The sequence below is a fragment of the Lynx canadensis genome, chromosome B1, assembly GCF_007474595.2.
Source record: "Lynx canadensis isolate LIC74 chromosome B1, mLynCan4.pri.v2, whole genome shotgun sequence".
Taxonomy (NCBI): domain Eukaryota; kingdom Metazoa; phylum Chordata; class Mammalia; order Carnivora; family Felidae; genus Lynx; species Lynx canadensis.
In genome coordinates this window covers 180,576,874-181,153,589 of record NC_044306.2, presented here as the reverse complement: position 1 = coordinate 181,153,589, position 576,716 = coordinate 180,576,874, and the positions used below count along the sequence as shown (strand labels likewise).

Sequence of the window (576,716 nt, the reverse complement as noted above, 5' to 3'; positions counted from 1 at the left end):
GCCAAGAAAATCAGATGGGTTCTTTTCATTCAAGTATTTTTGTGTTTATTTCTACATTGATGGGTTAACTTTCAAAGAAAACAAATTCTGTTCATATCATCCAAATAAATTTTTAACCACTAGACTAGTTGTCTCATCAAGGTTATATACTAATTCAAGCATCAATCTGTTGGGCATATTTTGTGGGACTGACACTATACTTAACAGAAATTTTGTATACTTTATTTAAATAACAGATTTATATAAAAACAGAGAAGTTACACGACTTTGGAAAAAAATGAACTTGCTTATAGAGCAATTCAAGAAAAAATATAGTGAGTGCAAGGAACCTCTCCCATTTAGTAGCAATATGAATAAGGATCTGCCTTGTAATGAAAAAAAAAAATGCTACAGGCTGGCAGTTCCAGAAAAAAAATGACAGATTTCTAGTTGTTTTAAAATGGAACTACTGAAGGGCGCCTGGGCGGCTCAGTCGGTTAAGCGTCCGACTTCAGCTCAGGTCATGATCCCCCAGTCCATGGGTTCGAGCCCCATGTTGGGCTCTGTGCTGACAGCTCAGAGCCTGGAGCCTGTTTCATATTCTGTGTCTCACTCTTTCTCTGACCCTCCCCTGTTCGTGCTCTCTCTCTGTCTCAAAAATAAATAAATGTTAAATTTTTTTTTTAAATGGAACTACTGAAACTTAAATACAGAAATATTTTAACTACCTTAATATATTATTCCTCATGCTTCCATGAAAAATTTAATGTAAATGATATTGAAAAGAAAAAAGAGAACTATCAAAACTACCTGAATCTGACCTTTGGATACCATGTGCCATAGCATCCATAGATTTTATCTTATTCCATGAAGGAAAATAATATTCAGCAACAGGATTAAGAAATCTCTGTGTTTAACAATACAATGTTGGCTCCATATGGGTTGGCTCTGTTGGTTAATCATCAGACTCTTTGGCTCAGGTCACCATCCTGGGGTTATGAGATCCAGTGCCACGTCAGGCTCCAGATTGAGCATGGAGCCTTCTTGGGATTCTCCCTCTCCCTCTCTCTCTCTCAGCCCACCCCTCTCTTGCACACATGTACTCTCTTTCTCAAAATAAACATTAAAAACAAATACATGTTTCTCATCATTGCACAGGTTAAGCAACACATTTTGGCATGGCAGTTGGATATCTTTTGACGTGACTGTAATCTTTTTGGCACAATTTTAAATAATTTTTTTCTGTTCAAATATACCAACTAGCTAGGCTCTCCATGCCATCCACAGAGCTCCCGTGGAGGCTCAGTTCTCTGGATACCTTGAGCGGCTTTCTCACAGTAAGCTTTGGAGAGGAAGTTTGCAATCAGAAAATGCTTGATTCTATGAAGTGTCAAGAGTGCTTTGCCCTTCAAAGAGAGGCACATTTATGTAAGAATGGTTTATAGCCAGTTGTTTCTAGGATGCTTTCCCACATGCAAACTGTGCCATGATACAGAGTTTCTTCTCCATTAGGAAACTCCCTGCTTTCAGGGTGCATTTAAGACAAGGGCCTGGTACCACAGGGAAGTGATAACAAGAAAAAAATTTTTTAAATGTAAGCGCTTTCCAAATATAATAGATCGTTAAACATCACAACCATTATCCTCATTTTCCAGAGGAAACTGGTATTTGCCCAGCTTTACAAAGATAAGTGGGAGGAAGATATTTGAATATCCACCTATTCAACCAATACTTCTTGAGCACATACAATATGTTGGACATCGTTAACAAAGCCCATGTGTTTAACCCCCATAATAATGACCCCCTAACACCAATCACAGGAACACAAAGGAGGAAAAATGACAAAAACCTTACATTTCAATGCTAATTTTTAAAAAGACAATCACTTTATAATTTAAAGGTAAACAGAAGCACCAATTTCAAATTTAAATGTGTCTTTTTTTTTCCTGATACTTAGGAAAAAACAAATTTTACTTTGCTTTAATCATTATTTATCGTAGTCCCAGTATCAGTCATTAAATATGAACACAACAAAAGCTGCTAAGACGTTCAAAGCATTAGTATTTCAGCAGAACCAGAGGCTCAAAGTCTCAGTCATCTTGAAGAAATTCCTTTATACAATTCTATACTTGAGTCATCCTAGGTATAATTTAGTGCCAAAGTGAATGCAAATCTATTTGATTAATAAATTTAATTTGCTGTCAAATGTATAAAACTAATATATACCATCTTGCTCAAAACAATGCTAAATATTCAAAGATATTTCAGAAACATCTAGAAAGATGTATAATGACTTGTTCATTTTATAATTAGTTCTGAGGCTGCTATGAAAGTCTTTAGTCATTAAATATCTGAAATCTATTTAACATAATTGATATACGTGCATATGTAATACTTCTGATTGTAATCGATTCTATAAATAATGCATGCCATTTACAGCACACATCATTTTGATTTGTATTCAATATTTATTTAAAAAATATATATGGTTATTTCTATATTTGATTTCTGAAAGCTGTAGATTAAATATTCACAGAATTTGTTTGCTATTTAAACACCACTTGATTCCAATTTAAATATCAGTCCTCAAAGCATTCAAACAAGGGATATTAGTAATCATCAAAAACCCATTAAAAACAAAGAAGTTTATAGTTAGTTTTAACATTAAAACTTCACTCTTACAAAACAGATAAATATATCTTGCAGAAATGTAAGCAGTTTGACTGCTCATTCAACAGGCCCATGCAACTCAGATTATCATTTTGCATTTTTATTTTATTTTGAATTTGTTCTTTGTTTCTGGCTTTTGTTCATCCGATTTCCTTACCATCAGCTTTAAACCACTCATACTAATATATTTTTGGCAATTCTTTTTAAATGGACTTAAAAATCCCTCAATAACTAAAGGGCAAAATAAAACCCTGACTAAGGACATTTTAAAGTCAATACCCTTAGAATTTAACTGTCTGATGCTCTGGGATCTATTTCCTTATTCTTTCTTCAACTTATCTATGATTTTCACAAGAAGCAAATTGTTCATTAGTAACTGTCTGAATATCCCTGTCCCACTAATTCATAGCCCAGGAATTATTTGGAAAATACCCCAAATGAGATTACAATAGTCATAAATCAAAAATTCATTGTGTAAGCAAATATGTATTGGCTATCCACTGTGCCCTGGCACTTTGCTACAAATGATAAAATAGATATAGTCACTATTATCAAAGATCATAACTTACGCCAGAGTGTTTCCATCCTGGTAAGTGCTGTGATGGGGTGAATTAACCACTACGTGGGTCCAAAGGAAAAGCTCGCATTACAGTTTTAGAGGATTAAAGAAGTCTCCCTGAAGAGAGTGATATCTAAAACCAGTTCTAAGAAATGATTGAAATTGAAGTGAGAGAATAAAGAGAGTTCTCCTCAAAGGCCAAAGCTCAGAGACAGAAAAGAGCATAGTCATCTCAGGGAATGCTGTTACTCGTGGCAGCTAGATGACTTTAGATTATGTTGAGGGGTTGAGGGTAGGTTTATGGAGCGGGAATTTTTATTAACTTTGAAGAGGTAAGCAACATATAGGGTCTTCCTTATGAAATTTAATTCATGTATATTAAGATCTAGGATGATACCTTCTATAAGGAAAGTATTCAATAGATGTTTGCTATAATTATTCATAATAGTATTGCTTGTTATGATTATTATAATCTTGATCATCTACTATTATGAACTGAATGTTATGCCACATCCTCTAAATTCATACGTTGATATCTTAACACCCCAATACGATGGTATAAGGAGACAGCAGAGGTGATTAGGTCATGAGAGTGAAACCCTCATGAATGGGGTTAAGTGTCTTATAAAAGTGACCCCAGATAGCTCCCTTGCCCCTTCTGCCATGTGCAGACACAGAGTGAACACGGCCATCTATGAACCAGGAAGCAGGCTCTCACCCACCGGACACTAAATCTGCTAGTGCTCTGATCTTGGACCTCCCAGCCTCTAGATCTATAAGAAATAAATTTCTGTTGTGTATAAACCACCCAGTCTTTGGCGTTCTGTTATAGCAGCTCAAATGGACTAAGCCACCTATCCATTAAAAGAGACTGAATAGAAGAAGGAATCAAATATCATACGAACTGGTAATTCACTCTTGAAAATATGTGAGTAAGGACAGATATTATGAAGCAGTTTACCAAAATTAATTTGTGGAGATTAATAAGCATGAAGATGAAATGTGGCCTTATTAATTAGGAAGAAATGATTATTATCATGTGGCCTTTTGTACTTTTTTTTTATTATTATTTTTTTTTAATTTTTTTTTCAACGTTTATTTATTTTTGGGACAGAGAGAGACAGAGCATGAACGGGGGAGGGGCAGAGAGAGAGGGAGACACAGAATCGGAAACAGGCTCCAGGCTCCGAGCCATCAGCCCAGAGCCTGACGCGGGGCTCGAACTCACGGACCGCGAGATCGTGACCTGGCTGAAGTCGGACGCTTAACCGACTGCGCCACCCAGGCGCCCCACATGTGGCCTTTTGAAAAGGCCTTTTTGAAACCAACTTCCCCTTACCTTAGGACGGCTTTAACACCATTATGGTGATGAGTTTATTTTCACTGTGTGTTTAAAAAAAAAAACTACAGTTACTTCATAAGTGAAATTGAGTTCAAAAGGGGTGATTTAATTTGATATTGCAACCACCAGGTGTTTAATTCAGTCACACCTCATTATAAAACATTTCCCATCACAGGAATCCAACTTTACTGCAGGTTCAATCATATTTCCCGATAGGTATTTTTGTTCAGTGCCTCTTTCTCACTGTTCTTATATCAGAAGTAGGTAATGTGATGAGGCAAAACTCATTTTTGTTTAAATGTTAATGTGTTTTGTTTATCTGCTAAGTATCACTCATGTGATGGATGGTTTTAGCCCAGTATTATGCACATGTGCACTGTTCGAAACTAGATCTTGTAGATGTATAAAAAAGACAAGAAGATATGTACGTGAACCTTTAAAAAATAAATGGAAGCTTGAAATCTGCGTCATTTTGATGGGAAACCAACAAAGCAGTCAGATTCTACTAACAAAATCAGAAATAGAATGTCTCTAGACAGGTTAAAATAAATGTAAACACCCCGTCATCTTCCAAAGCACATGCCTCATGTTGAAATAAAGTATAACTTTATGTGCCAGCTACTAGCAATTATTTCTCATACATAACTGGGCATACAAGACCACTTTTATCCATAAGAAAATATAAAACTCTTCAGAACGAAACAATGATAAGTTCCCAAGTATTATGTTCAGTTCTGTGCACATGTGGTGGTGGCTTATTTGGTAAATTACCACTTTTTGGATTCTTGATCAATAACATATTTTGAAAACACAATTTATGGATCAATTACTATATACCATGTATCATGCTAAGCACCTAATGTACATTGCTTTAATTTACAACAATCCTATAAGCTATATACTATTATTAGCCTCATTTTACAAATGAGAGAGTTTAGATTTGCTAAAGGTTACACAGCCTATAAAAGATGCTAACAAGAAAAGGATTTTGTAGACATTGCGTCTTCATTTCCTACCAACAACCATTCTTTAGTGTAGACAAGTGATTCTTTTCATTCTCATAAATCACTATGCCAACGCAGCTTTAAAACAAGTCTCCTGCCTATTACCCCCCCCCACACACACACACACCAGAATCCTAACTCCTTCCTATAAAGAAATGCTGGCAGTGAGTAATCTTCTTCACTGAGGCTGGGTGCTCTTTCCAGGTGGTCTCTTTTACTCACTTCCTAGTTCAGGTCTTCTAAGGACCTCCTTATAGTTTCAGCCTTCTGGGGAATTAACTCCCTAAGTTTTCAGGATCGGGCACAAGGATTTCTCTACTGTCTACCAACCCTGAGTCTAAAATTATCAGTTTCATTTCACGATTGCTATGTAGTTAAAATGACACCAAGCTCATCATAGAATGTATAGCCCTGAGGTAGTCAGGCCAGTAAATTGAAAGTATTACTTTTGAAAAAATATATATATAGATAAGATACACACACACACACACACACACACACAAACTTATATACTTTGTTATATATATGGTGGTAGCTGAGACTGAACTGTAAACAGGTATCATACAGACCAGATTTAGAGAAGCACAAAATAATGCCATGGAGCTGTACAGGATATGTGATAATGTGCTGCAATTTGTAACGTCACTAAAACAAGGCTCAATACCTGTGTCACTTGTTAATTCATTTAACTCAGTTATTGTCCAGCGTATTCAAGGTCTGAGTTTATGAGCTCCCTGCTCCCAGGCCACGTTTGTGAGGAGACTAAGGGGGGAAAGAGATAGAAACAGAATAGTCCAATCCTCGTGACTGCTTGAGTGATTGCACTTTCTTGCAAATTAACAATAAGTTCTTGTATAGTTCTTCTGAAAATCCACTGCAATAAATATTTCTTGAACTACAAAGAAAATCAGCGTGCTCATCTGTATATAACTTCACAGGGATCTGCATGACCCATCTTCTGGTTTGATTCCCCAAATATCTTTCGCCTTAAAGCTTATGTAAATGTTGGGAGTTTAACCACCACCTCAAGTCACCCAAAGACCATTGACCCATTTCCCCTTAAGTTATATGGAATTTCTGCTAGCACTCAGAGCCTATATAGCTTGGTAACAGAGTGAAAGGAAGTAGAGAAGTAGAAAGAAAAATCCTTTAACATAATTATATATATATATATATATATATATATATTTTATATATATACATAATATATATTGCCTTGTTTCAGTGACAATAATATTATTTTATTATAATATTTCTATTATATACCATGCCTCGTACTAAGTTCTTTCACATATGATATTAATCCTGTTTTATAGTAAAGGAGACAAAATGATAAGAAATTTGCCCAAAGTCCCACTGTCAACACAAGCAGCAATGATGGTGCTTAAAATCAAGTTTTATAACTATAAATTCAGAATCCTTATTTTACCATGGTCCTTAAGTCTGGTACCTTCTTTCTCTACACTAAAATGATGATTTCAAAAAAAAAATACCTCTATAATTTCCCTTCCATACCTTATACAAAAAAAACTTGGATGGGAATTTTCTTTGTCAACAGTAGAGTTTTAAGGAGGCAACACTGCCTGTATTAGGTAACTAGTGCTGCAAAATTATCACAAACTCAAAAGTGATAAAAAGTAGCTTGAAAAAACATACATTTATTATCTCACAGTTTCTGTATTCAATGGTCTAGGCATGGCCTATTTGGGTCTTCCTCTTGTTTTTTCAAAGCTAGCAAAAGACAGAGGGTCCTTCAGTAAGACAGATGTTTCAATCTCATGTAATATATATAATCCAGTACAGATAATCAATCATGGAAATGCCATCATCCTTGTTCTGGTTAGAAGTAAACTATAGTTGTCACCCACATTCAAGGAGTAGGGATCATAAGAGCATTCTCTTGTGTTCGCTAACATGAAGAGGTAGGGATCGTGGGGACCATTTTGGAGTAAGCCTGCCACACCATCTGTTAATGAGTTTTAGACCCAGTTTCATCATTTACAAAATAGGGATATTCATTATATGAGTTCTCTGGGCTTTATTAACAAAGCTTCATAAACTGTGTGGCTTAGATAACAAAAATGGATTGTCTTAACAGTTCTGGATACTGGGGGTCCAAGATCAAGGCTCTGGCAGGGTCGTCTCCTTTTGAGAGCTGTGAGTATCTGTTCCATGCATGACCCGTAGCTTCTGGTGGGTTGCTGGCAATCTTTGGCATTCCTTAGCTTCTGGGAATCACTGCCTTCATCTTCGCATGGTGTCTTCTCTGTGGTCCTGCCTGTCCAAATCTAACTTGTTTATCATGACCCAGATTATATTGGATTAGGGTCCACCCTAATGACTTCCTTTTAACTCGATTTTCTCTGCAAGATGCTATCTCCAAATAAGTCACATTCTGACATATTTGCCAATAGGACTTGCATCAGTGAATTTTTCAGAGATGCAATTCAGCTCTTCACACTAATGGTACCTATCATCAGGGTGGTTGGCAGGATTACAGGTCTATTTTAGAGATTAGTGCCTGGCCTCTCACATGGTGCCCTCTCAGTAAATGTGGGGTTATAATTTGACTAGGACTAATTTTGGCTCTCCCATTTTGAGACCATACTCCTTATTTTCCAAAGATTAGAAAGGTAATAAAAGCATGTTTATTTGTTTTTACTGCCTTCCAAAATTTAGTTCGTATCCATTAATTTAAAGGCAACTTCCCTGAGAATTAGAGCCTTATTTGACCGCATTGTTTTTTTTTCCTTAATGACTAAGTATATCTTTTAACAAATTCTGTCTATTCATTTATTTCAGGCTCATTAAAGGGGATTCACTGAGTGTCTACTACAGGCTATCATTCACTTACTAAAACAACTTATATTTAAAAGTGAAGAAACAGAACAGTTGTTTGACTGACCCAAATTCACAAACTAACATCAGATCATGAATATAATGGGATGTCCTTTAGTATCAAGGACTGAACTAGGGGACAAAGCTGCCCATCTGGGAATAAGTTGAAAGAACCACCAAGCAGCCACCTCTCCATAAGTCTGACTGAGATGTACTCTTCCCACAACCACATCCTCACCCCCTGAGATAGAACATGAGGATCCAAAGGGGAAAAGAGTTTGCCTTTTGAAAGAATGCAATGTTCCTGGAGACGGGAGGAAAATAGGAGTACCTTCTGTCCCCAAAGCCAAGAGGATCCTTATAAATGCAGAACAAAGATGAGTTAATGTGTTAATCTCCTCAAGCCCCAAAAATAAAATACCATAGATTGGGTGGCTTAAACAGCAGAAATCTATTTTCTCACATTTCTGAAGACTAGAAATTCAAGATCAGAGTGGGAGCACAGTTGGGTTCAGATGAGGGCTCTCTTGCAGATGGCTGCCTTCTCCCTGTGTGCTCACAGGGCTCTTCATCGTAGCATGCACATGGAAAAAAAAACAGATGTCTGGCATCCGTTCTTATGAGGACACTAATCTTATGAGGCCACTCTCTCATGACCTCACCTAACACTAATTCCTTCCCAGAGGCCCCATTTCCAAATATCACACTGGGGGTTAGAACTTCAACGTATTAATTTGTAGAGAACCCATTCAGTACAGACAAGTTAGTGTGGAGCGAGTGGGAGCCTTTATTGGGCAGGCATTGAACCTCCCTTGATGGTTTTGTTTGCCTCTTTCCTCTCTTCTTCATTTTCCACTGCCAATTTTTCACTCCTTTCATTAATGAATGGGGTGAACAACTCCTGTGAAATTCTAGAAAAATGCCACTGGGGGGTGAGAGAAAGGCGAAGATGGCTCAAACTTGAGCGTTATGTGATGTATTCATTTCATCTGGCTTCAAGTCTTGGTAAACCAGCAAGGCATTCTGTTGATTGCAAATCAGTCGATAGGTCAACATCAGTCCCTCTATTGGTAGAGAAGTGAGGGTTTGGAAATGGTAACTTGACTCATGAATTGAGGCTCCTACCTTTAACTTTAGACAGCAAAATACCTCTAACCTCCTCAACACCCATGAGTTAGGAAAGGAGGAAACAATCTTCCCTTGGGAACACTGCATAGGTGACCTTTCTTCCATACAGTCCTGTTCTTATATCAACAGAAAGTAATTAAGCGGCAAGTGACTTCTTTCTTGCTTTCTCGGAAAGCCTAACAGTGACATGACACCAGTAGCTGGTGGTTTGGCTGACAGAGTTCATAGGACACTAAACAGTTTTTGTCCCCAGATATGGGCCTTAAACCATGCACTTGGCAAGTAACGCTACTTTGTAGTATGAGTCAGTGACAAGAACAGACACATGACCTTACATTTCAGCAAGCATCAAAATCACCTGGATGGGCTTCTTAATCCACAGATCCCTGGTCCCCGCTCCCCACATTTCTGATTTAGTAGGTTCGAGGTAAAGCCTGAGAATTTGCCTTTTTAACAGGTTGCTAGGCAATGCTGCTGTTACTGGACCTGGGACCACTCTTTGAACACCACCGGCGTATTCTAACCCAGTGCACAGTCCATTCTTCTATGAAATGATGAGTCTTTTGTCACGTTGGTTTATTAATATCCAAAAAAGTTAAGACTTTGTCAATTAATGTGGTTCATATACACAATGGCCTACTACTTGGCAATGAAAAAGAATGAAATATGGCTTTCTTAGTAACGTGGATGGAACTGGAGAGTGTTCTGATAAGTGAAATAAGTCGTACAGAGAAAGATACCATATGTTTTCACTCTTATGTGGATCCTGAGAAACTTAACAGAAACCCATGGGGGAGGTGAAAGAAAAAAAAAGTTAGGGAGGGAGACAAAGCATAAGAGACTCTTAACAACTAAGAATAAACTGAGGGTGGCTGGGGGTGGGAGGGAGGGGAAAGTGGGTGATGGGCATTGAGGAGGGCACCTGTTGGGATGAGCACTGGGTGTTGTATGGAAACCAATTTGACAATAAATGTCATATAAAAAGAGAAAGATTTTGTCAATTATATTTTATACTCCATAAGATCAGTTAATGTGTCTTATGCTTTTTCTCTATACCCCTACATAGTAGGTGTTTAAAATACATGTGGGTTTATTGACACAGCACAGGATTTAAGGGTAATATCCACCAAGGTCTGGTAGGCATTTCATGACACTTGCTGTTAAGACTGTGTATCTTTTATATTATAGCATGCCCCTATTCACAGAGGAAATGTAACAATCAGACTCTTAGTAAATATCTTGACATGTTCTATATGAGGTTAATTTTGATTAATTATTTCTAGACTAACAGGCAATAGCTTTTTGTTTTAAAAAAAATGATATGCCAATGAAATGGATTATGACACATCTACTTTTATTTACAGGATTAAAATGCATTCAAAATTATGTGAAGTTTTCTTTTTTCTTGGGATCTATATTCAATTTTTTCTCTCTTTTTTTTAAGAGGAAATCTTACTTTAGCTTTACTGACTTGGTTACCGTTAAGTATTTTTCTCTTTAAATATGCTGGTAAATGCTGAACTTCAAGGAAAGGCTATCGGAACTTTAGGTACAGCACTGGTGGCACCAGGGCTCTGTTATCAAGCCTGTTAATTATTTATTCACACCTGGTTCACCACTGATTAACAAAACCTATTAAGGCCTTCCCTTGAAGACCTCGCTGTTGACATGCATTTGCAGCTGTTGTTGATTTTTTTCCAAATTAGCACATTATGTGTTTGGAAAACAGACAAAAAACAGCTGCAGTGTCTGAATGCATTTATTATGTACTCTTCTGAAAATGCTATTTAGGTTTACTAGTAAATGATGAAGTCAGAGTGAAATGCACTGTTAACTCTGCACTTCTGGTACGTATGGGTCTAGCGGAAACAGAAGGCTCAGAGAGTCACGTTAAAACTTCAGCCTTCACTCTGGAAATGAATTTGACAAATTGCAGAAGCCAACTGGTCAGTAATAGCAGAAAAATGAACGTCCCTCCGGCAATTTCCCTTTTGGGTCAGCAAAGTCTGAAAAAGTAAAATTAATTAAACATGCACATGGGTTTAGATAGACTGAAATGTTTATTAAAATAGTATTACCTCGACTTTCATATTCTACTATACTGAATGCTTTATTGGTTTTATAGTCCATCATGAAGCCATCTAGCTCCAGGTTGTAGTAATAAAATGTTATTTGTAAAGACTGGATTAATGACTAAAAAGTATATTTTTTTAAATATTTAAGATCTTAGTTGTTAATGCCATCAGGCAGTAGCAAGTAACATGTCTTTCTAGAGTAAACTACCTAGCATTCAGCAAGGTCTAGAAATCAAATAATTACATCTCCAAAGTGCTAGTAGCTACCTAGACATAGGACATCTTTTGGAAAGTCAACGCCTTCTCTACCTTCAAATATTGTGCAGATTCATTCCTCTTGTGCAGAAGGTAAAAGAACAATGAGAAAATTGGTCTGTGTCTTAAATTTAATTTCCAGTTGTATTTGCTCTCTTTTACCCTTTACTCCAAAATCATGGTGAAATCATTCCTCTTGCTTATATTTTCTGTATCATAACTCCCATTTTCCAGTAGAGAAGCTACTGCCCAGAAGGCTGCCCGTGTAATAGGTGGAAATTCTTCTGTTATCATTGGACGCTTTGACAATACAACTTTCTTCCAGTCCTTAATTCCATGAAGTTGTACAAAGCTTTTTTCAAATTTTAAGACTAAAATATACACATGCATCTCTATTAGAGACAGGTGTTGTCTAATTAGCATTTTGTTTCATTGTTCTTGTCGCAGATATGCTTACCAGTTCAGACATACACATCTAGGTTATTAATTATACTGAAAAGTACTGAAGTGTTTTAAAATACCAGTAATATCTTATAAGGTCACAGCCCTTTATTCACATTACCTCCCTAACCTGAAATAAACTTTGCAGGTTTTGAACTTCTATGACATTTGGCTGTGTCAACCAAGTCCTTGAATGCAAGCAATATAAACCTGCTGACTATCTTAAGCAAAAGAGGAAGTGGTGAGTAGTTCAGAGTCACCAGGAGACTGGAAAACTAGACTTAGACAACACCACCACCACCACTAAGGAATTTACTCCATCTTTGTCTAATTTGAGCATATGAAAAATTCTAGGTAAGAGCATTTGATAGACGCAGTCATTTGCCAGTGAACTTCATGCCAGTTGGCATGGAGATAATCTATGCTTTGGGAATTAGGATGTTTCTTCTTGCCGGAAAACATACAATTAAAAATTCCCCAAACATTAAGAAGAAAGGTGGTGTATTTGTACGCAAATGAATGACAAATGCACTCACCATTTTTCAAGACCCAGCTTAAGCTTCAACACCTAAATAAAATCTTCCCTAAGTGCTTCAACTTTATGATATTTTTCCTCTTACAACTAACCTCAGGTTCTTTGAGCCAGTATCATTCAGTTTATCATTTATATGTATTAAGTTTATTTTATAATTTTCTTTTACGTTTTGTAGGTTTGCTTTTCAACATCATTAGTTCCTTGAGGATAGAGCACATGTATTATTTTTTTTTATATTCAATTACAACATACATCACTTCCCAAACACAGATGGTAAGCTGATTGACACTGATCAAAACTGGCCCCAAATGAATATTATCAACCATGACATCAATGGTATAATATGCAAATAAAATTGTTTTATAATGATACTGTTGAAGCAAAATACTTATTTAAGGACAATTTCTCAAGATAGTTCTTTACAATGAGTACTGTGTATATAAATGACTTGTGAGGCACTAAGTATATAATGAATTAATATATATTTTATTCCCATATTCTTTAATAAATTCTGTGTGTGTGTGTTTGTGTGTTACTCTCTCATTCTTCTCACTTGCATGCTTCCATGAAACAAGCTGCCATATTCTGAGATACCCTATGGAGAAACCCAAGTACAAGGAATGTAGGGCAGCCTATCACCAACAGACAGCAAAGAATTGAAGCCATCATCCAACAGTTCACAATGCACTGAATCCTAGCATCTACCATCTGAGATGTAGAGGGTGGGATTGTATATTTTCTTTTTTTTAATTTTATTTTTTTAATTTACATCCAAATTGGTTAGCATATAGTGCAACAATGATTTCAGGAATAGATCCCTAATGCCTCTTACCCCTTTAGCCCATTCCCCTTCCCACAATCCTTCCCCTAACCCTCAGTTGGTTCTCCATATTTATGAATCTCTTCTGTTTTGTCCCCCTCCCTGTTTCTATATTATTTTTGCTTCCCTTCCCTTATGTTCATCTGTTCTGTGTCTTAAAGCCCTCTTATGAGTGAAGTCATATGATATTTGTCTTTCTCTAATTTCGCTCAGCATGATACCCTCTAGTTCCATCCATGTAGTTGCAAGTGACAAGATTTCATTCTTTTTGATTGCTGAGTGATACTCCATTGTATATATACACCACATCTTCTTTATCCATTCATCCATCGATGGACATTTGGGCTCTTTCCATACTTTGGTTATTGTTGATAGTGCTGCTATAAACAGTGGGGTGCATGGGACCTCATCAAAATAAAAAGCTTCTGCACAGTGAAGGAAACAATCAGCAAAACTAAAAGGCAACCGACAGAATGGGGGAAGTGTATATTTTTTTAGCCAAGCTTTGAGATGACTACTGCTCAGCCAAGTCTTTGATTAAAGTCTGTGAGTTACTTTAAAGCAGTGAACCCAGGTTCTCCTGACCAAAGGAGCCAAAGAAACTGTGATATATTCAATATCATTTTAAAAAATCAATGTATAGAAATCCATTGCATTCCTATCCACTAATAATGAAGCAGCAAAAAGTGGAATTAAAAAAAAATCCCATTTACAATGGCACCAAAAACAGTAAAATATCTAGCAATAAACTTAACCAAAGAAGTGAAAGTTTCTGGTAATTTGTTGCATAGCAATAGATAATTAGTGGATACAAGTAACAGACTTTGATCTATTTCCAATATTTTATAGCTTTATTGAGGTATAATTGGATATAGTAAACTGAATACAAAAAGTATTCAATTTGACAAATTTTGTATTTTTATATTCCTGTAAAGTCCTCACTATTATAAAAGTAACTGAACATAATAATCACCTTCAAAAGTTTCCTGTGTCCTTTTGTGATCCTTACATCCTATCCTACCATTCCTCTGACTGTTGACAAGCAACCACTTGTTGATTTTTTTCACTACAGATTGGTTTTCATTTTTTAGAATTTTATATAAATGGAATCACACAGTATGTACTCTTTTTTGATCTTGCTTCTTCACTTGGTATAATTATTCAGAATTTTGAATTATTGCCTGCATTAAGATATCATTACTTTTTATTTTATTGAGAAGTAGTATGACATTGCATAGATATAGCATAATTTATTTCTCTATTCAGTTGATGAGTTGTTGCCAATGTCCAGAGACCACAAATAAATATGCTAGAACACATTTACACAATTGCTTGTATTGATGTACATTGTCATTTTCCTTGTTTAAAAACTAGGAGTGTTCTTACAAACATATAACCTACCAAAACAAAAGCAGGAGGAAATAGAAAATTTGAACATACCAATTGTCAGCCACAAAATTGAATCAGCAATCAAAAAAACTACCCGCCCAAAAAGGAAAAAATAAACCAGATTTCACAGGTGAATTCTACCAAGGATTTAAAGAAGAGTTTATATCTATTATTCTTAAACTATTCAGAAAAGTGCAAGAGTAAGGGAAACTTCTAAATTCATTCTATAAGGCCAGTATCACCATGATACCAAAACCAAATAAGGACACCATAGAAAAAGAGAACTGCAGGCCAATATCTCTGATGAACATAGATGCAAAAATACTCAACAAAATATTAACAAATTGAATCCATTCACATACAATCAAGTGGGGTTTATTTCCACTAGGCTAGGCTGGTTCAATATAGGCAAACCAATCAACATGATATGTCACATCTATAAGAGAAAGGGTAAATGCTCTATGATCATTTCAGTAGGTGCAGAAAAAGCATTTGACAAAGTCCAACATCCTTTTATGATAAAAATCCTCAGCTAAGTAAGCCAACATAATAAAGGACACATATGAAAAAACCATAGCTAACATCATCATCAATGGGGAAAAAAATGAGAGCTTTTCTGTGAGGTCAGGAAAAAAACAAAACAAAAAAAAAAACCAACCAAACAAACAAACAAAAAACAAGGATGTCCACTCTCACTACTCTTCTTATTCAACATAGTGCTGGAAATCCTAACCACAGCAATTACACAACAAAAAATATATAAAAGCCATCAAAATTGGTAAGGAAGAAGTAAAATTCACCACTTGCAAATAATATGATACCATATATAGAAAATCCCATAAAGACTCCACCAAAAAATTACTAGAACTGATAAATGAATGCAGTAAAGTCACAGATACAAAAACAATGCACAGAAATTCATTGCATTCCTTTACACTAATAATGAAGCACCAGGACGTGAAATTAAGAAAACAATATCATTTACAATTGCACTAAAAATGGTAAAATATATAGCAATAAACTTAACCAAAGAGATGAAAGACCTGTACTCTGAAAACTATAAAACACTGATGCAATAAATTGAAAGTGATGCAAAGAAATAGAAAGATATTCCATTTTCATGGGTTGAAAAAACAAATATTGTTAACATTTCTATGCTACTCAAAGCAATCTATAGATTTAATGCAATCTCTATCAAAATACCAACAGTATTTTTCACAAACAATCCTAAAATTTTTATGGAACCACAAAAACGAGATGAACAAACAAAGGAAAAAAAAAAGCCTTTGAAAAAGAGATAAAACTGGAGGTATCACCATTCATCTTCATTATTTATTTCTGTGATTTTAATATAGTACTGGCATCAAACAGACACCTAGATCCATGGAAAGAACAGAAAACCCAGAAATAAACCCACAATTATATGGTGAGTTAATATTCTACAAAAGACAGTCTCTTCAACAAATGGTGTGGGAAAAACTGGATAGCTACGTGCAAAGAAGTGAAACTTGAGCACTTCAATTCACCATACACAAAAATAAAACCCAAAATAGACTAAAGATCTAAGTATGAAATATGAAAATCCTATAAGAATAATCCATAAAAATCCTAGAAGATAGCACAGGCAGTAATGTCTCTGACATTGGTTGTAGCAACATTTTTTTCTAGAGAGGTCTCTGGAAGCCAGGAAAATAAAAGCAAAACTAAATTATTAGGACTACATCAAAATAAAACGTTCTGCACAGCAAAGGAAACAACCAACAAAACTAAAAGGCAACCTACAGAATGGGAGAAGATATTTGCAAATGACTTACCTAATAAAGGGTTAGTATTCAAAATATATAAAGAACTGATACAACTCAATACCCAAAAAGCAATAACCCAATTTAAAAAATAATCATGGGTAGAAGACATAAACAAACATTTTCCACAGAAGACATTCAAATGGCTAACAGACACATTAAAATGTGCTCAACATCACTCATCATCAGAGAAGTACAAATCAAAACTTCACTGAGATATCACCTCACATATGTCAGAATGACTAAAATGAAAACATAAGACACATGTTGGTAAGAATGTGGAGAAAATGGAACCCTCTTTCACTATTGGTAATGCAAACTCTTGCAGCTACTGTGGAAAGCGGTGTGGAGACTCCTCAAAAATTAAAACTAGTACTAACCTACAACCCAATAATTACACTGCTGGGAATTTATCCAAAGAACACAAAAACATTAATTCAAAGGATACATGCATTCCTATGTTTAGTGCAGCATTATTTACAATAGCCAAACTATGGAAGTAGCCCTACTGTCCATTGGCAGATGAATGCATAAACAAGTGGTTTATATACAATGAATATTACTCAGTTGTAAAAAAGACTGAAATCTTGCCGTTTGCAAAAACATGGTTAGAGCTAGAGAGTATAATGCTATGCAAAATTAGTCAGAGACTGACAAATAAATACCATATAGTCTCACTGATGTGTGGAATTTAAGAAACAAAACAAATGAACAAAGAAAACCAAAGAGGAGAAACCAAGAAAGAGATTCTTAACTATGGAGAATAAACTGATGGTTACCAAAGGGGAAGTGAGTGGCAGGATGGTGAATTAGGGGATGGGGAGTAAAGAGTACTTCTCATGATGAAAAATAAATAAATGATAAAAAAAAGGAAATGCTTAATAAAAGAAATACCTCGTTAAGAAAAACAAACAAACAAACAACAACAACACCTTAGGCGTGCAATGGCTGATTTATGGTAGGTTTATGTTTAAGTTTTTAAAGAAACTGACACATTCATTTCCATATTAGTTTTATGATTTTATATTACAAACACCAGTGCATGAGAGTTTCTGTTTTTCCGTATTTCAATCAACACTTGATATAGTCAGTGTAGTATTTTTAAGAATGTAAATTCTGATGTAAATATTTACCTATGCTTAATCCAGAGAATTATTCTAGATATAACGCATGACAAAATAGCTGTGATTCTGATTTCCAAGATAAATTTTCCTTGAGTAAAGACTCATGCTAGAAACATACTAATCAAACTTTAACAAACATGTCCATTGTTGCCCTCCATCACCCCTACTGGGGGTGGATTTGGTAAGACACTATTACTCACTTCTGCCTGGTTTCTTGAAGTTCACATTGGCAGCTAAAGAAATTTGATAGCTGAGTGATGGTTTTTTCGGATGATTGGTAGGGACTTATTGGCACATGAGATGAGAGAAGAAGCTTAAGAATTTGTGTTTTTGTGGGGCGCCTGGGTGGCGCAGTCGGTTAAGCGTCCGACTTCAGCCAGGTCACGATCTCGCGGTCCGTGAGTTCGAGCCCCGCGTCAGGCTCTGGGCTGATGGCTCGGAGCCTGGAGCCTGTTTCCCATTCTGTGTCTCCCTCTCTCTCTGCCCCTCCCCCGTTCATGTTCTGTCTCTCTCTGTCCAAAAATAAATAAACGTTGAAAAAAAAAATTTAAAAAAAAAAAAAAAAGAATTTGTGTTTTTGTTTTTGTTTACTTCCATAGAGTTCACTGTGAACTGAACAATTTAGGAAGTGCTACTCAAAAATAAAAAGAAAATATCAGCTAAATTTTCCAGTTTTATTGAGATAGAATTGGCATATCACATCGTCTTAGTTTATTTTTTTTTTTGAAGAAAGAGAGAGCGAGTGCAAGTGGGAGAGGGACAGAAGGAGAGAGAATCTTAAGCAGATACATAATAGATAAATAGATAAAATTCTATTAACATACAATCTAACAGAACTTAATCAAGAAGAAATGGAAAACCTGAATAGACCAATAAGAAGTAAGGAGATTGAATCAATAATCAAAAAAAAGGGTTAGGACCAGATAGTTTCACTGGTGAATTTTACAAAATATTTAAAGAATTAATATCAATCCTTCTTAGAACACTCCGCAACTCATTTTATGAGGCCAGAACTACCCTGACACCAAAGCCAGGTAATGACACTACAAGAAAAGAGAACCACAGGCTCATATTTTCTGATGAACGTAGACGCAAAAATTCTCAACAAAATACTAGCAAATCAAATTCAACACCACATGAAAAGGATCATACGCCATGATTAGCTAATTTCGGTTCTGTATGCAACTCTTGGTTTCTGCATTATTAGTTCTTATAATAAAGACTAGATTTCTTTTTTTCTGTGACTCATTTCATTGTAGTAGACTTGAACTAGAGATATCTTCTAAATAAACGTGTATTTGACTTAATATAATAGTGTTCTTCTAAATTCTATACACATAGAATACTCCATCCTGAGTTCCTAAAATATACAAGATAAAATAAATGAATATAAAAATTAGTGCAACAGGGAAGGATAAGAAGGATTGTACTGTCTTCAGTACATTATTAAAGTACTGCTGTATCAGTACAGCATTAAAGCAACACAGAAAATCAACGGCAGATGTATCTATTTAGCTAAGTGATACACATTCAGATATGCTAAATGGAGAGACCATGTCTCAAAGTAGCCTTTGATAAAGGAGAAGATACCTAGCACCTTCCTGCTGCCTATTTCTATTGGTCAAATTTTTCCTGACAGTAGGCTAACCCTATATATGTTCTAGAGGCAATGCCAGGGAAAATCAAAAAGTCCATACAATATATTATAATTTTTTCGGTAAATCAGTGTTATTTGAAATGGAATAATAAATTTTTGGTGACGATATGCAAAAGCGTCCCCTGTGGATCTTGGTTACGTCCCACATAACTGAAGTAGGTGATGCTGGCACTCATCAGGGGAAATCCCAACTTGAAATACACTCAAAATGGTTTTCACATGTAAATCCTTACCCCTTAAATGTTTGAAGAGAACAGATTTTTATCTCTATTTTTTAAAGAAAGGGGCACCTTCCCAAAAGATGCCAATTTGTTTCAAATGTTAAATGATATTTTTATTTCTTTAAAGAAGATAATTCAAAACCATACTAAAATTAAATGAGCAGTATATGTTCAAGTCTAATTTTACCCAATATACTCACACACACACACACACACACACACACACACAGAGACATAAAGCTACACTATGTTAAACAGATATATGAAGTTATTATTCTCAGTACTCAACAAACATTTGTTTATAACAGAGCCACTTAATTTATTGTTTTTTTAATGTTTATTTATTTTTGAGAGCAATTAAGAGAGAGAGAGAGAGACAGAGACAGAGAAAAGAGACAGAGTATGAGCTGGGGAGGGGGAGAGAGAGGGAGACACAGAATCCGAAGCAGGCTCCAGGCTCCGAGCTGTCAGCACAGAGCCTGACATGGGGCTCGAACTCACAGACTGTGAGATCATGACCTGAGCCGAAGTCAGATGCTCAACTGACTGAGCCACCTAGGTGCCTCTATATCCGGGCCATTTTAATTGTAACCTCATCTAGCCAATTCAAATGTAATTCAATTTCAAAAATTTTAATAAGTCTGCCAACTTTTCAAGCATACCCTTTGTATATATAAGAACAAGAATACTTGTGCATTGTATTTTTCTGATGTATATTGAGGACCGACCCATTATCTTCTGTTGATTCGTAAGGAAACAATCAGAATGATTATTTTAATTCCAACTTATTGCCCTACATACCACCTAAGGTTAGAACAACTGTGTTTTGATTTCCTTTGTTAGTTTTAATTTTAATTTGTAAAATGTGAACTGAATACTTTTAACTTTAAAAAAGCACATTTTCAGAGCACCTGGGTGGCTCAGTCAGTTAAGCATCCAACTTTGGCTCGGGTCATGACCTCGCAGTTCATGGGTTTGAACTCTGCATCAGGGTCTGTGCTGACGGCTCAGAGCCTGGAGCCTGTTTCAGATTCTGTGTCTCCCTCTCTCTCTGCCCCTCCCCTGCTCATGCTCTGTCTCTCTGTCTCTGTCTCTGTCTCTCTCTCTCTCTCAAAAAGTAAATTTAAAAAAAAATTTAAGCACATTTTCATTCTATTTTCAAATAAACAAATATGTCACTGAATTTGATTATATACTTATGTATGTTAAGGCTGTCATTTTTACTTCAAGTCTTCGTCTTAAATCTGAACTCTTTTGTGGAAAAAAAGAAGTTTCCATCTAAAAATCCTAAATCTACCCACAGCTAAACAATAAAGAGAAAAGGCACTTTGATTTTTTTAGCAAAAAATGTCAGCTCTATATATATAGGAAAACTTAATTGGTTGCAAATATTGAGTCAGATTCTCCAACATTCAGTAGAGTCTGATTGCAGATAATTTTAAGTCTATGTTAAATCTGTCATGTAGGATTTCCTTCTTACATAAATTATTTGAAAAATAAGAAACGTTAACATTTTTGGTTGTTACAAAGTGTTAACCTTTGATCAACAAATGAGCCACTGTTTTAATGTTTTTAGTAACACCACAGTGGTTTTATTATTTGAGCTCTTTTGCAATTAAAAAAATAATTTTATGGATTTGCAGCATTTAATTCAGTATCGTGAACCCTGTATATTTAAAAAAAATTGCAACTGATGAAAATGATGATGATAATGATAATAATTATGATGTGTTCATGGCTTTGGTAGCTCCTGCATGCACATTTTTGAGAAATTTTTAGCATATAATGTGTTGCTTTTTCTTTTTAGTAAAAGTCTTTTGCTATTTGCAAGATTCGCATAGGCTTTGAATCATCTACATATCCAATTTTGCATTTGTATTCCAAACTCCAGTTTCTAAATCTATATAGTAGAGTTTCTCATTATTATTCCTCTATTTTAAATTCTTATCTTTAAGATTTTTTTTGTAAAGAAGCATTGACTATTTTTGTATCACAAATACATCAGGTTTCTAAGCAATTGTGATTATTCAGGTAAACTCCATTTGGCAAAAGCCAATCTCCTCATTGTTGAAAGAGGAAAAAAAAACACCCTTTACAACTGCAAAACACTATCCCATAGATTTTAATGACATTTTTATGAGATTTCTATAACTATATAATGTCCTACTGGGAAAAATCTCAGTTCCAAAGACAGAAGTTAGGAGCACAGACTGCCTCAAATACTGCCTCTGTCACATCTGTATGTGTCACATATATGTGACATTGAGTGAGTTACTTAGCTACCCTCTGTTTCAGTTTCTTTGTGTAGAAAGCAGAGATAATAGGGTTATTTTGAGGATTAAATTGATGAATATGTAGAAAGCAGTTAGTAAAGTATCTAGCAAATGTCTGGTGCTAAGTGTAGGCTTATATCTTGCTTTAATTTTTGTCATCATCATTTTGTCTGATAGAGTTTCTCGCATTGACTTATATAATGATATTTGCTAGGAACATATGCCATGCTATTAAATAATATAGAAAGGGAAGAAGAATGTTTTACTATGCATCGCATGCTATCGTACTCCAGCTCTGCCTTTAAAATTTAGTAGGTCCAAGTTGAAAGTAAAAAATTTGACCAACATACTTTTCCATTCTCATGTGATATCACTCACCTACATATTTCTGAACATTTGATAAATGAATAAATCATTTATCTTGAGTTGAAATGTTAATTACACAATACTGCCATGGACTCAACAAATAATTATTGAACACTAGTTATGTGCCAACCATTGTGTTAAGCTACAGTGGTACATGAAAATCATCTTAATGACTTTTGAAATTCACCCATCAGAATATGCACATGAGGAAAAAATTATGATACAAATTAGAAGTGATACTTCCTATGGGCACATAGTGCTTAGAGGAATGCTTTCTCAGTAGAGGAATGGCTTAAGAGTCAAGGAAAGCCCTACAGAAGAATATATATTAAATGATATCTAGTAACAGGCAGATATCTCATTCCCAATATTCAGTCAGTCAATAAAAGTGATTTATTTTTCCTTCCAATTGTATCTTATATGTGTCCTCTCCTGACCTTTTCTATCCTCCCTCCCTTGTCCCTCCATTACAAATCCACAGTGCTAATGCTTAAAATCAGTTCAAAAATCCTTAGCTGGCTTTTCTGATTTTAGTCTCAGCTACATCCAATTAACCATCCTATGAACTATTTAACACCAAGCTATATTTCTTCAAAGGCTACAATCACCATACCTCTCCGTCAAACCAAGCCTCTTGCATTTAGTAAATCAAATCTAAACTGTTTGGCTTCATTTTTAAAAGCCACTACAATCAAATCTTATGTTGATTTCCAAATACAGTTCTCCTTCTATAAGCCAGTGTAGACTCTCCTTTAAAGTTGGGATCAATTCCTCCTGATCATAAGGGCAACTTGTGACAAATCTAGCAGAACCTATTTAATGTTATTTATCTCACTGTGAATGCTCCTCGTGTACCATCCACCTGTTCATATGCAGCCACTCACTGGGTATCCAATTCAAGTGCCACTTCTTGCTTAAAACTCCTTAATGGCATCCTCCCTCACTAGTTTCCCCTATCTCTGGGTATTTTTAAACCACTGCACAGAATTTAACATGTTTCTATGTGTGTCATATGTCTGCTTTCTTGCTATTGTTAATAGGATTCATAAGTAACAGATGTACAAATATAAGACAGTAGAGTCTCTGTCATCCTGGGTCACTGAACATCAATTTGGAATACAGTCTTTTATCTTCTTGCATCAGATATGTAATATGAATGAGAAAGAAGCATCTATGGTAGCAGTTCTCAAGCACGTTGCTGTCAGAACTCATTTACTCTCTTAAAAAACTATGGAGAGGAGGGGCACCTGGGTGGCTCAGTCAGTTAAGCGGCCAACTCTTGATTTCAGGTCCTGATCCCACGGTTCATGGGATTGAGTCCCACATCAGACTCTGCCTTGAGAGCACAGAGCCTTCTTGGGATTCTCTCTCTCTCTCTCTCTCTCTCTCTCTCCCCTCATCTGCCTCTACTCTCTCTCTCAAATAAACAACTTTAAAAAATAAATTAAAAAAAAATAAAACTATGGAGAACTTCAGGGAGCTTTTATGTGTGTTTTACCTTTCAATAATTCTTGTATGTCAAGTTAAAACAGAAATGTATTAAATTTTTCAATGTTTAATTTGCAATACACGTAAAATAACATATTTTATGTAAAATAAATGTATATGCAGAGAAAACAAAATTAGTGAGAAGTGTTGCATCTGTTTACATTTTTACGACTTCTTTATAGCTGCCTCAGTAGAACAAAACTGAATTTTCTTATCTATTTCTGGATTCAGGCTGCTCAGATATATATTTTTTAAGTTTATTTATTTTGAGAGAGAGCAAGAGAGAAGAGGTGCATGCAAGCAGGGGAGGGGCAGAGAAAGGTAGAGGAGGAGAGAATCCCAAGCAGGCTCTATGCTGCCAGTACAGAGCCTGACATGGGGCTCGATCTCACAAACCACAAGATCATGACCTGAAACAAAGTCAAGAGTCAGATTATTGACTGAGGCACCCAGGCACACCAGATATGTTATTTTCATGGAGGTATATAAAGGATATCTGGTCTTGAACATGTAGTTGGAAAAGAGGAGTGTTCTAAGGTTCTTCGGGTAATTACGAATCCTAGTTGATATTAGACCAAAATACCCAACAAGTCATAGCTTCTCAAAGGTTAGTTGCAGTAAGGAATCTAAAATTTTTGTAACTAACTTTTTTATACTGTTATGTTAAAATCTTTTATTTGTCTTGCATTTTGAATGGATCATTTATTGAGGCATAATTTTGTAATATTATGCAATGGTCATCTGAAAAAAAAATGGGTTTACTGAGTTATGTAGATCTTTCAGCTTTTGACATTTTTTTACACAATATATTAAAATAATTCTTGGGGAGCCTGGGTGGCTCAGACAGTTGAGTGACTCTTGATTTTAGCTCAGGTCATGATCTCATGGTTTGTGGGTTCCAGCCCTGCATCGGGCTCCGTGCTGACAGTGTGAGGACTGCTTGGGATTCTCTCTCTCCTTATTTCTCTATGCCTTTCCCACTTGTGCTCAAGCTCTCTCTCAAAATAAATAAAGAAACTTAAAATGACAATTGTTAATAACACCACTAATCTCAGCTGCAAAATCTTTCGGTATTGGAGGCTTTCATGCTCACTATTGAAGAGATGATTTCCAAAATTCTTTTATTGAAGCCTTGAATTATATCACTGGTCACAATGCTGTCAGGTTTTTTCCCATGAAATAACAGTCTCACTTCATTAATTATTTTAGAAAATGTCTGACTAATACCCAATTTTAAACAAGAATAATTTTTTTCTGTCAGTAATTCACTCGAGTAAAAAAATGGTGCTCCATAAAAGTCCTAATTCAGCTCACAACTCAAGTTCTTCATGCATATTTCCACTCAAAACAGATATAAACAATATATCTGAACAAGAATTTAGAGCAATAGTCATACCACTACTAGCTGGGCTTGAAAAAGCCTGGAAGACATGAGAGAAACTGTTGCTGCTGAGATCAAAGACCTAAAAACTAGTCAGGCTGAAATAAAAAATGCTATAATTGCGATGCAAAGCCAACTGGAGATAGTCACAATGAGGACTGAAGAAACAGAGGAGAGAATAGGTGATATAGAAAGTAAAATTATGGAAAATAATAAAGCAGAAAAGAAGTGGGAAAGACAACTATTAGATCATGAGGAGATACTTAGAGAACTTAATTATTCCATACAATGAAACAATATCCTTTAATAGGATTCCCAGAAGAAGAGCAGGAAAAAGCACAAGGTTTATTTGAACAAATTATAGCTGAGAATTTCCCTAATCTGTGGAAGGAAACAGACATTCAAGTCTAAGAGGCACAGTGAACTCCCCTCAAAATCAACAAAAACAGGTGAACCCCACCATATATCATAGTGAAACTTGCAAAATACAAAGATAAAGAGAGAATTCTGAATGCAACTAGGGACAAAAGTTCCTTAACCTACAAGGGTAGACAAAAAGGTTAACAGCAGACCTGTCCCCTGAAACTTGGCAGGCCAGAAGGGAGTGGCAAGAAATATTCAGTGTGGTGAATGAGAAAAATAAGCAGCCAAGAATCCTTTATACAGCAAGACAGTCATCAAAATAGAAGGAGAGATAAGAGTTTCCCAGACACAAAAAATTAAAGGAGTGTGTGACCACTAAACAGCCCTGGGAGACATTTTAAGGAGAACTCTTTGAGTGGAGAAGAAAAAAACAAAAACAAAACCAAAAAGACCAAAACAGCAAAGACTAGGAGAAAAAAAAAAAAAAACAAAAAAAAAACAAAAACAAAAACAAGCAAACAAACAAAATGGAGGAATATCATCAGAAACACTGATTCTAGAGGTAATACAAGGGATATCTTTCAATAATCACTTTGAATGTAAATGCACTAAATGCTCCAATCAAAAGACATAGGGTAACTGAATAGATAAAAAACAAGATCTATATGCTGCCTACAAGAGACTCATTGTAGATCTAAAGACACCTGCAGATTGAAAGTGAGGGTATGGAGATCTATCATGGTAATGAATGTCAAAAGAAATCTGGAGAGTAGCCATACTTATATTAAACAAACTAAGTTTTAAACCAAAGACTATAACAAGAGATGAAGAAGGGCATTATATCATAATTAATTATCCATCTAACAATTGTAAATATTTATGTCCCCAACTTAAAACACCCAAATATATAAACCTATTAATAACAAATATAAAGAAACTCATTGATAATAATACAATAATAGTAGGGGACTTTAACACCACACTTACAGATCATCTAAGCAGAAAATCAACAAGGAAACAATGACTTTGAATGGCACACTGGATCAGATGGACTTAACAGGTATGTGCAGACATTTCATCGTAAGGTAGAAGAATATGCATTCTTCTCAAGTGCACATGGAACATTCTCCAGAATAGATCACATACTAGGTCACAAAGCAGCCTTCAACAGGTACAAAAAGATCAAGATCATACCATGCATATTTTTAGATCATAACACTATGAAACTTGAAGTCAACCACAAGAAAAATTTGAAAAGCCCTCACATGCATGGAAGTTAAAAAATATCCTCCTAAGGAATGAATGGATTATCTAGGAAATTAAATAAGAAATTTAAATATATATATATATATATATATGCAAATAAAAAATGAAAACATGACAGTCGAAACCCTTTGGGATGCAGCATAGGCAATCTTAAGAGGGAAGTATATTGCAATTTAGTCCTATCTCAAGAAGCAAGATAGTTCTCAAATATATAATCTAGCCTTCCACCTAAAGGGAAATAGAAAAGGAACAGCAAATAAACCTACAGCCAGCAGAAGAAGCAAAATAATAAAGATTAGAGCAGAAATAAATGATATGGAAACAAATAAACAAACAAAAAATAGCAGAACAGATGAGTGAATCTAAGAACTGGTTCTTTGAAAGAATGAACAAAATTGATAACGCCCTAGCCAGACTTATGAAAAAGAAAAAAGAAAGGACCCAAATAGATAAAATCACAAATGAAAGAGGAGCTATCACAACCAATACCACAGAAATACAAACAATTATAGGAGAATACTATGAAAAATTATATGCCAAATAACTGGGCAATCTGGAAGAAATGGACAAATTCCTAGAAACTCACAAACTACCAAACTGAAACAGAAAGAATAGAAAATTTGAACATATTCATAACCAGCAAAGAAATTTAATCAATTATCAAAAATGTACCAAAAAAAAGAGTCCTGGGCCAGATGACTTCCCAGAGGAATTCTATCAGACATTTAAAAGAGAATTTGTACCTATACTTTCCAAAATGTTCCAAAAAATATAAATGGAAGGAAAGTTTCCAAATTCATTCTGTGAGGCCAGCATTACCTTGGCTCCAAAACCAGACAAATACCCCAGGAAAAAGAATTAAACTTTGGTTAAGTGTCTGACTTCGGCTCAGTTCAGGATGAATCTGGGTGCAAACATTCTCAACAAGATACTAGCAGATAGAATTGAACAGTACATTAAAAGAATTATTCACCATAATCAAGTGGGATTCATTCCTGGGCTGCAGGGCTGGTTCAATATTCACAAATCAATCAATGTGATACATCACATTAATAAAAGAAAGGGTAAGTACCATATGATTCTCTCAATAGATACAGAAAAAGCATTTAACAAAATACAGCACCCTTTCTTGACAAAAACCTTCAAGAAAGTAGGGATGGAAGGAACATACTTCAACATCATAAAGTCATCTATGGAAGACCCGCAGCTAATTTCATCCTCAATGGGGAAGAATTGAGAGCTTCCCCCCTGAGGTCAGGAACACGACAGAGATGTCAACTCTTACCACTATTGTTCAACATGGTACTGGAAGTCCTACCCTCACAATCAGGTGGCAAAAAAGAAATAAATGCATCCAGATGGGAAAGGAAGAAGTCAGACTTTCACTCCTCACAGATGACATGATACTCTATATGGAAAACCCAAAGGACTCCACCCAAAAACTGCTAGAGCTGATACATGAATTCAGCAAAGCTGCAGGATATAAAATCAATGGACAGAAATAGGTTGCATTTCTATACACCAATAATGAAGCAGCAGAAAGAGAAAACAAGGAATTGATCCCATTTATAATTGCACCAAAAATCATAAGATGTCTAAGAATAGACTCAGGAAACAACAGATGTTGCTGAGGATGCAGAGAAAGAGGAACCCTCTTACACTCTTGGTGGGAATGCAAACTGGTGCAGCCACTCTAGAAAACAGTATGGGGGCTCCTCAAAAAATTAAAAATAGAACTACCCTATAACTCAGCAGTTGCACTGCTAGGTAATTATATAAAGAACACAAAAGTGCTGATGTGAATAGGCACATACATCCTAATGTTTATAGCAGCACTATCAACAATAGCTAAAATACGGAAAGAGCCCAAATGTCCAACAACTGATAAATGGATAAAGAAGATGTGGTATATAGATGCCTGGGTGGCTCAGTCGGTTAAGCGTCCAAATTCAGCTCAGGCCATGATCTCACAGTTTGTGAGTTCGAACCCTGCATCAGGCTTTGTGCTGACAGCTTAGAACCTGGAACCTGTTTCAGATTTCATGTTTCCCTCTCTCTATGCTCCTCCCCGCTTGTGCTTTGTCTCTCTCTCAAAAATAAATAAATTTTAAAAATGTAAAAAAAAGAAGATGTGGAATATTTATACAATGTAATATTACTTGACAATCAAAAAGAATGAAAACTTGCTATTTGCAACAACATGGATGGAACTAGAGTGTATTATGCTAAGCAAAATAAGTCAGTCAGAGAAAGACAAGTATTATGTGATTTCACTCATATATGAATTTAAGAAAAAAACAGATGGACATAAGGGAAGAGAAGGAAAAATAAAATAAATACAGAGAAGGAGGTAATCCATAAGAAACTCTTAAATACAGAGAACAAACTGATTAGTGCTGGAGGGGAGGTGGGAGGGGTATGGGCCAAATGGTTGATGGGCATCAAGGAGAGCACTTTTTGGTATGAGCACTGCATGTTATATGCAATAGATGAATCACGAGTTTCTACTCCTGAAACCAATACTACATGGTATGTTAACTAACTTGAATTTAAAATAAATAATTTAAAATTAATAAACAAATGAACAAACAAATAAATAAATAGAAAATGGCATGATTGAATGGGTTAAAAAAAACAAACAATATCCAACTATGTGTTGTCTCTAAGAAAGTCACTTTAGATTTAAGAACACACATAAGCCGGGGTAGCTGGTGGCTCAGTGGCTTAAGCATCCATCTCTTGATTTTGGCTCTGGTCATGACTTCAGAGTTGTGAGATCAAGCTCCACATCAGGCTCCATGATAAGCATGGAACCTGCTTGGGATTCTCTCGCCCTCTTCTCTGCCCCTCCCCCACTCAGACTCTCTCTCTTCTCAAACTAAATAAAGAAAACATTTTGAAAACACACACTCATAGGCTGCAAGGGAAGGGTTGGGGAAAAGTTCATCCTTGGAAATAGTAATAAAAAAAGAACAAGGATTCCTATATTTATATGAAACAAAATAAGCCATAAGTCAACATCTTTTTTACCCAGACGTATTAAAAATAAAAAGCAATGACAAAACTATGAACAACTTCAAAAATACATGGAAATTAAACAACACAATATTGGACAACAAGTGGTTCAAAAAGGAAATCAAAAGGAAAATTAGAATACTTATGGCAAATGAAAACACGACATGCCAAAACTTACAGAATATAGCAAAATCAGTATTAAAGGGAAAGTTTATAGTAACAAGAACTTACATTAAAAGTAAAACTCTCAAATATACAACCTAACTTTATAATTCAAAGAATGATTAAAAAGGACTAAACCCAAAGTAAACAGAAAAAAATAGATTAGAGCAGAAATACACAAATTTGAATATATAAAAATGTTAGAAAAATTTGAAAAAAACTAACACATGTTTTTTTTCAATAAACAAAATCAACACTCCTTTTTAATTTTTTAATGTTTTATTTATTTTTGCGAGAGAGAGAGAGAGAGCAGGGTAGGGGCAGAGAGAGAGGGAGACACAGAATCTGAAGCAGGCTCCAGGCTCTGAGCTGTCAGCACAGATCCCAGGGGCTCAAACTCATGAACCGTGAGATCATGACTTGAGCCTAAGTCAGTTGCTTACTGACTTGAGCCACCCAGGCTCCCCCAAATCAACAAACTCTTAACCGGAATAACCAAGAAAATAGAAAGAGAGTGAGAGAGCAGACTTAAATAAATAAAATTAAAACTAAAAGAATTCATATTACAATAGATGCTACAGATATAAAAAAAGATAAGAAATTTTATTAACAATTAAATACCAAAATATTGAAAAACCTATGAAATTTATAAAGTCCTAGAAATATGCAACATACCAAGACTGAATCAAGAAGAAATAGAAAGTCTGGATAGAGCAATAATAAATAAGGAAATTAAATCAGCAACCAAAAATCTCCTAACAAAGCAAAAGTGCAGGATCATACAACTTCATAGGTAAATTATACCAAACACTTTTTTAAAAGATTTAATACCAATCTTTCTTATACTCTTGAAAAAAATAGAAGAGGAAACACTCCCAAACTCATTTCTTAAGACCAACATTATCCTTATACCAAAGCCAAAGACAACGCAAGAAAACTACAGGCGCATATCCCTGATGAACACCGATACAAAAATTCTGAACAACATATTAGCAAACTGAAGTCAACATCAGTTTGCGGGAGGGCTGGTTCTCATCATCCCTAAAGTTTTGTTTTAGATAACTAGCAAAGATAACACACTTTCTTCCCCTCCTTCCTGTCTGGTGAACAGATGGACCCATGATGTCTGTTAAATGTTAAACCCCTTGACCTCATCACAATGACCTCTGCACTTCCCCTCCTTCCAAAATCTGTGGATTAAGGTCCAGACTTGGCAGAGAATAGGTGACCAGTGGCTGGATCACCATCCACCCAAACCAGTGGGTGGCACCAGTAAGTTACCCTGAATAAAACTCTGTGTAAACAGTATGGAGTGGCTTGCTTTACTTTTTGGTCTCAAAATGCCCTATCTGTTAGGATACATTACCGCCCCTCCTCCACCTTCTAATAGGAAACCATCAAGAAAGCAGTAATAATGAATTTAATGAGGCTGCAGGCTACGAAAATTAACGTACAAAAAAAGTTTGTTTTTATATGTCAACAACAAACTGATATCTAAAAAAGAAATTAAGAAAACGATTCCGTCTACAGTATCATCAAAAAGAACAAAATACTTTGGAATAAACTTAACAAAGGAGGTAAATGACTTGTACACTGAGAATTATAAAGCACCAAAGAAATAACTAAAGGAGACACAATAAATGAAAATACAGTCCACGCTCATAGTTTGAAAAAGTTGTATTGTTAAAATGGCCCCACTACTCAAAGCCATCTCTAGATGTAATGCAATCCCTATCAAAATTCACAATGGCGGGGCGCCTGGGTGGCTCAGTCACTTGAGCGTCCCACTTCGGCTGGGGTCATGATCTCACGGTCTGCCGGTTCGAGCCCCACATCGGGCTCTGTGCTGACAGCTCAGATCCTGGAGCCTGTTTCGGATTCTGTGTCTCCCTCTCTCTCTGCCCCTCCCCCGCTCTCACTTCGTCTCACTCTGTTTCTCAAAAATAAATAAATGTAAAATAAAATAAAATAAAATAAAATAAAAATTCACAATGGCATTTTTCACACAAGTAGGACCAAAAAAGTTCTCAAATTTATATAGAACCACAAAAGATCCTGAATAGCCAAAGCTATTTGGGGCAAGAAGAACAAAGCTGGAGATATCACACTTCTTGATTTCAAGCTGTATTACAAAGTGATGGTAATCAAAATAGTGTGGTGCTGGCATAAAAGCAGATACATAGATGATGGAACAGAATAGAGAGCCCAGAAATAAGCTGACTCATATATAGTCAACTAATCTTTGACAAGGATGCCAGTAATACACAATGAGGAAAGGATAGTCTCTTCAAGATAAAGTGTTGTGAAAACTATTTTTTCATACGCAAAAGAATGATACTGGACCCTTATCTTACAGAATACACACACACACACACAAACCCAAAAATAGATTAAATACTTAAACATAAGAGTTGAAACCATAGAACTACTAGAAGAAATCACAGGGAGATGGTTTCTTGGTATTAGCCTTGGCAATGATTTCTTGAATATAATATCAAAAGTAAAAATGAAACAACTAAAGCAAAAATACACAAATGGAACTACATCGGAAAAAAAAAAGGAAAGAAACAAACAAAAAACATGTTTGCTTAGCAAAGGAAGCAACTGATGAAATGAAAAGCCAATCTATGGAACAGGAGAAAACATGTGCAAACCCTATGTCAGAGAAAGGGTTAATATTCAAATTATATAAGGAACTCAAAATTCAAAAAATAAATAACCTGCCTAAAAAAAATGGTAAAAGGACCCAAGTAAAGATTTCTCCAAAAAGATACGCAGATGTATAAACAGACACTCAACATCACTAGTCATGAGGAAAATTCAAATCAAAACCGCACTGGGATATCACCTCACACCTGTTAGAATAGCTATTATGAAGAAAACAAAAGATAAAGAAGTGTTGGAAAGGGAACATTTGGGCACTGTTTGTGGGAATGTAAACTGGCACGATTACGATGAAAAACCTCATGGCAGTCCTGAAAATATGAAAAATAGAAATACCGTAAGATCTAGCAATTCTACTTCGGGGTATACCTCCAAAGGAAATAAAAAAAAAATGTTTATTGCAGTATTTTTGACAGTAGCCAATAGATGGAAACAACCTAAGTTTCCATCACCAGAAAAATGAATATAGAAAATGTGGTGTAACATGTGATGGAATACCACTCAGCCTTAAAAAAGAAGGGAATTCTCCATTTGCAACGAAATAGATGAAAGTGGAGGACATTATGCAAGTAAAGTGAGCCAGTCACAGGACAGATACATAATACCGTTTAAATAAAGATTCTAAAATAGTCAAACTCATAGAAGCACAGAATAGAATTATGGTTGGAAGGGGGCTGTTGAGAGAAATGGTACAAAATCTTAGTTGCACAAATTGAGTAAGTCCTAGAGATTTACTACAGAGCATGTATCATCCATAGTTAACAACACGGTGTCATATACTTAAAAATTTGCCAAGAAGGTAGATCTTAAGTATTTTTAATAATACTAATGATAATAATAATAAATAAAAAGAGTAAGAATGATAAAGAGGATAGGGAGAAAGTTTTGTAAGTGATGGATATGTTAATGTCATAGTTTTTGCTCATGGTTTCATGGATATATACTTGTCTCCAATCTCATCAAATTGTATACATTAAATATGTACACCTTTTTGTATGATAATCATACATCAATATAGTTGTTTAAGAAAAGAGACAGAGAGAAAGAGAGAAAGAGAACTAGGGTGGTCAGGGTGGCTCTCATTGAAAAGATGACATTTAAGCAAAGACTTATCAAAGGGGAAGAAATTAACCTTATCAATATCTGTGTAAAGTGCATTTCAGATATGTTCAGAGAGAGGGAACAGCCAGTACAAAAGCTCTTGATTTGAATAATGAGAGGCATATTAGAAAAACAAGGAGGCCAACGGAGGTATCAGAGCATATTGAGGTGGAAGAAGGGTAGGAGACAAACCCAGAGACGTAAAAAGGGCTGAGACCATGTAGGGCTATTTAGAGGCGTGTGTAAGAACTTTGCCTTTTCCTCTGAATTAAAGTGGGAGGCATTGCCTATTTTTGACAAATGAATTATAGATGTCTTAAAAGGGTCAGTCTGGTTCATACCAGGCCTCTGTTTAGAAAAAAAAATAATAAATTAAAACAAGGAAAAGGAAATATAGGGCAAGCAACAATCTTTGCCACATCTAGTGGTGAGCATATTACGGACACTCAATAAATTCTTCTTGATTGATTATACAAGGATTCCACTTACCATACAAAGATTTTAATACTTATTTTGAAATTATAAAATAAGCCCTAACAAAATATTAACCTGAATAAATGGGAAGTATTATTTTATGGTTTCTTATTGTATGGCAAATACAGGTAATGTTCTTGTTCCATCATTCTAGTTACTTTAAACAGGCTTCCAATATAACTCACTCACTTGCTGAATCCTCCCAAAGTTGTTATTCACCACACATGCATGTATGCTTCCTGAAATTTGATAACAATTTGCTTATAATAGAAGATGTGATGGGAGAAGACATGTATTTTAAAGACTTCTGTCCAAAGATCCATATTTGCTTATATATGCTGTGAACTAAATACAGAAAAATGAGTTCATTGCCATGAAAAAAAAAATTCGTCAATGAAATGCACTTGAAGGAGAACTTTCCATTAGATGTTATCTCCCCTGTACAAACATGATGCTTTATAAATTTTGCATGGCCTTGGCTTATTCTCCTCTGTGGGGCTGCTCGTGGTCAAAAAAAGTTGCAGCTATCTTGAAGGAGGAATCTTTGTGAGTCAGGTTGCATTTCTCCACACTTTGAATCCATCCAATCCTTTCACATCACTCATCATTTGCGTTAGCACCACTTTTCATGTAATAACTAATATTTTCCTTTCCTTCATTCACAAACATCGTCAATCTCCAAATCTATTTGATTCTTCTTCCAAAAATTTAAGCACTGCCTTTCTTCTCTCTATTCTTGCTATGGTGACCATTGGACAACTGTAAAAGCTGTTTGGAATATCTTTCCAGTTGCAATCCATCTCACACATAACTGTGAGATGCCATGGCCTTGACCAGGGCGCTCCAGAGAAAACAGAACCAAGAGGATATATACAGATATGAGAGGAGATTTATTAAAGGAATTGTCTCACACAGCTCTGGAGGCCAAGAAGTCCCACGATCTGCCATCTAAAAGATGGAGAACCAGGAAAGCTGGTGGTGTAATTCAGCCTGAGTCCAAAGGACTAAAAATCTTGGGGCCATTGGTATGCATCCCAGTTTGAAACTGAAAGCCTGATATCCAAAGGCAGAAAAATATGGATGTCTCAGCACAAGCAGAGAGACTTAATTGGCCCTTTCTTTGCCTTCATTTTTTTTTTTTTTTAACATATATAGGCCCTCAAGAGATTGGACAATGCCTACTTGCTTTGGTGAGGTTGATCTTTACTCTACTGAATCAATTGCTAATTAATCTCTTCCAGAGACACCCTCACAGACACACCCAGAAATAATATTTCACCAGCTCTCTGAGCATCCCTTAGTCCAGCCAAGTTAACACATAAAAGTAACCATCATGGCCTTAAAGGAAAATCTTTCAGGCCAGAAGGATATAAGGAGAAAGATCCATTGCTGGCTGATGCTACCTTGACTACTTTCCAAAAGGGCAGAATCCATGAGTGCAATAATAACTTACCTTTTCTACAGACATCTAAGAGATTTTACTGGTTTGAGAACTAATAATTTTTCCTTTGAATTCTCCAATTGTTAAGACTTCTTCATTATAGACTGGATAGGAACGATTCACCTCAGCACCAGTGACTTCTGCCAACATTACTACTTGAATCGGAAACATCTAAAGTCATAGTACCCTGGGCCCTGTCTCCCCACACACTCCGAGGCACATGATTACTTTATTCTGTTTATGAAATGGGAGCAGCAAATACTTGGGTGTAGGGAGAAAAAAAAAACTGTAGTGTATACACGTTCTCTATTGACTGTTAAAGTTGATTCAGTGGGAAAAAAAATTGCTTCTTAAACCAGTAAGTATTTAAAAAATTAATTTCCAGTAGGCATTTTTGTCCCACAAATTAATATTTATTGTAATGAATATTTTTGAGGACTTATCATGTGCCAGGCCTCGATCTAAAAGGCTTTACATGTATTAATTCAATGAATCATCACAATAACCTTACAAACTGGACAGTGCATCAGCCTCAGATTCTAGAACAGGCACTAAGTCACAGAGGGTTCCCAGTCAATGCTGTGATTTGCAGCCGACTCTCTGAATCAAGTGGGATGTGAATATGTCTCAGCCACAGTAACGCTTAGAGGTGAACTCGTTGACCAGTGTAGTCGGCCCAAGTCGAGGCTCCTGTTTTTCAGAGCTGGAGAGATAGCGGACACAGTATAGATAATACCAGCTATAGCAACCAGGATGAGAAGGGTAACTACCACCTCGCAGCGCCTTACCCACATGCAGTTAGTGTTCCTCGACTCTAGAAAGGGTGAAATTTTCCCCTTACAGTGTAAACTGTACTTTCCACAGATTTACTCAAACACAATCTCCGTTTCTTTGGATGATTCTTTAGCCTCATTTTTCTTTTTTTTGCTTCAGTTCATAGGTAATTATTTTAAAATTATTCCTGCAAGGGGCGCCTGGGTGGCTCAGTCGGTTAAGCGTCCAACTTCAGCTCAGGTCATAGTCTCACAGTTCGTGGGTTCGAGCCCCGCGTCAAGCTCTGTCCTGGTGGTGTGGACCCTGTTTGGGATTCTCTGTCTCTCTGCTCTCTCTGCCCCTTCCCAGCTTGTGCTTTCTGTTTCAAAATAAATAAATAAACTTTAAAAAAAAATAAAATTAAATTAAAAATAAATAAATAAATAAATGGAATTATTTCTGTGAAAACAGGTTTTGAGATTGCGGTGTTCTAAACTAGTGAGGACTTACAGGACAACTAAAGAATCTCATGAATGGGGCACCTGGGTGGCTCAGTCAGTTGAGCGTCCGACTTCAGCTCAGGTCATGATCTCACCGTCCGTGAGTTGGAGCCCCGCGTTGGGCTCTGTGCTGACAGTTCAGAGTCTGGAGCCTGCTTCGGATTCTGTGTCTCCCTCTCTCTCTGACCTTCCCCTGTTCATGCTCTGTCTCTCTCTGTCTCAAAAATAAATAAAACATTTAAAAAAATTAAAAAAAAAAAGAATCTCGTGAAGGTATAGGCAGAGGACAGTCAGCAAATGTTCCCAACTGAGTAAAAAATGCAGATTATCTTTCATTGCAAAAGGGGAGGCAGGTGATCAGAGGAGAGCCAAGAAATAGGAGAGTGGAAAAGGACCAAAATAAAGGTGCACCCAACAAAACTATCCATAGTGAATCCAGTCACTGGAAAAGAAAGTGCCCAGAAAAATTGCCTTACTAAAGAGATTTGGCAGCTGTCAGGTCACAGGAAGGGAGAAAGGAACAAGACGGATTTTCAGCTACTGGGAAAGACGGGCACAGGGTAGTTACCCAGTGGCTACTGATCTGAGTTACCCCACAGATGAACATATCACATGGAAACAGGACCCAAGTGATTGGGACAAAGGACCTCAGAATCCAAGCCAGGATACAATAATATTTGTTTAATTTTCCTCTGGGGATCACTAACCAAAGATAATCTATATTTTTTAGGCCTGGATATTAACGTATTGATATCAGAGCCTGGATTACTATTACAGTTATAGACATCAAGAAATAATGAAGAGTCATGAATTTAAGTCCAAAAATTCTTATTAAACCTCTCTGTGTCTTGCTTGAAAAACACATGAGACTCAGGGCAATATATCCTTTTGTCCAGACGATCAAGAGAACTTCTTTCTGGTTTCACTTCCATTACCAACTGTGTGATCTTAGAAAACCCAGAAACTTCTAAGTGTGGGCAGCTGCATTAGCCACTGCATAAAGCCCCTCTCAATACTAACTTTCTGCAGTTCTGAAATTCAGTAGAGATCCATGTACTCTAAGAATGGTTTTTAGAATGTTTGGATCAATGTAGGTGCTGGAAGATTCTATGTCAACAGGTAACTTTACTTATTCCTCAGCTAAAAACAAGCTATCTGTCAGTCCCTCCTTCTTTGATGGAGGATTCATGTTGTTTTTCCTTCAAATCATTGTTAGTATATTTCAAAATAGGTGGATTTAAACTACAGCTAATCAGAATTGCAGAAAGGAATAATTGTCTTGGCACTAAATCTTAAGATTAAATTAGCCAACCCAACGACTGAACACCCTGAACTTTAGATTTATTTGAATGAGGACAACGTGTAATTGCTAGAAGACAAAGCAACAATTATGTGCTTTAAACAATGGCTGAATTGTAATATCCAGGTATTAAATAGAAATCCTTAATTAAAAGATTCCTATGATCTTGCTACAGGTTCTTAAACTTACAAAGTAGCCAATAAATACAGTTTGAGTTTAAAAATGCTTAATAGTGAGACATTAGCTAACCGTCAATGAGCTCTTACTACGTTCCAGGCAGTGGACTAAGGGCTTTAAAGAAAGGAATTATTTTAATCCTCATACAACCCTATGAAGTAGGTAACTTTTACAAATGAAGAACAAAACAAAACAAATAAGCAAATAAACTATGACATGGAGAAGCCAAGCAACTTGCTTAAGTCCACACAGTTAATATTTTTAGGTCGTACCAGAATCACCTTTGCACACCCTTGTCTCACCTACATCCTCTGAGCTGGCTACATATCCCAGAGAAGATTCCCAAAGTAGATGGTCATATTTTAGAAATAACTATAGGAGCCTTTACAAGTCTGAACCCAAACATAATTTTGTTCTGCCATATGGCTGGTATTAACATTAATTAACATTTGTAAAGCATCTTATATATGTAAAGCTTTATACCTCAGGGTAATTTTGAAGAATGGGTTATTAGTTCACCTGTTTCAAGAAACCAAACAAACAAAAAGTTCCCAGGCCATTTACCCATTCTGATATTGGAGTTGATCTTCTCTCAGTGTTTAATGCTCTTAACACCTCGGGGTCACAAGTTCTAAACTCACCAGAGTCCTTTTTGACATTTGTAATAGGAAATCTGCTAATAAATTTGCATGAGAAACAAATGGTGAAAAGGAGAACATTTTGGTGAATATGAAATAACCAAAAGGATTGGAAAAGGGAAAAAAATAAATGCAAGTAAAATAACGCTAAAAATTGTTAACAAACTTTTTTGTCTGGCCAACACATCATGAAAACTACTTTTAATTAATATATTCTAATTTCCAAGTCACTCATGTATGTCTCTTATACACAGTTACACAATACAAAACTTCAATAATTTTAAGGGATAAGTAACATTTCCCTTAAATGTTCCCTTAACAAATCCCTTGGATGAAGAATATTTTTAATAATATTCTCCCTACCCTTCACCAGTTTTCTTTCTAGACCACACTTCTTTCTTGTTATATCCAATTACAGATCCAAAGACATTAAGGTAACTTGAATTTTGAGCAGATTCCAAAAGATTTTGGCAGATGCTCTGGTTGTAAGAATGGTGGCAGAAGAGACTGACATTTTTTCAACTGGATTAAAGTCCTTGGAAGCCCCAATAAACAATAATGTCTTGGTAAAAGAGATCAGGAAAACATATAGGGCATATGTCATTCACACCAGCGGTATTTTTTTTGTACTATGAAGAACTGGTGAAATATAAGAAAATTTGGTTAAATATGATCATTAAGCTTATTCTTGAAGAGGAAATTGATTGATTATTCCAGATTTATGTTATTGGTAGCTAAAGAACTTCTCTTCTTGGAAAATCCCCTCAAAACTTCATGCCTTTCAAAGCCATCATCCAGTGGACAAGAGTACGGGATAGTCCCAAAGTGAAAGTACCAAGATAATCAACCACATTCATTGATTCCTTAGGGATGTATTTGTCTACGGTACGTAATGATTATATGGTAATAAGCATAGGACTGGACAATTTTTTTTCAGTCCTTTTTGATCTTAGAGCATACACATAATTTTTCTCACAATTGTGATCCAACGGTAATCTGAAAATTGGGATCATGTAGAAATGAAAGCCTATTTCATTTATCTTCTGCATGGCCTTAAACTACCTCATTCCTTTTTGCAGATGCATACGTATATTTGTAAAACATTTCAGTTCTTAAGTTCCCAAGTAAAATAAGAAATAATTCTTACTTAAAACGTGTTTTTTTCCTTGTAAATCATTCTCTTTTCTTAGTCTATATAAGGCACGCCTCACCTTTTCCAATGGTAAAACAATATAATTTTCATTTTAAGAAGTCAGAAGTGTGTGTTCAAAAACAAACATAATCTTAAAAAATTGCAACAAACGTAACATTCTTGATCATCTCTTTTTCCAGCTGCTGACTAAATGATTGTCAACCCAAATAAATGTCTGAAACATCCGGAGTATGGAGCCACCTGCTTAAGTATATTTTATACTGAATATTTAATAACTTTTGTATTTTTAAAAGGATTATAATGCAGAAAAATTCTCACTTAATGCTTTTGAAAAGTAGACAGTGTAAGTGTAATAAAAAGCCACACAGTGCATTAATCTGTAACATTTGCACAAACAAGGTCAAGTCTATTAGTTTACCAAAAAAAAAAAAAAAAAAAAAAACAAGAAGAAGAAGAAGCAAATCTATGCACGATTCATTGTACTAGACTTTCTAATGCCCAATTCTGATCCCTGCCAAGATCTGATTGATTGTTCTATTAATACATCCGAGGCAAAATGAAGAATAAATCAAGCAATCCAGAACCAACTTAGTCATGCTATAGAGACATGGCCTAAAAGCTGAGAAGCAAAATCCCTTGCTAAGCTTGGCTGAGTACCTATTGACTACTTGCTAAATCACTGCTGTCTTTGTGAATTAGGCTGCTTTGAGGAAAGTGGTGAGGAGGATCTCAAGGAGGAGGTAGGGTGTTGCTGGAGAAGGGGCCAGAAAGGTCAGGGAGCCATGGTTGATATGTAGTAGTGATATTAGAGCTTACATTCACAGGTATTATACTATATATGAGCTGCATTTCCTATTATGAGATGCTTTGCCTTTCAAGTTATTGACCCTTTGGAAACTTTCTTTTTAAAATCAGAGCACAAAGGAGTAAAATGAGAGATGACCAGATTTATCAACGGACAGCAAACCAGGACACAGAAAAGATCTTAGGTACAGAATGTGTTGCCAAATTAAAAGAGTACATTTCATTGCTTAGCGTACCGAAAATTTCTCCTGCTTTTAAGTTTGGTAATCATTTCATTATTGTTGACATTTTCTTTCTTCTTAACTTATCCACATAATCCCTTCATGGATATCATACCTTACCTTTTCCCATTCCTATATAGCCTCCTCACCCTCGATCCATTTCAGGATTTTGTTCTTAGAACCATTTTGTTCTTACTCTACAAGCCCTTCCTAGAAGACCTTATCCATCTTAAGGTCTCCAGTACAAAACATGGTAACCAGTCCTAGATCTACACTTCTGCCACAAAACTTGTTATGGGTCAAAAATCACATATCCAACTGCCTACTAAACGAACTAATTCAAGATGTCAACTCTCCATTGTCCTTATCGCTCACCCTCGAATCACACCAATCACCAAGTCCTCTTGCTTTTAATATCTTAAAGAATGGCCTGCCCTTGTTCCCCCTACCCACCTGTCCCTCACCCTTCTTTTCTCCAATCCAATCACAGCATTCTTGATCTGGATTCTTGCTTCTCTCTCAGAAGGCCACTAGAGTCTTCATTTGTTTCTGGGCTTGAGCTCCTCAAATCTGCCCTCTTGAAACTAATAGAAGAGACCAACAATAAACAAAATAACTAAGTATATTAGAAGATGGTAAGTGCTATAGAACAAAAGAGAATCAGGGAGAGGGGGATAGGAAACACATGGTAGGGTAAAGCAGCACTCACAAAACACCAAATAGGCTGTTTCCTAATTCCTACCTGCCTTTTAACTTCACCCCTACCTTTTAACATTTCACACCAAATGACTTCTTTTTTCTAGAATATACTGTGCTGTTTGTCACTCCTATATCGTTGTTCATGATTTCTTTTTGGCCACAAATATCCTTTCCCACGTCACTAAAGAACTCATTCTCATTTAAACATTATTGGGCCTACCCTATGCTGGTACAATGTTACAACCTTCATGTTTCTTTTGTACTTTGGGCACTTCTCTACCGCATATAGTTAATGCTTTAAATTATTATTTTCAGCTGATTTTTCTTTCTCTCTCGCTATGAAACAGACAATAGAACAGGAATCAGATCTCGCTCATACTTGTCTCCCCAACATCTCAAATGGGCATTGAATTATTCGCCCTGAGACTCTATTTCTATAATTCCATGATTGTTCATCTTCCACTTATTATCGCATTCACACATTCTCTGTTTATAGCCCAGAATAGTTTATTTGAGAGAACTTATATTTCTTTCTGTGTGTTGTGATTAAATTTTCAGAGTAATGCTATGAAAGTAGTCATACCTATTTCCAAATTCCTCTAGTAGGATAAGGTAGGGAAGGGGTCACACTACTATAGTCCCTAAGTCCAAATAATGCAAACAATATGAGCAAACTTTTTAATTTTAGATAGAGAGAAATGACCTGTTTGGAAAATGGGGAAACAAAAGTATGGAGAAAATACATCATATCTATTCTACTCAAACGCTATACTCACTATATCACAAAAGAGGCAGCTGAAGAAAATCAATAAACTAATAATTAAGTCACTGAGGGAAATAAGAAACAAAATCAGGCTTTGGACTATAAAAATGGGTGGTCAAGGAGAGTACAATTTTAATTTTTTTCTCCAGATTATTTGAAGTGTCTCCTCACCACAATTTTAAAACAGTGTTTTATTGACATTATTTTAATTTAGGTTGTCTGATTTATGGCATCTTTTCTACATTTTATGTCTACACATATATAGCCTGCTTTAAAAGTATAAATATATATATTTGTATACATACATATGTATTGTTATTTTTACAAGTGCTAAACATATTTTTATGTTAATAAATAATATGACTTTGGCTTTAACAATAATTTTGATAAAGATGAATTTTTATTTTTAAAATCATTATAAGATGGATATACTGATAGTTTAACAAACATAGGGCAAATATTGCCAATAAGTTAATTATGTAAATTAATAGACACCTCAGTTTGTTGCTGGTCATTATAATTAGTAATAGAAAATAGCCAAAAGGTAAATGTGAACTAATGTATAGTACCTCATTAAAAACACTGTGTCAAAGAAAAATAGTATCTTCCAAAGGAAAAGTAATTGGAGCAATGATTTGGGCTCAATTTTAATGAAAAATTTAAAACCTAGTATAACCGTTACCTAATTTCACTAGCTAGAAAAACAGAACACAATAAAATATAGTTAAGCTGATGTAATATTTATATTTATTAATGAAGAGCTATCTGGAGCATTATGTTTGATGTACACTCTGTAAATTAATTAAAAATTAAGTGGCTAAAAAGGTAGATATTTAAGAAGATATATATGCATCATATATCATGTAATTTTGTTCACATGAATATGTTCTTAAATATCTGACAAAGCAAACTAAAATGGGTTTAAAAAAACTTAAAGATTAATAATTTGCATTACTCTGATGTAGAAGACACAATTAGCACAGGTTCTAAATATGAGCATTAATGTATAGCCATAGACTAGTTCTATTACGTAAGCGAGTAGATATATTCAAATAACTGAAATACCTTTTACTTTCTAGTATTTATGGCATGCTGGAAAGCAAGAATTGTTTCTGTAAATGTTATTTTCACACTGGCCTCTGGACATTTTCACTTGATATCTTTCCTTATTTTCAAATTCATCATCCTCTCGCACTCTCAAATCTTCTTTCATTTTTCATTTTACCTTTATTATGAAAATTTGATACTTCTAGAGCTTACATTTTTTTCCTTAACCAATGCTTTGGTAAATGTGATTCCCATCAGTGACATCCTTCAGTGACTCACCATCGCTTATCAAAGAAATTCCAACTAGTTTTAAAAATGCCATTTGCATCATTTATAACTTTGTCTCAAACTGTCTTTCTGGATTTAGCTCTTACAACTAAATAACAAAACTCTGTGGCGTAATCAAACTGACTACATGCTATTGCATAGAAATACACTTTTTAGAGTCTGAGTTCAGCTTGTGCTGTTCCTTTACCTCTGGTTTGAAAGGAGGTTTCACCTTATGTCTAATTTCCTTTTTGTCATATCTCCATCTATCAAAATCCTACTCATACTTCAGGCCCTGTTTCAAATTTCAAATCATTGACCAATCTTCTCTCTGTCCCTTAAGAAATCATAGTTTCTTCTGCCGCTCAATTCCTATTATGAGGCTATAAATGAATTATATTTCTGTAGACATTTTCTTAACACATTTATACTGCATGCCAACTATGGCCGAGATACTGTTAGACAATACAAGGAATACTATGGTTAAAAAAGAAAAAAAAACGATATAGTCCCTGCTCTCAAGAATATTACAATCTAATGAGGATAGATGGTAATTGTACAAATGACTGTAATTTTAAAGAAAGTCAAGAAGTTTCCCTAAGAAAAGTACATGAAAAAATCTGGGAGGATATTAAAAGCTACTGCTGAAAAAAGGTTTAGTTGTGATGACAACAGAGGTAGATTCTGAACAAAATGAAATAATGTTGGCAGTCAGCGATAAGGTAGAGAATATTCCCAGCTAAATAACTATGAACTAAGGTATGGAGATGAAAATGCTCAGAGTATATTCATCGTTTATTGTTACAGGCTAAACCCTTTCCCCTCCAAATTTATATGCTGCGGGCCTAACTTCCAGCACTTAAAATGTGACTGCGTTTGGAGATGGCACCTTTAAAGATCAAGTGATTAAGTTAAAGTGAGGCTGGTGAAATGGTCCTAATCCAATCTGCCTGGTGTATAACAAGAGGAAATTTGGACACACAGAGAGACACTGAGGGTGCATACCCACAGAGAAAAAGCTGCATGAGGACACAGATTGGGACCATTTACAAACCAATAAGAAAGGGTTCTAAAGAAATCAAGTCTGCCAACTTCTTGATCTTGGACTTCCAGGTTCCAGAACTGTGAGAAAACAAATTCCTATTGTTTAAACCACCCAGTATCTGCTTATGGCGGCCCTAAAATCTAATACAGATACCTTATTCAATGATGCATCACATATACTAAGTAGTGAAAGACCGAGCTGGACATATATGTCGGAGATAATAATATAAATGGGTTAACTGAAATAATGCATATAAAACACAGGACGGTGTCCTGACCACTCAACCTACATTCTACTTGGTATGATTATTTTTTTTTTAATTTTTTTCATATGATTAATCTTAATCAATCATAGCAATTAGATGTCTCTTGCTTGCCAGTGTTGAATTCCTAGATGGGTAATCCTAAGTCATTTTTGGCTACCGAGACATGATGTAGTAGGAATGCTTCTGGGTAAAGTTTCCCTACAGATAAGATAGAAAAGAGGCAGAGATAGTTACTTCTTTCTTCCCTTGTTGTCTTGTCTGATTACCACAAGAGACATTTTATTACCAGCCTGAGGATGAAAGAATTACTGGCATAGAAGAGCAAGATGATGATGATGTAACTGACCCACTGAATCAACCACCCCTGGTGTCTGTTCTATCTCTGACTTTCTATTAGCATAGTAAATTTTCTCATTGCTTGGGACAAATTGTAGCCAAAAGCAACTGAAACAGATACTAGGCTGAGTTGAGTAAGATGTTCTATAGTCAAAGGTTAGTCATTAAAGAATTATATTCAACTGTTTTGGAAATAATGTAGGTAGGACCAGAGTGGAAAATGTCATGAAATTGGAAAACACTTTAAGAGGCTATTATCCTAATGAGATGTAAAGATGTTTGAGCCTAAGAAGATGACAAGGTTCTCAAGAAAGTGACAGTGGTAGTGGAGAAAATGTTTTGTTTGTTTTGTTTTGTTTTGTTTTGTTTTGTTTGCTAACTCCTTTGTTAATACTCAAATTAAGTTGCTCCTCATTTCTTTCTTTCCTAAATTACTGTAACTAACTTATGTCCTGTCTTCAAGTTTATTCTCTAATACTCACCCTATTTTTTCTTCTCTCTTAAAATCTATTTACCATGGAGCTACTAAAATTAAATTAATTATGTTTATAAAAAATATTAATTGCACTCATGTTATTTAAAATCTTTCCATTCCCTTTCCATAGTGTTTAGAATAAAACCCAAATTACTTAGCATTCTATATAAGACTTTTCAGGATCTGTCTCTCTATGCCTTATCCTAACTCATTGTTACAGGTTTAATATTGTGCCAAGAAAGATATATTGAAGTCTTACCCCCTGATACCACATTGTGACCATTTTGGAAACAGGTTTGTTGTGGATATAATGAGTTAAAATGAGGTCACATTACAGTAGCATGAGCCCTTAATCCAGTATGACTGATGTTATAAGAAGACACCCATGTGTAGACAGAGATTTCACAGGGAGAACCATGTAAAGATGGAATATTGGGAGAGAGACAGGAAGATGGCGGCGTAGGAGGACGCTGGGCTCACCGCGCGTCCTGCTGATCACTTAGATTCCACCTACACCTGCCTAAATAACCCAGAAAACTGCCAGAGGATTAGCAGAACGGAGTCACCGGACCCAAGTGCAGACGAGAGGCCCACGGAAGAGGGTAGGAAGGGCGGCGAGGCGGTGCGCGCTCCACGGACTGGCGGGAGGGAGCCGAGGCGGAGGGGCGGCTCACCGTCCAAGCAGAGCCCCCGAGTCTGGCTTGCAAAAGCGGAGGGGCCTGACGGACTGTGTTCCAACAGCAAGCGCGACTTAGCGTCTGGGAGGTCATAAGTTAACAGCTCTGCTCGGAAAGCGGGAAGGCTGGAGGACAAAGGGAGGGTGAGCTGCGGAGCCCCCCGACGACAGAGCTCAGTTTGGCGGGGAACAAAGGCGCTCGCCAGCGCCATCTCCCCCGCCCATCCCCCAGCCAAAATCCCAAAGGGAACCGGTTCCGGCCAGGGAAATTGCTCGCTCCGCGCAAACACCCAACTCTGTGCTTCTGCGGAGCCAAACCTCCTGCAGCGGATCTGACTCCCTCCGGCTGCCACAGGGCCCCTCCTGAAGTGGATCACCTAAGGAGAAGCGAGCTAAGCCTGCCCCCCCTCCCGCCGTGCACCTTGCCTTCCCACCCCAGCTAATACGCCAGATCCCCAGCATCACAAGCCTGGCAGTGTGCAAGTAGCCCAGACGGGCCACGCCACCCCACAGTGAATCCCGCCCCTAGGAGAGGGGAAGAGAAGGCACACACCAGTCTGACTGTGGCCCCAGCGGTGGGCTGGGGGCAGACATCAGGACTGACTGCGGCCCCGCCCACCAACTCCAGTTATACACCACAGCACAGGGGAAGTGCCCTGCAGGTCCTCACCACACCAGGGACTATCCAAAATGACCAAGCGGAAGAATTCCCCTCAGAAGAATCTCCAGGAAATAACAACAGCTAATGAGCTGATCAAAAAGGATTTAAATAATATAACAGAAAGTGAATTTAGAATAATAGTCATAAAATTAATCGCTGGGCTGGAAAACAGTATACAGGACAGCAGAGAATCTCTTGCTACAGAGATCAAGGGACTAAGGAACAGTCACGAGGAGCTGAAAAACGCTTTAAAGGAAATGCAAAACAAAATGCAAACCACCACGGCTCGGATGGAAGAGGCAGAGGAGAGAATAGGTGAAGTAGAAGATAAAGTTATGGAAAAAGAGGAAGCTGAGAAAAAAAGAGATAAAAAAATCCAGGAGTATGAGGGGAAAATTAGAGAACTAAGTGATACACTAAAAAGAAATAATATACACATAATTGGTATCCCAGAGGAGGAAGAGAGAGGGAAAGGTGCTGAAGGGGTACTTGAAGAAATTATAGCTGAGAACTTCCCTGAACTGGGGAAGGAAAAAGGCATTGAAATCCAAGAGGCACAGAGAACTCCCTTCAGACGTAACTTGAATCGATCTTCTGCACGACATATCATAGTGCAACTGGCAAAATACAAGGATAAAGAGAAAATTCTGAAAGCAGCAAGGGGTAAACGTGCCCTCACATATAAAGGGAGACCTATAAGACTCGTGACTGATCTCTCTTTTGAAACTTGGCAGGCCAGAAAGAATTGGCACGAGATTTTCAGTGTGCCAGACAGCAAAAATATGCAGCCGAGAATCCTTTATCCAGCAAGTCTGTCATTTAGAATAGAAGGAGAGATAAAGGTCTTCCCAAACAAACAAAAACTGAAGGAATTTGTCACCACTAAACCAGCCCTACAAGAGATCCTAAGGGGGACCCTGTGAGACAAAGTACCAGAGACATCACTACAAGCATAAAACATACAGACATCACAATGACTCTAAACCCGTATCTTTCTATAATAACACTGAATGTAAATGGATTAAATGCGCCAACCAAAAGACACAGGGTATCAGAATGGATAAAAAAACAAGACCCATCTATTTGCTGTCTACAAGAGACTCATTTTAGACCTGAGGACACCTTTAGATTCAGAGTGAGGGGATGGAGAACTATTTATCATGCTACTGGAAGCCAAAAGAAAGCTGGAGTAGCCATACTTATATCAGACAAACTAGACTTTCAATTAAAGGCTGTAACAAGAGATGAAGAAGGACATTATATAATAGTTACAGGGTCTATCCATCAGGAAGAGCTAACAATTATAAATGTCTATGCGCCGAATACCGGAGCCCCCAAATATATAAAACAATTACTCATAAACATAAGCAACCTTATTGATAAGAATGTGGTAATTGCTGGGGACTTTAACACCCCACTTACAGAAATGGATAGATCATCTAGACACACGGTCAATAAAGAAACAAGGGCCCTGAATGAGACATTGGATCAGATGGACTTGACAGATATATTTAGAACTCTGCATCCCAAAGCAACAGAATATACTTTCTTCTCGAGTGCACATGGAACATTCTCCAAGATAGATCATATACTGGGTCACAAAACAGCCCTTCATAAGTTTACAAGAATTGAAATCATACCATGCATACTTTCAGACCACAATGCTATGAAGCTTGAAATCAACCACAGGAAAAAGTCTGGAAAACCTCCAAAAGCATGGAGGTTAAAGAACACCCTACTAACGAATGAGTGGGTCAACCAGGCAATTAGAGAAGAAATCAAAAAATATATGGAAACAAACGAAAATGAAAATACAACAATCCAAACGCTTTGGGACGCAGCGAAGGCAGTCCTGAGAAGAAAATACATTGCAATCCAGGCCTATCTCAAGAAACAAGAAAAATCTCAAATACAAAATCTAACAGCACACCTAAAGGAAATAGAAGCAGAACAGCAAAGGCAGCCTAAACCCAGCAGAAGAAGAGAAATAATAAAGATCAGAGCAGAAATAAACAATATAGAGTCTAAAAAAACTGTAGAGCAGATCAACGAAACCAAGAGTTGGTTTTTTGAAAAAATAAACAAAATTGACAAACCTCTAGCCAGGCTTCTCAAAAAGAAAAGGGAGATGACCCAAATAGATAAAATCATGAATGAAAATGGAATTATTACAACCAATCCCTTAGAGATACAAACAATTATCAGGGAATACTATGAAAAATTATATGCCAACAAATTGGACAACCTGGAAGAAATGGACAAATTCCTGAACACCCACACTCTTCCAAAACTCAATCAGGAGGAAATAGAAAGCTTGAACAGACCCATAACCAGCGAAGAAATTGAATCGGTTATCAAAAATCTCCCAACAAATAAGAGTCCAGGACCAGATGGCTTCCCAGGGGAGTTCTACCAGACATTTAAAGCAGAGATAATACCTATCCTTCTCAAGCTATTCCAAGAAATAGAAAGGGAAGGAAAACTTCCAGACTCATTCTATGAAGCCAGTATTACTTTGATTCCTAAACCAGACAGAGACCCAGTAAAAAAAGAGAACTACAGGCCAATATCCCTGATGAATATGGATGCCAAAATTCTCAATAAGATACTAGCAAATCGAATTCAACAGCATATAAAAAGAATTATTCACCATGATCAAGTGGGATTCATTCCTGGGATGCAGGGCTGGTTCAACATTCGCAAATCAATCAACGTGATACATCACATTAACAAAAAAAAAGAGAAGAACCATATGATCCTGTCAATCGATGCAGATAAGGCCTTTGACAAAATCCAGCACCCTTTCTTAATAAAAACCCTTGAGAAAGTCGGGATAGAAGGAACATACTTAAAGATCATAAAAGCCATTTATGAAAAGCCCACAGCTAACATCATCCTCAACGGGGAAAAACTGAGAGCTTTTTCCCTGAGATCAGGAACACGACAGGGATGCTCACTCTCACCGCTGTTGTTTAACATAGTGCTGGAAGTTCTAGCATCAGCAATCAGACAACAAAAGGAAATCAAAGGCATCAAAATTGGCAAAGATGAAGTCAAGCTTTCGCTTTTTGCAGATGACATGATATTATACATGGAAAATCCGATAGACTCCACCAAAAGTCTGCTAGAACTGATACATGAATTCAGCAAAGTTGCAGGATACAAAATCAATGTACAGAAATCAGTTGCATTCTTATACACTAACAATGAAGCAACAGAAAGACAAATAAAGAAAATGATCCCATTCACAATTGCACCAAGAAGCATAAAATACCTAGGAATAAATCTAACCAAAGATGTAAAGGATCTGTATGCTGAAAACTATAGAAAGCTTATGAAGGTAATTGAAGAAGATTTAAAGAAATGGAAAGACATTCCCTGCTCATGGATTGGAAAAATAAATATTGTCAAAATGTCAATACTACCCAAAGCTATCTACACATTCAATGCAATCCCCAATCAAAATTGCACCAGCATTCTTCTCGAAATTAGAACAAGCAATCCTAAAATTCATATGGAACCACAAAAGGCCCCGAATAGCCAAAGGAATTTTGAAGAAGAAGACCAAAGCAGGAGGCATCACAATCCCAGACTTTAGCCTCTACTACAAAGCTGTCATCATCAAGACAGCATGGTATTGGCACAAAAACAGACACACAGACCAATGGAATAGAATAGAAACCCCAGAACTAGACCCACAAATGTATGGCCAACTCATCTTTGACAAAGCAGGAAAGAACATCCAATGGAAAAAAGACAGCCTCTTTAACAAATGGTGCTGGGAGAACTGGACAGCAACATGCAGAAGGTTGAAACTAGACCACTTTCTCACACCATTTACAAAAATAAACTCAAAATGGATAAAGGACCTAAATGTGAGACAGGAAACCATCAGAACCTTAGAGGAGAAAGCAGGAAAAGACCTCTCTGACCTCAGCCGTAGCAATCTCTTACTCGACACATCCCCAAAGGCAAGGGAATTAAAAGCAAAAGTGAATTACTGGGACCTTATGAAGATAAAAAGCTTCTGCACAGCAAAGGAAACAACCAACAAAACTAAAAGGCAACCAACGGAATGGGAAAAGATATTTGCAAATGACATATCAGACAAAGGGCTAGTATCTAAAATCTATAAAGAGCTCACCAAACTCCACACCCGAAAAACAAATAACCCAGTGAAGAACTGGGCAGAAAACATGAATAGACACTTCTCTAAAGAAGACATCCAGATGGCCAACAGGCACATGAAAAGATGTTCAGCGTCGCTCCTTATCAGGGAAATACAAATCAAAACCACACTCAGGTATCACCTCACGCCAGTCAGAGTGGCCAAAATGAACAAATCAGGAGACTATAGATGCTGGAGAGGATGTGGAGAAACGGGAACCCTCTTGCACTATTGGTGGGAATGCAAATTGGTGCAGCCGCTCTGGAAAGCAGTGTGGAGGTTCCTCAGAAAATTAAAAATAGACCTACCCTATGACCCAGCAATAGCACTGCTAGGAATTTACCCAAGGGATACAGGAGTACTGATGCATAGGGGCACTTGTACCCCAATGTTCATAGCAGCACTCTCAACAATAGCCAAATTATGGAAAGAGCCTAAATGTCCATCAACTGATGAATGGATAAAGAAATTGTGGTATATATACACAATGGAATACTATGTGGCAATGAGAAAAAATGAAATATGGCCTTTTGTAGCAACGTGGATGGAACTGGAGAGTGTGATGCTAAGTGAAATAAGCCATACAGAGAAAGACAGATACCATATGGTTTCACTCTTATGTGGATCCTGAGAAACTTAACAGAAACCCATGGGGGAGGGGAAGGGAAAAAAAAAAAAAAGAGGTTAGAGTGGGAGAGAGCCAAAGCATAAGAGACTGTTAAAACCTGAGAACAAACTGAGGGTTGATGGGGGGTGGGAGGGAGGGGAGTGTGGATGATGGGTATTGAGGAGGGCACCTTTTGGGATGAGCACTGGGTGTTGTATGGAAACCAATTTGTCAATAAATTTCATATATATAAAAAAAGAAAAAGAAAAAGAAAAAGAAAAAAAAAAAAGATGGAATATTGGAATGATGTACCTACAAACGAAGGAATGCCTGGGCATCCAGAAACTAGGAAAGAGTCATAGAACAGATTCTCACTCAGAAGGACCAATGCTGCTGATACCTTGATTCTGGACTTCTAGCCTCCAGAACTGAGAAACAATGCCATTCTGTTGTTTTAAGCCACCCAATTAATGGCACTTTGTTACGACAGCCCTACGAGACTAATAGACAGATACCCTAAGTCTAGTTATACCAAATTACTAAAAGTTACCAAGCATATTTGCTGCCAAGGACTTGTGCCTTTGCACCGGAATTAACTGTTCTTAATTGCCTATATAAACTTCTTATTCCTATTAGACCCAAAGCAGCTATCTCCTCTGGAAACGTGTCCTGATCTGAACGTCCATGAATTACCTCTTATGTTTCAAAAGTATACATAACTCAATCTGAGCATTTAATCACTCTTTATATTTTCTATATATTTATGTCTCCCTCACTAGATCATGATCTCCCCAACAGTAGACGCTGGATTCACTCTACCGCCAGTGACTCACAATGGTACTCATTAAATGTGTGAACAAATGAATGAATCCATGGGGAGTCTCTAGGGTTTAAAGTCTTATTGTATATAGAGTTTGAAGAATAAATCAAGGTGACCACAATGGCTCAAAACTTATTAGCTAGAAAGCTGGTGAAGCGATCATTAGATTTTTAGATAACCAGAGAGAGGTATTTTTTTTTTAAGGAAAACATGATTTAAATTGATTTGAGGTGAAGAGAGGTATTGGTGAGAATGTGGAAGTAAAACAGGAAAAAATGGAGTCATTGATTCCTTTTTTTCCTTCCTTTCTCTTTTCCCCCTCCTTCCCTTCCTATTTATTCAACAACATTTAATTAAACATTTTAGGCTTGACACTGAACATACAATGATGAGAAAGCAAAGGCAACTGTATTCATGGAGTTTAGAGTCTGGTCGGGTAAAATTTTGTTTACATTAAAATGTAGACCTCTGAATTAGAGATTCATCTCTAATTGGGATACACATAGACAGGCACACACGTGATTTACACACACAGCAATATTAAAGAAAATGTAATATAACAAGTACAGTCATCCATTTTGACAGCTTCCTTTCCATTCTTTGTCCATATTTATAACTATTGTTATGGGCAAGATAATGTTTGAAGTACTTTTATGAAGTAAGTTTCAAATATTTATAGATTGTTAATCATAGACCACATTGAGTGTTTATCAATGGCAGTTGTTCCTATTATTATAGGTTTTTTTTAATCTATTAAATTAGTTCTTAGAAATATATTTCTTTGAGTAGAATAGGTAAAATTAATGGAACACTTGTATGGTTTTAAATACACATTTTAAAACATATTCACAATACAATGATTTAACTAATGCATAATGTACCGGTATTAAATGTATTACTTATCACTTGGCATTATCTTTAAAAACGGCCAATAATATTTTTAACTTAAAATTTATTTGTCAAGCTCAATTGTACTTTGTCTGATATGAGGATCTCTTCCCGTACATTAGTTATTTATGCACTGTTAGCTTATGTTTTTACTTGTAAATAATTGTCTTTATTATAGATGTTTGGTTTGTCATGTTTCAATGTTTTCATTTGTTATTTTTGTAATTTCCTTAATTTTTACAGAGCTTTTATTATGTATATACTCAAATATTTAAATGTTTTCATTGTGTTTCCTATTAACATTTCAAAGTCTTAGAAGTCACCACCGATTTAAATATTGAGTTTTATTTTCTTCTAGCTCCTCTGATATTTTTTTTTAATTCATTAAGGCATTTCCACATCTTGACCTCCCAGCTCTTCTTGACCCATTCTGGGACTTACACCTTAACTCTTCTCTAACTGCTTCGGTCATGGTTACTGTTGTTGTTGAGTGGCCGTTGATTTTCATCATGCCAAACTGAGCATTTATGTGCCATTTCTTATCCCACACCTTCAAGTATTTTCTTCACTGGTTTTCCATAATACTGGAGTCTCCTTGGTTCTCTTAAATTCTCCGGCAACTCTTTTTTTTTTTTTCTCCTCCTGAGTGTTACGGCATCAGTCTTCATCCTTGCCAGTTCTCTTCTCTGCCTGTACACACTTGTTCATTCCCAAGCTTTTAAATGCTACCTGTAACCTGTGACTGAAATTTACACCTCCAGTCATCAACAGTTCTGCTAGATTTGGATAGCTTTCTGCCCAAAATATCCATATAAATGTCTTATAGATATCAGGACCCTAACAGTCCCAAACCAGGCTACTGATTCTTCCCCATCCCACCCAACTCACCTCCTCCAATAATCTTCCCTATCTCAGCAGTTGTTACAACTATTGAGACACTTATCCCGTTGTGATTTCTGCTTCCTCTCTCTCTTAGAATTCACATCTAATCTATTGGCCGTCCTCTGTCTGGAGGTGCAGAGGCAGGTTCTCTGTCATAATATATGTTAAATCTGATCATGTCCCGGGACACCTGGGTGGTACAGCCAGTTAAGCAACTGACTCTTGGTTTTGGCTCAGGTCGTGAACTCACAGTTTGTGGGTCTGAGCCCCCACATCAGGCTCTGCAGCTGGTAGCATGGAGCCTGCTTGGGATTTTCTCTCTTCCTCTCCCTGCCCTTCCTCTGCTCACACTGTCTCTGTCTCTCTCAAAATAAATAAATAAACTTGAAAAAAAAAAAAGTCTAATCACATCTCACTACTTGAAACAGTAATCACTGACCAGGAGCTTCTGTATCTCTGGCATGGACTTCCAGACGCTGTAGCCTCCTAAATGCCTTGTTTCCTGTCTGGCTTCCAATGGTCTATTTGCAACAAGCAACAAGAGGGATCACTGTTAAATATGAACAATTAGTCCTTTACATATATTAGGTCCTTTATTTCCCACAACACCCCAATCAGAGAGTTACATTTACTTTCTCATTTCACAGATGAAGAAAATGAGTAACCTGTCCCAGATCATGGCTCATTATTGAGAGACTGAGATTGAAAATAGGGCACCTTGCTATTTTTTTAAGTGTACTTATCTATTTTGAGAGAGGAAGTGAGAGAGAGAGAGAGAGAGACAGAGTACAGATGGGGCAGAGAGAGAGGGAGAGAGAAAGAATCTCAAGCAGGCTCCATGCTGCCAGCTGCAGAGCCCGATGTGGGACTTGAACCCACAAACTGTGAGATCATGACCTGAGCTGAAGTCAGATGCTTAACCAATGAACCACCCAGGTACCCTGACGCAACTTACTTTCTTAACTCACAGTGTTACACACTCACAACTATGTGGCTTTTCACGACTCATAGTAGTAAAGTAAAATGCAAAATGGAGACTAGACTTGAAAATTCCCTGAACAGGCAAAACAACTTAAGCCATGCAGGGAAAGCTAACTCTAGTTTATTTCATAAACACAAGCAAAACTTCGGTTCTTTCTTATAAATGCACCTGATAATCAAAAGAAACTTAAGACTTCCTCTTAAAAATGGTGGAAGCTAATTACTTTTATGCCATCCTGCTGTCTAGAAACCCCGTTGTAATTACCAATCACTATAAAGGTTAAACAACTTTATTTTCACTTCGTAAGCCATCTTATAACACCATGCCTCTCAGCTTCATATCAGTTTTGTATTTAAAGCTCTCAGTTCATGAACAGTTCTTATGCGCAATATACTCTTACTAACTACAATTTGATCTGGTTGTTTTAATTTTCCTTTTTTTTTTCTTTTTTGTTTTGATTTTTGACAGTAGATTAAAATCTACACTCCTGGGGCTCCTGAGTGGTGCAGTCGGTTAAGCGTCCGACTTCAGCTCAGGTCACGATCTTGCGGTCCGTGAGTTCGAGCCCCGCGTCGGGCTCTGGGCTGATGGCTCAGAGCCTGGAGCCTGTTTCCGATTCTGTGTCTCCCTCTCTCTCTGCCCCTCCCCCGTCATGCTCTGTCTCTCTATGTCCCAAAAATAAATAAACGTTAAAAAAAATTAATAAAATCTACACTCCTTATGATGACTTTTGTGCCCACCATTTTACATAATTGCCTCTGTCTCCAGCTCATTGCTACCACTCTCCCCTCAAACTTTATGGTTGTTCAAACACCACCAAGCTGATCTCCATCTTTAGGCTTTTTGCTCTGTGACACTGTGGTTTCCTCCTAGTCTTCCAGGTATTTCTATGGCTCATTCCCTCAATTTTTTAGGTCTCTGCTCAACTGACCCTAGTAAACCTGTCTAAAACAACCTTCCCTCCCAGGTTTTTCCTCTCTCCACTCATTCACTCTCTATGCCTAAATATGTGTAAAGTTATTTCAAAATATAGACATCAAGATCATACTGACATGTTGATTTTACGTGGTAAAACACTAAACAAATATATGTTAATAATTCCAGACAGGGATGAGGGTTATGCCACAGTATGAAGGCATAGAGAGTGAAGGAGTGGAGAGAGCTGGAGACAATTATGTAAAATGGTGGAGGTCAAAGTCATGACAAGGCTTGTAGATTTAATTGACTATCAAACATCCAAAAAAAAAAAAAAAAGCAAAATTAAAACAACCAGATCAGTCAAATAGTAGTTAGTAAGAGTATATTGTGCATATCAGAACTGCTGATTAATACAATCTTGGAAGAGGCCAACCTACAAGAAAAATTATATCCAGCTATCCTTATATCTATGCAAAATGTCCACATAGTACAATTGTTATCATAGATATTTGAAAAAAAAAGATATACTTAATAAATGAAAACACAAAAGAATGTTTTTAAATGCACTTTTTAAATATCAAATGAATGATTTTAATTTGGCATCAACTTTCTCTCTCTGGTCTGACAAATTCAAATTACCCACCTATCCTTGATAATAATAAGTTATTTCAGGAAAAGCAAGAGTTAATATAAATTAGAAGTAATTGTCATCTCTATTTTTTTTAAGCTTATTTATTTATTTTGAGAGACAGAGACAGAGAGAGAGAGAGAGAGAGAGAGAGACAACCAGCAAAGAAGGAGCACAGAGAGAGAGAGGAACATAGGATCTACTGTGGGCTCCATGCTGACAGCAGTGAGCCAGGTGGGGAAAACAGCTCAGAGCCTGGGGGGTGCAGGGATTGAACTCATGACTCAGGACCTGTGAGATCATGACCAAGCCCAAAGTCGAAAGCTTAACCAACTAAGCCAACCAGGTGCCCCACCTTCTCTAATTCTTAGTGTCCTTAATTACTTTTCTCCAGTTCAAGCTCAATCAAGTGACTATTAAGCAAAATGCTGCTCTACGACGACATCCATTCTTGTTAGTTGATACCACTGTTTTAAAAAGAAGGTGAATATTTCACTTGAATATGAATGGGGCCAATCTTTGCAAGTGTTTATAATGTGGTTCAATATTTAGCCCAGTAATACATTTTAAAATATTCCATCTCTTCAAGGATTTGTGGTCTCTTTCATTTCTTAAAATGCTAGATGAGAGCACAGCACTTGTGAAGAGAGAAAGTAACATGTGGAAGTTTGGAAAAGCAGCAGGTATGTAAGGCATGCAAGAATAATGAGGCAAGTATATTTGCTGATCTGAACTTCAGTAGCAGGCTGTTCTCCTGGGAAGGTGTTTTTAAAGACACTTCAATCATTTATGCTACTAGCCTTTGCTTTACTAGTGAGTGTTGAGTCTTTTTTTTTTTTTCTTTTCCATTTTTTCCTAAGTGGGTCACGAGCACATATGTTTTAAACACAGGAAAAAAAAATATGTGGGGTCCTAAGTAATAAGGCCTTGATTTAAATGTATATAAATCAATAAGGCCTTGATTTAAATATATATATATATAAATATATATATACACACACATATATATATTTATATATATAAATATATATATATGGCATTCACGAAGGTGTGGTTTAAGACTTTAGTTATTCCCAGTGTGACCTCTGCGTTTACTGCACTCTCAGCAGAAAAACCATCTGTATTCTCTTCAATGTATGCAAATGATACCAACTGTTATTGGAGAAACACAACATGTTAAACACATGATGTATCAGGTAAGGGGAAAAGAAGTGTTTTTCCTCTTGAATGTTAATCTCCATTCCTCCCTCCTCTCCCCTGTAGTAAATCTGCCGTGTGTGTGGCTGAAAGCATTAACTCTTTCAGCCACTGGAGTCCCATTTATGTCTTTGTGCTTTCACTGGTTTTCTCAAGGTCCCTTCCCATTCCAGATTCCTGAACAAGCTTATTACCTTTTTCTTTGTGTGCTCACAAAATGTCCATTTCTTAGCATTCCAGCGAGATTCAAAATAAAAGCTAAACATCTTCATTCAAACCCAAGATTCTAGGAGTTTATAGATTTGAAGAAATGACAAAAGCAAATATTTATTACAAGTATTGACCAATGAAAAGAGGAGACATGGCAGAATAGAAGAGAAGGCGAAGCCTGGTCATGGATTTGTTGACAAACCAATCTTTTTGTCAAGCCCTATGGGCCTCGAACCTTCCAAATATTTGGTCTATAGAATTTCCCTTTTGGTTTAAGTTGGTGTTTTCTTCATAGAACCCAGAGGCAAAGGAGTTGTCTGCCTAGATATTCAGCATCCGAATGATTGTGCAGCAAGTTATCAAATTCAGAAAAAATATATATTTTTTTTATGGTATGGCCTTAGCCCTACTTACATATTTGAGCACTTCTTTAAAAAATGTTTAATGTTTATTTATTTTGAGAGAGAGAGAGAGAGAGAAAGAACTCGAGCAGAGAAGAGGCAGAGAGAGAGAGAGAGAGAGAGAGAAAGAACTCGAGCAGAGAAGAGGCAGAGACAGAGAGAGAGAGAGAGAGAGAGAGAGAGAGAGAGAATCCCAAGCAGGCTCCACGCTGTCCGTGCAGAGCCCGACACAGGGCTGGAACTCACAAACCGTGAGATAACGACCAGAGCCGAAATCAAGAGTCGGACGCTTAACCAACTGAGCCACCCAGGTGCCCCTTGAGCACTTCTTGAATTGTAGAAAGCTACAATATGCTCCTATTCTTTCATTGAGTACCTAAGCTAAAGCCGCACATATTGATGAAATAAATGTAAACCTTTAAGTGGTCCTCACATTCCAGTTTGTCCACCTTTTTTTTTAGTATACTAAACTATGTATTTTCTTTAAAACTAAAAATGTTCTTGTCATTCATGCTTGGCAGATGTTGTGAGGTTGGAGAATACCCTTAAGTGTTTAAAAAATATATTTGCTGTATAATAAATGTATTTGTTCATAAATGTCAGCTGGGCTTTTAAGCCCGTAGGAAGCAATGCCTGTAAAACTTTAAATTTTCATAAACTTTTAACTTTAAATGTAGTCTGGAGGAATACAAAGTAAGGCTGCACCATGTAAAAATGTACATTTTTTTCCCTTCCTCAGAGGTACTTCACTGCAAACATGCTATGCAGTAATGCAAGTCATACGACCAGGCTACGTTTTACTACTTAGTTGTGTGACAAGGAGTTTAATCAGCCTGAAAAATGTTGACACCTCAAGATTTGTGTTAGAAAAGAACATAATGCCTGATCTTTGGAACTTGCGACTAAAAGCTCACACTTTTCATTTAATAGAAAATCGGGTAACTATACACCAGTAGGAATAGTTGGTGCAGAAAAATTCAAATTAAATATGAAAGATGCAAATTGTCAAGCATTAGACTCTGCTATTACCCTTGATTTAATGAAGCCCAGTGTCTAGAGAAAGAGACCTCTAACTTGTCAGGTTGTTCTCCATAAAATGAACATTTTTCCTGCACCCTGTTGCACTTTCCAAAGGGTTATTTTTAATGTAATCTCTACTTCCTTAAGGAAGCTACTGGAAGCCAAACTCACAGACTGCTAAAATACTTAGTAGTTGGAACATTTGAACTGACAACAGTAAGTTGAAGGGCGTGAATAGTAAACATTTTGAATTAAATTATTTCTTAAGACATTAAGATCCACTTTTCTAATCAAGTTTGACTTTCAAAATTATTAAATTCTGCCTTTCTCAAACTAATACAGTGGTTCATAACCCTATTTGTTCATTTACTAAACAAAAATCGAAAGACTACCATATGCCAGGCTGTCTTTGGATTTTCAAGAGCTTTTGATTCACTCTTTCAAGGAAGGCATGATATATGCTAATTACCCTGGAGATCAAGTGGACTTCTAGGACATTTGGACATCCTATGTCTCCAAGAAGGAAAGACATGGAACAGTGACACTGATAGAATGAATCCAAATCTAAACATAGCTACTAAGAAGTTGCATCAGGGGCGCCTGGGTGGCTCAGTCGGTTAAGCGTCCGACTTCAACTCAGGTCACCATCTCGAGGTCTGTGAGTTCGAGCCCCGCGTCGGGCTCTGGGCTGACGGCTCAGAGCCTGGAGCCTGCTTCCGATTCTGTGTCTCCCTCTCTCTATGCCCCTCCCCCGTTCATGCTCTGTCTCTCTCTGTCCCAAAAATAAATAAACATTGAAAAAAAAAATAAAAAAAAAGAAGTTGCATCAACTGGTCAATGGAATACTCAGTGTCTCAGTTTTTTCATCTGTATACTGGGGAATATAACGAGAGCTACCTCACGATGTTGTAAGGATTAAATGTGATGATATATGTGATACACTTAGCACAGTGCCAGATACATAGAAAAATGCCCACTAACTATTAGCTAGTACTTGCAGTAGTCTTTGATACAGCTGTAGTGGATATTGCCTTTAGGCTAACACATTTCGATATATTTTGTATACATTTTGCAGATATATACTTATTAGACACACACAGCTTATATAAAAACCCTACGTGACTTACTCATGTTTTGTTAGATTTTCACTTTCCAAGGAAATGCATACATATCCATGCACATCGCTATATGCACACATATGTGCATGTTTTGTGTAACAAGCATATGTGTACTCAGAGACAGAGACAGAAATTCATTATTCCTAATTCCAGATTCTAAGAAACCCCATTAGAGCTATATTATCTCACTCACGTCAATTGGCACAGATTAACCTAAATTTACAAAATCTGAATTATAACCTTGTTTTTAAAAATGTAACAGTTATCCCCATTTAAAATGAGAAGCAATGCCACCTATGTATTATTCAGTAACAATTATTAAGTACTTTAATGTTTACAAATACTAAAACTTTGGCATAGATAAAATTATTAGGAATCAACAATTAGTTGTTCATCTTATGGATGGATGAATTATTTCTGTCATCATGAAGGGGGATATTCAACAACTTCTTGTTTTAGAGATTATAAAATAGAGATTCTCTGGGAACCTGGGGGGCTCAGTCAGCTAAGCATCTGACTTCAGCTCTAGTTATGATCTTGCAGTTGTAAGTTCTAGCCACGTATCGTGCTCTGTGCTGACAGCTCAGAGACTGGAGCCTGCTTCAGATTCTGTGTCTCTCTCTCTGCCCCTCCCCGACTCACTCTGTCTCTCTGTCTCTGTCTCTCTCTCTTAAAAATAAATAAACATTATATATATATATATATTAAAATAGAGATTCTCTACAAAACTGTGGAGTATTGGCGCACCTGGGTGGCTTAGTCGGTTAAGCATCTAACTCTAACTCTTGATTTTAGCTCAGGTCATGACTTGCGGGTTTTGTAAGTTCCACCCGTGTGGGGTTCTGTGCTGGTAGCACGGAGTCTGCTTAGGATTCTGTGTCTCCCTCTGTCTCTCTGCCCCTTCCCCACTCCTGCTGTCTCTCTCTTTAAAAATACGTAAAACTTTATTATTTTTTTAAATGGTAGAGTCTTATTACACAAATACATAGGAAAGGGAAAAAGAGTTACATAAACAATAGCAAACTAACTTATGAAATTTATTGCAGACTCCATGGTGATGGAAACTGTATTAACGAGGGTTAATTATGACAAGGATAATGTGATATGTTCTCCTTCCCAAAATAAAGGTAATGCATTTTTTTGTTTGTTCTGAGTCAGTTTTTTTTTTTTTACTTAAATAGGCAAATTTAGTTAAGCGACTTCCTGTAAAGTATGGAAATAAAGTATATAAGTGAGCTGTGAAAAAACATAACATGGTTTATGAGAATGCTTTACTCTTACTTTGATACTTCTTCTTTTATTCAACCTATATTCTCGGGGTACCAACTAAGCCGCAGCCACTACGACGGGTATTGAGAGTATAGCAGAGAATCTGACAGAGCCCTGCTATTACTTGACTACAGGGTCCATATAAGACCCACACAAGGATGTCAGATCATTTCACTATTACAGCAAATACTAGCTGACATTAATACCGCTTCTACTCCTTTGAAAGTATTTGACCTACGTAATGCAACAAATGTAATAAGCTATTCCCATGCACATTACACTTTGTTACGCCATTTAAGAATACAAAGCAAAATGGTCTCTGCCTTCCCAAGGTCTGCAAAGTAGCAAAAACAATGGCACTGTGACTAAATAAATGAATAAATAAATTAATTAAGAAATAAATAAAACCCTCGTGATATCAGGAGATGATATGGTAAAGGAAGGGGAATGACTGATATAATTGTGAACCAGTAGGGGCGAGAAGGATACTTGATCATATCTATGTGGAGAATCAAAACAGTTTCATTCAGACGAGTAGAAAGAGAAAGGGGAGGAAATTCAGGTAAAGGTAGAGCCTGAGCTACTTTCCCCCAGGTCCTCTGAAGCTCACGGAGAATCCTACCTTCCTCTTCTTACCTTCTGCTTGTCTGCCAGCAACTCTTGGCATTTCTTGGTTTGCTCTTCTCACCTAACTGATCTCTGTCGTTGTCACCATGTGGCATTCTCCATGTTTCTGTCTTCATAAGGCCATCTTATAAGAGCAATCATGTTGCTTTATGGTCCACTCTACCCCAGTATACTTCATCCTAACTCGTTATTTCTACAAAGACCCTATTTACCAATAAGTTCCTTTTCTAAGGTCCAGAGGATAAGAACTTAAATATATCATTTTTTAGGAGAGACAAAATTCAACTCATAGCAAGACCTAATATATATAATATAGCAAGACCTAATATAAAAAGCACCTACTCGGACCAAACTATATCTAAAGAGACATAGCAATTCCAATTGTATAAAGTATATTGTTGGTTGGAAGGTGAATTTGTAGAATACCTTTGGAAAGCAACCAGACTGACTATATTGAAGAACATTAAAACATTCATACATTTTAGCCCAAAAAAATAATTCTAAATACAGAAAAAGTATTCTAAGCAGGTGCTTTTAGAGCATTCTTACTGAAATTGAAAAAAGGAGATAAAAAGCATGTAAAAATATGGAAATCAGTGGGTGAATTTTAGTTCATCTAATTCATCAAAAACCAGGCTACAAAAAATTAAGTTTAGAAAAAGTTCATTACATGGGAAATATTTCTATCAATTGAAAATTGGCTGAAAAATTACCCATAGTAGATAATATGTTATCATCTATGTAACCAAAAATAAATTTTTAAAACTCCATTAAAATTTCATGGAGGGGCGCCTGGGTGGCGCAGTCGGTTAAGCGTCCGACTTCAGCCAGGTCACGATCTCGCGGTCCGTGAGTTCGAGCCCCACGTCGGGCTCTGGGCTGATGGCTCAGAGCCTGGAGCCTGTTTCCGATTCTGTGTCTCCCTCTCTCTCTGCCCCTCCCCCGTTCATGCTCTGTCTCTCTCTGTCCCAAAAATAAATAAACGTTGACAAAAAAAAAATTTTTAATTTAATGGAAAAAAATGCACCAAGATGCTTGTTATGGTTCAATTAGGTAATGAGGAATTAGGAATTCTTTTTATTTTCCTAAATTTTTTATATTTTAATATTTTAATAACATGTATTAGGTTTATTATATATAAGAATGTCTATTGATAAAACATTTTTCAAAAATAGGTTTTTGAAATTATAAACAGTAAAATGTTATAGCTCTCATTTGTGTTAACATAGACACTATATGAGCAATTCAGTTTTTTTTTTTTTTTTTAATTTTTTTTCAACGTTTATTTATTTATTTTGGGACAGAGAGAGACAGAGCATGAACGGGGGAGGGGCAGAGAGAGAGGGAGACACAGAATCGGAAACAGGCTCCAGGCTCTGAGCCATCAGCCCAGAGCCTGACGCGGGGCTCGAACTCACGCACCGCGAGATCGTGACCTGGCAGAAGTCGGACGCCTAACCGACTGCGCCACCCAGGCGCCCCAGCAATTCAGTTTCGAGAGAAATACGCTAAAGCATTTATTCTACTTGTATAAAAGGAAACATGTAAAAGTGATCATTACATCATCATCCCAGTAAAACTGGAAACAACACAAATGTCTGTCAAGAGGAGAATGAATATAAATTATAATATATTCCTATATGAATATAAATTATGATATATTCCTATATTCTGGAGCAAACAGGAAATACAGTGAATGTATACAGATCTATACTTTGAATAAATGCTGAAAATAATAAACATAATTTATAGTTATATATAGAAATTACACACAGTTATGTAAAGTTATATACAGAGTTCTTCAAGAAACAGAACCAATAGGAGTTATAGAGATAGGTATAGCTATAACTATAGATATAGATAGATATAGATAGATTTATTTTAATGAATTAGTCCATGTGATCATGGGAGCTGGCAAATCCAAAATCTGCAGGGAAAGGTTGACAGGTTAGAAACTCAGGCAAGTTGACGTTATAGTCCCGAGGCTAGAATTTGTAGACCTGGCTGGCAGGCTGTAGTTTTATTTTATAGTCTTGAGGAAGAATTTCTTCATCACTAGGAAACTTGTTTTTGCACTTAAGGCCTACAACTGATTGGAGACCTACCCACATCATTGAGGGTACTTTTCGTTTAAAGCCAACTGATTGTAAGTGTTAATTATATCTACAAAATACCTTCACAGAAACACCTAGACCGGTGTTCAACCGACAACTGAACACCATAGCCTAGCCAAGTCAACATATAAAATTCACCATCACTTAGAATAATACCATAACATCTACATACATAATATTGGATACAAAACAACTCATCATTCATTTATCCAAAAAACATATTTTGAGGGGCTGCTATGGGCCAGGAACATCACTGATCAAACAGACAAAAATCCCTGGCCCTAAGGGAGTCTATGGTTGGAGGCAGACCATAAAAAAATAATTTGTTAGTGTTGTAGAGGATAGGTAACACGGAAAAAAAATAGAGCAAGATAAGGGAGACTGAAAGTGGTGGAATTGTGCTTAAAATGGTCTTACATAGACACAATAGACATCCCTGAGGTGACATTTGAGCAAAGGCTTCAAGGAATATTGTGGTTCATTATTCAGCTTTCACTGAGTGATGTTGTGTTAACCCCCAAGTCACCATTTAGAAAAACGACTGTGTGTTCCTCAAGACCTTTGGGGATCAGCTGTGGCACTGCTTTAAGTCGTTCTAAATCCAGGAAACAGATTGAAGCAGCCACCTCTATCTGGAGCATGTCATTCCCATGTCCCAGAGGGGGGAAAGTGGAATCACAAAATGCCCTCATATATCCTCCTTCTTGGACTGACATGTGTCATTTCCATTCACTTGTCATTGTCCAAAGCATATGATCTGATCAAACCCAAAAGCAGTGGGCTAAGAGTATCTATATCAAGAGGAATATCAGAGTGTGTTTGAGAACAATAATACCATCTTGTTTCCTTCCCTTCCTCACATAAAATATACTTCCCTCACCCACACAAAGGAAAACAACCTAATGATGAATAGTCTTCAGATCGGGGTCATACATGGCTCTCTTGATGCAGAGATCTAAGAACCGAAAAGTCAAGTTTGCTGTCCATGACACTATATTGCAATGGTTCAATGTAGACAGGCTAACCACAGTAAATATTCCCACTGGAACAGGGTGAGGAGGAGAAACACACAGTCCTCACTGACCTGTAGTAACATAGAAATCTCCCCAGGGAGAAACGGCAAATGACCTTCACCCTGAAGAAAGAGAATGTTCATCAATTAGACCCTGTTTCTGTTGCCTTGAAGTAGATCCTCAGTCCATTGTTCTATTGAAAGTCTGTCTCCCTCTGGGAGATTTTTTTTCCTTTTCTATTTTCCTCCTCAGGCTTATCTGGGGAGGATATTGGAGAGGATGTTCTCCCTAAGGACCACACAGCTTTCTCTTTCTGTCTGTGAAGATTAGAAGCCCAAAGTTTATTTTAAGTCTCAAGGAGTCACAACGTGTGTTAAAACTTTTTTTTTAATGTTTATTTATTTTTGAGAGAGAGAGAGAGAGAGAGAGAGAGAGCGCGAGCAAGGGGAGGGGCAGAGAGAAGGAGACACGGAATCCGAAGCAGGTTCCAGGCTCCAAGGTGTCAGCACAGAGCATAAACGCGGGGCTCGAACTCACAGACGGCGAAATCATGACCTGAGCTGAAGTCAGATGCTTAACTGACGGAGCCACCCAGGTACCCCATAATGTATTTTAAATCCAAACTAATGACTTCTTTGGCAGCACAGCTCTTCCAAAAGCTTAGTTAGCTTTTCTATTACTCAGCTTTATATGTTAGTAGCTTAGCAGCAATTATTTTTTTCCAGACTTAACTGTAGGTTACTTGAACTTACCAAGATTTGTTGGGAAAGCCATGCCTTAATCTTTTTTTTTTTTTCCCTTGAGCCATTTTGTCTAACTTAAAATTTTTATTAGGCACTACCTTAATCATTTTGGAGATTTTAACAAAGTGTTTGAGGGCTAGGATTCTAATTTAGTTCTTGCAGAAGGGATGGAGTTTACATTAACCTTTGTTTTCAAAGGCTATCTCAGTTTTATTTTTTATCTGATGGAAATGAGAAACAGCGCAAGCTTCTATACCTAGAAGCTTTTGGAATTTCTGAGTTTCCTATATTCCCTTTCAGTTGTACTTGCAAGGTAGCCAATTATTTTCTGATTTCATCTTTTTTTCTTATAGTGCCAGATAAAAGCATCCAGTATCAACCAAGGCAACGCCCTGTTTCTTACCAAATGCTTTACCACTACATAACACCGTAATTACTTGTTGAGACTCCAATAATAGTCTCCTGGGTGCCCACTAGCAACAGGAAAAGTCAATCTGAAGGGTTACTGTGTTTGTTTAATCAGTGCCCCAATTCTTGGTAACACTTTCTATCCTAACTTTCATTAAGTGTAATACAGTAACAAAAGTCCCAATTTCAAGGGCTTCCAACAACAAACAACAAATTCTTCTCTCTTGTGTTACAAGTGCCTCATGGGTCAACTGTTTTTCTGCTCTCTGTTGTTTAATACCGGGCCTCAGGCTGAAGGAGCAGCCCCTGTCTGGATCATGCAGATCTCAGAGCAGAGGGAAAAGATCCAAGATAAATTATATAACAGCTCTTCAAGCTTGTGTTTGGGAGAGGCATATAGCGCTCTGTTCATTTCATTAACCAAAGCAAGTCATGTATCCAAGTGCAGTAGCAAAATACCTTCTTATTAAAGCAGGAGATGCTTGGCAACTATAACAGTCTGCCACAGGGAGAGAGAGCAATCCAGACATCTGGGTCAAGAGAATTTCAGGCAAAATGAGCAGCCGGTACAAAACGTGTGACTGTGCCTGCCATGTCCAAGGAAGAGCAAAGGAGGACAGCATGAATGGCAAAGAGTGGGCCAGCTCAAAAGGGGAAAGAAGGAGTAAAATTTTGTAGGGTTTTGTAGGCTCTGTAATGATTTTGGCTTTTAGAGTGAAGGGATAGTTTTGAGCAAAGAAGTTACATCACCTTTCCTTTTGAAAGAATCAGTATGGTTGTTATGACTAGATGGAAATGGACAAAGGGAGTAGGAGGAGACAAAGTACAAGGATATTCTATCAGAGTGATAAAGTGATGCCTCGGACCATAGTAATAGATAGGCAGGTACTGAGATATGGTCAGATGTTTGGAAGATGCGTCACAAGGTCTCCAAGTGAGCTTGATATGGGATGTGAGAGAAAGGAAAGTCAAAGTTAGATTCAAGATCTGGCTTCTAACTTGCAAATGGAAAGAAGCTGTCATTAACTGAGATGGGGAGATGGTGGGCACAAGAGGTTTAGGGAGAAGATTAGGAGTTCCACTCACATACAAGTTTGTGATGACAATTAGATACCCACATGTAGAAGTTTGGGGGAAAGAAGGAAAATGTTCCAACGTAGGAGTTTAATAGCCTGTAATTTTATTTAAAACATAGGACTGAATGAAATCACTAACTTGGTGAGATTAATTAGAAAAGATGATAAAGTCATGCCAATTTTTAGAGATTCGGGAGAAGAAAATGAATAAGGAAGCAAGATTTAGTTTACAGGAGGAAAGCAAATAATGTGTGATGTGCTGAAAGCCAAGTAATTAATGTGTTCAAGGTGGCAGGTGTGATCAAATGTATCAAATGATGCTACTGGATTCCTTTAGGAAAAAAATAAGATTTGTTCACTGGTCTTAGTGATTTAGAAGTTAGGGTGACCTTGAAAAGGAGCTGTGTGTATGATCTGGGACTGAAACCTAACAGGAGCAGTTTAAGGAAGAACAAAAGAATGGAAACATCAAATATAGATAATATGTCTGGGAGAGAATGGAATGGGCCTGAGAAAAGTTTCATAGCAGATTTCAACTTCATACAAAATGCTTTACTCTTTCATAAACATTGAGAACAATATTCTAACATTTGTTAGTTTCAGCAAAATGACACCTAGGTGGTTTGTAGTAAGCTTGATACTTTTTATTTGAAAGAAAAAAAAGGTAAAACAATGACAATGAGTCCTTCATAAAAGACTTAAATTCAAACTTTAGGAATCTAATGACTGCTTAGAAAACCATATAAAGAGAGGAAAACTTAATTTGGCAAAGACTGACTTATGATGATGATCTCTTACTTTGTCAAAAATCTGTACAAACTAAGTATAGCTATGGGGGGAACCCAAGTCCTGGGACAAAGTTGAAGGATGAATTGAGATTTTTAAAGATGAGAGGTAGAAAGAAACCAAGCAAGATAGATGATATGCATATCCTTTATGAAGTCTGGGGTTGAAGACCTGTGATGAAATAAATTATCTGGGAGTGTCAGGGAGATATAACGTTAGAAATCAAAAGGAGAGTCAAATAGATTAACAGTCAAAAGTTGGAGGTAATTCCAGACTGTATGGAAGAAGGAGGGGGGCGTAGCAGGTAGAGAAGATGTAGGAGATGTTAATATTGGACAGATAAACTCTCCTCGACAACTGACATGACCCTGAACGAGTAAACCCTCCATCCACACTTCCAACACAAAGCCAATTGCATCTGGAAAACTCTATGACCCTAAGTATTTCTCTGAATTTAGTCAGACTGCTTCTGGTAATTTTTAAGTAAGTTTCTTTATCTGTAAAGAACAAGTTACAAATATGGATTTTCAATAAGCTCCTTTGAAGTCATTACTCAGATTAAGTAATTGCTTAAATTGCCCCTCTTAATCTAAGTTCAAAAAGTAGAAAGTGTTCAGTATGCACTATTCAGTATATGATGTTTGTGTAGCTTGTATAGTTAATGGATGAACTTTGTAAACAAATGACTTTAGGCATGTACATAACATCTTGGTGAATTATATTATATTTATATACAAAAGGAGAAGTTGCTTTTCTGAGAACTCTGTTGAATCCCTTCTTAGGAGAGTATATATCTATGACATAAAATTTTACCCATTAAGTTAGAGTGTGCATGTGGGTATTATTTAATTTGCAGATTTAATGTAGCTCAAAATTTCAAGTATTAAATATGTATCTAGAAAAAAATATATATATATATAATAAAAGTGCCTTTGGTTTTCTTTAGAAAGTTAAATGCGATCAGTGAGAAACAATGCAATAAAACTACCCACTATATTGGTACTTACTTTCATAACACAATAAAATCGCTTAATGTAATTGATGTTTCATTCCAATGTATCAGTTTACAGGTAAGACCGCTGCATTAAATCAAGAGTTAAGTGGAAAGCATTGAAGTTAAATATAATAAGTTTTGCTGAGATCCAAGAAGCTTTTTAAAAAATCTAAAGGTTATATTATATTTGGGTATTTTCCTTCTGAACATTTGGGAGTATTACTCTGCAAAGATCAGCCTTTTAAAAGTTTTAAATTGTTACCAACTATGATCTCATTTTACCTGATATTTCTGAAGAACTCTTAAAAGTAAATAAGATGAGCAAACCTTTAATTTGACATTTCTTGAATTTAAATATTCATAAGGTGATTGATATTTAAACATCATCTCCTGAAGAGCTCAATTTCAATGAACCAATCAATGTATCAAATTCAGATGTATGTATTTGGGATGAAAAGGGTACCAGTAGAAGAGGAAACCTGATTTGTTTTTATTAGAAAATGGATTTTAAGTATATATCTATCTTAATCTATAACACTTGATATTAATAGAAGAATCATTTTTTATATAACAAAAAATTCAATTTTTCTCTATACTGCAATATTTGCTACATATCTCATTGTATTTTAATTGAAATATCTTTTCCTGTACAAATTAAGTAGACATTTTGGCCTTGGGAGAAAACTTTGCTATATTATTTATTTATTTATTTATTTATTTATTTATTTATTTATTTATCTATCTATCTATCTATCTGTTTATTTATTTATTTATTTAATTTTTTTTTTCAACGTTTATTTATTTTTGGGACAGAGAGAGACAGAGCATGAACGGGCGAGGGGCAGAGAGAGGGAGACACAGAATCGGAAACAGGCTCCAGGCTCCGAGCCATCAGCCCAGAGCCCGACGCGGGGCTCGAACTCACGGACCGCGAGATCGTGACCTGGCTGAAGTCGGACGCTTAACCGACTGCGCCACCCAGGTGCCCCTATTTATTTAATTTTTTTAATGTTTCTTTATTTATTTTAGAGAGCGAGAGAGCACAAGCAGGGAAGGGGAAGAGAGAAAGAGACACAGAATCTGAAGCAGGCTTCAGGCTCCAAGCTGTCAGCACAGAGCCCAACCCATGGCTCGAGCCCACAAACTGTGAGATCATGACTTGACCTGACATCAACACTCAACCAATTGATCCACCCATGTGCTCCAAAACTTTGCTATATTTAAATCCTTTGTTTTGGGAAGAAAAATAGTGAATTTTATTATAGGAAACAAAACAAAAAAATTTCTCTTGACCTTGCATGTGAACTTCATATAATTTGTCCTTAATAAAAATAGTATGTCTGGAAACTAAGACTGTACATTTGTCTCAAGACCACAGAAATTCATGTAAGGACAGGAGCTAGGATGTGAAATATAACTCAAATAGTGAGATTATTTTTATAACCAGTTGCAAAATGATTCAGTATTCAAGATCCTATTCAATTTCTTAAGCTGATGGAGAAGCTATTTTTAACTAAAAAGTCCTATTTTGGAGAGATTAAGAAACCTCAGTTTCTACCCTTTAACTAAAAATTAAATACTATACATATATTTTGTTGAATTAGAGAAAATATTTCAAAGTTCAGTGTTTTATCTGAAGAGAATACAAAATTTTGAAATCAATAGGAATTGGACGAATTTTCAAATACAAAAGGTGCTTAGAAAACTGGTTAACTTCTGAAAGGTAAAAACATTACCTTTTTAAAAAAAAATTTAAATGTTTTATTTATTTTTGACAGAGAGAGAGAGAGAGAGAGAGACCGAGCATGAGTGGGGGAGGGGCAGAGAGAGAGGGAGACACAGAATCCGAAGCAGGCTCCAGGCTCCGAGCTGTCAGCACAGAGCCCGATGTGGGGCTCGAACTCACAGACCGCGAGATCATGACCTGAGCCGAAGTCAGACGCTCAACCAACAGAGCCACCCAGGTGCCCCAAAACATCACCTTCTTTATAGAAAATGTGAAATGCTAAGAAGTAAAGTCATCACCTCCCTGAAAGAATAGATACTATACTTGTTTGCTTGGATGAAAAGGAAGGTGTGTCTACACATAAAGGCAAAGGGAGAAGCTATAGTATAAAAGATGAATAGATTTTTAATCTCTAGGAAATGTGAAACATTCTAGGTCAAATACTACCAGAAACAAAGTAAGAAAAGACAATCCTAATCCATGAAAAGATACTTGCAACATTCTAGACAGAGACCTAATGTTATTACTATGAAGTAAATTCTCATTAATCAATAAGAAAAAGCACATAGCTTGAGAGGAAAATATTCCAAAGCAAGATAGATGACTGATTAATTAATTAGTGTTATAAATGACTCATCAGTACTGATAATATACAAACTTACCAAAAGTAAATGAAGGACAAAATAAAGTCACAACTGGGAGCACTCCTAACCACTTCTACTTCGGCATTGCCTGAGGAGAGGCAATTTTTGCACAAATAAACTTTCAGAAATTTTAATGTGCCTCAGTTTATTTCACCAGTTCTGGTATCAGAAGTAACATAAGAGATCCTGGTGACCCCCAGGAGACATGAGTGACCAGGTATAGGTGTCTGATCACCCCTGGAGTTCTCTGCTTTCTCACTGCCTCTGGAAGTGGTGGGTGAGTCCCTCTCAGATCCTAGTTCCATGGTGCTTTCATGATGACTTTCAGACTTTGAGCATTTCTTTATCCAGAATGGATCTAGAAACTGGCCAGAGTTGGACTGGGTCCATGGTAGGACTGGAGCCAGTGTCAGACCTCAGGCGAATACAACTTTGTTGTAAGGCTAAACAAGCCTTTGTTTTCCTGATTGCTCGACCCTTTTAATGATTAGACAATATTAAGAGATTACTTGGTTTGAAACATCTGTTTAAAGTGAGATTTTTTGGGGGGCACCTGGATGGCTCAGTTGGTTGGGCGTCCAACTTCGGCTCAGGTCATGATCTCACCATCTGTGAGTTCCAGCCCTGAGTCGGGCTCTGTGCTGACAGCTCAGAGCATGGAGCCTGTTTCCGATTCTGTGTCTCCCTCTCTCTCTGCCCATCCCCTGCTCAAGCTCTGTCTCTATCACAAAAATAAATAAACATTAAAAAAATATTTTTTAATAAAACAAGTGAGATTTTTTTTTTTCCAAACGCTTCATTTTTTTCAGCAAAGGCTTTCCTACATCCTACTCAAGGCTTCTTAAACCTCAAGCCTCAGTATTCACAATGGGAGCAGCTAAGCAGCAGGAGAAGGACTTGGGAGCTTGTTAGAACACAGGCTTTTAGGCTCCACCCCAAAATAGTGCCATCAGGCTCTACATTTTAACAAGGTCCAGGGTAGTGTTTACACATACTTAGCAGCACTTTTATAAAACGTTAAGAGGAAGTTAAAATATATTCCACTTCTCATAAAGAATCTTCCAGTAACAATCATTTCAGAAAAAAAAAAAAAGTTAACGTTTAATTTATGAGGTTGGACTGCTAATTGGTCCAATCCCTTTGACTTGGTAATAGTATTAGGAATCTTAAAACAGTTGCTCTCATACCAAATAACTATACTTCTGGAAATGTTTCCTGATGAAAGAATCCAATGAAATGGAAAAAGCTTTATGTACAAAGATGTTCGAAAATAACTGAATCTAAAATAGCAAAAAAACAAAACGAAACCAAAAAAAAAAAAACCCAAAAAAACAAAAAACAAAACAGAAACAAAAACAACCAAAAAACCCTAAAAACATGAAAAAGACACTACATGTTCAACAATAGAAACATAAGTAAATTATAGCAATGTCGCCGATGAAATTGTGTTCAATAAACAAAATCATATTTAAAACAAGTTGTATTTTAAGTCATTCTTTACCCATTTCAATACCGTTAACATTATCTTCTATTTCTAATATTATTGCTTCATGTGCTTTCTTGTTTCACTTGTCTCTTTTTTTTAAGCTATTTATTTATTTATTTACTTATTTATTTATTATTATTATTATTTTTTTTAGTAATCGCTATACTCAACGTGGGCCTGGATCACGCAACAAGACCAAGTTCTTCTGATGGAACCAGTCAGGCACCTCTGTTAATTCTTTCATCCTTTGACAACAATCCTGTCATTTTGTTTTAGGTGTTTTTGAAAGTTAAAGTTTTGTTTTTGTGTACACACTCTGAAAGTCTTTCTATTAATAGGTGAACTTAATCCATGAGTCTGAAACCATTTCTTTTTTAAAACCATTCCTAGGGGCGCCTGGATGGCGCAGTCGGTTAAGCGTCCGACTTCAGCCAGGTCACGATCTCGCGGTCCGTGAGTTCGAGCCCCGCGTCGGGCTCTGGGCTGATGGCTCAGAGCCTGGAGCCTGCTTCCGATTCTGTGTCTCCCTCTCTCTCTGCCCCTCCCCCGTTCATGCTCTGTCTCTCTCTGTCCCAAAAATAAATAAACGTTGAAAAAAAAAAATTTAAAAAAATAAAACCATTCCTAGGTCTTAACCCATAAAAAACAGGCTATGGACTTGCCCACACATGGGTTACAGTGTAACCCACTCAAATGAAACAATTGTAGCCAACACTTTACAGAACTTTCCATACCCTAAACACCGTTCTAAGTGACTTGCGTACAATTCATTAGTAATTAATGGTTAAGAACTATCATGATTCCCCTTATACAGTTGAGGAAACTGAAGGACAGAGGCTTGCTCAAGGTCTCACACAACCAGCGATGAAGCTGTGACTTGATCCCAAGCCCTCCGGTTCCAGAATCTTCAGCTTTGATCACTACAGTCTATTACTACTAATTGATTAAGTATATGACTGCTAATTGATTAACAACTAAAGCATGTGTTTCACCATCACCCTAGCATCTTATTTCACATTTTGTTAAATAAGTGATTAGTTTTACATTGCTAATGTAGTGGAGTGCCACAATCTTAGTGGCTTTAAACAACACAAATTTACGACCTCGCATTTCTTTTGTTGAGAAATCTGGTGAGTTCAATGGGGCTATTTTCTTCGGGTCTTGCAAAGCTGATATCAAAATATGACAACACTGTATAGCTTCCTGGAGGCTCTAGGATAAATCTTCTTCTAAATTCATTCAGGTGGTTGGCAGAATTCCGTGTAGATGTGGGACCAACGTGCCCTTTTCCTAGTGAGCTGTTGGCCGGTCATTATGCTCAACGTCTAGCGACTGCCCACAATTTTTGATCTCCCCCATGCATCTTCAAGGGCTAGGAGTAAAGAGTTGAATCTTCGTCATGCTTCAGATCTGATCCCCACATCCCTTTCACTCCATCTCTCTCTTTTCTGGTCCCTCTTCTACTTTTAAGAGCTTGAGTGACTACATTGGATCCACCTGGGCAATCTCCATATTTTAATCAGTTGATTAGGGACCTTAATTCTATTGGCAAACTCCTTTCCAATAGAAGAATCTGAATTAATGTTGGATCAAATAACTAGAAAACAGGAAACTTGAAGATACCTCTTAGAATTCTGCTTACTGGTCTTTCTTTTTCATTTCTCTTTACTTTCCCTCTCTAGGTTTCCAATCTGGAAATACAGCCTTTTAAAATATTAATTCTGCCTTTGGTATAAGTTAATTTTCCTAGCAAGAGAGCTACAGAAAACTCATTTCATCTCCATTTGTGCTGCTTATCTTAATAAGTCCTTTCCCACCTGATTTTAACTGTATTTTGTAAACATATATTTTCATTTCCCATAGGTTTTAAAGATTTAGAGAAAAATATTTTTAGCTTATTTTGCTTACCTAGTCAGACCCTCACATTAAATTTCCTTTTAATTGAACAAACTGTATAGTAACATCTTTTTTTTAAATTTTTTAAACATTTATTTATTATTGAGCGACAGAGAGACACTGAGCATGAGCAGGGAAGGGGCAGAGAGAGGGGAGACACAGAATGTGAAGCAGGCTCCAGGCTCTGAGCTCTCAGCACAGAGCCTGATGCTGGGCGCTCAACCAACCTAGCCACCCAGGTGCCCTGTATATGGTAACATTTTAAACTGGCAACATTCTTTACCTATGTTCACGCCTTTCTCACATAACGACTTTTGCATATTACTTGCCATTCTCCATGTTTATATTTTACATACCTGCAATCAAATGTATACAATACCTTCTTTTTTTTTCAACTTCAAACTGTAATTTGAAACTGATTATTTCACTCCTTTGGGAACTTGCTATTGACAGGGAAAGTACCTGAGAAAGGAATTTACAACCTTCAGAGCATGGGTAAAGACAGCCCCTGGACCTGGGTCCTGTCAACTTATCCTCCCCAAACATCACATCTACTCATTTGACCCTCACATATTACATTCCAGCATAATGAGAAATTTGCAATTCTCACCTTTGTACACACGTCATCTCTCTGGCTTCATTTTCTTCTGCTGACTAGCTCCTATTTGCCTTTCAAGACCAAGCTAACGTGTCACTTCCCTTCAGGAAATATTCCTAGTCCAGGTTAAGTGCCTCTCTTCTGTGCATCCTTAAAATTCGTTGCATACTTTCATCAGGGCATTTTTAAATATCCAATTTTATTTATTTTTTATTTTTTTAATGTTTTTATTTATTTTTGAGACAGAGAGAGACAGAGCATGAGCAGGGGAGGGGCAGAGAGAGAGGGAGACACAGAATCCAAAGTGGCCTCCAGGCTCCGAGATGTCAGCACAGAGCCCGGTGCAGGGCTCGAACTCACGAACCGTGAGATCATGACCTGAGCCGGAGTCAGACACTCAACCGACGGAGCCACCCAGACGCCCCAAAACATTCAATTTTAAACATCTGATTATTTCTACAACTCTCACCCAGACTAAAATTCTTGTGAATAAAGCCTGTGCCTTGCTAGTTGTTTTACTTGGGATGAGTTAGGCTTGGCTGCAATTAACAAATAATTTCCAAATATCAGTGAGTTAGGACAACATCGGTTTATCTCATCTTCACACTACATGTGCATTGTAGGACAGCTAGAGGCTCTGTTTCCTGCACTTTTTACTGACAAAGTCACCATCGTCTTTAAGGTTACCAGTTGTCATGGTGGAGGAAAAGAAAGACCATTGCAAAGTATGGGACTCATAAAATATCTCCCTGAAGTGACACACATGTTACGTCTTTTCACCTTTCGTTGCCACAGAAAGTCATGGTCAACCCCAGTCTCAGAAGGAAAGGAAGTCAAATCCTACCTGTGCCAGAAGGAGAGGGCTATGCATATTGGGTGAATAGCACTAATGACGATCAGTCTCTAACCATAACCAAGCATGTGTATTAATTTGCTAAGACAGCCATAACAGAGTACCACAAACTAGTGGTTTAAACTGAACTTTATTGTCCTTTTTAGAAGTACACCAGTCCTATTGGATTAGAGCCTATATTAATCCATTTTAATCTCATTTTACCTCGATTACCTCTGTAAAGATCCTATCTCCAAGTAAAGGCACATTCTGAGTCCTTGGGGGTTAGGGCTTCACCATATAAATTTGGAGGTGGGCACAATTCAATCCATCACAGTATGTAAAATAATGTCTCTGGCACATGTAATATCTTTCTTGGATTGGTGACTAAATCATGTCTGTTCTCATTTCTCGATGTAATCTTTATAACTATGATTCTAATGGATTTGCAATGTATTCTACTTCTGGGCAGAGTAAAACAATATGTATTGTTCACTGTCATAGGAAAACCACAATTAGCACTTTCTCCTAGGAGTCTTTCCCCCCCACCCCAGTTGGTATTTTCTTAGACTGAGTTCCCTACAATGGAATAACTGGGTATAAATTGATTTAAAAATTAAGATTTTAATACGCATTGCCAAAAATGTTTTCTGAGAAACAGGTCTGCTAATTAGTAGTGTCACTGGCCGTGATTAACACAGTTATTTTGGCCCAAATTGCATTGCTATCATTAATTATGTTTCCGTATTTACAAAATTGTATCTTAAATTTGCTTTAAAGTGAATTTTTCACCACCTAGATGACATTTCCCTGTATATTTTTTCACTCTTCAGTTAATCTCTGACTTCTTCGCCATATTACATCTGTGTCTGCCCAGTATTGTCTTCTCAGCACCTAATAAGGCAGCACATTTTATGTGCTCATACAGTGGTTAGAACAGTCAAAACACGTAGGAATGACTGCTGATTCCATCATTTAATGTCAGTGAAATCTTGAGTTATTTCCTAGGCTTACTTCCTATGCTTTGTTTCCTCACTTATAGAATGGGGATCATACTAGTCCTTGCCTCATAGGTTTCTTCTGAAGATTAAATGAGTTCATGCATACCAAATATTTAAATCAAAGCGTCTAAAATGGTAGGAAGTCAGTAAATGTAGATTTTTTTTAATTAAAATTATTATCCTATACAATTTGGATATTAATTATTTTTTAAAAATTGAATGACATCTTTCTAGAGTCTAATATGGCATGTTTTTCCTCCTCCAATTGTTTCTTGTCAATTTTATGAGTGTTTTTTAAGAATCAAATTTATCAAGGTATAATGTATATACAGTGAACTGTATCATCTTTAATTGTGTATTTTGATGGGTTTTGAAAATGTGTACACCCATGTAATCACTATCAAGATTAGAAAAATATCATCACTCCTACAATATTCCCTTGTGCTCCTTCCCAAGCAAGTGATCAATACCGACATGCCTTGCCCTAAGTGCCCACCAATGTGCCGTGCAGCCCCCTCCCTTCCAGAACTCTGGCTTACAGCTTGCAGAGTGATCTCAGCCTCCCTGTGCTCTGATCCTCGTCTCCTCAATTCCATAAATCCACTGGCCTTTCAGATTCCTCCCCCTCATCCTACATTTCAAAAAGCTATTAAGTAGAAAGCCAACGTATAATAGGACACACCTTATTTGTTCCCTTCATTCAAGGACAGCCCTGAAAATAGCAGTTACATGTATTTTGTCCTAACTTCTAGTTTATTTAATATGAAGTTAAGTCCAGTCCTTGTTAAAACATCATCATGACTATTAATGGAAGTGTACGATACTGTTTAAAGAGTTTATGTTGTAGAAGATGATAGGTTTATAACGACGAAAAATCAAGATACCTTCACATGTATAAAAGAGTTCAAAGGCACACATCTTAACAACCAAACCATGCAACATCCTTGGTCTAGACAGTTTCCTTACATAAATGTGAAAATACTTATTTCCCATGAAAATTTAACGAAATAAGATACTTTACATTTTTCACCAGTCATGTCATTTAAAGAGCCATCGATAGAAATTCTACTAAATTCATCAATAGAAATTCTACTAAAAATATTTGATGTCACAGTAAAGATTTGTTAAGTATTAATAAAAAAATTTTAAATAAATACTACTTTAATTTATATTTAAAATTCCAATGTCTCTGTTCCTAGTCATTATACCAAACGAAAGTTTATCTGCAATCACATTTTGATTTATATTTCTGAAATTATATATAGTATTATGTTATTTATTTATTTTATTTATTTATTCACTTATGCTTGCACTCTAATTCAGGAACTTTTTATAGTAGTGAAATTTCATTGCAATCAAAATATGGTTGGTCATGCAACAGATAAGGAAAAGTAAATAGAAATCTATAAAACATGAGCAATCGTCTCCAAAGAAACCATATCCCATGTGACCACTTGAGATGTTTGCATAAAAACTTACTCAATTCAATGTCCTCAAAATCTACTCAACACACACACGCACACATATGTTTAGCACATATATTTTTGTTTTTCTTTCAGATCAACACTTCCTAGTGCCTCGGAGAGTACTGGTAGACCATAAGTACCCAATAAATATTTCTTATTAAATTATTACTATAGGAAAGGGAAGCTAGAAAGTAAAAACAGGAACATCCAAACTTAAAGCATATATATTCAGTAGTATGCCCACATTGTTACATAAATAATAAAAATGTTTTGTTTTTTATCACAATTTGGGTGATTGGTTAACAATGGCAATGATTCAAAAGTAAAAAATTGGCTAAAGGGCCATCTTTCTAAATTGCCGTATTCATTATGAAATGGTATTTACAAATGCAGTTAATTCCATACTTGTTCTTTTGGTTCTTGAATAAACTTAATGGAACCAATAACCTACTTCCTTGGTTTTAATTATGCACAGTATGTACTTTTGATGTTGCCAATTTTCCTAAAGAATAGCAAATGTTGCCTTTTACTCAATAGCTTTGATTTTGTGCATTACACGCTAAACATTTTCCTTTTCTTGCAGCAACTATCGAGCATACTGATACCCACAATGTCCCAGCATGACCAGGAGGCCCCTGGCATGTCTTCAGTGACAAGAACATAATTTTTAAGTGTTCACTTTTTAAAAGACAATATCTAACTTATCACAAATATTAAAACTAAGACAAACCTTATGGAAATTTGTGAGAAAAGGTGGTGGAAACCTATCTAGAGCTGACTTTTAAAAACGTCTATGCTTCTTTCAATCCTATATTCTTTCTTCTCTTTTATTGTTTATTCAAATATACAAGTATGTGTCTGTATGTGTGTCAGTGTATGTGTATGTGTGTGTGTGCACCATGGAGGCATCCTCTTTTATTATGACTCCAGTGTTCAAGGCATCATTCTTACAAGATGCCTTATTCTGGGGAAGTCATGGTGTTATTGATGATTGTTGAATTAAATGAACTGATGTACTGTTACTCCATTGGTTTATACTCTCCCCCAACCCCCCAAAGGCAAAAAACATTCTCTTCATCTTGATTTCTTTCTCTCTCGCATACTCATTCACAGACAAGCTAACAAATGTGCACATAAAGCTAAACTATTACATACGTTTAAATACTTTTTTATGGTGTCTTCTGAATGATCATTTGTTCCCTTTGCTTTCTGAATAATGGGAACACTATATGAGCTACATAAAATCCACACAAAGTAGGTATATTTCAAATTAACTAGGGTGACCTTTTTCTTCTCAAGTAGCAAGCATCAGGCATTGTTGAGAAACTCTGGACAAAGTTTTATTTGAATTCTTCTTTATAAATGCAACTCTCCAACAGCCTTTCTAAAGCCCTATCTATAAATGCCATGGTCAGTTGTGTGAAAACATTTACAAATGGCTTTGTTCCATGGGAGGCAGGCGTCAGGAGGAGGGAAAGGGAAGAGCTTTACCCAAGGTCTCAAAATGCATGCCAGGTTCACAGTGTTGGAGGAGGCAGAATCCTAATTAAAGTGGAGTGCAGATTGGCAATGTGGTTCAAACATGAAGTCAAAATAAAATAGAAGGGAGGTTTGTGTGTGGATGGGTTAGGGATAGACAATTTATAATTTAAATATGAAAGATTAGGTAGGTGAATAGGTAAATAGATATATTCATATAAACATGGAGAAATGGACCCAATTAAATCCAATGACAGACATAAATAGGATTGAGACTTCAGGCCTCTGGGAAGGGAGTGTGCTCTTGCAAACCGGTTTCCAATTCCTGTTGCTAAGGCAGGCTGAGTTGTGGAAAGAAGCTTCACTAGGTGAATATTTACAGTTCACATAAAATTAATAATAGTTCACCGAACGTGGATCAATGCAAATACTATGCTATGTTTTCCTTAATCCTTAACAATAGTATTGTGAGGGATGCACTGAGTTTATCCCCATTGTACGGATGATGAAACTGACCTTGCTCAGGGTCATAGAGCTACCAAATAAATGACAGAGTCGCAATCTGCATTTAGGTCTCTCTGACTCCTGCACTGTCAAACGTGGTACTCACTAGCCGTGTGTGACTCTTTACATTTAAACTAACGAGGGGCGCCTGGGTGGCGCAGTCGGTTAAGCTTCCGACTTCAGCCAGGTCACGATCTCGCGGTCCGTGAGTTCGAGCCCCGCATCAGGCTCTGGGCTGATGGCTCGGAGCCTGTAGCCTGTTTCCGATTCTGTGTCTCCCTCTCTCTCTGCCCCTCCCCCGTTCATGCTCTGTCTCTCTCTGTCCAAAAAAAAAAAAAAAAAAAAAAAAAAAAAACTAACGAAAGCTTCATAAAACAAAAACTTCAGTTCTTCGGTTTGAAATGCTCAAGAGCCACGTGGGTTTAGCGGCTGCCATATTGGAAGACGCAGATATAGATTTCTCTCTTTGCGTCAAGTCCCCCGGATCGGTGCTGCAAATCAACTGAATTCCCCCAGAAATTGCCAAATATCCTCTGGGGACCAAAGTCATTCCTACTTGAGATCCACGTCATGATGCCACTCATACAAAGGTATGTATGAAGGAGAAAGCAAGTTCAGCAAACTATGAAAAGATAGGCCATTATTAGAATAAAAAAAAAAAATCGTAAAAAAAAAAAAACAAAAAAAACCCTTGTATTTCCTATTCTCTGGCAGTGGATAGCCAGAGCGTGTAAGGCCGCCAGAAAGCTTCCTTTCCCATCAAATGTTGCGGCTTTTGGGGCTCTGCTTCTCTCTCAGCCAGCCTGCTTGGCTGCTGTTTGCAACCCTGTGGATCTCTGAAGTAATACACTGACTAACTTCAAAAAAACGACTCCGTGAGGAGTACCTGGGTGGCTCAGCCGGTTAAGGCTGCGACTCTTAATTTCAGCTCAGGTCTTGATCTCAGGGTCATGAGTTCAAGCCCCGCATTAGATTCCACCCTGGGCATAGAGCCTCCTCAAAAATGACGGGTGCCTGGGTGGCGCAGTCGGGTAAGCCTTCGACTCTTGATTTTGGCTCGGGTCATGATCTCACAGCTTGTGAGTTCGAGCCTCAAGTTGGACTCTGCACTGAGTGCAGAGCCTGCTTGGGATTCTCTCTGTCTCAAAATAAATACACATTAATTTTTTAATAAAATAAGAAATTAAAAAAACGAATCGGTGAATGAGAAAAACCAAGAAATGCACAAATGTATACCATGTGCCAGGATCGGACACTCTACGACCTTTTCACAATGAGTCGTGGTCTCATGGGATCGTTGTTAGTTCAGCTTTCCCCAGAGGCAGACCCTGAAACAAGGATTTGAGGGCAAGTAGTTCATTCGGAAAGTGGCCTCGGGAAAAACCCACCGTGGAGTGGGTTGGTGAGACAGGCAAGGGAATACAAGAAACGAAGCGTGTGTTACCAGTTCGGTTACCACGATGGGTGACTGGAGTATGATCCCACTGAGGAACTCTGGGTTAGCGAGGATCCTGCTTCAGGGCTATCCCACCTAACTCCGACAAGTGGAAGAGAACGAGGGAATGTGTACACCAACTCTTGTCAGCCTCGAATCGAAGGCTCCAGGGAAGTGGCAGGTCATTTATCAACTCTGCAGCAATTCGAGCTTGCCCTGGACAAGCAGAACGATCTCAAGTCAATGAAAGCTCTCTGGTGGTTGGCAGTCCCTGTGTAATTAAAGAGCTCTAGGCGATGGGGCAGGGCACAGACAGCCTGTCAGAACACCCAACAGGAAGTAGAGTAAATAGACATCGGTAAACGTACCTCTAAATTTCCACCTATATATCTACCCCGGACACAGGTGATTAACATAGAAGTTAAGAATGTGTGAAGTCAGGCGGACCTTTAAAGAAAGTCATGCAAGTCTCTAAAGAAAGTACTTTTCCTGGTGGGCAGCACACGTTGAACCCTAAGTAGTCATGTTAAAGGGGGAAACTCCTCACATACGGAAGAATCAGTGTAGAGCTTTATCTACTGACGCTTCCACCCTGTTCTCCATATACTCAGGCCAGATTAGGTTCTCTCTTGGCTGCATCTGCTTCTTATGGATTATGGCCATTTAATCACCACGATCTGTAGGGCGGGTGCTATTGAGATACTAATTTTTATAGATGACAATATTAAGGCTCAGTCAGAGTGGCTTGTCAAAGACCACACCACTAATAAAAAGTGAACAAACCTAGGGTATCTTCCCTAAGGAGCCATGTTCTTAAAGATTATGCTATTTTGTCTTCTAGTAGAAGGAATAGACGTGGGTGGTGAATTCTACTGTTTCTAAAGAGGAAGCGACATCTGGAAAACTGGTAACACAAAATGTCATGGACAAGAGAGGCAAGATCCACAAAGAATTTTTAGGGTCAGTACAGAAAAGAATAACCTAACTCATTTTGGGGAAGAACTCTCTTCCTCTCTCTCTCTCTCTCTCCATGTGTGTGTGTATATATATACATATATACATATATATACATATACATACATATATACATATATACATATATATGTATATATATATAGTGTCAAGATGTTATAATGGCTCTCAAAATCAAAAAACTGAAAATGACAAAACTTAAAAGCTTAAGTTTAGAGCAAGAGTTACAGATATTTTTAAGCAAAATCGCTTCATAAATATTTTAAAGTAGGTGATAAGTGTCATTCTTAAAGGCTTTCTCTCCAGGATGCTCTGGAACCCTCGAGATACGAGGAAGATAGTGTCTTGTATTCACAGACTTAAGGTACAGAGATTCAGGATATCAGAGCTGACAGCAGACCATCAACTGAAAATCAAAAAGCCAGGAAACCCAGGGGAAGATAGAGGGCCTTACCTGCTGGAAGACCTTCCAGCAGCAACTTGAAGACCTCATCAGAAAAAATAGATTCCAGGATTCATCATGACAGGGGGCTAGACCTCAACTCCTGCTCCTATGGAAAATATAGACTTTTTTATCTGGAGAACACAGCAAACCCAGGTTATACTTTAGGCATATCTCCTCCTCTTTAAAGCTGTTCTCGTACACATCAAGCTCCACGAACAGCTCTAGAATCCATGGTTGCCCAAAAGTATGTGTGCAAATCAATGCTTAATAATGTCCCTCTACTGAATATTCAAATACAATTTAAACAATATTCAAATGGCTCTCAAAAATATAAGCTGTCCACTAAGACACAGCAAGGAAGGTCTTTAAGGATTTCTCAAAGATATTCAGGCTTGAAGTGTCTGTTTGAGCCACACTATTTTGACAAAGTGTCAAAGGAGTCAAATTATACATAAGCATCCCCTGCCCCCTCACCCCCAGCCCCACGGGCTTCCGTCCACTTAGCCGCCTTTGCTTTTTCCGCTGGCAGTTTACCAGCGTTTTTGATCCTAGTTTTGTGACACTCAGGAGTCTCCAAGTACCTTGAGGACTATCAGATTCCCATAATGAGATTAATTTTAGTTCACTTCAATTTAAAAAGCAAATATATGTCAGACTGTACTTTTAGGAAGAGAAAATGACACCATGAAATTAAAGGTCTTCGCCTCTTGGCAGCCTGACAGGGCTGACCTTGAGCAGAAGCAGACAGTATTTTCTCTGGGGTGTCTTCCTCCCCCCCTCCTTCATTCTAATCAGTACCCACTTCTCAGGAGGCCACTGCAATCTGCTGGTTTGCTCCTAGCTGCAATGACCGGGACAGCCAGCATTCATGGGACATCAACTATATGCGAGGCATCGCCCTAGGAAAGCGGTGCATTTCTAACTCTCACAGCAACCCGGCAAGTCAACAACTGAACTCCCGTTTTACAGATCAGGAAAGTCTCTCAAAGAAGTTAACTGTCTTGTGCAAGGAACTTGAATAATAAGTGGATTGGCTAGGAATCAAATATTTCTCTGGCTCCAAACCCCTCCTTACATGCTAATGAGGAGAGAAGATTATTTGCTGTTGTCGCTCTCTTCACTTTAACCTTTGCCTAGTAAGATGTTTACTTATATATTGGAATCTACCTCCGATGCATTAAAAGACAGGCTAGCTTTTCCCAAAACCCCAAACAGAAGTGATGAGCAACTAAGGTTTGAAATCAAGAAGTCAAACACAATGAGCGCTGATTGGTAGGGTGTGAGGCTCCTTCACGGCATAAAGACATACAGGACTGATGCAGAGCTTGCAACTGAGTAAACAATCAACTAAAGAGCTATTAACCTAATGTTCTTAAAAAAGAAATCTCATAATAGGAGGAAGCAGCAAAGAGGAAGAGTTTGAACCAACAGAGTAAGAGGCAGGCATGATCAAAAATGGTAACAAAGGGAAAAGTCAGGGAAAATAAAGCAGGTGTAACACCACCGGCTTTCATTCAACGAGTACTTACAATTCATTAGGCTCCGTGAACCATACTTACCTTTCATCATCTCCTATAACCATCAGAAATGTTATGAGAATGTCCAAGATTCCTCTGCTAGGATCTGAACTTAGATATATCTGATTCCAGGATATTTCATAACCCCCACGATAATTAGAAATGGAAGAAGGTCCACTAAATGAAATCAGATTTAGAAATGATAAGTTCTTTTATGACTGGTACCTTTAAGGATACAGATAATGAGGAATCAGTTTCCTCATACTACGTAATCATGTTCATAATATTTGAATTTATATTAAAAATCTTGTGTCACCAAGAAAAGCTTGCACTTTGTTTAGCCATCTTCTCTTTCAAAAGGCAGAGGTTCATCTAATGTATCTAAGAAAGTTTTATGTGTTTATTTATATTTACTTAATACTGATACTTTTACTTGTTTATTTTTTAATGTTTATTTATTTATTTATTGAGAGAGAGACAGAAAGAGAGAGAGCACGAGCAGGGAGGTGCAGAGAGAGAGACACACACACATACAGAATCCGAAACAGGCTCCAGGCTCTGAGCCATCCGCACAGAGCCCGATGTGGGGCTGGAACCCATGAACTGTGAGATCATGACCTGACCCGAAGTCGGATGCTTAACTGACTGAGCCACCCAGGCACCCCGATATTGACCCTTTTCAAAGCAAGCTTCAGTCTGGAGAAGGAAATCAAGGGCAATACATTTTTTTTTTTCACAGTCCTTAACTGTGGCTGTTACCTTATACCTCCTTACTTTTGGTCCATTTGCTCACATTACAGTTCCTTGCCTTTCCAAGGCACAAGTCAGAACACTCACATTTTCAGTCTCCTCTGCAGCTGGGTGCAGGCAAATGACCAAGCCACTAACAATTAGAAGGACCCATGGAGACATGGATTTGGAGGAGAGCAACACAAGAAAAGCGCCACACATTCCATGCAGACTCCATGTTCCACAACGGCAGGGGCAGGCATGGAGCTCTCAGGGCCCCGGGGACCAGTGTCCATATCCTAGGTTTCTAGAAGCCGTGGCAGCAGATCCCTGACTAAGGATGTCTCCACCTCCACTTGCCTTGCTTCGACCCATTGTCAGCAATGCCCTCTCCTTTCGTAGTTTATCAACAGTCATGGAGGAATAACTTCCTAGTCTGGCTGTAGCCCTCCAGGAAATTCTAACCTGATACACTTGTCTGCTTAAACCTAATACACTCATCTGCCTGATCTAGCCAGCATGCAGTCTGTTGTTTACAGCAAAGAACCCTGACATGCATTCAAACACAGCCTCATAAAAGAGGTGCTGTTGAACTAGCTTTCGAAGCGCTGGTATCTTGAAGAAGGACACTGGTTTAGTGAAAATACGACTTCTGGACATATATTGAGAAAACGTTTTATCTTAAGATTTTGAACTCATAGGAAGTTGGGGTTTTAAAAGATTTAAGTGGTTGTCTTAGTTTTTATACCCTTGTTTTATGGACTAAAAGGACTGCAAGTCAAAGAGATTAAATGACTTGGCCAGAGGCACCTCTACTGATTAAACACTGAGCAGGAACGAAAAGCAGTTCTGTGACTTGTGTTCAGTGTGTTCGTTTGGCTCCCCACAGGTTCTCTTGGACACAGGTTCGCTCCGGCCTTGTTCAGGTCCAAGGCTGGGTAAGAAGCATGTCTCCAAGTTCCTTCATTGAGGTAAACTCAATCTGGAGCAAACTGGGCGCCAGGGGAAACTGTCTGATATATCCTATTGATCCCAAATTACCTGATGGCTTTGTGTGATTGAAAAAAAAAAAATGGGTTAAAAAGAATGGGAAGACAAAAAAATGTGGGCAATGAGGAAACTAGGGATTTTTTTTTTCTTATAGTAAAAGGTAAATTTCTGCGTTCTAGTTTATTTAGATTCAATTCTACACACATTCAAGATGTTTGGATGTGTCATCTTGTTGATCCTTGTTGATCGTCCTTTGTACGAATGTGTGTAGTTGTATCTAAAGGTCCATGACAGCTCCTACCGGGTGGGACATTGGAGAGGAGATATTCCCTAGATGCTGGGATCCAGGTGTTGGGTGCCACAAACCATCCTATGTAACAGGGAAAAGGAAAGAAACATGTCTCTGCTAGCCCAACTGTGGAATGTCCCAGTCCTGAGGTCCACTCGCCTAGTGGTACAGAAGTCAGAGTATATGATTAATGCTCATGGATGTTGTTTCCTGCTCCCTTGATCAGGGTCCAATAAGGACCTCACGAAATTGCAACATTAGCAACTTCATCCCTTCTCCTTCAGTTGCCTTTATATTCATTATAATAAAAAGAGGAGATGAGAAGAGCATTCAGGTTAGATATAAGCTATATTTATAGAGAGCAGCACACTGTTTTCATATATCAGTAGGTCACTACAACCCCAGGGACATGATGGCACCACCTTTCACCTTGATTGATAGGGAGAATTCTATTCTATATCTGAGAGAACACATTGCATCGTGCGTAACAAATGGTTCAGGACCTCTATCAATAATTAATTATGTCCCCTTGAGTATGTTATTACCTAGTCTTCTGCAAGCCTTGGTTTCTTTCCTTGTAAATTGGGGCTAAAATATCACTTATCTCATAAAGATATTTATAAGAAGCACTTCATATACAGTGCCACATAGAGAGTAAGCACTTGACCAATGCTAGATGTGCTGCACAAATATATATTTATAACAGCCATTTACCTTCTTAAGCAGTTCTAATCTCCTGATGTTTTTAGAAGGCTCCTGATTCTATGATCTGCTGCCACAGCATCTGGTCAAGTTCAGGCTACATATAGTCGGTGGTCTCTAGCTTAGGATATATCCAGGATCGTATAAATCCTCTACTGCCGTCCTGTTCCCAAGCAGAGGTCACATTGCCAGCTCTGTACGGAGAAACAGCGGGTACACAGTGGGTGCAGGGGGGCGGGAGGGGGAGCGGGGAGGGCAACAGCAATTTCAAACATTACTCACAAAAAATAAGTTTAAGTTCTTAGATCCATTACACCGAGGATGCCACCGTCGGGCATAAATCTTTAATGTGACAGCAGCAGTAAACACCCCTGCACGCAGCTGCTTGGCTCTATATTGAGTTAGAATAAGGCCGTAATTGCCGAATTTAGGTAAGACTTCCCTCCACATCTGACGTGGCTTGAGTATAATGTTTAATGTGCTCTAGTCTTTTCTTCCAGTCTGCAGACTTCAATGTGGAGCCCTGCTGACTCTGCCTTCTTACTCCAGAGCTTTTTACTTTCCTTTCCAAAGTGAACTTTCCTCTTGGCTTTAGAAAAGAGTAGGTTAGAGTAGGTCAGGAAGGTTACTAAAGGGAAGGAAATGTCCTTCCCTTCACCAGGCTGTAACCTCCTCTAACCGTACAGAGGAACATCACTGAACCTTTCTTTCAGAGGTCTGTGCTGGCACGTTCTGGTCAGATGGACACACATCTTATTCATAAAGAATAAGATGGGGGGGGGGGCGCCTGGGTGGCTCAGTCGGTTAAGTGTCCAACTTCAGCTCAGGTCATGATCTCATGGTTCGTGGGTTCCAGCCCCGCATCGGGCTCTGTGCTGACAGCTCAGAGCCTGCAGCCTGTTTCAGAGTTTGTCGCTGGCTCTCTCTGCCCCTCCCCCGCTTGTCTCTCTGTCTCTTAAATAAATAAACATTAAAAAATTTACAAAAAAACAAAGAATAAGATGGTAGGGCTTCTCTTAGTAAGATGCTTTATTTAATGATTTGCATCATTAGAAAATAGCTAGTTCAAATTCCACCTGCAATTTGTTATCAATACTAATGTACCAGACTAGATGTCAGAAGTTAGTCTGAATATATTTTAGCACTGGCAAATTTCAGTGTATATATATTTGCTATTCTTGTTGCCCACCCCCGTAATCTGTGTATAAATTACAGCTCTACTTGTATCTGATTCATTCTGAGGTTTTTCTGGCAACGCCACTTACACTAATGAAACAATAATTTGGTTTGGAACAATCTCCCTCGTTGGCTGGACTTAGGCTTGAATTTACAATCAACTTTTCTGACCCATATCTTTTTTCTTTGTTACACGTCGAGATCTGAGCTGTCCAATACAGTAGCCACAGCCACATGTAGCTATTTATGTTTTGATTTAAATTAATTAAAATGAAATTAAAAGTAAGTGCCTCAGTTGCACTAACCACATTTCACGTGCTCAACAGCTGAATGAGGCTAGTGGCTAACTTAATTGGACAATACAGAGAACATTCCTATCTACAGGAGAAAATATGTTCAACAACATTGTTCTAGAAGACATGTGAACAATTGTAAAAGCAAAGTGATAGTAATAGCATTAATTAAAAGTACTCATTTGTTAGGCAGTTGAGAAATTTATCAAGCAATTCTGTGGATTGGATACTATTATTATCCTTATTTTAGAATTTGAGCAAGCATGACTAGTGGGATATAATTATAAACAATTTAAATTGTGTCTCCCACTATCTTGTAGATACACTCAATGGGATGGGGCTGTTTTTATTCTTCCCTACTCCTATGTGAAAACTTAGACTCATGTTTTCTGGTCACTTTAAGGAAATTCTACAATGACTTTAAGTCAGAAAACACAGTATCATTTCAATAATTAGAATTTCTGGTCCCAAGTAATTATCAAAGGTCTGAAGCTGACTTAAAACTGAGGCTTCTCCCCTTTTGCAGTCTGAGCCCATAGTTGGCAGAAAGACGTCATGTGATAAGGGAAGTTCGCCTGGTTTCTTTCATTTCTCCGCTTAGCACAACTTTTCCTCCTCTTTCAGGTTGAAAAGCACAGCTGGTTTTAAGATAACACGTTTATTATGGTCTGAATGTTTGTGTCCCCTGAAATTCATACACTGCAAGCTAATACTCAGTGTTATTGCATTAGAAGGAGGAAACTTTGGGAAGTGATTAGGCAGGTTGTGAGGGTGGAGCCCTCATGAGTGGGATTAGTGCCCTTATAAAAGAAGCCCAGGAAATCTCCCTCATCCCTGACACCCATCCACTGTGTGAGGTTACAGCTAGAAGCACTGGTGATGAACCAAGAAGAGGCCTCTCATTGGATGCTGCCATGGTCTTAGGCTTCCCAGCCTCCAAAACTGAGAAATAAATGTTTGTTGTTTATAAGCCACCCAGTTTATGATATTTTTGTTATTACAGACTGAACTAAGAGTACTTTCATTGGCATTTCTATAGGTGTTCCAGTGGTTTCGCCATTGCTCAGGACATTTCTACACTTCCTTTGTCAAGCAAGGTCCAAAACATATCTATGCTGTGGGTTGAGGGGATGGGATATAACTTCCTTCATTTTTAGTCCCAGGAACCTGACTAGGCTTCCATTTCTTCCGTGGAGGTCTGTTTGCCTTTCCAGATCACTGGGAAAAGGCCAGTGAGTATTCTATATCACATCTTCTCCATGCTTGTGAAATAACCTCTGATCCATGGGAAACATTCACACATCCTCTTTCCTGAATAAACTCTGGAGATTTCAATTAATAGATAGAGCAGCAAACTCTCCTATTTCCACCATCAGAGTGTTTAGCCAGCCAGTTTTTCATCCTTTAGACTAAACAAATGTTGCAGCTACCAAGCCCACTGTGTCCTCCAAAGTCCTGGAGATAGTTGTTAATAAGCCTTCAGGATAGTCACCTTCAAGCTACTACTTTGTAATTGAGAGGGCTGGGACTCACGGTGTAATTCTCACAAAAGATATTTCCCCAATCTCTAGCTCTAGAATTTTTTTTTTCATACTCCCAATGTGGCTGAATAGTTTATAAGCCACTTAACAGAATTTTTTAGTATTTCCTCCATTTTTCGAAGAATACATGTCAATAATTTTTAGTATAGTCAGAATTGTGCAGCCATCACCGTATTAAATTCTAAGACATTTCATCCCCCCCCAACCACACACACACACACACACACACACACACAAAGAAATACTGTATACATTGGCAGTCATTCCCCATTACTCCTAATCGCTTCAGCCCCAGGCAACAACTAATCTACTTTTTGTCTCTATAGATACGCTTATTCTGGATATTTCATTTAAATAAAATTATACAATATGTTGTCATTGGTAACTGGCTTCTTTCTTTTAATCTGTTTTCCAGATTTATCCATGTGTTAAGGTGTTTAAATAGTCTATTCTTTTTCATCGTCAAATAATACTGCATTGTATGGACATATCACATTTTGTTTACCCCTTCATCAGTTAATGGACATTTAGGTTGTTTCCACATTTTGCCTATAATGAATAATGCTGCTATGAACATTGGTATAAAGATTTTTGTGTGGACATAGGTTTTCACTTCTCCGGTGAATATAGAGAGACGTTGAGTTGCTGGGTCACATAGTAATTCTATGCTTAATATTTTGAGGAATTGCCAAAGTGTTTTCTAAAGGATCTATATCATTTCACATTCTGATCAGCCATGTATGAAAATTTTTATTTCTCTATATTCTTGTCAGCACTTATTATCTGTCTTTATTATAGTCACCCTAGTGAATGTGAAGTAGTACCCCATGTGGTTTTGATTTGCATTTCCCTGTTAGCTAGTGATGTTGAGTGTCTTTTCATTTGCTTATTGTACATTTGCATATCTTCTTTGAAGCAATGTCTATTCAGATCCCTTAGCCATTTTTTTTAATTCCGTTATCTATCTTCTTAAAATGAATTATAGTTTTACTTATACATTCTGGATATCAACCCTTTATCAGATATATGATTCGCCAATATTTTATTCCATGATGTGTGTTGTCATTTTACTTTGTTGATGATATTGTTTGTAGCACAAGGCTTTGGATTTTGACAAAGTCCGATTTATCTTTTTTTTTTTCTTCTGTTGCATATGCTTTTGGTGTCATACCCAAGGTTTGCTTAACCCCGGGCCACAAGGGGAAACTCATAATTTTTGTAAGAATTTGGTATTTCCAGCCCTTATATTTAGGTCTTTGATCCATCTTGAGGTATTTTTGTATATGATTTAGAGAAGGGGTCCAACTTCATTCTCCTGCATATGGATATCCAGTTGTCCCACTACCATGTGTCAAAAGACTATTTTTTTTTACCATATTGAATTGTCATAGCACCCTTGTTGAAAATCATTTGACCATAAATATAAAAGTTTATTTCTGGACCCTCAATCCTGTTTCATTGATCTATATGTCTGTACTTATGCCAGTACCATACTGTCTTAATTGCTGTAACTCTGTAAGAAGGTTTGAAATCAGGAAGTGTGAGTCCTCCTACTTTGTTCTTCTTTTTAAAGATGACATTGACTATTCATTTCCATGTGAATTTTAGGAAGGGCTTGTCAATTTCTACAGAAAAGGAAACTGGAATTTTGATAGGGATGCATTGGTTCTGTAGATCATTTGGAAGAATATTGCCATCTTAATAATATTAATTCTTCTGCTCCAGGAATATGCGAAGTCTTTCCATTTATTCAGGTCTTCTTTATCTTAACAATGTTTTACAGTTTTCAGAGTACATATGTTTATTTTTTGCTAATTTTTTTCCTAAGCATTTTATTTTTTATGTTATTTTATAATATAAGAAATTATTTTTTAACTTCATATTCTGGTTGTTTTTTTCTAGTGTACCAAAAAAAAACAAACAAAAAAAAAAAACAAATAGTTTTGTATACTGCTCTTGCATTCTTCAACTTTTCGGAACTCCTTGATTATTTAAATGTTTTTTTGTACATTCTTAAGGATTTTCTTTTTCTTTCTTTTAGAGAGAGAGAGAGTGCAAGGAGGGAAGGGGCAGAGGTAGGAGGTAGAGAATCTCAAGCAGGCTCCATGGACAGCGCAGAGCCCTATGGCAGGCTTGATCTCACAACCATGAGATGATGTCCTGAGCCGAAGTTCAGAGTCGGATGCTTAACTGACTAAGCCACCCAGGTGCTCCCACTTAAAAATTTTCTATACCCAAGATCATGTCATTTACAAATAGAATAGTTTTCCTTCCTCCTTTCATACCTGGATGGATGAATGGATGGATAGATGGATGGATGGATGGATAGATTCATTCATTCATTCATTCATTCATTCATTCATTCAGCTGAATTGCACTTGCTGGAACCTTAGCATAATGTTAAATAGAAGTTGCAAGAGCAGACTACTTTGCCTTGTTACTGATCTTGGGGGAAAGCATACAGACTTTCCTCAGTATGTATTAATGCTCACTATATTCTTTGTTCTTTTTTTTAAATATATGACTTTTATCTAGTTGAGAATGCTTCCTTTTATTCATAAACAGTGTCAGATTTTGCCAAGCATTTTTTTGTTTCTATGGAAATAATCATGTGTTCTTTTTCCTTTATTCTGTTAATATATTACATTAATTGATTTTCAGAAGATAAATAACCTTATATTCTTGGGATAAATCCCACTTTCTTACAGAGTGTAATTTTTTTATATTTTGCTGAATTTGATTTGCTAGTGTTTTGCTCAGGATTTCTGCATATATGTTAATAAGGATATTAGTAAGTTTTTTTGTGGAGTTTTTTTTTTTTTTTTTTTTGGTCTGGTTTTGGGAGCAGAATAATACTGATCTTGCAAAATGATTTTAGCAGTGTTTCCTCCTCTTCTATATTTTTTGAAAGTTTGTTGAGATCATATCAATTGCTCTTTAAACTTTTTCTTTAAAAACTCACCAATGAAACCATCTGAACCTAGAATATTTTATGAAAAGTTTAAAAATTTTCAATTTCCTTACTTGTTACAAGTCTATTCATATTTTCTCCTTCTTCATACATTGATTTTGGTAGTTTATGCCCCTCTAAGAATTTCTCCATTACATCTAGGTTATCTCATTTTTTGGCATACAATTCCTTATAATATTCCCTAATACTGATTTTTATTCCTGTAAGGTGGGTAGTGATGTCGCTCTTTAACTTATGATTTTAGTAATTTGAAGTGTTCTCTTCTTTCTTAGTGTACCTAGAGTTTTGTCAGTTTTTTTGATCTTTCCAAAGAAACAAGTTTTATTTTGATTGATTTTTTCTGTTACTTTTCTGTACTCTGTTCTCTTCATTTTCACTCAAAGCTATATTATTTTCTTTCTTCCATTTGCTTTGGATTTTATTTTTCTTCTTTTTTTCCAGTGTCTTATGGTAGAATTATTATTTGAGATACTTTTTTTTTAACACAGATATTTGTAGATACAAATTTCTCTCGAAGAATTCCTTTCACTGAATTTCCTAAGTTCTATTAGGTTGTGTTTTCATTTTCACTTGTCTCAAAGTATTTTCTTATTTCTTTGTTGATTCATTTAAAGTTGTGTTATATAAGTTTCGTAGATTTGTGATTTTCTCAATTTTTCTAACATATTTTATATGATTCTATTCCTTTTAAATTTATTAAGGCTTTTTTCTGGGCGCCTGGGTGGCTCAGTCGGTTAAGCGTCCGACTTTGGATCAGGTCATGATCTCGCAGCCTGTGAGTTGGAGCCCCACATCAGGCTCTGTGCTGACAGCTCAGAGCCTGGAGCCTGTTTCAGATTCTGTGTCTCCCTCTCTCTCTGCCCCTCCCCCATTCATGCTCTGTCTCTCTCTGTCTCAAAAATAAATAAATGTTAAAAAAATTTAAATTTATTAAGGCTCTTTTCTATGGCCTAGCCATAAAAATATTCTCCAGGGTCTATCCTGGAGAATGTTCCATGTGTACTTAGAAGGAAAAGTGTTTTGCTGTTTTGAGATATAGTATTCTATAGACATTCTACATATATCTGTTAGGTGTAGTTGGTTTCTAGTCTTGTTGGAGTCTTCTGTTGGTTTATTCTATTGGTTTGTTTATACTATCTCCATAGTAGTTACATTCCTTATTGAAAATGAGGTATTGACATCTCCAACAATTATTGTTGACTTGTCTCTCTCTCTTTTTTAATTCTGTCATTTCACACTGTGTGTTTGGGAACTTTGCTATGTTCCTGTGCGTTTTTAAGTATTAATCTTCTGGATGGATTGACCCATCTATAAATTCTGCAATGTTCATCTTTGAATATCTCCTTCGAAAATGTACTCCTGGCCTAAAGCTACATTTTGACATATGGTGCATTGGTAAGTTTCATTTTAACACTCCAATTTAATATTTTTCATAGAAGCTAAGTTGCTTGCCTAGTGTTTAGCACTTAGAAAAGAAAATCAGTACTTACGATTGGGCTAATTATTTATATTGCTCCCACTTTGTTTCTGACCCCAAGTCATTTGGTGAGAGCCTAAATATCTGACATCAATGTAAGGCTCTTGGGAAGAAATTGGTTACAGTTGAAATGTAGGTGCTTTAGAATCATACAGGCTTGGATGCCCATTCCATTTCTCTATTTAGTGATCTCTTCATTCCCTCATGTATAACACAGAAGAAAAAATTTTCCTTCTTAAAGTCCTTATGAAAGCTCTATGAAATAATGTATGTAAGATACATAATTTATCAAAGTAATCTGAATGTCATAATTTATAAACTATTAGTGTCCTTGACATGTTTTTCTTATCTGGGTTAAGTATAAGCAGGGGTTTCACAGAAGGAAACATTCAACAATGTCATGAAGAAAATATTCTAGTTTTTAAAATGAAATATCATATTCATATAATAGACTAGCAAACAATTAAAGATATGTAGACTATACAATACAGAATGTAGAGAAATGGGAATTCTTAGACTTTTATGGAGGAAACATGTATTGTTTAAAGCTTTTTGAAAAGTAATCTGGCATAGCTATTAAAATTTAAATTGTTAATATATTTTAGCCACTCTCACTTTTGAAACCGTTTCTATACAAATAAAAGCACCAGCTATAAGTTGGTATGGCAGTAAACATTTTTCTGGTGTTGAAATCTTACCAATGTATTGAATTATTTTTGTATGGAGAATGACTGAATAAAATGTCATACATTCAGACTATAGAATATTATAGAGCTATAAAAAAAAAACAAAAACCTAAGTTACACCTGCTCATATTGACTAGGAGGGAGTTTCATTTGTAAGTGAAAGGGGGATTTATAGAGCACTGTGTTTGGTATAATGTAATTTTTAAAGAACAAAAATTTAATACATTATATATATATACATATACACAATATATACACATGTCTATATGCATATAAGTTGTATATTTGTATGAAATTAGAATAAAATGAGGAAAGCTACACCTTCAATGTGTTAGCATTTGCTACCTCAAGGAATGACACTAGAAAAAGAAGACAACATTCTTTATTTTTTTATATTATACTTTTGTATTCTTTGACTTTGACAAGAAACAGGTATTATAATAAAAAAATCCAATATATTGTTAAAGAAACAAGAGAAGAGGAGAAAAAAAGATGAAGGCAAAGGAATAAAGAACAGCAAGAGAAGATGATAGGAGAAATATCACAGGATAGGTCTGAAACAGAATAGGTGTGAAATCCAAAAAAAACTCAGCACTGGATCACATACTTTGAGTCACTTAAGACTGTCGAATGAGAAGAGAGGAGCAACCGACCAGTCTCATTTCTTCACTTTGGAAAGAATTGCTTCAGCAACTGTGGATACCTTTCCATACCTGTGATATTGCATTTTTACTCTGCTCTTACCTATCAAAAGATACTTCCGTTTTCTGTGGCAAGCGCCATTCTGAATTTACACTGCCCTTGGAGAAAGACACTCATGGCATCAGAGACATCGAATTCCAATCAAGCTTTCTCCTGGAAATTAAGCACATGAGCATTTGGTTTTAAAATCAATCAATAGGTTTCCATAAGAGGGGACCATCATGGAAGTTAATTTGGTAGCTGGTCATAAATCTCAATCCCATTAGATATGTTCATCCCTAGATGATATTTAAAAATCATGAAATATTATTCTGTCTCTTGCACTTAAAAATGGCAAAGGCAGTAAAGGAAAGTAACAATGGATAGGTTTAATATGCTTTCATTTTCTATGAAGCACCCCTACACTAACAATTGACTTATTATTTATCAAATCAACACACACACACACACATGCACGCAAATAATATTTACAAAAAAAACAAGCTAGGGAATATGCCTTTGTAGATTTGGAGGATTAACCATAGTGTGTCATTTTAGTGTTAATGTTTAAAAGAGTCTATATCTGGAAAGTGATTTTATTTTATTTTTTTTTTTTCAACGTTTATTTATTTTTGGGACAGAGAGAGACAGAGCATGAACAGGGGAGGGGCAGAGAGAGAGGGAGACACAGAATTGGAAACAGGCTCCAGGCTCCGAGCCATCAGCCCAGAGCCCGACGCGGGGCTCGAACTCACGGACCGCGAGATCGTGACCTGGCTGAAGTCGGACGCTTAACCGACTGCGCCACCCAGGCGCCCCTGGAAAGTATAAATACCATATTTTACAGATATTAACATACAGTGTTCTTTCATAAGTTTATAATCGTGATTTTTATTTTCATCCTTTCCATAAAAAGTCCTTAGGAGCTTTCCCCTTAATGAAAAAGAAATATTGTTCTTATAAATCTTATAGATTGTTTTGGAATCGAGAGGTCTGATGCAGGCTAGAAAACATTGAAAAACAATTCTAGTAAATGCCATTTGTTCACTGTATTATAATTCTTCAGATTTTCACATCGTATATTTGCATAAAAATGCTTGTGACTCATATTCACTTTTAAAAATGCTCTAAGAAACGAAAATGGCAGTAGTAGTATTTAGTGTTGTACTATTTTGTGTGTGTGATTTAGTTTCTAAATCAAATCATCCTTCTAATATATTTTAAGTCTTATCTTGTATCTCAATATTTTACTCCCAATACTCCCTGTCTGTCCTTCTCAAAGCGTTGCTATTATGACTAAGGGCTCTTTCTGTTTTGGGTAATATCTCTTAAATAATGTTATGGAGCCTCATCAACTGTTTTTACTCTGTTCCTTGTTTGGGATAGCATACAGCACAGCTGCTTCTAGACATAATTTCCTCCAAATATATGTATTTAATACTTTTAACATGTTTTCACTTATACTGAAATATATTCATGAGTAAATATGTGTATATATATTCAGGTATATCTAAAGACAACAAATTTAACAAACGCCTTTATAAAAATATTAACTTTTACATAATCAGAAGACATATTGCCTATAATCTGGCACAAAAAGAGATTTCTAATTTAAGATACCTGGCAAATAATACAAGTCAACAGAATAATACTGTCTTCTAAAAGAGAAATTAAAACACACTAAAATATGCCAGAACCTCAGTGGTTTACAACTTCTAGTTCACAGTCTTTTTACTTGCCACATTATCCTGTGTATTTATTCTTCTGTTGGTGTATGTTGTTAATATCGCTGATTCATATTTACAACTGCAGTTTTGAATACTTGATTAGTTTTCTATCTTCCTTTATTTCTGATACCAGATATGCTTCCTACATTAATGATGGAATGATAATACTAAAAGGTATGGGCACTGTCTATGGACCAGCACAATTCTATGCACTTCATAGAAATATTATTTTCTGTTCTTCCCGTAGGCAGTTTCTGTTTTTATTATTTCCATTTCGTTGACAAGAAATCTGAGGCATAGAGAGGTTGAGCAAATTGGCCAAAGTCAGAGTTAAGTGTCAAAAGACTCTAACACCAACGTTTCAACAATTGGATAATAATTAAGATCTACATATAGACTAGACATTTGAAATGTCAAGAGTTTGGAATTTATGTGTATCAAATATATCATTCTGTATCACATGATACCTGAAAACTTAATGGCTAAGATCAACCTTTTTTTTTTTTTTTTTTTTTTTTTTTTTTTTTTTTTTTTTTTTTTTTTTTTAATCTCACAGTTTCTCTGAGTCAGGAATGTTGGAGTGGCTTGGCTGATGCCTCTGGCTGTAGATCTACCATAACAATGTAATCAAGGTTTCTACTTAGTCTTGTGGTCTCAGGTTGGAGGTGTGGCTGGGAGAGAATCTTCTTTTTTTTTTTTTTTTTTTTTTTAATCTTCTTCTAAGCTCACTCACATGGCAACTGCTGGGCTCAGGAGATCCAAGCTCACCCATGTGACTGTTGGCAGACTGAAGGCTCTTGCTGGATATTGGCCAGACATAATAGTTCCTGTTCATTTGGGCCTCTCCAGAGCTTTACTCACAATGCAGCAGGTTTCCTCAGAGAAAGCAAGGGAGAGACCAAGGGAGGGTCCACGATGGAAGCCACAGTCTCGTTTTAACCAATTTTTGCAAGGGACACCAACTACTTTCACCATAATCTGATTATTAAACATGAGTCAGTAGGTTCAGCTCACACAAGAAGACACTGCAGAAGGGCGTAAATACCAAGAGGCAAGGATAATTGGGTATTATCTTAGAGGCAGTCCACCAATGGTGGGATCTCTATTTTGATTCAGACTCTGGTACCTAATAGTTTTATGACTTCAGCAAGTCACAGCCGCTAATTTTCTCATCAAGTACATGATGATAATAACCTGCCTGACCAAAGTCTTGGGGCTATTCAAGGGATAAAAGGAAAATCACAGATATGAAAAGTTAAGAGCTTGATATAAATATGACTTTACTATATTATTATTTTTCAAAGACAAAGGATTATGACTAACTCATTTTGATTAGATCATATCTCTTCTCTATTTCTTTCCTCATTATACTGCACATCAATGCTAAATTATTCATTTTCATCTTATATCCATAGCTATGCAAATAATCAGCAAACATGTGAAATGGCCAGTGGAAATAAAACTAATATTTATGGAGCATAAGTCATACGTTGATTTCTGCGCTGGACATTTTCTACACATGATCTCATTAAATCCTTGTAATTACACTCTTAGGGGGCAGCCCCTCTATTCCTTCTCCAGCACGCTGGTTCTTAAGGAAGGAGTACAATTACTGATCACACAGAGTCCTTCTATTTTTCTCCTTCACTAGTCCTCCAAAGCAAGTCCATAATACTGTCTTTCATTTTGCCCCATTCAGAACGTTTTAGAGATTGTAGAAATGACCTCGTATTAATCTTGTTCATTTTTTTTTTACCTTCAGGCCATTCTATAGCCCAAAAAAATCCCACAAATATCCATCTATTGTTCTCTTTAAAATCTCTAGAGAAAGAAACCTGCTTGTTTGACATGTCATACCACATTGGTTCAGTGCCTGCAGTATCTTCCTTATATTTTGCTTTGTATATATTTATGTCTTGGCTCTTCAAGTTAAATCAAAATGCTTCAAAAATAGATATAACACCTTTCATAAAATATGAAATAATGAATCTGTTGCTTTTTCTCATATGCACACATACTTGCACACAACATACATGCCATATACACTCAGACGCATAGAGTTAAATCAATCTTTAGATGATTAACCTTAATTTGGTCTGTTTGGATACTATGGCTAATTCCAATGATTCTGATATAAACTGACATTCTTAAGGGATACCATTTTTTTTTTTTTTAAGTTGGCTTCCCATCCAGCATGGAGTCCAATGCAGGGTCTGAACTCATGTCCCTGCGATCAAGACCTGAGCTGAGATCAAGAGTCAGATGCTCGACTGACTGAGCCACCCAGGCATACCTCTAAGGGATACGGTTTCAATAATTAACTTCAAAGTCACTTTTACAAAACGCAAAAGACTCAAAACAAGATATTTCAACTTATTACTTGAATAAATGCAATATTGTCTAGTTCTATCACAGTTTTAATTCACATCAAAAGACTCTGAATGACAATTTCTAGTAATCAATAGCACCTTCAAAGATAAAAGGAATAGTTACCAAAAAGCTTTACGTACTCTGAAGAAGAAATCCAAGAATGCTCAGAGCACTCGCAGCATCATAGGAGTAACTGGACAGCTTCTCAAATGACAAATTTGAATGGTTGACTTAATAGATAATGGACTCTGATTTGCTAGTTTTTAGGAATCAGTCTTTAATAATTTACATCGTGGTTAATCCTACCCTAGAGGAGCGCTGTTCTCCATTGAGAAAACCAAATAAAATGTGCAATTTCTGTGCGATTATATCTCATGCTAGTTAAGTTAAAATTCATAAAAATACCTAAATCACATCATATGCTTCCATATTCCCCATAGTTTATTGCTAATTTCTAAGTGCAAAGCAGGCAAATAACATGAATTAGACAGAATTTTATGTGTGAAACTTGAGTATTGATAAGCTACTCTGGCATTTTCAAATGACACATCCTAAACAATGCCATAACACTTTCAAAATTCAAAATCACTCCCAAATAGGCTTTATATGTTAATGTGTATTTTGAAGAATGACTGAATTTAGAAGAGCATGAGTCAGTCTAATGGAAAAAGTAGTGGGTAGATAATTAGAAAACCACAATTCTAGCCCCAGAATTTCATCTACTGAACTGAGTGGCCTTGGATATAGTTGATTTATTTTCACATGGTTGAGTTTCTGTATTTGAAATTGGGAAACTGAAAATCATAGAATGTGAATTCTGTAAGTGATCTTAGAAACATGTAGTTAAAATCCCACATCTGACAGATCAAGAGACTGTAGCCTTAAGAACAGGTTAAATCATGCCATGAAACAAATACTTCCTAAATCTCAGGAACATAAAACAGCAAGGGTTTATTTTTCATTTCCACAAAGAGTATTCAAGGTTTGGGTGACTATCCAAGGACTATATTAAATAACTTAAGGTCCTAATTAACTAGGTACTACTAAAACCCCATTCATGTAGGGTTTTTTGTTTGTTTGTTTGTTTTTTTGTTTTTGTTTTTGTTTTTGTTTTTTTTTTTGTCTTTCATCTCTAACTCCCATGATCAGTTGATGTAAAGGAAAAAAAAAAGAAACTGAAAGGTTTAGGGAAATTAGAATATTAGAGTGGATTTGTCATTTAAGACCTATTCAACCACCCTGGAAAGACCCGAAGAACATATTTTTCATTAATGTTGTGAGTAAGGGAAAATACATTTTGAGTTAGGGGAGGGGAGTACCATTGTGGGGCTCTGGGATCACTCTTTTCTGTAGACCAGACCTTACAATTGGGCCTGTGGTCACTGGATTGGGAATCCTAAATTCAAATAGAAGAACTGGATCTTCCAGTGACAGGGGCTTAGTGGTGACACTCAACTGTCAAAAGCAAGGTGGGAATATTGATGGTAATGGACAGCAGAATCAAAATAGCAATGGGGGGCACCTGGGTGGCTCAGTCAGTTGAAAATTCAACTTTTGATTTTGGCTCAGGTCATGATCCCAGGGTTATGGGATGGAGCCCAGTGTCTGGCTCCGTGCTGAGCATGGAACCTACTTGAGATTCCCCCCCCCACCACCACTGTCTCTCTCTCTGTCTCCCTGCCCCTCTGCCCCTCCCCCATCACACTCTCTCAGGTGCTAATTCTCTCTCAATAACAAACAAGCTAACAAACAAACAGCAATCAGAATAGTTTGACTCACCTGGACCTAGGATACTGACTAATTGATTTTGACATTCCTAGAAATGAAATAGGAAACCTACTAAAGTCTTACTTGTTTTGTATAAACAGAAAAGTTCTAAGTCAAGTGAGCAAAAAAAAAAAGCCTAACCTGAATCATAAAAACAGAGAGTAGCAGCCCCTCAATCACTTCCCAGACATCAACTAGTTTATAAATCCAGAAGCCTTTGAATTATAGGGCAGGCAGCCTGGTCCCTTTGAGGAAGGACCCAGTACATCACCAACAATGTATAACTGTTAATTTTTCCTCCAGCCTTTCCCAAAGGGATCTATGGCCTTTACCAGGGCATCTCTGTATTGGGAAAAAGGAAATAATTGGAACTTTGGGGGATTACTGGGCACTGGCTCTGAAATGACACTATTTCCAAGAAACCCAAAACATCCTTGCAGTTCACAGTCAGAACTGGGGATTTTAGAGGTCAGGTGATCCACGGAGTTTTAGCTCAGTTTTCTCTTACAGTGAGCCCAGTGTGTCTGCCAACCCATCCTGTGGTTATTTCTACAGTTCCAGAATGCACCATTGGAACAGATAAAGTACTCAACAATTGGCAGAATCCCCACATTGGTTCCCTGACCCGTGCAGTGGGGGCTCTTATGCTGGCAAAGGCCAAGTGAAAGCCACTAGAAGTTCCTCTGCTTAGGAAAATAGTAAACAAAAAGCCATGTCTCATTCCTGGAAAGATTGCAAAGATTAGCACCATTATCAATGACTTCAAAGATACACATGCAATGATTTCCATCATGTCTCCCTTCAACTTACCTGTTTGGGTGGTGCAGAAGACAGATGGATCTTGGAGACTGACAGCGGATTATTGTTAGCTTAACCAGGCGGTGAATCCAATTGCAAATGATGTTCAGATGTTCCTTCACTGTTTGAGCGAATTCACACATCCCCTGGTACTTACGATCGGCCACCGGTTTAGTAAATACCTTTTGCTCCATCTCTGTCAATAAGGAGGACCCTAAGCGGGTTGCTTTCAGCTGGCGAGGCTGACATTACACCTTTACTCTCCTACCTCAGAGCTATAACCACTCTCCAGGCCTATGCTGTAAGTTAGTTCACAGAGACCACTGATCTCTCGATCAGTGATGTTACACTGGTACATTACATGGATACTGTTATGCTGATTGGACCTAGTGACTAAGAGGTAGCGAGTCCTCTGGACTTATTAAGACATTTGTGCATCAGAGAGTGGGAAAGAAGTCCGACAAAGATCATGTCTTCTACCTCAGTGAGATTTCTAGGCATCTAGCGGTTTGGAGCATGTTACAACATCCCTCTTGAGGTGAAGGATAAGGATGAGATAAAGTACTCAACAATTGGCAGAATCCCCACATGGCTTCCCTGACCTTTCCACCTGCTCCTACTGCAACCAAGAAAGGCCTCGTGGGCCTCTTAGGACTTCTGAGGCAATGTATTCCTAATTTCAGTGCGTTACTCCCGCTCGCTTACTGCCTGACCCAATATGCTGCTAGTTCTAAGTGGAGCCCAGAGTAAAAGAAGGCTGTGCAACAGAGCCAGACTGCTGTGCAAGCTGCTTTGTCACTTAGGCCACGTGATCTAGCAGCTCCAGTGGTAATTAAAGTGGCAGGGGCAGATAAGGATGCTGTTTGGAGTCCGTAGCTGAGCCCTATAGAGGAACAACAGCACAGACCCTCAGGCTGTTGGAGCAAAGCCCTGCCATTCTTTGAAGATAGCTGCAGTCCTTTTATTGGGCCTGATATTGGGCTTTAGTAGAGACCGAAGAATCGACCTGGGGCCACCATGTTACCCTGTAACCTGCCCAGAATGAACCAGGTGTTATCTGACCTGCTAAGCCATAAAGCTGGGTGTGTACATGAACACTCCATCATCACAGGAAGTGGTATATACGTAATCAAGCCCAAGCAGCCCTGATGGCATAGATAAGGTACAGAAGGCAGTAGCCCAAATGCCCATGGTCCGCACTCCCGCCTGCTACACACTTGCCTTCTCTCTTCCAGTCTACATCTCTAGCCTCATAAGGGACTCCCTACAGTCAGATGATGGAGGAAGAGAACACTTGGACTTTTATAGATTGTTCTGCACAATATGCAGGCACCACCTGAGAGTGGGTGGTTACAGCACTATGTACAGCCCCTTATGGGACATTCCTGAAGGCCAGTGGTGGAAAGAAATCTTACCAGTGGTCAGAATGTCAAAAAATGCACCTGTTGTTCTTTTGGCATAGAAGAAGAAGTGGCCAGGTGTATGATTATAATGATTCATGAGCTATGGCCAAAGGTTTGGCTGGATCGTCAAAGACTTAGATGAAATTTGACTGTAAACTGACTGAAATATGACTGAAAACCATAATAAGAAAATCTGGGGAAGACACATGTTGATAGATAGCCTGAATAAGAAAAGACAGAGAAGAAGAAAAAGAAGAAGGAGGAGGAGAAGGAGGAGGAGGAGGAAGGAGAAGGAGAAGGAGAAGGAGAAGAAGAAGAAGAAGAAGAAGAAGAAGAAGAAAGAGGAGGAGGAGGGAGAAGGGAAGAAGGAAGAGTGAGGTGGGAGGATGGGGATGGGGAAGAAGAACAAGGGGAATAAGAAGAGGAAAAAGAAGAGGTAGAGGAGGACGACGACGACGAGGGGGAAGTGGAAGAAGATATTTGTGTCCCATATGAATCCTTGCCGAAGAGTGATCTCAGCAGAGGATGATTTTGATAGTCAAGTAGGTAAGAAGACCTGTTCTGTGGATACCAGTCGGCCTCTTTTGCCAATCACCACTGTTACTGCCCAATGGATTTGTAACCAAAGCGGCCCTGGTGGCAGGGATTATGCGTGGGTTTAGCAACATGGACTTCAACTCACTAAGGTTAATACGGTCACAGTCACTGCTGAGTGCCCAAAGTGACAGCAGCAAAGAACAACACTGAGTACCCAATATAACAATATTCCCCACGGTGATCAGCCAACTACCTTGTGGCAGGTGGATTACCTCGGACTGCTTCCATCACGGAAAGGGCAATGTTTTGTTCTTACCTGAATAAACAATTACTCTGGATACATATTTGCTTTTCCTGCATACAGTGCTTCTGCCAAAACTATGGCCCATCAACTTAAAGGTGTTTATCCATCATCATAGGATTCCACTCAGCAATGTTTTTTATCCAGGAACTCACTTCACAGCAAATGAAGTACAGTAACTAGTATATGCTCAAGCAATTCACTGGTCTTCTCATGGTACCTATTTGGAAAGGCAATTTCATGCGTGCAGAGTACCTATATCTGCTCTGCAACATAATAACGGGCCTTGGGCCTGGAACACTTCTTACAAAGAGAGATAAAGAGCCCACACAGCCCTGCCAGACTTATCACCTTGTGTGAGAATATCCTTCTCTGTTTCTGCCTCCCTAAGAGTTCCTTTGTTCTGCTTCAACATGTACATCAATGGCCCTGGGGCAGGCCCCACATTAAAAATATATATATATATATATATATATATATATATATATATATATATTAACGTTTATTTATTTTTGAGACAGAGAGAGACAGAGCATGAATGCGGGAGGGTCAGAGAGAGAAGGAGACACAGAATCTGAAACAGGCTCCAGGCTCTGAGCTGTCAGCCCAGAGCTCACCGTGGGGCTCGAACTCACGGGCCGCTAGATCATGACCTGAGCCGAAGTCTGACGCTCAACCGACTGAGCCACCCAGGTGCCCCAGGCCCCACATTTTAGTAATTCAGATTCCACAGAGGAGGGGTCAGGGTGTGCATGTAGGTAAATTGCCCTGCTTCAGCTGCTGGGGTGGTAAGGAAAGGGGGACTGCATGCTGGCTCTTAAGTACCTCCACAAGGAAGAGACCCACAACTTTTCTGCTCAGATTAGCTTTGACTAGAGCAATTCACATGGTCACTGACTTGTAGGTATCATGCAACTATATTTCTTCTTACGCTTGAATATAGTCAGGAATGCACTTTGTTGAATAATGAATAATGACTAGCACAGTAATTTAGGCCACTTATGAATAAGATACTCCGAGTTTGCAGTAGACAACTGTTCCTGTCACATTACTTGTCTATCAGGCATATAATGAAGGTCAAAGCCGTAACAGAGGATATGGAATCACGAGGAGGCCAAAAAGTAGAAAGGTGCATACAAATTTGAGGTCTTATGAATATTAATTTCCTGGGCTCTTTATTAAATATTTTAATATATGTAAAGAACTTAGAATCTTCCCTGGTATATCATACGTGTCCCATCAATATTATCAGTTGCTCTTATCCTTGTCACAAAATGGTGCTCTAGAGACAAAAATTAGGTTATCAATAACCTTCTTAAAGAGAGGCTCTTTTCTGAAAATACCAAGAGAAGTCACTATAACACCATTTATGTAGCATGGATCACAAAGATAAAGAAAACATTGTAGTAAAGCAGAAATGAAATATACCAATGAATGGGATTTTTCCCTAAAAATTGATTGTGTGTCTCCTTTGGAAATGAAACTCCTTGGATTAAATATTTCCTCTAAAACATTTTGAATTAAATATAGTGCCCTTAAAAGTTAGGGACAAATGGCACGTTTTCTTTGATCTGACATAAAGGAGATAGGTACATTTAAATACAGCCCTACTCTGTGTTTCTTTCCAGAGAACTCTGAGCATATTGTCAGTTAAAGTCAGCTACACTAAAGACAGAAGATTATAAGGGAGAAACACATAAGATTAATTAAATAAAGTAATATAAACGAGAAAGATGTTGGGTGTGTCTGCTTATGGGTAAAACTGCATAAACTAATTAGATAAGTTCCCCATTATAATGTCAGGTTTTATTTATAATAAATCAGACCCAAGGCTTTCATTACAAATGAATTAAACTGGATCCTCCAGCCTCAGATACGTGGTAGCTGCGATATCTCTTTATTACTTGACCTTTTCAACCTCCTTACATCTCACTGTCCTCATCGGACTACAGATAAAAATAAGCTTCATAATCTAATAACCTCATAGGGCTATTAGGAAACTTAACCTCCTTAAGCCTCCGTCTCCTCCTCTGTAATCTCTGTAATACAAAATAATCTCCATAATGAAATAACTTCATGGGTTATTAAATGATCATCTTCAAAGATTAAATGATAACCTTATGGAATGCATTGAGAATGGTTATCTGGCACATAGATGAGCCACAATAAATAACAATTATTACTATTAAATCTAGAACTGACGTTCAGCATCCATTAAATTTGCAAACGGAAGCTCATGCTCCAGCTACTCCAGCTACTGCTGTGTAACAAACCACCCAGAAATATAGTGGCTTAAAATAACATATTATTATGTCTAACCTATATTTAGTGGGTCAGGAATTTGGGCAGGGCTTAGGTGAGTGAGTCATTGGCTCCATATGATGTCAACTGTGATGTTCAGCAGTATTTGTTTATAAAGTCTGTCACATAAAGTCTTAATATTTATTATATTCTGCAGAATTTAGTTTGTGATTTTGGGGTATCTTTGATGTCCATGTTTTGCTCATTATAACTACTTTCTCTCTATGTTCTTCATTATTACACACAAGGACAGAATCAGGTTTTATATGGCCTAAAGTTTATATAATTTTGGCAGCCTTTTATCAGAAAAAATATAAAATATGATAGAAAAACAGCTACAAAATATTTAATCATAAAATAAATTATAAGCAACTTCACATTTTAAAAATCTGATTAAAAAAATACCCAAGTATCACAATGTGTCTCCCAATTCCCAATTAACTAATTAATATACTGACACATCTCTATAACTCTTGTTTTTTGAACTTTAGCATGAATAATATGTCTGAAAATAAAGATATATAGAATCAATCTGAAATTAAGACAGAAAAGCAATTAGATTAATTTTTTAAAGCATTGCACCATATCAAGCTCCATCATTGAGTAAATGCAACATACTTCGATTTATTAACAGATAGTAAGTCTGTCACTGAAACACTAGGTTTTCTTTTCTTCTCTTTTTTTTTTTTTTTTTTTTGATATCTTTACTGTATTGGTGGATACAGGGTGTCACTTTATGTCGAAGTGCCAGACTGTCAGAAAAAAGATGTGTTAAATGTGCTAACACCAATACACAGGGTTACAAAAGTCACCCAACTACACACACAGACACACACACACACACACACACACACACACACAGGGGCTCTGCGATACTATGTATGTGTCCCCTCAAACACAGGTATGCTGATAAATTCTGTATTTACACAATCTGTTCAGAAATTGTACACACACAACTCCGAAGAATACTGTGTTTTCACGTGTGGCCCCTGGTTTATCGACTAATTCCTGATAGAGAGTATTTTTGTTCTGATGAGACGGGAGTGAGAAGCATATTCTGCACGCAGAAGTTTACATGACTAACACAAGCTACCCCTGCTGTCTGGGAGCAGCGTGATCCTATGAAATTTTTCCCAAGCTGGAATGGCAGAAAGCAAAGAAAGAATTACCATTAATTTATATGGAAATGTTTTTGAGCGGTCCTAGCCTCAAAAAATAAACTCTCTTGGGTTTTTCTGATACTTTAGGACCTATCCTGCTAATGGGTGCACAAAATAAATTGAGATAAAGCGCAGATGCTCACCGACACCGTTCAAAGCTGTGGCAGCCTCATGCTGAGGCGCTGAGTGTAGTTCCCGGGGAAGGAGTATGGCAGGGCCACTCTCACACGCTGCCTCTACAACAGCTTGCTGCAAAACAAACACCGAACTCTATTTTCTCTTTTCGCCTTCTTTTGTCAAGGCAAAGATCCTCTTCGGATTTCTTTCGGTTATCGAAAACGAGTGCTAAGGTAGGTTTTTCATAAAAGCCTAGTGGTGCGACTGGCTGGAACTTTCGAAAAGCAGGGATAACTGCAATTGGCAGAACTTTCTACAGACTTGCTTCCGGTTCTACACACTGGAGGCTGGATTCCGGTCCACCACGCGGAGGCTTCCTGCATCCCGCGCTGTGGGATAGTCCATCACCCGAGAGCCTCGGGCACTACACCTTTGTGCCAATACAGTGGATGCTGAGCAAATTTCTGGAAGCCTTGGTTGTCAGCGATAACTTCACTACGAATGAGAGAGACTGAATCCACAAAAGTACATCTGAACACACCCAAATTAAACGTATCCCCAACTTAACTTTCCCTCAACTAGTATGTATCCCCACCTGAATCTTCCCTTAACTAGATCCCCAACATGCCCTGGACTCTGTAACACTATTGAAACAAAACGTGTGATGGAGGAAATTGGAGTGGAGGGGAGCAGTGCTCTTAACCTTTTGCCCTTAAAATTCTTACTGTTGCAAATTTCAAAGCCATGTGATTATGCAAACACATTGCTGCTTTCCCCTCACCCCCCCAAGGTCAAGCGAGAGACCCTGAAAGCTTAAGCTTCATTAGCATCACATTAAATCTGCCCATGAAAGTAATTCAGAAACTGAAGATCACTGACCAGGACACCTAGAGAGAGTAACTTTTGGTAGTTGAAGGTGATACTGGCTTACAGACCTTTGGAAAGTCCTACTTTATAGGACAACATAAAACAAACTGGGGCACTGCCTTAGTTTCAGTCATACCTTTTCAAGTTTACCATGTTTTTCCCTCACCCTCTCTCCTATGTTTTAAGCAAATCTGTTTGACGAGGAAGCTAGAAGCAAAGATTCCCCTTTGTTGGTCGCAAAAGCAAGTTTCATATCAGATGTCACCAAAAAGGCAGGGGTAGGTACTATCTCTTCTCTCCAAATAGGCAGACATATTCAGGCTGCAGCTAACACCTGGAGAGAGAAACAAGAAAAACACTCAGAAACAGAATGATCTAGTAAACCTTTCAGTGACCACTTCAGATATATACTATTGATGACATATACTGTTGGTTACTAATCATGGCTGTTAGCTTAATAATGCATCAAAACATTTAATATTTTATACATACGTTAACTGAATTTAAAGCTTCTATTCACATCCTTATGGTGGGTTTTTATCCAGTCATTTTGGAGACAGTAATGATAATCAGTTATGCAGCGAAACAGGATATAATTAACCATAAATACATGATAGTTATTATCTTTCCATCTCACTGTAAATCAACAGTACTGTGTCAAAAGTCCCGTTCAAGGTGTTAAACTCTACACCAGTTACTACAAAGAAAATAAACTATAAAAATATGTTTGCTAATGTTAAAAATCACCAGATACAAATTTATACAGCTTTATGAAGAACTTGCCATGCTGATGAAATGACATTTCCACTTGTGGCTAAATAGCACAACTGCTGATTTATAGGGTTTACAGTTGAAAAACATAGTGTCTACTTTGTAAGACTTTTTAAATCAGATTTACTTAAATAATTCATCAAATAAGTACTCAAACGGCATTGAAAACACCACTACTACCTAAAGGCAATGTTAGTCTGAAGTTTATTGACAGTTTCTAGGTATTGGTCCTAGCTCATGTTAATAATCAGTTTGATAAAGCTGAACAATAATTTCATCTCAGGCATCCATTTTCCCTTTGGAAGTGAACTTAACTTCTATTCACCATTGCCCAGATTTAGTCAGTGGCCTCATCTAGCCACAAGGGGGCCAAGAGCGTAATTCTACTCTAGGTCCAGAAGTCAGAAATATTGGGGAAAGGTCCAGTGATTACCATGTAAGGATCAGCATCTATCATTGGAAAATTCATTGCTGTTAAAGTAGTCAAATTTACTAAATTACCTACTCTAGATACATTCCATATTTTGAATTTTAAATGCAACGGGTTAAATTTGATCAAACAACATTTTGTACCACCCGCTATTGGTAATTAACATGAGAAGTGATTTAGTTAGCCTGGGTGAATATAGTCGGGGGCTAAAACTTATAAAGATAATTCATAATTTTCAATCGTTCTTAGTACAACCAAGGTCAATTATTTGAGTATGATATTCATACAAGCCATTATAATGAGATCCCCCCCACCCCCCCAAAATCCTCAATATACTATCCAGCTAAGAGGTCATTATTCACAGCAGCATTTGACACACCCTGCCACGGCAGTAAAGAAATGCCAAATGTCTCAAGTTTATGCTGTAAAGGGCATTGACATGTTCAATTTTACCTTTGATAGTGACAGAGAACAGCTTCAGATGACCACAAATAAGAGGGTGTACTGTTCTGACCTACCAACGTTTCTTTTTTCCCCAAAAACTCACCCAGAGTTTGCAATATACTGTATTTTCTTCCCAAGCTTAGATTTTTGTGAATGTATAAAAATTAATGTAAATTTTGAAAAAGTCATAAATTGTCTTGTAAAAGACAATGTGTTTGTCAGTTATAGTAATTGACTAGATCTTTATTTATATATAACCAACTATACATCTGTGCTATCTTGCATACGTTTTGGCATGTAAAACTTAAGAAATTGAAAAAAATCAACCATTAATCTGTGCTTGAAAAGTGAAAATCATTTCTGTTAAATGGCATTTTAAAAATTAAAACATTCTAGGGGCGCCCGGGTGGTTCAGTTGGTTAAGCCATGGACTCTTGATTTTGGCTTAGATAATCATCTCCAGGTTGGTGGGATCGAGCCCCACGTGGGGCTCTGTGCTGACAGCCTGCTTGGGATTCTCTTTCCCTCTCTCTCTGACCCTCCCTTGCTTGCGCTTTCTCTAAATAAATAAATAAATAAATAAATAAATAAATAAACAAACTAAAACATTCTATTTAATAGGCAAATCATATAGCTTATGAATTAATACTTGGACAAACACTTAAAATTACTTTTTTCAGTTTCTTTTTCTCAGTGAACTGAATTTTTATACTGGCCTTGTAGAAATGTGTTATAGTTATCCAATAGAGAAGTATAAATCAAGTAAGTTTACTTCTTATCTTGTGTTGTTTTCTTATCAATACATTGTACATAGCTTTTCATAACATGACTTCATGATTTAAACAGCAAAACTGACTCTATTTCTTGGCCTGAGACCAGTTAAATAACCACTGAGGCAAGCAGTTATTACCTGCTTAAAAGGAAATCTGTGGTTTCCTTATTTAAACTGCTGAGTTTTAATGTCCATCAAAAAGTCTGTTATTGCAATGAATAATTTAGCTTTTTCAGTCTGCTACTCATTTTCATACTACAAGCACGGGTTTAAGGATACACAATCTGCCCAAAGTTTCTCCCAGTCCCAAGAATCAGAATCATACTTGCTATAAGACAATAGTTACGTAGTTATATTCACCGTTCGAAATGATATCAAAATGATATATGTTTAAAGAACAATAATTCATAATAATTACTTGGAAAAGGAAAGCTGCAGTTTCAGATTTATCAAAAGTAGTTGGAGAAAGGATTGATCATAAAGTTCTCAAAAACCTGTATATGCACAAGTAAGTGGATATAGAGGACCCTTTGTAAAAAGACTAAAAGGTCAATGGATTTGGAGATGTAGGAGTGTCATTTCCTCTGTTTGTCCCTTGGTGGAGTTCTTGAGTCACTTTCTCCCTTCCCATCAAACTGCTTTATATTTCTTTCCAGAACTGGCTATCATGTTTACTGTATTTAACCTTTTTCTTGTACTATTGTGAATACAGCGTCTATAATAAATGAAAGCCCCCCCCTGAGATCATATCTTCGGCACCTACTTCTTTGTATTCTTACCCATAAACTTTTGTTGTCACTGTGACTTCCCTTCCTGTCTTTTTGAGGCTGAAACTACATCACGGACCCTGAATGCTATTTTTCAGCTCAGTCACTGAAATTTCTTAACGGCAACGCAGCTTTAAGATGGCAGGGTTAGCAGGTAAATTTAAAACAACAATAACAACAAAACTACCGAATATGATAAGCATAGGGTAGGATATTTGGCATAGAAAAAAAAGCAATCGTTGGCCAAGCTTTGATTAAATGTCTATGAAAACGGGACAACATTTCTATTTTAGTGACTTTCATTTTTTTTTCATATCTTGGTTTCAAGTGGTCATTTAAAAAAAATATGCCTTTAAAAATAAAACGAGACGAACCACAACTCCCCAACATTTCAACATGCTCTCAAATATTTTGCCTCCTGCAAGTGATGACGTCCTCGCCCTCTGAGCAACTCAGGCTTTGGGAAACTGATCTCGTTTTCTCTCTTCAGTTCTGGCCGCCAAAGCAGCAGCAACAGCAGCACGGCAGCAACGGGCTCTTTAATTTATTGCAGCCGGTTACACTTTCGATCCCATTTCCTTCTGAACCCTTTCCTCTCAGGTTGAGAAGATAAATGCAGCCTCGAGTCTGAAAAGCCGGGCGGGGTTTGTGGGTGGGAGCGAATCCGGATATCATATTCCCGTGGTGAGGTCTGGTACCGGGGGGGATTAAGTCCCCCAGTTCCATTTAATGAAACTGCTGAGCACTTGTGACACTGGCTCTAAGACTGCGGAAATGGGGCGGGGGTGGGGGAAACGGCTTCTCGCCTCCATTCATCCTCCGCGCCGGCGGGAGGCTGGAGTTGGAGTGTCAGTCCCCAGACAGGGGGCGGAAGAGGATTGGGAGCTCCGACCGCGGCAAGGGCGCCCCGAGGGCTCCTCTCACCTCGCCCACAACCGCGCCCCGCCCATTCGGTTCCCTTTCCCCAGAACCGCGCCGCGGGGCAAAGCAGCCGCTCCTCGGCCGCTCTGGCTGGAAGGTCGGAGGCGGGGAACGATGGGGGAGGGAGGAAAGCCGGGAGGCTTCGTGGCCAGGGCAGTCTGGCGCGCTGTTCTCCATGCCGCACACGTCGGACCCATTTCCCACGCTGGCTTGGCTCGGCGGTGGAGTTGGTAGGGATGCGTAGGGAGGGCGGACTGGAGGCTACCTCCAGCTCGCAATGAGAAAACCACTCCACTGTGAAGGACGCGCTGCACCCCCCCCCTCCCCACCATCATTGGGGAAAAAAAAATGCAGCGCTCTGGGGAAAAGCCTCCCACTCCTTCGCCCCTCACTAGTGTGCGCCTGGAGATTGCGCGCCGGAGCGGTGGGCGAATGTTTCAAGATGCTCACGGGCTTGTTCAAGTTTATGGTCTGGCGAGGGAAGCGGGAGTGTACAACGTCTCTGCCCACGCGGCTGCCTGAAGTTTGCAAAATCTTAGTAAGGCGGTTAGGGGAGTGCGTGCACTGCACCATATTGCCGCGCATCGGAATGCACCGGTGCAAGGCCGCGGAAGAGAACAAGCTTCCCTGTTTCGCCTAGGACCCTAGGAAAAAAGCGACCGGGAGTCGTGGGAGACAAGAATTCTGATAAACCAGAGTTTTCCACATATGAGGGGATTTAGCATTACAGCCACTTAGCGGGCCTCGGAAACGTTGCGACGCCCGCCCCCGCCCCCCCGGCTCCAGACTGCGGCGGTGCACACTGAGTCTGCGCGCGGGGTTTTTCTCGCTGATGCTGCAGATATAGAGCGGAGTGGCTCCGGAGGCGGCGGGCTTGGGGAATGTGGGGGTGGCCGGGTTCCCGGCCTGGCCCCGGAGGAGAAGCCACTACACCCTGAGTGCTAATGCTTTAGCAGACTGGAAAATACTCGCCAGCTCCCTGGCACTTTCATCCTCCGCGCCTCCACGGTCTCGCATAGGGAGACCTTGGAGATCTCTGCCGCCTCTCCCCCCATTCCTGCTGTCTGCGCCCGCCCAAACAACGGCGCGCTACATCTGCTCGTAGACTTTATTGGTGTTTGTCTTGTTTAAATCATCTTGCCTCCTCACACGGGTCTCGTAAAGGCTGAGTACCCACTCTGGACGGATTTCTTTCTGTTTTCTTCTTTTCGTCTTAAATTTTCCTGTAAGGGGAGGCCCTTCGATGCCTATAGATTGGGCAGACTAGCTGAGGACCAACCAAATCCCACCAGGAGCTTCTTTTCCCTTTTGAGATGATAAGATTCTCTCCAAACATCTCCTGCCAGCCTGAACCCCCTTAATCCCGGCGCCCCCTCCCCTTAGCCCCTGAAATAAATGAAGAGCGAATGGCTACAGTTTTTAAAACACAACCGGAGCTGAGGATCTGATGAGGCAGGCTGCGGTGGCTGTGATTGAAAACTGGGGAAGCCTCGCGTGGGGGAATACCATGTACGATCAAGTGGCACAAAGTCAAAAGAAGGAGAGAAACGGAACTAGGGACACTTCGGTACACAAAGTTGCCATTAAAGTTTATTTCCCTTTTATCCAGATAGGTGACGCTACACTTTACCAGTTACTAAAGGCTGCAGGTTTCAGCTCAGAAAATAACATCGAGGCTTCCAACATGTGTTTATTCCCCAGGCGCGCGCACACACACGGTCTACCCCCGTAAGCAAGCACGACGACAGGAATGCCAAGCATTTAAACAAAGACAGGCACCACCCCACCCCCCCAACGCCAGCCCTCCGAAGTCTGCACTCCCAAAAAAGGATCCCTCTCTAGCTCTCTCTGGAGTTTGATGTTCTCGCTTAACCACTGCAGCCCATCATGGTTTCTCAGAACACCAACGTGGCTCCCTGGGCGCGCACGCGGGATCCCCCAAGCCACTGTTCAGCCAATGCCCAAACCAAGATGCGAAATCGCGAAACGGAGACACTTGAGGGGGTGGGGAACAACGTCTGAGAAGGGGGAGAAGAAGAAACCTTTCCTGACACCCGCTCCAGCGCTCTCACACTCGCACACGGCATTAGTCAGAGAGAGGAGGAAATTTACCAGCCCCGGGGAGGGAAAGCGAGTCCCCCGAGAAGACAGTGGCTGCGCTCGTTGGAAAGAGGGGGAGAGGCTTTGGCTTAAAGGGGACGGGACTGACTGGGATTGTGCACGTAAGGAGTGGCCCCCGGCGCTGAAGCTGGGCTTTCCGGAGCCGGGTGGCTGGTTAGTACTCCCTCCTGCCTTCCTCCCTTCAGCTCTTCACCCTCCCTCTCTGCGAATGTGTAGTTTCGGCGGCTCGGCTGCCACCTCCGCCACCGCCGCCGCTGCCGCCGCCGCCGCCGCCGCAGCGGCAGTCGCGTCAGGGACAAGCTTGAGCCGCAAGCGAGCAAGCGAGCTCCCAGCAGCAACCACCACTTTGGGCAAACTTGCGGGTTTCCGGCTCTCGGCTAGCGAGCGGGAGCTTCCTACTTGCCATTCAGTGTCTTTGAGCCTTGGCAGCCCTAGGGGCAGCGAGCGCGCCCGCACCAGACTCTCCCAGACGCGAAAGGGTACGAGACAACTGCGGAATTCACCCGCCGTGCCAGGGCACTTCCGAGGAAACAACCGACTGGCACTTTTTCTCCCCTTGGCAAACTGGATATTTTTTTTTTTTTTAAGCTACTTGGCAGCTGTCTCTGACTCCACCTCCCCCCCCCAACCCCCTCCCCAGTGCCTTTGGCTTTTCTTCGGAAATCCGGACAGAATTGGGCATCTTTGTTAATTGCCACTGGGGGAGCCCGGCCGGGGGCTCTCGCCAGGCCAACGTCGCCTGAGCACCGAGCTTGGTTTGCTCACCTTTGAACTGCAAAGGGATCAAGTTCAGCTCGAGTTGCCAGCATTGGGACTGGGAGGAAGGCGAGGGAGCGTGCAGTAGAGAGAGTGGGAGAAGGGGAAAGGGGAAAGGAGAGGAGGGAGGAGAGAGGAGGAGGAGGGAGGAGAGAGAGGGAGGGAGGGGAGGGATCGAGAGAGAGCGGGGAGAGAGAGAGGCTGCAATCTCCTCCCTGAATCGCGCACAGCGCTGCAGATCCCAGTGCTCCGACATGCGGGCCGAATGCAGGTGAGGGAAGGCACGGACTCTGCGGCTGCGAACCCAAACTTGGGCACCGCGCGGTGCGCACGGTTCAGCCTTCGCCCCCGCGGGCGAACGGCTGCTGCGGTTTCAGGCGGCGGCTTCGTGACTAATGACCTTGCGCAGAGTTGTTAAGAAAAAAAGAGAAACCCGAGCTCTTGGGGGTGAAAAGGGACTGACTCTCTGGGTGTCTCTGAAGATGGCTCGGGCTGCTCTTCGGCGCGCGGGGGGGACCCGGACGCGGACCGCCGTGTGACGCGAGTGGTCTCCACTGCACGGTGCCCGAAGCGACCTGCCAGGGCTTTTTCATTCTCGATCTGTTGACTGGCTCCCCCGCTGCCAGAGCAGAGTCAGAGTTCAGACTGGCTTGTTGCTGGCCCCAGCGCCTCGTGCAGGAAGCAACTCACGTTTGCCTGGGCAGCCGGAGCAGAAGCTGGGTCTGGAGTGTGTGGCTGGAACGTGAATTGGACTCAACTCGAGTAGCAGCAAAGACCAACGGGGTTGGCAGGCGGGGGAAGCTGCAGGCGTGTTCCCCGCCGCTTCCCGGCTCCACCGCCCGCCCGCCGGAGCGGTTCCGGCCCCATCCGACAGAGCGGGGACGGGAGCCCGGGATTCTCCGCCCGCTGCGGGGATGACTCTGGGGGGGCGCCGAGCCCGCGGCGCGCAGTGTCCCGTGAACTGTGAGTACTGCGACTGAACGGCGGCCGGCGAGCGGGCGATTAGCACCCATTGCATGAATTATGAAACAATAACTTTCGGAAGAAGCAGAAGGAAAAGAAAAAAGAAAAAGAAGGACACCTCGCTGGTCCCCCTGGCCGACTCCGCACGCTGCTCTTCTCGCCCCCTCCCTCCTCTCCCTTCCTCCTTTCCCGGAGAGAGAAGAGGACTGGGAGGAGGGCCGGCGGCCGGCCCCGGAGGAGGGGGGCGCCGAGGGGGCTGTGACTAGAACGAGCAGTAGCAGCAGCAGCAGGAGAAGATGCTGAGGATGCGGACCGCGGGATGGGCGCGCGGCTGGTGCCTGGGCTGCTGCCTCCTCTTGCCGCTCTCGCTCAGCCTGGCGGCCGCCAAGCAACTCCTCCGGTATCGACTGGCCGAGGAGGGCCCGGCGGACGTCCGCATCGGCAACGTCGCCTCGGACCTGGGCATCGTGACCGGCTCGGGTGAGGTGACTTTCAGCCTCGAGTCGGGCTCGGAGTACCTGAAGATCGACAACCTCACCGGCGAGCTGAGCACCAGCGAGCGGCGCATCGACCGCGAGAAGCTGCCCCAGTGTCAGATGATCTTCGACGAGAACGAGTGCTTTCTGGACTTCGAGGTGTCGGTGATCGGGCCCTCGCAGAGCTGGGTGGACCTGTTCGAGGGCCGGGTCATCGTGCTCGACATCAACGACAACACGCCCACCTTCCCGTCACCCGTGCTCACGCTCACGGTGGAGGAGAACCGGCCGGTGGGCACTCTCTACCTGCTGCCCACCGCCACGGACCGTGACTTCGGCCGCAACGGCATCGAGCGCTACGAGCTGCTCCAGGAGCCCGGGGGCGGCGGCGGCGGCGGCGGCGGCGGCGGCGGCGAGGGCCGGCGCGCCGGGCCTGCCGACAGCGCCCCCTACCCCGGGGGCGGCGGGAACGGCGCGAGCGGCGGCGGCCCAGGCGGCTCCAAGAGGCGGCCGGACGCGCCGGAGGGCGGCGGCGGGACCAACCCCGGCGGCCGCAGCAGCGTGTTCGAACTGCAGGTGGCCGACACCCCGGATGGCGAGAAGCAGCCACAGCTGATCGTGAAGGGGGCGCTGGACCGGGAACAACGCGACTCCTACGAGCTGACCCTGCGGGTGCGCGACGGTGGAGACCCGCCGCGCTCCTCTCAGGCCATCTTGCGGGTGCTCATCACCGACGTGAACGACAACAGCCCCCGCTTCGAGAAGAGCGTGTACGAGGCGGACCTCGCCGAGAACAGCGCCCCGGGGACTCCCATCCTGCAGTTGCGCGCCGCCGACCTGGACGTGGGGGTCAACGGGCAGATCGAGTACGTGTTCGGAGCCGCTACCGAGTCCGTGCGGCGGCTGCTGCGCCTCGACGAGACGTCCGGCTGGCTCAGTGTCCTGCACCGTATCGACCGGGAGGAGGTGAACCAGCTGCGCTTCACGGTCATGGCCCGGGACCGCGGGCAGCCCCCCAAGACCGACAAGGCCACGGTGGTCCTCAACATCAAGGACGAGAACGACAATGTGCCGTCCATTGAAATCCGCAAGATCGGGCGTATCCCTCTCAAGGACGGGGTGGCCAACGTGGCGGAGGATGTTCTTGTCGACACCCCCATTGCTCTGGTGCAGGTGTCCGACCGAGACCAAGGCGAGAACGGCGTGGTCACCTGCACCGTGGTGGGCGACGTGCCCTTCCAGCTCAAGCCGGCCAGCGACACAGAGGGCGACCAGAACAAGAAAAAGTACTTTCTGCACACCTCGGCCCCTTTGGACTATGAGACCACCCGGGAGTTCAACGTGGTCATCGTGGCGGTGGACTCGGGCAGCCCCAGCCTCTCCAGCAACAACTCCCTGGTTGTCAAGGTAGGAGACACTAATGACAACCCGCCTGTCTTCGGCCAGTCAGTAGTGGAGGTTTACTTTCCCGAGAACAACATCCCTGGAGAGAGGGTGGCCACGGTGCTGGCGACGGACGCCGACAGCGGGAAAAATGCAGAGATCGCCTACTCGCTGGATTCCTCTGTGATGGGGATCTTTGCCATCGATCCCGATTCCGGGGACATCCTCGTCAATACGGTACTGGACCGCGAGCAGACTGACAGGTATGAGTTCAAAGTTAACGCCAAAGACAAAGGCATCCCAGTGTTACAGGGCAGCACCACGGTGATTGTGCAGGTGGCTGACAAGAATGACAATGACCCTAAGTTTATGCAGGACGTCTTTACGTTTTATGTGAAAGAAAACTTGCAGCCCAACAGCCCTGTGGGGATGGTCACGGTGATGGATGCTGACAAGGGACGCAATGCAGAGATGAGCCTCTACATAGAGGAAAACAGTAACATTTTCTCCATTGAAAACGACACGGGGACCATTTATTCCACAATGTCTTTTGACCGGGAACATCAGACCACATACACGTTCAGAGTCAAGGCTGTGGATGGGGGAGATCCTCCCAGATCAGCCACAGCCACGGTCTCTCTCTTTGTCATGGATGAGAACGACAACGCTCCCACCGTTACCCTTCCCAGAAACATTTCCTACACTTTACTGCCACCTTCAAGTAATGTCAGGACAGTAGTAGCTACAGTGTTGGCAACAGACAGTGACGATGGCATCAATGCAGACCTTAACTACAGCATTGTGGGAGGGAATCCCTTCAAGCTGTTTGAAATTGATTCCACCAGCGGTGTGGTTTCCTTAGTGGGGAAACTCACCCAAAAGCATTATGGCTTGCACAGGTTGGTGGTGCAAGTGAATGACAGTGGACAGCCTTCCCAGTCCACCACGACCCTGGTGCATGTGTTTGTCAATGAAAGTGTTTCTAATGCAACTGTGATTGACTCACAGATAGCCAGAAGTTTGCACACCCCACTCACGCAGGATATAGCTGGTGACCCAAGTTACGAAATTAGCAAGCAGAGACTCAGTATTGTCATTGGGGTGGTGGCCGGGATTATGACCGTGATTCTAATCATCTTAATTGTAGTGATGGCAAGGTACTGCCGGTCCAAAAGCAAAAATGGCTATGAAGCTGGCAAAAAAGATCACGAAGACTTTTTTACACCCCAGCAGCATGACAAATCTAAAAAGCCTAAAAAAGACAAGAAAAACAAAAAATCTAAGCAGCCTCTCTACAGCAGCATTGTCACTGTAGAAGCTTCTAAACCAAATGGACAGAGGTATGATAGTGTCAATGAGAAGCTGTCAGACAGCCCAAACATGGGGCGATACCGATCCGTTAACGGTGGGCCTGGCAGTCCTGACCTGGCCAGGCATTACAAATCTAGTTCTCCATTGCCTACTGTCCAGCTTCATCCCCAGTCACCAACTGCAGGAAAAAAACACCAGGCCGTACAAGATCTACCACCAGCCAACACATTTGTGGGAGCAGGAGACAACATTTCAATTGGATCAGATCACTGCTCTGAATACAGCTGTCAAACCAATAACAAGTACAGCAAACAGGTAAGATGTATTCCAAGTATATTTAAATATCCCAGAAGAGGTGAAATAACTCTGAGGCAGAGAGCACCTCCTGTGAAGTTTTGCTTTCTCCCTTTTAAAGCTATGATTTGAAAATTTAACAGCAGTAATTTAATGTTAATTCCTATGTCATCGGTTGAGTGAGCATGGGCCATCTACACGAGGTGGACCACTGTATTTTGCAAGTTACCCACCCAGTGTTTACAAAGTTACTAACAGCCATGGAAGTAGACAGCGTTTTGCCCATCTCTTTGAACTTGAGGGCACTAATTCATCCTACATTTTCTGTTTTCAGGATAAATAGGTAAATATTGGTTGGCTGGTTAGCTTAGACCTGAAATTGTTTTGTTTTGTGGCTATGAAGTGGATAATTACATCCAGAGAGAAAATTTCTGAAGTTACTACTGGTGCCTATGCAAATTGCACAGTATAAAAGTTTTAGCCAAGCTTTTACAGGTAACGGAGGCCGATTCGTGCCAATGTGGTACCAAGTCTGAGATACTTAAAAACTGGCTACTTTGACAAAAATGTTGGTTTAAAGATATCTAAGGATACACAAATGTCATGCGAAACTGCCTTTTTAATACCTCGATATCTGTAACAGTTAAACTTCCGTGAGGATATGCAGGGAGCATTTGTATTCCTCATGTTTGGTGTAAGGGTTTACAAGCAAAAGTAAAATTGCATGACCCACTTTTTATTTAAGCCAAGCAACAGAAATGTTCATGTCGGATGCACTGTGTGCAAGAAAATTTTGGTATGCATGATGATATCTGAGACTATTAAGGTGGTATAGAATACGGTTGTTTCCCAGTGAAATGTGGAAACAGATCTTAAAAACATATTTTGAGATGGACTTCAGAAAATAGAAAATCTGTTTTTGAAAGTTTTGCTTGTGTGATATATGTAACACTCACAAAGTTTACTTTTCACACCTGCCAAGGTCTGACACTCAGCAAGGTAAACCTTTTGGAAACTGCTGTGTCTAGGGCTATAGCAACCCCATTAATAAAATATCCTATATTTCTCATCATCAGAACTCATTTCAGAAAACACATTTATGACTGTCAAATAATATAGAATAATAGCTTCTCTATTAAATATGCTTTGCATGTGCAATGTACAGTCGGAGAAGAATGAAGGCACAAGAACTTGTTTTATGGCCTCATTAAAGATGTTATTGATGGGCTCATCAAAGATACTATAGAAAAGAGATATTAATTCCTTATTGCTTTCACAATCTTAAAAATTAGTTTCCTAAAGAAATATCTTCTACTCATAGTACTCTACTGTAGCTATTTGGATAAGGAGAACATAGCTTTTATATCCAATAATCAAAGCAATCCACGAAAATACAGGTCCGAACTACATTACGTTAAATTGCTTTCGAAAATACGTGATGCATGTGAAAGCCTTTCTTTCTTTTAACCTGAAATTTGATAACTGGAGAGTTTATATCTGTTGTGTTATTGCTTCACCTGGAGTTAGAAGGAGATTTTTGTTTTGTTTGGGGTACTTTTATCGGACAATTCTAGTTAAAATAATAGTACAAAGATGACTTATAAAACGCCCACAAATAAACTTAGATCTATAGAAATTCCCTTGGAAAATGATAACTTGTAGTGCAGAAGTGTGTGAAGAGGTCTTTCTGCAGAATGTTTACTGCTTTGCTGTCATCCTAATAGGACTTTTTATCTTGTGGCTGAATGGCATTTGCATTCTAAATTGTGTAATCTGAAACTTTGGAGGGCACATATCAAGTGGCAGATTTATAGATATTTTATACAACCGCCTCATATGTTCTGTGCTGTCACTTAAGCTTTATTTGGCTCATCAAATGAGGTTGGCTCTGGATTCTTGAATATTTAAGACAGCCAATATCAAGACTGTTGTGGCATCCTGTTTAAAAGGCAAAGTGATATGCTTATAAATAAACTAATGTACGGTGCTAGGCTCTTAACAGAGCAAAGAAGTCCATATACCGAAATAGAAAGCCTACAAAACCATTGGTCTCAATCCTGCAGTTTGCCAGAAGTGACTGGAAAACTTATATGTTGTTAGGTGTTCAAAAGATGTGTGAAGTTTTGACCACAATAAATAGCTGAACTAAAATGAAGTAAGGGAGAATGAAACACATTCCTCTTAATGTAATTAGTAATAGTAATTGATACTCTTCATCTCTTCAATATTGCTGTCAGGGGACAAGGGATCCATTTACAAAGTTACATTCTGTTAAGACATCTGACATAATAAACAAGATCTTTTTTGTTCTGATTTTTGTACCACAGTAGATGATTTTCTATTTTTTTCCCAAAAAGATATTACCTTTAATTTTTATACAACTGCCAAAATGTATTTTCTGTAATTAAATGTGATGTAAGATAAAATAAAGAGCACGAGGTTTTGTTATAATTTTCTCCGTTGATACTGAATCTATCTAAGGAAAACCCTGAGGGATGCCGTCTTTTAATTCCTTATGGTAGGGATTAATTAAAAATCTGAGATTTCATCTGACATAAAGGCTTCACTTTATTTATAAATTTCCCGAATTGCTTTATCATAGTTCTTAACTTGTGGTATAATGGAAGTGAGATCTGTTTACAGTGTTCTTATCCTCATGAGAATTAGACGTTTCCAAGTGCTGCTCCTAAATCCTGTTAATGGTTATATTGCAATAAATTAAGCAGCTTTGTGGAAATCAAAGTTTGAAAATAATGCCCCTCCCCCCTTTTTGGTGTGTTTTCACAGGGTCTGGAAACTTTCAAATCAATCTTCTATAGTTACTCTCTGGCAGCATCTATGAGATGTGTGTTGCAGAGTTGCTATCTATCTATCTATCTATCTATCTATTCCTGAAACTCATACCTTAGCAAAACTGATGACGTAGCCCAGGTATTCATAGTTCAGACCTTTGCAGTTAAAACAAAAGCCTTTGCTCTCAACTAAATAATGTGTCTAGCTGAGCAGAACGTGGATCATTGACAGCATTATTGAGCTTAAGCCTCTACCTCTCCATTTCATTATTCCTTTACTTGGTAAACCTGGTTTTAGGGCTTGTTCAAATTTTGTGACCTGGAAGGACAATTGTGCTTTTTTTGCTTTGTGAAATAAAGGCAGAGACATTCTATGTTTTCTATTAATTTTTAAATCTTCAGAGTTTTACTATGTGTTAAATATTTTTCAATTCTCTTAAAGAATAATATGATTCCAAAAGAGATTAATACACAATATAAAAGCATACTGACTACTTTTTAAGTTATTTTTAAGTCCGGTTGTGTTTATACATGTCATGCCATTAATTACCTAATGCACTGGCAAGGAAAAATTTTATCGTATCTAGTAAATGAAAAATAAAGTATTTTTGGCAAGAGTAGAGTAGATACAGCTTGAATAAACATTAATTTAAAAATCCATTTACAGCTGCTTCAGAAATACTCAAGAAAAATTCTTAATAAGTCCAATGATGGTTTCCCTTGCCTAAGGAACTGCTGAATGTTGTCTAAATAATGTTCTCTTTAATTACCGAGTTGTGTTCAATATATTCGTTGTATGCTTAGTAAAAAAATGTGGCAGAAATATTTTTTTTAATTACTTCCGGTCTGGAAGCGAATGGATAACTTGCCATGGCCTATTAGGGTTTTCAGCCCTGAGAAAACTAAATATTAATTTGTTTGTGTATGGATATGACACCATACTTACTATAGCAGCATCTGTAGAGTGATGCCAACCATGGCTTCTGGTTTCAATTTGATAAGCATGTTTCTACAATATGATGTGTCTGTCTATAGCCAAAAACACTTTCAAGAAGTACCATGAATTGTGCATATGGTAGAGTTTCTGTTACATTTGGCCTGACAGAGCAGACAGCAGGCTAATAACTGATCAAAGTTAGGTGATGTTTTTAGTCAGGAGATATCTACTAAAGCAACATTACCTTAGACCTCTGGAGGTCTCTGAATAAGGAAAAGGTCATCCACTGATCTGATCTGCATCGAATATGTACGTTTTTATGGAAGTCCAAGTATGGCAATTTGAAACTTCTCTCAAACTTACCCCAAGTCAATTAGTAACTTAGACGCAATACCACAGAGTCCGTTTATAGGTTGTAAGTAAATCATGCAGCTGGATAAATACAGCAAAATCCTTCTTTCTTGTTATTTTTTTTCTATCTTTGAGTAATTACGTATCTTATATGTGGAAAAGCGTACACATGGTATCTCTCTTTCTTTCTAACACACAAACTCGTGCGGATATATTCACATAAACCAACGATGGTGCCATTACACTTTTATTTCATTGTGATATTCATACATTAACATGTGGAGCATATTTGAACTTTAAACACATACAACATTGAAATAAAATATATCATAGTCAATCATTTAGTGCCTATATCTAAAATGACTAGAGTCATCACAGTTTAGAATTAACAAATATCAACCAAACCAGTTCCTTCATTTTCTATGAAGAGACTAAGGTCTTTATCTATACCATTGGGGTGCGAATTCTGTTTCCTGTTGGTACCTTGAACGGGGCGATGCAACTTAAGTTGAGGCCTTTAGAAGAAAGTAATTTGATTGAGATCACAAGATTATCAAGGATACAGTGTGGATACAAGTCATGGAATGCAGAGACCAGTGTTTTTGTTTTTTATCGTACTCCCCCGAGGAATAAAATTGAATTTACATCCCTTCTTCTGTATACATTTCAATAGCAACAGAAATCTGTTGAGGTTCACCTGTCTATGTATAACTACATATTGAGCTATGAAAACTGACTTTTTTACAATAGAATACAATGCTGCTTTAGGCTCCAGTTTTTATCTGTAAATTATCGGGGGAGTTACAATTCACATTTTCTAGACTTTCAAAAGAAATCAATGTCTCTTTCCCTGTCTGTAAAATAGCGATTGATGACATACACTGAAGTAACATTGTTTACAGCATATATTCAGCAGGTTAATTGACAGAATTTTTAATTTCAGCAGAAGCCTGACAACAGGTGGGATTAATATATTCTCAATGAGAACATAACTTTTGTGGAAATTAATACAAGCTTTCTATACATTGTGTATAAAAGTTTATATGCACCCTAATTGGAATAATCTTTTGCCTGTTTTCATTTATATCGATGATCCTTTTTTGGCTTCTATGCTCCTTTGCATTTTGCCAGCTTTGTGGGGAACACAACCTTCATATTGACCTTAACACACAATTGCAAATGAATTTTTCATCTAAATTGGTTTTGTAGCAAATTTTTAAAGCAAGGTGACATTTTAAAAATGTTCAGTTAGATTTTCTCCTTTGTTAGGCAATTAACCAATCTAGTGCATCATATTTTAAATTTACCTAGTGATAAAATGCTAATGATTGAGTTTGTCAATTTCAAAAATGAAATTTGAACTGTTTTTCAAACTAAATGTAGTGTGACAAAATCCTTGCTTCGCCAGAGCTGCCAGTGCTATTAGAAATTTTACTGTCTTTTCTACTCCTGGGAGACAATGGTGGTGAAGGTTATAATGGAAACTTAGTACAATACTTGTTTAGAGCTTTATGTTTAAGTTGTATATAACCAATTTCTAGGCTAGAGCAAGGTTCCTCATCCATTTATTTACCATGACTCTATAGAAATAGTAGGAGCTGTTCACATAGATCTTGAGTCAGCTTTAGTTTTCTCTCTTATTTATTTTAAAAACCCGTAGAATCTTTTCTAAAGCAGGGACTCTGTTTCGGAACATTACACAGTGCTTTATTTAGCATTAGTGTTGTGGGAGAAATCACATTCCAAGAAGAATGGAGCTGAAACCACTAAAACTAATCTTAATTATCACGTCTGGTGAATTAATGTTTTAAAGGCGGAATAAAGGTTTATGTTCAGGAATGTGATGATGTTTGTATTGAACTCTAATGCTGTGTACAAACAAACAAACAAACAAACCAAAAAACTATTAAACCTTCTGAGTAGGATTCATCTGACAAGTTAACTGTTTTTCCCCCGAGCATATTTATTATTTACAGACACATAATTTGTACATAAAAATTCTCTGTGACCAAAACCTCTGCCACAGCATTCTGATTGGGTATAAGGTATTGGGGAAAAATCCTTCATCGCACTTTTTTTTTTTTTTTACCTGCATAAATCTTTGTTTTCCTTCTTTCAGATGCGTCTACATCCATACATTACTGTGTTTGGCTGAATTCCACTCTAATATGATGCTCCATTATGCTCCATACTCTGATGTCCTTGCTACTCCGAAACCTGCTGGAGCCTGCCCTTGGCCGTGGGGTGTCAGCCAATCACTGCTTGTTTTGCTTGTTGTGCATTTGATTTTCAAGATTTTCCCCCCGTTTAAGGAAAAAGAGTGTTGAAATAAATAAACTTAGAAAAGAAACAGTATTAATAAAGAAATGTGCTACAAATGGACATCTGAGTCACTGAGAATTCCATTCTCAAAGAGGTGGTTAGCAGAAGAAATGAATAGCGAAGGCTGTAAAAAAAAAAAAAAAATCCCAAGGCACATTTCAACAATAATTTTAAGATTCTAGCTTTGTGTGAACCAAGGAAAATTAAGTCTACTTAGTCTTTGTCTATAATACATTAAACACTGACTTTTGGTAAAATCCTAAGTCGATCAACATTTTTAAAGGGTTATGGAATTACAGCCTTTTCCAGGCCAGTGAGATAGTTGTGTTAGAATAAAATATAATGTCTACACATCTATCTCAAGGACTTTGAACAATACTTATAAAAATATTGGTATATAAAATAAATTTGAGAGGCAAATTTTGCATTGAGCAGTTACTGCCAATAGATTGTTTCTTCCTTAATCTTGAAATATTGACCAAGGAATCTGAATTATCTATGGAATTTTTAAGTATGTTTGTTGTTGTTAAATTCCTTAAGAAAATTTGGAATCTTTCCGTTAGATTTACTGAAGTCACTGTAGTCACATTCAGAAGGAATTTGTGGCTTCCTATTTTCGTGGTACATTTATCTGAAGGCTATTCTATTTGATGTCTGATAACATAAATCCAAGCTGCTTCTGAGAATGCAACATTTAGATATAGTTGAGAGAGTGGCTGAATTTTAGTTGCATAAGTAATATTCTAGGCAAGTCAGGGAATCCTCTGGATAGTCTCTCCAATTCTTTATGGTTATATGTTTATGTATCTGTTGTTGTATGTGTTTATGTGCCTAAAAATAAGTGTTCAAGTGTGAAGTTTCATAATTTTATAATATATTTACCACATTATTTGCCCCCCTAATTTTGGTCCAAGTTTTGGAAGACTAAGAATCCCAGATTCTTGGGATATTTTTGGTGAGTTATTTTCAATATTAAGGCCTTTTAATAAAAATAAATGAATATTGGAAGAAGACTAAAATGTAGAGTGGTAGCAAATGTACCCTGACCTATGAAAATCTCTAGTGTATATATCTCAGGCTTTTTATTCTATTAGCTGTTTATTTAATTTTGCAAAAATGACATTTTCAGAAGTATTAATGAAACTGTAGTGAAATTCCTGAATAAAACCTAATTATCCTCAACTTCTCAATTTGTTTTGAGCACAAAGACCGGCGTAAGAGGCTGGTGAAAGACCCTTGCCACTTTCTGCTTCTTGAAAATGTCATGTTCCCTCATCAAACTTAACTTCCTTAGATGTGTAATGTGTGAGTCCTGTAATAAATCATATCAATTCAAAAACAAATTATAGACCAAAAAAGGTCCAGAATTTTGGGATAATCTAATTACAGCCACACAGAGGGGAAATACATACATACTTTCACAAAGAAGAACATTCGAAGGCAGCATTTTGAAAACTTGGGTTGGAATACCTTATCGAGGCAAGAATCAATTTAGTGCATCTCTACCACAGTTGGAAAGACCTGAAGTGAAACAGAACCATTCCAAGTGTGCTGCGTGCGAGCCTTGTTTCAGCCCTGGTGTGTGTGTTTCTGTTCTTGGTCGCCGTGGGAAAAAAAGTGTTTTATTGTGTAAGCAGTTGAAAAGGGTTCAGGACCATGACTGTAGTTTGTTTCAGGTGGGAAACTATGGCTATTAGTGGAAAAACATAATAAATGGAAGCAAAAAAAAAAATAACACTTCCAAAGATTTTAACGTACTATTCCGCTGAATCAGAATGATCAACAGCATACTATTACAATAGCAATCATCAACAGCAAAAAGCTTGGAGAAGTCTATTATCATTCCTGTGTGTGTGTGTGTGTGTGTGTGTGTGTGTGTGTGTGTGTGTGTTTTAATCTTCGAACATGTCACCAGTTGGTTCCTATTTGCACAGACTCCCCCTCTTTCTCTACCGCCCTTCCTGCCGATTGCCATCCACCTCAGGACTCTTGGCCAGTCTCCTATGTGATTACTGGAATTTACCATTTAGGGAGATGCCTGTGGACAGATGGGAGAGAGACTCAGGACAAACTACCCATTACCCTATAAATTTTAGCACTGGGACATTTTGTTTTAAATGACAAGATAATAATTTATTCCCCATTACAACATCTAAAGAGGCATATGGAAATGTTGGAGTCCGGTTTAATACCTTCTAATACATCCAGTATCAGCAATGGCACTGGATATGCCAAAAAATAGTAAGATAGAGTCTTTGTCCTCATGGAACTAATATATTATAAAAAAAAATATTATGGAGCAGAAAAGGATAGATTATATTTGCATCATGTCCCTTAAGTTTCAATGCGTCGAATGCATGTTTGCTTATTTACTCCTCAGAGCAATCTGTGAGGACAAGCACCATTATTATATCTGAGGTGAGGAAGCTGAAATAATGAACAACCTATTCATGACTCTGATGGAACTAGCTTAAAAACTTTATGAAGTCTTTGAAGAAATACCAGGTCAGAATTCATGTGTACTGAAAGCATTTGGGGAAATTTGTGAAATTTGTGCTTTTGAATATAATCTATTTTCTGACTGATCTGGGTGAAATCGTTTCAAAGGAACCCCTTAGAACATGACCCAGGTTTTCAAACTTTTTGTAGTCACAAACTACAGTTGATACTACTAACAACAAAACAAAAACAAACAAACAAAAAGGTTGTGGCTAGAAAGCAGAGATCTAATTAATTAACTGGATTTGTAAACAACCCCGTGTGTGCTTTTAAGCAAAGAAACAATCACCTTAAGAACTGAGTAAGTCACTTTAACCCTATATTTTTTGAGGCTATCTCTAGAAAAACTCAAGGACCTTACGAAGTAATTCCACAGTTTGAAATATGTCTCTGGGAATAATTTTCAGTCTACAAGTTTGCAAAACAGTTTTCTTGAATGTGTGTGATTTTTTTTCCCCATTCATTTTATAGAGATTGTATTGATTTGCTATATCTTTAATACACAGTGCGAGGCTTTGGGGTGTAATTGAAACGATGGCTAGACCAAGTCTATTCAGAGATAGGACACAAAAATAGCACAAAAATAATATCCATAGGCCAGGCATATATGGGAAACTCAGAGGAACCTCCTCCAAGTCTATCTCATCCATCATTGATTCCCGGTGCCTAGTCGAGTGCTGAGCCCATAGAAGACACTCATTATATTTGTTGAACAACAAACAAAGGGCCTGGGCTTTGGTGCTAGGTATCCTGAAGATCCCTTCATATGGAATAGCTGGGCTATGGTAGGTCCACTTTTATATCAGACTGTAAGTGTCCTAATTGCTATTTTCTTTCCCTGCTGGGAGGATGTCTCCATGATAAAAGGCTACCTGTCATGTTGGCTAGAGTCCCTGCCCTCTCTGTGTGGGTGTGGCTCTCATTTCAGTAGCAAATGAGCAAATGTCCTCTCCTTCCTTCTCCTTGGCGGTGGTGTCAACACCAAACCCTTAAAAACAGATAAAAATTAAACTAGAGATATGCGAGGCAAGTAAGGGAGGCACTGGCCACCCAGTAGAGTTCCCATGTATTTTGAAGAAGTATGAAGAAGCATGCAAGCATGCTGGTTTTCAGTACTTTTCTTAAGATCCTTATTCTTACCCAATACGGATTCTCATCTTTATCCTTATCCCTTTCTTTGTGGAAAAAAAAAAATAGGTACCTTTATGCCCAAACATAGGCATGAGTGTCTGTATTCCTCAGTTTGCATGTTCTAGCAGATATTATCCATTCACGGTACCAGCCCATGCTCACTGATAAAGAATAAGTTTCCATTTTTATTTTGAAAGCCTATAGTGAACAGTTATTTTTAAAGGTGAGAGCCTGGAATTCTGTAAAGAGAAACATGCACTTAGTTCAGTAAGGAGAGAGGTCCGGAAGAGAGAAGAATATGGTCTTGGGAGTGACGGCCAGTGAGGCGGTTGCTTAGAAATGCCTTGCAACTCGAAAGCACTTCTTAGCGTGGAATCACTATGTTGGACACAGGAAACTAATATAACATTGTGTGTCAGCTCTACTCAAAAAAATAAAAATACTCCTTACTAGCTCACATATGAAAGAGCACTCTTAAATTGCAAATGACCGCTGAAGGAGTTGAGTTTCGTCTTTGGCATGCTCTGGTGTAACTTGCTTCATGCAGACAACTTTAAGCAGCTCAGCACCTCACCAAGATCTACAGTCCTGGGGAAGTGAGGCTTCTGCTTAGGGCCTTGAGGAAGGAGGATGAGCAAGCTTCAGCAGCTTCAAAGACCAGGACTGTGTTAAGGCACCAAGCGTCTCCAACACCTGCTAGACACCTGGGAAGTAAGAAGTCTATGTCAGAAAGGGAATTCCAGGCCTGACGAGGGCAAATATTTGTGGTCATGAATTTTGGCCCAGGACACTGGTAATTGTAAGAGTGGTGTTAAACATCAGGGCTTGATTGGGTTGAGAGATTAGCGTCAAGAAGTAGTAAACCTTCACTTGCTCCCATTTAGACCCGATGTTTTGGTGTGGTTTCGTTTTCCTTTTCGGTCTAAAATATTATGTCCCGCTGCTCTGTTTCCATTCGTTTTCTGCTCCCATATTGTTGAGAGAAAGATAGAACCAAGAAGTAAAAAGGGGGGGTGGGGGGGACACAACCAATGCATAGCAACATACTCACCTTCTCCTTAATATTATTACCAGACTATTGTCATAAACATAGTGGCCATATTATGATTGTGGATTCTTGTCCCAGTTTCATTCAATTCTCAGAAACTGAATTCTAGCAAGCCTGTACTATAGCCCAGAAACCTGCATTTTTAGCCCTTCCCCCTTCTGAATTCTGACTGCAGATGGTAGGTCAGGCTACAAGCACTCTGGGTTAGAGTCCCTGAAATTTCTAACTTCCATTTGGTAGCTCACTTCTCGAAGGTCTCTGGCAAAATGGAAAATGAGTTCCTATCTGGGTAAGGCAATCTGAACATCTGCCTCCTTGTCCTGGTTCTGTCACCGGCTGGCCAGTGTGACCTTGTGTAAGTCCTTTCAAGTCCGGAAGCCTATTGAAACTGTCCTCTGTCATTTTACATAACAACCCCTGCTCTGATTACACGATAGGGTTTATGGGGGGGGGGGTCACATAAAACATTTGGGGCTTTGAAAAGAATTACCACAACTCAAGATAATGTTTCTAATGATCCGTGAATCTCTCTAAGCCTTCGTGGGATGCATGTACACTATTGGAATATTTTTACCGTCCATTATGTTAAAAGGTTGTTTGGTTTTGATTTTGGTTTTCTTTGTTTGGTCGGTGGGTTGGTTGCTTTAATTTGTCCTGCTGCTTGTCGGAAGCATCTGATATTCTCTTAACCCTGATGAATTTCATCAAATCTCCACTGATCCCTGATCAAAGTGCAAGAAGTGTGTGTGCCTTTGCATAGTTGAATAGGTCCTGGTTATCAGACTTTCAGTACCTGTTGACGTCTCGATGGTGAAGGAGGAGAAGAAATAGCTTTATTGCTGTAAAGCAAATAGTTTAGCAAAGGCTTGTAACACTTTGATATTATCCATTTTGACACTTAAAAAAACATTCCATCACTTTTTAACAGTTATTTCTTCTTCTATGCAAGCTTTCCTGGGAATTTTTGTTTCATACATCATGGCCAATCTCTAACATGAAGAGCAGTCAGTTATTGAGCTTTTATTCTTTTTTTTTTTAATTGTTTAATGTTTACTTTGAGAAAGAGAGACAGAGCGTGAGCCAGGGAGGGCAGAGAGAGTGGGAAACACAGAATCTGAAGCAGGCTCCAGGCTCTGAGCTGTCAGCACAGAACCAGACGTGGGGCTCGAACCCACGAACCACGAGATCATAACCTGAGTAGAAGTCGGAGGCTTAACCTACTGGGCCGCTCAGGTGCCCTGAGCTTTTATTCTTTGGTAATCACTCTGCCAAAGGGTATACTATGTACCATTTACTCATTTCTAATAATTTCAAGAGGCAGGTCCTATTAGTATCTCCATGTGACATATCTAACTGGGGAAAAACAAAACAGAATCTCTCCTAGATCCCATCCCTTTCTATATACAACAGGGTCCAGTAGCTGCCTATGGCCAACTCACCTCCAACATACTTCTCTCTCCAAACTTGAGAATTTTCATTAGCATAGTATCTATGGTAGATTTTAATTTACATATTTACATATTTAGACTGTGGTATGCATTTTATTCTAGTCCACAATACCTGCTATGTATGCTTAGCAGATTCAAAAGAGAGATTCAGGATCAGTTTGCTAGGGCCACCATAGCAAACTACCATAGATGGGTGGCTTAAATAACAGAAATGTATTTTCTCACAAGTCTGAACACGAGGATTACCAGGTCAAGGTGATGGTAAATTCAGTTTCTGATGAAGATTCTCTTCCTGGCTGTGGGCAGCTACTTGCTCACTGTGTCCTCAGATGGCCTTCTTTCTGTCCCTTCCTCTTTTTCCAAGGACATCAGTTCTATGAGATTAGACTCACCTTCTGACTTCATTCAACCATAATTACCTCCATAAAGGCCATAACTAAGTCAGTCACATTGGGGTGTGGGGCTTCTGCATATGAATTTTGAGGGGACACAATTAAAGTTCATTTTTTTAGCTTATTACCTCCAGCTTTTTTGTGCACATCACTGAGTGCTTTCTGCAACTTTCAGCTTCACAGGGATTTGTGATAGAAAATAGCATCTTAGTTATTTTAACTTTGCCGACCGATCAGTGCGTCTAGGTGTATTAATTAATGTAAAATCAATATTTATATAAAATAGTCAAGAACTGTTCCACAAATGTAGGAGGTCTTTTTAAGCGATGATAGTAATATTTAGCCTTAAATTTCCAGTATATTTTCAGTATTAAGATCCAAATGAAAAGCAGTAGGAGTTAAGTGGCGAGGGAGTCAGTTGAAACTATAATAACGCAGGTTTAGTAATCCCTCTTTTCTAAGGACAGTCTCAGTGGATTTTCATGCACAGTGGCATAATTGGTCTGACAAAGTTCCAGTGAGTCTGATTTCTGTTGGCATATGGAGACTGCCAAGCATGTACTGAGGCTGCTACCACTCTCTGACTCTTGACCACCTATTGATAAGTATAGTATATCTGCGATACACTGTGCTTCATAACATTAATCCATGGACGCATTGAGGATATTTTTTATGGTGCTTTTTATTTTCCTATTCAAGTTAAAAATTCACGTGATAGAATCTATAATGAGCTGCCTGGGAACTATACATGTGTCCAACGGGATGTAGGAAGTGGCGATTTTGTTAGGATAATACGGGGTAAACTCATCAAAGTCAGGAAGAGGAACTCCTTCTTTCCTCCCCTTTGGTCAGAATTTCTAGGCAGTGGACCATAACAGCTGAAGAGACTTTTTCAAAGAATTACCTTTCTAAGCTTCTAGAGCTAATTTTACATTTGACCTCCTGAATTAAAAATGGCAGATTAATCAGTTCTTTTTTTTTCAAGGAAATGGCAATAATTACGGCATGAACTGAAAGGGTTTATTTTTTAATTTTTTTAATTTTTTTATTGCATCTAAATCTGCTTCTGATTGTATTTAACTGTTGAACGCAAGGGTCAATTTTAGATAGAGATGGCATTTCTATAGGGCATTAGGAATAGAAGACAGTAATACCTATTTTTTTTTTTTCCAAACCAGTGCACATAATGTTAGGTCAGGGACATTGAATTTACTTTATTACTAAAACTTCTTGCCTTTTTCTCTAATGTTTTACCTTTAACAAGAAACTACTTTATGTGTACATGTACATGTACGTATCATATGTTTATGCATTTATACATGTGCATACACAGAGGTAATGCAGTTAACGGTTCAGAGCAAATGCTTAGTGAGTGATTATTGTACGCCAATGATGTGATTATTTGCAAAGCATTGTTTTAGACCCTGGAGAAGCAACAGTAACGAAAAGGAACAAAGTCTTTCCCCATTCAGATTCAGTTTCAGTGGGATAATACATAAATGCTAATACTCAACTTACATTGCGTGCCATATCCTATGCACGGGGCAACGTGTGTCATGTATTTTGACTCATTAAATAAGTGCAACTACCCTGTGAAATAGAGTGAATTATCTTTATTCTGTAGGTGTGGAAAGTGATGCCCAGCAGGGTTGAGTAATTGCTCAGGAACAACAGTTTGTCAGGTGACTGAGCTGAGGGTCAAATATAGGCAGTCTGGCTACGAAGGCCACACCCTCAACCACTGTGTATGTGTGAAGTAGAGAGAACACGTCTAGTTTCTAGTCAACAAATTCTAGGAGAGTGAAATTGGATTCACATGCTACTCCTCAAGGCCTCAGTGATATTTCAGTCTTCCTATTTTAATGCTTTTCATACTATGTTCTTGAAATTAGGTCACTCAGACCAATTTTTTTTAATAGTACCATCTGAGATCTTAATCAAAGGTAAAATCGAAAGATGAGAAGGTAGATTTTAGACCAGTAGGCACTTCTTCCTTCTCTCCACTTTCTGTTTTGGCCAACACTTCATAAATACATGTTTTCCTTTTTTGTTATTTACTTTAGTATTCTTTATTTTGTTCATTATTCACGTAGTCTGTTACGTATATTATTAATAGAACCAGGAAACATAAATTCATTATTTTTATAAGTTGCCATTTTATTTAGGATTGGAAATGCCTTTTTATAGGTAATAAAATTTTACCTAGAAAAAATTTTAAATATACATTTTATTTACCTTATACCAGAAATAAAATATTTTTTTTTCAAGGGGGGTTGTTTTTTTGTCTTCTGAACATTCACAATATTTTAAAGAAAGCAGAGTAGAGGGGAATTCCTTATAAAATACGTTTTGCAATTTATTCTGGTTTTCCTAAGAGCTGTTCATTATTAAAAGTTCAATTACAATGTGACTTATATCATGTCATAGTTTTCCTCTTAAAACATACTATTATTCCATTTCTTTATGAGACATGTTTTCATTCCTGTAAAATGCAAATGAGCCCAACCAAAGCCTATTTGATACATTCTTTAGGAAAATAATGATTTACTCATGTTTGCTATGACAGTGTTTTCTTAATGTGTTGATGACACTTTTTATTATAGGTCATTTATTCAACTGAACAGATGTCTCTGAATATGTATCTTTATAATGTAACTCTGGGTTCAGGTATATAGTAACTCTGTATCTTATGATCTGAATTGATCTTTGTATACTATTAGAATGATTTAAACTTTATTTTCAAATGTTTTATTTATTTTTAAGAGAGAGAGCGTGAGTGGGGAAGGGACCAGGAGGGTCAGAGGGAGAGAGGGAGGGAGACAGAGGAACCGAATCGGGCTCTGCACTGACAGCGGTGAGCCCCATGCAGATCTGGAACTCAAGAACCGAAATGTGAGATCATGACCTGAGCCAAAATTGGACGCTCAACCGACTGAGCCACCCAGGTGCCCCACAATGATTTAAACTTTTTAAGCTTCAAAACTACTGAATCAAATCGTTTGAGGTGTTTCCACAGTCCATTAAAAAATTTGTAGAATTTTGTTTCGTTCACAATAGGTATTAAAAATATTGCCAGCATCATTGTTCTCTCTGAATAATGGAAAGAAAGTAGGATAAAATGGTAAGGAATCCACCTCATCTCCCCTAGACTTACTTGAATTCTTATGGAACCCAAGAGACCGCCTCTTCAACCTTCTCTTAGAAGTTCTACTCCCATTTAGAAACAACCGACTTAAAGACAAACTACCCTGGAAATTAGTCACCATTTATTATTGAGTTACTAAATGCGGGCATCATTAATACATTCTAAAATGGCTACATCAGTAGTGTAAGTAAAGTAGGTACAGTTTAGTTTGAGTTGGAAAGCTGTTTCGAATTTGGTTTCTGGAATTGAACAATCAGTTATGCATCTAGAAACATCAGTGTAGATCTGGGTACACTTTCAGAGAGGGAATGATAGAAGAAAACACAACTCTGTGTTTTGCGTAACCACGTTATGAGAACTGGGTGAAATACTGTATATATTATTATCATTCTAAAAAAAATGCTTCCTGGATACATCTTGTGAGTTTCGTTTTGTTTTGTTTTCTATTCACGTAGACAAGTGGGGTTTGTTTTGAGTCTCCAGTAATTAAATAGTGTGAATACCTACTTTAAATAGTAAGCAAGTAATAATAATGCATGCGTATGTGTCTGAGAATTCACCGCTATTAATTTTGAACTTTTGATTATTTTTTGTAATACAAGAACAGTTGCTATAGCACAAGGCAGGGACTCCTAATGGCAAATAAGCATTTATAATCATGTAACTGCTGTGTTTAAGCCCAAGGAATGGTTTAATGCAGAACTTTGTTTTCCTGTATGTTTTTGCTTTCAAGTATTATGTGCAATATTGTTTGCTAATCATTAGATGATGTTGTAAAGCATTTTATGTCCCCACTGTGTCACGTCACAGTCTATAGTGGATGCACAATGTGAAGGAAGAACACATATGGCTTATAAAATAAATTAACTCATAGATAGTACTTTTATCATCTACATAAATATGCCTGTATACCTTTTTCTTCTCTACACCAGAGATGCTCAGCTCTGCATTTCGGGCCACAGAGATGCCATGCAAAGAAAATGAGAATGATTTGTGTGAAGCCTAAACAAAGGAAGGCCAGCAACCTTTCTAATCCTCAATTGTTGTGTCTTGCATGCTTGTACAACTCACCTTGTGTTCAGAGTTGACCTGTGTGGTACTTTTTGGGTTTGCAGCATTAGTAAGAGTACTGCCATTTGAGCTGTGAATTTAGTCTTGCTTTTGTCAAGGGTCGGAAAGAAAGAAAGCATTCATCACATTCTGCTTCCTATAAAAAGGCATTGAAATGCAGAAAGATCCTCACATCTAAAAGCATGACTTACCATATAATATGCCTCTGCGTTAGTGGATACAATCCGGCTGAGAGGCAGATGCAGATTTTATAAGATTTATTTTGGTCTCGATCTCTGATGTTGAGCAGATCACTCAACTTTTATCTTGTGTTTCCAACTTATTTATCACTCCATGGAAAATTAAAAAACTGTAAAAATCAAACAGTGAATCATTGGATATTGGATGAATGTAATTTTTATTCCATACGACAGGAAACAAAGATCGTTGTCTTTGGGAAGGATGGAGGGAGATTTAGCAAAAAGAAAGTAATGATAATACTAAAAGCTGAAACCAAGCTGTCTTTTTAGCTGAATTCGATTTTTAAGAAAAGAATATCTTGCTATCAAAAGTAAGTGTTATGTTGTCATTTTATTCCTAGCCCTCATCTGTGTAGGAGACTTGAAGACGTAGTATTTTATCACTTTTAGTAAAAGCAGAAATTTCATATTAATGGCAGGAAAAAAAATATACTTCAGAACTGGAGAGGAAAATCTCAAGTTACAAAAGGAAAAATAGAAGGAGGGTTTTGTTCACGGGTCCAAAAACATATTTGGCTTTTTTTCTTCTTTCTCATTTAGGCCGGTTTCTTCCTGGGCCTTTTTATTGAATAATTGAAAAAAAAAATGGGTGGGGAGGAAGTTTTTCATCAAAGGCCAAAGAGAGTAAAAAATAAAAGTACTAAGGGACTATAAATAGGAAGTTGTATCTTTCTGTACTTTCATGATTGCCTACATTGCCCTCCTAAGCTTATACTTGAAAAGCTCTGAAAAAAATATCAAGCTTTGAGAAAAGTGCTAGAGACTAAAAGATAGCATTCTGTGCTTCTTCAGTCCCCTACTGTCTCTATCTCTCTTTCAATCCCCCTCCCTCCTTCTCCCTCTCTCTCTCTCTCTCTCTCTCTCTCTCTCTCTCTCTCACACACACAGACGCACACACACACACACACACACACACACACGTACACACACACACACACACAGAGGAGTGCAAACGTTCATACCCTCAGTAAGTTTTCAAACTAGTTTGTTTTAAATTAGTCACATGTGTATCTTTGCAAACTAAAAAAAAAAAGAATGAGCTCAGTGAACATTGAAATTTTGGGGGCGTAGTGGCATTTTCGAAAGCTACCTTTAGAAAAATTATTAACCATCTCACTAGGTTTCAAGTTGTGGAGGGAGATTGCTAGACTAATAACTAACAGAGTGGGTATTGTGCACTTGGCCGTCTTCCTGAAAGACACTGGACTGTACGAAATCCGTGCCCCCCCCCCGCCCCGATCCTTCAACACCCGCTGCAGTGGAGTCAGTTTATGATATGCGAGGTGTTGCTGTTTCCTTTCCCTAGGGGCATGCTGTAAGCTTTTACACTTGCTCTATCTTCATTTTTCCCGCCAAGCAGGCTGAGTTTTCTCACGGTCTCAGAGGAAGTCAGATGTCAGTAAGTACCAAGGAGTGATAAGAATATTTTAAACACTGAATATTTTTTTTAAGTTTTTAAGTTTTTGTATCTGCGTTGTGAAAGGTATAAAGGACTAACAAGTTCGTGATTCCCAATAGTTTTTGATGGCGTAACTAAAATTATGAAAAGCAAAGTTTGAACTTGAAGTCTGCCTAAGATGTGTTCCCACCTGTATGTCCTAAATAAGGAGGAGCCTTAAGTAAGACAACTGAAGTTACATGTCCAGATGAGTCCTATTCATTCATTTATTTAATGCCCGATTATGGACGTCCCATGGTATGGGGGCTATAGGCAGGGGCTCAGAGTCTTGTGGAGGAGACAGAGTTGCAAAGGAATAATAATACTGTAGTATAGCTACGGGTCTTAAGAGGAGCTATATGGACACAGGAAAGGACTGACTGATTCCCAGGGGGCTGGCAATTGACAATTACCTCACAAGGAACTTAAAATATGGCTTGAATTTATTTCTCCTGCATTAGTCTTGCAACCTTGGTCATAGGGCATTAACTATTCTCATTGAAGCTAAATTGGAATGTATTTTCTCCACACCCCATCCTCCTTTACATTTCAACAAGTTTTTGCTTTTTATGCATTTCTAATGGATTTTTTCTTTGATTGTTAAAATTAGAACCACTTAATGAGCAATTCAGTTAGCCTCACTGCTTTTTAGTCATTCTGTGATTTGGACCAACAACTGAATTTATTCACTGTAACTGTTCACTCTGAATTCTTCACACTTGGCTCTGAATGACTTTTAGTAATTTGCTCATGTCAAATCACCTTCAAATGGGAACTATTACTATCATTGAGGAGATCGAAAGGAAAGAGACGCATGCCGCTAAGTGATTTCCAAAATAGGAGTTATATAGATGCTTTTAATCATGGCCACATTGCTGGAATATTTACACCCTCTCCAGGCAACTTTGAAAAATACAGCAATGCATCTGAGTCATAAGTTATATTTTGCTAAAAATAGTCATGTAAGCTTAGATTTTTATACCTTGTATTTATCTTATGTATTGATATTGAAGATGTTATAGCCTTGAGGTTTCCCAAGAAAAATCATAAGGATTTTTTTTTCAGTTTTTAATTATCATTAGGTGCTTTTTGTTTCTTCTAGTGTTCTCCTTTTCATCCAAACACCTATCATGTCTTCTGTTAACACTGGTACTTGTTACCAACTGGCTTTCAGATAGTCCTGTTTAAGTGACTGGTTGATGACAGCTTTTGAGATATTTCCTCTCCAAGTTATATTTCTATTCATGGTGAGCTCTGGATGAACAAAAAGCCTGATGGGAGGCTTTCAGTGAAAAAAATTATGAGACACTATCCCGACTACAGAAGAAGGCATTTGGAGACAAAATGACCCTGGTTGAATTTTCTCCTATCATTCTTGGTCCCTTGATCTCTGAAAGATGTCACTTCACGACAGACTTTTGCATCTGTTTTTGTGTCCATGTGGCAGTAAGGTATCTCCTGTTTAGTTTTGTTGCCACTCAGCTACTCAGGGCCAGTTACTGTATATACATACACACACACATACATATATATGGTACACAATACACACATATGTACATATTTACTTAGGTCATATACATATAAACACACATGTATACATACATAAAATTTCTTCCTCTAAAAAGATATTAGTCTTCTCTAAAATCCTAGGGTAGACTTTGGTCTGGAAGCACTTCACCCCCAGGAGATAACAGGGGCTGATAACCCTAACCTCGATGATAATGAAGAAATTCCCAATTATATTTCTATCATTTCTAAAAAGTCTTAGAAAGAAGCAGCAGAAGGGCCACATTTGTAAAATGTCCTTGTCCAACCTCATGGTAAAAGACCCTAAGAGGAGGCTACTTATTGGAAGGACAACACGATTGATTTGAGGGAATAGCTCCAGTTGTAAGGCCTGCAGCATGAAGGGAGAACAGAGGAGTAGATGTTCTGGAAAGGGCGACACAGTACAGCTGGCCTTGGCTGTAATCCTTCCATTAACATTTTGGCATCTCGGTTCCCTTGTGTTTTATAATTTTATACCATTCACTCTTCCAGTCTCCTGAGGCCTTATTTTCAGTAACTGTTACTAAAATCTACCTCATTTACTTTCTATAAAACCTTGCTGCATCTCTGTAATTCTCTCAAGGTAATGGTTGAAATATTCTATTAAGAGTACATTTACACTGGTGGATATTTGTGGTTTAAGATGTTAATATCACTAGCAAGTCTTTGTAGGAATTGGAAATGGACTTGTAAAAACATTCCAGCTACTGATGGCCATTTTAACTAAGTCTGGCTGATGGAAGAGAAGCTTTTTTTTTTCTTTCCTTTATTTTTTCCCCTTCATTTTCTTTTTTCCCCTCCTCTCCTTTCTTTTTCCAGTTTTTAATTGAGTAGAGTCTAGTAAACCGTACGTAGATGTTAGTTACAGTTGGCTTTTGAGTATTTAATAATCCAGGTTATTTTTATCACTGGATCATTTATACCACTGGTATCATGGTGGATTCTTTCATGAATCATAATAGAGCAGTATAATTAATCATTGGAATAAGATATATGATGTGTCTTAATACTTTAAGTATTTCAATGCATTTTTGAGTGTTTCTCCATTACGGCAATCGATATTATGGTTTTTCAAAAGGTATTGGCTAAAACCATCCAAGTAAAGATAAAATGTTTTAATATACTTTATATAGTTAATGTTGAACTATGTGTAAGAAAACAGAGACGCCCCGGTACCGTTAACCAAGAAACTTTATGTCCTACGGAATGTTGGCTGATGCATCTGCCCATAACTTTCCAGGTGTCTTCTAGGCCTTACTTTAGTGTTATATTAGTTTCCTACTGCCCTTGTAACAAATTATGGTGAACATAGTGGCTTAAACAACAAACATTTATTTCTTGCAGCTCTGAAGGTCAGAAGTCTGAAATGGGTCTCACTAGGTTATAATCAATGTGTTGGCAGGGCTCTGTTTCTTTTCTGGAGGTTGGAGGGGAGAATCTGTTTTCTTGATTTCTTTCCAGCTTTCAGAGGCTGCCTGCACTCTTTGGCTCTTGACCACCTTCTATCTTCACAGCCAACAACAGCTAGTAGTCCCTTTCATGTCCATACCATTCTGCCTCTCTGCTGCCTCTCTTACATATTTAAGGACACTGTGATTACATTGGGCCACTTGGATAATCCAGGAAAATCTCCTTATTTTAAGGTCAGTTGATTAAAACATTAATGCCATTTACAATTTTAATTCCCCTTTGCCACATAAGGTAACATATTCATACATTCACAAGATTAAGATGTGGACATCTTGGCAGGAGGAGGGGGAGGCCTTATTTTGCTCACTGAAGGTCTGCTAGGCAAGCATTCCAAAAACTTGATGACCACATTTTATAAACCACAAAATATTCTTTGGTCAGTCTCTAGTTTGACTTTTTTTTTCTTGTGTAACCTCCACATTTTAATTTTTTACCAGAGATATATTTTATTATTTCCCCTACTCTATCTTAAATTTCCCTCTAACTTATTTGGATTTGAAAAAAAAAATAACAACAGCAAAAGCTGAAGTGACCAGTTTTCTTTTTTGTCTGTAAGATTAAAAGTTTACTTTCATGAGTAAAGCCATCAAATATTTGAGACGTGGCCAGAAATATAATTGCCAGTTTATGGTTTTCATTCTTCATTTTAAAAGGATCACAAGACTGGAGCCACTTTGCAAACTATTTATTTAACATACGAAGTGTCTGTTATGGACAAATGTTATGATTGTTGACGGATAGGGTCTGACTTGCTCAGCCAGAGGCAGTGAAGAGGTGAGACTAGCCTTGAGGGAGAGTAGATCTGATGCCTCTTTGGACTTCAATATCTTAACCTGAGATTGGAGGGTCCCAATGTCTGCCTCGTAAAGGTGTTGTGAGGGTTGAATGAGACGATGGGCATGCAGATCCCAGAATGTATAGGAACTCAACAAAGGATAGCGAATTCACTCCCTAGGATTTGGCCTGACAGTGAGGCTGCTAGAGGGACAACATGACACATGACGACAGGGCTATCTTGAGGGCAGGAGGATGTAATTATATCTGGCATTCGTCACAATTCCTTTCTCTCTCTGGCTTATGACCTTTTTGATTGCAGAACTCATACCAACTATGATTGGACGAGTAGTTGTCAACAGAGGAAATTATATGTTTCGATTGAGAAAAGACCACTCAGTCATAGCTTACTGAAATGCATTCAGTTTACTCTGTATGTATTTTCTTTGGAGACAGTGAATCCAAGATAGTGTCCCCTCCAAAGGAAAAAAAGAAAGAAAGAAAAAGAGAAGAAAAGAAACATTGACTCTGGAGAAAAGATTTGGTATCACCAACTCTCATCAATCGGTGCTCCTCGAGATCCTAATGGAGATACTACCTGTTGCTTCATTGACATCTGAACCTCTCACAGCACAAATATGCTAAAATCACTTAAGTTTCTTAAAGTCCAATAGTAGTTTTTGTGTCTTTGTCCAAATGAGCAAATTTCAATGGGCCCAAGTTTTCTACAATAACTGTGGTAGCAGGCAGAGGAGAGGAAAGATAGAAGCAGTCTCTGAAACTCTGAAATGCATTAAGCATCTTTGTTGATTTAACACAAAATGATCAAATACGTGAGCATGCCTGGAGTTATTCTATTTTTCTATTACAATCCTGGTGGGCATATTTGTAGAAGAGTTTCAGAATACATTATCTTTGAAGAAGATTCCAATTGTCAATACAACGTGACTGCAACATTATTCTTCTGGGGGAAGAAAAAGAGATAATAGATGACTAACTATATCGCTCATATTTAATATAATGCCCAGAGAACTCCATTATGACTTTTGCATTTCATAAGAAACTCAGTGGCCTTGGTATGCCTGGAATTTAGGTGAATAGTAATATAAGGAAGTTTAGCTCAAAGCCAGATGAAATGAGATTATGACTTGGATATAAGAAATTCTGTATATATTATTATTATTGCTCTATAGGGTTTTTAGGTGCAGGTTTAGAAGTTACTGTATCAATGGGTTTCATTCTCTCATTCATAAAAATAAATATTCTGATAATATTTTATTTATTGAATACAGAGCTCAAGTGGCATTAATTAGGTGAAAGTAATTTATAAATTGTAAATTGCTATATGAAATTTCTTTATATCTATTGAGTTGATACCATGGATGCTGCTAGACATCCTACAGGGCACAGGCTTGCTTCACACAACATTGAAATATGGTGCCCGAAATGTCGATAATGCCACCCTGCCCTATGGTGGGTAATAGGTGCAACAGAGTTCCTGAAAGGGACAGGAGAAAGTGAAATGAGTAGAATAAGGAAGGGGAAGGATTTGGAGAGTGCTGCCTAAAGTGGCTCTGTAGGCTGGGAGAATAAATACTCTGACCTCTTTCTCCTCTTCTTTAGTCTGGGCCAGGGATACCCATTGGCCAAACCTGCTATAAGCCAAAGCAAAAGGTATCCTGTGAATGTATTGTGTATCGCTCAACCTCCTGGGTATAGACCATGATCATAGTGAATAAAGACAAGAGTGGACAGAACAGGTGTTGGGGGGAGGGGCAAAACATAGAAAATGTCTAACCCCAACCATAAATTGCTGTCTCAAATTAGTATACACATCTGTGAGTCCGTGAGAAAATGATGTCTGTGAATAAGTTCATCTGTATGCAGAGGGGCATAGCAACCCTGGGTACAAATTTGGAGAGAAGGAGAACTCAAAAATATATCTGCAATCAAGTTCTCCCCCAGAGATAGTTCGTGTTTGTTCACCATACTAAAAACATAGTGAGCATCTCCTTTTGTCTTTTTCTACTATGTGCCTCTCTCTATTTATGTCCATTCATTAACTGACCAGGTTACTGAGAGTGTGCTGCAGGCCAAGTACTGGTTCAAGTACAAAAGATACAAAAAGTAGGTATGAAATGGTGCCCACTCTGGAAGCAACTTTGGATGCAGCGGAAGAGACAGCCATATAAACAAACTGCTGCAGCACTTGGGACATTTATGTATAAATGAGCATGGGAGAGAAGGGAGGTACTATTTTTTCCCCCCCTGGGATGTGGAAAGGTCTCGCAGAATGAGTGACCTTGACAGAGTCTTCAAGGGTAAGAAGGTGCTTTCTGGACAGGGAAGCAAGAAGAGTCAGTACAAGACCTAGAGCTGTTCTTTGTGATAGAGTAGAAACCGCCAGTGATTAAATAAGGTGGAGTTTCTGTTTCTAAGGACTTCATGTGTCGTGCTAAGATATTGGAGCCGTAGCTTCAAAGGAGTCAAGAGTCACTGGGTATATGGGTAATGCTAGTGCAAACTGGCTTAATTAAAAAAAAAAAATCCAACTTCTATACCCTTGTGTGATATAAGCCATTCAGAATTTTGTCCTTAAATTAAAATCTTTTTAAAATAATATCCGAAAATTGATGCTGTACAGATTCAATTACTTTTGAGGAAGCTTAATTTAGTGGAGATTTTACTGAGGCATTTTGATGTTCAAAAGTGATAGCACTTAACAAATGTCCTTTGCTGGACGATTCTGATTAGAGTGTTAGAGGATCAAAGATCTCAGAAATATGTTGAGAATGAGAGTCCCTCTCCTGTTTTTCAACTATTAACATCCCTTCAGTCCTCACACACACACTGGGAAATATTTCTTTTATCATTGTCTTTTAGGAAGTTGTGAAATAATCACAGTGGGGGGGGGGATAGATTTAAAGAAAGTTTGCAAACTATAGAATTGGAACCCTAGTTTTATATTATGTGGATGTTTCTAAATTTGATGGTGTTTACATGTGAGTATTTTGTTTGGTCCGTATTAAATTCATTAATCATTGTGTCCCCTGACAGAACTAAGCGCCATGCTATGTTGGTGCTAAATAATATTTTTGAGTTGGCATTATAGACTTCACTTTCAACTAGACAATCAGATTTTGAAGAATCTTCCGTTTAGAAACTCTCTTTAGGTAGCACTACACATTCTCTCCCCCCACCCCCGCCACCCCCCAGGACATTTACTTATGTATGTCCCATTTGCCCTGGCAAACATCTGGGGAGTCAAATTGAGGAATTTTTTAAAAAACTTTTTAATGTTTATTTACTTTTGAAAAATGGAATGCGAGCGCGAGAGGGGCAGAGAGGGAGAGGGAGACACAGAATCCAAAGCAGGCTCCAGGCTCTGAGCCATCAACACAGAGCCCAATGCAGGGCTCAAACCCATGAACAGTGAGATCATGACCGAGCCGAAGTTGGTCACCCAACCGACTCAGCCGCCCAGGCACCCCGAGGAAAATATTTTGGTCACGTGGTTTTCTTCCTACCCACTACTGTTTTTAAAAAGCAATTTTTCGCTGTTTTATAATCATAAACCTGTGGCTCTCAGGGTTTTAGAGGGTAGAATACGGTTTGTTCTGTAGTTCATGTTAGAGAGGAAACTGAAGTAACATGATTGTCTTTGAAGACAAAGAGTATGTTTAGATAGTTCCTACCCTTCCACTCTTCTCCAGCTGCCATCTTGTGTGTGGCATTGGTTGGCTTCCTTGGCCTGATAGAGCAGAGCCATCAAGTTTTTCAACACATCTCCAAACCAAGGGTTGATGCCACAAGTGAGGGGGTAGCAGCAGCTATCTGCTTTCTCCTCTTTAGTTTTAAAAAGAGGAGATTTTAAAAAACAAAAATCATTTTAATTGAGTAATTAGCTTCAAATATGTCCACTTTTCAGAATAATACATGTTCAAAACGACCTTGTGATCTGAAAGCGAGGAATGTTTAACATACAAATAAATATTAGATGTGGACTCGTCCTTCGCGGTTAACACTTTTTGCAAACCTTCCTTGGTTGCTGACGGTCAGGATCTTTGGATTCTTGGTGACTGCAGAACTTCAACCCAGATGCTCCTAAAACCGGAGTCTTTAGCTTTCTTGTTTAGGGGTGAAAATACCTAGAAATAAATGGGACACATCTTGTGAAAAAGATGTTTGGCCCCACATAGATGGTTGATATTTAAGTAAACGTGATTAATTCTTCAAGGGGTAAACAAGTGATGTTATTATTACTGTAAGTCAGTTAAAAATATCAGGGCTTCAGGATGGGAGCGTTTGAACTTGGTGTCATGGATTTTGGGAAGTTCTGAAAGGAATGAGAAGCGTTTAGATTCCAGGAATCTTTGATTAAAATATATTAATGAAAGTGGGAGAGTTCTCAGCTGGCTGGTATGGAAGATAAAATACCATAAATGTCAGCATCATGCCTGGGCAACTCTGTAAGTCATTATAAACAATAATGGGCGCTACAAAAGACAAGGTCAGAACATTTCTCTTAACTCTTCCATACACATTCGTTTTATTTCTGGTACATATCTCATTTCCTTTCAAGTATCTTTAACTGTAAGGAGGGAGATAACCTTTATAACTCTCTCTTATTGGTAAGGACACAGAATGAAAGTCCCTCAGTTTATACATAGTTGAGGTAATCTATGAACAGCATATTTTTCTGAGCGGTCATATGGTTAAGTGATGGAGAGTCCCGGAAGAGGTATGTTTGCACATAAATTACAAATTTTGCTACGTTAATGGGTGAAAGTGCACTGGAGGCAAACAGAAATTTCTTATGTGACCTGTGGATTTTTGACACAGGGCTCAGGCCAAGTTTGAGCTGGGCTTCCATAGCAATGACCTTTTCGTCCCTGTTAGAGGACAAATGGATTCTTCTATCATTCAGCAAATATTTATTAAACACCTACACACTTTGGGGCTCGTTCCTTATATTCTAATTTAGAATGAAGACATAAAAAAATTACATATGGGATAAATTAAAAAAAAATTGTGAGGTAGCCTCTTTCAAATACCCTTCACAAAGGAGTAATTACCGGTTCTGACTTGATTGAACATGTAAATAAGTAATTTTTTTTTTTTTTGGAAAAGCTAAATCACTGTATCTATAATTTATAATAAAGTATGAATTAAATTTGACGACTATGAAATTTACTGATTAAAACGTTGATTTTACCTAAAAATGTTTCTGACCAGAGACCCAGAAACATAACAGCCCTCTGTGTTTCTGATATACATTCCCATACACATTCTATACACAGGCTTGTTAAATCAGACTCAGGTTGGGCAGTCAGTGGTAACTTAAACTTAAATCTCTTCAAGCTGTCAGCCCTTCGAAATTCCTTAAAACCATCAAGATTTGCTGTAAAGGCTGGGAAGAGAGAGCAGGTAGTAGCAGAAGGGGTTACTCTTAGCCTTTACCTTGACTCATTAGGACACGTCCTGAAATAAGTTTAACTCCATATCAGACAAGGACTAAGCATTCCTTAGTGGTTTATCAGGTGAAAAGGAAGGAGGTTGTCATATTCAAGCAGCCCCAGCAATGTGAGCAGAAATATATTGCATTATTATTTTCCCTTTCTTTTGCAGAAAATAGGATATATTGATTTATTTTAGATTGTTTAGGGTCTAAGGTGTTTTATGCTTGCAAAAGTTATGAATTAAAAGGTCCTAAATGGTAAGGTGTTAATGGGAATGAAATTCACACGCAATGCAGGAGATATTAGTTGGAAACAATAAATCTTGTCAGGATCAAGGTACTTTTATTACTGTAAAAAAAAATGAAGGTCACAAGATAATACTATTCAGGGAAGTATGTAAGACATTTAAGGAGATTCATCATTTTTCATATGACATAGAGATACCCTTTTAAAGGATTTCAGTATTTTATCTCTGATTTGATTTGGTATTTAAATATTTTAAGTCAACCCTTTAGAAACCCATATGTATTATTATTATTATTATTTTTTTACATGATCTAATTGCCTGGTTTAACAAGTAGATGGGTGGTCAGGATTTCTGATGAGTGTCCATAATTGTCTGGCAGTGTTCAGATGGCTTCAATAATTTTATTGACAATGAAGGCTTAAGGAAATCCACACTGAGGGAGCATCTATTATATACCAGACATTACACCAAGTATATTTAGGCTGAGTGGGTCATCTCATTTTTTTGGTGCTGATGAATATTATTTGTGTGCCATTTTCTTGGGTGAAAAACTGAGACTCAATGCTTAATAACTAGCTTACCATCTAAGGAATAGAACTCAGTGGGATCCTAGGGCTCTGACTTCACAGCTTCTCTCTGTTTAAAATCAGTGACTGGCCTCACATAGCATTTCGCGGTATTTGTATTCTTCTATCATATCAGTGGGGCAGTGAAACTCAAATGTATGTGGTCTCAGAAGTTTAAATGACCCAAGTGTTTGAAATTGCAGATGTATCTCTTATTTTTAAGATGGTAAAATTCTGAAAGCCCTGTGTGTGTGTGTGTAAAGTAAAATTTATTTTTATTAATTTTATAACTAGCTACTATTCTCCCTATCTGTTGCTGGGGGCTGGAGGTGATGGTACCGTTTTTTGCTTCTCTCTATAATTGTTTATATCTAGAGGAATTTACACATGAAAGCGTGTTATAAATAAGCTTCTTGTTAGACCCTGAATGGTGCTTTCACCTCCCCACACTCCTGCCTCACTGCTCCTTTACAGACAAAAAAAAAAAAAAAAGAAAGAAAGAAAGAAAGAAAGAAAGAAAGAAAGAAAGAAACCTCTGGATCTGAACCCTTGAAACACCTTTGCCCTCCTAAGTTATATTCTCAAGAAGGGCTTATATAGTGACCAAGCAGTGCCAGACGCTATCTTAAGACCTTGACAAGGAGAGATTGATTTGTAGATTCTCTATAACAGCCCAGTCAGTCAGGAATCATTAGCATCCCCACTGAGCAAAGGAGGAGACTCAGGCACATGGAGGTCGGTCACTTGCCAATGTCATAGCCAGCAAGTGGTAAAAATGGAACTCGAACCTAGAGCATCTGAGGCTAGAGACCTTGATCTTAACCATTCCGTTGTGCAGAAATCCCAAATGATATTACAGCCATTTCCTACCTATGGATATAAAGTCCGTATATCAAGTCACACATTTATTTATTTATTTATTTATTTATTTATTTATTTATTTATTTTTGCTGAGGCTAAAGTCTTTATCCATATGTCATTCCATCCCCTATATTTTCCCTCCAATAATGCTTCATAAATCATTCCCTACCTGAGTTATATTCACTTTCTCTCCCCATTAGGTCGTTTTCTTCTACTTATAAATTTGATCAGATGTCTAACATCTTAAAAAGTATCAACTTCTTCATATCCTTCTAATCATAAGATAGAATCTTTAACACACTATATTCTTTTCATCTTTTTCCTTTTAGCTGTCAACTCCCTACTCTCTGGCTTGTGCCCCAAGCCCTTCCTACAACTGTTCTTGCTAAGCCACCTCTGCCTGAGAAGTTTGTACCTTTCGGCTTTGCTGGACCACAATTTTTATGAAGTTCTACCCCTAGGGCTTACAAAAACAGCTGTCACTACATACGAGGTGTACCCCTATATCTCTGAACGTTTCCCCAAATTTCTCACTCCTGTCTTGTGTTATCCCCAAAACTTCTATCAAGGGTTATATTCTTCATTTTAAGAGTCACTTCCTACCAGAAGAGCTGTTTTCAAATGACAGTTGGTTTCTGTGTTTCTGTGTCTCGGGTCGCGATGTAAAATGGGCAAAATTGAACTCACTATCTCCCTTTGCCAGGACATCACGTCTGTTCCTCCTTCTGGCTTCCAATGAGCTGAGCAAGAAAAAGATTTTTAGCAAATGAATTAATCCATCTTATTCCCCAAGCACTCTCTGCTTATTAAGAACAGTGCTTATTTCCCAAGCACTCTCTGCTCTAGCCACAGCAAACTATTTGCTCTTTGCCACTTGTCCCTATTTTCCGTTTATCAGCTCTGTGCCTTGATACATTCCTTTTTCTGCATCCACAATGTCCTTTGATCCTTCTCCACTCCTCAGAAACACTTGTATTTCATGACTCAATGACTCAGCTCAAATGTCACTTCCTATGCAATGCTTTCCCTACCTCCCACACTTCATGAGTTGTTCTTCTTTGGTCTGTGTTCAACATACACTAATCACTTTGCCTTGCAAATTATTTTTAATACCTTTTCCCACACTAATGTGAGCTTTGTGGGAAAAAGGATTATATCCAATTTATTATTGACTATACAATGTCCAATACATAGTAGGCTCTGAATGAAAGCTTGTAGAATAGTTTGGCTGATCAAAAAAATTAATGCAAACGACACATTTTTATTTAATGCATATTTAACGTGCTCTGTGCCGGGCAGTACTCAAGGCACTGAGCTATGGCAAACAACATCGCTGATACAAAACATTCACGTGGAACTTACAGCCTACTGGAGGGATGTAGACAATTAATAAGATGCAAATAAACAAAGTATAAGACTAGATGGTGGCAAGTACTATGAAAAAAATGCAGAGGCCAGAGATAAGAAATGCCAGGGGACAGTGAAGAAGGGCTGCCATTTTAAATATGACTGTCAATGAAAGCCTTAAAGAAGGCTCTGTTTGAGAAAGGCATAACGCAGAAAAGAAAGGAAACCATTTGGGAACTGAAGATCTCTCCAGGCGGAGGGAACATCGAGGGTAGTTTAGAAACATGCATTGGATACTTGAGGCATAGTACTAGAGACCAGAAGAGTAGGAGAAGGGGGGTGGCGGGGTGAGGTGGGGAACAGTATTAGAGATACGTGGAGAGAGAACCAGAGGTTAGATGGTTTTACTCTGAATGCATAGGAAGCCACTGGAAGACCGGCAAACAAGTGGGATACCTTATAAGAATTTAAAACATTTATCTTACAGTGCCATTGTGAGCTGTTACTGCTGGTAAATTTGTGACGTTGGTTGTGAAAATTGCCTGGAAGGCTCTTGATATTGCGGTTATTATCCCACACGTACATATTTGAAGAAAGCGAATATTCACAAAGATAAAAAGCACATCTCCATCTACAATAGCATGACAGTTGTGTGAGCAGTAAAGGGCAGATAGGATAAACGCACCTGTCTGCTTCTATGGACAGGAAGGGAGAAAAACATGGCTGGGAATGTGTGACATTGCACTGGGGTAACTTAGCAACTGTGGATTGGTTATTGCTCTTTCATATGCTGTTTAACTTGCAGAGAAGAGAGTATGTTATCTGAGAAGTTACTGATGCAGTTATTCTAATTACTTTAGTAGATGTCGATCTTAGAAACTTTAGTCTAGCACATTCAGATAAAGTTTTTGTATCTGTGTCGCTTTCCTTTTGTTTTATTTCTTTGGCGGAAGATTTTGAGGTGATCAGATCAAGGATGTCAGCATTCTTCTTTATGGATAGAAATCATTCCATTTATTCTCTATCCTGATTCCTTGTTGCAAGTTTATAGTTACTTTGAGGTCATACATTTTTATGATAAAGCAGACGGTATTGAGTTTCCTAGAATTGGATGGATCAGCTTTTAGGAAATTCTGAAAGTAAAGGTTCTTTGAAAGACAAAAGATACCCAATCAAACAGGCAACTTATGCTAATCTGTGTTCTATAGAGAAAGATAAAGCTTCTGTTTCCTGGGAAGAGTCAAAAGATGGAACTTGAATGGGAAATTATTGAGTACCAGAGGTTTATCTTTATGTGAAGAGAAAAAAAAAATATAAACTAAAAATTTTTGTTATCTTAAGTATAACTTTATGGAAATATAAATAAATGTGTTGAAATATATAAAATATAGTCGTAGGTACATATATATACATACATATATATAGAAAGAACACATTTCAAACAATTTTCTAAAATGGTATGATCTAACTTAAATGATATGTTTTTACATGAGTTAATAAGTAAATGCTAGATTATTTAGGAAAGTACCATCATTGGGGTGTCTGGGTGGCTCAGTCGGTTAAGCTTCCAACTTCGGCTCAGGTCATGATCTTGCGGTTCATGCGTTCAAGCCCCGCATCGGGCTCTGTGTTTACAGCTCGGAGCCTGGAGCTGCTTCGGATTCTGCGTTTCCCTCTCTCTGTCTCTCTCTCTCTCTCTCTGCCTCTCCCCTGCTCACACTCTGTATCTCTCTCACTAAAATAAATAATAAACATTTAAAAATTTAAAAAAAGAAAGTACCATCAATGTGTATGTTATACATAACTGCATTTTGTTCAAGATTTTATTTTTAGGTCATCTCTACAGCTAATGTGGGACTTGAACCTACAAACCCATGATCAAGAGTCACACACTCTACTGACTGAGCCAGGCAGGCACTCCTGAATCTGCATTCTAAGAACAGAATTCTAAGAATTCTATCTTACATATTACTTTTTGGTCATAGACTATAAATAATCATTTATGTTTATTTATTTTTGAGGCAGGGGGAGAGGCAGAGAGAGAGAGAATATGAGCGGAGGAGGGACAGAGAGAGAGAAGGAGGGAGTCCAAGGATCTGAAGCCGGCTCTGCACTGACAACCAGAGCCCGATGCCGGGCTTGACCTCACAAACCATGAGATCATGACCTAAGCTTAAGTTGGACGCTTAACTGACTGAGCCACTCAGTCGCCCCGGTCATAGACTAATGTGGCCAGAAAGGCTAACGTTATATTTCTCTTGGTTTGATCCCACTCTCTAAATCCTACATAATGAAACCTAGTTCATTAAACTCTTCCTTCAAAACGTTGACATCACATCTCTACAGGAGAAATAGATGGTCAGAGTATATGCATTTTAATGTCTGAAAAAAAAAAACAACCCTCAAGAAGTATGGTAGTTAGGCTTCAGGATCCATTGTTCCCTTCTCAGGGTCAGTATTCCCCAGGATTTATACATATGTGTGGCTCTTCCTTTGCCAAAATTCCTCTCACAAAGTCTGTCTTACCACTCTTACTGAAAGGGTGTGACGTTAAAGAGGACGGAGAGACAGATGGACGAAGGGGATCTTCTACTGATCAAGACACATGTCAATGTTAACATCCCCCTGTCTATCCTCCTTCCCTTGGCTAGATCTTTCCTTCTCCCAGAATTCTTATCTCCTTGGCCCCAGTCTTCTTTCCACTTTCCAGGGATGTAAGAAGTTGTTGGCTACCGTTAGACTATATCAGAGCGAATGTCCTGGTTTCTCTCTTGATCAGTGATTGTGTCTCTTTTTGCTGATGGCTCGTGGTTCTGAAAGTAGGTGGAACTAGACTGAGCTGTTGTGTATCTAAAATAAAATATTAATAGTATTTTCTTCCCATTTCCAGGAAAAATAATTAATGCGTGTATTTTTTTCTAAAACTTTTATTTTTCTTCTCTACATTTTGCTTATGCTTATGCGGCCTGTTATCACTTCTTTGCTGTTTCTGACACGAGAGACTAGAGCACACAAACTGAATAAACAACCAGTGAACTTTTATTATAATATTAATGGAATAATTGAAGCCTTTTTTTCTTGGTAGTCACATATGCTTGTCATATGATTTTATACTGCACAAGTTTAATATGTTAATTTTTTACACGTAAAACTGTGTTTTATTCTTAATCAGATTAACTTTTAAAATACTTCACTATAGCAGGATATTCCTCAAGGGGCAACGACAGCAATGAGCCCTCCCAACCCAGCACATGTAAGAACCACAACTCATTAAAGCATCTTTTTGTTTTGACACTTCTTACCTATCCTTTTATAGCTCAACTGTGCGTCTTATTCGGAAACATATCGGATCACACAGAGTGCTTTCTTCCCTGTCATGCTCTTCGTAGTTCTCTTTGTGCCCTAAATTAAGAACGACCCACATACTTCAACTCCACTTGTGAAAGGAGATGTCTCCAAGTTCTCTTCACCCTGAGGCTGGCCATTTGATTGGGTGCTTGCCTAAAAGAACCGCTATTTATTTAATGGACACCTCTTATTCACATCTCACTGTAAACTCATTAGACAGTAAGTAGGGATGGTCAAATCTTTCAGGACTTTTAGATAGAAGGCTTTAGATGAGGCTGGATTCTTGGTAACATCTCATGTGCGAAAACCTAGGGAAATGGTTTTCAAATTTTTGACTGCCAAAGATTCCCTGGGGAGCTTTTTGGAAGTGCAATTCCATTTTTGTTCACCTCAGGAATAGGCCATGTGCCTACAATAAAAACCAAACCAAACCAAACCAAAGAAAACAAACCCTGCATCATTTTTATGGAAAATACTTTACAGCGGCATCGTCCAATATAAATAGAATGCAAACCAAACACACGATGTTATGTTTTCTACTAGTCAGGTTAATACAGTAAAAAGGAAGCAGATGAAGTTAACTTTAATTACATATTTAACTGAACCCCCTACGTCAAATATTAGCATTCAATATTTAATAAATACAAATTTATTAATTCTTTTTGTAAAAATGAAGTCTTTGAAATCTGGTGTGTATTTTGCAGTGACAATGCATCATCGCTTTTCAGACCAGCCTCACAGCAAATGCTCAGTAAGCACGTGGAGCTAATGACTGCCACATCGGACAACACAGCTTTAGAGAATTGCTTTCAAATCAGTAAATAAGCTTGTGATGCTAAATAAGCATATGCTTTTATTTTGTGCTTATCAGATAGTTGGCACTAAGCTAAGTTCTTAAAATGCATCACATTATAAACTCCATGCATCAGGAATGTGAGCTAGGTATGCTGTTTTACCTATTGGCTAGAACGCACTCGGGCTTCAGAGGCTGGTGCGTCCAAAATTGTGAATCTAGTGGGAAACAGAACCAGTCTGACGTGTTCTCAGCACACCTGCCAATCGCCTTTGAGCATGTGCTGATTTCTTACACAATTAAATGAAATGCAGGCTTTTTTTCCTAACATTAAAGTCTTAGATAGACATGTTCAAGATGTTGTGTGGTATACATACATCAGAAAATTGATTTCAGAGGTAACTAGATTATATTTATATGTTAATCTTTTATGTCACTTAACTTCCCAGAATTGGAATAAACATTCTTGGCGTGGGATGGTAAGGAGAACTGGACACAAAAACCAAGCGTTATGAAAATGCCAAAACTTTACGTGAGTGGCTTTTTCTTAAGAATTTCACATTTTTGGGGGGCCTGGGTGGCTCAGTCCGTTAAGCGGCTGACTTCGGCTCAGGTCACGATCTCACCGTCCGTGAGTTAGAGCCCCACGTCGGGCTCTGTGCTGACAGCTCAGAGCCTGGAGCCTGTTTCGGATTCTGTGTCTCCCTCTCTCTGACCCTCCCCTGTTCATTCCTTGTCTCTCTCTGTCTCAAAAATAAATAAACGTTAAAAAAAATAAAAAAAAAAAGAATTTCACATTTTTTAAGATTAGTGTGTTTTTCTTCCGGGGCAATAAGAGACATCATAGTCAAGAAATGTTATAGTCAAAGGCCATTTGCCGACAATTATTCATTATCTTAAATATATGAATGAACAAATAAATAGCTAGACTGGGCCAATGTGTAATAAAACTGTAAGAGCTGCAGCTTTTAAAGGGCAACATCCTATCATCATTTGTTCAAAGAAGTTTATTTGTCAAAAGTTATTTACTCTTCTTTTCCCTTGCTTCTTGAACTCATGTTATGAACATCTTCATTTATTTTAGTTCTAACTTGGTTGATTAAAAAAAAAAAAAGGCTCTCTTTGCTTTTAATACTGTTGAATATTTGAAGATCAGTTGAAGCTATTAAATTAAAATAGTTTACCCCTCGAGGAGTTTCAAAGACCAAAGAAAATATTATCTTAAATGGAAAACATTAGTCTTCTATTATTACTGCCTTGGACTGGATTGCATTAGATCTTCAGATTAAGGCAGCAAGTACTTTGAAAATTTAAAACCACTTACAAAATGTGAAATGAAAGCAAATACAAAATCAAACAAATATATTATTTTTCGTAGTCATTTCAATACGAATCAACTTACCAGCTCCATTTATTTTTTTTTATCATTAATGAATTTACATACATACAAACTGCAATTTAAATATATTTGGCCTAAAATGGGTGTATTATTTTAAAATTTTTCTTTTCTTTTTTGTTAGTTTTTTTTTTCTTTTTACATTTATTCATTTTTGAGAGGCAGAGAGCAAGTGGGGTGGGGCAGAGAGAGAGGAAGACACAGAATCCGAAGCAGACTCCAGGCCCTGAGCTGTCAGCACAGAGCCCAACACGGGGCTCGAACCCACGAACTGTGAGATCATGACCCGAGCCTAAGTCAGACGCTTAACCAATCAACTGAGCCATCCAGGTGCCAAATTAAAACTTCAACTTTTTTAATTCTGACGGTATAATCATTGGTCAAATGAGTAAGATTTCTTGGGAACATACTAATATAAAGAAAGTCAAACTCGAGTTAAACATTTTTTCAGATGATTCACCATGGAGATCTCTCACATGTAGACAATTCAGTGAATACCAATGGCTTGCTTAAATTGTTCATATAAAACAATCTACCCGTATCTGATATGGATGTGGAGTTCTAGAAACTTCTTACTGTTGAGGCTATGTTCATTACCAAGTCAGTAAACCACAGTGTTACATCAAGTGCAGCTGTTACCTCCTGGGTATAGCTGTCTAGTCAGTAGGAAATCTAATCCCAGAGTGCTCTGTTAGCCTGGGATTGCAGGATCAGTTGTGGTTTTGATCCCAGTATTTCTCAAATCCCTTCTCATTAATGATGAAATAGAGTCTCAATATCCTAGGCTGCCATTTGGAAAGAGAAAAAGGAAGATTATGCTGCTTACATCCCAGTTGTTTGGTATCTAAGTTTCTTCTTACTTTACTATAAACACACACTTGCCTTTTGGTAAATTTACACATTTTAAACATTAATTCCCTGTATAACCTTTCTATTCGGAATAAAAATAAAAGTTAGGAAAAAAAGCAAGAAGGAGCACGGAGTAACTAGAAATAGGTACTACCAAGTGTATTTGGGAAACCTCACATAATTCACTGCCAAGTCCTCACTCAGAAACTACGTATTTAATCCATACTTATACCTCACATGCTTATTTATCTTCCTACTCCTAACTTGGTTAAAGCAGCCAGTTTGAACCCAAATGAAGAGGCGTTAGTAAGAAGTACATGTACTGTGATATCAGTAGTAAATGATACTCAAATGTAAAGAAAATATATGGTGGGGCGCCTGGGTGGCTCAGTCGGTTGAGCGTCCGACTTCGGCTCAGGTCAGGATCTCGCGGTCCGTGAGTTCGAGCCCCGCGTCAGGCTTTGTGCTGATCGCTCAGAGCCTGGAGCCTGTTTCAGATTCTGTGTCTCCCTCTCTCTCTGACCCTCCCCCATTCATGCTCTGTCTCTCTGTGTCTCAAAAATAAATAAACGTTAAAAAAATTAAAAAAAAAAAAAAGAAAATATATGGTATTTAAGAGGGAATCTTTACCTGGGTCCAGAAAGGAAAGTTACACATATGTCATTGACACCCAGTGACACTAACTCAGGTAGTTTAGTTAGGATTTATGATGATCATGGAGTCTTCAGGTATCCTTTAAGAATTCAGGTCAGTAGGGAACACGTTTTAGAAAATTTTCACCCAAAATAATTAGATATGTGTTCAATGGCTATGTTACTATATAGATTTAATTTTCGTGAGGCTCAATGAGCCGTCCTGGTATCTAATTTTAAGTAATGACTCAAGAATTTAGTATCACAAAGTGTTTGTATTTTATAATTTACCCTAACATGTTTATCTGTGCAACAGTGCCCAATCAATTGGGGACTGAAGATTTTTCAAAGATGTAAAAGTAAATGTTGCCATTAAATCTGTACATGGCACTGAAAGAAATGAAGCGTGTAGATCAAATGTGTTAACCTTGAGCTACTGGCCTTAGGTGAGGTATCGCCACATGTTTATTGTTATGTGAGGTGAAGGCTATAATCCTAATTGTACTTAAATGCATACAGTTGACCTGTTGAATGTTTGGTCTTGTAGCTCATCTATACACTTTCATAGATGATCAGCTCGGGGGATTTCTTTTGTATTCAAGAAGAGGTCACTTAAGGGAAAGAAGGGTGGTCTGCAGGCGCTTTCACTAGACTCAGGTACCAAAGTCCAGTGAGAAACATAGGAAAGTAGTATTGACATATTAAGGTTTCTCCTTTCTTGCCCATTGTTCCTGCAGACTGTCTGGAATGACAACTTGAGAAACCCTCCTACCTTGATATCCAAATCCCATTTTGCCACCTTAAATTAAAGAGCAAATGGCCTATTACCAATGGCAGCCGATGGCTTGATATATAACCATCACAGCCTTCCGGTCTGGAATAGAGACTAGCAGTTGTCTGACAGATTTTTCTCTATCATTATTAATATTCTGCAATATGTATGCATGTGTGTATGCATTTGTTCATATTCTGAAAGTTATCTTTACGTCTTGGTAACCTCTGGTAACTTTAGGGACCCTAAAGAACTTCCCATACCTGGTTCTGTTTTTTTGTTTTTGTTTTTGTTTTTGTTTTTTCTGATTTTGACTTTGGGAGTGAACAGATACTCTATGGACCAAGGGAATACACTCTTCTTCAGTTTGTGTTCACCGTTGTATTTTCTAGACTTTACAGTTGTTTAAAATTGAGGACCCAATTGTAAAATCTAGGATGCCAAGGAGAAGAAAAAAAAAAGTAGGTTATATATGCATGTGTGCCCATGTGTTTTATTTGAAAATTCTATGCAATTTTTAAACCTTTCACTGAGTTCTCTGATGAGAGTGTGAGGTGTGCGCGTGGGTAAGAAGGTGAGGGTGTTTTATAGATGAGAGAGTTGAAGAAGGTATCATCAGAGGATTTGAGTCAATAATGACTTCAGATATTAAGGTTGATTAATTAGCACTTCCTTTCTCACCTGTTGTTAGTGGTTTACTGGAAGATAGCCTGTTCCATTTAGTCCCTGTGTCAGTCAATGCGGTGGGTCAATTATCTAACCTGCATATTTATAATTGGGAGGGAGTGGGGAGGAGCCAAACTCCTTTGAGACAGAGAAGAGAACCGAATGACGCCTGTTAAAAGACACTAGTGGGCTTGGAAAAGACGTCACCAGAAAGAGTAGCTGGGGACTCCATACCAGTGGGATCTTTTCCTTTACATGTAGAAAAAACAAAAAGAAAGAAAGGAGTTTTCATGAACCTCAGCTTAACTGTAAAATGTGACTATAAGTTTGCCCTAATGTTACAACTGTCAGAAATTTGGGAGAGTATACATACAATTTTAAAATAGGCAACTAAAATTCAAACTTTGGTTGCTATTTTGTTTTCCTTTGTAAGAATTCACTTGCAAAACGATTTGATCTAACAAGAGCTGTGATGTGCTAAATGACAACAATACATGATTTGGAATTTTAATTATATAACTGCATGAGTGTGTGGAGGGCAAACACGTTTTTTAAATCCACTCAACCCAGATACGTCTGTATTGATAAATATAATAATGTGAAATTTGTAGAAGTACTATATAAGATCTCAGGGGACAAATTTTATATATACAGATGAAAATTATATATATATGTATATATATATACATATATATATGTATATATATATATGCATCTATATGTAAACTAGTAAAACAAGGACACATTTATATAAGAAAAATCAGGCAGACAATATCTTCCATATTTTAGTAATATTTTCTATACAAAAATACCCAAAAAAGGCATTTTCTAGAGCGTTATGTCTGATTTCGTTTGTATTATAGTTTTTGCCATATTTGTCACATTCTCTTCCAGCTGCAATAGTTTGGAATTAAGCAATACAATTCTATTTCAGTTCACAAAGATGCGTAAAAATGTACTGTCGACCAAAAAGATTTTAAAGGATGGGTTTACAAGTAGGAAAGAAACGCCTGTGACAATGTTTAGTAATCTCAAATATTCAATAAATTGTTTTTAAATGTTTGTTGGGTGTGTTTGACCTATAATACATTGTTATTGACATAACCTGCTTCTGATGCATTTTTATACTGTCACATCAAGTTTTAAAATTAGTAATGGGCCGCCAATAACTTAGCCAGTATGAATTCCCATAGTGATAGTATATGGCCACTGAAATCTTTTTAGTATCTTTCCCCTGAACAGCTAAACTCAGCATGGTTTCACATTTAATGATACCAATAGCAAGGTATAGATTTGTTAAAAAGGAAGATAAAACATATTTCCTGAGTAGGTAGTCTTTGTTCACTAGGTTGGCAGGTAAGAATTAGCCAACTGCAGTTATCCACTTTAAACTATGATCTAATCGGAACTCAAGAGCTAAATAAAAACACGGGTGATTAGCCTTTAGTTAGTCGGAGCCCCTAGGGGAAAACTTCAGTGCTACAGGAAGTGATGCTAATGATTTATCAAGTGTCAGACTTGCCTCTGAGAAAATACTGAGCCGGGAACTTCACAGCACAGGGTAGTGTCTGTTGGATATTCCAGCCAATCTGAAACCTTTTGCTACAGAAGTCCAAGGTACATGTTTAAAAAGGAAAGAGCTGGTAACAAGAACTGTGAAGGTTTGCTCTTAAAAAGTCAGCCCCCGATGAAAATCTTCCTTTCATTGAAACCACAGATCTTTAGTCGCTCTGCCAACAGTCAAGAGACCCTTAGTCTCCCAGAGGTACTGAGAGAAAAAAGGGTTTGTGAATTTAAGTAAAACAGCAAAATCAGATCTTACTAGTAAGACAGAATTCATTATTTGTTGTGCAACTTAGAACATTGAACTGGAAACTTGAGAAAATTAAACTTCTCAGAAATATCGTCTTATTGACAATTTACTGAAAGAGACATCAACAGAAAGGAAAATTCAAGCCATAATACACTAAAACCATTAGAAGAGCTGGCAAAATTCCAATGTAGGGTAACTCCCCTCTCATCCTTTATTCTTACTAGTTTCATCAATTGAAACCGATATTTATTTCCGCTTTGTTGGAGATGGCTGTTTAATAATAGTACGGTGGCAATAGGATACTCAGAATCAGAAAGACTAGACAGAACAATTTTAAAAAACAGCAAGTTTTTATCTTATTTTTGGATAGATTATTCTTAGTAGCTATGGATATGTGACTGCCAGCACCATAAGTCTACCGCTATGCATCCATTGATGAGGTTTAAAGACCTGGCAATTCTGTTTTGTTTGATTTCCGAATGTGTTGTTTAATTCCATGAATGAATATACATTTACTAAATTCACCGGCTGTTACAAGTTGTAGGCTTTACATCTTAATCTCTTATTTGCTTAATACTGGAAAGGCCAGACCTTTAAAAAAGTGAGTAAAATTTTGTCACCAAAAGAAGGTCAGGTGCACAGCCTCAGCTGTGAAACATTTGGTTCTTTTTCAGCTTCCCCAGGAAGCTCCGTTTGCAAAGGAGATAGGAAAAGACCTCAGTCAGTCTGAATCTGAGATTAACTCCCTGCAATTCAGTCACACTAAAGCAGGAAATTGGGCTCAATAAATATTGCAACTAAGTGAAAGATTCCGAGTGGGAAGTTTTCAAGTAAGAGAAACGTGTTTTACAGACACTCTTTTGCTTTTTACGATGTCAATGAATTTATTTAACCAGATGCTGGTGGGCTATATATACCATCCTATCCATGACTTGATTTTCAATTTCTCTTATTCTGCTCTTTCTCATGTGTCTTCAAAAGCACCTAGAAACCTCTCTTAGAGGGACTTGTGTTTAGCAACTCGACAAGTTTTGGACCAATAGGTGATGATATTTGCTGTGACCACAAATTGATATAAAGCATCACTTTAAACCAAATTTCTTCAATCAAATATTGGGGAGCAAATTTAGGAGGTGACGATAGTTTCAGGTAGCTTTAAAAAGGCAGATTTTTTTTTTTTATGACCGAATGGATCTAATATGGGCAATGATTTTATTTCCACGCTCATATATTATTTAAAGTAATTGAATCTCGTGAGCGACATGGAATGGGGGGCAAGTAAATGTTTTCACGGCGATTATTGGCAGACATTTCCTTCCTGATAAATTTCCTCCGACATTGAAGTAGAATTTGCATCCAGTTAAGTAACTGTGAGTCCAGTAGCGAGTTTTAATTTTTATGTAGTTTTGAGACCCCACGTGCTCCTGGGCACCGGGCCCCCCCCCCCCCCCCCCCCCCCCCCCACCCCCGCCCAGGCCCGGCCCGACAGCCTCCAGTGCGGAGCCACATCTGCCCGGGGACCCCCACTGACTTGGCTGCAGCATTGCCCCTTAGGCCCCCGCTGCCAGATCAGGTGTGGAGACACTGCGGAGCTGTCACTCCGCATGGCTTCCTGCAAGTCAGCTAGCTCGTTCCCATCTGTGTTGATCTTCTTTCAAGGTTTTTTTTTTTTTTTTTTCCACTGCCTGCCTGGCATGCGTGTATTTGCCTCATAAGCCTCCATTTGGCTTTAAGACTTGCCTTCCCAGGTCTCGACTCACAATGAAATTTCTCCCTGGGTGTGTTTTCCCATTAGCTGTGCTTGCTGTTATTTCTTAATTCTGAATTTTGAGACGTTTCTGTTTTGAGACATACTCCATCATGCTCATTAGGGCCCTTTTATCTGCTGTCTGTCCCGTTTTGAGGATCTTAACGCATTGCAATCTACCATGTTGCAGGCTTTGTGTGCTTTAAAGTTTAATAACTATAAAATGAGATTACTTAAATATCTAATGACTTTTTTTTTCCTTTGCTTTCTTCTTCCCTACTCCTCTTTAGCCAAGAGGTCACTTTTCACGCAGCATTTACTTTTCGGCAAGAATTTATTTGGATGGCTTTGATGGTGAATATTCTGGTGAGCTATCCTGCAAAGTCAGGAATAGATTACCTAGGGGATATTTTTAGTCCATAAAGGGCATTTCTATAGCTGATGTTTTATCATTTGTGCTTTGTACCATTAATGGGCATTTCCAGCTATACTCTTGATTATGCAGGTAAAATTTAGTCCGAAAGGCCCAATCCTGCAGGCTTTGTTTCTGCAAAACACCCATTGAATTTATGAAGAGTGCTGCACAGATAGTGGTCGGTCACTGGAGTAGGCTTGGGAGATATTCTGAGTTGAAAGATGAAAGGGCAGATGATATAAGGGCACGATGTTCTGATTAGAGGACCATGAAGGGCTTCCTCCTCTTGCGGATGAGTGTCTTTTCACGCTGTTTTCAAACGAGGAGTCTCTGTTCTAAAAGTAGATCCCACAGATACTGCTAATGCACGAAATTCCACCTGTCCTTGCTTGAAATAGCCCATTGGGTTTTCTTTTCTTTCAAGAAATAAATCATTCTTGTTTTCATGTATTTTGGCAGATTTCTTTCGTTATGGGATTATGATTTGAGACTGGTTTATGACTTCTGCTTCTTAACGGTTAGAAATAGCACTGACCGTCTTAGCCTTGTTACCCATGTTTTGTTAGGGAAACTGGGGTAAAGTAAATCGGAGGGAAAATATGAAACTCAGGTGGGAATATAGGGCTAAGTGATCACATATACCACTTTTCTTTCTTTATAGATGCATCCTCCCCATGAATACTAATTGCATCATGTTAACTACCTTTCTAGCATAGAAGTTATAATTACAGTTATAATCTGTGCTTCAGATCATTGGAAATTAGAAGCCTGTCAAAATTAAATGCCTAAGAATGAAATTGGAAAATTGAAGACAATTTATTTAATAATTATGACAAGATTCCATCAGTTATTGCTGAAATGATACAATGAAGCAAATTTTGAGGGAAAATAAACAATTTATCATTCGTCTTTAAAAAACAATCCGTGTACACTTCAAGACTGATTGTTAAAGAAGCTATGCAAGATATAAGCTTATAAACTTACTTTATATCACCACTTTTAAATTTTTTTAATGTTTATTTATTTTTGAGACAGAGACATAGAGCACAAGCAAGGGAGGGGCAAAGAGACAGGGAGACACAGAATTCAAAGCGGGCTCCAGGCTCTGAGCTGTCAGCACAGAGGCTGACACCGGGCTTGAACCCACAGACTGTGAGATCATGACCTGAGTTGAAGTCAGACACCTAACCAACTGAGCCACCCAGGCACCCCTATATCACTATTTTTTTTCCCCACTGAATTCCAAAAATGATCAGGTGGCTTAGATCTAAGCTGTGACAATTTAAACTGGGTGTAAACACTCTAAATATGGGTCTTCTCTGTTCTGGAAGGTCATGTCATAAATCTTCTTTCCACTGAAAGCTTATGTTTCATTGGCAAAATAAGTTACCCAAACGTCTTAAACAGCACACATGCGTTATTTGATCTGTTTATTCTCACCAGATAGAAATATTCCCCTACATTTCTTATATTAATCTGTACTTCTCATTTTGAACCAATTTATGATTTTGTCCTACATAAAACCGACCATATTGGAACAGTCTTACGTCTGAAAAAGGGTGATTGCGAAACCAGGATTAGAGTGAAACTCAAGAGTTTCTCTTCATTGTCAACGAAACAAAACAAGACCGTACACGTAAACCCTCGCATTCTGGGACTCCATCCAAAAGCTTTTGGCAATTTGGCTGTACCCACCTTCAGAAAACCCATACTTCGATTCTAGAGCTTGGGTACCATGATGTACTCGGAGGATCTTAGCATTCACTAAATAATCAGGGAGGTTTAGAAATGGGTCAGTTCCATTTCCTGGTGCCTAAAATCTGTATTTTCTTCCTCAGGCTCTTTGCTATTCACAGGAGAGAAAAGTGGAAAGTTGTATATATAACTATGATTTTCATTTGATTTACCTTGCAAGAAGACACACGGCTTAAAAATATTTTGTAGCTTCGGGACTTTAACTAATCTCATATTTTCTTTAATGGTTGCAGCCATTAGGAATCATAAATAAATCGGGAATACTCTTTGTTTTGGATTCTCTATGTCTTGTTAAGTGAAAATCATAGAGGTAACGTAAAACAGAAAGGAATTATCTATGGCCTGATAAAACTTTCACAGGTTCAGATTTTTTATAACTAAGTAACACAGTTCAATGCTAAAACCAAAACAAATATATTTATTTAGTTAGCAACTCTTTGCCTGCAAAAGAAATTAGCTCAAGATATATTATGTTAGCATGGAACTCAGTCTTCAGAGCTGGATTGGACATTAAACTTCACCAGCACCTGCTTTCTCTCACCGACCCTGCCTCTCTTATATCTGTGCGTCCGCTTTTTCTTCCTGCTTTGGAGATGATCTTTTTACTTTTTCTGCTCTCCAAGGTCAATTATGGCTGATAACTCCATACTTCTTGAGTATACCTAACTACATTTCCATCTGCCTACAAGACTGGTACTTTTTCTGGGTACCAGTTTCAAATGCCAGAGAGAGAAAATCTAACTCCATCAGGGTTAAGATTTGAATCTTATTTCAATCAGCCATGATCCCGAGACATGGGTCATGAGGCAAAAGGAGTATGCTTAGGGTCGACCCCTGTCGCATGATATTCTAGAAAAGAAGATAATATGGGCAGACGCTGTCAAATAATAACAACAGTGATCATAATAAATAAGCATTCACTGTGTTCCAGAACCTAAACCTAAGTGTTTTAGCAACGTTATTTCATATAAATAGCTACTGGTAAAGCACTGGACACTTGAGACTGTTTCTGTACACATTATATTGTTAATCCTAACAACCTCCCTATCAGCTACATGTTATGATTTTGATTTCATATTGAAGAAACTCTTGTTGAAAGTTAAGTGCGTTATTAAGTGACGGAGCCAGAATTAACATTCATGTCTTCTGATTCTTGATTTAGAGCTTCTTACACTGAAAAACTGCCTCCCTTCTGCATGGTGTCAGTGATATAAAATTTTGTGAACCATGGTGGGTGATCAGACCAAGGATACCCACAGTCCTGTATTAGATACCTAATAGTATCAAGGAACTTACAAGTACAAGGGACCTTGCAATCATACTTTTTTTCTTATTTTTATTCTGGTTTTTTTTTTCAGTTCTTTCATGTTTACTTTTTATTAGTTTTGAGAGACAGAGAGAGACAGAGCGTGAGCAGGGAAGGGGCAGAGAGAGAGGGAGACACAGAATCGGAAGCAGGCTCCGGGCTCCGAGTTGTCAGCACAGAGCCCGATGTGGGGCTCGAGCTCACAAACCCTGAGATCATGACCTGAGTTGAAGTCAGACACTTATCCAACTGAGCCACCCAGGCACCCCTTTATTCGTTTTTTCTAATCCTTCTCTCCGTTTTCTCCCTTAGCAGATATGTCACTTATTAATGCATTTAGCTGCAAGTAATTGGTAAAACATTAACCATAGTTAAACGAGGGGGTTACTTTTTCCTTATAATAAGATTCAGGAAGTCATTAGGCAGCAAGTTTTAGTGAGCTTCCCTCCTGCTCCACTGTCCTCAGGTTTGGGTATTCCTTCTCCTATTCCCAAATTGGATGCTGCCCCTCTAAGCCCCTCTGTCCCCGTTTCAGGCAGGGAGAAGGAAGAGGAACAAAAAGAAAAAGGAGAAACTTTCCGTGACCACCTTTCCTTTTTATCCTGAGAGGTTGCCTCCACAAAGACTTTTCGCTATATCTTATTGGCCAGAATTTTGTCACATCCCTTCCCCTAGGAGAAAGCCAGATGGGGGCGTGTTTTTCTTTTTACTTTTGGTAGCAATAGCCTAGGAAGACAAGGGAGTGAGCTAACCTCTGCTGTCTGCCTTAGCGGGACTGGAAGGAGTAACTCAGGGACTTGGGACCTGGACTAACTTGGGACCACGCACCTGTAAGACCTCCGACAAAGGTTTACTTCACTTAGGCATTTCAGCATTTTCTTTGCTCAATTGAATAACTCCAGTTTCTTTTAACTCTCTTAATAAGATTGCTTTCCAGCTTTTCTCTGACCTGTAGAGCCTCTTTCATTGATTTCTTTTGAACTCGTATCTCTGCACATACCCAAGAGGGTAGATACCTACATATTCCCAAGAGGACACCTGAGGACCACCGTGTTCTCTCCAAATCCCTCCTTTACATTTTATAGATGTGACTAGAGAGGTCTGGAGAGGCAAAGTTCCATAGGAACTTAGCGAACCTGAACTGCACTCCATGTCTCCTGACTCTCAGGCCTGGCTTTCCTAAGCATGACTAAATAATAAGTGTTTGTATTTAAATCAAAATTTGGGAGCAAAGTAAAACCACATATATTTTTTTAATTAAATATTTATTTAATAAATTATTTAAATATATATTTAAATTACAATTATTTATTTATTTACTCATTCATTCATTATAGGAAAAAAACTTTTGAAGTCCACACTCTATACTTTCAATTCCACAGAGTACTAGAAAGTGACTAAGAAAAGAGGAGGCTTTCTTTATTCATTCAAATCAGCAGATGTTTACTGAGTCCCTGCTATGTGCTGGGCAATATAGAAGCCATGGCTTCAGCTGTTAACAAGAAAGAAGAACGTTTTGCCCTCAGTAGAGTTTAGGTACCAGATTATATTTAATGCATGCATTGATTTCCATACACTAATTCAATATATGTTAAGGGCATACTCTTTGTAAACCCTAAATGGTCTGTTCTAGGGACATGATACATAGCTTATGGTAAGAAAGACAAGATTCCTGCTCTTCCTGAACAGTGAAGCCAAAAATTATCCTCTTTTGTAGGGAAACACAATAAAGAACTCAGATACCATCCTCTCGCTACTGCTTATTAATGCAATGAAGCAAAGGCACACACATACGCACAGATAGTTAATTGGCAGTATTTCTTAATCCGGGGATTGGAGCAGGTTCTAGGCTTGTTCGAATTTTTGATACATACCTTTTGGCTGAATGTGAAATTTAGTTAGATTTAAAACTGGATCTAGATTTCAGTTTAAATGCATTGGACTGAATTCTAACAACTTTGACTCTCTCTACCTTTAGTCCTTTGTTTTATTGAATTTAACTTGAATGAAATCTTTTTTTTTATTTGTCTAAGTCTATTTCTGTCCAGTAAGGAAGTTGAAATTGATTATGCCTTGACTTTGTGGGCCATCAGAGAACCATGACATTCCAGGGTATTGATTTTGTGGTGTTAAAGGGTGTCAGATATAGTGTTAAGGTGACAAGAGAGAACTGGGTTTCAGATTGTAGCCCATAAGCGGTCTTGGCTTTTGCTGAGACACGACTAGCTTCTTAAAGTAATGGAAGGAATTGTAACTCTTAGGTAATTTTTATTGCAGAAACTTGGGGAGATTTAAGCCAGAATTGTGTAATCATGCACACATGGGAAAAAAAAAGTTTCACGTGTGATACATATATACGCTGCATATCTACATATACACAATTAGGAGGATGTGTATATGTGTGTATCCAGAAAGTCTGCTCTCTGTTGAGAATATTGAGGAATATTTCAAGTCAGTATGACTGAATCTTTTAAAAACATATTTCTTCTCACATTTTGGAAGCTGCTTAATCATTATTTGGCATTTTGTTTCCGCTATGCTTTTATTTAGTCAGGTACTGTGGGATATGATGCTCATAATTCAGAAAAGCTAGAGGTCTATAAGTGTAACACTTGGTGATTTTTTGTTACCCTCCGGGACGGAGAATGTTGACAAGTACATTATAATAGGTGCTACAGACATGGACTGAGGAAGAGTAACCATGGTCATCTTTCAATGTCTCATTTTCCTCTGGATTTTTTTTTCTTTTTCAATTTAATGACCTTTAGTGAGTGCATTGAAAATAACATTTTGATTATAAGATTATTGTGTGGAAAACTCTACTGAGTTAAGTCCAAGTGTATCTGTGGAAACTAATCAGAAGTGCACCAGATTCATTGACTTAAGCCAATCCATCACAGTCATTTTTTAATTTATTTCCACATGTTCTTCCAAGTTCCCATTCTTGAGGAAGATTTTGACCTGCAAAAAAAGAATGAAGTGTATTTTATAATGCATGTTTGTTCTGTTTTCTAACAACATAAGTATTTTGCTTAAGCAGATTTGCTAGGAAGTGACAGCTTTGAAAAATTGGACATAGGAGCGGCTGGAAACATTTCAGTTCCAGGCAATCTAAATAGTGCAGAGGGGAAAATGAAATATCACCGTGGTTTAAAGATGACAGTTTTGTCAAAGATTCCCTTTCACTCTTTGGCTTAAAACAAATGGAGTAAATCAAGTGTATCTGTTCGAAACATACATGTGCACTCAAGGAGGAAGCCCTTCCTAGGAGTTATTTCTTTAGAGAGAACCAATGAGAGAAGTATCTTCAAAAAATGTATCATGAGTTGGGAAGACTATCATTTTCTTGGCCTAATGATGAGTTTGGCATGTTTTGCAATCAATGAGATTTCACAAGGACTGCCTTTAAGAAGAGAGGAAAATTTACAGGCTTAACACCATCTGAGTATAGCGTTACTTACACTATTGGAGGTTCTTCAGAAATGTAATGATATAATTATTATTTTGGTGTGTGTGTGTGTGTGTGTGTGCATGTGTGTGTGTGTAATAGAGAGCAAGCAAGTAAAACAGAGGAAGGGTTTCAATAAACCTAAGATTAGATGCTTAACTTTTTATGGATATATAAAAAATGTGATAATATTCTCTACCTGAAAAATGGTGGGCATATTTGAAAAGGTATAGCAAGTTTGACAAGGCCTATTTTTGAGAACAGTGTTATCACTGGGGCGCCTGGGTGGCTCAGTCGCTTTAAGTGTCCGGCTCTTGGTTTTGGGTCAGGTCATGATCTCACAGTTCGTGAGTTCAAGCCCTGCATCAGGCTCTGAGCTGACAATTCAGAGTATGCTCAGGATTCTCTCTCTCTCTCTCTCTCTCTCTCTCTCTCTACCCCTCCTCTCCCCTTCCAAGATAAATAAACTTAAAAAAAAAGTGATTCAGGGGCGCCTGGGTGGCGCAGTCGGTTAAGCGTCCGACTTCAGCCAGGTCACGATCTCGCGGTCCGTGAGTTCGAGCCCCGCGTCAGGCTCTGGGCTGATGGCTCAGAGCCTGGAGCCTGTTTCCAATTCTGTGTCTCCCTCTCTCTCTGCCCCTCCCCCGTTCATGCTCTGTCTCTCTCTGTCCCAAAAATAAATAAACGTTTAAAAAAAATTTAAAAAAAATAAATAAAAAAAAAAAGTGATTCAGATAGTTAAGCTCAAATTTTCCAGAAGTCTACACTATATAGATTATGTTTCTTTTAGAACCATCTTAAATGAATAGCGATCACATTTTAAATTATTATTTAACCAAAGAAGCACTGTTCCTTTTCTCATATGTCCTATGCACAGTCTGTAATATGCTTTGGGGATTATATAATAAGAAAATCGCTGGTAATTTCTGTCTTTCACATTCCACAATTACTCAGTGAACTGACTGAATGTTCACAGGTTGTTCTGTTTTTGTTCTGCTATGTAAATGAATGTATATTTCAGTTATAATTCGTTTCAACTCACTTTTGGCAAAAGGGGTTATGTTAGGACTGTTATGTCCTGAAACCACTTTCACTTAATATGACATATTCATTAATTCCTGTTCACTGTGTGCTTAATTTGTCTCTTATCAAGGAGATAACTGGTAGTGTACTTTGTCTGGATTATTTCACCTAAATCTGTCCCATAAAAAAGATTGATTCATTATGCTTTACACTAAAAAAAGAAAAAAAAAATCTTACAACATGATCTATTTATACATTTTACTTCATTTTAGGGCCTATCAGTTTTTCATGTTAATGGGATTGTCATTTTTATATATGGTAGGATTCTTGGTAAGGTTTGGCTCTGAGCCAGAATATTACCTATCCTCTTAACTCTTTGGAAACGTTGACTTATTTTCATTGCATTAGTGCAGGCTTCATTTTATTTCATGTCCAAGATGACAAAGGTCACTTCATTAGGCACTTCGTTTGCCTTTCTTCCCTGTAGTTTTCTGGTATCTTACACTAAGTATCATAAAAAAAATGTTCTGCTTCCATTAACAAAAAGTGAGCAGAGAACAAAAAGCCAATTATTTGCAGCACATAAAATCCTTATGATAATTTGGTAGACTTTAATTAAACTAATACATCACACTGCACTTATAAGACAAAGGAGCAAAAGAGAAGCAAATAATCTTTTTTTTTTTTATTCTGTTAAGAAACACCATATTGGTTTTTGATTAAGTGCTTTAAGACTTGTGACCTATTTTAAAGAGTAAGATTTACTGTCCTTTTCATACAAGGCATATTACAAAAGTTCTATATGATATGAATTGGGACCCCCCTCCCCCCCAAAATTCTGAAAGTTAGCTATAAAACCAGCTTGGCTCGATTTTTATTAATTTCTTAGGATTTTCCAAATTCTTCAAAATAAAAAGAGATTCTGCAAATTTAGCACTCGGAGACATGTTTATATTACAAAGAATTTTGTTTTGGTATTGAAAGTATTTTGTTGTATGTTTTGCATTGCTGTCCATTCTTTCTTTGATGAACCCACTGTCATTACGAATGTGAAGTGTACCGTAAATTAAAAGGTTGTCTTTTGTAGTTGATGGATCTTCTCTGCATTTCACAACTGGCGTGTGTAGTGGAATCAGAGCTACTGTGTCTTCGTTAAATAATCTCATCCCAAAATCTTTGACCTTTTCTTGAGTTGTAATTTCCATAATTTAAATAGAAATAAACCACTGAATTGGGAGTTGGGGCATTTAGTTTAATCCTAGGCCTGCAGCGTGATACTGAATATGTGTTGTCACCCCTCAGGGCATCCGTATGATCACTGGCAAAATGCAGTTTGGTAGGAGGTGATTCTAGGTGACTTCCTTATCTCTGCAATTACATTTCGTCAATAATTATTAATGCAATGTCTTTCTGTGTACTCAAAGTCAGTGTTTGAGCATGATCATGGCAATCCTTACATTGGTGCCACAGTAGTTACAAAAGTATTTATGAAAACATTTCTAGAAATTCCTCACTATCGGTAAAGCATACATTTTTGAAGCTGGTCAACCAGAAGTAACATTGAAAGATAATTATATGCAACTTAGAAATTCATCTGTTATTAACGAAAGGACCACACGATCACTGTACCAATTCTTAACACTTCCAACATCGCTTTCATAAGCAGGAAACTGGATGGCTGGATTTTGTAAGTTTGTCCTATCTCACATTTATTGTTTCAAGACTCAGTTAACTCCCTGGACATTTTGCTTCATTCCCTTGTTAGTGGATCAAACTCTTAGTTTATACATCACCTGGAAACATTTTGACTCTCTTCTACCCCCTTTCTATGGGTGTTTAAAGATCTCCCAAGTAGCTCTCAATTTTTCGGGCACACGATTGCAATTTCAGTGGCATTAAACAACAGCCAAGCTTGCTATGATTCACTTCATTTTCTCTTTAACATCTAGTCCCTGTCGGAGCAGCTTCGCGCTTTGGCACATGAATAGTAGCCACTCCCGCTTTTGTTTCCCAAGGTGGCCAATATTGCCTTCTGAAGACAATAATGAGGATGGTTAAGTTTGCATCAGTTTATATTTTTATTGGGCTTTAAGAATGGAAATGCATTAGTGCTCAGCTTTGGCCAGGTGTAGTTGGAACTGTAGAGCTGGGATCCGCGTTAGTGCTTTTGCCTGTATATTGAGTTCTGTCACTCCCTGATTTAGAAAAAAAAAAATGTTTCTTTAAAATATTTACCTGGGGGGCGCCTGGGTGGCGCAGTCGGTTAAGCGTCCGACTTCAGCCAGGTCACGATCTCGCGGTCCGTGAGTTCGAGCCCCGCGTCAGGCTCTGGGCTGATGGCTCGGAGCCTGGAGCCTGTTTCCGATTCTGTGTCTCCCTCTCTCTCTGCCCCTCCCCCGTTCATGCTCTGTCTCTCTCTGTCCCAAAATAAATAAAAAACGTTGAAAAAAATTAAAAAAAATATTTATCTGGAAGAAAAACGAGAAAAAATAAAATTATGAATTAAGGCACGTGTGATTTAACATTTAAGAATACGCTGTTCTAGAACAAGAATCCCCAAACACTTAATGAGTTTTAACAAACAGTTGTTTTAACGTTTATTTATTTTTGAGACAGAGAGAGACAGAGCATGAACGGGGGGAGGGGCAGAGAGAGAGGGAGACACAGAATCGGAAACAGGCTCCAGGCTCTGAGCCATCAGCCCAGAGCCTGACTCGGGGCTCGAACTCACGGACCGCGAGATCGTGACCTGGCTGAAGTCGGACGCTTAACCAACTGCGCCACCCAGGCGCCCCAACAAACAGTTGTTTTAATTTCATACTCTGGCTTTTGACAGGTAACTTAATTTGTGTATTTCTTTTTTTTTCTTTTCAATGAACTAAGGGATTTTATTTCCTTTTTTTACATTTGATCCTATGAATGAACCTTTCATCTAAAGTTTGGAATACATAAATTATATTTATTTTAATGCAGTTAATTTGCATTTACAGTCAGAGGTTTAGTTATTGAGTTAAAAATTACCTCAATTGTCATTTTCTTTAGTGGGTAAAGTCAAGCATAGTCTTCATTCTTTTATCAGATGGTATAACTATTTCTAGCATGAGGCTTTTATGAACAAGACATCTTTGCAGGCAATATACATTGGCTTTTCCTCCCTGAGACCTTTTGCCACTCACAATTCACCCTAATTTCTATGTATTTATTTATTCATTTAAAATTTATTTTATTTTGAGAGAGTGAGAGCAAGTGCAAGTGGGGGAGGGGCAGAGAGAGAGAATTCCAAGCAGGCTCAGCACTGCCAGCACGGAGCCCAGTTTGGGGCTCAAACCCACAAACTGTGAGATTACGATCTGAGCTGAAATCAAGAGTCGGACGTTTAATTGACTGAATCACCCAGGCACCCCTGTTTATATATTTTTTAATTACGTTTTTTCTTTTTTGATTGCTGAAGTAGTACACCATTGTTATAACAATTTAAGTATAGAAATGGGTGTCTTAGAATGTAGAAGTCTGCTATAAACTCCACCCCCAAAAGACAATCAGTGTTTTAAAAAATAAGTATATTTCTATATTGGTTTTAGAAAATGTTAATACAATCGACCCGGGAACAACATGGGTTTAAACCGTGTGGATTCACTTACAGGCGAGTTTTGCAGGACAGCAGGATAAATGTATTTTCTCTTCCTTACAATTTTCTTTTGTCTGTGTATTTCTAATTTAGGATGGGCCAGAGGGTTTTGTTATTGTTTTTGTAATTATTCCATTGGTTCTTTCTACATGAAGACTTGCTCTAAGGAGAGAAAGTAGAGAAAGTATGTCATGATTGAGTTGAGTGGAATTATAGAAATGTCTGGTTTAGGTAGGGGTATCAGCTCACCGTCTCCCGACCTCACCTTGCATCTGCCTCATGGTTTTGCCTCTTCTTGTGCAGTTTCCCCTCATTTCCATAGATCTTAAGCTTACCCTTCCTCTAAGACTCAACTTAGATCCCATTAGTCAGCAAGCACACAGCCTAAGACCCTCACCATGGTCTCTTCTCACTCTTTGGAGCTCTCCTAGTTTAGCCTACTTGGTTCTTCTCCTTTCCTCCCCACTGTTAGTAGTCTTTTATATGTGTGTGTTTGTATATCTCTTCAAAAGATAAATAAAAACTTCCCCAGAACCAAGACTGGTTGATGTTGCTTTGTATTTCTCTCCATGTCTTCTGCAATGCTTCTTACATGATCGGGCTCTATCACCTTTGTCATTCTTCCTAACTCTGAGATTCCATGATTGTAACAGTCAGTCTGTCAATAAATATTGATTGCTTGGCTGTCCAACCTAAGGCATTCTTTTGTTAGGGCCTAAATCATTCTTTTTTTTTTTTTTTTTTTTGAAGTCAGGGCACAGTACTTATGATGAGGAATTGGTATGATATTATCTATTTCCTTTCCTTCCATGGCCAGTTCAGTGGTTGACTTACAATCTAAAAGGCTTCTTTTCTTAAGCACCTAGTTCAAACAGTGCTAGCAAATGGTCTCTGTGTGTGTGTGTGTGTGTGTGTGTGTGTGCACTTTCACATGTAAATGAGGCCTCCCTGTCTTTGATTGGATAGAATTTGCCTTATTTGTCTTTTCCTGTTGTTGGCAACGTAGACAACTTTTGTGTATGTTGAACTTTGTTATGTGTTCATGAATTTAAACAGTTATGATAGAATCCTGAGTATGATAAATACATACTTTAGGAAACTTGCCTAAGTTTGTTTATTATGCCTTAAAACATGGCAAAAATGGAGACATTTGCAGTTATAACTTCTCTGTTTATTTTTAAAAGATTCAAAGTCAGATAAAAAATAATCATGAAGAAAGATAATGCAGGGAAAAAATTTGACTAGAAGCCAAAAGTCTTGTTTTGGGACCCTGATTCTTTTTTGTGCGATGTTCTGTAAGAAGATTAAGCTCTCTGAGCTTCAATTCTTTCATATGTAAAATGAACAAAATGTAGTTTCCACTTCACAAGGGATTTGCGAGGTAAAATTATTAAAGTGTTATTTTGTAATAAACATCTATACAGGTGTGGCAGTAACTAATAATTATTCTAATTTATGGTTTGGGATGCATCACTTAAAAAAAGGAAGTAGGGTGGCTCAGTTCGTGGAGCGTCTGACTCTTGATTTTGGCTCAGGGCGTGATCTCACAGTTTGTGAGTTCGAGCCCCATGACGGGCTCTGTGCTGACAGTGCAGAATCTGCTTGGGATTCTCTCTCTCCTCTCTCTCTCTCTCTCTCTCTCTCTCTCTCTCTCTGTCCCTCTCCTGCTTGCAGGCTCTTTCTGTCTCTTTCTCTTAAAAATAAATAAGCATTTTTAAAAAGTAAATAAAAAAATAAAAATAAAAAGGAAGTAAAAGATGAAAATACCACCCAGAATTGTCCTCCTTATAGTCTTTCATTCACCAAACCCCATGTTTGCCTGATGTCTCATTTTACACTTCAGATGATTTTCCAATATTTTTTAAAAAGTAACAGATAAACTTTCAGTATTGATAGGTGACTCTGCCCTGGTTTAGCTTCTGTATTATACGTTTATGCTCTAAAATATGAACATCAATTTCCTGTTCCTGGATTGTAGAAATTACCATCAATTTAATTTTCTATGCTATGGAAAAATATCTGCTTTTCATATGACACCTTTTCCTTTTCTCTAGATTTGAGTGTCAGTGAAGGACAAAATAATGAATATTCATAGATCTTTTACATATTGCCAATTATATGAAAACACATTCAACAGATACTTGTACCTAATCTACACCAATTACATAGGTGCATGATTTAGGTTTGAAGCATACCTAATAAAAATAAGTAGAAAAATAGACACATATTCCTTTCAAAATAAATATTTCTTTTTAAAAAAATTAATTTTATTTATTTCGAGAGAGAGAGAGAGAGAGTGGGGGTGGAGGGCAGAGAGAGGGAGAGAGAGAATCTCAAGCAGACTCCACGCTGTCAGCACAGAGCCTGATGTGGGACTCGATCTCAGGAACCGTGAGATCATGACCTGAGCTGAAACCAAGAGTGGGACGCTTAACTGACTGAGCCACCCAGGTGCCCCCCAGATATATATTTCTTAATTTATGGTTTTAAAGTGTTTGTTGTTGTTTTTAGACCTAATAAGGACATTTCTTTAAAAAAAATTCTTTAACATTTATTTTTGAGAAAGAAAGACAGAGTATGAGCGGGGCAAGGGCACAAAGAGGGAGACACAGAATCCAAAGCAGGCTCCAGGCTCCGAGCTGTCAGCACAGAGCCTGGCACAGGGCTCAAACTCGAGGACCAGGAGATCATGACCTGAGCTGAAGTTGGATGCTTAACTGACTGAGTCACCCAGGTTCCCCAACCAATATAAGGACATTTCTGTTCCTATGTGTGAATGTTCAGTATATTCTTGTACCTGAATCTGAATCCTATTCTTACTGTCTCCATCATTCACTTTCCTTCTCTTAGCACTACTCACCAGCTATTGGGAAGTCTGGAAAAGAAGAACTTTGGTTTTATAAGTTAACTTTTTATGGATAAATTTCATTAATTAAATTCCCAGCCTATTTCAGTCTCTTTGGTCAGGAAATGGAAACTGAGTGAGATATAGAAATGGTCTTGTAGAAAGTGTTCCAGAATGACTTGGTTTCATCTCGTTCTGTGTGTGTGTGTGTGTGTGTGTGTGTATGTGTGTGTGTGTGTGTGTGTGTGAGAGAGAGAGAAAGAGAGAGAGAAAGAGAGAGAGAGACAGACAGAGAGACAGAGAAGCAGAGAGAGAGACAGAGAGAAAGATACAGAGAGACAAAGAGAGACATATTGACTGAGATTTAGAACAAATTGAGGAGCAAGGCTGAGAGGCAGAGACAAAGGCTTGTCTATACAACTTCAACTGAATTGGACCTGACTGAAAGATTGGTTTGGTTGGATTTACCAGAGCCTATCTCCTCAGTGGCAGTGATCTGAAAATTGCTTCCAGGGCCATTTTAATTAGCTGATTCAAATCAAAACAAACACATCCTGGTGACCTCCATTTTTACCCTGGCCCTCGCCAATGACAGTTTTCAAAGTGGTGATTCCTAAGTAGTTCTCCATGAACTCAATAAGCTATCTGAGGTATGCACTTTTGCTTTTAAACATTAATCTTTAATGCTAAGGGAAGAATCCATTTTTCTTGGCTTCAGTGACAGGTGAATGTTAGTGCACAGATGCATTTGTGCAGGGGCTCAAAACTTAAAACCACAAAAACACGAAACCTGCTCATTCATAGTTAATTTATGAAATGAAATTTAGGAATGACTTTATGAAATGGAGTGTCATTCTTCAATATCATTTTAATATGGAGATTTCATTGGGCTCCATGGCAGTATGGTGAATTTATTACTTCGATGCATTTTATTTTTTGGGTGTGCTTTTAAGTTAAAAGTACGTCAGGTCTTGTAAATAGAAAATGAAACATTTGACACCTCTGATTTCCTATGTTTGTTGTGATTATTTTAATTGTTTACTCATTTATTAAAAACCTTGTGGGCAATTTTGCATAGTGTATTTCCTTAGAGAAAAGAGTGACTATTATATGGGATAGATTAAAAAGATGGGGCGCCTGGGTGGCGCAGTCGGTTAAGCGTCCGACTTCAGCCAGGTCACGATCTCACGGTCCGTGAGTTCGAGCCCCGCGTCGGGCTCTGGGCTGATGGCTCAGAGCCTGGAGCCTGTTTCCGATTCTGTGTCTCCCTCTCTCTCTGCCCCTCCCCCGTTCATGCTCTGTCTCTCTCTGTCCCAAAAATAAATAAACATTGAAAAAAAAAATTAAAAAAAAAAAAAAAGAGATGGTAGTGAAATTTTAGAAATTTTAGACACATAATTTAAGACAGTATTACAGAGGGGAGAAAAGGGGGAGAAATAATATGCTATTAAAATAAAAAAAGCATTTACTGCAATTCAAGAAAGATCTGTGCCATAATCTATCATACGACAAATAATCGAAAGTCAAAGATAGCCATATGACTTCAAAATATCTGGATTAGGCAATAGTAATACTGTGCTATGACAAATAATATGATTTCCTTCATTGGTTATTCTCAAACATGCGTTCATTCATTAAATCGATTTTCACTGAAGGCCGACCAGGTGCCAACACGGAGACTGTAGTAATAAACAGAATGGACATGGCATTTGCCTTCAGGGAGCTCATTGTAGCCTCGTTCGGGATATAAGGCTTAAATGAGTAACTTCACAAGAGTAGTTAAATATTTGATAAAGTCTATGGCAACGTATCACATACAGTAAGAGCCCATAACAGGAAGGTCTAATGTCTTGGCATGCATTACAGCTATATTGTTGCTTTGGGAATAGGAAATAGTTGATTTGGAAATAGTTGATTTGGGAATAGGAAAACAATATCTGAAACTTGCAAATGTTGAGCTTTCACTTGTGTCCAGGCAGTTTTGAAATGAAATGTGCAGTCATATAGTTTGTGTAAAATAAGACAAACTATGTTCATCTTAAACGTACAATTTAAATTAGGAAGATGCACTTATCAGTGATGCCTTCATAGATGCAAGCTGCTTGTGTAATTGAACAGAATTTCCCAAGTTATGGTAATGGTTAGAGCTGCTTCAGAAAGAAAAAAAAATATTCTTTTTATTTCTAGGAAAAGATAACAACTAATTCAAAAATTAAGACATTTTAAAGCTGCTTAAATTTATACAGCTAATATTGATAATCTGTGATTAGAGCAATGCTTAAACATTTTCTGTCCTTGAATATGAATAATTAATTTCAACATTAGACATTACTTGTTTTTTTTTTTTTACACCAATTACTTTCAAAAATGAATTGGTCAATTATTCAGTGGTATAAATCATTTACTTCTTTTCTAACTTCGATTCTCGTGTGCTGATGCATCGTTACTTTGGAAATTGAGTGGAATATTTATTTCTCTTTTCTGATTCTAAGTCTTAAAGATAAATACTTCTGGTAGTGAACTGTAGCATTCTATTCTATGGAGGTGATTTATTATTTTTTTGGCGATGTTCAAACTTACTAAATGTTTTACTAACATCAACTGTGCTATCAAACTAGAAGACGATACTCTGTGTACCTTCTGGCACTGAGAGCAGAAATCAGCCACTTGGTCAGTAGCAAGTTCAGAGAAAAAATTAACACTATTTAAAACTGACATTAGCAAAATATTTTGAAGGGATATTACCATCACTTTATTTGTGCAAAGTAGATACAAAGTTGGAAAACATTGCCCTTTTAGGGTCATGACTTTGAAGGGAGAGTTATCCATCCCTGACCTGAGATCAGCAGGCCATTTGTTGATAGCATGTAAATTGCTCAGATTTCTGTAAAGAGACAGCTATCTAAGGATTGTTTTTAAAGACAAGAGAGCTACTTTGAATGGTGTGAACACTCAGATCAAGAGCACATCTCTGAGATCTTAGGGACTTGTAAATTGTAAAAACTGTGACAACAAAATTACCATTTCATTCTTTGTATTTGTAGTATAAACAAAGCCAGCATCCCCCCCCCCCTCCACCCCTCTTCTGGTGATATTTCATAGCCTTGAAAAGCTTGAAGCCTGAAACACAATTAATTCAATGTTTCTTTTACCATGCAAATATCTCTTGTCAGAGATAGCATCCTTGAGATTAACCAGCAGTATTGATTTAGATGCCCCAGGGTTGTTAATTGTAAGGAACTGTTATATCTCTCTGACTTCTGAAAGAGGTTCTGGCCACTGCAAATACATCTTAAGGAAGAAAAGAATACTATCAGCCAAGATGTGCACCCAAGCTTTGGAACTAGGCTGGCAAAACCCTACTCACATTGCTGTAAAGCAGACATATATTTTTGTATTTTTTGTAGGTGGATACAGTGCAGACCACGAACCCCCCTGGCCACATTGAGGAATCGTGTAAAATGAATGTATGTGCTCGTAAGTGAAATACATGTAATGTTCCAACTCAGTGTGTTGGATCTTAATAGACCTGAATTGTCTTGTGCAAAAAGAAATCGATTCCCAAGGGGCAGGACCACTATCTGATTAAAATGAAGCTCTGATTGTGAAGAAAACGCAAAATGGACTTAAAATAAAATCTCTGCAAAAAAGAATCAAACTATACTTAGCAAACAAACTGAAAAAAAATCAAGCTCTCAATATGGAATAAAGGAGGGATGTGAGAGAGGTTTTACACTCTTATCAATTACTGTGGAGAAACAGAATCAAATATCGTCATACTCAGGAGTGTGAAAAGAAGAACAGGAAATCCTTTTTCTTTTGGTTTGCACTTGAATGGACTGAAGCAAAGAGTGGAGACACATCCTGTTCCTGTTTATAGTTAATAATGTGGAGATTAGTATAGATGTGATTTCATTTGCCTTGCTTGAACTAATTGGATGCATTATGTAGAAATCACCTGAGCCTGTGCTAGATCAACAAAGAAAATGGAAATGTATACCTCAGGACTGAATTCTGGGAAAATTAGACTGTTCAATGCTATTTAATAAGGTGTTAAGAAGAAATACTACTGCCAGTCAGGTAAAGTGAGAAAGGAGTGGACAGGAAAGAAAATAAAATCTAGGTCATTCTGATACTTGATGAAATATAATTCATTATGGCGTAAAAGCAGAAGATAGTTTGCAATGTATCTCACAGACATTTCACACAATTTCTGATTGAATTTAGGGTAAACCACGTAAATGTTCAAGGAATGTATGGCCATTATATCAATAGCAAACTGGCCTTTAAAATTTGTGGTCTTATGCATTCGTGTATGCAGAGGAGGGCTTTTTTATTTTGTTAAGAATGAATTGCATGCAGGAAGAACCTCTGTGCATTATAGTTATTTGCTCAGTTGAAGATACTGTATAAAGTCTCGTTTTTGTATGAGTATGGGTGTATTTGGATGCATTTGTGTGTATGCGTATATAAATGGAGGCAGGTAAAATTCAATGGTTAACCTTTGCACTTTAGTTTGTTACCTAGAATGTAAAGAGGTAGCGGAAACTGTCTTAAGCCATTTCATACGTGTTGTCATTACTAAAGATAATTATTCACAAATGAAGCAATTTGAATATAGACTGACTGCAAAGGCTCTCCAATTAAGTATAATATTTATTGCCATTGAGCCATTTAAATTAAGATAGTACCAATGTCTCAAAATAATGAGAGTAGGCTCCTGTGAAATCAGTTTGAGGACAGTTGGAAAGTCCTATTATATTCCTTCAGGTTACTTTTACTCAGTGACAGAGGATGTGAATCATGGCTGTTTTTATAGAAGAGACTCGGGAAATATTTGTGTTTTAACTATAACTTTTTAATATGCCTAAAGTTATAGTTTTTTTTCCATTTTCTTCGGTCTAAATTAATTACAAATAATCATATATTAACATAGATAAGATAGTAAATATTTAAAACAGATAGACATATTTTTTGTAGTCACCGTGTGCCATAATAATTTTGAAACTATTGTTCTCTGGTATTTGTATTCATGTCTCTTTATCTTGCTGATTAACTTTATAGTAGAAATTTTTACCTCTTCTTTCTATGTGACAATCAACTGAAGTTGGTATCCTATCTATACTATTACAGGGATTTTTGTCTTTATTTATGCTATTATAATAAATTATAAGTCTACAAACTCTATAATTCTATTGTATCCTATATTTTTCTGTGACCAAAATAATAAAATGTAACTGCTTTATAAAATGACAATATTTCCTATTTTAGTAATCTCTTAAAACATAAAGGGACCTAAAATAGGTTCATGTTGCTGGCTTTGGAATACATTCTCCACAATTTGAGAGTGAAGAGCTTAGCAACTTTAGATAAAGAGAAAAAGTTTGACAGAGATAATTTCGAGGGTGTAAGGAGAAAAATACCCTGAACAGATTCAGGAGTTTTGACGTCAAATTTTGCTTTGCCACTAAACAGCTATATATATATATATATATATATATATATATATACATATATATCTGAGTACCTAAAAGCTAATATATATACATATATGTATATATATTAGCTTTTAGGTACTCAGATTTCTTAACTATAAAGGATGGGTTCAGATTGCACAATTTTAAGATCATTTTAATTCTTAACTTCTAAGGTTTTGATAACTTGGAAACAGTACAGCACGACACTTAATACTGATTATATTAATACTCAGTAGTGATCATTGGTATTAAGAGAATCACATGCTGTTTTCCACTTAAATTGACCCAAAGCCGACCGCATGCCTTAAGAGTAAGGATAAATGCGAACTCACTCTTGTTTCTGTTCCATCCTTAGTCTGACTTTAATGGAAATATGTACCGAAGTATAAATAATCATGTTCTGGGATCAATAGGTCTCCCTAAGTTAATTGATCCAAGCGGCACCCAAGTACAAAATCACTCAATTTGTAACAGAGGAAACCTTTTTGTTCTGCACTGAGTTGAATGCCTTCCCTGGCCGAATATTAAAGTGCCAGAACCAGTTTTTCTTGCTCTTTACCCCCCAAGGATTGATCAGCACATGAAGGTCTCTGTGACTTCAAAGGCATTTCTGGACTCAGATCAGCCTGGTTGGGTTCAGAGGAGAAGGAAACACTAGCCCCTGATGTTTACGGCGGTAGGCTGTTTCATCTCATAGTCATTCTCTGCTTAGGAGAAGCAAGGAGCAGAGGAGTCTTGCAACTGTTATAATTTCAGGATTAACGTTTAGTCACAAACTGCCTCACACAGAAAAGCAGTGCTTTTATTTTAGTTTCCTGCTACTACTCCAACTGGGAAAGGTCAGAGAAGCAGTATGAGGCAAAATGAAAGCATATACATGTCAATTTTTGGGCAGAGGGCTCATACTAACTTGCAAAGTGGTGTCACTTTCAAAATCACAAAGGTGGTATGGATAATCTTCAGGGATCCTTAGAGAATTTATAACACTGAACATTTTTTTTTGTTTGTTTCAGTGAACTTCTGGTCATTTATGGGACTGATTTAGGTAATAAAATTTAATTCTGTCAGTTTATTCTTTATTCTACAAGATGAGAATAAAGATGGGAGACCACCTACCAAACCTATCCCATGACCCATTATCTCTAAGTAAAATGTTTACCATTAGCTTTTGATTCTTTCCGTCTGAAAAAAAAAAGGGGGGGGGGAGGGGCAGTGGAGGGTGGAGGTGGTTCAAAGAAAGAAAATGATTATAAAGAGCAGCAGTGGGGCAACTGTTAATGAAATTACCAACTGAAAAGTTATGTTCAGAATGCATCAGCCAATTGGATGCACAGAAGTAAAAATTTCACTAAAATACAAAAAAAAAAAAGGCTTTAAAATATTATTGAGGATTGAAGTAGTTGCTTTTGGTGTTAATTCTGCTTATTTATTTATTTGGATGCTATTATTCCATTTCCTGGTTTTGATAAATATAAATTAGTTGAGTTACCAACAGTCAACTCTATAAAGATGATATGTTAATTGCTCAATTTAATATTTATGCCAGCCTCATGAAGCAGATGCCATTATTGTCATATCACCCATTTCACAGATAAGGAAGATTAGGCACAGAGAATTTGGGCAAATTTGCAAAAGTACAGACCACCAGGAGATAGAGCGGGGCTCTGAGTCTTGCCAGCCTGGTTTCAGAGGCTACATACACTCAGCAGGTCACAGATCCTTCGTGCCAAAACTTGAGGGTCCAAGTTAGGCTCTGGAACTGCTCAGGGGGACAGGGGTGGAGTTTTTGGTTCTTCGGATCACACATCTGTTAACATGAGTGAAGCAGATTCAGCATGCATGACTTCAATGTGAAAGGCATCCAGACGTTCTCGCAGACAGTGTTGGACAACGGTAGAATCTGTGATAGGATGTCTGCTTTACATATTGGAGACAGGGAAGAAGAAATTCTTTTCTAACTTACTTTGCTTTGCAGGCTTAAAATATGTTACTAGGTAATATTTGCATCAAACATCATTTGAAAATGGAGACTTCGCTGTGGACGGAGGCAAAAGACAACTGCATTCTTTGAACAAGGAGAGCTAGCGCGCAGGCTAATGGGAATTCCAGACACACAGGCTAATTATTACAATGTCATGTACTAAGTGAAGGGCGCTCAGAGTGCCTTAAGAGTGCAGCATCTGGAATCCAGGTTGCCTGGGTTCGAAACGTGGATCGCACACTTTACAAATTGAATGGCCTTTGAACAAGCATCTCTCTGCCTCCATTTCTTCAGATGTGACTGAAAGTTAGTAACAGCATCTACGTTGTAAATTAGTTGTGATTATTAAGTGAGATTTAGCCAGGTGATGGGAGTATGACGTGACAAGACCTCAGTAAATGCCAGCAACTCTTGATTTCCTTATTGTTGTTTTATAATCAACATATGAATAGAGTGTAGTTGTTGCTGATTGAGATGTTCACGGGCTAAAATAAACTCAATGTCACTGTCAGAAGTGACACAAAATGCACCTCACAGAACAGATAACTCCAAGCCTCGATATACTTCATATACTATGGCATGAAACTGAGCAAAAGAGTGCGGGTACAGGTTCTCCGGGGGAATTCATGAGTTTCTGGTCTGCTACAATTCAAATCTTAGAGCTCTGTGAGCCATCATTTCTTCAAGCATCGACAAGTGAACGGAAACTGTGAAAGCTGAAATCAGACCTGTCACCATCCAATGATGAAAGTTTTAAAAAGGTCAAAGAATAATTTTTGAAAGATCACTTTATCTGTAACTATAAGGGAGTATAATTTTCCCCAATTAGTAGTGACTTAAGCATTGTGAAATGTAAGAATGATAAATTATTTGTCAGATTATCATAAAAACTAAGGATAATGTTGATTATGATAACCCATCCATGAATAAGTAGCTACTATTCTTTGCAGATATTTAGTAATTTTCTATGATACATGATAGGGCTTCATTTTCAAAGTCCTTTATTAAGCAGAAAATGTGCTTTGTAATCTATGATAACTATGAGATTTGAATGTGTGAAATACAAACAAAATAAATACTGGCTGGATTGAAGTGTGTAATATTTAATGTCTGGAAAGTCAGTGGCTTTCATTTTAAACATTGCAATTGGCTAATTATATTGGAGAGGATAAAACAAATAAACTATCATTGAAAATGTTGTCTTTCCTATTTGAAACCATGTTTTGGATAATATATAGTGAATATTAATTGTGGCTAGAAAATCTAGACTTCAGAAATGTCCCTGTGTTCTTGGGAACCCATAGTATTGCTTGTGAAAACATGAAGAAGTTATAATATTCTAACTTCATTTCACAGTTTAGCAACTAAGCATCTGAAAAGAAACAGGGCCAATTACAGATTTTTATTAGGCTATCCATTTCAATAATTTTTACTTTGTTTTCATGAAAGAGCTGGCTACGCTATATTTTTATGGATGTTAATACCACCATAATAACCATCTTATGCTTCTTTTTGTGAATTTCTAAGGAGGAGTTAAGATTGATGTAATTAAAAATGAGTATCTTCCTAGATTGTATCCTTGATGTTAGGGGGGAAATGAACATGTCCTGTTTTAAGAGATTGGAATTTTGAGACCAGGTACAGCTCAGCCTGTTTTGTAACTGCCCAATTGCTTCCGTGGAAATTCTGTCTCAGTAGCAGGTGAGGGGGACCTAGGTCTCTCATTTTTTTTTTCTATTCTCTGTGTTTAGCTGTTAAAAGGCAGGTCAGGATGATTTTTTTTTTCTCCCCTATATGTCAGGCTCATGAAAGAAGCAGACATTTGGTAGATGCATTCTAGAAAGATCAGAAACGGCTACCTCCTGATAATACATTTCAAGTGGATATAGTGCCTTCTAACTTTCTGCTGGTTGACTTTTTAAGACCCTTGCATATTTATTACATAAAAATCTGCCCTTTTCTGAACCCCAAATTGACACTTGATTGTTAAAAGTCATGTAATTGAAAAAAAAATCTGTGTTCAGAAAGACCCTGATAATGTTAAGGAAACAATTAAGTTATCCCATGGGCCTTTTTAATAAAAATTCTATGATGGCTAGTCACATAAATGACTCAATACTCACATGGAGAAGTTTGTGAAAATGTTTATGAGGAAAGGTTACATTCAAATGAATATTAAGAATCTGTAAACACAGGATCTTTTTATCTTTCAACAAACCATTTTCAATATTAGGAAGAAATGAAACACATAGTTTGTACCAAGCTTCTCTAGTAATTCATGTGCTCTTGTCATGTGAGATTAACATTTGGATTAAAGAATATGATTAAAGGGTTCTAAATTAGTGGTTACCAAGTTGAAATAGTGCAAACATTGAGACAGTACAATACAGCAATCTATTTCATGCAATATATTTCTTATACCAATTAATTAGCAGTTTAATTAGCGTGATGTTTCATGTTGTGACCTAAGCCATTGGACTCCCAAGGGGTCTAATGGAGACAATGAAAAAAAGGAAAAGAAAGCTTCAGAACTGTTGATGGTTGTGTCACACGACACCAGAATTAAAAATAATATTTCATTTAGGGTTGCCTGGTTGGCTCAGTCAGTAGAGCATGCAACCCTTGATCTTGGTGTCATGAGTTCAAGCCCCACCATGGGGGTAGAGTTTACTCAATAAATTTTTTTTTAAGTTTATTTATTTATTTTGAGAGAGAGAAAGTGTGCATGGGAAGGGCAGAGAGAGAAGGATGGAGAGAGAATCCCAGGCCGACTTTACACTGCCAGTGCAAGGAGCCTGAACTCACCAACCCATGAGATCATGGCCTGAGCAGAAATCAAGAGTCTGATGCTTAACTGGCTGGGCCACCTCCAAAACATTTTTTAATGCTTTAAAAAATAATTCTTCATTTAAAAATAAAAGAACTTGCGTATGCTTTTTTTCCCTGAACTCAGAACAGATTTTTTTTTAAAGGCAGTTTTATGATATGAAATACTCCCATGAATTAAAAGCATATTAAATATCTAAATGTGCGATCGTATTAAATGAAGTACATTTTAAGCAGCAAGTGACCACAAATAAATGCTTCAAGGCTTCCCTCAGATAAAACAGAAGTACTTCTCATGATTTTGAGAGCAAACATAAAAGATATGTATTAGGGTGATCATATTTTTGAATATATAATGTGATTCATAGGATTCTATTAAGAGCCATTGAAATGACTTACAAAGGGTTGCATTTTGGAAAGCCACAATGGAACTCTGCCTTTGGACAGGCCCTAGGAAAAAAACTATGCATCTTAGAAATAATTTATCAAGTGTGTGACATGAAAGGGGTCTCTCGTCCTTTTCTTCCCTCCCCAGTGAGAACATATTGAGATTGTATGTGTTAGTCTTTATTGAATAAAATGGAAGCTTCTGCTGAGCCAAAGACAGTCATCTGCCAAAAGGTTGGTTCTGCCTTTTCACAACAGCATGAAGAATGGGCACAGTTGTTACGAATATTGAGCTATAAAATACAACAAACCGTCTGGAAGTGCTTTTCTCTTCATTTTACACCGCGGACAATTCGGAACATGCGAAGAAATATAATAATGATTTGAGGATCTGACAAATATCCCCAGATTTTGTCAAGCCTTCATTCCCAATCACTGATATCCGCTGGACTTATTTCATGGCCACATAATTAGGCTGTTCATTTCCTGTGAGTTTGCGTACTACAGTAGGTCCCGAGGGCTCCTTTTTTCTTTTCAGAAACTGTTCCATAACCTCTTTCGGCAGTTAATGTATGGATGCCATTTGGAACATTGCTGGTTATTATGTTACTCACAGATATTTTATTGTACACAGAAATGAGTATTTATGGAAGTCTAAAGTCTCTGTTATGCAAAATCTTATAAAGAGAAAGCTGTTAAACTTTCACTTTTTTTCCTCCCTCTCTTTCCCTCGTCTAACACGTCAACTTGAATTGCTTCTTTTTCATTTAGTAGAAATTTTTAGCATATGGAAGAGAAAGCATATACACATTATGAAGTTGTAATTGGTAATCTGTAATTAATTGTAACTTCTATTTTCTAAAATAAGGACAAATTTGAAATTGTGGTACAAAATAATTCAGTAAACATTTGTGCCAAAATGTTCCTAAGATGTTCCTAAGCTTCTTTTCTTTTTAGTTGCATAGTATTCTGTCTTCAGACCATCAGAAAATTGCAATTTAGTTTTGCTCTGATAGTTAACTGATAATGATCTGATTTAAGTGATCTTTCAGTTTAAATGTGTTTAGTAGGAATTTGAATTAGTATATTTGTCCTAGTATAATTTGTCTTGGATTTCCTATAAAAATATATAGTTTAACTGTATATAATTCATAAATTAAATGTTTATTTATTTATTTTTGAGAGAGAGAGAGAGAGGGAGGGAAGGAGAACATAAGCAGGGAAGAGACACACACACACACACACACACAGAGAGAGAGAGAGAGAGAGAGAGAGAGAGAGAATCTGAAGCAGGCTCTAGGCTTTGAGCTGTCCGTGCAGAGCCCGACGTGGGGCTTGAACCCACGAACCGTGAGATCATGACCTGAATCAAAGTCAGATGCCCAACCAATTGAGCCACCCAGGTGCCCCTATAATCATGAATTAAATGAACACCAATTATGGACTAGTGTTGGAGGCTTTGGACAACCTACTTAACCTTCCGTGCTGTATTTAAATGGGGGTAATAGTCTCATAGCATTGTTAGGCAATGAGGATGAATTACTAAGCTATATAAGTAAGGTCAGAAATAAATTAATATATACATTGATTGCAACTGTCTAGCATAAAGTGAGCAAGTATAAATAACAGTATTACTGAAGAAAGGCTCAAAAATGTGACTGACACAGGCAGGTCACATAGCTATTCACCAGTTGAGCTAAGATTCCAGAAGCAGTCTTAATGCAGTGCAGCATGGTGGGTGTGTCTAAGTGTAATCCGCTCCCCAAAACAGACAAATAGGTTTTCCAAAAGTCTTATACTAGTCACAAGTAGGCTAGGATCCAAACTGCAGGTGTATCTGAATTTAAACCCTGATTTCCTCACACCTTGACAGGAATCTAAACTTGATGGTAGGAATCTAAACTTGTTTATTGGTAGATACTTCACCACCTTTATGAATAAGCTTTCTGTTTTCGGAATTATTTAGAAATGAAAGATGTTTTTGGAATAATTTAGAAAATGCAAACATGAGAATCAAATAAAAAATGGTCAACTTTCAATGCACACTTTGAGCTGTTTCTAGGAGTCTCTCTCGGGATTTAGACATTATTTCTTCAAACAAACACTGAGAAATATGTAACAGGTGTATTTTTTTTTTTTAGTGGACTTCAGCTGGCTGTTTAGGTAAGCTCATAAGCCCACCTCCCCTTCCCCTTTCTTTGAATATTTGGAATTCTATTAATTGGAAATTTCTGGCTGTTTTAGGGAGCACCTTCTGTGCAGTGCACTTTTCAGTCATTGCCATATCCTTTGTGCTGCCATTCAGTTTGTTTAACTCTGAGATTTGGGAATGTTTTTATTTCCGTTTTCCTCGAATATTTTGCTGTAATTGTTTCCTATTAGCTTGTTTTAAAAGATAGGTTACCGTTGGATCTTTAAATTGACTTCTTTTCATGGAGCTGGTTGTATGGTCCACCCCTGTCCTGCAGAAGTTGCCATTACCTATTGTTTAGTCGAATTTGAAACTGATAGGCCTAAATGGCTGTTATTACAAGTGTTCCACTCACTGTGCCATCTAGTAATATTGGATCGTAACAATATGTGCTTTAAAAAAAAAAAAAAGCTTTCTCTCTCTCTTTCTCTTTGTGCTGCTGGTGACTGTTCAAGACTTATAACATAGAACATGATCAGGCATGGAAAGTATAGTCGAGCTGCTATTAATATTTGTGTACAAATTACATGTAGTGGATTGAGATATTACACTGAAGGCTGCAGGATTGCGTACCTTGCTGCCCAGAGTGTTGCGAGGACAGAACGACGTACTGCTTCTTAGTGTTGTCAACGTACTACTGTGTTCAGGAACACATAGTGCTAGTCATTTCTCATAAGTAGACTTCAGATTCCTTACTTTAGAATTCTATTCCTCTACCTCTAATGCTCCTCTCATATTTGTCCTTTCCATTCTTCCTTTTTGTGAGCTCAGTGTTCCAGCTCAGCCTGGTGACTTTCAGGTGACTTTACCTGCTTTACACTTTGCTACTAGTTTATCGTAAGCTATAGTGCTACATCCTCCAACAATCCTTTGTCTTCCTAACTTTACATGAGGGAATCCTACCTTCCCTCTTTTTCTGGTTACCAAGTCATTCATGCTAATTTTAAGGCATTTTATCCGTGTGGTTTTATGCTACCTGAATCTTCCAGTCTTTAATGATGGAATATTTTGATGGAATAGTTTGAAAGTGTATATGCGTATTATTTCTACCCTAGAATCTCTTCACTGGGAACATCCAAGCCTGACTCATATTTACCATCTCCTTCTTGTTTTTAGCAAAGTACTTTGCTTACAGTAGCTTAGCAATTGCTTGACTGAATTCATTTGATGCTATAAATGGAAGTCTTGGGTGATTCGAAGACGTGCAATAAAGTGTATAGATATTAGTCATTCGATAAGTATTTGTTGAGTTTCTCCCCTAGATTAGGTAATGGAGATTTTGCATTCTTGTAAAATATGAAATGCTGGGTGACACAGGTGAGGGGATTTACACATATTTATGTACACATACGTCACAAATCATATGAGCCCTGTTAGAGCTCTCTTAGGGCTCTCATTCCCCTGTGTCACTCAGGATCTACTCTACTCCAGGCACTCTGTTGTTAGCAAGACAAATATGTGTTTCCCAGATGTGAGAGCTACATGTTGCCACGAGGGAGGGCTCTGGTGGACAACAAGTGGGTGCCAAGGCAGGAAGGTGTGAACAAAGTCTGAAAAGTAGCTCAAAATGTAGAAGGCATTAGATTCATGTTATGGAGATACAACTTGACGCTGGGAGAGATGGGAGTGACACAGCAGAGGTCTTCAAAGACAGAGGAGTGGTGACCCTGATTTGTGAGGGGAATAACTTTCAAAGCAGGGTGGAGGAAGCACCAGAGAGGAAGAAGCAACCCTCACAGGATAGCAGTTACGCTTTAACTGAAAATATATCTTTCTTGGACTTGGAATTCGGTGCTATCAGCTGCCATACTTTATGTAGAATACAAAGTCGTAGAGACAACTGGTCTCTTTGGTCATTTCTTGGCACCGAAAGAGTGTTTTGCCCCAGAGCCCTAATTCTTTAGTAGAGGAATTAGTATAATTAATACCAAAAGGAATACAATTTAATGCATGGTTTCTAAAATCAATAGACACAAAACCATTCTTTGAAGATGGAGTTCAGGTCAACTGGAACTGCATCTGTGTGATAATATTGCAACTCTGTATGCTGTTTGGGGAGAAATACAAACATGATTTTAACATAAACTTCCTTTGCTCTAATGCTGTCAAAAGAGGCTTTCCTTGATGTTAAGCTCTGATCTCAAATGAAGTCATGCCTTGGAGGCTATCTTGAGGCTGAACGCTTAAAGCATCTTCACTCATCAAATCTATGGAATCCCATTTTTACCTCTATCATTGCCTGAACTCATGTTCCAGCTATAAGCTGATTTGTATCTCAGACCTTATCCAGAAGTATTTTTATTTATTTATTTTTTTATTTTGCCACATATTATTAAAGTGCTTTCAATGATTTCTGTTTCCTCTTTGTGTTTTATGGTTAAAAAAAAAAGAATTAATACCACAAATACAGATATGATTTTCACTGCCCTGTAGTTTCTAGGATTTGCTGTTTCCTTTGGAAAAAAAATAAAGTAAAATAACTCATAAGATTTCATTTGTAGTAAGACAGTTCTGACAGTTCTGTGGCAGTGAAATTTTAAGGATCATCAATATTGAAGGGCACAGGCGGTGGAGTTGCTCCTTTTTTTTTTTTTTCTCTCTCTTTCTTTTTTCACCTTTAATTCCAATTAAACAATATTCTATTAGACTAGATGCTTTCTGCCTGGGTGTTTTCTGTCTGATCTTTGGCTGGCAATCAAGGAAATTCAGCTTCTGTCTGTTAGAGCTGAAAGGGCTTATAGCATGCCAGGGGCTGTCTAGTGTTTCAAGCATTTAGAACCCCTGGTCTATGAATAATGATCAATGTGTGGTGCTTATATTGTTAAATCTTTCAAGAAAAATGTCTTGCAAAGTTATTCTCTGGTGCTGAAGCCACTCATACTCTCCACATAATGCGGAGGTTGCATATCCCGTATCTATGCAAAGCGTTTAACCCACGATTCTATATATAAATATCCACACTCATAATGCACAATTTTCAAAATACCTGCTTTATGCTTCACCATGAAATGTCTGTAAAATCCTGTATAAATCATATTCAGTATGTGTTATCGTCTAATTTTTATAAGAGATTGTATTTTTGTTTGAAATTTTTATTGTTTTTGATAGGTTTCAGAAGGAATGCCATCATGCCTTTAATGCTGCTGTTACCTATGGTGTGACAATTTAAAATTTTCCAGCTAATATTATTATGAAAGGGTACAGCCTCGGATATAACATATTGCCAGAATATCACATCATTGGATATAATTTAGGATTTTCTCAATGTTTGGCTTGCAAATTCAGAATATAACTTTTATTGATACCGATAAGTAACATATATCAAGAATACTGATGTCTGCGTTGAGTCATGTACTGACATGCTGACGCATTAACCAAAGGAGTATAAAGGTATAAAAGTGCTAGATTATTTTGGATGTGCACTCTATCTATCATCTATCTATCTATCCATATAAAGTATTTTGAAATATATATTTTCATATACCTTCCATATATTCAATATATATACATATACATATAATTATATAAAATATATAATTCAGAATATATTTTTGTATTCTGAAGATCATCAGAGGGAACCAATTACTTGGTAATGACTATGGAATACATGCTTTAGCCCAGACACTGTGCTTGAGGCGAGGGATGTAAATATGGGAAAGAAACCAATTTTGCTCTCAACAAACCAAGACAGCCAGATGTGTTATAAAGGCTATAGGAAGACAGAGATAAAGAAAGAAAGTGAAGACATTTGGGAAATGCTTAATGAAACAAGAAACTTTTTAGTTGGCCCTTGTAACAAATTAAGTCCACTTACACTTAGGAAGGAAGAAAGACATTTCAGCTGGAGAAGAAATTATGAGCAAAGTAACGAAAGTCTCAAATTTCGTTGCATACTTGGTAAAAGTTGCGTAATCCAGCGTGGTTAGAGTGTAGGAAATATGGGATGAGCGACTCAATATGAACTGGAAAGAGCAAGTAAATTCAGCTCCAGAAGAGCCTTGAATTTTATGTCTAGCAACTTGGGTTTATTCTGTAAGTATTTGAAAGTCACTGAAAGCTTTGAAGCAAGGGTATAACTCAGTAAGTGTTTAAAATGATGGCTCCATTGGTGAAATGGAGGGCAGTTGACAGTAAAAGTGCTGGAGAAAAAGAGACTTGTCAGGGGACAAGTACAGTCTGATAAAGCCTTATCGTGTGATTCTGACGCATGATGTGGAGACAGATAACGATGTGTATGGCGAAAACGATGTAAAATATACATGATTGGAGGCTGGAGGAGAAAGGAGAAGACCAATAGACTCGGAAAAGAAGCTAATTTCAGAATTTAATTTTGAACATTTTAATTAAAATATTACACAGATTAGCTCATTTAATACTAATAACACAATTTGTTTTCAAGCTATATAAACCAAATTTATAACTTAATATTTTAAACCAAAGATAGCTTTGGGAGCCTTGAGGTAGGGCTTGAGAGAGGCTAGTGGTGAAAGAAGGAACATGGTCAGGAAAAAGAAAAGTCTATTCCAGCTCCAGACGGTAGGGGTAAATTCAGGGATTAGTAGGAATTGGTCAACTCTCCTTCAGATACAACTCCTGAAATGTCTTAAATCCACTTATGTTAAAATGTATTTCATCACTGTGCTCACTGGTCAAACTCCATTGGGATGCCAAAATGTCCTTTGGGGGCGGCTTGTCAACCTTTTGGTTAAGGAAAGGCAACACACTTTGAATAACAGACTTACCAGACTGAATTCAGTGGATGAAAAGTAATTTGCTCAAAGGAAACTTGGCTGTCCTTAAAAGTGACCCAGGCCATAAATAAATAAATAAGACCCATGCACCCCCAATTTAAATGTAAGAGAGCTAAGTCTTAGAGAAGTTAAATAGCTGCCCCAGTTTAAGCAATTCGTAGGTGCACGAGTGGATATTAAAGCCCAATTCCCAGAATTCAGATCAACAAAATTAAAGAGTGACGAAAGACTGCTTTACGTCACGTTTCTAATAGATTCATCAGCATGGTGGCCAGGTAAGAGTACATCAGGTTTCATGGAGAGAGTTTTAAGTAAGCGGAACCATTGAATGCCATGCACTCTGCCATGAATTTTGCAGGAGAGGAAAGGAAACAGCAATTTGGTGATGGAAGAAATGAGGAAAGATCTTTTTTTACAATATAAGGAAATTCAGGTAGGTTCATAGGGTGAAAGAAAGAGGTTGAACAGAAACGGGAAAGGACATTGATGAAATAAAATCTTGTCAGAGGCAGGAAGGAGTGGAATCAAAAGGTCAAATGGATAAAATAATGAGGATTCTTCCAAGTTGCAAAATGAAGTTCCAGTGAGCTTCTGTGCCTCTGGGAGCTCAACACTTCCGTTCTCAGCTTTATTCACTAAACCAAAACCACTAGGACACCCCCCCCCTTTTTTTTTTGTCACTCAAATACCCCTTTCAAGGATTCCCCTTTTCAAAGCCTGTGAATGCGAAGTTAGCCTTTTGAAATGTAATCTGAAACCACACATGCTATATATCTGGATTCCAGTTGCTTATTTAAAAATTTGATGAAGCGAAGTGTTCTGACTAAATATGTACTATGTTCCTAGACCTAACCCAGCGCATATCGTCACAGTCTTTATCTATTTGTAAAAAAGGCAACTTGGTGATTCTTGGAACACTTTCAAAATCCCAATCTGCGAGAGGCTTTCTGATCTTAAATATTTTGTAAATTCCAAAGCGAGACCCTTAATTCGAGCCCAAATTTTTGGAGACTTTCAAGCAAGAGAGGTCTCAACCCTGGTTCTTTTTTTTTTTTTTTCTTTTTTTTTTCTTTTTTTCCTGAAGGGACAAAAACAGGTGCAGTGACAGTAGACTCTCTGGGGAGCATACAATGACATGGGCGGTTGCTTTTCTCAGCTGGTGTAGGAGGGAGAGGTGGGCAGGCATGTAGGCACGTCTCTGTGTTGGGATCTGCAGACGATGAGTGAGTTCCAAACATGTACAAAGGCTGTGGGATGGATAGAAGAGATGCCAATACCGACTACATAAACAAATACATTGGGAAGGAGTTAAATGCAATCATCAAGCATTGATTATATAGAGAGAGTATAATTGATCGATTCCAAATGTCACAAAAAGTCACTATAAATTGTTATTTCCTGGTCTAAAATATTCAGTAGGTTTTTTGTTTTGTTTTGTTTTGTTTTTACAGATTTGTTATGATGTTTGGATAATGACTGTGCTCCTTTCATGACAAGTAAAGCAGGCAACTTTTTCAGGGCATCCTGTTGGAATCTCCCTCTCATTCTTCTTCTTTTTTTTCCGCCTTCAGGATAACTTAGGTGCAATTCCTAAAACAACACCATTTGGCTGATTTCCATCTGGCATCCTTCCCCTCTTATTTTCACTGAAAAGTGTGGAGACTGGTTTTTAATGCTATTTCTGAATAAATTCAGGCTTTCAGTTCAACACCCACCCCCCCCACCCTGTTTCTCATAAAAGCAATTAGTTACCTCTTTTTGTGGGAAAAATAAACATAACTCTGGACTTGGGGTAGAATCAGATACAAACAAATTGTAGAAATATGGGCTCACTAATTTCTAGTCCTCTTTGGTAGGCTGTGGAGTCCAAATGTGTCATGTGAAAAGTTCCGTCTGTGCAGAAGAATTGACTGTTTTACACACAGATAATTAGAAAATTGTCAAGACATATGTTGTTTTTTACAAACGTTTTTGTATTTATTGTTTTGCAGATGATACCAAAAAATTATCATGGTGCTGAATTCTGCAAAACCTCTTGACTTAGAGGTTTCATCAATGACTAATTGCTACTATTTGTAACCACTTTAAAAGCAAATAAAGCGCCCATCTGGTAATTCTATTAATGGTTTCTATATTAAAATGGCTATTGGTCCCCAAAAAGAAAATATGCAATTATGAAATATTCATAGTTGACTCACTATTGAAAAGCTTACAAATGGATCTGCAAAAACAGAGTTTATCATTTCTTTTCTCTTTCTCTGTTAAGCCTCTAATCTTTTAAGAAATTAGGTCGCATTAATGATATGACTACATAGACTCAACAAAACGGAAAATTAAAGGAATTATCTAAATAAATTAAGATAAAAAAAGTTCAGAATTAATGATTTGGGTAGCAGTATCAGCTACTCTCCAGCCCCTAATTCTCTGTGTTTTCCACTGTAGAACTCATAGGCCTTGAAAACTCCACTGAAAAGAGGGGGACAGAAATGCTAGTTCTGATCCTGTTAATTTGTAACTCTGACCTGGAGGGAAACTCTGCACTTCTCTGAGACTTTGTTTTTGTGGTGGTCAAGTGGGAGCCATTTCTCTGCTCATCTTCATTTATTTTTATTTTTTAACTAAAACAATTGACAATTTTATTTTCACATTTCACAATAAAAATGAGAATTGCTTTTGTGTGTGTGCTTGTGTGTGTGTGTATGTGTGTGCTTGTGTGTCCTACTAACTCCTCTGCAGAAATGATTCCCTATTTGATAGGAAGGGGCAGCCAGTCTTCCTTGTCATGCTGTTACAAAACAACCGAAGTCACAGCACCATGATCTCCTGTTGAAGTAGACCAAGTAAGATAAAATGGGTATAAAGAGATTCTTGTGTCTCTTATCTATTGGTTGAGTCATTCCTGGCCAAGTGGGAACCATAATGGGAACAAGCAGGAAGTCTCATCAGCGGGGGCCCAGGCCTCATTGGCATGCGGCCTCCCATAGGCAGCCTCATCCCAACAGCAGGTCTCACTGGCATCATCCCAGGAAGAAGAGGGCCCATCATTGGCATCATGGCACCCTTATGGGGTGCTCGCATCATACCAGGGTGAGGAGGACCTGGAGACTGGGGGGAGGCAGGATCGTTGCCCCTGCAGGAGGAGGCGCAGAATGGAGTAGGAGGTATCCTTCCTCGTTGAAATGCAGCGGTGGTTGTTACTTCTACCCGTTTCTTTTGTGTTTCCTACCACCGCGATGTGTCTTTTTCACGGAGGGAGAGTCACGGGTGAGGTATGTGTCGCAGGAGTCGCCATGACGCTCAGGCAGTCTGCTCTGAAGGCTGTGGGCCACTTGGTTCCAGGCGCCGCCCGGAAATGACCTCCCTGCTGGTCTTTAGTGCTGGTAGGAGGAACTGAAGGAATGAAAACTGTGAACATGTTTGGTCAAAGTTGGTCCCTTGCAGGAGGCAGAGATAGTACCCGCAGGCTTCTGAAATAGGACAATCGTCATCGTCCACTTAGACTGAAACATCTTATCACTGAGGAGGGAGACTAGTAGAATTTCTTCAGCTCTGCTTCATTCTGGCCTTTGGCCCCTTGGAGGTGTGTGAGTATTCGCTAACTTCACCCCTCCTGTTGTATGGGGTGTTCTCCTGCTTTTGCGTCTGCCTTTGATCCCCCCTCCACCCCTGCCCCCTCCATAGAGGCAAAGAGGAGGGCTGGACTCACATCATATATGACACATCCCTTTCCCCTGGCCCCAGCGTTCTAGCACCTTTTCTGATTTTGTGATGCTATCTCACCCCTGTTTGCCTTTTGCCTGCCTCAAATGCAAATTCTCTTTTTCTTCCAGCTACATTGTCACTGTTCTTCAACATGTAGCTCAAGCGTGTATGGTAGGATTATAGGTGACTTAATTTTTTTTTTTTTTCTATTTTATACGTGGCTTTTTTAGTTCTCTTTTCATGATTTTATTAACAGAAATCTCAAGTTCCTCACTTGCAACCTGAATCAGAGTTAGGAACCCTCATGTGTTTTTCTGGCACAAATGTTTACTTCTCTTAATACTTATCTAAATGTAATATAATGGACTGTTTGTCTCACTAGACTGAGATCTTTGGTAACATATAGTTCTTCGTATCTGGTACAATATCTGTAAGAAACATTTCTTACATGTCAGTTGAATGGATGAGTATACAAATAGTTTATGTAGGTAGTTTATTTTAATGTAGTAAGTAGAGATAGGACAATATTAAATAGCTAATAATTAACTGGATCTGTTTTTACTATAATATCTTACATACAAGTTCTTAGTTTATTTTTGTACTTTTATACTCATTAAAAATAAAATATAACAAGGAATTGTATTGGTATAATGAATAAATAAATGTGTAATGAATAATTGGTGCAAGCCTTTGTAAATTATAATTTTTAAGACAACTGCTCATTTTCTCATTTATTTTTTGATTTTCATTCTGAGACTTGTGGCCAACCCTTAGCAGTCAAGGTAAAGGCACTGTGATAATATAAGGATGCGACTCATAAAATCCAATGGTGATTCTTGGTAATGGATTACAACTAGGGTTAATTTCCAGTGATTTGGCCATTCCGAGCATCAAACCTGAGGATGGGACAGCTGAATATATTTGAATGACAAATATTTGAATGAAGCTTCACGCATTTCTCTCCTTGGGCAGGATGCTGTCCCCTCTCCTTGAAAAAATGTTTCACACTGGCCGTCAGTAGCATCTGGTACGCATTGGCAAAGATAAGCACCAATTTCATTCAGTTTGAATCAAAAGATATTTACTATATACCAAGGAATGTATGAGTCCGTGGATATACAAAAGTGCATAAGACCTTGCCTTATTCTTTGAAAGAAATCACAAGTTTTAGAGAGGTAAAACATAATCAATTACCTACTAAGGAAAGGCGAAATCTTGATCAGTGACATTCAACAAACATTTCTTCGGGGCTGCTTTTGCACTGAGCTGAGTATTAATAAAGTGCTTTGGGGAATAACTAGGTATAAAATCTTTAACTCTGGCATTGGAGCGCTATGGGGGGCACTAAGGTAGATTTGTCTTTCCTTGGGCATGGTAGGTACAATACTTTGGCCCCAAAATACTCTTAGGAACCAATGACAAAGTCTTAACTTCTTTTAAAATCAGATGCAACAAGGACCTTTTAGGTCAAATAAAATGTTTTAGTGTGTAATATTAATGTCTTCATCTTTTTCCAGGGGTCATAACATATAATTTGTAAGATTTTCTAATAATGAAAGTGCTACACAAAGGCAAAAGAACGTAGGGTCCATGAAAGTCACACTGTGGCTCTCTGTGGAAGCAAGTGGAAGTCAGAAGGGCGTCAGGAGATGATCCAGAGCACCTGAAATGGGCCTTGAAATAACAGCATCATTTCACTAGGTAGAGGGCAGGAGAAATATTAGACAAAGCCAAGGCCCAGACTAGTGCACGTGGAGTGAGAGAATTCAGAGGTGCATAAATCATGGTCCCCAAATTTAAAGTTTTCAGTTCAGGGGACAGAAGTAAGTATATGCAAAGGACAAGTGACATACGAGGACATATATGCTTATTTCAAGAATGGAGAATGAGACACCTGCTCTTGAATCTAAGATTCCTAAGCATTAAAGCTTTACAACTAGACGGTTTAACAAATACAACTGTTTTAAGCATCTAGCATTGTAAAATTCTCCATTTTCTGGTATGTGACATCTCTTTGGGAGTAGGGTGGGTGACAGTATGGTTTGGAGACTGTCTTCAAGCCCTTTTGTTTTATTATTCTTTCTATACATTTTGGAAATATTGCCAACAATATAGCATCTCAAAATTACATTTAAAATAATGGAATCATTTTTCCCTCAGAAATTCACTTAGGATTACTTGAATACTCTAGTCAAAATATGAATTCTTCTGTACATTGTACAAAAATGTTTGCTAATAAGTCAATAAAATTTCTTTTTAGGACAAATTCAAAATCCAAACTGGATAAGTGAGTCGTATTATAGTTCATACTGGTGAATTCTGTTAAACTATTTTCAAAATTTTAGAGCATAAAGTAAAATTTCAGTCTAGCATATACTATCATTTTTATTCTGTTCTAGCTTTAATCACTTCCTTGAAGGGTATACCCCCCCCCGCCTTTTTTAAGTTTTATTTATTTATTTTGAGAAGGCAAGGAGGGGCAGAGAGAGAATCTCAGCCCAGAGCCTGACACGGGGCTTGAACTCATGAGTCGGTTAGATTATTGCCGAGCCGAAAGCAAGAATTGGCCGCTTAACTGACTTAACACCCAGGCACCCCTCCCTTTATTTTCTAAAACTGTTTCTCAGTACTCTCTTTTCTTTCCCCTCTCATATAATGAAGGGAAAACATTATTCATCTAATTTATTTTGAGACAATAACATTAAGGCTACTTACATTTTTCTTCTTATTATAAAAGCGGTAGTGAATAGTAGGTGAGCTGCTGAATTTAATTTTTCAACTAAGTAAACATGCACATATTAAATTCTCTAACTGTCATAAATATAATCAGGCCTTTAATTAGAAAATGAAGGAAATATAATTCTAAGCATTATGAAGATATATTGGGTTTCTGGTGGTTAACATATCTAAGATGAGGTAACTCAATCAGAATACCATAGTCTAGCTCTATCCTGAATAACACTTTTACTGATCTGTCATCCTGAACATGTAGGAGAGGCAAAAAAAGGCTGTGCCATCTTTCTGGTAGGTGATGGCATCATCTTCAAACATAAGGGATACTAACCTCTCCTGTGAAAAATTAGTTGGACTGTCAGCTATTGAAATGATGTTTTTAAATATGGAGAAAAATCCAGTTCTTAAAACAATTTTTTTCAGTTGTTGCATATTTATTTGCAACTCTGAAATTTTTAAAAGGGAGGCAGACCGAGGCATGAGTAAAAAGTGAACTATTCGTTTTGGAATGTTACTTACCGAGTAAGTTTGCAAGAATTCCATCAGTCTTTGGATCTCTCCAAATAAACGTCACTTGGTCACTCAAGAAAATATGCTAGGGGCGCTGGGTGGCTCAGTCGGTTAAGCAGCAGACTTCGCCTCAGGTCATGATCTCACAGTTCCTGGGTTCAAGCCCTGCATCGGGCTCTGTGCTGACAGCTCAGAGCCTGGAACCTACTTCGGATTCTGTGTCTCCCTCTCTTCCCCTCCCCCTCTCACCCTGTGTCTCTCTCTCAAAAATAATAAACGTTAAAAAATCTTTAAAAGAAAGTATGCTAAGGACAGCGAGTGGAGGGCTGTATGAGGTGCCGTCCCTGTCTTCAGGGAGTTTATAGAGGAACTAGGAACACAGTGGAAAAGTACGATATGACTAGTATCCATCCTAGAGTGTAGAGAAGAGACACTGAACTCACGTGTACCGTCATGAAGTCAATTTCACCTTGCTTACATTTCGTTTTAATGAATCGGGTAAATTTTTCAAACTCATATACCTATATTTACATATATATCTATAATATATTTATTATTTATTACTACACATATTACACATATAACATATTTATATTATATTTACTTATATTAAATATGTAACACATACACATTTATATATAAAAGAGGACAGCAGATGCCATTTGAAATATACTTTGAAAAGTTTTTTCACTAGGCTTTTCCAAATTTTTCTGTAAGATTTAATTTCATACAAAATTCACAGTAAAAATTTCATTCATCATATCAATTGTTGACTCACTTAGTTATGATTTCCTTTAGTTTATTGGACTCTTCGGTGAATTGCTTTGAAACTGTATGAAATACAGTATTCACTCTGTTTTATTTATCCTTTCTTCTCTGAACATCATTATTAGTTGTACTTTTACCTTGTTCTGGCCTACAAATATTATTTCCTTTACCTACTTGATTTTCTTTTTATATGAGGAAGCCTCTTTGTATTAAAGATCTCCTTTGACTCTTGTTCAGGATTCATTGCACTGTAATTAATAGCTGGTACAAAGACATATGGAAACAAATCACGTGGGCCCTATCTCCTTGTGAGAGATGTGTAAGGCTTGAAAAATGACATAAACTTTATGTAAATTTATTAACTAAATATATTCTTTAGCTTTTGGAATAATTCACTAGCTCCTCACATTTAACTCCCAATGTAAGGGTAAAAGAGTAGATTGGCGTCTATTTTTTCCATAGTTTTCATTAAAACAAATGTGTTAATTAAGACTCATGAATTTAGCATCTGTTTTCCTGTATTGTGTTTGGCGTGATGGGAATGTAAAAGATATGATAAGACTCTATCCCTGTACTAGGTGGGCTTAGAGGATTCAAGCATGAAATAAATAGCACAAGTGTAATAAAGAGAATAAATCTAACTTGTAACTTATATGAGAACTATAAATATATGTGTGCATTTTTATTTGTTAGTACAGATTATGTGTGTGTGTATATATATATGTATGTACATATATGTATATATACATATACATGTATATTTATATACATATATACACACACACTCTCTATATTCCTATATATTTCCTATATACATAATATATATATATACATATACATGTATATGTATATATTCATACACATATATAGGAAACACATAGGAATAGAGTGTGTGTGTGTATATATATGTGCCTGTGCATGTGTATATAAAATATAATGAAAACATCAAGGAAATGTATGCAGGATCTCACTACAGGTAGAATTTTAAGCAAAACTATTAAAACAATGTAAATGAATTCATTTAATATATTACCAAACAATCTCTCAATTACATAGGGACACTCATCCAATGAGTGTCCTGATTAATTATTACTTATTCATTTGCAATGTTCTGTAGACAATCAGTTGTTTTGTTTATCCTCTTAATTATTGTCTTTCTTTAGAGTAAACTCAAAAAATACTTCCAGTTAAATTTTGCCAAATAGGCTTAAAATGTATTTTAAGATATATTGTACACATTTAAAGAAATTCAGATGATGTCAGGATCTCTCTTGGGTTTTTGTATAATGTTGCTAGTGGCATATTTTGCTTTAAATTTCTAAAATTCCCTGAAGTACTCCTCTCCTGCAGTGACTGACTTTGTAGAGAATAGTTAAAGAGGAATTTAAATTTAAAAGGTGCAATTTGAAACACATTTTCTTGTGTCAAGTTTTGACACTGACCTTTTAAAATGTGTAAGCAGGGACTTTCCACTTTAATTACGTTGCTTATTTTAAATTAAATCTATGCTGCAATTCTTTACAAAATGAAGTAAAATTTTAGAATGAGATTTATTTTACCTCTCTTAGATTTTGGGAGTGGGAAGTGCATATTTTTTACCATGGAATTCAGCTTTGTTTGTGAAACAGTTTTTCATCTCTTCATTTAGGTAGTGGAAAACAAAACATTCTCCAAACTGTGAAAATTTACAAAAATGTGTACCTGCCTTTCAAGATAAGATTTATTAAGTGCATTTAAATCAGGATTTTACTGTAAAGAGAGGAGAAAAAAGATACTAATGGATGGGCATTCATCCATCCCCCACCCCCCCACCAAAATGGGGAAGCGGACATTTTTGGAGTTTCTCTTCAGTGTTTTCATTAAAGGCTTTTTACTTGCATCCAAACACAGAAGAACCTCATGAGTCCTCTTCATCCTGAGTTACCAGAGCTCTAGATTCCTGCATCCCTTTGCCAGAAATGCGATGTACAGACCAACAGAGTACAGACTGGCCAAATCAAGGCAAGTTATTGACAGTACAGACCATTTTTAGATATTAGGTTATTTGGCTGTGCAATCTCTATTTTGAGAAACTTTGTAGAAAAAAAATTCTTCAAGTAAGACCATGGCAGCTGTGGTATAAGAGAAGAAAACAAGATCTAGAATTAGACACCTGGATCTGAACTGACGCCTGATATTTACTTGCTCTGGGACCTTGGATAGGTTGTCTAACATCTCAAATCTTTGGATTTTTCATTTCCATTTGTTTTATGGGATTTTGTGAGGGCTCAAAGCAAAATAGTGTCTGAGACTTTTATCACAGTGCTCATAATTTGACATCCTTTCTTTATGTTTCAGCATACTGAGTTGTCATATTATTTTCATATTTAAAATTTAGTTTTTAGGCTTTAATTATTAGTGTGTTCTAACATAAAGGAGACTGCAATATACATAAAAAATATTTGGATTTCAATTTTTCCTTTTGTCTGCATATATCTGTTTTATAAATTTCACTAAGTAGGTATAGAAAAATACATAAAAGAATAATATAAGACAAATAAAGGATTAGGGACTTATATAATTTGTTAAAGAACTTGCATTAAAAAAAAATTAATGTCTTATTTAGTTTTGAGAGACAGAAAGGGGGGAATGAATCAGGGAGGGGCAGAGAGAGAGGGAGATACAGAATCCAAAGCAGGCTCTAGGCTCAGAGCTTTCAGCACAGAGCCCAATGCGGGGCTCGAACCCACGAACCATGAGATCATGACCTGAGCCCAAATCGGACACTTAACCAACTGAACCACCCAGCGCCCCAAAGAACTTGCATTTTTAAAATCCCGTTGGCTTTTCCTTTCAATTAACTCTTTGGTGATTACATTTTTTTCAAGATGCTGTGGATTTTTGTTAAAAAGCTTTTGTTTTGTTTTGTTTTCATACAGGGGCACGCATGCTATTGCATTGTTTTGTTTAATTTTCTGCTATCTCTTCTGCATGGCAAAGAGTGTCTAAAGACTCTTAATTAGTCTCTCTGCTTCTAACCCTGACCCCTACTGAAATCTATTTTTAAAACTGTAGTCAGAGTAATTCTTGCAAAATATGATTCAAATTCCTCCTGTTTAAAGCCCTCCAGTGGTTACACATCCCACTTCAAGTTAAAACCAAAAGCTACAAGACCACGTAAGACATCTCTGTCCACATTCTTCTCACTCAGCTTCAGTCACACTCACATCTTCCCTGTTCTGGCGACAAGGCCAGCTTCACTCCCCGCTCCAAATCCTTAAATTTGCTCTGCTTTTGGGCTGTTTCTTCCAAATTCCCACTTAGCTCAGCATTTTTCCTCCTTCTGGTCAGGTGAGCAGTGAGAACCTCCTAACCACCCTATTCCAAGTAGCACTTTCCTACTTGGATCCCACACACCCCGCTTTTCTCCTCTTCTTTTTAACTTTGTTAAAAACATATTTATGCATGTGTGCAATGTATGTATGCATGTACACAAATATGTATATTAGTGTGTGTGTGTGTGTGTGTGTGTATGTGTGTGTAGGGTACTTACAAAATATATTTGACTTATTTCTCTCTCGCTCATTAGAATGTAAGTTCAAGGAGTTTAAGAATTTTTGTGTGTTTTTTTTTTTCAGTGTGGTAGCCTTCATATACCTCGCAGTGCCTAGGCAAGAATAGGTACTCATTAATATGTGTCATGCTGAAAATGAAAATTAGTTAATGTTTTGAAGTCTCCATATCACCACTTTTCAGATTAACTCGAAGGAAGGCTCTAGGACTCACAACGTGAGCTTCTTTTTTTTTTTTTCTCCATAGTATGAGATTGGCTGTTGTTAATTCTCCAACACCAGATGATTTCTTTCTGCAGTGAGAGAGCAGTTCTTTCCCTTTGAGAAGAAACCAACAATTCCAGTTGTCATAATTAATTTCATATATATGTATATATCAGCAGATAACCATAGTAAGCTTCAGTTTGCTCCACAGAACTGGCTAGTCAGGACTTCTTTACTGATAAATATTTAAGGGGGCATGTATCTAAAGCCTCTGTCTCAGATATGCCCACTCATCCTGGGAGAGTTGAAATTAGAATCTAGAACACCAGGTTCCCGGGTAATGTTCTTTTCAGTATTCGTGGCTTAGTGATCCCAGGGAACCAACCAACCCTGAAGGAATAGCATGACTAACAAATAAACATGACAACACCTGGAAACCAAAGAATTACTGGCAGGAAAGATTGCAAAATAGAGTGCAACAGCGAGATTTATAGCCTCTCCTTTTTCCCCTACACCTATAGTTGTAAAACTTAATCTTATTGATTTTTACTGTAATTATTTCTATTCCTAACCATGTTGGGTTTTTATCTGCTGACTGGAAAAGGAAGGGCACTTTTCAGAGTACATCATTCCTGTTGTCACAGGATGGGACAGAGCTGGATGAACTATGGCCCACAGAACACAGAACACTAATGAGTGGCTTTTTTCTGAAGGTGATGCATTTCTTGATCTTTAGGAAGATAGAGAAGGCATGCCTCCTAATGCATGAGCTCTTTTAGAAATTTCCCGTCATACATACCAAGACCTTAAATATAATGTTTTCTAGGGAGCAGAATCAGTATCAGGAAGGTAAAAGGTAGTGATGGGGACCCTATAGCTGGCTGGCTGTTTCTAAAATTAGAGATTTAAGTGATTGGCAAGGCCATGCTTCTTTTTCTAGATCATTTAGATATGCCCAGATTTAAATGTATTACATAAAGATTCTATTTAACTACACACACACACACACACACACACACACACATACTTTTTCATTCTCTTGGGATCTGATGATGTTTGGGTGGATTGTGTGATTAATTAAGTGCAGATGGCTTTGTGCTTGTACAGGAATTTCACATTGTTAGGGGGAAATTGAATAGATAAAGTAAAAATAGACTCCATTGCTGTTTTGCGAAGGACATGTTAAATGATTCATCTTCAGATTGTCTATCCCTGCCATTAATTTGATAGGGGTGTTATGTTGTGATAGTTGCTTGAATAATGAAGTTAAAGTTGCTTATGAAATCATTTATTTGGTGAATTTGCTCAAATTAATTTGCTCAAATAAAACTTTTCTCTACTAAGATATAATGAATAAATTCCTATAACCGGGGTTGACCAAAGAGCTCATCTCTTTTTGGAAAGTAAATCCTCCAGAAAATTATTTTAAAGATTTTTGAAGGGGTTGGGGTTGAATATGGAAAATGGGGCCTTTTCTGTCTTGAAGATGACTTACCATAGATAGTTTATTGTAAACAAGTTCTGAATAAAGCCTGGATGGAGGCACAGAATAGATACGAAGCATGCCCCATGTTTTAAAGGTGCTCCAAATATGTTAACTGCATCTTGACTTCTCCTAAAAGCATTCACCAGAACAATTAAGATGGTAAGAGTTCTAACAGGTGAAAAGTTAACATTTAAAATATGAATTTTTTTCAACTAACAATTTTGGCTCGCTTGATAATGGGAACATCTGCTATTAAAACAGCAATGGCATACCAGCAAATAAAATCACACAGAATGGAGAACAAGAGAAAAAAATGATATGAACACTTTCAAAACAGGCCCAAGGTGGCAAAAGAAATAATAAAATAGAGTACGTTTTTTGTTGAAAGAAATGTCTTCATCCATAAAAAGCCCCAGAAGGACCATGAGTCCCTAGTTTATCTTTGTTTTCATACTTCTGACTCGGGCATTTTTTTTTTTTGGATCCTTGAGGAATATCTAAAAAGTGACATATTAATCTGAATGATTCCTCGTATTGTTTACGTTTGACCCTTGAGAAAAGAGTCTGTTGGGGCACCTGGGTGGCTCAGTCGGTTAAGCGTCCGACTTCAGCTCAGGTCATGATCTCGCGGTTTGTGGGTTCGAGCCCCGCATCAGGCTCTGTGCTGACAGCTCAGAGCCTGGAGCCTGTTTCAGATTCTGTGTCTCCCTCTCTCTCTCTCTGGCCCTCCCCTGTTCATGCTCTGTCTCTGTCTCAAAAATCAATAAACGTTAAAAAAAATAGTCTGTTCTACAAGAAGTAGTATATTTGACCAGCACTTGCCTATGAAGAACCATATGTACAGCAACACGGGAAATATGGTAAATCATATTCAAATTGATTTAAAAATAGTAATATATTATTCTAATGAGGAACTGAGCACATTACTGTGGGAAAATAAAGCTTATGCTCAGTAAACAACACTAGCTTTTTTTTTTTAAGGAATGAAGAAGTTTTGAGGTTATGTTAGTTATAGCCAACACACCAACACATCTTATGTAAAATGACTGCCAAAATACCAAATATACAGTTCATTTAGGGGCAAATGAGGTTGGGGGAGTGACACATTTTAATACAAATGTGAACATTTTGTTTTAAATGTGATCTGCTGATTATCTGGCACATTGGCAAAAACACAGCAGACTACAGGGTTTCACAGGGGATGACACATGAAGAAAATACAGTATTTATAAAAAGGAACAACCGTGGAGAAAACTTGGGAGGTCGTTACAAACTTGTGCAGGGTATTTTTAGCACATGGTCCCACCTCTACTCTCATTAATATTTTTCTGTGCCTCATTTAAAAAAAAACACGGACCAATGCTTAAGTTTTGATATTATAACATCCTCATGACCATCCACATTTCTCGAGCAGGCATTTGAGCTGAGGCTCCATGAATTGTCACAACGGAAGACAGGCACTGTTTGACCCATTTCACAGATGCGGTTAAATAACTTGCCCTGCAGCCTTGGAACTGGTAAATGACTGCCCTGGGTTCAAACTCAGGTCTGTCTGATTCCAAAGACCAGGTTTTTATCATTCCATCTGCAGATACTGGGGAATCACCAAAAGTGAGTTCTCTGATTCTCAGCCAAGCAGCGGTACAAAATGACTGTCATCCCTTTCCTTGCAGTTCTGGGCTTCCGGAAGGACAGATGTCATGCAGAGGAAAGAGATCAGCCTAATTTAGGTATCAGAGGAAAAGGCGATGTTCAGTTCCACATGCACATTTGTGTCATAGTGTTTAGTGAGTCTCCGGCTTGACCCAAAATCCCGAACATACAAATGTGGCTAAACTGGTTTTGAGATAAAGCAAAGGACTGTGGCCTTCTCAAGGTCTAAGTCAGATGCTGGACATAGATAGCCCTGTCTATGCAAGGTTTCTCACCACTTGGGTTAGCCTGAAATAGATTCGAGGGAACAGTCCTCTGCTTGCCGATCCACTTGTCTTCACAGACTTCAAGGAAGAGACACCTGCGCTTCTTCCAGGATTTCCTTCATAATCTCCAGTGACAAATGGCCTATATTCCCGAATGCCCAGGATTTCCCCTGTGCTGGTGCTAGCCGCATGTATGAATTGCCAGAATTTAAACCCAAACCTATCCTTCTATGTACAGTTTTATTGTGTCTAGGAATATTCAGTTGAAATGGCTTCTGCATACTGATGTCACCAGAATAGAAACAGTGGGAAGGATAAAATGTGTATCCCAGAGGCACTATTCAGAACCTTGTGAGCTATGTTCCTTGATGCTCAGTTTTTATTAACGGTGAAATTAAGAGTTAGATAAATCGAGTTAAGCCCCATCACAGAACAGCATAGAAACTGATGATAGCAAAGGATCAGTATCTCAGATACTGGGTGATAACGTAGAGTAAGTTCTTAAGGGGCAAGCCAGTAACCCGAGAGTATCCTCTCTCTTCCATGCATGATTAATTAAACTCCTTGGTAGTGAGGTCATGGGAGTGCACCCCACTCACCCTCACTCCCGACCTAAGCAAATCCGTTTTCAAAGAGCACCTGCTTTTACATTTATTTGCAGGAATCTTCTACTATTTAATTTCATTTTTACTCAAAATAATCAGTAAATTTGAAGCCATGCCTAACGGAGGGCTGGATGCTATAAATGTTTTACGGCACAGGCCAGTGAATGCTAAGTTTGGAATGTCACCTGCCACATCCAGAAACATTTTCTCATTGTTGCATTGAACAGCCACAGCCTGGCCCAGACTAACAGCGAGCTGTGTAAAAGGTCAGGTGTTGTGTTTTCATCTTTTGTTTGTGTTATTATTTTCCTGGCTGATAAATGGTACTGTAAGCCTTAAATAGCTATTTTGCATTCCTATGGGGATACTGTGTGCATTTTTATGAATCCATCTTGGTTTACTTATGTTGTGCCTCCACCTCTTTATATTAAAAATTTATATTTTCAGTGAGACATTTCAAGTACGTGGCTTTTAAGCATCGGTGCTTCTTGTGGTCATTGCACAGGGACGGTGCTTTATTCCTGAGCGCAGCCCTGGGGCACGCTGGTAAGCACCTGCTCGGAGGTAACTTACCAGAGGCTTCCGGGCCCTGGCATTACTCCTGGTCTAGCTCACAGTTTTCTAGAGAAACCATGACCCTCAGTCTTCCGCTGGTAGCAGAAGGCTTTAGAAAGAACGTGGAGAATTAATTCCCTTTAAAAGCAATAGAATATTTTCACGCATTATCATTCTCTTCATTTGCCTGGTTTTACATTTTCTAAGTAAGAAGAGAAAAGACGCATAAGCGTTAAATAACAAAGATCCAAGCCCTAGAGGCTGAATGTGGTAGCAGATGACAGTGATAACAATACAGGCATGACTAGAAATGAGCTTTGGACTGATAGTAACAGAGTGAAGCATTTGGTGATAGAGTGTGATATCTGTAGCAAATTAAAATGCAGCGATTGTCCTGGACAAGCTTTTTGGCACACTTTTCTGTGTGATAGATTTGATAGACGGTTCACCTAGTTCTCCATGTTAGATTTGATGACACGGTTACCTTAACTTTCAGCCAATAAAAATATGGAGGCATGATTCAGGTATTCCAATGTATCTCTTTTTTTAACGGTAGTCGCCATCTTCTTATCCTTTTCACTGTGATGCTCCTGTCCTTTCGTATTTTTCATAGCTTGACATGCGGCAGTAATGGGTCTATTAGCTGCAGTGAATCTGCTGAGCTTGCTTTTTCCAACCAGTATGTCGTCACTGGTACTTTTTTGCAGTTCCTTATTAGTACGTGCCCTTTACCGACTCTGCAGGAGCCATCACCTAGAATTAGACATTTTCTGCTAGACCTGTCTTTACTCTGTGCAAAATGATTATAGTCCCTTATACCACCTTCTTGCTGACAGCCAGATACTGCTGAGATTACAATGAAGTCCCTGAAAAATTTAAATATGATGCCACGTAGGTGTACGGGGGTCTTTGATAACGAGAACCATTTGAAGAAATGACTTCCAGAGAATAGAATGTGATACACTCCATGAAATCATACTGTGGAAACTCCTGGTTCCTATGAGATTGAGAATATCAGGAGCTAGAATCTTGGAGTTTAGAGTAGTTGAAAACCTAACATACTCAAATGATCCTAGAACGGGATAGGCGAACTCAGAACAGGTCTGAGAGTGCTGCCTCTGCAGAATGAAAAGCACCCAACTAAAAATGAGAATTTCCAATTTCTCTAATTTTAGGGTTATCATTTACATCTCACTCCAAAAGTGCTTCTTTCTTGTTTTGCTCAGCAAAAGCAGTTTCCTTTTATTCTTCGGCAAATTTGGAGTAAAGAACCCAGAATCTGGAGAGGCCCATAAGTGAGGAGAATTTTTGAGAAATATCAATCATAGCAAAGGCAGAACTCCTCTTGATGGCTGTCTGTCTGGTAGTGTGTGATTAAAATGAGGTTTCTTTTTTCTTCCCTCATATACATGTTTCCTCCTTCACCATCTGCGAAATCTTTCTCATTTAGCTCTTCTTGGTGATAGCATTAGAAGCCCTCGTTATCTTTTCTCTGGGTCATTGCCCACCAAGTGTTCTCCGGGCAACAGAATCTTTTCCCACTAAGCCTGTGTGTGCACTCTGTCCACTCCAAAGCGGGGACAAAATGACACCACATGCTTTGAAATATGACTTAACGATCTCCCGGGAAACTTCAGCTTTGTGGTTCTGGTATTTTGCAGAGATACAATGAAGGCAATTCAAAGACTTTTTTTTCCCTAGAAAAAAATGAATAAACAAAATTGTTGCATTTTGTTCTGTGTAAGTATGGTGTACCTTGACTTGGCAATTCAGAGATGAAGCTCCCCAAATCTAGCACAGCCTGTTGATAGAGATATGCACCAAGTTACTCAAGGACAAAGTGTGAGATATTGCCTCGCTTTGGGGGAGGGATCTGCTTCAGAGGGGAGATATTTGACCATGACCATGAGAAAAATTTTATCAGCCAGAGGAAGAAGAAGAAATAGAAACAGTTTAGGAGCATGGAAATGGCTTCAAACTCTGTTCACTTGTGGTTAAGGAAGCTGAAACATAAGGAAGAATATTGAGGGCTGATGTTGGCATGACAGGTAGGTTGGGGCCATCTGAATACCATGAAAAGTTGTTTTGACTTTATCCTGTAGGAAACAAGAAGCCATCAGAGCTGAGAAAGAGTAATTATTTGAAATGTGTATTATAGGAAGATAATTCTGGCAGCAGATGAATTAGGAGGACCGAAATTAGTGGCAAAGAGATTGGAGTAAGACAGGAGACAGATGACGAGTAACCTAACAAGCCAAGTAGCAGTAATTTAAGGAGGGACAAGTGAAGGGAGACGCAATAAGGCCTAAGTACAGATGAATTGATAGAGTCTGGTGAACAGATGGGGATATGTTGTTCACGAAGGTGAAAGCCTAAAGATTATTGTGTTGTTCCTATCGTGAACAATGAAGTGGACAGTGATGCCAATAACCAAGATGAAGAGTACCGCATTAGATAGTAGGCAATATTACCAATGTACTGCTTTCTCCCTCTACAGATTCGACATTGTTGAGTCATGTCTTGGTTTATGGACAAGGCATATTATTTATGTGATTCATGTTCAATGAATCTGGCAATTGATTGGTGCATCTTGGGGAATCTGTGATATGAGCCCAAAGACTACCAAGGGTATTATATCTCCGTGTACTGTGGTACCATTTCTAATTTGCACTTACTGTTTGTATATAACTAAACTTTCAATCTGTTTCTCCTTTTCAGCTATCAGTTTCTTTTTAGTGTGTTGCCCATGAATATTGAGGAACTCTAAGACAGACCAATGTCACGCTAAGATTTAAGGGACTACTTCCTCAGAACCACATATTTCATTTCCTGAGGATTGTCAGGAAGCCAGGGAAAAGATAACATGTCAGATCTGTATTGCTGTTATTGGTGCTTCTTTCTTTTTTTAAAAATTTTTTTAAATGTTTATTTATTTTTGAGAGATAGAGAGAGAGAGACACAGAGCACGAGCAGGGGAGGGGCAGAGAGAGAGAGGGAGACCCAGAATTAGAAGCTGGCTCCAGGTTCCGAACTGTCAGCACAGAGCCCAACGCGGGACTCGAACCCATGAACCGTGAGATCATGACCTGAGCCAAAGTCGGACGCCTAACCGACTGAGCCATCCAGGCACCCCAATTGGTGCTTCTTCCTGAACTGCTGTTTTGCCATTATGATGGTTCTGAGTAGCTGCTCTTGTGTAGATGCCCAAAGAACACGTGTGGCAACAGGGAAAATATTAAAACTTCTTTGGGAGTTTTGAGAATGAACTACAGTGGTTTAAGTACTTAAGCCCTTGGATCATTTCAAACATATCAAACAATATTAATGTGCTTTTGTGTGGCTCTTTTTTTTTTCGTTTTTTAAAAATTCTAAAATGTCAGGTCAGACTAAGCCAAGCATTGATGGGCTTTTTGAGTTAATGTTTAATAAGATGAAGGGACTGCCAGTACCTTAAAATAATAGGGAACATGACTTGGGCAAATGTAGACTTTTCCTCAAATTTGACTTCTGGTGTGTATCTGGCTAAAAAAGCTATTATTTTCTTCTGTCTTCCATCATTCTCTTTCTCTGTGTGTGTCTCTCTCTCCCTTCTTTCTTCCTTCTTTCCCTTCGAGCATTATTGCTATATCCTTCTCATTGTTCATGTCCCGCAGAAGGCTTCACTCTGACCTGGCCATTCTTTAAAACCTAATGGCGGGGCGCCTGGGTGGCGCAGTCGGTTAAGCGTCCGACTTCAGCCAGGTCACGATCTCGCGGTCCGTGAGTTCGAGCCCCGCGTCGGGCTCTGGGCTGATGGCTCAGAGCCTGGAGCCTGCTTCCGATTCTGTGTCTCCCTCTCTCTCTGCCCCTCCCCTGTTCATGCTCTGTCTCTCTCTGTCCCGAAAATAAATAAACGTTGAAAAAAAAAATTAAAAAAACAAAAAACAAAAAAAAAAAAACCTAATGGCAAATCTTAAGTTCTACTCCATTTGATAACCTCATTAAAGCCATGGGGGCACTATTAGGTATTTGTTTATTTATTTCGAGGACCTCTATTGAGATGAGAACCATAAATATCGATTGTGGATTTTTTGGAAGGAAAGCAGGACTCCTAGGAAGTCAGCATATCGTGTCATAGTGGGGTTAGGATTCTCCGGGAGGAGGATAATAGACGCACATAAAACAAATGCACTGACTATCAAGACAAACTGGAACAGCACCTTATAGGAACAAACATACGCTTTTAAAAAATGCATCACAGTAATACAGTTTGTCAATAATCCATCATTAGTGCAATTGAGCCTCCAGCATCTCTAGTATATTAAAAGCCTCTCCGGAGCTTATTCCCGGCATGCTCCACTTTAGACAATATTGACCTGTAGCATCACTCTTGGAAATAAGAACCGGAAAGTTTCTTTTTTTGGACCCGTACCCAGAAGTGGATACATCCCATCCAAGAACATCTAGAGATTTCCAAATCACCAAACACTGCAGACCATGCCACTTAGAAGAGGCAGTCGTTAGTGAAAACTTAGAAGCACTGTTATCTGACTATGGATTATTCTCCAGAAATGTTCATTTTCAACGTGACTGCCTTGTGCTACTCAAGACTTTTCTCTTATATGTCCCACCTCTAACTGTCAACGTACATATAAGCAATGCAAATACATTTCCACCTTAGTATGAGGAAGATAAAACTACAAAGAAAATTCACATATGCAGCCCAAATACCATTAGAGCTAAACTTCGTTTTTTTTGTGTTTATCGGTTTCAAATTTATATCTCACTTCTTTGTAAAAGCCGGTAAAGGAATTTACATGCTTAGTATACAGTGTTTACCTTGTGCCCATGATTATCTTGCTTTATTTACTCCTCCCCACTACTTAATAAGCAGGTACTGGAATTCACATCTGAAAGCTCAGGTTATTGAAGCTCGTGGAGGTGAAATCACTTTTCCAGGACCCTCAGCTAGGACCACTGACGTGGATAGAACTGGAGCACAAACCCGAGTCCATAAAGATGGCAGTATTTATTTTTCAAAAAGTACAAAAAAAATATGAATGTAGGGCTGTCAGTGCATGTTTTTAAAGAATAGTTTTGGGAATAATCCGTGCGGAAAGAGGGGTCATTGGTATGTAGGTGTTATCTGCTCCGAAATAAAAATAAGGAGATAAAAGGATCATGAAACTGAGTGGATATTTCTATCTTTACATTGTACCCCCAAGAACATCAATCTGTGTGGGCCTTGTTGCGTCTCCTGTACCTCTGTTGTGTGCAGTTCAATGCCGGTCAGTACCCTGGAGGAGAAGACTATGTGACAGATTAAGGTTTATATGCTCAAGAGGACTACAGTCCGGTGTGTGTATAGGTATAAATTCTGGAAAGGTCTTTGGAGGAGGTGTTTAGGATCAAGTTGTTGAAGGAGTAAAGCCTATACACCTTTGTGATGTGGCAGAGCCTAGTTGTTAAGCATGGTCAAGAATGAAGGTTTTGGGGGCTCCTGGGTGGCTCAGTTGGTTGAGCTTTTCACTTTGCCTCAGGTCATGATCTCACGGTGCGTGGGTTCGAGTCCCACGTTGAACATTGTACTGGCAGCATGGAGCCTGCTTCATATTCTCTGTCTCCCTCTCTCTCTCTCTCCCCTTCCCTGCTCTCTCTCTCTCTCTCTCTCTGTCTAAAAAATAAACATTAAATGAATATAGGTTTTGGAGTTACACTGCTGGTGTTTAAGGTCTAGTCCTATCACGTATTAGCTAACAATCCCTGGGAGTTCCTTAATCAAATTTTGCTTTCATTGCTTTATCTGTAAAATGAGAATCACAAATACAACCTATTTCATACGATTGCTTGATAAACACTTACATAGCAATTTCTATGTGCCGTGCAGTGTCCTAAGCACTCTCCAAATATTAAGTTAATGAGTTCTCAAAAGAACCGGGTAGATATTATTATTGTTAGTATCAAGGCAATAAAAGGAGTTGATCTGTATAAAGTATTTAGAGCAATGGCTGGCCCATAGTAAGTACTCAGTAAACAGCAGCTCAGTAAATATTATCTGAAGCAAAGAAGCAGGAAAAGGTTTTGGAAGCAGAGGAAATGCCATGTGCCTAAGTGACAGAGACAAGAGTAAATACATAATCTGTCCTTGCTGAAGCCACAATCGTGGGTATGGTCCTGGTGACCAATCAAGAGAAACTTTCAAGTGGAATGTGGCTCAACAACGTCCTTAATTTCCATTGTCGATATTTGAGACAGGCCTAGTTATTTACATTTTAGTGGCTTGTAAGCAGTACCAATGATCTCATGTACATTTTTCTTTTCAGTTTAGTAGCTAATCTACGTTTTGAAAATATGTGTATTCATCATGGAGTTTTATAGTTATGTGCAGAAAATAACTTAATAAAAAAAGATATGGCTCATAAATGTGTGTATTTTTCTGAATTGACTAGTGGAAAAAAAAAAAAGCCAGTAACCAAAGTTCCAAGAACAAGGTTCTCTGGTTTAGAGTGATTCTTTTCAAGCGGCTTTTCATTCTTCTCTACCCACAATATCACGCATGTGTCAAACTAGGGGTACCCAAGATATTTTCTGGTTTGCCTAGGATTTGCAAGGTTCTGTATACAGTGTACCTTTACCTTAACCTTGAGGTAATTGCTTTAAATATCACAGATATTAATAGCAACATTTAATCAATACGTTTCTTATTCATTTGTAATAGTCATTTGACTATATTTTATGTAAGTTACTAATGGTCTCTAAGCCTTATGAGAGCTTTGTGAATGTTGCTGCTATGGTTTGTGGGGTTTTTGTTTGTTTGTTTGTTTGAGTTTACTAACTTGGACACAAAGGTTGATGCTTGAGTTTCATTCAGACCTTCCTCACATATGCTCAGGTGTGCATGTATCTTCTCTTTCTTTGTTACTTCATCTTTCAAACCGGAGTGATCTCTCCAGCTGCCATTTTGTTTTGTTTAGTTCTGGAGGGAAAGGGGGTTTTGAGGTAGTGATATTGGGGTTTGTATGTGATGAAACACAGAGGACTCTACCCAGGGAACCAAATTATAGGCAGGAAGAATGGATGTTTAATTCAACACTTCATCCCACAAGCATTAATTAAATGTGTGATGTAAATTAAATACATATAAATATATATGGCTATGGAAAATTGTCCCTTTGTTCTCCTAACTCCCAAACAAGTAAAATCCAGATGTATACAATAGGTTGAGAAAGCAAATGGGATGGAATGGCAGAAAGGAAGTTCAGGGGTGGTTTTAAAATTTTCCAAATTGTAAGCAAATCTGGAGGGTAAAATTTCTATTATTAAATCAGATTTTGCTCTTTAAAAGTAAAGCGGTTGGTGGATCGAGTATCAGTGTATCTGTATTTAGAAGGAACAACCTGAACCCACAGATCCAGCTTTATTTCATGAAGCAATTGTCAGCAGTAACTAATTGATATCCGCAAAGTACTTCTACAAATGCCACCTGTTCCGAAATATGCTCAGAACTCTCTTAACAGCAATAAATGGTAATTCTTCTCACAATCAGGTGTCTAGATTGAAACCTTACCACGTGTCATACTTTTAAATAAGAATATTACAATATCACCGATCTTAGCTTTTAATAAACTGGGAGAAAAAAAGGAACCAAAAAATTTGCATGATCCACAGTTTTTAGAAATATGGCTACTAAAATGTAGGAAACTTTATCATCTTATTGCACACAGTTTGCTCTAAAATAGAAGGGGGATGGAAACACCTTGATGATATATTGTCACATGGGCCACTTTATGGCCTGCATTCTTTATGATATGACACTTGCTCTATTGACACATGTTATTTATTGGATAGCAGAGCAAATAGGCTAGTAAATCATGGTTGCATGTCTAGCCAATCGGAATCTGCCCTGGTTTTGTAGCGTGCTAAATTTTTTTTTTTTTTTTACTTATTTATTCTGCTTCCTTTTGTTCTTTATCAGTCTATTTTGTAGCAATCTTTTCTTTAATAGACTCTCATCTTGAGATATTTTAAAATGCACCACATGTCAAATCCAATTCAAGTAAGATACCTAAATGCATGTTATTTAAATTAAACATGAATGCTTTGAAAAGTGTATACTTATACCATAATTGCTTAAAACTACATTTCCACATTATGTATGTTGTAGACTTGAATCTCGTCAATGTATTCAAGACCCAAAGTTAGGTTTAAAAAAACCCAGGAAATAAATTATTCATATCACATACGTCTATACATCTGATAGTGTAATTAGCAATCAAAAGTACTACATATGGTGATGTAATAGAGACATAATTTTGCACATCCTGCTGTTGATGGATTTAGGTACCACATTTTGCACATTTTCTATTTCATTATTTTGGGCTAAAAAAAGATAAAAATAAAATAACATGTTTTCTTTATTTTAGTTCCTTTTTTTAATCATCCTTCATGCTTTTTTTGCTTTCCTTCCATGTCTGGCCCTCATGTCCCCAGTTTGAGTAGGATTTGTTTTTCTTCATTTCTCTTTGCTATTTCCTAGGCTGCAGCCCTGATACTAAATAATAACAACAGAAATCTTGGGCCTGAATCTGGGGAGATTTCACAGGTCATTGAGGTTATTTCTCTGCTTTTCATTAGCTTGCTAGACATCCCAGAATGAGAATTATTTATGCTGTTCTCAACATCCCTATGAATTTCTTGTAGGTCTCAAATCTTGTTTGTCCTTATTTTTCTAAATGTTGTATGTATTCTGGCATAAATTTCTCCAGCTAAAACATTCCTTTCCCATTCTTATTTCCTCATAATGCCTCTAAATTTTCACTCCTTGCTTCTGCTTCAACTCGTTTCACTCTGTCTCTCTTTACTAGATTGTTGGATTTTGTTGGATGTAGGAAAAGTCTAATCACTTCTAGTAAAATGAGAGCATTTCATCAAAATCTCCTTTCTGAAATTATACTTGTTCAGGCATCCCACTCTAGCATTTTCCTACAAGTGGCCTTATGTTAAACTATACTTTTTTTTTTTTTTCTCTCATTTGCATGGCTAGATAGCCTGCATCCTGTTACCTGCGATGTTTCAACTTCCTGTCTGGCTGACCAGATTTTATCCCTCATAAGCTTCCTCCATTCATGCCTGGACAGCTAAAAAGACAAAGAGAATCATCATCAGAATTTATTCACGGGAGATATGTTTCTGCTCTACGCTGCCATCTTAAAACTAATCCAGAAAGGAAAAGCTGCATGGACTTGATTAATATAAAGAACGGAGTTTGAGGGCGCCTGGGTGGCTCAGTCGGTTGAGCGCCCAACTTCGGCTTGAGTTATGATCTCGCGGTTTGCCAGTTCGAGCCCCGCATCGGGCTCTGTGCTGACAGCTCAGAGCCTGGAGCCTGCTTCACATTCTGCGTCTCCCTCTCTCTCTGACCCTCCCCCGTTCATGCTCTGGCTCTCTCTCTCAAAAATGAGTAACATTAAAAGAAATTACAAAAAAAAAAAAAAAAAAAGAACTCAGTTCAAATTTTGATCGTGGCGTTTAGCAACTACGGGATAAACATCTCCTCTGTAAAATGGGCATAAAAGTTTTGCGAAGAGTAATGTCAGTTTTAGACTGAGGAAGCTAAATAACTTTTGTAAAATTCTGGGCACAAGTTCCTGGCATACAATAAGGTCATGGATATGAGTATGCCAAAAGATTTTTTTTTTAAAGTTTCACCCATTATTTCAACGTTTGATAAGATTATTCTTGATTGATTGATTAAAATTGAAACAAAAGAAAAACAAACACAAAAGACAGAAGGGCCCCTGCTCATTGTGAATACCTTCCCCCCTCCAGCTGACTCTGAACCAAAAAGAGATGAATTAGAGTTAAGCTCACCTGCAGTTTATCCAGTAAATAGTAGGCTGATGGAAGGCCTATTTTTCCTTTCTACCTATGGGGACAAGTGTCATCTGTGTAAAATAGATGTGAAACCCCTATCCATAGGGTTATTACTGATGTGTATACAGCCATCAACAAAACATGTTTGTCCTACTTTACTAGGCAGTGTTCTTTCCTATAATGAATTCTGTCCCTAAAATTAAAGTTGTACAGATGGTTCATATTTCAGATGCCTTATAATTGTCATACTTCAAAAAAAAATTAATGGGGCACCTGGGTGGCTCAGTCGGTTGAGCATCTGACTTTGGCTCAGGTCATGATCTCAGAGTTTGTGAGTTCGAGCCCCACCTGGGACTTGCTGCTATCAGCGCGGCGATGGCTTCAGATCCCCTATCCCCTCCTCTCTCTTCTTCCCCGCTCATGCTCTCTCGCAAAAATAAACATTAAGAAAATTAAAAACAAATTTAATGTATGCTGCTTCATTGAGATCTGGCCGCATATGAATCCGTACCTAAGTGATTTATCATTTTAGTAAACACGCAAAAGTGGCACTTCAAAAAAGCACAGTAACTCACACATGAGATTTGTTAAATGTCTTTTGACAAATGGGATTTGTTAAATGTCTTTTGAAAAAAAAATTGTTCACACCTAGAGGGGAGCTCTGCATCCCCTCTTGCCCCCCTCTCGCCTCACAAGTTGTGGCAGAATTGTGAGCTTTTGTTTTTGCTGTGGCTGGATGAAACTGGGTTTTGGCTAAAAATGATACAACATATAATAACATAAAAATAGATTCTGCAACTCCACTATTGAAGAATTTTATCTCCCTTGTCCATCCACATGCAGCAGGATCAAGTGTCTAACTTTTAGGCCCCTGAAAGTTTCTTTCTGTCTTTCTTTCTTTCTTTCTTTCTTTCACACTACTGGATATGTCTGCGTATCCTGCCATCAGATATCTTGCGAGTATCGGCTGATTCTTGGTTAATGTGAAGTCATATTAACCGATAGTAATGAAGCCTGTTTCTCTTTTATTGATCGGTGTTCAAACCATGATTAGAAGGCTTTGATGAATTCTGGTCCCAAGCCTATATTCTTGAATCTGACCTTACTACCCATCCCTCCCATCATTAACTAATGTAGTGCTTATCTCGTAATGCTGTTGTTAGCAGTAAATAAAATCAAAATATAAATTTACCCCATGTGCACATGTGCACACGTGTGCAGGCTTAAAGAAATTTCTAGCCATCCATTCGTTAATGCGAATCAAGAAATATCGATGAGTCTGCCATGCGCCAGGCACTGTCATGCTGTGGCTATGAAGATATGAATAAGGGTGCAGCCCCTGCCCTGGAGGCTGTCCCTGTCTAATGAGTAAGACAGATAAGAATATTAACCATCAGCTAATGTGATCAGCACAGTAATGGCGGAGTTGTTTCAGTGCAGTAGGACCGGGGTAGAGGGTCAACATTCTCAGTCTCGGTCAAGAAAAGCAGACTCTGCGTTTTCTATGACAATGTATCTGCAGCAAAAAGGTAGAAGTTTGTTTGGCATCCAGAATGGAAGGCGATCTCTCGCTGTTTCAACCAGGAGCAGCCCAGTTATGTGAGGGTATTTACTGGACCTTAAGGACAGCAATGCCCAATGCTCAAAAGTGTATCTGGAGTACGTGTGCGCGTGTGTGTGTATGTGTGTGTGCACGCGTGTACAGAGATCGATGTTATATTGCTCTCCTGTTGCTGCTGTAACAATTACCACAAATTGAGTGTCTTAAAACATCCTAGCAGCAACGTAGATGGAACTGGAAGGTATTATGCTGAGTAAAATAAGTCCGTCAGAGAAGGACAGATATCATATGGTTTCACTCATATGTGGATCTTGAGAAACTTCACAGAAGACCATGGGGGAAAGGAAGGGGAAAAAAAATAGATGCAAACAGAGAGGGAGGGAGACAAACCACAAGAGATTCTTAAATACAGAGAACAAACTGAGGGTGGATGGGCGGCTGGTGGGGGAGAGGGGAAAATGGGTGATAGGCATTGAGGAGGGCACTTGTTGGGGTGAGCACTGCGTCTTGTATGTAAATCAATTTGACAATAACTTACATTAAAAAAATCCTAAATTTATTATTTTACAATTCTGGAAGTCCGAAGTCTGAAATGGGTCTCAGGGGCTAAAATCAAGGCACCAGAAGCACTGCATTCCTTGCTGAAGGCTCTAGGGGAGGATCTGTTCTTGCTTTTCTAGCTTCTAGCACCTTCTGGCACCTGGCCACATTTCTTGGCTCGGAGCCTCTTCCTCCATTTTCAAAATCAGCAATGGACAATGCACAACAGCGGCACTGAAGTATTCTGCCTCCCTTTTCCATGCTGAGGAGACTGTGGTTACATTAGTCCAACTGAGTAATCCAGGATAATTTCCTATCTTATAGTCAGCTGCGTGGCATCCATATTTCTGCCTGCATTCTAAATGTTAACTCACCCCCAACCGCCAGATAATATGACATATTTGTGGATTCCAGGGAGGAGGATGTGGACATCCTAAAACCATGTGGTATTTTGATACCACAGAAGTGTAAATTTTTTTACAGTTAAGGATTGGATATTAGGGAGGGAATGGAAAACATAAGCAATAAGCTGAAAATACTTACCATCGACACAAGAGAGGCCAGGACTTGAATCTCTTGTTAAGAAACTTCCCTGTTACATATGCTGTGTTATATTTGGACAAAATTTATACAGGTGAACAAATGGAAAGTGTCGTGTAAATGTCATATAAAAGGGTGGAACTCACATCGTGCACATGTTATGTGAAAGACAGGCACACGAATGGTCTCTGTGAAATAAATAAGAGGTGGTCGTGCATTTTGGTGACGGGACCCCAAATCCAGGGCGAATGAAAACATTGTTACAGACTTTAGAGTTCATTTAAAACTGACATCTATCCAGGGGTGGCTCAGTCAGTTGAGCACGATTCTTTTTTTTTTTTTTTAATTTTTTTAATGTTTATTTATTTTTGAGAGAGAGAGAGAGAGAGAGAGAGAGAGAGAGAGAGAATGAGCGGGGGAGGGGCAGAGAGAAAGGGAGACACAGAATCCGAAGCAGGCTCCAGTTGTCAGCACAGAGCCCGATGCTGGGCTAGAACTCACGGACCGTGAGATCATGACCTGAACCAAAGTCAGACGCTTAACCGACTGAGCCACCCAGGCGCCCCTGAGCATGATTCTTGATTTCAGGTCGGATCATGATCTGGGGCTCCTGGGATAGATCCCTGCATTGGGTTCCGCACTGAGCGTGGAGCCTGCTTAAGACTCACTCCCTCTTTCTCTCTCTCTCCCTCTGCATCTCTCCCCCACTTGCACTCTCTCTCTCTCTCTCTAAAATAAAAAAAATAAAATTAAAATATTAAAAAACTGAGATCTATACAGAATCTTAAAAATTACCACTTTTCTTTATATGTTTTACATGTTCAGTGGAGTTATAAGCTCTTCAATATTAATAAACTGACACTACGTTACATTTACCATGTGCCACTCTTCTAACTGTTTTATGTGTATTAATCATTTATCACAAGGATTGGCTTCTTAGGCATTGATCTATGTAGTGACACAGGGCCCCACACTGAAAAGGTTTCCCGCTTGGTTTAATTCTCTCTTGTCACCATCTTGAAATTCTTTTTTTAAAAAATATTTATTTATTTACGTATTTTGAGAGAGAAAGAGAGCGGGGGAAGGGCAGAAAGTAAGAGAGAGAGGATCCCAAGCAGGCACCAGGCTGTTAATTCACAGCCCAACTTGGTCTCGATCTCAAGAAACATAAGATCCTGACCTAAGCCAAAATCAAGAGTCTGACCCTTGGGGCGCCTGGGTGGCGCAGTCGGTTAAGCATCTGACTTCAGTCAGGTCACGATCTTGCGGTCCGTGAGTTCGAGCCCCGCGTCAGGCTCTGGGCTGATGGTTCAGAGCCTGGAGCCTGTTTCCGATTCTGTGTCTCCCTCTCTCTCTGCCCCTCTCCCGTTCATGCTCTGTCTCTCTCTGTCCCAAAAATAAATAAACGTTAATAAAAAAAAAAAAAAAAGGAGTCTGACCCTTGACCCCCTGAGCCACCCAGGTGTCCACCATCCTAAAATTCTTAATCAGTTTTGAACAAGGCGTCCTTCATTTGCATTTGGTACTAGGTCCCATAAATTATGTAACTGGTCCTGCTCATTTGCACCAAAGCAGTGTGCTAGATGAAATTATTACCAACATTTTGTAGAAGAGACATTGAGGCACAGGTTTACCTTGCCAAGGTTTGACTGCTGGTCTGTAGGAGAGCCAGGATTGGAACCCAAGGGAAATGAGTTCTCAACCACTCCAGTCTCCTGCTCTTTTGAAAGCGGAGATAACATCTTTTTCCATGTGTCTTCTTCTCAACCGTGACCCATTGTCTGCTACGTGGTTCCCTTTCACCAAGTGCCTGTTGAATTGAATTATATTTGATGGGCTTTGGTAAAAATATTCATTTAGATGTTAGAAACAGTGGTTTTATATAAATCCACCAATAAAATTACTTTAAGAAGTGTAATTACATGTACATTCAATAGAGTGAAACAAAGGAAAGACGTATATAATAATAAACCAGTAGGTGGGAGGTGCAGCTGAGAGAGTTGGTTGCTTGTTAGGCTTCCAGTGTATTTAATATTCATCTTCTGGGGTCTGTTATGTGCCACGCGCTAGGCTGCATGAGGGAAATTTAGTAATGATTTTATTAGTAATAACAATAAAAATTCATCCTCAGGGAACATGGACTCCCATGGGCTGAGAAATTCCATTCTAGAGAGGTCTCATTGCAGAGTCTACACTAGGGCTGGAAGAAAGGATGTAGTAAGACTCATAGACCACGGCTTGGACATTTTAGGGTTTATTCTACCAACTGAGAACACATGTAAACTTGGGCAGTGCACAGCTATTCTGTATCTCTGTTTCACCCCCTGTAAAGTGGGGCTCATGATATCTGTTCTACCTACTGCACAAGGTAATGTCAGGATATCACCTTCAGAATATGAAGCATATGAAGGCATCTTGAATTTTTTTTTTTAAAGGGAGGAGGAGGTAGGTATTAAACTAAAGTGTTTTTCTTTTTTTTTTTTAATTTTTTTTTTCAACGTTTATTTATTTTTGGGACAGAGAGAGACAGAGCATGAACGGGGGAGGGGCAGAGAGAGAGGGAGACACAGAATCGGAAACAGGCTCCAGGCTCCGAGCCATCAGCCCAGAGCCTGACGCGGGGCTCGAACTCACGGACCGCGAGATCGTGACCTGGCTGAAGTCGGACGCTTAACCGACTGCGCCACCCAGGCGCCCCTAAAGTGTTTTTCTTGTACTAGGTATAGTTCCAAACAAGACACGGGCAATAAAATCACAAAATATGAAAAAAAAAGCACCTTATTTCACATTACACATAGCCACATTATTTTACTGCATACTTTGCTGCTTTATATACTCTATATTTAGTTGACTCAGATAGCTATTGGACCAAAACAGAAAGATTGAAGATGTTAGCAGTGCAATTTATTTTAATCCTTCATTTACTATTTTATGTAACCCATATTTGGTTGACTCATATAGTTAATAGAGAAGCCAGAACATGAAGCCAACTTATTTGATTCATTTTATCACTTTATTGGGTATCTTTTTTTTTTTTATAAGGTAATGCAGGTAAAGCAGAGATGAATAAGATGTGGTCTATGCTTTGACAGAGAGCACAGTTTACTAGTGATAACAGAGACAAAATGCATGCACACAAGAGCAGAAGTATTAAGTGGTAAAAAGATTCACAGGAGGAAGTGAACATCTGAAAAAAGGAAAGTATATATCTGGAATATGGAATATGTATATATATATATACATATATATCTGGGATATCTGAAATATGTATATATATATACACATTTATATGTGTGTGTATGTGTGTGTATACACACACACACACATATATATTTGTATATTACATATATGTGTGTGTATGTGTGTGTGTATATATATATATATACACACACGTATGTATTTATGGCAAGAAAAAGCACAGTTTAAAATCAAGCAGTATGGAAGAAGTAGAAAGTGTAGGTGACTGTATTATCACTGGATTGAAAACTCCTGTTATTTTATATGGAAGAACCAATGCTGCCCAGGAGATTGCATGTATGGGTGAAGTTTCTCATAGCAACCTTTACAGGGATTTATAAAAAGTTGAATTTCTCTCCTGAAAGTTTTATTGTGAAGAGTAATAGTTTTGAAAATGTGATCAGTAGATCCAGGAATAAAATAATATTATGATAAAAATGTGTGGACTGAAGGTTATGATAATGGGGGGGGGGAGTGAGGAATGTCTGTCTCTAGCTGATTCAGATCATTTCAAGATGGTTATTACAATACCTGCAGATTTCAAACACCAGCAATAAAATCCCATAAAGAATACACCCATTTACATTATTGTGGCCTTGAATGCCTGTCAAAATTACTCACGGTTTAACTGCGTTAGCTGAGTTGAGTGCCTTAGGGTTCATAGAGCTGACTCACTTTAAACCACACTGACTACCACAGTAGGGCATTCTAGGCTCCTCTTTGAGACACAAAACATTTAACAAGGAGAAGCTAGCTTTTGGTTGTCAGTATTTTCAAAAAGAAAGTACCCAGTGACAGACACATCAAGTGTAGAATCGTCTAGAATATAAGAACTGCACCTTTTTTTTTTAATGTTGAATCAGCAATTGTATGGCAAGTAGTGGAACAAAGATTTCAGGAACAAATAGTCCCCAAAGCAGTGGATTAGACCTGTGCAGAAATTATTGAAATTACTCAGGGCCAAGGGCTTTGTTCTTACTGGCTACCTGCAGTGTGTGGTAATGCCCTTTTAACGTTCTATCAAGGGCCCTGCATGGACTGTCTGACTTGACATTGGACACTACTACGAGGAGACAAGCATGCAGAGAGAGTGATTAATGTAAGCCCTTCTGCAACTAGCCAGAGGCTTAAGGAATTCTTTTCTACAGCATTCCAGAGATAATTGCCCACCATTTTATCTAGGAAAGTGTTAAGACATTAAAAAAAAAAAAAAAAAGAAAGAAAGAAATATGGCAAACTGTGACACAAAAGAGCTTGATCTTACACAAGAAAGGAAATCAGAAACAAGATGGAAAATAGAGGGTATAAAAGAATGTATGTGATTCTGTAGAGTCTTTGAGGGTGGGTGGAGTTCACTTTACCAATGTATGTCAGTTTTTCAGATTGATAAACTCAAAAGTTTTATGCAGTTTCTCCTTTACATTCTGGCAAACTTGCATGAGTTCTCTAAAAAAGTACTGTTTTATAAGTTGAATCTAATATACTTGCCAGCAGACAACTTATTTTCTCTAATTTCTACAAGTGAAGTCTCACTCTATTGTCAATGTCTCTGTAAATGGAACTGTAATGTAAGGCACTAAACAAAGCGCATACTTTAATACAAATAATTGATTAGAAATATGTAAAGCATTGTAGTGTTTAAATCTATTACTGTCTTATATGAGACCAATTCTGTTCCAATTTGGCATCCACAATCCACAAGAGCATCATAGGTTCCAAAATATTGTAGCCAAGTATCCTCTTTGTCATGCTGGGGCTGGGGGCTAGGGGAGATCATCAGCTTCACTTGTGTTCTGAATGCCTGGGCGCTCCATATGGCCCATTTTCCATTGGCAAGTTAGTCCTTAAAATCTTAGGGGATCCCACTACATAAGCATAACTATTATAAATTAATGTTCTAATGTGCTTTGAAGCTCTTGGTAGGTGAATGGAAGGCAAAAGGAAAAAGAAAAACAAAAACGTTTTTCTTTCTTTTTTTTTTCTTTTTTTTTTTTTTGAAGAAACCATAGGCATGTGAATTAGGAGTTTGAAGAGATTCAAGAACTAGATCCTTCCTTTTCTGGAATTAATTCTTGGGAGATGTACAGAAAGGAGACAGGTTCTTGCGACTTTCACTTTCATTCTAGTCAAACTCTTTGCCTTGTCCTTATCACTGTTTTTCAAACACATTTGAACGGTATTTTTTCTTTGTAGTTTTAAATAAAAAAAATGCATTTAGCTACATGGAAATGATCCATTAGAAGACTCGTTTGGAAAAAGAAGCATTTATTTAACAAATCAGTTCCTGGCTTTTGTAGGGCAACCCAAGAAGTGCCACCCTCTCCCCCTTCCTTCATTCTTTTTTATCTTTAGTGAAGACTCAGATTCCTTCACTTTATATGCTCCCTGAAACTGAAGCATGGTGGATCTTATCTTCTGTTGCAGAACAGTGAGTTACAGGGAAAATAATTCAACGAAGGACCACCAACTAAAGCTCTGGCATCCAGAAGTTCACTCTCAAATCAGGGGCCAACTCTTCTTGCAAATCAGTTACCATATCATACCTTTAGAAATCTAATAGTAATTTATTTACAGACTGTAGGAGCAAAGCATCCTTCTTCTTGGTATTTGTTTTCAAGTAAAACAGTAAGAGACATAGATTGAAAAAAGGGAAAAAATGATGGAATGCTAGTGCACATATATATATATATATTACAATAAGATGATATCATCACTTTACATGCAGTACTTGCTGTATGTTATGTGGTATATATAGTTACTATATATAATATAACAAATGAATTAATAAGCATCTTGATCTTAATTATTACTATTCATTAGCAGAGATCAGGTCGCCTAGAGGAAAAAGAGGGAGACTTGTGGTCAGGCCAACTCAAGTTCAAGTCCTCAAACTTCCTGAGCCTCATTTCTTCATCCGTAAAATGAAGTTAGCTGTTCATCGTTTGTATGGCTATTGTGAGGAATAAAAGCCACAAAAAAAGTCCCTGGGTGGCTCAGCTGGTTAAGCATCTGACCTCAGCTCACGTCATGGTCACATGGATTGTGGGTTTGAGCCCCGCATGGGGCTCTGTGCTGACAGTTCAGAGCCTGGAGCCTGCTTCCGATTCTGTCTCCCTCTCTCTCTGCCCTTTCCCCCACTCATGCTCCCTCTCTCCCTCTCAAAAATAAGTATACATTAAAAAATAAATAAATGAAAATAATTTTTACAGAGCCACAAAATAGGCTAAGTACCTGACATAGTGTCTGACTCATGGGAATACCTGATAAATGGCAGATAATATTATTATTTAATATTATGCAAATTGAGTGATAATTACTAGTCTCCTCAGACCATCTTTAGGGGTACGGGTCAGGGTAACTTTTATTTTTTGCCATAGAAATGGCGATAAGAGAAAGGTAACACTTCCTCAAGGTCGCCCAATAAGTCACTCTCTGTCATTAGGACTTAAGGGTTTTCAGCTTTGCTGTCTAATTTCAGTCCATTAGGCCACAAAGTCATCAAAACAAACCAGAAAAGAGCACCATCACAAAGGAAAAGTAATAAAATGAAAGGACCTTTGAGCAGTAGTGTACTAAAAGCCATCTGCTATCCTGGTCCACATTCTCAACCCTCTTGAAATGTTATTTGTAAAATCTTAAAAGGCTTGACTGGAAACCTTCATGCCTTTTTAAAGATACAGTATATCTTTGCTGACTCATGCATGAGGAATAACGAATTGTAATATGGATTTTTGAATATACATCAGAGAAACATCAATACTTTTTACATTGCCAAATCCCTTAGGCTTTTGCTGTAGAGAAAGATGCTTTATGATTAGCTAAGCAAATGATTGTTGATATAGTGGTAAATGGTCACGAGAGGGTGTGTGTGTGTATTTGTGTGTGTGTGTGTGTGTGTGTGTGTGTGTGTGTGAGTGTGTCTGGTCTTGCCTGTGTATGTGGAGTAGCAGAGGTAGTTGAATAAAGGATTTGCAACATTGAAATGATTATAAATACTGGTATGCATATTATTTCAGTTCTTTTTTTATATCCAATGTTCTTACCAGTGTGCTAAAATTTCTGTGCCATAATCAGGTGAAAAAAAACACACACACACAAAAACTGCTGTCTTAGCATTTCCACTTGACTTTGGTGTCTTGTCTCCCTGCCTTGCTCTGTCAGATGCCCTTATTCCTCCCACTCCTTTCCTCATTTGGGCTTGGCAGGAACACTTTTGCTCGGTGCCAGTGTGGTAACCTTAAACTCGCTTGCTTAAGTGGCTGATCTCATCTCTTCCTTTATGTGGTTTGTGGGATTTTTTCCCCGCGTAGGCTTATGACTTCTTTCTACCACCTTGCAGATTCACCTCTCTCCTTGTATTTCCATTATTGTGTTTTCTTTTAAAAATAAAACACTAAATATTTAAAACATAAAGCCTTTTTTTAGCTTCAGTTGTGGGGGCAGATATTTTTATGTGAACAGAAAATGAGGAGAAAAAAACCCGAATTTCTCCAAGGTTGATAAAGCCCCAAGGAGGCAGAGGACACATTCTCAAGTTACAGGATTCTGCTTGTCCTATTTCGGGGGGAGCAAAGCAAAAAACAAAAAAAAAATTTTTTTTGCAGATATTTTAAGAGATGGCAAAACAGGGAAGCAAACCAAAGTCATCACAAAAGGCTCCCAGTGTAGACCCAGCCATCTGCATATAGTTCACAGAACTCTTCTGTTTATTTATGAGTCGTGGAATGTGTAAAGCCAACTTCTAGCTGTAAAAGGACATACAGTTGCTCTCATATAATTTCTTTGGCCCCCCTTTTTTTTCTGCAAAATCAAGAGTTTGCTTTCTCATATGCAGGAAAGCACTGCTATGCATAAGGACCCGTTTGGGGGAATTCGAATTTCTTTGCTAAAACATTTTAAAAAGACAAATAAAAAATACTGAAAACATGAGGATAGAATTTAAATTAATGCAACTGATCTGGAAATGTACACATTGAAATACTGCACCTGCCAAGAATACTTCAGAATAGCTCTAATGTACTCCTGAAAAGAAACAGAATTAAATTGAAGATAGAAACATTAATTTTCTGCTATAATTTGGTTCTTTTCAAGATAACAATCTTCGATTAAGACAGGCACAAAGAAGACAGTGAAAGAAGCTATATATTTTACCTTAAGACTTCACAATTTGCTTCCCAGTAAGATATTTCCAGACGTTTTTATAGGGAAAAATGGTTTCTCAAATTTCATCATGATATAATGAGTTCAAGGACCTAAATTGTTTATACCTTAAAAAATTAAATGCATCTGCCATTCTTGTTCTTGCAGTTCTGTGCTCTATCTTTCCAGTTAAAAAGAACATTATGTTTTGCAGGCCAGCAACTTCCCCGATATGATGTTTTAGTTTAATCTATCCAAAACATTACCCTCCAGATATCCTAAGAAAGTTTTCGGACATGATGTGATTTTATGATCTCTTTGAAACATTCTCAGCCGTAAGCATTAAACACAAATAGATGGAAATAGGGGATAGCTTGATCATTTGACCTCTAAATGTGGGTTTGGCATTACCCCTCTGAATATGCAAAAATGTAAAATGATACATATACCCAGGAATATAAGAATATAAACAAATGTCATACTAAGCCAGGTCAGGATTATCTAATAACTCCTAATCTGAAACCGAATTCTCCTTGTCTCCTTATAATTTCCAGTGGATGTTAGTTAATATCTAGGGATGAATAAGATGCATACAAAGATGTTACTGCCCACAGAAAAAAGGGTGAAGTGAGTTTAATATTCTCCAGAGTTTTCTTTTGCCAGACAGAAAATTTTCCTAACCTTAGAAGAGGGGTCAGCAGGTAGATATATATCCTTTAGGAACGCAGAGACTGAGAAAGAATTTCACAGAGTATTGGAAGGAGAACATAAAGGCCACTGGGCACATGAGTTGCTGTGAGAATCAAGGGAGAGCTTCGTGTGGAAAACAAACATGGCAATAGTTAAAAACAAAACAAAACAAAAAAAACAAAAAAACCTCTCAAAAACAAAGAAAACAAAACACAACACTGGTTTTCGCTTTTTTTTTTCTTTTCTTTTTTGCCTCTGCTTTTAGCAGTAATCTCAGGTATCCATAATATGTTAGGGATAATAGAAATCTATTGGAAATGATTTCTTTATCACTTGTAATATTTTATATACAGCTGTATATACTAGCGAGGGAAACCAGAAATTAATCTGCCCTTGGGTGCCAAAATTTATTGAACGTTGAACACATAGAAACACATAATTAAAACATATAAGGGCGCCTGGGTGGCTCAATTGGTTAAGTGTCCGACTCTTGATCTCAGCTCAGGTCATGATGTCACGCATCATGGGTTCAAGCCCCACATCGGGCTCTTTGCAATGGCAGCGTGGAGTTGGCTTGGAATTCTCCCTCTCCTCTCTCGCTGTCCCTCCCCCACTCGCATGCGCTCTCTCTTTCTTTCAGAATAGGTAAATAAACTTAAAAAGCAACATTAAAACATATTTTAAAATACTGTACATGCAAACAGGGGCCCAATTGTCATTTCTTCCAGGGTCATATCCCTTTTTCTTCCTTCTGGTGATATCGTTTTTCACTTTTTTTTTTAATTTTTTTTTAATGTTTATTTATTTTTGAGACAGAGAGAGACAGAGCATGAATAGGGAGGAGCAGAGAGAGGGGGAGACACAGAATCGGAAGCAGGCTCCAGGCTCTGAGCCATCAGCCAGAGCCTGACGCGGGGCTCGAACTCACGAACTGTGAGATCGTGACCTGAGCTGAAGTCGGACGCTCAACCGACTGAGCCACCCAGGCGCCCCTCGTTTTTCACTTTTGAAGCACTTTTCACATTTGCAATTGGTCGTTTCTTTCTGGGGTTTGATTAAGGTGAGTTTTCTGTAACAGATTGTACATTTTTGTAATGGAAGGGACCGTGAATATTTATATTCAACATTGTGTCTGCAGCACAGGTAGGCATCCCCATCAATACCTTTTCGAAGAGGTGAATGAGTGAGTGAGTGAATGAACGCATGATGGGACATGGTACACTTTGTATGGAAGATATGGTTGGAAGACATGGTTGGAGGGAAAGCAGTTTATGGAGGTTCCGGAATACCCCAGGTATTAGTTTATGGTCCGTAGGAGACAACGCAGGAATGGGACACAATGAGATCGATGATATAGCGGGCCGCCCCGAAGGTTACATGGAGGAAGACTTGAGAGAACCCTAGCAGCATGAAACACTCTGAATAGTGTACCTGCAGTAATTACCGTAATTACCGGTTTATTTTTTTCCCTAGTACTTACTGCTTCCCGATACTTGCTTACTTACACATCTGTGAAACCACCCACCCCTATTTATCCATCCAAGAGGGAAGAGATAGTGTCTGTCTCATTCAAGGCTGTAGCCTCAACAGTGGCAGCTACTGGCATTACATAGTGCCAATTGATGTTTCTTGATAAGTGAATACATTTTTGAGAACTTGAGCATAGCTAGGGAGCAGTTCGTAAATGCCAGTGAAGCTGTATATCCTATCTTATTTCTACCTATCCTTTTCCTGGACATTGACCTTTTTAATCTACCTCCCAATTTTTTTTTTTTTTTTTTGAGGGGAGGGTCTGGCACTTTACATAAAATAGACATTTTTTTTTTCAGTTGAGTATATAGCCATTATTTTCAAAGACTGTCACATTTTTTTTTTTTTATTTCTGTCTTCACCTTTCTTCGCCTGTGTTCTGTTAAACACGAGGCAAACAAACCAATTAGCTCCCTGAGCTAATTTTAACATGTAACGTAAAGAACAAACTTGTCCCTGTAGCCTCCTGGAGTTTGTTCTTTCGAGATTTGTGGTACATTTGGGCTGAGATTGCAATTTACCTGTTCATCAAGATTAGAATAGCTTCTTCTTGCCAGTACAAAAATCTCTTTAAACAAGTTTACATGAACCGTATACTCTTCTAGTGGAAAACAAAAATACTTCTCTGTGCTTAGGCATTTAAACTGCTTTTAAGGGGCGCCTGGGTGGCTCAGTCGGTTGGGTGTCCGACTTCCCTCAAGTCATGAGCTCCTGATTCTGGCTTCAAGCCCCTCGTGGGGCTCTGTGCTGACAGCTCAGAGCCTCCAGCCTGTTTCAGATTCTGTGTGTGCGCAGATTCTCTGCGCCTTCCCCGCTCACATTCTGCCTTTCTCTCGAAAATAATAAATAAGCATTTAAAAAAATTAAATGTTTTTAAACCTCACGCAGAAATTCAGTAATGATTTTCTGGCAGCTCTCTGTGGTGAAAGGAGTCATGGTGTCCAGAAGGAAATAAAGGATCTTGACGACCAAATTCTATTTCCTATTAAAAATTAATGCACTGTATGGTTCTCTTGTGTTCAATGTCTAGGCATCTCCTTAGCTGGAAAGTTGGGAAAATCAGTTTATTTTCTTTATTTTTTCAAATGATTTAATGTTCATTTAAAGAAAGAGAGCACAAACAGGGGAGGGGCAGAGAGAGGGGGAGACACAGAATCCTAAGCGGGCTTCAGTCTCTGAGTTGTCAGCACAGAGCCCCACACGGGGCACCCAAACCCCAAGCTCAAGACCCAAGCTGAAGTCATATGCTTAACCAACTGAGCCCCCAGGCACCTCCAGTTTATTTTCACTTGTAGCGCATTTTGAGTCCACATTGTGGGTGGTTCCCAAGCACTAGATTCTTCTGTGTAGTGCATAATCATGTTTATTAGCTCTTTCCAAAGAAATATATCTGCATTAAGCATGGACAATATGATCTGAAATACTAATGTATTTTTCTAAGTAGGCTCCATGCCCAACGTGGGGCTTGAACTCACGACTCTGGGATCAAGAGTTACCACCCACTAAACCAGCAAAGCACCCCCAAAAACTAATAATTTGTGTAGAGTTTTCCTGAGTCTTGAGGTGTTACCAAAAAAATGAAGGAAAAAAAAAAAAAACCTTCAACTTATCATTGCAAAATTGCCACTGTAGGAGTAATTGAAAAGTATAAGCAAATTAATTTTTTCTTATATACTTATATACTTACTTATATAGTTAGCCCACTACATAAGAAAAATAAGCTTTAAAATAGTTGCATTTTAATCTATCATCTATGAACTCTGTGAACTTTGCAGATACATAAACATATATATTTTTATTTCATACTCAACCTTTCCTAAAAATTTTTAAGCCTAACTGGAAAGAAATTCTGGAAAAATTATAAATTTCTTTTCCCAAATCAAGTATTGATATAATTCACATTACTTACATATGTGCATCTCTCTCTCTCCACAAATGTCCTCAAGAAAAAAATATCTGTGTACTTTTGGCCACTAAAAGTGCATCTTAGAGTGTTAAGTGCCCCCCTCTCCTTCTTTTCACCTACCATGGACACCAATACTACTAATCTTCAGGAGAGTTTTGTAGATAGTCATTACTTTATCAGAGAAGTCCTTCTAAAGAGCTTAAATACTTAAGTGATTTCCCTTGGAGCAGTAATGGTGAATTATGTGGTGCTCTAATTGTGCTATTAGTTTATCTAAGCTAAAATGCAATCTACTTAATTTGAGGGTTTTATTACACATTGGTCTCAAAAGGTGAAACGCATTAAAAGCATATTGGTTCTTTTAATAGGAGGTTAAGCCTTTTCAGATGCTGTATTTGATGGAAATACCGTCTCTCACATTTACTGTGAATGTTAGTGTAAGATGTTTATTTTGACACAGAAATGTAACTTGGAAAATTTGTAGGATCCATGTTTAATATTTATTAATTTGTTTATCATTTGTGGAGTCGAAATTATAGTTGTTTCGGCAAAACTATTCCAACTTCCAGATTTCTCTGATTAATATATTAATTCATTGTGGAATTATACTGCTTAGGTTGTGGTGTGTTTAAAACTTGAAAACACAGGTCTGCGGACTCAAAAGGAAATGATTCTGTGTCAACAGAGCAGAGGGGATTTTTAGGGCTGGTTAACTAATATGTGTGATACTTTAATGGTGGATACATGGCATTACACATTTGCCAGAATCCATAGAATGAATGCACAGCCTCAAGGGGAACTCTAAGGTAAACCATGGACTTTAGGTGATAACGACGTGTGGGTGTAGGCTCATTGATTATAACAAATATAGTACTCTGGTGGAGGATGTCGATAATGGGGGAAGTTGTGTGGTGGGGGTCAGGGGGTACATGGACATCTCGTACTTTCTGCTCAGTTTTTCAGTGAAACTGATACTCCTCTAAAAAAAATCTATTTTTTAAAAAGAAAACAGGTCTATGTAAAGTTAAGATGGAGTGATTTATCATCTCTTCTTATTTGAATACTATAAAACTAGAAACTGACTCAACATGGAAATTGATTGACTCAACGCTGCTTTAAAAATGCTGTGTTTTTAAATTTTTACTTTCATCTTGAAGTTATCTCTTAAGTGATAGTTAACATTTATCAAGACAAAAATGTGCGTAGTGACACTTACACATCTGAATATATTTACTGCAGTTTCTCAACCTGGGCACTGTTGACATTTTGGGTTGGATGATTCTTTTCTTTGTAAGTGGCTGACCTGCGTGTTGTAGGATGTTTAGCAGCATCCTTGGTATCTATTTATGAGATGCGAATAGCGCCACCCAAGTTGTGAAAATCAAAAATGCCTCCAGACATTACCCCATGTCACCTGAGGGCAAAGTGCCTTCTGTTAAGAACCCTTGTTCATGAGGTAAATGTGCACAACTGTATTTATTACTGTGCCAAATATGTGGTATGTAGGTATGTATGTGTGTGCGTGTATTTGGCCTCCCAGTCTGAGTGTAGAAATCAGGTTTTGAAAAACCAAGAGTGTAGAGATGCAAAGAAAATTCTTCAACTTTGTTCATGGTTCATAATGCTACAGTTCAATGGCACCTGACAGGCTAAGGGGTAGAACATACGACTTTTTGATCACGAAGTCATGAGTTCAAGTCCCACATTGGGCATAGAGCTTACTTTTTTTTTAAACAGTTATTTCTTTTGGAGAGACAGAGAGAGAGAGAGAGAGAGAGAGTGCAAGCGGGGGGAGGGCAGAGAGAGAGGGACACACAGAATCCAGAGTAGGCTCCAGGCTCTGAGCTGTCAGCACAGAGCCCGATGTGGGGCTCGAACTCATGAACCTTGAGATCGTGACCCGAGCTGAAGTCTGAGGCTCAACCGGCTGAGCCACCCAGGTGCCCTGAACTTACTTAAAACAAAACAAAACAAACTAAAACCAAAACAAAACGAAGCAAAGCAAAGCAAACCACAAAACAAAACAAAATAAAACAAAACAAAGCAACTGCTTATAATGCTACTGTTCAGATGTTATGCTTTTTACCTCTCTTTTCCATGTGGTAAATTCACAAAGTATGGGTGTACCGCTGAGAACTCCTTGTTGGTAGTTTTCGCTTCCTGTATCAGGGGCTGCTTCAAGCTGGTTGTGCTGCAGCCCTCTCCGTGTGCTTCACACCAGAAGGCTTTAGAATCAACATTTGGCTGAAAAGTCTTTATAGGACTCATCCAGCTGTCCTGTGAAAGAATTGTTGCCCACACTCACACGCATTAATGTCTGAATTGCCAAAATGCTTGTTTGCCTTCACGTAGACAAAGGCAGCAGGCAAATGTGAAGAATACACTATGAAATGATCACTTCTTTAGCCAACCAAGTGAACCTGGAATTTTTCCATATATATGATAGATGGCCGGCTACCCCCCCCCTTTTTTTTTAAAGAGAATGATGGAAATTATTAGCTAACATTTGCTACAAATCATAATTCTAAGTTAATCTTAGAGTGAATTTTAATAATGGGAAGGAGTTTTATAAATAAACTACAGTATGATTTTTATTTTCTGTTGGAGAATTACATTACGTGTTTTACAGAGTTCTTGAATTTTTATCCCGCCTTCTTATTCTTTCCTGTCTTCCACCTTTTCTGTATTACTTTACTCATATTTCTACTATTACACTTAAATCTAGTAATATATCAATATAAAGTCGAAATTCAGCGCTGGCATCAATAAAGGTAGTGTATTATTTAAAGTAATTTTCAAGAGAAAAATGCAGACCTGTTTCCATTTTGCTCCTATTAATATATATTTAATGAATTACCTTGCTCTGTCTTTAATGAGCAATACTAATTTCAGTCCCATAAAATATACATCTGATCGATTGTATATAAGTGGATTCTTTACCTACACTACACATACAAACTTGTGTATTCATATTACCTTCTTCACATCAGTTACCTTCTAAAATAGTTTCAGTGGGTGTAACAGTGGCGATCCGAAATCTTTCGTAGAACATAAAACTTTGGAGGGAACTAACCTTTGGATAGCAACTTTAAAGGCATTTAAAAATTTTAAGTGTTCTGTATAAACAAGCATATGACCCAACTGCAAAATATAAATGGTAAAAGTAATATATCATCAGGTAATTCTCTGCATAATTATGTTTCTAATGTGAATTTATCACAGTGCTAGCATACTAACTGGTGATTTTTGAGCATTTTGAACATTTCTATAACAAAGAGCATTCCTTCCTTTTTTACATAGTTTTTCTTCTTTTCAGATGAGGACAGATGCAGTGAGGGCTGTGTGTCTAAATGAATACTTATACTCTTGACTAAATTAGTCTGGCATAAACACAACACTGATAGCTTTCAGTACAATGGAAAGTAAGCGTGGGGGGCTCAGAGGTCTTTCTTTTCATAGTTCTGTTAAATCATGCTCAAAGTTCAGTTTATATTTCAACAGTAGCATTTAAGACAGCATAGTTAAGAATCTCTTAACATTTCCATTTACAACTTCCCTCTCCTTCTAACATTTTCTTTAATGATTGTAGGATGTTTCATGGTAACAGCTCATCGGCCGTTCCAGCCAATGACCTAAATATGCAATTAAAATTGCAGGAGACTAGCTAGGTGATAAACTGGCCCTCACTCTTGGGCTTCGGAAATACTATCTTTTTTCCAAGCCCTCTTCTTATTACTCATTATCAAATGGAAAAGCACACCACAGAGGTTGAATCCTCTTGAGAAATCACATTAGGTTCTTTACCGATTCAAAAATGAAGCTGTTTTAACATTCTTTCGCGTTGTTAATGGCACTTAGTGGCCTTTAACATTCCTTTTAAACTAAAACCGTTCGTTTCTTTGTAGTTTGTGGGTGGAGAAAAATGGCATGGGGATGTCTATGTTTTTATAACTCAAGTGGACACATGAAAAACTGCCATCCAGGAGAGTTTTCCACTAGACGGGACTTGGCCTTTTGGCCGTCATTTGCTCGTGTACCAGAGAGGACTGACCCTCTGAAGACCCTGCTTGGGGAAATCATAGGTGCTTATATGAAAAAATCACATTAGTTCAAGTTTCTTATTTTAAAGTTGAGGCAATTTCCTACATGTCACACAGATAATGGTGTCTGTCAGATCACAACGTGGGTTTCCTGACCCTCAATACAAGTAGAGTCCGATGCTACAGGGCTTTTTTCCCTTTCATGTTACTTTCAGCCTTCTTCCCTCTGACTGCTGAAGGTATCATAGGACAGATTTTCAGCATCTAAAGGACTCTGTTTTATTAATGGTAGGGATAGACTTAGACTAATTAATATGTGCTCGTGTGGGTGCATGAATGCGAATTAGATTAGTTCCAGATGCATAACTTCTGCTTACTCAAAATTAACTGGTGACATACTTTTGTTACCTTATTTTACCTTTTTGGTTACATTTCCTTTGTGTGCAAAATGTAACCCTGCTGCTTGTTCTGAGAGATAGAATTTACTAAATTCAAAGCGTTGATCATTTTCTTCCGCTAACCATAACCCGCCCCCCAACATTGGCCTCCTCCTCCTCAAGCCCCAAACCACTTGAGGTCACTGTTCTTTCCGGCTATTTCTCCTTTAACTTCTACTTCCTGAATCCAAGGCAGAGTAGGTTCTCCATTCTCTGTGGGCACAGATGTGTCTGTGTTAGTCTGGGACCTAGTCTGTACCCTGTAGCTCCAGTCAAAATTGTCTTGAAAGCTAAAATTTTGTGAGGTTCCTAGTCTTGTCTACAATATTACTCTACCCGTAGCATAATCTGTTTTTGTGCGAAAGGACCAGTCTCTTCTGCTTTCTTTCTTCCTCTTCCTCCTCGGCTTCCTTTCTGTGCCTTCATACAGTTTCAAACAGTCTGTCTTTATAGACACCAGCTATCATTTCCTCTTACATAATCCCATATCATTATGAGTACAATTGAGTTAAACTTTTTTGGGGGGAGACTTCAACAGAGAGGATATTCGCAATGTATTATTTGTGGTTGGGAGCACAGCTTTACCGTGTGCTCAGTCTTCATGGAAGAAATAGGATTGGCCTTTTAAACTTCAACTTGATGGCTAAGCACTGAGTCTACTTTGATATTGATTTTTCCTTCACTCTACCTTCAATTTTAATAACTGTTCTTCTCCTCATTTCCCTGACCAAGCCATTGACTATTTGTGCTAGAAATAGCTTTTGGGATAATTTACCTTCATCTCATAATATATATGAGAAAACAGAGACTTCAGCGAGCCTAAGTGATCTGTCCTGAATCCATTCAGAGTCAGGTCAAGAAATCAGGGTGTTTTGTTTTGTTTTTTTTTTTTTTTTGGTTTTGTTTTCAATTGCTAGCATTTCTAATACTTGATCCTTTCTCACTGTGCATTCTCTGTATCCAGTTATTTAACTAGGTTGCTATATTTGGTATATATGTTTACTGAATGGCTTTTCTCTTTCTAAACTTCAAAGGGACTGAGAGTCTATGGCAGGGCTCTACCCGGTGGTTGAATACTCACTACCAGACATCACACTAGCCTCATGCCTACTGCCTCCTTACCTCTAGTATATAGACTTTGCCTTCCTGATTGACTGGCCACCTGGTAATTCTATGTGGGCTCCTGAAACCCTCTTGGTTTTCTCCAAGTATCACCAGCCAATGGACTTCAGATACCATGCTTCTTTTCCTTGACATTCTGCTACCCAAGAGAAATATTGTGTATGTTTGGCCTCCACTTTTGACTTATTTCTTACTCTAACTGATGGAAGAACTGAAGGAAACCAAAAGAATTCTCTGGAAATTTGTTTTATAAAGTGACTCCAAATTGTTTTTGGAATGTGTAGTTTCATTTAGGGTGAAAAACATATTTTTCAAAACCTTGCAAGGTTCCTTCAGTTCTTATGAGACTGAGAAAGTAACTGTGTGTGTGTGTGTGTGTGTGTGTGTGTGTTTATGTCGAAGTACGGCACATCTGATTTAAACAAGAAATTATTCCATTGGCGAGATTCTTCTAAAGGCTGAATTATGGTATAATGGAATACATCTGGCCCTAGGTATCAGATTCACCTCATTTGGAAATCAGTTCCTATAATTACTAGATATATCTGACCTTGGGAAAAATTATAGGTTAAATCCCAGAATTAAAACACAAATTTACCCAGCTCTAAACATGTGTGTGTTTTACACACCATGCATAAGATGCTTCTGCTTGAGAATGCTCATTTAACATTATTGACTAGAAGAATGTTCACAGTTTTCTGCCTGTAGCAGGAAGGGCAAATGGAATTCATCTTACCTGAAGGTAAATGATTGAAGACGAAATGATTGGTCAAATTATTCAACATCTCTAAGCTCCAGTTGCCTCACTGTAACATTGAGATAAAGATAGTTGTGTGGCTATCTGTAAGATCATGTATGTGAAAGCTTTGATTTCGAAATAGCACTAGAACTATCATTCTGCCTTTTCTCCACCTTTGCAAACTGAGTAGGGTATGGTTTCTGTTAAGTAATGATGATGTCTTAGTCTATGCAGGCTGCTATATAACAAAATGCCACAGAATGGGCAGCTTACAAACAGTGGAGATTTATTTCTCCCAGTTCTAGAAGGCTGGAAGTCTGAGTTCATGGTTTGACGGGGATCTTCTCCTGGTTGTATACAACAGATTTCTCATTGTATCCTCCAATGGTAGAAGAGGTGAGGAAGCTCCATGGGGTCTCTTTTATAAGGCCACTAATTCCATTCATGAAGGTGCCACCCATATGACCCATTCACTTCTCAGAGGCCCCACTTCCTAACACCATCACTGTGGGCGTTAGGATTCCAACGTGTGAATTTCGAGGGAGACACAAACATTCAGATCATAGCTGGCTACCATTCATTTGTCTTCGGAGTGTATTGTTGAGGTGATAAATTTGATAGCCACTGACATCAAATACATCACTCCTGAGATATATTTAGAGAGGGATAGTAAATTACAATACTTTACTCCTGAAAACTAACACCCATATATACGTAAAAATCAGCTTGCATTCTATGGCTACATAGAAGTAATGAAACTTGGTGTTTTTCCCTCAGGAAAAAAAACAAAACAAAACAAAAAAAACTAAGTTATAACCTAGGAAAAGAAATTTGTTGATGGAAAGTAAATGAAATAAGGAAAGTAGAGAAAATAGGTGGAAACTGCCACTTATGCTCTGCTATTTTAATTTGTTTACTTCAACAGAACACCTAAGAATAGTGTTTGCCTATTGAAAAAGGATCGTGATGTAAGCATCTCTATTTCTGGCGAGAGATGAGTGACTTTGTGCCACTTTCATGTTTTATATTTAAGAGGCTATGACAAAATGCATGAGAAGGCACAACTTACCAAGTTGTAGAGTCATATCAGATTCGATTAAGGCTATTCGCTTATATGTAGATACCTGCAGTTCCATGTACTATGCAGTTTAACAATTGTGTCAAAGTCAGGGGAGTGAAAGGCATGGGGGTGTGTTGGGGGGGTGGGTGCTGGATAGGAGATGGGGAAAATAATTATTTGAGACCCCAGGCTGTAGCTCAGGCTACTAAGAGCTTCAAATATGTCAGGGGAGAATCTGTGCTTCAGTAATAATGCTTTCTCTAATCAGCCAGAATCCTAATCTCGTGAGACTCCTTAGAGGAGTCTCAAGTTATTAATATGTTAACCCAAAGAGTGGTAGAGTAGAAAACCTCTTGGTGATCAAATCGAACAGCACTACTTGATGATCTTTACTGAATCATAATAATTCTTCTGAAAAATCCCCAAAGGAAGAAGGACTTTGAAGCTTTGCGCATGAAACACTTATTTAATACTACACGCTCCAAATTCCAAAACCTTCCTCACAAGCTTCCAGTCGTTCTGCCTGGGGTGGGAGGCTAAGGTGGAGTAATTCATAGAAATTAACATGGAAACAACAGAACCAGAGTTTAAAATCAGGTCTACCAGTCTCAGGAAAAAAAAAAAAAATCTGTTTAAAAATGTCGATTCAGCCTCCCTTAACAGCAAAGTGTTTCTTACTTATGCTCTTAGTGTTTATCAGGGATGGCAAATGGGATCCATTCGAACTCTTCCTTCGTAAGGATTGATTCATCATGGCTTCTTGGAGTACTAAATTGGGAAAAACTTTATGATGGATCCATATTATTGGGAAATTGACATTATTGATTAGAGAGACCTGGGAGGGGAAAGGTGCTTCTGGTACTTGCCATTTCTGGGTTAGGAATACAACGTCTCAGAGAATACTTTGTATGTATTAGATATTTAAAACATGTTTTTTCTCTTCCATTTATCATTGACCACCTCTTGTGGGTGTAGCCATGAGAACCTTCTTACGGCAGGCAGCTGACCCATGTTCAGCAGTGTCCAAGCTGTGAGTCTCAGAAGGCATAGTTGAAAATTGAGCCAGAGGCTAGACATAGGAACCGGTGCTATGTAAGCCACCATATTGGCTCCTAAGAGGACTAGTTCAAGTTTCATATATTTACATTTGTTTTTTAATCAAACATGGATACTCATAAGAGGTGGCACATTTTCTGAAATATGGAAAGTAAGTTGAAGCTATTATTTTCTCTGATATTTACTACTGTGTCAAGGCATGCCTAAGATATTCAGGACAGATGTCCAGTATAAATGATGATACATTTTATTCTGTTAGCAAGAAACCCTTATTTTTTTTTTCTACTTAAAGTCACTTTAGATGTGAAATGTAACCACGAAATCAGCCAGGATTTTTTTTTTTTTTTTTTTTTTGTACATTGTTGTGTGCTCAAAAGCCTATTTTCCCTCTGAGTAGCTATGGAAGAATGGACTCCTAAGAGACTAGATTAATCAAATTTAAAAGCAAATGTAAATTTAAATCAACCATGGAGCCCTGCTGTACCGCAATTAACATTTCAAGGTAAATGAAATGTGATGATAGTAAATACCAGTTCTATGCAGAATTGGAAACATATTCTGTTTCATGGTGTATTTGGGCAGAGAATGGAAATTTGAAAGGAAAACCATTATTAACACACCAGCTTTGACATTTCAAGATATAATTTAAACTTGATTACAATTTCTATTTAAAAAAATCTCAATTTCCCCACCTCATGCTCTAGATAAGAGTTTCTCAATCTTGACATTTTTTTTTAAATTTTTTTTTTCAATGTTTATTTATTTTTGGGACAGAGAGAAACAGAGCAAGAACGGGGGAGGGGCAGAGAGACAGGGAGACACAGAATCAGAAACAGGCTCCAGGCTCTGAGCCATCAGCCCAGAGCCTGACGCGGGGCTCGAACTCATGACCGCGAGATCGTGACCTGGCTGAAGTCGGACGCTCAACCGACTGCGCCACCCAGGCGCCCCTCAATCTTGACATTTTTGACTGTGTATTTCTCTCTTGTGGGGCATATAGGATGTTTAACAGCATCCCTGGACTCTGTGCACTAGATGCCGGGGAGAACTTGCTCTCTCTTCCCAAAAATGTCTCCGGATACTGAGCACTGATTTAGAAATTAAGAGAACTTTGTTACCACTCAGTAGCTTTAACACCTACTAACTGTATAATTTTTTTTGTGGTTACCTATTCTCTCTGGGCCAGATTTCAACCGAAATAAGTGAGGGTTTTGAATTTCTTATCCGGTTCTAAAATTCACTAGTTTGAACCTCCTGTCACTTTCTTACGTGGAAAGGACAATGTTCCAGAGACAGAAAGTCCTTGGGGGTTACGCAGAAAAGATTATGAAGAAACTTTGGTAAGGAACAGCAAAACGACTGGAGCCATGCAGGGTTTTTATGGTGTCACCCGGGAGTCTGAATTGTGTTCTAAATCTGTATTTATTTTTTAGAGAGAGGGCAAACCGGGGAGGGGCAGAGAGAGAGAGAGAGGCACAGAATCTGAAGCAGGCTTCAGGTTCTGATCTGCCAGCACAGAGCCGGACACGAGATTCAAACCCACGAACTGCAATATCATGACCCGAGCCAAAGTTGGACGCTTAACGGACTGAGCCACCCAGGCACCCCAGAAGTCTGAATTTTTATAGTTCTTATTTACCATGAAACTCTGTTTGAAGGCCTCTGAAAAAGTACAAGGGGAGGGTGGGAGGTTTCGGAGGGGGAGGGCAATAATAAACTTCTAGGAGCATTCAAGGAAAACAAGAATTACCTTTTATGTAGTGTTTATAATTTTTATACCTATTTTCAGGCAAAGCAAGCGCTATTATCTATGCCTTTCTGATTAGGAGCTTTGTGGTTCTGAGGTAAGTGACTCACCTACCATTACGATCTAGCCATTACCGTGTTTCCAGTTTCTTTTCTTCTCTTCAAGCAGCCAGAAGGCTCATTGCCAATTTTCAGTGTCCACCAGATCTGCTGCTGGGTGACTTGTGGGTCTGCCCACACAGACCGGAAGCTGCGCGTTGGTCAGGTGCCTATGTGTAGGCAGCACTGTGGTTGGAGTGAGTTAGGGAAAGCACAACATACCTTAAATCTTTCTAAAGACACTTAGCTTGTCATACTCGGAACACAACATCAAGGTGGCTACACCTGCTGCTTTTTCTTTTACGGTTGTGCTTTGTGTATGTGTTTCTCGGCTTTTGTCTTTTTCCCAAGACATCACTTGTCTATTGTCTGTTTAGCCAGACTCTCCAGTGTGGCCATGACCCGCACATTTGGTGTGGCTGTGACTAACGGTCTGGCTGGCCGGTGGGCACTTTTGCTCTTTGCAGCAAACACATCCTGCCTCCCTGATGAGAAATCACTTTCGCTGGAAGTTATCCTTAATCACCAGTCAAATGAGCCTCTATTGAAATCTGGCTTCTCTGTAACCTGCTGCTACCACCTTACTGGATTGGCATCAGATAGGGTCATATATCAGTGCAAGTTAATTTCTTGAAATCTGTTAAGTAGGATGATCTTTTGCTCGGTGGCATGCAGATTATGTTGGTAAACTTAGTAATACATGAGAGTTAGCACAGGGCTGGCCTAATCCCGCTCTTTGTCTTGTTACAGAGCTAGGGACAGGTAATTTATTATTCACTTATTCACCCTGAATAGGTCAGAACCATGAAATTTGAGAATCCTTCATTTGAGGCTATCAAGTCATTGGGGAGATTAAATCTACATTGTGCTTTAATCTGCCGGATGGCCATTGCCATCAGTAAAATGTCGGATCTGTCGGCATTGTTAATGCAAGGGGCACTCTCTGGGTAATCATCAGCTGAATGTGGTGACAGTAATTTTATGGAAGGACCAGGTACGACCTTAACCCTCTTGATTTTTTTTTTTTTTTTTGCTTGAACCCATTTTCTTACTTTTGATGGAATGAGGACATTTTTAGGAAATACAGTGACTTCTTTGTTAGTTCTGAACAAAGTGTTCCTCACTCTTAACACCTAAATTTAGTTCATCTAAGAAGTTATGCCAAGAAAAATTAATAGATTGCAAAAAGAAAAAAAGAAGAAAGTAGTTTTACGAGATTTAAAGCACTCTATTTTTCTGTTTTTGGTAAGTCACTATTTTGGAGTAATCCTTTGGAGTCTTTACATTTTATTTTTGAACAGAGCAGAGATCTTCCCCTTCCATGGATGGAGAGCATTTGTATTAATCCTGGGTATTGCTTGGAGCAACTCTTCATAATAGAATATGTTCTCTTTTCTTTTTAGGCTGAGAATTTAGGCAGGTAAAAGAAGAGATATAGATTAAACTTTGAGCTTCGTAAATAATTCAAGATTACAAGATGTTACTAAAGCTTGGAAGTCAGATATTAAAAACAGAAACCATATTCTGCAGTTGCCATAGACCAGTAGAAAGTAGATAACACATTTTTATATTTATAAAATATAAAATCACAATTTGACATATATGTATATGAATTCTGTTAATGCTTAAGAAAGTAACTGAAATGGATTTTAGGTCATTTTACGACTCCTTACAATATTCTGACTTGTATGTTTTAAATCAGTGTAAACCAGGACTACGATTTGTTCACATAATAAGAATAAACAGAGGTTGATATATATGTGAATTACTGAAAATACGAGCTTAATGACCCTCAAAACCCATATTTTTGCCGCTAAGAAGAAAGGTAATTCGCACAAAATCCTGCAAGATTTGACAGTGGAATTGTATATCTAACTCTTAGAATAATTTTGGAAGCTTCTTTTTTTTTTTAAATTTTCAAATGCCTCCCTGATGTCAGATATTCCAAATACCAAAGAAGAGCGGTGGTGGAGGTGAGTCAATGTGAAGGTTGAAATGGAGAGGTAATGAAATACTTTCTGAAATTAGAAAACAAGTTTAATGGTGATGTTTGAATGAAACCTTTTCAAACCCACTGTCAAAACACAACTTCTTTTCCCCTTTTGTTTGAATCTCCTGGCAACCTTGCTACCTTTCACAGTGACTTCCCTTCTGGGGTGTGTTTTCTGAATGCCTTTCATTTAATAGGCATATTTTAGAAATCTAATTTCGCTGTCTGCTGCAGTTCAGCGATGCTGTGGCAACCTAACCATTTTAGACCGTCTGGATGCTGTTTTCATCAAGTCATTAACGTTATTATTGAGGGTGACACAGGGAAGTTATCTCCCCTCACTCAGAACGTCTTATTTGTTAAAGACCACAACCTCTTAACCTTTATGAAGGATGTGGTTTCACCAAGTTAACTTTTTATGCGGAGCTAAATGTTTTCCACTATAATTTCAGTTTATTTCTGTCTGCAGTGCTTCCTGCAAAACTTACAAGGCTTTTTTCGCATCAGTAAAGCATGGCTGGGGTATGAATAGGTGTTCTTGGGAACTTAGCTCCTTAGCACATCAGAACTGGAGCCCAGACTCCTCGTTTTAGAGATGCAGGAACTGAAATTCACATGGGTCCTGCTGAGGACCATCAACATAACAAGGTCTGTTATGAATATCCTGACACTTCATGTGGTGTTTCGCCTCTCCCACAACCTGCCCCTTTGCACCAGCCTTAGCTTTGTTAGAACTATATTTTGAGACCCCGGAAAACCAGGTCACAAGTTAGCCCCTTTGTCCTCGGACCATTGTTCCTTTGTTTATGTTGAATCACAGCAGAGATCTCCGCCTTCTGCTTTGTGCCCTGATTCCTTTGGGCCGAACTCTTAACAAGAGCAATTGCATTTCACCACAAAGTAGCATTATTGCTTTTGTGAAAATGATGCATACTTGGGGATAGGTTTTAAATGTTACACAATTAAATGAAGAAAATTCTAAAAAAGAAGTAGAAATTTACACCAGCCACCCCAACCCACGGTTAGTATTTTGGCAAACATACTGTCAGTCACATCTCTGAGCAGAGGTTTATTTATTCCTGTACATATGAAATTTTCCCTGCATTGGTTCATACCATAATATAGTGCCAATAATGCCTGAGGTAGCCTTTTCCCTTTAACGTGGCTAATATAGATTTTTGTCAATATTTAAAAATTTAACCATTCTGATCCACATAATACATATTATATATATATAATATATATATAACATACATATGAATGTATTTTTAAATTCTACCTCAGCAGAAGCCTTTAAATCCCCTCTTCATGTCGTTTGTTCTTATTTTTATTGGCACAAACCTGTCCTGATTTTAGTCATTATTGATTTGCCAGATCTCTCATTTGTTAGGCTATTTACTTTCCATATGTGATATTTTGCAGATATTTTTCTTATTTTTTTTTTATAAAACACTCCAACCAGTTACATCTTTTTCTTTTTTTTTTTTTTTGATCTTCTATTTTTGTCGTTTTGTTGCTGTCATAAGTTTTCCTTTCCAGTGAGAACATACTTAGTGTTCTAAACCATGCAGGTAACTAATTCCTGGAATTATATTCAAAGGTAGGCCTATGGATAAATGGGTTAATAGTAAATAATACCATAAATTATTTTTAAAGTATCTGCATAAGTAAGTAATATTGCTAATATCTGTGTAAGAAGGACAGGGTCTTTTATTAGGCAAGAGTGGCAAATGCCCTAGTATCTGTAACCACGCTAATTAGCTGTTTACTGATTTCTTACCACTGGGTTTGGATCCCTTGGGTATTTAGTTCTTTATCTTGTTATTGTGCTGCTACACCACATAAAGCTTTTGTTTTGTTTTGTTTTTTACTGTAAGCTGTCCTATGTGAGAGTAATTTCTGAGCTGAATATATTAAATTCCTCTCTTGAATTCTTTCAACTTACTATGTGCAATTTTATCATTGAAGACTGGAAGAAACATCATTCGCCCAGAGGAATTTTGCCTGGTCTGAAGGATGGTTACGCAGATGTGTTTGATCAACAGTGTTAGCGCTCTGTACCTTTCACACTAAACCCTACATCTTACAGCCATGTTGCTTCCTACAAATCGTTTTTCTCCTTTTCTCTTTTATTCTTTTAAAAAAAATTTTTTTTAACATTAATTCATTTCTGAGAGTGAGAGAGACAGAGCATGAGCGGGGGAGGGGCAGAGAGAGAGGGAGACACAGAATCCGAAGCAGCCTCCGGGCTCAACCGACTGAGCCACCCAGGCGCCCCTCTTTTGTTCTTTATTATTGCTACTCTTGTTGTAGTGAAGCCGTTCATTTTGTTTTTACTACAGTGAATTCTTTTTTTTTTTTTTAAGAACGTTCTATTTGCCTATCCAAAACATTGTTGTTTTCATCCTGGGCTCCTTCCAATACCAGTGATATAAAGTTGAATGCTAGGTAACAAAGACATGAAGGGTCAATGTGTAATAACGATTCAGCATTTAAAGACTTCATCAACCTTTTGGTTACAATGAGTAGATCGCAGTGACATCAGACGAAGCCAGTAAATATGTTTTAGTACTTGTCAACTGCCCTTTCAGTGCGCCATATTTCAAAAACAATAACTGTTAATTTTGTTCCCTTGTATATGCAGGGGAGAGGGTTTGTTAGAGGGCAAAATCATTTCTGGTGAGGGAAGCAAAGAGTGTAGTTGATGGAAAGGAAAGTAAAAGCCAGCCAGATTTTGTTTCTACCTGATACAGAAAAGTGTAAAGATTGCGTAAAGCTCATGGAGAAGAGAAAGAAGTCTTCTCCATGCGTTGGTACTTTGGACGCTAGTTCAGAAGAAAGACTAAAAGTGACCTTTTTATGAAGACATGCTTGAAGCTGGGAATCTTTGATGTTTTCTGGGATGGTAAACACGAAAATTAGTAAACAACATGAGAAGTAGCATTGGTTGTAGCATCTAACATGTATTAGGTTCTTTTCAAGCACAAACATAAATCAGGGATTAGATTCTCAGAGTTCTAAAAGGTGGCTTTCACTAATTCCATTTTGCAGATGGGGAAATCTGAGGTCAAATCTGAGGTCAAGGAGGTCAAATACTTTGCAATGTGTTTAGTTAATAGTGGAACACCAGGCTTCTCCGGTTTCAAAAGCATGACCTTTCTGTCTCCAGTGAGGGTCTTGGAAAGAACAAAATTTCCCAGGGGAAAAATGGTTGGTGAATTCTCTGATTGTTAAAGCACATACTATTGAACAGGAAAAAAATCTCTTCAGGATACTCCCAGGAAATAGAGCAGAGGGGACACTGATAGGTATAAACAAATGATTACCTAGCATTTACTTGTAAAGTATCACCTGCACTTCAAATTGGAAGGTGTCAGGCTAAATTCCCCAAATACGGCTTGTCTATTCATTGTAATTTTCAGATCATGCCTCATCCTTTACATATTTTGGGCGTCTCTGTGAACAAACACCAACTGCTAGGATGTTCTGCTTATCTGCTCAGAAACTTCTCTTCCCAAGTACATGCCCTCTTGCTCAATCTACCCCAGGCCCTAGACCAGCATTATCTGCTCCTTTATAATGTTCAAATTTTGAGGTGCTAAAACTGTATTAAAATTTGCATGTAAAAATAAATACGGCTGTATTAGCTTTTCTTTTCATCTTTCAAAGTTTAACATGTGACTCACAGTAGAGTATGCAGGCTAATTGCACTTTTGATTAGTAGGTATTAGGCTCATGGAAGAAAGCAAACATTTTATACTTGTTTGATTCTCTAGCACCCAGTCTGTGGCCCTCCGCTTTTGAATTGAATTGTTTTGATGCTGTTTAAATCGAACACTTTTCTGTATCAAAATCATTACAATCAAATCCCTTGTGACCTACATATTTTACAGTATATTACATACACTGGGTTTGGATAGACCATTGGGGTTTGTGGCCAAAAGATCTGACTTCCTGATGATCAAGAAAAGGTGATTGCAGAGCAGCAAAAGAGAGAGACATAGAGATTCATGGGCTGTCTACTGAATCAGTTGTGTTACACTGCAGCCTCACCTTATACACTTAAAGTGCTGTTCTTTGAATGTGAGGATGATGCTTCTAATGATTCAACATCAGCATTACACGATCTTGAGTTGTTTTTCCGGTAGAGGTAATTACTGTTCTCTGATTCATCACCATTCTCTTGGTTCTGATTCCCTAGTGATACACTGCAAGCTGTATAACATCACTGGCCAGGTGATTGTTAGATTCTCCTAACAGCGCATCTGTGCAATTAATGTGTGTATGTTATTATGTTATAATAACCACTGAGGGAAGTAGCTGTATATACATGTGATGTTGAAAGAGCAGTAACATGTCAAAGACCCCCAAATCCTTATTTTCTGCTGGGTAGCTCTTATATAATTACCTATCAGTTGAGGGATTTAAGTAAGATGATTTTCAGCTATACTAAAGGTCTAAAAAATTATGATTCATAAATCCAGTGGAGTTAAATTAATGGATTAATTTCCACTCATCAATTTCTCGTATCATACTATATTATTTGATATTTTTAGAAACTTTTCATTTTTGTTCTTGCTTAGAAAATGATGCTATAAATACCTGTGGATGTACTTGTCAAAATAATATTTCCTCAATTATTGGCAGTTGGTACATTTTAAGTGGTAGAACATAACCATATTTTGCTTAGCCAGAGGTTATGTGTAAGTAACATGAAAATACAGTGTGTTTTTTTTTTCATTTCTATTTGAATCTTTCTTTTTTTTTTCAAAGTTAAACTTTAGATTCACTTTTGCTCTTGTTAGTTTGAATGATAAACTATGTATAAATGCTAAGCATGGAAATATATAATTGTATTAAGCGCACATGAAAAAGTAGAGTCTTCTCTCTTGTATCTGCTAGTAGGACGGAAAAGTTTCATGGGATTGACAGATAGCCTTTAACCCTTCACTTTATGATCAGAGAAACTGAGGTTTCAGCATTAATATTGTACTGCTAGTTAGCTTCCTGGGTCCTCTGAATTCTAATCTTTAGTTTCATGATACATTTCTTTAAATCGGAAAATAATTCATAATTAGGTGTTCCTTATGATTAGTGTACAAACCCTGTGGAAATGCCTAGCAGTGATGCAAGCCAGAAGCTGTTCTGTGCTCTCCAAGAATTTCAGAGAGAAATGCCAACAGTGTGAAATTCTCTGTAGCTTAACATATTTCCCTCAGAATCATGTTGGTCCCCCCACCGAAAACTTCCTTGCCATTAGCAACCTATCCATCACAATGTATAAAATCATGCCGAGGGCCTCCTTTTTATATAGGCAGAGATTTACATCCCGATGGCTTGGCCATTGTGAATTGTGAACATTTGTCTCTGAAATAGGCCTGTTCTCAAGTGTGTGTGTATTGAGATATCACAGAATTATAGTTCCGAATTGAGAGTGTATTTTGTCTCGTGTTTTTACCAAGATAACAACTTATGCCAATTGCAAATACCCTTTTAGGGTGTGCTGCCTGTGCTGAATCTTTAGTTGCTGCAGGTTTTAAATAAAATCACTGAGAAAAATCTTGCCTTTCGCTGTCTTTCCTCAGTAGTTTGTTTTTCTCAGCTAAACAACAAAAGGGTCATAAGTGACATCAAGTGGAGCATCGCATGATTTAGTCTTTCCTATTTGAAATGAAAATACTTGTTTTCCCGGACATCCTGGTGTCTGCAACACTACATTTTTAAAGGTTTAATATAGTACCATGCAGCTGATTTAGTATAGCTCTGAACCACATGATTGTGGAAACATAATTCTCATCATAAGAATTTACTGTCCAAAGTGAGTTAAGGGAATGAAGGAAAATAAAAAAAAAAATGGTTTTCTGGCCTTATGCAAAAGACAAATACTAAAGTAAAATAAATTCTTCCATATTTATTAAAACCAATTAAGGGAGGTTTTTTTGTTTCTGTTTTTGTTTTTTTTTTGGCTTGAAAGCTGTAGCATTATCAATACAAATCTCCCTTTTGCAGTTTCAAAGCTTTTTTTTTTTTTCTAGTTTCTCTGTTTTCTGGGATCACAGTGCCACTAAGAGAAATTGGACTTTTGCCTGGTGGTTATGGAATAACTTCCTTTTGCTCCAAAATATTATGGAATGAAGAAGATATTGTATTGGTCTTCTGCCCAGAAAATGATGCCTCATTCTCCGATTATGCAGTTCGCTATTCCCTATTTGGTAACCCCAGATTGTCATATGTGGCTTTAATTCAATGATTCTCAACTGCTGGTTATTGTACCCATACGGGAACATGGGGCAATCTCTGGAGACATTTTTAGCTGGCACCACCAGGGGCGGTGCTATTTGCATTGAGCGAGCGGAATGCTGTTCAGCATCCTACGATGCACAAGCCAAACTCCCACAATAAAGAATTATCCAGGCCAACATGTCAGCAGTGTGGAGGTTGAGAACCTCCATCTAACGTTTACTGCACTGCATTGTAACCATTTGTTTATATGGTGTCTCACTTCTATTGGCTTGTAAGAGTTTTAGTGCGTGAGGGGTAGTTGGCTGCCTCTGGAGACATCCTCAGCGTGATAGATGTTCCATGAATATTGAACACTGAATGACTCTCAAAGGTGAGTCTGACTCATTGTTATGTATTAATACTTTTTCTCCATATACTTATTGGAGATGTTTGCGATACTTTTATATTGACATTTGCACGCAAAAAAATTGCACAAGCCTTAAGTGTACAGGTCAATAAGTCATTAGAAAAGGAGCCCATCGATCTAACTACTTCACAGACCAACATATAAATGAGGCCATCCTCCCATAAATAACATTTCCCAAATACCACTTCTTACCTCCTCTCCACTGGTAATTGCCATCTTGATTTCCAATGCCAGTGTTCCTGTTTTAAAATTGTTTCCAGGGTGCCTGGGTGGCTCAGTCGGTTGAGTGTCCAACTTTGCCTCAGGCCATGATCGCACAATTCGTGGGTTCGAGCTGTGCTGACAGCTCAGAGCCTGCAGCCTGCTTTGGATTCTATGTCTCCCTCTCTCTCTGCCCCCCCCCCCCCGCTTACCCTCTGTCTCTCAAAAATGAATAAATGTTAAAAAAATGAAAAAAATAAAATTGTTTTCTGGTTCAAAATCACAGCGTGTCTATGAGACTCGTCCAACTTGTATGTAGCTTAGCTGTGAGTTGTCCATCCATTGCCTTAAACTTGAACTATAGGAGACGTGATCATAGTCAAAGATGTGCAAAATAGTCCTTTTTCCTACTCCAGCATAGATATAGTTTACAAGAAATCTGTTGCTATTTGTGATTTAAAAAAAAAATCCGAAAAACACTAATGTCAGTGACAGGTAAAATTTTAATGGCAAAAGGGACTTGTGTTTTATTTTATTATCTTCATAGGCTCCCATTGTTTTAAACCTTTCTGATTCTGCTCTGATAACGTTAGTTAGTCACTGTGACTTAATTTCACAACAGCTAATGTTAAATAGGGGCATTTATTACTTGATTTACATCAACTACTTCTCCCCACCCCCAGCACACATAGCACCTCTATGCTCAGTTTACCTACTGACCTTTTATTTTGAGCCTGTCAACCGTATGTGTAGACTATTGCTTTTTTCTTTATTTTCCTTATTCAGATCATCTTTATTTCACCTCAGATGGTAGTTCATTTTTTTTTCCAGTTGAACACTGTGCTTCTACAGTCATATAGTAATAACACGTGATAGCCATGTGTGCATGGGGAGGGGAGTCTTGTTTACTCTGTAGTGTGTAATTTCATAATGACTACCTAAAACATTATAATCTTATAATAACATTATAGAATTTTAAGGCTTCATAAAAATTTACAAATAAATTAGTACAATACTCTAATTTTATTGGGGAAATCCATGGGACAATTAAAAGTGGTTTGCCACAAAGGAAATGGCTACTTACTTAGTACTGAGGCTGAGACCAGAGCTCTGGGATCTGGGCTTACCATCACAGGCTCTTCCAATAGCGAATCACATGATGAATAAATAAAGATGGACATGACATTAAAGGGATTGAATTGTGAAATTTTTTAGCGTATGTACGGGACCATAATCTCCAGTAGCCAGAAAAAACCCACATAGGAGATATGCTTTTCTTCCACATAGAAGCATATAAGCAGACATTCTTAACTGCCTTGCACAACTGTAGGTATGAAACATCTTCAGGTTTAAAACACACACACACCATGGGGCGCCTGGGTGGCGCAGTCGGTTAAGCGTCCGACTTCAGCCAGGTCACGATCTCGCGGTCCGTGAGTTCGAGCCCCGCGTCGGGCTCTGGGCTGATGGCTCGGAGCCTGGAGCCTGTTTCTGATTCTGTGTCTCCCTCTCTCTCTGCCCCTCCCCCGTTCATGCTCTGTCTCTCTCTGTCCCAAAAATAAATAAACGTTGAAAAAAAAAAAAAACTAAAAAAATAAATAAATAAAACACACACACCCACACACACACACCCACACACACACAATTAATTTATTGTTACCAGAAGAATAAATTCTAAAAGAGAAACAGAACTGGTTTTTTCTGTTTTAGCGTGTGTGTATGTGTGTGTGTGTGTGTGTGTGTACCTGTATGTAGGGGGTTGGTAGTGGTGATGGTAAAATAACCCAGAATTACATACTGAGAGGTTGTTTTGTTTTGTTTTGTTTTTTAAATGAGTGATGTTGGCACATGTCTATTTAAACAAATCGGTTCCCCATTGTGAGGGAGTCTTTGATGAGAACCAGAAAATCAAATTCAAGTGAAAAAGTGGGAAGCAGCACAAAAAGCCCTTTAAAATTTCCCATAATGTGAGTACTGCTCGCATGTTTCCTTTGACTAGCAGTTCCGCTAACAGCTTAATATTTGCCACTGCTCATAGTCTAGAACATAGAAAGTAGGTTTCTTTTCCATTGCCAACTTCCCTCACTTTGTGATTGTTATGGGGAACACTACGTTGAAAAGATTTCTGAGGCCAGCTGCAGATTTGTTAGGGAGTGGAGGCAAACATGTTACGTAGGTGCCTTCTCGCTGGAGACTAAAAGCCCAGTGTTTCTGTTTCGTTCTGACCACGTCTGTATGAATTTCTCATAGACATCTCAATCTGAGCAGATCCAAAAAGGAACCTTTGGTCTTTTTCCCTAGGCTGCTTCACCAACACACACACACACACACACACACACACACGCACACGTGTGCGCGTGTGTGTACATATACATGTAAACATAATGTAAACATAAATATATATGTTTATATATATTTTTCTCTCAGTATGTATGTGAGACAACTGTCCCTGTCGTTGTCCACACCAGTAACTAGGAGTCACGGCTGTCGGCTCTTGTCATCCTACCTTTAAATAATCACCAACTCCTATACAGTCCGTCTCTCCAAAGATCCTGAATGCATCCCTTTCTCTACATTGTTCTATGTCCACCCCAGTACCAGCCTCCGGTACGTCTTACCTGTATTGCTCTGAGAGTGTCCATCGTGATCTTCCTATATTCATCTGCTGTTTCCCAATTCGATTCATACACCAAAAATGAACCTAGATGATCTTAAAATACAAATCTAGCTCCATCTCTGTCCTATATAAAGCCCTCACAAGCCACTTGCCAGAGGATAAAGGTGAAAATGTGTGAAATGGTCTATAATGCCATATTTAGTCTGATCTCCAGCTACTTCCCTAGAATTGCCTTAGGCCTCCTCACTGGGCATCATCACTTGGCATCATCCCCACTGGCTTGTTCAGCTTTTGAGATATACCAGCTTTCTTTTCTCCTCAGATCATTCATACATGCCTCTCTCCCTCCCTCTCTGCAAACCTCTTCCACGTTTATGTCATTTAGTTCGAAATCTCTTCCTTCTCTTTGAACTCGCAGCTTCAACGTCAGGGAAACTTTTCCTGACACCCCAACTTAGGTGAGTTTTCTCCAGTACATACACATATCATTTTCTTGCAGTCTTTATTTTACACAATTTCGATTGAAGTCTAATCTGATTGATTATTTATTGAAGATTTGTGTTAGTCTCCTATAGCTGCCGTATCAAATCACTGCAAATGTAGTGGCTTAAAACAACACAGACTTACTGGTTTGTAGCTCTGCAGGTCAGAAATCCTAAGTATGCCTTACAGGGCTGCAATCAAGATGTGGGCAGCACCGTGTTTCTTTCTGGAGGCTGTAGTTTTGACCTTTGCACGTTGCCCAGTACGGTGTAACACTTCAAAAATATTTGTTGGATGAAAGAAAGAATTACTATAGTCCAATTATTATCGGTTATCAATGATTCCAGAGGTAGGTCACAAGTCTTAGGGTGGGAATAGACTGGATACTTATTAGGCTCCCTCAGGCTATTATGGAGAGATCTAGTTGAAATGTTTGAAACTTTCTATCCAAGTCATCCCATATTCTTTTGGAATTAAAAAAACAAACAAACTCTGCAGTTTATTTTGGAATGCTTGTTGGTTCTCTTCAACCCCCACCAGAATGAATTTCATAATTATATATTCTGCACAGAAATATCAACATAAAATGTGCTTTCCTGAAGCGTGCAGCTGCTATCACTGAGGCTGAGTGTAACTCAGACATATGCTGGGTGGCAGCAGATAAGTTTGGAATTAGTTGTGATAGGTAATCCACAAAATAGCTAGACCGCATGCCAGTAATCAAGAATTCACTGTAATTACTTTAATCTGTAATCGGCTCAACGCAGTGCACAAAAGACTGGCAGAGGAATTCTGCAACCAGAGAGGAAGTTGGTTAATTATTCCAAGACCATTTCTTTGTTCTCACATTGATTTTGAATTATATGACCTTTCCATTCATTTGTTTATATACTTATTCATTCAGTGGAATGTGTTAATTACATTAGGAGCATATTAATTACACTAGACACAAAAACCAATATAACATGTCCCCTCACTTCACAGTATTTTCAGGCTCGTAATGAGAGACAGACGTGTAAGCAAACCCATACGTGCAATATTACTTCCCTTTCTTCCTTCCTTGAGAAAAAGAAGCGGTAGGCTCAAAATTAATAAACAGTTATGCTGAGGCAGTCCTTTAATTCTGTATTAGAAAAACAAATTATTGGAAAACACACACACACAAACACACACACACACACACACACACACACACTCACCACATCACATAGTTGTCAAGGATACCAGCTTAGTGTACTAGAGAAAATAGTGAGATTTATTTATTTGTTTTATTCCTGAATCTGTGACTACATATACGAAACTTAAAACAGATGACAGGCTATCTATTGTACAAGACAATCAGTCCACAAAAATTAGATGCCTTTGTGTTATTCTCTTTAAACAAGTTGTCTTACACTGTTAATGAAAAAGTTTGCATTTTCAAAGTTCAGCTGAGGGAACTCCTGATGCTCTTCCATATTCCATATTGCCTGAATCCTGTGACCTGGTCCAGAACATCCCAAAGCGAATACGTGCAAAAGTCCTTGCAGGCCGGATCAGGGATGGAGTCTGACAAGATGCTACTTGATAGAGATAAGAGGAAATGTTTAAGAAGGCCATGTTCAAATGCAGATTAAGGGAGATAAACTTTGAAAGCAACATGGATAAAAAAAAAATCTTCAGAACTTTGTGTGATTATAAGTTTAACATAAGTTAGCACTGAGTGTAGCTTTCACAACAAAATGAGTTCATGTGATTTTTGTCTGCCTGATTAAGATTATAGCGTATGAGAAAAAGGAGCTGATAGATGGTCTCACACTGGTCACACCCCACTAGTTGTATTGTTATTAGAGGAGGTCATCGCTAAGGCATGACCACTGGTTGACCCGCAAGCCGGACCCTGGAAATGAGGCTTATAACCCCCTCTCCTGTCCTTGGAATGCAAGTTCTGCCCACTGTGCCCATAGTAAAAGCCATCTTCAAGGACGTAGCCTTGAAAGAGCCATGTGTGTTTGAGACCATCTGGGTGATACATGGGACTGAACCCAAGTAGGGCCTCTGTATACACCGGTAAGATTGTGATGTCCCGGGCAGAAGTCTACTTGTCTTGCATCTGCCCAAGACAAGACTCATATGTAAGTCCCCCTGCTTATTAAACCCACCACTTACCATTTTGGGGTGGGGGAGGGGTCTGCCTCTTTCTTCCATTTCTTCCATCTCTTCCTGCCCTTATGTATGGGGGCCAGTTGCAAATTTCAGCTGGAAAGTTCTCAAGGTTTCAGACTAACAACTGTGCTTAATTTTATCCATCTCATGTCACAAATCACATAATACACTCAAAAATTGGAATTATTTTTAAGAGGTAGGAAATCAGGGTGGTAAAGGGCCATGCAAAGAAAGGTTGAAGATATTAATAATGTTGGACTTGGAGAATATAAGACTTGGGATATTTATAAGGTGTCATTTATTCAATTTCAAATATTTGAAGATCTGTCATATTCAGGAGTCATTAGCTTGTAGTACCTAGGATAGTACCAGAAGTTAGTAGAAAACTGCCTTCTGATCAGTATTAGGACCTTTAAATGGGACATATCCAAAATAAAATAGGAATACTGGCAAATACTGAGTGCCCATCTCTTAGGGATTTTAATCAGAGACTGGACTATCATTTGGTAGATGGCTCAATGAATTTCAGAAAGAGGACTTGAGCGTCTAAGCAACGATTCCTTTAATGATATTAAACATCAACTAGTAATCTTATAGAGTTCTAAGAGCTCATGAAATTAGGCCATGAGACAGCAATTGAAGACAAGTCATCATTTATAAATATTCTTAATGATTTATAAGGCATTATATTTTGAGGAAAATTACTTTAGAAAAGAACTGATAGAAATGCATATGCCTTCTATCTTTCCAATATAGTCAGTATTTTCTGTGGTGATGAGTAATTGACTCTTGGTTTAGGTACCAGCCGAAGTAATTGTCATACATGTAGAATACATTGCATGAAAACTATGTGTTATTTGACCCTTGCATTACAGTTGTCATGGAAAGAGTCTCATGTGCTGGGAGAAGGTTGGCACCAAGATGACCAAGGGAAAAGCAGATTCATTCCTATCATCTCAGTCACGTGTTGGGTTATATAGTGTCACGTATATAGTCACATAGTGAAAAATTGGACAAAATCTTTGACACAGTCTTTTCTCTCTCTCTTCTTTTTTCTGATCTCATATAGCTAAATTCCCATTTGTTAAGTGAACATGATATGCCTCCATTTTTGTCTTTAAAGAGTTCTCTTATTAGCTCTTATTCTTGAGCTATTTCTGCTTGGTACCACATGTCTCCTTCCAGTTTGCCTCACCATTTGCCTACCATTTGCCTCATTGCTTCACTGGGCAAAATGAATGATGCTGCTATTTCCAACCTAAAGGGCTATATTAGCAAGCTTAACTCTATTTATATGTTGGTAATGAGGGGTGGTTTGAGAAATTTAATTTCACTTATTACATAACAGGTTTACTTACTACCTAACAAACCTAAATAATTTCATTAAATTCTTTGAACTTCCCCAAGAAAGAAGTACAATTATTATTAACATTGTAAATTTAAAGTACTGGATGCTTATCTAGTTTGTGTATCTAAGATTGAAACAGAAAAACTGAGATTTGTTTGATCCCAAAGTCCATGTGTTTTCCATTACAAACTCCTGCCTTCCTTATTTGACTTAGGGCTTTTTAATAGAGGCATTTTTAGGCTGATTGCTATAACTTTAGAGCAAATTTACTGCAGTTTCTACCATTTCTGCTCAATTTTTCAGGTTGCATTTTTGTGAAATGAAGCGAATGAATATTTTGCTTACACAGCTTTGCTAAGCAATAATTTGCTTTCTAGCCATGACCATAAAAGGAAAACACTTTCCACAAATAGTATCTTGAGCAAAAAAGTATTGTTCCTTTTGATGTGTTTTAACTCCTTTCTCTGAAATCCTTACATGGTAAACTGGAATAAGACAATAATTTCCAGAAAAATAGGGCTTGAAAAAAGACAGATAAAGCCCTCCCGTGGCCAGTGAAGAGGTTTCTGCATGCGACCTTCATTTGATAGGGCAGCAAACTTGCTGTTGTTCCCTGCCTGCCCCCACCGCACCCCACCCCACCATCGAATATAGAGCTAGACAAAAAAGAGGAACAAGAAAGAAATGAAATACAGCTTTGCCCTTAAGTATGAGTTAACACTAAAATCCATGGGGTAGAAACAGGAAATTTCTTTTCAACACCTACCCTTGCTACTATTCAGATGGAGTTGAAGCTTCTGTTTGCCTAGGGTGATGAGATCAAATTGATATGTCAGCCCAGGCTATCTATGCAGGTCCTAGATCAAAGCTCTGCGGCTTTCCAGAAACACGGCCATAGAGTGAGAATTATTGCTGGTTTGAACTTTCAGTTCTGATTTGATTCATTTATCCCATGTATTATTAGCCTCTTTGTGTTAAGGTACAAAAGGGTGGGGCTGGAGGTGAGGGGCCAATTTAATTTTTCCCTAAACCCCCCCCCCCAGTAAATCATTTCAATTTTTAAGAATACAGTCCAAGCAGGGAGAAAATATATAAGGTTTGTGGTATGCTTTGTGATTATCTGGAACATTTGTCATACAATCTAGGGCATCTAACAATAAAATAGTTGTTTATCAAGAGCAATGGAATGGTCTCTGTTGAAATGGTACAATAACTTTTGCATTCATACTTTTCATGTTTTTCTCTGGGTCTCATCACCTAAGCTCCGTGGGGGAAGGAAGGCATGTTTTATACATCCCTGTATCCATCTGAGAGACTGGCACAGTGCCTTTCACTTGGGAGCACACAGAAGGGTTGGTGATTCATTGGTATTGCCACTTTCCTTGTGGGAAAGGAGAAGACAGAATGCACGAGTGATGTCGAATATGCCTATTTTTCCCTGTCACCCATATGGATCACCTGAGGGGAAAATAACATTCATTTTTCAGTCTGATTGTAGGGCTACTGAAAAAAGCTGTTTGAATTTTATCGGGGATGGAGTTCTCATTTTGAGGAAGTAATGTATAGTCCCAGATTAGGACACAGTTTAAAAATTGCATGGTATTTTTAATATATGTTAAAATTTAGGGCTGTCAGTCAGGCTGGTGTTTCTATAAGAGGATGTCACAAAATCTTTCCCTAAAAGAGGCTCAAATTTGAAGCCACATTAGTTATTATTAATAGTTACTATCCATCATTACGTGTCTTGTAAAATCCATCATTTTCACTACTTTTCAGTAGTGCTGTCAGAAATGTATTCTGACAGAAATAAAAATTCATGCACTACTAACTAAGACATCAGTTAATGATACCAACTGTTATGAATATTCACTTTTTAAAACTATCATTTCTGGGGAAATTCTATATGCCAGGCGTGGTGCTAAGTGTTTTACATACATCACCTCACTTAATATCTATTATAATGCTATTTTAAGATGAAGAAATGGTGATTTAGGTTCATTTGCATGTTAGGATCATACAGAATGTTACAGTTTGCAAAACCCCAATTTTAACCATTGCACTGTTGACTTACATTTCTTGCTGAATTGTCCACCTTTTCCCAAGCACTTAGGAACAGGCACTGTAGATTTTCTGATTTAGCCACTTCGGCGAGTTACCGTCAGTGCCTTCCATTTTATGGTGCTTATTCAAATATTTCTGTTTGTGTAATGAGAATTCCTTGTGGTTAATTTTTCCCCTATTCTTTTATGCCCTATGTGCATTTAAACCATAAAACTGAATGATAAACCCTCTGACGGAAAAAAAAAAAAAAAAAAGAAAAATCTATGCTTATGTAAGCGAGACTGATGAAAGCCAGGATCTCATATTGAAAATTCTTGATCCCTAGCATAAGCCTGTTGTCTTAGAATCAGGAAAACAAAAGCAATTTGTTCTTTTACTTATGAGCACATCCAATGTAAAGCTGTCAAACCCCAAAGTGTTGCAATGCATCTGCATAGCCATATGTGGACAGATGTTTTTGTCCGTAACTCTAGCTTCTCTCACGTATAGTGTGACTTCCGCTCTAAGATGTTTTTCTTTACTTTTTTCGGTTTTATCTGCAGAAATAGTTCACCCATATGAAAAAGAATTAGTAAAATGAAAAAGAGTGGATTAAAAATATACCAAATCAAACGAAAGCCGAAGATGTTACCAACTTTTTTTTTTTTCTCCAGCTAGTCATGGAGAACATTATCATCTCGGATTCCTTCTGTCAGATAGCACAGAAATATTATAAGATATATTGCCAGTTCCAGGGTGATAGCAGAACCACTGATTCTGTAGCAGCAACCTCCCCAGGAACAGATCTGCCATCTCATTAGGACTTCTTATAAAAAATGAAATTTGTCATCAAGGGCAAGGGAAATATTATCAAAAATCAGTAGGTAAAGTGTAATTTAGCCTATGCAAATTCAGGAAAGAATCAAGTTGACTTACTCAAAAAAAAGAACAAAACTTAGAATATCTCATTTGGAAATGTTCTCATTTGGCATCTCATCTTCCTTTATTCAAGGCAGGTGACTGTTCCTTCTGATCCTGGATAGCTTCTGTGGAGTTGCAGGACTAAAGACCCATCTTTGACAAACACGGCTAAGTGTGATGTTCCATCTAGGAAGTACAAAAATAGCACCCATCCATTTCCCTGTGGCGCACATGGAAAGAGCGCATTTCGGTGGCATCGTTTGGAGGCCATTGCTTGCAGAAGGGAAAGGTGTCCGTGACTCATTTGTCCTAACCTCTTGTCTGGCAATGGTTTCAGGCAGTCTTGGTGGTGCATCACTTTAGTCTTTGGGGTGCTTTTCTTTCCCAGTTGTCCAGAACTGAGTCTTATCACCAGATTTTGTACTTCATGTTACTGGGAAACTTCTCCGATGGCCAAAAGTCTGAGAGTTCTCATTTTTTGTTCACCACAGAGCAGCAGTTTGGATGTTCTCCTGCCATATATTTTATTTGGCTTCGTTTTGGAGTTTATACTGATGGCAGGTGTTGCTTGAATTTGGGCTGCTATGCTCCTGAACTTACATTGGTGATGTTTTTCCTCATTTGGTTTTACAAATATTTATAGGGCAATCATAATATAATACCTATAGGGTGTTCGAGTTCTAGAAATGGTGAGAAACTTGATTTTGTGTTTGACAACTCATGTGGTTGATGTAAGGCTAGCTGATATAACAACAACAACAACAATAACAACAACACACCATTTCAGGGGCTTAAACTAATGGAAGTTGCTTTTCTCTCACATAGAGACCAGGTGGCAGAGAGTAAGGTTTTGTCCAGGCACATTTTCAGGGCCCAGGCTCTTTCCATCTTGTGACCCGCCTCCCCACCCCGCAACCGGGCTGCTGGGCCATTGGCTACATCTTCTGGACGCAGTCTGAAGAAAGCAGATTGCTTTCTTTCCTGCCACTTTGGCCATATTGTTCCCGTTAATACTCTATTGATGGGTACAAGTTATATGGCCCCAAATGAAGCCATTGGGGTAGGCAAATGTAGTCTCTGGCTGGGCAGTCACCTCCTGATTATAAGTCTACTAAAAAATACAAATTGTTGATGGTTAGCTGGCAATCCTCTGATGCACTGTTTAAGTAACGTAGCGCTACCCTCTGTCTCTACATATCAAGAAAGGAATTTATATTAGTTTCTTAGGGCTATCATAATGAATCACCACAAAATGGTCACTTAAAGCAACAGAAATTTATTATCATACAGTTCTGGGGGATAAAAGTCTGAAATCAGGGTGTCTGCGACTCAGAGTCTGTGACTCTGAGACTCTGGATAGGATGTTTCCTAACTTCCAGTGGTTAAGTCCTTGGAGTTCCTTGACTTGGAGCTATATTACTCCAATCTCTCCCTCCATCATTACATGACATTCCCTCTGTGTGTCTCTCTCATAATTACTCCATTCTGTCATTATAGCATGAAAGCCATAGATTGCTAAGTGAGCATGGCCTATATAAGCTCCAATAAGACTTTATTTATTTATTTAAAAAAATGGTGATAGGCTGGATTTGGCATGTGGGGAGTAGTGTTTGGACCCCTCTGCCAGACTTGGGTCCATTATAACCTGGTTGTGAACACTGTGATATGAATTCCAGCTTTGAATTCAGACACACATACATTCAAATTCCAGCCATCCTCGAGTAGCTGTGACCTTGAATGGCTTAACCTTGGTAAATACTAATCCCTCATCAACAAAATGTGGACAATTCACATAAACCATCTACATAATGCCCAGCTCTTTGGAGGCATTCACATGTAGCTGTCTATATAGATCTTCTTCTGTAAAGGCAGCATAACAAAATGAATGCAAGCAAGAACTATGAAGCCAGAATGACCCTTTTCAGTGTTTGATCTTGGGTGGGTTCTTTTATATCACTGTGCTTCATTTTTCTCATTATTAAAATGGAGATAATGATAGAGCCTATCTTTTATCTTGCTTATGAGAATTCAGTTCGTTAATACATGTAAAGCAATTAGACCAGTGCCTGGCAGTTAATAAGCACTCAGTAAGTGTTACCTACTCATATTGGCCATCATTGTTATAATTGGTTTCCCTTGTTACTCAGCAATAGGATGCATTATTGAATTTTATTTTTGCTGAATTTATGTCAAAGAGCGAACTCAATGAATACATGATGATTGTTTGGGCCTAAGTAATTTCTTTTTCTGATTTATCAGTTATATTAGGATAAAAGAATAGTTTCTCTTTTATTCTGTATCCTACTTCTGCACAAGGAAGGAGGATAAAGGCATTAGATTGTTCAGGAAACCACTTCGTGTTCCAGCTACATTATGCCTAAAGTGTTTCACTCATGTTACAATAAGGATTTAAAGGAAAATGGACTTCAATGAATTGAAGTTTGCTCTAAGTAAATTTTTTAAAATAATATTTATCTATTATATCTGAGGATTTTGATGCCATTTTAAAATCCTTTCAAGCAAAACAAATGTATAAAATTGGGTAAAGTTTTGCTAATGCATACTTGAGAACTTTTCAGGAATATATGGTAGAGATAAAGTTCTTGGGCACTATACTTTCCTTGGTTACATTGACTTAATGATCTTTAGAAACTTTCCTCATTCTATTGGAAACAAATAAGGATGAAGACTTATCAGAAGAATTAGAGTGTGACCTAGAATTAGAATTAGAGTAGTAAATCAGAAAATTGCTAATAAAAAATGTAAACTTTTGGTGTTAGTAACTTAAAAATATAAATGTGATGTAGAGATATGTATATTTTTAATTGTAGTTAATTTAATTAATATTTTAGTACTGAAATATAGTTGACATGCAATAGTACTTTGTTTTCAGGTGTGCAGCACAGTGATTTGATAATTCCATACATTACACAGTGCTTATCAAGCCAAGTCTAGTTCACCATATACCATTATCTCCGTATGATTGACTATATTCTCTATGCTGTAATTTTCATTCCTGTGATTTATTATATATACATTATTATATACATTATTATATACTATATATATATATATATATATATATATATATAACATTTATTCAGTTTTGAGAGGCAGAGAGAGACAGAGCGTGAGCAGTGGAATGCAGAGACAGAGGAAGACCCAGAATCTGAAGTGGGTTCCAGGCTCTGAGCTGTCAGCACAGAGCCCAATGCGGGGCTCGAACTCACAAACCATGAAATCATGATCTGAGCCAAAGTTGGCCGCTTAACCGACTAAGCCACCCAGGTGCCCCTATTTTATAACTGAAATTATATGCTTCTTAATTCTGTTTACCTATTTTACCCATCCCTCACCCCCTTCCCCTCCAGTAACCACCAGTTTGTTCTCTGTATTTATGGGCCTGCTTCTGTTTTTCTTTCTTTGGTCATTTGTTTTGTTTTGTTTTGTTTTTAGATTCCACAGATAAGTGAAATCATTTGCTATTTGTTTTGCTCTCTCTAATATAATATAATGTGTAATGTAATTATATAGATACATAATGTAATATATATATATATATAATATATATATATATATTATATATATATTCTGCATCTTCATTATCCATTCATCTATTGATGGACACTTAGGTTGCTTCCATATCTTGCTTATTGTAAATAATGCTGTGATAAATGCAATGGTGCCTAGATCCCTTTGAATTAGTTTCACGTTGTTTTCTTTGGGTAAGTAATCAGTAGTGGAATTACTGGATAGTGTGGTATTTCTATTTTTAATTTTTGAGCTAGCTCTGTACTATTTTCTAAGTGTATTTCTAAATAATGACAAGTACCTGCAGAGAACTAATTGTGATCGTCATTCAGCTAGGTTCCCGCTTTCCTTAAAGTGAAAGGAATTGTTAGACGTATTCTCTGTTGTTCAGTTGGTGATCTCACAGTATATTCATAGGGTCATGAGGTTCAGTTTAAAATTAAGTATTTCTAGTTTTATTTGTTGAAAATGACACGTAATATGACCCATGATCATAATGTAAATACCACCTGGCACTGGTTTGGATAAATTCATATCTATGGAAATAACAGTCTTGTGTTTTTGTTACTTGTTTATATTTGCAGACTTTTTTTAATTTTAAGGAATAAAAGTTTGAAGAGCTTTAATAATACTTGAAAGCTCTCTGTAAATTAATGGCTCGGAAAGTGCCTAGTTGTTCCAGTTGTACTACATAAATTTTAAAATATTAAACTTGGACTAAAGGTTTATTGTTTACCTTATTTGGAGACTTTGTGACTCTTTATCTTCTCACATTGATTTTTTAGTCCGCTCCCCTCTTTCTATCACAGCAGAGACTACTTTGGCCTCATTAGGCCACTTAACATTTATTCTTCAGTTATGGTTATTGGAGCTTTATATTAATTAATTTATATTATTTGCTTATTTGCTTGCTTGTTGACTGTGGCTCCTGAATATATATCATTGCTTGTATTAACTCTCAGACTTAGTATATCATACAAATACCCCCATCTTCATCCATTCTTTTTTTTTTCCCAGTCTGCATTCATTTTTTTCCCCCCAGAGTTTGTTGAACTCTCAGCTCCTCCTAAACCATAGTATTTTAGAGTTGGAGAATGTATTCATTTTCTAGGGCCGCTACAACAAAGTGCTATAGACTGGGCATTCTACTTTTTTTAAAGATTTTATTTTTACGTAATGGCTACATCCAACCTGTGGCTCAAATCCACATGCCAAGATCAAAAATCGCATATTCCACTGACTGAGCCAGTCAGGTGCCCCCAGAATGGGTGTTTTCAACAACAGACATTTATTCTCTCACAGTTCTGGAGGCTGGACGTCTGAAATGAAGACGTTCTTTTCTGAAGGCTGTGAGGGAAGGGCTATTTCAGCTTTCTTTCCTTCGCTTGTGTGGCCATTTTCATGTCCATGCTGTGTTCTTCCTGGATACCTATTTCTCCGTGCCCACATTTCTCTCTTTTATAAGAATGCCAATCATATTTAATTACAGTCCACCCTCATGAGCTCATTTCAACTCGATTACCCCTGTAAAGACCCTATCTCCAAGTAAGGTCACATTCTGAGGTGCGGGGCGTTAGGACTTGAACACATATATTTAAGGGAGACATAGTTCAATTCCTAAACAAGACTCTCTCAAGAACTACCTTTTTCATGTTAAAGATGAGATGAGGGAAATTAATTTACTAGTCTAAACTTAGACATTGTGTTTGTGGCAGTCAGAATAAGAATCTTCATTTCTATTTTTTCCACATTTTCCAGAGTATCCTATTAGCCTTCTCACGGCTTAATGCATCAGTCTATTCTACCCCAAATAGACTGAAAGCTTCTCAGCATTGAACTCACTCAGGTTACTCTGAATTTACGCAAAAGTGATTGAGGGTCCTTTGAGTCTATACTTGCTTTGTTGGCTCTCAGCTTAAGATTCTTACTTGAAGAATTCATTAATCCAATTTTCTGTGTACCTTCTATATATAGTTACCATGTCTTCATTCGGCAGAGATTTATTAAGAAAGCAGTGGTCCTGGTGCTGGCTAGACTTTAGGCTGTTAATTTCAACAGGGACTGTGAATGTTCTCTTCTGTCATATGAGGTAGGGTGAAAATTAGTTTCACTGGTTTTAAGTAGTGTGCTGTTGAACAGTTATGTAAGTAGTTTCTGAGGTTGTATTGTTCTCCAAAGGGCATTTGCAACTTCTAACCAACAATGTCTGTAACATTACTAAGTACTGAAGGTGTTTCTGTGCTGTCCGTGAAGAGTGTCCGCCATATGAAATTCAAATCACCTTCCCTTCACCTCATCCTTGGTCATTCACATGTTTATCAGTCAGAGAAGGTAACAGATTGCAATGTGCATTAACATCAACCGGTAGTATTAATATGCTCATCTTTTATCATCTAGGGAATAAGAGGAAATCACATCAGAATGGAAATTACTTACAGGCAAAGTTGCAGTAAACATATGTCAAGTGTGTGATATATTAAATGTATATTTATCTTAGGCTTAATGTACATAGGATGTGAGAAGTCAAAACAACTGTTCTCATTATTACCTTTTTGTATTTAAGATCCAAACATGTATTAGAGATTGTGTAGATGATAATAGTGTAGATGTACCCATTAGGCTTAACACAATCAGAAGGATAATTTATGATAATACAGTACATTTGCATTATAATATTGCATGTAAATTTTAAGCTACATTTGTTAAGAGCTTTACTTTGAAAATGGTTTAGACCCCAGAGAACAGGTATTTACTTGCAAAACATAAGGTAGAGATGTAAGTCATTTTCCTGTGAGGCATATTTCATAACATGTTTCTGCACCCCCTTGATGGATATAAATGTTTTCTTGTTTTCAATTTATGGCCTTCATAAAATCTCCTTAGTAATGACTGATGGGTATTTGAAAGGTCTAAGAAATTTTTTTGTGAGGACACAGACTAGAGCATGTAGTTTGGGGAGGGTGACAGGAATAGAGGCAAAAGGGGAAAAAAGAAAAAAAAAAAAAGTAAAGAAAGGAGAAGAAAAGCTTGACAGGCCAAGGCTGAGCAGAAGAAGTTGGACCGATGTGTGGAGAGCAAATGCCTGTTAGCGAGGATAAGAACTCTCTATCTGGTGTCAAAATCAGAAAATAATTAGGGAAGAAATGTGAAAAGTGTCAGGAAGAGGTAAGAGTCTTATAAAAAGGAAATTATTCTGGCACCCTCATTGTGTATTGATTAGTGAGAAATGAGTGGTAAGAAGAGGAAGTTGTAGGCATCAAAGAAAAATATGCCTTAGGCAACAATGCTTGTGCTTAATAAAAATAAAATAAAATAAAATAAATCTTGACCTGAAAGAAACGAGGCAGCCAGCCAATGATGAAGACAGATCAGTGATCTCGCTGCCTCTTCAGGGCCCACCCTCTCCTCTACGGTAGCTGCACACACATAAAGTAAATCTCGGACACCAGTGCTCAGGAATATTACTTTAAATTCTATCCTCTTACCTTTCTCGTAATCTATTTTTTTTAAGATTGAATTCTTCCTATTTTTATCTTGGTTGTCCTACAGAATTCATTGGAAAACTCAATGTTTCCCGCTTTAGGCAGAAACTTTCCATTCCTGGACAATTTATATAGGAATCAATAGATGGGAATGGTAATGCATCACCGCTTTCTTCCCTGGATATGAAAATTCAGTTGGTTAGATATGTGACATTTTTGGAAGACAATTACTTATTTTAAAATGGAAATTCAGGGGCGCCTGGTGGCTCAGTCGGTTGAGCATCTGACTTCAGCTCAGGTCACGATCTCGCGGTCCGTGAGTTTGAGCCCCGCGTCAGGCTCTGGGCTGATGGCTCAGAGGCTGGAGCCTGCTTCCGATTCTGTGTCTCCCTCTCTCTCTGCCCCTCCCCCGTTCATGCTCTGTCTCTCTCTGTCTCAAAAATAAATAAATGTTAAAAAAAAAATTTAAAAAATGGAAATTCAGATCTCTAGGATGCTTTACTTTATTTTGCTGATAGCAAAGATAATCTACCACGAAAAAAATGTATGGCAGGAGCTGATAAGTATGTTTGCATTAGGAGGAAGAAAGTTGGAGGAAGAGCCACAAATACTATATCGATACGATAAGATATAGGCTCATTTGTTGTGACACACGCCTAAATAATGTCAGCTTAAACAAAAGCAGAATGCCGTTTGTCTTTCGCACGCCACATACTGGTACAGTTGCTTGGTTCTATGATGTTGGGTAGTGGGCTCCTGTTTTCATGTTTCATCCCCCATATTGGCTTGCTGAATATTGGTATTCATGGCTCTTCCTGATGTCTGTATTTCAACCAGTGGTAAGAGAGTAAAAAGCAAAGGATCCTTTAGAAGCCATGATCCTTTAGAAGCCGTGATCCGATTTTCATGTATCTCTTCTGTGCATGTGCTACTGCCCACAAATTAATTATGATCATACCTACCTTCAAGGGAGGTAAGGAAATGTGGTCTTGCTGACCTTCCACTGGGTAGATGTGTTGAGGAAGAGGATAGAATGGATTTTGAAGGACAGCCAGTGGCCCTGGCCCAAATCAAACTTTTATTAGACAGTATAGTAGAACAAGATGGAAGGAATCTGGGCACCCCAGTGACCAGCTGAACTAGAGCTGACCTACCAGCTTGGATCACTTACCTCCAGAAGGTGATCTAAAACAAAGAGATTTTTGATATTTCAAGTTGCTCGCTTGTTTCCTTTTTGTTCTGGTCTTTGTTTCAGTGTCCTGGTCACCAGTGTCCTAACTACCTATAGCTAGATGTGGAAACATCAGAAGTATGTCCCTTAACAATATTCAGAGAAAATATATATTAAATATTATAAGACAATTAGGGAATGGAGCAAGTTTAAAACAGCTAAACTTAAAGGCTGATGGGGGTTTTTCTGCAAATTTCCAGTTAATATAAAACATATTCTCTTCCATTTTTCCTCCTTCCCTCTCCTCCTCCTTCTTCCTCTCCTTCCTTCTTCCTTCCTTCCTTCCTTCCTTCCTTCCTTCCTTCCTTCCTTCTTTCCTTCCTATATGGTTCCTTCCTTTTGTTCTTCAATAAATGATCTGACCCTGATTTCCGGACATAAAAACACCAAGAGGGATTATTTTCCAGGATTAACATAACTGAATGTTAACAAAGAAGAAAATCTTTATATGAGGTAATTTTAAAGTTGGGCACCCTAATCACCTAAGTCATACTATTGTATTTTGCAAAATTTCATCCCTGAACCCTGAATCCTTACCATTTATGTGACGATATCCTTGAAAGTTTATAAATTGGCCCTAAAGGTTCGAGTCTATCTATACTGAGCTTAATTGTGATATCATGGAGATATGCTTCTTGTATTTAATTCTCATTTGGATTATGCTTCCCGGCAGGGACCCTGACCACTGAACAATAAAGCAATTATTACCATGATGATATGCAATGTTGAGCAGATTATGTCATGGTTAATTTTACGTATTCATAACCCTGCCACCTGCAGATACTGACATTATACTGAAGCTGGTTTTCAATAAGATAAGTAGAAAATGGCAATTCTGAAACAGTATCATCCCTTTTCCCTTGATTTTCTCTTTGAAGATCAAAATTCCTCTGCTTACTCCTATTTAATAACTTTTTTGGGGGGATTATAGACCTCCTTGAGAGTTTAAAAACAAGCTGAGGGGTGCCTGGGTGGCTCAGTCAGTTGGGTGTCCAACTTCAGCTCAGGTCATGATCTCACAGTCTGTGAGTTCGAGCCCCATGTCGGGCTGTGTGCTGACAGCTCAGAGCCTGGAGCCTGCTTCAGATTCTGTGTCTCCCTTTCTCTCTGCCCCTAACCCACTCACATTCTGTCTCTGTCTCTCTCAAAAATAAATAAACATTAAAAATATTAAAAAAAAATACAAACAAGCTGGGACACTTTCGCTGGCAGGGTTAGGTGGGGGGAGGGGGACCAGACATACAGTTCTGAAATACTTTGCATTAAACTTCAGTGCTTAAACTCCATTCATAATTTCTATTTCACAACCTAAAGTTTTCAATCTTCACTCTTCATTAGTATATTAGGTTGACTCCTGGAATATTTGAATGCCTTTTAAGTAAAGGACAATTGAGGATGAATTTTAAATTCTTGGCAAAAGATAATACCTAGGCATAGTTAAAGAAAGCTGAGATCTTAACTGACTATGGTAAAATAGTGAAAACAGATGTTTTCTGTTGGTATATATGTTGTTTACTGTAAGGGTCTCTGATGTGTAAATTGTTATCTTCCGTAGTAGAGAAAAATACAACTGTGTAAGAAAAAAAAGAGCTTTTAATTGCTCTATAGAAAGTTTATATTGCAAAGGACTTTTCATACCAACAGCTTAATTAAAATAGTCTGAATAACCAAATCTTCGTGTACAGTTTTAAAGCAATATGTGGAATTTGTGTAACGGTTATAGGACACAGAGGTATCATAGTCATGATTCATGGAAAACCAGTGAAATCAGTATTATCATTGCTCAATATAAACACCTCTGCATTGAATTCCTAATAAAGTTCTGTATCCACTGAGGTATCATTTGCTTTTTGTCATACAACTTGAAGCAAACGAAACAAAACAAACATAAGAACAGGAGTTCTTTTCTCTCTTGAGAAGTTTGTTTTGTATTTTTTCCTTATTGTCCTACTTATTTCTTTAAGTTCCCTGAAGCCTCATAGGCCAACCAATCTTTTCTAGCAAAGATGGGAGCAAACAGTTTCCTCTTTGAGGACAAAGGGTACTACAGAGTAACAACAGTCAGAACAGGGAGGAGTGAAACAATATAATTTGTTTTTAATGTTTACTTATGTTGAGGGAAAGAGAGACAGAATGTGAGCAGGGGAGGTTCAGAGAGAGAGAGAGATACAGAATCTGAAGAAGGCTCCAGGCTCCAAGTTGTCAGCACAGAGCCTGATGCAGGGCTTGAACTCACAAACCACAAGATCATGACCTGAGCCAAAGTCGGACACTTAATCAAATGAGCCACCCGGGCACCCTAGAAGTGAAACAGTATAAAACGAACATAGAGTTGACCAAAGTGAATTGATTGACAAATTTAAGTGAAAGTCTGGAGGCCGTCTTGCCACAAGGATGGTTAGATCGAGGGACTCAAACAATGCCATTAAGTCTTGACAGCTTCTTGGTTCTCCTTGCTCTCTTCTGTGTTGGCCTCACTGTCTCTCTTCCATTGTAGTCTCCATAAGTGCAGACTTATACCTTCTCAACTCCCAGACCACCAGATTAGCTTTCATTGAACCAACTCAGATCACATACCTTTTCTGAATCAATGTATTTGAATAGGATCAGTATGGATTAACAGAATATCTTCTCAGACTAGACCAATCATTGCGGCAAGGTGGATGGGGAAAAAAAATGACCAGGTGCTGTTATACATCCTGGAGTTGTTTGGGGGCTCAGCACATCACCACAGATCCGGGGAGTAGGAAAGGAGTGGTATAGTTCTAGTAACAGAAGAAGAAGGATGGCCGTGTTACAAGTCAAAAAGAACAACTATCCACACTTGGGTAGAAATAAACATCCGCATTTACAACAACTAGAGATCATTGAAGAATTTGTGTGAACTCTTGCACAAATTAGGAGGCAATTTCTCTGAGTTCTAGCTGTCTTCTGCCACCATTTTTAGCTTTGTGACTGCAGTTAGGTCTCTTAACAGCTTTGGAAGGAGGTTTTTGTGTGCCTAAAGGAGCCCTTTCATTTAAGAAATTGCTTTGCCCAGAAAATTGAAAAGTGCTTTCAATAAGTCACACCATCTGCTGTTCTCATATTAAGTTAAAACTGGCTAAAATTGAATCTTCATTTATGTGACTTGTACTTTTCACCTTCACATTTTTTTTAGCAGTGTTGTTTGAAGCTCCTTCGAAATAGTCCTTAATTGATAGGATTGGGTTTTTATGCATTGTCTTGAAGCGAAAGTTATGGTGGTTTCCCTCATTTATTTACTTATTTTTATTTTAACAGGCCTGAGATATAAATATGAGTCATGTATAAAGTAACTGACAAAAACTTTTTAACGCTAAAACACACAAAAAGACGGACAGACTTACAGGCCACCAAGTGGGAACAGAAGTCTTATTCTGGAGGCCACAATGGGAGGTCAGAATATCGAGAATGCCTATATTCTCCGTTGCTTCGGAAGATGTTAGCAAGAAACCATTTTTCTTTGTACCAGTTGGTAAATAAAATATTGCACTTGGTGACTGTCCCATCTCCGAGCTTCAGTCATGTGAGGGAATCAATCTTTCATTGCACGTCTTAGTTTTTGAAGAGCTGAAATAAGGCAAAAACAAAGTAAGACTTTTGCTTATGGAAGTCAATGCCTTAGCAATAGCTGCAGTTACTGGCAAGTAAAGCCATGCCAGAGGTTACTAGGCACTGCTCTTAGCTGGCACACCGATATTTTCCGTATCTGTGGAGACCACCCCATTTCTCAAGCACTTCGTATTTTCCATTTTATCACCAGTGACTCTTCTTGTCCACAAGCCCAGCCAGACGATAGGGATGTCCTATGATCTCACAAAGCTGTGATTACTCTTTCACTGTGACAGACACTTGCCTTGTTACCTTACACTTTGCCATTCTTTTGGTCAGCCTTGGTGTCTTCCTATTAAGCACGCACATAGACGCGCGCGCGCGCACACACACACACACACACACACACACGCCCACGCTCATACCTTTCCCTTGACTATTTCTCTAAATCACTGCACCGACTTTTGCCTAAATAGCTCAGAGTCCCACGGAGGTAATTAGAGAGAAGGAATTGTTATCTTCTTTTTTATAGAGGAAAAACCCAAGGAGCATAAAATTTAATAGATGTATCAACTCACTCAGCTTGTTGGTGACGTTATAACCATCAAGCCAAATTTTCCTCGTATTTCACGGGAGTGTGAGACAGGGCAGAAAGCTTCACACTACCTATAGGCATGCAAGTGTGTGTCTACGTGTGCATCTGTGTGTATTTTTCTTTTATGTGGCTTGTTCTGGAGATACTTTCAGAAAATGTATAGGTTTAAGCAATTACAGGATTGCCTCAGTATTTGGGCATCAGGAAATATTTGTCTGACTGTTACACCAACATGAGGAATGTGACACAGTACTATGAGTTTCTAAGTTTTTTGAACACTGCAGACATTAAGAAATACAATTTCCATGGCAACTCAGTAGACCCATGGATATACCCATGCACATAAGATTAACACTTCCATCAACCAGTAATTGCTTACACTTCATGTGATGTGCACTAATGTTTTTTCCTGTCTTCTATTCTTTTTTAAATCCCGGTTGCAATCCGTTAAAATGATTTTATGACCCTCTACATTGTCGTGAAAAGCACGGGGGTAGTGAGGATGTCAGGGTGATGTCAGGTGTGATGCAATTTCAAATCTGCCTCTTTTTGCCATTTCCTGGCTGTGTGATTTTGAATAACAAACAGGACTCAGTTTCCCTGACTGTAATATGGGAATAAGAACAGTTTTGTGGTAAGTTTGAACTGAATAGCAAGTGAGGTAACTGGGAAAGGTGCCAGTATTCTTTACTCTTTCTTGGCAAGTTGTTTTTCTTTACCGTTTTTGCTCTCCTTTTATAACTTTCATTTCTGTGGAAGGCAGGTGAAGAAATATTTCTCCATGAGTACCTCTTTTTCTATTTATTTTAATATTACATAGTACGTACGGGGGCCTCCTTCTTTCAGAACAAATTCTAAATACCATGACCTATGTTTGGGGCATATAGTGATAAATATAATAGCTAACATTTTTGAACACCTCACTACCTGCCAAATACTACACACATCATTTTCATAAATCCTTACAGAATTCATTTGAGGCAAGCACTGTCAGCATTTACATTTTATGGACAGAAGGAAGCATGACGTACATTGCACAACGTCACAAGGCAGAATCCAAGGCCAACCAATTTGATTCCGGTCTAGATGGTTCAATTAGTTGTTTCTCTTGTGTTTTCTCCCTTTCATGGTTTGATTAAGGAGCAGTGCACCATAGTGGTTAAATCACAGACTCTGCAGTCACATTGCTGAAATGTGACTCTTGGCTCTGTCCCTTATTAGTGTGAGACATTAGGCGAGTTGTTGAAACTGTTTTCTCATATACGGTAATTTGTATTATTCTATGTATTGTGTTGAGTCAATTAGATGAGTTAATAGGGGCCAAACAAAACAGCACATGGACCATAACAGGCAATATGAAACTATGTTATTATTTCCTCAGTCTTTTTCAAGGAACTTTAATCCCCTTTTGAGGTGTGTGTGTGAGAGAGAGAGAGAGAGAGAGAGAGAGAGAGAGATTAAGAGCTGTGAATATGGTTAAAATCTTATTCTTGGCAAATAAAGCAATGGTATGCTAAGGTCGTTATGATTAAATAATAATCCTCTGTAGATAGTAAGAATATCAGATTTCTTGAAATAACCATTGTTTCTCTTCAACTTGAATTGTCAAAGCTGAGGTTGTTGTAGGCACATTTATACCATAGTAAGTCTGCAGCAATCATTCAAGTGTATGTGTCTCTCTTCATATTCTACTGAATACTTCTTTAATTCATCTTTATATCCTAAGAGCCCAGAACAGTAGAATATCTAATAGGCTATCAATGAATGGTTATTGTGCTGTCTCTAACACAATGGATAGCATTGTCGAGTGCTAAATGCAACTGAGGCCTACGTCAGAAGGTAGACACATATTCATTATCCAAAGTATAACATGTTTTGCCATAGTTCTTCATGAAAGACATAAGAAGAGGCCTTTCTTCCATTTTGGGGAACATTTTGATCACAAAAAAATTGAAAAATGCTATTATAATTTGGCCTAAACAATTTTATTAATTTTATATTCAACACTTTTTGTGCAAATTCCATCTTGCACGTGAAAATTTGTTTGCTAGAATGTGTAGAAACATTAACTTGCATTCAATAAAATTGATGTCTGCATTCATGTGGCACTCATTCAATTTTAATAATAGAAGTAACAATGAAGCTTTCTAAATGAATTTATGTAATGGATCTGCCACAATTTAAAAAATCAGACATTGAGAATATTGTAGATACTTTCTCTGAGGTAGTCTTATAAAACACACACAGGATCTGATATGGCTATATATCCATAGGATGGAGGTGAATGCTGAACTTGACCGTGATAATGCAATCAGCAAAATCTGGATTGTGAAATAATACAGCAACCAACATATAGGTAGATAGATAGATAGACAGATCTCTGTTTCTCTTAAAAAAATAAGTGGCAAGATAAAAAATAGAGTGAGATAGAATTCCTATTATTAAAAGAAACATAGCAATCAATTGCCATGTTATCACATATGGAATTTTTTAGATTCTGTTTCAAAAACATAGGACAAATAATTGTATATATTAAACAATTGGACATACAAACACTGACTAGAAGTTTGATGGTATTAAGGAATTATTGTTAATTATTTAAAAGTGATAATGCTGTTGTGGTTAGGTTAAAATAGTGCATATTTTATAGATATTAGGAGTAAAATATGGATGAAATGAAGTGATATCTGAGATTTGCTTCCAGTGGTTTGCGAGGAAGGGAGGTGCACAGAAGATAGGCTAAGGCAGGGGGCGCCTGGGTGGCGCAGTCGGTTAAGCGTCCGACTTCAGCCAGGTCACGATCTCGCGCGGCCCGTGAGTTCGAGCCCCGCGTCAGGCTCTGGGCTGATGGCTCGGAGCCTGGAGCCTGTTTCCGATTCTGTGTCTCCCTCTCTCTCTGCCCCTCCCCCGTTCATGCTCTGTCTCTCTCTGTCCCAAAAATAAATAAACGTTGAAAAAAAATTAAAAAAAAAAAAAAAAAAAAGATAGGCTAAGGCAGGCGTCCTCTCGCAATTACAGTGTAGGCACTGGCCAATTTGTGCATGGGGACATATCTTACAGTGTTCCTGAATTTTTGTATGTGTTTGAAACTATCCATAGTAAAGCGAGTTTGAGAATATCATAGATTAACGTTCAATAAAGACAACATATTTAAAGACAAATATATTTTAACTTAAAGACAGTGTACAAACTATGGTAAATTGATCTTAGACCACGTTACAAAGATTTGGGAATCTAAAATAATAAAAACGGGGCACATGGGTGGCACAGTTAGGCTGCTTGCTTGGGATTCTCTCTCTCTCTCTCTCTCTCTCTCTGCCCCTCCCCGTCTTGCATGAATATGCATGCCCTCTGTCTCTCAAAATAAATGAACTGCAAAAACAAAAAGAAAAATGATTCTTTCTGTCCCTCTCCCTCTGCCCCTCTCTTGCTCATGCGTGCATTCTCTCTCTTTCTCTAAAAATAAAACGAAACCAAACAAAAATACTAAGAGAACTTTCAGAATGATCCTCAATTGCAAGAAACTTAAAAGACAATATCTTAATGAACTTCACAAAGTTATAGTACAAAAAATGTGGAAAAGCTGCTTTGTTCTCATTCAGCAGCAGATAAAAAATCAGCCCTGATTTCATTAAATAAGAAGTCGGGGTAGGCAGAATAAATTATGAATAAATAATTGCAAGACAAAGGGACGAGGAGAGCAATAGAGCTGTGTATTGAACATAGAAGAATCAAGATCAGTTCAGTTTGGGCATCAGTATAGACATCAAAGAAAATGTTGTATGTTTTTGCTATGTTATATACGCAGCAGTTCTTTGTGGTGATTTAAGCCATAAACTAAAGAGACATTTCAAGCAGCCTTTCAGAAATAAAAACTTTAGAGTAAAATTTGCTATTGACCAGTATTGATAGAGATATCCTTTAAAACATACAAAATAAAAATCACTGTCAAAGAGAGCTATAATTTGCATGCCGAGTGTGTCTGATTTTCATTTAATGCAATCCATACTCATTTAATTTGAAGGATTCTGAAGCCGAGGTGATAGAAAAAAATGTTCTACACACTTAATATACTTTCATTTTAATTGCATGCTTAACATAGATACTTTAGACTACTATATGATTTATAATGCACTTTGTTTTATTTGTCTGCTAAAAGATGGAATTGCATTAGATTTCATCATTTGTTATTTTTCTCAATCATTGTGTAGTCAATATCGACTGCTGAAAATCAAATGTTTTGAATACTTAAACCTAAATATACGATCAACTCTGTTCCTGTACACTGAGAATCTTCTAAAAGAGATAATCTCTTTTGATGCACATTAATGGAGTTCAAGTCACTAGTTTATCTTAATGCTTTTCAAGGTCAGAGAGAAAAAAAGACTCAACAGTCTGATAGGTTTCTTGGAAGAATGGCATGCACAAGATATTTACGTAGTAGTGCATGGTACCAAACCTTTTTTGAAAATAAATCGTATCATTCATTTCTAAAGGTAGACTTAAAACCTTATATTTACCTAGTAAAATAAATGATAACGATAATGTGTTAGCACTATCCAAGTGAAGTAACCAACACCACTAAAATAGGGACTATTTTCTTTGCAATTATTGTAGAAACCCAGTAAAGTGGAAGTCTCTTTTTGGTATTAGTCATGCTGAAGCAACATGGGGGGAAAGTTCCCCACGGGTGGGCATAGGCTCACAGTAGTTGCTCTACAAATGCCTGATGAAAAATGAAAGCTCGCTTTGTGGCCACACTAAAGCATACTTGGTATGTTATCTGCCTGCATTTTTAAAACCGCTTTCACTAGCTCTATTTAAATGAGGGAGAAGCCCGCAATTACCTACTGTCATTTTGAATCATCTATTAACCCCTCTCCAGTCATTAAAATAGTTAATTGGGTTTCTAACTTAGTTTAATCTCATGCTATAGTAAACAATTATCTCTATCCTACCAGGGATAGGAGAACACATTGATTACATTTGGGAGGTACACTGACCACTTTGAGCCACTCAGGAAATGGAAGCAGGCTCTTTACTAAATGGACTGAAAGTGTTGCTTCTCTGTGAAAGGATCTGAATTCTGGTGCTGTAATTTCAGTCTTTCATTTTTTAATATGCATTGTGGTGTAGAAATATTAAGCCTGCTTTTGACCTAAGCCAGAGAGCCATTTCCTGCAGATAAATATGTGGAGTAATTTATATAATTAAAAACAGCAAGTTACATGTGGATCAAGTGGATGATTGGTTAGGATCTTGGCATCTGAAGACTTCCTCTCCCCCATAATGAAGAAATGATTACTCCCTGTGAGTGAAACTACCATAGCATCGGATCCAAATCCACGGAGTTTGAAACTTTAACCAAATAAAACAACAGCAGCAACAACAAACTTTACAAAGGGAAGGGGGAAAGATGACCAAAGGTCACTTACTGATTAACATGAAACTCTTAACTTAATTACAATGTTGTAACCAGTTACTTGATTGCTTGCCCCCCCAACCCAGTTTATCATTGACATTTTTTATTAAGAATTAAACTACACTTTCCAGAGTTTCCAGCACATAAATTACTTCAGAAAAACACTGCGGGTGATTTTTTTTTTTTTTTATTTTGCACTATGTGCAGTGTCAGACCTTCAACCGATTCGTTCTGGGAAAATTTTCTCAAGAATTTACGTGAACTGACATGCATTTAACATAGAATACACAGGGAAAAGAGAGAGATTCTGTCAAATGAGTATGAATATTGAATAAGTTAATGGCTTTTACATGACATTACCCTAAACATCTTATTAGATAAAATATAGAAAGTATTATCTGTTGGTTGTAAAATAGGCTATGTGGAGAGACAGGCTCCCTGAACTGCATATTGATGTGGTATACATGAAAAGGGAAGGAAATTCAGAAGACGGATCCCACATCCAACTATTCCCAAATTAATTGAGAAGGTATTAAAACTTATTGGAATGTTTCACAGTGAATTAGAAACCAAATCAAATAATGCTAACAGGGAAAAATAGTCACTCCAGGCAGAACTCTGAAGTGGAGACTTTTTTATGCAATAAATTATACCGCATTGGTTTGTGAGAAATTATATATTTTAAGTGCACTACTACTTTTCTGTCATGAATTTAAATAATGAATCATTGCTAAATGAAGAATCTATTTTGTGAGATGAATAATCACATCCTAGAATGTTATTCATATGTTTTCTCTCTTCCTATTGAATATAATGCATAGAGGAAATTACATAACAAAGAATTGATTGATTGTTTGTATTCTGTTTCCCAAAATGAAGGAAATATATCTGATGGGCCCTTTCATAGATTAAGACTGTGGACAGTTAGCAATTAAATAGTATGTGCTGACCGTACTGTAGTATGGTCATGGATAAATCCTACCAATTTATCATTTCTTGTTTACCTCAGCCATTTCTTCTTGCCACGGTTAAAACGTGCGCGCACACACACACACACACACACACACACAAACACACTCTTCTTCCCACAAGTAATCACTCTGACCCATATGGTAGCTGCCTACTCATCAAATCTGACTAGTCTATTGAAGTGTGGTTATCACTGTTTAAAATGTAATATGAGTATTAGAGAATCTGAACAAATAAAAAGTATTAGAAATTTCTGAATACATTTTATATGTTCTTCATAAGAAATTACTTTCTGTTACATTTTATATGTTCAATGCCACATCTTATATAATCTTAAAATTGGAAACTTCAACTAGATTGGTTTCCATTACACAAGGATCAGACAATACACTTGTCTAAAAATTAATTTAAAATTTTCCAAGCTGCTAGTGTTATTTTTTCCCCAAAGTATGTGGTAACTTAATAAGTAGGGTTATTTTTACTTTCCAAAAAAGATATGACCTAAGTTAAAAGTGCATGAATTGGCATTCATCTGTCCTGAGGAATATATATACATACACACACATATATATATATATATATATATATATATATATATTCGAGTTACTTTATTTACTACTACATTTCAGAGTACCACCAAATATCAGTACTCAGGAGACTACAATGCTACAACGGAGGTAACAATGTCTGCCTTCTGATTTCTTGATCACGTATGGCTATTTCCAGTTTTCAATTTAAAGTTAGCAATTTAGCATATACTTGGTTTTGCAGAGATGTGAGCTAATAGCCTGAAGAAATGTGCCTTGCTATATGTGTAATCTGGAAGGTTCATCTCCTGGCGATAAGGCTCATTTAGCTGATTATGAATATCTAGCAAAGATATCTGTTGCCATGTTTCCAGAAACTATAATCCCATTTGGGGATTAAACCTGAGGTGAATTTCATTAGCAAGAAAATGTGCTATTTATTCCACTAACTGGTCCTCAATATTTTATTTCTCATTGCAGAGAAATAGGAAAAATTGGCTTCCATATGAAAACTGGAATCCAGTGCTTACACATACCTGCATGAGTCACCTTGGTTGAATGTGCTAGATTAAGGATCCAGGGAGTGGTCAATTTTAGGTCACAGCAACGAAGGATTTGTGTCATAAATGTACTGGTAGAAGAGGGCCACTGATGGCTAACGCCAGTCATATTTCTCTGTGTGACAGTGCAGGGTACCAACCAGGTATCTGTATGCTCCCCGGGAGAATGAGATCTGGAGTCTCTCAATCTTGATAATGACCTATTGACTGCCTGGACTATTTTATTTTGTGTAAAAGAAATCATTCCTCCAGGAAAATGAGCCTCATATTCTAAAGCATTGTCTCCAATGAAAGGGTGGGATATTTGAAGTTTACTTTGCAAACCAGTCGAGCCAGGCTTTGGCGTGACATCAAAGCAGAAAACAGCACACGAGAGTGAACTCTGACCTTGAAGAGCAACTCCGCTAAAGTCCTACCAAGTGAGAAGTTGTCAGGAGAAAACACTTGCGATGTGGCAAAGCATGCACTAGTGAATTATATTTACCAGTCTCCCTGAAGTTTCAGCTTCCGGAGAAACCTCACTGATTGGAGTGTGGTATCAGTGAGGTCAAGTCCGTGACATAGAGACCAGTTGCCTTGGGAAAAGAATAGTCTGTGTTTTGGGGTCATAGTCTCATCGCTTAATCCAGGTATATGATCTTGCTGATGTAAACACTGGTCAACTAGAAATACTTGATGAAAAAACACAGATGTTTTAGTATGGACCACACAACTACTACTAGATTAGAGAGTAACTCCAAGAATGGAATGATCCAGAACCTGGCTTTACATTTTGACTCTGCCCCTTTCTGTGTTAGTGTTGGGAGACTATTCAACCTCTCTGAGACAGATTCATTTTCTAAAATGGAGGTAGTAATTCATATGCCATATGGTTCTTGTGAGACATAAATGAAGCAACATATGTAAAACCTCTAACATTCTACTTAGCAAGTTTGCAGGTGCTAAATAAATTATACTTATTTTTATTATATTGTTATTTTATTTTTATCATTGTATTATGTCATGCATCGATTTTATCTTCTTATACTAAGGGTGATATATATTCGCTTTACAGAATTTTAAATCTTTGTATATTTTTACATTTGAGCAGATTTTCAATAGGAACATGAAACTTTCAGCAAAAACAATGAGTATATCAACTTTGTGCCAGTGGCGGTGGAGGATGTGAAGGAAGACAGAATTTTGTGTTCTGGAGACTCTTTTAGTCTATTCAGGAAGACATACACTACATTACCACGTGTATGTTTTTTCCTATACCTTCTTTTGCAGGGATCGATAGGGTCCATAACATGATCTTAGCTGTAAAGAACAATAGAAGTACTTCTGCATCATAGGTAAAATAATCAGAAAATGCAAGTGATGTTTTAAACATAAGCTTAGTATAGTGCTCTGAAACCGTTTGGCTATAGGAACATGTGATGCATTTCTAATGAATGGTAGAGTATAGCTGTGGTTCACAATAGTGTCAATCTCACCAATCTCCCACCTGCTTTCCCATCACAAAATGCTATTTTTCCCTAATAATTTTGCTCCCAAGAGGAGGAAGAACAACACTTTTTTTTTTTTTTTTGGTACATAACCAGTGGTCAAGTTTTGAGGAGGTCATTTTCTATCCTGCTACCTTGTAGACCATCCCAGGGTGTGGAACACACAACCCCCTCACCAACAACAAAAATATGTAAGACCACTGATGCCAGTCACCCTAAGGACAGGCTCTGGCACCTATTTAGATGCCACTTTACTCAGATTGACTTTATATGGCAAACAAATACAGTAAACCCATTCAAAGTCAAACTGTGCACATAAAGGGGTGTGGGCAATGAAGATATCTGCTTTGTGCAATGAGCACATCAATAATTAAAAACCCTATTGATGCTTTATTTTTTTCCCATTTCATCTAATGCACCTTACATAAATCTCTGGCTCAATGTGAGAGGCATTCATAGGGTTCCATCCAATCTTGTAAGCAAGAATAATTTTCACTACATAAGCGATAATGAGTTGCAAGGGTTATCATTTCTTTCTGAACTCCATGACATAATTCTAAGTATTCTAATGGCATTTTTCCCCTTCACTACATCATAAACAACTTCTGGCTATATCCAGTTATATTTGCATTTTGGACTGTAAATTTGATATGTCTAGAGAGCATTTAATTTACAATTTAGTTATATGGGTTTAAACAAGAACTGAGTTCCTACTGTGAAATTGGAAACTAAACAAAATATACAATGTTATTTGTTGAAATTTTTATTTTTTCCAACGCAACTTAATTGCTTTTGTTGATTTGGACAGCTATTCCAATGCTGAACTGACTCTCAATGTGTTTGTTTCTGTAATTGTTCTTTTTTTTTTTTCTCTTGGGCTCTAACCACCATAATGATAAAAATAACAAAATTCTATTTTTTTTTAATTTAAATGTTTATTCTTGAGAGAGAAAGACTGAGACAGAACATGAGTAAGGGAAGGGCAGAGAGAGAGAGGGACACAGAATCTGAAGCAGGCTTCAGGTTCTGAGCTGTCAGCACAGAGCCCTACGAGGGATTGGAACTCACGGACTATGATCGGATCATGACCCAAGCCTAAATCAGATGCTACACCGACTGAGCCACCCAGACACCCCCAAAATCTATTTTTATAAGTGTTATGAACTATCTTGTAGTTTGAATGTCATGCAAACCTTATCGCTGGAGCAAGGAATGATTTTTTTTCCCTTTTTAGTCTTACAGATGAATGATTTAGACAGTAATTTAACAAATTACGTATAGTAAAAGCACACTAATTCAGACTAATTGTGTGGATAATTTTAATGAAAATGTGAAAAATTTGATAGAGAACTTTTAAATAAAGTTTTAGTTCTTCAAAACAGTTACTATATCTTATAGTCATAGTTAAGTAGGTGTCACAATACTGAGTTCATATCCTACTTTTTAAAACAAAAAAGTGAATTATTTGCAGCTTGCACTTCTCTTTGAACACACATGGACAGCGGCATGCTTTTGAACAGTTCGCGCAAACACTTCCCACTTCTGCTCTCCACCGGTCCTTTTGTTTGCACTACTAACTTGCCTTTCAAACTCCTTTTTAATGGATACTGCAAATATTTAAAGGGCTGGAAAACGTGTGATTGAAAAATCATTTTTCTCATTTGTTGCTTCATTTAGTTACCAATACTTTGTGTTACAGCCTACTAAATCAAAACAGTCATTCAGTAACTTCTAGTATTTTCTATATCCGCCCTGAAGTGTTTTTATTTGAGACATCACTTCAAAGTTTAGCCAATTAGGTCACTATATGTGCTGGTTAGGCCGTAATGGGAAATATCTTTTCAGCTTGGTACAATCAGCTCTCAGTCCTGTAATGGTCGCCTTTACTGATCCAACTCCAGAGTACATTGGAAATGTTCTCTCTTTCCCCCCAAAGGTACATTTGTAGTTCAACCTTAATAAGAAAATTGAGAAGTTAAGTGTCCCAATTTGTGGTGAGATAAATATACATTAAAAGTAGAGTTCGGTCAAATTGGCTTAACATGTTTCTATTTTCTAACCATAAAAGTAGCCTCATGGGAGAAACTCTACATGGAGTGAACCATAAATTGCATTTGAGAAGGTTTTTGGTTTTGGTTTTGTTTTGTTTGGGTTTTTATTGAGACTTGCGAGGGAATTTAAAAACCAGTGGAATCTGAAGGTAGTTGTAAATTTATGCCTAGCACTTACCCTCTCAGGGGCTCAGTTTATTCATCTGTTAAATATGGTGCCAGGCATGGGATTGAGTTAGGTCACACATACACACAAATATTAGGACTTACTGGATTGTCTAACTTAAGTCTCTTGGCTATGTCCTAGGATGTAAGTGTTCCCAGTTTTCTCCCACACTAGAGATTAGTAGTTTAGACTTAGAGGAATTAAGAATCTTGCCTTGTATCGTAGAGCTGGTGAATAGTAAAGCCAGTGTGAACAGAGATCCAGGAAATGTTTCTGAATTGCTATTGGAATGAGAATGTTTAGGTATCAACTACCAGTCCAGGGTTATTTTCCCACTAAGAGAATAGGTGAAATAAATATGATTTGAGGAATTCAATCTCCTTCCTCAAATTCTCTCAATCCTCAGATACACCATTCTTGAAATTTACACCGCTTACAAAAGATCTTCTTAAGGCACAAAGGATTTTAATTAGGTTAAGACACTGTGTTATCTGAAGGGAGCAACATACCATTTATAAGGCAACACATAAATAGTCTGGTTACCATTGACATAGGTAGTCACAAATCAGTGCATGGAAATCACAGAACAGAGGAAGGGTGATTTGTTCTAGATGGCTGATGCAGTATATCAGCAGAATGATTTGAGATTATATGGGAGAAAAAGAATGTGAACAAAATGGCACAAGAAATGTTCAAAGAAGGAAAAGGTGGTAAAGCCATGGTTTTAGGAATGCTTCATAATGTGATGGCATTATGTATGGGGATTTCCTAGTCCTAAAGGAAGAACTAAAATATAATCATATGGAAATAAAGTCAGAGATAGCAATATGCATTTGAAACATGAAAAATAGAGCTATCATCAGCCATACAAGACTAATTGCTAATTGAGGAGCAAAATAGGTCTTACATATCTCATGGTACATATTAGAGAACTTCTTAAAGATGAATTTTCTTGTATCTCTAATGACACATTGGTCATTCCCATACTAACTAATAAATAAAACTCCATTAGTCATCTTGTTTCTGAATAAAACCCCAAGTATGGCTGATTTTAATTACAAATTACTTTCTCTAGAATATATTATAGCTTTACAAAAATAACAACCAAGCCAATTTTTCCCAAAGTAGATAAAGTGAATGATAAGAAGCACTCATTTTAAGTTTTTCTATAATCATTTTCAAAATGTAGGTTATCTGCTTCCAAAAGGATTTGAGATATTTTATGACAAAACACATAATGAGACTATTAAAATAGAAATAGTACCTCAAAAACTATCACATAGAGAGAATAAGAAAATACACCTACCCTACTTGGGCCTCCAAATATATGGTAATTGAGTGCTGAGATTCTTGGTAGCCAAGGTAGATTGAAATTAGGTTGATTTCCCATTTTATTTTAAGCTCAAAGTGAATCGTCAACCTTGCTGACATAGATACTGAGCCCTATTACAAAGTAGTGTGGGATGTAGTCCAAGCAGAACTACTCTTTAAGTTTCCCAGGTAATTCAAATATGCAGCAAGAATAGAGAATAGCTGACTTGTGTAGGACAAGGCAGGAAGGCTTATTGGACTTTTAAAAAATTACTTAAGGGAGGTGCCTGAGTGGCCCATTCGGTTAAGTGGCCTACTCTTGGTTTCGGCTCAAGTCACCATCTCCCGGTTTCCTGAGTTCAAGCCCCATGTTGGGCTCTGCCCTGGCAGCATGGAGCCTGCTTAGGATGCGCTCTCTCTCCCTTGCCTCTCTGCCTCTCCCTCACTCATGCTATCTCTGTCTCTCTAAAAAAAATTGAAAATTACTTAACCTCATATGGTGAAAGTACATATCTTTTTCTTTATAAGTGGCTTAAACATAAGCATAAACTACAGATGATTTCCAATGGAGTTCAAATCTGAATGTCTACTTATTAAGCCTAAGGAACCCATGAAATACACTTATCAGAAGTGGCTAAAATAATTGACTTTTTTCTGCTAAGGACTTGTTTTTTTTGTGGTTGTTGTTTTTTTTTTTTTGTTTGTTTTTGTTTTTTGTAATCCAGCTTTACTTTTCTTTCTTTTTTTAATTTTTTTTCTTAACGTGTATTTATTTTTGAAAGAGAGAGAGACAGAATATGAGTGGAGGAGGGGCAGAGAGAGATGGAGACACAGAATCTGAAGCAGCCTCTAGGCTCTGAGTTGTCAGCGTAGAGCCCGATGCGGGGCTCGAACTCACGAACCGTGAGATCATGACCTGAGCCTTAGTCGGAAGCCTAACCGACTGAGCCACCCAGGCACCCCAGGTTTACTTTTCTATTAGCTCATCTGTGTTAGATTATGGTTTAGTTATACCAGTGCTCTTATCAATATATGCGGAAGTCTAATTCTCTGCTTATCAATTTCTCAGGGTTCAATGAAAGCCAAGCTACTGCTTGGTGTGTAAGAACCAGACTATGGATCACTTAGCAACTGTGTGACTGTGGGCCACTTACCTCCATGGGCATCGGTTTCCTCATTTACTCCGTAGTGCTATTGTGACAATTAAATAAGCTTCAATGGACACATAGTAAGCAATCAATGAGTGTTAGGGAATATCACTATGCATTTTAAGTGCAGACTCTTTGTCAACTTTATCATTAAGGAGGCTTTGTCTTCTTTCAATATGTTCCAGGTGATGTCTGCTACCAATTACTGATTACCCCCTAAAGTGTTTCTCTTTCTATTGATCAGTTGTTGGAGTGTGTTAGTCTCTTGCTTAGCTGTGTTTTACTTCAGGGTTCTCTGTCAGACTGGCCAATGATGACATATGCCATCCCTAGGTAATTCATAATCTTTGCAGATAAATAGCGGTCACTAAAAAAAAAACCCAGAAGTTAAACACTAAAAAGAGACTGAGAGTGAGAGAGAGAGAGAGAGAGAGAGAGAGAGGAGATGTCAAAACTATGTTGCTTCCCTCCAGAATAGGAGTTAACTTAATTACATAGCTTATTATTAATGTTATTTCTTAACACATCGGATGCATATAATGAGATCCAAGGGGCAGGAGCATCGCTGCGTTGAACGGTTTAATATGCTATAATGAATTTTACAAACTATGAGTGCCCAAAGTGTTATCGTTTTGGCACTTCTAAAGTGAAAATTAAGAAATCACTGAAATAATGTGTACAAATGGCAATGTATATGAACTTGTGGGGGAAGAAAAAAGTCAGAGCCCTGAGGAAGCCATAAAGTTAAAAAAAAAGCAATAAAAATATTTTTATACTCACTAAGTGTCTTCTAAAGGTGAAATGTAAAAATACTGAGAAAGCCAAATTAGTGGTAGTAATAAAATATGATCGTCTTATGACATTATTTCTCATGGACCTGGCTTGTTTTTCTGTCTTGCTTAAAAATGCCCCTTATCTGTAAGTTTAAGAATTTAATCATTTCTCTCAAGGAAGTGGTAAATGAAGTAAGTTGTTCTTATGGCATTTAATATTGAAATTATATATGACAAATATTGGACATCTAGGTTGCATTTTAAAATTATGACTGAAAATTAAACTCTCGTCAGTGTTTCCGACTACCTGTCATACTATATATGAATTACTTTTGAGGTTTACATTAGGGTCAAGTTGTGAGGCTTCTCATTTCCCTAAGGAATCATGAAATGCCAACAAGCTTACTTATTATTTATTGGTGAATTTATTTCTCTTTTTTTCCTTTGAAAAGCTTAAGTTATTACACAAATAATTCATCTTCCTAAAAAGTTTCTTTAGTGCACCTATATAAACCAAAGAGGAAACAAGAAAGAAGGTAGCAGACAAGAGGCAATGTCTACAAATATGGTAACTACAGTTTGGTACCAATTAGGATTTATTAACTCTCCCAGTGTAGATTAGACTATTCTTGAAAATCAAGACACTCATTATCAGGTTTGTTTGTTTGTTTGTTTTTTCATGCTAGCGTGGTGGGAGACATTTATTTCTTCCAATTTCACGGATTTCTTTTGTACTTTTATCAGCTCCCTAAATCTTTGGCCTATGGACACAATTTTGGACTCAAGTCACAATTGTCATTCATAGAACACTCTACAATGTAAAATCTATTTTATAGATTTTATCTATTACATATCTGAGATGGACTTGGATCTTGCTTGCATCTTTAAAATGGAGAGATTATCATTTAAATTTATAAAACACGAATGGTGGCTCAGAAGAATTAAGTCAGCGGCCCAAAATTGTTCAACTTGGAGTTGAAATCAGGAAAAGAAATTGTGGTATTCTGCTTTAAAAGTCTGTGGGCTTCCCCAAATATGATATCCAATTAGCTATCCAATAAGAGAGGACCAAAATATAAATTTGAAGTGTTTTTTCCTCAATTGTATAGGTGGACAGAGACGTAGTCTGCTTCCTTTTTTTTAAATTTTTTTTTCCTGTGTATTGGTGTTTTCACTGTATTAAAAGAATAATAAATGTGAAAATAGGGTTATAAAGATGATTTTAACATTTTTACGCTTGCTGAACACTTTCAACATAAAATATGTAACACAGTGTATTTGAGTGTTTTATAAAATAAGTATAATTATTGGAATGACATGCTGGTGCATTTGGGTGGCTCAGTTGGTTAAATGTCTGATTTCGGCTCAGGTCACGATCTCCCAGTTCGTGAGTTTGAGCCCTGCACTGGGTTCTGCACAGACAATGCAGAGCCTGCTTGGGATTCTCTTTCTCTCCTTTTCTCTCTCTCTCCCCCTCTCCCACTTGCATCCCACCCCCGCCTCTTTCTCGCTGTTTCTAAATAAATAAACTTTAAAAAAAAAATAGAATGGAAGAGCTCCTGGGTGGCTCCGTCGGTTAAGCCTCCGACTTTGGCTCTGGTCATGATGTCACAGTTTGTGAGTTTGAGCCCTGCTTCGGGCTCTGTGCTGGCAGCTCAGAGCCGAGAGCCCACTTTGGATTCTGTGTCTCCCTTTCTCTCTGCTCCTCCCCTGCTCACGCCCTCTGTCTCTCCTTCAAAAGTAAATAAACATTCAAAAAAAAAAAAAATAGAATGGCATGCTAATTCTCAATATCCTATAGGTGGGGTGATCTAGGAACGCAACACTAATGTGCATTTGACTGATGATTCTAACCCCTTTCATAAATGTGAAACCAAAGCCCAAATGCTTCACTTCTATTTCCTCCCCACTACACCTCAGGTTCATGGTTCACCCTCTAAGTTTCCTATTGTGGGCTATGACAAATTACCTAAAATTTAGTGGCTTAAAACTATGCTAATTTGTCATATAGTTTTTGAGGTCAGAAATCGAAAATAGGTCCCGCTGGGCCAAAAATAAGGGTGTTGGTGGGTAGTGTTTATTCTGGAGGCCCTAGAAGAAAATCTGTTCCCTTCTCAGCCTTTAATAGCTTCTAGAGGCCACCTGTATGACCTGGCCTGTGCCCCTTTCTTCTCTGTTCCAAGCTATCAAGGGTGAGGACAGTTCTCACATTGCATCGTTCTGATCTCTTTTTCTGCCTTTCCTATTTTTAAAAAATCCTTGAGATTACATCAGACCCACCCAGGTAGTCCAATATAGTCTCCCTGTCTTAAGGTCAGTTGATTAGCAACCTTAATTCTATCTAAAAATAAATCCCTCTTTGCACGTCAGGTTGCCTCTTCACAGTTTCCAGGGATTCGAGAATGTGGACATCATCAGGGTCCATTTTTCTGTCTACCAACACCCATATCCACTGATTCTTTTGCAGTCATTTGACTTGCACTGAGAGATGAAAATTAGCATACGGGCTTTGAATACATTTTTTCTTTGGACGTTTTACGGACGCTGGTAGCCTGTCTTTTGAACGAAGTGCAGGTAAGTGAGATAAAACAAGTAAGCTGGCAGGAATGGCAGAGAAAATGAGTTCACCAGGGTAGCAGAAGGTTCACCTGTGTAGAGGCTGTTCTGGCTCAAGAATGAGGTTTCAACTGAGTTTAATAATTAAACGTTTAAGTAACACTTCAGAGCCTTACTCCGTGTGTCTCTCTTGATTCCTGTTAGACATTGTAATCCATCCAGACCAAGGGATGCTATTTAAGGGCACAAAACTTCATTCCACAGGATGGGAAAAGTAAATGTTTTTAAATGTATATAGTCTCCTAAACAGATTGACCAGGTGCAGTTTGGATGAAGCGTCTAAGATGGAAAAGGAAAAAGGAGACGAAAATTCCGGAGCATCTGTTTGAGTGCATCTTAAAATGAACATTTCATTTTCATTCACTTCAGTACGGGAGAACTGAGTCGGGCGCTCGTGAGGCAGGCTTCTATCTGTGTGCCTAAGCTTCTATGTATTTTAGGAGGTAGCTTCTGAAAGGCTATTTTTCATCTTTGTTATTGTTGCCTATTTGTTCATTTATGTTTTAGTAGCTGGAAACCTGAGCAGTTTTCCTGCGGTTCCACTTGGTTCTTCAGCATTGCTCCCTTGAACTGCTACAGACTAACTCCAACTGCGTAGCATAAGACATAGGTTTATCGACTTCATTCAGCTGCTTCTGGAACCCCATGGGTGTGTAGAGTAGTCATGCAAAGCAACCGAGCGGCATGTGAACTGAGCTTTTGATGCTTATCACAATAGCAAAAGAAAGGAAAACGAAAAAGGAAAAGAAACCTCTGCTTGCATTCTGAGTGCTTTTGCGTGATTAATCTACACGTGCCCAACTGAGCCTAATGGCTGGATTTGCAGTATGTAGATTTTTCAGCACAGTGGTGGGCACAAAGCAAGTGCTTAGTAAGTCTTTGTTGCGTTGAATGTCTTTGTGAAGACAGTATTTTTCTCATTAGTTGCTTGTCAATATTCTCTTTTTCTAAGTAGGACTTCCCCCCTCCTGCCTTCCTGCTTCTCTGTGAGTGTAAACATAGAAACTTACAAGGGACTGTGCCGAGTTTCAAATAAAGTAGGAAGTAGGAGGTGCAACCCAAGCGTGGCCCAGGATGCTTTCACCATTCTGTTCCATACCAACCTTGCCAACCTCTGCTATTTGACTCACACCTTTGAGAAATGAGTGAGATGTCACAGTTTGCAACACACAGTAGGAACTCAGCATTTTCATGTGGTTCAGTGAAAAGGGAATCACAAAAGAGGTGGTTTCAGAGGATAGGTGAGATTTCAGGCAAACATATTCCAAGGAGCTGACATTTCAGATGAATGTCTTTACCTTTTCATGAAAAATGGTAAGCCTGAAGGAAGCTTCCCATTTTTGTAACTTTTCAGTAAGGTAATTGACTAAAATGTTGGATTATTATGCATATTTTTGTTCATGATCTTGATATGGTGAGTAAATGCGTTCCAAGATGCATTAGTATTTGCAGGCAGTGTTCTAAGGAATTTCTTAATGGGTGAGCAAAGTCTACTTTACAATCGCTGATTTCAGCCATTGATTCCCTAATCCAACACACCCAGCTTCTACAGTTTCAGAGAATTAAGAAACGGGAAAAGATGTTAAATATTTTCTGCTATAACTTCTTCATTTTAAAGTCAAACATACTAAAGTTGAAAGATTAGTCTTTTCCCCATATTTCACACTTAATACCAGAGCCAGTACTTAAATCCAGTTCTTCTGATTCCCCAGGTACGAGTTATTTCCAGGGGCGCCTGGGTGGCTTAGTCGGTTAAACGTCTGACTTTGGCTCGGGTCATGATCTCATGGTCTGTGGGTTCAAGCCCTGTGTCGGGCTCTGTACTGACAGCTCAGAGCCTGGAGCCTGCTTCAGATTCTGTGTCTCCCTCTCTGTCTCTGCCTCTCCCCTGCTCTCTGTCTCTCTGTCTCTCTCAAAAATAAATAAACATTAAAAAATTTTTAAAAAAGCGTTATTTCCAAAAAGGACAAGAAATATCGAAACATGTCAATAAATGCCAATTGAATATAAACTATTTTCAAGGCACGATCGTTGAAACAGAGGTATAATGGATAAACATTGCTTATGAGGATTTTACACACTACTTGAAAAGTTCACGATAATGTTTAAAAATGTCAATACAACAGAAAAGTTGTACTTTTTACATTTAATTTTTTACATTTTTATATGGTTGAAAAAAATTTAAAAATAACACTTCACAGAATGTGGAAATTATATGAAATTCAAATTTCTATTTCCATAAATAAAGTATCATTGGAACATGGCCATACGCATTCATTTATGTATGTTCAGTGGCTCTTTTTGCACAACAACAGCATTGAGTGGTGGGGGCAGAGACCTGTGACCTGCAAAGCCTAAAATATTTACTTTCTGTCTCTTAACAGAAAAAGTTTGCTAATCCTGGACCAGGTGTCTATAGACAGTAAATAGAGCAAAAGATAGATCAAACAATCGTGTCCACAGTGTAGAGGACCCACAATTTGTGTTTCAGAGCATAATACCTATTTTAAAAGTTTTAGAAAAAAAAGTTTGCATTCATTTGCTAAGAATTTTAGGCTTTGGCTATTCTGTTTCCTGCCATTTTTCATGAGGGAGTGGGAAATAGGAGATCCATTTGTATTTTTAGACTAGAGTAGTTCTTGAGTAAATACTGAAAGTCACTAACTTTTTTTTCTCATTTGCAAAATCAGAATATAATATGATCCATGTAGGGATGAAACGAGGAGAAGTGATAGCAGGAGTGAAATAAATAGTACCTTTACAGTACGTAGCGGCCACTATTTTAATATTGATATCACTGTTCCTTTGCAATATTAGGTAGTTTATTATCTACTGGACTAAGAATTACAAAGTATCATCTGCATCCTCAACCTGTGTAGGACAAACATAAACAATCATGTCAAATATGTAATTACGGGCAAGTCAAAAGAAATAAATACAGTTATTTTATTTCTTCCCCAATGAGCATTTTAATTAACTAGTCCAAATGTTTCAACATGTTACTTTTTAATATCCTTTCATCTGCTATTGACTTGAAAGAAAGAAAAACTGTTTGAAGTATGGAAAAATACTGAGATGTGAGCCAGAGAAGATGCCCCTAAAAAGTTTAAAAGACCTGGTTAAAGTTAGTTTGAAGGTCCTGCCAGACGTATTCCATTTAAGGCACTATGGAATCCTAGATATGTTTGTGCGGTAACCATTGACGTCAGTTGAAAATGTTTGCAGATTAACCAAGTACCTGTGCCGTTGCAAGAAAGATCTCACAGACTTAGCTAGATCCTCTTTAAAAATAAAATGTAGGGGCGCCTGGGGGGCGCAGTCGGTTAAGCGTCCGACTTCAGCCAGGTCACGGTCTCGCGGTCCGGGAGTTCGAGCCCCGCGTCGGGCTCTGGGCTGACGGCTCGGAGCCTGGAGCCTGTTTCCGATTCTGTGTCTCCCTCTCTCTCTGCCCCTCCCCCGTTCGTGCTCTGTCTCTCTCCGTCCCAAAAATAAATAAACGTTGAAAAAAAAATAAAAAAAAAATAAAAATAAAAATAAAAATAAAAATAAAAATAAAATGTAGTGTTCCTTATGAATGCTGCGATGTTCTGCTCCATGCCTGTTTCAATGCTTTACGACTGACAAAGAGAGTCATTAGAAGTCTGTTTGATGGACGTAACTAAGTGAATTGGAAAAAATAAAAGAAGCCTTTTCAGCCCATTCAGAAATAATTGATATGACTAAGACAGCTGTATGTGAGTTCCAGATAAGGAGACAATTTATGAAAAACTATTGAAGCTAAAAAGGAAGGTGCAGATTTAAAGTCCTCAATAAAGTTGTCTGTAAGACGCAGAGCAGTATTCAATAAGGAAAGAGATTTACCCTGAAGTTCTTTCCGCGGCATCCTTAGGGTCTTATCCTCTTGCAAACGAAATCCCCATAAACATGGAGTCACTAGGTTATAAGATGTGGACTTCGAGGGGGACAGTTCCTGCACTCTTCCCCGAGGTTGTGTTTTCTCTTTACTGCAAGTAGTGTGCACAGCAGGATATTTCTGAAGTTCGCCTCAGTTGTTTACCATTTTCTAAATCGGCCACTGTCCTATCAAAGAAAACAAGTTGGGGCGCCTGGGTGGCGCAGTCGGTTGAGCGTCCGACTTCAGCTCAGGTCACGATCTCGCGGTCCGTGAGTTCGAGCCCCGCGTCGGGCTCTGGGCTGATGGCTCAGAGCCTGGAGCCTGTTTCCGATTCTGTGTCTCCCTCTCTCTCTGCCCCTCCCCCGTTCATGCTCTGTCTCTCTCTGTCCCAAAAATAAAAAATAAAAAACGTTGAAAAAAAAAATTAAAAAAAAAAATTAAAAAAAAAAAATTAAAAAAAAAAAAAAAGAAAACAAGTTTTTACTGTGCAGGCTGTAACTCAGAAGATTTTGCTAATGCAGGTAGAGGGCAAATACCTTTGAGAATGTCTGATTATGGGCCATAAAATGTGCTTTGATTCTATGATAGTCACTTTTTAAATCAATTAACAATGAAGAATGAATAATAAATATCCATCTACTTGTGAATATGTATGTGGTCTCTATTGCTTTTCTTGGGAACTGTCAGTGGACTTCATGATTTTTTTAATGGGTAGCCCCTCGTAATGTCACATATATTTGGCAATTATTGAATTCTGAAAACAAAATAGCATATTCGTTTCAAAGTTAATTTTCTCAATGTTTCAAGTTATAAATGCTACATGTTATTATGCCATTGCTTTCAAAAAGGGAGTGGTTTTATGAGTCTCTAAAATTTAAAAAAAAAATTAATGAATCTGCAAGATGAAATAGAAATTGTGGTAGTTATCATACCTTTAGTAAAACTTGACATCAGCTTTCTAGACAGTAAAAACAAAACAAAACAAAACTTTAAAAAAAATTTTTTATTTGTATTTCCCTGATAAGGAGCGACGCTGAACATCTTTTCATGTGCCTGTTGGCCATCTGGATGTCTTCTTTAGAGAAGTGTCTATTCATGTTTTCTGCCCATTTCTTCACTGGGTTATTTGTTTTTCGGGTGTGGAGTTTGGTGAGCTCTTTATAGATTTTAGATACTAGCCCTTTGTCCGATATGTCATTTGCAAATATCTTTTCCCATTCAATGTTCATAGCAGCACTCTCAACAATAGCCAAATTATGGAAAGAGCCTAAATGTCCATCAACTGATGAATGGATAAAGAAATTGTGGTTTATATACACAATGGAATACTACGTGGCAATGAGAAAAAATGAAATATGGCCTTTTGTAGCAACGTGGATGGAACTGGAGAGTGTGATGCTAAGTGAAATAAGCCATACAGAGAAAGACAGATACCATATGGTTTCACTCTTATGTGGATCCTGAGAAACTTAACAGGAACCCATGGGGGAGGGGAAGGAAAAAAAAAAAAAAAAAAAAAAAGGACGTTAGAGTGGGAGAGAGCCAAAGCATAAGAGACTGTTAAAAACTGAGAACAAACTGAGGGTTGATGGGGGGTGGGAGGGAGGGGCGGGTGGGTGATGGGTATTGAGGAGGGCACCTTTTGGGATGAGCACTGGGTGTTGTATGGAAACCAATTTGTCAATAAACTTCATATAAAAAAAAAAAATTTTTTAATGTTTATTTATTTTTAAGAAAGACAGAGGAGATAGAGCATGAGCAGAGGAGGGACACAGAGGGAGGGAGACACAGAATCTGAAGCAGGCTCCGGGCTCTGAGCTGTCAGCACAGAGCCCGACGTGGGGCTCGAACTCACGAGCTATGAGACCACCACCTGAGCCGAAGTCGGACGCTTAACTGACTGAGCCACCCAGGTGTCCCAAAGCAAAACTTTTTTTAAGAAAATTCCTTCAATCATCTTATGAATGTGAAATGTATTGACTTGACCTCCTTTGAACCTTCTGAAGAAGAGTAGGGTGATATCTGGTCCCAGCTCATATTTGAAGTAGAAATTCTGGTAACATCTCGTGTGACCTGTAAACCTGTTATATTGCCTAGATTTAGGTTTACTGTTTGGCAATTTGCATTATCAGTTATAGAGATGCAATTTTAGAGAAAAATAATGAATCAAATGTTCATCACATTTTCCCTTCATGAATGCTTTATGCCCATTGCCATAATGTCATTAGAATGCAAGCTTTATTTCTGTAATCAAGATATAGTCTAGGGGCTCCTGGGTGGCTCATGGTTGAACTTCTGACTCTTGATTGGGGATCAGATCATGCTCTCATGGCTGTGAGGTCGAGCCCTGCATTGAGTTCTGTGCTGGGTGTGGATCCTGCTTGGGATTCTCTCTCTCTTTCTGCCCCTACCCTTCTTAAATTCCCTTCCTCTCAAAAAAAAAAAAAAAAAAAAAAAAAAGGAAAAAAAGATAAAGATAAAGATAAAAATATAGTCTAACTCCCTTCCTCATCAAGCAGGTTATATTTCTCCTAATCCCAAGTTTACTGATATATCAGTTTTAACATCTGTTCACATTTTCCAGAAAAAAAAGAGTATCAAAAATATTAAAGAGCAAATGCATTTATTGAATCCGTTACATTGTGTACCCCACAGCACCAAATTTAAATCCTTATTTTCTGTGTTTGTCCTTTCCAGTCTGTGAAATTAATCTTATAGGGAAATGTTTACTGCATTCATACACCTCTTACCCAAGGACTCATGAGCATTTCCAAAAAATAGGGGAGGGAAGAAAAAGGCAACCACCTTGGGCTCCCCACAACCTGCGTATAGAAGGTAGAAGACCTCTCCATTACATTTCTGCCCATTTCCCATTGAACCTCTAGATTTTCAGAAAATGAAGTGAATAAAATTATATAAAGAATGGAGAATGCTTCTTCTAAGTCTTTAGGACTTTAAATCAATGCCAGCTCTGATGCATTTCCATCAACTGGGGCCTGGGATAAGGAGGAAGATACCTCTAATACCTTAGGGATTGCATGTTATTTGGAGTTACCTTTGAATATATTTGCAACAACCTCTAAAAAATCTGAAAAGTCCCTGTAGTAGGATGTGTCTTCCAGTGAAATTCTCCTCTGTGTCATAATTGGAGGAACAATTAGTTGATAAATGACATTCCAAAAGCAGTGACCCCAGAGACATTCATGCCCAATAGATGATTAGATTCAAACACCTTTTGAAAAAATGGCACCCTTGTATGCACATATTTATTTTATGAGCAGCTTGCATTTGAACAATAAAAGCACCACATTAACAGGAGAATTAGATTTGAAATTTCATATGAATTTATAAAATTCTATTTAGAAACTTTGTGGATTACTGAACAAGTTCTATATTAAAACAACAACAACAACAACAAAACAACACAAAAAAACCAAACAGACTAGAAAAGGAAAAAGCAAAAACCTAAAACGTAATAAAAGATATCACTCTAGTTATATAGCTTTGGCCTCAGCTATGATACCATTTATAGTTCCCTCTTTGAGGGAGCTTCAGGTTTTTATTTTGTAAACCATCTGATTATTTCTCAGAGAATTTAAGTTAGTAAGGGGCTGGTATCGTCTCCATTTTAGACCCTGAGCCTAAGGCAAAAGAACCAAAGGGTCAGCTAACTTGATTGAGGTCAATAGTGAAACTATAGAGGTGTTTGGAGTAAAATCCTTTCCTTTTTCTGTTATTTCCAATATAACATTTTTTTTCTCATTACTCACACGCATACCATACATCCTATTACTCAACGTGTTTTACTGTTTACCTTGCCTTTGTAATTTTATTTTTAATTTCTTTTTTTTAATTCCTAATTTACTCATTTCTCTGATTTCATTCATTCCTATTGTACCTTACGTTACGGGGCTTTTAGCTGTGCCTTCAAACATTGACCTTAAAGCAAATGTTTTCAGAAAAAAAATGAAGAAAGATAGAACTGTGCATAAATAAACAAAACTCTTTGCACAAACCTTTTTCTTTTAACTGTAATCCTCTTATGTTCTATTTTGAAAATTAATAGCCTATCCCCACTTTCTCAATTTCTCCTTAGAAGTCTCAACCTACGAACCGTTCCTTGGCAATGCCTGCCCTAAATCCTAAGCAAGTTTCATGGCATATTTTTGTATCTCCATTTCATTGGAAACCTAATTATATTATACTTGATCTGTTTTTATATACACACCTATACGATTTTGAGTTTTTTTTTAATTTGTAAAAGCAATGTTGGGACATCCTTGAAACCCTAAGAGATAATGAATATAAAGCAAATGTATGTATAGTGAAATAATGAGTAAATCCAAGCATCCAGACATTCTAACGCCTTGCTGCCCATTGTCATTGATGTTTTTTTTCATAGTTCACTTTTTCTTGGCATAATTCTCTGCCGCCAACATTTCTTCTTCCTACTCCTTTGCATGAAATGGTCTAAACACATCTTCAATCTCACTTATTCAATTAGAGCATTCATTTGCCTCCATAAAATCTTCGATTACCACTCCCTCTTGTGTGTAATTGTCGTGCATTTTCCACTCAAAATTTTTGGAATGCTTTTCTTGAAGACCCTTTTCTTGCATTACTTATTTAATTTTTGAACACATCTTCACAATTTCAGAATGCTAGAAGGCTGACAGTTTTTTCTCCTCTTCTTGTGCTTTTTCCTGTTTTAGAAAGACCCGCTTGTCTTTGCAAGACAAGAAATCATTTACCACTCTGGACAGAATAATACAAAGCTCAGACACTTCAGGTCACCAGATGTCTTCATGTCCATACTTTTGCACCCCAAGATGAAGCCATGGTTCTACTCAATCTCCAGAGAAACTTTATCAAGGAATACTTAAAGGACCACCTGGCTTCCTGGGCAGTTTGTCTTTTTGACTGCTTTCAGTTGCAGAGTTTCTCCTTCCTCTCTGTGCCTCTTCATTACCCAGAGGGACTTTATAAACTACTGATATCCATTCACACTCTGAACACTGATTCATTTGGTTTAAGCTGAAGCCCTGTACTGGCTTGGTGCTTTTTGACAAGTTCTCTGGGCCATTCTAAGGCATGTCTAGGTTCAAGAATCCCCATGTAAACCACACTACTCCAGAGTATCAATAATTAACTAAGTGATAGTTATATATATACACATACATATACATATATGTATATGTATGTATATATATGTACATATATATAATGCAAATTCATTCTCTGTGTCATGCCACACAGTCAACACAGTGCTTTCCATTTTTTATTGAGTCGACATTTCGAGAATCTATAAAAAATGTGATTTCTTTATCTTAGCTTCTGCTGTAAAACCTATCTTCTCAATAGACCCAAACTGGTGATGAATGATGGTATGTAAATACTTGTCTATCTGCCCATTTATTTGTCTATCTCTATCTTGTATCTATCTATCTATCTATCTACTATTTATCTATCATCTGTCTATCCATCTAATCTGTGTGTCTGATTTACCATTGGAACAAAACCTTAACCCATGCATTAATGGGTTTTCCTTCAGAATTTAGGATTCTGCACTAATTTGTTCACATAGCCAACTTAAATACTTTGCCAGAAGAAGTTTTCAAAAAACTATCAAAATAGACCTTGAAATAGTAATGTAATACTGATATTGTTGGTATTGCTGAATTGTAATGGAATATTTTAAAATGTGGTTAAAAATGACGGATGGGGGGCGCGCCTGGGTGGCTCAGTCGGTTAAGCATCCAACTTCGGCTCAGGTCATAATCTCACGGTCTGTGATTTCGAGTCCTGCATCAGGCTCTGTGCTGACAGCTCGGAGCTTCGGATTCTGTGTCTCCCTCTGCCTCTGCCCCTCCTCCACTCGTGCTCTCTCTCTCTCAAAAATAAATAAGCATTAAAAAAATGATGGATGGGATTTTTCATGATTCATTGTATGATACTCTCTATTTTGGATTTTTATTGTCAGTTATTTTTGTTTCATCCATTAGGTGTTATTTATTTATTTATTTTTTTAGTTTTTCTACACATACAAAAAGCATTCATGAATCTAGACATTTTTTTATTATATAAATAGATCTTAGTATTTTAAATTTAAAACAGCTTTCTTTTCATCATTCAATTGAATATGTAACCTAAAATAATTCATGGAAATTAAAATAGTCACAGAAAATACACAGATTCATAGAAGCTGTTTTACTGTACATGATAGAAAAATAATTATCTTATTTTTGACATTTTTTGTTACAAACATAACCTATCACCCCTGTGCTGTCCTACTACTACTTTGGTGGAACCAGCATTTAATTACAGATTCTGAGTTTACTCCCATAACGTAAACATCACCGTTTTTTCTATTTTTATATAGAGATGGAATAACATTTCTCATAATTTATTATATACTTTCCTTTGTCAATTTATTAGTATGTATTAGTGTTTCTGTATTCATTTTGGTCTTTCTTCTTGGGTTAATGAAGACTGTTTCTAAAAGGTTTGAGAGGTACCTGGGTGGCTCAGTCGGTTGAGCGTCTGACTTCGACTCAGGTCATGATCTCGCCATCTGTGAGTTCCAGCCCAGCGTCGGGCTCTGTGCTGACAGCTCAGAACCTGGAGCCTGTTTCAGATTCTGTGTCTCCCTCTCTCTCTCTGCCCCTCCTCCACTCATGCTCTGTCTCTCTCTCTGTCAAAAATAAATAAACACAAAAATTTTTTTTAAAGATTTGAGAATCAAGAATAGCATTTGACAGTCCTTTCTGTGTGTGTGTGTGTGTGTGTGTGTGACCCATTGCTATGTCTTGGAGTGATATGTCTGAATGACCATTACTGTCCTTTTCTAAATTCAACATTGCCATTTAAAGCTTATTGTTCAATAGTATTTACTGAATTTTTCTTTGTGCAGAACAGTGTGGTTTTAGGAAACGGTGAGTGGCCTTATTTCTGAGGTGAGACTGAGGAAATTCAGATAATTTGCAGTCAACTGGGAGTGATAAATAGAAAAAAAATTAAAAAACTGCACATAAGATAAAGCCTGGTAAATACGTATCGACTTCTATATTTACTTAAAATATAAGTTAAAACATCACAATTGTATTATTGTGAAGAAATAGAAGTATTATTAATGAAAGAAGAGTAATGATTTTAGAGTTTATTGCCAGTAAATTTTGGGTCATGATATCTATATCTATATCTATATCTATATCTATATCTATATATGCTATTTGTACTAGAAGTATTTCATAATTGTTTTAAAAATACTGTAGTTCCAATTTGGTGAAACATTATAAAGAAGAGAAATGTTTTCCCTTCCTAATAGGATTCAGCAGTTCTAAACGTTTGATTTTGAATTAGAATGAAAGATAGGATTTTATTAAGACTGTCCTCTCCAAATAAGTACATGAAGGGCAAGGTACTGGGTTAGAAAAGCTAATAATGGACAATATTCCTGGCCAGTGTCTGAGATAAAGTGGAGGGAAGATTTGTGGAAGCATGCATTTGTCTCTAGTGAAACCACTTTATAAATTTGGGGGAAATACTGTAACTCTTCTTAGCTTTCCCTTGAATAACCTACATGTGTAGATTGGTCCAGTCATGACTCATGATTTGAACCATTCGTATTCAAGCTATAAAAGTGCAAAAAAAGGCTTTCGACCTTTCTCACTATTTTCTGGCAACATTATTATTTTTATACCTTGTATTAAAAAGCACCAGTCTGAGCTGTAAGTTTAAAAAAATACATTTATGCTGTTTTCAAGTCACACACAAGTTTTTAATGGCTACAGCTATTGCCAAGAATAATCTCAGAGAGATATCACAGAACCTTTTTATATTGTTTTTCTTTTTTCCCTCAACTGTTATGTGCAGAATACAATCAATGCATGGCATTAGTTTGTTCCCTTAATGAGCCTAATTTTTTTGTTTTGTTTTGTAGTTACAATAATCTGTAAATTCTGTACATAGTAAATCTTCAGTGCAGCCAACTTTGGTGTCATAGTAACTTGTGGGATCCAACTGGATAAAAATTTACAACACTTTAAAATTACAATTTAAAGACTGTGCGTGCGGTAACTACTTTTGAACAAACTATAAACGGTCGTTGTAAGCACATACAATTAAGCTTTGGGGTTTATTTTCTGTTCCCTGGTTAAAGGAACTTTTATCTATTAGTTCAATGCTACCCTTACAATCTCAGGGTCAATAGGTAATATTTTTAATAAGAAGAAAAACAGGAATGTATTCCTATCTCCTAACAGTGTACCTAAATTCCTATTTATTAGTTATCCCTTTAATAGTTTGAGTCAACTGCCAGAACACTCATTTTAAAACCATTGTATCATACAGACAGAGTTTTTAAAAATGAATGCCTACAATGATTATTTCAATGTGTATTGCCTTCCCAAATCAGTGACACTTGCGATAGAGTCTATTTGTGAAAAGCAAATTTGAAGTGAAGACTACAGAATAGAAGAAGGTTGAATACATGGTACTAACATAGAGTTAAATGTGTATTTTAGTGAAATTGCTGTTTTCTTATCTCTGTTGCAGAAAGGGAATTTTCAGGGTTTTTTTTTCCACAATGAAAATGAAATTCTAGGCACTGCCTCAGATAACACAGTTAACCAAATAGAGTTGAACATCTCTAACCATTTTGTATTGAATGAGTCGCCGGTAGTCCTTGATGTATGTCGTTTATGTGTTTTGTAATAAGATCGTTTACAATCTTACACTTTAGTGACATTCAGAATCTTTTCTTTTGCAGCCATTTCGTAGAGTGACGTTTTCTGTTGTGAGTCAGCCTCAGGACCCACATCAGGGGTCACTGCAGAGTTGCTATGACAGCGGGCTGGAGGAGTCAGAGACACCAAGCAGTAAGAGTTCATCAGGGCCAAGGCTGGGTGCCCTTCCACTCCCAGAGGACAGCTACGAAAGGACCACGCCGGATGGCAGTGTTGGTGAGGCAGAGCATATGGAAAATGGTAGGGGCAAACACAGCATCCACACACATAATCACGCTAGTGAGCCATAATAAGTAGACTCATGAGGCTCAGTCTAAATCCAAGAAAAATAGCTGACATTGAAACTATTGTACCTAAAAAAAATATTTGCTAAAGTCCAGAAATACCAAATAAAGGAACATAACTGTATAGATAAAATTCACCAAACTTGCACCATCATTTTCAAACAACCTGTCAGAAGTAAACACATTTACAAATAAATCAGACTAGTACCTTCTATGAAAAAAAAAAAAAAAAAAACTAAACTAAATTAACTCATAATACCTAAACGATAGAAACTGATAAAGGTCTTGTGTTATTGTTTTCTTCTATTCATTTTTGTCATGCAACTATTTCTTCAACTGCAATTGTCCAGCCTCAGTGAAAGGAAATGACAATAAACACACTTTACTCAATTCTTTCTTTTCTGACGTATTCAGTAAAGCGTTTTGGAACCTCTCCTTTTGAGTGATAGCTGAAATGGAGTCAAACAAGAACAATGATATCTTATTCTCAAAAAATAGATTGTAAATACTATTAGAACTCCTTGTCATTTAATTATAAGGTTTTTTTTTCTTCTCATTTTTGTGCAAGGGAAAGAGAAGAAAGCAAATTTTAGGACTCCGTATTCTTACCCTTTTGTGAGATGATTCTCATAATTACCACAATTGGCCTTCTCTACACTTTCTTGATGTTATAAAGTTAGACTGCAGATAGTTCTTATAAACTTTTCACATCTGTTTATGTTTCCCCCAAACGGGTGATTTATTTTTTGGATTTCAGGTTATAAGTAAATGTCTTAGGAATAGCTTTGTGTCAAATTATGGAACAGGAAAGTTCATACTAATTTTATGATTATTTCAAATGTAAAAAGAGATTTGGTTATATGTAAGTGAAGGAAGGGGGATCACACACATTATATCTCTGGTGAACACTTGAAATGGATTTGCCTTTCACCATCCCATCCCCCAAGTGAAATAAGACATTCTAACTTTTGTTATACACTGGTTTCTTTAGTGATGGTATGAAAATAGAGCATATTAATTCAGGGAAATCTGATTTTTTTTTCTGGAAGTTTACCTATGAATATTAAAATCCAACCTTAGAGCGTAATAGATGACAAGTGAGCTCAAGTGAAATTATGGCTAAACTAAATCATGTTAAATAATTAGTTTTCTACATTGTTATCTGGGTGAGAAGATATGATATCAGGATCTGTTGATGGATATCCCTCTTGATGAACAATCCAGAGTTATATGGCATTTGCCTTATGGCTACAAAGGCATGCTTATCTGTGTGTATGGGGGTGTATGAGTATGTGGATGGGAGTTTGATGTGCTTTTTAAGAATTAACTATTTTTAGTATCATTCTAAATGACTACCAAATTTTGGTATAAATTACATTGCTGATGAATATATTTCTAAGGCAAATATGTTTGAAATGCTTTGCACAAAAGTAAAAATTAAGCTAAGATACTATAATAATATTACACATACACACACCTAAGAAGGAAGGAAGGATTGATTTATTTTAAGGACATTCCTATATCTGTGATTACCTTTTGATGTTATCATTTTATTTAATACTTAAATACTTAAAAAAGTATTTATCTCATTCTCAGCAACCGTATGTATAAGGAAGTCTTTATTTTGGGATGTCAGCTATATTAACAGAAAGGATTTTGCATCATTGGCATTATAATCACATCTTAATGTTATTTTTCTGTTTTTTTTGAGTTTAAGGGGATTCGACCTTTAAAATAAGAAAGAAATGATGAGTAAGAAACATAATTATATGTGACAAACACATTATCAGTTACTTTTTAGGAAACATACATGTCATGGAAAACTTAACAGGTGAGCTTGTTAAGAAACTAGAAAGTTTACTGAGAAACATTTCCCACATAAGGTGTTTATTTTTTGTAACCATGTTTTTAGTCTTGTCATCAGCAAAGACCATCATAATAGAACTGATTTTTCTGATTTTGTGTGTAACTGACACTTGAAATTCAGTTTTATGTAATCATTTGTCATCTGCCAGCCGTGATTCATGTTAGTCTTGATCTATAGGTAATGACAGAAGGAGATGTGATTCACTTTGGGTGATCCAAATGTAGCAGTTGGCATTTGAATAAGTTTTGTTGGGACCAAGTTTTCAGACTACTATCTAGTCATAAAGTACAATTGTATTGCTTGAATTCTGGTAATTTCATCTTCAATATTAATGGATCATTCTGACATAAATAGAATTGGAATTGAAACCTGTCAAGTATTCATTTGTCACCTTTAATTGGAATCCAGGTAATCTGCAACGTTTTGCTTGGTTAGGTTTTAATCAGGATTTGTATTGGATTTTCTATGAAAATACCATTTTGGATGCTGTCCTAGTTCCTAATTATTATTACCTCAAATGTTTTCTTTAATTTTAACCCATGTGAAATAATGTAGTTATAACTGATTTTTGGATTAACTTTCATTGTAAAGTTTGGAAGATAATTTTCCAGTGCAAAAACAACATTCCAATGTCACGACGTGACCTGGGTATACTCTAGAAAAGCTAATGATAAAAATAAGTTGTCACAGATGCTTTAGTAAGGAAATAACTAAAAGTAACTGAAATAACTAAAAGGAAAATTTAAGTAGATAAGTAGTGAAATGCACTTATGTTTTACAAAAGCTTTTATTTGCTTCCTATACTTTAGCATAATAAACACAATTTTATAAAGAGGGCTTGTGGATTAATAGGTTTTATAATAAGCTTTAGCCTACATTCCAACCCACCTTACTGTCAAATGATGAATGAGGTTTTATTCTTTTATTAGCTTAGGAAAAAGAATACACTGTAAGAATAAACATAATTTCGTGAAACCTGAATCTAATAATTAGAATGAGTCCCACCATTTTAATAATTTCAGACCCAGGGTACTTATATCCATGGGTCTCTGGAAAGCGGTAATGGAAACGGTATCATTAAAAAGTATTTTAAGGATTGTTTATGAATTATACATTAATTTATGAAAAAGATCACTAAAATATTTTCTTTTCTCTTTATTATTATCAATAGTATGATTATTTCATGTTGGTCTTTCGATACGATTGGAGAAATTGGTTATTTATTATTTCAATAAAATATTCCTAACGGGATAAGGTATTTTAGAATAGGGAGCTCATGATAGGAAGTTTAGTAATGATAAAATACTTGATAATGACATGTTAAAACAATTGGAAACCTACTGCAATAAATTCATAATTCAAGTGAAACCCAAATAGTAAGCTTAAAACCATCATCACATTAGGAGCATACATTGACTATGCAAGAACTTGCCCTTTTCTACATTAGGCAGTTGTCGTCAGACTTTCTCACAGAGTGGTATTTAACCTTCGCTTTAGCTCTATTGTCACTATTTATCTTGACTTTTGAATTAATGCCATAGTCATCTTATTCTTCCCAGTCGCCCCCCAGAATTACCTTTGCAAGTTAATTTGGCTTTGTTATATATCATGTAACCATATATAGTGTTCAACAATTCAAATATAAGAAATATTTGACCTCCAATCCCAATTTTGCCATTATGAATGGGTAGGTCACAAACTCCTTCTGGATCTGCTACTAATCATTTGTAAGGCAGTTAACAGAATTAAATCTAAAATCTTACTCAAATCCAACAATCTGTGATTTTTTTCTTACATCCCATTTTTCTTATATGTTTTACTTTCCAAGTCAGAAAAAGTACTTTGGGTCTCTTAGTGAGATGGCAAATGAATTTGAAAATTTGTGCTAATGTGAGCAGGGAAGAATTCTAGGGCCTTCCTTGCAACCTACAAAACGTGCATTTTAATAGTAGTAATGCATGTATGAGATAAAGAAGTCAAGTGAGTGAAATTGTGTGATTTCTGACTAGGTGAGTAGAAATGTTGGTACCTTACAGGTCAATGTGGGAGACAATTTTAGAGCCTCCCTCAAATCACACCATGCAAGAGCTATCTGTAGATTTGATCTGGCCCTGGGTGTAATGCCCTTCAAAACATTAATTGTAATTAAGTGATCTCACAATAGAATGAACACGTTTACTTTCTTGTTTGACAACGTACTTTGATCAGAGTAAGAATGAACAAAAGGTAGAAAATGGTATTTATTTTCCTCTAGGTAAACCTCCGACTAGTATAACATAGACGTAAATTAAAACTGGAAAATAGCAGTTGGTCTGTAAGGCAGATTTCAAAAACTTAAATAAAGTAAAAAAGAAATTGACCATGCTAAATGCCTAATTAATTTTCTGCCACTTTATGTTCTCAGATTTTTAAAAGATCATTTTGATATTTATACACTAATATTTTTGAGCGTACCCCCACTTCCAAGCTCTCTTACATTTTCAGAATTATATGTTAGGCTTAATCATTGTTTCAGTCATTCCCCTCACTCCACATGTGTTCAATAGGGTTTAGAATACATTGTTTTTGATGGTTAGAACATGGTACAGTCCATCACAAAGCCATTTTGTATATGCTATGTGCTTGTCCTTTGATTTCAGAAATAAATGACAGTATATGTGAAATACCAATTGGAAATGAAGTACCATTTTTATATGAACAAGGATAATGAGGATGGAGACTAACCTCATAACCTGGTGTGGGATAAAGGGTTTTCTCTCTGCTTTTCTCCCATCTATCCAATTTCCAATTCACCTACCCAATGGGGGTCACTTTTCGGGTACCCCCATCTAGTCACTGTTGGTTTGTACTGTTTTCATTTAGACTAAATTAAATAACAAGTCAGTCTCCCATCTTTCCAAAGATGCCCAAATACTTGTTAATGGCAGGAGCGTAATCTCTCAAAACAAATGCCCCACCTATTTTTTTTTTTTTTTTTTTTTTTTTTTTCCTTCAGGAAGACACTCACATACCCTGGAAAGGATTCATTTCCATGGTTCTGTTTTTCAGTGTGGAACTCTTGTTGCCAGAGTTGGATTGCATTTTCTCCTTTTCTAGTCATCTGTGAAATGGCTTTGTGCCTCTCGAGTATCCCCAAGTCCACCATGCCCCCACTTTTGTAGGGCTTTACTCAGTTGTGCTTTTTCGTGGTGATTAGAGACAGCAAGTAATTACAGATGTTGTCTCCAATCAAGATGTGGGCTGCGGAAGTTTTCTAGTAAATGAGCAGCACAATCCAAAAGAATCCAAAGAAGATACTGTCCTAGACAAGAAGCAACGTTGTCTGTAGAATATAGTGGTTTAAAAAATAGACTTTGCAACCAGATGACATCGGTTTGAATTCTGGTTTGTCCTCTTAGTAACAGTGCAGTTTTCTGACCTCTCTTAGCCCTGCTTCCTTCAATAGTAAATCATACTATTGTGGGAGAAACTAAATGAAGTAATAGCACCTAATAATTTATACTTAAATAATGGGTAGCAATAGTTTCACCATATGAACTGATGATAGAATTGTTTACTATGATTCAAATAGTAACGGGAAGTAATTTTGATTATTGACTTTAGGCAGATTTTACATAACACAATAGCTTAATCATGAAAGCATCAGATATGTTTAAGTATATCAAGGATCTGAAATGAAAGGAAGGGAGGATTCTATCCTCTGGCATCAAATCAACCCCACTCTCTGTGCTCTTCACCTTTCAAGGTGGGGATAAGTCATCATTGCTTCCTATATTCCTTTCTCACTTTTAAAATCTTTTTACATTTATGCTCAGGGTTCCTGTTGAATGCGTATTCTTCAGGTGTGTATTTCCCTTTGAACTGCTCTAAAATATTCACACTGACAGGGAAAACAAGCTGAAAAAAGTGACCAATTAGTATGCTTACTGAACTCTCAGCCCTTTCTTTTTTAATCTCATTATTAATAATTAACACTGATAAAATGTGTGGCCATATTACCCTTTTTATTCTAATTTGGTCCTTTAAAACTAGATCACTCTATTGAGCCCTTATGACATTTGAGGACAGAATGAGCTCTCATCAAATCTCAAAGTGACTTTAGAGGTCAGTTAGTGTCTTTGTTGCCTTCAGACTCTCAAATCATTTGCTTATCTGAATTCCAGCACACTTGTTAGATAATGCATTCGACGTGTAGCTCCTTATTTAGTTAGGGTATTATCTCCATATTTTTTGCATCCTTTTTTTGCAGATAGACTTTTCTGATTTTTCTCTAGAGTTATGTATAAAAAAATTGATGTTGCTGACATATGACAACACTCTTAAGCATCTTTTATGTGTCAAAGAAATGGTAGAATTTGTCTGTAAAGTGTAGTTAACCCTCAACCTCAGAAGTTAGTCCACTTATTGAGAAACTGTTTCACTTGAGTATTCTTCTTTGAGGATAAAACACACTCTGTTGTTATCTCTTCTATTGCAGCTATTTAAAAAAAATAATGTTTATTTATTTTTGACAGAGAAAGAGACAGAGTATGATCAGGGGAGGGTCAGAGAGAGAGGGAGACACGGAATCTGAAGCAGGCTTCAGGCTCCGAGCTGTCAGCACAGAGCCCGACGCGGGGTTCGAACTCACAGATCGAGAGATTATGACCTGACCCGAAGTCGGATGCTCAACCAACTGAGCCACCCAGGCACCCCTATTTTTTTTTTTTAATTTATGAAAAGCATTATCTTTTTAAGTAAAGCAAAGTGGAATATTATCCCTGTCTCTTGTTTAACGAGGTAATTATATACTGACAAATCTGTGGTTATTCGTTTGATTCAACAAATGTGTTGAAAATAAAATATGACCAAGGTTCTCTGAGGAAGTTGAAGTGAATGAGAAAGAATCTCTGACTTCATGGTACAAGTCCTTATGTTGGGGCGATACAAACTTGATTTCAATAACTTCACTATAATGTGAGAGGAGGAAACTCATTAGAGGAGTTCAGAGCAGTGAAGTACCGAGAAGGGAGAGGAAAAATATACAGATGAAATGATTTCAAATGCACTTATTGGAATTTTTACATTATAAATAACTTCTTGGGCTGGGAGAAGGCCTTAAAATGTTATCTGCATTGTACCCTCTCTTTCTCCCTACCCATTTCTACATCACTTAAAAATAATTATTAAATTGGCCTGGAGGCTTCATGTTAAGCCAAAAAAGTCAAATTATTTGTTTAATTTTTCTAATCAAATTATTGTTTTTTTCCCTTTTTTATCTTCCTTTTGTTCTTGTTGCTAAACATAATTACTTAGAAAACTCTAGAATTTATCTGGGATGAAATTGGCAGAACACTAAATCCAGGTCTAAACTACAAAACAGATTAAATTTATGTCTGTTCTCGCTCCACTTATAAATATGGATAATTAATAATAAAATGTGTGCTTTATATAAAGTTCTTTCAATCTTAATAAGGGCCTGTAAATAATTTTTTGAAGTTATTGTCTTTTCAGAAGACCAATTATATTACTCAAGTAGATGATTAGATTAAAGATTGGATTAGATTAGTTGTATTTTTTAAAAACTAATGCATTCCTTGTGCTGTGGTTGCAAATTGTTTTTGTGATTGCTATCTTAAGTTTCAAGCTAAGTTCATGGAGGTTAGTCTTTATGTCATATGCCCTTTCAATCTGAAATATGGACAAAAGGTTGCCTTGTTTCTAAATCTTATTTCGGATACATTTTTACTTAAATGCAGGTTGATTTTTTTTTTTGACATGAGTCTCATCATTTTGCATGCCTTCTCATTACTGTCCAAAAAGGAGAATTATAAGTTTATTACAAAATGAGGATATGTTTTAAACACATGCAAATTTAAATGCTTCCTTTAAATAGATTTTCAACCGCCAAAATATGATAATCTCAAAACCCACTAATTTTTGAAACTGTATGCTCAAATGAAACTATGATGAGTGTTATATAGTGTTTTGGTAATAAAAGATAGTAGAGCAGTGTCCTGCTGCTTAAAAACTGTCGACTCATTCATTTTTGTTGCAAAATAAATCTTTTACAAGTTTATTTCCACTCTGAAATGTTCATCATCTACATTGATGAAGTCACCAGGGGACCCACATGTGGTCTGAGAAGTGGTATGCTTCTCTGAGGTTGCATTCCTATCAGCCATAGTGCCTAGACTGAATTATGCCCATTGTTTTTATTCAGTATGAGGCTGCATTTCACCAACTCAGCAATTGTAGCAAAAGGTCATAGCAGTCATAGCTGAAAATTTTATACAATGAACAGGGAATTTAGGATATTAAGAGAATTCATCGACTTCAATAACCATTTCTTGAGCATTTACTCCGTGCCCATTCCCATGAGGGATCCAAAGGTGAATGAGACATGCTCTCTAACTTCTAATCATTTGCATATTGTGATGGAGAATGGCATGTACCAACTTAGATGATTAAAAATAAAGTCATGAGAGGCTCTATGCAGATTTTAAAATGCATGCTACCCAAACCATAGGATGATATGAGTTAGGGATATGAAAACCCACAGCCAAGCTTTGAAGGATAGGTAAGTAGAGATTTGATAAGTAGAAATATGGGCAAAGTTATAAAGAATAGTGAGTGATGCCAAGGAGACCAATCTGAGAGGGTGGCAAAACTGGGGTGCTACTTTGCCAAACGGGCAAAAATGCGAAGAATAGCCCATTTCCAGGAGAATTAATCTGATTAAGACATGTGAACTTTAAAGTACCTTTGCAAAATTCAGACAATATCTAGAAGACCTTCAGAAATGTACATCTGAAATTAGGGAGTATACACAGATAGAAATATAGCCTTAGGAGTTAGTATCACCCTGGTGATTATGAAATCTTGGGAATAGTGAGACCATCTCTTAAACATTTGACACTGGGAAGAGATGATACCCAACATGGAATCTGAAAAAAATGACGAAATATAAAAGAGTAATGGAGAAGTAGGTTTCAGTGAAGGTTCCTGAGAATGATATTTTTTTTTTTAATTTTTTTTTTCAACGTTTATTTATTTTTGGGACAGAGAGAAACAGAGCATGAACAGGGGAGGGGCAGAGAGAGAGGGAGACACAGAATCGGAAACAGGCTCCAGGCTCTGAGCCATCAGCCCAGAGCCCGACGCGGGGCTCGAACTCACGGACCGCGAGATCGTGACCTGGCTGAAGTCGGACGCTTAACCGACTGCGCCACCCAGGCGCCCCGAGAATGATATTTTTTAAAAGCAAAAACAAAATATGGCAGGCTGAGGGCATATTTAGAATTAGGACAGTAGTGGTTATCAAATGTCCAGTGTTGCAGAGATGAAAGAAGTAGACACGTGATCATGCAGACCTTGATAATGAAAGGAACTAGTAAACCCAACTGAGAGACATGTTGTTCTCTACATTCTTCTCTTCCGCTGTGCTGTAAGCTGTTTGAGGACAGGGCCTTCACCTTGGCCTAGATATAACTGGAATAATCCCTATACACAGTTATCCAAAAAAATTGTTGAACTTAGTTGTGTGGAATAAGGGCCCAATGTTTCTGATAGAGATTCAGCAGAAGTGAAACAACTAAGAGAACTGAAGACCAGGAAATGTAGTATAAAAATACACTTAAGAATTTCTTTTTAGGTCAAACTAGACAATTATAATGTCATTATCAAAGGTGGGGGCAGGGTTGCATCCCTTGACAGTAATCTTAATTAATTTCTTATCATCTTATGCTCCTATTGTTCAGAATTATTATTTATTTTTTATGAAATTTACTGAAAGTACTACAGAGTCTGAAATTTCTGTATAGTAGCTTCCATATTTCCTTGAGTAATATATTAGCTACTCTTTTAAATGAGTTTTGGCCTCTTACTTTTATATTTTGCTTTATACTAGGCCATCATTTGTCCATCTCACTGGCTTGAAATTCAAATAGTGCCTGACTAATTGCATTTTTTGTGAGATCTAATAATTGATAACATTTTCCTGGTCATCATCAAAAATTTTATTTTGTGATTATGGGATTCCTGACACTATAAAAGTGCCATTAATTGTTGGTAATACTGTGCAAATAGATATGCTTCAAAACAGAAAATAATGAAAATACAATTTGGTTGAGAAATAAATTCAAGCAACATAGTACAAGGACTGTCCAAATTCAGTCTATTTTATATGTAAACAACACTACAGAAATGCATGTTAAAGATGCTTACCATAGCTAGTACACCATGCAAAGGAAGAAATGCCTCCAAATATATTATGTGCAAAGACTTACTAATAACGATTTTCCGGGCAGATGTCACTTTTGATGTTGTTTTTATCTAAGGAAGGTCAACCATCAATGTCACATAAATTTATTCTCCTTTCTCTGTGTTCATTATTGCTTAGTAGGAATTGTGAATAGGGACTTTATTGATAAAACTTGTCTTCCAGCCCAAGGTAATCTAACCAATTGCTGCATAATAATTTCTAAATAAAAATGCCACCTCTATTTAATGACACATATGTCTACTTGGCTCATCAGAAATCTCTAGAAATATCAATTTGTAGCCTGCTATATGCATTTGCCGTTGTCCTGAAACTTTCAACAGATTGTATGAAAATGTAAGGTGTGCCAAGAGAAGGCTATCTGTCTGATTACCAGGTGGCCTCTAGGTGGTACCTGGAATTTTTTTCTTAATCTAAAAATCCAATTTTTATCAGTGCACATTTTACCAGTGCACAGAATTGTACAAAGCCAAGGCCAGTTCTCAACAATATCACAAGATCCTGATGTTGAACTTGAGCATTAGTTTATTAAATTTTGAGGAGTGTATCCTATTCAAGAAATTGGAAAATCCCTGCTTCCTCTTCAAGACAGTACCCTTTATCTCTAAAGAGACCCAAGGAAAATCGGCAGCATTATCTCTTGAAAGATTGCCTGGTGACGATGGAATCATAAGAGGGACTTTGTCATCCAGACCCACTGAGGCTAGATGACGTTTACTGAAACACATCCACCACTGAATGGATCATCTCCTGAAAAATAGATTGCATTGGCTCCCTAGATTCGGGGCATCTTTTAGTACTAGGTGCCAACCAAGATGCTGTGTCCTAACTTGTGTTTGTTGCTTTTGTTGTTTTCTTGCTTTCTGTTCTCTTTAAGGTCATCTCTTAAGGATTTTGCATATTCTTTCTTAAAATATGTAAATGATTTTTTCAATATCAGCTTTAAGCATGCTTATATAACCAGACTTCTTTTCATTCCTTGCTTCTGGTCTATTCTGTAAGGTGTCTTTGCATTACCTAAACATTTAACCAATTATTCATCAGAGCTATTATTTACCTGCATAGTTACTAACAGTTCCTCTTGAGTGTGTGATATCTAACACTCACAATGGTGTATCAAAAATATCTTCTAGACATATACGTAATTTTTTTAAATTGTTGTTTCTATAGTCATAATTTCTTGGATGACTCCACCTAAAAAAATTCAATCTTCAAATATATAAATACTTGAGGAAATTAAGTTTTAAGACCCAATCCTTATTTTTTCCCTTTACTTTGGTCAGGGCAATGTTAACCATACATCATCATCTTTAAATAGGTGATTGGAAGCAACATGTTCACACAGAACTGTATTTTATCAGAGTTCTTTGCCTTAAACTTCCTCCCCTTTATTCGGTGTGATCAATTGTGTTCAGCCTTCACTAGTTCTTTGAGAATTCAATTTTGAGAGGCACTTCTAGTTTCCCGGACAACATTGGTTCATCTCTTTCTTCCAGAATAATGAAGATCTAAAATCTAATTCCTGCCTATTTCAGCCCCAGACTGTTTTCATCCTCTTTCGTGAAATCAGACCCACATCCTTTTCTTTTGTAGCCCATGTCTGAGGATTACCTATGTCCTCAGGATCAAGTAGCTATTAAATTAGTTCTATCAATTGTCCATGGGTTTAGAGGTCCCCATGTGTGTTTTTCTTAAGTAACCACATTTTATTTCAGAGCACAAAGTATAGGACTTTTGACTTGATTACTTAGCCTTTGCTTTTTCTTTTTTTTTTTTAAGTTTTTGAAAATACTAAAGGAAATACATTACTCTTCTTTACCCAAATGAAAAGTTCTGAATTTCTCTGACATTTCATTCCTGAAGGAGGATTAGAGGACTTTCCTACAGATTGACTCTGAGGTTTCATTTTTTTTATTATTTTATGCATTCTAATAACCTTACTTCTTTGCCTCTCCCAACTTCACCATTCCATGCACATTTTCTCCCTTGCAATACCTCATCTATAACATTTTGAGGATCAAATAATTCATTTTCTATACCAAAAGTCATTATATTTTGAGTCCTTTCAGACTATCAAGTTTCTATATTCCTTTTGGGATGGTTTTTAGAAGAGTCTGTCTGTCTTATAAATTTTCAAATTGAAAATTTCCTTCTTAAATCTAACTTAATTCTTCTGTGTAATAATTCAACACGTCAATGTTCTACCGTATATTTTGAGAGTAGAAGTTTGTGAGTTTGAGTCTTTGTTCAAGCTCTATTACATCTGAAGGGAAGGAACCTGGATCAATTCACATAATATCTCGTTCACTTATAAAATGTGGACAATAATTATAATAATTACTGTCCAGTCTTCCTCAAAGGTCATTGTTCTGAATACATATTTTTAGGTAGTTAGCATTTAATAAAATTATATCAAATTACTACTTTACTATCTTCACTAGTTACCTTTGCAGTTTCTTCTGCTTCTACAGCTTTTTTTTTCACATGAAATCAAACTTGTAATGTTCATAATATTCAGTAAGTGCATGATTGTTTTCTTGCCTACAAAAAATGTTCACTGTCCTCACTTATATTTTGGCATAAAGATCAGTTGTTTCTTGGTTCCTTTGGAAATCAGTATTGGTTTTCAAGGTTACAAGCACATGGCTCTCTATGTACTGTGAATAAGTGCCAGTATTTATAATATGATTCTGCAAAAACCATAGACAAAAAATATTAATAGTTTCAAATTTATTTTCTGCAGCTAGATGGCTTCTCTCTTTAAGAAGCCTGCATATATTTTCCTGGATTTATTGTGAAAGAGTAGTAAATGACAGAAACCAGTAACTCACAAAGATATTCATCAAATAATTATTAAAGATCATTCAGTGCCCAGCAGCAGAAGAGTTCTTAAAGCGCTGAGATTACAGACGACTCTCAAATATTCATGGCAGTAAGAAAAGCCTTGTAAAGAGGATCGCCAATCACAGAGTAGGGATAGACTCTGCTAATTAGGCACTGACTCGTAACGCTTATTCACTTCTCCACTTAAACTGCTAATTAAGGCAAATATATTTATAAATGTAGGAATCAACTTTTATGGGATATTTGAGATTATTTTCAGAATATAAAGCAAAACATCCCAATCACAATACAAGTCAAGCATAAAGAGTTGAAAAGATTTTATTACATTTCTTTATTTTTGAGAGGCCGAGAGAGACAGAGCAGGAGCAGGAGAGGGGCAGAGAGGGAGGGAGACACAGAATCCGAAGCAGGATCCCCGCTCAGAGCTGTCAGCACAGAGCCCGATGCTGGGCTCAAGTGCACGAACTGTGATATCATGACCTGAGCCAAAGTCAGATGCTCAACCGACTGAGACACCCAGGTGCCCAGGGCTGAAAATATTTTAAAGGGAAGTCCTCATGAAGTATCTCCAATGTCAGAGACAAATGAATTATAGACTTATTCACTCCTTGTCACAATTTAACACCCAAGGAGAGAAACACCAGAAAAGAAAATATGCCATAAAGTGGGTAATCTACTTATTTTAAGGTTTATTGGAATGCTGAAGTAGTATTCTTATTAAGTATCTAAAAATAAATGATAAAAAAGGGTAAGGAAAATTGAAATAATAAACTACTACTTTTATGGTACATTAGTGCTAACCTGACTGTTCTGCATATTCATTTGCTTTGTAGAATCACTGAGGAAGGTAATATTATCTGCATTTTATAGATGATGAAACTGGGCAGAAGATATGTAAAATTATGGTTAATAACTGATAACACTAGGTGTTCAATACATAGTAGCTGTTATTATTTATCTTTCTTGCTTTTTGCTATTAGCTCCACAGGTCTATTTTTGCATTACTGCATTCAAAGTTCATGAAACTTATTGCAGCTAGTACAATTATTTCTATTTTAAAAAATCTTTAAGTAGAAAATTAGTTTTCTTTTATATTTAGTAGAAGCACTCATTTTTTTTATGTAGTTTTGAACAAATCATTGATCTTCTTGGGTCATTGTTTAAGGAAGGCAGTAAATCCATTCCTTACCTATTTTTTTCAGGGACATTAAAAGAATCTTTCTTTTTATTTGTGCGATTTATAAAACACAATGCATTTTTTTTGTAATTTTGTAAAAGCAATATTGTATTTCATCATTAAAAATCACTCTAAATTGTGGTTTGACATAATTGTTGAGACCTGGGATCCTAAGTAACACTGTCAAGTGTTTATATCATAAAAATCAGGAAGAGGCTAATAGGGTTTTTTTCTCTTTAGAATAACAGAATAATAGACTCAATGTCATGAGCTGCTTAAAGAAATACAGTACTCAAGATAGGGTAAGGATTAATACCAGGTGCTTTATTCACTGGTTAAACTTGATAGTTCTATTTCTTATGGCTGTATCTCATTGGTAGTGCATTCTACACACACACACACACACACACACACACACACACACACCTTCACTGCACCCTCTGCCAAGGTAGGGAAGGTGCTTCGCTCATTGGGATAATGAAAATATGTCGTAAAATACAGCATTGGAAGCCTGCTTCTGGGGTTGGTCCCATGACTCCCAAAGACTGTAGAAACAAAGCAATTAACTTTTTAATTATGCAAACCATTCAGTAAAGTAAGCACTAAAAAGATGCTTCAACAGTTTGCTTCATACTGTTAATATTGCCTCAATAATGTTGAAAATTTCAAAATAAGCTCAAAACAGGCTAAGTGTATGAACTCTTACTAGTTTTTGTGAATGTACTCTTTTTAAGATAAATATAGGAAAATACTTTCATACCCATTTTGCTAACTTCAGAACTATTAAATTGTGTTAAATAATATGATTTTTATATTTTATAATGAAACTAGAAAATATCTTCGCTATTTAAAGACTTGGGAACACATATTTTTAACTGCAACACAAGGCCCCTGACCCCCTAGGAAATATTTATCTCAAATATGCCTATCTTTTGATCTAAATTATTGAACTTGCTTAAACTTGCTGTAGAATAAGAAGCTTACTTAGATATGTGACAAATTAAGATAAATTGGAAAAGAATTTTGGATTCACTGGCATAACAAGTTAACAGGCATATATATTATCCATAAAAAAGAATTTCCAAATCCCTTTCACTCAAGTATTATATCTTGTTATATCTTTTAGTAGTAGCGAGAAGAAATGGCTTACAAAGGTAGATCGATGATTCGATTGGTGGGAGCATTTACAATATTGTAATTTGTTTTTCATGCTAAAATAAGAATATATATTTTTAATTTGACATATGGAATCGCTTCATGTATTTAGAAATATACAGACACAAAAGATGGTGCATATTTCAGTGTGAGATTAAGTAAAAATACCTGTAGAAGCTGGCATATTTAATTCGCTAATGATTGACCTAGTCCTTAAGCAAGTGAAAAACCCCATCTGCCCCTGCTGTTTATTTTTAATTATCATATATGTTTTAACATCAGTGCCATGGTCTTTATTTCCTTCTATGGGAAGAAGGCAGGGCATTTCTGAAATGATTAAGGCAGTTCTCTTGCCTTGAAAGGGGAAAACAAGAACAGAAATGTAATATAGCTACATGGAGAGATGCCTGCCTCTGAGCTCTTTTCATTTTAGCAGGTTGAGAAATATTGCTGCACGTTATGGCTCAGACACATATTCTTTCTAAACGAAGGTTACTGCCATTGATTTCAAAGAGCAAAAGGATCCATTATAATATTTTTTGCACTTCATTTAGCTAGTCTCCTGATGGATTGGACTTCATGAACTACCTTCTACTTGATGCACCTTCCTAAACAATTTTGAGGACAAATAATTTATTTTATGGCTCACCATGAGGAAAATTTGACTTCCCAGTTGCTGCGTATTTCAGATTTTCATTTTGAAACTTATAAGCAAACGAAGGAATCTCTGCTTGTTCACTTGGGAAACACGCAGAAACACACTCGTGCATATACACGCACCATCCCTGACAAGCTGGGCTGAGAAGACGGAAGCCTATCTTGGAAAAAGTTTGAGTAATAAATTAGGTCTTCAGAAAGATTTTCTTTTGGAAATGTTCTATTAGATTACAGTCAATAGTTTCATCAGCTGTAAACATGAAAGCCTCCTACAGTAGTATTGAGACTTCATATTTTAAAATGAGTAATATGTTCTTTAGTAAAGTAAATTTTATTAAATTGCAAATAGAAAACTTGTTGCACATGTTTCTGTAATTTTGGATAATCTTCTCTCATTCTTTATCACGCCAACCTGGAATTCAGTATAATTCTTTAAATAAAACAGCAACCCAAAGACCATAAGGCTAACTTATGCCTAGAATTTTCTAATGCCTTCTACTGCTTTTCCTCCCTTGAGAATAAGGTGTATTTCTATCTTTTCACTATACAGATTTTTGGACTGTAGTGATTAAGTTAAAACAGCTGTATGTTAATTTAGAGCATTCTCAAATATCGCCTCAAGGTTATTTCACAGGATTGCTCCAATGTTTCCTCATTTCAAAATATCCTTGACGCCTAAAGGCTCGGTTCTCCTTACGAGAGGTTTTGTTTTTTAATATCAGCCTAAAAATCCTCGGGAGCACTTAGGCCTGGAACTACTCATATCCAGCAACAGGTCTCAACAAGAAACCGTGCCTGAGACCAAAACTGCCGGAGTTGGTATTTCTGTTGGAAATGTAGGATAATCTGATGTAAATGTACCAGTTATTCACAATAGCGACTTCAGCATGGTGGCCTGTGAAACCCTTCGTGCTCTTTCTCTCTGTAGTAGCACACGGCCATAACTGCCCCCTGCTTCTGTAATGCTTGTTATAAGAAAGTCCTTCTGATGCCACTCGTAATATACCTTCACGGAGGCAATGCAAGATAGACCCGACCGGTAACCGAATTCTCTTTAATAGTGAATTGTATTCTTGTGAGACTCAGCAGAGTGATTTTCTTTCAGAGTTAAGGGTTTTATGTTGAAATAGTATTTATTTATTTATATTATTGAACAGTCTCACTGCTATGGCTAAGAAAATTGCTCCATAAAATACTTGGTAATGTAAATGTGAGAATGAAAGTTATATATCTGGTGATTTATTAAATTTATGACTTGTTGGAACATGACTGTCTCTATAAAGACATCGAAGATACACATTGAAGAATATTCTAGCAATGCCTTGTAAAAATGGGACGCCGTTGTAATTTGAAATCTCAAAAGCAGGAACCGCTGTAGAGGTATGCCTTCAGCATTTCTAAGTTTGCGCGACCTGACGTTGCAAATCTAAATTTGATGTAGGAAATTTAGGATGTGCGTTTAGTTTGGAATGCATTCATGTGTTTATCTCTTTTGATGTATGCTATTCCCTTACCTGTTTCGTTTATTGGCAAGGAATAGGAGGGTCAGTTAAGAGTAGGAAGTTAATTGGATTTATGTTAGAGGGAAAATAGACCAAGGTTGATGAACACAAGCCTAGAATTTGAGACCACTGGTCACCCCAGAATGAGGAATATTGGCCTGTAGGCAGAGGAACTCAGGGCCATAACGAATGTCCCGGAAGTACATTTGTCATAGTGAAGTATCTTTAACTTTCTTAATTTCCTAGGAATTACTTTAAATGTTTTGGTCCACATTTCAAAGAGGATATATATATATATATATGTCATAAACTTAAAGTTTTTATCATCACATTTTCTGAATTGATTTTGATTGAAACTCTCTTGAGAAATTTAGTGTATTTGGCCCATAGAGTTTTTACTTTGAAAAAGGGGATTTCAGGATTCTTTTTATAATAAACCCCCATTAATGGAAATGTTAGTAGAATATTTGAAAGACTCAAAAAGGTTTAGCCACACAGAAGAGTTTATAAAATTATCTTTTTATAAATAGAAAAAAAAACAACAGCTAAATACAAAAGAATATTTTGTGCTTTTTATGCAAATAGAATATACCGAGACAAATATTTAGTTTCTCCTTATGCAATATTCTTAAAATAGATATAGTTATTGTTTTTACAATAAAATCCATGTGGCATATGGTTTATTTTCAAGTCCCCTTCCCATCCAGGAAATGTATTACTTAACTGAAATATAAAAGAACATATATGTTGGGGGTGGTAGTGAAAGAACAGCTTCTTCACATATATTAGCAGACCCATATGCTGTTTATTAAATCTGATGCTAGTCAACCAATTCAGAGAGCTGATTGAAATAAAAGGAAATCAGCAAATTTGCAGAAGTATGAAAACATGTGCACGTGTACTACTCACGCAGTTTTATCATCTGTCAGATTCCTCAGGAGTATACCATATTTTTGTAGGCTTGAAATAAAACATTATGAATTCATACATATATAATGAAATAAAATATATGCTTTGAGGGAATAGCATTGCCCAAAGTTGACATTTTTGTTCATGTAATTTAAATGACAGTATTAAAAAAGGGGTTTTGTGTATTAACTGAATACTAACTTAGAGCATGCTTCTTATCTCTTTGGTTGTACATGAATGTGTTGAGAAGAAAATAATACCCAATTTTTTTTTTCTAAGCATCTGAAATGTTTTATAGTCAAAGAACAACTTATGTTTTAAAAATAAATTAAAATACATTAAGAGCAGTGTGCAAGTATTTCAAATAAAGGATAGGGTGAACAGACTGTTTTATTTTCCTTCCATTTTCCTTCCATATCTGTGAATAATCGTTCCTTGAGGTTTAAAATTATAAATAACAGTACAGAGTGGAGTTATTTCAACTTTACAAAGGAAATCATCCATTTTTTTTCTTTTTCATATTAGTAAACTCAAAATGGCTTTGCATAGCTCCTGCTAATTTTATTCAAGACTGAAGCATTTTTGACCAAAAACATGTTGCCAATTGTTAGTAGATTATTACATTTATGTGGCTAAATTCACTCCGAATTGACAACTGTTGTTTGACTTGGCAAAGTTAGAATATGGTAGTTGGTACTAAAAGGAGAGAAGTAGCAAAAAAAGTTGTAAAAAAAAGAAATATTTCAATGAGGAAACTATAAGCAAATCATGCAGTAGGGAAGGATGGTTTGAGTAAGGAGATTTTATCCTCCAGTTATCACTGAAGGTTGGTTACATCAACCCCTCCCATACAGGCATGCAAATTGGGACCAGAAAAATGGAAGTGAAAATTATCATCTAATATTTAATTTCAGCTGGTAGGACGGTCATTTGTAAGTCCGAGATGATTAGAGCTAGGTGGAGTTAGTTACCTGTCCATTCAGACATGGAGTTTTGCTATGTCTATATTTACAGTCAGGATTTGAGAGGTTATAAAGAGCATGGTTTGATTTTTATGATATGTAATTTTTCACGAGAAAATTCTCTTGAAAATAAACTCTAGAATTATGTGTATGTGTACAGAGTAGAAGTATTTATTCATTCATTCATTTATTTATTTAATATCTTACCTTCTAGACTTCATGCTACATGAAGACAAAGACCGTGTTTTCATGTTTATTATATCTCCAGCTACTAAGGCAGTGCCTGGCATAGAGTAGAGGTTCAGTAAATATATGCTGAATTAATTAAAGAGTAAATCAGTCTTCTCTCAGCCAAGGTCCACCCATGATTTCCATTGTTACCTTGGTTCTTATGCTTTATTTTCTTTGCTTGTTCTTCTGATAACAGTCTGTGTTGAACTACAGTGGTGGAGAAATTAGTCAAAATGATTGGTGTAAAACATACCACATCAGAAGAGGGACAGGCTAATCATAAAGAGTCTTGCAAACATTCTTACTTAAAATCCACATTGGTGATCAATAGTTAAGGATTATACATGAAATGAGATATTTATCATGTTTCATAAAGGTCTAAACCTGGGACATGGTGAAGAGTAAATGCTGTATTTCAATGTATATTTTTCTCCTGTGCCCTAGTTGATAGAACTAAGACGTATCAACAGAAATATTTACTTTTGTAGTTGAGATATCATTCTTTTTAGCAGTCTATTTCAAGGACCTTGAACATCAAAGATAGCATCTGGATGGTACACACCTAATATAGGGAAAAATTATAATATCCTTTGCATGCCATGCTCTCAATAAAAGTATTTTCTAGATAAATTGACATTGACTAGTGGACTTTATGAATCTACTAATTATCAGCTACAGGTTAAGAACATCACAATTGCTAGTTCAAATTATTCATACATTTCCCATATGGGATTGACTATATATTTATTTATATATTCATTCATTCATTTACTACTAAAATATAATTGAAATCTGACTTCAAAGACAACTAACTATAAGGTTCAGATCAAGGAGGCCCCTATATGCCACAGAAGAGACTGGTTAAATTTCTGTCTTAAGTAAATTTTCCACCATCTATGTTATTCTTGACACATTTCATTCTATATTTATGAAGATCCTGGAATATGTTGTTGTTGCTGTTGTGTGTTTTGTTTTTTTTTTTCTAAAATGGCAGTTTGATTTACTTTCCACCCCCTGAGAGAAGATAGAATGACACTGGGTGGAAAACAAGATCGATGGGTTTGCTAACTAAGGTCTGCATGAGAAGTGATTCTCTGAATTTTCCAAGGTAGTTCTACTTATACTATTGCATTTTTTTATTTTTTATGTTTTTTAAATATTCATTTTTTGAGAGAGAGAGAGGTAGAGAGGTAGAGAGAGAGGGGGACAGAGCATCTGGAGTAACCTCCATGCTGACAGCAGTGAGCCTTATGTGGGGCTCAAACTCATGAACTTTGAGATCATAACCTAGCCAACGTTGGACACTTAATGGACTGAGCCACCCAGATGCCCCTGTATTTCTGTTTTTTTAATCACTCATATTCACCTTGAGCTTGTGTAACAATTCTACTTCATTACTGCCCCTTCGACTCTTGTTTATAACTTCTATCCTCTCTCCCTCACCTCACTCTATAGTCTTAGTCTGGTAACCAGTTCATTATCCTTCCATTTGTGACCAAAAATGGTATGTTACTGAACGTGATAATTAACTGTCACACGTGAATATACTTTACATATTTCATCTCACTTAATCCTTGGGCCATTTTTTTTTTTTTTACCGTTTCTTTATTTTGAGAGACAGAGAGAGAGCAAACAGGGGAGGGGCAGAGAGAGAGAGGGAGAGAGAGAATCCCAAGCAGGCTTCACACTGGCAGCACAAGCTGACATGGCTCTCGAACCCACGAGTTGTGAGATAATGACCTGAGCCAACATCAAGAGTTGGGCACCCAACTGACTGAGTCACTCAGAGGCCCCAAGTGGGTCATACTATTATAGCTATGAATTCTTAATTTGTAGATTTTATTTGTTCACAGGAGAGCAAATTGTGGCTCACAGATCTTAGGTGATTTGCTCAAAGTCATGCAGCCATGACTGACTGAGTCATGAGTGGCTGAGATGGAGTTTGAAGACAATCTGTCAAACAAAAGCACCATGTTCTTTCTAATTATTACAACCTGCTGTGTCTTGTCGTGCCCACCCCCCCTTTTTTTTTTTTTTTACTGAAATGGTCTTAACCTCTTTCTTCTGCATCCCTTCCCTGCTGACCAATTTTTTCTTCAAAGCCCACTGCAGTTATGACCTCTTCTGTGAGGCCTTGCTGATGCTCTTGTCCTTAGCATTTTGTGTGTCACACATCCGTATGAACGTATATCCCAAACATATATCCCATAACAAAATCATCATGGGTGATTTTTTTGGTTTGAAAAAAATATGGTAATAATTTGTCATAAAAATATTTTATTTATGTCACCATGAAATGAACCTATTGTGGCTATTTTCAAAGATGCTTACAATTAATTATTTTTCAGGTGTCTTAGTCTAAGTTTTGAATATGATGAAAATCAATGATGATATATTCCACATAAAAACAAAAGCATTTTGGGTCCTCTACAGCTTTCAAAAGTTTAGAGAAGTCCTGAAACCCAAATGTTTAAGTTCCTCTGACTGAATCAGTAACTAGCACAGATTGAACACTCATTAAATATTTGATGAGCAAAATTGAATTATCAAATTGATATAACAACATTCATTTGCAGAAATGATTAATGTCTTACGTGAGGACTTAGGCTTTCTATAATTTTACAAGCTGACTCAAACAATTATAAGTTAGGAAAAGAATGAGCAAAATCCACATTATAATGCAATTTTACAGGGGCTCCTGGGTGGCTCAGTCCTTTAAGCATCCGGCTTCATCTCAGGTCATGATCTCGTGGTTTGTGAGTTGGGGTCTAGCGTCGGGCTCTGTGCTGACAGCTCAGAGCCTGGAGCCTGTTAGGATTCTGGGTCACCCTCTCTCTTTCTGCCCTTCCCCCACTCATGCTCTGTCAACCTTTCTCTGTCTTTCCCTCTCTCCTAAAAGTAAATAAACATTAAAAATAATTTAAAAAATAAAATGTATTTTCACATTTTATTTTGATTTCTTGATTTCTTTTTAATATAATTTGTTGTCAAACTGGCTTACATGCAACACCCGGTGCTCATCCCAACAAGTGCCCTCCTCAATGCCCATCACCCACTTTCTCCTCTCCCCCATACCCCCATCCACTCTCAGTTTGTTCTCTGTATTTAAGAGCCTCTTGTGGTTTGCCTCCCTCCCTCTCTGTAAAATTTTTTTCCCTTCCCTTCCCCCATGGTCTTCTGTTAAGTTTCTTAAGAGCCACATTGAGTGAAAACATGATTATCTGTCCTTCTCTGGCTGACTTAAAATATTTTTACATTTAAAATTTTTTATTCAACGTTTTTATTTATTTTTGGGACAGAGAGAGACAGAGCATGAACGGGGGAGGGGCAGAGAGAGAGGGAGACACAGAATCGGAAACAGGCTCCAGGCTCTGAGCCATCAGCCCAGAGCCTGACGCGGGGCTCGAACTCCCGGACCGCGAGATCGTGACCTGGCTGAAGTCGGACGCTTAACCGACTGCACCACCCAGGCGCCCCAAAATATTTTTACATTTTAAAGTAAACTTCAAATATTAATTATATCAATTGAGTGAAATCATGTATTAATTAAATTTAAAATTGTAAATGAACATTATTCAGTGCATTAATCAACAATTAACAGACTGCTGGTTTGCATAATGGACAGAGAGGCCCATACTATTTTTTTATGTTTATTTTGTTATTTTGAGAGAGAATGAGAGAGCGCATGGGTGGGGGAGAGGAGCGGAGAGAAAGGGAGAGAGAATCCCAAGTTGACTCCATTCTCACCACAGAGCCCAATGACCGATGAGTGGTGGTGTTCGATCCCATGACCATGAGATTTCATGATCTGAGCCAAAACCAAGAGTTGGGCTCCCAAATGACTAAGCCACCCAAGCACCCAAGTGGGTAATACTATTATAGCTATAAATGGTGAAATTTATAGGGAGAGCAGATTTGTAAAACATTAGGAATTTGAAAATAAGCAAAATATCATAGATTTGCTAGAAGCTTTATATAATATTTTAATGCAACTAAATTTTGAAATTTTAAAAAAATTGTCAAAAAATGTATCATAACTCCAGATCTGTATATGGCAAAACTCCCATTGTCACTATGAGAGTAAATTTTTAGGAAAGAGTGTGTAATATAAAATAAAATTAATGAGCATCTTCAGTTAAAGAGAAAAGAGCAAAAGGATATTTCATGTTTTTGCTTTAGAGTTAAAGAAATTTAAACATCATATGCTAGCATTAATACACCCTATTTTGAATGCATATATATCAAACTCATTTAAAATGCAATTCAGTATTAGTAGCTGAGGTTTACACTTAAATGCTTTTTATACTATTTCCTAATTTCTTCATTGTACAGTCATTTACCAAAGCTGGATTCTGGTAATAGCAAACATTTTTACTTAGCTGATTTATATTGCCCTTAAGCTATGCAAGCTATGCTTTTAAATCTTAGGAGTACAGAATATAACACAGGAGTCTAGAAACCCATTCTTAACACTTACTAATAAGAGCTGAATAAAAGATTAACAGCTATTCTTTTATCTTAAATCGTTATGATTTTTACTGATTAAAATAAAACATCAGGTGCTGCCTACACGATACTATTTCCCCCTTTGCATTTTCTGGCTTTTCCTTCCTTGTGCTCTCAGTAGTTAAGTTTGACTAATAACCTCATTCAAGGTTTATATGTATAAGATATACATAATAAATAATGGATTTATAAAATAAGTACAAAATAAGATGCATTTTGCAAGGAGTTCATTGGATGATGTCATGTTTGCAAAGCACGCTTTTTTTTAATGTATTTATTTTGAAAGAAAGAGAGTGAGTGAATGGAGGAGGGGAAGAGAGAGAGAGAGAGAGAGAGAGAGAATCCCAAGCACGCTCCATGATGTCAGAGCAGAGCTGTACATGGGGCTCAAACCCACAAACCCTGAGATCATGATGTGAGCCAATATCAAGAGTTGGATGCCTAACTGACTGAGCCACCCAAACACCCCTGCAATAGCACATTACGAATGCTACAAGAACAGGTGGTGTTCCTTCTGCAAAAGTTTTCAGGTTCCACCTCTCTCCATTGCCCGAGTGGGAGATCTTAATCCTGTCATGCCAAAGTGAGCACAGACAACCGAGCTGGCCTGTCCACACGCCAGCCCTGCCCATATACACAAGGACACTAACATTATGTTTATTAAAATACCCTTTTTGATCATTATTTAGCCTCTATTAGCAAGAAGGAGGATGAAAGAAAATCAGAACTATCTCGTTGCCCAGAGCATGGTTTCCACAGTGTAACACACTAGACTGCTCATCTTCAGTAGAGACTTTCGGTAGGAATGTGCGAGACTGTGGGGAAGTTTTAGAGTTAGACCCAGAGCTGAAATATGTTTTCTAATTGTTAGAAAAAAAATTGTTTTTAAGATAGACCTTACAAAGAGGATAAGGAAAGCAATAGCGTTATCAGGAATGTTTACCCAGTGTGGTAAATAGTGTTTTCTCATATGTCCTTGTACCAGACACACTGGGGTTTTGAGAAAAGCTTAAGACATTAAATAGAGAACAGCAGTCTCACGGGCCAAATTAATCTTATATTGATAGATGCGTCTCTTCAACATATCAAGGTGTCTTCCTCTTCTTCTTCTTCTACTTTTTCTTCTTCTTCTTTTTAAGTTTATTTGTTTATTTTGAGAGAGAGAGAGAGAGAGAGAGGAGGGGCAGAAAGAGAGGGAGAGAGAGAATTCCAAGCAGACTCTGCACTGCCAGTGAAGAGCCCAACTTGGGGCTCAAACTCACTAACCATGAGATTATGACCTGATCTGAATTCAAGAGTCAGACACTTAACCGACTGACACTTAACCACCCAGGCACCCCCATCAAGGTGTCATTTACGCTTCCTTCCATTGCACTGTCTATTCTGGTTGGAGTCACTTCAGACCTGCCAGCACTCAACACCCTCCTTTCCACATAATGCCTTTGGTTGCATCAGCTTTCCTTCCTGCAAGCTGCTTCTTTCTTCTATCATTTACCCTTATCCTACTCAGTCTTTGAGAAGAACCTCAGCATCTGTCTTGTCAAAGTTTGCTTCCCTCACCTCTTCTCTTGTAATTTCCAGGTGCTACAAAGTTTGACCCTTAGTTTTGATCCCCACCTAAAGACTGGAATCCTTATGTGTATGAACCAAGACTTGTGCCTTATTCTTCCGTGTGACAGTTCAACATTGTGCTCTCTGTGATTACTTCACTCAGTCACATGCCCATGAGTGTGTGTATCTTAATATCAGTATTTCTACCTTGATTATATATTTTTCCAAAAATAGAAATTAGGAGAGGCCGACTTTACAATGGGCCGACCCATGGTATTCTCTTTTATGTCATTGTTGTTCCATGTATGTGACAGAGAATCCCTGTCCTTTAGGAAAAGCAGTCTCATTAAAACCCTCTAATGTCAATTCTGCTCAATAATAATTACACAGTATCTCTCTGTTCACTTTTTATTTTAGTTTTTCATTCAGGTGAAAATCTAGCTTATATCGTTGTCCATAAGCAGATTCCTACCAAATACCCTCCTAGCGCCAGAGATCATTTTATTCCCCTGGCTTCTACCTCTTACATATAAAGAAAAAATAGCTCTTAATTTTGCATTATTTAATCCATAATGTTCCCTTCTCCAGTCCACGAATCCATGACTCTTTAAAATTCCTGTTTAATCTTTTCAGTTACTATTCTATGTGGTTACAGTTATTTATAAACTCAGCTATTTATAAAATCATTTTATATTACTTGTTAAATCTTGAAAAGTTGTACTATTAGTGTTATTTTGTGTTTTATGTGTGTGTATTTATTTTCCAAAATTTCTCATAAGTATATCTTTGGTTATTTTTGTATCTTCCGAATTATAGTGCTAATTTTCAAATCTATTACATCATAATAACCTTCCCAAGGTCTAAGGAAGAATTTACTATATACAAAATCCTTAGGGTATTAGGAAGCCGCAAAAAAAATACTGTACTTTATGCTGCATGCAAGAACCTTATAACAAATTAAGAGCATGTGGATCCTTTTTCTTCTGGCTTGCGAAATTCCCACATTTGGTTCTTCCAAAGACAAAATGATGATTCCAAAATACTCTCTCAGGAATATTTAAATATAGGAATAATTAGGTTTATTTTTTTTTCCTTACTCCTTACTGGAATGTGTAGGTTTTAATTTTAAGAGGGAATTTAAGGTTTAAAATATTATGTGAAATAACAATATTTTTAAAATTAAATACAAAATTTAAAGATTATGAGAAAAAACAAAGCTATAAAAATATGTTTAAACCTATCAGATACAAATTAAATTGTCTCCTTTGAGGTTTTCTTTTCTTTTTTTTTTATTTCAACAGGCCTAGACTACATATGCCTTCAGAATTCTTTGATGCTAATCTCTTATGATAACCAATTAGTTTCTAAATTTCTCAATTCAAGGGCTGACTAATACTGTTGCCTAATCATTAGGTGGGTCATGTTACTTTAAAAAGAGATGATGGCTAATAGTAAGCAGTGTGTCAAGAATCAGAGGAATTGAGAAATTGGAAAATTTGGAGACACCCTGTCTAAACAAGATTAAGATAAAACCAAAAGGATTATCATGCTTCTAACCCCTCAGATCTTTGTGATAGCTGCATTCCTAAATGTCAGGATTAAAGGATAGAATCACATTCAGAGTGCAGACATGTATTCATGAAAATCCCTGTCTTTAAACAAAAATTCAAGAATGTCCCAACCCGTCCATAATACACTAAGAAACGTATTGGGGTGAGGAGTCATTTTTTTTTTCACAAAGAAAAATTAATTCCCTCCTATTTTTCATTTTCTACAATATTTTTCTTTTCTGTTTTACTATTTTTTTTAAAATTTGGAATTCAAATTTTAGAGGAGCCTTGATTCGCAACAAAACTGAGAAAAAGGTACAGAGATTTCCCAGATACCACCCCCCCTCCACACATGCACAGCTTCCTCCGTTATCAACAACCCCACCACAGTGGAATACCCCTTATTTTCTTCATAAAACTGTGCATATCTTTTTACAAGTTTATTTCCACTTTGTATAAAAATGTCTCTAAATAGCGTAAAACAATTACTTTTCATAGGTAGTGTGTATCTAAATACAAACCTACAAAACTAAAGATTAAAAACAAATACGAAGAACAAAATCGAGTAGCAGTGTTTGGTTTTCAGGTGTGGTATGATCTCATATATTGGTATATGAAAACAATCACTATTAAAATCCAACTTGTTTACCATTATCAACTGTTTTTAAACATTTCCATTTTTATGGAAAATAAACATTTTTATAAGTTTTATTAGTTACACCTCTTGCAGTGCATAGGAATTTTAAGTTTAATTCTTTTTTATTAAATTCTTTTTTATTAACTTAATAAATTGAAGTTGTTTTGATATCAGAACTACATCCCCTTAGGAGAATGTAAGAAAGAAAGTTGGTTGGGAGCCAGTTATGTAGCAATTGGGTAGAGGCAGAATGAGGAGATGATAATGACCCTACTGTGTGTTGGAAAAATACGTATATGTTTGATATTGTTTATCTTATATAGTTTTTTTTTTCTTAAACCTGGTGTAAAGAAAATCTATACCCAAATATCAAAGAGAGAATAAGATAGTACTATTATGTGTAGTAGCTCCCCGTATCCCTAGACTTGGAAGATTTTGGTCGTAAGAATGTGCCCACTGACAACGTCAATATACCTAATTTGCACAAGTGATTCTTGAAGTTTGTCTAGATTTTAAGAAAGGAAAGAAAGGAAACAAAATCAGAGTTTTTGGAAATTGTTTTATTGGCCAGGTCTATGGATGGACACCATTGTGTAGGGACTGCTGATTTTCCCTTTACATATTTCCCCATCTCCCTTCCCCAGGTGTTGCTGCCATCACTACCTTTCCCTTCCTCCCCTTTCCTCATGGCAAGACGCATGGAAGAAGAGTGCTGTTAAGGCCTCTCCATTAAGCAACAGGTATGGCGGTTCTCATGAAGCAGTGAAGCTGCCCCTCTCTGCGTTCTCCATTCATAGTGTCTCTCTTACATTTAGAAGACGCAAGTATACACCGCACAGAGTCTCCTGATGTGGGAGAGTTGTTCGACCTAACTCTGTATTTACACATTTCGGCATGCTATGCATTTCAGAATTCCCTGCGCAGTTAGAGGTTTTGTTTTGTTTTGTTTTTTAATGAAAAGACTACGGAAGAATTAATGATACAATTGTTGGAAAAACGTGTGATGCGGGTTCCTCAGCTCGTTATGTAGGAAAGAAATGGAACTTGTATGTTTATGCCACTTTCAGCCTTACACGAACAATATATATATATATATATATATATGTGTGTGTGTGTGTGTGTGTGTGTATATATTGTATATATATATGTATGTATATATTGTATATATATACATATATATGTATATATATACACAATGTATATATACATATATACATATATATATATATATATATATATATATCCTACCTCTGAAAACTATACTATACAATGAGAATGCTTTGGTGAATTTTTACTCATAATCCAATTATTTTCACATTTGGATTTTCAAAAGCATGGCACAAATTGTACGCACATTAATTATGCTTACTCACTTGGTTCGAGAAAATTAGGTATAAGCTAGTTCAAACAAATCTAAATGACCCACAAAGCTTTGGTATTCAGATGTGAGAGCCAAATGCATTCTCATTGCTTTCCACAGAACTTTTTTTTTTTTTGGTCAACTCAGCTGGTGGCATTTGAGGGAGCTGAAGGGGACTGTTTCCTTCACCAGTCCCAAGATCGCCTCTGTTCAGGCTGCTACATTTTGAAAGGAGCTAGGTCCCTTAGGGCTCAAACTCCAGCAGAGTCATAACCCATAAAACATAAACCCTTAGTCATCACAGGAAAACACCCACCTTCTTGATTTCCTTTTTCACTGGAAGAACTGGTCCTTCTAGCTCCTGCAGGGGCTTGTTTTGAGGATGTGTCAGGTTCTGCATTACACCCTGACTCTATGGGGATGTGACTAGAACACTACCCTGAGGGTAGGAAAATTATTGGCAGACGCTTTAAAACAGTAAGTGTGTCTATTGGTGTGCATGTGGGTGGCAGCATTATTTGTGATATTCTTTAAAGTGGTAGCATAGTTAAGACTTGTTTGTGTCAGTAAACAGAGTAAACCATTTTGATTTACATGCATTTTCGCCGATGAAACCATTTGAAGGTTGAACCATTAATCTTCATTCAGGAACATACGGCCTCTTATCTGACAAAACTCTGAAATCATTGGTTGTCTTTTGTGATCTTCCTTCTGCACATGGATGTTATCTCTCATGTCCACCAGCCTTCACATAACTGGGTCTCTCCATCTGGAGGGCCCTTCAAGCCCAGCTTTGTTTGGAAAGCTCCAACAATAATAGCAGACATGTAATGAGAGTTTAATAGGTGTCAGGAACCACATTAATGAGCTTAATCTCCATTTTCTTAATACAAACGAGCATAGATTTAGACATTATTATCATCATCCAAATTCAGTGGGGAAAAAAAAAATGAGACTTGGAGAAATCTAAGGTGGCAGGGTCACTGGTCGCTCAGAATTGGCTAAAGAGGGATTTGCCTTCTGTAATTTCTCCTGATTCTTCCTAAGCAAAGTTGGGACTCTGAGTTATGCTCAACTCTGAGTTATTGGAGGACAAAGATTTCATCTTATGTTTCAAGAATTCTTCTATGTCCCAGTGTTTGATACCCAAAATACATCGGGCAAATGAGTGAATGTTTACAAAACATTCATCTATTTTTTTTTTAACCTGCATATGGACCCTTCCCCGCATCCATACTTCCCTCCACTTTTTTTTTTGTTCCCCTTAGTGTTTGCTTCTTGACCATTACTAACTTCACAGATTACTCAATATATGAGTAATATAGCATACAAAATAATTCATTGTTTTCTTCTAAATATGGGACCTATAATTAAAAACTAAATAATTGTAAAACAATTACACATGCAGAAAAAGGCTAATTTAAATTTTATAAAATTTCCCAATTCTAATGTTAAGAAAAGAAGTGCAGGTATACTTGTATCTCATATAGAAAGAAGAACATTCAAGTAACATATTCTAAGGTTTTGAGGAAAACTAACCAGAGAAATTCTTTTTTACATTATAGGAAATAAAGGAAATGTACACCATATAGGAAAGAGTCTTATCAGTTTACAAGAAAAGAAAGGAAAAGAAAAGAAAGGAAAAGAAAAGAAAAGAAAAGGAAAGAAAAAGTGGAATTAAAATATAGATGAGATTAACAGGATTAACCAAAAAGGGGGGAAAAAAAAACTTTTTTGAGAAAAAAGAAACCAAAAGATTCTGGAAAAATGAAAAAAATGGAAAAGCAATACAAAATTGAAGGAAACATATGGTTGAAAACCACAGACATTGAGAGGACTTTAAAAAAATATATGAAATAAAACTTGGAGGGAAAACAAAATCAATACAGGAAGAAAAAAGAACTTTATTTATGAATTTGTGTTTCCTTTATTCTTAGAAAATCCTTTGAGGTAAAAGTGCTGGAAAGAAAAAGAACAAGTTAAGACATGTTGATTTGTGAACACTATATTTCTAGGACTTTTTCTCTGGGAATAGTGCTTTTGAGAGCAAGATAAGGGTTTAAGCATTAACTTGGAGTATTTAGAACTAAAAAGATTGTGCCTGGAGAATACACTTGAGCCAAGGCTTGATGGAAAATTAGAATACACATCAAAATATCCCTCCTCACCATACTATCTGTCAAGATAACTCTAGAATTAATATATTAGCTCTTTGAATATAGGCATAATTTCCTTCCTTCCTTTGTTCCTTCATTCTTTCTCCCTCCCACTTTCTTTTTTTTCTCTTTCTTTTGTTCTTTCTTTCTTTCTTTCTTTCGTGGAGTGCCCAACACACAATCAGTGTTTGTTGAATTAGTCATGGAATTTTGAGAGAGATTATGGTCAACCAATCTAGACTTAAATTGTGCATGCCTCCCGTAACACCATTACAAGAAAGACTCATCTCTGCTTGAATAATTTCGGCGACACAAAATCCAGAGGTAGCTCACTCTGTTTTGGTACATCTTTAATTCTTGACTTTCTTCTTATATTGAGCCAAAATCTGTCTTCTGGTAACTTGAATCCATTTATCCTGGGTTTTCTCCTTGGGAAAACACATAATAAGTTCGGTTCCTTTTCCAAATGAAAGTACTTCCAAGACGTAAATTCAGACAGACCCTCCATCATAATGTCCACATGTATAGTGTGTCTGTATATATTATTTGCTAGGTTACAGCCCAAGTTTTGTAATTGCCCTGTGCCGTTTGGTTGTAAATCCTTTTAGCATTCATTTACTGCACAAATGCTCTTTTATAAAAGAAGGAATGCAGGATGGGTTCCCACAGTTTATATTCTCATATTTGGTCGATTGGAAGAATTTAGAAAATCCATTTGAATACCTTCAGGAGAAAAACAGGAGGTTTAAAACTGCATAGGGCTTTGATCTGAATTTTTACATTAATAAAGGTGTGGTTTGGATACTATATTGTACAGTAAAAAATAACATAAATATCACCGTGTATAAAAGGGCTGCAAAAAGATAAAGAAATGAATTAATATGTAAAAAATAACATTTGATGAAGGTAAGAGAATTTTCAGTCTTAACGTTTTATTTTTAATTGAATACCTATTTTGGTTTGGTTGATGCCTGAGATGGATCTTTCCCTAAAAGCCCATTCACCATTCTAACAAATGTGGCACTAAAAAAGAATATCCTTAAGTGGATAATGATATCAGCAGATCAGTGGAAGTAAAAGACAAACAAAACAAAATCAAGACAAAACAAAACCCATTTTTCTCGATGAAATTATTGACTTTAATGACTAATAATATGTGCTAACATGTAATAATATGTTACACAGAGGTCAAAGTAGAAAAAAATAAGATTGAAAGTTATTTAAAGGATTCTCTGTCAGATATGGACTTTCCCTAATAAAAGTTACAGCAAAGTAAAATTTCATTTATGTGAAGTGTTCCTTAATGCCAAATTGCTGTCAATGTCCCTTGGTGAGTTCTATTTATGAATAGATTATGGCACTCTCTCAGAGGCCCTGCACATCTGACTTTCAATGAGTGCCTACATAGAATATATGGCCTTTTCTAGAACCTGGAAATTTAATTAATTTGCTGGCAGGGAATACTTTTTTATGCCACATGGCTTTTCTCTGACCCTACCCAAGATTTCCATTTTCAAATGTGCTTCATATATTATGAACCTATATAATCTTAATGAACATTTTCCATATGGTAATTGTAATGTTTGACTTTATATTCTTGAAAGCTCCAATGCCTACATAAATTCTTTCTCTTTAATACTAAATGTTGCTTTGTCACTTGTGTGAATATATGTCCCTCATTCTGCTTTTCTTAGATTCAATTCTGAAAGCAATATCCTTCGGTTATTTGATTATATGTAAGGTTCTTAAGCAATATTCTCAAGAACAGATGACCTCTATCTGCTTTGTTTCTCACTGCTATTGCAGATGTGTTCTATTTGCAACATACCCAATTTAATATCTTTCACTCTGTCTTTTAGTATCTTAGAAAGAGGAGAGTAAAATGCAGGATACTTGGATTAATCACTTAACATCTCAAGACCTCATGTATTTCACTAAAATGTGGAATTTGACTAGCTCATTTTAAAAGCAACTTCCAACTTTTTACAGAACATGGAAGACTGGGAATTTTAGAAATTAGAGTTTTGTTCTAGATTTGCCAGTAAACTATATTTCATTTCCCCAAGACACAGTTTCCTCATCTTTAAAATACAACAGCCAGTGATATCAGGGATATAATCTTTAGAGATAATATGTGTTGACTTATTTTTCTTTCTGGAGCTTTGTCTTGAAAATGATTCTGAGAATTGTGCTTTTAAAAATTGATGAATCCAAGGTGCCTGGGAGCCTCAGTCAGTTGAGCGTCCAACTCTTGATTTCGGCTCAAGTCATGATCTCAGGGTCATAGGGGGGAGCCCTGCGTGAGGCTCCTCACTAAGAGTGGAGCCTACTTAAGATTCTCTTCCTCTCTCTCTCTCTCTCTCTCTCCCTCTGCCCTCTCCCTTGCTTGCATTCCCTTTCTGTATAAAATTAAAAAAAAAAAAGGTGAATCCAAGAAAATGCTTGGTGCTCTAAGGAAGATAGGTTGAGGAAAGGACCACCATCTGAGATATTTGGAGGACTTTAATGCAAAAGAGACACAAAAGGTTGAACTCAATCTTGTGATTATTGAGGGCAGAAAGAATGCCAGTAGACTTAAATAGGAGAAAATTGCTTCCATAAAGGTGAAATTTATTGCCTTATGAAATGTTAATAAAATCTGCTTCATAGAATAGTCTGTGTTCTGAAATCTGTATCAGTAAAGATGTTGAAACTTAGGTTGCATGGTTAACTTCTCAAAGCATTATTAAAGGAACTCATTCATAAGACAGCAAGTTAGACAAAATGAATTCCAATGCTAATGGTCTGTGATTACATGGTAATTGTCAGACATAATAATAGTGATAATTCTGACTGGAATTTGGTAACATAAGTCTCAAAGATTTCATTGGAATTTGTGATTGAGAATTTTTAATACAAGTCATTGTAATTTTGAGACAATGCTGTAGTGCTCTAAAGTGCTTTTATCCTACGATGCTATTGTTCTGGAGAAAAAGTCACTAATTTTTTATTTGTGGAGCCATCGCTTCTTTTGTATCTGGAGACTTTCCCTTCTATCCTCACTGCAAATGCTCTTTCTCTATTGCAATGTAACTGACTATGAGAGCCATTGTGATAAAGACGAATAGAAAAAGTAACTTCATGATTGATTGTCTTCAATTTTATTAAGGCGTGGAACATAAAGCATTCATATAGAAACCTGAATTATTTTATCTGCAAGAGATTATGAAAATTCCTCATTTTGAAATCCGGTTAAGAAAAAAAAAATGCGTAACTTCTCAAGGTCATATGGTTAGTGAGCGAGCTGTGATCCAGATTTCCCCGAATCCCAGTATGGAGGCAACAAAATTTATTGCAGTAGCTTGCTTAAAAGTATAGATCTTGGTGAGTTGACACTTTCTTTTGTGTCCTTAGATGCACTACTTATCTCGAATCAGCAGGATGAAATAGGAAAGCAAACACACAATTTTATTTATAAGATACAGAAAAACACTAGGTAGTGTAGCCTGCTGTGTTCCTGGAGGGACATGGAAGTTGGCATCCTTTTGTAAAGCTTGACATTACAAACATTCTTTGCAATCGACTAACAACTTTTGCCAGAAGTGAAACCAGTCAAAACTATATTCCAACTTAAAGTCAGGAGCGGCATAATATGATCTTATCACCACTGTTTTGTGGCTGGAGACACCACAGTATGCAACATCCCCAGGGTTTATAGTCAATAAAGCAGAGCGAGTTAACCAAAGATTTCCAATCATAAGCATTAATGACTCAACCATCATTATTTAAGCTTGCCTGTCCACTCTAATCAGGACAACAGGCATCAATTAAATAAGTAGAACATCTGATTATAAAGAGAATTGTTAACACAAGCACATTAGCTGGTCGTAATAGGATATTAGCTAATTGGCAGGGGCAGGGGCAGGGGGATGTCCTTGGACGCCATAGTGCCTACTGCTCGGGATTTTAATTCTTTGCGAACTTTGTTGAGCATAGCAACATGATAAGCAAAAGTGTCTGAGTAATGAAGAAAATGCAGACAAATATTTTCAAAACAACAAAAACCATGTAGATCTCATTTTGAAATTGTGCCAATTTTGTGAGGTCACAGAAACCTTAATCATTATGCTAAAGTTTTACAGATTTCTGTGTTTATAATGAAAGCAAAAAATGAGATTGGGAGGGCTGATGGTTTTACAGACGTGTTTTGGATTATTTAATTTAATGTTTATTTACAATAAGGATCATATTATCAGTGGCCTTTTTTCTTATTTCTGAACTGGCTATCAAAAAGGCTTCAAATTTGTGAATCAAACAGGTCCTGCTTAGTAAGTATATTTTAAGATATCCATAAGACATTTTTTTCCAGGAGACTCACATTCTAATTGTATCATGGAAATCATCAGAATAGTAACTTTCAGCTCACTCACTAATTTGCTTTTCTGCAAAGTCTGCTGGGTTGCAATAGGTTAGGGGAGAATATCCAAATATTTTTGGCTTCAGCGGGAGTGAGAAGAGAAGCAGGAATCAAATAATTTGGCTGTGTTTTGCAACACTTGAAGAACTTAAAAAAATGTGATTATGCCTCAGATACTGAAATCATACGCTGCACTGTGATAGGTAGAAGGTATTTCAATAGAAAGTAAAGAAAGCAGGAAATAGATTAAAATTCAGCAGAACAAGCTACGTGTGCGTGGAAAGAATCGTTAAGTGAAGGAACAAGGAAACTCCTGGTAACCTGCCAGCCTTCTTTGATGGCTCCCTGGTTAACTGGGCAGATAGGCTCATTTTTACATTTCCAGAATATGTGAGTGTTATGTGAACATAGCATCATATCAATCTATATCATCTATATCTATATCTATATCTATATTTATATCTATATCTATATCATCTATATCTATATAATATACAATCTTTATGACAATCCAGGTTGCCTTAATAGGGGTATCAGGATAGTATACATCACAAAAGAAATACATCCATGGATATTTAAAACTACAGTTCATTATTTTAGATTTAAAGAGTAATGAAAATTTAGAAAAGGAAATGTATTTTATGTAACAAAAGTCTTTTTTTAACAAACTTCTTTTATTTTATATATTTGTATTTAAACTCCAATTAGTTAACATACAGTGTAATAGTGGTTTCCAATGTACAACATAGTGATTGGATGCTTTCTTAAAACACACAGTGCTCATCACAAGGGTACTCCTCAATCTCCATTGCCTATTTTAACCACCTTTCTCACCTCTCCTCTCTTATAACCATCGGTTTGTTCTCTCTAGTTAAGAGTTTATTTCTTGTTTGTCCCCCTCTCTCTCTTTCATTTCCTTTGCTCATTTGTTTTGTTTCTTAAATACTACATATGAGTGAAATCATATGGTATTTGTCCTTCCCCGACTGACTGACTTTGCTTCACATAGAAGTTTCTAGTTCCATTCATGTCACTGCAAATGGCAAGATGCCATTCTTTTTTAGGGCTGAGTAATATTCCATTTAATAAGCTTCTCTGAGTTTTCAGAAGAATTTGTTATAAGCTGTGAGGCAAAATATTTTCATGTATTTTTGGCCAAGCACTTTAAAGTTCTAATATTATTTTAACACAGTAAATTAGTTCAATCTGGAAGGAAATCATTTACAACTGAATAAATGATTACAGGATTTCATAGGACTTTTAAAGAATATAGCATTTTTGTCTGTTTTTTAAGACAGAATTTTATATTTATCTAATTTAATCAAGAGAAAGTTTACCAATAATTTTATATAACAAGTCGTTGCTATCATTAACTAAGTGACTGGCAAAAGGCAATAATCAATTATCTTACTACCAATTTAAGAATGGATTTTTAAGAAAGAAAAAAGTACAATGAACAGATAAACCATGCAAATATTTTACTAAATATATAATAATGTACGTTTCCAAACATAGCTATATTTGCTGGCCATTTTATTTTAATGTAACCCTTAAGAGCGAACACTGCTTCCAAAAGATTTCAATGATTTAAATGCTGAGTAGGGCTTTTTAGGAGGTAAAAAAAAAAAAAAAAACCTGCTTATTATTTCAAGAGCGTGGGGCTCTAGTGTGAGCATTAGATTACGAAGGTTAGATGGTTCAGTAAGTTTGAGAAAGTAAGAAGTCATCCACAATATGGTATAAATATCACTGACATTTTCCCAAGAGGCCATTATTCAGGCATCGCAGTGATGCTTTAATATACATTTCGCTTTTACCTCCAATTGCAGATTATTTATGAGATTTGATAATAAGAAGGGCTATGTTTTTGAATTTTACTTGTAAATCGAAGGGCACTAGGAGGAGAAATTTAGTAACATGAAGTTATTTTTTTATGCCAAGGGTTTATTATAAATAACTGTGAGGTTTCAAAGTGGTTTTCTCTAAGGAAATATGTGATAGATACAGCACCATTAGTAATTAAAATGATGAACTATTTTTAGGGCTCTCATACAGTCCAAATGTCACAGATATAAATTATTTTGTTTTATTGCACGAGTTACATCTTTAAACTGATAAGAACAGATACTACACTTGATCTTAGCCAAAAGGCCGAGAAGCGATTACGAGTTACATCTTTAAAAGAAAGTTGAATTAAATATTATAACTGATCATTGCCTGAAAGTTTGGGGAAAAGAAAAAAAAATACATACATTTATTACTGTTAAGTGTTATGGAGTTTACTTTGCCATTGATATAGTTTATATGAAAGCACGTGTCCTGTAGTTGTATGAATATTGTATTTATAAGGAAAATGTATATATTTATTCTTCCAGAAGTCTGATGGCGTTAAATAAATTTTCAAGTGTTTGTGGGTTACTTTAGTGCCTATGACCCTGGCACCTAAGGGTTTACTTTGTTGACAATGAAACTCTTAGTCACTTGAGCTCCAAATGAAAGTTTATTTTTTGTTTTTGTTTTTGTTTTATCTGAAATAGCTTAAGGTGCTAAAAGTGTGTGCCTGCATCTATTTTAGTAAGTGTTTATTTATCTCATTTACTTTGAATTCATACTTGAGAGCTTCCATTTTATCTACTGCAAGTTTTCAGTGAAAGCAGACATAGACGTAATCAATGAGTATGTGGTGGGCAGAGCAAAACCCTTGCACTGAATTGTCATCAACTGAATTTTGGTGGACACTCACTCTCCATGTTCTATTTCCCTGCTTGTAAAGTGATAACCTAGCAACATACATTAAGCTCCCAATAGTTCATGTGGGCATCATACAGATGGCTTGAGATAGAAAGGGAGAGAGGGAGGGAGGGGATGGATAAGAAGGGGAAAGAGAGGAAGGAAGGGAAGGAGGAAGGAAGGAAGGAAGGAAGGAAGGAAGGAAGGAAGGAAGGAAGGAAAGGGAAGGGAAGGTGGGGGAGGGAAGGAAAGAGAAGGGGGAAGGAGGAAAAATTTCCTAGTGATATATAAAAGGGTCAGTCCCCCAAGGCAATTTGGAGATGCTGCATCAAGTAGAAAGGGCATAGAAAATGCATATAATGGAATATTTTTCCGTTAACAAATGAATCTCTATATAGGTGGGCTTGAAGACATGCTTTTAAGAATGACGTGAAAAGTGAGAAATGACTGTGGCTAGGTCACATGACAAGGCCCTCTGCACAATTCTAAGCCAGGCAGTTCATGAATAAGCAAACTGCTGCCCTGTAGCATTACTTCCTATTGCTAACTGTAGGTGGACTTTCTTTGGCATGGCCACCTCTTTTGGATGATCTTCTAGAGAACATCTAGAGTTCTCTAGATGAAAAAATCAGAGGATGAATTTCATTGTAAATGTTACAAGAACAATCCTTACACACATGATTGCTTATTTCTGGGTAAAAGAAAATGAATCATGTGTAGAAAGTGGTGGGCTGCAAATAATTTGCAAATATAGATAAACAGAAAAAAATGCAAGCATGAGACAGAAAATTAGATGAGAACAGTTAATTCTCAAATAGCCATTAATCAAAATGGCATTTATCTTTCTTTCATCTCGTTTTCTGTCCTTGGATTTGTTGGATGTTTTTGACGCAAACCAACTTTGGCTGCTAAGGGGGTCTCAGTTATATTCACATGATTTTACACAATATAAAATGAGAAAATCACAGTCGGACCATAAATAAAACTGAAAATATCTCTTCTGAGTGGAGGAAAAGAGGAAAAATATGTTTAAAATATATTAATCTGAGTAAGCTGAGTTCGCTCTCTTTTTAGGTATACATTTTTTAAAGCTAGAGTTGATTCCATTAAAGAGGTGATTCAAATATAGGAATTAAGAAAAAAGAAGGCAAGTTGTGATTTGACATTGAAATGAAAATATATGGGTTTATAGGTCTTCTAGGTGGACTATTTTATCTTTCAACAGATCTTCTCTTGCCAACTGAAGAGTCACTTATTTCTTTTATGGGACTATTTATAAAATATTTACTATAATCTTAATAGCACTTTTAAATTAATGTGTTTTCATTCATACTCTCTCTTACTCAAAAATGATTTAAAGGGCCTTATAGAATTGCACAATCTTAACAACTAGTCATAGTTTCATTATGATTTAAACATATCTAAGTCTACCAAAAGCACAGCCCTCTTTCCCCCCCCAATGTATTTTTCTTATTTGAAAATGTCATCGTGGTATTTGCTCCCTGCCAAAGAGTGTGTCCACTGATATGTGCTGCACGTCTATAAAACCTATCTGTTAACAGAAGTCCATGGGGGAGGGGAAGAAAAAAAAAAGAGGTTAGAGAGGGAGAGAGCCAAAGCATAAGAGACTCTTAAAAACAGAACAGACTGAGGGTTGATGGGGGGTAGGAGGGTGGGGAGGGTGGGCGATGGGTATTGAGGAGGGCACCTTTTGGGATGAGCACTGGGTGTTGTATGGAAACCAATTTGACAATAAATTTCATATTAAAAAAATAAAAAAATAAAATAAAAATTACCTGTTGGTCTCCTTAGAAGATACAAAGATAGTATCTCAATTGGTTTACTGCCATCTTTCTGTTGCAGAAAGATCCAAACCAACTCACCTGTCGTAGTGGATATATGTAAGATGTCTGCTGCTACTTTGGCCAAACAGAACATGCCCGGAGGGTGCTGTTGCAAAATTTGTCTCAGTGGCTTTAAAGCATTTCCTCTGACCTAACTAATCTCCCTCACTCACCTCTCTACCCACAAAGTAATCTGTTTTTCAGGGTTGGTAATCTGCTTCTTCCTTTCCTCAGTCAACACTCTCATTTATTCAGTGCCAGGGAAAACAGAATTCAGTTGAACAAATGCACATTGGTTTATGAACAAATCAAGTTGGTCTTAGAGGAAACAAATTATTTGAGTTCCTTCTTACATATGAAAGGCTATTGGGACTCTAAAACAGGGATATCTCCAGTTTAAATAAATGTTTAGTAAACACATGTCTCTCCAATTGGTAGAAATGGAAGAAGTATGACAAAATGAAGGGGAGATTTCTGACATTGGATTAATTATAGCACCAAAGATGTGTGCCAAGGCACATCAGCTAGACTTGTTCAGGTTATACAGCCCAAGTCATTATTTTCTTAAATTATTAGTCTTCAGGTTATTGAAAAACCTACAGTATGTGTGTGTGTGTGTGTGTGTGTGTGTGTGTGTGTATGCACATGTTTGTGCACTCATGCATGTACATGTTTCCAGCTGAGGTAGAAAAGTGGTTAAGTCATTCTCTATAAGAGGGAGTAAGAGTCTTGAGATTGGACTGAGACTCTTGACTTGATATTAGTATTTTTCTCAGTGGCTGTCCCACCTGTTCATTATTTCTGCTGAAGTGACAATAGCTTAGTTGGGCTTCCACCTTGAAGGTAATAAGCCTGCAGACCAAGTTGTATTATCGTCAGTGTTCTAATCAGCAAAGGTACCCTGACCGCCCACATGTCAGGTATTTACCAATCATGGGAAGTGGGGAAGTAGGATATATTACTGCTGCTATCAGGGTGAGAAACACAAAAGACGTCAGCCATTGGTCCACTATTGAAACCATCATATGAAACTCAAACTGTGGCTAATGGTAGCTATAATCAAGAAAATCTGATAGGGGCTGACTCACAGATTCCTCTGGCTTTCGATCTAAATCTAGTCAATCAAAAATAAGACTTCCAAGTATAAAATATCATGCCATATGTTGACTAAGCATACGTTTTGAGGCTTAAAAGTCATTGGCGATATCCTATTCCTTTCTAACTTTGCGGAGTTTCTTTTCCTGCATAATATTACTTTCTTTGGTCAGTTTTTGTACATAAACTACCTATCAATATTTGAAATCCTTAAATGGTGAAGCTGTTTTCCCAGTTCTTGATCATTTAACACCAACTACCACATTTGCACTGTTACAATATAATAAGCCTTTACAAAAATAGTGGCAATTAATTTCATCAAACAATTAATAACAGTACAAGGTATCTCCTTCGTGTCCAATCTGTGCAAGGTGCTAGACTGAATTCCTGGAATTCACTTTATTTCTTATATTGTTTCCTTCCTTCCTTTTTTTTTTTTTTCTCTTTCTTGCAAATGGAGTGGTTGGACATTTTTCAGAGTCCATAGATGGTAAAATGGTATATACAGTGCATTTTAGAATGTATGATACTTGCCAAATCTGAGTGGAATGTCAGAAATGAGAAAAAAGAGGAAACAGCACAACCAAGCAAGTTACCCCTTTTGCTCGTTTCCAAGTCATTTTTTAGGTCTAGGGAAATTTTGACATGAGTGAAAACCTTTCTCAACTCTGCAAACCAGACTTAATTCAGAAGATCACTCTGAGTCTTATGGATTGTGACAGTATCAGAGGGGCCATATTTTTACATGGATGAAGCACTCCAGGACAATTCCTGAAATATATTAGGCACAAACATATTACCTTTGCATCTCAGGCACATATGTCTTAGATGCTCCCTTGTTGTATCTTCAGTAAATGCGTGTATTTTGGCTTTGTAAGAAGTATTCCATTTTCAACTAACATTAAATTGTCTGCACATTATCTGATCCCGATAATGGTATAAAGCAGGGTCTATCCTGCACTTCGGAGTTCATTTTCTTGGGGGAACGTCTCATTCACTGCTTTAGTTTGCCATAGGGGAAATGACAGGGTGTATTAAGCGCCTTCAGTGGCAATCACTATATTTATTCGGGGACTTACTGCATTTCACTTTTCGTATCTTTGCATATGAGAACCTCAAATGCACTTTTTTTCTTACCCCCCTGGGGTAGGCAGAAAAAACAGCAGAAGAAGCGTCATTTGAGAGCTTTGGACAACGGAAGGGGCCTTACAAGGGAACTCCAAACTAGAATAGACTGAAGTGGCATTCTTTCACCTGCATTTCTACCTACTCAGGCAATTCAAGCAGAAACTAGGGAAGCCTTCCCTTTTCCACATTTTAAATGAACTGCTGAGGGTTTGTTTTGGTTTGTTGCGTTTCTTAATGCTATTCCCAGTTATGGAGCATAGAGGGGCACTCTCCATCCCATTGCCTAAAATTCCCTTTCAGGGAAAGTGGGAGATAGAGTTATTGCTTTAAGTTTTGCTCGAGTGCTTATTTTCTAATTCATATTTATGCCATGGTTTTTTTTTCCACACAGAGCACTTGAGGCATTCTCTAGAATCCATAAGAAATGCGTATATGTTAATTAGCTTATATGCAGTTATTTTAAATTCAACCACTCTTAGTTTCTCTTGGTCTGTATTCTCGTACAACTTACTTCTGTCGTATATTTAGTAGGGTGGTCTTTAAGGTATAGCCATGTATATTTTAATTATATATGAGTACATGCATAATACATATGTACATGTATACATATACATATGTATATGTAAATATACATATGCATATGTACATGTATATGTACATGTATATGTACAATATCGTATATGTATAATAAATATGTATATATTGTATACATGTATACATATAAACATGTATAATAAATAAGTATGAATAATAAAATATGGTAGATATTTTCTGCAATATAAATTTATGTTTGATGATCCTGACTTACACTGGGAGATGAAGTAAATAATTTGGATCAACCAAAGCACACAGAGGTATGAATACATTCAATAATTGGCATTTCCATAATTCTAATGATATAAGATGATATCTTTAACATTAAGGGCTGATTTTTGGGAAAAAACATGAAAGTTAATTTTTTTAGCCTTTTTAAAGGGTAATGAATTGCTGCCATGAAAACAATTTTGTTTAAAGTATGTTTGAGTATTTTATCAATCCCCTCCTTTTTCCTGAAGCTATTACCTCTATAGATCACATGGTAAGATATCAAATCACCTTTCACCACTCCCGCAAAACAAGATCTTTAAAATTCTAAGCATTTAAAACCCTCGAAAGAGATGTTACCTCACGCTGTTGAATCTTCCTATGCAGATTAGGTATCCTTCCTCATGTTACACCAGCACTGAAGGAAATTAAAGAAAAGAAAATGCAGAACTTGCCAGCTGGAGATAGTCATGTTAAATATTTTGCCCTTTTGTGCTCTTTCATCTGTATCCTTGCGTCAGAAGCAAAACAATCCTTGAAGTTTTGTGGAACTTCCAGAAGAACATTTTTAAAAAGAGACAAAAGCGATTTTACCCTAAGTTGAGCAGCAGCCGCAGCCAAATTATTACAAATAATCGTCAAGCCATATCCCGACAAGATGGCCGCTTTCATCCAAAAGTATTTCTGTGGAGTGAAGTGCATTTTTTTCTCTTGGAATCTTTCAAGACAATTAATTTTCAGTGCACACAGATGATTTAGGTGGATAACCTGGCTGTGTTAAACGTGTACCCTGTTTCTGACCATCAACAGTATAACTCATCAGACTTTCCAAAGCAAGAGCTATTTTAATCAAAGGGTTTTCATTGCAGATCCCTGACTGCTGCTGGCTAGATGTCAGAGCTTGGAAGATACTCTCTGAGTAATTGTAAAGCACTGTTCTCAATCAGCATATATTATTGCAGAGCTACAGTGACACCGTCAGAATTTCTATTGAAGTTATACCTTGGTCATTTGAACTTTGACTCCTACATCCTTTACCGGATTAAAAGCATGTTACATCCTTCCCCTTTTATAAAGGTGTTTAGGACAAAAAATGCACTCTTTTGGGCTGGTTAGTTACTCAATGGGGATAGCTGTCATTGTTTTTGTGACAGGATTTCATATCCATAAAGTCTTTTATGACTGTTGTAATGTTAGCCCTCAAATGTAGGGCAGTAACTCTTAAAGGACAGGGGAACTTGGATGTCTCTTTGGATATGAGAGTAAAAGAAGAGAAACACACTTCGCATTTTGGTTTGGCTTGGTCCATTGTTTGTTTTTATTTTTTTGAGGAGAGTTGGATGTGGATTGAGTAAGAAGGCTTCGTCTGTTGTTTTTTTGTTTGTTTTTGTTTTGTTTTGTTTTGTTTTTTGCCTCCAACTTTTCAAAAGAAGCTAGAAGTAAGAAATCACATATAGAATCCTCATCCACTTTCTCTCAAAGGCTCCATATTATTAGTAGTTGAAAAAGAAGGGGCAGTTCCCTCTGTTGGGACTTGACCACGTTGCAAATAGGGAGCGAAAGGTCTTCTGAGATCATGCATCAGATGACTGTGAAAGCTGAAATAAAAGTCCAGGTTATCAAAATTGCTTTCAAGGACAAAATCCTATTATTCTTGTGAGAGAACATAATTTAGTAAGAAGAGCACCAAAATGGGAACTAAGAACCCGGTTTTAATCCTTCTTAAGAAATAAACCAGGCAATCTATCTTCCTTTCTATCCCTCAATTTCCATATTGTGAAATTATGGAATTGGGCTAAAGACTTGTAAAAGCCATCTAGTTTTAAATTTGATATTTTTCTATGTGCTGGATATTTTTAAATTAACCAATTGAATAAAGTGTGGTTATTTAAAATAGAAACAACTTGTCACAAAATTATAATAATTTGAGAGCTGTCATAAATCCATATAAGGATTGTGGCTAAGAAGGATGTTGAACTGCGAGAAAGCAATGACTGACATTACAAAGAAAAAAAAAATCTAAGTCATAAACACAATTGGTTTTTACCGTCTTGCTTTTTTTTTTTTGGTTTTGTTTGAATTGTAATTTCAGACTGTGCTTTCAAAACTAATCATAAAAGAGCCTAATAGCTGGCAATAGATATTTTCTAAAATTGGGCCAAATACAATTTCCTGCACATTTACAATCAAACAATTCTTATAGTTTATATTATGCTTTTCAGTGGACAGTCTGCATATGATGTCTTTTTGACTTTGCTCTCTCTGTGTTTAAAATTATAGTTTATGCTTTTGTAAAAAAACTATACAGACTGTGACTGGCAGAAAATACAGACAATTGTATAAACCAAAGTATACTTTCAACTGTAGAAAATAGTTTGCCTTATAGAAGCCCATAAGATCTTAGAAACTTTCATATATATATATATATATATATATATATATATATATATATTCAGACTGAACTATTTAACAATAACATTGAAAATAAACACACTAATAAATGTTAGCCTTCGGAACAAAATGTTTTGAGTAGCATTTCCCTAAACCCAAGAATCAAAGAATAACAAATGAAGCATCAGTACTGTCTGAGTTCATACCTCTAGCGTCCAATCTGTAGGACCTTTACCACTGAAAGCCTATTATTGCAGACTTTTGTCCTGGAATCTAGTAAACTGAACCACACAGTTACATTTTATACATAGTTCTCGCGAAACCCAGAGAACAGCTCAGAAGAGCCTTGGTCTGTGTGTCTGACTCTTGCACTAGAATGAGAATCTTGTGAGTTAAGAGATCCTGTCTCCTTCATAAACAACTCAGTCTCATACGTAGCGGGCCTCGAAAGTTTTCAATATACGTTTGAGGAATAAACGCATTTCTTGGATTTTATTAAAAACATGCCTTTAAAAACCAAACATAAGACACAAAGAACACTATTCTGTATACAGTCTTCACTGTTTCTCTTTGGCTTTATTTATTTTGCAAATATTTGCTGAGGGGACACTGTGTTCCAAGTATCTCTTAGCTTCTAGGAAAAAAAAAAAAGGATTAATTATGCAGAGCCTTTGCCTTGTGTAAATTCCCAGGATTCGGTGGAAAGAACAGAAACACTGTTAATAGGAATTAAAATGTGACCATAAATGTAAAGAAAGGATATTATGGCAGAGTGAAAAAGCAATGGGGTTGGAGACTATTTTTTAATCTGTTTTAAATTTATTTTGAGAGAGAAGAGAAGAGAGAAGAGTGGAAGTGGGGGAGGGGCAGAGAGAGAGGAGAGAGAGAATCCCAAGCAGGGTCCGCACTTGTCAGCAGAGAGCCCTGTGCGGGGCTCGGTCCCAAGAACTCTCCGATCATGACCTGAGCAGAAATCAAGAGTCGGAGGCTTAACGGACTGAGCTGGCCAGGCACCCTGGAGACTTTTTGATGGGGGGAACACATGAGCAGAAGCTTTTAGCTTTTTTCCTACTTTAATCTCCTAAAATAACCCTAAACCCTAAGCTTCTCACCATGAATATTCTATTCACAGAATTGTGCATACTTTTTTTTTCCACAAAGAATCATTTATTTTTTTCAATCAGGGATTTTGAAAGGATAGTTAAGTTTGTACACTAGTCATTTTGAGTTCAAGCTTTAATACAGAGTTGCTTAACAATTATTCATGTTTATGTCTCTGTGCGAACAGGAATATCACCTGGGTTAAAATAATTTTCCTTAAATGTTGTAAAACCCAAAATGGCATGTAATAGTCCACAGAGACACAAGACAACTCCAAATTTCTCAAGCCTGCTTGTGCCTGCATGCCTCTGTGTTTTCTTTGCCCTGTGACAGTGTTTCTCTCTCTCTCTCTCTCTCTCTCTCTCTTTTTTCCCTTTTGGACAATTCCTAGTCATACATTAATGTCCACAAATATTATCTCTTCTCATGAACTTATGTAACAGCTCCAGGATCCTGCATAAAATGATAATCTCTCCGTCTCTTTATAGCATTTGGTATGCATCTCGGTCAGAGAATATTTACTGAGAGCCTCTTTTGTTTAAAGCACTGTGCCAGGAACAAAGAGTCATTTCAGCTCTACAGACAGGGCTGTTTTAGGTCAGAATGCAGAGCCTAGACTTGTTGGTTATTTACGGCCGGTGTCCACTCTGAATGCCCCATGCCCTCGCTTTACCAGTTTATTAACTATTTTGAATGTCGCCCCTATGGAATGCACAAATAGTACCTGAACACTTTCAGACACACCGTTCGTGCTTCTTCCCTTGAAGCTGTACCACAGCACTTACCTGGCAAATTCCTAGAGAAGAAAGAAGTTTGGTTTTGTTTCTTGTCTTTTTTTTTTTTTTTCCCTCAAAGATTTTCCAGAGGAGTGTCAATGCCTATTCCGTGAATCCTTCAGGAACTGAAGGACACTTTGAAAAAGCAATTCAGGAAATACACGGAGAAACCCAAAGGAAGCCGAGGGATGCCTCTACCTATTCAGGGAAGACCGACAAATTGAAAAATGGAGTGATGGAGAATCTCATCCAGATTTGCAAGCCATTTCCTAAGCCTTGTCTTTAAGGGCACTTGTGGCTTTTCAGTCTCATAGATCCAAGACTGCTTGGGAAGAAAGGAGAAGAGAGAAAGTTATAGTAAGGGAGGGGAGGAGGACAGAGAGAGAGAGAGGAAATATTATAGCTAAAAGCCCTGAAATACATGATTTTAATGTATCCTATCTCTCACCAATGTGTGTGGAACAAAATTCAAAGTCTTTTATTCTTTGGTTTTAAATACCAATAGTGAAGGGGCGCCTGGGTGGCTCAGTCAGTGAAGTGTCTGACTCTTGTTTTTCAGCTCAGGTCATGATCTCATGGTTCTGTGTGTTCGAGCGCTGCTTGGGATTCTCTCTCTCCTTCTCTCTCTCTGCCCTTCCCCGCTCACGCTATCTCTATCTCTCTCAAAAATAAACTTTATTAAATAAGTAAAACAAACAAATAAATATCCATAGGGAATAAAATTATAGACATTAGACTCAAACAGACTCCTGCTCAGACCTCATCTATTATGCTTCCGAGCTGAGCGTCGTTAGACGCTTAAGTGACCTCACTGAGCATCTCTTTTCACAGAGCTTTTGCCTGAATTAAAAAACTAACTGCTGATCATCAATCACCTCCCGTGTGCTAGACTCTGCTCTCTGAATTACGCTAACTTAATCATCACCACAGTGATATTGTCCTCATTTTACACCTGAGGAAATCGAGGTTCAGGATCATTACTTCACCCGGATTTTCCAAAATTCAGCCACATGGTTTCAAAATTTCCAAAATTCATCCAAATACTTTCACCCAGGTGGTCAGACCACACAGTCGGAACCCCGTGCATTGTGTTGCACACATTTCCTTCACGAAGTGACTTAGGCACATAGTAAGTGCTATACCAATGGGCTTTTATTAATAACAATTTTGAAATAGACTTATGCTGTAATTTTGTTGTAAATTACACAGCACAGAAGTGTGACGAAACGGTAGCTCCACTTTCTTCCTGGCACAAATAATACTTTATAGGAGTTGAATGACACATTTTAAGTACCAGACACTTTTTTTTTCTCCTATTACTTCTTAGAAGATGAAGAGAAAGCACCGTTTTCTTTACTAATTCTAAGTATCCCAGACAATCAATACTGGTTTACAAAACATATTGCCAACTGTTAACTCGATTTGTCGGGTGGAAGACGGGTTTAGAATATTTTCTACAGCTACAGAACAATAGATAAAAAGGCGTCGTTGTAGTATAAACTATTAAGAGTCCAGGTTTTCAGATGCTGTTTTTTGAAGTAGTGAAAGTCGCTTCATCTTGCTAAGCTTCAGGCTCCTTATTTGCAAAGTGTAAGGTAGTTTCAAACACAAATGACACTTCCGCCTCTAAGGTCAGTGGTCCCGTGGTTTGGTGGGTAAAGTCCTGGGAAGGAATATTATGTGCACCTCATTAGCAAAATTCAGGTAACCCAAATATAGAATCGTCTACTTTTTGAAGTTATCAGATCTACATTATTAGAAATACTCAAAAGAATTCCCTTCGAAAGCTGATTGAGAAGGTAGAGCTGTGTTGAGTTGGAAGGTAAACCATCATAGCTCTTAAGGAAAGTTTGCTTCTGAGTTTCTTAACTTTCTTGTATAAACTAAATGCCTATACAGTCAGAGAAGCCTTAAGAAAGAACTAACAGAGGTTATATTCGGGTTTCTCAATCTGGGGAAACAAATCGAAACGAAACAAAACAACATCCCCAAGTAGACTGAAACCAAGGCTCCAATTACACTGCAAATTCTGGCAGCAAAGCAATAAGAAAATAAACCTAAACACCTGCTGTGTGTTTATGTAAATCAAGTTTAGGCAGGATTATTTCTTTAAAAAATCCCAGGTAATTGTGACTCGGTAATTCCAGCTTTATTGGTGACTGTCAACTTGACCAGTGTTTCTTAAAATGTAGTCCTCAGGCCATCTGCATCAGAATCACCTTATTAAAATTGTAGATCCCTGCCCCCTCCACCCCCCCCAATTTTGAATCAGAATCAATCTGTTTTTGTCTCTCTCTGTCTCTCTGTCTCTCTCGCTCTCTCTCTCTCTCTCTGCCTTTCTTTGTTGAAACCAGCATCCTTGTCAGTGGTTTTCAAACATTTTTGACCAAGATGCACAATCACTGGTAAACTTTATGTCAATATCTCCTTTCAGCGAGGGGCTGGTGGCCGCCACGTGAACGATTAGTTCTCCCTAAAAAAGTCAATGCTGATTAAAATGGTAGGCTACAAAGTTCATCTGAATGGTAAAATATTGAAGAGGCTTTATTTATAATTTGCCTAACATTTACAGAAAATCTAAGAAGCCCCGGCCTCGGTGATAATACATGTTACTCATATGACTCATTTTAAGACAAAAGAAAAAGTCTCTCTATAACTAAAATCATTCTTTCTTTGTCAGAAATCTTATTATGGAAATGAAAAGTGTGCCAACTTTTCTTTTTCTGAATACCAATGTTACGTTTGCAGTGGCTAAAATCTGTGGGCTATGATGGTGATTTAACACAGTGTTTCTTTTGATGTGAGTCAGTCAGCTGGTTTGGTACAGTTAACTTTTAATTTTACAGGCATACTTCAGAGATAGTGTGGTTTGCTTTCCAGACCACTGCAATAAAGCAAGTCAAGTGAATTAAATGGATATTTTAGGTTTCCGAGTACATATGTTTACACCATACTGTAGTCTTTTAAATGTGTAGTAGCACGATGACTAAAAAAGAAAAATACCCTGTAAATACCTTAACTTGAAAATACTGTTATAAATGCTAAGCATTAACTGAGCTTTCAGCGAGTCAGTCTTTTTGCTGGTGGAGGCTCTTGGAGGGTCATGGGTGTTGATGGCCACTGACTGATCAGGGTGGTAGTTGCTGAAGGTTGGGGTGGCTGTGGCAACTTCTTAAAGGAGGACAATTGTGAAATCTGGCACATCCGTGGACTCTTCCTTTCATGAAAAATGTCTCTGTAGCATGCGATGCTTCTGATAGCATTTTGCCCGCGGTAGAATTTTTGTCATAATGGGAATCAGTCGTCTCCAACCCCGTCCCTGCCTTCTTTATCAACTCAGTTTATGTGGTGTCCTAAATATTTTGTTGTCATTGCAGTAATCTTTACAGTGTCTCCACTGAGAGTAGCTTCCTTCTCAACTCTCTTTGTTCCTCCTGAAGAGGCAGCTCAGGCTTGATCTGTTCAGGTCTTATCACGAGATGGAACCATTCGGTTCCATCTTCAGGCTCCACTGCTCAATCTAGTTCTTGCTGTTTCTACCACATCTGCAGTTACTTCCTCCACTGTGAGGGTTGGAATCAGCTCCCTCCAAACTCCTATGAATGTTGATATTTAGATCTCTTCCCATGAATCATGAATGTTCTTCATGGCATCTAAAATGATTAATTCTTTCCAGAAGGTTTGCAATTTACTTTGCCCAGATCCATCAGGCGAATCACTATCTGCAGCAGCTGTAGCTGCAAAAGGTATTTCTTAAACAATAAGACTTGAAACTCAAAATTATTCCTCAATCCATGGGATACAGGATGGATTTTATGTTATCAGGCATGAAAACTATGTTAATCTCATCCAGTTCCATCAGAGCGCTTAGGTGACCAGATGCATTGTCAATGAGCAGCAATATTTAGAAAAGAATCTGTTTTTTTTTTTTTTTTTCCTGAGCAGTACATTTCAACAGTGGGTTTAAAATATTCAGTAAACCATGTTGTAAACAAATGTGCTGTCAGGCAGGCTTTGTTGTTCTGTTTATAGAGCACAGGCAGGGTAGATTTAGCATCATTCTTAAGGGCTTTAAGATTTTTGGAATGGTAAATGAACATTGCCTTCAGCGGAAAGTCCTCAGCGACATTAGCCCCTAAAAGAGAGTCAGCCTGTCTTTTGAAGCCAAGCATTGATTCCTCTTCCTTAGCTATGTGAGTCTTACATGACACCTTCTTCTAAAAGAAGGTTGTTTCATCGACGTTGAAAATCTGTTGTTTAGTCGCCTTCATTAATGATCTTAGTGAGATTTTCTGTATAACTTGCTGCAGTTTTTACATTGGCGTCCCCTCACTTTACCGTGCACTTTTATATTATAGAGACGGCTCCTTTACTTAAACCTCACGAACCAACCTCTGTTAGCTTCAGACTTTTCTTCTGCAGCTTCTTCACCTTTCTCAGCCTTCACAGAATTGAAGAGAGTCAGGGTCTTGTTCTGGATTGGGCTTTGGCTGAAGGGAATGTTATGGCTGCTTTAATCTTCTATCCAGACCACTCAGACTTTCTCCAAATCAACTCTCTTATCATTTGTGTGTTCCCTGGAGTGGCACATTTAATTTCCCTCGAGAACTCTTCCTTTGCCTCCACAGCTTGGCTAACTGGTACAAGAGGCCTAGTTTTGACATGTCGTGGCTCTCAATGTGTCTTCCTCACTAAGCTTAATCATTTCTAGCTTTTGACTTAAAGTTAGAAACCTGTGACTCTTCCTTTCACTTGAACACTTAGAGGCCATGGTAGGGTTCTTAATTGGCCCATTTTCAATATCGTTGCCTCTCAGGGAATAGGGAGTCCTGAGGAGAGGGAGAGAGAGAGGGAAACGGCCGATTGATGGAGCAGTCAGAACACACACATTTATTTAAAAAAAAATTTAATATTTATTTATTTTTGAGGAGATAGAGACAGAGTGTGAGAGGGGGGGGGGGGCAGCGAGAGAGGGAGACACACAACCTGAAACAGGCTCCAGGCTCTGAGCTGTCCGCACAGAGCCCGATGCGAGGCTCGAAATCATGACCAGAGCTGAAGTCGGACGCCCAACCGACTGAGCCACCCAAGTGTCCCATCACACACATCTGTTGATTCTGTTCACCATCTTATACGGGCATGGTTCATGGCCCCCCAAAACAATTACAGTAGTAGCATCAAAATCAGCATGCCAAATTTGGTCATAATGAAAAACTTTGAAATATTGCAAGAATTACCAAAATATGGCGCAGAGACACAAAGGAAGCAACCGATCTTGGAAATATGGTGCCCATAAACTAGCTTAGTGCAGGGTTGCTATAAACCCTCAATTTGTAAAAAAAAAAAAAAAAAAAAAAAAATGCAGTACCTGTGAAGTGCAATAAAGCAAAGGACAACAAAGCAGGTATGCTTGTTTTTTTGTTTTGTTTTGTTTTGTTTTGTTGTTTTATGCTTTGTGTGTAGTTTCCCACCCCCACAGACACTATCACTATTCTAAGTCTTTCCTACAGTTAAGGCAGTGACTCTAAGAGGGAAACATCAGGAGGCCACTGTCATCTAGAAAATAAAGAAGTTTCGTGTGACCCATCAAAGTCCCTTACTACAGTAAAATTCAGGGACTCAGTTTATGACGTAGGTATGTGTCACAGGGCTTCCAAGGAGCATATCACTCTTAGGAAGATTGAGGTCATTAAAACTATTATAACGCCCAACCTATTTTTAAGGCTGTTGTCCTCCGCAGCACAAATAATCTTTCAAACTCAGTTACACCTCACAGATCTTATTTTGCTCGTAAAATCACTGGTCTCACCCACATCATCCCACGCCCAAAGCTTTCTACCTACCAGCATGATATATAATTACTTAGGCACAATCAAGCCTGGTCCATCTCATCTGTGCTCCACCCACCCCACCCCTCAGACTTGAACTCACTTGTCAGCACAAACTCACACTTGACTTCAAATTGAACAAATTCTAAAATATATCTCTCGCCAACTTGTTTGCCATCATGTTTATTTCCTACTAGCATAGACACTTTCACTCTTACAAGTGTTTCTTGAGGGGCTCCCGGGTGACTCAGAAATTTAAACATCCGACTTTGGCTCAGGTCATGGTGGTTCGTGTTCGAGCCCCGCATTGGGCTCTGTGCAGACAGCTCACAGCCTAGAGTCTGCCTCGGATTCTGCGTCTCCCTCTCTGCCCTCACCCGCTCGCTCTCTCTCTTTCTTTCAAATAAACATTAAAAAAAATATATATATAAATAAAATTTAAAAAAATCTCTCGAACACTTACTAGATAAGAGATGAATACTCAGAGTTACTAAGAGATTTGAGCAAATGGTAGATGTCTTTGCTGACCTCTCAAAAGATAACACGATTGAAGAAATAAGACATCCAGAAACAAATTCCCTAAGATATATGGGAGTATATTTTTGGACACTAATTAAACGCATAGTAAATTTGCTTTTAAGTGGCCAAGGGTATGGTATAGATAAAAATCAAAATTAAAAATAATGGGCAGAGTAGGGAGAGATTATGGGAAACACCACAAGCAGCCTGGAACTCCAAACTCAATGCATTTTGGATGGGTAAAGGGGCAAATGGTAGGCACTCAAAGAGTGAGCATAGGAACAGTTTGAGAAATTCTGTGACATGTTTGCAATCAGAGGGGAGATTAGTTTGGAGAGAGCATTATTTAGGGAGATGAATTTGGATAAATGTGTTAGGATTAAAACACAGACCCCTTGAGGTTTAACTTTGAGTATGGCGAAGGATTGCCCGCAGTTCTTGGATAGAAAAATACTTTATTGGAATTTTTAGGTGGATTGGTTTAGTTGCATGCCAAAAGAAAAAGAAAATAGCAATTGAGACTTGAGTCAGGAGACAAAAAATTGAATGCGCTAAAGGAAGAGAGAATGATGGTGGTAATGGCGGGTAGTGGGCAGGAGGGTAGTGGGTGAAAGGAGGAAAGTATGGAGCAAAACGGCCCTGGAGAAGATGTACCAGCACCACTGTGGTACTAGAGGACAGATTCTAATTCTTCCTCCTCTTCCCTTTTTTTTTTTTTTTTAAACTTAGTTCAGATCCCTTTTTTTATCCAGAGTGTACTTGAGGGTAGAAATTTTAGTAGTTTCTATTATAATACCTCTCAATTTTGCCTTGGAAAAATTACCCAAATGGATTGAGTTGCTTTCCTTCTAAGAAAAAAAAAAAAAAATACAACCTGAAATTTGCTGGAAAATGTTGCTTCTTGCATTTATGTGAATTCACCTTCTGACTTCTAGAAAAAGCAAGGCTCGTTCAATCTCTAGCACAACAGCAATGGCACGGGGTGTTCGTGGGGGTGGAAGGTGCAGACTTGGGGCGGATACCCCTGTCACTTAGCCCAGCTGTGCTCTAGAATTGCATTGAAGGAAAAGTGCTCCTAGATACCTTCCTGTTTCTCTTGCCAAGTCCTAAATTCTGGTGTCAGTAGGTGAAATCTGATCATTGCACTTTTCCTTTTTCTTTCTTTCTTTCTCTCTCTCTTTCTTCTTTCTTTCTTTCTTTCTTTCTCTTTCTTTCTTTCTTTCTTTCTTTCTCTTTCTTTTTTTCTTTCCTTCTTATTTTTAAAATATTTATTATGTATCTTTGAGAGAAAGACAGAGAATGAACATGAGAGGGGCAGAGAGGGAGACACAGAATCTGAAGCAGGCTCCAGGCTCTGAGCTGGCAGCACAGAGCCCGATGAGGGCTGGAACCCGTGAACCGTGAGCTCATGACCTGAGCCCAAGTCCAATGCTTAACCAGCTGAGTCACCCAGGTGCCCTTTTCTTTGTTATTTAAATGTGAATTCCTCTCTTTGATTACTAGAAATAATACTTCTGGTCATCTGGGGAGGAAAACAACACAGAAATTTTCCATAAAAACTTAATCCTTTCTCACTAAATATAAAAGATTTTTTTTTTTAATTCAAGACTTCTTTACTTCATAACCAAAGTTAGATATTTAATGAACTAAATTGGCTTACAGGTGCTTTCACCACATAAGTGTCCCATTTTTCTTGATAAAGATAAGACGTGGTGGAAGCTGTCATGGGGCTTCACTAACTAGAAACTACCAGTTGTGTGTTGGCTACGTACAAAGATTAATCTTTCCCTCAAGCTAATTTCTGATAATTAACCAAAATATCCAGGAGTGCCAAGACAAATTAAGAATGTGAGTTAGTATTTTACAATCTCCTTTGGAAAGGATAGCCCCACTCAGAGGTCTCTAAAGTCGGGCCATATTTAATGTAAGCAAATATTTCAAAAATGCTGGAGTATCACTCCTTTTTTTAAGATACCTTATGGTGGCTGCTTTGGAGGCAGAGCTGTTGAGGCAGGCAGGCAGTAAGCTGAGAGGAATTAGTAACAGCTACAAAAGAAAGAGCCTCCTTATTTAGTTGGCTTATATTTCTCTCACCGTCTTTCTCACTCTTAATAGCTTAAGTTCAGGGGCGCCTGGGTGGCTCAGTTGGTCGAGGTTGACCCTCCTACTCTTGGTTTCAGTTCAGGTCATGATCCCAGGGTCGTGGGATGGAGCTGTGCATCAGGCTCTGCGCTGAGAGTGGAGCCTGCCTGGGATTTTCTCTCTCCCTCTTCCTCTGCCCCTCCCCTGTTTGTGCTCACTGTCTCTCTCTTTAAAATAAATAAATAAAATAAATAAATAAATAACTTAAATTCAGTACGTAGATTATGTGTCTCTGGAAAGAACCATCAGGTCAAGAAGGCAGCCACACTGCACTTGGGTAGCCTGTGACTGGCTGACTTTGGTGCCGTTAGCCCTCTGTCAGCAGAGAGATTTCGAGGGGCAGACAATCCTGAGAGAAATCAGTCCTCTCCAAACCTATCCCTGCTTTATCAACTAAGTTTATGTAATATTATTCTAAATACTTTGCTGTCATTTCAATAATCTTTACAGCATCTTCACCAAGAGTAGTTTCTGTCTCAACCACTCTCTTTGTTCATCCCTAAGAGGCAGCTCAAGTTTCATCCGTTCAAGTTTTGGGACGAGATGGAACCATTCAGTTCCATCTTCAGGCGCCACTTCTAATTCTAGTTCTTGTTCTAGTTCTAACTAGTTCTAGTTCTAATTCTAATTCTAGTTCAGACAATCCTCAGAGAAATAGAGACAAGCAGTACTTTTCAAATTCTTTCTGCTCTTTGCCTTTCATTCCCTCTGTCTCTGTCTCTGTCTCTCTCTCTCCCTCTTGCTGTCTCCCCTCCCCTGTATGGGAAGGGAGAACTGGGGAAGTCTTAAATTTTATTTAATGCTGACTGCCTCAAACCACTCATAGGTTGGCCTACCAAACGGCCATGAAAAAGATTCCCAGAGAGAACATATCACTTTGGAATGTCCTAAAAATTGAGTAATACTACCTATTCAGAATCATCAGAATCATTTTTCTCCACAAATATGTGCCCCTCCTTTACAAAGAGAAGATCATTGTTATCCCAAACTACTTCTAGTCATACAAAAACCACCGGATATTCTCCATGGTCTTCTGTATCCCAGGAAGACTGACGCTAAATGTTCAAATGATCATCAGCAGACGTTCTTCAGAGATATTACCTATGCCCAGTTTTCTTACGTTTTTAAGGTATGTGCATTTTACAAAACAAGATGTTAGTTTTCCCAATTTGTTTCATTCATTCATTCATTCATTCATTCATTCATTTTTAACTACTGAACACTTTTGATATTCTGATAGCAGCTTAGCCTTGATTTGCCTTTTTTTTTAAATATGAAATTTATTGTCAAATTGGTTTCCATACAACACCGAGTGCTCATCCCAACAGGTGCCCTCCTCAATGCCCATCACCCACCCTCCCTGCCCTCCCACCCCCCATCAACCCTCAGTTTATTCTTAGTTTTTAAGAGTCTCTTATGGTTTGGCTCCCTCCCTCTCTAATTTTTTTTTCTTTTCTCCCTCCCCCTCTGCCATGTTCTTCTGTTAAGTTTCTCAGGATCCACATAAGAGTGAAAACATATGGTATCTGTCTTTCTCTGTATGACTTATTTCACTTAGCATCACACTCTCCAGTTCCATCCATGTTGATTTGCTTTTTCATATTGCAATAGTGAAAACACCTTTTGACTTTTCAGAAACTGCAGTGATTTTAAACTTTATCAACACTCATGGTCTGTGAATGTTAAAGCTGCCCCACCCTACACCTCACTGAGTGTTTTTAAACCAGATAGAAATTTCAGTGTTTCCCAGGCCGTCCTTTGGTCTCTGGCCACAGACCCCCTGCAGCTTTTCCATTTTGTCTTTCAATGCCTTTTGGCCCTGATAAATCCCTACCTTTGCAGGAGAACATTTGTCTTACATTGAAAGAATATACAATCCTCATAGTGTGGTCATTCGTAAATGCTCATCTCTTCACTGTTAGGATTTCTCTGGTTAACAACTACAAATCACAGTATCAGTGGGTTTCATCCCTAAAGTTTCCAAAAATTAATCTCTTAAATCTCAAACTGATTTTTAGCACCTTCAGGAGGATTTATTTCTACTTTCGATATAAAATGCTTAAAGAAAAGCCAAAAAATGCAACGCTATGGGGAAATGTTTGGTTGCCATTGACAAGATCTTATTGCCTATTTCTAATCTCGTTCTTGCCAAGAATTAGAACAAAAGTCACTGTCTAATAAGAGAAAACAATTATAAGTCTTGGTTTTCAAGGGCAGGAAGTGAGAATTGTTTTATTTCATTAAAAATCATCAGTAGCTCATCTGGAAACTGTATAATTACTAAACTAAATCAAACTAATTTACTAAATTTAGTTTCATAAGCAATAGCAAATTATTTAAGTCCATGCTGTGCTTATTTGTAAATAGCCATTGCCAATGAAAATATGTGGTTGATTATTTTACTTGTCTAGATACATTTTTATTTTAAATACTTCTATCTGTAGTAAATACACAATATTGGTACATAAGCAGGCACTTATATTTTTCTTTAAAAGTCTCCTGTATACACAGATATGACAAAATGTCCTAGCAATATTTAGGTCCGTTTTCATATTTGTAAAAGTTAGAACTAACACCCAGATTCTTCCAACACTAGATTATTTTATTTTTGTCACCTTTGCATATGTCCTAAATCTTCTCAGCCCCTCTCCCCATTTTCTTCTGTCCCCTTACCTCATTCCCCAGAGAATTTGGCCCACTTCTGTCTGTGGAGTCCTCAATTAGGCGTTTTGAAGTCAGAGTAGGACCTGCCTTATCTATCAATGGAAGACTTCTGGAGACAAGATAAGATTTGTTTTTTTTCCCCTCTCCCCTTGCCTCCCATATCTGGGTGGGGTGCATGCCTGTGGAGAATATGACTTCTATTTCAGCCAGCTTTGGAATATGGTGGCATATTAAGCGATATCACCAAGGGTACATCTTCTGGCACTGTGTTGTTCTCAGAAATTATCTATCTAAATTCCACTTCAGGATTCCAGTCACTCATTCGGTCTTTTCCTCATGACAGTGAGAGGCCGGGAGGTTCCATGGAGGCCTGTGGCTCTTTATCATACAGCCTAAATTCTGGGCCTTTCTTCCTTCCCTGCTCCCTGGGTAACTCTGGGAAGTCACCTAATCAGGTGCTTTTAATGAGTGAAGAACTTTGAACAATTGTCTTTTGCCTCTTAAAGACCCCTGTAGGCCATTTTGAAATGAATAGTATTTGGTAGTTAAATAACATGGTGGTCAGCATGGTGCCACGTCTTCCTATAAATCGGAAATGTTCTAGCTCTTTATTTTTCTTGCGTACTCTGAATTTTCTTTGCTGCTTGGCCATATTTTATGAGCATCACCCAAAAGGTCATTATATGTAGGGCCCAATTTACATTAGGGACATTTGTTTAAAAACCTGAGTTCACAGGTCCGGACTTTCTTATCTTACGAATACATAAGAAAAAAAATCTTTAAAAAAAAATCTAATGTTTATTTATTTTTGAGAGAGAAAGAGAGAGAATCTGAAGCAGGCTCCAGGCTCTGAACTGTCAGCCAGAGTCCAATGAGGGGCTCGAACCCACGAACTGTGAAATCTTGACCTGAGCCAAAGTCCAAAGCTTAACTGACTGCGCCACCCAGGCGCCCCAAGAAAACATCTTTTAAATTTTTGGCAGCTGTTACTACTCAGGAGAACTGTTTTTACAATTCTGGCTCAATCTTCATAATGCCTGTGAACTTGGGCAATAGACTTTTCCTTTTTGAGCCTTAATTTTCTCATCTATAAAATGAAATGATTATAGATCACTGATTATTTTCCAAATACTGTTTCTGTGCTACATTCCAGGTAAGGATTATTTCAAACCTCCAACAGTAGAATCTTAGCATTAGCTTGACAATCCACACAACGCTGCCGTCAGCAGGATATAAACACTTTCATTGATGAAAATATTTTTGTATTGAAAAGTGGTGTGATTTAGTGGGAAATTATGATTTGGTTCAAATTAGCCTATGTTCAAATCTTTACTTAGCTATGTGATCTCAGGCAAGTTAAACTTTGTGAGCTTTGATTTCATTATTTGCAATAAAAATTGGAATAATAGTATGTTCAAAGTTTTTGTGAGGGTTAAAAGTACGAATTACATTATGCAGTAATATCTGGCACTTAATAAGAGTCCATATGCTTCGTTGCTTTAGTAATATCTATAATGAAATACATCCATAATTAATATACTACCTATGAATGTTTGTCAAAAATTAAAGATTTTTTTTTCATCTTTGGTAAATAATAGTCAGTTTTCACTGAAATTAAATAAAGGAATAGACAGGCATCTTAAATATGGCAAGAGAAATTATTATCTCTGGACATTAATACAAATAATGTCATTATTAAACAAAGCCACAAAACAAATCATATTTGGGACACTTCTAGCTAATAACAATTTTTATGGGTAAGGAAAGATTAGTGCATCGTCAAATACTTTGAAGGAATGCTCCCTTAAAAAGTATTTTGGCACGACCCGAAATTAAAGCTTAACCTTTGACTGATAATTTGTTTAACCCTTTTGCTAAATAAGAAAATGTTAGAGATGATAATAAACAATGAGATGATCAATGTTACAAGCTCCAGTACCGATTGACTCTCACTCATAGGTCAAACGTGGTTTGACATTTGTAATATACAGTGATACGAAAACAGAAAGTATGTTCCCTTCCAAACCGCACCAGAATCTTCTCTCACTCTGAAACAATACCCTTCTGGCATGCACATAAGGCAGGCAATATCATATGATCTGTAATTCCAGTCTTTATTTTATGCTCCTTGCCTAATATTGTTACTTCTCACTTCCAGACGTTTTGATGTCCAATTAGATGCAAGGGCCCTTGAAGTCAGGCACTATTTTGTTACCTTTGTATCTCTTCCAGTATCTGATCACAAGCATGCATAAAATGAATTACGTTCTTTAGTGCTTATTGGACCAGAGTTTTCAATAGTGAATGTTCATTCCACACAGACCGTTTCATCTGTTACCTTACAGGGAGTTTTTATTCACAACCCTCAGTCTGATGATGTTTATTTTCCTATACACAGGTATGGCATCATAACCCCCACCCTGAGAATAGGTTGAGACATTGCTATAAAAGAGAATTGTTGTCACAGTGATAGGAACAGTTTCAACAACTTTACCTCCTTTGTTTGGACTATTAGGCCAGCAGTGTTAATAGTTTTTAGGAATAAGTAACCTTCTGATTTCTTTGTTTCCTCATATAAAGGCTAAATATGCTTCTTTAAGATAACGTAGGGTGTTAATATTCACTTAACACCTTATGAGTCTCAAGTAAAATAACATTAGGCATAAAAGTATTCAACATGACTATTTACATGAGAGCTTTCTGGTAACAAAATACACATTTTCCTAAATATCAGACCAATAATTCAAACGCACTAATCTGAAACTTACAAGATCAATATTAAAACCGAGATGTTATAAGTAGTGTAGGTTTTTTTGTTTGTTTGTTTGTTTTTTGTTTTTTTGGAGAGAGTGTATTCAGCTACTAGGGACAAACATGGGTTCTCTTTACATGCTTAATGCAATTTATCTAGGCAATAGATAATGTAAGATATAAGATGAAGCCAAACATGAACAGTAAGAACTGTTTCTAATTTCAATATTCATATTATGTTTTCTCCAGTGGATTCTGAAAAGAAGAAAACACAAGGCTTATAAAGAAAAAGTGAATGTAGGGTATCCTACTCACCCAGATACAAGTGATCGATTCATTGTAGCAATTGTAGTTGTAATTAAAACTGTTTATTCTTTTTTAAAAATTTTAAAAATGTTTATTTATTTTTGAGAGAGACAGAGACAGAATGCAAGTGGGTTAGGGTCAGAGAGGGAGGGAGACACAGAATCCGAAGCAGGCTCCAGGCTCGGAGCTGTCAGCACCAAGGCAGGCACGGGGCTTGAACCGCAGAGCTGTGAGATCTTGACCTGAGCTGAAGTCGGACGCTCAACCGACTGAGCCACACAGGCGCCCCTGAAAACTGTTTATTCTTTTAATTCCTAAAAGCTACCTCAAATTTTTCAACAATTCTTAAATTTTTAAAAATGGAATCAATTTTGGTTTATTTCACATAGACTAAATATATAAATATATAAAAATTTTAGCAGAATATGCATTTACCTATTATTTTGTTTGCTTATAATCATGAAAGATTAAAAGAAAAATAGAGCTCCAATGGCTGGAACAAATTAACCCTCGCCCATACCTAATTTTCGTATTTGCTATTAATATAATTACTATTAATATCACCATTAACTACCAAGATCAATAATTTATTTGTGAAGCATTTTAAAACCACCAGAAAGTGTTGTATCATTTAAAGGCTTTATTAAGTTTATTGACAGTAGATTATTGTTAGGAAACATATTTCATTTTTGGATGCCTAGATTTATGACAGATTTAGTTACAAGGGAAATGAATTTGATGGATAACACAGGAGGCTTTGAGCTGCATGAAAAAAAATCACAATTTTTCATAATATTACTGTCTCACATTGAACTATCTGCTGCCTTGCTGCCCAAGGTTGAAGCAAATATTTTATTAGAAATCAAATCAATTTTAGACAATAAAAAGCCCCTCTTCTATCGCTGAATAAAGTACAAGCTCCTCGAAGATCCTCTTTTAAATTAATAGAATATATCAGTTTATGTATTATAATACAGCATCCAAGAATAATAAAGGATTCGGTCTTCACCCTTCTTAACCTTGATCCTGTATGTGAAGACTTCTGATGCCAATGCCGATCTGATATGGAAAATGCTTTGCGCTCTATGTCACCGAGGTTTTCTTTTTTTCAAATGTTAGCTCTCTTCTTCTTTTTTTTTTTTCCCCAGCATAGAGGCAGTCAGAATTCATCTCTCTTACACTTTTGAGTACCATTCACCTTTGTGGGCCAGGCTCAGTTCTGTTTCTATTGGTGGTGCATGGACAGAGGGCTGCAGGGGCAGCAGAGCAAAGGCCAGTGTGCAGAGGAAGAATGGGGAGGAAGGTTGAGTCATGCTCTAGTTTGTTCTCACTTTCCTGAACATCTCTCCTTAGAAGAACTTCACAAGCCTTTCCAGCACATTCTCCCACCTACAACTTCCCTCTCAGTTTTTGCTCACATCACGCCTTCACCTCCCTTTTCCTGGCAGATCTGCTTACATTCTGGAGTTTTCTCTCAGGAGAGCCCACAGTACGTTCTCGCCAAGAGGAGACAGAACGCTGGTGCCATTAAAGCCTGACACCGAGGACTGATTTGATTTTCTGACCAAAGCTATCATTGCCACCCAGACTTCTTCTGAAATCCCTCTTCAAATTAACTAGCAAAATCACTCCTAACCCTTTGCGTAATTTTTATGACCTGTTCTACGTTATGCGTTAAGACGCCATCGAGGATGTCAGAATTTCTGTTTGTTTGTTTCTTTTTTTCCAGCTACTTTACTGACCTCACGCACATTTGACAGTAATGTTCCCATCCGTTCTTCTCCTTCCGCCACCTCTTCTGCTGTCTTTCGCATCTCCAGGATAGGACGAACACTTGGGTCTAGTTCTGATAGCACCTGGAACCTTCCTGCCTTTACGGCTATCCAGACATCTGTAGACTCTTGCTAGGATCACGAGGGTAGCTGCGGGGGCTTCTTTTGTAGCTTTACTTTGGTCCCTGACTACTTCTACACAAGAAGTCAAGGTGGACCTACACTGGCCAGACAACTTGGAAAAAAAAGATTATACCATTTATTTTATATGCACACATATCTATATGTATGCATGTATTTACTAATCTCTAGCTTCATCCCATCTAATCTGTAATTTAGCTTTCTGAAAAGAAAAGCTAAAAATGGAAAAATGGAAAAGGAAAAAAAAAGTAACTATCTCATTTTCAACTATGCTTAGTATGGGACATCTGGGTGGCTTAGTCCGTTAAGCATCCAACTTCGGCTCAGGTCATAATCTCAAGGTTCATAGGTTCAAGCCCCACATCGGGATCTGTGCTGACAGCTCAGAGCCTGGAGCCTGCTTCAGATTCTGTATCTCCCTCTCTCTGCCCCTTCCCCCCCCAAAAAAAATAAATAAACATTAAAAGAATTAAGCTATGTTTAGTATGAACCAAAGTATGTTTCATATTCATTGGACCAAGATGAAAAATAATCTCCAAATATTTAAGGGACAGTGATAATTTGTCTTAAAGTCACTGCATGGACTACCATCTAACCTCGAAATCAACTATGCTATTTGTTTCATAAAGAGCTAACTTAACTTATGGAATGTCAAAAAAGGTCTGTTTTCACTGATTGCCATCAAAACTCCTCACTGAATTTACATTTTCCAAAATAACAGGAAAGCCAACTTACCAGGATTAAACCTGTAACCAGATTATGTAACAGCAAACATTTCTGAACCAGAAAACGACTGCTGTTGTACATTTGCACGATCACTGATGGTTTTATGTCTCATCAGTTTGTATCGCAAGCAACGCAGGTGAGATTTCTTAACCCTTAGAATGTTGACAGATTTTTGTTTCTAAATGTATGTATCTATGTGACCTAGTCCAAATCAAGGGGCCATAATCAGTATGCATTTCTTGTAGAATGGAAACATAAGTGACATTTTGAAATATTTTAATTGCATGTTCAGAAGTGCTACTGGATATGCCAAAGTGAGAATAAGATCTTGAAACTAATTAATGTGGCTTCATTTATCAAGAGCACTGGAGCTGTTATAAATGCTAATAATAGCATTGTAACAGTATATTTCCGTTTGTCTGTTGATATTCAGTGCTGTCGGAGTGCCCCACGCCACTGAGTCGAAGAAAGTCTTTGTGTAGGTTTATAGAGCATGCCACTGGCTCTATGGTAAATTCATGAGACTGCCTAGACTAGGGCTTCTTGCAGTAGGAAGTAGTGATCTCACAGTAGTATCTATTGTGCTAAGATTGACGCACTTGAGAAAACAATTATGTTCGTTGTTTACAGAGCTGAGGGTTAAGGGAATCAGTAAAACACACTTGAAGTTCAAATACATTGGGGTGCCTGAGTGGCTCAGTCAAACATCCGACTTTGGCTCAAGTCATGATCTCACAGTTTGTGGAGCCCCGCATTGGGCTCTGTGCTGTAGGCTTGGAGCCTGCTTTGGATTCTGTGTCTGCCTCTTTCTCTGCCCCTCCCCTACTTGCTCTCTCTCTCAAATAAATAAACGTTAATTGTTTTTTTAAAAAGTTGAAATACATCAATTAATAAAAGTATAGAAAATACAAAAAAATAATTGCATGACTATTCTTTGAGGGATCAATATGCAAAGGTTAGTTTTAACACAAAGTCATACGTTATCACTAGAGACTACACTGAAACAAAATCTTCAAAATGTCATTCTTGGGTTCTTGGATTCTCTCTTTTAAACATCCAGGAATCTGTGCAAGTGGAGTGTTTGTCTGCCATTGCCACTGTGAATACATACAAAAGGAGTGCTGGATTAGGAATTCTAGATTTGGTCTTGAATCTTCCATTTCTTGCAAATGTCTATAAAGTATGATACACAGTGCCTATCAGAGACTAGACCTTCACCCATCTCAGTTGAATATCCTTTGGCTTACTCAGTTCTCACATTGAAATAAACATCATTCCCAATTCTTGGAATTAGTACACTTGAGATCGAATCCCAGCACTGCTGCAGGATGTGTGACCCTGAACAAAGCATTAACCCTTTTGTCTGCAGTGTTCTCATTTGCAGCAGGAAAGTTTGAGCTATCGAATCTTGAACAGCCCACTACTTTTCATCTAACTTTATTTTCTAGCCTGTGTAGTCTTAAAACTACAACAAATCGATGTACTGCCATCTTCCTATCCTGCAACAAACTACAATGGTTTTCAATGCAAAATGTCATCATCCAAGGATGTGCTAATTATTGTGACCTGCTTAAACAAGAGCTTAGTCCTATGTGAGAATCATCTTGGAAAACTTCATAATTTCCACCTGGAATAATTAAGAGATATGAGATGGGTATTTTTAATCTTTCTAAAAACAAAGAAGATTTAATTCCCATATTGAGTTCTTTAAAGTTGAATTTTCCCTTCTATTATTAATAATTTCTATTGAGTTGTAGACATCTAAGTTTCAGTTTTGTTTGGCCTGCAGTGGATTTCTCCTTGTCTTCTAAATGACAGCTACTGATTACATTAATATTCAGATCTCCATCCTGTCTTCTCAAAAGGTCAATTTAGTCTTTTTTTTAATTGTCTTCATATTTCTGAGAATAGAATTATTATTATCTCACAAAAATGGTTGGTAACTATGAGGGTCTTAGGTAAAGCATACAAACAAACAAAAGCTATTTCTACTTAGATCATCAAATGATTCATTGTTATATTGATATTGTAGCAAATCAAAACCTTTGAGAAATGTATAGACAATCCTTATTTCACTTGCTCCCCCTGCCAATAAACAAATAAATAACTTTATAATGTCATTATGAAGAAATGGTTGAACAATGACAAAGGTGATCTTTGAACAATTCAATTTCTAGTATCTAAAATGTAAAATTATTAGAATGCCCTTGAAAATATCTTTGTCTTTGGGCATAATATTCTACACTACTACATTATGATACTTTACACCTACATAGAAAATACAGTTTCATAGGTTGTAGGTTAGAGAGACTGACTCTTCAGTCCATTTCTTTCTGATTTTGTCATGGAAAAAGCTAATCAATGTTGTTGACTATACTCCAAAATATTCCTCTATTCCAACTCACAGGGAAAAGCAAACAAACAAACAAAAAACAATAGCAACAATAACAAAACTTAATCCAAGGATAAAAATTCTTCCATGGATAACTGAACATAATACTCATTATTTTGCTTGCTTACCCACCTGAATATTATGCAATTAACTTACAGATTGCTTGAAAGTTAAAAGTTAGAAGAAGATGATAAACTATATTTTGTTCCAAGTTTCCACTTGAAAATCCTTTCTTTTCCTTGTTTACTTATTTATATGTCCTTTCTGTAAGGACACCCGGCTAATACCTCAAATGTTTCCAAGTACAGATGTCAAATTATCTTCGTGAACCTTATTTAGTAGCTATAAAATGTGGTGGATACTATTTATAGTATCTCTGGGAAATTTTTTTTCATTAGCATTTCTCAAATTATGTTACATTGTTTAAAATCATGACAATGGCTCATAAAATAGCATTTTCTTTCTTTTCCAATACACACATCAGATTAAAAGATAAAACAGATTTGAGTACATTTAATTATTTTATTTTTTAGAAATATTTCACAGCAAAGTAGTACCACAGGAACGTGTTTTGGTTTAAATGTTAGAACATGAAACAACAAAATAAATAATCAGTGCATAGTTATAGACTGATGACCTAGAGAATACTTCTCATATTAAGGCAATTTAGGAGTGTGTGCCGGGGAAGAAAGAACATAATGCCTCCTGGAAACATTAGGGAATATTTAATTTCTAGGGAAGGCATTATATTGAGAGTGTTGGTCATTCACTAAGTCATTGTCAGGGTGAGACTGAGCTAAAGCAGGAATGTGAATTATTTTTAAAGGACAGATTTGCAGCTTTGAAAACATGTTACTTCCTTGGAAAGCATATAGACATGGGTTGCACAAAAATACCCATACATAAAAATTTTGTGTTTCTACCACTTTGGCCATAATGAATTTCCACATAAGAAGGGAGTATTAAAACATTAGTCATTGTGATAAGCAGATGGAAACTTCATGAAAATACCATGTGCTAAAAGGAGGAATGTATATTTTTGGAAATCACATTAATTTGGCATGTTTATGCTGACAAGTATATCAAAGTCACTGTATTTCCCTACATGGTGAAATATTGAGAATAATTAGACTCAGAATATCATGCTAGATAAAAAGATAATAGATAGACAGATAGATAGAAAGAAAATGATCACCTACACACTCTGAGTTATCACCTACATACTCTGTTTTATAAATAGCTGTAAACACAATAGTCTGAATTAAATTAAAACAGAATTCTCAGAATATGAGAAACCCAACATTTTCCATATGCACTGTCATATTCCATTCTTTTTCTAATATTCATATTTCATTAGCATTTAGTACACAGGCCTTGGGATTTTTTTGAAAGTATGAATATATTTAATTTTGATATTTGTGAACAATTTATCATTTAATTTACCATCCGGGCCTACTTAATTTTGTTTGAGACCCTAAATTAATTTAAACCCCACCTCTTTTACTTATGATATGCAAATATTTTTACTTTGATGTTGTAGCAATGCAAATTGAAGTTTGCAACATGAACCACTAATGCTAATTTGATTACTTCTGTATTAGTGTTGAGTGCTGCAAAAATAGCAAGATATTGTTTAAAAAATGAAACTGGGAATGGAAGAACTCTTTATCTGCAGGCCCTCTGCAATTTTGGTAGTATTAATGCATGTACATTAATGCTTGATGAGTCTCATAGAGCAATGAATGCGATCTTGAAGGCAAATAATTTAGGATTTTTAGAAAACCTGACAGTCTGATTTCTTTTTTTTTTAAACTTGAGTTCATCAAAAAGTCTTCACTTTACCTTTTAATAGCTCAGAGAGTTTGCATCTATTTAAAATATTTATTGCAGATGATTTGGACCATGATTTATTTTTAGCAGTAAAGATGTTATCTAATACAGTGAAGGCAAGGTGCCTGAAATGTGAAATCAGTGCTTTTGGGGTGGAAGCAAATCAAGCTTTTTGAAAAGGAAAGAATCAACTGAGATTGATTGATTGATTGATCTATTTATCTAATAAAGTTAAGGGGATTGCTAATGACTTGTAATGAAAAGGATGATATAAATAAATATCTGGTTGCAACTCAAGCCAAGTATATATATATATATATATATATATATATGTATACCTAAAAACTGTTGAGAAACAATTTTCTCCCGCTTTTTAAAATAGAACTTAGAAATGGTGTCTCAAGTCAGAAAAAATATATATACGTTTTCTGCAAGATAGCCGAGTGCTGGAGCTGCAGTAATAATTGCTACCTGTAGTGTGCCTGCAGCGTGCATGTTGCTTGTCTGTTTATCCGTGTCTGTATAGTGTCTGTCTGTAACGCGCATTATGGCTGAAAAGTCTCTATGCTCATTAACCTTTTACAGGTGCCGCACCATTCCAAGGAACTGCAGGTACTGAAAGAATGGGCAATACTTACACAGGCCAGACACAGCTCATGCATCAGCTCCAAACTCTCCTCAGGCCTGGCCTCTGACAATGTTAATGAGTTAGACGTCCATGACCCAGTTAAGGAAGTAAAACAGAGGAGTATCTGATATTTGAATGAGGCCTATGTTACATATTTCCACCGTGTTACCAATCAACTTACAAAAAATGATTCGATGTGAAAAGAGAGGAGAGAGATTGAGAGATACCGATCAATCATTACTTTAACTAATCATCAAAAAGTTTTCCTCAAGGTGTGGCTAGAGAAAAAGTTTAGAATGTATGCAAATGCTATGTGACTTTTTAAAAAGATTCTCAAAAGTGTCAGTAGTATAGGAAAATGTAATGCAGGGATTAATTGTACTATAATATTGATGGATAGAGATTAATGAGCTAACAGATCATAAATAAAATTAATTACATTAAGGATTAAATATTGAATGTTATTTGGCTCGTTCTGCTTATAATTTTAATAGAATTTTTATGTAACACAGTCAATTAAATAAGTGCCAGCATTAGGCATTATTCTACACTTGTGGAAATTCACAATTTGTATACCCAGGGAAGAAAAATGTATACAGTGATAACCTCAAAGTAGCAGCGTGATGTTTACACACACATACATGCACACACACACACACACACACACACTATAGAAATGTTCTCAACATAACAAACATAATAACAGAGAATCTCTTCCAGAATACTATGGTTTTGATATAAATATTCTTAACCTCCATGTGTAAAAGAAAAAGAAAGATTCTCACTCATTCTAACCAGTGTCTCAAAAAAAACCAATTTTCTCTTTTTGAAATAGACACAAATTCTTTTTTTGAAATTTATTTTACAAATGTGTTTTTTATATACTATACAACGTTTTTAAAGAATTTAAGTCAAACACCTTGTGTAAAAGCCTTATTAAATAGGTATTACATAGACTTGAGCAAACCACTTGTAAATTCCAAAAGCCTTATTAGAATTGACAAATGTTATTGTTATTATCAAAATCATTAATGCTATTCAACATAATGATGCCACAGATACTTGTCTTTATCACTGAAACCATTTTGAACAGCTAGAAATGGGACAAAGCATAACATGAGCCTACTTCTGCTAAATGGGTTCACAATCTAAATTACCATCTCTTTCAACCTCCCATTTTAGAAATGCAAATTGTCTTATAAGTCATTTATAGAAATTGTTAAGTATAATACCCTCACCCACTTGTCTCATAATGGGTATAAAATAATTATCTAAAATTCTTTACATATATAATGGAAATTTGGGCTGGGTGGAGTAAGGAAAGAAGGCATCTTATTTATCTCACTTTACAAAGAGAGATTTTATAGATGTGATTGCTCAGGGCTTTGTTCATCTTTCCACCTTGTTCTCACCTCACGCTATTTCTTTCAGTTCAGATGTCACGCTTTTCAAATTCTGGTTTGAAACTCTTCCTCTTCCCATGTAATCTGGAAGCACTCAAGTCACCAATGAAATGTATGTCCTCAGTGAGGTCTCCTGAAATATGCTGTGAGCAGATGTCACAAGAGCCCCAGTCCCCACCCCCAGTCCCCCCCCCCTCCCCAGGCCCCACATCCAGGTCAGTTCCTATTTCTTTCAGCCTTCCTCTTCATTTGAACAGGCAACTTGGTGACTGGATCCTGTTAAACATAATGTGAAAATAACAAACAGTTTCTCTTCATCCAAAGTGCATAGTTGTGAGAGGTGGAAATAGGACAGAGATTGTACATGGGGGAGAGGGTTAGGGTGGAATATCCTTGATAAAAGCATTATTTACTTCGTCCTTCGTTCCAGTTAGATCGGGGCTCAGTGACTGAGGAAGTAACGCTTAAAATTTTTACTCTGTCTTAATTTAAGTTGAAATAGCCACATTTGGCCAGTGGATGCCATATTAGTGCGGATTTAGATAACTCACGTTCTTATTTAATTGTAAAAGGCAAAGATTAAATACTTTAAATTTAGTCAGTTTGAAATCGCCCCCAAAGAATAAAACTGGTCATCATTCCTTTGGAGATTCACTGTCCCTTCTGATGATTCCGGATGACTTATCTTGGCTCTTGTATTTTTAATCTCCTCCCTGATAGAACATAATTAAAATATATTTTGCAAATTAGGATTATATCCATGTATATGTGTCTAATTATTTATATATATATCAATGTGTATATGTATATAAAGGTATATATATGTGTGTATATATATATTTCTTTATTAGGAATAAAGATATAGGGGGACAAATATATATATATATATATATATATATATATATATAGTTTTTTTTTCTTTATTAGGGAATTTTGATAAAAAAATATATAAAGATTTTATGTGATATTAGCCATGAAGCTGTCCTTAACATTTCTCTGGTGTGATGGGTAAGGCCATGGCTTTGGAGTCTAATAGACATGGGACCAAGTTCTAGGTTCCTGACCAGCTGAGTGAGCCTGGGCAAATAATTAAGCTTCTTAAGTCCTCCATTTTTTATATTACTAGAAATAATAATGTTTTATACATTGTAGAATGGTGGTGGAGATTAAATGAGCTAATGACAGAAAGCATGGAACATAGTGTTTATTTTGGAAATTCTAGCTGGTCTCATTCTAAATGCTACAAAAAGGGTCATATGAGTACAGCATATCCTCAAAGAGAACATTTTTTTTTTTAGGTGGCTAAAAATGGATAATTCCTAACCCAGCTGAAAACAGTGCCAGTAGGTTTTAGCATTTCCTTCTCCACTGGCTACACAAAGATATGGGGTGATCTTGAAGGATGCCTCAGTATAATAACAATCTTCTACAGTTTGGGGAAAATGATACTATTTTCAAGGGTTTAAAGAACTGTCCCAAAGAAAGAGAAATAAATGTAATACAATGATGCTTCCTCTTGAGCTTCTGGTGTTAACTTTTAACAGTAAAATTGCTGAGCCATGTACCTGTTGGCTTTCAGATAGGACCAATTTCTTTATTATAGCCAAACGTAGGGAATGGTCCTTGTAACATGAGAGGACTTCAGTCTGTACTCTTACAAATCACATCAGCTGAAAGAGAAGGATGTGATGTTACTAACTGCAACAGAAAAAAGGAAAAAAAAAAACTGACACTAAAATACATATACTATGTGCTTCATTCCCAGTCTTCCAACTACTATCATTAACGTCAATGGCCAATGAGGGCAGTTGTCCCACTCCTTTCGAACAATTTCCAGACATCAAACTGCTATTCAGACCCTCCTAAGATGTTCTCTTCAGCTCACTTCAGCTGTACGTAAAGATGGAAGAAGTGAGGTGTGCACCAGCCTATGCTTCTTCTGATCCTATTTTCTACATTTCCCATGGATGGAAACTATACTTGACATGCCTGTATGTAAATGTAAGAAATAAGGTGTTCATCTACTTTGGCATCAGGTTATGATGTTTTTCCCTTTCCAAAGTGAATCAGTGGGTTCACTGAAACTATAACCTAGACCGAATTAAAATGCGTAGAGAAGGAACCATCAAATTGGCAAGATACTATGGAGACTGGTAATGATGATGAAGGACATCATTCATAAAGTATAATACATTGCTAACTGTAGGGAAAACCTGCTCCTAACACACTCATTAGACAATTGTCAAAAAAAAAAAAAAAGCGTGTCCATATCTGGGGATCAGATCCACTGTCTTAAGAATTCTGTTACAGCTCTACAATAGAAACAGATTAAAGCCAGGTCAGGGGGAAAAATAACCCAACATATGTAGGTGTTTATTTTAATATTTTTAGAGGGAAGAAAATACGTTAAGAGTTTTAAAGATACGGCGCCTGGGTGGCTCAGTCGGTTAAACGTCCAACTTTGGCTCAGCTCATGATCTCACGGTTCATGGGTTTGAGCCCCACGTCGGGCTCTGTGCTGACAGCTCGGAGCCTGGAGCCTGTTCCCAATTCTGTGTCTCCCTCTCTCTCGCTGCCCCTCCCCTGCTCATATTCTGCCTGTCTGTCACTCTCAAAAATAGATAAACATTTAAAAAAAAAAAGAGTTCTAAAGAATACCCTCATTTTAAGATTTTTGTCAAATAGTGAGGATTCTTAAAAAAAATCTGAGGTTGACATATTTACTTCATTGTAAATTAAATATAAGATTGAGATAAACTTGAAACAAAACAACACCAAAAAACAAACAAACAAACAAACAAACAGCCTCTATGCCCACCAAATGTGTAGAAGACGGTGCTTCTGTGTGGGTGTATGTTCACAGTTTATAACATCCCCAAAATGTTTAAGTATGGAAACTAGACAAAGAAAATGCTAGGTTGTTAGATACTGGTACAGAATGTAAACATAGTCAGTGAAAAACATTGCATGGCTTATATGATATTTTCAAATATCAGTAGAGTTATTTAAGATCCTGGTAGGGGGGTATCCGGGTCGTTCTGTCGATTAAGTGCCAGACTCTTGATTTCGGCTCAGGTCATGATCTCACAGAGTCCCATAGTGCCCTGAGTGTGGAGCCTGCTTATGATTCTGTCTCTCTCCCTCTGCCCCTCTCCCCCTCTCCCCCACTCACACTCTCTCTCTTTCTCTCTCCAAAATAAAAATAAATAAATAAATAAATAAATAGTAAAATAAAATGCTAGTAGGAGTATCGGCTCTATTTCGAAAAACAAGCCTAATGAAGTCCTACCACCTGTATAGGGTGAAATAAAAACCCTCAGAAGGATTATCGAGTCTCATAATCTGTAATTACTATCTTTTTGTAAAACATCCGTTTAAAATCTCACTAAGAATAAACTATGCATTTAGTCTTGATATTAAGTATCCCAGGTTGTAAGAATTGGAACCTGTAGAATTTCGCTGGCCACAGGAGAGGATGCTCTGAAGTACCTTTGTTTTCACCTGTGACACTCCGGCCACTTCATCGTCATATAGCTGAACAGATACAATGACCCATGATGGCTTTGTGGCAGCTATGCTGTGGCATGAGTAAGCAGTCATTCAGGAATAGATGTGAAGAAGCCAGTTCATTTTATTTTAGTTTGTTTTGTGCCACAAAAATATGATTTCTAGCATTTCAGAGTAAAAATAGAGTAGGTAAACAGAAATTCAAATAGGAAAAGATAAGTAATGAAAAACAAATTTGTATGGAACCCAAAGATCAGCTTTCCAAAACGCTCACCTAAATTCATGGAAGCTAGGTAAATACCATAAATTTCTACTTAGTTATTTTAAAATAATTCATAGCTGGAGATGGTCCTGTTAGCATTTTGTCAATATCTTGACAAAAGTCAAAGTGCATATACTTTGAAGTGTATAAAAAAATCACTATTCTTCATTAAAAGTGGATACATTATTAAAATCATAGTTTTTAATTATACTGATATATTCAAAACCATCAGCAAAATTGGGTTCAGAAAGCTAAAACATCTCAATATATATATCTGTGCTGTCCGATAGAGCAGCAGTTAGCTAATTTTGACAGTTAAGCAATTGATAATGTGGCTAGTTCAAACTTAGATGTGATGTGAGTACCACATACACTTCAGATTCAAAACTTAATACAGATAAAAAGAATGTAGAATGTCTCATTAATAACCCCATCACGATTACATGTTGATATAATATATTGTATATATTGGGTTGAATAAAACATTAGAATGAATGTTACTTGTTTTACTTTTTGAAATTTGCTACAAGGAAGTTTAAATTATGTTTGTGGCTTTTATATGCAATCTGCGTTATACTTCCATTGGTCAACATTGAGAAAGTGTGTAAAGCGCAAAAGAACGGGTGACTTACAGATAAACAATGAGGCAAGGGTAGGCATGTGTATGTTCAACCTCTTACTGTTAACTTTAACAAATTTTACTACAAACTGAATGGCTTAAAACAACAAAAATTTATTATTTTATACTTCCTGGAGTTCAGAAGCCCAAAGTGGATCTCACTGGGCTAAAATTAAAGTATCAACAAAGTTGTCTTCCTTTAAACCCTAAGGAAGAGTCCTTTTTCTTGTCTTTTGCAGCTGCTAGTGGCCACTTCCCACATTCCTTTGCCAATGGTCCCTGTCTCCGTTTTCGAATACGTCTAAGTCTGCCATCCTCCAATTCTCTCTCTGCCTCTTTCTTCCGCTTCTAAGACCTTATTATTACATTGAGTTCGTCTGGATAATCCAGGATAATCTCCCCATCTTAAAGGCAAATGATCTGCCACTTTAATCCTTCTCTTGCCATTAACCCGGAATGTTCACAGATTCCTAGAATTAGACCTGGATGTCTTTGTGCAATAATTATTTTGCCTACCACAATGTGTATGCATATGTTTGTATTTAATGTAACATATAAACATATAAAAATCTATCTACCTATCTATCTTTGTCCTCTCCATGTCACACACAAACACACATACTCAAAATAAATGTATTTCTTTAGATTTTTCCCTTTGTTTCCCTTTTGGTCCTACGTTTTCTTATCACTTAAGTCTTTTAAAAACTTCAGATAGTTTTTGCCTCACCCAAATAGTCATAGTCAAAGGCCAGTGCATGATAACACAGAAAAAACAAAGTTTTTCATTTAAACTTGGTGGTTATAGAAAACCCCTCAGAATTTGGAATCGTCTGCTGTGTTTGTTCCTCTTGTAAATTAATAACTGACACAGCAGCCATACGAAAAAGAAAGGAATGGGATTCCAGTGGGCGACCACCTTGTTTTCAGCATCGATAGAAAGAGTAGAACTCTCATGAAAAAGAAAAGGCTTTGAAACAAAACCAAATAAAGGAAAGAGGAAAGGCAATTCTCTGCCTCTCCAAGAGACTTTGTTAGCTTACCACACCTGCTCGGGCCTTTTGACATATCTTGGGACATGCTGCTGTTAGTTGAAGAGTACCTCCAGAAACACAGCAGAGATTGGGTAACTCTTTTCACCTTGTCAAATACTGGAAAAATTCAATCTTCAAGTATGGTTGATAAGGGATTATTTTCACCATTGCTTTTGTAATCCTGGGGGATAACAAAGCTTAATTCTAAGTGATGAGTATAGTGATTAGGGGTTAGAATTTGGCTGCGGTTTTATTTTTATTATATTATATTTTATTTTATTTTAATTTAATTTTATTTTATTTTATTTTATTTTTTATTTATTTTTTTTTCAGCGTTTATTTATTTTTGGGACAGAGAGAGACAGAGCATGAACGGGGGAGGGGCAGAGAGAGAGGGAGACACAGAATCGGAAACAGGCTCCAGGCTCTGAGCCATCAGCCCAGAGCCCGACGCGGGGCTCGAACTCACGGACCGCGAGATCGTGACCTGGCTGAAGTCGGACGCTTAACCGACTGCGCCACCCAGGCGCCCCTATTTTATTTTATTTTTGAGAGACAGAGAGACACAGAGACACAGAGCATGAGCAGGGAAGGGGCAGAGAGAGAGGGAGGCACAGAATCCCAAGCAGGCTCCAGGCTCTGAGCTGTCAGCACAGAGCCTGACGCGGGGCGTACACCAACAAACCGTGAGATCATGACCTGAGTCGAAGTCAGATGCTTAACCACCTGAGCCACCCAGGTGCCCCTGGCTGGTTGTAGTTTTAAGCAAAACAAAGACTATTTCAAAGATTTTAAATTCATTATTTTAATGTAAACCCATCTCTGAAGATACACTCTGACTTGCAATATTTAAATTGTTTTCTTCTTTTCTTTCAGTAATGAAAATGATTTAACTGGATTTAAAAACTTTAATTTACCCTATCTATTGGACATAGCTAAAATGGCTGCTAATTGCCACAGATGTATAACAATAAAATTAGTGAACCTTAAACATGATGATATAAACACATGCTGGGCATTTTCTTTCTTCCTTTTTTTTTATTTTTCTTCAAACCAAAGCAATTAAAGGAGCAATTTTTCAGAAACTTTATTTTTGAAAGCTTTATATATATATTATTTCCATGTAGGTAATTTTTATTGGAAAACGTACCAGCTAAAGATAGATATAATAAAATTAAATGATTGAGAAAGGCAAATAAATTTATTTTGTAATTCTTTGTAACATTTCATTCTTTTTATCATTTTATAAATATTTTTTAAAATTATAAAAGTGATATTAGTAAGTCGTGATGTAGAAAGAAATGCTTTTTCCTATAAATTTAGTCCCTAATAATTTCAATCCCTGGTTAGATTAAGCTTTAATTAGATTTTAAAATGTGTTTAGTAGAGGAGATGTGGGAGAGATTTTAATAGATTTAGAGTTCAGACTATGTCTATATTATCCAAAGTATAAATGTGGACGGTTGTAAATTCAAAATATTCATGTATCAGGTAAGAATCTTGAAACTGAGGGTGAAGACAGGCCAAATCTTGAGACACTGATCAAGATAAAATTTGTATATATTTAAACAGTGACTTAAATTACACAAAAATAACCATCTATTGATTTAGATATTTGTGTCACAGAGACACATGCCTACACAAGTTGTTTTTCTAAAATCACGCAGATAATGTTGAACTCTTTCCTCAGTACAGTTCTGCATTAACACAGAGTGTTGGAGGTGATAATATATGCTAAATGATATATTTGTAATCAAGACATTTTTAAAGAACACTTAATAAGGAGAGTCAGCAGGCCAAACAAATGCTCTGTATTTTCTTCTTACTTTCATTAAGTGATGAGAGACAGAAGTAATCATAAAGTACCCAAAGATATTTAAAATTTATTTTTTTAGTGGAAAATTAGGCACATTAAAAAAACAAAACAAAACAAAACAAAACTAAAACTAAAGGGACCAAAAGTAGTCATCAAACACAATAAAATGAGCAATTAAGTTGAGCTAGTACTAAGCACGATAGGAAATCAGAATAAAGCATTATGAACTTTATAGGGGAGCATGGATATATTTCTCAAGAAATATGACCTTTCAAATAGACTTTGAAAGTTAAGTAGGAGTTGGACAGATAATCTTGCTTTTTGGGCAGTGGCACACCATTGGAAAGATTAAAGAGATGTAAATTAGTTGGCTAACTATCAGATCGTGTTTTTGCTTATTAAAACTGTACAGGGTAAAAAGAAATGAAATTGTACAGGCTAGACAGGAGATGGGGATGGGAAAGATGATGATGGTTTTTCATGGTTGTCTGCCCAAGACATGACTAGAGTATGATGCGATAGCCATGGACAGGGTGTGAAAGGATGTTCTAGAATAGTGCTTCTCAAAATGTGGTGCTCAGATCAGAAGAATGGACATTGCCTGGCAACTTACCAAAAATGCCAATTTTCTGGCGCCCCATCCTATATCTATTGAATCTAAATTCTGATGTGGGGTCCAGCAACCTATCTCTTTAGCTATAATTGATATACACAAAAATTGTACACGTTCAATGTATCCATCTTATTAAGCTTAGACATATGCATACATACCTGTGATATCAGCACCAAAAACAAGGTACTAAACATCTCCATTACATCCAGCAATTTGTGTTTTAACAAGTTCCCCAGGGAATCTGAGGATTCCTAATATTTGAAGAAAACCGCCTGAAAGATGTATTTCCAGAGTTGAACCCCCATTGAGGAATTGATTGGATTTGGGGATAAGGAAGATAGAGGATTTAGGAACAGCTAACATTTCTATTATAGGCAACCAAGTGGAAAGTGGTATCATTAAATGAGATCAGATATATGAGAGGAGAATTAGGCTAGGCCAAAAAGGGTACTTTTGAAAATATTTAACTGGTAAGGAAGCTGTTGTTACTACACACACACACACACACACATATATATATATATATATATATATATATATATATATATATGTCTCTGGTCAAATATCATAACTGATCTTGATTAGACCAATTTGTGGTCTTTCATTGGATCAAAAAGTTTGTTCTTAATTTGTTTGTAGTTTTTCTGTACAAAGGGTGAGGCTCGATGGGGGGGGGGGGCTGGAACACCAACGGAATGTGTGATATAGAGGAAAGAGCCTTGGACCAGGGGTCAGAGGACCAGAACCATGGCTGTGACCTAGAACATCTATAACCCTTCCTGGTTGTGAACACTAGTTCTGTTACCTTTGGGAAGTCAATTTCTCAGGGCTCTAAGTTTTTATTTGTTTTTTGTTTGTGTGTTTTTGGTTTTTGTTTTCATTTTTCTTCCGATCAGGACAATGGAAATAGTGCCTGTCTTTCACAATTATTGTAAAAATATAATGTGTACAAAAACAGCACAGTGGCTGGCAATAGCAGACATTTAAATGGTAGGTTCCTTTCTTCTTTCTTGGCTCCTTGGTGATGACATACCATTTCCTTTGCATCACCCCAAAATGTAGCCAAGAGTTCGTGAATTTGGAGGAAAGGATGGAGGAGAGAGACAAACATGTTTTTAAGGATATTCTCAAACATGCACAGGAAATCAAGACCAAATCATTACTTCGTAATTTATTTGAATAGTACATCCTTAATATAGCCTCACGTAGTTAGTTTCCTAAAAAAAAATTCTCGAGCAATACATCTGAAAATATTTACTAAGGGCCTGCAGAAAAAAAATGGCTAAGGTTCTTTTGGAGAGACATGAGACCAAAAGATGTATTACATTTCAAATATGAAATAGCAAAGCACTGTAATGTTTTGCTCTCAGCTACACCAATTAATGCAGATGATGCTAATTAAAAGTAAATTTAGAGAGTGATTAGGTTCTCTCACCATTGTTAGGGAGAATTGATTCTTCTATAGATCTAATATGTTAAAGTAAGAAGTTAATGATATATTGATGCATTTTAAAGCACCTAATTTAGATTATAATTCTGAGGAAAACATTTGCGTTAATACTGAATATTAAAAGACAAACGTTTTCTCTCGGAAAAGGAATGGCCCCATTTGTGTAACCCTAGAGCAACGCACATGTTGATGTTTCAAATAAATTATTGTGTCTGGCTGTATAATCTCAATTTTAGTCTTATAAAACTTATAATACAAGAATTCGATTGCACATGTGCTCATTTATATGGCAGCATACAGCTGTGTGTGGCATAATAACTTTATTGAACAAAATTATGTGCTGTACAGCTTGCTGCAAAAACTTCATGGTCCCATCTGGACTCACTTTGCAATGGAGAAGGCTGAAGTGGGCACAGAGTTTATGGAATTCCAGAAGACAGCAGTAGATTTCTGCTGTCAATGTTAACACTTAGAAAATAAAGGTTAGTGGGTGTTCAAGCTGGAGGAATGCATTTTTCATACTGAAAGGGGAGTCTCGATATGGAACAAGGGTACTTTCTATGAGGGTCCTCAAATATAGACAGATATCTAGTTCATATCTGACTGCACTGGCCTTCACTTACAATGCCCCTAACATCCTGTATTGTAAACACGGTAGTGTCAAACCAACCAGTTGATGTTTGTATTTCACCAAAATAGGAAGTTAAAACATCTATGCTCCTGGAAAATTATTTACTGAAGACTTCAACTTGGCCAGCATCATCTGAGACTTAATTCTTCACTTTGGTTTCTGCAGGGAAAAAGAGGAAAAGGCTAAAATAAGTATGAGGTAGATAAAATGGCCATATACAGCCATTCATTGCTTTCTTCTAATACTTTTCACCTTATGTTTATTCCTTTCTGTCTTCCCACTCCCCTTGCCTCCCTCTTCCCATCCTCCCAGACAAAACATGTGAGGGGTACCTGGGTGGCTCCGTTGGTTAAGTGTTCAACTATGACTCAGGACACGATCTCATGGTTTGTGGGTTCGAGCCCTGCGTCGGGCTCTGTGCTGACAGCTCAGAGCCTGGAGCCTCCTTGGGCTTCTGTGTCTCCCTATTTCTCTGCCCCTCCCCGCTCACACTCTGTGTCTCTCTCTCAAAAATAAACATTAAATTTTTTTTTAAACATGTGACACAAAATAAAAGAAACAGCACAAGGACCATCTACATAAAATCCATAAAACAGAATTTGGCGTAAGAAGAGTGTATCATAAAAAGATGATTCTTCATTATATCCAGCAAAATGGTAACAAAATGGAAGCACTGTTACTGTCTTCGGTCTTAACTAGCGTTTATACTGTGATGGTGGATTTTAGGTATTTTGGAATCCATGTACACACACGTATACACACTTTTATGAAGAGGGTGAAACTTCAGAAAGTAATCTGATGGTAAAGCTAGGGGTGTGAGCAGTGGTAGTGTGGACAAAAGCACTTTGATGGTAAAAATGTGTGTCTAATAATTATGTAAACCCAATATAAGCTACTATTATCAACAACCATAGCAAGGATTACAGTAAAGACAAGCTGACTAGCTATAAAACCACTTATAAAAAAAGCCTGTGGGTAGAAAAAAAAAGTCCATGAAATATCCCACAGCTTGATTCACATGCCTTCATTGAAAAATATTAAGGGACACCTGGGTGGCTCCGATGGTTGAGCATCCGACTTTGGTATCAGATCAGGTCATGATGTCACCGTTCATAGGTTCGAGTCCTATATAGGCCTTCATGCTAACAGCATGGAGCTTGCTTGGCATTCTCTCTCTCTCTCTCTCTCTCTCTCTCTCTCTCTCTCTCCCCCTCTCTGCCTCTCTCCTGCTCGTGCATGCTCTCTGTCTCTCACTGTCTCTTTCTCAAAATGAATAGATAAGCATTAAAAAATATTAAATTAAGCAACATCAAGGAATATATTTTTATTATAAAAATGAAATAATAAGATAAATATTATATATTTATAGATCTTTTCTTTAGAATATATTTTAAAGTTGGTTTAAATGTTAGTTTAATTTTTCATACCAAAACATTTAACATATACTTGTATGTACATATTAAGATTAACAAGAACATATTTTATATATATACATATACAGTAAAACTTTGGTTTGCAAACACAATTCATTCCAGAAACATGGTTGTATTCCAAAGCATTTGTATATCAAAGTGAATTTCTTTTTTTTAAATTTTTTTTTAACATTTATTTATTTTTGAGACAGAGAGAGACAGAGCATGAATGGGGGAGGGTCAGAGAGAGAGAGGGAGACACAGAATCTGAAACGGGCTCCAGGCTCTGAGCTGTCAGCACAGAGCCCGATGCAGGGCTTGAACTCATGAACTGAGAGATCATGACCTGAGCCGAAGTCGGACGCTTAACCGACTGAGCCACCCAGGCGCCCCATCAAAGTGAATTTCAAGAGCCATTGGCTTAGTTGTGATCATGTGACATTTGGTGGCACATCCTACTCACATTGCAAGACCTCACCCATTTGTCAATTACAGTTTATTAGAAATGCTTGCTCATCTTGCAAACAGTCACAGAATAAGTTACTTCCAATCCAAGGTTTTACTTATATGTGTATATATATATACATAAACATATAGTCAATGTATACATATAGTCAATGTATACATATAGTCAATGTATAATTATTTTAGGTCTGATTCATTGAAAGCACCATATATATATATATATATATATATATATACCTCAAATTGTATGATGCTTTTATGTATACAGATACCAACCTAATGTGTTTGATGATCACCATATATGTGTGTGTATATATATATATATATCAAATATATCATGTACTCACATTTCTATTCAAACACAGTTGACACATGTATTTATCAGTTTAGATTTACAAAAAAAAATTTTTTTAATGTTTATTCATTCCTGAGACAGAGGGAGACAGAGCGCGAGCGGGGGAGGGGCAGAGAGAGAGGGAGACACAGATTCCGAAACAGGCTCCAGGCTTCCAGCTGTCAGCACAGAGCCGGATGCGGGGCTCAAACTCATGAACTGCAAGATCATGACCATGACCTGAGCCGAAGTGGGACGCTTAACTACTGAGCCACCCAGGCACCCCTGGATTTACATTTTTAAAGGAAGTTAAAAAGCAGTCCTACATCATGAAGTGAAGAAAGAGTCTTTTGATTGTAGAGAAGCTGTTTAGAATAGTACTTTTTGTTAGTATTTTTTTTTCAACGTTTATTTATTTTTGGGACAGAGAGAGACAGAGCATGAACAGGGGAGGGACAGAGAGAGAGGGAGACACAGAATCGGAAACAGGCTCCAGGCTCTGAGCCATCAGCCCAGAGCCTGACGCGGGGCTCGAACTCACGGACCGCGAGATCGTGACCTGGCTGAAGTCGGACGCTTAACCGACTGCGCCACCCAGGCGCCCCTGTTAGTATTTTTATTGTGGAGAATAGTTACATAAGTGAAGGGGAAAATCCAGTAATACGTTCATATTTGATGTTGGGAACAGAAATATTTCCCCCTGCTTCTATGATCAACACAGCAATTATTTTCTTAGCACGTGTAATACTGAAGTAGAATTAACCAGTTGTACACAACAATAAAACAACAAAAGCATCATTTAGATTGTACTACTTAAAGTAATTATAAATTTCAAAAATAAAAATCAAGTATGCTGATCCAATGTGATAGAATAAAGCTTCCTGTAATATTTAGAGCACGCTGCTTTGCTATTATCAACAACCATAGCAAATCACTCCTCCCCCACTCCTGAAACTTTTGTTCATCTGACTTTTTGTCACCTGATAGAAAATAACCAACATACTGAAAAATACACATACTTTTTAAAATATTAACTGAAAATTAGTCAGTCAGAGAAAGACAAATATCATATGACTTCACTCATATGAGGACTTTAAGACACAGAACAAATGAACACAAGGGAAGGAAAGCAAAAATAATATAAAAACAGGGAAGGGGCAAAACAGAAGAGATTTTTACATATGGAGAATAAACAGAGGGTTACTGGAGGGGGTGTGGGAGGGGGGTTGGGCTCAATGGGCAAGGGGCATTAAGGAATCTACTCCTGAAATCACTGTTTCACTATATGGTCACTAATTTAGATGTAAATTAAAAAAAATTAAATTAAAAAATATATATTAATTGAAAAAATAAATAGGGTGGTCTTTATTTAATCTATACAGGCACAGAGAACAGACATAATTTGGGTCTAAATTTAATGCAGGGGTTTCTTAACGTCGCAGGAAAGAAAGATGATAAGCACCCAGGCACCAGGTGCATTTCACCAGCAAAACATACTCACACAGTTCCAAATCAGACACATTATTCCTACTAGAAACAATGAGCATGGTTTAATATCATTAAAAGCCACCGAATTTCACTGCCTCTTTGAAAATGCTCCAATATTTAATGTAGATCTGTTTTTTTTTTAAGTAAATTGGCATAAATAAGCTTGCTCCAGTAATAAGCTTTATTTAGATAGGTCTTGAGGATAGAGGCCAAGGTTTGCAATGATGCTAAAAAAAAATATAGTTTCTGATGCATGACTGGAATAGAAATAGAGATATAATCCAAGAAAACTAGAAAATACACTACTTAAGCCAATAACAAAATTTTATTGAAGTAGAATATTTCTTTAAATGACACTATGTTCTGCTAATTAATGCAAATTTTATTGCAATTTTGGCATGAAATAATTACTCCTTGAGGTATTCTGAGCTCAGCTTAATAGAAAAATCAAGGGGGTGAATGATGCTTGTGTCTGTTATATTGATTCTGTCTATAGTTGTAGCCCCAAATATTTTGACATGAGTATTCCTGTAATATCTGAAGCTCTGTTCCATTTATAATCATAATTCTCCTGCTGAGACCACAGCTTGTGCTGATGCCAGCCCGTGTCTCTCTCCTTGAGGTCACAAGAAAAGTAATTTATATATTTTAATTAGTCTAAACTTTAGCTCTGAGTAGATGACTTTATCTTAAACTAAAACACTTCCATAGATAAATGCACCCTTTTAGAAGTAATAACTATTTTCATATTATTCATTCACGTGTAACATTTTGGAAAGTCATAGTGGTTCTAGAAGAAATAAATCATGCTTGTTTAAAATGTCTTTTACAATACATACCCAGTATTTATGTGTGTTAAGCCTCTGCATCACCTCCCGACCTCCCCACCAGAAGCATACTTTCATTTAAATGTGTTACTTTTAGATTCTTTTTCTTCTTTGAAAACTTTCCAGCTGAAAGATTTTACTTATAAGGACAATGAACATGTACAAAGTGAATCTTAAATAGTAGTATCTGCCTCACTGAGAAATGTTTTTGTCTAAAGGGATAACGGTACCTGAAAGAAGCTTCCACACTATAAACATTTCACCACAAAAAATGCTAATTTTTTTCTTTAGAAATTGTAATTGTTTTTTTGTTCATTCTCACCTTCATTTTTTTACTGCCATAGACTATGTTAAGCCAATTTTTTCACCTTAATTAACATTAAATGAAGTAGGTTTCCTTTCCTTCCCTTCTCTTCCTTCTTTCTCCTTCCTTCCTTCCTTCCTTCCTTCCTCCCTCCCTCCCTCTCCCTACCCCCCATCTCTTTCTTTTTTTCCTCCTTTTTTGTTCAGCACTAGCATTTTGGGTTGTATAGGCAAAATAATATTCTCCTCAAAATCGTTCAAGACCCAGAAGGGTGAATATATAAATCCTACTATGGTTTGAATGAGGAGAGCTTCTTTTTTAACCTTAAAGATTTATTTCAGAATTACTGAGACCACATTTCCTATTATCTAATGGCTGGGGAAAATTTCTTCCATCAATTAAAAAAACGGCACATTGTACATATTTAATTTCATTCTGTGTGCAATTGGTCACAGCCTATGTGCTGCATTATACTAAGTTTTGTAGTATATAAATAAATAATCAATGACAGAACTCTGGCCTAAAATAAACAGAAGTCATACATGCATGTGATAACTAATTCCCAATGCAAGGCAGAATATTCTTTTTTTTTTTACTAGACTATGAGGTATAGGCAGTTAACAAGGAGTGAAATTAACTAATAAGAATAATAACAGTAATAGCGATAGCCAATATTTGTGGAGCATTTACTATATATAAGGCTCTGTTGGATATACTTTCTACTATACTTTCTACTCAATATTTTTAGCAGTTTTCTGAGTTAAGACCTGTATCATTTTTTTTAAGATTAAAAAACAGAAGCTCCAAGTGATTAATTAATTGGCCAAGGTCATGCCCCTAAATGGCTGAAACCATTAAGATCAGACAGTCTAGCTTCAAGCACACAGGATGACCTAGTGTAAGAAGGGGTCAAACTGAAACACAAAAAAGCAAAACAAAACAAAAATCCCTGAAATCATCACTGGTAACTCCGCTGTGTGCTGTGTGAAATGGTATTTTTGTGAAGATTGGGCAACTCAGATTTCTGAGTTTGACTCCCATTTCATATTTGGCCTACAGATTGCAGGGTTTCTTGACTCTGAGATGGTTTATCTTGTTAAAGTACTCAGTAAAACTGCTCTGCAGATGTTAGTTGTTTTATCTGTTGTTGAAATTTTTCTTAATGAGGAACTAAGTGTTGCTTGGGCTATTTATAAAGAGAAGATTGGGGAAGCTGGAAGCCACATTCTTTTGCGTTTATTTGCTCTGGACCTCTCCCCAGTCACAGGGTTTAACAGTGAAAGTGATGTGGAAGGAACAGAGAGAAGGCACAGGAAGGAAGGCGTCATAAGCAAAGACACTTTTGCGGGAGAGTGACCGTCGCCTTTCCGTAAATCCATAAGGAAACTTCCTCCACGATATCTCTGCCCTTTCTTCAAGAAGGGATCCGCTTTGAAAAGGAAGGGAAACATCAGGGTCAAAATAAATTTTATATGTAAAAAAAGTTAAGTTAGGGAAGCGATGATTTTTAAGGATTTCCTCACTAGTAACATAGTCTGTTGGGTTATCAGCATAGCATGATTTCAAAGACATAAGTTTTTCCTCACTATGTTTTTTAACATTGTTTTGTTGCTAATCAGATGAAGAACTTTAACCATTTTACTAGTAGACGCAGAAACAGGCCCAGTGTATATATTTGTGTAAAATAAAACAACAAACAGTGTGGCAGCACTGTTCAGTATGGTAAACACGAGCCCCCATGCTGCTATTATTTTTAAATGAATTAAATACGATTAAAAATTCGTTTCCTCAGCCCCACTAGCCACTACTTCTGTAGCACACATTCATCACTGCAGAATGTTCTAGTGGATGGCTCTGGTATAGCGTACAGGTGAACAAGTCAAGTTGGAATCTAATTCCCTAGGCTCTAGTGAAGCTTCATGGTCAAGTTCATCTGGAGCCTCATTCTTAATCTGCAAAATGGTGACATCCATCTCATATAGTTGTCATGAGAATTAAATGAGATAACATGTACGGTATGCAGGTATCGATGTCTGGCACAAAAAAAGGGCCTAATAAATGTTAGGTTATTATTGTTAGGGACCAGGCATGTGCTTAGAGTCATTAAATTAAATATCATTAATTGATATTTATTTAGGATCAAGATCAATAAGATAGCAGACCCCTGTAAAGTTTACTGGTAACACATGTCACTCCATTTATTCGTATAATTTTTTGCCCATTTTCAAAAGATACTTGAGGCTAACAAATTTTTGAAGGACAAATACAACAGAAATGAATAACCTAATTTTAGCAAGAAAAAAGTGTCAGTGATGAGGGCGGGATCATATGAAAGACCGGGGTTAATGGCAGCTATTGTAATTGAACAACAACAAACTTAGCTGAGGCTGTTGGGGGGGGGGGCGGGGGCAAAAGAGAGACAGCTGTTTAGGCACGGTCTTAGTATAATTTTTTTTTAAATTTTTAGTTTTTTTTATTCTTACAAGTTTATTTATTTATTTTGAGAGAGAGCAAGTGGGGGAGGGGCAGAGAGAAAGGGAGAGAGCGAGAATCCCAAGCAGGCTCAGCTCTGTCAGCACAGAGTCCCGTGTAGGGCTGGAACCCACAAACCATAAAATCATGACCTGCGCTGAAGTCGGACGCTTAATGGACTGAGCCTTCCAGGTGCTCCTAATTTATTCTTTTAACTGAGATGAGATCCAGGTAGATATAAGAATAGTTTCAAAGTTGCATTCGTGTACAAGGTGAATCTGACTTATTCGTCAGTAACAAAACCTTACGGAATTGGTACAAAATGCCCAAGCACACATAGCTTTTTAGTAGCCTAGTATTGTTTGCAGATCTCTTTTGAAAGCAGATATAATAAATAGGCCCTGCTAATCGTGTAGGGAAAGCTACCAGAACGTAGTTTGGGAAGGTCTGAAATACTAGCTTAGAGGTGGGGCACTAGGAGAAGAGTGGTCACAGCATTGGAAGTAGAGTCTGCTTGGACCCCATTCCTGTCCTTCCACTCTCCTCCATTCCTAGCTGAGAGATTTAGAAAACTGCTTCCTCTCTCGGTGCCTCAGTTTCCTGTGTGTGGAATGGAGATGGTCACTGTAACACTGTCATGCGCTTTTGTGGAGACTAAGTTAACGGGTGCCTATCAAACAGACGACCTGCTGCTACAAAAACAATACATGCATTACTGGGTATTAACGAAAGCGTTGCACTACTGACTTGTCATTTTGGTGATACCTCTTAATTCCTCTCTTCTTTCATTTTCCTCCTGAAAATTTGATGTAGAAGCAGTCTTGCCAGTTGCCTGCCTTGCAAAAATGATCACCGTACGCAAGAATACGTGATGAAATTCTAATATAAAATTTAGACACTTAAGTTCAGATTTAATTTTTGTATTTTCCTAAAAATGTGATAAAGTGTTTCAGGTGTTTTGATGCGGTTTCTAGAGGGAACACTTTTATGTGCTTTCGCTGTTGTCTTGTGTCTATGTTTTAATATGTGGGCACACTTTAACATAATTGTCTAATGAGTTTTTCAACTTCAGGGAATAAAGAAAAGAGCAAAAATATATGCTAATGGAAATTACTTAGAGAAACCTGAGTAAATCTAGTAATTGCATGCCATCTGTGGTAAGGAAATTAAATAGTGCACTTAAAGTGATTCAATAATTAAATATGTATTTATTAAATCATTTGTAATAGCTTTAGTATATGACCTCAGGATTCAAAGGCAACCTCATCATGATTACCCTTGAAGCTTCTCTGAAAAGTGAATTACAGAATCAGCTTTCGTCTCTTTTACTGCCTGAACATGCTTTACCTTGAAACCTCATTGTAAAAGAAACTTTTCCTGTTGCAACTTTGGCACACTACTTCGTCTGTGGTGTGACATGGGGGGGGGGGGGGGGTTATGGGGCGGGGGAAGAGGAATGTCATGAAAAGTTGACAATAAACAGAAACAACCAGAAAATGACCTGTGGGAGACGGCAGGTGAGGAGATATTAAGACAGAAGGCAGGCACTCCGCACAGCAGCTGGAGAGCAGAAAAGGTGCATTAGTCAAATGCATTATAAAGAAAAAAAAAATGAAATCCAATTCCAGAGAGGTGCCAACATCTTCTTCACACTATTAGGTTTTTTTCAGACGTTGAGATATATTCATTCGTGGGTTCTTCTGTTTTGTTTGGGTCAGTGTGTTACTTACACAAAGAAGGCGATTGGAATTTTAGCTTTTGGGGAAGAATGTAGAACTCAAGTGATGAATTTAGGAAATGACCTCATGTTTCATAAAACACAGACTTGATTTTAACTTGGTTAACCCAGATGACTTACTTTTAGAAGTCACATTCTCACAAATCATGTCCAAGTGTTTGTTTTATAAATCCATAAATTAAACCTCAGGGTGGGTTTTCTTACAGTGTAAGCTAGATTTCCAGGGCAATATGGTGAAAATTCTTTTCCTTCCGGACTTTCTCTTGTTAATTTACAGGGTTTCCTCTTAAAGAATAACAGCTGTAAAATATCCTTTGAAGCTCCAATTTAACCTACTTGTCCTCTTTCCTACAACCGCATGGACGATGTTTTATTACTGTAACTCCTACACCCATGGATTGTCATGTTATTTGGCCCATCCTTCTCTTTATTTTCTGCAGTTCAGTAAAGTTTCTATTAAGGGAAATCCTTTCAGAAAGTAATTTTAAGGAAAAAGATTCCCTTCCGCTAGCATGGTTCTTATTTCTTCTATTTTCAACGACAGCTGTTAACTTCTTTCCACCACATTCTCAAGTTTGGAGAGTTATATAATTTTAGATAAGTCTATTAGCCATTACCTACTGTGCCACATTTTACATTGCATCAAGCAATACACTAAATTATTTTCCATTTATGACACAGTTCCATCTTAGTGCTTTAATGATCAAAATAAAGAGGTATTTTAGAAAATCATTGACATATAAGTGAGAGGCATTGTAAAGGAATCGGTTTTCTATGGCATTCCTTTTTGTGATTAAAATATAAAATAGCATTTACATTGAAACGCCGTGTCAAGTCTCATATCTTATAGATTTAAAATGGCAGATCATGGGACGCCTGGGTGACTCAGTTAAGCGTCCAGCGTCCAGTTCTTGATTTCAGCTCAAGTCATGATCTTATGGTTTGTGTTTGAGTCCCTCATCAGGCTCTGCACTAATACGGTAGAGCTTGCTTGGGATTCTTTCTCTCCCCTCTCTCTCTGCCTCTATCCTGCTTGATTTCACCCTCTCAAATTTAAAAATTAATAAAATAAAATTAAAATAAAATAAAATAAAATAAAATAAAATAAAATAAAATAAAATAAAATAAAAAATAGCAGATCAGCTTTACTTAAGCAGTAAATGGTCAAACATACCATACTTTAACAAGACAACATTTCTTTTAGGCCATTGATTCCACTTGTTTCCAATTTTGATGTTGGAAACCTCACTCCAATTAGTAGAAACTGTGAAGCAGCTGTGTGCAATGTCAATAGAGAAATATTTTTATTTTTGTTGAAATCAAGTAACTGTTTCAAATGAAGTTTAAAGGCGCACAGGCACGCGCGTGTGCGTGCACACACACACGCGCGCACACACACACACACACACACACACACACACACAAATTCTGCACAAAGCCCTGGCCGGAGACATAGCAGAAAACCACTGCCAACGTGGTAATGAGTTTTGACAACTTCTAATTGAGCAAAAAATTGCGATCACTAACATTAGATATATTTTGAGGATTTGAGATTTGTCACTAATTTTTATAAATTATATTATTATTGGGAAGTGCTTTCCTATATATTCACAACTCCATCCCTGGTCTACATAGCAAATATGTATTAGGATATTAGCAGAAAATTTGTTTTGGACTGACTTCCCTAACAACTAGCCATAAAGATGTTCTCTGAGCTGAAACAAAGCCCACCTTTAGTTTTGCCTGAAGTATATTGCTGCAAATGGCAAAGCAGAGCTGAATAGTTGATATTCATTGACTGTTGAGGTAAAGATGAATTTCCCAGCAAAACTCCAGAGAGCAATTCTTAGGAGGTAAAACTTTTTTATTGACATAAGGCCACAGGTGAATATTTTTAGGAGCTTAGATAAAGCTAGCTTTGCCATTTTTGAATTATATGCTAGAAAGGAGGAGGGGGGAAATGTGTTCCCTACTGAACCATAAGACTCTTTTGCCTGCAAAATTCAAAAACGCCTTGTGGTATAAACCTCAAACTTGGAATATTGTCCTCCTTATTGTATTGAGAAAAATGTATTGAAAGCAAAAGCCATCCACATTCACATTTATAAAGCTGTGAGGGTTTTGAAATTCATGCCTGGATGAACACCATATAAGCATTTTTTCCTGACTTCTCAAACCGATATTTCTACAATGGGACTGTATTAAGAGTTAGAAACTTCAGGAAAATCACAGGTTCAAATGTCAGGAACATTTGTGCAAACCCTCTTTTGTCCCAACCTAATGTTTTTCTTTCTTTTTTTTTTTTTAATTTATTTGTTTGTGTTGTGCTTTCTGTAAATCTTTACCCTTTTTCTCTATTTTTTAAAGTTTAAGTAAATTAAATCAATATTGCAATTAATGATTGCAACAGCTCTAAATAATTTGGAATATTTAAGGCTATGGAAGGTTTATCAATAAGAATCATTTTGAAATTCACTTGATTATCCCTACTGTTTGATACAGTGAGTTAGAAGTCAAAGTACATTTTTAGAAGTGCTCTAAGAACTTGTGGTTTCATATTAAAAACATGTTTGTATTTCACTAAGTGTAAAGCAATATTCCTAAGCACTCTGGAAGAAAATTTGACCATATCAGAACTTGTCTAATTTTCACTCTTGTCACATGCTTTAAACAGACGTAACAGTTTCAAAACAAAGCAGCTTAGAAGCATATTTAATGACACTTTCATCTACAGGAAAAATAAGGAAAATGGGGGCAAAAATAATTTGATACTTTTGAGCCTCATTTTTCTCATCGTATTTAAAAAATGAAAAGATCAGGATGATAATTCCGACTTTTAGAGTAATTTGTAAATAAATAAATTATGGACATGAGAGGAAATAAATGCTGATCTCCTTCTCTTTCCCTGATAAATATATGGAAAAAAATTTTTTTTTCTCTATACCTATCTAGCTGACGTCTTTCCTCTCCTGGGCTACACGAATATTGAGCCCATTATCTTTTTTGTAGGTTCTTACAAAATATATCATATCTTTCTCTTAACCATTGGGGTCAAGATAAGTCAAGGTAAATAGCAGATGGCAGGTTCTATAGACAAGGGCAACCATAAGGTCACAGTTTGGAAGCAAGTGTGAAGATATTGATGGATTCTTCATCGAGGAAATAAAATAGGAAGATAAAAATGCATTAATCCATTTTGTAAGAAAGTATTAAAGAACCGTGTGTTATGAGAAATTGTATCAAATTGCTTTTTCATTCAGTATGTCAGTTGAAATATGGACACTATTCTTGGAACTTGGTCTGTTTGTAAAATTCGACAGGGATCCTTTATTCCTAATATTTGGCTCCTTTCCAAAAATGAAAGTGTATGGTGAAGTGTCTTGAATTACAAGCTAATAACTGATACTTTTAATAGAGTCCTAAGCTTTAGGACCCTTTCCCTCCTCTTCTCCTTTCCTCTCCTCTCCCTTCTGCTCAACAAAGACATTTTCTAATGTTGGGTTACATTTTAAATCAGTAACTCTATAGCAGATGGAGGTGGGAACCATGAAATGATAACCACAGAGAAGACTAGGGCATAAATGGATTGTTTGAAACTTTAAAAAAAAATGAATAATCAGGTACAGTTTAGTCAACTCTCAACTTGAGAGCCATTAGCTATCAAATAACTACATTTCAAATTATAAGCATGATTCGTTTACCTAAAATCAATAATTGAAACTATTCTAGTGAAGGAGATTTATAAAGAATATGTGGAAAAAATGGAACATGTTTTCTAAATTTTTGAAGGTAATATCCCTCCTATGTAATTATTTCTTGAGGTCCGCTGTTCCAACGATACTGTCATTTAAATACATACAAAGGAAGTATTATTTTTATTGTGACATCCTTGGCCTTTAGTTAAATATCTTAATTATATAGACACTTACTGAAAATAGCCTCTAATTTATTTGTGCATGAAGTGAAGTAGCAAAATTTCAAACATCACCCAACCATCTTGGTGGCAACTGTAGTTTCCACTTTAACCTCAAAGTTTTTATTTGGAGCTTCAAAAAGTGGATTAAAAGCTGGAAAACATAGTCTTTTGTCAGGCTTTCTTCTTTCTCTTAATTCTCTTCTGTCTCTTAATTCTCTTCTTTCTCTTAATTCGTGCATGGTCTTTCACTGGGGAAAGACACTAAAATATACACAGAAAGGTATTATGGCTTATTTGTCACATAAATTTCACGTGTAGATTATTTGTTTTTTATAACTACCATGGGTATATGGTAAGGGAAGACCCTGTCCTGCAGAAAAAAGATCAAATAATTTTGGAATTTAAAAATTTACATATAGAATAAATGAGATTTGAAAAATGTTCCTGGGGCCACCTGTGTGGCTTGGTCGGTTGATTGTCTGACTCTTGATTTCAGCTCAGGTCATGATATCACAGTTACACGGCTTTGAGCCCTACATCAGGGTCTGGGCTCACAGCTTGAGATTCTTCACCTCGCTCTGCCCCTCCCCCACTCTCACTCTCTGTCTCTCTCAAAATAAACAAACAAAAAAAATATTTTTTAATAAAATTTAAATAAAAAAACATTCCTGTCACATAAAATTTCATTCTGTTACATTGGCTTTCATGTCGTTATGAACTCTTTTAAGTGGAACAACTTCTTTTCTGAGTTTTTCCAGTTTAGGCTATGATTCGCAACAAATTATTGCAGGACTCTAAACCAAGACTTGTAAAGGAGTAATAGAGCAAAGAAAACTTATAAGAAATTCTAAAAAAATGGATCCTTTAAATTATGATTTGGGGGATGGTAAGTTTGTTTTCAGGGCTAAAACATATAATAGAGTTTAAATCCATTTGAAATCCTATTTGACACAGAAACGTGTATTGTTGTAGAAAAGAGGAAGTGGCCTATTTAAATTTTAAAACAAACATCTAGTGGGGGAGCGAGGGGAGAAACAGCAAGAAAATAAAAGAATAATAAAGCATAATTACAAAATTGTTTGGATTTACTATTAAAGAGTAAAATACATATAGGTAAATTGAATTTGTGAATCATAAAAAAGGGACATTTAATAGTGATATATACTTGACTCTTGAGGCACCTGGGTGGCTCGATCAGGAAAGCTCAATGCTTGATTTTAGCTCAAGTCATGATCTCACAGTTGGTTAGATCAAGCCCCTCTTGGGCTCCTAGATGACAGTGCAGAGCCTGCTTGGGATTCTCTCCCTCCCTCTCTCTCTGCTCCTCTGCTGTTCTCTCTCTCTCAAAATAAATAAATAAACTTCAAAAAATTAGTAGTATATACTTGACTTTTATTCAGAAGCTACCTGAAATCATTTCTGTACCAATTCCCAAAAAGGCTTTATACGAATGTACTTTGAATTTTCGTATTTCTATATCAAATCTATTTTAAGCAGCTTGAATTACACCTAGTGAAGTTTTAGAGAGGAAAATAATGGGAAAAAAAGAAGAATATACACAAAGATAAAAGAATAGAAATGGGGTGGGAGAGAGGTAGGGAGGCGCTAGCTGACAGAAGGAGGAGGGAAGGGAAAGGAAGCTATAATAGCATATAACCCAGGTGAAGAATCACACATTTCTTTTGCAATCCCACATTCAATTTATCTTTAAAAATTTAGAGCCAAAATATTAAGTGAGAATACATTTTTCTATCCCTTCCCCATGATGCACAGAAAGTTTGTAAAATTTGAGATATGTAAGAAATTCCTTAAAAAGACAGTCATATACTTTCCTTGAATGATCTCACAGCAAAATGTCCTATTAGACAAAACTGATATATGATTTAGTTGGTGAGTAAATGCCACTATAAAGAAGCTTCTCTGGCCCTGGTTCATTTTCCATCCTGTTACCCTATTTTAACTTCCAACACAGGATTTATCCCTACGTGATTAATAGTTGCTTATTTATGTGTGTGTGTGTGTGTGTGTGTGTGTGTAACATTTATCTATTTTTGAGAGAGAGAGAGAGAGAGAGAGAAGATGAGACTGCAATCAGAGGAGGGGAAGAGAGAGAGGGAGGCAAAGAATCCCAACAGATTCCATGTTGTCAGCACAAAGTCTGATGTGACGCTCGAACCCACAAATCATGACCTCATGATCTGAGTTGAAGTCAGACACTCAACAGACTGAGCCACCCAGGTGCCCCTTGTGTGTGTTTCTTTATGTGCTCAATGCTAACAGGTAGGCAAATGAGAGGAGATAAATTGTATTTCATGGCCCATTTAAGGCAATTGATATTTATTGAATGAATAAAAAAAAAACAATACATATTTTGAAATTTGACCCACTTCCTTTCTAATGAAGACATATTTTGCCATGTCATTGATGACAGTACCTTGGCACCATTAGGTCCTTTGTGTACCTGAATACACACTGATGGCTGACTCTCCCGATGTGCATGGAGAAAGTTCTTTTAGGTGTCTTGTCTGTTCTTTCTCGTAACGGCAACAGCTCTGCTTCATGCCCTGTCTTCTAATGCCAGAAAATCAGAACGCATAAACTCAGCAAACTACCAGCTGCTTTCTTGTGCAAACAAATGCAATCTGGCTATTCTGGACTCACATCTTCCCTTTATGATGTAATGCCAAATCCATGACAGTTGTGTGATACAATCTTAGAGAAGTGTACTGTGAATACCCAGGTGATGTTGTCCAGTGTTTTATAGATTTTATTGACATAATAAGTGATCTGCCTGTCAAACGGAAACACATAACACAAACCATGCAATACTTTGTCCCTATCGATGAAGAATTGACATGGAGGCACCTAGGTGGCTCAGTCCATTAAGCATCCCACTTTGGTTCAGGTCGTGATCTCAAAGTTCATGGACTCGAGTGCCACCTTGGGCTCTGTTCTGACAGCTCAGAGTCTAGAGCCTGCATTGGATTCTGTGTCTCCCTCTCTTTATACCCCTCCCCTGCTTGTGTTCTGTCTCCCTCTGTCTCTCAAAAATAAATAAATGTTAAAAAAAAAAAGAATTGTCATGGAGATGCATATAAGACAACACATATTTCAAGCTTGACGTAGAAAATCCTTGTGCGTCCATAAAGACCTGGTATAAATTTCACCCTCTTCCATTAATTCTTCTAAAACCTCACACTGCCCAGAATCTGTCTCTCGGCTCCCACATAAACCTTCATCTATGTCTGTATTATATCACTTACCACATTCTTTTCTGGTAAGGTAAAACTATTAATACATGGGATTTTTGTAAAACTAGCCCTCCCCCCATATTATAAATCCTTAAAAGTAGTGACTTAAAAGTGCTTTATCTTTGCCTTTCTAAAGCTACCCAGCATAATTCCTTACCCATAGGAGGATCTTTAGAAATAGTTAATAGAATTATGGATCACATGTGTAAGAATAGGCTTCAGTTACTACATAAAACATCAAAATTTAATTTAAATGTATTGTATAATAAAATATATTAATTTTGTTCATATGTGCATTCATTAATTTTCCTAGATTAATTCTGTGGTGTGGTTTCGGTTACCAAGATACACAGTTTATGGCAATAGAAAGAATGGATCTGGGATGGTGGGTGTAATATAATCCACTATATTTTGTGCAATTAAACTACTCCAGGCCAGCATTCCATGTGCCAATTCCAACCAATTATTACAAAAATGTAATGAAGTGGTTTTCAAATGTCCAAGGATATTAAAGCAACACCTAGTAGAGCCTAATGTTCAAGATCTTCTTATAGTTTCAAGTTAATATACAAAACGTGTTTAAATTCCCAAATGACCCGGTGAAAATATATACTTGTATATCTATAACTGGTAATGCAATATCTGCACATTCATGAATATTATATCGCAAAGGTAATATGGATTTTTAAAACCACTTTATAGTGAGAGTGCTTTAAATAAGAAGTGGGTTTTGAAACATTCTTTTGGGTGTTTTTAAATAATTCTTTCTAAAAACTGACCCCTGGTATTTTTATATGCATATGATTTACTATAGGAGCTTGCAAAACAAGTAACTGAAAAGACAGATTTTGCTGATAGAACACCGTTACTGAATTGGGGCCCAAGAGCAGTGGATATCATTTGAACCTATGTTTCAGCTATAGGTTGTGCATTGAACAACTCCAGGGGGTGCCACTTATGTAGGCTACAGATCCCCTTGGATCCATACAGTGCAGCGGCTTGGGTGGGAAGTGAGCAACTATCATGAAGTGTATTATAATAAGGTGGGAGGATTTGTAGAGGAAATTATTACTTTGTGGTCTCTGCATAAAATCAAATTTAAAAAATCTTGGAATCAAGGCTCACTTGGGTGGCCCAGTCAGTTAAGAGTCTGACTTTGGTTTAAGTCATGATCTCACAGTTTGTGGGTTCGAGCCCCACATTGGGCTCTGTGCTGACAGCTAGAGCCTGGAGCCTGCTTCAGATTCAGTCTCTCTCTCTCTCTCTCTCTCTCTCTGTCTCTGCCACTCCCCCACTGATGCTTTGTCTCTCTCAAAAATACAAATAAATGTTAAGAAATTATTGGAATCAATATATGGGATAATTTAGATGAAAAAACTCTTACATGAACTATCCCAATGCAGTGTCTCAATGCAGATAGTTGAGTATAAGGTTTGTTTTGTGGTGTATGGGGACTGTGTGTGTGTGTGTGTGTGTGTGTGTGTGTGTGTTTTATATTCCTTTCGTTTACAACATGGAGCTCTTCTATACCATACATGGCTTGTAGGTTTACTTATATATGAGAACCCATCTAATAAAAGTGGTTAGAAATGTGGACATAAAGTAGAAGGGAGCAGGGCCAGCTGGAGAACAAACTGTAAAAGCTACCAAGAAAAGAGTTATTGTGCCCCTACTCCTTCTAGGGATAATTTAGATCTTGCTATCCTCCAAAATTCTACTTTTCATTCTACCTTTTGAATTATACTTACCATGAGAGATTATTTATGTGGCTAATGAAAATTTTAATTGTGACAGTTATTATTTTTAAATTATTTAAATACATTGTGTACATGGGATTATAAAGGCTATGATGTAAGCTCAATGAGGGCAGGGAACTTGTTAGCTGTGCTCATTCATATATGCACAGGTCCCATATATACAGGGACATATAAACAGTTCCCAGGACCTACTGCAGAGCAGGCATGAAGAATCACTTATTGACTGAATGAAGTTGTCCAGAATAGAAGAAATTAAGGAAAACATCTTTGATTTTCTGAAGCTTATGGTATAAGGATTCACTTAACAAATACGTACATGTAATACCTATGTATATGGACACACATGGATTGATTGATTGATTGATTGATTGACTCTATTAGATGTGGGGAAGAATGTCTATGTAATGAATGTCACCGGACACCCTAGTGTGAACTCATGTACACACACACACACACACACACACACACAAATGGATTCATCAAAACACAACACTATGCACATACATCTTCATCATCCACCATCACCATCAAGCAACAATTATACAACAAATGTAGTGTAATCTGTTGCATTAGTTGCTGTGGTAAAAACAATATAGAACAGAAAAAATTAAAATAATACCTAGATCAAAGAGGGAACAAATAAGAACTCTTCTAGAGTTGAATTTACTTTCCTTTTGTCCTTGAATATAGGTACAATGTTCATCTCTACAGAAGAAGCTTGTAATGATGGCAGTAAAAAAGTTTAATTCCTAATACTAGAGACTTTATCTTTCACCCACAATAACTACAATGAAGTTTCTCCCCAATAATGTTACAGCGATAGAACTTTTCATTTACCTGAGTAACTTAAAGCCAGTTTAGCCTTGTTTTAATTAGAAATTAGACAGTTGTAATAATTCCCAGATTTGTAACATCAAAGCATGAAACTTTGTTTTTTAAACCTTTGGCATTTGTGAATATTTGGAAATCTTAATTAACTTGGTGAAAGCCTGGAAAAGAAGATTATCAGCATGTGGTGATTGACAGAATAATGAAAATTTTCTTCTGCAAAATGCTGATATATTTAGCCTGACTTGGTTTCTTCCTGTATCATCAGTCATTTCAGTTTATTTTTAGTTCAGCTGAATCGATAAAAGGAAAAATACTTGCCAATGTAATTTGTGAAAAAAAAAAAAAAAGATTCTGCTTAGGAAACAAAGATCACTGAACCTAGATCAAATCACAAGTATAGGGAACTAAGTTTGTTCAAGGTAACGTTTTTGATTCTGCTCAACATTTTTTCCCCTTACGACCAACATTTTACCCCGTATCTTTCAGTGACAGTCTCACTGTCCAACTGTCTCCATACCATGACTCGACCTAGCAGCTTTCAATCTAGGATTTAGAGATGATATCTAGTTTTCTCTTCTGTTGCTTTGCAGTCTCACAAATACAAAGGCAAAGTCTTCAAACTGTGCCCATTGTATTCTGCATGGCTGTAAGATTTGAGCTAGAGGTTTTAAAAGTTAAGTATGTTTTGGTAGAATTAGAAATTTGAGCCAATATGTGCAACCACTCAGTACTCTTACAAGAAGGTTCCAGATCCACTGAGAACTTAGTGTCTCATGTATATCACCTGACATGAGTTGAGGCACTTGGTTTCTTGTGGATTTGTTTCTTCAACTTGTCTCTCCATGGTTTTCTTATATCTCCTATCCAATTTATAAAAAGGCAAGGATATATTTTGAGGCTAATATATTCCATAAACACATACATACACACACGCCTCAGAAAATGCCCCAAAGTGTAGGAAAATACTTGAATATCTGCAGTCTTGATTTTTTTTTTCCTATCTAACAAAGGTACAAATATAAATATAGTATCCAGTTATGGCCAAACTGAAGAGAAATAGGCACTTTCATTTATAGTTGGTAAAAATGTATTAAGTCTATACAACCTTTAATGAGTGAATTCAAAAATGTGTATCACAAGTAGATATATATGAGTATTAACACAACACTCCAGTTTGAGTCACGTATCCTAAGAAGAAGATAAGTATTCAAGAGCATATATATTGGTTTCCAGTTGTTAGCAACTGAAAAAAAATATGTATATATGGGAGAGCATTATTAAATAAATCACAATATACCCATAAATGAAATATACAATCATAAAATTTTCTGGAATTGTATTTATTGACATAAGAAGAAGGTTTTTTTTTAACTTTATTTATTTTTAGAAAGAGAGAGAATGCAACTAGGGTGGGGGCAGAGAGAGAGAGAGAGAGAGAGAATCCCAAGCAGGCTCTACTCGGTCAGCACAGAGTCCCATGAAGGGCTTGATCCCAAGAACTGTGAGATCATGACCTGAGACGAAATCAAGAGCCCAGCACATAACCTCCTGAGCCACCCGGGTGCCCCGACATACGTTTTAAAACAATTAAAAAATCATGACTTGGGGCTCTCTTTCTCTCTCTCCCTCTGTCCCTCTCCCCCACTAGTGCTCTCTCTTGTTCTCTAAAATAATATTTTAATTTTTTTAAAATTTATTTATTTATTTTTCAGACAGAGAGAGACAGAGCATGAGCAGAGGAGGGGCAGAGAGAGAGAGAGGGAGACACAGAATCTGAAGCAGGCTCCAGGCTCTGAGCTGTCAGCACAGCGCCTGATGCGGGGCTCGAACTCAAGGACTGTGAGCTCATGACCTGAGCTGATGTCGGACGCTTAACCGACTGAGCCATCCAGGCGCCCCTAAAGTAATATTTTAAAAGCATGACTAATTTCATTTCAGTGATTTAGTCCATAAAGCTGTTTATTGAATTCTGCTTTGTATAAGGCAATGTGTTCTGCGCCAGAGGATAAAATGAGGGCTTCTGCTCTTGTAGAGGGCGTAGTTATCTGAATGGAACATGAATTTTACAGACACACACACATACCACAACATAAGTTAAGAGTAAAGCTTTGATAAGTGCATGGAAGAAAAGCACCTGGCATGCTCTTCTAGGAACAGGGAGCTTGAGGTTCTGGGGAGAGAAGGAAAGAAAAAGCTGGATGTGCAGCAAGAGGGAAGGCAAATTAGAGGAGTCTCAGGAGGAATTCTGGAAGGCTATGTACGTAAATTTTACTAGTAGCTCGCTTTGGGGAGCTGGATTTCTGGTAATTTTCACTTTTGAAAATACTTCCAGTGGTGTTTGATGTTTCAATAGTGAGAACAGATCGCATTTATAACCAGAAGGAAATTGTTCATCTTGATAACAATTTGGTGAACAATCTGGCATAACCTGTTATTACAATCAGAGATAACTGTAGCTTGGTGTTCATTTACGAAGAAGAAAGGCAAATGTTATCTACATGTAAAAACTCTATAAATGGCCCCAAAGCCCCCTTAATACCGTGCATCCCTTGGACAGAAAACGAGAAGCAAGTTCATTTCTAATCGATGTTTTTATTTCAACATTGTAAAAGCTGACCACGTATCAACGTAAACAGAGACATTCCTCAGAAGGTCCACACACGTATTAGAATGAATGGAATCTCTTGTTGCAGATCCTGCCGCTCAGGGACCACAAAGTCTATGGATGTTAAGGTAGCCTCTAAAAACTTATGGGCAAATCAAACTCCCTTTCATAGTTTCCCAGTAAACCCGGGAGGCCCTGCAGTTGTTATAACACCTAAGGCTCTCTCCAGCATCTAGTGCTACCTTTCAGAACAAAGAAAACAATCATTGTGCGGAGAAATACTTCAAGATGGCAGGAGACGTGGGGAATCAGAAGCTAAGTGTTTTGCTATGAAGTGGCACAAGCTAGGAGACCCCAGCAGTCTTGTTTAGTAAATGAACAGTGGGATTCTGTCAGCCTTCATACAAATGTAATCCAGGTCTCCTTACGATCGCTCACGGCCGCGCGAACCATTTGTTTGGGTGATGCACGGCTATATATATTCCCACTGTGCAATCCATGTTTGACTAGGATTCGTATTGTTTTTACCCACTGATAGGGTGCAAATATTCTCATCCAAATTGTTTTATTTTCCTCCCCCTCCTTCCCTTTGCGTTCTGAATGATAGAATTCAAGGATGATATTTGTGTTCCTTGGAAGCATGATTTGTCTTTGCTCCGTGGGAAAAGAAAATCACTCATTGGAAAAGGATTCTGAGAAATGTAGGAAACAACACATATTTCAAACGTATTTAATCAAGGTGTACTGACGACACCATGCTTGGGAAAGTTGAAGAAAACAAAAACTAAAACAAGAACAAACAAACAAAAAAACTCAATGCAAATTTGCCAGTTTTGTCTGACAAGTGATGGGCATGAACAAGGGGTCTCCAATGGCATAAGGCCCAGAGAATTAGCTGTCATAGCTTCTAATTCATTAAGACACTTTCAATTGTTTTCCTAAGTGGACCGATGCACCCTCCAGGGAAATGCATGACTAACATACACTAGATCCATTACAGCTCCACCAAAAACCTGTAATTTCCCCAACCCCCTTCCAGACATTCTTCAGGGGAATGATCTCTAATCAAAATGGACTTGGAAAAAAAAAAAAATCCTAATCAAATAAAAGGAAATGCTTTGGAAAAGCATTTCCGATGTTTTGTTAGTCATCATAGGTTAACTGTTGGATGAAACAGCCCCAGAATTTAAGGATTTAACCCAATGCAGATTGATTTTTTTTGTTGTCGTTTACATAATAATTGCTGATGTTCTGGGAGTGGTTTTCCTTTGGGTTTAGAGACCAAGGTTCTTTCTGTCATGTGTCCCTACCTCCTCAGAGAACTCAGAGTCTTTTTTTATTCTTCAAGGAGCTAAGAAAAGCGAAGAGAAGCAGCCCCTACGCTTATGTTTTGAATGGGTCGGTTCCAGAAATGGCACGCATCCCTAGGCCTCACATCGCTTTAGCCAGTCAGCCATGCGCCCTGTTTAATTTCAAGGGAGGCAGAGATATATCATCTAGTCTGGAGCCCTGGAAGAGGGGGCAAAAAAAAGGCAAAAAAAAAAAAAAAAAAAAAAGGTTGGATCAGCATCTAACTAGTTGCTATCACAGAAGAAAATTCTCTGAGAGAGTTATTCACTTTCTTTAGGAAATAATGAAACACAAAATAAAAACGAAACAACTTCGGGGGCGCCTGAGTGGCTCAGTGGGTTAAGCCTCAGGCTCTTGATGTCGGCTCAGGTCATGATCTCAGGATGTGTGGTGTTGAGCTCCGTTATCAGGCTGTGCGCTGTGCCTTCTCCCTCTGTCCCTCCCCTTCTCAAAATAGATAAAGAAACATAAAAAAAAAAAAAAAAACATTTACATAGCAAAACAACTTTAACTTTCAGTGAAATATATCTTTAGTTGTTTTAAAATTTTAAAGTTCGTATGCCTTGGATTGGGAAACAAATTATTTTGTGTAATTGATGTTCTGGGGGGAATTATTCGTGTATAGATGTGAAATACACAACATTCCCTTTGAGTTGCCTTTTATGAAACCCGCATTTAAATTGGGAAGGCTTCTTATTCACAGTAATGAGTCTTTGCTTGTCTGTAGCAATGGACTCTTCTTAGAGCTGATTGTGTCAGGTGCCCTTTGGATATTAACAATAATTTTTACAAATCTCATGTATTCCACGTGGAAAATAACTCCTAGGTTTACTGTTAAAGGTATTCTTGGCACTGCAGAGATTTTGTGATTTTGCACAGTTGATGTCTGATTATTTCTAATGGTAGAGTACGTAATGACTTTGAAAATTCACACTATAAGCTCTAAAATTCCTAGTGTTTAGTTTTATTGTACATAATTTTGCTTACTGTATAATTAAATCTATTTAGGTAATGAAGCAAAACATTTTCTGAAACATGGTGGGAAAGTAGAAGAATACATTAAGAATCATGCATGAGTGAATATTTTGTATGTTTCTTGTATGTTTATTTCATAACAACACAGTCTTTGATCAAAGGTAGACCACCTAGCCGTTTAAAGTGATTTCAACCCAGTTATTTCAGCTGGAGACTGATCTACAGCTTATCAGCTTGAGAAGTAAGTAAGCCTCTGTTTGTAGGCTTAATTTTTCCATAGAATGTCACTTGTAAATATTTAATTTATCTCTATTTGATGAGAATTTATTATGAACTGTTAGGCATAAGCGATCATGTTACGCCGTGAGAGAAATACAGTGTGGAATCAGACTTGGACCCTGCCTTTCAAAAAGCTTACATGTTGTAATAGAAATAATATACAAGGAAGGGGTAGTGCACAGTAGATACGATGAATGTGTTAAGGAAAAAGAAGATAATCAATCAGGATTTAAGAAGAAAGGGATTGGGAAGAGACAGGAAAAACATTCAAGAGAAAATGTAAGTCTGAGGTCACGGGGAAATGGAAGTAAAATAATCAAGGAAATAATGTCAAACATCTTCGCTTAGAACAAGTAGCTGCAATTAGTGAGGCGAAGCAAACGAGAAACAGAAACTGGAGACTGTTGGCAATGGATGTTGACACAAGACTTAGGAAATGTTAGCATGACTCTTCTGAATTTCAGGAAACTGTGGCCTTGGTGATGAGATCTAGGTCTAACAGGAGAGAATGAACTGAACAGGCTGATGTGGCTGGAAGCAGCAGAGTCTGACTCTCATATTTAGACTTGATTATCGCCAAGGCCAGAATCGCTATTTGCATGGAAGCTGGCCATGGCTCAAAATGCTCTGAAGGTTGTGGGGCGCCTGGGTGGCTCAGCGGGTTGAGCGTCTGACTTCAGCTCAGGTCATGATCCTGCGGTCTGAGTTCAAGCCCCACGTTGGGCTCTGTGCTGATACCTCAGAGCCTGGAGCCTGCTTCGGATTCTGTGTCTCCCTCTCTCTGTGCCCCTCCCCCGCTCATGTTCTGCCTCTCTCTCTCTCTCTGTGTCAAAAAAGAAATAAATAGTAAAAATGATTTTAAAAAAATGCTCAGAAGGTTGTGAAAACAGACCATGGTACTCAGATGAGGCTTATGCATGTATTATGTGTTTCATTGTCCCTATTCTTATCCTAACGTCTAACCTTCCCACTTGTGAGGGAAACGGCAAAAAGAATAACGCTTCGACAGTCAGACCAGGATCAAATTCCAGCTCTCTCGTAAATTACCAATATATTTTGACATTTCTTTTTCTCAGCCTAAGATTACTATTAAATAAAACTGAGGAGAATTCCTAATTTATAGACCTATTGTTTGGAGTAAGTGAAATATGTGTGTGTGCCAGAAAGAACCTAAAACAATATAAGCACAAAGGAGTTCTGGCATAATTATGCATTCTCTTGCTTGACTGCTTTCACATAAGGGTCAATTTTTTCCTCCCTCCCTTCCTTCCCTCCTTCCTTCCATCCTTCCTTCTTTCTTCTTCTTCTTCTTCTTCTTCTTCTTCTTCTTCTTCTTCTTCTTCTTCTTATTATTATTACAGAAGAATGATTATGTGTAAAATACATGCTACAGGATTTCTCTGCCTTAGATTACAGGAACAAAAGACTGTGAATCCAAAGCAAAGCTCTAGGAATCACATATGGGATTTAGCAGGAGTTAGAGACAGAAGCACTGCTCAGAGACATATGAAAGAGAGTTCTAAACCCGGCAAGGATAATGTCATAGAAACCAAGGTCACAGAATGTAATGAGGCATGGCTTAAGAGAAGCCCTGTCGGTGGCTTTGTGGACCTTGATGTCCATTTGGACAGAAGCCTGGATTGATGCTTGTCAGTAAGAAGAGCATTAAAACTTTGAAATGATAATTTCTGCAGTGTGGATGGGTGAAGAGAGTTCTATGGTTTAGGGAAGATAAACTGCAGAAAATTGAAATGGGTTGGAGAATTGTGGAAAGTAATATTGGCAGAGCATGCACTTTTTGCGGGAAGAGCAACACTACTACTCGTTGAATAAAACATAATTTCCTTTAATGTTTGAAAAAAAGCCCTGAAGGGTAGCTAGTTTATCTTATAGTTTCCTTTTATGCCATAGCTTCCATTTCTAACTCTGTTTAAAAAAATAGGATAATAATACCTATTTAACAGGATTATTGAAAAAAACCTCAGAGTCTTTTATACACAGGATCTAATAGAGTGCCTGAAACATATTAGGTGCTCCTCAATAAATTGTAGCTTTTTAAATTATTCTTATTATTTAAGAGACAAAATCTGAGGCTCAGGAGAATTTTATCATCCAAGATCATGACATCAATAAACGTCAGAGTCAGTACCAGAATCCAAACCTGTCTGAGTAAAATACCGGTACCCTTTCCATCTTATCGCACTTATTTCTTACTTTCTTGACTCTCTTAAAAGCATTTAAGTCCTGAGACTATACACTATACTGTACACTATAGTACACTATAGCAGTACTACTCAGAGAAAGAACATTTATTCTTCCTTACTTAGTAATTATTAACAAAATTCTGATAAGGGGACACCTGGGTGGCTCAGTTGGATGAGGGTCTGACTTTTGGTTTCAGCTCAGGTCACAATCTCATGGTTTTGTGAACTCGAGCCTACTTGGGATTCTCTCTCCCTCTCTGTCTGCCCCTTCCTCCCTTGTGCCGGCTCTGTTTCTCTCAAATAAATGAAAAAAAAAGAAAAGAGAAGAAAATTCTAGTAGTTACTTTAGCGTTCTGTGATTTTAAATCTCAAGCTATATAATAAACAATTTTGTTAAAAAGTTATTTATAATGCTGATAATATCTTGTTCCTTTCGGGAGGGCAGCTTAATGGAATACACAATTCTACCTCATTTTTCTCTCAAGAGGTAACCAAGGAAAGGAAAAGGATAACATAAATATCACAGGAATTTTCAGAGAAAATGCCTCACATACAGGACACATTGTGTTTAACATCTTGCATAGCATCTGCCCTTAGTTTTCAGCTGTGAGCGGCTAAATGAAATTTACTATCAGTGTATAAACAACATTAGGAGAGTGACTTGTTTCTCTGTATTTTTTAACTCATTCTTTCCTAAGTAAACCTAGATACAGTTTCCCCATTATATCATAGATTGTAAGCCCAATGAATTTTAATTACAGTTCGATTTTGGAAGCTCTGTCTTTATTTAATTTTTATTTCTTAATGTTTATTTATTTGGGAGAGAGAGAGAGAGGGCATGTGAGCAAGGGAAGGGCAAAGAGAGAGGGAGACAGACGAACCAAAGCAGGCTCTGTGCTGAGAGCAAAGAGCCCGATGCAGGGCTCGGACTCAGGAACCCTGAGCCGAAGTCGGATGCTTAACTGACTGAGCCACCCAAGGGCCTCTGGAAAGTCAGTCTTTGTAAAGTAAAACAATACACATTTCGTGGCGTCCCCTGAAAATATGAATATTACAAAAATCTTTTTTTTTAATTTTTTAACATTTATTCACTTTTAAGAGTCAGAGAGAGACAGAGCACGAGTGGGGGAAGGCAGAGAGAGGGAGACACAGAATCTGAAGCAGGCTCTAGGCTATGAGCTGTCAGCACAGAGCCCAACACGGGGCTTGAACTCATGAAACCCGAGATCAGGACCTGAGCTGAAGTCAGACGCTTAACTGACTGAACCGCCCAGGCGGCCCCAAAAATCTTTTATATGCTAAAATCTTTGGGAAAAATGCTAAAAGTTTCCAGGCCATACAGACCAAAAAAAAAAGTAATGGTGTTTAACAGGTAAGCTACAGATAGTCTTCAACAACCACTTATGAGGTATACATGTTTCTAGAAGTTCATACAAGTATAGTAACCAGTAGACATGAATTTCCCAAGCTCTGTTCCGTGACATGCCGTCCGCTGCCATTACTGAAATTCCAAATAGCATTGACTTTGCTGTACCCAAATATTTGCTAGGATTAGACTTATATTCATATCTCATTAGCCTTCCGTATTCTTTTCCCTTTATGTCTAGTCAGGGAGGGGATTATTCCTGAGTTTCCCCCAATGGTAGACATTTTATTTGAATTCTCTTTCCCAGCACAGTTTTATTCCCCTCTACTTTTATCCAAATTGTACCTTTGATATGTTTAAATTTCAACTTCCATGTTGACGTGGAAGGGCAGTGGCAAGAATTCCTGAGGCTATGATCCGAGAGACAACAGCCAGATCGGCAGCCAGAGAAGTTGAGATAACAGCAGTGGGCATACCAAAGTGAGCATGCTGTTAAGACACGTGTTCCTCGTTTTATGAACATATTATGGAGCTGACAGATGCTATGATAAATTTGTATAAAGACATTGTCTGCAGCATAATTTTTATGTATTCCCTTTAAAGCTGTAAGTGTATGTTGTCTGTGAGCAAATATGTATTAGCATACGTGCCGTTCTGCCTGCCTCGTTTTCTTTCTTTGGGACACAACATTCTGCCACCTTGGCATCCCACAGAATTAAAACGTTTCTACACATTACTGATACTTGTAACACCTTCTTATTTTCACCATAAAAATATGCTGCATTAGTTGGCTTTTTTTTGGGGGGGGAATAAAAAGTAGAACACACACACGCGCGCGCACACACACACACACGTCCACACACACCTGTGGATCTGTGATCTCGCTTCCTGGCTCACCATCACTTGCCCACAACGCTGAAAGAAATACATTCAGTGATGCCCCAGAGCTGATTGGGTTAGGTTGATCTGTCATTTGGTTAATTCGTAAAAGTAATCTGCTTGATCGCTTTCTCACAAGAGCTTCAAATTACTGAATATTAAATAAAAGTGAGAGTAAGCAGCTAACATCTATTTCTAAGCTTTTTGAAAAGGCTGATCTAATGTAAGCATTGCAGGAAAATCCTCTATTCAAGTCACACGGACTTGCATGATTTGCCTTATGGACGCCCAGCCCCAGCTTTGCGGACCATTAAGAAACATCTATCTTTTCTAGATTCAGCTCTCAGTACCTCTTTGCTAAGTCTTGAAGTAACTAAATTAATCCCCCCAAGGACTCTTTAAATTGCCAGCTGAGTTTCCTTGGAGCCGTCTCACAAATAGGCATTATATTCTGTGTGAAGTAAATTTTGCTTTGCACTTGATCAAACACCTTGGTAGTTTGAGTGTTGAAATGGTATTCTACACCATTCTTTATTGTATTCTACATTATTCTTTTTAAAAATTCTACCCAAAATTCCCTACATTTACATTTACATGTATGAATGTATATATGTGTTCATTTATAAATGGTAATATTCATATATATATATATATTCATTCATTCATTCATTAAAATGTGTTATTAAGGTAAGCATAGCTCTGACTGCAAGCTCCATTACTGTATGTAACATTTCACATTGTGACCAAATCTGCTTTTTATCAATCCTGATTATTCTTTATTGGTATTTCATCAACTTGATTCAATTTAACTGTAGAAATGCTTGAATTTCCTGTGGAAATTATATTACCCAATTGAATTTTAGGTATGGCAACTCTTTTTATATTTAGATGATTTATTAATGGCCATGGTTACTTTATGCGTTTTATAACTTCTAGTCTTAATATTTTTTCTTTAAAAGTATAAGAGAAGTACTCTAGAAAATATCCTTAGTCCAGCTAAATTATTTTTGTGTGATACTGACTTGGAGTAGCTTAACCTAATGTCCACTAACATGGTGAGTATATTAGAATATATAAAACTTGATATGATATGTAGTGTTATGCATAGGAGTATTCTTAGAGTAAGAGTTTTAGTCTTTAAAGGCCCTGTTTATTTCTTTGTTTCAATGCTCATGCGGTACATCGCATTCAAATTTCATTATTTAAATGTGAAAATCTCCTTTAAAACAGAAGAGAGGAAAATAAATATTTCATTTCAAAATTACCCCAAATTTAGGATTAATAACAGAGTTATTAACTAGCATGTTTAAATGTCAGCCTTATTTAAACCACAGTTCTTTGTAATAAATAACACATGAGATGAATAACATTGAGAAATGTGCTAATCTTGCAAAAAAGAAGCTAAGGCAGCTTATTCTAGAATAATCTGAAGATTTGGGAAGTGTAATGGGTGTGGAAAAAATAGAAAAAATCCTTATGTCACAAAACATAACTACCCCAGTGATCAGAAGCAACCCCAAACTGGCTGTGTGGCTTTGATTTATTTTGATAATTGACTATGCCCAGAACAGCTAATTAAGCAAGTCTGCAGAAATGTTGTAATTTGGTACAGGTGGCAGTAATTTTCATAGATGATTACAAAATTTTATCTTCTACCCTCTGAAATGTAGCAAATATTAAATATATCTTTGATTTTGAAGGCCTGGCTAATTCATTTTGCTTTTAATCACTGGTGTTTTTGTGACCAGGAAAAAACAACTCTACCCACAGTAAAAGCCTGCGAGTCTATTTTTTTTTGGGGGGGGGGCGGTGGTGGTGGAAATGCTATGCCTATTTTAATTAACATGCTATTAACTAATCATTAAGTACAAACGGTAGGCTTCTGAAGACAGCGTGTCTCAAATATGAAAACAGGGTCAGAAATGTCCTAGGTATCCAGACATCTAGAGAGGTCTCCACAGACAGGAGCCGACGAAATCTAGAGCAAGGTCCTTTGATTAGGGTGGATCCGGAGCTGAGCGGTGTGTGCGAACATGATATCTGCAGGCATAACTGGGGCTCTTGCAGGCGCACTACTCCAGCATTCCTGGGAGAACAGAGTAGCATCTTGGTGTAGCGTGGGCCTTGGCTCCTAGCTCTAGCAAGGACGTTTACGGAGAAATTTGAATTCAGATATGCCACTCTCAATTTATATTATATTCCAGATGAAGTGGTCCAGAATTCCAACAAGTCAAGATAGTGCTGGGATGGGGAACCTGGGCAAAATTTGGAAACCCCACGAAGACAGATAGGTCTGATATCAAATAACTACTGGGCTGGGATTCAAGCACAAGAACTTAGTCCTTCAGGGACACATCTTGGTGTAGGTCACACTTTGGTATCCAGGTTGTTTAAGAGAATAAAGAAAAAGAAACAAAGGCTAATGCAAAAGTAGTTCCCAAACCAAATCAAACCAAACAGTGCAAACAAAAGTACTATTATTGGAGGTAGGTTCTACTAGCTCTTGACAAAATGCCTAGCTGCCTAATCATGAATGAATCAACTCTCCCAAAGAAGCCAAACTGGGCTGCACACTGTGAATTTAGTACCCAAGGCTATGACTGTGAAGATGAACTGAGTCTGCCTTGGGCATGGTTGTGGTGGGGTGTTTTGGGGCAAGACTCCTGAACGCATTCACTTATTCTGTTAAACCCCAGATTTGTCCCATTATCTCAGAAATTCTTCGCTGTATCTTCAAATTGCTTTGTCTTCCTTGGGGCCCCCACCTGGAGCTACAGAGCCCAGGAGGACTCATCCTTCACACCCGTCAATGTTAGTAGAGGGAGGGGGCTGATGACATCCCTCTACCAGCTCACTTACTTTGTTTTTTAAAGACTTCCCTAGCCATTAATTTTACATGTGATTCAAAACCTCATTCATTCTGTTTGTCTTCCCTTTCAGACCTTATTTCAGCAATTAGTTAGTGCTTAGTCCTAAAACATTATGCTCTCTCTCACATGATAGAGCCAGACATTTAGTTATTTGCTCTACTACATGTAACAAACCAAACTTCTGCTTTAAGAATCTTATCCAAGGGGTTCCTGGGTGGCTCAGTCGGTTGAGCATCTGAGTTTGGCTCAGGTCATGATCTCACAGCTAGTGAGTTCGAGCCCTGCATCAGGGTCTGTGCTGACAGCTCGGAGCCTGGAGCCTGCTTCAGATTCTGTGCCTCCCTCTCTCTCTGCCCCAACCCACTCGCATTCTGTCTCTGTCTCTCAAAAATAAATAATATTTTAAAAATTAAAAAAAAAAGAATCTTACACTAACAAGGCTTAGCCATAGACTTAGAAAGAAAAAAGGGAGAAAAATAGGAAAAAAAAAAGTTGAAATTTGTTATCTAAATTGTTTGTCTTCAGGCTGAGAGTCATGTTTCATTTTTTTATTCATATATGTATTTTTAATCATGAGCAGCCTAACTTCATCTTATTTTAAATTGTTGGTGCTTAGAAAAGAACAACTGGAAAAAAAAGACTATGAAATTTTCAGTGAATTCCAATTACTTATGGCTTAGCAGCAGTAATTGAAAAGCTAATTTGTTTAGTAATGAACTTTATCTGCAGAGAAAAAAAGACAGCATTACCATTACTGAATTCAGCAGCAATGACTTACCAGTTTTAAGGAAAAATAAATAAATAAAAATAAGTAGGAATAAAATTTGTACCGTTCTTCAGATTGGTTAATATTAATCACATTTTTCTTTTTTCTTTTTTTAAAGTTTCATTTATTTATTTTTGAGAGAGAGAGAGAGAGAGAGAGAGAGAGAGAGAGAGAGAGAGAGAGGGGCTGAGAGCAAGGGGGACAGAGGATCCAAAGCAGGCTCCGGGCTGACAGCAACGAGCCCTATGTGGGGCTCTATCTCACAAACTGTGAGATATGACCTGAGCCAAAGTCAGACATTTTAACCTAATGAGCCACCTGGGTGCCCCAACCATGTTTTGCTTTTTCAAAAATCTGTAGTACAGACAGTGACGTAAAGGCTCAGAATATGTTAGTGATAGTACTATTGACTGCTGTAGAATAAATGCTCAACAAATTCTGAGCAGTTAAAAGGCATAGGGCATTGTTCCAAGAAAGCTTTCTTAGAGGTACCAAGGAAGAAAATGCATGATCCCAACATTTAGCCAGATTTTGTTCTAATGATATCGATAAGATTTGTACATAAGTACTTCTAATATAAGGAAGGCTGGGATTGTTAGAAAAAGGTTAGTATAAGAGGATGTGAAGATCATATTCGATCTTGATCTAGAAGGCGAATAGTTAAGATTTAATCAAGTTAGGTACCAAGGGATTAAACAGTAATTCCTATTAGAGCACAATTTTGATCCATATTCTCCCTTTCTCCAAGGGATATTTGGCAGTGTCTGGAGATATGTTTGTTTGTGACAACTGGGGGGAAATGCAACTGGCATTTAATGAGTCGAGGTCAAGAATGTTACTAAACTTCCCGTAATTCACAAGACAGCCCCCTCGACAACAAAGAAATGCCAGGCCCAAATTCTCAGTATCCAAAGTTTGAGAACCCTAGAAAAAAGAACATTCCAAATGGTAGGACTGGGATCTTTGGGATATCACAAAAGGTCTAGTTTGCCTGCGGTATAGACTGTGCCTATAAGCATTAGGTAAGTGAAGTCTGGAAAGATAAGTTACTACCAGATGTGAACAAACTTGAAGCCAGATTACAACATTTCAATCTCTTACTTGTTGGCCTTCCGATTCCACTAATAAAAATGTTTCACATCTGATAGAATACAAAATATATCTGTAATTATTTAAAAAATATTATTTCAAATATTCAAGAGGCTTCATTCTTCTGAAATATTTCTTCCTTTCTTAGTGTAAAGAAATTAACAAGGCATTTGAAAACATGGTCATATATCTCCTTGGAAACATAATATTATGTTCCAGCTTCCTTCAAAATTATTTACAAAGAAGAAGAGATTGTTTCCTCAGATACATACTAGAAGACTTTCATGATTGTGGCATGACATTCTTCTACTAAGTATTTAATTATTTTTACGACATTTTCATGATTATTTTAATTATACATAAACAGAGTATAGTATCTGTATAGGGCTAACTAGTTTTGTTGCTCAACCTCAGAAAGAGTCAAGATAAAATGTAGTTACTTGTTTCATTCTCAATTAAGTTTTAAAAAAGTTGTTCTGTATCTGCCTTAGTAAAATTATTTGTCTGTGATTATCTGTATGTGTCAACTTAAGATAAACAACTTCTGAAGATCAGAGAGACTTCTTATCAGATGTACACTCCTCTTAAAAGGCTTGGCTTCTAATTATAGAATTATGCATGTGTATATTATATATAATACCATATATCTGGCGAGTTCTCAAATGGCCCATATTCTCTTTCAAAAAGTAAATGAACTTTTAGCAACATATGAATACGATTGGATATAGGAAATAATATATCTCTCATTTTGAACATTCAATCTTTACACATCTTGTCAAGTCAAAATGAATTATTTTAAAACTAAAATTTAAATGTTGAATCTGCTTTTTATATGAGATCGAAAGATCTGAGTTTTGCTATAAAATAGCGTTTTATGTTAGAGTCTCTTTAATAGACAGTAAGAAATAACAAATAGATTTTAGGTTAATAATGTTTATTATTTTCCTTTGAAATTCCTCTCTCTTGTCTTCTCTTGAAGGCTACCTTTGGATAGGAAACATGGTTAATTCAATACCTAGTGTGTGTGTAGGCATTCAGAAAATGTTTACAAAACAAACGATTTTAAAGTGATATTATCTTTTTTTTTTCAAAAGATGGGTTCCCAAAAATGCAGTGTAAACATTAAGTGCGAAATAAGAATGATATTTAAGTTTAAAGTTCCTCTTATTTATTTATTTTTTAATTTGATGCTATGTAAAGCCAATAAAAAGGTGTTTGTATGAGTCCATTGGTGATGGGCCTCACAAGCGATAACTCAAATAGCAGGCATTTGAGCAGACATTATCAGACCGTCTGCAGCAACCTAATAATATACTGCTTACAGTTATAATATGTCTTTTACAACAGTGCTGAGAAAGAAATATCTTTACCTTGATAATAAAAGTAGTATTTCAGTATATTTTGTTTAAAAATAAAAATATATGGGGCACCTGGGTGGCTCAGTCTTTTAACCAGCTGACTCTTGATCTCCGCTCCGGTCATGATCTCATCGTTTGTGAGTTCAAGCCCCACCTCGGGCTCTGTGCTGACAGCATGGACTCTTCTTGAGAATCTGTCTCTCCCTCTCTCTGCTTCTCCCCCACATGCACGTGTACTCCCCCCCCCCTCAAAATAAATAAACTTAAAAGAAAAGAACTATATAGAAAAAAAGGAGCAAGGGATGGGGAGACGTGGCAGAGAGGATTATTTATGCCGTAGAATTTGCTTCTGTGTGCTAACTCCAATTTCGTGAGGTTACACAGCTGGAATCCACATTGGCTTCAAAAACTCAATACAAGATATTAAGCTGTCTACAATTCTTTTGACTCACACATTGCCCCTTATGTGCCTAGCCAGTATAACAATTGCAGGCATTAATGTCTGCCGTTTGTTTTTACATTTTTTTTTTACCCAATCCTTTTTTCCACTGCCTATGCTTCCTAAAGCTCTCACCTCCTTTTTTACATTCCCTCTCCTCTTCAGTTGTCAGCTTTTCTGTAGCTCTGGTTGTTTTATTTCCAAACCTATCTAGATTGATCCCATTCAGCCAAAATTCAGCTCAACTGTCTTGCCCTGATCATATTCATCGTGATCAATTTTTCTCTCTTCAAAGTCTGACTTCAGTTGGGTTTTCAAGTCTTCCTCTTAGAAGCCTATTGCATGTACTTTCCTTTTTTTGTCCATGACATCTTTACAGTTTAAGAGAATATTCCATTCTTTTTCATCAGTTGCCCCACATTCCCATTAGCCCAATTTCCCATAATGTTCCATCACCTTCCCTTCCCTCCTATCCATCTGTTCCCCCACTCCACACTGAATTGGACCTGGGCTTCAAAGTCACTGCATTAAAATGCTTCTCTTCACAGAAAATTACCTCCCCTCATAATCAACTTCAGGGACTCAGCAAAGTTGCTTAATTAAAAAGGGAAATAATTGCTCACCATTAGTAATATATGTTAACAGCAATTATGATGTAAACAACAATTGTGTGCATTAAAACATTTCAACATTTGACTTTCACCTTGGATTCTAAATATCAGCATGAGTGGTGATGCTTATTTTAAAAACACATTTTTAGACTGAGGACCACTAGAGCCTTGCTGCTCAATGCCTTTTCAGAAATTCAGAGAAACATCTGAATTTAGAAATTGCCATTATCTGAGTCTCATTTACCTACTGGTAATCCTATTCGGGAACTTTTTTAGGGTTGTAAAAATCTATCGTCATTTCCCTGCCCATTGCTTCCACATTCATTCTATAATCTCGCCATCTGTTTCACTGCAATGGCAGACCCAGAGGGCAGGGAGCCTATCTTATCTGTGCAGTGCTGTATGTAAGTGTGAATTCTCTGTCAGCATTTAAAAAATAATAGAACTTCAAATAGGGTTGATTTAAGCCTCCCTAGTCAGCATTTAGTCTTAGTGACATGAATCACTCTTTCAAATGGTAATTTGCACCTGTTACCTTCATCCACAGGTTGAAAAATGCTTATACCTTAATTAATTACACCGTTCCAGTGTGGGAGATCACATCCTCAACTCAGACAGGGAGACTGGGGCATAGAGAATCAACAGCTTTTCTGATATTTCAAAGCAGATACTTGGAGAAGAAAATTAGAATTCAAGTCACTTTTCCTTAAGTGATCGATGAGGTTCTTTAGGAATCCGTGTCTCTTGTGGCAGAAAACATGGTGATGGCATCCCTTCCAGTAAGAGATGTGCTTGTCCTTAGCTTATTCTGTAGCATCAATTCAATATGACCTCAGAGAACATCTACGCTTCTTAATAACACCTTCCCTCTCCGTTTCTGCAGTGGCTGATGTCATCCACAGAGCCAAAGAGCAGGTGGCATGCAAATTACTTGTAGGTAAGCATGGCGTTAGAATATCATTCTCCAGATGATGGTGCTGCCATGTAATTAGTCTACAACGAAGTGGAAAGTATCTGACATCAGATAATCATGTAATAGAGGAAAATGGGAGGCAGTTTATTATTTTAAAATATATTTTCTTTAAAGTTCCTTCAGGATGTGGAAGGGTTGTTTTTTTGGCATATGAATGATCTTAAAATGTTTGTGTGTAACTATTGTGGACATATTTAGTAAAATGTTTATGATAATGGGAAGTGTCTCTTTGGCATACATGCATAAAAATTGTAAGTGGACTTTCATCTTTGATTTTTTTCCTGTTAGGGAAAATGCTCTCTGGATTCATATGCTTTTCATTCCTTGACGTTGAACAAAACCTTAGGAAGCACTAAGATAAGACAATTTATAAGGTATTACAAATGCCTTTTGCATCATATAGTTTTAATTAAAACAGTTGCTTAATCAGAATTTTCCTCCATACTATTTGGTCTTTTTCACTTAATATGGAAGCTGAGAAATAATACTACTTAAAATGTGCAATAACAGTAGATTCCATCTCCAAAAGACTTTGAAACTAATATTTTAATATATATTAAATTTGTTAAATTACAAAGAAGAAAATTGAGTTAGGGAGCAAACCCTGTAATACTCATTCTTTCATTAAAAATATTTCTCCATAACGAATCACATGCAAAACACTCTACTACAGTAGCAACTCTAAATTAAACGTTTAAAATTCCATCTTGGGGCGCCTGCGTGGCTCATTCTGTTTGTTACACGTCTGACTTTGGCTCAGATCATGATCTTGTGCTTGGAGGTTCAAGCCCCGCATCTGGCTCTGTGCTGACAGCTCAGAGGAAAGCTCAGAGCCTGGAGCCTCCTTCAGATTCTCTCTCTCTCTCTCTCTCTCTCTCAAAAATAAACATTAAAAAAATAAAATTCCATATTTATGGCCATCTTTACTTTTGATCCCTTTCATTTGAATTAACTTTAGTTAGTCCTTAATTATGTTGTGTCATTTTCTCCATTTCGCAACCCCAACTCAGCCCCATTCTATGCCCTGTTCTCTATCCTTGAAACCTCTTACCTGATCTCTCTGAAACTCAGTTTCTTCGCCTGTATATTGGGAATAACAGGGTAACCTAACAATCTTTTGGGAACTAAATTAAATAATAGTTAGAAATCATTTCACTGAATTATTGGCAAATAGTAATGGGACAGCAATTATTTGCTAGTTTTATTGACACTGTTGATATTATTCATGATTCAAGTTAGATATCATGAGATCTCCTAGAACTGGGTTCCCCTGGTCCTACTGCTCTGGTTCCATATTTCTATGGCATTTCTAGCCAAGTTCCATGATGGGCCATGTGTTATTCATCTCTGTATTTTTTAATGACTAAAACATCCAATAGTCTCTAAATGCTGCTCAATGAAATGACTGAAGAAATGCTCTTAAAAAAAAAAGCTATAGCTGACATTATTTGGGCATATTTCTGCTTTCTCATACTGAATGCAATCATTCTCTCTTACCTATTGCTTTGTTTCTGGAGGAAATGCTGAATACTGCTGTCCAGAGAATATGTAGGTAGTTGTTACTTTTCCTACCACTTCTGGGCCATGTGGCCAGCATGTGCAGTGTGGATTTTGCTTTCAATGGTGGAAATTCAGATGAACTGTAATATCATGATGGTATATTGATGGAAGGAGACAATGGCCCAATCAGACAGGTAGATGATGAGTACATGGGTTTCCTAGCTGATGATCTGATTCCATTCACAAAGGAAGATAGCAACAAGTTATATTCAGAACTCAGGCAAGCAAGTAAATGGATTCAATCGTGTCTGGGAGCAGATGGTTGGGGCCCAGGCCAAGACTTCTGAGAGCAAGCCTGGCCTGCAATTATAGAAATCTGGTCGAAGCAGAGATCTAGTTGTTGAGAGTAAATTATAAGATATGGAAAAGAAGGGTGTTCTCAAGGATTTAGCCAAACTACTTGACCCTGGGGACAAATATAGAGCAAACTGAGGTCTAGTAAATCATTCTACATCGGGCTTTGCAGATATTTATTACTAGCAAAGGAACTTGAAACATACCTTTTTAAACCGTGGTCCTATATGCTTAATTTCTGATAGTTTGTTAAAAATTTAGTGTAATTACTACTTGCATTACTCATTATAACCCAAACATTCATTAAAATATACTACAAATACAAAATTACAAAATATGAGATGAAAATAATGAATATTATTTCTTCCTTAGTGATGAAAAGCATCAGTATAAGCAAAATGAACACAAAGCTAGTTGAAACTCTATTTGAGATGCAATAAGAAATAACATGGAAAATAAATAGAGTTTGTTGACATCTTATTTTCATTATAATTTTAACAAATACGTATTTCCAAAAAAACATACTGTTTTACATTTTCCATTAATGAATTACATATAGATGTTACGTGCTTTATATATTCTTCTGTGACTTGATTTCCTTACCAGAAATTTTGCTTAAGAGATTAATCCATGTTATCATGGATAGCTGTGGTTAATTGATTTTCAGTTGTATGTAGTATATCATTAAAGGTCTATATGAAAGTTTACTTATCAGGTCTTCTACTGATGGAGATTAGAATTATTCCCACTTCTTTGCTATAACTAACAGTGTCCCTGTGTGTACTCTTATTCAGGATTCTAAGGCCTATGCATTTTAAAATTCCAGCTCAGCCTCAGATCTACTGCTAAAGCCACGATAAGCTACGCAATTTTTTTGAGTTACAGACTCCTTGTGTATTACACAGGAATGACCATAGTAAAGTACTACATAGAGCTTTTGCAAAGATAATGTACACCGAGTACTTAGAACAGCACCTATTCATAAGTGCAAAAGAAATGCTAACTATCATGAGTAGTAACACCTCAGAGTTGTGATTCCGTTTCCCTGTGCATCCTTGACCCTAAAGATCACAAGATACTTGCTATTGTACTCTGTGATTTGAAACAGCAAAGTCATAGAGTCAATTTAGCATTTGCCTTTAATATTTTAGAGGTCGCTATATTTTGTGAAAGTATGAGGCTCTTTGAGTGTTCTTCATGACTACTTCCTCTGTCATGGGATGTGAACCCAAGACCATTCAAAAGGCTGAAGGCCTCTTGAAGACTCTTCCTCCTCCAGAAGAAGGAACATGTCTTAAAGGAGGACAATCTGTTGTCCACAGTTTATAGCTCTGATGCCTCTTCTCTACAGACCCAAATTTACCTCCTAATGCCTCCCATTTTCTGACCCTTATTCTAATCTCTGGAACAGAGTGTGTGTGTGTGTATAAGCACACTTCATAGCTAAAAAAAAAAAAAAATCAGCCACATTTCCTTTTAAGCAGGGAGAGTAAATTAGAAGCGACAATCCGATGATTATTGTCAAAGCAAGATAAGTACATACATTAATGCCTAACCAACAGACAGAACTGCTAGGGGCTGAGACTGAGGTCATGCTCCCCTAACCTAGAATCTGCACTCAGTTTAAAAATCATTGGCTTGATATAAGCAGAGCTTCCAAAGTGTTCTGGTGTTATGTGGTTCTGCCTTCAGTGTCAGGAGAACAAATGGCTAGAGCTGGGTGTCTGTTTTAAAAATAAATCAGCCTTTTTAAGATATAATTTGTATAACTAACATACAATGCAGGTTTTTTTTTCATTGTATATTTTGGTGAGTTCTTATAAACATATACCCTTACAACCTCCATGTGAATCAAGTTATAGAATATTTCCATCATCTCAGGAAATCTCCCACTGCCTTTTTGCAGCCTCTCCTCCAGCCTCCCTCCCACCCCACCGGTCCCTGACTCATCTCAGCAATCACTGTTGTGAGTTATATCACTGTCTCCTGAGTTGTACCTACCTATTCTGTTGTAGAACTTCATGTAAATGGAGGCAAACTTTCGTCTCTTTTTTTCACTGAAGTAATTGTGTATGACATTCATAAAAAAGAAAGAATGCATTTAATTTTTTTTTGCTATAAAAATAGATTCACTTAAAATTTGTACATATACCATGATTTAAATCACTTTGGCATATTGAATTAATTGAAAGAATGGACTAGAGTGCATAGAGCATATCCACTGTCAATCAGAAAATGAAAATGCTTCTTGAGTTTAGGTTAGGTTGGCTAAATCAAAACAAGGCAAAAGTGTAGTCCTTTATCAATTCATCAGGTAGGTTTCACCACTGCAGGATCAATCATCCTAACAATTTAGTAATGTTCTCATATTCTGGATCATTTAAGCTAAAATACTGTCATTAAAGACCGAAATTGCCCAGGTAAATGGCTTCTTGTATACTTTTAAGTTTGGAAACAAAAAGCCAAATTAAGAAAAACTACATCATATGTCACTTAGTTATGAAAAGTATTTTTCCTGAGGCATCATTCAAATAACATGTGTGATAAGAACATCCCTAGACCAGAAAAGCACACTGGGATAGAGTTGAGGAGAGAGGCCAGGAAAAATTTCATGACATTCTGATAAAGGAACAGTTCAAGAGATTTTTGATAGTATAAGCTTCCATTTATCAGGGCTTGCATTATAATATTCATGATTAAACTTTAAAATTCTGTAATGCTAAACAAGTTTAGAACAATAACTCCATAGGGATTTTGTTTTGTGTTTGTTCATCCATTTATATGACTGTTAGGATGAAATGCTACAACCAAATCCTATTGAAATAAGATGAAATATACATTTTCTTCTGAAATTTGCTTCTTTACAAGGGGATTACCTAATGTGTGGTACTCTCTACCTACTATTGTAATGGTTTGTTTGGTTATTCCTCTGGGTATGCTCTAGGAGGGATGAAAATGTTCTAGCAGAACATTGACTTAATATCCAGATGCTGGTACTTTATTTTTCTTCACCTCCCTTTCTTCTGCTCAGTCCATTTTAAGAGGAAGCTCCTTGTTTAACACGTTGAAATCCAGTCGCTGTTAATTATCACAGCTACACATTTTAACCTCACTCATGAAAATCAAAGCATGGAGTCTTGAGTGCTGGAAAAGCCATGCAATTCTAGGAAGAGCCCTGAAGAAGCATAGCATTGCACTCCAACTAAAGTCTTGCATTGAGCAGTCCTACAAAGAAGGGAATTGCCCCCAAGCGGACCATTGCTTCAGTTGGCATTACTTTGTTAGTTACTTGCATTTTCATTAGGGCAGGAAAATTTCCCCTCAACAAGCACTTCCAGTTTGCTTCTGTGGCTTTTTAGCCCAATCAATATGGTTCCTCATGTTGAAGATGTAGAAATGCCATGGAGAGATCTGAGCTATTTTTAACAGGTAATTCTGCTTTATGAAAGCACTTTTTAAATATTTCTAAGAAATAAATAAAAGCTATCTAAAGGGCCTAAAACCAAACCAAGAATAAAATGAGCTTTCTTTTCACGGAACTATTTGTTTTTTCCTTCAAGAGAGTTATGTGCAACAGAGGACAAATGGTAGCAATGGGAATATAGGAAAGTTAATCAAAAAGGTGACCATGTGCATCCAGGCAGCATTCTCGCTGCAACTAGATACTAGTGTTGCTGACCGACAGAGTGTTTAGTGAGTTAGGGCTCCGAGGTTTCCATCAGCTGAGTGTGCAACCTCTCTCAATAATGTAGAAATGTAGAGCACTCAGTTATTCCTATCATTGAATATACGTAAGTGTTTCAAGTCTCCATTTATACTCATATATTTGAGAAATTGCCATTTCTTTCTTCTCTGTTTTTCGGTAAGAACAGAAGATAGCAAAGCCTAGTAATGTTTTCCCTGGTAGTCATCAAATTATTACAGTAACAGCAATAAGTCAGATATTCTCATTCCAGAGACTTTTCCCAGCAGAAGTGTCTAATTTCCTTTGGATCTTTGCATGTTGCATTGATGATTGTTAATTACATTAACGTGGAGGGTACTTGATTTTTTTTGGTGACTAGTGTTTCAGTAAATCATCAAAACCATCACATATATGTATATATAGGTGTGCATATATGTATATATGTATATGTATGTATATGTATGTATATATATGTATATGTATGTATATATACACACATATATGTATGTATGTATCATCGTTATGAATAGTTTATGCAGTTTGTTGCAAGTAAACAGACACTTGTAAATTAACCCAAGTCTATTTTCTTTGGAGCACTAAACTAAGCATTGCAGAAGGCAAATATATGGCTGTTAAGTTTAAGGATTTTACTCTTTGGGGGGAGAAAATGACACAAAAATAAATGTGATGTTCAGCAAAGTATAATGACTATCATAAGAAGAGCACAGATAATATTCAGTTGTGGACAATAGAAAAAAAAGAGATTGCTTTCAATAAAATAATGCAGAGAGAAAACAGCACACAATGCTTAGAGTAGTATAACTTGCATTGTCTTTTATGGCTGAGGGTTAAACACGTTTTCATCGAGTAAATGCCCTTCACATGCAGGAAAAGAAAAACAGAATTTGGATACATGAACATTGAGAAGGGCACTGCAATAGGCAGGAATAGCTTGGAAAGGTGGACAAAGGTGGGAAAAAAAGCCAACCGAACTTCTGTCAAGGAATATTGCAATTGAGTGATCACAGGACACACAAACTATTGGAAAGGTAAAATGGGGCCAGATTATACAAGGTCTCATATGTCAGCTTAAGACAACTGGACTTGAACTTATATGCAGTGGCAGGTTGTTGTACATTTCTCAGCTTTAGAAAGACTAATCTGACAGCCATACACAGAATAAAGTGGAGTGAGGAAAGACAGGAGGAAGGCTCTGTAGAAGGTATCACAATATTTCTATAAGAAAGATATGAAGAGTATGAAACAGGTAGCGGTAACAATGTAAGAGGAACTTACATATGAGCAAGGTAGTAAAGAAATAAAATGTATGAAATACGATAGCGAATTTAAGAAAGACAAATTAAAGGGAAGCTCCCAAGAAAATTCTTGGTGATTTGATGGCCGTTAAAACATTTAAAGAACAGAAAATAGAGGAATGATTTATGGAGGCATTTGATGTATTTTACTTTTGCTATAATATTGGAGGTATTTAAGCATATTTTAAGTATACGCAGATGATCAGGAGAATAGAGAGAGGATGGGGAATAAAAAAAATAAAATCTAAGACAGATACCTTTAGAAATACAGGTACACAAACCCTCCTTATGGAAGTGATGTTTTAAGCCGTGGAACAACTCTTCTAGAGAAGAGCAGAAGAAATATTACAGAGAAGGATGACGCTTCCAGTGTATATGGGGGAGGGGGTGGAGGTAAGACCTGACACAACACGATGTCCTGAAGGCCAAGGATTTTTCACCTCTCTCAAAGTTTTCAGGAGATTAAGAGTGGATGAGAACTGAGAAGGCTACTGAATTTGTAAAGTACACCTTGTAAATTTCCAAAGGAACATTTTTGGCACGATAAGGCAAAGGTCAAAGTGTAAGGAGCTGAATAGTGTACGAAACACAGGAAAATGGCGATTGTGGGATGGAGTTCACAGTTTTTACAGATATCTACTGATTAGAAAGGAAAGAAGAGGCAGTTTCAAATGAACCCCATACCTGAAAGTAGCAGTTTTGTTAATTGACAATTTCTGCCTACTTAAAGAAATAAATAAGTAAATAATAATAGTGGGCCTGTCATTGAGACAAAACAATGAGAAGGTTCATGGAATATGGCAGATTCCACATGTTAGGGGTGGCAAGAAATGAGCATGTTGTACAGAAGGCCAGGTGTTCTCAGCATTAACAAAGTGGATTCCAGAGTTTTTGTTCAAGGTTGTGCAGAGAAAAGCCAAAAGGTATAACTCTACTGAGAAATATTTGAGAACTGCACTTTCTTTTACATCAATGTGCTGTAATTTCACACCTCATATTTCCACAAAAAATAGGAATACTGTGACAAATATCTATCATGCTTCCTCCTTTCTCATTTTCTTTCTTAATTTAATTAGCAGCAGCCCAAACATATTTAACAAACTGGAAAAAAAAAAAAACTAACAAGATACTGGTTTCCTAATCCGCAGATTGATATTTCTATGTTTCTTCCCACAGACTCTAAATGTTATGCCTTTATTTGGATTTTAAAAGATAATAATCATTTATCGTGCTCAAGATGATAAGTTATTACCATGTTTGTAAACTACTGAGTAATTCCTAACACTAAATGGTGAAAATAAAAATATGTCAGTGTTCTTACTAATATAATTTTGCTGTTTTAACAAGTGATGATAAAAGAATGTCCAAGATAATTTATTGGCTTTTTTTTTTTAATGAGCTTAGAGCAGTTTTCCAGAGCTGAAATTCAAATGAACAAAGAAAATGCAGTGGCTTTTTGGCCTCTTGCTTCTTTGCCTCAGGTTTGATATCCGGCTACCAAGGTTTGGAGACTCCCTCCTAAGCATATTATTTTAGCTTTCACCTCTTTCATATCTCTTCCATAGAAGAAATCTGGATAAAGATCTAGATTTTTCAGGAAGTAAGCCAGCCTACAAATGACTGACTTGTAATTTCCAGGCACTTTATGAATTTGTTCTGGCACAAGTTCAGTGAATTTGTTCTGACCCACTGGAATCCCGGTGACTTTAAGGAAGAAAATCATTTGAGCTCTAGAGTCTGTTTTCTTGCTTTCTTAATTTCCGACACTTTTTCCCAAGTGGAATCTGTGAATCTCTGTCCTTATACAACGGAGACTGATTTTTATCTTTTATCTTCTTTTTTTTCTTTGCAGTTTTCTTTTAGATTACTCCGAAGTTGTTTCATTTGTATTTTGATTGGAAATCTTTTATGTTGACAGATTTAAGGAGGAACTGTAGTGTGAGTGTGTGTGTGTGTGTGTGTGTGTGTGTGGTCCAGGTGATAATATGAAGAGCAGAGGGCACCCTCACTTCTGTAGGAAACATAGAGGATCTAGACCAAAGAACTAAATCAGAGTTTCATAAAACATTGGGGCTGGCTATCACGTTCTTTCTGTTCGAAATCACGGCATGATAGGCCGAATGGCAAGCAGGTGCAAATGACGCCATGTTTAGAATCTTTGGTTGAGTACAATTCCTGATGCTATAGTTTAGTGTGGATGTTTAGTGAAACAGTTTGGCTTGAAATCCTCATCCTCAGTACCAATGCCTGATGCTCTCTATATGTTCAATTATTGCAATATAGGTTCCTACAGTTATGGAAACCAAACCTCACCATCTGTATCCTGGCATTAAATTTGATAGTGAGTATTACAAAGTCTGCCTTTTGGGGAAGAGTTTGAACAATCAGTGCGAACACTTCTTTCCTTGCACTGTATAATCTTAAAGTTGTAAAAATGAAAGGCAGTGATTCCACGATATAGAAAAGAATATCAATTTATTTGGACAATTCTTGGATAGGTAGCTGGTGTCAGATTTCAATAGCGTCCTCAAGAGGGCACTGTCACCTGTTTTATATAGTTTATAATTTGTATCTTTTATTGATAGGACCCCTTGCAATACCTGATGAGTGATTTTAATCTATTTCTATCTGAAATGCAATGTTGTAGTCTTTACACCAGACACAATCCTGCCATCTAGAGCCACCCCAGTCATCTATCCATTATTACATATCATAGGTTGACATGTATTTTGGTAAGTCACACCCTTTTGACTGGTTTATATCAGCAACACTTCGTAAATTGTTCTACTTATCAAGATAGCTAAGACGATTTAAATGTTAGCTGTCAGCTAATCAAAAAAGTGTTTCTGAGCACCTTTTTTATGTATTTTATTTGTAAAATTGATATAGGTCAGTAGTTAAGTTTCGGTTAGGAAATTTGAGGGTTTGCTAGAATAAATAGTCCAGTGTAAGTAGGCGTGCTTCATCAGGTACTTTTGGACCATTCCCACTTAACATTGATTTTTTTTTCACTTTTCTAGTAAGATACAGCTTGTAAATGACTTACTTTTTCATAATGTGTGTGCATACCATGCTAGAATCTGGAGTCAGACTTCTTGGGTTTAAATAGTAGCACCCTTGTTGAGAGAATATGAATATAGACACATGATGCCTCATCCTTGAGTGTTATGAGGATTATATGAGTTATATATGTATAATATTAAGCTCATTTCATTAGTACTATATATTTCAAAACGTTCTCCACTGCACCTGCTATGCTCAGATCATCAAGCTTATAGTTTGTGTAAAGTGCAGTTGGTCTCTGATGATTAAAAATGTTTAATTGATTTTTTCAAGCTATTACACAATGCTTTTAATTGGTTAGACATACAATTAAACATCCTCAAGTTCTGAAGACATTTCTGGAAGTACTTATAGCTATATACTATAGCTATATAATCGCGCATATATGTACACACACACATACGTTTATGTGGCAATCTTCTAAAGTGACTAAGATTTAATTATTCAAGAGGCAAACCCTTGTGAATTAAGTAATCCCAAGCAAAACAAGTTAAACATTTTGTAATTATTTTTGTTTAGATGGTACTTGTATCCATCACATCAAAGTATTTCCTTTTAGGGGCACCTGGGTGGCTCGGTTCAGTGTCTGAGTCTTGAATGTCAGCTCAGGTCATGATCTTGCAGTTCGTGGGATCAGGCCTTCGTTGGGCTCTAGGCTGACAGCACAGAACCTGTTTGGGATTCTCTCTCTCCGTTTCTCTCTGCCCCTCCCCCCGGTCTCTCTCAAAATAAATAAATAAATAACATTAATTTTTTTTAAATTAAACAATAAAATATTTCTGCAAATGGTATATAAGAGGGGAAAGTTCCTACATAACTTTTAGCTTTGCACAGAAATAGCTATAAATTTATACATTATAAATCCAATGAATTTATAAGCACAGACCTAGATTGTTTATTTAATAATTCTTACAAAGAGATAAAAAAGGAATGAAAGGATCACAGCTGCTGCTGTAACGTTCTGTCCACAACAATGCTGATCTATACTAGATTTTGAAAGTATGTGAGCAGTTAAATTGTAATGGTCTAAAGTTAACTAAAATACGTACAATTAAAAAGATGGGCTTAGTCTTTAAAGCATCGAAACTTTCTTTTTTTCTCTTATTATACAAATAGTACATCACAGTAGTTTTCAAAATCAGATGACTTGGACTTGAAGTGTTCTTGAAGATTAAACTAATGAATAACTTCATATGGATTTCTCCTCAGCTGTTGTGGAGGACAAATGTTCAAAAGCCAATTTCCCCTGCATTTGTGCACTACCCTTTAACATGATTGCCAATTTATAAGCTTAGAAATTCAAGCCAGTGCTCTCAAAACTTGGTCATTGCTTACTTTCCCCCTGCCCCCCACCCCCGGGATTACAAACAGTAGGGCATATACAGCTGCATCTTTCGGACAATGCTCACTGTAATAGGAGCCACTGTCTCTGCCTTTCCCCGATTATCTAATTACTATCGCTCCAAACGAGTCAAACAGTTGTCATTTCTCCCTGCTCAAAATTTACTTCTCAGAATGCACTCATCCATATCGAAAGAGAAATACCGTACAAGTGAGGAGAGAGACTGCTCTGTTAATGTATTGATTGATTGGATGGCTGATTGATTTCAGAGCTTCTTTTATGGGTTCATCATTTCTACATTTTGAAAACAATGTTGCTTTATCGAGTTCTAAACAGCCTTATTTAATTGAATGTCTCATATTTGCAAAGGCAAGTATGTCAGATGTCTTTTCCCACACTTCATCCATTTTGATTATTTCTCTCCTTGAGGCTGGTATTTATTTCTGCATTCACAGCCAGCCTGAGAGATTGAGAAAAATGGTTGGTTCTCATTTGATAGAAACTCTGTTTGAGTTCTTCAATGTGTGGTGACTTCTTCAATTGACATTTTAATTATTTTATTTAATTTTAATATTTTGAATATTTCAGTGTTTGAATCTGTTCCATGTTTTACATTTCAGCAGTCTGTATATTTTAGAAGAATCTTGTAAAGAAATGACACCACAAATGCACATTTGTTTTGCATTTTCTTCCAGGGTTTCTAAAGTCTCAGGGATCTTCAGCACTTTGAAAGAAAGGAAAATAAGGCTTTTTTTTTTTTCTGCTTCTACCCATCTCTCTGATGATTTACTCTGATGCTTGAATAGCACTATTCCATTATGCCCAATGTGATGGGAAGCATCATTTATTTTATCTCACTAAAAAAGCATTCAGATGAACTCCTCCCACTAAGGTGTTTTGAGATACGATTAACACACCTGTAAGAGACTTTCACTGTTCCGGTTAACATTTTCAAGGTTCACCTGCATAGGTGACTTGGGGTTTGGCTGTGTATTTTTACAATAACAAATATAGTCGCATAGTATTTAAACGCCTCTAAACTTCAAGCAATTATCTGTGTGAACGTTTGTTAGAATATACGTTCCATAAGGAAAGCGACCCCATTTTTTCCTTTCACATAATTGTATTTGTACTATTCAGTTCAATATTGGTGCAGTAATGGGTATTCATAAATAGGTTTTAAAAATAAATGCATAAAAAAACTTGTTAATTACTAAACACTATTTAGTGTCAGGTAAAAGAATATCTCAGGAATTTTGAAAATAGGGAGATTAATGGAAGATGTTTCTAGATTTTTTAACTATGGCTGTCAGCAGTATCCAGACAGGAAGGTGTATGTTTATTAAATCCAAAAGCATACTGATAATCAAAGTGTTTCAATATTGGGTAAAACACAGTTATTCTTTTTTTTAATAAAGATTACATCTTCTGAAGGGATAGACATATGACACTTTTTAATCCATAGTAATATAATTATTACTAGTCCTTAGGCTTGATGCCAGTTAGGATCTTTCCATGTCAGTAGAATCCAAGACTAATTTTCTCTGATTAGCAGAGAATTACTTTGTAGGGTTTCTGTTCATTTATGCAAGGAAAAGGCCTGTTAATTCCAACCCAGTGAACTTGTATGGGATGCCCACAAAAATCGTCAGAGGCCTCAAGCTTTTACTACACAAAGTTGGTTTTTTCATATGCCAGACACTCCGTTTTTCAGAAGAAAGCATCCCACCGGTGCTGTTGAGAAAAAAGGGATAAGCTTTACTTCCTTATGTAAGGCTTCTGTTGACATCCAACAAAGGATATGCACTTAACCCAGTGCAGTGGAAGCTTTTCTTCCAAAGGATCTAGTAAAAACGTCATATCAGAATGTTGTCCTAACAGAGCTCCGTGATATAAAAGGACAAAATACCCTTTGAAAATAAAGGTACTAGTGAGGAAAAAAGACAATTATGATGACCTGGTGTCATTCGTCCGTAAACTAGAAATAGAAAAGCATGCCGTGGGTATAATTTACAAGCCGAGTTTTCTATTGTCACTTGAAAGGGGCTTCAAGACAAGCCAGCTAAAATGAGAATGGAGTAACTATGAGTGTCAGGTCACAAGAAAGACCATTTACTTACGGATAAGCATAACTCGTTCCCTATATGGTCACTGACAGCATGTGACAGAGCCGTTGGGGGATGGTGGTAAATAGGCTTCTAGCGAGGAGGGACCCAGTGTGGATATGCGAGAGGAACTCAGATAATGAAGGGTAGCCAGGGAAGCCACAGTCAAGGAAAAAAACAAAAAAAAACAAAAAAAAAAAAAAAAAAAAAAAAAAAACAAAACAAAAAAAGAACAAGCCTGCATTTTGTACTTGCTCCCTAACAGGGAAAAAACCCTAAAGGGTCAATATTGATTATATCTGTTAATTGCATTGTAAGTGACAGAAAACTTGACGTAAATTAGCTTCAATCACTGGGAACTTGGTCACCTTAGGTAGCTGAAAAGTTTGGAATTTGACTTCTCTCAGCTGGACACAAAGTCAGATACGGTCAGCAGGGCCCTGCTTGACTCTCTCCATCTTTTGATCTGTTTCCATCCTCAGACAGATCTTTCCTTCTGTAATTAAAATACAGTCACTGTCAGCCATCCCACCACAGTCTCACTCTCTCCAATAGGGTCAGATGGATATACAGTTACCAATCACGTGAACGGCAGAAAGGGATATTCTGAGTGGTTTAGGCCTGAATCATGTGTCCGCTTTAGAACTAGGGATGGAACTAGCCCCACAGAAACAGCATGAGCTAAGCCCTGAAAGGGGATAGTTTCCAAAACAATACAGTGTATTTGCCTTCAAAAATAGGGGAAATGGTTGCTGGAGGCAAAAACAAAAATAAAAACAAAAATGAAAAGCAAATGACTACTACATAGGTCAATAAGTTTATACTTACAGTTATGGACCACCTCTGGTTTGACAGTAGGTACTCAATACTTCCTTTTGAAGTTCTCTTGTTCTATCTCTTGTTTGGCTTCAAGAATATGTTTCAGCAACATAGACACAGAGAAAAGCACCCTCGGGCAGACTTGCCAAATGCTGGGTTGGTGTCAGATTCGTTGCACATCAATTTCAAGATACACCTTATAGAAATATTCTATTTTGGAATTCGATGTTGATTCTGTCACTCTTGCTCTCTGCTAGATAGACTACAATATTATTATTCGTTATACTGACTGTATCGTCATGTATGGGATAGGGGTAGGTATGAAAAATAATTTTCATATGATATAATAATAATTGTACTTGCCATGATATGAGGTCGTAAATCAAAGAAAAGTTTGGGGAAATGAAAATATCTGCACCAAATTAGATTGCAGAGGCATAATCTGCTCAAGTGCTACTTGGCTGTAAATGATGTCTTCTAAATATGATCCATGCTTTATCATGAATGCCCTTGTTCGAGATTTAATTAGCTTCATGGACATTAATGACAATAATGTAATATGAAGAGACATTACTTTGTGACCCTCGTGTTTTACTGAAATAATATTTATATTAAAGGGAATTGTGAAATTTGCCTCTTGGCCTTGCTGCTTCTGAGAAGCCCATCTTCATAATTAAGCGACCACTGTTTCTATCTACACTCACAAGACAAAATTAAGTATAATTAGACAAGTAACAATGGTGAGGTGCTTCAGAACACACGGAACAGATTCATACAGTTTTCTCAAGAATGCTGTGAATCTGTATTTTTAACCTATATTTTACGAAGAATGAAAATGGGTCTACTCGAATTTTCCAGAGCCATTTCACTGTCTTGCATTTATAGCTAAGTCTTCTGCCTTCACATCATCTTCCTCTACCATATTATTGCATTTCAAGCTGGGTATTTTTTTGTGACTAGCACCTGAATCTCCGTCACTTAGTTCACATAACTCTTTATCATTGTCTTTCCTTGATTTTTATTGAACCTCCCTTGGAAACTCCAATTCTTTCTTCAAAATATGGCTCCCACGCCACTTTCTATTTAAGGCCTTCTTGAATCTCCAAGCAAATATGCCTTGTCTATCATCAGAGCCCCATTGTACAAGCACCTTTGTGTGAACACAAAGGAATTTATCACTGTACTCTTGAACAGCAAGGACTTACAGACTCTTGACTTGGAGTTCACAATGCAGCAGGGTTTCTTGTTTGTTTGTTAGCGTGTCTGACTCTATTATAATGATTTGTTTGCATGACTGCCCCTCCCACTGAACTATGGGCTTCTTGAGGATTGTGTCTCATGAGTCTATGCATCCCCAGTTACTAGTACTCCAGGAGTTTGGCACCTAAGAATTAAATAATCATTCTTTGATGAGGTAGTGAATGAACCATAGATACCGAAAACAGAGCCCCAAAGCTATATGAATAGAGTGCCTTGCTGGAGTGTATTGAAGTTAGAGATAAGTAATCTAATTTCTAGCCATAGTGTAATAATCCTTGGATTATATATATGGTCTCTTCCCAATTTTTTTCTCATATTGTTAAGATGCCATCCTAGAATTACATTAGAGTGTGATTCCATTTCTTAATCTAGGCATTAAAGCTCTTAAATAATGCCCTTTGTTTTAAATTTAATTCCCAACAACTACAATGAAACAGCACTAAATCACATGTTTTTCCTGCTCAGCTGCAGAACGTAGACCTTCACCGCATAAAAATAGCAGTCTTTTGTTGACACCTCAATAGGAATACAATCTTCTGAAGGAGAGTCTTACACACTGTCTTAAATAGGAGCAGATTTGATCATTTTAAAACTATAGTATTGGTGTGTGTGTGGGGGGGGCGCTTGGATATTTAGTTCATGAAATTTCATCTGTTTAATATATTTTCAGCAGAAAATAGATGACCCCTAGTTTTGTGAAGCTTGTATTTGAATATGATGACATTAATTTGCTTATCAGTGGCATTCTAATAAACTATTTTTCTATGGTTCCCTGTAAAGAGACGATTGTTAATTCAGCAAGTATCTAAACTAAGTGTGAAGGTTATTGCTTTATATCCTAATAGGAGGTTAATGGAATGGTGTGTCTTAGCATTGAATGTAACTGCCATTTTTTGTGTTTAAGACATTGGAGAAATGTTGAATCGGTCTAGGAGGGAAAGGGCTCTCAGGCCAGTCACTTATCAATGTTGGCTTACCAGTAGTGTCTTTTCCTCACCGTGACCCCAGGACCAATGTTTTGAGTTTTTGTTAAACTGATAGAGAATTCCTTCTACTCTCAGTAACATCAGCCTTTCAGTAATAATATCATCCTCACCACTAAACATTTCAGAACTACACAAAGGAATTTATCACTTGTACTCCTGAACATCAAGAACTTACAGACTCTTGACTTGGAGTTTACAATGCAGCAGGGTTTCTTGTTTGTTGGTTGGTTGGTTTGTTTTTACCTTTATTGAGAGATGGCCGATAACAATGCAATGCATTCAATCTAAACATTTTGTTATTGAAACACTTAAAATATACATATTCTTTTTCCTGAAGGATGTAGGGTCCCGACTGTCCACTTTTTGCCTCAAATCACTCTCTCAAATATAAAAGGCTCTTCAAGAAACAAAAATATATAAGTGACCAGGAACCAGAAAATCACAGGCGTGAGTGATTCTGAACAATCCATGTGCAGCGCAATTACGATAGCACCTTTGTTTCTGACACACTCTAAGCATTGTCAAGCAGGCTGAGCTGCTGATGATGCTAGCATCTGACTCTTTGGCTTATCATAGCAATCCCTCATGTTAGATTGGATTTCAGACTCTTCTAAAGAAAAGACAAGATGAAAATAATACAATGAAGCCATGTCCCTTCAGAATAAAGATCTATTTTTCATAATTTTTTTTATGTAATGACTTTTTTTCCTCTTCTCAACTTTTTTTCTTTCCTTTTAAGTAGTCAAATACTAGTTTTGATTGCTACGGTTCAGGAATCGAGTTGCACTTTTACCAGAGCTCCCACGGCTTTTTTTTTTCTTTTTTGAGAAATCATTTTCCAAACCTCTCTCTTGGCAATAGCTAGGATATGTTTTCTGTGGGCAATTTATGGTTTGCTTTATCGATGCTAAAAATGAGATATGGTTTGCAAGAGCCAAAAGGAAGTGACACGTTCCATTGTATCCTCATGCTCCTCAATGCCACATTACTTCGGAGTCCCCCCAGCCAGCCTCACTAGCTCCCCACTTCCTACTTCCACAACTCAGCTTACCAATCGCCATTTTGCTAGCATGAACCCTACTAAAGACCTTCGATCATTGGTCCTGTACAATTCCCATCTCGCAACATAGTCATTCAGATTTTCCCAGCCTATCTTTCCAAACTCTTTCCTGTTCTCCAAAGGTAACTTTTCTTATGCTTCCATGCATTTCTTCCTGATGTGTTTCCATCCTACATCATCCTTCTTGGATCCTTTGTATATCCCAAAACCCAGTTTGACTTCTTCATCTTCTGGTGAGATTTTCCTAGTTTTTTTTTCATGTCACTGCACTCTCTTTTTTAGTGTAATTTTATAACACTCTGTATTTTAACTCACTTGCCATTTGTCACCTACCAACTATTATTGTTCCATACCTTATCATGTGTAGGTGTCCCCATAGGTAAATTTCTGTTCCTTTAGCTAAATTCCATTTCCTAGGAGTTGGTAGATACATTTTATAATTTTGTTGATTTCCTCCCCACCACCATTAAGCAAACTATAATTTAAAAAAATAATAAGTTATTCAACTAAAATTTCCTGGTTATTTGGAATTACTCTCAGTAGTAATAACAAAGTATTCACTTGGAACAGGTAGAACACCTGGACCCTAGAACAATCTTTGATCCAACAATCAAAACAGAATTTCTTGGGAGCAACATGTAAAATGAAAATAGCCACAGAAAATTTAACATCTTAGGGTTACCAGAAGCAAGGTGATATAGACTGACCTCTTACAATGGGTAGAAAATTGCAAGAGTGAGAGATACCCCTAGTTTAAACTACATCAACTTTGTAAGGAGTGTCCTGCTGTATAAATACTGAGGTCCAATGCTTCTAACATAGTTTGAAAGTGTTCAGCACCTCTGTTCTGTGTAAGGAGATAAGAAAGTAACTGAAAAATGAAGCTTGATTAACATAAAGGAAGTAATCTGAATGCCATTAGATCAACAGGACTAAAGATTCTATTTCCTCTTCATGTTGCCATTATATGGGCAAAGCAGAATGGTTAAAGGTACCAGATGGGTGCATCTGGTCTGACACATCCTAAGTGCTTTTTGTTGATTCCAATAAAGCTAATTTAACTGCAGATTTCTCTTTACATCGGCAATTTGTTTGAATATTTTCTCTGTTAGGTTTATTATTTAACAATTTTCTATTCTTTTTTTTAAATGTGGAGTATAGGGTATTTATCAAATGTTTGTATCAACCTGCCATAACTTCAGTTCTGTCGAACTCATTTTATGTTATTTTCTGACTGCTGTCAATGTCTTACTTTGGCTTTGTTTCTTACTATTATCTTGTGGCATTGTCTCTACATGGTTTGCCCCTAGGTATCATAGGAATTTATGAATAACAAAACATTTATGTTTCACAGTAGCAAATCTGGGTTTGACATGGAAACCCCCTAGTTTTAATATCACAAACACCTTTGATGCTACTCTCTTTAACTGATATTTTTATTTCTTCTTATATGTGATTCATCTTCAAGTAAAATATTGTTTTTATACGTTCATCCCACTGAAAAAGAAGTGTTATTTTTGTTTTTAATCACAATATCTTCAGGTTTATAAAGCATTTTCTTTGTTAAAGTTTTTGAACTTCAGAGAAATTATATGTATCCTAATGGTCATAATAAATTCAAAATTTACAATACTAATTTTTTTTTTAATTTTTTTTTCAACGTTTATTTATTTTTGGGACAGAGAGAGACAGAGCATGAACGGGGGAGGGGCAGAGAGAGAGGGAGACACAGAATCGGAAACAGGCTCCAGGCTCTGAGCCATCAGCCCAGAGCCTGACGCGGGGCTCGAACTCACGGACCGCGAGATCGTGACCTGGCTGAAGTCAGACGCTTAACCGACTGCGCCACCCAGGCGCCCCTACAATACTAATTTTTAAGATCTCCCATGTAGAGTAATATATTTTGAGGCCTAAAAAATCTCTGGATGATAATAGGTTTTTAAAGATCTAATTATGAGCTGCAATCGCTTTGAACAGTAGCACATTTTTAAAAAATCTCAAATGACAACTATTTCATTCGCCTCAGTACACAAAAGTCTCCATAACTAGGTTCTAGAGTTGAGCCTTACAATGTAAAAAAATGACATAAATATAATCTTCTTTAAGGACTCTCACAAGAGACACCTCCTCATCTTTGTCAAAGAGGAAACACTATAAAAGTTACTGGCGCAGCATTGTAATATAATTCTCACATTTAGAACTAAGTCAGTTGTAGTTAAAGTGTTTTTCCTTTGAAGATAAGAATGCATCTTAGAAATGAACTAATGAAATCATGAATCAAAAGCATGTGTTTAATCAGTTAATTGCAAAGTTCACATTATTTTTAAGGTATATGAATCTGAGAGAGAACATCCAATTTTTAAAAAATTTATTTATTTAGGGGCACCTGGGTGGCTCAGTCGGTTAAGTGTCCAACTTTGGCTCAGGTCATGATATCAGGGTTAGTGAGTTCAAGCCCCGCATCAGGCTCTGTGTTGACAGCTCAGAGCCTGGAGCCTGCTTCAGATTCTGTATCTCCCTCTCTCTCTGACCCTCCCCTGCTTGTGCTCTCTCTCTCTCTCTCCAGAATAAATAAACATTAAAAAAATTTTAAATAACATTCATTTATTTAAATTCAAGTTAGTTAACGTGCAGTGTAGTATTTGTTTCAGGAGTAGAAACCAGGCACCTAGTGTCTTTGCTGTTTATAGATCTTGTTTATAAAGGAAAATTAGATTGCCACTTAACTGTTAATATCATTGATCATTTAGGACTCTTTCTGGAGATGCTCTACCCACTTGGAACATAGCTGAGCTCCAATGTAAAGAGGAGATGTGCGTTTTATGCGTAGAATCCAGATGTCACCTGTATTTTTACAATCATTCGGTGCTTTTGATTCAATGTCTATGACATTTTCTTCAGTTTCTGTCCACTAACCAAATATCCAAATGAGGCAAACCTGATAGATATGTATGTGTTTATCAAATACAATCTCAACTTCCCTATTTATATATTAAGAATTTGCTTATTTTTAGAAAATTTCGTGTTTCCAAAAGAAAAAAAAAATGTTTGGCCTCCAGTGAAGTCCACTCATAAAAACACACCCAAATGTTAATCAACATTGTTATTTTTCACAGTACCGATTCAGAGGGAACAACCCAGGCATTCAGGGGTTAATTGCATGACTTTCTACTCATAAACATATATTAACTTTTCTGTATTCGTGATTAGAGAAGGAAATAAAACGGCTGATGTGTCTGTGAGTGAGTTCAGCTCCGAAAGCAATAATGCACCTTCGCCTCTGATGCGAAGGCCCCGTGCCGTTTAGTACTGTAGGAATTTGATTCTGTCACTGAATTCAACTACCAAAGTATCACTACATACTCTGAAAGAGCTAAGATGTTCAGAAAAAAAAATCCATCAAGTAAACATTTTGGTTGGTGTAGAAGAATTATTTTATGAAAAAGTCACATTTGTAAATTCATTTCTATATATACCCATCACTGCTACCAATCCTTCCTCCAGGCATTCAGAAAGCATCTATTTAGCACGTACTGAATACACAAAACACAATCAGAATGGTGAACTCTATGAACACAATCAGAAGGGTGTTTACACTCTCAAAAGGGAGATGTGCCCCCGCCCCCACAAAATTACATTTTCTAAATGTCCTAAGAATCATAGAAAGCATGATAGAAGTCAAAGAAGAAGACAGAAATCTTCTAGTAGATACTCACAGGAGATTCTCAGGATTTAAATACCTAATTAAGTTGAAATGGCCTTTGACAACTGAAAGCAATAAGATTATGAACAAGAATCTGTTAGCAAACAAGAATTTGCAGCATTGAACATTCTGGTATAGGAGCACGAGGGGGAATTTTGACTTGCTATGACAGCCAGCAACCCCCTCCCCTCTGACACACATACAGGAAACAAAAACAAACATAAAACATTTCTACTCATTCATTCCAGACAGACATTTTTCTGCACTAAGAAATTACATAATACACATTTTTGCTTAGAGTTACTACTATATTCTTTCTTCTAATCTATTCTATTGAATAGAGTATTCCCAACAGTAAGGCTCTTTGGAATCCATCTTAAATATTTTTGATGGTTGCATAAGTCATATCAATTTATTTGGTCAAGCCTTTATTTATCTATGCCAGTCCATCAGCGTAACCAAAAACTTACAGATCCAACTTATAAGTGGATAATAATCAGCTAGTTAGGCAGGATGCATTTACTTGAGAAGTAAATGATATATATGACATTTAGTGACAAAGATGATTTTCTAAATTTTTATTGCTTTTATTTTAATGACCTTCCTGAGGACAATAAATATAATCTGACAAGTGATTTAATTAAGGAGGTAAAAGACCTTCTTATAATCTAGGTCATATTTTTGAAAATTACTGAATGAAGTTAATTGCCTGGCAGGCTTTGACACCAACTGTGCTGGCAATCTAACAGCAAGCCTAATAAATACTCTCTCATATAGACAAATGTGCTTCAGATAATGATAGAGTCTTTGAGTAGAGGGCTCTAGAGGCAGTCATTTCAAAGGGGAACAATAGAAGAAGCAAAGCCAAGTAGAAGAATCCACAGAGGCAGTGATGCACAGAATTGTGAAACCACTGATGGTCTGCAGTCACTGCCATGTGTATATAACTGGCTGCAGACTGAAAACTTTTGTTCCATTTTTACTGGGCAAAAAACGTAGGCCCTAGTACAAGAGTCGATTGAAAGGGAAGCAGCTTCTTCTCGCCTTCTACAGAAAATAAGAACAATTCAAATTTCTCTCTTGGAATTTACTCTCCAAAACTGTGATACTTGTCTTGATTTTATATATCATACCATTATTCCTTCAGATCATTTTTTGCATTTGCTTGCATTTGTTTTTATTTTAGAAGTCTATGGTCATTTATATTGGAATTAACTTGAAATGACAGTCAATTCTGATAGAAATCCTCCTTCTGAGAACAAGTGTTCCATGAGTCACTGACGACAATTAGCATCCATACGATTTTCAAAACTTCTTAAGCAGCATGTTCTTAAAAGAATATAAGTCAAATTACTTTTTTTACCCAATAACATTTTACCCAAAACTCATTTTGGATGTAGTCCTCAGCCTTATTTCAACACCCATTAAGAACATGACGGAATTGTATAAAATGAGAATACTTGTCATATTTATTTATAATCTCCATTATTATTTATGTAAATGTTTTTCTTCTAATGATCAAGCTCCATGCCATTTTAATGCTGTTTTCTTTGCCCCCCAAATAATACAAATTACATAGTTTTGAATATATCATAAAATAATACAATCCTCTTGGATTTATAGACACATAAGTGAAATGTTCTGCATTTTTGAAACTATTATTTTCTTACATATATAACATATCAAGCTGGATAAAACCTTCGAGATCATCTACACTAGGTTTCTTCTACAAATTGAAGTGACTGAACAATAGTAAGGCAAAATAAATTAGAAAGTGAGAAAGCCTGAAGAAAGCTTCAGGCACAATGAAAGCTAGAAACAGCCTGCCTTACTGTGGTCATAACAGCGTATGTGCTTGGTCAGGCATATTGGAAAAAAAACAATGTAGGGATTGCATTAATTTCCATTAAGAGGAGTTTTTATCTTTACGCTAGGGTTCATACTAGTTTGGCTAAATTGTATCCAGAATAAGTCAGCTGCATCTGGTAGTAAGTTCGATTTACCTTTGTTCATATATAGAGATAAAATGCAGACTTTTTGCGGATGCATAATCACTGATCTTGGTTATGGGACTAGATATCTTCCTATGATAACAAATGATTTCCCTTAATATGTAAATAACCGAGAGCCCACCCACAGAGAGTTAATTTATTTAAGGTCACTTAATTATACTTTTGCTAACATTTAATTTTCAAAGAAACCAGTACTTCTTGAATCTCCAAAGAGCTCCCAGTACTATTAGGCTCTTAAATGGTTTTGTCTTGTGTAATGCCATATTGTTTGGATGGCCCTTAGTGGCCAAACATTTAATTAAAGTCCCTTGAGAGGGCAGTTTTTATGATTTGCTATTGGATATCTGCCAAAGCTCGTTTTACCAGGTCCTTGCCATCTACTTAGGCTAATTCTGTGCATATTTTTAATACTGTCCATATGCCTTAAGTTTTAAATACTCCCCAAGGGCCAAGCATTTCATATCATCTCCAAAAACTAAAAATATTCAATCTCAGTGTATTTGAAGGTTAATGTGTAATTTCTTCCTGCAATCTGATTACAATATTTTTAAATTAGTAATTTTTCATTATGGTTTTCATAGAAGAACAAGGACCCTCCATCATGTTGATGGATCGTTGCTTTATCTAACTTACATAATGTCTCCATAACAATAATAGCCATCCTTCAATGAATGCTTATTTTTCAACCTTCTCTGAAATAAGCACATTACTCTGCTTAAAGATCACTACAAATTTAGGGAAAGTTTTCATGATTCTCAAGAACACAAAGCAGGTTGTTAAGTATGTCCCTCAAGTTTATGACACTTATAAGAGGAAATCTTGGTTTCTGTCCAGACCTTTCTGAACCTGGGCTGTAACCATGTCACAATGCAAACTTCTCTTTGAAAGAGCAGGTCTTTGCTCTCCACTGACATCCATTTATTGTCAGGTTGGTTTCTATGGAATATAAAATTCTAAGACATGCATAGTTTACAAGAAAGCTTTAAATTACAGTTTTTGTGTTTTCTTACAAGTTTGTGTTTTGTGCATTTGTGGTGTCCTCTAGATTGAATATCTGTGATTTCACGTTAAAATCTATTTTAGCAGAAGCTGTCTGGTGAGAACAGGTGTGTTAGGTTTGTCTCTGACCAGTGTGTGGTCTATGAAATTTTTTTCACTTCCTTGTTTGATTATTTTTAAAATCGTAATGTATAACAATGTTCAGATAGTGATATGATGAAGCAAAATCCAAAGATTATAGTTTTTTTTTTATTTTATTCCAGTGGGTTACTTTTTTTTTTTTCTAAAAGATCCTATCTTTCTTTGTCGAAGACAGTAACTATTAGAAAATATAAAATCCTGGGCTACCTAGGTGGCTCAGTCAGTTAAGCATCCGACTTTGGCTCCGGTCATGATCTCACGGATCATGGGTTGGAGCCCCGCAGTGGGCTCTGTGCAGACAGCTCAGAGCCTGGAACCTTCTTTGGATTCTGTGTCTCCTCTCTCTCTCTGCCCTTCCTCCACTCACACTCTGTTTTTCTCTCTCAAAAGTAAATAAACATTTAAAAAAAGAGTATAAAATCATACTTGTTTTCTTTCATTATAAAATTTATCTAGATTTTTCTCAAGGAAAAATATATCCCCTTGCACTTGAATTAATTTATTTCTTTTGCAGTAAAATATATATAATATCACAATAAAAATAAATATTATATATATATATATATATATATATATATACCCTGAGGAAAGAAAGTAAAAAGAAAATTTTATTAAACAAACCTAAAACTCACTAATATTAAACTCAGCATTACATAATTGATGTTTTTTTTTCATCTTTCCTGCAGTAATTGCTTCACCTGTAATATTCAAAGCACACAAATTGAAAGTGAAAGTTTTTACTGATTATCTTTGAATTGATTGCTGGTTTGACTGAGCTGACCTTTGCTTTAAATCAGAATTGATTGACCAATTGAGTCAACATAGTTAAATTGGTTGTGCATATACACAGAGAGTTTGTTTATTGAATTTAGGATATTCTGAGTAACATAATTTCCCTCTGCTTCTCTTCTGCTCCAGGAAATGCTCTGCTTTATGATTGCATTTAATAATGTGTCAGAAAGCAAATGGAAATAGAACCATACACAAGGGAGAGTAACAGTGGATTCTGCAACTGTTTAACATCCAAAGAAACAATCCTTACAAATTGTTTCAGATCCTCATATAGTTTGTGTAAGTTTTATTTGCTATATTAAAGATGGTATCTGAAATTTGGCTTTTGTAAAGTTATCAGAAAACCAAAAGCCATTGGCAGTATGATAACCATCTATTATAACTGTATGATTTCTAACAGTTTTTTTCAATGGAGTGTATCCTAGAACAATAGGATAAATCTGAATGCACTAAGGATATTGCATTTTATCTCTGTGTTCCCAAGTCAAATTTTTATTTTTGCAACAGGGTAGCATTGTGTGCAAAAAAATTACATAATATATAAAAGACCCACTATAGATTCTAAGATCTTGGTACAGGATGTTTCTAAAAATAATAGTTTCTTATTCATTTAAAATACCTCTTTTCCTTTATTTTATCCTGGATCTTATCATTTGGACATCAGACACAGGCCTGCATATCAGAAATTAATAATCACAAGGATATGAGAACCAACCTTCTGAGGTGTAAAGGTATCCTGCTTCTCACTGCCAAATCAAGTGATTTCATAAATTTAGTCCTCATGTTATGAACTGTACTGCCAATGAAAATCAATAAAAACAATTTCTTTCTACATTCATGATTCTCTCCTCATACTCTTTCTTTATATCCTTTTCAGGACTATTTTGTCAAAATGCCACAGGCCCATACAAAATGTAATTTTGTGTTTCTGTGTGTATGTCCCATGAAAACTGATTTATTGTGCATGCACTTTCGATTGGTATGAAGGGCAGGAGAGGCTTTTAAACAAATTTTTTTTTAAATCATGTTTTCATAGTTTTGAAAACATTGAGGGAACCATCAAGCTTTGTTGTTGTTATTTTGTAGAAAATAACATAACTGCATATATTGTGCGTATAATTTCTATGTTAGTTATAACACACTACTGTGTGTAGCATGTTCATATACAGAATATATATTTGTGTATAATTATATATGTGCATATTTGTTGAATTAATCCTTAATGAATGTCTAAAAAGACACTGAGAGAATAAAGATTAAAATGCAGTTTGAAAAATAAAGACTGTGTTAAGTCTACAAATCTTAAACATAACTGAAAATTCAGAATACCACCAAACAGGTTATTATTCACTTATTAGTTTTCTCACTCATTCATGTATTCACTTATTCAAAGCATTTATCACAGCTGTGATAGATTTAGATTACTGTAATGGCAGGAAAAAAATATATATATATACCTTTTCTTTCAAAAAGTTTATTTAGATACTTAAAAGGTAGTATAATACAAGCAGGAAGACAATTACCTGTTTTCTAATACCAACTAATCACTCCACCAGATTTATGTGTCTCTCCTACACTTAACCCCTTAGGATCGATTCTTCAAAGCAATTCACAAATATTTTGCAAGAATTGAATATGCTGCTATGCGTACCGTGTTTAATCTAGGGCCTAACACACCATAAAGACTCAAAATATAATGGTAGCTATTAGCATTATTAATATTATTCCAAAACTATTCAAATGAGATAGGTGTGTTTGTTTGTTTGTTTGTTTTTCATTTCAGAGTAGAGCAGATTTATTCCCAGGCTAAGTAACTGCTAAAGGGGAAAGGACAAATTACGTGGCCATGCTTCCATTCCAAGTGAGGGGTAACTGATTTTAAAGAATGATGCTATCTCCTTCATGACAAGGGGATAGCTATTTAAAGTAATATGTTCATTATTTAACTTGTCTGTCCCAGTCTGTAGAGTATAATGATATCTAGTATTGAGTGAGCATGTATGTGTGAGACATTGAACTAAGTAGTTCCCATATGCTATCTCTCTTATATATCATAACATCCCAGGGGATGCAAGGTTGTTTGTTTGTTTGTTTGTTTGTCTGATTTTTTATAAATGTCTACATTTTATAGATGAAGAAATTGAGATTCAGAAAGACTTAGAAATTGACCTCAAATCAAAGAGCTGGTAGTAATTGGGGAGAAGATTCAACCCAGTTCCAACTGAACAGTATGTATGACTTTCAAGATTGATACTGTACTGACACAAAGTCTATAAAAATGTATTGAAAGATCAAAGCAATTTATGTGTTTTTTTTTTTTTTTGGTTTGGTTTTACATGACTACTCTAGTACACTGTGTATCAAACAGCAGGTAAAAAGGCCCAACAGTATAGTTTAGGCCATGTAGTAAGTATTGGTACTGTTTTCAAAATGAAAAATTGTAATTTTAGGAACAAAGAAATGTCAATTATCAATGGAAGAAAATCACATGAAGTCATGCTTCTATCCACTTGTCCGTGTAGAAGAGAAGCCCTTCTATGGTTATTTGTTACTTCTTACTTTATCACAACAGAATTATATATTTGATATAGACAAGTTGGAAACAATATGTGTTTAAAAAGTCACCTTTCCTTCACACAGAAATACCAACTTTTCAAATGTTGACACATATCCTTGTAGTCTCCCTTTGCTCTGTAGGTATGAGGGTGTTAAGGATGCTCTGGGGGCGGGGGGGGGGGGCGGCGGCTGAGGATACCTGTCTTGGTGTAGACATATAAAGACTGTATTAATTTCTAAGGGTTGTCATAAAGTACCACAAACTGGGTGGCTTCAAACAACAGAAATTTATTCTTTCACATTCTGGGCCCTAGAAGTCCAAAATCAAGGTGTTAGCAGGGCCCCAATCCCTCCAAATCCTCTAAGTAGAAGCCTTCCTTGCATCTTGGTAGCTTCTACTGAAGGTGGCGATCCTTGGCCCTCTTTGGCTTATAGATGCACTGCTTAACTCTGCCTCTGACACCAACCACATCTTCCATGTTTCTCCTGTGTGCCAGTCTTTGCCTTGTTTTCCCTTTTCTTATAAGGACACCAGTCATATTGGATTAAGGTCTCATCCTGGGGCACCTGGGTGGCTCAGTCCATTAAGCGCCCAACTCTTGGTTTCAGTTCAGGTCATGAGCTCACGGTTTGTGGGTTCAAGCCCCATGTTGGGCTCCACGCTGACAGTGCACAGCCTGCTTGGGATTCTCTCTCTATCCCTCTCTCTGTCCTTCTGCTACTTGTTCTCTCTGTCTTTCTCAAAATAAATAAATAAGCTTAAAAAAATGATTGAAAGAACAAAAGGCCCATCCTCCTCCAGTACGACCTCCTCTTAAGGACATCCACAAAGACGTAATTTCCAAATAAATTCACATTCTGTAAGGGGAGGGGTGGTTAGGGTTTCCCCATATATTTTGGGGGGATGCAATTAAATCCATAAAAAAAACCCAGACAGACACTGATACTAACAAAATTAGAGTCAGTTTCCATATTATTTCATAGCTTTCCCCAACCAGTATATTGTGAACTCACATTGTCATTCATTAAGATCATTACCTTTTGATTAGAGTTCTCGAGGTGACTTAAGTCTGATTTTGAATACGGTCGTCAAAGATTTTTTAATTTAGAAATTCATTTGTTGAATAGTGTGGGCATGTATTTTATCACCCCATGGTGCTTTCGTGAGGAAGTAGGACACCCCTCGGAAGGATGTTGTGTAAACCTGGTATGTTATTTTCCTCTGGTGATGCACGAATGCTAGACATCTGACTTATTCTTATCCTTTCCCCTGCATAGTGGCAATAAATATAAGATCCATGTGGCAGCTTCAGTCTAGTGTACTTGGCTTTGAGTCATTATAACAACCAGGAGAGCAATTCTTGGTGAGGTGGAATGAGCAGTACTTTAACAGCAGTGCTTAGTGGTAAGGCTGTCTGAGAGGCAGAAAAGAGATTTTAAATTAAATGGACTTTACGGAAAATTGTCTTCACTTTGTAGTTTCGAATCAGGGCTGCAATTTCCAACTTTCTTTCCCTTCGCTTACCTGTTGCTAAGAGATCACATTCAAGGTAAAATGCATGCTTCTCCAATCACAGAGCAAGCAGTCTAGCAGTGGGAGAGACAGTGTGACATACAGTGTGTGGCTTATGACGTTAGACAGTATGCGGCATTAGAAGCAAAGTCATGCCTACAATAGGGATGTAATAAATGATTATTAAATGAATCCATGGATACGGCATAGCAAGCCTTTGAAGGTCTGTCATTGTAACCACACACAATTTACCTTACCTTCTCTGTTTCTGTTTCTTTGGCTTTTTAACGGTTAAGAACATTGAAAAGTGTTCTATCGAGGTATAATTAACAGTTATTATTCCCCACTAGGATTCATCTTAATATTAACAGAAATCTCCTATGGCTCTTAAATCTATTGAAACGGGGAACACAAAAGTTACTTTATATCAGGACACTTTTAATTGTGCAACACAATTGCAGGGTTAAAAACAGCGTTCTGCTGATAATCGAGGTGAACGTGGGAGATTCGTGATAGAAGGTAATTAAGACTTAGAGGTAGTTAGCATCGCCACAGTTTTCTTTAGGCATTTTTGGAAGCTGTATCTCATATGTTAGTGTTCCTCCTGTCCCCAGAAAAATCATGCTAACCAGTGGCCACTATCGAGTTCTACATCAGCCACATCATTCATTCAAAGAACATTTACATCTAATGCAGGTAAGGTACCACTGATGGGGTTGTGATACGACAGTGCAATGTGAAAGAAGGCTATTTTTTCTTAAGATTCACCATCCAACTTAGGAGATAACACCTGCAAATAATTAGAAGGACATGTTCCCTTTCTCCCATGTTAAAGGAAGGGCTTAGAACCAGTCGGTCTTGAATGTTGTTTAATATGATGAGTCCTACAATGTAATATTAATGATGTTTTCCATAAGGAAAATGTATTCATATATGCCCCCCCCCCCAAAAAAAAGACCTACAGTCTGGTTTCCTTTGCCCAAACACTAAAGAGCCTTCAGAAAATTCACATTCCTTTAACTTTTCTCTTCATATTTAGTACAGGAATATAAACAAAAGGAGAATTGTAGCGGGAAACTAGTTCGGGTGTCATTATTAGCCATTTCCACTCACTAAAGCTGCGCTCTCAAAATCTAACAGCATCTCAAACACCTTCTAATGGCCTCTATTAACCTGTTCTGTACACTCCCCCTTTGGAATTTCACTATGGTGTTGCTCTTTCAAGGTGCTTTGACATTAAATTTGATTTAAGATGGAGTTTAATATGTTCTGGTCAGGCCGCTGATACCAGACTTAACATCCCAAATATGCTTTCCCATATGGAGGGCACCATCTGTGGGATTCACTTTTTCACCAAGGTTCAATTGCTCCCTCTGTTTCTTTTTTACAAAGTAAGAGTAAAAAAAGCACAGCGTTGTATGAAAACTTTAGGCAGGCATCTCCCAATAAATGCATTAATTTCATTCACAATCTCCTAAAGAAAAATGACTAGAAATAAAATAGTAACTACGCAATCCCCAGAACAGTCAATAAGCATAGGAACTATTGCCGCTCACAGTGGGACAGAAGATTGATACGAGGAATAGAAGCCTGGGCTCTTTTCTTATCATCACAGACACTAGTATCAGTTACATTATCTATAAATAAAGACCTGGAGGAGATTCATGCTTTCCAAATCCACTGTGCATTGAGTCAAACACCATAGGTCCACCGCAGTCCAGAGGAATCTGAATTTAGGACCAGTGCCCAAGAATCTGTGGTTTTGACTTACTCCACAGTGACTGAGATGCACAACAAGGTTTGAGAATCACTTTTCCAGTAATGTCTAAGATCGACTTCAGTTCGACAGACAGGACTCTGGGGGTCTAATTCAGAGAAAGGGCATCACTAGGATACAAATGTGCATAATTGGGATGAAAAGAACCAGGATTTGAGTCTGGGCTCTGCTGTATACCTGCCTTGTGAGGCAGGACTTTTTGATTGTTGAGACTCCATTTCTTTCTCTGAAAAATGAGGATGGTGTTAGTAGGGTCACCATGGGCTTGTTGAAGGTGTATAGTACTTTCCATAGTGTCAGCAAATACTAGCTGGAGGGACATGGGCAGTGGCAGAGAGATAGTGGCCAGACCACAAATGAAACATTATCAGGGGACCAGAAAGGTATATAAGCATATGAAATGAGCGTGGAGTAAAATATTGTTTGCTAAGCTTTCATTACCTCACCAGGTTAATTCATTCTTTGATGAGCTTACGATGCCTTTTTTAAAAAATTCAATAGAACAAACAAGCTTCTTCCTTTTAAGATCTGTAGGGAATCTTGATAAGTCCATTCTAAGATAGAATAGAAGATTGTCCACAGCAAGAGATATTAAGTTGTTGGAAATAAATAATACATACAATGAAATAATAAGAACAACAAAAATACTCTTCCATTCTGGAAGAAACAATATTTTAAGGCTCACAGTCTCTCTTATACCCCCCCAAAAGCTCTTCAGTATTTGTTATAAACTCTTTAATGATCTAACTGTTCATGACAGTTTTAATAATAGTCTCTTCTGGGCACCTGGGTGGCTCAGTTGGTTAAATGTCTGACTCTTGATTTCAGCTCAGGTCATGAGCTCAGGATTTGTGAAATGCAGGCTTGCATTGAGCTCCCTGCTGACAGCACTGAGTCTGCTTAGGAATAAATAAACTTTATAAAAAATAAAAAGTTAAAAATATAATAGTCTTTTCTGTCCATGAGCTTACAGTTTGGTACAGGCCATGTACACTTACTTATAGAAAGGTTAAATGTGGAGACAGGACATTTCAAATGTATTGGTAGTTTTGTCTTATGGGCAAATGGGACTTATTTTTTTTTCTATTTTTGAAGTTACAATCCTCATAATTTTGGCCTTCTTGCTTTCCTTTGCTAACTGAAGAAAAAAAATACTAAGTGACATTCTACTAACACATTGTTGCTGTATAAAATTTTCACAGAGCAAGATGACTTATAAGCTGAAGGCAGACAGAATGTATAGAAACTGTGTTTGGCTTGTAGGGTCCAATATATACAGCCTGGCACAAAGCACATTTCAGCACAAAGAATTCAATAATCTGACACTTCTCTTGTGAAGTGAATTATTCTGCTGTAGAGAAAATTGCTATCGCCAAATTTTTCAGTAGGATCCAATTCTCTATAATAGCCCAGCAAGGTCATACCTCAGACGAATCTGTGACCTACCTGCCTGTCCCTTCATAACTACTGAGGACTTCCAGGGAGGCAAGAGTTCTCCCTAACCTGTCTGTTGGGATCCTTAAGTTTAGTTGTAGTTATAAGAAAGCAGGCTGTGGCCATTGAACTCGACCTGACATAGTTCTTTGTCATTGTTTCCTTAACTTTTGAATATATGTCCCAAGGCTAGAGTATAAATAGGATGAACAGTGCCTAGAGCAGCCTCCATGACTCATATAAGCCATAATTACACTGGCCATGCAACTATTTCCAGAACAGACATAAGGCCTATAATTCAGAGCATAACATTTGTTTTAAAATATGGTGCCAGATACTCCCTTGACTTAGTCCTAGAAATGTTGGGGCAACAGAAAAGATGACCTCTTTGTTAAATACGTGTAACTTCTTAATATAGTGTGTTGTCACATATTGAAATAGCTGTTATGGCTGTGATGAATGCTGAACTGATAGACAATAGAAATGCTTTTTAGAATACTCTACTGTTTCCTCCTCTGTGTCTTAATTTTTAGGGATAAATGGAAGTTTTTTTTAAAAAAGGAGTTTACTTTAACCATAAGGCAACCAACTGCCAATTGTTGCAAAAGAAGCCCTTCTGACTCAGAAACACTTATCAATGGAGGACTTGTCCAACCTGACCTTCAAAAGTTCCCCCTATTCATTAAATGTGGTGAAATAAGTAACGTCTCCGTGGTACCTCAGGCTGCAAGTTCCTTGGTGAAAACATCTTTCCTTCTCTTGGAATTTAGGGTATTCTCATGGATAATTGGAAGAATTTTTAAACCAAAAAGTGGCAGAGAAATCTCAGAAGAAATGTACATCACCTTACATATCATTAAAAATGTATAAGGAAAACAAATATATATATATATATATATATTGCAAAATATATCCTTTAAGAAGATACTTTAAAGATTTGAATTCTTTTAGAAGAACCTTTAGTTTTGGCATAGTTTGCTGAGCAAGTGATAATAAAATTTAGTTGTAATTATACAAAGTTTTCTTAAAAATTGAAAACATTATACGAATAAAAGGCAAGGAAATTATTTTCATTGGGCCGCCTGTCAAATAAGCATAATTTTGTTTCTATTATTTTTATCATGGTTATATTTATGTTAACTCTTTATATTCATCAATGAGATAGCTTTAGTTATTTGGGGGGGTTGTATATTTGTTTTTCTGTCATTGTTTTTTTCTCTTTTTTTGATGTATAAATGACCTATGAGTTTCAGGTGTACAACACAGTAATTAGATATTTGGATATATTGTAAAATGATCACCACAATAAGGCTAATTAACATCCATCACCAAACACAGTTACAGATTTTTTTCCTTGTTATGAGGACTTTTAAGATTACTCACTTAACATCTTTCAAATATGCAATACAGTATTATTAATATAGTCATCATACAGTACATTACACCCCCATAAGTTATTTAATTTATAATTAGAAGTATGCAACTTTTGACCTCCCTCAACCATTTTGGGTATTTTCTTTTTTTTTTTTAAGTTTGTTTATTTCAAGAGAGAGTGTGAGCACTTGTACGAGTGGGGGAGGGGCAGAAAGAGAGGAAGAGACAGAGAATCCCAAGTTGTGCTGACAGCATAGAGCCCCATGTTGGGCTCGATCTCACAAAACCGTGAGATCGTGACTTGAACTGAAATCCAGAGTCAGAAGCTTAACTGACTGAACCACCCAGGTACCCCATTTTGTGTATTTTCCTTGAGAGTGGTCTCAACAAATCGGCCCTTAGCTGAATTTCTGAGGTTTGGCCATCTTAAAAACTGAAACATTATACAATAGTCTTTCACACTCCCAACACCAGACTATACTATTAAAATGTTTAACATAACTGATCTGGTTTTCAGTCTGAAAGTGAGCTGCTCTAGTCAGACTTTAATTTAAAAGGCAAAGGTGGCCCAAGCCTGCAGTGAATTTTCCTTTTCATCGAAGACAAAAATGATACAAAGAGACTTCTAGGAAAAGTGTGAAATATGAACACATGTGTAAGAATGAATGCTTTTTATCTGCCATCAATTTCCCCTCTCGGTGTTCTCAAGAGTTCACTTGACCTGTAGTATGATTTATCCATGGGCCAACTCACAAAATCATTTAACAGTATAATTTTTGAGTTATTTCATTTAAACAACATGGTCATAATTATTTAGGCAGACATCTGACAACGAATACTTTTCAAACTGGTTGGGTAATGTTTTTAGCATCATTGATCCAGCAAGATCCAATAATAAGACTGACTTTTTGTTTAATAGAATTCTCTCTACAATGTTCCACTCCATTAGTGAAAAGGGAGCTGCTCGAGTTACATAGATATGTTCTCAAGGACATTGGCTAATAAAACACAGACATCTGTGTGTGGATATTGAATGTTTATATGTAAGCATATCCTTAAGCAAACCATTTTTTATTAACAAAATGATCACTGTGTTAAACTTAGGCTTCCATTGGCCCAGTCAGATACTTAAAATCACTATAGCCTGTAGAAAATACTTCTCGAACAATATCAAGTCATGTCATTTTGAGTTTCCCTACAAAGGCTAGAAGAACATGCATAAAAATATCAAAAGATATTTTGATGATCATAATCAGAAGTTACCATGTAGAAAACAGAGTAAGTTTTACTTATTTTTCTTCTGACCTTTGCATTTTAAAACTGAGTATGTTAGATTCACAGAGATGAGCAAATATATGTATTGTGAAAGCACTCTTGCAAGGTAGGACGATTCAGAATCCTATCAGACACAATTTATGTAGAGCTCTCTAAAAGAAGACGTTATGTAGTATTTTGCTGAGTTTGTGTAAAATACTAAAGCTGTCTCTAGGATGGCTTTCCCTCGTGGAAAAGAAGCTTAATTCTGCCAAGGCAAGAGTGCAGGGCCCCTTCTTGCCCTTATTTGCTTTTAGAGACTCACACTGTCAGGTTGATAAATGGGCTTTGACAGAAGCAAAGGTAATTCAAAGCTCATTCACAGGTAGAATAGTCTTTAGTAGATTCCTTTTTAAATGTCTCCGGTGGAGGAAAAATATAGAGAGAAATTGCATAGTATTAATTCACGATGAGGCTGCTATCCTCCCCAAAGCTGGAAATTCATCATCTCTCTGAAGCTACGTTTTACATTCTACCATGCCTACTGTGTACGCATGTGTCTGTTTATTTACAAACAAGATCGTTTGTATACATATGAGAGAAAGTCAATTATTCACCAGGAAAACAAAATGGTAGAAAGTGTTTTGTGTTTTTCTCAGAGGCAAACTTCTAGACACTGAGCAGTGAGTGAGTGTTGAACACATCTTTTTACTAGAGCACACTATCCGTATGACAGTTTAGAATTACAGAAAAGAGTGGAAGTTTTAGCAAATGCAGGTAAATTTTAGTTCTATTCTTTTGGCTTTTGACGTCTGACAAATCAATTCATTAGTGAAAAAATAATGGGGTAAGTCTGCAGACAGGGCTCAATTCATTGCATTTATCTCACCCACTTCAGTTCATCTGCAGAATCTTTGCTCCGATTTTGTAAGAACATTTTTCCATCACGCTCTCAGGCATAAATCCCTCACCTCTCACTTAAGATTGTAATATTAAGTGAGCTGTTCTTTTTTCCCTTTGTTCTTTTAAAAATACACAATAATGCAGAGTTTAGGAAGGTTTTTTTTTCCCTGCAGTGTTAAGCAGATTCTGTAATTAAATAGTGGATGCCAATAACAGGATATCTGTAGTCCTGTGTATTCCGAAAAGAGGAAGAACACTTTCTTTAGTTGTTATTACTTTTAGATTAGCTCATATAAATAACTACTTTTCATTCTAAACTAGTGTCAGAGGGGTGACTCACTTTTACTATCTCAGTTTGTCTAAGTTTGGAAATGTAACAAAGCTTCTTTTCTTTGGAAGACACGCCTATGGATGCACATTAGCACACCTCTCGATTAAAAACAAAACTGGTATAAAATTCTAAGAATGTCCTTTGGACAAATACAATCCCAATCCAGTGAAGGCTTTTGCTGGCAGAAATAATATGTGAAATCTATTTGGAAAAAAGTGCAAACAGGATAAAATTTATAAAGACATCGATTATTCTTTGCTGAACTTTGCGACTGCACCGCCCCAAAATATGTGCTTCTGTGCATGGAAGAGAGTGGTGTAAAGAAAATTACATATGATCTCATTAAAAAGCTTGGAATTGCACGCAAGCATACATACTTGTGCACAAATAACGAAAATTCAACGTAAACAGACGCAATGTAGGAAAAGAAAAGAAAACACAAAGGAAGCGCTGACAATGTGTGAAGGAATACAGAAGAGAGAGGGATGGCTCTGGAACTGGGAGCCAGGAAAGGCTTGATGGAGGCGTAATCATTGCCGAAGGGTTTTGGACGATGTGTAAGATTTAACAGGTAGTGTTGTTAGTGGAAGGAGGCCACATGCATGAGTGAACAGCATGAGTGAAGACCAGAAAGGCCTAAAATCTGAAGCCATTTCCCAAGTCATTTTATCTTAATTGCATTACACGGATCACATTAGGAGAATGAATCAAATATATGAAGGGGATAATAGCTGGCGAGCATTCAACTGTTCATTCGGTCATCCTTTCAGCTCATTACGTTCCTGCAATGGGTTACTCACTGGTATAGCACTAACAATACATTCAGAAAAAAAAGTAAATGTTTGTTTTGTTTCTTAAATTCCATGTATGAGTGAAATCATATTTCTCTGACTGACTGATTTCACGTAGCATAAAACTTTCTTGTTTCATCTATGTCGTTGCAAATGGCAAGATTCATTCTTTTTTATAGTTGAGTAATATTCCATTATATATATATATATATATATATATATATATATGTGTGTGTGTGTGTGTGATATACCAAAACTTTTTTATTCATTCATCAGTTGGTGGACATTTGGGCTCTTTCCATAATTTGGCAACTATTGATAATGCTGCTATGTACAATGGGTTCCTTGTATCACTTCGAGTTACTATTTTGGTATTTTTTGAGCAAATACCCAGTAATGCAATCGCTGGATCACAGGGTAGTTCTATTTTTAACTTTTTGAGGAACCTCCATGCTATTCTCCAGAGTGGCTGCACCAGTTTACATTCCCACCAACAGTGTAACCGGTTTCCCCTTTCTTCACATTCTCATCAACATCTATTGTTTTTTGGGTTGTTAATTTCAGCCATTCTGACTAGTGTGGGGTGGTAACTCATTGTAGTTTTCATTTGTATTTCCCTGTGAGTGGGAAATGAGTGATGAGTGATGAGTGATGTTGAGCATCTTTTCATGTGCCTATTGGCCAATTGAATGTCTTCTTTGGAAAAATGTTTGTTCATGTCTTCTGCCCATTTTTATCTGGATTAGTTGTTTTTTGGGGGGTGTTGAGTTTTATAATGTATTGATTTTTGATACCACCAGCTAGGAGATATGTCATTTGCAGATATCTTCTCCCGTTCTGTAAGTTGTCTTTAAGTTTGTTTACTGTTTCTTTCACTGCGCAGAAGCTTTTTATTTTGATCATGGGGGAAAGAAAGAGAGAGGCAAAGCAAGAAACAGACTCTTAACTATGGAGAACAAACTGATGGTTTCCAGAGGAGAGGTGGGTGGGGGATGAGTTAATAAAGTGACAGGGATTAAGGAGTGCACTTGTGATGAGCACTGGGTGTTGCAAGTATTGGCTCATTAAATTGCACACCTGAAACTAATATACTGTATGTTATAATTTAAATATAAACTTTAAAAATAGGAAAAAAAGTGAAGAAAATGTAATAGCTGTCCAGGAGGGAATAATTCTTTACTGTGGGGTATGGAAGTGAAAACAGATAATTACAAGATGATGTCATAAATTGTTCAGGTGGAGTGTTCACAGAATGTAGTCAGAGTAAAATGCATGTATCAACTAAATCTACTTCAGAGAATTAGGAAAAACCGACATTTGGGCTGGATCCTGAAAGGAAGTTAAATATTAGGGTGGATAGGGAGAATGTAAGAAAAATTGACAAAACAGATAGAGTAAATATTTGTAAATGAAAGCAAGTATAGAAGCGTGTAATTGGTCCGGATGGAAGGTCTGAGTGCTGTGCTTAAGGGATTGTGCTTTATTCAATAGTCCTACACCCTTTGCGAATATTTGAGTAGAGAAGTGCAAAATCTTAGTTGAATTTTAGCACCAGCGGTGGGTGCTGATTTATAGCATAGACAAACCAAAAGGGTTGTAACATAGTTAACCCACTGACATCTAGTACCTTCTACATTGTACAGATATCTTGGATCAAGGAAAGATATAATGTGTCAATCATTAAAAAGAACTGAAGAATTCATCCGGTATACTATTAGCCCAATAGCTTCATCACTGTTTACTCAGTCTGAAGCGAACCTCTTAATTTCAAGGAGAACAGAGCATTTGAAGAGATAAGTGATAAACAACTCAATGGCCAAGTGAAAGATTGTAGAGGAAGATTATGGCTGGCTCTACATGATGCCTCTGAATATGATAACCTAAGAAAAAGCACGTCTGCTATACATAGTAAAATAATACTTTCTCTGACCTCTGTCCCATCTCATATCAAACTCAATACTTACTAATGATATACAACAGTTACATGGAAGGGATGGTGTCACCATTTGCATATATAAATTTATAAAACAAAATATAGTATTTGTTTTAGGTAGCTATATGTAAATTGTAATCTTTTTTAGCATCTGTATTAAATTCTTTGTATAAAATTTTCCAATCCATCTCTTTGAGAATAAAATCTGAATTCCTGGGGCGCCTGGGTGGCTGAGTCGGTTGAGCGTCCGACTTCGGCTCAGGTCATGATCTCGCGGTTTGTGAGTTGGAGCCCCGCATGGGTCTCTGTGTTGACAGCTCGGAGCCTGGGGCCTGCTTTGGATTCTGTGTCTCCTTCTCTCTCTGCTTTTCCCTCACTCATACTCTCTCTCTCTCTCTCTCTCTCTCTCTCTCTCTCTTTCTCTCTCAAAAATAAATAAACACTAACAAAATTAAAAAAAAATGTAAATTCCTAGCCAGGTTTTATAAATATTCAACTACCTGAATACTCCTGAGAGCACCTTCTCTTACCCTGGCCTGGGCTGTGTGTATTCCATCCAACCTGCCTTTTCATCTATTCCTCACACACATTAAGCTCAACACCCCAGGCCCTTTGCACTTCTTTTTCCTACTGCCCACATTCTTTTCCCCCAAATGCACAAGGCTGTTTTGTCTTTAAGATCCTAGCCCAAAGATCACCACCCAGACTATCTATTTTAAATTAGCTCCAGTCTCCAACCTCAAAGTCACAGCCATCCTCAAACATATCACCCCTATTATATAAATATTTCTATTTATCTCCTTACTTCAGCATTTATTCCACCCTTTGCCATGTTGCCTCCCCAATATCCACACTTGATTGCAAAATATGGAGCCAGTAACTTGTCCATTTAGTCTATGATTGTTTTCTGAGGGCCTAGGACAGTAGGTGATGAGTTGAATGAATGAAAATATAGTATCCTCATATATTTAGATCACTATTTTTAAATTTTTTTAACGTTTATTTATTTTTGAGACAGAGAGAGACAGAGCATGAACGGGGGAGGGTCAGAGAGAGAGGGAGACACAGAATCTGAAACAGGCTCCAGGCTCCGAGCAGTCAGCACAGAGCCCGACGTGGGGCTCGAACTCATGGACCACGAGATCGTGACCTGAGCTGAAGTTGGATGCCCAACCGACTGAGCCACCCAGGCGCCCCGAGATCACTATTTTTAAAAATGGTATTAATGACAATGAGTGCAAACTGCTTTTTGGTCGGCTGAAAAGACCAACGTATAATTCTTATGCCTTACTACACTATGCAAAAGTGGTTTGGTTAAAAGTTTCATCTATTTGAGGAGCCTAAACCATGCCATGTTACATATGAGATTTATTCCTACTGATGCATTGCTCATCATTTGTACCAGGAAAATTAACAGGAATCAGGAGGAAACATTAGTAGCCTTTCGTCTTCTCCTCCTACTCTAGCATGTAATCAACCGCGTCCTTCTCATCTGCAGAGTACTTATTAAGGCTCGACCAAAAAAGACTTTGAAAGGGAGCCTGTGTAAAAGAAATTATATGACTGTTTGGACCTCACCCTTTCTTACAAACAGAGACAGATGTGGATAAAAGTGAAGGCATCGTATTTGTTAGGTACATCCCTTTATAACAATACGTTGCCATCAACAAGCTTTTTTTTATTCTTGTTCCCTTCGTTTGATTTACTCAGTTCTGTTCTATAATCATGAGTAAGACCTTTGCATTTGCCTGGAAGTGCTCCTTTTACATGGTATGATACTAATTATAGTGATGCTATAGTGCTGTTTATAGATTAGCAATGTGCTGGGATAGAAACAGCTAGAGATTAAGAGTAAATAAAAGGAGAAAGTGGCTGAGATCCCACAGCTGCTTCTGCTACTGGTCAGCTTGGACTTTGGGCATGTATGTTTCTTACTCTCATTTCTTACAGTCTTTGTTTCTGCCTGGATAGATTCTTCCCTCACAAATTAAAGAAAAACATGTATAACCTAAATGAAGATTCTGAGTCCTTTTGTATGAGTTATGTGTACCCTTTTAAAGATTCACAAGGTAATTTAGTTAGGCACCAAGGTTGTGAACCAGAGATCAGGATTATGCCTGGAGAATCTCAGGGCAGGTGGCCAACTCTGGTCCTCTTCAGGTAATGGTAGGTCTTTCACAACAGTGAGCAAAGGTCAGCGTTGGGCTGTGCAGATACGCGCCCCATTGTGTCTCAAGGGTGGTGGCGTCTGTAACTAAATTAAATTCAATGAGGAATATGACTTGTCAATAGCTTTTTAAATCCAAAGTTTTCTTCCTCCCTTCCTGCCATCCTTCCTTCCTCCCTTCATTTCTTCCTTCCTCCTTCCATTCCTTCCTTCCTTTAATCATTCCTTTAATTAGCTACAGCTTCAGAATTCTACTTTCTCTATGAAGTTTTGGTTGATGCTGTTGTTGTTGTTGTTTTGTTTTGTTTTGTTTTTCCAATTCACTCCCATATATCCCAGGAACAAAGTTCAAATAGCTTTAAACTTAAGGGGGTATAACATACTCCAGCAAGGTCCTGACGTCGACTTGTAAGTGTGAAATCAGGTGTGCAGGTTCCAGTGTGTGTTTTGACTTCATGGGAATATTTGTATCTCTAAAAATCTCCATAAGGTTAAGTGGCTTGCAAATAATACTTGGCAGGTGTATTTTATGCTAGTGAGGCAGTTATTTTCCTTGCTTCTGTGTAAGCTGAAGTCTGAAAGCCATGCTCTTTGTGAAGCTCCTAGAATAGAATAGAATGTATCTGTTGTGACACAGGGTGTCCAAGGGACCAGCTATGGCACACTCATCAACAAGTGTATGTCACCAACTCTCTCAATATGTATTAAATTATGTCAATTGATTCTACATCATGTTAACCTTCAACATGTTAACCTTCTGTGGTGCATCCTTTATCAAAAAAGATTCTCTTAATTCATATTTTATCTAATTGCCTCTTGTGGCCTATTACTTTTTAAAACAAACACTTTTAAAAATGCACTTCTTCCTTGCAGAGATGTTCTAAGGACAGAAACGTATTTCTTTCTGCTTTCTTAAAACATAAATAAGACATTAATTTGAAGCAATAGCTCTATCTAAAATATATTGCTGTCATTGACATTTTTATACCTAAATTGGTTTATATATCTTTATGCTTATAAAGATACCTACATTTTATGAAATAAATGAATACTGAGTAAAGGTACATTTTATTCTTATATTCTCAAACTATTCATGTGACAAAGGACAAAGCCTCAATTTCACTTTATCAGCATTTCAACACATTTAATAATATTAGAGCTATTATTCTATGATGATCTAAAACATTAAGGGTGATCTAGTCTGCAACATTATTACACAGATTATCTATTAATGTAATTCGCCATGTTAAGAGATTAGAGAAGGAAAAAACATAATGATCATATCAAGAGATGGTGAGACAACTCTCATTTGTGTCAAACAAAGTTTTAGCAAACTTGGAATAAAAAAGAATTTCTGTAATCCTTATGAAATGCTATATTTAGTGATGAAACATTGGAAGAATTCTTTTAAAATTTGAAAGTGGGAAAATTACTCATTATCACTGCTTCAACAAATCTTATTAGAGGTCTTTAGTGCAAAAAGAAAAAAAGAGAAGAAAACATATAAAGATTGGAAATACTATATGTTTATCTATATCTATATACAGATTAATCTGGTAACATATAGTCTGGGTATATATGCATGTATATATAAATAAATCTAATGACAAGTACACAAAACTTTTGCAAAGACTGTTAAATTGGAACTTTAGAATGAGTTCAAGAGACAACAGGTATCAGATACCACAGAGAGCCCCAGCCAAATCAATTGTAAATTTTGAAAGGAAACACTCCAAATGATTTATTGCTTGTCTATGAATATCCCTCGCCATGGCATGTTTATGAAAAAGGGTTGAAGGGGAATTGTGGAGTGGTAAAGACTTGGTTACAAGCTTGCTCTGGTGAGACCTGATAACATATGTGCTCCTCATCTGCCCTGTAAGGTGGAATTGATAAAGAAAGCATATTCTATATGCCAAGATGCCCCTAAAGAAAGCCTTTAATGATCCTCTTTGGATAATTTGATATATGACTCTGATAGGTAGAAGGCACTTGGTCCACTGGCTGAGTCCTAGACAGAAATTTACAGAACAAGAGAGAAGAGCTGAAAAGCTGCTTTGATGGAAAAATGAAAAGGAGGGGGCTGATGTAGGAACTTCCTGCTTCCCAGAGTTTATCAGTAAATATTTCCCAAGAATTAGATGTGGTCCATAAAGGGGAGAGAACTGACTTGTACCTGTTTTTACTTCTGTTCAACAAGGCTCCTAATGGTGGAATGTTACAGTAAGAGTCTGTACCACCCTGGAAAACTAAGGGATAAGGCCACATACAGAAGCAGAAGGGAAATGATGTGTCACCCATGTCATGGTGGTTGTAGAAGGACAGGATCCAGCAAGACACCTTATGTGGAACTAATGAAAGATTCTACAATACAGTCAGCTTTGAGTATCTGCCATGCACAAGCCAATTCTTCTTGGAGAATTTTTTTTTTTATTTAAAGCAATAAAAAAAAAACTTGTATGTATTTTTCAGACAATTTAACAAGCCAATCCACAAATTTAGTTGGTATTAAAAGGTCCAAGAGTTGCCAAGATAAATTTTAAAGACAAATTTAGTGATAGGAGGAACCACACCTATATAAGATAGCAAACTTAATGGATTATGTGTGTATTCTGACTTCCACCAACTGGACATTCCTCAATCTCTGTCCCTCTCATTAGACCTCCCTATTCCCTGAGATGCAACAATTTTGAAATTAGGCCAGTTAATAACTCTACAGTGGTCTCTAGGTGTTCAAGTGAAAGAAAGTGTCGCAGGTCTCTTGCTTTAAATCAAAAGTTAGAAATGATTAAGCTTAGTAAGAAAGGGCTGTCAAAAACCAAGATAAGTTGAAAGCTAGGCCCTCTATACCAAACAGTTCATCAAATTGTGAATGCAAAAGAAAAGTTCTTGAAGGAAATTAAAAGTGCTACCCCAGTGAACACACAATTGATAACAAAGCAAAGCAGCCCTTTTGCTGATACAGAGAAAGCTTTAAGGGAGTGGATAGAAGATCAAACCAGTCCCAACATTCTCTTAAGCCGAAGCCTAATCCAGAGCAAGGCCCTAACTCTCTTCAATTCCATGAAAGCTGAGAAAGATGAGAAAGCTGCAGAAGAAGTTTGAAGCTGGCAGAAATTTGTTCATGAGGTTTGAAGAAAGAAGCCATCTTCCATAACATAAAAGTGCAAGATGAAGTAGCAAGTGCTTATGTAGAAGCTGCACAAGATCTAGCTAAGATAATTCAGGAAGGTGGCTATAAAAAACTGGCTGTGGACAAACCAGTCATACATTAGAAGATGCCATCTAGGACTTTCCTAGCTAGAAAGAAGTCAGTGCCTGGCTTCAAAACTTCAAAGGACGGACTGGCTCTCTTCTTTGGGGCTAAGTTGGTGACTTTAGGTTGAAGCCAAAGTTCATCTACCATTATTAAAATCCTAGGGCCCTTAAGAATGATGCTAAATCTAGCCTGCCTGTGCTCTTTAAATGGACGACAACCTAGAGGACAGCACATTGTTACATCATAGTTTACTGAATATTTTAAGCCCACTGTTGAAACCTACTCCTCAGGAAAAATAGATTCCTTTCAAAATATGATTGCTCACTGACAATGAATCTGGCCATCTACTCTGATGGAAATGTACAATAGGATTATTGTTGTCATGCTCATATGCTAACACGGTATCCATTCTGCAACCCATGGATCAAGGAGTCATGTTAACTTTCAAGTGTTCTAATTTAAGAAACAAATGTCATAGCTCTAGCTGCTATAGATAGTGATGTGTCTGATAGATCTGGGCAAAGTAAATTGAAAACCCTCTGGAAAGAATTCACTATTTTAGATGCCATTAAAAATACTCATGATTCATGGAAAGAGATCAAATTATCAAACAAGGGTTTGGAAGAAGGTGATTCCAACCCCCATGGGTGACTTTGAGGAATTCAAGACTTCGGTGGAGGAAGTAACTGCAGATGTCATAAAAATCTGTAGAGAATTAGAATTAGAAGTGGAGCCTGTGAAGTGACTGAATTGTTGCCATCTCATTATGAAATTGAAAGGATGAGGAGTTGCTTCCTATGGATGAGCCAAGAAAGTAGTTTCTTGAAATGAATCTACACCTGAAGAAGATGTTGTAAAGACTGTGAGAATGACCAAAAAAATATTTAGAATATTATATAAACTTAGTTGATACATCAGGGACAGGATTTGAGAGGACTGAGTCCAATTATGAAAAAAAATTCTACCATGGGTAAAATGCTACCAAACAGTATGCTACAGAGAAAGTTTTCACGAAAGGAAGAGCCAATTGATGTGACAGATTTCATAGTTGTGTTGCTCTAAGAAACTGCCACAGTAACCCCAACTGTCAGCAGCCATCACCCTGAACAGTCAGCAGCCATCAACATCAAGACAAGACCCTCCACCAAGGGGGAGATTATGACTCTGAAAGCTCAGATGAGGGTTAGCATTTTTTTGCAATAAAGTATTTCGTAATGAAGGTATGCATGGTGGAGTTTTTGTAGACATAATGCTATCGCACACTTAATAAACTGCAGTATAGTATAGATATAACTTTTGTGTGCACTGAGAAACCAAAAAAAATCCATTGGACTCACTTTATTGCGGTGGTCTGGAACCGAAACTTCAGTATTTTTGATGTATGTCTATATTAGATATCAGTGGAAAACAATGATCTACTGACTCTAATTAATATTGATCCTGGGGAAATTGGAAAAAAAAAATTAGAACTCTACCTCATAGAATGCATAAAATAGATTGTTAGTAGATTAAAGATTTACCATTTAAAGATGAACATGTGAACTTCTGGATCACACAGGAAAACATTATGACCTTAGAATGAGGAGAATATATTTCTAAGGAAGATACTAAAAGCGCAAACTACAGAGAGTTTGACTTCATTAATATTACAAATTTCAATACAACTGAATTTCTCCATAAACTAAGTGAAAAAAAAATGCCAACGAATATGAAAAGATATGTTCAAACTTGGGATGTTTAAACCAGTTTTGAAACATAAAAAAACAGCAGTTGGTGTGAGAAGGTATCTAAATGGCCAATAAACATGAAAAGATGCTCAGTGTCACTAGCGATCAAGGAAAGGTTGACTGAAACTATATTTAAATGCTGTTTCACAACCATCACATTCTAAAGAAGACTACAATCTAGGTAATACCAAGAGCACAGTAAGATGTGGAGAAATAGAAATTCTCATGTACTATTTGTCTGACAAACAACAGTTTGAGGTACAAATTTATAGACTCACATTGGAGAAAAACTTGACAATAGCTAGTAAAATTGAAGATATGCATACCTAAAATACACTAATTCTTATCCTAGATAGACCCTGGCAAATCTCCTAAGCATTAAATGCATTGAGACATGCCCAGATCTGTGCAATGTGGCTTTGGAAACAACCCGAATGAATGTCCATCATCAGAAATTTAGATCAGTGCACTTGGGTGGATTCATGTGATGTGATATTCTACTACGGCTAAAATGAGTGAACTCAGAAACAGAGGAGAGTATGGTACACATTGGAAGAATAATTATAAAGAGTATAAAAAATGAGGAGGAGAAACAATCTGGTACAAAGGAAATATAAGTTACAAGAGTAAACACTGTAGGAAGGGCCATGTCCTTGGGGCGCCTGGGTGGCTCAATCAGTTAAGCGTCAGACTTCAGCTCAGGTCATGATATCATGGTTCCTGAGTTCAAGGCCCACGTAGGGCTTTGTGCTGACAGTGTGGAGCCTGCTTCAGATCCTGTGTCTCCCTCTCTCTCTGCCCCTCTCCTGCTCATGCGTATGCATGGTGTCTCTTTTTCTCAAAAGTAAAACAAAACATTTAGAAAAAAAGAAGTGCCATGTGCTTCCTTGCCCTACAGATAATCAGCCTCCTGATTGCGTCTTGCCACCTAAGTCAATGCTTCATAGTGTAGAGGCTGCATCCTTCCACATAGGCCTAACTTAGCTACTAAATCCTTCAAGTACCTTCCAAAAATCCTATAATTATGTGGAAACATTTACTTATAACTGGATAAGTCCTCCTATACTTTAAAAAATACTATTCAATGTTTGAGTTGTAAAGTATCATCTGGTTTTACATTTTTTTTCCCACAAATCTGCTGATATTTTTTACCTTGCTTAGAAAGTTGTATCTCACTAGAATACTTCATCTTTGGTCCACCCTTGATTAGTTAATTTGATTTTTAAAAACACTAGTATGTGTTGGGGCGCCTGGGTGGCGCAGTCGGTTAAGCGTCCGACTTCAACCAGGTCATGATCTCGCGGTCCATGAGTTCAAGCCCCGCATCAGGCTCTGTGCTGATGGCTCGGAGACTGGAGCCTGTTTCCAATTCTGTGTCTCCCTCTCTCTCTGCCCCTCCCCCGTTCATGCTCTGTCTCTCTCTGTCCCCAAAATAAATAAACGTTGAAAAAAAAAAAAAACAAAAAAACACTAGTATGTGCAATTCGTATGATGAAGACATCATTATATTTTTACAGTAATTTAAAAAAAACAGTGTGAGAAGACAGTGTGAGTTCAGAATGTACTACTAAAAGCCATACTATTTAATCATTTTATTAAATTAAAGACACTGGGACTCAGTATTAATTAAATGGCCAGCTGTTGATAATCGAAACAAGACTGTTCTTTAGAAAACAAGCAAAATTCTTCTTCCATTTCATTTATCCCTATATATTCTTTTAAATTTTTTTGTTTATTTTTGAGAGAGAGAAAGAGAGAGAGACAGAGAGACAGAGAGACAGGGTGTGAGTGGGGGATGGGCAGAGTGAGAAAGAGACACAAAATCTGAAGCAGGCTCCAGGCTCTGAGCTGTTAGCCGAGAGTCAGACGCAGGGCTCAAACCCGTGAACCGGGATTTCATGACTAAGACAAAGTCTGACCTTTAACCGACTGAGCCACCCAGGCTCTCCTCTTTTATGCCTGTCTTAAAAAGTTACCTCTTTGGAACTATGCAGGCTGATGGATGTTAACTAAACTTATTATGGTGATCATTTCTCAAGGTATACATATATCAACTCATTATACTGTACACCTAAAACTAATAGTGTGGTATGTCAGTTATATCTCAATTAAAAAAAAATAAAAGATAAAAGAAGTTCATCTTTAACATAGTTTCTTGGCAGAGGTGGAGAAAGCTATAAAATAAAGTACACCTGCCGCAGACCTTAGCAATAGGACCAATCTGAAATACAATGATGCATAATAGGCAGTATTTGGGAATAAAAAAGAAGAACCTGAAGAGGAATTCTGATATTAAACTAGCCATTCATACTACAGATTTCCAGAGGAAAAAGCAGCTTTCAAATTCCATTTTGGTATGTTTTCTAAATAGTAAACAGACTTCATAATATGTAGCATTCTTTATAAAATTATTAAACTCTAATCAACGACATATCAAAAGAGCTAATCTATTAAGCATTTATATCTTATACATTATTATTTTCTTAGATTTTTTTAGAGTATCTTTTAGACTTTCTTAGGTTTTCCTCGATATTATTTTCTTAGATTTTCTACCCAATTAATACTGAAAAGATTGATATGCATATTTGCATTTTGATATTTTTGTATACTATGTTATAAGTGGAAATGTGATAGAATTGGAAGCATTATACAACATTTTCTTACTATGGCCCTTAAGTTTTGCTTAACACCTCACCAAAAGTCCCAGTGACACATCTCTACCATGACTCATATTGCTGTCTCTTTCAATATTGCAACATTATTATTTTGAGTTTCCTTATATGATTTTTGGCCAAGATAGCTGAGATTATGTGAGCTTATCTCAAGAATGTTACCAAGGTTAATTTTTCCCATTCCCCAACTTCTTATTTACATAAAAAAAATTAAGAACTTATTTTTTTCTTTCCTCTTATTTCTAATTGAAAATGAATTTATGGAAACTGGGAGAACAGACATAGAGTAGTAGGTAAAACTAACTGAACTGCTTTTGAAAGTCTTGGACTAGAGATGCCGGTCTTAAATGAGTCCACATTATTTCTAGACTGAACATGGTCCAATCTTGCAACAAATTTCCCGTGCTAAAAAAATAATATTGTCAAAAATCATAGAGTTGTAACAACAATGAACACTAGCTTAAGGGGAAGTTTCAGTAGAACATTATAATCGGAATATATTGTTGGTATTTAGAAATTCTTTACCTTGTGATATCTTTTGTACAAGATAGGTATGATCTATATAACTTGTTATAATCAATAATCAGAAAGATGTTTTCAGTTGTTATTTGTATCCTTACTACGTACTACCTGGATTGTTTTGCTTTCAAAATTATCTTTTCCTTGAAACTTACCTATAGCATATCCTTTTGCCATCCTTTTTAAAAAGTGAAAAACCTAACTTCCCTTTTGTGTGTGTCTGAGCCAAATTTTAAAGGATTACGTTCTTAATCTTGACATTCAAAGGAGACATCCCGCGATGTTGTAAATGTTCCAGCAGGATTAAGGAGAGAGACTGCAGTGTCTCTAAGAGCACTCCAACCTGTCTTCAATATGCTCATTTCTCAGCAGTGGGGCAGGGCGGGGCAGAATCTCTAAGCCCTTGACCTGATCGAGGAAGTCAGCTGTGTCAAACTGTGACTACCTTTAATTTATTAAGTAGGACAGAAGGAATTAATGCATCTTTTGCTGGTAACATTGTCTTCCCCAGCCTTATTCAGAGATGCTAAAATAATAAATAGGAAATGTCTCATGTCGTAAATATTTTTCTTTAAAAATTTTAAGTGGGGGTGCCTGGGTGGGTCAGTTAGTTAAGCATCTGACTTCAGCTCAGGTCACGACTTTTGTTCATGAGTTGGAGGCCCCATAGGGGTCTGTGCTGACAACTCAGAGTCTGTTTCCAATTGTGTGTCCCTCTCTCTCTGCTCCTCCCTCAATTGCGCTCTGTCCTGTCTCGCTCAAAAGTAAGTAATCATTAAAATTTTTGTAAATAAAAATTTTAAGTGGAAATTAAAAAACAGTAAATGCAAAACACCTATTATCATTTATTACATATACTGTGCTGAGCCAATAGTTTGGCCGTTTACTCAATTCATTATATTTGTTATATTCAAAGAATAAAATTATCCAGGAATTCTATGTAAAGATTTGATATATCGTTTTGATTCAGATTATTAGGAAATACCTAATACTACACTTTCTGACATGAATATATCAAGACTGTGGCCGAGCTGCCTATATCGTGGATACATAAAACATTAAATACAAAAGAAGCCTGCATTTGGTTTCCAATAATGAATAAACAGGCAGATTGCTGGGAAATATTTAAAAATTGAGAAATGATATAGTAGATCCATTTAATTTAGGGACAGGGATTTAATTTCCCTGCATCAAGAGCTTAGGATGTGAAATTAGTTAAATATATTGTCATTGTGCTTTGTTATAGAGCAGTTAACACTGTGGTTGAGTATAATCACTGGCATTCATGTAAACAAGTGTAGGGCGTTTTCACCAACTTTTCTAATTATGCAATTGATGGCCACAGGTATTAAGCTAGTGTCTTGACTTGGCTACTGCTAAAATTGATTATAAAATCAAAAATGTATTGTGACAAGTCTACATATCTGATTCTGTTCCTCTTCCTTAAGAAATCACAAGCGTTTGTCTACAAATGACCATGTCAAATCTGTTGATGGCAGATTTAATGCCTAACAGGAAGACACTCTTTGAAGAATGCCAGAAAGTAAAAATAAATAAATAAATAAATAATAATAAGTTCTAAAGAAAAAAAAAATGAAATAGTGGATTTTGGCAGAGAGGAAAGCACCAGGAAACTGAAGGCTTTGAATCAGTTCATCTAGTTCACTCTTGGTTTTGCTTTGTTTGGAAAAATAGAACTTTCCTCCTGTAGCCTTGTGGAAGTTTGTTAGATGAGGCAGACAAATGAATGAGATTTGAGTTCCTGCTTTCTGTGAAGCCCATACTGTCCCCATCACTTTTCCTTCCATTTGTCTTTTAACATCCAGACTTATGTAGGAAGAATACAGAGGAGAATTGCTTTTTATTGGTTTTAAGTAAGAAAACTAAAATTGCTACAAAACACTCATTCTTGACCTGGAGCATTTCAAAAGACTTTTCAGATGGTGCTCTCACACAGGTACTTTTAAGAAGTTCGTTTTTCTTGGGGCGCCTGGGTGGCGCAGTCGGTTAAGCGTCCGACTTCAGCCAGGTCACGATCTCGCGGTCCCTGAGTTCGAGCCCCGCGTCAGGCTCTGGGCTGATGGCTCAGAGCCTGGAGCCTGTTTCCGATTCTGTGTCTCCCTCTCTCTCTGCCCCTCCCCCGTTCATGCTCTGTCTCTCTCTGTCCCAAAAATAAATAAACGTTGAAAAAAAAAATTTAAAAAAAAGAAGTTCGTTTTTCTCTTACAATGTATATGTGTATATCTTTGCATTTTTTGTGCACCGTTACTTCAGCCCATCATATACATGGACATATTGTGTATACACACAGGGATTTGTAGGCTAAGAAGAGATCCTTAATCCTAAATACATCATCATGCAAAATAAACATCTTTGGTTTTCAAGATTTGAAAACGGGTATATGTGTATATTGTATTGTGTGCATCTAGAGAAATAGTGTAGGGAACATTTAACTTTCAGAAAAAAAAAATAATCTTTGTAGGAATATTCATAGGTACATGTTTCTGTCTCTGTAAGTATGCATATATTTTTAGTTATCTGCGCATGTAAACATATATCTTGGGCACATCTTTTAACAGGACCATACAATAATATGCTTGCTATCTTCCCAGTTTATGCTAGAGATCAGAATTCCAGAAGGGTCAGAGCAAAAGCACAAGGAATAATGCATATTTGATCAAGATTTATTTGTAGGCTAAGAGATGATTGGCAGAAACAAGCAATATTAAGCACTCAGCTCTGCTCAGAGAAAGCACAATGAACATATAGCCAAGAATACCATCTGTTGAATATGAAATTCTTGGATCAAGACATTATAGATACATTCCCCCAAACAGCAGGGACAGAAGTCTTTCTGGAAACAAAATCACAATAGGGTTGCAGAAACGCCAAACGTGAGAGAAGCAAATAACTGTTCACTGCATTGTGGGGAGCAGACTTCCTTACTGCTAGTGCAGAGTGTGATTAATTACACGGCATGGTTTGTGATGCTGGTTGTAAATAAATGTGCGGTAGGTAGTCGCCCTGTTCAGATAATTTCTAAATCAGTAGGTCAACTCCTAGCCATGGCTGGATCAAAATCTTTTTACCACGTGTGGTGCCTGCACCTTTATTCTGTCTCCGAATTCATCGTGCTCCCTGTCACTCATTATGTTTTGGAAGGACAATAGAATGATGGGTGTGTGGTATTTAATGGGAAGATTTATATAAAAAAAGATCGATGAATGATAGTTGTCCTTAAGGTAAAATTCAGACACAATTCTGCACTTTATATTTGGATATGGTATTCTTAGAAAAAACACATATTTTTCTATATAGAAAGAGCTTCCCTTTCTAGGATGAGCCTACATCTGTTTTTAGGGAAGTGTCCTGGCATCCAGGGATAGATAATTATTGATGTCGAATGACCTAGAGTAGTGAGAAGTAGCATCATAGAACGACAGATAGAAACCGCGACAAACATAGCGGGAGAAATAATTGTAGATGTACAGATGTTAACGAGAGGACCCTGATTCCCTTAACCATACCCATTGAGAAAAGTTGAAAGTCAATGTGAAAGAGACTAAAAAGTTGATGAATTCAGTATTCCTTATCATTCTTTTTCATTCAAACTATTACATGAATTTTTTTTTTACCCTGGAAATTTCTGTATTTCTCTTCAGATTCCTGGAGCATCATAAATTGCTATTAAGACACTATTATTATTATTATTATTATTAATTATATTTTTAATATTTTTTTTTTGAAACAGAGAGAGAGAGAGAGAGAGAGAGAGAGAATGAGGGGGGAGGGGAAGAGAGAGAAGGAGACACAGAATCTGAAGCAGGCTCCAGGCTCTGAGCTGCCAGCACAGAGCCTGACGGGGGCTCGAACTCATGAACTGTTGAGATCGTGACCGGAGCTGAAGTCAGATGCTTAACCAACTGAGCCAACCAGGCTCCCCAAGACACAATTATTATTAACATATAGTAGGTGCTCAATAATTAATTAATAGAGGGACTGGAATGATGGTCTAATAAACGCACTGTTTTAAGCCCTCTATATTTATTAACTCATGTAATTTTTATAACAATTCTAAGAGGCGGATGCCATTGGGATCCCAGTTGTTTCTGTTAAGGAAATTGAAGCAGAAGTTTTAGGCAAAATGCCAAAGTCATTCCGTTAGTAAATTGATTTGAACTCATCCCTCTTTCTTCAGTTCCTGTGTTCATAATCACTTCACTATATTGTACATGAAAAGAATCATGGTATCCTTATAATGTACATGCTTTTAGGTCCATAGCAGGCCACTCCTATGTACTCATAATGAGGTTGTTTGTATTCAAGCTTAGACAGAACATCCATTGGAGCAAAGGCCTATTATTATCCACGTAAAGAGATTGAACAGAAAAGCACATATTCTTTGTAATTTTGAGAGATGAATATGACTTTAAGAATTTCTGTTAGGGGCGCCTGGGTGGCTCAGTCGGTAAAGCGTCCGACTTCAGCTCAGGTCATGATCTCACGGTTTGTGGGTTCAAGCCCCGCATCGGGCTCTGTGCTGACAGCTCAGAGTCTGGAGCCTGCTTCGGGTTCTGTGTCTCCCTCTCTCTCTGCCCCTCCCCCACTCATGCCCTGTCTCTTTCACTCTCAAAAATGAATAAATGTTAAAAAAAAAAAAGAAAGAATTTCTGTTAATACCTTTCTATCAACAGATCACAAACAACAGAAAAAGCAGTATAGTTATTTAGGTGAGTTCATATTTATAAAACACCCACTTCAAGAAAAGTTGAGGGACTTTCTCTTGATTTTCCCTGAGACTTTCTCTATATCTTATACTTGACAGAATTTTGTTGGGTTTCATGTTTATACCTTTTCTCTCTAGGTGTCTTGAGGTCAAGAGTCATTATTTAATGGTCTTTATAATGTCACCTGTTGCTAGTTTAAAAAATACACGAGTCAAGGATATCAGGGGTAATTTCCAAAATTAACAATATAAAGAATATTTTAACGTTGCAATTTGACATAAAACATCACCACTGAATCCTTTAAAATGCACATGTGAGAAAGAGAGTTAAAGAAAAAGCCCATCTGCTCCCTTAGAACCTCTGTACCCACGTCTGTCATCTTTTCAATGTGATCTACTTATGACAAAGTCAACTTTTGAAAATAATTAATCGTAACTCTTTTCACCTACTTAGTAGAGTGTAATGAAAGCTTCAAGTAGCTTAAATGTTTGCAATTAGAATATGAAAATACAGTTTTATGCTCCAATGCTTATTTTAGTGACATGATACCCTATCACCTGTAACACCCCCAAATACCTTACACTTTAAGTGTTCTAACTTTACTTCCTAATATGGTGCATTTTTTGAACTATTTCAGGCATGTTATCTTGTAATTCTGACTCAGCCAGAAAACCGCTACGAGCACCACTTGTTTGCTTTAGATAAATGAGTTCCTGGTCATTCATCACCTCTTACACTGAAAATGACCACACTATAGTGACCTCATGTTGTTGGCAAAAGTTGGCAAAATTATGCTAGTAATTATGGTTGGATTATGTCCTCAAAACACTATTTTTATAGTTTAAATTGTAAAAATGTTATACTTTATTTGGAACATATTATAATGTCTTTTAGGAACAGAACAAGAATTTGTAATAAATACAGAAAAAACATACATGTCTTTTAAAGGCCACCCTGCTATTTTAACAATTTAAGGATTTTTTTTTTTGGCTACTTTACCAAAACATGAAATGCCAAGAAAAGTTTTTTTCTTAATTTTTCCTTTTCTTGGCATTACTTGCATGCGAAGTTGAGTAAGATTATAAATTAATCTCTGTACTGGTAGGTGCTTATTGAATGTTGTGTATGAAATAGCAAAAAACAGCTTAGATCACAACTGTGTTTTCACATTTTTCAACTCCCAGTATGGAAATATTAAGGTTAAATTTAGAATAGTGACATATTTGGAGATGTTTTCTTACTTGAGAATCTCTTTAAAGCAATTTACAGAAGCTCCCTATAACAATTTTCATTTTTCCCCATAATTCTACTTAATGATGCTCTTTGAATAGTAATTTTAGCTAATGGAGAAGTAACATTATATTCAGAGAACCATCAACGAACTATCAGGGTCTTACAATAAGGAAAGATCCTAAAATCGGCTATGTTAATGAGCTCAGCATTTTAGCTTTCATACATTTTTTGTTGAGTAAAGTGAGCTAATTTTCTTTTGCAGGCGCAAGATAACTTAGTGAGATTTTAGAGCTGCTTGTCAAATGTAATTTGACCTAATAATTACCCCTAAAGATGTGATTAAGAAACACCTGACTCAGATGTCATGTACATATGCAAACCATGAGTCATCACCCTTTCTCTCCTTTGATTTTAGTGGCTAAACGCCAAGTGCAGGCTGAGAACTGGCCCGGAGGAGGAAACTGCCAGTTCACAGTTGATTCAGGTCATTGCACTTATGCCAAATGTGCCTAATGAGAGGAGGGTCCTTGATGCGTGCAAGCATTTAATGTATGCATTGTTCTGAAAAACTTTATGAGGGAAGGGGAAGAAGGAATTCCTGAAAGGTGTCTTTAACATAAATGCTAAGAAATAGTTAAATAAGTAATTCAAACAGGAAGAATATTTACAGTCACACTAACGTGGATATATACTCTCAGGATGCAAAGAAAGAAGCTTTGTTTTGTTTCTTCTAGAACGTATATGAGAAGACTGTTTTGTAGTCTTCGCGGTTGACAAATAGATGAGAAGCCTACTTTTTTTTTTACATTTCATTCTTTACAATTTTCTGTTCCATATCCATTGATTAATGCTTAAATGAAAATTTAAAGCTTTTGTCTCCTTTTCAGAGTATCTATGAAAAGTGTTGTCTAGATCCATTTTTATGCCTCCACAAAGTTTGTGGCGTATCAATATATTTAAGAATACAAAGCTTGTTCAGTTAAAAACATCTTTTAAAATACACTTGACAAGTAGCATTATTAGAGTTTATCTCATAATGTAATGAATATTTTCAGTGAGATTATGAGTAGTAATTTTCAACTTTTCATTTCTAGCGTCGCTCATTTTTTAAACTTTTATTTTCTAGAAAAAAATTCTGGACATGCCATTGTTACATCCTGTCACTAAAGTCTGAAGGCAACTTCCTGAGCTTCCTGATGGGTTATGACCCACCCATGGGAAATAACGAAATGCCACATTCACTGATAGATGCATTTGAACATATGAAGAATATCAATAAAGATTATCAAATGCATAACTTAAAGTATATTGAAGGTGTGCATATTTAGCATAATTTACTTATTACCTACCTAAAAAAAAAAAGTCAAGTCTCTAACTGGCTTTCATATATATGCTCATAGATTTCAAATATTTATGGATTATACAGAAAAGCACAGAGAAAAAGAAACACACAAAATATTTTTTTAATTAAAAAGTAACTTGAATTCAACTTTATAAGATTAAAGATATGAAAACAGATAAAAGATATGTAGAAAAGTTTATTTTTGTTACGTGATTTAATATGTGGATTCACAGTGATTTTTCAAACTTTTATTAATCAGTATTTGGTTGATGGTCTGTTTTGCGTGAATCCTAGTATTAAATATTGCTAAAATGAAAAGGTAAAAATGGGCTTGATGAAAAAGATAACTTTATATCCCAGTTAAACTCCCATTTATTCTCACAGTTATTGAAGGGAAGTTTACTCAACCAGGTTATAATATATAATATATTTATATTATATCTAATACTTACAGCATACATGTTTATATTATATATATGTATGTGTATATATATATATATATATATATATATATAATTCCACTTACACATTCGTGAATAAAGTTTCCACTTAACTCAAGAAGAATTTCACAATTTAGCAACACAGAGAGTGAGATTCTGGATGTATATAATTAAAGAGTGTAGCTAAATGCTCGCATGATTAAAGGAAATGAAAAATTAGAAGTATTTATAATGGTTGAATTGTGAAATTATAATCAGGCCCAATCTGAAGTACTATGATTTCCATTCCGGTGGTCGTTTCAGTAATCTCTTGCCTGATGGAGTTACTATTCTTTCCTCATGCACGTGTTCAGATTTTCTGCATACTTCACATTATGAGAAACTGCCTAATTCCATGTTCTCAGAAGTGCTTGGTACAATGTTGATGTGCAATAAGGTTTCTTTATGAATAAAAAAAAAGTAATGTACAAATATTTTCCATAGATACATATTCTAAAATATACATATTTTTGTATCTCTAAGAAATGAGATTATCCTTTTCCAAATAAATATAAAAAGGCAAACATCAGATCTTTATCTTTGCTGGATATAAGGACGTAATAATAAATGAAATTAAAAGAATTTTGTAGGGATAGACATTGAAGACAGAAGAAATTAATTAGAAAAACTGCAAACAAAATATGCTTTGGATCAGATTCTAATCTGTCAGCAGTGGTAACATCTCTGTTCTCCAGAGAGATTTGGTTATATTTCTTCAAAACATAAGACATTAAATCATTAAAATAATTAAAAAAAACATTAAAACGTTAAAATCATAGAACATCACCACTGAAGGGGCCCTTACACATCATGTAGTTTAATAGTTCTTCACTGATTTGAGTTATGAGACATTTTGTGAATATTATGAGAGCTAAAGACCTTCTCACTAGAAAAGTACATGTTTATCTAGAGTCACAGTTTTGCACATAATTCTGCATACATTTCCAGGAACTCCAGCTAATCCAGCCAGCCCACAGACACAATTTAAGAGCCTCTGATTATGCACACTTCATTTTATAAATGAGTTGAGTAAACTAGAGACCCAGAGAGGAACCCGACTGTTTAATTCCAATTCCGCTGATCTTCCCATACCTCTGCAAGTGTCCAACCATCTACACAGATAATGTTCCAGATTCCCACTCGAGCTATTTTTTTTTTTCTATTTCTGTGACCTAATGGAAATGGAAATGGGTGGAAGCAACTTCCTCTTTCCATCAGAGACTAGTTCAATTGCCCTACCCAATTTTGCCTTTATTGGGGGAAAAGTATCTTGTCCTCCTTTTGTACAAATGTGTGTATGTGTGTGCGTGTGTGCATATACATGCATGTGCATGTCCATCTCAAAGCTTTGTCTGAACCAGACTGTCCCACTTCTCTTTTAAATTCTTGCTTCTCTATCTTTCTGCCAAAGAATAGAGTACAGTGGGGATTTGTTGCTCAGTGACGGGCACTTGGATGCGGTATTCTTATTTCCCACAGACATTACCTGATTTTCAAACAGGGTGGAATGGGCTTTTGTTATAAACAACAAGGGATTATTTTCAACACCCTAGAGTAGGGACTTTGTGACAACTACAAAGTATCAGGAAGCTCCATTTTCATTATATTCATTTCATTACAATTTATGAGCGGGTCCATGATGGCAATACTTGCTTCCCTCTTACTGGGAGTAACAGTCAAAAGGTGTGTTCTATTTTTTTGTATCACTTTCATTTTTTTTAAAGATGCTCGGTGAAATTTTGTGTGAAGAAAATGATTACGGGCTTCATTCCAGTTCTTTCTGCTCCTTAAAATCATTCATCTCTGAGCTCCTCTCTTGAAGTGGTAGAATGTTAGCTGGGATTTTCCTGAGCAACATGGCAAACATTTTTGTCTTATCCAGATTTGTTTGGAAGTTAGAGAAATGAAATTGCCAGGTATAGTGAAATTTCTGTGTATATAATAGTTGGAAGAGAAATCATTTACTCTAAACTTCAAACATAGGCTTTTCTTAAAAGCACAACAGATACGTCCACTCCATTGTGATTCATCTTTGGCTCCTCCTGTAATCCTTAATAACTGTGTGGTCTTGAGTAAATTACACTTCTAAGTCTTTGAAGGGCAACAATGTAAATCAAAGAGTCCCTTCTTCCTTCCAACGTTGTGAGGATTAAATGAGACAATATATGGGAGATCCCATTGTGAACAAAAGACCATCAGATTATAGGGAAGCTGTTTATAAATTTCCGTTAGTTGTCATTTGAGTCTATCTTCACCTAATAGCTAGAAGTTTAAATGATTTTCCCATTTCCCTCTTTCTCATGTATAGTGGTCATGGTTTTAGAAGGTATGAATTCGAGGCTTATATTTGCCCTACTTGGGGGGACATTCCTAACTTCCACCTGCACAATTTCCACATCCTCAAAATAGTGATCATAATACCTGCCTCTTTAATGCTCTCAAAAAGATTGCGTGAAATACTGGATGTGAAAACCATTTGTAAATTACCGTTGCTGAAGCGAAAAGGAGACGATAGTTCCACTTCGTAGAACATTCTCGGTAAATAAAGTCATCAAAACGAATCTGATCTGCAGAACCAAATATTTGAATCTGTGCAGATAGCTGCAATGATCGCTAGCATAGAAGCCTTCCAGGCATCCTGATATAAAGACGAACCAGTTCATTTAGATTTTGCATTGAAAACAAAGATAGCTGCAGGACCTTCGGTTCGCCAGCTATTATGTAAGTACATGTTAAAACAAATCAATGAAAGGCTACAAAATTGGCAAAACATGCATCGAAGACTGAAAAATCTTCACCCCGGATTATGAGGAGGAACGTGTATTTTCCTCGGTAAGAATGTTTTACTTTCTACCGCAGAATCACAAACAGGGCATACTGAGAGAACAGAAAGCATTTCTGATAAACAGAAGCCAATCAGCAAGTCCCATCCAGCAGTGGGACTGGGGGCGGTTTCACAGAGTCTGTTAGAGGCAAAGGGAACTATGCCGAGAGCATTAGCGAAATTCGGGCCCTTCATCCAAATACCACCTACAGGGAACACGTAAACAACAACAACTACCGATGTAGGGTTCAGCTGAAGGCTGGTCCTCCAAAACACTGCCTGCAGCCAATGCACATTTTCCTTTAAATCCTCCAAAAAGTCGAGTTCAGCTTCATGATCAATTTTACCAAAAACATTATGCCTTAGGGACAAGTTCTTCAGGGTTAGAATCAACCATCAATGTGCCATATAATTCTTCCGTGACGTGAAAAACAAGATCCTTGGGCTTAAATATTGACAGCCAAACGAGTGATCTTTTTAGTGAACCTGTAGCTATGAGGTGAAGAGTCAAATCCAGTGGTTCCGTATTTTCAGATACAAGAAAGACCTTCACCTGTATGAAAGCCAAAGATATGATAGAGAACTGAATTATAGATCTAATAGGCAGGGTATTTTTATGGTTGAAACCTTAGCTTTAAATATCCCTGGATGCCATTTTCTTTCCTTTTGTCTTAGGCTATTAATTATGGTTATAAGGATTAGTCCCATGGTAGATTTTGTCCCCAGTTTAAATTACATTTCTTTGGTCTAGTGAGTCCCTGCCTGCCACCCTCACCTTTACCCAAGAGTATTGAATCTGAGGATGATTAAGGATATGAGCCAAAGGGGATGAGAATAGCTCCCCTTGTTCTGTACTTGTTCTGTCTTCCGAATGACTTCTGTTGGTATCTTTTGTCTAGGCTTCTGTAAGGTGACAGAGCATTAGAAGAAGTCATTCATTCTGATTTTCTAAAAGTGATTTCACTATACGCATTCATTAAAAATATCAAAAAAGGGGGCACCTGGGGGACTCACTAGATTGTCTGACTCTTGGTTTCAGCTCAGGTCATGATCTCATGGTTCGTGGGTTCAAGCCTCACATCAGGCTCTTGCACTGACAGTGTGGACTCTGCTTGGGATTCTCTCTCTGCCTCTCTCTCTTTGCTCCCCACCCCCAAATAAATAAACACACTTATTTTTTAATATAAAAAAAAAACAAACAAAAACATACCTCACTCTTCTAAAGGTGAAAAAAGCCTAGTCTTGACAAAGAGCCAAGTACTGGTGGATTGAGGCTTGGGAGTGAACCAGTCAACTGAGATTTTTTGCAAGGGAAATAATGTGTTTAAAACAGAAAAAAAAATTAAGAAAGTCTGTACACTATTATAGTGTTTAGGAACTTTGCTGTTAGTTTGTAATCTTGCTCTGTATGGTGTTTCTCCTGATGATTATTATAGAATGATTGCTTCATACTTGATCATTTACCAATATATCATTGCTTTCTTAGCTTTAAACGTTTTTTTTTTTAAGTTTATTTATTTTTGAGACAGGGAGAGACAGCATGAACGGGGGAGGGTCAGAGAGAGAGGGAGACACAGAATCTGAAACAGGCTCCAGGCTCTGAGCTGTCAGCACAGAGCCTGACGTGGGGCCCATACCCACGAACTGCAAGGTCATGACCTGAGCTAAAGTTGGATGCTTAACCTATTGAGCCACCCAGGCACCCCTGTGAGATTTAAGCAAGATATTTTAAATCCTCACTTCATTAAGTTGGAAGCAGTCTTGCCATGTTGCCTCCCATTTTCAGATGTTGCATTGTACATGGTGCTGGTGACCTAGGGTAAATAGAAGACTATTGTATGGAAATAACCTGCCTAACATTTCAGACCCCAAATAAGTACTGAAATATAACATTATGTAACTTCTCTAAGAATACATACATAGCATGCAACACAGGCCAATCATGCATGCAAAAGATACTCTCTAGGCCCCAAAATATTCTCAATTAATTGCATTATATAAAGTTGGGCTGCTGCCATGAGAAGTTTGGGGCAGGCACATGGAAATATTTCTGGTATTTAGAATATATCTAGCTTACATACTCAAGAAAATCCATTTTATATTTACCTTTTTCCAAGATTTGAGTCACCTTTCAAATATAGAAAGGGATGTGATCAAGCTTAAATGAAAATAGCAAGTTGGGTCACTTCCTCTGTAGGAAAATAAATAGGAAGTAATTGAGAGATATAAAAAAGACCTAGAGGAGAACCTCCTTTTCACCTTGTCCCATAATGCAGGGTAACAGTAGACATTCTCAGTTAAATGAAAGGGTAGCAGATTTAGAATTTCTTTTTGTAGCATATAAACAACCTGTGGGATTTATAGCCTCGGGAGGGTGAGCTAAATCTCTATCTAGAGTTTAAAAACAGATCATTTCATTCCTGCAAAAGTTTAAGTCATGGTGGAGGAGTAATCAGATCTCATGCTTTCAAGCATAAAATGACATATAGACAAGGAAAACCTTTTCTCAATGTAAAACATAACCAGAGACATGTTGTTCGTTTCAAACAGATATTTGTCAATGTGAGGAAAAGAGCAATCCAGCTAAGTAGATTCTGTGATCCTTGCTGTCTGTTGGGCCATAAAATTTGTTAGTGAGTTTATTGTGCAAGCCGTCCCCCTAAAAATTATATTCATATATTTCCTCTAAAGGTCTACAATCAATCACTGTGAGAATATTAATAAAACTCTAAGTACATTCCTTTATCTTTTTTCTGTCAATAGGTTTTTTTGTCGATGTGTCTATGACTGTGCTTTTCCATTACAGAAGGAAAGAGAGAAAGAGAGAGAGAGAGAGAGAGAGAGAGGGAATTTTAGACCACCATTATATAACTTTGGTTTTAGATAAAGCAAATTTTCCCTAAGTCTCTTATTCTGACATCCACTAAATTGTAACCAATAGATGGCATGTGCCTGCCAAATGTTTAGACTACCACACAGTGAAATATTTCTATCTTCAAAAAACTAAACACACACAAAAAAAACCAAGCTTGTTTTCTCAAGTAATGCCTATGAGCTGATTGTGTGGATGTGGCTTTCCCCCCCCCGCCCCACCAAATAATATAAGCGGTCTTTTTTGTATAATTTCCCTAGTGAGGCTTAATGAATTTTTATTCAAGTTGTTACCTACTATATCTAACAAATACAATAAAAGTATCACCAAAAAAAGTGCTGGCCTAGTTCAAATGCAGGCTGGGTTCTGTGACCTTTATATTTTTTCCTTTTCAAATGCTCACTATAAGTGCCTTATCTTTTCTTAATTATGAAATAGGAGATTTCATTTAAATGGAGACAAAATTTTCCACTGAAGGTGGGGGTCACCATATTTTTTTTTCTTACTAGGGAAATTTATGTTTCAAGATAATACAATTTTTAATCCAAATGAATGATTGCCTGGAAAATGTCTTCTAGACCATGGATTATCCTAACAGAATCTCACAGTGCTATAGTGAGAGTAGCACTGTAACCCCAAATTCTTCATATACTTTCTTTTTCAAAGCTTTTTTGAGAGAGAGAGTCCATACAGGGGAGGGCCAGCGAGAGAGAGGGAGAGAGAAAATCCCAAGCAGGCTCTATGCTGTCAGTGCAGAGCCTGATGCAGGGCTCAATCCCACAAATCATGAGATCATGACCTGAGCTGAAACCAAGACTTGGGCGCTTAATGGACAAAGCCACCCAGGAATCCCTTCCTATGCTTCTATCAAGACAACCCTAAGCTTTTTCTTTATCCATTCACCCAGAGTGAATAAAAATGGAATCAACGTCTTGGATTTATCTTACAGCAGCTGCCAATTCCCCTACACAGTTTGGTCACTGCCCACCTAGGCAGACCAGAGATCCCAGTTAGCGCTCCTGTTCCCATATTTAAGCTCCATTATCATCCCTGTTTTAGTTTCTAGTTCTCATAGCTGACCACTGGCAAAAGTCAGGCTTAATCATAGATGATGCTTGTGAAATGTATTTGTAGTACAACTTGCCTCAGCGTTTAGAAAACACCACAACAGGGGCACCTGGGTGGCTCAGTTGGCTAAGTGTCCGACCTCAGCTCAGGTCATGATCTCACAGTTTGTGAGTTCAAGCCCCGCGTTAAGCTCTGTGCTGACAGCTCAGAGCCTGGAGCCTGCTTCGGATTCTGTCTGTCTGTCTGTCTCTCTCTCTGCCCCTCCCCTGATCGTGCTCTGTCTCTCTCAAAAATAAACATTTAAATGTAAAACACCACAACATAATAATTATCCTATATGGAGCATCTCGTGTTTACCAGTTTATATACATTATTTCTAATCGTCCTAATAACCCTGCAGTGTAAATGTTATTTCACTCAGTTTGCAAGGAATCAGAGGGGTTAACCAATTTTTACAGACCCCCAAAGCTCACGTTGCAAGAAATGGTAGGTGGAGTGGTGTTGTAGCCTTAGCCTGGGGTCTGATACCAGACTACTCAGGTTCACATCCGTTTGGTCCCTTTAACTTGACGACAGTGGCCAAGTTATTGCACAGGTAGAAGGTAAACACAGAATATAAATATTGGTTCTGTCTCCTGCCTTAGTTATTTTGACAGTTAACCTTGCTTCTAGCCGTCTGTCCTACCTCAAAAATACTTGACCCATATTTGGCTAGCATTTTAATGGAGTGTATTAGTTTGCTGGGGCTGCCAGTACAAAATACCGCAGACCGAGTGGCTTAAACAACAGAAATTTATTTTCTCACGGTCCTGGAGGCGGGAAGTCCCAGACCAAGCCATTGGAAGATTTGGTTTCTCCTGAGGCCTCTTTCTTTTGCTTGCAGATGGCCGCCTTCTCCCATGTCCTCACATGACCTTTCTTGGTGCATGTACACTACACTCCAGGCATCTCTTTCCCTTCTTAGAAGAATATCAGCCCTATTGATTAGACCCTTTTTTAATAAATATTCTCTTTTATTCTTTTTTTAATGTTTATTTACTTTTGAGAGGGAGAGAGCATGAGTAGGGGAGGGGCAGAGAGAGAGGGAGACACAGAATCTGAAGCAGGCTCCAGGCTCTGAGCTGTCAGCACAGAGCCGGACGCGGGGCTCAAACTCACGAACTGTAAGATCATGACCTGAGCTGAAGTCGGATGCTTAACCAACTAAGCCACTCAGGCACACTAGACCCAATCTTTTTGACTCATTTAACTCTTAATGATCTCTTTAAAGGAAACACCTCCAGGTACAGTCACATTGGGAGTTAGAGCTGCAGTATATGAATTGGGGGAGAACACAGTTCAGTCTGTAACACAGAGAGAAAGGTAATTATTTCATTTGCCATAGATACAGTCTTGGTAATTCTGGTCTACTCCATTATAGGCAAGGATACTGCATTAGGCATGCAGCCTAAAGAGGCAACGGTGAGGTTACTATTACCCTGTACTCTGGGTCTGAGTTTAACTCAATCTGCTCTCTGGGTCAAGTGGATTTCTTTTACACAAGCAGCACGTGTCTGCAGAGGGAATCTGCCTAAAGCGGTTTGCCCTGGTCAGATAGGCAGATCAGACACTCAGAAGGAAACTTGGGCAGACATATACTCATCCTAAGTAGTAAATTTTAAATTATTTATTAGGTGTCTACTACATGCAAGGTACATGTTAGGGAAAGTGATTGATAATGGATGAAAGGCTTTGCCCTCAAGATCGGTTTGATTCCTATGAAAATCTGAGGAGGAGTATATTGTTTTCCTTATTTCACGTGTGGGGAGGTTGAGCACCTAAGAAGCTAAGAAAATTTGGGACGCTGGGGTGGCTCAGTCGGTTAAGCGTCTGACTTCAGCTCATGTCATGAACTCACGTGAACTCGCGGTTTGTGATTTCAAGCCCCGCATCAGGCTCTGTGCTGACAACTCGGAGCTCAGAGCCTGGAGCCTGCTTCGGATTCTGTGTCTCCCTCTCTCTCTGCCCCTCCCTTGCTCATGCTCTGTCTCTCTCCATCTCTTAAAAATAAATGTTAAAAATAATAATAATAAAAAAAAGAAGCTAAGAAACTTCTTCAAGACTAAATAGCTAGTGAGTAGGGTAGATGGGTCTTTTACATTCCTAAGCCCATGCTTTTTCCGACAAAACTGACCGATAACCCCAAATATGAAAAGGTCAGGCACCTGTCTCTGTTAGCATTTGTAGTAATGTGTTGTGATAATTTAGGTACATTTGCGTGTCTTTTTTGTGGGAAGGGAATGCGATGTATTCTTCTTTACACTAACAGTGTTTTTGCTGTGCCTATGCCATGGTGAGGTCAAGGTCAATGGTAAAAGGAAGGAAGGAAGGAGGGAAGGAGGGAAGGAAGGAAGGAAGGAAGGAAGGAAGGAAGGAAGGAAGGAAGGAAAACGTGTGCCTATGATTCTCACCATTTTGCTGTGGATGTATCATAACACCACCACAACTGCCACACAAATTCATACATGTCATAGTTTGAAGCTTAATCAAATAATAGCTCAGATTTCTTTAGTTCAGAAAAGGCCCCAAGGAGAACATAAAAATTGTAGCTGAGAGTTGAAAGTAGTTTTTGATAGGTAGATTTGTCAAAGAAGAACAGTGTGGCTGATATACAGAGTGCAATAAGGAGATCAGTGGGCTGAAACAGGTTTGGACAGAAGGAGTGGAAGGTGAGTTAAGTGAGTGTCAAACAAAAATGTAAATAAAAGGCTAAGGATTTCTGTGGGCAAATAACTTCAGTTAGACTGAAATGGGATAATCAATCCCAGATGAAATGTGCTCTCATATGATTCTTATTACTTGAGTATATGATACGTTCACTCTTTACTTCTGAAATATAACTACTGGGGAAATGCTGATAGAAAACAGGTTATAATTAGACAAGACGTTGGTCCTTTCTCACATGGTTGGTATTGGGAGCCAGAAGCAGGATTTTAGAGTTCCTGGATACTTTAGGGATACTTCAGTTTATCCACGCATCTGACAGAAACTGAGTTGTAGAGAAATTAACAGGGGCTAATTCAAGTTTATGAGAAGTAACAGAACTGAATCCCAGATTCCTGGTTCCCTCTACCCTGCTCTTTTCATTTCAGTTCCAATCTTCTGGACAAGTCGTGAGTGGATGAGTCAGGGAAATAGAACGTGGCCTAATATAAATTGTTTGTACGTAAAGTTACAGAAAAAACGGTCTTTTATCTAGATAGTCCTGCACATGCATTTACTTATATCTTTGGCATGTGGAAAATTGGTTTCATAATCTCCAGAGAAAAATTGTTAATTTTTGCCTGGAGCATTCTCTACAGATTCCTATCAGAATATTTGCAACTCTAAAATTAATTTTATCCTATTTACTGTGTTGGTTGTAATGAATCATATTCAAAATCACCGAAACCTTATACAAAAGACTGCACAGGAGACGAAAAAAATGCATTTGGTTTTCCCAAGCTGCTTCTCTGTTGATTATTACCAGGTAGCTTTTTTTTTTCTATTTCTTATTCTCATTTGTATGAAAATCCAGATAGAAATGAAAGTAATGTATTAGCTGTTTGGGAAAAAAAATGTTAAGTCAATTATACTCTTGCAAGATTTATAAGAACTAAAGTGAGTTTAAATTTGAATTGTCAAAGGAAATTTTACATGCATTAAGCACTCAGTAAAATCCATCATATGTATTTAATTATGTACTGGGTTTTGAACTGCTATATCTAAAACACGGTATTTTTTTTAAAAAAAAAGATTTTTTAGAGAACTTATTCTAGGCATCACTTTAAATTATACTTGTAACTATAATTTAGGTATTCATGCATTTTAGTAAGAAGATTTGGAGGGAGTGTGTGTGTTTGTGTGTGTGTGTGTGTGTGTGTGACACAACTAAAACCATTTTTTTTCTTTCCCTTTGTAGTAAGTATACCTGGGAAAAGCAATTAACAACTGTCAAGTTAGTTTAAGTGCAGGTTCCTTAGACCTTATATATTTAGAGGTTCTAGAAAGCCTACTACTCTTTATTATCATTTAGATTCCTAGCAATATGTGAGTGTTGAATTTCTGCTTGTTGGGCTATTATTCCTAAGTATGAAAAGTCTAATCTTAGCAGAAGTAAGCATTGACCTTTAAATCTCACCTTCACGTGAAATATTTAAAAACTGAGCATACTACATAAATGCATTGAGCATACTTTTTTATAAATGCAAGGCACTGCAAAGCATATTGAACGATTCAAAGATATATGAGATGGTCCCTGTGTGTGCACATAGCATCTGTGCACTCTCCCAGTAAAATATGGACGGACCAGCCATAATTCTATATTACAAATGAAAGGACATGGTAGGAATACTTTGTGGTAACAAACTCATCTTTTTATGCATGAAAAACTTCTCTTGGCTCTGACCCTAATAACTTAAATATTACCCCCTGTGGAGCATTTCTCAAGCCCTATTAATGTTTTCATATCTGCCAGTCACAGAGAGTTATTTAAAAATGGAACAAGACATTGAGAATTCTAGCAATAGACCTCATTCTTAAGAGTTGCTGCTTTAAATGAAAACTGGTAGGTATCATAGCCCCCAAATGTAGCCACTTTTGAAATGATAATTGTATCCTTTATTTTACTCTCCTCTTCCCTAAACAACATCTGAAACCCAGAGTAATAATGTCACCTGGTATCAGTCTAAGCCAAGTCAAGTGCAAAATGTAAAAATGAAATGCTTTATTTTGCTAGCCTCTCTGGAGCTATTGAGATTAACAGAAAAAGGCAGCATTCCTGGGAGCATCAGTGTTCGTGATGTTGAAGATTTACTCTAAAAGTGGAACGCTGAGGAAAAGGTTTTGTAATCAAAAGAAAAATGAAAAGAGCTTGTGAAAGGGATATTAGAATGACAGTCAAGTATCATGCACAAAGATACATGTGTATCTTTATACATAATTTGAAGATATGATTTCCATTTCTTGTGCTTTTGTGGGGGGGGTTTATATATTAGGAGGAATAATAACAGTCTACCTTTGGAGACATAATTTAGTCGTCATGAGATCTAGATTAGTCACATTCAATAATACACACTATGTGTCCATTCTGTATTACATAGAATTATCTGATATAAATATGATTTAATTTGTATAATGTGTAATCACTGAAGGGTTGTTAATGTTTGTGGATCCGTGTTTGTTTGTTTTTTTTTAATTTGATGTTTACATTAGTGTCATCATGTGGCAGACGGGAAAAAAATATATAATGTCCACAGTACTATCTTCACGACGAAACATTTAACATTAGCTGTAATAAAGGTGTCCTCCGTAGGCATCTGACTAATTGCCAGATCAGTGTCCTTTACATTTCGATAGTTACACTGCTTGAGAGATATCATGTTATTTACACATCTGTTTTCTCATATATTTCGTGATGCTCCTATAATTAGAAAGCTTAGATAACGTGGAAGGTTATTTTCCTTTTTATTTTGGAGAAGACTTTGTATAGTCCTTCCAATTCTGTGCCAGTTAAATGCCATTAACATGTTACCATTCCTTCACTTTAAAAAGAAAAAACACTGTTTGGGGTGCATGGGTGGCTCAGTCGGTTAAACCTCTGACTTCAGCTCAGGTGAAGATCTCACAACTTGTGTGTTCGAGTCTCGCGTTGGGCTCTGTGCTGACAACTCAGAGCCTGGAGCCTGCTTCGGATTCTGTGTCTCCCTTTCTCTCTCTGCCCCTCTCCCGCTCAAGCTCTGTCTCTGTCTCTGTTCTCTCTCTCTCAAAAATAAATAAACATTAAATATTTTTTAAACTGACTGAAAGTCTTCTTTGACGCTTTATTCTACTTTACTCTCTCTGTTCCCAATTTCTATCTTTAAAATGTTTTTTTTTTTTTTTTTCCAATCTCCCGTTCCTTTCCAGCTGTGCTGCCAACACTCTCTTACCTGAGTTACTAGAGTTTCCTCTTGGTGGTTCCAACCTCTTCTCTATGAAGTGAGAACATTCTTCCCAAATATATTCTATCATACCACAGACCACATATTTAGAAACATTAACGGTTTACCATTTTGATTCCAGCATTTGTGATAACACTAGCATAGAAGTAAAGAACCTTTAATCTTTGGTAAACCTATCCCTTCCTATAATCTGGACCATCCATTCTGGACTGGTTTAAGGACCTCAAATGCATGATATCATTTCATGCCTGCATGCATTGACTCTGGCTGTTCCGTTCACTGGAGTGCTTTCCTCATCCCTCATCCACTCCTTAGTAGGCAAAGCCAATTATTTCAAAATCCAGATTGAACGTCAACTCTTCAGGTGGAATTCTTCTCAGATATGGGCTACTCTAGCATAGTGCTTTGTGCATTTATAGTTTCACAATATTTGTGTTATCTGGTATATTGTAAGCTCTTGCGATGCGAACATCAAATTCTGTGTATTTTTCTACCCCCTTCAGCAGACCCAGAATAGTGACTCTATATTGAATATTCTCAGAGAGTTTTCTCCAAGGTGAACTGTACGTGAGGTTTACAGAAAATGCATTCACCCCTAATTGCACCAAATTTTACTTTCCACCAAATACATTTATAGCAAGTGAAAAAAAAGTCTACTTGTCTCATACACACACCTTATGTCCTCGACTTCCGTGATCAAAGTTGGGAAGAAATCAGTTTGTTCTTATAGGTAAAGGATACAGCATTTAATTGAATCAATACTCAGTGCTTCTCGCCAGAACGTTATCATTTGCTATGGCGGTGATCTTGTCCAAGAAAATGTTAAAAATACATCACCATGCACTCTGCCTTCCCAAACTATTTTGAGCAACTGCTTATAATGATTTAATTCGCAGGACTGTGCCTAATAAGCTTTCTGTTTAAATCCTAGCACTGCGCTTTCTAAGAGCGACGTGGTCTACATGTAAACTCTTTGCAAACAGCATCTGAATTACAGGCAGAGACACACATTAGGAGCCTGCCAGAATTGTGTTTGTTGTGGCTGCTTGGTTAGCTGCTGCTCGAACAGCTGAAGTATGAGCGTATTGATCGATGAGTGCCAGCTCAAACAAGAAGGGAGCCAACTTAAAGGGAAGTCAGAGTTGTATGCAGAGCTGGGTTGGTAAAACTTGGCCGGGGTAGGTGGTGAGAAGGTGAGACAAGCTCTTTCATAAAAAGACACCAGTGTTCCTTGAGAGACACATGGAAATTTGTATATAATATTTCAAAGATAGCAGTTTATGTGTACTTAGTAAAATGGAAAAGAGGCTTACTTTGGCCCAAAGGGTGGTGCCTACTTTCAAATATAAAGTGAGAAGGCAAGTGAAGTTTTTGTGAAAAAAAGTCCAGTCGAAACCTAGCTTTGCATGGAACTGTGTGCTCCAGTGGAGTAATTTGTGATAATTCATGCGTGGCTGTGTGTATAAAGGACACTTTTAATATAAAGCTGACAACCCAGTTTTATAACGATTACATTATGAGGTTTGCCACAACAAAGTTATATCTTAGATCTGGTTCGTATGAATGGCTGTAATAAAAATACTGTATTTAAAATAGTGTATGTGGATGATTCACAAAATCGAGGATGCCTATGTTAAATTCTGCCTGGATGTAAGTCAGAGATATGCCAGCAGAATTTCCTAGAAACCACTCAAATAGGTAGGAAAGCGATTGGGCAGAAGAATGCAAAACTGACTGGCTGGAATATTCCCGTTAGGACTTTCTTCTCTGGAGGAGCTGGTCTTAGAGTCCTGGTCATTCTGTAGAAGAGCAACCTTAACTGCAATGAAAACAGAGCGGGGTTCACTATTCCAGAATTCTTTTGATAACACTACCTGGAGGTGCGTGCGAGTGTCTGTGTTAAACCCAGGGCTATAAAGAGTATTAACAGAGAATTATAGAGCTCATTCTATGGATTTAAGCACAAGACTGGGCTGTCTGTTTTTAAAATTTAATGATATGTTGGGGTGCCTGGGTGGCTCAGTCGGTTAAGCGCCAGACTTTGGTTCAGGTCTGATCTCACAGCTCAGGGTTCGAGCCGGACGTCGGACTGTGTGCCGACAGCTCAGAGCCTGGAGCCTGCTTCAGATTCTGTGTCTCCCTCTCTCTCTGGCCCTCCACCTCTTGTGCTCTCTCTCTCAAAAATAAATAAACATTAAATTTAAAAAAAATTAAAAAAATAAAACTTTAAATGATACATAGCCATAGGAGTATAGAATGTTATGTTAAGGCAGAAACTATTCCAAGCAAACAAACAAAAAACTTGAGCGCCCACGTTTAAGGCACTCATCCGTGTGCCAGTCCGCTTTTGAATCCTTTTCTTCCTGAGGTTCTTTCGATTCCCCTCTTGTTCCACCTTCCCCCGTCTTGTTCTGTGCTGGCAAGTGGCTTTTTGGAGTTGAACCCTTAACATTATTTGCAGAAATGTTCAAAACTTTTGTCAGTGAGTGTGCAAAAAATTCCCGGAGAATACAGAACCTTTATAGTGCTTCTGTGAAGGATCCGCTGGTCTTCCTTTACTCTCTGCAGTGTCCTAGCCACCAGGTACATGTCACACAAAGAATAGAGAGCTGCTCTTGCTGTATGCATGGCGCCTTCTGAGTTTGATGAAGTGAGACTTCCCTGTGTCCTCGGGGGATGAAAAGGAGGTTTTATACTCTGCTGCTTTGGACAGAAGAGCCACTTCCTGATTGGGTTCTGTGCTAAAAGTGGATCTGCCTTTGGGCTAAAACATGAATGCTATGATCCTTCCTATTTAACTTTGTTAATCAAACTTCCTGGCCCCAGAAAGCCAGAGTTTGACTATTTGTTTCACATCCATTATCATGAAATTATTTGTAACAAGAAAAAAAAAAGAGAGAGAGAGAGAGAGAGAGAGAGAGTGGTTTAAGGGACCTTATGTAGATGTATCCTACTGATTCAGAAATACGCTCCACTTAGAATAGTATTCCCTTTTCAGAAGTGGCACACAGTGTCATTTATGAAAGCGCATGGGTTTCAGCCTTGACATCAGTCACTGGATTAAGGTGTTCAGCTAAGGATGTCCATTCCATCCTTTTCCTAGTAATCTATTAGGGTTTTCTAACCATTACTCCTTCAACTTCTTCATCCTACTTGGACTTATAATTTCTCAGGACTTTTGGATAATTATTTTCTTAAGATAGCTAGTTACAGCATACAAAGCTAATACCGTGTGCTTATTGTCTATAGTTCCTTTTTCTTTTTGGTTCGCAAACTGTGCTTCTATCATATTCCTCATTGAAAAAGTTAACTGTACCAAAAATCTACATATATTCTCGGAGCGGTTTTTGTATATCTGATAAAATAACCCAATTTTTTTTTTTTTAAAGAGAAGCCCTAAAGTCTACAGGTAATGATGTGAATACATGGGGGATAGAATGTAAATTGGAGGCTAAGTGTCAATAGAGATGCATTTTTCATTTGCATTTTTTTTTCATAGTTCACAATGGATCGGGGAAGAGCAATACAAATATATATGATAGGAGACCCATTAACTGGTGTACAAAATCGCTGAACCAATGTAGTTCAGCAGAGAGACCAAAGCCATGTAATGAGAGTGAGGAAGCAGTTTTGATAATTAGAATGAGTCAAGAGCAATCTCCTGCCTGCTTTAGCTTGCACCGATGACAGGGGAAGGAAAATGTTCTTTTCTTCTGAGACAGAAACAGGACATCAGTCAAAATGATAAGAGATGTCAGTATAATATTCCTCTGAGTCAGGTACCACTGAGCTAGGCGTCCGGGGCTAGAGTTTTTAATCTTTTTCTTTGCTTCAGTTTTACTTTGGGCTTTGGGGTAATAGATTCCATATCAATATATATTTTTAAAAGTTCACAGTTCTTAGTTGGGAGAAATAAAAGCAGTTTATAATCTAGTGGGAAAAATATAGTCTTTGAAGTCAGTAAAATTAAAGGCTTTCTAGGTTTTTTTTTTTCTATGTTAACTTGAATAGGGAATTTATATTCCTTAAAATGGGCATGCAATTACCTTTCTCATAGGAATTTTATATGTATTTATAATTAAATATATGTAAAATGCCTTTGCATGGAAGAGCTTAACAAAGAATTTATATTAGTAGCTGCTATTAAATTCACTTAAGGGATAACCAAAAAAATCAAAAATTTTTATGCTAGCAAAATGAACCAGCACTTTAGGTAAAGGTCTAACATAAAAAAAGTATATATATATATATAATACTTGAAATAATATATATATATAATACTTGAAATAATATATATATATAGTATATATATATATAGTATTATTTCAAGTATTATTTCATTTTTTAGTCTATTTCCAAATAAAACTATAAAAAAAGGAACTTTCTGTATTACTGATGACAGCTAAAGGAAAACATATCTTAAAATTATCTTAATCTGAAAGGCTGAAATAGACCATGGCCATGTTTATAATACAAAATCAGTAAATATTCACTGCACCCCTATGTCCTATACTGTTAAAAACTATGCTTTCATTTTTTACATACTGAATTTAGGGTAATAGAGACTTCTGAGAAAAGTTAATAATGAGGAAAATGTAGAATTAAGTTGATATATACAGATGTTCTAAATATGGAGCTACAGCCACAGTAGACTGTAACATAAGGCATCCAGTAAAAAATATACTAATTATATGAGAGAGAGGAGCAGGAAAGGGTGCCAAGTAACTGAATAATCCTCTTAACTAGGTTAACTGCTAATTCAGTGATTCAGTGTTTGTGCCACATGTGTCTCCACCATCCACAATGAAAATTTCACAAGAAGAGACAAACCCTATTTTTTTGTGATTCCATAGACCCCTGCCTCATAGCCAGGAAGGGCTCACAATTGCTATATTTATTGGGGAGGAAATTAACTGAGATAGCTTATGCAAAATGTTTGAAACATTCCTGGCACAAAATAATTGCAATACATTGTAGATATAATGTATTAGTAGATACCGATTGATTCATTCACTTTTCTCACAATTGCATGTTGGGCATTGTACGCATCAGTCACTTCATGGGAGAGAATAAACTGGGGGGAAGACTCAGTCGGTATTTTCCATTGCTGTACGACAAACCAACCCAAGATTCGGTGGCTTAAGATAATCAGCATTGATTAGCATTTGGGTGGTTCTCCTCATCTGGGTCATGATGAGCTATTCTTGGTGGGACCCGGTCTGCTCCTGTGGTCCACTGTGGGTTGTCTGGGGGTTGCTTTGCCGACCTTGGCTGGACTCTCATTTTTTTTTCTGCTAGGACAACAGGGCAACTCTGTCCCAACAGGCTAGCTCAGGCTTCCTTTTGTGGCAAGGCAAAAATAAATCAAGAGCAGGAACATCCAGGAACACCAGAAGAGTATTGCTCTCACCCTGTTCCTTGGCCAAAGCAAGTTCCAAAGTCAGACCTGATTTAAGGTGTGGGAACATAGACCACCATGTGATGGGAGAAGTTGCAAAGTCATGTTGCAAAATAGGGATGGAAACAGGTGAGGTCAGAGAATTATGGCTACTTTAGTAATTTAACATGAAGACCGTACTAAGGGAATCATTGATAAATCTGCTTTGGAAGTATCTTTAACCACTTTTATTGACGTGAGTTTGTCAGTCTCAATCTTTTTCCACATAAAACAAAACAATGCAAAAAAACAATGAGCCACAAAACAGACAAATTGATCAAGCATATGACAGGATAAGTCAAATTTGTTAAAGTGTTACATGATGGAAATTTATTTTTTTAAAGGTAGAAATACTGCAATGAATACTAACTGATTTCTACCTCTAGATTTAAATGAATGAATGAATGTATGAATGAATGAATAAATTAAATAAATAAATTTTCTCATTTCCATAATTGGCATTTATTCTTTTCCAATTTTACTGAGATATAATTGCTATATTAATGTTGCATATGTTCAAGGTGTACAACATAATCAACTGATATTTGTATAATGTGAAATTATTACTGTAATAAGCTTACCTAATATCCATCACCTTGCAGAGTTATATATATTTTTTTCTTTTAGCACCTCACTTTAAGCAAATTTCAAATGTATTATAGACGATAGTCACCAAACAGTACATTACATCCGCATAACTTATTAACCTTACGACTGGAAATTTGTACCTTTTGACCACATTCACCCATTTCCTCCAACCCCTACACCCTCTTCTCTGGCACCCACCAATTTGTTCTCTGTTTTTTTTTTTAGGATCATTTATATAAGTTCATTTTTTAAGCTCCATTTATATACATGAGATCGTACAATATTTGTCTTTCTCCATCAGACTTATTTCACATAGCATAATGCCTTCAAGTTTCATCTATGTTTTTGCAAATAACAGTATTTCCTTCTTTTTAATGGCTGAATAATGTTCTATGTGTATATATAACATTATTTATTTATTCATTCATCTGTCAATTAGAACTTAAGTTATTTCCGTGTATGCCTATTGTAAATAATGCCGCAATGAACATAGGCATGCAGATCTCTCTTTGAGATGGTGGTTTCATTTCCTTTGGATATATTGGAAATGGAATTGTTGGACCATAATTTTAATGTGAACATCCATTCAGTTTTTCAGTTGCTCTACCAACTTATATTCCCACCAACGGTGTACAGAGTTGTAGTTTCTTCACATGCTTATAAGCATTTGTTTTTAAGTTTGTTTAGTTTAGGAGAGAGAGAGCACATGCAGGGGAGGGTCAGAGAGAAAGGGAGAGAGAATCTCAAGCAGGCTTCTCACTGTCAGCAAGGAGCCTGATGTGGGGCTCGAACCCATGAACTGTGAAATCATGACCTGAGATGAAATCAAGAGTTGGATGCTCAAATGCTCAACCAACTGAACCAGCCAGGCATCCCTCCCTTATCTTTCTTTTTTTTTAATTGAAGTATAGTTAACACACAATGTTACATTAGCTTTAGGTGTAAAACATAGTGATTCCATAACTCTATGCATTATACTATGCTCACCACAAGGGCAGCTACCATCTCTCACCATGCAGTGCTATTATAACACCATTGAGTATATTCCCTAGGCTGTATCTTTTATTGTGGGACTTGTTCATTCCATAACTGGAAGCCTGTGCCTCCCGTTCCCCTTCACCCATTTTGCCCGTTCCCCACTCCCCTCTTCTTTGCCAATCACCATTTTGTTCTCTGCATTTCTGTGTTTTGTTTGCTGATTTGTTGCTGTTGTGCTTTTGTTTTGCTACTGTTTTTTGTTTTGTTTTGTTTTTTATATCCCACATATAAATGAAATCCCATGGTATTTGTCTTTCTTTGAACTATTTCACTTAAATACCCTTTGGGTCCATCCATGTTGTCACAGATGGCAAGATGTCTCATTCTGTCTTATGGCTGAGCAATATTCCATTGCATTATACACCACTTCTTCTCTATCCATTCATCTATGAGTAGACGCTCAGGTTGCTTCCACATCTTGGCTGTTGTAAATAATGCCGCGATAAACATAAGGGTGTCTATATCTTTTTGGATCAGTGTTTTGTTTTCATTGGATAATACCCAGTAGTGGAATTACTGGATAGAATGACATTTCTATTTTTAATATTTTGAGGAACCTCCATACTAGTGCCCACCAATTTACATTCCCACCAGAAATGTACAGGTGGCTCCCTTTCATCTACATCCTCACCCATACTTGTTTCTTGTCTTTTTTGTTACTAGCCATTCTGACAAGTGTAAGGTGACATCTCCCTGTGGTTTTGATATGTGTTTCCTTAATAATTAACAATGCAGATTTTTTTTTTATATATGTCTGTTGGCCATCTTTATGTCTCCTTGGAAAAATATTTCCTCAGTTCCTCTGTCCATTTTCTAATCACATTATTTGTTTTCTTGGTGTTGGCTTTTATATGTTCTTTATCCAGTTGGGATATTAACCCTTTATTGGATTTATTATTTGCACATATTTTCTTCCTCTCACTGGATTGCCTTTTTGTTTTGCTGATTTTCTTTGCTGTGCAACAGCTTTTTATTTTGTCATATTGTCAAAAGCTTATTTTTTCTTTCATTTCCTGTGCCTGAGGAGACTTTTCCATAACTACATTGCTCAGGTCAACGCCCACGAGATTACTGCCTCTGTTTTCTTTTAGGAATTTTATGGTTTCAGGGCTCACATTAAGGTCTTTATTTTGAGTTTATTTTTGTGTATGATGTAAGAAAATGGTCCGGTTTTATTCCTTTGCATATGACTGTCTAGTTTTCCCAACATTTATTGAAGAGACTCTATTTCCCACTGTATATTCTTGCCTCTTTTTGTCATGGTTCTTCTAATTTGACTATATGAGTGTGTATTTAATTTTGAGCTATCTTGTTCCATTGGTCTGTGTGTCTATCTTTGTGTCAGTATCATACTCTTTTGATTACTATAGCTTTGTACTATAACTTAAATCTGGGATTGTGATACCTCCAGCTCTGTCATTCTTTCCTGTATTTCTTTGGCTATTCAGGGCCTTTTGTTGTTCCATAGAAATTTTAGGATTATTGGTTCTATGCCATTGACAAATTGACAAATGCCATTGGTATTTCGATAAGGATTACATTAAATCTGTAAATTGCTTTGAATAATTGGACATTATAAGCATAGTAATTGTCCAATTCATGAGCATGGAATATCTTTTCATTTGTTTGTGGCGTTCTTTAATTCTTTCATCAGTGTTTTATAGTTTGCTGAGTATAGGTCTTTCACCTCCTTTGTTAAATTTATTCCTAGGTATTTTATCCTTTTTGGTACAATTATAAATGGGACTGTTTTCTTAATTTCTCTTTCTGCTACTTTGTTATTGGTGTATACAAATGTGACAGGTTTCTGTATATTGACTTTGTATCCTCCAACCTTACTGAATTCATGTATTGGTTTTAATGGTATTTTGGTAGAGTTTTAAGTGTTTTCAGTATATAATTTTATGTTTTCTGCAAATAGAGAGTTTTACTTCTTCTGTACCAGTTTGGATGTCTTTTATTTATTTTCCTTCTTGTCTTATTGCTATGGCTATAACCACCATAGTAGTGAGAGTGGATATCCTTCTTTGTTACTGATGTTAAAGGAAAAGTTTTTAGTATTTGCCCTTCAGTATGATATTAGCTTGGGTATGTCACGAGTGACCTTCATTATATTGAAGAATGCTCCCTCTAAACCCACTTTGTAGACAGTTTTTATCATGAACAGATGTTATATATATTTATTTTATTTTATTTTTTTGTATGCAGAAGACAGGAAAAATGTAGGTTTACTCTTGTGTGCTTTTCACAGCATAACAATTTCAGGGGCTTATCTCTGGCAGTCCTAACCAAATTGATAGTTCCTTAGTTTAAACTAGGGAAGACGTGTGTGGTTGTTGTTTTGCTTATATACGTGTTACTAAATACAAATATGAGCACTCTGCCATTTCACACAGATACTGCCATTTGTCTATTCAGTGTTTTACCTGATACCCATAAACCCATTTCTCTATAAATCAGGCAGATTCCATTACATTCTTACCTTGTGTTCATTGATAACCATTCTCAAATTTTTAGTCTCAGGATAATCTGACCGGTGCCAAAAAGGTATGTCCAGTCAAAGTCTCAATATTATTAATTAGAAATGGAAAGTATGTATAGAACAATCACTATAAGAGTAGCATTATTTACTGAATGTACAAAACATGCCTAGCTGCCTGGGTCTGTTCTAAATTTGTGCTGTGTATTATTTACTTTGTTTAATATTTACAGCAACCATGGGAGCTATATACTATTTTTAGCACAGTTTGCAGCTGAGGAAACTGAGACAAAAGGATTAAAAATATTCCAAGACCACATATCCTATTGGTGGAACTATGATTCCAACACAGACTCTCTGGCTCAAAAGTGAAAACACTTCCGCAATCCACAATATACTGCCTCCCCATGCAAATAACCACTTACGAAACCCATCGTTTGCTGTTAATTATTTAGTATTTCCCTGCCAAGAAAACTGATGCCAGATATTTATGTGTGAACAAGATTAAGTTCAATTAGTGACTCTCTACTGCCTCTGAAGTTTACCATGCTTCATGTTGGAAAATTGAACAAGAAATATGGAGTATAGAAGGTATTTATTCAGTTAAGCTATTTAGTGGAAAGAGAAGAAAAGGCTAATCATATGTCTGATAGGTATCTTACAAGTTTTGGATTGTGTTAATGACTTGCTAAAAACCCTTACGCTTTCTCATCTTTTCCTGAAAAGCATTTGCAAAGCTTTTATTTGTTCAATTATGAAAACTAAAAGATGTAAAGCTTGGTTAGACATAAAATGGGTTTTACTGAGTAAGCCAAAAGATATAAAACTAGCTTGTCATACTAGCTAGTATAACTAGCTTGCTATACTTTGTATAAACAAAGTGAATACCACAACAGATATTGTGTAGGGAAATTTGTTGTTCTGAGTTCTGGATATGAGAGAACAAATCTTAAAGCTTAGAACACCAAAAGCAATTTATAACATCTAAGGGTCAAGTTTACATTAATGTAGGAAATGTTACCATGATATGTTTAAAGTCCTTGTTAACTTGGGGCGCCTGGGTGGCGCAGTCGGTTAAGCGTCCGACTTCAGCCAGGTCACGATCTCGCGGTCCGTGAGTTCGAGCCCCGCGTCAGGCTCTGGGCTGATGGCTCAGAGCCTGGAGCCTGTTTCCGATTCTGTGTCTCCCTCTCTCTCTGCCCCTCCCCCGTTCATGCTCTGTCTCTCTCTGTCCCAAAAAAAAAAAAAAAAAGTTGAAAAAAAAAATTAAAAAAAAAAAAATGGGGCGCCTGGGTGGCGCAGTCGGTTAAGCGTCCGACTTCAGTCAGGTCATGATCTCGCAGTCCGTGAGTTCAAGCCCCGCGTCGGGCTCTGGGCTGATGGCTCAGAGCCTGGAGCCTGTTTCCGATTCTGTGTCTCCCTCTCTCTCTGCCCCTCCCTTGTTCATGCTCTGTCTCTCTCTGTCCCAAAAATAAATAAAAAACGTTGAAAAAAAAATAAAAAAAAAATAATAAAGTCCTTGTTAACTTTAAGTCTGCATTTATCAACAGAATTTGATATTGAGACTTTCATTACAGATATCATAGAATTTCTGTAAAGTCTACTCTACTGTGGTTGAGGTTTAGTTTTAGCATATTTGTGATTTCATAAAAAGTCCTAAAACATATGGTTTATATTTATTCTAGAAAATTAAATTATTCTTAGAGGTTACAAATATTCTCAATGTACCTTATGTGTGGACTAAAGCATATTTTGTAATTTGCAGTATATTTTTTAGCAATTTACTATTTTCTTTATTTACTTTTAAAATTTTATGTAAATCGAAGTTAGCTAACATATAGTGTAATAATGGTTTCAGGAGTAGAATTTAGTGATTCATCACTGACATACCCCCAGTGCTCATCCCAACAAGTGCCCTCCTAATGTCCAAAACTCACTTAGCCCATCCCCTCAGCCAACACCCCTCCAGCAACCCTCAGTTTCTCCTCTGTAGTTAAGAGTCTCTTATGGTTTGCCTTCCTTTCTGTTTTAATCTTATTTTTCCTTCCCTTCCCTTATGTTCATCTCTGTTGTTTCTTAAATTCCACAGAAGAGTTACATCATATATTTGTCTTTCTCTGACCAACTTATTTCACTTAGCATAATACATTCTAGTTCTGTTACAAATGGCAAGATTTCATGCTATTGTTGATAGTACTGCTATAAACATTGCAGGTGCATGTGCCCCTTCAAATCAGCACTTTTGTATCCTTTGGATAAATACCTAGCAGTGCAATTGCTGGGGAATAGGGCATTTCTATTTTCAGTTTTTTGAGAAACCTCCATACTCTTCTCCAGAGTGTCTACACCAGTTTTCTGTCCCACCAGTAGGGCAAAAGTGTTCCCCTCTCTCTGTATCCTTGTCAACATTCCCGCAAAGAGTTATAGTTTTTATGCTTTTCTCTTATGCTGTGACTATTGGCTTCAACTGTAGTTTTTGTGTGCTGTGGTCTCAGGAGATAGACTGAGTTCAAGTCCAGGCTAGGGCTCTTACTAGTCAAGTGATTTGGGCGAGTGACTTAACCTTTTAGCGACTCATCCCTAAAATGAGGATGAAAAATGAAATGGGGTTAATAATTAAACATTTAAAACCATGACTGGCACGTAATAAGCATTGGGTAAATACTATGATTATAAATGCTGGAAGTCCACTATGGGGACAGATGCTAATTGAGTTTTGGGGTTCTTTTGGTTGTTGGTGGTGGTGGTTTGTTTTGTTTTGTTTAATTTTTTTAGTTTTTTTTTTTTTTTTCTGAGAGGCAGAGAGAGACAGAGCGCATGTGGGGGAGGGGCAGAGAGAGAGGGAAACACAGAATCAGAAGCAGGCTCCACGCTCTGAGATGTCTGCACGGAGCCCCATGCGGGGCCCGAACCCACGAACCGCGAGATCATGACCTGAGCCGAAGTCGGATGCTCAACCGACTGAGTCACCCAGGCACCCCTGTTTTTTTTTTTTTGTTGTTGTTGCTGTTGTTTGTTTTTTGTTTGTTTTTTTTTTTAAGTTTCTTTAAATCCTTCAAGCAGTAATGGAAAATTTCCCCCAGTTCACTAAACTGATTAGGTTTGGTGACTTTATATATCTTTACCTAAGCAGATAGGTTTCGGTGCTAATATGTGATATGGGAAACTTAGACATTTCATTACTGTCAAAATTAGTTACTCATGGTTTTGAAGGTTTGCGTCCAGAAATCTTCCATGTCCAGATATTTTCCTTGGACTTCATGTGCCACAGAGGGTAGAACTGGTGTATGGGATTGGTACAATGGTCTGTATTTCCATAAAAATACAGGAGAGCAAAGAAAATTATTATTAGGAGAGCAAAGAAAATATATTTAGTAATTACGACTGAGAATAAAAGCCATCTGAATCTCTGCTTAAGGTCTTTCATGAGGCAAAACATTTTCAAATGAGAATCTATCTTTATCAATATTGTATGTTCAGTCGGCATACCATGCTGTGAGCTCTCAGGATGAACAGGAATCTCAAATCCATGAAGCAGAGACTCTCTGTTGTTTACAGTATTTAAAATAAATTGTTTCAGTTCTCTGTGGGACTGTTTCCTGTTGAGAAGAGCCTCATAATTAAAAACAGCAACAGGAATGGAATTATAATGCAGGTATTTTGACAATGTGGGCACCTGGTATATTATCTTGAAATAAACTGACCTATGGCTATTATGGATAGTGTTCTTTCTAGGCGGGATTTGCATAACTACAGAGAATTAGTCCCTCTGCCCATCCTTTTGAAAAGATCATAGAGTATTTAGTAGAGAGAAGATAATTATGCTATTTGGGATAATAGTCAGATTTACTGTCTAGGACTGCTATTCTTTACACTACATGAATTTCAGTATAATTGCTCAGATCCTGTTTAGATGAAAGCGGATTTATTTTGTTCAGGTTTTCCTTTATGCTCTCTTTTTATTCTTCTTATTTATTTTTTAAGCAAATAGGTCTAGCATTGCAAGCAAAATGGTATTGAATATTAAAATTAACCTTCTTTTGTCCTTATTTAAAAATTGTTTTTCGGAAAATTTTTGGATTGTCTTAGATCAATTTTTTTTTCAAATTATGACTGTCTTTTTTTGATCCGGTATTTCATTAGCATGTCTGTTGTCTAAAATGTATGATATAACTTCTATAAGCTCTAATTTTATATAGACTATTTGACAACTATATATATACATACATATATACATATTATATATATATATAATATGTATATATATAATATATACATATATGTATATATATATACATATTATATATACATATATACATATTATATATATGTGTGTATATATACATATATATACATATTATACGTATTACATACATACATATACGTACATACATACATATACATACATATATACAATTGTGTATATATATAATATAAATAATAAAATATACATATTATATATATAATATGTATATAATATAATATAAATTATATAATAATATGTAATATGTATATATGTATATATATAATATGTATATATATAATACATATTCATTTTTCAGAATAAATCAACTCTACTTCAGCAAAGTCAAGTGGCAAATTGAAGGAATCTTTCCATTTGAGTTTCTATTAAGAGACAATCAGAATATTTGTATTATTAAGCTTAAATATATTTTGTTGTATTTTAATTGTAGTGATGCTTGCATATTATATCTTAAAAATTTACTTCACCAGGATAAATCCTCATCCCAAGGAACATGTTATATATTGTTTCTTCCTCTTCTACATAAATTAACTTTTTAATTTTTTGTGACATGAGGGAGCTAAAAAGTAAGCATTTCATATTGCCAATACTGTAAATTATCCACATATGGCATCATACTGCATATGGTATCATATAATATATTACATATTAATACATTTATAATAAGCTTATAATAGGTTGACTTTAATAAAGTAATTTTATAATGTGTTTAGTTTAATCTGTGTAGTTTCTAGAATTATCTTTAATATGTTTTGGGAAATAAAACAGGATATTTTACCTGTTGAGTTTGACTACATGGCTATGAGAAATTTTGCAACAGCACAAAGTAACTCTTAGTAACAATATGCCATACTCTTAATATGTTGTCACTTAGTTTGTAGACAATTTTAGAAATTTTCAAGTTAAGCAATTTGTAGGACATACACCTACCATTTTCATATTATTCTGTCTTCATTTATCAACTAAAAATGTTTCTAGTCAACAGAAATTACCTAATATAATTACAGATACACTACTACTTCTGACATTTAATTGATGAGTTATTACATATTTGTGTGGCGTCCATGGATAAATGGTAAATCAGTATATTGCTATCATTTTAAATATCCAGAATCTACTGGGATACTGCCTTCTAGGTAAAATTATCATAATACAGATATTGGCTTATAAATCATCCAAAATCTGTATTCAACATGCACTCCATTTCTGATAGTACAAAATCAGGCTTGTTTTTAGGCCTTCCGTGAAATTTCACAATGAAAGCATAAAAGTATTGGACCGACTTTATCAGTGTTCATCTCAAACTCAACCACCTCCAACATGCACACGCACATACACACACATACACACACACTCACCCCTGGCTAAAATGAGAGAGGAAGAAATAGGGAGAAAAAGAGGGAGGAGAGAGAGAGAGAGAAAGAGAGACTTGAACATGTACAACTATTACAACAAGCAATGTTCCTATTATTCATCAGATTCTTTAAATAAAAATATGTGAGAGCTGTCTTTCAAAGACTTCTCTTAAAGCATGAAATTGTTATATGGCATCCTAATGTAGCCAGTCCACAAAGCTATCTGTGATGGCAGAAAAAGGTTCTTTCTTGAAATGGAGGCTTCATTCTTTTACTCCCAGTAGCTATTCAACGCCTTTGTCTATTTATATTCATTATTGCCACTGTAAGAACAGTGCGGTTTTTCATGACTTCATTGGCAGGGGATGCGCTGATTCAGTTTTCCTGTCAGTTCTGACCCCTTTCTTTCCCTCCCCCACTTTCACTTACTGAAAAATCTACAAATAGGAGAAACACCATACACGGTATGATACACTACAAAATAAAGAGCACATCACAAATTAAGTTGTCATGTTTAGCTTGAATTTAACAGAATGGAACGTATTGAACAAAGGACACACAGAAGCTTATGAACAAACAGTATAATTTGATGGCTTTTCTGGTAGCTAATGATTTTTTAAAGCGTGCTGAGTATTATTATCAATCCTCTGAAATTTTACTATGTTATTGTTATGGCTAATTTATTATTCCCTTTAAGATATTCAGTTGAGAAAGAAAAAGTAGTTTGGTAAGATGATTGACATGATAGCTTCACAGTTTTGTTGCAAAATATGTGCAGCTATTTAATATTAATTCTTTATTTTCAGCTCATTTGTTAGTTTTCTAGGACTAGCATGATTATCTAATTGATTTTGTTTTTAAATGTTTCTCATGTCATATAAGGTATATTCATTCACTGCATAGAAAACTGTAGGATTCTTGTTTTCTTAAATTTTACGATAAATGATTACGTCAATATAAAATAATGGATTCTTTATTATGACTTGCATAACTAGGAAAAGAATCCTTGAAAAATATATATTCTATGCTTTCTTTCCTTCTAATAACCATGGATAGGAGGAAGTGATATTGAATTTTAAAGCAGTTTAACAAAAGTAATTGGATCTCACACAACAGAAAATCAGTTTAAAATATACATTTTGCCAGCTCAGAGAATTCAGTCTGTTATCACCATTGAATTCACATTTATTCTTTTCTTGCAAAATTCATAAGAAAAATCTCCATTGTATCCAGATGCCTTAGGTATGGTATAATGGCTTCTCTCTCTTTCTCTTCCCCAAAATAATATTATTTATAAAGAACCTGGAAAAAATAATGATGTGACAACTCTTCATTTTCTTGTTCCTGGGAGCTACAGAAGATATAAAAATCCCTCTCTAAATGCAGTTTAAACGGTTTGTATAAGACTAGGCCTGGTCAGTGGAGGAAAGAGGAATGATCTTACGAGGTCTAAACCCTCTTTGTAAGTAAGGGCCTCTGACACTAGAAAAATCTGCCTTGTGCTCAAAATCTCTTGCATCTTTCCATCTGTGTTGAGTCCCTGCAGGCATTGTTGTATCTGACACAGTAATTCTCTGGAAAAGCATGAGACATCTTTAGTTTATCCAAAGTGGGTTTTGTTATAAAAAGCTCCATAAACACTGTCCACAAACTTTTGTGGCTGTTATAGGTAATAACCAAAACAATACTTTATGAGCATTTCGTGTTTCATAGAAATTTATAACATCATGAAAGCCTACCAACATATCAAAATCTTTAGCGAGGCTGCATTGATGCCATTACTATACATGTGAGAAGACTGAGGGGGACAAAGTTCGCGTCTTAAGCCCTTATGTGGCATTTCAACAGCATTGGCACCATGGTTTGCTGAAGCAATTTATGAGACTGATTTAGGAACTCCAAACAGGTCTTGATGACTTTGTCATCCCTGGAAACATCTTGCCTGTTACTCTTTTCTCTCAATAAATTTCAAATGCAAATTGAATAGAGAAGGCTATGTAGGATAAAAGGGGGGGGGAAATGAGCGTTAACACAGTTGTAAAATACGTAAACCAAGGTAAGTGTGAGTACCATTGATAACCATAAGTCATAGAGCATTCTGGTTAAAAATCCCTAAATTGTACCTAATGTTTACTAGATTGTGTTTTAAAATCTTAAGAAACTAGGAAAAAGTTAAAGGTACTTTGGAATCTGTCTTGAATAAAATTCAGTAAATGAATTTACTGGGGTTAAACACTCACATGCTGCCAGGTTCCGACTCAATTCACCAATGGGTGCTGGATGTAAGCTCCAGTTCCATTTCCTCTGGTTCCATTAAAGGCGCTGAACTTTGCATTGCATAACATTCAAGATTCTTGTACATATCTGAAGCATTTGACAGAGCAATAAGTATTATGATGCTGAGACATAGTTAATATTTTAGCATTCAGTAATTCATTTATTCCACAGTTATTCATCGTGTATCTAAAATGTGCCAAGTGATTTTCTAGGAAGGATATTTATCAAGCCAATATGTTTTTTTTTCCTGCTAGTATATTAGCATCATTATGATATTGCTAAAAACACAAATTTTCCAGTTTGGATGAGGCTATATCTGTCTCTCTATAGAATAGAATGACAGATGGAGATAATTGGCTGAAATTTACAAGAAATAAATTCCCTTTCACCATATTCAGGGATGGAAAAAAAGGTTTCATCTTTCATCCAATGCTGGGTAATGATGTTTGGAAGGATGTTGAAGTGGAGGTCAGCCTCCGTTGGGAAGGGTGGGTCGGGACTTTGTGGACCAGCATTGCCATTTCTAATAGGCTCCACGACAAAAGCTAAATTTTATTCTTCCTTTACATTTCACATCACTTATTGTACTTCTTTTTGAAAGTCATGGCTTTCTAAAAGGATGAAAGTTACTTATACGCTTGCCTTACTTTCCTAGATTCTCTGTACCTGGAAGACAGGATCCATGTTTAAAATAACCCCACAATCCATTAGTAGGGAACACCAAGTAACTATTTGTTGAATAAATTACTGCAAAGTTCTGCATTTACATCAGATGACCCCTCAAAACTTATAAAACTCATCATTCTGTTTTAAATCCATGTCTAGCATTGCAAGAAAGTAGCAAAGCTTGTGTAAATTATGATAAGAGCTCTGCTGTCATTATAGCACTCAGATTTGCTTTGAAAGGGAATTGAAATCAGCCACTGGGAACATTCTAAATCCTCTACTAATTTTAGGTCATTAGTTGTACTTCTTTTGGAACATTAAACAATTCTCAAATAACATTTTTTAATGTTGTTCTAAAATATATGCCTCTGCCTAGCCAAGTCATTTGGAAGTTTTTCCTTCCTGGGAAGCTAATCCATCATATTTCTAGTTTAAAAAGGATTTTAAACTGAAACAGGTTTAATGGTTAGTAACCCCTAAAAATGAAAAGACAAGAAAAAAAACAGCAGGATATCATCAACCTGAGTAGTATCTAATTTAAAATGTGTTTGGGGATGTTCTGCCCTCAACTGAAAGCCATAATTTGGTACCGATTGTGCAAATGAACAAGAACTAAAGATAAAGAAGGGCCACATGAAGACCTTCTGACCAATAGTGATATGTACGTAAAATACTTAAAACATTAAAATTAGAAAGACCTTAAAGTATATGTTCTTTAACACAGTAAAAAACAAAACAAAACACCTAGTTAAGACATCCAAAAAACTACATTAGACTGGATACTCAAGAATCAAGCTAAGAGAAATAAAAGAAAAAAATATATAAATCTCAATACTTATTTAACAGACAGCTCCTGTTAGCTTATGCTTTGTTTTGAATGGTGAAAGGGCTACTAAAAACTTTTTGAAGGTAAAGGTAGGAATTCCAAAATGGTCAAGTGTTCTGCGTCATTGAGCTACACTTTTTTCCCCCTAGAACAGTTTTGTTTGCTTGTTTTTTGTTTTTAGTTAGTTTGTTTGTTTGGTTTCTTGCCGGGCCCATAGTTTTTCATTAACTTGTCTACCAGGTTCCAGCTTTAGATTCATCTCATAGGCTTTTGTATATTTTCTTGCCTCATAATGGGAAATGATTGATCAACTCACTCGCTCTCTGTTATTTTTCATGCCAATGTACTAATATCCTGTGGAGTCATTTTTAAAATTCTGTTTCAGCCTTATGCTACAGCCTGCCCATACATGTAGGAAGGAAGGGGGGGTTCCAGCTCTAACACAGCTTCTAATGTATCTAACCTAGATTAATTTGTCATAGATCGGTGACCATTACGAGTCAATGTTGATAATGAATCCTCACAGTATACTTTAAAACAGAGCTGGAAATCTGTATAAAGTTAATGATAAATATAAATTCTTCCACAAGTCACACATCAGGCTGAGACTCATTATCTTTATTTTTTCTGTTATCTGCCTTCCATTTCCTTCTTCCTTATCTCATACACTGCTCTTTTCTTTTTTCCTTTTCTCATCCTTTCTTCCCGTCCCCTTACTCTTCTTCCTTTCTCCCTTCTTCCCTCCTTCCATGTGTACCGTCATTTTTTTTTTCCTTTTCTAATTGCTTCTGTCTTTTCTTTCCTAACTTTTCTTTGATTTTCCTTTATTCAGTCTCCTTTTTATTCTATTTTTTTTCTTTCTTTGTGTTTTTTTCAATCTCTGTGTTATATTTACCATGTGTTCACTGAAAACTAGTTAGGTATAACAGAAAGATGACAAGACAAAATGAGGATTCAGTGTTTCTTCCCTTATTTCCTCATTTTTTCCTTTCTTAAACATGTATTTATTGACAACTTCTTATGTGCAGCCACCTAAGAATTTGAGGCACAGAATCCTGTTTATTTTTCAGTGCCTCTACAAGTAAGTAGGAAGGCAGATGGCTAAGCAAGGTAAATTAGCTTGTATAAGCTCATAGAATAAGTGATAAGACAAGGAAGCAGGTATGTTTATTCCATGATTCCTAGTTTAACCAATTTCTTTATACCTCTTTCACTTTCTAGATATTTTTTTTTCCCAGACAAATCACTTAGCAGGTGTTTCTTACTTTTAACCATCTGGGAAATGGGCACATCTTTATCTACTCTAGATAAAGTATTTTATCTTATTTATCTTATCTTATTTCCTCATTTTTTCCTTTCTTAAACATGTATTTATTGACAACTTCTTATGTGCAGCCACCTAAGAATTTGAGGCACAGAATCCTGTTTATTTTTCAGTGCCTCTACAAGTAAGTAGGAAGGCAGATGGCTAAGCAAGGTAAATTAGCTTGTATAAGCTCATAGAATAAGTGATAAGACAAGGAAGCAGGTATGTTTATTCCGTGATTCCTAGTTTAACCAATTTCTTTATACCTCTTTCACTTTCTAGATATTTTTTTTTCCCAGACAAATCACTTAGCAGGTGTTTCTTACTTTTAACCATCTGGGAAATGGGCACATCTTTATCTACTCATTCAGTAGGAAAGATGCCCTAAAATATGCCAGAAACTAAATAATCAGTTCCTATGATGATGATTATGGTGAGGACGATAGCTTACACTTATATGGCCTTTGTGTGTCCACAGCTCTCCTTCTACTCTGCATGTATAAATACCTACCATTCATAATGTTATTATTACTATTAGCTATTTACCTTAATGAATGTTGGTGTGCTAAGTCTAATCCACAAATGGTCACTACTCACAAGACCATGTTAAAGCAAAGAGATGTCTTTGGACTGCCATGTCCTTTGTACCTTTTGGCTTTATTTTCATGTCCAGGTGCTATAAGAAGAAAAAAGGACCTTTAAAAAAATATTGTTTATTTATTCTTGAGAGAGAGAGAAAGACAAAGCATGAGCGGGGGAGGGGCAGAGCAAGAAAGGAACACAGAATCTAAAGCAGGCTCCAGGCTCTGAGCTGTTGTCCGCACAGAGACCCACGTGGGGTTGGAACTCACAAGCCGTGAGATCATGACCTGAGTGGAACTCGGACGCCCAACCGACTGAGCCACGCAGGTGCCCTGAAAAAACACCTTTTAACCAAGCTCAATTCAGGTTGAATAAAATGTTCATTCAAGACGAATTTTGCGGAGAGAAGGCAGCATATATGAATTAGCAGTTTATTTTTTTTTAACATACCAGAATAGCACTAGGAAGGAAGGAAGAGTGGGATGGAACTATCATATCAGTGGCTATGATTTGCTTCCTTAAATGTAAAGGAACAAATTAGAAGGGCTGTCATCTTAACAATTGCTTAAAAATTTAAGAATAATTCATTTAGGAATAGTTTATTTAATACTGACATCTCGGTTTGTAGCAAACAGCAATGTGGATGCTTACCCATTTGAGATATTTTATCTCATGGTTTCATTGTGTCCCTCTATCTTTTTCAATACAATCAAGAACATGTAATTAGTAATTGAGAATTTGTGTTTGTTGCTAGCTTTCCATATAGAGAGAAAAACACTTCCAAACTCCAAATAGAAATGACATTGAATATTTTTTTAATTTATTTTTATTTTTTTAATGTTTATTTATTTTTGAGAGAGACAGAGACAGAATGTGAGTGGGTTAGGGGCAGAGAGAGAGGGAGACACAGAAGCAGAAGCAGGCTCCAGGCTCTGAGCCGTCAGCACAGAGCCCGACGCGGGGCTTGAACTCACGAGCTGTGAGATCATGACCTGAGCTGAAGTCGGACGCTCAACCGACTGAGCCACCCAGGCACCCCCACACATTGAATATTTTATAACAAGTGTCAGGGGAGGGGAAAACATATCTTTCATAAAAATTACTCCAACTTAGTTTAAAATAATCTAATCTAGCATAATGATCGTGGCTTGGTGATTCATCTATAAAAACTTCCATTGGTAGAAGAAAAAAAGGGAAAAAAATGATAGCAGATTTAATTATATCTTTCCCAGAAGAAAAAAAAAAGTGTATAGGGCTTCTCCTTCTTGGTTGGTAGCCCTGGGTTCGTAAATAATCAATATGATCATTATTAAATCTGATTCACTAGTTGTCTGAAAGGCGTTTTGTTTTGTTTTGTTTTGTTTTGTTTTGTTTTTAAGGAAGCAAACTCCAGTCTGATGTTGACTATTTTGGAATATTTAGCCCTAACTATCTGGACACACAGTAAGCAGCATTTTCTATTTTACTGGTTTCCCATATTCATGAATAATGTATGACTGGTCATACTTCTCAGATCAACTTATTCTGAATCCTCAACCTGACTGCAATTTGAAATGCATTTAATCATGACAAATCCCTGTGTGTCCTTTGGAAGCCATATAGGCATATCATGAGCTGATAATTAGTCCTTATTTTGACTGGACAACATTTTTAAGAGTTAAATGACACTCCTTAATACACCCTAAAGGATAAATGAATCCCTTAAGTCATTGCTCTCTTTTATTCAGAGAAGCAAGTTCTCCTTGACAGTTACTTTAAAAGACAAGTTGTCTCAAGATATTTGTTTTCCCTTTTAAACTCTCTTGCTTTTGCACTTAAGCTCTGTATTATTTAGGCTAGTTAACATGCAAAGCAGGGAGCTGTTTCTTAACTTTTTCCCCCTCTTTTTGAAGATAATTTAATGCACATTAACTGGGATTCTACACCTTTTATACTTTCTAATCTGTTTAAAGATTCTTGAGATTCAATTATTTTTAATGCTTTCCAAGTCCACCCAAGTAATAGGCTAGATATTATATTGTGTGGAAGGTACATGTTCTTTTTAAATTCCTCAATTTTACCATTTTCTCATGTACCCTTATGAAAAAAAGGATTTAAGCCATTAAAAAAATGTTATTTTGTACAAAATAGTAATTACGCGAAAATTGTTTCTTTAGGGGAAATGAGAGATTATAGCTAGTTAAGTAAATGACAGAGTACTAATTATTATTTATGGCCTTTATTATTATATATCTGCAAGTCACAATAGATTAAGTTTCAGTTAACTTTGAAAAGCTAGTAATTATAAAATACAATGCTGTCAAAAAAATCATTAACTTATGTACACCTAATCTTTGAGATTAAATTACTTTGCATTTCTTCTTCCAAGCTTCTTATAATATACATTTTAATACTTATTAACTTAAATAATTTTTAAAATTATCGGGGCTCCATTTAAAAGACATGTATTTGGCACTATAATTTGTAATACAAAGACATGAATCTATCAGCATTCAAGGGTGAACACCATTGTTTTCCTGTACTTAATTGGTAAATATTCTAAAAATTTAAGGTTTTGAATTTTTAGTTCCTGCCCAGAAGAGAGGATATTGAGGAAAAAAAATAATTTTCAATAATTTAGAATGAGTATTCTGTCATTTAAATGTATGTGTGGAAAAGAAACTAGAATAAGTAGTTAGACCAATAGTAGCGATAACAGCAGAAACATGTATTAAGTCCTTCTATATAGAGATCATTACACCAGGCATTCAATATGCATTAGAAAATTTAATTATCAAAACAACCCAGTGGGTAAACTCAGAATTAAGCAACTTGCTCAAGGTCACATTGCTGGCAAGTGACAGAGCGTAGACTTGCTTCACTCACATCCCATGTGTTAATCACTCTGATTCATTGATTCTATTCAATGAAGAAAAGTGAAAGTAAAGGTCTTCACCGAATGAAAATAAAGGTTTACACGCTGCATGATTCCTTGGTTTTTCAGTTTCAGCATACAATTAAGAAAAAGTACAAGGTATGGGGCGCCTGGGTGGCGCAGTAGGTTAAGCGTCCGACTTCAGCCAGGTCACGATCTCGCGGTCCGTGAGTTCGAGCCCCGCGTCGGGCTCTGGGCTGATGGCTCGGAGCCTGGAGCCTGTTTCCGATTCTGTGTCTCCCTCTCTCTCTGCCCCTCCCCAATTCATGCTCTGTCTCTCTCTGTCCCAAAAATAAATAAAAACGTTGAAAAAAAAAATTAAAAAAAAAAAAAAGAAAAAGTACAAGGTATAGAAGTGTCCTTAAAGTCCCCATTTCTTTTTTACCACATTATTTTCTAATATACACGGCTTTTCCCCATTTCAACGGATCAAATGTCAGCTTCATGAGTTGCAGTTATATATTCGTAAGCAAACTAAAAATGTGGATATTAATCAATTCCCCGATTCATACAAGGAATCCAGTTGGATACGTATGGCTCAAGTATTGCCTTGTATTCACTTTCTCTTAAGAAATTGGTACAGCCAGTATTTCTTTCCCAATTTAACCCATCCAATTGTGATTAATATGGCCTATATAATCTCTTTGATGCCTTGTTTGCCAGAAATAACTGTCCACACTTCTTCTTCTTCTTTTTTCTTTTTCTTTTTTTTTTCTATTCTGAAAGCATTTATTTCCACCTCTCACATCCAATTAACCAAGGAGTGGTTTGCCATCTCCTGTTTTCAGAAGTTCAGCCCAGCACAGTGTGGTTCCAAACATGGCTTTTCTGTCTCTGGAATGACAGTGATCGAAAACCTCATAATTGAGGTGTCTTTCTACAGTGCAGAATTCAAAATAGACCTATATTGTGAAGATGGAACTGTTTCTTAGCTGAATATGGTTTTAATAATAGAAGTTTGAGGCTTTTTCCAACACAGTCATTTAGTCTCTGTGTTTCGACTTGGATATAAAACTCTTCATCTTAAAGACCACTGAGGGACAGCTGTGAGAGAAAAGCCCAAAGGAAAACAGTCTGTCCCAATGTCATTCTCGCCCTGGAGCCTACGCCCACCCACACTTCTCAAATTTTTACCCTTCTACCTGTCCAAACTAACTGTTCCCCTTAATTCAAGTTAAGACTCTTGAGATTACTGCTAAATTGGACATCCAGGGACACTGCTTTTTCTCGCTCTCTTCTTCTAGACAGAGAGTGCTTTTCTGTTTTAATTCAGCTTGGACAGAGCTGATTTTTTTTCTAACTTATGACATGAGTTTCTAGTACATTGGTGTGTAATTACTGAGCGGTAATATGGTACAGTGGGTAAGCGCACAGCTCTGAGGTCAGACGGCCTGGGTTTGCAACCACATTGCAATCATACTGGTATTACTCACTAGATGCAGACTCTCGGGTAACGCATTTAACTTCTCTGTACCTTAGTTTCCTCACCTGCAACATGGGGGTAATACACAACCTTTTCCACAGGGTTGCTGTGAGAACTGAATGAGGTAATAATATATGTAAAGTTTCAGAATAGTGTGTGATGTGTCAATAGTTTTTGAATGAATGAATACACTTCTGCAGGGTATGTTATCCCAGTAGTGGGACCTAGCATCTTCATGAACCCATAACCTTTACGCCAGTTTTGTGCAGTAAACTCCGGCTTTACTTTCTCTCCGTTGTGGAATTTCCACTGAGTTCCCAATTGCCATAACAAGTCCCAATTCCACTGGTTCGTGGGTTTTTGCAGAACACTGAAGGCTGATGAATTAGCAAGGTTCCCATCAAATGATTCACTTAAGCACTTACAGAATACAATCACATGGTTCGCAACAGCACACATAATTTTTAAGTGATTCATTTAAAGGGAACTCCCAAAGCATATGTTTTAGTAATTATTTTCATTGTTCCAATACTTGCAGTTTTATCTTTTTTGTTTGCTATGGAGAAAGATTCATTTGTACAAGACACTGGCCAGTACACAAAGACTTTCTAAAATTAATTCCCTCCAACCGGTCTTCTCTGCCTGAGATCTACCGAATAGCCAGTGAAGCTAACTCATTGAACACATGGGAAAATCTGTTTGCACCATGAAACCTGCTTTCCTAAGTGATGCCCACTGCTGGCAAAGCAAAACTGAAAACATTGGGGGGGGGGGGGGAAGAGAGAGAGGGAGAGAGAGAGAGAGAGAGAGACTTAAATAAAGAGCATACCTAGCAGATGGTGGGGATAAGTGGCTGAAATTATGAAATTATGATGGACTATTAAGCTCCGATTCATGCCTTTCTTAAGTCATCTGCAGAAGACATGACATTCTAATTGCATTCTTGAATTTTTTACACTATGAGTTTGTTAAGTGCAGGCACATTTTACTAAAAAAAAAAACCTAAATGTATGTAATTTGACATTGTGACAGACTAATACTTAGGCATGAGACCAGCCGCACAATTAGACAGCTTAAATGTGTCCTACATCTTAATGTCTATATGACTTTAAGAAGTCATAGTAAGTCCTCCTCTTCCAAAGGGTCTGTTGCCATTTTGCTGACTGAAATAAATCAAAGTCTATCAGAGGATTTAAGTGGATGACGAGAAAGCTCATCACAATTACACATAATTCTAGAAAATTGGAATCTAGGGAATTAACTGTAAATTCAGAATGTCTCAAGGTAAAAAAAAAACTATTTACAGTAGACTTTTTTGAAGTGATTATTGAAGACGTAACTCTTATTTTTTGAGTTATCTGAATTCTTCTTTAATAAGGATAAAACTTTAGTCTCTGCAGTATCACCTGAAATGACAGTTAAAAGTACAATTTAAAATTCATATGACATTGTGTGCATGCTAACATTATATTTTGTGTTAGATATCATATAATATGTAGCTGACTCAGAAGTAGGTGAGAATGCAGATTCCCATGTGATATGATTTAAATTAGAAACTTTCAATCTTTTTCAGTGTGATCTAAAATGAAAACTCCATTTTGTAGAGGAACCAAGTACACACATATAAATATATGTGCTCATGTTACAAACTACAACAAAATAAGGTGAACATGGTATGCACTGACGATGATTCCCTAAATGAGTTCAACCACCAACTCGTAAGTTACGGTCTTCCGTTTGAAGAGCACTTACCTAAAATCTAAATTACCATGATTTTAACTTGTGCCCACCACGTTGCTACGAAAAGGCAAATAAACTTTATTAAGTTGAAATGAATTGGTACACTGCCCACAAAAGCTCCTGTTAAAATACACCCACGTTACAAAAATGGGAGAAAAGAACTTTCTGCTCCTCACTTTTGCTATCACATAAAATACCTTTCCTTCATGATGACTTGTTTTGAATATATTCATTTATGATGTCAGCTGTGTCTAAGCCAAAAATAAATTTTATTTCCCAAGTTTATTATTGGAAGATTTGTATAACTGCCAACCAGAGGTCACGAACAAAACTAAACAACTCTAAAAGAGCCACTATCCATAAGCAAAGAAGCTTAACACATTTGTTCATAGGGATAACCTTGTGACCACTAAATACAGGATTTTCCAATTAGTCTTATTCTTAGCACCCACTACTGTCTCCACTAAACCCACCACCCTTCCCTAGGCTGAGCGTGAAGGCTGCATTTTGTTCTATAACATATATCCATGGATTATTTCAGTCAACTACATCGTTCTGTTAGAAAATAAATCCCAATGGGAGAAACAGGTACTAAAAGGGGATAAGGAGAATGAATAGTTGAGAAATTTACTCAGATCTGCAAATACCAAACAAACAAAAATCACCACCTTTTCTGTTTGGCCAATTACATTAAGAAGAAATCAAAAGAAATCACTACTAGTTTGGTTAGAATAAATCTCAAAAGAGATATTTTGGAACTGGATATTGAAGGGTTTGGTGGGACAAGGCAAGGACTAGTATAAGAGGCAACACGTTAAGATCATGAGCAAATAGAATAGCAACGGGCTTTCTGGAAATGACAACTGCATTAGGTCTGTTGAAGTGGCCAAAGAAAGCAAGTAAGAATGGAAAGAGATTAAGGATGACAGGTAGACAGGATAGAGATGCTGAAGGGGCTTCTGTGCAAACACTTGGAATTTGAAATTTATACTGAAATTTATAGAAGGGGGTTTTCTTCTAGAGAGAAAATTGCTACTCTACTCAATGTCCTTAAAATAATGATACAGGTGTTTTCTTAGTAGACATGCTACTGCTAACTCCTAGGAGCAAAACAGGCTAAATAAAAACAAAAACAGAGGTGTCTGGGTGGCTCGGTTGGTTAAGTGACTGACTCTTGATCCTGGCTCAGATCATGATCTCACGGTTTGTGAGTTCAAGCCTAGCATCGGGCTCCACACTGACAGTTCAGAGCCTGCTTGGGATTCTCTCTTTCTCCCTGTCTCTGCCCCTGCCCCTCTCCTACCTGCACTCTCTGTCTCTCAAAATAAATAAATAAATAAATAAATAAATAAATAGCATTTTAAGACAAAACAAAACAAACACCAACACAAAAATGATACTCAAGTAATAGATATCAGGAAGTCACAAAATCTCCATAAATCTGACAAAGCTCTCTTTAGGGCCATGTTCCAGTTCCTGGCTCTACTTCTTAGATGTTGTGTAATGCCCAGTTTTCTCTCTCCCTCTCTCTCTCTTTCTCTCTCTGTCTTTTTATCTCTTTCTTCCCCCCCTCCCCCCCCCCACCCTTCTCTCTTTCTATTTTTGGGAATCACACCTCCCAAATATAGAATGGTTTAAAGTGATTTCTCTGGTAAGGATCTCAGAGAGGGTTATCACTGGAGGGATGGGAGGGAGCAAGAGGAGGTGATTGTTCAGAAAAGTGAGTTGTTAGTACTTTACTGGACAAAAAAGAAATTGAACTTTGTTGATTTGTCATATACAAATCAGTTAGACAAAGATATACTATGATATAGTGAAATTTTCAAAAGTGCAACATAAAAATTCTTGAGCAGATGCTCAAAAATTAGGTAAACATGACTCAATGAAAACATTGCAGATCAAAAGTGTTCTACTCTATTTCCTTTCATGGATGGAATATGGGTAGAAAGGATCAAATACATCAAGTCTATGCTGTCCCTACTCTAACCAGAAAATTGATGGGAGTGTGTATTTAGTTCCTCTTGAAATGGTAACAAAGTGCTACAAATTTAGTGTCTTAGAAAAAACAAGAATGTATTATCTTAAAGTTCTGTAGGTCAGAAGTCTGGCATGGGTCTTCCTGGGCTAAAATTAGTCTCACAAGGGCTACTTTCCTTTCTGGAGGCTGAAGAAGAGAGTCTGTTGCCTTGCCTTTTCCAGAGCCTTCCCTCGTTCCTTGGTTTGTAGCCTAACCCCCTAAAAATCTCCCTATTTTGAGGTCAGTATGTTGGCAACCTCAACACCATCTGAAACCTTAATCCCCCTATCCCAGGTAACCTAACATGTTCACAGGTTCTGAGGATTATGAGGTAGCCTTCTTGCAGGGAGCCATTGTTCTGCCCACCACCAAAAGCGAGAGGATATGCAAGATGGCTTCTGCAGAGTCACATGGAGCATTAGATGTGCCTCTGGATCCATGCAGCATGAGAAGATATACTGTAAGCAAGAGAGGATACCCAGAGCTCGCTTCTCTGCCAATCAGAGGCTCCAAGGGAGGTTCAATAGTGAGACTTTGCCACTCTCTGAAGAAATAGGAAGTAAATAAAGGAAAACATTTCAATGAGCAGCAAAAATCAATCAAGCAGACTGATCCAGTGTTACTTCATTGATTTCCCCCACTTTAGCTGCTCTTTGAGTCCTGTTTGCTCATCATCAGAGAACAGTTCTTTCCTTCCTTTTCCTTTTATTTACCTGCCCTGCACTCCCACGCTCTTCACTCTTTCGGTCCTAATTGTGATTGCCAAGTTTAGTTTCAACTGATCAACTTATTGACCAGAGTAAGGAGCCAGAATTCCAGCGGTTTTAAAACTCTCCCCATAAATGGTTTCTCAGCTCCCACCCACTAAAAGCTTCCCAGACCTCATCTCTCAACAGCACTGCAAAACAAAGTTTTCATGAAAACTTCCTGAGAGTAAGAAACACAAAGGAGGAACTTCTCGTCTTTGTCCCAGATCACAATAACTAATGGGATTCTGTTACAACGCAGCTGTTATTACAGAAATACTTCCAATCAGATAAGCTTTTCTGCACAACTTGTGAAATATTTCAATAGGTAATCTCAAACAAAGAGTTTGAGAGTATATTTGAAAATGGCCATATCATTAGAATAATTGCATAGTTTCTGAAGATCACTACGTTGAAGAAGAAAATGCATGGGTACTGTGCTTTTTTGCCACATTAAAAAAAATAATTACATTGCTTCCATAAATCTAAATTGCTGCAATTTGCCCTCGTGCAAAGAGTAATCACAATTACATTACAGTTCTCCTTCCTACATGATTTGAGCTTTAATATAGTTTATTTTATTCTGGACTTCACACAAAATAATGCATAGAAAACAATACTTAGAAATATCTTCTATCTCATCATAGCCACTGTAGTGATGTTCTTCTTACTTAAGACGTCCCCACATATTGAATTAATTGTTTTAATATTGAACATATTTGCATTCAGTATATAGGTATTTAACACCAGATCCTTAGTACAGGAACTGTTTGTAAACTTCTTGCTTATTTTTTAAATGCTTTATCGTGGCTTATGTTGGAGGAAAGAAAGTTGGAGAAAATAACATATATTAATTGATTTTTTTTCAATTTTTTATCCTCTTTATTTGTACAGAATTATGTTATGTGGGGAGGCAAAGATAAAATGAACACTGCCTTTAAGAACACAATCCAAAGATAATATTCTAAAAGTTAATCGAGACTTTATGTACTGGTTTTAGAGTAAACATACATTCCTAAAGATAATATTAATATTTATTGTAGGGTATATATTCTACAACTTTATGGTCAACGAGAAAACTGAAGATTTGAGACTTACTGCAAGTGACTCAAAGTTGATGTTTGCAACACTTTTAGTGTTAGCAACAGGAAAACCACTATAAAGTGGCTAATACCTTTCATTAACTTAAAAAAAAAAAGAAAACTTCATCTGGATTATCATTATTTTTGTGTAAGTTTTCATAATAACAACAATTCACCTCCCATCTTCTAGTAAGTGAATGGAGACCTGGTCGCTGGCAATCCAAGACCCCGATTTGAAGCAAATGTTGGATATTACATTTAGGAAAGAATACATTTTCCAACTGGTGATGAGCAATCTGTTAAATCTATCCCCAAACTTTAATTTCCTATTTACATAAAGCCTTATAGACTATTGGGGCTTTCAGATAGGAACGTTAATGTGACCAAACTCAAATAACATGGTCAAACCTAAATTATTTTTTTCTTACTTCAAATCTGCTTCATAAATTGTTTTTGTTTGTTTTAAATCTTTCCATCAGTATTTGAATGATAATTTATTTACTGCATATAATTTCTATTTTTTGAAGATGCATGTCAGATTGTGAAATATTTCTTAACTTTTGAATCAAACTCAAAGGGGAAAAAATGTCAAGTATAAAAAATATTCCATCTTTCTCCCATCTATCAGGAGGCTGCAAATATATTGTGATCCTAACTTGGTTACCTTGAACCCCATGGAAACCTTATGCAATTTTGTGTGGTATATATATCTCCATCTGGGGGGGCAATACTTGTAGTTTTTATTAGATTATTAAAGACTTTGACACCCAAAACAAATAACTTCTAACATAAGAAAAAAACTTATGAAAGATAGGACTTTTGCGGTAGAAAATAAGCACGAGTGGTTGAAAAACCAGGATTGGCCTTTAGTGGAATAATGAACTGCTAACTTGTGAAATAAATGCCCCAGTCTTTTCCTGTGTTTTATGAACTCTTTTGATCAATATCGGAGCATCTTCTCATTTCCAGTTCTTTCCTTCTTCTCCTTCCACTCAGTGTAACCTGCACCCCCTGTAATTTTCATGTATAAAGAGAGAAATCAAAGTGAAATCACATCTCTGATGCGCATAAATTGATCACTCCCAAGCAGTCACCATAGATTTTTCTGCTGTAGTGCAGTTTTCATGTGCCAACCAGCAGATTCATGTTTGAGTTGATTCAGCAAGACTGCTTGAGACATGGTGTGCGCTGTCTCCTCTGTATATGATAATGCCACATTCAGAATGACAGTGGTCTAAGCCTCAGGGCAGTAAATGCTTCTTGAGATACATTCAATTGCTGTTTAACTGAGTTTAGCCTAAGGTACAGAGAAAAGTTGCTGATGCTTTCAAACATGTTTAAACATTTTAATATTGTCTTGGCATGTCAGCTTGAACTAGAACACTCCTAGGTAGAAAATGCAGTGAAATCCTATAATTGCATACCCAGAATTTCCAGAGCTTTCTCTAGTAGCCCTCAGCTTGAACTTGTTAATTAAAATGTGCATACGTCTCTGAAAATGTTCTTTGCAAGAGTTGTACTTTCAGTAATATTGGTCAGTTTGTGACTCATGATAAGAAGACATAAAATAAGTAGCATATGTTATTTCCAGATCTCGCTGTTGTTTATATATAGCAGATCCTGTAATAATACACCCATGATCATTATCTCCGTGATCCATCACTGTATTGATAAACTCTTCCCCCTACCAGAAAAGCAAAAACAAACAAGCATAATGTAGGGGCTTCAAACGACAAAGGTTTATTACTTCTCACATTTCTGTGGCTCCCCTGCTACTGGTGCATGGCTCAGTTACGAGGGAGTCTCTTTCTCAAATAGTGTTTCATCTTCAAAGAAGCTAGATTGTGTGTTCTCTTGGGGTAGGGATGGCAGGGTTCCACGGGCAAATGCAATAGATGTTGTTGCTAGACTTCTTGAAACCTAGTGTGGAAATAACACGGTTTCACTTCTGCCACATTCCAATCATCTAAACTGGCCTGTCTTCGAGGGGTACAGACGTAGAATCTACATCTTGACATAAGATCAGTGATGTCACATTCCAAAGTAATGTGTATAGGAGATTAATTCCTGGCCTTATGCCACAATTCACAACCGTCATGTACAGGCATCATGAGATCTACAGAGCTCATTTGCTGAATGGCTTTTTGTTGCGTTATTTCCGGTGTATGAAGGGTGCACTGAATCTGAGGTGTTTGCCCTGCTACATTTATTGTCCTTCCTAAATTTCAACCTCTTAGTCTTAGATTAGTTTATTGCCAATTTTTGGCCTCTCTTCAGAGCACCTTCTTATGTTACAACTCATACAGGCAAAGCAATGTAGCAAGTAACAACCCAGTAGTTAAGGGGCAAATCTCTTTCAGATAAAAAGTATTAATTGTGAGATTGTTCTGGGTAGGTTGTAAAGGTAACTGCAAATAATAGAGCATTTCCTTTTTCGTTTGGAGCAAACATCATGACACATACGGAATACGTCTTCTCTGGAAAAGTCTTAATAAATAAGCACCTGACGTAGAGTATCCAGGATATGGCAACCTGTGTATTTTCCTAAACAGATGGTAGGTCTGGTATACTGCAGACTCTATAAGCATAAAGACATTAGAACAACAGGAAAAGTAACTCAAAATACATGCCCTTTTGATTGATGGTTGGTATTAATTCCACAAAATGTTTTCTGAAAACCTTTTAACCAAATACATCTGAAAATTCAGAGTCCTTCATATGCTAAAAAAGGTATTATCATGCATGCATCATATATTACTTAAAAAATCTAAGACCTAGACAGTGCTCTTAATGAAACACACTATTTCTAGAGCAAAACATAAATATTTATACCACATAAGATAAAGATGAAGAATAGCCTTAGATTGAATGTCCGGGGTGTAAATTTATGGGAAAACAAAACAAAACAAAACTTTGGTTTTCAAAGCTCTTTTGAGGACAGAATTGTGCATGAGGGATGGTGTGCCTGAAGTAGCTAATATTTATTGAGGGTTTATTGTGTGTTTGAGAATTATTACAAATATTTTACCTATATTAACACACTTAATGCTCACCATAATCCTAAGAAGTTAATTTATTCTTATACTTGTTACATACATGAGGTAATTTAAATAAATCAAGTTACTTGTAGGGCGTCGGGATGCCTCAGTCAGTTAAGCATTCTATTCTTGATTTTTGGATCAGGTCACAATCTCACAGTTTGTGGGATAGAGCACCATATTGGGCTCTGTGCTGGCAGCATGGAGCCTGCTTGGGATTCTCTCCCCCACTCTCTCCGTCCCTCCCCTACTCATTCTCTCTATCTGTCTCTCTCTCTCAAAGTAAATAAACTTGAGAAAAACATCAAGTGACTGGTTCATAATTACATACTCCCTAAAGTGACAAAATTAAGATTTTGAATCCAAGGAGCCTGGCTCCTATTTCCCTAAATAATAAATAATATACTTTTCACTTATGGAAGACTAGATATATATATATATATATATATATATATATATATATCCTTATGTATGTGTGTGTGTGTATATATATATATATACCTCCTTATGTGTATATATATATATATATCTCCTTATGTGTGTATATATATATATATATCCTTATGTGTATATATATATATATATTATATATACCTCCTTAATTATCTAAAGGGGCTATGACCTACTGTTTACTGAACATCTACACTGCACCAGAGACCATAGGTATTCTCTACATTAATTCTTTTATCCCTACAATAGGTAAGGGAGTAGGTATTATTAACTCAAACACAAGGATCTTGAGGCTCAGAGAAATTACATCCAAAGTCATACAGCTTCTGCCTGCTGCACCCAGAATCGCACTCACCAATGCTGAGACAAAAAAAAAAATTTGTTCTTTTCACAAACTCGTTGTCCCAATCGGGATATGCTTAGGAGTTCATAGGTAAGACTGAAGTTAAGGTTGGGTGGATGGGCCATCCTTATATCCTCTTCTAATTTGCTTGGATCAAGTGATTTTGTGACAAATTAGAACACTATTTAAAAATCTTAAGCCCTTTTTTGTACCCCTAGGTGACACTTAGGTAACTGTAAATCTCCCCTTCTTCCAGACAGCATTCAGACATTTAAAGGATTACAAACTGCTTGCCCGCATCAATGGTTCCTACCCTCTCCATTATCTATTTATGTGCTTACCTTTTCAGTTTTCCCAAATTCCCCACACAGATAAAAGGTAGGGATCTTTAGTTTATTTACATTAAAAAGCCAAGTCGAAGTCCATGTGAGCTTTGTGGATTTCATCCCCTGACACGTATTCTTGGTTGACTGCAATAATAATTTTCCAGTAAAGGGTTTATTTAATTATGTACTCAGTTGTATTATATAAAACAAAAGTGAATCATTTTCTTACAACTATTTTAAAATAAAGCCCTTTATTCAATCATTTGAGTAAAAGAGACATTTTCTTTTGGATTACAAAAATAAAGGTAATGTTAAAATATTTGTTGGAAAACCATTACCAATTGTCTTACTTTTTGTTGTTCATCCTTTTGTAAAACCTTTTCATTGTCCAGTAAACTCCACCAGAATTTAGATGTGACTCTAGAAAAAGAAGTCTTTGTATAACAGGAAATCAGGAAGTATAAGAGGAAAATACTTTAAAAAGAAAGAAAAGCAAAAGGTGCCTCTATGTGTTTTTCCCCTCCCCAAAAGGAGAGAATGACACAATTTTTCATTTGCAGAATTTTCTCAAGTAATTTTAATAATATTCTAGTGTTTGAGTTAAAAAAAAAATTGTAGGAATGGTATGAACATCAACACCTTGACTAACAGCTCATTTATCACAGGATCAGAGAGTTAAGTAATTTGTGTATCGAACAAATAAGCAAACGATGCAGATAGCTTTAAATAACTGACCTTAAAAGAAAACCTCATTGGAAATATTTTAAAACTATAAATGCAACATGTTCATGCCTTCTCTTAGGAGAAGAAAATATCCATGTATCTTCAGCTCCAAGCCAAGGGCCTGAAGTAAAGGGAGTGCCCAGGATTCTGACAGAATGCATAACTCAGCATAGGAAAATCCCTACTGGTGCAGATCTGTCTTCAAGAAGTCTGAACAATCCAGTTCCTTTCAGTAATAAAGATGCCTGTAATGGTTTCTGAACTGTATAGGACAGCGTCAGGAAACATGAAATGCCTGCATAAATCTGGGGTTTCCTTGCTCTTTCTGATGATTCCACATATCGTCTGTCGGTCACTTATTGTTGAGATCACTGTACCAGCATTTTCCCAGGTCGGTTCATCTACCGAGCCCAGTAAGGACACCTGCACTTCTTTTCTGAGAAAGAGCTCGAGTCCTTAAATTCATTATAATTTCCTCTACTTTAAGAGATGTATGGTTTTAGGGAGGTCTCACCATTTTTGTCACGAAGTAGTAAGATTGGGGACTTTGTGGAACCTATGTCCTGAGCTGCCCAGACACTTTTTTTTTTTTTTCCTCTTCCTTTGGAGACTCTAGCTTTTCCTTATGGCCATGGGTAGCCGCAGTTGACCTCTAACTACCCAGCTGTTACATTTTAAGAAGGAGCATTATGGTGTTATGAGCGACACTAAAGTGAAAGTCAAAACACTTATTCTTTGGCCTTCGCTGTTCCGGAGACTGGGCCCCTCACTGCTGCCACCCTCCTTGCTCTTGGGCTAAGGTGATAAGTAAAAAGAGTGGGCGTGGGAAAGTACTTTCTATGCTATAAATTGTCAGCTATTAGGATGGCTTAAAGCTGGACTTGCAAGAAGCAAATTAACTTAATGCCTAAGAAAGGCCGTTAACTCTCCAAGCCTATGTGATGGTTCTAGTAAATAGCATAACTGGAATGCCACAGGCAATGCTAAAGCAGCCATAGGATCTGATGAATATCATTCCTACATCCACTCTTTGCAAGATTTGATATGATTAAGCAGGGGTGTTGAGGGGGGCTCTAAGGAACCGATTTTGTGGTGGAAAATGCTGATAGTGAATACCATTTAATTTGATACAGAATATTTTACTTTTTATTGATTTACTCAACGCCAACTGACAAGAGTTGTGATTAACTACTTCCCGTCTTCACTCAGGTCCAAATTAAAAGACGTAGTACTAAACCAAAGAGTGAAATAATGTTCTTAGATATCAAAACCACATCCTTCGGTGAAAGACTGAAAGATGGTTACTGGCTGTGTAAGGTGTGCCTCTGTAATTCCACAAAGCAGGACATTTTAAGAGTGTACCTTTTATGAGAGGGAGAAGAAGTACCTTCAATGATTCTTGAAGACCCTATATAACTTTTGTGTTACAAAAAAAAAGTAGACTTGCATAGTGAAAATAAGAAAATATAGAGACACAGGAAAACACTATTCCACTCATGCCTTCCCTTAATAAATAGCATCATAATATAAATTGCATTTGTTAACCATTGGCATTGTTTTGAGGATTCATTTGACTCATCAAGATTGGAAGTTTTGATTGCTTGTGATGAATCTCTTATAGCCTCTCTCGATTATTTTCTAAATGTGATGACAAACACTGCAACATGTCTCAGCCAATTAGGCTTGTCAACTTCCACTGTGGTCCCCAATCAAGTGTCTGACTTTGGAAGTGACGGGAGATCCTTATTAAAAGTCGTGCCTCTTGGATAGAGACGTGACAGCCCACAGGCGGCTGATGGCATAGAAGACAAGTTGCCTTTGGTAAAAGCAATAAGAGGAAATCGATTTTCACAGGAAATAATCCAGACTATGAAGTAAAGGCTGAGGGAAGAAATTGAAGAGTATCTCATTTCTACTTGATGAGAAATTGAGTCAATCTAAATAAATATAATTTCTTATCAACTACAGGGCATTCAGGTACACGTGTAAAACAACAGGTAAGAAGAATTGTTTGCATATTACACAGCACTCCGAGCTGTCTCTAAATGTATCTCAAGCAAAAGAAAAACAAAGTGCCACAAATTTAAGACTGAAAACACGAATTAATCCCCCAAAAGCAGAGGACATCTAAGTCACTGTGCAAGTAAACTGACACGTTGTGTGAGACTTAAGTAAACTTAAATGTTTGGAGAGCATTCTGGGTCATGTTTACAGGGAATGATGATCACATTCAAAGAGATTTTTCCTATTTTAGTAGCTTTATTCCTGATCACTTTCTCGTTTTTTTGAGAGGCACTATCATACAAGAAAAAGAAAAAATTGAACTTGTTAAAGCAATGAAAAAAAAGGAATATTTAGAATAAAATAGGTCTGATCTGGGGCGCCTGGGTGGCGCAGTCGGTTAAGCGTCCGACTTCAGCCAGGTCACGATCTCGCGGTCCGGGAGTTCGAGCCCCGCGTCGGGCTCTGGGCTGATGGCTCGGAGCCTGGAGTCTGTTTCCGATTCTGTGTCTCCCTCTCTCTCTGCCCCTCCCCCGTTCATGCTCTGTCTCGCTCTGTCCCAAAAATAAATAAAAAACGTTGAAAAAAAAAATTTTAAAATAGGTCTGATCTTACACTTGTCATTTTTATAAGGGTTTTTCCTGCTCAAGGCATTTAAGTCAGCTTCAAATAAACAAAGCATCCCAAGATGGAAAATATTCCCAAAGACCTCACATTTTGTTCATTTAAACTAACTACATTACAAAAATCATTCCTAAAATTGCCAATAGTTTGATTTTTTAAATGCATCTAAAATATGTGTTTGAGAGACACAGAGGGAATTTTGGGCATAAGAAAATGAATAAGAAAGTGCTTTATCTTTTGATGATACAATTAGTAGGGTCTTCCCCCTTCGAAGTCAAATAGCACAGCATGTGCAACTACAATAAATAATTATCTTTGCATTTTACCTTTTGGAAAGATTAAAGTCACTGTAGATTTTCTGGGAAGAGCACTGGCATTTCCTCATTGAACTCTCAGCACACAGCATAAAAATCTCAGGCCATAGTGGCTCAAAAATCAATGGGCTGACAAATGTCAATATTTCAGTTATCCATCACTGCAGGGGGAAAAAATGGCATGCATTGGACTGCTTTGATTTAGGAGATTTGGCAGGGTAAAACTTCTGAAATAGCCTATACAAATGATAGCCCAGATAGGAATGTAATGTTAAATTGTAGAGGATGGTGTGTGGAGACAGAAGCAGACGGTATAAATATATCGGGGATAATGTAAATAACCCCTTTGTCTATTTTAAACCAGATCTACGCAAGGTTATGTAGAAGCGAATTTCACTGATTCCATTGATGTGAGTGTATTTGCAGAGGTTAAAATTTGTCAGTCTTTTAAGTGCAAAGCCTTGTTGAAAGACAGAAAGAAGGAAAGAAGGAAAGAAAGAAAGAAAGAAAACATGATGCCGTATGATATAAATTGGAGCACAGTCATATTATGTTCTTTTGTTTGACAATAAAGTAAACTAAAATTTATACTAAATAATACCCTAGAAGCGATTCATTTAGAATCTGTTGAGGTAGAGCACTCTCTCTCTCTCTCTCTCTCTCTCTCTCTTTCAAAGAAAAATAGTCTGTTAAAAAATGTCAAGAGTAAGAAAATGCATACCTATTCTCCAAAGACAGACACATATTAATGATTTTGCTTACATATTCAGATAATTCTCAATTTCCATCTCTAATCCTGATCCCTAAGAACTCTCTAGATATGACTTCGCTTCACAGTACTAGAAGACATTTCCAGTTCTACGAGGCATTAACATTCATTAGGTGTACACGCTATTTCATCAGAACTTTAGGAGCTTGACTGCATTTACCCAATACGCTGCATTTCACCTAATATTTCTATTCAGCAAACACACTGGCAAATGTTTTCTTCTGTGAACACTTAAGGGATTATCCTACAGCACATATTAGGTCATGTGACATGGTGGGTGGGAGGTGGGTGTGGGCTAGGGTGGGGCAGGTGATGATGTTGCCAATATGTTCACATCCATAACCTACTTGTACTTTGCTTTTTTTTTTTTTTTTACTTTTTACCAAATAATGTGCTGTCAATTTAGCTTCTGCTTTCTGAGTCACCCTGATGTTTTAGAATGTATTTTAAATATAAGGTTTTGCCTATTTGCATTCCATGAATAATGTATAAGCAGGATGAAATCCAATTGGCAAAAGTACACGATTTCTGGGATAATTTATAAATAGAGCAAATTATCTATTTACGTTTAATAACGTTTCTTATGCATGTGGAAACATTTATACCCATACAAATACACATATGCACTTTATTTCTACTTGAGAATATACACATGTCCCTGTTCTGTAACAAATGCATGTGTACCTATCTATCCTACAGACTTAAATGTATTAGTTTGTTCATGCCTTTCTTTCCATAGTATTTGTTCTTTTCGCAAAACCTTATCTTTAATGGATATGAAATCAAAACGGCTCTACGGTAACGATGAAGTACGGGGTGTTGAAAAAAGGAAAATAATATGAAAAATTATATATATATTATATATATATAATATATATATATATATTATATATATATGTCCCCCCTTCCAATTTCATACATATCAGGAAAGCCAGTTGCAGGGTGGCCAACTTTAACGTTTCCTTCTCCTTGAATTTCAGATTCAAGACCTCTTCCAGATGTAGCCCTGACTGGGAAGTGTACCCGTGAGTGTGACGAATATGGCCACTCAGACTCCTGCTGGATGCCAGTCCGTACTTCTCCAGAGAGGAAGAAGAGCCAGCCCAAACTCTCCACTTTCATGCCTGTTGATGAACGAGGAAGCCAGGAAAAGCTGGCCAATGGTGAGGCCGCCATTATGGGTGACCGCAACAGAAACCTCCTGAACAAAAAGTTGACCTCGTCCTATGAGACCTTCAGTGCAGCTAGTTTCAGCAAAAATGAGGAAGCCAACCCCGAGGATATTCCCCTTACAAAAACAGGGGAATACAAGCCATCTCCTGTCAATACTCTCACTAGAAGAGAAGTTTACCTGTAGGCTCTAAAGGAGAACAACAAAGTTCTTTTCATGTATGAGAAGGAGAATAAGGGGCAAAAAAAAACCTTACAAAGAAAAACCGTTTAATCAAAAAGAGGGGGCTACCAAAGAGACAAAGCTTTGCCTGCCACTTCTGCCTCCAGATCAGGCCTTTAGTGATACTGTTAGCCTGATTGTAATGTACAATGTAGAAACCATCCTTGTTACTTGCATGTCTAACCCCTTCACCGATTATTCCCAACACCTGCTATCCCTCTTCCCCATCCCCCTCCAAGGAGGAAAAAAAAAAAAAAAAGATGGTTGCAAGTTTTCTTTCATGGTAACAAGCCTGATTAGCAGAACACAACACACTCTCATTATCCCTAAGCTGAAGCATGATTTTGTCACTTTGATTTAGTTCGAATGCCATCCGGCTGGTCAAAAAAATAAACGTGAAAATAAAATAATACTAATAATAACGACAACGACGACAACAACAAAACCAAAACCAAAAACAGATCAGGTAAGATGTATTTCAGACATACCATCAGGATATGATTAATCACCATGAAAGGCAATCCCCCCAAAATGGTAGAGTCCCTGTAGAGGTACAGTTCTTATAAAGGGGGACTCTGTAAGAGGCATATTGAGAATCTCACAGGTGCCGTATTCTAATAACAGAGACTGACAACTAGACAATACCCCGCTGGAGATTGCAGTCCCAAATTGGCATACGTTGTTCTTTTCAAGTCAGGAGTATCAACTTCAACCCCATACGTCCATTGAATATTTTTTGTATGGACACAATCTTGGCCAATTACAAGTCAATTACACCAATTATAACTTGTAAAAATTATATATATATATATATATATATAATTTTTTTTTTTTTTCCGAACGGCACCACTATTACCAACGAACTGGAACAATTGTCATTAATTGTCATTAAAAGGCCAAAGATCACACGGCAGATCAGGGAAATCATGAGGTAGATTTGGTCTCGACATGGAAATTCATTAAGAAACAAAAGCAACCAAACCCATGCGCCCACAGAAATACTCCAACACTAGCTTATTTTATGTTGTCTCCATACCCGAAAACAGGCATTCTCTTGTAAAATGGATTTTCTTTGAAAGCTCAGAAAATGAAAAACTAAAGTGATGTATTTTTGGTATTAGAGTAGGTGATTAGTTTAGGTTCAAGTTTAGTTTCAAAAAAGAATATTACAGGGAAGATTCCACTTTTAAAAATCGTATCTGTGGGAAGGTAGAGAAAGAAGGATATGTGGGCATACAGTCTTTTAAGTTAAACTCACTGTTAACCATTTTAGAATCCAGGTTGTGCTTCCTGGCCTTATTCTTTACATTTCAAAATACCAATTGTAGTTTTTCATGTGTTTGACACACTCTTTCAGATAACACAAGTGCATTAATTCTGGATCCTGTGCAATATGGCACTCTTTTAAGACTCACAACATTGAAACAAGGTGACTCCCTAATTGATTTGTCACAAGTGTGATTTTGGACATTATTTAATATGAGTTAAATCCAGACTGAACACGAAAGAAAGGAGTTCTGGGCAATGATATGTTTCCTTGCATGTACATCTCAATGTGGGAAAATACGCAGTTTTTTTCAGTGTAAAAAAAAAAAAAAATCCAAACCAGAATATATAGATTTTGAGTCATTTGTTCTATAGAAGATGATTTAACATAATTGGAGACTGAGCTGGGACATTCAGACAAAAGTGACAATCCAGGGACGGAATAGGGGATAACAGGTGAAGAGAGCAAATGTTCCCAAAACTGAATGTTTGCAACCTGGTTAAGACATAGGCTGATGGCTCTCTAGCAAACTGTAGAAATAGTGTAGTTTTGGATAGTTTTATTCTTTACAGAATTTCTTAGACTATAAGGTGAAGCAGCCTGGACTAGAGGTTGTGAACTCACTATTAAGTCATCAAAACGTTTATCTTTAAAAACCACTTCTCTGTTTGGTGGGCTACTTTTTGGGGGTCATTTCCTTCTGCTCTTTCTTAAATGGAGTTTTCATTTGGATGTTAGTTTATGTATAATAGTTAGGATGAAAGAAGATATGTAATTGAAACAAAAACGTTGGACTAAAATATCAATAATTGAACATGTTTATGTTTGATTATTATTTACATGATGGAAAGATGCAATTCTAGTACTTTGTTAGGAAACTGCATTAAAGCAGTTCTGCCTTGTATAATCTGTAAGTACCTATTAAGACAAAATACTTCTAAAGATACTTATGAAATGTATACATATTTTTTCTTGCACGTTACGAAGCAAATACTCAATTGCATAACACAGGTGTTCAACAAACTTTTTTTAATGCATTTTTTTCTTTCTTTCATGAGACACTTGAAACCATTAGATAGCTCATTTCACTCTATTTTGAAACCCTTCTGTTGTCTATAAAGCTAATACGGGTCATACTGGACCTTCGGATTAATTGGATCCACATTCCCCAATGACATTTGCACCATGTTCAAGACAGCCATGTCATTGTCATTTAACTCGTGATCCTCTCTTTAGAACTAAAATGGGTGTGAAAGAATAAAATTCCGTGTACTGTAAGTATTCGCAGTAATTCTAGTAGAATTAGCTCTCATAACATGTTTATTATATAATGAGCTGGCATGACACAGAAATATATTTTGTGTTTGTATGACTTTTATTTTGAATAGGTTAAATCTGGTGCCACTCCATATATAGAGTGCTTTTGAAAAAAATCAATAAAAAGACACAAAAAAAAAATAAATGAGTGAATGCAAAATAAGCAACTGTGCCTTTTATACCTGTTGTTATGGTAAAAAAACGGTTGTTGGGTTTGGACAATGAGGGAAAATGGGCTATTCCCGACTTTTTTGATCTTGTATATTTATCCATGTTTATTTTCTGAAAATAATAAATAATATATTAAAAATTTGCCTTCTGACAAACTCAGATAATGGACCAGTCTTAAATACCGTTCATTCATAAAACAAAACTAAGGCATTAATTAATATGGGCTGCTTAATTCTGACTAGAAGGCTAAAGCATTTATTGTAATAGTAACACAGAGAGATATTATCAGGGGTGAAATCAGTCCATTCTGCAAGGTCAAATATTGATTTCGAATTTCTGTTCTTTACTTCCTTTTCGTTGTTATTTTTTCTTTTAGCTGCTGTTTCATTTCGGTTGGACAGTATATCAACCATACTTGTTTTCTGTACACAAGAATCTCAAGTGAACTTTGCATGCATTATACATTAGGACACATTTATAAATTAATGAGTAACTATATAAATTTATGTATATTAAAATTTAAGTGTATGTCCATAGCTTCAGTCTCAAATCTAATGCTCATTCTGAACCTCCAGATATCATTTCTGTATGGTTTCTGACTGGCCTGCTGCCTGAGTTTCAGAAAACAAGGGAGGCATTATTTTTATGGAAAGAAAAACTAAGAAGGTACTGAAGATGTCTGGCTGAAAGGCTACCCTAGGAAGCTGTCTTATAAGAAAATAAAATAACACACAGACCCAAAGAAGCCGCCAAGAGTCAAGCTATCCTAAAAACAGGACTGAGAAATCCAAAGACCAAGTAATTTTAGGTATATTGTATCAATGATAAATATACAATGTGTCCTTAGGAGGGAAAAAAAAAAAAGTGAAGATGATCCTGAATATTCTAAAGCTGGTTAGTTGGGACCCAGGCAGAGGTATAAGTAACATCTGGAGGGAGGCATCGTTTTTTCAGCTACCTAGGGTTTACTTTCAGACAACTTTTCCTACATTTTAAAGCACTTGCATTCAGTGTGGTACGATCTGTTTGTAATGTTAATCATTGACTATTGTTCTGCTACTTGGATGTTGATAGTGAAGCAGAGAACAATTTATCATCGTTTATTATAAGTCACTATGCACGCAACTATGCTAAACATGACGAAATGTATTAAACACTCGTCCAACTATTTATGAAATACTTTACATAATTTAATTTGCTTTTGTACAGTTTTATGTAAATAAATTGCTTGTCATTTTTGTCTCTGCAAATTAAAATATAACATGGTCAAATGGTTTCACACTCGTAAGTGTACTTCTCTGTTGACAGGTAATTCCAGTTTGATTGGACGAGAAGTGAATGGATGCATGTACCAGGTTGATTTAAAATGGTTTGAGTTCTGCTAAATTAAGATGGAGTAAAGAAGATAATGCTGCAGTAATTGTTGATTTAGAGGACACCATGCATAGCTGTCATATCACTTCACTTTATAACGGAATAGAACTTGGATTCTTCACTTTCATCAAAATAATCCCTAAGACAGTTACCTAGCTAGCTTTTTACACGTTAAGTGGACAGTAGAAGAACTTCTCATCATGAATATGAAGATTGATCTTTTCAGGCGTTATCTAGAGAAATTTCACATTTAAGGTAAAACATTCTAAGTCAAATGTATCTGTTCAGTAAATGTTTGTTTTTAGTCTAAAACAGTGGTGAGTACAAATACATGAGAGACTTAAAGAGTCTTACATTATGTGATATGTAGAGAAAAAACTGGAAGCAAAAGATAGAATTTTTATCTTGCTCATTTTTTTCTTTAGTTAAGCTTCCTCTGCTTTGTATATTTTTTCAATCAACTACTATATCTATCTATCTATCTATCTATCTATCTATCTCTTATGTTTACTTTTTGCAATCAGATTATACCCCTAACTATAATGGTTATCTTCTTGATTTAGTTGGTGTCTATTCAAACAGGCAAATTCTCTTCTCTAATCCAGCTCAGAGACTTAAAAGGGAAAGAAAATACTTTCTACGTATGCTAATAGATTCCATGGTATTTTTGTCCCATCTCACCACCGCACTGCCAACACCTACCTGTGTGGGAAAATAGTCATTCTCAAGATCCTTGCATGGAAGTTTCTCTACCATTTTTTTTCCCCCTTGCTTGGATGAAAATCCAACATACTTTATATAGAATGGCATATTCTTTCTTTAGTCAAAGATATCTTTGTAAATTGATTGTGGCTGGCAGCCTTCCTTCTCTGAAGAAGGAATTGAGAGTGAAGCATGTTGAGAAAGTCTGCTGCAAGTTGTAATGAGGTGACCCAATGATATATGCATTCATTGGGCTTTCTGCTTTCCTAATGGTGAGAACCAAACATCAGTGCAGAAGTCAGTGAAACAGTAATAAAATGAAATCACTGTGTTTTCCTGCTTAACATTTTCTATTTAGATTTGGCCAATATATATTTCTCTTTACACTAAAACTGCATTCTTAGGTTAAAAATATATTTTTTTAAAATCTCAAAAATGTAAAAATACAGTGATACATTTAGAAAGAAGGTAGACCCGAGAAGCAGGCCAACGAAAGTTATGTGCATTGCTTCCAAGGCTTAAGTCTCATTATTCTTCTATCATCTCTGGCTCTTTGGAAGAGTTTCATCTGGTTACTTAGAAGCTTGACTTAGCACAACATTATCTTGCATTTATAGAACACATTATGGTTTACAAATGCTTTATAAGATTCATCTCAAAATTCCCGTAACACCTGCCATATAAGGTGAAAGAAAGCTATTAGACGAGCCATATATGAAGGATTTTACTCTTTAACAATTGTTCTCAGGTTGAAAAAAGTTTCAACGTAAAGTTCTGCCAAGACTAACATTTTCCCCCTGCTTGCTTAGGTACCAATCAAAACATTTTGCGTGAGTTAGAAGAATGACAAAGAAAAGAATTCTCCTCATTTACCTGAATAAAATAGGCATTTGTAAAGTGGGAATTTGGGGGATGGGGGCGCTAATTATGTAGATTGGCAGGCAATTATCTTCACTTGACATTGCACAACATACCCAGCAGTAATTGTAATTTGTATGGGATTTCTGACAGCAAATTGTAAATCTTAAAAACAGCATAGCCTAATTTCTTCCTGCTGAATACCCCTGGCCTAATCTATCAGGCCAAGAGGTTTTGATGGACACTGGCTGGATAAATAGTCTAGGTGTGAGGATATGAATGATCACAACCGACCGTCAGCCTTATCAAAAGCAATCAGAGAATTGTGGAATTCTCAGAGTTACTTTGTTTTAAACAGGCTGATTTCACAAAGAAATTTATTTGTTAGTTTTTGTCTTCTCCCTTTTCTCTTTTTATATGTTATCTTGGTGTGTGTGTGTGTCCCCACCTTAAAGCTCTTTGCCATACTTTAAGTTATTTGCTTTGTGTTTTTCTCCTCTCAAAAGTAAACTTAATTTTCCCTGGAGGTGGTAGGATGTAGGTTGCTCACAAAGGACTAGAGGATTTGCAACCCAATCGGCTTTATTTTAATGGAAATTTACAATATCACTACTTGAGCTCTTAGAAGGTAGAGTGAATAGAGACTGAACTTCCATTTGTTTACTTTCTCTTATCTTCATCCCTACTCTAATACTTGTTTATAAACTGCATGGAGGAAGGTGATTAACAAAGATAATATAAATTTTCCAAGCTGCAGGGAGTGAGGAAAAGATATGAATGTAAAATGTGGAATGCTAAACATTTATGCTCTCCTTTAACACTAACTTTATTTTTTCCTGTTGTGCGGCTGCTAAATGGAAATTTTATTCATTGGTTGAATTTAATAAGTGTGACCTGCACAGAAATAATTTTGCCTGTTTAATGAAACTCCTGTGGGAGGATGTAGAAGATGCTTAATCATTCATAAATGTAAAATTTGCCCCCAACCCTCTCAGGTGATGCTGAACAAAAATTATAGTTCACTTGTGATGTTCAGTTTTATTTTTTCCATTAAAAGTTATGATTCAAATAATCCATTACCAGAAAGGTCATAAGAAAGATGTATGAGGTCAACAAATAAATGTCAGATATGATCTTAGAAATTAATATGGGCTTTGAAAAATAAAAATGTTAATCAATATGCCTAATTAAAAAAAAAAAGAAAAAAAAAAGAGTTCACTAAAGAAACACCTGAATAAGCAATCTAAAGGAAAAGATAAAAACAAGATGTTTTATTGTGGTAATTTAACTGAAATTACATTACAATATCTCAGACTTGGTAAATTAGTAGTAACTTGATTAGATAATGTCAGGTTTTCTTCTAAGTGTGTTTTATAGAATATTAGACCATTTTTATTACAGTTTTTATGGATTGTTATAAAAATTTGACTGTGTATTTAAACCATTTATAATACCTTTATGGAAAGGAAGGGAGGGCAAAAAAAATAATAACTGGAAAAAATAAAGAAATAAGATTATAAGATGGCCAGGTAATTTACTTTGTTTTAAACCTAACTTTAAGATAGAAACAACTATTTGAATACATGTCCAGAAGCTACAGTACAACTGGAATATACTAGATTAGTATTTCTTAAGCTGGAGTTTATGATTCACTGAGAGACTATAGAGTTTTAGAGATCCAGCTATTCTATGATAATTTTTACAGATTTGAGTATTACCAAATGAAGATCAAAGGTATCTTTCAGTATAGTTTTCAGTGATAATTCTTAGTTTAAGAGGAATTTAATAGAATAAAATATTTACTATGTAAATCAATATTTATCCATGTTTGTGGGGACAGTTGCATTCTCTGGAGTTCAGAGGGATCTTTTTGTCTTTTTTCTTTACGGGGGTCTATATTTTATTCAGTTGTGAGAAACATCAAAACAGATTTGGGTGAGAAGCAAAGTATTAAACAATATGAATGATTACACTAAAAGATATAAGCATATACAAAGGTTGGCAAACTTTTTCTGTAGAGGGCTAGATGGCAACTATTCTAGGTTTTGCAATTCAAGAAGCAAAATCAAAGATATTGTGTAGGTATTTATATGATGAAAAAGAAAACACATTTCCGGATTTTTTCAAGTATTTATTTATTAAAATTTTTTTCATGTTTATTTATTTTTGAGAGACAGAGAGAGCATGAATGGGGGAGGAGCAGAGAGAGGGAGACACAGAATGGAAAGCAGGCTTCAGGCTCTGGGCTGTGAGCACAGAGCCCGACATGGCACTCAAACCCACAAACAGGGAGATCATGACCTGAGTCAAAGTCGAATGCTCAGCCAACTGAGCCAGGCATCCCAGACTTTTTTCAGTTATTTAAATGCGTAAATACCATTGTTAATTAGCCGAGCAGACATACAAAAGCAAACAGTAGGCTGGACATGACCAGTGAGTTACAGTTTGCTGACCTTGTTATATATCAAAAACTGCCTCAATTGATACCAATTTGAGAGTCCGTTACTAAAATTCTTCCTCTTATACCTTACTTCAGTATGTCCCTGTTTGACCCGGACAGTGCTGGTTTACGTCTTTGTCCAGTAAAGTCACTAACAATTACCCTCAATATTAGATTATGTGGTTACCCTAGTTATCAGGGATATTCCTACCAGCAATATAAAAATCTCACCCCTACATCACAAAAGGTGGGCTTTGTAAGAGATGCAGGTCAATGCGCATAAAGTCCTCAGGCAACTTGAAAAGAGCTCATAAATCTTCTCGATGCAGGAATCATCATCATCCACTTCATTAAAAAAAAATTTTACAGTGTGTCTGTTTCTGGAAGGTCCCAGTTTGGTTTACATTTAGGAGATTTGCTTTTTTCTTTGGATCAAAACTTTAAACATACTTCCACTTAAATGCCACAAATAAGAGCTCATTATATTACATTCAGTAAAAAGTAGTATAAAGTGTCACATTTAGAGCCTAATATACACGAAATAAAAAGAAGAAATACTGTGATGAATGTCAAATTCATGAAATGGGTGACTTTTTTTTTTACATTAACAATATAAAAAAAGAATATTTTGAAATATTCTAAAATTATGGGCAGTTGAGTGAAGAAACTTAAAAGTAATAAATGAAACAATTTAACTGTAAAACATTGGACACTTTTCACCTGATAATGCTCTCAAAGAAAATTGTATGTAAAAAATGTATATAATCAGTCCAGTGTGATATTTGACATTAGGTATTTCTTATGAAAGTAAAGTAAATATGATATGCTACATAACTTCAGAAATTAGTGTTACAATGCAAAGGAAATAATCTTCATGTAAAGCCTAAATCTTAACTCTGCTAAGCCTGTAAATTAAATGTGAAGTTTATATTTTGAAGAGAATAATATATAACCACGCAGAAAAAAAAACAAAAAACTGACAACTACAGTGAACCTATTATTCAGTATTTCATCACCAGAGAAAACATGGATGGATGCTTCAGTGTGCAAATTAGATTATTTCAATGTGAGTTCTCCAATATGACTGTCTCTGACCATCCATCTGGGAATTACGGTAAAATTTGACTACGGTCGTCAAGGGTAGTTGATTTTGTTAAACCTCTCGAAATGAAGCTATTGAAAAAACTGCTATAAAAATAGTTGCCAATCTAAGAAATACTGGACATTCTCATTGACTAAAAAATAATTTGGGAACATAACTAAAGAAGAGAAGTGATAAATTCTCAGCCACAATGGACAGGGGCTATCAGTCCATAGATGGCTTAAGACATACAAAGGGCAATTGAGAATGCTACGATATTGGAACACTTGCTTCAAGGCTATAGATGTTATTGGCAAAGAGGATGAACAGGACCAGTATTAGAGCTCTTACCAAAGAAACTCATCCTTCACTGAGTCATCTTGTTTTGTAATACTTGAGCTATGCTCCTGCCATGTCAATTACCAGGATGCAGAGAGATGTTTAGTATCCTGCCTGTTGCCATCTTTCCTTAAATTGCCTGGCATACTTCAGGCTCATTTTTTTTTTCTATTTTCTCCATCTTTTATTGGATGAAAACAAATAGTGTAACAGATGATTTGATTTTTCTCTCTGTTTAGGATTTATATGTACTTCACAGCCAGCATTTTGTTACCCTCGGGTTTAAAGGCTCTAAGTCATCAGAGAAACACTCCCACTTGACTATAAATGTAAGTCAGACGATTATAATGACAGTGTCACAGGTGGAAAAATGACCTTCACTCTATTGTAATCAGATCCAACACTGACAAAGAATCATTCATTGCTTTGGTGTTTCACTGGAGATGAAGGCCCCCGTTTATATTTTAACTTTTTGAGAAGGGCAGGAAGATATGTCAACAGAAGGATATACTGGGGTTTAGTTTCAACCTGTGTCACAGATATTTAAAAAAATGATTCAGTGTAGTGGGCTGGAGCCAAATTATTAGAAGTAAATTGGAAATGGCATTTGCATTCCTTGTTTTCATTGGACTCATGAATAGAAGGCCTTGATCTCTGCATACTGACTCTCCCACAGTTCCATGACAAAGAACTCCCAGAGTATCACTCCTTTCACAAAGATTTAAAATAACCAGCATAGGGGACACAGGTGGCTCAGTTGGTTAAGCATCCCACTTTTGATTTTGGCTCAGGTCATGATCTTGCAGTTCCTGAGATCAAGACCCATGTTGGGATCTGCATTGACAGCTTGGAGACTGCTTGGGACTCTCTCTCTCCCTCTCTCTCTGCCACTTCCCTGCTTGCACGCTGTCTGTCTCTCTCAAAATAAATAAATAAACATTTTTTAAAAAAGATTTAAAATAGCCAGCATAGAGAAATCAGATGGAACATATTTATTTCACTCACACCATGGTCAACTTCAATCCAGGGATGTCTAGATGTTCCCATTAGGTCTCTCTCTCTCTCTCTCTCTTTTTTTTTTTTTTTTTTAAGCTGTAACCTGATTCAATTTTAACCAGTATGCAAGTCGTGGTTATAATCATATCTGGCACAGTGGTAATTTCTAGGCTAAGATTCAAATCAGAAAGTGTATCTCAATCACATCTTCTCAAAGATGTGATGCCACTTCTCAGTCTTCTCCAGTCGGGCAGATAAACAACTTCTGAAAAAGTTGCCTGTTAAAATGGTCCTTGCCATTCTGGCTTTCAAAGGTGTTTCTCCTTTTTTTCAAATGCATAAAGATACTTTAATTCGGAGTGAAATTTCTTAAAATGTATCATGTTCTTGAGGAAAGTTGCTCACACATTCTTTTCCCCTCTAACCTTGTTAACACTGTGCATTTCCTCCAGGAAATGTGGATATAATTACTTAACAGAAATATATGAGATATATCAAACATGATGCTAGATATCTGGGGAATAGTGATTGACAAGATATGGCTGGTTCCTTCTCTTATAGAGTTATATAATATAGGTGGGAGGCACCCAGAGGAAAAACACATTGTGACAGAAAGAACCACACAGTACTGGCTGCTTGGTGTATTTAATGATGGGAAAATAGAAATGTTTAGGTAATTATGAACTTTAAGTGGTAGGAATAGCCAGTTAAAAAGGCATCCAAGATTAGGAAGGAGGATGAAGGTTTTAGGCAAAGTTAACTGTGTCTGAAGACCAGGGGGTCTGAGACAGCAGGAAGATTTGAATAATTCAAAAAGGATCAAGATGGGGAAATAGAAAGGAATAGATATGCAGGTGTTTGGGGTGGCAAGTGAAAGGGTAAGAGGCAAGTGTAATGGGGATGGTGGTGAGAAGGGGATGAATCCCCAAAAGGTTGTTCTCTGTCTCCCTTCCTTAAAAACAACAAAACCACCACACAACAAAAGAAAACAACACACACACACACACACACACACAACCCTGAGTATTTTATGTTCATTATTTTTTTTAATTAATTAATTAATTAATTTTTTAATGTTTATTTATTTTTGAGACAGAGAGAGACAGAGCATTAACAGGGGAGGGTCAGAGAGAGAGGGAGACACAGAATCTGAAGCAGGCTCCAGGCTCTGAGCTGTCAGCAGAGCCTGACGCGGGGCTCGAACTCAGGGACCGTGAGGTCATGACCTGAGCCGAAGTCAGACGCTTAACCGACTGAGCCACCCAGGCGCCCCTGTTCATTATTTTTTAAATGTTTATTTATATTGAAAGAGAGGGACAGAGAACGAGCAGGGGAGGGGCAGAGGGAGAGGCAGAGAGAAAATCCTAAGCAGACTCTGTGCTGTTAGCACAGAGCCCGATGAGGGCCTCTATCCAAAGAACCATGAGATCATGACCTGAGTTGAAACCAGTTGGATGCTTAACTGACTGAGCCACCCAGGCACCCCCCAGAGTATTTTATTATTAATTAATTGCATTTTGTATTGTTTTTATGTTTCAAAGAATGAGGCATTTGAAGATTGTTTCAGTAGTTGTGAGAAAAATGTTCAGGGTCTTTCTCAGCAGCTGAAACACTGCCCCTCAAGGAACTGAAAGGTTATTCACTATATCATCTAGTTTCAACAGTCTGTTCATATCCTGACTTCCATGAATCTCTTCATCTCTTCCTGGCTACAGCTGTGACTTGGCCCATCTCTGCCTCCACTGTCATTCCTGCTGTTGTGATCAATAGTGAGCTGTTATTAGACAGCCTTTTCCCAATATGGTAGCCACTAGCCACATGTGGGTATTTTCTTTTTTTTTTTCTTTTCTTTCTTTTCTTTTCTTTTCTTTTCTTTTCTTTTCTTTTCTTTTCTTTTCTTTTTTCTTTCCTTTTATTTTCTTTTCTTAAAATTTATTTTAGAGACAGAGAGACAGCAAGCCAGGGAGATGGGCAGAGGGAGAGAGAATCTCAAGTAGGTCCCATGCTCAGCATGGAGCCCGATGTGGGACTCGATCCCACGATCCTGGAGTCTGATGCTCAGCTGACTGAGCCACCCAGGTGTGCCCACACGTGCGTGTTTAAACATGAATTTAGGGGCGCCTGGGTGGCGCAGTCGGTTAAGCGTCCGACTTCAGCCAGGTCACGATCTCGCGATCCGTGAGTTCGAGCCCCGCGTCAGGCTCTGGGCTGATGGCTCGGAGCCTGGAGCCTATTTCCGATTCTGTGTCTCCCTCTCTCTCTGCCCCTCCCCCGTTCATGCTCTGTCTCTCTCTGTCCCAAAAATAAATAAACGTTGAAAAAAAAAAATTAAACATGAATTTAATTCAATTAACATTCTTTGGTCTCAGTTCTTTTATGGTCTGACTCAGGTAGACAAAATGATTAAGTTCATGGGGTGATGGTCATCTTATTGGCTGTTTTCAGGTCATCTTGCCACAGTCTGCTGAGTCCAGTAAGAGATGAAACAAAACGTGATAACCTAACCATGAGGGAATCCCTAAATCCGCTGCTTTTAGTGGCAGAAGGAGGCTACAGACATCATGTCAGATATCATATATTCCAAGAAATATTTTCAACTATGCTTAATGCTAAAGATACAGAGTTGAATAAGATATACCCCATGAATTCAAGAAGACTGTACTGGGAACATTGGTAACACTAAATGCAGTTATAAATACCACAGTAGAAAAATGCATATGGTTCTTAGGATATAAAAAAATAATAATAAATTTCTCTGGCTAGGGCAAATGGTGAGACTTATAAACAAGGTTTATAAAGGTTAACATGGAAGGATGAAGAGTAGTTACACGGACAATAAGAGGAAAATAAATATTCCAAGCATAGGAAATAGCAATACTAAAGGCTAACGGTAGAAAACAGAAATCAGGGGCTGTTCCTTCCACCATTCAGTATTTCCAGGGTACAATGAGGAGGGGCAGTCTTGTAAGTTCCCTACGTCTTCCTTTTTTTTTTTTTTTTTTAACATCCACATTGTATATGATTTAGTCTTTTTTAACATTGTTTTGATACATCAACAATGGTAGATATCTGCTCTTCTCATCAATCAAGCAACCCTTCTATCTTATTTTACTAAAATAACTTCAATATTTCTTTGCCAGTTGCCTACAGCTAAAGGTCTCCATTTTCTTGTGGTCACATGTTGGGCAGATGACTCATGTTGGGCCAATTTGATTCTCTCTCCAAGTGAGAGGAGGACCCAAGGTCAGAAAATGGTTTGGACTTATTGATTCTGATTATGGTGCCCTAAAGTTTATTCCATGTCTGCATTCTAGAATACCAGAGTTGTTTCCAAAGAGCCCTATAAGAGTTTACTTACCACCTGCCTTTTATTGAACACTTTAATCCTAACACCTGCACTATGTGCCTAATGAAATCGATTGAAAAAAAAAAATCAAATACTTGAAAACACAGAAAACAGATGCATATTCTCAATGTTCTCTTCAGACTGTTTTATCTACCTCTCCAGTTGTATCAACCCTGATCTCTTCACAGCCACTTTGTGCCCTAGTTAGGTGTATTCAGTATTTCCAAACTTGCCTTGTATATCTCAGCATCTAGGTCATTTTCCCCCATCCCCAAAAGTGTGTTTCCCCAAACCCTGTCCGAATCCTGCCCACGGTACCATATGTAGATTAAGCTTAGATTCCTGACCACTTTCTCCGATTATCCATCTCAGAATCATCTCTCTGTTCCTTGAAACTTTAACCTGAAAGATAAATAGCATTTCTTCATTTGTCATTTCCTACAGAAGAGTTTCACAAAAATACTCCTGGCTTCTTGCCCCACATCCCACTCTTCATCACAGCAGAATGAACTGATTTATGGATGAGATGTATTTGCCCATTTGCCCATTTTCTTTCTTGGATCCAGAGACGACTTCTTCTTCTTCTTCTTCTTCTTCTTCTTCTTCTTTTTCTTCTTCTTCTTTTCCTCCTTGTCCTCCTCCTCCTCCTCGTCCTTCTTCTTCTTCTTCTTCTTCTTCTTCTTCTTCTTCTTCTTCTTCTTCTTTATAAAGAAATAAAAGCCCACAAGGAATTATTTGACCACAGGGATTATCTTTTTGTTTCACTACCTTGCTGGAATATTTATTTCTTGCATTTATTTACATCCCATCCCACAGATCTTGTTACCTAGAGATAGAGATAGAGATAGAGATAGAGATAGAGATAGAGATAGATAATTTAAAGGTTTTTAGGCAAATTCTCGAGATTTCTTGTCACACAAATGCTGAGAGAATGGTGCCACTTAAGATTCCCAAGACTGATAAAATCCCAACACTCCCCATATTTGGAAAACACTTATCTTAATGTCTTGTCTTTGTTTTTGAAGTCTTCTTTTAATAGGGAAAATTATGTTCCGATAATATAAAAGTTTTCAAGAGTGACATTACATGTCATTATGGAATAATATTCTTGGAAGTAACAACACATTTTTTGCCAAATCATTCAGCTTATTTCAACAGTCTCAACATTCCCTCATGAACTAGTTTTGAGTGACTGGTTGCTGATTAATAGAGCTCTTTATTCATTGTTTCTGAAAAGGTACTATGATTTGTAGTAATGCAAAGAGCCAGGAAAAAAAGGGGGGGGGGACCATAATACCTTTATTTAGAACCATTACTGAATTCTATGTTCTGAGTTTTATATATAACATTTAGTAACACACAAACACACACACCCTCTGCCTGCTCTTTTTACTGTTTGTATGCATCTCAGTTTCTACATATATAAGATGACATTAACAGTGTTGTGAGTTGCTCAAGATAAATAGCCACCTGCATGCTTAGCTATACTATTTTTTAAAACCTAGGCAATGACTAAGAAGTTTATAGTAAAGAAGAACCTGTGTTAGTCAAACAATAGATGTCTATAAATATGTGAAGAACTCGGAAGGAGTGAGATGATGGCAGGTCCTTGTGCTTGTGATAAAAAATAAATCTGTTTAGGCTTCCATTTCATTAGCTGTGATGTAAGTGATCTTAATTTTAGTTAACTTGGTGGATGGGAGGGAAACTGGTGGGAAGCCTAGAAATTTCTTAGTGTGTGTTTAATTTCATGCTTTCACATTGGTAACAATAAGAACAACAACAATACAAGCCATGATAATATATCAACTATCCATATTCCAGGCCCTGAATATCATATCATCCAGTAATTACATCTAAGTAAATATAAAAATGAGCTTTTATGAGCCTCCATTTTCAGATGGGGAAACTGAGTCTCAGTCACGTTAAATTGGCTATTAAGTGGAAGATCTAGGAATCCTAAACCATATCAGAATGACTTCCAAGTCCATATTTTATATGGTTAACCATCATCCTCCATCATTTTCCAATGCAGACTTTCAAATCTGTTTCAATAATTGTGTCTTGTGCAGAGAGCATTTTCCTTAATTAAGCTAGCATACACATTGAGGACAGGACAAGAGTTTCTCAGCAAAATTTCTCAACAGTGACACTATTAACACTTTGGCCTAGATAAATTTGTGTTGTGAGGGGCTGCCCTCAGCATTTTAGGGTGTTTGGGTCCATCCCTGGCTTCCACTCACTAAATGCCAGGGGCACCTCCTCCTCAGTCATTTAATAAAAAAAATAAATGTCTCCAGACATAACAAAATGCCCCCATGTCCACCCTGCAGAGTAGGAGGGGTCAAAGTTTCCCCTCGTTGAAGACTACTTCTCTAGAGGTTCATTTGCTTTTTAATATGAAAAAAATTCTAGGCTGGAGTGTTGGTATTGAGAAACACATGTTTTGTGGCATCTGGCATGGTATACAATAATGTAGAATTTTTGTGTGAAAATGTAGAGACCTTTTTCCTAATCCAGTATGCCATTTAAGAACAAAAAGAATGCAGGAGGTTATTTGTGTCCTGATCCAGAGTCAATTGATCCAGAGTCAATTTTATATGCATACATTTAAGAGAATTCTTAGAACTTCTCTCTCTCCCCATCTCCCTTTCTTTCTGTTTTCTTCTTCCCTGGATCCCCCTTCTCTGAGCCCTCTACACCCTTCTTCTTTTCCTTCCTGCCTTCCTACTTTCGTCCTTCCTTCCATTGTGATCTCTCTCTCTCCCTCCTTCCTTCTTTCTTTCATCCTTTTATTTCTTCTTTCCTCCTTCCACTCTTACTCTTGCTCCTCTCCCTGTATTCCCTCTCTCATTCCTTCCTTTATCCTCCCGTTGCTGAGACAGGTTAAAAAAAACACTTTATATCAGTACATGCTTTTAATTTAGTCTTGAATGTTCTAGTCAATTTTAGTAATTAACAAAAAGCAAAATATTTGAGAGGTTGTGAGTTTATGTGAAACTTTAGACTCCAGAATGACTTATATTACATTTTCTACAAATAGTTTGGAAATATATTTTATTTTAAGAGGAAATGACATACAGCCATTGAGGTAAAAATGCCAGTTGCTACAAATGATGCTTGTATTTAAAAACACTATCTGTACTGCTGATAATTTTGTATAGATAATATTTTACTGTTTTTTTTAATTCAACAGAGAGTGCTAGGTCCAACAATTTAAATGACACTTATTAAACACAATAAATCAAGGACATTTGGAACCATTTACTACCTGTTTTAAAAAGTCATTCTCTTCTTTCTGCATTCCTTTGAGTCAATGGGAGCACCACGATAGTTACGATGAGAGGAAATGTTACTTTCTTTCACATTTTGCTATCTTTTCTTATTTGATGAAGAAACTAAGATTTTGTTTTGTTTTGTTTTGTTTCATTTTTTTTTTTTGTTTTGATAGAGAGAGAGAAAGAGCACACGTGAGACCTGGGATGGGGCAAAGAGAGAGGGAGAGAGAGAATCCCAAGCAGGCTCCACACTCAGCACAGAGCCCTACTCGGAGCTTGATCTCACAACCATGAGATCCTGACCTGAGTAGAAATCAAGAGTCAGATACTTAACCAACTGAGCACCCAGGTGCCCCAAAACTGAAGACTTTTAAATGATTTATCATTTTAAATGTAAATCCATGCACAAGAAATACAAGTAAATCAAAGAGCAACAACCTACACTGCCTAGGCAACAAACAAACAGAATTTAAAGTCAGAGGATATTTTGTTCACTTTGATCACATTAGCTACTTATCTAGTCTATTAAAAATCCTATAGATGTGACTATCTGGTAATAAAATCCATGAATAGATTCTAGTAAACAATTCTATCCCCTGAAATAATTTGAACTCTTAGCAAGTTATTGAAAGGGAAAAAAGCCAACATTGCTTATAAACATGTGAAAAGACCACATAGCTCTATTCTTTTTGAATCTACCTTTCTTACATCTTTTAATGAATTTAGGTTTAGAGGTAATTTTACTTACATCTCAGAGCTGGGGGAGAAGCAGAGATAAATCCTTATTCTAGTAGTCTCCTCTTGAACTTTTTTAAGTTCTTTTTTAAGTTTATTTATTTATTTTGAGAGAGAGAGAAGGGGAAGGGCAGAGAGAGGGTGAGAAAGAATCCCAACCAAGCTCCACATTGTCAGTGCAGAGCCCGACGTGGGTCTTGAACTCATGAAACCATGAGATCATGATCTGAGCTGAAATCAAGAGTCAGACACCCAACCAACCACCCAGACGCCCCCATTTTTTTTTTGTGTGGATTTTGCTTAGCCGTTTCTATGTCATAAGAGTGTCCAGTAAAGAGATGACATTTGTAAGGATTTTCTCCACATAGAGCTAACTAGGATAATAACTAAGCGAATAACACACCTCTGATCTGCATTTGGAAAAAAATAAAACAGAAGCAATTTTTATCCTCAAAATGTTTTTCCAGGAAGAGATGCATGGTGGGAACTGTCGATAATTGCCAATACAGTAAGTGACCTGCAAAGGAGAGTTTTTCATTACTTTTCCACTGGAGTTCTCATACAGCTTCTCTGTTGTTTTTGGCTATTTGCACTTAGTGCTAAACGTCTTCAACTTATTTTATTATTATTTTTTATTATTGAAGTATAGATGACACACAATTTTACATTGGTTTCAGGTGTACAACATAGTGATCAGACAACTCTATACATTGCTCTATGTTCACCCAAGTGTAGCTACCAAATTTCACCATGCAAACACTATCCCAATACCAACTATATTTCCTATGCTGTAGCTTTTATTCCTGTGTCTTATTCATTGGATAACTGGAAGCCTGTATCTCCCACTTCCCTTCACCCATTTTTTTTTCATCCCCTCACCCTCCTCCGCTCTGGTAAACATCAGCCCGTTGTCTGTATCAGTCTGTTCGTTTGTTTTAGTTTTTAGATTCCACCTATAAGTGAAATCACATGGTGTTTGTCACCCTCTGTCTGACTTTTTTCACTTAGCATGTGCTAATACCCTCTAGGCTTATCTGTGTTGTTGCAAATGACAAGATTTTGTTCTTTTTAATGCCTGAGTAATATTCCATTGCATAGATACCACGTGGTTTTCTATTCGTTTATTAATGGACACGTGTTGCTTTCCTATCTTAGGTATTGTAAAGAATGCTGTGGTAAATATAAGGAAACATATATCTTTTTGAAATAGTGTTTTGTTTTCTTTGGTAAATATTCAGTAGTGAAATTATTACATTATATGGTATTTCTACTTTTAATATTTTGAGGAAACTCCATACAGTTTTTCACAGTGGGTGCACCAATTTACATGCCCACCAACCGTTCATGAGGGTTCCTTTTTCTCCATATCCTCATTGATACTTGTTATTTCTTGTCTTTTTCAGTCGAGTCATTCTGACAGGTGTAAGGTGATATGTCATTGTGGTTTTGATTTGAATTTCCTTGATAATTAGTTGGGGATAGTGGGCATCTTCTCATATATCTGTTGGCCATTTGTATGTCTTCTTTGGGAAATCTGTTTATTCAGGTCCTCTGTCCATTTTCTTTTCGTCTGCCCATTTTTAATCAGATTACTTTCTTGGTTTGGTTTGTTTGGTGTTAAGTTGTGTGAGTTCTTTACATATTTTGTATATGAATCCCTTATTGGGTTTACAAATATTTCCTCCCATTCAATAGGTTGTCTTTTCATTTGGTTGATGGCTTTGTTCACTGCGTAAAAGCTTTGTACTTTGATGTAGTCCTGATAATGTATTTTTTTTTCTTTTCTTTTCCTTGCCTCAGGAGACATATCTAGAAAATGTTGCAAAGGCCAATGTGCAGAAGATTACCGCCTATGGTTTCTTCTAGGAGTTTTATGGTTCGGTTCTCACATTTAAAATTTTTTTAAATGTTTATTTATTTTTGACAGAGAGACAGAGCACGAGCAGGGAAGGGGCAGAGAGAGAGGTAGACACAGAATCTGAAGCAGGCTCCAGGCTTTGAACTGTCAGCACAAAGCTGGATGTGGGGCTCGAACTCAAGGACCACAAGATCATGATCTGAGCTCAAGTCAGACACTTAAATGACTGAGCCACCCTAGTGCCCCTCATTTCTCACATTTAGGTCTTTAATCCATTTTGAATGTATTCTTCGTATACGGTATAAGAAAGTGTCCCAGTTTTATTCTTTCGCATATAGCTGTCCAGTTTTTCTAGTATCAGAATGCCGGAGTCCAGTTCCAGCAGGTCCAGGGGTGCCCGAAGGATGAACGGCGTTGGCAAAAAAGTGAAAATGAAACAAAACTAAAATAAAACAACTGAAATACAAAACTATGATTTAAAAAAAAAGCTAAAATAAAAAACTAAAATAAAAAACTGAAACAAACAAACAAAAAATGGACACAGACAACAGGAGTGCATTGATCTGGCCGCTTTATTGTAGCAAACGTAGCATTATATATGCTAGTGATTTCCTAGTAACATCCGTCATCTAAGTTTTTCTAATATTATTTAATTTTTTTTATAATTTTTTTAAATGTTTATTCATTTTTGAGAGACAGAGAGAGACAGAGCATGAGCGGGGAAGGGGCAGAGAGAGAGGGAGACAGAATCCGAAGCAGGCTCCAGGCTTTAGCTGTCAGCACAGAGCCCGACGCGGGGCTCGAACTCACGAACTGTGAGATCATGACCTGAGTCCAAGTCGGGCGCTCAACCGACTGAGCCACCCAGGCGCCCCATAACATTACCTAATTTTGAAAATGTTCCTATGTGTAATCAACCTTTGAGAAGTAACATGGCGATTTTCTTGTAATGTTCCTGCATACCCTTTGATTATTGATTAATTTCTTACATTATTCCATTATGCACCTGCCTTTATCTATAATTATCTATAGTCTATAAAGCATTTGCTTTGCTGTTCTCATGAAAGGCCTTCCATTTCTCAACACCTCAAGTGGAACAGTTACAGGGACATGACTTCCTAACCACATGAGGCCAGAAGAACAATGTGTTTGCCTCATTCCAAGGTGCGAGGAAGGGGCTGAAAGGACCTTAGAAACACATGCCTCACACATTCTCAGAGAGACAATGCACCTAGGAATTAATGAACCATTCTGTACTGAAACCGACTAGGTTCAGTCATTATCTGGAATGCCTCCAGGGGGCCAAGTGGGCCTAGGGGTTGAAGTCACCTGTGCCCAGAGATACACTCCTTAGTTGCCGGAGCGGGGCTCTCAAATCCATGCCTCTCCTTAGTCGGCCTCCTTTGCTGGCAAACGTGTGAGACTATCCTTCGTGCAAGTAAAGGAGTCTCCATAGGGAATGTCAAGGGCTAAATGTAGGGCTGCACAATTTCTTGCGGAACCTTATTTTCTTCCCTAATGGTTCTTTTCCCAGGGGGCCTGTCGAGGGCCATTCCCCAACAGCCAATACCCCAGGTAGTTTTATTAAGGCCAAATTACCTAAAAGCAGGAGTACAAGAAGCTTCCCTGTCGGTAGGCCGCCTTGCAGTCACCAATCCATCCACAGCCTGGGCCTTGCCATCAGGCTGGGATAGCTCCGGCTTCCAGCACCAGAAGAAACTCTCTCTTCCCCATTTATATTCTTACCTCCTTTTTTGTCGATTAATCGACTATGTAAACATTGGTTTATTTCTGGGCTCTCTATTCTGTTCCATTGATCTATGTATCTATTTTTGTGCCACTAGCACATTGCTTTCATTATTATATTTAGGCTGTTTTTCTTAAAGTTTCCATTTATTCAGAAGGTATATCTGTCTGTAATAAAAGAAAACCGAGGTTTAGACATGTGATCATTTGATTATTCATGGATCTTTCCACTCAATTCAATGATCGCTAATTTTAAAATTAGCATAAAGTAATTGGGTGTATACATACATACACATACAGATATACACACACATGCACATACACACAACTTACTATATGTCTGACTCTGTTTCAAGAGCTTTACTAACTTTAAGTTATTTCACCTTGACAACAACTCTATGAGAAAAGTAATGATCATCATCTTTTCAGGTAGAGAAACCGAGACACGGAAAGTTTCAGCAAGTTACCCAAGGTCACCCAACAGTGAATTACAAATTCAAAACAAGGCCATGGGATTCTAGAGTCTATGCCCATCACCACTATGCTCAATCACCTCATTGACAAATGAAGTCACATTTATTCCAGCCCTTCAGATATAGAATAGTTGGCTATTTGTACATACCCTCTCAGAAAGTGGAGTAGAGGCTTTCTAATGTTCTTGATGAATGTCTCCTTCAGAAAATGTCTTCTATAAATCAGAGACATCTCAGTATCTTGAATAATCTAGTAACACTTCGGGGTCTAGAGAGAAACTAACTTCAGAAGGTGTCCCAGGTGAATAGAGTGCACAGCTTCATGGAATCTTTGCAAGGAGACTTAAATAATTCTGGAGATTCTGTAAACACAGTTCTTGGCCTACTTAAGACCATTGAATTTCTGTGAACTATAATTTCTATGTCTGTTTGTTTATAATTGACATAGCTCAAACTTCAGAGCTGAGATTAAAAAGGATTCAAGATATAGGGTTTGCAAGAAAATAAGCCCAAGTCAATCAATATGAATGTTCAGATGTTAGATATGTATGTCAGATGGTCAACTTTGGAATTATAAGGACCCCACTTAAACATAAGAAAATCTGAAGCAAATTTAAGCTAATTAAATTGTTATGTTCTTTCAAATGTTCTCCTTCTTCTTCTTCTTTTTCTTCTTCTTCTTCTTCTTCTTCTTCTTCTTCTTCTTCTTCTTCTTCTTCTTCTTCTTCTTCTTTTTTCTGACTCCTAAAGAAAACCCGGGAGGGAATCTGGTATTGGCCTCCTGGTGGATAAACGATCTTTGAGGTGAAATAGAAATGATGTCATGATTTATAAATGGAATTAAAGTTGGTCATGGGTGATGTTCACTTACTAACCAAAATGTTCACTAATTTGAAGAGGGAGGTGTAATTTTTATTTCTGTAGTCTCCAAGATGGATTCAGTTGGCCATTCAGACCAACAAAATGGACAGACTTCTCACCTTGAGTTCAAGTTCCCAGAGGATAGATAACATGTCTATACTATTTAGGATAATGTCACTGGAAACTAACCCAGTTCATGGAACATAGTTGATGCCCAATCATATGTAACAAATAAAGGAAGAAAAGTAGACAGAGAGGGAAGGAGGGACAATGGGAGGGAGTAAAGGAGAAATAGAGGAAGACAGCCTTTTAAGTAACTTACAGAAAACATTATTGGAAATATTCTTAATAGTCTATTCTCTAATGAAATCTTCATCCTAAGGAATGGTCTTCAAAATTTCCCTGTGAATATGTTCAGAAATTTTAGCCTGTTTTAGAAGAGCAAATTCATAAAATAACTTCTCTATTTTAAACTTTGTCCTATTATTTTGTAGAGAATACAATTTTCTCACAAACTTCTATAGACATCTATAATATGCGTGGGAGACATACAAAATTATTGCAGTTAAGTACAATACTTTCTCTCTTTTTTGATTGGCTCTAAAATTGTAACTTTTAATATTAAAAAAAAAGAGGAGATAAACATGAATCATCTCTGAGAGTTTGTAAAGACAATGAATACAGCAGATTGCAACTTAATGGATTTTGATCTAAGCTCTGGGAAAGTTCTTGTTAACAGTCATAAAACCAAGTTTGAGTTCTTATATATTCCAGGCAAAATTCCATTATCCTAACCCATTCATTTAACTATTCAGAAATGTTATAGCATGCCCCAGATGCTCATCCAAGATTTGTTCAGGGTTTTTACAAATAGTTTCTGTCTCCTAAGATAGAGGCTCTTTCTATGATTAAAGACATTTAAGCAAATAGAGAATAAGCAGGCTCTTTTGGTCCATTTTGCATTCATGAGATCCTTCAAGTCCTTACAAAAAAAAAAAAAAAAAAAAAAGAAAGAAAGAAAGAAAGAAAAGAAAGAAAAAAAAAAAACCATCTTCTAATCCCAGCATGACCGATGTATTTCTGTGTTGTGGTCACAACATTGGGGGGAAAATCAAATTCTTAGCTTTAGATATTTTTGCTTTATGCTATGCCACCATTGCAGATCCTTTTAAAGGCTTGCTCAGAACAGGGCTTGTTTCACACAGTGTTTTCCTGTGAAAAGGCAGTGGGTGGAGAGGCTAGAAGGTTAATACATGAACAGAGTTCAGTTACTCTGCTTCTCCTCGTTTCCAGGCATTTCATTTGAGTTATTTATAAATAGACACATTAGATGTCCTGTTATTTTGAATAAGTATCTAGTTTTAATTAGGCAAGGTACATAAGCATTTTAATTAGATATCCAAATACATCATCTGAGATTTTTCCTCTCAGAAATAAAAGTAATTTGATTTCTTCCTCATTAAATATAAGGGCAGTAAAATCTTACGAATAGATTTTCAGCTCAAGAGATTGAGATCTTTTCCGTCGAACTATAATACATGCACAGATTATTTCCTCTTAAATTTCTCTAAGCTAATGAAGTGTATGAAAGTAATGAAGTCAAGCCACAACTTGTTAAGTGTAGTGCAGTTTTCTAACACGACAAAGGAAGAGTTAATACTGAAGCCTTGAATTAAATTTAATATAAAAGTCTAACTCTGTGTGTGAATGTGTGTGTGTGTGTGTGTGTGTGTGTGTGTTTTATATGAGATGAAATGAGGAACAGTATCATGTCATGCCACTGGAATACATCTGATCCTCTCTTCTCTGTCACTATGTATGCATTTAACTATAAAATTAGGACATGGGGCTAGGAGAAATATCTTTAACCATAAAAAATTGGACCTTCTAGACACTGCAGTTTTCAGAATGTCTTGAACATATCCTAATTGTGGGGCTGTCACATATTTCTCATTGGACTCAACCTACTAAAATCTTCTGTCATACTGCTCATAACCCTTGGTTTCTTTCCATGGATGTTAAAGCCCGGACGACATAGCAGTACACACAGCAGATGCCGTCTTCCACCTGAGGGTAGTGACAGGAGGTGACAAACACCGGTGTGAAGTCCAGCTCTTCAGCTCTTCTACTCACCGGCAGGGAGACCTGAGACAAGTTATTCAACCCATTGAAAAGTCACTTTTCTCCTCCACAAAATGCAGATTGTATCTACTTTGCGGATGCATTGCAGGTTGTAGAAAATGTAGAGGCATCTGACATCAGATGAGTACCGATTAAATTGTAGTCACTATCATTTTATCACCGTGGCTCTACAACCATTTATTTCTCTTTGTCTTCTTTCTGTTGTATGTATTTCAATTGGCTCAACCTCTAATCTCTGTTATATGTCACTTATATCCAATAAATAAATAAGTAAACGAATGAATGAATGAATGAATTCCCTTGTACACAAGGAATTGACAAGAATATGATTTGAAGGGCCTAAATAAACTCTGGACATCTTCTGGGAATAAACATTATGTATTTCACAAACTACTTTTTAAAAGTATCTTTTCTTTTTTTCACGGCCCAATTCAAGAGGCATCTCTCTGAAACTAGCCTTGGTGGTGAAGAATTAATAGCTCTTTCATCTGAGTTCCTATATTACAGTATACATATTTTTTGTTAAAATACTGAAATTGCATTACATTTTGGTGATTGGATACATGTGTCTGCCTTACAAGACTGCCTTACATTTAATTTCCTATAGGTAGGTGTTTTTTTTTCTTTTCCTGTCCCAGGAGGATATCCAGCCTAGAATATTTGTCTCGTTGACATTATAGAAATAGATGTTTTGTTTCTCTTAAAAATTGATATGTAACCTGTTCTCAGAATACAATTCTATAAGCAACCTTTGTGGAACATTTTGCAACAAGTGAAAATTTATGCAGGATTTCATAGATTGGCATGAATTAGGGATTTAAGAATTATTTTACTAGGATGAAATTGTAAGCTCATTGTATTTACATATTTTCCTGTTCTCTAATCTTTTGCCACCTTAAATAGTCCAATATATTATGCATGCAAATAGAGCTATTTAATTCAAATTCCTGAACTAAATTCTGTTGTCTTAATTTCTCTCTTAGTTGCAGAATGAGTATTTATTGATATCTGGGAAACAGAGGAGACAGTTTCCCAGATGTCCTCTGGTCTCTTCCCTGAGTTACTTTTCCAGGTAAAACCACAGGTTGTTGGCATTTTTCTAGCAGCCCTCGAGTTGTAAATAAACTAAACATATCTGATTTTAGGGACTTTTTAATGTTCTATAGGATTACTCCTAAGAGTACACAAGCCCTTCTTAATAGCTGAGGCAATTAGATTAAATTGGAGGGGGTCTCTAACTACATGGAATTAGGATAAGATCAAATTAAACGATCTTCCATATATATATATATATATATATATATATATATATCCTCTCTTGATGCCTTCAAAAACTGAGTTTCCCAAACCCTATTTTATCACAGAACTAAAGATATTCTGCAAAGTGAAATGTTTGATATTTTAATGATTAAAAAAGCCAAAAATGTTAATACATAGTCTCAACTTGGATATTTGATAGAGACACTTTTTTAAAAATACTTTTCCTAAGGATAGATCAATTTAATTAGCACTGGGTAAATTTCTTTTTGAAAACAAGTGTTTTAGGTTTATTCATTTATTTTGAGGGGGGGAAGAGAGGTGGGGAGGGGCAGAGAGAGAGGGAGAGAGAGAATCCTAAACAGGCTCCACACTGTCATTGCAGAACCCGATGCAGGACATCAACTCACAAACCAGGAGATCATGACCTGAGGCGAAACCTAGAGTTAATCGCTTGACTGAGCCACCCAGGTGGCCCACACTGGGTAAATTTCTATAGGATCCTGTGACTGGGTCCCACTGCTCTGAAGATCAACAGTGGAATATTTACGATTAGAATTACTTTTGTGTTCCATGTTAGGAAAGCCTGTGTTTTTGTCTGCTCCTCTCTCCCCTGATTCCCCCATGTGTATGTATATATGGCGTGCATGTCTTGTGTGAAACATGAGAACATTCTTATCTCCATGGCTCGGCTAATTTTGTAAGAGATGGCAGCAGCCATAACATAAGGAGATATTTTTGGATTCAGACACTGAACTAAGCCAAATATTTCATACACTGCAGTGTATCCACATGGAGCTGAAAAACACAGCTTTTATGTTTCATGGAGTCCCTTAAATCGAAATAAATTTGAAGTAGTCTGCAAGGTGAGTAGAGAATATTTCCTTTGTATTTCCTTCTTTGTGTATGTGGATTTCTAGTTCACATAAAGGATTATCACATGTACCCTGTAATAACTTTCTTATATTAAACAACTTAAGGACTGATAACACATTACATAGAGAAAGGTATGACCAGGAAGCTATTGCAAGGGTACGTTAATTTGGAGTACACTGAATGACAGGAAGATCTGAAGTTACAGTAAAAAGGCAGGAAAAGAGTTAAGGAAAGGACCATTGATGAGGAATGTGATGCTTTTCGGGGTTGTACAGGAGCTGAGTTGATACTCATTTGTCTGCCATTTCTCCAAAAATTTTAAAACTTTCAATTTGTGTTCAATTAATAACATTTTTCATTCATTAACTCATATAACACGTGTATATTGCGTCCTCCTGTGTCCCATGTGTCATGCTAGATGCACAGGAGATACAAAGGTGAACAAAGCTAATGTAATCCCTGTTTTTGTAAAATTTACAGCCATCAAATGTGTGTGTGTAGGTGGGGGTGTTTTTGCAATAATGTTAAGAGATAGAGCGAGAAAGAAAATAGAGGGTGATGTACAACAGTCAAACAACAACAGTAAAAACCTAGCCTGCTTTAAGAAGGCAGGGAAACACAATGACAGTCAATCAGAGATTAATCTGATCAGGTAAGGGTGAGAGGGGAAAAGGAAGGAGGTGGGGGATATAATGGCTTGAGATCTTGAAGCAAGAAAGGAATTGGTCCATTTGTTAAATTTAACAAATTTAGGGGGCTCCTGGGTGGCTCACTCGATTAAGCGTCCGTCTTCGGCTCAGGTCATGATCTCATGGCTCCTGAGTTCGAGCCCCGCATTGGGCTCTGTGCTGACAGCTCAGAGCCTGGAGCCTGCTTCAAATTCTGACCAACATAGCTCTTCATACATAGCTCTCAACATAGCTCTCTGCCCCTCCCCCTCTTAAAAATAAATAAATGGTAAAAAAAAAAAATTAAGAAAAGAAACACATTTTGTTGAGGACCATTATGTCTGGACCATAGTAATAGCAAATGGTTAAGCTTGAGACAAAATGAGAGAGTTAACTGCTAATGTGCCATGATACCATTTTAAAATGGGAAGAGATAAAGAATATGCATGGTTTTATCATGTTCTCTACTCTTTCTGGAGTATACGTTACTCATAACAATTCCTCTGGTAAATTACTCGTTATGATTTCATAAAATCTTTCCTGAATTTCCAAGCATAATTTATTACTTCAGATTGCTATTACCTTGATAATTAGTACACATCTTCCTGCATTTGTTCAACCAAATTGGCCAGATGCCAGTAAGTTCCAGAGACTATGCTAGGTGTTGATTTAAAGGAATAGAAGGGCACATATTACAGTTTTCTGGTCTTAATATCCACTTTCCTTCAGTACACATGGGTTTCTCTTAATTATGGTTGCTCTTTGATTAGTACAGGCTCCAAACTCTTATCTTTCAGTGGTAGGGATTCACCCTGTTCTTCTCTCCTCCCATCTAGATATGTCGTCCTTTGAATTTTAGCTCAATTCCCTCATTGAAGAATTCAACCTCCCGAGCCACAGCACCCATGCTTGAACACAACCATGGAGACCTTTTTCTCTGAAGAAGCCACAAATATTCTTCACATGAGAAAAATAAAGGTAATAACAAAATTAACAAAGAGGTTTACAAGTTCATAGAATACCGATTATTTGCCTCCTGCTCCCGATTCTTCCAGAAAGGGTGAATGGAAGCCATAGTGAGGGCTCAGAATCCAATCTCCTTCCTTTGTCATCACTTTGGTGAAGCCACTTTGTTCTTTCCTCTCTTGATACTGACATGTTTGAGATGAAGTCACCATAAAGGCCAGACAGGTGATCCCTAGTTTCAAACTAATGGCTAGAATCTCCAAGGCTTCTGGGTGAGCCAGCACTCCATTCACGAGGCCTCTACCCTGATTACAAATGATTTCTGTGTAAATTTATTCATTCTTACCCCTCTGAGAAACACTTATGAGTTCTTACATTTTCAATCAACCTCTATATTAAAAACCCCTATCCTTTCCTCAGGACTTTTGAAGTGCTCTGCCTTCAAATACGTGGCATTTCCTAGAGGAATTTATTTTCCTCTCTAGATTTAGCTACTTAGGTTGAGCAACCAGACGTCAATTTAACTTTGCCTTTTTGTCAGGCATCCTTCAAAATATCTTAACACTACTGTCGATCTCTCTGATTATTAGAGACCAGATGTGCACAGGGTATGTCAGGAATGCAGCATTTTTTTAGATTTCCAATTGATAAAATAGCTAATAACAAAGCTTATGAAACTTATTCAGCTTTTAATTTTGATCTGAAGTTTTTTCTTAGCTCACCCAGGATTGGAATTTAATAAAAAGACATTCCCCCAACTCTGTTCATGGAACAAGGGATTGTTTTTGATTTATTATAGTAGACATACCCTGAAGGGGCAAGAAAGTTCAAGAAATGCTTATAAACAGACCAATAATCTTGAGTTTTATAAAAATCACCCAGCATATCTATAGCCCCAAGAAGCCTCCTGACCCTGATATCTCTAACCCAGAATCAGTTTGGAGAATGTGCCACGCTCCCCAAGGGTTATGGACTGGAATGTGCCCCTTAATCCCAGACATATCTGGATATTGATGAGAGCTGATATATGAGTAGACACATGTTTTTAATCATTTACTTAAGTGTCTTCCATATTTTGGACACATTCACTTACTTGATAAAAATGATAAACTCAAAGGTAGCTATTCACATAAGTTAGAATATTTTTGTTGCAAATAGTAAAAATGTACTTGAGCTAGATTAAGCCACAAAGGAGGATTTGTTCCAAGGTCATAGGTATGTTTTTTAGAACTCAAGGGAAGGCAGGGTAGGTACTGCAAAAGAAAATTGGAGCCTTCTGAAATTGGGAAATTCCCTCTGTCCCTCCCTGTCTCTCCCCCATAACCCCTCTTTCTTTCTCTCCTTCCTAGACACGTTTCCTTCTTTCCTTGCAGTCAAGGTACATGAGCTTTTCTGCTGCTTAGTCTGTAGGGAGTCACGTAGCTCATAGTGTGTCTTAACATGTCTTCTGTTTAAGAGACTAACTCCCGCTGAGACTGGGGTCTCTTATTCTCAATTCTAAATCCCAGAGAAAGGGCTTCTGATGGACTCCACTTGCGTCATGTGCCTGCTGCCCCAGAGGTCAAGTCCTCAAGTACAGACTTGACTTCTAGGGACCAACCTGGTGAGTCAGAATTTCACCAGATCATAGAAACAATTCTAGGTATTTGGAGTGGGAATTAAAGGCATTTACAGGTACTAAATGTGGGAAAACTGTAGGTCAGAAAGGACCCTTTTACACAAGAAATATGAAAAGCACCTGAAAATAGAGACTGTCATCAACAGAGACTTTATCTTTCCTCACGGCGTCCACGTGAGTGTGTGCTGAGTACGGAACTTACTAGTGCTTAATTGACTGATAAGCTGGCAGAGCCCTTGAACGTTGAATAATTGTATTATATCCTTTACTTGTAAATACAACTGGTAAACAATGCCCAGATTGCCAAAGTGAGTAGTCAGAACCGGAGCTTGGGGCAGACGTAGGCCTTTGGCTACCATTAAAGCAATCAATAATTACTAATAAATTGTAGCTCTTCAGTTCTGGATTCAGCTCCATAAAATATTGCACAGGACAAAATATATGTGGAAAGGAAGAGAGGAAGAAAAATAAAAATAAAAATATCAGGGAGAAAGTAATTTGTAAGGCGAAAGACATGCTAGATTTCCTGACTTCATTTTTGTGTGTTGGTGTTCGTGTACCTCGGATTACATGCGACCCACAATGCAGATACATTCCACGTATCCAGTGAAATTTTTGCAGGATGAAAAATTACACATATGAGGGACACCTGGGCAGTTTAGCCAATTAAGTGTCTGAGATTTTAGCTCAGGTCATGATCTCATGGTTTGTGGGATTGAGCCTGCATGGGGCTCCATGCTGTCATTGCAGAGCCTGCTTGGGATTCTCTCTGTCCCTCTCTCTGTCCCTTTCCCACACGTGCACACTCTGACACACACTGTCTCTCTAAATAAATAAATAAATAAATAAACTTAAAAAAAAAAACTTTAAACTTTTTTTTAACGTTCATTTATTTTCTTGAGATAGAGACACAGAGCGGGAGCAGGGGAGAGACAGAGAGAGAGGGAGACATGGAATCTGAAGCAGGCTCCAGGCTCCGAGCTGTCAGCATAGAGCGCGATGCAGGGCTCGAACTCACAAACCGTGAGATCATGACCCGAGGTGATGTCAGACGCTTAACCGACTGAGGCACCCAGGCGCCCAAACTTAAAAATAAACTTTAAAAATTACACATATATGTGTTTTTCTTATATTACAACAAATTATTTACAAAGTACGTTTAAAGACTTTTTAAATATATATATATACATATATATATACACAACATATTGTATGTATATTGATTTTAAATGAAAATAGTGATTTTAATGCTTCAAAAATGCACTCTAACAAATACATACTAATTTCATTTTAATTGTACACTGTTTTATTTACCAGATGAGTACGCAAAAATTTAGAATGTTATCTAATTACTGAGTGTCTCAACTAAAAAGTGGTAGAACAAGGGTTTCTTTTCTTCTTTTATTTATTGTGTATTTATGTTTTTTTTCATTTTTTATTAAGAATTTTTATTCTGCTTCCTGAGCATTTGATTAAAAAAAATAGAGCAGTTTTAGGTTCACAGCCCTCTTGACTTTGTCTTTCTCAGAACTGCTTTTAATTTTAATGACGTTCAGCTTACCCATTATTTCTTTCATGGTTTGTATCTTCAGTGCTGTATCTAAAAAGTCATTGCATTACTCAAGGTCATCTAGGTTTACTCCTATGTTATTTTCTAGAAGTTTCATAGTTTTGTGTTTTACATTTAGGTCTGTGATCCACTTTGAGTTACCTTTTGTGAAAGGTATAAGGTCCGTGTGTAGATTAATTTTTGTGTACAGATGTCCATTTGTTCCAGTGTTTGTTCAATGTCATTGCCCTTTCTCCTTTGTCAGTGATTATTTGACTATATTAACGATGGTCTATTTCTGAGCTGCTATTCTTTTGCATTGAATCATTTGCCTAATCTTTCACCAGTACCTCACTGTTTTGATTTCTGTAGCTTTTACAAGCCTCACAGGTGGGTAATGTCAATCTTCCGATTTCGGTCTTCTCCTTCAGTATTGTGTTGTCTAATTTGGGTCTTTAGCCTCTCCATATAAACTTTAGAATCAGTTTGTCAATATCCACAAAATAACCTTCCAGGATTTGATTGGGATTGCATTGAATGTATAGACCAATTGGGGAGGAAGTGACATCTTGAAACTATTGAGTTTTCCCATCTATAAACATGGAATATCTCTCCATTTAGTTAGGTTTTCTTTGGCTTCATTTATCATTGGTTTTTGTACTTTTCTTCATAAAGGTCTTGTACCCGTTTTGTTAGATTTACACCTCAGTATTTCATATTTTCAAATCTAATTTAAATGCTATTAGGCTTTTATTTTAAATTCTACTCATTTCTTGTTGGTATCTAGAAATGTGATTGGCTTTAGTATATCAATTTTTCTTCTGTAAACTTGCTAATAATTGCTTACTAGTTTCAGAAGTTTTGTGTGTTTTTCAGATTTTCTACATAGATGATCACATATCGTCTTCACACTAAGACAGTTTATTTTTTTCCTTCCTATTCAAGGCACTTTTATTTCTTTTTCTTGTTTTATTGCATTGACTAGAATATCTAGTATGGTATTTACAAGGAGTGATGAGAGGGCACATCTTTGTCTTCTACCTCATCTTGTGGGAAAACTTCAAGTTTTTCATCATTAAGTATAATGGTAGTTATAAGTATCTTTAGATATTCTTTGTTTTTGGGGTTCCCCCCCACAATATTTTACTTAGAGTGTAGTACTGGTTTCAGGAGTAGAATTTAGTGCTTTATCACTTACCTATAACACCCAGTGCTCATCACAACAAATGCCCTCCTTAATGCCCATCCCCTATGTAGCCCATCCCCCCACCTACCTCCAGTAGCCCTCAGTTTGTTCTCTATAGTTAAGAGTCTCTTATGGTGTGTCCCCCTCTGTTTTTATCTTGTTTTAGTTTTCCTTCCCTTCCCCTATGTTCATCTATTTGGTTTCTTAAACTCTGTATATGAGAGAAATCACATGGCATATGTCTTTCTCTGACTGACTTATTTCACTTAGCATAATATACTCTAGTTCCATCCACATTATTGCAAATGGCAAAATTTCATTTTTATTGATGGCTGATATATATATATATATATATATATATATATATATGTATACACACATACCACTTCTTTATACATTCATCAGTCTATGGGCATGTGGGCTCTTTCCATAATTTGGCTGTTATTGATAGCACTGCTATAAACATTGAGGTGCATGTACCCTTTTGAATCAGCATTTTTACATCCTTTGGATAAATATCTAGTAGTTGCAAGTGCTGGGTCATAGGGTAGCTCTCTTTTGGATGTTTTGAAGAACCTCCATACTGTTTTCCAGAGTGACTGCATCAATTTGCATTCCCACCAGCAGTGCAAAAGTGTTCCCCTTTCTCTGCATTGTCACTGACATCTATTGTTTCCTGAGTTGTTCCTTTTAGCCATTCTGACAGGTGTGAGATGGTATCTCACTGGGGTTTTGAGTTGTATTTCCCTGATGATGAGTGATGCTGAGCATTTTTTCATGGGTCTGTTAGCCAAAAAAAATATGAAACTCTTCACAAATTTGCGTATCACCTTTGTGCAGGGGCCATGAGAATCATTCCAATTTTAGTATATGTGCTGCAGAAGCGAGCACTAGATATTCTTTACCAAGTTCAGGGAAATCCCCCCTTTTTCTAGCTTACTGAGAATATTTATCATGAATGGTTACTAGATTTCACCAAATCCTTTTTTTTTTTTTTTTTTTTTTTGCGTCTAGTGCTTTGATCATGCAATTTTTCTCTTTTAGCTGTTGATGTGACAAATAACATTAACTGATTTTGAATGCCGAGCAAGCTTTGTGTGCCTGGCGGACATTCCACTTGGTCTTAGTATGTAATTATTTTTATACATGGTGGGTTTCAATTGTTTAATATTTCACTAAAGATTCTGCATCTATGTTCATGAGAGATCTGTAGTTTTTTCTTATTGCACGGTTTTTGCAGCAGGGTAATGTTGGCCTCAGAAGGAGTTAGGAGGCATGTCTTCTGCTTTTATCCTCTGAAAGAAATTGTGGAGAATTGGCAAAATTTCATCCTTTAATGCTTGGTAGTATTCACCAGTGAACCCACCTGGCCTTGTTCTTTCTATTTTGATAAAGTTATTAATTGTTGATTCAGTTTCTCTAATAGGTATATGCCTGTTTCAATTATCTGTATCTTCTTTGGCAAATTATGTTTTTTAAGGGATTGGCCCATTTCACCTAGGTCTTCAAACTTGTGGGTAGACCAATTGTCTTAAACCAGGTTTTCTAACATACAAATATGTAACTAATCCTAGCTCAACTTAACTTTTCTCCCAGTAGAATGGGCCTAGAACACTATTTCTAAACAAAAATAACGATTCAAACAAAACAACCATTTTTCTTCTTTAAAAAGGAATAAATTCTAGTATAATTATCAGTTATCTCTAAAAAAAGTCATCTGTATTCAATTAAATACAGTCAAGTTGCATCACAGTTGCCTTTTACTTACAAAATTAAATTAGAAATGGAACACACTAACAAACACAAGAGATAGAGACAAAAATTATTTTATTCATTATGTATTTATTTATTTTAAAGATTATTTATTGGGGCGCCTGGGTGGCGCAGTCGGTTAGGCGTCCGACTTCAGCCAGGTCACGATCTCGCGGTCCGGGAGTTCGAGCCCCGCGTCGGGCTCTGGGCTGATGGCTCAGAGCCTGGAGCCTGTTTCCGATTCTGTGTCTCCCTCTCTCTCTGCCCCTCCCCCATTCATGCTCTGTCTCTCTCTGTCCCAAATAAATAAATAAACGTTGAAAAAAAAAATTAAAAAAAAAAAAGATTATTTATTTATTTTGAGAGAGAGAGAGAAAGAGAGAGCAAGCAGGGGAGGGGCAGAGAGAGGGAGACAGAGAGAATCCCAAGCAGACTCAGCACATCAGTGCAGAGCCCGTAGCAGGGCTAGAACCCAGGAACTGTGAGATCATGACCGGAACTGAAGTCAAGAGTTGGATGTTCAACCAACTGAGCCACCCATGTGTCCCAGAGAAAAATATCCTTTTAAATGGTGTAAGATATATCCCCCAACATTCGACTCAATAAATAAATGTCTCAGAATTGTGAAGAACTAGAATGGAAAATTGCTTTTCCATTACTTGGCCTCGGTTCCTACATATGTCCCACAGTGTGAACTAATCACCATACTGAGTGGGTTTCTAGTATTTAGATATATGTATTTTTGAAAATATGGCTCCTGAATATAATCCAACTACTTCCTTTAGTGTTCAACTTGAAGAAACTACAACTTATTCTAAGGAATAAGATGGAAAATGTATCTACAACTTCATGCTGATTTGAACATAACGAGAGGAAATGTTTGGGGCTTTCAAGGCTATTATTGACTCTCCTTCTCACACACACATTATATAATATATATGTATATATATATAAATTGTATATATAATTGTATATTTATATTATATATAATATGTGTGTGTATTTGACTTCATGATTTTACTGTAGCAAACCAGCATAACTACTAATCTATAGCCCGCTGATGGATATCAGCTATAAATAATATGCAAGGTATGATGATAAAATAATTCAACTCAGTTTTGGCCAAACCTATTAATAAACAAGTGTGAATTAGCACTTGTTTTCTTATCTCAAAATCTATATATATTAAGGTATTTTCTAATTTCTCTTTTTGGAATATCCTTTGAAGCTTGCTCAAATCATTTAAATTCAATTAATCTTGGCAGGTGGCCATTCTTAGCAAGTAGGCTTGGTTTCTAGTAATAGGAGAAATTCGTCTCATGTAAGTGTTAGGCACTTAAAATTGACAAAATTATTTTAAGACAAAATGTGTGGTGCCTCTAAATTAACAAGACTTGCTTCATTCTTATGGCTCATAATCTAGTTCTGAGAACAAGTCACAGGAATGAATTTCAAAATGCTGATGGGTCCTTCGCTGGAATTAGTCAATAAATATCACGACCGTTGTAAAGAAGACAACACATATTGGATGTAATAGTTCTAATACATTTGCTTAAATCTTCACTCTCTGTTAGCCAAATACCTTCTACTTTATTTAAAAAAAAATATCTTAGCTTTTTATAAATGAGCAGTATGAAATAGCTATACACCTTCATCTGCATGATGTTTCTAAACTTGCAAAAATAAGGCAATTTTCCTCCCCCCTCAATCCTGTTCCATCTAAGAAAAACTTTCCCCCTCACTCCTATTCCATCTAAGAAAAACTTTCATGCAGGTAATTGTTTCTTATGATTTATTTTCATTTTTTTCAATATTTTAAAAGTTTATCTATTTTGAGAGAAAGTGAGCATGAATGGGGGAAAGGCAGAAGAGAGAGAGAGAGAGAGAGAGAGAGAGAGAGAATCCCAAGGAGGCTCCAAGTTGTCAGCACAGAGCCTGACGCGGGGCTCAAACTCACAAACCGTGAGATCATGACCTGAGCTGAACCCAAAAAGTCAAACACTTAACGGACTGAGCCACCCAGGCACCCTATTATGGTTTCGTCTTCTGCAATTCTCCAAAAGAAAGACCACAATGTGTCCTCATGTATCAGCTTTATAGAGAATGTACACTGGGTATGCCCTTATTTTTCTTTGAATCTTGGACTATAAAATCAGAACAGTTTCATAAAAAGTAGGGCTGGGAGTAGTTGAAGTGAGTGGGGCACTTACTTTGGGCACAAAGTTTAAGGAGCTCAAAACATTTGGTAACCAAGATAAATAATATTTATGCATTATAGCTCTAATATATAAAAATAAATATGACAACATTTATATTTTATAAGTGTATATTATGTATTTGTATCTTATAAATTTATAAATCTCTATTTGAATTTTATCATATAATATTTTAAGCAAATTGTTAAATCAAATTTAATGAAACAAGCCAATAATGTACACATTTTCAAACCTTTAAATAAACATTGGCTTATTTATTTGTTTTGTCACACTATCATATTGCACAAGGAAATACTCCTTTATAATCAACCTAAAGTTCCTGGTCTATGTAGATGTTATGTTTTACTGGATGGCTTTATGATTGTTAACATGTCTGTGTGGGAACAGATTGGATAATATCAACTCTGATATATAGTAACATCTTTTTTTTTAATTATTGTAGAAGTTTCATTAGCTTTTTCCAATTGGTTCTAAACACGGGAGAATATTTTGATATGTGTATACAAGGAAACATGTTTTCCTCACACTCCAAATTTTTTCACAGCTGCCTCTTGCTAACAAGCACTGCTAGAGGGATAACATTTTAGCTTCCCGAAGGTTATGTGTATGGTGTGCACCATCATCCTGTGTTATATTATGAAGAGTCCAGAGAGTAATTTTGGTAGAAATCAACTCAAATGCCAGTTTAGACAAAACTATTATCGTGGTTTTTTTGGGTAGACGTATTGTTTCAGAATAATGTGAAAGTATCCGAGAACAGAAATAATGGGAAAGCACAAATACCAAGAGGTAAATACTATGGGGTAACATTCTAAATAGAAAATTCTGTCTGTTCTTCAATATTTAAATAAGTGTGCTGTTTATTCAGCATATGACCTAATTCAAATTATTTACAATTCAAGTATTTGTGTCTACTGTGGACCTTGTTTTGGCTGTTTAGTCTAAAATGGTTCCCCTTGTTATTTCTTGTATACTGTATACAACCTAGATTAGCATAATCACTGTGATTAACATTAATTGAGGAACAGAAATGAAAATGGTTGCCGAAAGCAGTTTGGATGATATGTACAATGGTAAAATTTTGTATTGCATGAATACTCAAATTATAACATTTGACTTTAGTTCTAAAATCTCTGAAGCATTAGTGGGAGAATAGAATTTGGGGGCATAGATGAATATACAAATGTAGGCTAGACAAAAACACAGATGTGATCTATGCAGAATATACATTGCTGTACTAATATATTTAACTGGGAGGGACTGTAATATTATTGGTACTATAGACTTTATAATTATGCTAAGACGTGAGTCAATCCTAGCCTTAATTGGTAGCTGTGTAATTGTAAGTTACTGTCTTCCTCCAAGGCTCAGTCTTCCTGCTTGTAAAATGGTATATTAATATAATTTACTCAGTAGGGTGGTTGCAAGTCTTAAATGTAATTATAAATGCAAGTTTTTTGGCATAATGTTAGACAAATGATAAATATTTCCTAAATATTATCTATGTTATATCACTTCTCTGACTTCTTTTTCTGTTTCATCGCTTAAGGTCATATTTGTGTTCACAAATCTGCATTTTATTTCATATTCCTTCCACTAATAGCTTTCGCTGTTTGCACTGTTTCTGGATTTCACACCAGTTTAAATTGGATAACTCTACCTCAAAACACAAAGGATATCCACATCCAAAATATTAAATTTGGGACACATGATAACAAGACTGATCTTGGGGATCATTTTTTGATGTATACAAATATTGTACACATTATACAATGTGTGCACATCACAATGATGTTCACATAAAAGTAATAGGATATTGTATGTCAGTCATATTTCAATAAAAACAACAATTTTGAGGGGTGCCTGGGTGGCTCAAGTGGTTGAGCATCTGACTCTT

General features: G+C 37.1%; 1 protein-coding gene and 3 pseudogenes across 5 annotated transcripts; 1 reads left to right on the top strand and 3 right to left on the bottom strand.

Annotated features, from left to right (window-relative positions):
- Window positions 1–119,244: 119,244 nt before the first annotated feature.
- PCDH7 (protocadherin 7) lies at window positions 119,245–541,735 on the top strand. Of its 5 annotated transcripts, XM_030314067.1 has the most exons (4): window positions 119,245–122,796; window positions 309,735–309,951; window positions 338,448–338,543; window positions 537,335–537,382. In XM_030314067.1, exons 1-3 carry the CDS (start codon window positions 119,608–119,610, stop codon window positions 338,534–338,536), a joined length of 3,495 nt encoding a protein of 1,164 aa, XP_030169927.1. In that variant the 5' UTR covers window positions 119,245–119,607; the 3' UTR covers window positions 338,537–338,543; window positions 537,335–537,382. The 5 variants fall into 5 exon arrangements, with proteins under 5 accessions (XP_030169927.1, XP_030169926.1, XP_030169924.1 ...); XM_030314066.1 differs by lacking the exon at window positions 338,448–338,543 and having other exon boundaries at window positions 309,735–309,843; window positions 537,335–541,735; XM_030314064.1 differs by lacking the exon at window positions 338,448–338,543 and having other exon boundaries at window positions 537,335–541,735.
- LOC115511684 lies at window positions 200,690–201,397 on the bottom strand (annotated as a pseudogene).
- Window positions 347,712–347,878, bottom strand: LOC115513241 (annotated as a pseudogene).
- Window positions 541,736–571,646: 29,911 nt separating the features above from the next.
- LOC115513180 lies at window positions 571,647–571,742 on the bottom strand (annotated as a pseudogene).
- Between the last annotated feature and the right edge of the window lie 4,974 nt (window positions 571,743–576,716).

Excerpts from the sequence above, each read along its gene's own strand:
- PCDH7 (XM_030314064.1), top strand. The coding sequence starts at position 119,608 with ATGCTGAGGATGCGGACCGCGGGATGGGCGCGCGGCTGGTGCCTGGGC. Across the intron at positions 122,797-309,734 it reads ATAACAAGTACAGCAAACAG|CCATTTCGTAGAGTGACGTT; the intron begins GTAAGATGTATT and ends TTTCTTTTGCAG. Across the intron at positions 309,952-537,334 it reads GGCAGAGCATATGGAAAATG|ATTCAAGACCTCTTCCAGAT; the intron begins GTAGGGGCAAAC and ends CTTGAATTTCAG.